This window comes from Camelus bactrianus, chromosome 9, assembly GCF_048773025.1.
Source record: "Camelus bactrianus isolate YW-2024 breed Bactrian camel chromosome 9, ASM4877302v1, whole genome shotgun sequence".
Classification (NCBI taxonomy): domain Eukaryota; kingdom Metazoa; phylum Chordata; class Mammalia; order Artiodactyla; family Camelidae; genus Camelus; species Camelus bactrianus.
In genome coordinates, this window is record NC_133547.1 from 57,018,275 (window position 1) to 57,439,744 (window position 421,470).

General features: G+C 46.2%; 12 protein-coding genes, 2 long non-coding RNA genes, 5 other non-coding genes and 1 pseudogene across 37 annotated transcripts; 11 read left to right on the forward strand and 9 right to left on the reverse strand.

The window, feature by feature from the left end:
* Positions 1–2,358: 2,358 nt before the first annotated feature.
* On the reverse strand, positions 2,359–3,706 carry EXOSC6 (exosome component 6). Its single transcript, XM_010961056.2, has one exon. It carries the CDS (start codon positions 3,654–3,656, stop codon positions 2,838–2,840), a length of 819 nt encoding a protein of 272 aa, XP_010959358.2. The 5' UTR covers positions 3,657–3,706; the 3' UTR covers positions 2,359–2,837.
* Positions 3,707–4,926: 1,220 nt separating this feature from the next.
* On the reverse strand, positions 4,927–24,905 carry AARS1 (alanyl-tRNA synthetase 1). Its single transcript, XM_010961043.3, has 21 exons — positions 24,802–24,905; positions 21,511–21,675; positions 19,131–19,319; positions 18,631–18,776; positions 16,911–17,102; positions 16,252–16,396; positions 15,767–15,912; positions 15,037–15,145; positions 14,732–14,882; positions 13,882–14,006; positions 13,310–13,454; positions 12,349–12,527; positions 11,499–11,612; positions 10,208–10,414; positions 9,529–9,713; positions 8,030–8,138; positions 7,262–7,375; positions 6,599–6,718; positions 6,383–6,469; positions 5,871–5,984; positions 4,927–5,472 (listed from the first exon to the last, which is right to left on the reverse strand). Exons 2-21 carry the CDS (start codon positions 21,652–21,654, stop codon positions 5,287–5,289), a joined length of 2,907 nt encoding a protein of 968 aa, XP_010959345.1. The 5' UTR covers positions 21,655–21,675; positions 24,802–24,905; the 3' UTR covers positions 4,927–5,286.
* A 4,407-nt stretch (positions 24,906–29,312) lies between these two features.
* DDX19B (DEAD-box helicase 19B) lies at positions 29,313–50,418 on the forward strand. Its single transcript, XM_010961024.3, has 12 exons — positions 29,313–29,514; positions 38,953–39,001; positions 39,888–39,941; positions 40,528–40,663; positions 40,946–41,038; positions 43,455–43,557; positions 44,121–44,235; positions 45,916–46,093; positions 46,425–46,662; positions 47,394–47,556; positions 48,025–48,216; positions 48,631–50,418. The coding sequence occupies exons 1-12, from the start codon at positions 29,458–29,460 to the stop codon at positions 48,690–48,692; spliced, it is 1,440 nt and encodes a 479-aa protein (XP_010959326.1). The 5' UTR covers positions 29,313–29,457; the 3' UTR covers positions 48,693–50,418.
* On the reverse strand, positions 48,940–55,331 carry LOC105073692 (uncharacterized). The gene is made up of 4 exons (XR_006727119.2): positions 55,162–55,331; positions 52,589–53,008; positions 51,254–51,369; positions 48,940–49,076 (listed from the first exon to the last, which is right to left on the reverse strand). It is a non-coding gene; the product is annotated as an uncharacterized LOC105073692 (long non-coding RNA).
* Positions 55,332–55,380: 49 nt separating this feature from the next.
* Positions 55,381–73,400, forward strand: LOC141578654 (ATP-dependent RNA helicase DDX19A). 2 transcript variants are annotated; one of them, XM_074370443.1, is made up of 12 exons: positions 55,381–55,548; positions 57,808–57,856; positions 60,560–60,610; positions 61,514–61,649; positions 64,152–64,244; positions 65,321–65,423; positions 65,820–65,934; positions 68,898–69,075; positions 69,407–69,644; positions 70,376–70,538; positions 71,007–71,198; positions 71,613–73,400. In XM_074370443.1, the coding sequence occupies exons 1-12, from the start codon at positions 55,492–55,494 to the stop codon at positions 71,672–71,674; spliced, it is 1,437 nt and encodes a 478-aa protein (XP_074226544.1). In that variant the 5' UTR covers positions 55,381–55,491; the 3' UTR covers positions 71,675–73,400. The 2 variants fall into 2 exon arrangements, with proteins under 2 accessions (XP_074226544.1, XP_074226545.1); XM_074370444.1 differs by lacking the exons at positions 55,381–55,548; positions 57,808–57,856; positions 60,560–60,610; positions 61,514–61,649 and adding an exon at positions 61,967–62,004.
* LOC141578655 (uncharacterized) lies at positions 55,574–78,316 on the reverse strand. The gene is made up of 5 exons (XR_012509245.1): positions 78,144–78,316; positions 75,571–75,990; positions 74,236–74,351; positions 71,903–72,058; positions 55,574–56,956 (listed from the first exon to the last, which is right to left on the reverse strand). It is a non-coding gene; the product is annotated as an uncharacterized LOC141578655 (long non-coding RNA).
* Positions 78,317–78,362: 46 nt separating this feature from the next.
* On the forward strand, positions 78,363–95,945 carry LOC105073671 (ATP-dependent RNA helicase DDX19A). The gene is made up of 12 exons (XM_074370442.1): positions 78,363–78,530; positions 80,790–80,838; positions 83,542–83,592; positions 84,496–84,631; positions 87,134–87,226; positions 88,303–88,405; positions 88,802–88,916; positions 91,880–92,057; positions 92,389–92,626; positions 93,358–93,520; positions 93,989–94,180; positions 94,596–95,945. The coding sequence occupies exons 1-12, from the start codon at positions 78,474–78,476 to the stop codon at positions 94,655–94,657; spliced, it is 1,437 nt and encodes a 478-aa protein (XP_074226543.1). The 5' UTR covers positions 78,363–78,473; the 3' UTR covers positions 94,658–95,945.
* An 8,923-nt stretch (positions 95,946–104,868) lies between these two features.
* On the reverse strand, positions 104,869–147,871 carry ST3GAL2 (ST3 beta-galactoside alpha-2,3-sialyltransferase 2). Of its 2 annotated transcripts, none has more exons than XM_074370445.1 (7): positions 147,641–147,871; positions 117,542–118,901; positions 114,918–115,111; positions 110,170–110,349; positions 108,511–108,556; positions 108,158–108,277; positions 104,869–107,317 (listed from the first exon to the last, which is right to left on the reverse strand). In XM_074370445.1, exons 2-7 carry the CDS (start codon positions 117,878–117,880, stop codon positions 107,144–107,146), a joined length of 1,053 nt encoding a protein of 350 aa, XP_074226546.1. In that variant the 5' UTR covers positions 117,881–118,901; positions 147,641–147,871; the 3' UTR covers positions 104,869–107,143. The 2 variants fall into 2 exon arrangements, with proteins under 2 accessions (XP_074226546.1, XP_010959296.1); XM_010960994.3 differs by lacking the exon at positions 147,641–147,871 and adding an exon at positions 125,618–131,494.
* A 10,852-nt stretch (positions 147,872–158,723) lies between these two features.
* Positions 158,724–176,669, forward strand: FCSK (fucose kinase). 5 transcript variants are annotated; one of them, XM_045521492.2, is made up of 24 exons: positions 158,724–158,927; positions 163,038–163,138; positions 163,496–163,647; positions 164,433–164,483; positions 165,480–165,605; positions 165,960–166,032; positions 166,421–166,518; positions 166,928–167,008; positions 167,573–167,692; positions 167,872–168,043; positions 168,413–168,525; positions 169,131–169,262; positions 169,354–169,524; positions 170,021–170,085; positions 170,422–170,792; positions 171,370–171,580; positions 171,751–171,917; positions 172,011–172,232; positions 172,585–172,728; positions 172,891–173,010; positions 174,593–174,780; positions 174,866–174,965; positions 175,487–175,710; positions 175,886–176,669. In XM_045521492.2, the coding sequence occupies exons 2-24, from the start codon at positions 163,057–163,059 to the stop codon at positions 175,970–175,972; spliced, it is 3,270 nt and encodes a 1,089-aa protein (XP_045377448.1). In that variant the 5' UTR covers positions 158,724–158,927; positions 163,038–163,056; the 3' UTR covers positions 175,973–176,669. The 5 variants fall into 5 exon arrangements, 3 of the variants coding, with proteins under 3 accessions (XP_045377448.1, XP_045377444.1, XP_010959273.1); XR_012509246.1 differs by lacking the exons at positions 158,724–158,927; positions 175,886–176,669 and adding exons at positions 158,934–159,162; positions 175,109–175,326 and having other exon boundaries at positions 175,487–175,625; XM_045521488.2 differs by lacking the exon at positions 158,724–158,927 and adding an exon at positions 158,934–159,162.
* On the reverse strand, positions 173,602–200,030 carry COG4 (component of oligomeric golgi complex 4). 4 transcript variants are annotated; one of them, XM_074370446.1, is made up of 20 exons: positions 199,851–200,030; positions 197,954–198,036; positions 197,147–197,261; positions 195,522–195,696; positions 194,459–194,652; positions 192,844–192,949; positions 192,170–192,327; positions 191,386–191,444; positions 189,290–189,423; positions 187,568–187,686; positions 186,846–187,012; positions 185,881–186,046; positions 181,195–181,257; positions 179,723–179,839; positions 179,064–179,156; positions 178,412–178,495; positions 178,113–178,214; positions 177,755–177,883; positions 177,396–177,538; positions 173,602–174,502 (listed from the first exon to the last, which is right to left on the reverse strand). In XM_074370446.1, the coding sequence occupies exons 1-19, from the start codon at positions 200,019–200,021 to the stop codon at positions 177,404–177,406; spliced, it is 2,370 nt and encodes a 789-aa protein (XP_074226547.1). In that variant the 5' UTR covers positions 200,022–200,030; the 3' UTR covers positions 173,602–174,502; positions 177,396–177,403. The 4 variants fall into 4 exon arrangements, with proteins under 4 accessions (XP_074226547.1, XP_074226548.1, XP_010959443.3 ...); XM_074370447.1 differs by having other exon boundaries at positions 173,602–174,527; XM_010961141.3 differs by lacking the exon at positions 173,602–174,502 and having other exon boundaries at positions 176,964–177,538.
* Positions 200,031–200,273: 243 nt separating this feature from the next.
* On the forward strand, positions 200,274–244,334 carry SF3B3 (splicing factor 3b subunit 3). 3 transcript variants are annotated; one of them, XM_010960958.3, is made up of 26 exons: positions 200,274–200,403; positions 201,177–201,314; positions 202,239–202,565; positions 203,257–203,429; positions 204,429–204,570; positions 207,016–207,128; positions 209,345–209,482; positions 210,357–210,460; positions 217,608–217,773; positions 220,188–220,283; positions 222,520–222,592; positions 228,918–229,069; positions 229,372–229,527; positions 230,279–230,434; positions 231,112–231,255; positions 233,887–234,009; positions 234,691–234,845; positions 237,991–238,165; positions 238,902–239,107; positions 239,206–239,362; positions 240,385–240,510; positions 240,935–241,147; positions 241,616–241,714; positions 242,450–242,593; positions 243,230–243,334; positions 243,734–244,334. In XM_010960958.3, the coding sequence occupies exons 2-26, from the start codon at positions 201,245–201,247 to the stop codon at positions 243,872–243,874; spliced, it is 3,654 nt and encodes a 1,217-aa protein (XP_010959260.1). In that variant the 5' UTR covers positions 200,274–200,403; positions 201,177–201,244; the 3' UTR covers positions 243,875–244,334. The 3 variants fall into 3 exon arrangements, with proteins under 3 accessions (XP_010959260.1, XP_045377428.1, XP_045377433.1); XM_045521472.2 differs by lacking the exon at positions 200,274–200,403 and adding an exon at positions 200,496–200,514; XM_045521477.2 differs by lacking the exons at positions 200,274–200,403; positions 201,177–201,314; positions 202,239–202,565; ... (3 more) ...; positions 209,345–209,482; positions 210,357–210,460 and adding an exon at positions 224,529–224,556 and having other exon boundaries at positions 217,721–217,773.
* LOC123618688 (small nucleolar RNA SNORD111) lies at positions 202,861–202,938 on the forward strand. Its single transcript, XR_006727144.1, has one exon. It is a non-coding gene; the product is annotated as a small nucleolar RNA SNORD111 (small nucleolar RNA).
* On the forward strand, positions 209,000–209,091 carry LOC123618687 (small nucleolar RNA SNORD111). The gene has a single exon (XR_006727143.1). It is a non-coding gene; the product is annotated as a small nucleolar RNA SNORD111 (small nucleolar RNA).
* An 8,469-nt stretch (positions 244,335–252,803) lies between the features above and the next one.
* IL34 (interleukin 34) lies at positions 252,804–298,155 on the forward strand. 4 transcript variants are annotated; one of them, XM_010960927.3, is made up of 8 exons: positions 252,806–252,981; positions 258,289–258,670; positions 289,041–289,447; positions 293,276–293,409; positions 294,449–294,526; positions 294,822–294,983; positions 297,129–297,261; positions 297,510–298,155. In XM_010960927.3, exons 3-8 carry the CDS (start codon positions 289,420–289,422, stop codon positions 297,680–297,682), a joined length of 708 nt encoding a protein of 235 aa, XP_010959229.1. In that variant the 5' UTR covers positions 252,806–252,981; positions 258,289–258,670; positions 289,041–289,419; the 3' UTR covers positions 297,683–298,155. The 4 variants fall into 4 exon arrangements, with proteins under 4 accessions (XP_074226555.1, XP_074226557.1, XP_074226558.1 ...); XM_074370454.1 differs by having other exon boundaries at positions 252,804–252,981; positions 297,129–297,648; XM_074370456.1 differs by lacking the exon at positions 294,449–294,526 and having other exon boundaries at positions 252,804–252,981; positions 297,129–297,648.
* Positions 259,644–282,977, forward strand: LOC141578656 (dnaJ homolog subfamily C member 7 pseudogene; annotated as a pseudogene).
* A 484-nt stretch (positions 298,156–298,639) lies between the features above and the next one.
* Positions 298,640–319,549, reverse strand: MTSS2 (MTSS I-BAR domain containing 2). Of its 4 annotated transcripts, none has more exons than XM_074370450.1 (14): positions 319,217–319,545; positions 314,382–314,443; positions 314,221–314,294; positions 313,291–313,375; positions 313,119–313,210; positions 312,959–313,033; positions 311,537–311,694; positions 311,201–311,308; positions 310,048–310,145; positions 308,272–308,494; positions 302,911–302,985; positions 302,388–302,564; positions 302,046–302,211; positions 298,640–301,965 (listed from the first exon to the last, which is right to left on the reverse strand). In XM_074370450.1, the coding sequence occupies exons 1-14, from the start codon at positions 319,283–319,285 to the stop codon at positions 301,193–301,195; spliced, it is 2,235 nt and encodes a 744-aa protein (XP_074226551.1). In that variant the 5' UTR covers positions 319,286–319,545; the 3' UTR covers positions 298,640–301,192. The 4 variants fall into 4 exon arrangements, with proteins under 4 accessions (XP_074226551.1, XP_074226553.1, XP_074226552.1 ...); XM_074370452.1 differs by having other exon boundaries at positions 308,272–308,398; positions 319,217–319,544; XM_074370451.1 differs by lacking the exon at positions 302,911–302,985 and having other exon boundaries at positions 319,217–319,549.
* A 1,411-nt stretch (positions 319,550–320,960) lies between these two features.
* VAC14 (VAC14 component of PIKFYVE complex) lies at positions 320,961–415,151 on the reverse strand. Of its 2 annotated transcripts, XM_074370449.1 has the most exons (19): positions 414,758–415,151; positions 402,445–402,595; positions 401,984–402,151; positions 400,894–400,956; positions 400,307–400,414; positions 399,699–399,808; positions 399,308–399,414; positions 398,175–398,309; positions 397,578–397,730; positions 391,503–391,566; positions 383,791–383,935; positions 383,469–383,534; positions 369,431–369,587; positions 358,343–358,475; positions 330,868–331,042; positions 329,692–329,810; positions 328,411–328,490; positions 326,239–326,389; positions 321,268–321,577 (listed from the first exon to the last, which is right to left on the reverse strand). In XM_074370449.1, exons 1-19 carry the CDS (start codon positions 414,859–414,861, stop codon positions 321,415–321,417), a joined length of 2,352 nt encoding a protein of 783 aa, XP_074226550.1. In that variant the 5' UTR covers positions 414,862–415,151; the 3' UTR covers positions 321,268–321,414. The 2 variants fall into 2 exon arrangements, with proteins under 2 accessions (XP_045377356.2, XP_074226550.1); XM_045521400.2 differs by lacking the exons at positions 328,411–328,490; positions 329,692–329,810; positions 330,868–331,042 and having other exon boundaries at positions 320,961–321,577.
* On the reverse strand, positions 396,490–396,559 carry TRNAG-GCC (transfer RNA glycine (anticodon GCC)). Its single transcript has one exon. It is a non-coding gene; the product is annotated as a tRNA-Gly (tRNA).
* Positions 404,720–404,790, forward strand: TRNAG-GCC (transfer RNA glycine (anticodon GCC)). The gene has a single exon. It is a non-coding gene; the product is annotated as a tRNA-Gly (tRNA).
* On the forward strand, positions 405,426–405,496 carry TRNAG-GCC (transfer RNA glycine (anticodon GCC)). The gene has a single exon. It is a non-coding gene; the product is annotated as a tRNA-Gly (tRNA).
* Positions 415,152–421,470: the final 6,319 nt, after the last annotated feature.

The following is a 421,470-nucleotide window of genomic DNA, read 5'->3' on the forward strand; positions in this document are numbered from 1 at the left end:
TCAGCAGGCTCCAGGTTTTCCCACTCCTGAAGGTACCAGGGACACCTGGGGTCCTGCCTCGGGCTTTCCCTGTCTGCAGGGCTCCTTCCCACCCCATTTCCCTCCCTCTGGCTGTTCTTGTGGGTTCTAAGTTGTACTACAACCCCTCACCCACTCAGCATCTGTCTGGAGTCAGACCAGTGTCCCAGCTTATCCCCTTCTTGCCCTCCCCGGCTCTAGACACCCTAGATCAGTGATAGGCATCAAGTGGCCTCCAAACCCAGCCACTGACCAGTGACTCTCCCGGTACAGGGACAGAGGGCTGTGAAGAGAACAGGGGCTCCGAGAGGGAGGGTTCCTCATTCAGAACCACTGAATCCCAGCAGAAGCCCAGGAGTCAGAAGGCCCATCCAGAGGCGGACAGCACTCAGTAGAACATGGACCCCAAGGATGTAGTGAGTGGTCTTGCACCTCCCCTTATCCTCATCCTCGTGTTTGGGTCCTTGAGGCCTCGCTATGAGCAAGGGAAGGACTTGGGTTTGTGCAGGAGCCCACCATAGTGGTTGTGGGGAGGCATATGACTTCCATCACAGGCAATGCCTGGAAGATGGGGCTCTGTCCTGTTTCTTTTATCCCCTCCCAACTCAGGCTTAGTCAGCTCAGCTGGGCCAGGAGCTAATGCTGGGAGTGGAGCCAGTTCTGGGCTGAAACACTATCTCCTCCTGGAATGTGGGTGGAGAGGGGGCTTTGAACACTATAGAGGGAATATCACAAGTGTTCCTCAGAGCCCCAGACCCCTTACTTGAGAACCACCTGGTAAGCCTGCCCCTGCCCCCACTTGCTACCCCAGGGGCTTTGGGCTGTCTTGCATTGTACTATGCTCCCCAGAGAAGCTGGAGCACACTGACCTTCCTGGATTAAGAATATCCAAAACTGAACCTGATGACAGCCCTTTGTGCAGCTTGAAAAGGCATGAGCATTCCCTGCCCTACCATATCCTCCTTCCCTATTGGTGATCCCTGAGGTGGGCTAAGCTCCGCTGTTGTTTGTGCCATCCTAGCAAGGCTGGGGCTGCTGGGGGTTGGCAGTGAGGAGTCTCCCTTCCTTCACCTGCCCAGCTCTGCTATTCCTTGGCCTACTGGGCTCCAAGATTGAGTCACATCCAGACTAGGCTAGATAGAGAAAGTGCCTTTTGTCTCGTGGTTCTGGGTTCCCAGGTGTCAGGAACAATCTAGAGTAGCACTGAGCTGCCAAAGTTGCCAAGAAAGGGAGGTGGGGGTGGGAGACTGGGAGATGTTAGCAGATGGCCCTCCCTTTCCTAGCCAGGCCATGCCTTTCAGCCCTCTGGGCTAGAGTCCTGCTTCTGCTTCTCCTACAGGTGAAGAATCATACATCAGATCAGGAAGGCTGCCAGTAGAAGGTTGGAAACACCCTCACACCACTCACCCCTGCCCTGCCCTGCCAGGCTCCTCAGCTCTAGGCACCTTCCTGAGGATTCATTTCTTGACTTGAGTGGTTTTTCAAAGGCCTCCCGGTGGCACCCATGCAATCCATTCTGGGGCAAGGGCAATGAAGTGGAGGCACAGCTCTGCCAGACCAGCCAGGAAGCCTCCCCCAAGTGCTGGCTTTAGTTTTGAAGGTCATTTCCAGATGACAGTCTGAGGACTGGCAGGGATGGGAGAGAGGAGGTCTGCAACTGCCTAGCACCAGCTCACTATCCTCATAAAGCTGAGGCTCACTCTTGCAAGAACAGCTGGACAGCCCCCACCCCCACCCCGCCCCAGAGCCCCAACAGCCCTCTGACTGCTGCTAGTGCTTCAGCTGCTCTTTTCCCCTCTCAAAGCCCCACCAGGGCTTTGACACCTGTCTGGGTGTCAATAGGGTATTATCATTTTTATGTCACTCCTATATTATTTCTTGCTGGTGAGGTATTATGTATTTCAGGTCTGCTTTAGAAATGTATTATGTCACTGAAAGAAAATAAAACTTGTATTTTTTTCCCCTGGTCAAGGGTTCTTGGTGTGGTCCTTCAGCTGCCCCAGGCCAGCCCTTGCCAGAGAAGCTGAGCAGGCCCCTGAGACACACAAGCTCAGAAGCTCATACCAAGCCAGGCCAGAGAGGGGACCAAGCTGCCCTTCCTTCCTCCATTCCAGACCTAAGCACAAACCCACAAGGAAGATTCCACCTTTGTGGTCAGACTAGCCAGTTCTGCCCTAAAGAATGGCCAGACTGCATCTAGTTTCCCAACATCCAGAAACTCTCACTCCTAGCAGTTCAAATGCCCTCTCCCAGGAGCCAAGACTGAACCAGGGACACCATGACACGTTTAAGACAATGCTGTCTCAAGCCCTTGACACCAAGAGTCCAAGAACACACTACCCAGCTTAGAAGAGCTTTTTAAATCCTGTACCAAGAACAACAGAAGACCTTTTCAGATGTAAGAAGGCACAGCCCCCTTGACCAACTATTCTCTCAAAAGCAGCCCAATTATATAGGAGGGAGTCACTGGCTGGCCTGTATAGGGCCCATCCTTTACAAGACATCAGCTCCAGGTTCCGCTTTCCAGGCAAGTCCAGATGAAGTCCTTTCCAACTTGGGAGTCAGGCTGCATTCGCAAGTTTCCTTCAACGGTCGTGGCTGGAAGCCAACTCAAGTACAAAAGTTTCTTTAACGTAACAGTTTGTAAAAAATCGTTCCAACAGAGGTGTCCAGGTGCATCAATTCCAAGCGCGCCTCCCCAGATTCTCTCCTGTGCTCCGAGTTCTCAGCTCCCTACAGTCTGCAAGTCGACAGCGCGGGTCCTTTCGGTGACAGTGGCAGCTTGGTCCTGGGCGTCCGTCGTGGCCCAGGCTTCCAGTTCAGGGCGGCGCGGCGGTGCCCCTTCGGCGGGCGGCCCGCACCAAGCACTGCTGCAGAACGGGGTAGAGGCGCTGGCAGCCCTCGAGACCCAGGCGCACGGCCTCCGCCCAGCTTTCGGTAGGGCCACCCTCCCCGCTGCCCAGCAGCCCGGCCACCTGGTTGAGGACGGGCATGAGCGCCACGGTGAGGCTGGCGGCGGCGCGTTCCTCCTCGAGGAGCGTGGGATCCAGTAGCCAGATAGGCGCAGGCCCCGGCGCGCGGCTTAGGCCGCAGCCCACTACCAGGTCGTACATCTCGATGCCCGCATCGGCCAGGGCGAGCGAGGCGGCAGTGAGCGCAGCAGCCAGCGCAGAGCCGCCATCTTCTAGCAGTAGTGCGGACACCTCGAGCTGTGCGCGCGGGTAGCGGCCCAGGCGCACCGCCGGCTCCAGTGCCTCTTGCAGCGCCAGTGCCAGCTCGCGCTCTTCGCCGCCGCCTGGGGGAGCCCGGCGCCGACGGCCCGAGAAGGGCGCACGGCGGAAGTCGCAAAGCAGCCGGCCGCGCAACGCGGCCGGAGCCTCACCGCCCGCTCCGGCCGGGCCGCTGCCGCGCTCGCCGCCCTCGACCTGGCGCGGGCCAGACACGGCGCACAGAACCTTGGTGCCTCCCGCCTCCAGGTAGGCGGAGCCCTTCGCCTGGCTCAGCAGCCCCGCGCGCGCGTACACGGGACGCAGCCGTGTCGAGTCGCGAGAGGCTGGCTCCTCGTCTTCGTCAGCCGCGTATAGCTGAGGCGGCTGCGACTCTTCAGGCCCGCGGATGCGGCGGTGGTCCCCAGGCATGACGACGCCTGGTGTGCTAGCCGCTTCCGCCCGCTTAAAGCTCCGCGCCCGCGCGAAGACTGTCGGGATAGCGGCGGGCGGCGCCGTACTGCCCCCTGCCGTCTCGGAGGGAGAACGGCGAGCGCTGCAGAACCCGGGGGCCGCAGCCAGGACGCCCAGTTCTGAGTGGATGGGTGCATAGATGGACCGGGTTGGCCTGCAGAAGTGGGACCTGGACCGGCCCAAATGACCTCTAGCCACAGGACCAGGTAAGTCCAGGGCTTACGTCTTCTTCCTTCACTTGTGAAGGTTGTAGTTATTTTAATTTTGCATTTATTTGTGACTATTTTATGTACCCCACTGCCTGGCCCAAGAGGGCAGTGACGTTTTTGTCTTAGTCATTCTGTACATCAGTGCCCTGGCTGGCATAAATGCTTGTCAAGTGAATGAACGTAAGTGTGTCTCTCCTGCATTGGATTGTGTAAGCTCTTTGTACCGCTAGCACTTGTTGCTGCCAGGGCCTCAGCACCCTCCGTCTGCTTCTCATCCTCCAAGTGAGGCCAGCCCCTCAACCCCAGGCCTGTGACAGCCAGCCTCTGCTTCTCCTCCCAGCATAGATCTGCTTTTCCTCCTCCCTCTGAGTTAGCAGGGCTGAGACTGACCCTGGGCCCCAGAGCCAGCCTGCTGTACCCAGGGGACAGAAATCAGCCATAGCGAGCACAATCCAGTACCATACGCCACTGCTTCCAAACCCAGCTATCTTCAGACTTGGGTGGACACAGAACCAGGTCAGATTCTCTATCCTCACTGTCCAACTTAGGCCCAGGAACCAACAATGATGTTTAAGCAGTTTAAGGAGTAGGGGGAAGCAACTGTATCCTAACACCTCCTATACCAAAGAACGCCTCTGACCTCACACCAACCTGCACATCAAGAAAGGAAGAGGGACATGGGCCTAAGAAATGGGAGAGGTTCTCCTATAAGAGGTTCCAAGAAAGGAGCCTCTCTCTGTTTCTAGTAACCCCGTGGATCATGTTTCATTGAATGATTAATGCCTCTTTCCAGCTCACCCTCCTATTCTGTGGGCCACCTCCACCAAAGTCTTTAGGCAATCCCAGGACCCATTATTTCCAAAGTCCTGGGGTCTGGGGCTGGACTCAATAAGGACTGCAACCAGAAGCCAGCTGGAGCCACAGCAGTTATTCTGCAGACACCCAGAGAACCTCGGGCTGTCACCCTGGGGATGCCTAAGGAGGGGAGGGAAGGTAAGAGATCACATAGCATTATCAAGTATTATTGCACATGGTCCTTTTTATTCTCTGCAGCAAAAATGATTTCTCCCTGCAGACCCAGAGCTTTAGGTCTACGGAGAACTCTTTCTATAGACATAAGCGTAACAACGATAAATAGAAAACCTGGGGTAGTGGTTCTAAATAGACAGTGCTGACGTGCTGAGGGCAGAAACGTAACATGGGCATTGAGTCAGGCTGGCTCCCGGGTTAAGTTCCAGTTACTGCTGGGTTAGGAGGACACATAGGGCTGTTTAACAGTCCCAAGATTAAAATGTCCTTGTGGTGGATGGAGAGCTCTTGGCTGGACGGATGCATCCGGATGAGGGGAGATGCCTCCTAGTGGAAGCCACTCTTGCCCCTCAGTTCTTCACATCTCCCAGGTGGAGCTGGGCAAAGGAAGTGGCCAGCTGCAGCGCCTCCTGCAGGCAGCCCACATTCTTGCCTGTGGCCTGAGCAGACACGTCTTTGCCACCACCTTTGCCGTCCATTAGGCCTGACACCTGCTGTACCCACTCGCTGGCTTTCAGGCCCCGGTTGGCTGCATTCTAGAAGACAGGAAAGAGAAGTGGAAGTCAGGACAGAGGATAGGATTGAGGGAGACAAGAGACCCAAGGGAAAGAAAAAGGATGGGGGAGCAGACCTGCCCTGAGTGACACTGCCCTGAGTGACATTGCCGGTGCTGAGACAGCCAGGGTGGGCATACTGAGTAACAAAGCCAGGGATCATCCAGCAGAGGCAAACATATCCACCAGGGAAGGGAGGGCTTGAGGGTAAGGGCTGTTGGGGAGGTGACAAACAGGTGGGCAAGAGAATAACCATTTCTAACAGAGAGTACACAAACACACATGGGTCTTGGCAAACAACTATAAGCACTTAGTTCCTTGAAAACATCACTTCCCACTGGCACAGAAGTGCTGTGAGCATTACTGCAGGGCATTCTGACCTGGGGGACTTGACACAAGCACGTGATCTTGCCAGCCTCATTATCCACTGTGAAGAGCATGGCAGACGTTTGAGGGGAATGTGTCTTGAAGAGCTTCAAGGCTTCGTTCAGGGCCTATGAGGAAAACCTGGCATCAGGCCATGGCCCTGGGAAAGGGGGCCATGCTCTCCACAAGTGCAGTGGGTTTGCAAAGCTCAGTTCACAGAGCCCCCCACCCCTTCTAAGAGCAGGTGCTGGTCCCAGGAGCCTGGATGAAGGACTCAAGCACAGTGCCTCACCCACCCTCTGGCTCTGAGGTTTGCCTTCCACCTCCAGGAGCCACAGCTTTCCAGGCACCAGACCTCTCCATGGCTCAGCCTAACCTCAGTCCCAGAGAGTGGGTCCTCAGGCAACTACTCTGCTCAGAGCCACAGAGCTCACACTTCAGCCACCAAAGGGCTGAGATCCCAAGAGAAGGAGACAAGCAGTGGAAAGGCACAGAGCAGCATGTGGAGCCCCAGCCCCTGGGTTACCTTGGCCGAGGCGCCGCTCTCCATCTCCAAGATGACAAGGGGCTGGTTGGGGTTGCTGTCAATGAGCTGCTTTGTCTTCTCCAACACCTGCAAGGAGGCAAGTCCAGAAGAGTAGCCTCAGGTCAAAGGCCCAGACGTTTACCCAGCAGTCTGCACAGCCTCGGCTAGGGAAATTGTCCTGGTTCCCTTCCAGCCACCAGCACTGCCAGGACTCACTCGCTTCTGGACATCAGCTTTGCTAGCCCGGTCTAGATCATCCATGATCTTCTTCAGGGACCTGAGGTTCTCCCGGAATTCATCCTTCTGCCACTGGGGGATGACTGCGGTAGCCAGGGCCTGGAACGAGAACAGAACACCACTGGGATCTCGACCATGAGGAGCTAGGATGTGAGCCCATCCCACCCTTCTGGCTTTGAACAGCAAAGTCCCCCAGTAGTGTCCAGAGGAGAGAGAACACAAAAACAAAAAGGTATCCACTGGGCCTGAGACCCACCCTTTTATGAACAACTGCATCAGTTGTAGCGAGTAGGGCTGGAGAGAAAGGAGCAGACTAGAGAGAGCTGGACCCTCTGTTAGACCTGGTCCCTACAAGGCAGTGAACAAAGCCTGTGAAGGGCTAATGGGAGGCCCCTGAAAACCAACAAACATGGGAGGCCTGGAGACAGTGGGCACTTGGCGCTCCCCCGACTCCCTCCACACCAGTGCCCACTGAGTTGGAATGGGCTCTTCTGCCATTGGCAATGGGGGCATCTGGCAGGCTCCAGGGGTCTGTAGACCAGGAGCCATGGAGTCCCCCTTACAAGAATGCCAGACAATAGAAGTCAGTCCAAAGGCCCTGTGCGCTAAGAACCAGGACCCGAGGAGGGAGGCTGTCCCTACCTCACCAAGGTCAGCAATCTCCCTCTGCACGTCCTTATTTGGCGCAGTCTGGGCCTTCACTTTGGCCTCCATGAGAGAGAGAGAGTTCTTCAAGCTTTCTGCTTTCCTGAGGGCCTGGGAGGACAGTCACAGCTGTAAACTCCAGGTCAGGTAACTTTCAGCTTCATGATTCTATCTATAAACAACTGTGGCAAACACTGACGGCAGGTCATGGAACAACACAACCCCAAGACGCCAGAACTTTCTCTTCCTTCAGGGACCAAGCGTTTGCAACCTCATGCCCCAGAAAGGAGCACTTTCCTCACACACCACGACAGCAGAACTCAAGTTCAGGGTCTGACAGAGAACTCACACATCCTGTCACACCCCACGAAATGATCACTCCCCAAGCTTCGGCACACATAGGGCACATCCCCATCCCCAGAGCAACTGTCCCCGTGGTCCATGCCTCTCAAACTAGGTACGTACTCCTAGGGAGACATAGCTAAGTGCTGGGGGCACAGAAACTATGGCTTACCCTCCTAAACACAGATGTGTTGTGGCACAGAATTTACATATATTTTAAAGATTGAACATAAGGTAGCTAGAAAGCCTTGTGTGGCAGTGGCTTTCTCCTGCCAGGCAGGGGTATCTGGAGGATATTTTGGAGGCAGCACTGCACCTCCAATTCTGACCGCAGCAGCCACAGGACCATGTGCACTGTGGATTCAGAGTCTAGACTTCTCTTGCCTTGTTCACATGAGCCACAAACCAGCCTGACCTGCTCACCTTCTGGGCTTCAGCACCTGTGACAGCAACAATCCTCCGGATGCCCTTGGCAATGGCTTCTTCACTCACAATCACAAAAGCTCCCGCATGACTCGAATTTTGCAGGTGACTGAATGGCAGAAAGCAAAGTCCATGGCGATGAGGAAGACCGGGCACCCCGGTCCTCGCCACACCCAGGGAGCCCTCGGCTTGGGGACATGAGCCCTATATGAGGTAGTTGTTCCCAGGGAAGCTCCGTCAAGGGGAAAGTGGGAAGAGGCCCTTCATGTGCATTTCAGAATACAGCTCTGGCTGGGAAGGGAAAGGCAGTCAGAGAAGGCCTGGCTGGGGCTGAGCATTGTTTTGTGACAATGAGCAAGACATAACCTTGCTGACCCTTAGTTTTCTTATGTATAGAATGGGGATAACACTCCCCAACAGAACTGTTGTGAAAATCAAATGAGATCAAATGAAAGTGCTTCGTAATTTCTAGTACGTAAGACATCACTGCTCGTGAGCTCTGCTTCTTCAGATTTTCCGTACTCTTTGGTGGAAAGTAAGCTACATTCTTCTATCCCTGCTCAATAGCTAGAAGTATCAGAGGGTCACCTTTAAAATCTTACCACAACCCCTTTAAACGCATAGGTTTTAGTCCCCGTTTGCTCAGAGAACCTCAAATGCTCATTAACTCTGTCATCCTGCGAGGATGATGTAAAGTCTCTGAAAGCTGTTTCCTGTGCTCTAGAGAGTGTCATATAAAGAGGTATTATGGCAGAAGTGGGACTCATTCAAGGTCCCAATTCAACTGCACAGAAGGAAGCCTGGAATGTGACCTCCCAGATCCCTGCCCCACCCTCCACACGTCCACCTGTCTCTGCCTCCCTGAGGCCCACAGGAGGCCATGGATGGGCTCTACTATGGCCTGAGAATGTTCTTTTCACCAAGATTCCTTGGGAAGCAGGAATTTCCCAGTCCAGCAGTCCATCACAGAAAGACCCCAAGGGCCAAGGAGGAGTCCAAGTTGGCAGAACAAGGGGCTCTCCCCATAGCCAAACTGAGCTGGTTCTACCACAGGGCCTGATTCAGGGGCTCTGAGACAATGAGATTAATTCCCTAGATGCTGCTCAAGCTGGCAAAGGGAACTAAGGGAGGCTCCAGGAAGGGAGAGGGGCTCAGACCAGGTCAGAAGCTCCATGTCCTTGCTGAATCCGAATTCACAGGCCTTCTTGTCAGCATCAGTTCAGAGACCAAGAGCAAGCAATTGTAAGGTAAGTGTTAAGATAACATTTTTCACCTTCCCCTTCTAGGAAGAACATTTAATCACAAACCCCGTAAATGTCAACGTCAGACTTCTGATGGAAGCCTGAGGACGCTGATTCTTGGGAACGCTGTTTGGCAACTGTATTTCTGAGGACTTTACTTCAACCTCAAATGATAGCTGGTCTAGCTACTACCTACATCCTCCAAGGGTAATGCAAATGAGTACGAGGCAGGTCCACCCACTGGTCCGAGGTACTCACGTTCCCCCACAGAACTCAACAGAAGTGAGTGAGCCAGCAGGACCAGAAGGGTCATCCAACAGCTCAGACACCGGGACCCCAATGGAGACGACTCGCACTGGGTCAGGATAAGTCTCATCAAACACAGCCCGCAGGCCCTGGATGGCTTTAGCTGCTGCCAGAGGACAATCCTGGGTGTAGACGGGCTGCCATGGATAGAAGACAGAGAAAAGGCTGGGAAAAGATCTTCTCTGGAGGTGGAAGCAGTAGAGATAGAAACAGGCAGGGCTCTGGATTTCTAATCCCAGTTCTGCATATAATGTGCCCTGAGCCTCTTGAAATAAGGCCCTACATATAAAGCCAAGGGGATCAAAATAGGAATTTCTAACTATTTTGTTAAGCCATGAACCAAATCATAAATGGATGTGCTATATGTAAAACAGACCTAACTAGAAAAGCTCTGATTGTTCTAAGGAGGGCATGAAACAAAGACCTCCCCTTAAGCCCCTCCACTGAACGCCGCCACTACCCACTACTCAGCAGAGTTGAGAATCACTGCTTTAAGCAAATCTGTGTGCAGGACAGAATATGGTTTGACAGAGTAAGAGCATTTGGGCTGCTGAGGCTCCATGGATAGAAAGCGATGGTGCAGGAAGGTGTGAAGTTCATGACCCAAGAACTCACATGTAATACAACCTACCTTGGCTGCCTCAATCATCTCATTAGCAATCTCCTCAGCCTTCTTGATCTGTTGAGTAGACATGGCTCCCTTGGCAGTGAAGTCAAACCGAAGGCGGTCAGGAGCAACCAGGGAGCCTCTCTGGTCAGCCTCCCCAAGCACCGAGCGCAGGGCGAAGTTCAGGATGTGGGTGGCTGTGTGGTTGCTCATGACAGGCCTCCGTCGGGGCTGTAAGGGGCAGAGCCAGCTGGTGGAAAGGTCTACAGTGGACTGCTGGTCAGCCCCCAGCACCTGCTGCCCACTTTTTCCCAAGTACTAGAGTTTTTAGTTGGACATAAGGCTACCCAGAATAAAAACTACATTTCCCAGGTTACCTTGCAGCTAACTGTGGCCATGTGACTAAATTCTGGTTAGTGGGCTATAAGCAGAAGTGAACACCCTCAAAGGGAAGGAACATGCCGCCCCACTCCTCTTTCTCACTGTCTAGAACAGGAGTTGGCAAATTATGGCCTGTGGGCCAAATCTGTCCTGCGGTCCATTTTTATAACTAGGTTTACTGGAACACAGCCACACGTGAGTGTTTACACATCACCCATGGTGCTTTTGCGCCACAACAGCAGAGTTGAGTAGTTGTGATGGGGACCATATGGTTCAGAAAGCCAAAAATATTTACTATCTGGAAATTTACAAAAAAGTTCACCAACCCCTGGCGTAGAAAACAGATCTGATAGCTGTCTTCTTGGACCATGAACTCAAGGACAGCACCCCAGGAAAGATGGTGGAACAAAAAGCAAGGAAGAGCTGGGCCCTATGACTTTGTGGAGCAAGACCTCTAGATCAGCTTACACCTTCAGGTGAGAAACACATTTCCGTCTTGTTTTAAGCTACCATTATTAGAGCTCTGTCACATGCAGCAGAACCCATTTCTTCATTAATACAAGATCCTTAGCTCCTGAAAAAGTATTTGAGGTTAAATTGGAGAAAGGCAATCCATGAAAATGAGTCTATAGGATCTCAACTGTAATCACTGTGGTCTGACTTGGGAACACACAGACTTAATTCTCAGTCACGTCCCTCACAAAACTCACTCCTGCACCTTACTTATAATAGCCTACTTACAATTTCACTTAGGAGGGGCAATAATGATGGACCAATCTGAAGCCAAGGGAGGGGTTGAATTCTTTTCATAACGTGTATCAGATCACCTTAGTGTACACCTTAAATATCTTATATGCCATTTAGGCCTCAATAAAGCTGAAATTTATTTTTTTAAAAAGGGGAGATGATTACTAACCAGCATCAAGCAACTCACCTCATCAATAAACAGCCGGACTTGATCCCCCACTTTCAGGCTGCCATAGACCGTCCCTATGTGTAGCACATACCCTCCTCGGACCTGAGCATTCTTCACTGTAAACTCGGTTTTCTAAGAGGAGTCAAAGAGGAGACCAATAAATAAATAAATCCAAATATATACATATGTGTACATATAAAAATATATATAAATGTATCATATGTAAATTCTCCCTTTATATATACAAATTAGACTCACACACACTAAGACTCTAAGACTCTAAGACTCTTCTTACTGGTGTGTGTGTGTAAATATATGTATATACCATTATTACCTAATATATAATTATTTATATACACATATGCACCACTATAAACCTACAGACCATTGTATACACACAGTACTTTCTACACGTACACACATGTATGTGTGTATATATACACAGGCACGGACACACACACACATATACTCCATTAAAGAGCATCTTACAGAATTAAAGCTACCATGAGGAGCCTCAAGCCCATAAAGTCAGAAGTGGCAGCATAAGAGGCCAAGTCTTCTACAAGGACATCTGCCCTCCAGAGAGCTGCCTCTCCTCATTTATGAGGAAAGCGTAGAGAACAGAGGATCAACCTAAGCAGCCAGGCTGCAAGGATCCTACTCCCAGGGGACCTAACAGTGATGAAGACAACACAGTACAAGAAGCAGCTCCCTCAGCTTCAGAAATACCATGAAACGCAACTCAAAGACAGGTAGTGTGTGCCCCTCAAGGCCGGGAGCACTAAGGAGCCAGAAAAGCTGCCTGGGTCCCAGCCCCGTCCTTTGTTGGACCCCCGCCCCTGCTAACAAGGAAGAACTGTTGGCTCACATCTTCGCTGCTGTCATCAACCTTCACCAGGTAGCCTTCATCGTAGATCTGCCCTCCTTGCTCGGCATAGAAACAGGTCTTGTCCAGCACCACTCCACACTCCTGGCCTGTGGACACTTCTTCCACAAACATCTTGTCTCTGCGCAGAGCCATCACTGTAGCCACTGCGCTCTCAAACGCTGCACAGAAGAGGAAAAACAGTGTCAATGACTTAATTCACATATTCTTATCTGGCTTTTGTTGGATTCTATTTCTCAAATTTTCTGTAGGCCCTAATTGTCTAATTTTATTTTGGAAGCAAGTTTCCACAAAAGGACTTAATATGCTGGTTTTCTACAGGAGAATACAACACTCAGTAGGGTGACCAACTGTTCTGGTTTGCTTGGGACCAAGGGGTTTCCCAGGATGTGACACTTTTTCAGTGTCAACACTGGGACAGTTCTGGGAAAATGGGACGGCTGGCCACCCTAACTCTGAGCTACTGAGCAGAAACCTGGTGAATTTGATTAGTAGGTATTTAATAGTAATAAATTCCCTGCTCCAAGGTCAATTCATAAAGAATGTATTCATTTTGTGGGCTTCTTTGGATAGATTTAGGTCTCTGCTGGAACAAAAAAAGCAAAAATGTGTACCGCCTGTATATTTCTTTAAGTCATCTTAACTTTGGGATGCTACTATCATAATGCAAAATTCAACAGCCACTGTGGACTGTATCCATGTTAACTTCCCTGTTTTCTGCAAGATGTTAGTAATTTCCTGGTAATGTCTTTTTTACAACTTCCTGTGAATCTATAATTATTCCAAAATAAAGAGTAAGAAAATCAATTGCCAAGGATCTCCGTGACTATAAAATCACTTATCTTGACTACACAGTACCACAGGAGTGGCTACCATGGATGTCTTGGGTTCCTAATCTACACGCTTCTCTTGAAAACCACTCCAGATGAGCACAGTAACATACCGTAGCTCCCACTGGAGTCTGAATGGTAATTATACTTCGGGGAATCATCTGTTGCCTCCAGACCCCTTTCCCGGAGCTCTTCAATAGCATATATGTCCAGCATAATGAGGTCTTCCCCACTGGCTCCCTTGCCTTGTGATTTCAGCTGCCAGTAAGAGAAATAAGCACAAGTTACCTTAATGTCAGAGAAAAAGAACTCTGAAGGGCCCCAAATTGCTAAACAATGCTCAATGTAAAGCTCTAAAACAGTTTTTCAATCTCAGCACTACTGACATTTGGGGCCAACTAATTCTTTGTTCTGGGGGGCCATTGACTGTAGGATGTTGAGCAGCATTCCCAGCCTCTACCCACTAGATGACTGAAGCATCTGCCACTAGCTGTGAAAACTAAAAAATGTCCTCACATGTTACTGCCAAACAGCTCCTGGAGGGCCAAACTGCCCCAACTTGAGATTCACTAGTCTTGGGAAAAACAGAATTTCTAAGACATGAATGGAAGGAAACTCTTGCTTTGTAGCAAAAGTGCCAGCTTGCTTGGTGCTGAGTTTCTTCCTCACTCCCCAGATGCTTTACCTGGGCCAGTTTCCTCTCCTCTTCAAAGCCATCCATATCTACCACCAGGCCCTTCTCCTCAGCAATCAGTCCGGTGAGATCCACTGGAAACCCATAGGTGTCATAGAGGAGCCAAGCAGTATCCCCTACACAGCACAAAGGAATCGTGTAAGAATGGCAGAGACGGCCCCCTTCTTTTCCAGCCCAAGCCCTTCCCAGGAGGACACTAGCAGTGACAGAAAGGATTATAAAGCAGGCAAGTTAGTATTGGTTCTGTGTATCTGTCAGAAAATCCATCAAATCTTTTGAAATTGACCTGGAAGAAGCACAAGAGGTCCCTGAAAAAGTTCTGTTTCTTAATCTGAACACAAGTATGTTCAGTTTGTGGAAATTCATCAGGCTTTCCCCTTGTACTTTATATTATACTTCAATAAAAATTATAATCTTTTGGAATTAATTTTCCTGTCTGGTAAAAAATAAAGCAACTTGCAGAAGTGTATACTATATGTTCCCATTTTTGCTTGTGTACACACATGTACACACACACATACACCCCTACATATACACATTTGTATACAACTAGAGAAAAGTCCTAAATAGTTATATACCAAATTCTTAAGAGTTGTTACCTCTTGAGAAGTGAGCTTGGGAAAGAGGATTTTCACTTTTTACTTCTACTGTTTGAATACTTTGCTACGATAACATATTACTTTTATAATCTTACTACAAACCCCATTTTACACAAAAAGCAGTTTAACCAAGTGATGCTGAGCCTTTGGAGACACAGGAGCCAATGTCAGTTTGTGAAAAATGGGCTTGTCCTTTCCAGAATGAATCAGGCTGATGAAGAAAGGAAAAGACTGGTCCTTACCGGGAATGGTTCTGTTGTCTCCTAGGCTCTGAATTTTCCGGTCCAGGATGCGACGCCCTCTACTGAGAGTCTTGAGAAATTGCACTTCTTCTTCATTAATGATGTCCTTCACCATATCTGGGTCCTTCTTTAGCTCAGGAAATGCATCTCCCTGGCAAATGGGAAACAGAGATGTGGGCCCAATAAAGCCAGGACCTATGCCATGACCCCTCTAAAAATTCTCATTAACACTATGCTATTCCCTACCCTACCCCTCTTAAGGTATGTGCTCTAGTACAGACGAGGTAAGCAGGAAATATACCTACCAGGGACTGGACGACAACATCTACTAATGTAGCAAAGAAACCCCTGCTGGCGTTGAGTTTTTCATGGGAGTATCGAACAGCCCGGCGGAGAATCCGTCTCAACACATACCTGTAAGAGGCAGAACCCAGTCCCCTGCTAGACAACACTCCCAACCAAGAGTTTTGCAGTGGGTCCTTTGGAGTTCCATCCAAAGCAATACGGCCAACTTTTTAGTCTTTCTCTTTCAGAGACTTCCTTTTTTCCTAAGCCTGCTGCTTTCTGCATTCCCCTAAGGCCATTAACATTAATTCCAGCATAAAACTCAGTAACATACCCACAAATACACATCAAGGATGAGCTGGGATAACTTTGGTTTATTTTCCAACCTTGTTCTGCAGAACCAGAGATGGAGGCAAGAAGTATAGACCAGATAGCTGACTTGATGCCCACAATCCCAGGTCCTGCCGGTCCGTAATGGGATTACTATCTACCCTGCCCCTGCCAATATCTTATCAGATAACCTTAAATACAATCCTTATCATCTTGTACTTAGCAGCAAAGATTTAATATAGTGATGACTCTTTGAAATGAGCTGAAACTCCTTTTATCTTTAAAAAAAATAAAGGGATCCCTCCAACTAACTAGAAGACAAAGGAAACAATGATGAAGTGTGACTTTAAGTTCCAGAGAGAGTCAAAAAACTCACAGCGTCAGTGTCAGTCCTAACCCTGTTCCACGTATAGCACTTACCCTCGCCCAGTGTTGTCAGGTCGGCCGCCATCGGCCAGAGCCACAGTGATGGTCCGAGCATGGTCAGCCAGCACCCGGTAGGCCATGTCGATTCCATCAGCATCATCAGCACCCACCTTCCCAGTGTATGGCCGGGCACCTGTGCCCTACAGATAAAAACCAGGAAGTAGCTCATCAGGAATCAGTCCTTCTGGCATTGTCTTACCCTGGGAGATTCTGAGAGGACTGTGGGGGCATTAGGAAAAAGAATGACCCTCTGCCAGATCCTATAACTCCAAGAAATGCAACAGCAGCAGGAGTGAAGAGCCTCCAGCCAGGCCCCTGCAGACACTAAATTACAGTGCCTTGGGCTGAGACCTTGTGTTAGGTTGGCAGATGGTCACAAGTACCCTCAGATGGCAAAGAATATGACTTTTATACTTGACAGTACTAATGAGAGAGTCCAGCCTAGAAACCTCCACAGAAGTTTGCAATAGGACCAGTACCTTCTGAATGGCTTCAAAGTATGGGACAAAAAGGTCAGTGTCATAGTTGGACATCTTATTCTGCAGCACAGACACGAGTCGCTCCAGGCCCATTCCTGTGTCAATGCTTTTCTTGGGAAGAGGTTTCAGAACGCCATCGTTTTCCCTGCAAGATCCAGAGAAAGAGGAAGATGAAACAAGGACACAGGCTGCCACCTCTCCCTGCCAGGTAAACTCACTTAGCATAGTTTGCAGGCTGTGACTATCTGCCATTTGCCTCTGCCCATTTTGGTGGGAGGAAGGGAATGGAGGGAAAAAGGGAAGAAATACTCTGGGGATCATTAAAGAGTGAGGCAAGTTTCAAGGAAATGGGCTTTAAAAGAGCAGTCGAAATTACAGCAAAAATGACATTACAGGAATATCACTTAAGCAGATATTATGGAGAATAAAACTAGTTAATAAAATAAGCCCAGCCTTGTCCCAGAGATCAGAGGAAAAATCTGAGAAATAAAATTTAAAGAATGTCCCCAAGATCCCATGATGCCTGCAGCGCCTGCTGTAGTACTGCTCCACTGTCCCCAAAGATGAGAATAAGGAGACAGCCATGTGTCTGAGTTCCTCTTTCTCTACTTGGTTTGAGGAAAGGTCCCATTCCTAGCTGTTCAGGACCCCACAGCCACCTGTTATATTGGATGAACACAAGGTTCCAGATCTCCAGCACATTGGGGTCATCCTGGTTGACGAGGTGTGCAGCATCCCGACCACCAATCCGGTCATAGTGGATCTCACTACAGGGACCACACGGGCCCGTGTCACCCATCTCCCAGAAGTTATCCTTCATGTTGCCAGGGAGGATTTTGGCGTCATCCAGCCTACATGTAGTAGGGAAGATAAGCCCAGTTACAGCCGCTGACAGGATTCCAGCCAGACGTGCAGCCACCACAAAAGGAGATCCTTATGCATTTCTAGAAAGAAGGCTCACTCTTTGGTGATTATTAATCCTGAGTCTGCATACAAATCCTGCTCAAGAAGCAGGACATGATTCTTCTCAAGAGAGACTACAATAAAATACAAAATATACATGTGCTATGGACATAACTAAATAAAAATATGCCAAGATATAGATAAAGCCTAGAAAGGAACACATAAAAATGAAAACTTTTATGCTGCATATGACAGAATTTAAACAAATCTCTTTCCACATTTCTTTGCAAATGTTCCTTCATTTTTATAAATGAAAACAATTATATTGTATGACAGTATAAGTGTTAAAAAGCTTTTGATTATTTAAAGTCACCTCACTATACCCCAATTTGTCATCTTTTTTATCTTAAAATGATACCCAGAAGAATTTAATAAGATTAAAACATTTCCAAAATATTTGATTCTGCTGAGAGTTGCTAGAAAACAGAGCACTCCAAAAAGATTATGCTTGCTTGAAAACAAAGTACAGATATACATAAACCAAGTAAAGTGGATTCAAAAAGTCAAGATCAGTATTTAAATTTCATATGCGTCACTACCCAAAACATCCAAGTACATTTAGACTATAGAGTCTAATCAAGTAGGGTTTCAGACGAAGTACAAGGGGAAGCTGGATTGGAATAATATACCTGGACTAAAAGTTAAAAAAAAAAAAACAAAAAACAGAAGCAACACTGCTTAAGCATACTAAAAGGCTATGCACTAAAGGAAAAGAGAGTTTAAGTAAAAAGAACAAAAAAATGAGACAAAGACATCATGGGAATCCCAGCTATCCACATGGGATCATCACCCCAGCTGCATTCCCCGAGGCAGCACTTCATAAATTCTCTTAGGTTCAAGACACAGAGCACACACTGCTCATCTATCATGTTAACTTTTATGCCACATTATTTTATTTTAGGATTATATTATGTTTAAAAAAAACCCCAAAACTTCCTTTGTCCTAGACATGTTTGATGCCATTACATTTCCATAAGAAATAAACTGTTTCACATGAAGAGTACACTCCATTGAAAAAGACACACATGTACATGCAGGGCTACAGAAACAGGGAAAAAAGCCTGGAAGACTGTATCTGGGGTATTAAACTATTAACACAGACTAATCATAGGGATCTTCCATTTCCTATTTTTTACATTTCCGTATAGTTTGATATTTCACAACATATGCACTATATGTACAATTTCTAACAAATATACAAAAAGGACAAAAATGAGAGATTCTTTATGTTGGCTTTCAACAACAGAATGATCAATTAAACCTACTAAGAAGCGATGGATGCATCGAAGGATAATTACTCCCAGTCACCTCCAACTCCACCTCAAACGTGCCCCAAGTTTGAAGACCTCACTCTGGTACTGAGTGTAGGAATCAATTTATTCTTCCATACTCTCAACATGTGAGCCGCATTCTTACCCCAAATTTTGCCAGATCTGTTTGCACTCCAGGTCTGGTTCTAAGCCTGCTGCTTCATCTCCACCAAAGTAAGTAACGTAGAGTCTTTCAATTGGAATGCCAAACTCTTGGGTGAGAAGTTCTAGAGCCATCTTACATGCCAATCCCTACCAAAAAAACAAACAAACAAACAAACAAAAAAGATGTGGAACATGGCCAAACCAAAATCTATTTAGTGTTGAGTATGAAAAGGCCAGTTCCTGGAAACACAGATATAAAAATACAGTATCTTCACCATAAACAGCCAAATTCAGGATCAATTTACACAAGAAATCCAAATGTAAACTGAAATCATCAAATTACAAGTACAGCTTCCAAGAATTCTTAGAATTAATGCCTTTCATTTCTGAATCTCCTACATGATATTCTGTATTTTGAAACAAGCAAAATTAGAACCCACTTCCCTCAGTAGAAATGAACATTTTGCTCAAAATCCAAACAGATCTCCTCTTTGAACTTACCTTGAAGTAATCTCCAAAAGACCACGAACCCAACATCTCAAAGAAGGTGTGATGATAGACATCCTTGCCCACGTCATCCAGGTCATTGTGTTTGCCCCCAGCCCGGATGCATTTCTGTGTATTGGCAGCTCTGCTCAGCTTTGCCATGGGGTGAGATGGGTCAATAGTATTCAGAAAGATGGGTTTGAACTAAAAAAGAAGGGAAACATTTCAACTCTTAAAGAGCTACAGATATATCAGATGGTCACATGCTGGCAGGAAGAGACCACACATAAACTGTTCAGTTCTGGATTTGATTAGCCTGCAATACAGAAACTTATCAGAGGCAGGTGGCCTGCTGGGGCTGCAAAAGAAGTAGCCTATCTTGGAGCAATTCCTCCTTGGTCCAAATTCTCTAATGATCCCACCACTGTCAGTAACACCACCTGCACAAAGGAAAGCCCTGGCAGAGCTGAGATAACAGCTAAAGTTGATGCAGTAAAACCTGTGCTTCCTCGCAAGGCTCTGACAGGGCTTATCCCATCTTTCTGGAAGAATTTATTCTAAAACTGATGTGCTGGCTTGGTAGTAAAGGTGCCAAGGAAAAAAAAATTTTTTTGAGACCTTTTAAAGGAGTAAAATCAGCACAGCTTGGTCACACTATGTCACACTAAGCTAGTGTGTGATTAGATATAGAATATTACCATCACCACAGAAAGTTCTATTGGACAGCCCTGTGCTAGACTGTAAACTCCTTAAAAGCAAAAACTCTCTTACTCAGCTCTGTATCTAGCACCTAGAATAGTACCTGAAAAAGAGCAGATGACCAATATATACTAACTCAAAAAAACAAACAAACAAACAAAACAAAACAAAAAAAAACAAAGAAGCAGAAAAGCAAAAAAAGTCAAGGTATTTCTTATTAAGAGGCAGTAGAGCACATAAGTTAAGCAGATGACCATCTGGCTTCAAATTCACGTGCCAGTTTCGTGAGCTTGGGCAGTTTACGAGTCTTCCATGTCTCAGTAGGATAGTACAGAGTGAAGATTAATGAGTTAATGTACGTAAGACACAGAAGAGCGCCTGGCTATAGCAAGTGCTCTATGCAGGCTACTAGTTACTGTTATTCAGAGACTGTTTATAAACACTGGACCCTGTGTGTGGTCTTTCCACCAAGTACAATAGCTCATATGGAGAAGACAAAGCCCATGCCTAGGTATATTTGAGTAGAACAGAATCGTTCTGATGTTCCAGAAAACCCACCATCTTGAAAGACTCCCCCTAAAATGAGTGTCCCCAATTCCAGGTGTATGCAGATGACTCATACATACAACTAAAAATATTTTTATAATTTCATAGTTAATGTTATACAAGGTGGAAAATGTTCCTGCTGTCTCTAATTTTCCATGCCATAGAAGAGACCTGAGAGAAAAGAAAATGTCAACTTATCTGAGAGTGAGACACATCCTAAATGCTGGTGGGTCCTCTGGGCTAAGCAGGAATCCCATACAACCTCCAAAGCAAAGTCCTGAGGGCACCATCTACCCTGAATCCACGTCCAGTCAACTAAATAGCTTTCAGTGCCATAGGCATATTGAAAAACTCCTTTTATTTTTTTTAATATATATTTTTATTGAAGTATAGTTAGTTTAGAACGTTATATCAATTTCTGGTGTACAGCATAATGTGAAAAACTTTTAAACGCCTTTATAAACTTGTGATGCTCCCATTATTTCAAGAGAAAATTCTTTTCTCCAACAACAAAACTTTCAAATATCTTTTATAATTCAGCTGCCCCAAACACAAATCCTACTAATAAAGTTTCTTCAGCAGGGGATCCAAATCGGCATTAGTGGCTGCAGCTTCCAGAAAGAAGTTAAAAAAAAAAAAATCAATAAAACTGTGCATGGCCTAGAATAGGAATGAAAGCAAAGCTTTAAAAGAATCCTGAAGAACTGACTTACTTAAAGAGAAAAAAAAAGGCAACAAAAAGATGAAGAACCACAACAGCTGAGATAACAAGTCTTTTCAGGGCTCAGCAAGATTAACCCAGCCTCTGATTCTAATAAATACAGCTTCTTCCTTAGGGAGAAGGCAAAACTTCACAGACTAGATACAGGCTCTGTTTTTCTTGACAGGCACACAAGTTTAATCCATGGGTATCAGAGTCTTTCATCATAATTATAATCATGTCTGAGTAGCTACTCAAACACTGTGCTAAACATTTTTAATGCTCACTGCAACCTAAAGGCAGGCAATATTATTATTCCCCATTTCCTGGGCAAAGAAACAGAGGTTCAATGACATAAACTCTGCAAGATCACACAGTAAGGGGCAGAACTGGGATTCTACTGTCTCCAGTGTGGACAAATAGCCAAAAAGGAAGGGAAAACACCCTTACCTGGTTCATGCCTGCATTGGCAAAGAGCAAAGTGGGATCATCCAATGGAATGGTGGCAGAAGAGTGAACATAGGTGTGTTCATTTCTCTTGAAGAAATCTATAAATCGCTGCCGGATCTCACTTGCTGTTAGGGTTGAGTCCATCTTGAAAATAACCCTACGGAACTAACCAAAGAAAAAATGAAGGAAAATTAGGGGAATTGAAACTGAGAGATAAGTAAGCATTACACAAGACTCTGAGCTCTCAAGCCAAGTCAAAGCAGGACCTGGGTAAGCTGGTTGATCCTAAAACCTCTATGCTATAATGTCCAAGGCTAGAATCATCATTGAAGCAAAACTTGCAGCACCAGCAGACAACAGCCCCATGTGCTATTCCTTCCCATGCCAACCTCAGTAGGTTCAATACACCAACACATCAACGGGAACAGGAGGTGGTTTCACGTATTCATTCACTGCAAGAAATGTACGGAGCATCCACTATGCCAGGCCCTCAGACAGGAATTAGGAAATAGGAATAAAAACCTCACGTTCATTGTAGGAGAGAAGCCCACTGGAGATGGGGGAGGCTAAGGAGACCTGGGTTCCAGTCCTAGCTTCAAGTCCTTAAGGGGATTACTTCACTTCACCACCAAAAGGAGGGGCCCATGCTGGATGAACTCTAAGAGCTCTTTCAGCTGTGTGTTAACCCACATGCCCAGAACCACACAAAGTTCCAATATCCCTAAAGGCAATGTCTCTAGGTTTGGGCTGACCATCTTGGGGAGGCTGTTGTCAGCAGCAGTGGACCTGGGGATGGGTCTATCTGTACAAGGGACTGCCCACCAGTAGCAGGAATGTATGTGCCAGCCTCCACTTAGCCTAAGCACCTCCAGAACTCAACTGGTAAACTGCTGCCTTCCCAGCTATTAGATTACTGGGGAGTGAGGATGCTGTAGCCACACTGAGGAGGTAGAACTCAGAGTGAGTGAAAGAGAAGGGGAATCAAAAGAGAGGGAGATTAGGAAATTAAACTTTATAATGTCAAAGCGCTTTCACGTATATTACACAATTTCTCTGAGGGGCAGTTCAGAGAGAGGTGACAGGCCTTGGTGGAGGGTACCAATCACTGGCATGGAGCTGTAGTGCTATGTAGCAATGGGCATCTAGAAAAATAGGAACCATCTCATTCACAACATGACCTAAAAGTCTCTAGAATTCTAGACCTAGCTCTAACTTTAAAAAAGTCACTTTGTTCTTGGTTTGTTTCCTTTTTTTGTAAAAACGTAGTATCTACTCTGCCTACTTCACTGTGGGTGTTGTGAGGCTCAAATGCCATCCTGTATTTGGAAGCAATTTGTAACCCGGAACAAATGGAATACTATTACTTTAAGTCACAGCTCAGTGTTTTCTTCCTTTTTAGGAGGAAGATAGAGATACACAGTGAACATGATGTGAAAAAAACGTACACTGTGAACATGAGACTGTGGCCCTCAGATTTATGTTTAACCACAATTTCAACTGATTTATCCACAACCCAATTAACTCATTATTCAAACAAAAGCCCTTTGGGCAAAAAGATGGTGGAACAATGGCTGAAAGAGTCAAAGAGCTGACTAAAACCCCCATAGCTGAGAACTTTTTGTCCCTGCGAAGGACTCAAGGCTAGGGTTTCCAGAAACATTGTCACATCACAGTCTTCCTTGTCCCTCCTCATCATGGCTCTCAATGAATCCTTTTTTTTTTTCCAATGAATCTTAATAATAGCAGCAAAAACAAATGCACAGTGCTAACTCTGGCTGAACAGCAACATCAGAACTGTTTCAGAATGTTCACTGCTCCTCCTCTAAATGTGCTACTGAGGTAAATAAGTTCCATTCCAAAAGATACATGAATTTTCCATTTTTGCTTATTCACTCATCATATGGAAATACATACAATACGCTGAGAACCAAGATGAATGAGCATCTATACCCTTAATGGGGAGATAGTCATATGCAGAAATAACTATAGTAAGGTGTAAAAGGATCCAATATGTTAACGTTAAGCCCTATGGAGGCTGGGACTATTAAAAGCCATGTTATGCGGTGGAGAGATAGCTTAAGCGGTAAAGCACATGCCTAGTATGCACAAGGTCCTGGGTTCTAATCCCCAGTATGTCCATTAAAATAAGTAAGTAAAACAAACAGACAAAAAAACGAATTACTTCTGCCTCAAAAAATAAAAATAAAGAAAATTAAGTTTAAAAAAGGAAAAAGCTGTATCACTATCACCACTCACTCATTTATTCAATATAAATATACTGGATGGCTGTAGGGGACACAGAGGTAGCACAAAGGAGAGATCTCTGAGTCCACTTCCCAGCAGAAGCTGTAAAGGTCTGAATATCTTATATCACGGTGGCCTTTACACAAAGGCTCCAGCCAGAGGAGCTTTCAACACACTTTTCATTTGCCAGGTCTGCTATCAACTCTACTCACACTCTTTCCCTTTTCCTAGTTAATTTCTCATCGTTGGTATCTCAATTCCAAAGAGCCTTATTTAAGGAAGTCTTCAGTTTCTTGATCAGATTCTCCCTAGTTTATTCTCATAGCCCCAGGGGTCTTCCTTTATAATTTCCACATGCATTTGAGGGCTTGTTTAACGTCCACCTTCCCATCAGGCCTCAAGTATCAGCCCAGTGGGAATCATGACTGGTTTTTGCTCACCAGTATGGGCATATCCTCAGCATCTAGTACAATGGTTGCCAAATAAGTATTATTACACGACTGGGTATAATAATCCTTTAATAGCAAACTATGAATGACCCTAAAGCACACTGGAAACGCAGGCTGTCTGAATAAGTAATAGCTGAACACGATGGAGCACGGAGAGCACCTCTAGACGGACCTGGACTAGTATCAGTTACTTAGCTAATTTTAATAATTGAGAATGGCTCACAGCCAGATTTCACCTGCCTGGACCGGCCGCCCCTAGGGAATTAAAACCACAGATTAAAACCTCAGCTTTGGGAGAGTAATCAGTAACAACGGTGATCCTCCCAAGATCTTGGTCTTCAGGAAGACCACCCAAAGCCACCCCACCCTCAGTGTTCCTGGGGTCTGACAAACGCCACTCTCCGGCTACGGTGTCGCCAAGCGACTGCCCCAGCCCCGGTTCCAGCCCAGGCCGCGGTTCCGTAGGCCTCACGGTGCCTGGCCGGGCTCCGCCGTTGTCGCAGCACCACAGAACTCTCTCAGAGGCCCGCCTGCTTCTCCCGAGGGTCGCAGTTCCTAACTCTTCCCTCAGAGCCCACCGCCGGGAGCCCATACTTACCTGTTCCCGCAGACACGCAGACGCACGGACCCCAGTCCACGACCCGCCGCAGCACGCACCGCCTCGTCCAATCAGAGCGCGCCGATGGAAAGTGATCCGCTGTACCTTACCTTCCCTAGATATTATTGGTCGATCAGCATGCCAATCACGCCGAGCACAAGTCAGTTTATTAGTTGGTTCCTGGGAAGGTGGCTCTAACTCGGCTGATGCAATGGCGGGTAAAGAGGGGACGGGGCATGTCACATGACAAGTTAGGCTGCAGACCTCCAGAGACCGACATGTTGGTATCCTTATGCAAAGTCCTAATTGTTGACATGGTTAATGAGGGGAAACGGTGACGTGTTTTGTAGAGGTCACAGCTCTTAGTAAATTGTCATGTTCGTTAAACAGTTGCAGAATAGCATGCAGACCTCAGAGATTCTGGATATGTTGTGTCCATCGATACACTTGTCCTTGTCAGATCTTTTCGGACATGATGTGGAAGAAATAACTTACTCATTGAGAGATCATTGAATTGGCATCTGGTTCTTGATTTGCCTTTGAAAAATACTATTTAATATTTATATGCAAGGCGTTATATTAAACATTTCATAGATCATTTAATTTTTAAACCGTATGAGGCAGGTCAACTGGCATCCCTTTTACAGATAAAGTAACTGCCTTGCCAAAGTTCACTCTGAAGAGTAAATTGAAGAGCCAAGATCCAAACTCTTGTCTAGACGTTTAACTCCGAAGCCCACGCTCTTAATCTCTCCACTATTATCTACACCATCTCATATATCTGAATAAAAGGGTATAAAATAGAGCTTCAGGTCGTAACTGAGTTAAAGATATTGCAGAAAAATCGTACTCTTTTTATGTAAAAGAGCATACTATACAAACAGAAGGTCAAGCTCAAAAGCTAGTAACAAATACTTAACTTCCCAGTTCACAGTGACTCATTAATAATAATCATCACACCTAACATTTCTTGAGCTCCCCATATGCAGCAGACACTGATCCTTAGAACAACTTTATAATGAATGACTATTAAAACCTGCTATTAACAGCTATGGAAACTTAGGCACTCAGAGGTTAAGACAGCTAAGGTCAAAACCTAGACAGACAACTGTTTATTCTGATCCAAACTGGCCCAAAATAGCATATTTAGTCTAAACAATGTAAGAAATGGTCAGACTTTCTTGCTACCATAATTAAAATGGAAAGCCAAAATCATACAAATTGTACTTTCAAAATAAAATAAAGTAATACTGGTTGTAGTCCCAATAACTTAACTACATTGCCAAAGTTGTTGCTGTTCGGATAGCACATTTGCTAACAAAACAATTGGAGATGGATTAAAAAAAATTTTTTTTATTCACCCAATGACTGGGTCAATACACATGAAGAGAAATTGTCATTGAAACCCAAAGGTCACATTCTTCTAAACATGAATTTTCTACATAAATTATTCAGATAATTTCCCAGTTCTCTATGATATTTTTCTCTTGTAGATAATGTCAACAATATAGTTAAAGGAAAGCTATCTTAATGCAACTTACAAATTATCTATTTTATGAAACTTCTAACTTATTCTAGACTAAGCAAATAAGTCTGTAGGTAAGACTGAATGCTGTGCACATGACTTGCTTTGCAGTGGAATATTGGTTGAACATCACCTGGGACATGAGGAAGATAACAGGGGCTCAAGATAGTACAACTAAAATACTTAGTTTTGGAAGGATGTGGTCTTAGATTCTAACTCTCCCATGGTACCTAAGCTACTTTTATGATATATAAAATGGACTTTGAATGTTCATTTACTTGCTGTAAGGTCAAATGGGTGTGACTGAATAGTTGTTTTCAGACCATAAAGTGCTGTAGGAATCACCTGGGCTCTTAAAATGCAGATCCTGAATTAATAAGTCTGGAGTGAAGCCTCAGATTCTGCATTTCCAATAGGCTCCTAGATGTTATCTATGCTGCTGCTGAGGGATCACACTTGGAGTAACAAGGGTCTAAACTGGAGAATGCGCTTCCTTACCTATTTGCTCAGAGGCAAAGATTAAACAGTTTGATCTGCAGGTGGGGTAGTCAGGGGTGCAGTCCTCATCTAGTTTTTCACAAAATGAGTGTCTATTATGCATTAAACCCTAGAGATCAACATTAAGGAGAGCAGGCACTGGCCTGTCCTGCCCTTATGGAGTTCCCAACCTGACGAGGGAGCCAGACATTCAGCAAAAAATGACTCAAATTAAAAAGCTCCAGGGGGAAAAAGAAAAGCTCACTACACAAAGGCGCCCCCTGCTGGAGCCTAGACCCGGCCTCTTGCCCGTAGGCTCCTGGGCTTGCCTGCCCGAGATTTGATGTCCCCTCTGCTGATTGGCTGGCAGGACCGGCATCCAAGCCTAAGACCATGAGGCTCAGGGTGTGAGCGGCCGTTGGCCGAGGTAACCGCCATGCTGAAGGGCGATGGCTGGGGCTGCTGGCTGCTTTCGAGGCCGCGCCCTAGGGCTCTTTCCGCTCGCCCTGCCTGTCGGCGACGTGAGTATCTCTGAGGCTAGAAACGAGACCCCTTTTTTCCATATTTAGGCGTCTTTCTCGCTCCGACCCTGGGGGAGGGGGCAGGATTAATAATAGCTTATATTTATCAAGCCTTCGCCATAGGCGAGGCACTGGGCCGGTAGTCTTAACTTTGTGATCTTGTTGAATCCTCGAACCTTGAGGTGGGAGACGGAGGCTGCCTAAGGTCACGTGGGAGTAAATGCAGAAAGCTGAATTCAAATATAGGTGCTCTTACTCTTCTAATTCTCTCCACGCCCCACTTGGGAAACCAGGTTCCTTCTTAGCAGGAGTCTCACATTGTGCAGGTGTGGGGGATGGACGTAGGAAAGTCTAGAATCCTGAGGCATTTTTTTAAAAGAAAAAGTTACATATGCTAAAAGCATTTATGGGAAAGATAAGCACTAAATTCAGGAGAGAGACTGCCTCTTGCATTGGCAATGCAGGGGCTTCATTTGAATCTCGTTTTATTAAGCCTCGAGGTCGGACTCAAGATGTCTGTTACAGTATTACCTTTCTTGTTTGCCTGAAATACAATTTTAAAAGGACAACACGCACATGAAAAAAAAAAATCTTCAGAGGCTAAATTGTACACAGTGAAAAGGAAGTCTCCCACCCTAGACTTCTAGAGCCCCTAACTAGAAGCAGCCACTGATAACCAGTTTTGTGTGTACCTTATACATTTTCTGTAGTATCTACAAGCATATATGTGAGTTTTGTTTGCTCAGGTGGATCCTCTTGTATACAGTCCTGCACCTTTGATGATTTCTTTTTTAACCTCATTAAACTTAAAAGCTCTTTAACCTCTTTTAGCCCTGTGATCAGTGTAATTTGGCAAAACATCCTCAGGGTTGCTTTTGACATTAGATGTAGGTCTTGGTTTGTCAGACTGCGTAATTGCCTTTTTCCTTTTGCATATCCCCACCTGTAGGGTCCAAAAAACTTCCTCAAATTAACCCTGTAAAGAGTGCAAGAGAAAAAGAATTGTGGCAAGAAGATTGCAGGAAATGCTTTACCCTTTCCCAAACATTTTTACTAGTGCTCTACAAGTAAAATTCCACATAGAGCCCACTATTACCTAAAATTAATTTGTTGTAGTGGAATATTGGCGAAGTGAGAGAAATGGGGATTCATTTCTCAGGTTGCAGGGAAATTCCCAGCTTCTTTCTAGTGAAGTAACAATGATAAGCTTGTTTGATCCCAGTTAAGGGAAAATGTCCTTATTTTACCTTTTCTAAAAGCCCATTTTCCCCCCTTTAAAAAATTTCTCCCAATCACAGAACATTACATGGGAGGGCTGGGATTTTAGCCCAGGCACAGCTAACTCCAAAAGTCACACCAGAGAGGGAGGAGTTCGTTGGAGTGAACTCATTTGCTCATTAAGCTGCTCTGCTCTGCCCTCTTCATGAACTTCCTACCAATTTCTTCCTCCCTGGTTGTTAATCATTCCAGAAACTGTTCAGTTCCACAAAACGATTTGCTCTTCGTCTCTGATCCTCTGCCTGGAATACATTTCCCTAGCACCCTCTTCGAGTATTTTTCGAGGTTAAATTCCTGTTAAATAGTGTCTGTGGGACAAATTTTTAACCAAACGGTGTTTGACAGGGCTGATTCCCAACACCCTGCGCAACACTTGGACATTTAAAATTACCAGCCTTAAAAGTGAAGGAAAAACCTGTTTCCAACTCATTTTGCCTATTAGCTGTAATTGTTTTGTGTACTGGTATATTAAATCTATGTGAGCATCTTCTATGCCGCTGTGCAGGGCGACAACGTGGTTTTGCTCTTTGGTTGGAAAGACGACTGACATGAACTTAGGCACTTTAAGATACTACCTCAGTCTGCGGTCCTGGACGTTGGATAAGAAAGAAAGAGCAATGTAGAGGTGAGGGTGGGGGTCTGAAGGCGACAAATTCGACAGTCCAAAGGGGGCGAGGGGCTGCCGGGCCGGCGCGGACTCCTACGTCACTGCGGCGCGCCGCTTCCGGTCCCCAGCGCCGGCGCGAATGACTTCCCCCTTGGTGGGGCCGGAGTTGCCCGGGATCGCGGATCGCTCATCGCGCCGCGCTAGCCGGCGAGTTCGCCAGCACCAGCGTCTCAGCTGCGCCCGGCACCATGGCCACTGACTCGTGGGCCCTGGCAGTGGACGAGCAGGAAGCGGCGGCCGAGTCGGTGAGTTGGCTTCAGCCGTAAAAGGGTCAGAGGGCCAGTTTTGGCTGGGGGTCAGATCCCTGGGAAAAAATCCCTAGCTTGGTCTGGGCCGGAATGGGGTGTCGGGGGGAAGGAGCCTGGCCCTTGGCTTCCTTTACCCACCTGCCTCCCGGTTATGTAAGCTCAGGTGAGCGCTCCCATCCGTAAAGAGACCAGCCATCCGTCTGTCTTCCTAGAGTCAGTATTGACTGCACTCACCACCCTGAATTGTAGTAATCGCCTTTGTAGCTGTCATTTTCCATATCCCGATTCTGAGCTGCTTGGGCTCAGGGACCATGGCTTATACATATTTGTGCGGTTCAGCTTGCTCAGTGATGATGAATGATAGACTGTAGCCAGACTGTAGGCCTGGCAGTCAGTAAATCCTCTCCTGATCCGCTTAACTTTGTGCTGGGCCTGACACACAGTAAGTAAGATGCGTGTTAAACGTTACAACGTGGGATTAATTTTTCCCTGCGAAACGCTCTTAAATTCTGATAGTGCATAGAACCCGCTTTGTTAATACTTGTTCCTATGAACTTCTCGAGAACAAGTTCTTAGTCTTATTTTTTACAAATGATTAAAAAATGTTTCATGTACACATAGTTCGAGTCAAATAGTTTTAAAAACTAGTTCCCTCCCATTTCTTTCCTTTCCAGAGAAAACTATTTCTTTTTTCTTTTTTAAAACTTTTTAAAACTTTTTAAAAAATTGAAGTATGGTTTACAATGTTTTGTCAATTTCTGGTGTACAGCATAATGTTTCAGTCATACATATATATACATACATTCCTTTTCATGTTCTTTTTCATTATAGATTACTACTATAAGATACTGAATATAGTTCCCTGTGCTCTATACGGTATACATTTGTATCTGCAACAAGTAGTAGTTAGTGTCAGCAAATCTCGAACTCCTAATATAACCATTTCTCTTGGAGTCGATTTACAATATTGACCCCCTTATTCCCTGGATAACATGCATGCTTTGCTACTTCTTGAATTTTCCGTTTTAGATGTTTATTGATTTTGACACTTTCCTCCATTCTCCTTTCCCCGCCACAAAAGCACACCTTCCCATTCCCCATTTCTTCATTTTATTGTCATCTTAATTAGACCAGTATTGTGTATTTATATGTCAATTTGTGAATTCTTTTATTTCCTGTACAACTTTTCCTTGGAATTTATCATTGCCTTGTGTTTTTGCTTTGTGCTCTTTGTGCTTATCACCAATTCAAACCCAAGCTCTTTGCTAATTGTCTAAGTTTATTGCAGGATGTTCAGACACATCAAGTATTCTATCAATTCCATTTCTGCCTGGTCTTTTAGCCTTTTTCAAGCTGTGCTAGTAGTCCCTATGTTTAGAGCACAGTTAATTTTGGGTACTGGAGGGGAATAGGGCTAATTTCTGCCCTCATTCTGGGCAGATCTCCTTCTCTTTTGTATTGGATCCCCTTCTTTCTGTATCCCCTCTCTTTGTCTTTATTGATTTGGTGGAGCCATTCATCAGCTTTCTGCATATGTATGGGAAGTAAGTTCCTTAAGATACATTGCCTTTCCAAAATTAGCTTCTTTTGCCCTATCTGAATAATAATATGGCTGGCAGCAGAATTGTAGGATAGAAATTATTTTTTTCTGCCAAATTTTAAAGGAATTGTTCTATTGCCTTCTGGATTTCTGAATTTGTTTTGAGATGTCTGAGACTGTTCAGATTCCTGATGTGACTTTTTTTTTTTTTTTTTTTTTACTTTTCTAAGCTTGAAGAATCTTCTGTGTGTCTTCAGTATTCAGAAAATTCATGATGATATGTCTTGGTATGGGTCTATTTTCATTCATTTTACTAGGCACTTGGTGGGAACTTCAATCTGGAATACTTTTGTCCTTGAATTATGGGAAATCTTGAAATTTTTCGTTTTTTATTTCTTCACCTTTTTTTATTCCATCTTTCCAGACTCTTATTAGTTGAATGTTGAATCTCTTAGACTGCCTTTTAATTTTTTAAAGTCAAGTTTATTGAGATACAGTTTATATAAAGTAAAATTCACCCTTGTTGGTACTACAGTTCTGTGAATTTTGACAGAGGCATACAATTGTATAGCTACCACCACAATCAAGATATAGAACATTTCCACCACTCCAAAAAGTTCCATCGAACGCTTTGCATTCAGTTCCTTCTCCCTGCCCTTCTTTAGCAACTGCTGATTTGTTTTCTGTCATTTAGTTTCCAAAATGTGGTATAAATCAAATGATATAATATGTAACCTTTTGAAAAATTTGGCTTTCACTTAGCATAATACATTTGGGATTCAACCACGTAGTTACATGAATCAATAGTTTGTCTTTTTAGTGTTCCATATATGGATGTACCATCTTCTGTTGATGAACATTCAGATATTTTCTAGTCTTTGACAATTATGAATAAAGCTATTATATATATTAGGATACAGATTTTTGTATGGACTTATGTTTACATTTCTCTTGGGTAAATACCTAAGAGGGTGATTTGCTGGGTTATACGTTAAGTGTATGTTTAACTTTATAAATTATATGCCAAACTGTTTTCAAAGTGGCTGTACCATTTTGTGTTCCCACCTGTGATGTCTGGGAGCTCTGGTTGCTACATATCCTCATCAGCACAGCATGGCAGTTCTTTTCGTCCATTCTAGTAGGTGTATAGCAGTGTCTCACTGAGGTTTTAATTTACATTTCCCTAATGAATAATGATATTGAGAATCTTTGCGTGTGCTTATTTGCCACCCATATAATTCCTTTGAAGTGGCTTTTCAAATCTTTTGTCCATTTGAAAATTCAGGTTGTTTTTTTGAGTTGGGAGAATTCTTTTTTTTTTTTTAACATTTTTTATTGATTTATAATCATTTTACAATGTTGTGTCAAATTCCAGTGTTCAGCACAATTTTTCAGTCATTCATGGACATATACACACTCATTGTCACATTTTTTCTCTGTGAGTTATCATAACATTTTGTGTATATTTCCCTGTGCTATACAGTGTAATCTTGTTTATCTATTCTACAATTTTGAAATCCCAGTCTATCCCTTCCCACCCTCCGCCCCCCTGGTAACCACAAGTCTGTATTCTCTGTCTGTGAGTCTATTTCTGTCCTATATTTACACTTTGTTTTTGTTTGTTTGTTTGTTTTTGTTTTTTAGATTCCACATATGAGTGATCTCATATGGTATTTTTCTTTCTCTTTCTGGCTTACTTCACTTAGAATGACATTCTCCAGGAGCATCCATGTTGCTGCAAATGGCATTATGTTGTCGGTTTTTATGGCTGAGTAGTATTCCATTGTATAAATATACCACATCTTCTTTATCCAGTCACCTGTTGATGGACATTGAGGCTGTTTCCATGTTTTGGCTATTGTAAATAGTGCTGCTATGAACATTGGGGTGCAGGTGTCATCCTGAAGTAGATTTCCTTCTGGATACAAGCCCAGGAGTGGGATTCCTGGGTCATATGGTAAGTCTATTCCTAGTCTTTTGAGGAATCTCCACACTGTTTTCCATAGTGGCTGCACCAAACTGCATTCCCACCAGCAGTGTAGGAGGGTTCCCCTTTCTCCACAGCCTCTCCAGCATTTGTCATTTGTGGATTTTTGAATGACGGCCATTCTGACTGGTGTGAGGTGATACCTCATTGTAGTTTTGATTTGCATTTCTCTGATAATTAGTGATATGGAGCATTTTTTCATGTGCTTTTTGATCATTTGTATGTCTTCCTTGGAGAATTGTTTGTTTAGGTCTTCTGCCCATTTTTGGATTGGGTTGTTTATTTTTTTCTTATTGAGTCATATGAGCTGCTTATATATTCTGGAGATCAAGCCTTTGTCGGTTTCACTTGCAAAAATTTTCTCCCATTCCGTAGGTTGTCTTCTTGTTTTACTTCTGGTTTCCTTTGCTGTGCAGAAGCTTGTAAGTTTCATTAGGTCCCATTTGTTTATTCTTGCTTTTATTTCTTCTAGGAGAAAATTTTTGAAATGTATGTCAGATAATGTTTTGCCTATGTTTTCCTCTAGGAGGTTTATTGTATCTTGTCTTATGTTTAAGTCTTTGATCCATTTTGAGTTGATTTTTGTATATGGTGTAAGGGAGTGTTCTAGCTTCATTGTTTTACATGCTGCTGTCCAGTTTTTCGAACACCATTTGCTAAAGAGACTGTCTTTATTCCATTGTATATTCTTGCCTCCTTTGTCGAAGATGAGTTAACCAAAAGTTTATGGGTTCATTTCTGGGCTCTCTATTCTGTTCCATTGGTCTATATGTCTGTTTTGGTACCAATACCATGCTGTCTTGATGACTGTAGCTCTATAGTATTGTCTGAAGTCTGGGAGAGTTATTCTTCCAGCCTCTTTCTTTCTCTTCAGTAATGCTTTGGCAATTCTAGGTCTTTGATGGTTCCATATGAATTTTATTATGATTTTTTCTAGTTCTGTGAAATATGTCCTGGGTAATTGGATAGGGATTGCATTAAATCTGTAGATTGCCTTGGGTAGTGTGACCATTTTAACAATACTGATTCTTCCAATCCAAGAGCATGGAATATCTTTCCATTTTTTAAAGTCTTCTTTAATTTCCTTCATCAATGGTTTATAGTTTTCTGTGTATAATTCTTTCACCTCCTTGGTTAGATTTATTCCCAGATATTTTATTACTTTGGGTGCTATTTTAAAGGGGATTGTTTCTTTACTTTCTTCTTCTGTTGATTTATCGTTAGTGTAAAGAAATGCAACTGATTTTTGAACGTTAATTTTGTAACCTGCTACCTTGCTGAATTCTTCAATCAGTTCTAGTAGCTTTTGTGTGGACCTTTTAGGGTTTTCTATATATAGTAACATGTCATCAGCATATAATGACACTTTTACCTCTTCTTTTCCAATTTGGATCCCTTTTATTTCTTTCTCTTGCCTGACTGCTGTGGCTAGGACTTCCAGGACTATGTTGAATAGGAGTGGTGATAGTGGGCATCCTTGTCTTGTCCCAGATTTTAGTGGGAAGCTTTTGAGTTTTTCACCGTTGAGTACTATGCTGGCTGTAGGTTTGTCATATATAGCTTTTATTATGTTGAGATATGTTCCCTCTATACCCACTTTGGCGAGAGTTTTTATCATAAATGGGTGTTGAATTTTGTCAAATGCTTTTTCTGCATCGATTGAGATGATCATGTGGTTTTTGTCCATTCTCTTGTTGATGTGATGTATTACACTGATTGATTTGCGTATGTTGAACCAGCCTTGTGTCCCTGGGATGAACCCCACTTGGTCATGATGTATAATCTTTTTTATGTGTTGTTGGATTCTATTTGCTAAAGGGAGAATTCTTTATATATTCTGGATACAAGTCTTTAATCAGACATGTCCTTTAAAAAATTTTTTTTTGGTGGTGGGTAATTAGGTTTATTTATGTATTGTTTTAATGAAGGTGCTGGGGATTGAACCCAGGACCTCGTGCATGCTGAGCACATACTTAACCACTGAGATATACCCTCTCCCCATCAGATATGCCCTTTGCATATATAGTCTCCCAGACTGAAACTTGCTTTTTTATTTCTTAACAGTACTTTTAGAAGAGCAGACATTTTCAATTTTGGCTAATTCTACTTGTCAGGTTTTTTTCATAATTAGTTCTTTTTGTGCTCTAAGAAATATACCGTACCCAAGGACAAAACTTTTCATCTGTATTTTCTTCTACAAGATTTACAGCTTTAAATGTCACATTTATGCCTATGATCCATTTTGAGTTTTTTTTTTATGTAGTAGGAAGATTGGATCAACATTGCCACAATCAATTTTATAACATTTTCATCACCCTGAAAAGAAACCTGAACCCATCAGCATTCACCCCTTTTTCTCTTCAACCTCCCACCCCAGCTCCTTGCAACCACTAATCTACTTTCTGTTGCTTTAGATTTGCCTACTCAGGAAAATTTCATATAAATTAGTCATATAATACATGATCTTTCGTAGCTTTCTTTCACTTAGCATAATATTTTCAAGGTTCGTCCATGTTGTGCAACTGATCAGTATTTTATTCATTTTTATTGCCAAATAATATTCCATTGTATAGATATACCATAATTTATCCATTCATCAATGTCCATTGATGGACATTTATAGTTTTCTACTTTTTAGGTATTATGAATAATGTTGCTATGATCATTCATATACAAGTTTTTGTATGGACATATATTTTCCATTCTCTTGGGTTTATATCTAAAAGTAGTATTGCTGGATTATATGGTAACTCTGTTTTTAACTTTTGAGGAATTGCCAGACTGTTTTCCAGAGTGACTGCATCATTGTATCATCTTTAAGTGTATTATTCTCTTTGAGATTAGTATCATCTATGAGAGGCACTGTTGTGTAGAAGTTAAGACCTAAAACTTTGTAGCCAGACAGACTTGGATTTGTATTCTGGGCCCATCACTGACTAGTTATATGATCTTGGGCAAGTTGCTTAACTTTCCTGTGCCTCAGTTTCCACATTTGTAAAATGGGGATAATCATAGTACATAACTCATTGAGTGATGGACATGCCTGAAATAAGTGCTATATAAGTGATAGTTATTATTATAGTTGTTGTTGTTGCTATTTATAATTCACAATTTGCTTACAGGAATCTATTAAATTACTTGTCCATATTGTACGGATTAGCTGAACTTCGTTAAGTTTTATGAATCTACTTAATCATGCACAGGTAAATTATAATAGATCATAGCATTCTAAAACTGAACAAATGAGCAGAGACAACTGTTCACCTCTGCTTGTGGAACTCCCACTGAGGATCCCCACAGGAATTGCGTGACACAGGTGACTGTGACATCTACAGTGCAAAGTTACTGTATTTTAATTTCTCATCAAGCTTCATTTCTTACTCATTTTAGATAAGACAGTATTAGACCCTATTTATATTTATTTTCTCATTCCCCTGTAGTTTTTCTTTGTCCTCTTGGTTCCTTGGGAAATTTCTTTTCGATTTAGAGGTGGGCAAAGGGAGTAGGAAATTCTGATGGGTAAGACTCTAAGTCTCCTACTTCACCATCATGTCTAAGGCAGTCTTTATTCAGTATAACCCCCCATCATTAAATCTTCCTCCTTATGTCTCGAGAATCCTTTCTCAGGTAGTTTTTGAATAAAATGCAGTGTGTAATGGTGTAGTTTTCAATTATTTTAACATATCTTAAAAACTAAAATATTAATTAAAAGCATTGAAAAATGTTGATATTATAAGATGGGTGGGTTTGCTTTTGTGCCTTTCAGTTAATTTTCTGGATTTCAAAATGGTTTCCAAAGAATTTGCAAGAGAAATCAGTTTCTCCATTTTGGTCTGAATAAACAGCAAAGGAAGGAATCTGAACTAACTGGACTTTTCAATGTATATTTCAGCATTTGGTTTACTGACACCACAGTAGGTGATACAAACTTCACTGTCCTGCTGCTTTTGCTGTATAGGCTTTGAGATACTGAAAGCCAAATGAGGGCTGAGTATGTTTTCAGAATCTGCTGTAACTTCTCCAGAATCTGATACATTGTAACCAAAATAATATCTATTGATTTCATTTACATTGTTGCTATCAACTTTTCCTACACATTGCATTTTAGTTATTTTAACTATTTATTTACTTTGTTAGCTTCAGTTTTAACACTGTATCAACAACAAAAAAGGTTGTCTTTTATCATTGAATATTAAAATGCTTTACAGTAAAGGATATTTCTAACTCATTTGTACCTCATTAACTCTTTTATATCTCAGCCATAACATTCATTTTAGGTAGCAGTTATCACCCTAGGAGTGAATACTATTAACCCTACTCTTGTAAATATTGCTGGTAAGTCAGTCTGTCTCTCTGATTTTAATATCACACTTAAACTAGGTTCAGTGGGAGGATGTGGAGGAGGAGTGCTGTAGTGAATGCTAGACTATATGGAACATCTATTATATATCTTATCTTATACTGGTTGCCTCATATTCATTATCTGTTTTTTGGAATTAATAAAGGGTTGTTACTGCTTTATAATGATTTTCTTTTTGGCCAGTTTCCTTTCTTGTCAATCTCTCCAGTGTATTTCTCCCTGGTTTCCCCTTCCTCCACCCCAACACCAAAGTAGCCAGAGACACCAGAAACTCCCTTTTCAGTTTCCACCAGTAGAAGTGAGATTCCTCCATCCCCAACTAACTACCCATTAAAACAGTTTTTACATTCTTCCCTCTACTTTCCTCTGTCTTAAACTTAGAGGAAAAACAGAAATAAACCCCAAAACATAAAAAACTTGTGTAGGTGGTGCTTTAAGAAATAGCCATTTGATTGTGGTGTTTTTCATTCTTCCCCCCTCACTATATGATGTTTTAAGCCCCACTTAATATTTTGTTATTAATCTGCTTTGTGCTAGATTCAAAGGTCAACTAAAAGTAAAAATATCCCGTCTTTAAGTTTTTCTTTTCCCCCCACTTTACTGAGGTATAATTGATAAATAAAAGGGTATATTCATTGTAATAGAGGAGGGATGTCCTGCCAGGAAATCCATAATTTACAGTGTTTGATCAAAATCCAAATAAATCTTTCTTCAAAATGTCTTTGCTCTGTCCCTTCGTTTCTATTCCCAATTCAGCCTGCTGGGTATTTTGATTATATAGTGTGCCATGATGCTCCAGGCTGTTCCCAGTTTAAAATATCACACATCCAGCACAAGGCAACCCAAATTTAAGGTTGCATGCATAGCAGTGTGCTGTAGCCTGTGGCTCAAACATAACCCACAGCATAGCTGATTCCCACCCACAGAAGGGGGAACCTGAGGTGGCAGGGCTCGAGGCCAGCTGGAGAAGGGGGAGGCCTTTTTTTTTTTTTTGGATAAATTATGAAATTTATTTATATTTCACCTTTTAAAAGCCAGAACATAACAAATGTCACTCTCTGGAAAGTCATCTTATTAGAAATTTAATACAAGGAAATCAGTTTCCCACCCACAGATGCTTTTCATTGTAGTCCTCCACCTCAGTGTTCTCTGAAGAATGACTGTATTTTCCAGTATCTCTTTAAATTTCTTCTTGTTTGGAAATTGAGAGTGACAACTCAAATGGTATTCTGTAGAGAGGTCTTTGTAATCAGGGCATTAAGCAAACTCATGAATTGTAATTGTCTCTAAGGATTGTAATTAGGTAGTATGGATTTTGAGCTGTTGTGTAACCAGTTTTTTTCTATTGCTGTACTTATGGGATATTTTGTTTATTCTCGCCCTAACACTTAGTAAACAAAAGGAGTCCAGCAGAACATCCTAATGAATATGTCCTAATAGGTTGTGAGAGTGGTTCACTTCCCCCCAGCTTCACTGGGGTGGGCTCTGTTGATACAAAGTCTTTTCAGTGATTTTCCTGACACTTTCCCCCCTGTATTCTCCATTTAGCTGAGCAACTTGAATCTTAAGGAAGAGAAAATCAAGCCAGATGCCAATGGTGAGTAACTAAAAGCTAGTTTGAAAACAAACATGATCTCCTATAGTATTTATGTTTTAGCATAATAACTGTTTGGGAAAAAATTATATATGTGCTAGAAAGGAGGCTGGCAGATACTAGAAGTCATTTAATTTGGGAATCAACAAACTGGATTGTTTTATACTGGGCTTAATATAAGCATGAGGATGGTTAATTGGTTTATAAATTACTGAATTTATTACTAATCATGAAAATACACTGCCAAAGATTGTTGTTTTTAAAAATATTCCTCAATTTGAGATGAGATGGACAAAGTATGAGCAACCTGAGAGTTAACCTATTGTAATTATTCTGAAATCATATCTACTAAAAATCTAAGATTTCCATTAAATTTTTGTTGATGTATTTAATATTATAGGGGAGAAACTGTAACATTTATCTCATTCTGAATTATCTTTCTCTGTATATTTTTACATAACTACGATGCTGAATATGTGTTTCTGTTAACAGCTTATATTCATAGTCTCTTAATGGTATTGTGTTCATATTTTGATGAAATATGATTTGCATAGATATTCCTCTGTTGAGCATCAGGGTGGTTTCTGATCATTGCTGTAATGATCTTTCTGTAACATTTGAGAAATGTTGATGCTGTGAAGGAAATTAATACTAGTTTTTGGGTATAGTGAGAGGACTTGGAACAGGAAAGAACTGAAATACAAGTAACAGTTTGCATACCTTTGTTTATATAGGAACAATAAAATGTTTTTATCTGTGGCTTGGTTTCCTCACTTATTTTTTTGCTCCCCAGGCCTTTACATTTCTAGTGTCTCATAGAATTTGAATTGTCTCAGCTGTTGGGTATGGGATGTGATTTTGAATGACGGCCACTTTGTGTCTGATAAAGGTGCTGTCGTCAAGACCAATGCTAATGCAGAGAAGACAGATGAAGAAGAGAAAGGTAACACAGCCTAGAGTCATATATACATGAAGTTCTACACACTAAGAGAATGAAATATTATAAGGTTTCATTTTTACACCCTACTTGGCTGGACTTTAATGGGAACCACAGTGCTAGCAAAAGTTTGACCCAGTCATTGGTAAAACAATTCTAATTGTTTACATTTTAGAGAAGTTTTACTTTGAACAACTGATAAAATTTCAGCAGCAGCAGGAAATATCCCTGAATGATTATCATGTACAGGTCTTTATAAAAGAAATTCTAAGATGCATTTCCACTTTCTAATAAAATTATATTTAATGATACTTTGACACACTTAACATGAATAAATAGATGCAAACAGCTTGTACGATGTCAAGATACAGACTTTAATTTATTTATATTTACAAATCAAAACTAAAATATACCTTGAATCAGAAGTCCCAGTACAAATAAATGTTATTACTTAAAATACCAAAGGCAATTGAATTCAGATGAGCTCACATTGGATTTCACAGACTTTTTTTTTCATTGAGTTATAGTCAGTTTACAATGTTGTGTGGATTTCACAGACTTTTAAAAATCTTCATGCTGTCTTTCCTGACAGAGGACAGAGCCGCCCAATCCTTACTCAACAAGCTGATCAGAAGCAACCTTGTTGATAACACCAACCAAGTGGAAGTCCTGCAGCGGGATCCAAACTCCCCTCTCTACTCAGTGAAGTCCTTCGAGGAGCTACGCCTGTGAGTACTTACTTTGACTTTCCCCTTTGTGTTTAGGTAGAACTCCTAGGCTTGTTAATATATTTTTTTTTTTATCACAGCAGAACATTTTGAGCTAACACACATTTAATGAAAGAGTTTAGCTGCTTTAGGCTAGTAAGTAAAATTTCCAGGTAATTTGTAAAAGCTTTAGCTGCACTCAACACATTGTGCTCAGTTTACAATTAACGTATTGTTAGCTAGATATCTGGCTTCTTTCTTCAGCCAAAAGACTGTGACTTTCATCTGTAACTGTTTTTCTAGGAAACCACAGCTTCTCCAGGGAGTCTATGCCATGGGCTTCAACCGTCCATCCAAGATACAAGAGAACGCATTGCCTTTGATGCTTGCTGAGCCGTATGTGTCCTGATGCAACTCTATCCCATATTCAATTTTCCATGTTTTTTTTAAACTTTTATTATTTTAAAAACTAAACTAGTAATTTGTGCTTATTTTAAAAAAGTTAGAAAACAATGAAAAGTAAGAAAAAAAACTTGTGATCTCCCCCCCCACACTCTTAATATTTGGAGTAGAGACTTCGAGATGTCTTTCTGTGTAAACTTACATATGTATATTTTCTTCTTAATGGAACCATATAGAATATTTAAATGCTCTTTAAAAACTTAATTATATGATAATCTATGTTGGTAAATATATATACATTTATGTCATTTATATACAACGTGATTTCAGTGTATGGATATGTAAAATTTATGTGTCAAATGTAGTAGGCAGAAACCAAACAGGGTTCTAGGACACCAGAATAGTACAGTTACTGAGGTGGTAATCTGGTGCAGTGCTTCTTGCACTTTCATAGGTATGTGAATCTCATAGGAATGAATTAAAATGCAGATTCTGATTTCAGTAGGTAGGAGGTGGGGACTGAGGTCCACCATTTCTAATAAGCTCTGGATGACTCTGATACTGCTAGTGTCAGGCCACTTTCTGAGTAACAAAGTTCCGGGGCATAGGAATATTTGATAGAAATTGATCCCTACATTATGTATGATTATATAAAATTGTACTGCATATAATCCTAAATCCTAAAACCCCTTTCCTTATTTGTCTGAAAATAGATATTTTAGGTCTTATTTTCTTCAAAGTTTTCTTTGTTCTGTGTCATAAAAGTGACATTTTTTTCAAGATGGGTAATTTCTTCTTTTTACTTGTCACTTTGAGCAAACTTAAAAGTGAATAAATGGAATGTTTAGTAGATTGTTTCACTTTAGTCATTTGTACTTAATGGATTTTGATGCTTTCATAGATGCTCATTGTTACATTATCAATGTTAGAAGAGACTTGAGAGAATTATCTAGTACTTTTTCTTCATTAACAAATATTTACTGAGGGCTTGGTTTGTAACAGATACTATCCTAGGCACTTGGATATGTTAATGAACAAAGCAGACCAAAACTCTTGCCCACAAGATGCTTATATTCTAGTTTGGAGTATAGTTGATTTATTTTTATTAAAAACAAATAAAATATGTGGTATGTTAAAAGGTGATAGATTATAATTAATGCCACTGAACTGTACACTTAAAAATGGCAAATTTTTATGTTATATATTTTACCATAATTTTAAAAAATAAAAAATGTAATATAGCATAAAGCCCTGACTTGTATACTTTAAAAGGGTGAATTGTATGATACATGAATTATTATCTCAATAAAGTTATTTTTTAAAAAGGTGACAAATGCTAAGGAGAACAATAAACAGAGCATGATAGGGGAGATTGGGAATACCAAGGACCTGATTGCGGTTTTACCCCCAACATTTTATTAAGCAGATTTGTTCAAACATAAAGTTGAAAGGATTTTATAGTGAACACCTATATACCCACCTCCTAGGTTCTTTTTTTTTTTTTAAGTTAATTTGGGGTGGGTAATTAGGTATTTTTTTAGATTTATTTTTAATGGACATACTGGGAATTGAACCTAGGACCTATGCATGCTAAGCATGCACTCTAGCACTGAGCTATGCCCCTCCCCCAGATTCTTTCACTAACATTTTATTATGCTTTATCATGTATGTATCCAATACATCTTGTTTTTTAAGGCATTTCAAAGTAGGTTTGTGGGGTGGGGGGTAAATTCGGTTTATTATGGAGATACTGGGGATTGAACCCAGGACCTTGTGCATGCTAAGCACACACTCTACCACTGAGCTATACCCTCCCCACTGCAATTTTAAATCAAATAGGGTAGAATCTCATCAAGAAGGTGATACCTGAGCAGAGACTTGAAGGAGAGGAGGGAGTTGACATGTTGTCATCTGGGAACAATTGTCCCAGGCAGAGAATACCCAGTGCCCAAGCCCTAAGACAAAAGTGTGGCTGGCATGTTTTCAGAGCAGCCGTTGTGGTGGAGTGGACTGAGTAAGGGAGAGGGTAGTGGTGAGAACAGAGAGAAAGCGTGGAGACCCAGAACAGGTAGGACCTGGGAGGGCATTATGAGAACTTCAGCTTTTACTCTGAATGAAATCTGGAGCAAATGGAAGGTTTTTGAGCAGAAACATGACATAAGCTGACATATTTTAAGAGAATCACTGACTGCTGTGTCAAGAATAGATAAAAGATAAGGACTGCTTCAAATCTCACCATAAAATCTTCTGTTTGTGAAGGTAGCATGTGTAACTCTGCTACAGAATCCAAGGCCTCCTTCTGTAAATTAAGTTTGAATACTCATTCTTTAATTAAGCTTTATTCTTTACTTTTATTCACGGGAAGAATACTTGCGATTTAAACTCCTAAACAGTTTGTTTTCTTGCGCAGCCCACAGAACTTAATTGCCCAGTCTCAGTCTGGTACTGGTAAAACAGCTGCCTTTGTGTTGGCCATGCTCAGCCAAGTAGAACCTGCAAACAGATACCCTCAGGTAAGGCCTTGGTGAATTTGGGTTTTCTAACCCGTAGCTAGAAGGGAAATGCCACTTGATGGATTAAAAGCCAAGCTATGAATTACTCTTCATATAAACTAGAACTCCTTAGGTTGAGCATAAACAACATGGTCAATCTCCCAGTAACAACAAAAATCCTCTTCCCCTTTTGATGATTTTCCAGCCCTGGGATACTGCTGATAGTTCTGACTCCTTTAGTTTCAGGAAAAACCTCCTTCATCTACAACTATCATCCATTAGAAAGTTCTGAGAACCTTCTGAGTAAGTAGAAAGGAAGCTAATCTCCAATGGGAATTTCAGATCCCTGCTTACTTGTAGGTTTTGGTACTCCAGTGACCAATAGCTGTTTTCAGTGTCTTTACCCAGCCAGAGTTCTGACCCCTAAAAATTCTAGCTTATGCAGCTTAAAGAATTGAATGGTGTGCACTTTATACATCCTGTCCTTCAGCCTCAGCTGGAGGAATAATTAAATCCTAATGATAATTCCCCATTGCAAAAGAGCTAGTGTCTTGAATTCTTACCCTGCACTCTTTCCCTGCCAGTGTCTGTGCCTCTCCCCAACATATGAGCTCGCTCTTCAAACTGGAAAAGTGATTGAGCAGATGGGCAAATTTTATCCTGAACTGAAGCTAGCATATGCTGTTCGTGGCAATAAATGTGAGTATGAATATGTGGTCCTAGTTAATTAAGCTAATAACTTTTCATTTTGAAAATTTTCAAAATGTACGCCGTAGTTGAAATAATACAATGAACATGTGCCTTCTGCCTAGATTCAAAAAGTTAACATTTTGCCATATTTGCTTTATCTGTATATGTATATGTGTATTTTTGGTGAACCATTTGGAAGTAGATTGTAGACAATGTGGCTCTTTATTCCTAAATACTTCAGTATGCATTTCATAATAACAGTCTTCAACAAACCCACAGTACCCTTATCACAACCAAGAAAATTAATAGATTCTCTAATAACTAACATCTAGTCCATTTCCATTTTACCCTAGTTGTTCCAGAAGTGTTTCTTTATGGCTTTTTTGTTTTTGAACCAAGATCGAGTAACGTATACGCATTGCATTTGGTTGTTGCATCTTGTTAAGTTTCAGTCTGGAATAGTCCCTCACACTTCCCCCCACCGTTGCATTTGACTTTTTCAACAGACCAAACAAGTTTCTTATAAAATCTTCCAAATTCTGGATTTGTTTAATAGCTTAATTTCTTTTTAATGTCATTAGAAGAACAAAAGTGTTCTAAAATGTTCATGGTGATTAACTTTGGGAGCTATTTATATTATTTTCTTTATCCATCCTTTCTATTTTTGCTTGTTTTACAACAAACTAACAATATTTAAGTATTTTAAAATTTGTGGGAATCTTGGTTGTCTTGTGGATCTTTAACACAAACCTGTGACTTTATGACTGTCAGAAATCTCCTAGAGTGTCCTAAAGCCAACTTAAGTCAGTTCTGAGGAGAAAAGTTAATAAAATAATAAAACTTGGTGGAAAATCATCATAAGACATTTAAAATATTGAAATTTGGATTTCAATCAGGATGGCAGAGGATTCTGAATATTTGTTTGTGGCGGGCAGTAATTGGTTTGTTAACTGGTGAGAGGCAGCATTTGTTAACATTGAATTGACTCAACATTGACATTTGGGCAAAACTTTGGCTGTGACTGGAGCCAGATATATGTATGTATTATATGTATCTGGTCAAGGCTGCACTGTAATTACAGGACTAAAAATTGAATCAGTAAGTACCATCTAACTCAAAATAAGCCAAATTCTCAAGGATGTGTCATGGTCTGCCAGGCCTAGAGGGAGGAAGCACTCTATCTAAGAGAGGCAGTTTGTTTCTTTGAGGAGACAACACCTTTTATAATGAGTCCTATTTACTGAGCTGGGCAAGGGGCATGTAAAGGCAACTGACTTATTCAATATAGATGCTGGGAGAGCCGAGGGGCAGAGTACAATTGGAGTAAGAAGAACTCTGAAAAAGTCTACCTGTGAGGAAATGCAAACCTAGGCTGGGGAGAAGGTTGGCGGAGAAGAAATAAAGATAACAGATCCTTGAAAGAGGATTGATGATTGTAGAGAATGTAAAGAATACCACTGAAGAGGTTTCCATCTCATTCTTTATACCCTTACTGTATCTTTTCAGCATTACTACCTGTTTTTTGTGTGTATGCCCATTAAATACTATAGTGCTATCCTAACCTTCCCTTAAAGTATTAATGCAAACATCAAAACAGTTGCATTAAAATACATCATAGCTTTAAAATGTCTCACAGAGGGGAGCTGGCTTTGCCAAGGAAATACCCACAGACACATCTTGTCTCCACAGTGGAAAGAGGTCAGAAGATCAGTGAGCACATTGTCATTGGCACTCCTGGGACCGTTCTGGACTGGTGCTCCAAGCTCAAGTTCATTGACCCCAAGAAGATTAAGGTGTTTGTTCTGGATGAGGCTGACGTGATGATAGCTACTCAGGGCCACCAAGATCAGAGCATCCGCATCCAGAGGTAGGGACACTTGAGGCAGGAGGAACTCTCCAGACTCCATTTTGCCCCTGCCAGGTTCTTTCCTCCACTGCCCCAGGAGCATTTGTCTGATGGGCCATTTCCGTGTCAGCATGGACCACACTCCCAGCTTGCGCTGAGGAAGGAGACTTAGGGAACTACTGGCACCCCGTCCCTGCCCTGTGTCTGCTCGCACCTCCTTCCTGCAGTGCTCGTCTCCTCTCTGCTGCCTTCCTGGGGGTGTAGGTCACCCTGGCCCGGGAGGCCGTGCTTCTGTACCTCCCAGTGAAACATTTGGGCGGGTCATGCCGAACACCTGGGCCTTCCCTTGCAGGATGCTGCCCAGGAACTGCCAGATGCTGCTTTTCTCTGCCACCTTTGAAGACTCTGTATGGAAATTTGCCCAGAAAGTGGTTCCAGACCCAAATATCATCAAACTGAAGCGCGAGGAGGAGACGTTGGACACCATCAAGCAGTATTACGTCCTGTGCAATAACAGAGACGAGAAGTTCCAGGCCCTGTGCAACCTGTATGGGGCCATCACCATCGCTCAAGCGATGATCTTCTGTCATGTGAGTAGCAGCAGCAGCAGGAGCAGGGGGAGGAGGAGGAGGAGGAGGAGGAGGAGGAGGAGGAGGAGGAGGCGGCGGCGGAGGCGGCCTGTGGGGGAGGAGCTCCCTGGAGGGTGTGGCCCCACCCCTCCCTCTCAGTCAGCTCCACCTTAGTGCTGGGGCCAGGTTCCCTCCACACAGCTGGAAAGGAAATGAATCCCCTACATCTGGCCCAGGACAGATTCTCTCAGATTGTAATGAGTTGTAAGATGAAGACTGAAGAGCTAAACCTTCTTTGATCCCACTTGTTAGAGATAACTTGGAAAAAACTCCAAGTAACATCTAAGGAAATAATTTTAAAGTATTAAGACTATAGGGCAGAAGGTATAGCTCAAGTGGTAGAGCGCATGCTTAGCATGCATTAGGTCCTGAGTTCAATCCCCAGTACCTCCTCCAAAAATAAATAAACCTAATTACCACCACCCCCCAAATTAAAGTATTAAGACTATAGAGTATTTAGGAAAGAAAACATTTGGCTCAAACCACAGTCTTCCTAGATGAACACTAAGATCATTGAGTTATTCATGCTAGAAAAATCGTGGCTAAAAAATAGAGAAAATTTAAGCCTGATCTCCTGACTGAACTCAGCTGAGCCTTTATGCATGTTAATGGCAATAAGCCACTTTTCTGCAGGGGTCTTCATTTTTTTTTTTTACAGGTATCTTCATTTAAAACAATTCTTTTCACTCCAGACCCGTAAAACAGCTAGCTGGCTGGCAGCAGAGCTCTCAAAAGAAGGCCACCAGGTGGCTCTGCTGAGCGGTGAGATGGTGGTGGAGCAGAGGGCTGCCGTGATTGAGCGCTTCCGAGAGGGCAAAGAGAAGGTTCTGGTCACCACCAATGTGTGTGCCCGCGGTGAGCACAGAACGTACCTCAGTATGCTAGGCTCAGGGGAGCAAGAGAAATCCTCATGTGGGGGACACTCTGGTGGTGTGGGGTAGAGCAGGTGCGCTTGGTGGCGACACTGTTTGCTAGGAGAGCCTGTTTAGATTCCCTCAGCAGATGAGAACTTTCACAGAAACCAGGAGTCTTGATTTGGTGGTTTAGAACGGTGCCTGCTCTTCTTGGGGTCCCCAGTGAGGCTTTAGCTGCTTCTCCACATACTTGTACCCAGCAGAGGCTTTGACTGATCTTGTAATTTGGCCAGCATCTGTGAAAGTTCTGTTTTTCCCGTCTGGGTTCTGCCACCTGCCCCTCTGTCCAAATCCCAGAGCTGGCCCGTCCCAGACTCTTCTTCCACCTGAGGTTGGTGTGTGCAGGCCCGAGTGTGGGTGACAGTGAGTTACGTCCCGCCTTACTCCTCTCCACCTCTCCTCCCTGCAGGCATCGACGTTGAACAGGTGTCTGTCGTCATCAACTTTGACCTCCCCGTGGACAAGGATGGGAACCCGGACAATGAGACCTACCTGCACCGGATCGGGCGCACCGGCCGCTTTGGCAAGAGGGGCCTGGCAGTGAACATGGTGGACAGCAAGCACAGCATGAACATCCTGAACAGAATCCAGGAGCACTTCAGTGAGTCCCCTGGAGGGTCCCTGCCCCGCCCTTGCCTTACAGGGGCGAGTCAGGGGGGAGGGGAGGTTTTCCTGTGTCCCTGAGAGAGGCCTTTGTTTCCGTCCCATTCTCCTCCTTCCCTACAACGCAGAAGTTCACAAAGAGCACACCTGGAGAGTTTGGGGCTCAGGGACTTGAATGACAGTCCCCCTTGGCCAGGCTGAGGGGCCCAGTGCTCTGACTGTTGTCAGTGTCCCTCGCTCAGTCACTGGAAGCCTCTGGGGTTCCGTGAAGGATCCCTGTGGCCAGAGGCACAGAAGTTCCTAGGGGGCGGAGACCTGAGTTTCCTCTCTCCCTGCTGTGTGGCCCCTTCCCTGGTGCTTGTCTCTGTGTAACCCCATGTTGATCTCTCTTTGAATTCCATTTCTCCCCCAGATAAGAAAATAGAAAGACTGGATACGGATGATTTGGACGAGATTGAGAAAATAGCCAATTGAGAAGCTGCAGTGGTGCCCGCCCTTGGCGCTCCCCCTGCGTGGACACTAGTGCTTTCACGGCCTAGCCCTCGACAGTCACCACAGAGATGAAGGCACGAGTAGAGAGAAACTACCTACCTCATTTTAAATTACGTTTGGACTTGACAAAAATTGTGCAAATGATGGGGAAAGGTAGAAAAAACTGTTTACACAACTTTGAAGATTAGGCGTGAATACACAGAAATTTACCTTTTGGAAATTCCGTCGTCTTTCTTGGCCAGCGTTTTCCCCATCATTACATCAGTCTTGATGTTGTGGCTAATCACTTGCTCAGGATCCTCTGAGGCAGCCCCTGCCTGGTTCTCTGCATGGGCATGTTCAGGCCAGCCTCTTGCCCTTGTGGAACTGACAGAATAGAGGTGAAGAGGGGACACAGGGAGAGATCCCAAGTAGGACAGGTGTGTAAGTCTGCCATCATGTTTGGAGGAGACCTGTGAGCTGCTGCTTTGAATTTGAGTTGGGACAGCTCCTCTGAGCGTTGTCAGCCCCCTCTGTCCTGAGGCCCACAGCAGGAAGGGATTTGCTAAGCATGGACCAAAATGCCAGCCTGGGATCTGTGGTGAATGCATGTCTGTGTTGCAGACCGTGACCTGTTCTTAGCAGATATGGTCTGTGTAGAGTGCACATCTGATTACTGGCGGGTCCCTTGCTTGTGCTTGAGCAAGTCCTGTGGAGAAGTCATGGTGGAGAATGAGTGGTGGTCCTAGCTTGCCACAAAACCTGGTTTTGTGGGCACTTGCAGCATTTTTTTTTACTTACCTAACATCACCTTGACCCTTTGGTAGCCCCAAGCATATAAAAGGTGATCTGAGGTTTGGATCCTCAGTGAAAATTGTGGTGTCAAGTTGCTAATGGCCAGTCTTAAGTCACCTCCAGAAGTCATCAGACATAGTCACAAATCCTTGCTTTGTCTCCAGATTCCAGAAGTCAAGTTTTTTGTCATAACTGAGGAATGATTTCAGAAATTTGGCATCTTGATTATAAAGGGAATCTGAACATCTGCGTTCACAGTGTTTGGAATACAAACAGGCACGACTAAGGGACAGGGTGGACTGCAGCCATTCATCTGTCCAAGGCAAGAGTAACTGCCAAGGCCTTTGCTCCATCTTTATTTGACATCCTTGTGCAGAATAGTCAGAGCAAATAGTAGTGGACACTTCCTGACACCTGGCCAAGGCTGTTGGTACCCACAGAGTGACAGAGCAAAGATGAGACAAAAACAGCTGCAAGAGCAGTATGAAACCCCAGCCAAAAGGAGTCCTCTTCAGCTCTGTGACTTTGACACAGCAAGGCCACTTTATCTAGGACCAGACCTGGAAGAGGGATTTTCTGTGATGAGAATGATTCCAATTCCAGACCTCCCTGTAGGCATTTTTGTATTTTAAGGCCAGATTTGTCTCCTGGGAAGGGAAGGGGCCAGGAGACAAATCTCTGTCAGCCTCCAGGTGGTGTCCTTCATCTCTGACATTACAGGTCCTACAGAGAACAACAGACTCCCAATCCTGCCACATTCCCTGTGGGCACTTGACTGTGTTGAATCTTGTTTGTACTTCTGGCCAGCTCTGATCTGCCTTGGGAGTCTTGTAAGAAAAGAAGAAATTTTATACCTCCCCCTCCCCCCAAATCCTGTGGACGAACCCTGAAATGACTTATAACAAAGGCAATAATTAAAACAATATAGACTCCTCTCGAGGCTGCCGGCTGAGTATATCCCCCCCTTCTCACAACATGAGTAACCTACCCACTAAGTAGCCCTGTAACCAAGCAGGAAAATGGGAAGGGATGTGCTTCAGACTCTTCAGCAGTGGGAGTAAATGGTATCTGGTAGAAATTTGGATCAGCAGTTCCTAATCTGGGTGCTTGGACCCCTAAGAATTCACTGGATGGGTTTCATGGAGTTTATGAAGTATATACAATATTTTGAGTTTAAATGCATTTTCCTGGGGAGAAACTCCCAAAGGAGTATATGCCTTTTAAACAGGTAAGACTCACTGTATGGATGGCTCTGGAATGTCACCCCAATGTCCCTGCAGTCTATATTCCTGCACAGTCCAACTTCATTCCTGCCAGTGCTTGGCTCCTAGGGTGCTCTGGTCCACAGCTTCCTCTGCAACCTTGTGCTGTATTGAGACATCAGTGATGTGACATGTACTGAGCCCTTGGAGAGCTTCAGTCCTCAGTTTCTTTTACTGTTTTCAGTAAGTTCCTCTGTATGGAACTGTCCATAGAACAGAGAAACTCACTTGAGAAAAGGAGATTTGGGTCCAATGGAAAATTCTGGATATGTTCATTATCCATAAACAATGGATTTCACTGGTTTTGTTGAATGTTCACTGACTATATGCATAAAAACTAATCAGTTAATGTATTCTTTATTGAGGTTAATGGAACTTAATTGTGATGTTCATGTTACTGAGACATTTATGAGTACAAGAAGAAAACAGCAGCATGTTTTTGGTTGCTAGTATTGGTGATCATACTTGAGAGAAGATTTACGTATTATTCCATAGACTAGTCATCACCTGATATTGCTGTTCCATTTCAGAGTTGACATTGCTCCAGCATAAACAGTTGGGATGTCTCCATAGGCCAAGGGCCCTACTCAGTTGCCAGAGGGCTCCTCATGTTCCTTTTTTCCCTGTTGGTAAACCAGAGGATGCTGGCTGACTAGTCAGAAAGAAGGTAGATGCCAGCAACACAGAGTTCTCACAACCTATTTTCTAGTCCTAGGAAATGAACAAAATAGAGCTTGGAAAGAGGTCTTCTCCCTTTGTTGTTCCCATTTCATTTATTATTTAACACGAAGGCTGTTTCATTCCAGATGTCTTTGGTATTCAGAAGGTAAGGATTTCTGAGGTTAGAGAAGACCTCATGAAGGAGTGGTATTTGCTTATGAGAGAATAGTGGGATTCCAAGTGATAAGAAGTGTGCCCTAGGCAGATGAGGCCCTATTAAGACCAAGGCACCTTCACCAGGATAAATGCAGTGTACTGGAAGGGCAGTGAGGGGAGCAGCATTGCCATGTGAGTAGAGGTCTTGTTAGGTAGAAAATGAAGATTTGATTATTTCAACAGTATTTGGATTCAGTAGTAAGTTGTCATAGATTCTTAAGTCATAGGAAGTGATGATGTAGTTTTGAGGGTGGGGGAATAGGTCTACCAGAGATACTCAGGATATATTGAAACTGGAAAAGGCTGGCATCTGAGAACACAGTTAGAAGATTATTACATCAATCCCATCACAGAGCAAGTGCCAGGACGTCATTGGTTGCATTGAGAGCACAGAAGTAGACCAGAGGGATATTACAGAAGAGGAATGGTAGGCTTTTATACCCACTTAATGCTGTTATTCCAAAAAGATTGTGTGGCTCTTAAAACTTAAACTATCTAAAAATAATTCTGGGGAGAAACCCAAAGGGAAGGTTTGGAAAGAACAAGTGACATCAGGGTTGAATCATGAGGGAATGACTCATGAAGTCAGGCCCATCCCCTTTGCAAGAAGAGACTAGCCTCTCTTCACCAACACCCCAAGCCCTTATAGATTTCAAGGGCCCTCTTCAGTTTTCTCTTGGTCTTGGACATAGATAACAGGTTCTTAGGAACTGCCTGCAGTTTTACCTGACTTTGCTTTTCTGGCTGAGAATTAATTTCCCTATTCTGTTGATTGACTCAGATTGCAGGACCTTCCAAAAATGACAGTAGAGGTGAGGGAACCTGAAGGGCTGATGCTAGGAGGCTCCAGTACCCTGCTCTCCAAATCCTGAATCTGGAACAGGGCTCTCCCAGAACAGCTTCAAACACCTAGTGGGAAGTTACAGGCAGATGGGAATCTGCTTGGAGGACGTTCGTCACTCTTACCTCATGCCCTCTCTTTCTCCAGCCCGTTGGATGCTTCTGCCTTGGCTTAGAAACAGTTCTGGCATTCGTATCAGCAGAGCAAGAGGTTTCTCCATAGTAATACTAATTGTAAAATGGGGAGTGGGGTAGGTGGAGGAAAATACTAGATGAAGCCTAAGAATGGTGGCTGTCTAAGATATCAGGTGCTCAGATGAGACACAGCCTCTGCTTTATCAGTATGTCATAGGCAGAGGTGCTTGGGTGGCAGATCTTTCTTTTATGCCATCCTACAGCCCAGGGCTACAGCCAGCTTCTCCCAGAGGAAGTGGGGTAGGGGAGGGGGCTGTTTAGATGGAACTCTTCTGGAAGTACTAGTACACATTTTGTGAGTCTTTATAGCTGTTACATCCTCATCCATATGCTTCCAGCATCCTCAGAATTCTGCAATTGGAGAAATGCCAAATAGTTTTAGGTTAGCTTATCCCTATGAGCAAACGTCCATACACTTAGACTTGAAAAGACCTGAGTTAGCCCCTGATCAGGTTGTATGGCCGAGTGTGTTAAGCGTATTGTTCTCTGGTCTTTGTTTCTCTCAAGTCACTAGCAGCTTCTAAATTTGCACAGAAATTGTCCTGAAAACCAATGCCATTTGAGTCCAGGTTTAATAACAAAACAGGTCCCAGTGTTTTGGCTTTGCTTTGTTAATTTCTAAAACAAGTAGAATTATGCTAGAGGGACAAATTAAATATTGTCCAATTCACCTGATTTCATATTTAACATCAGCAGAAGGAACAACTTCAGAAAAAGTTGCAGTGTCTCTAGCCTCATAGATTAGTCCTTTCTGGTTAATTACCCTACTCTGTCCAGTTACCATTTCAAGACTTTCACTCACCTCGAAAATCCAACCCCATCGTCCCCTCAACTGTCAACAAATAATCTCCCTATTCCCAGTAATGGCCAACAAAAAGAAACTCCCTCAACCTTCTGTCCCAGATCTTCCTCCAAGCACACTATCCTTCCTGCCCTCCTATTACAATGGGAGAGATATCCCTATTTTCTAAATTTCTCTACCAGTGCACCAAAGGCCCTCTGCTGCAGCTTTGTAAGGACTTGCTCCATTGATTCATTTTCAACCTCTCCCACCCTGACTACCCCATTAGCTGGTCCCCTGCTCCAGTCTTCTTGGGGTGGGCTGTTTGTTTTCTGTTTTCTTTTTTTGTGGCAGTATTATAGGGATTGAACCCAGGACTTCTTGCATGCTAAGCAGCTGCTCTACTATGGAGAGTTCCAGTAGCTCCTGACCAAGGTTCCTTGCTTAACCAGTTTAGTTTAGTCAGGCTCCTGAAACTTCTCCTTGGCCCATCTGTGCACTTTCCTGTAAAATCTAGTTTTAGTAAGAACTGGACCACCCTCCATATCAAGTTCTTCATCCTCTACCACCACCCAGGTGATGTCTGATCACCCTGGCCTGTCTTTAGCAATAATCCTGTTAAATTGGTTTAACCAAAACTCTCCTTGCCCCTGATATTTCCTCTTAAGTTTCCACCCACCTTTCTGCTCCTTGGCTATAAATTCCCACTTTCCCATGCTGTATTTGGAATTGAACCCAATATTTCTCCCCACTACAAAATCCCATTGCAGTGATCCCTGTAACTATGGTAATGGTCCTGAATGAAGTTTGCCTTATCATCTTTAACAAATGTCATTCAAGATTTTTTTCCTTAACATCCTTACCAACGCAGGTGGATCTTGCCAGGATGCAGTGATACCTCACTGTGACTTTGATTTGCATTTCCTTAATAACAAATAATTTTGAGTTCCTTTTCTTATGCTTACTGACCATTTATCCTTATAAAGTGTTCAGTTCATTCACACACTTTGACATAAATGTTGGAATGATTAGGAATGTGTCCTAGAGTAATACGTTTTGAACTAAAATCTATATTAGTCAATTCAGCCATACATTGAAAAGTATTTATTGAAAATCTACCATGTGCCACTCAATTTTCTAGGTTCATCAATCAGCTGTGACTAAGGTTAAGATCTTTGCTGTTGAAGAGTTAATATTTTAGTAGGGAGAGACACAAAGTAAACTAGAAACAAGTAAGATGATTTTTGATGGTATGGAGAGGCTTACTTAAGTCTCATCAATTATCCATAAAACACGGGAAACATCCTATATCCCTAAGATGGGGAGGAGGAAGGGTACTTAGGTGATTTATGTGATATGAGCTTGATGGACTATTATAAAGCCATTACATTGATAATTATGACATTAAAAAATACTTAGCCGTATAGGAAGTCAAATTTAAAATTGTATATGTACTTTGTTTAAGACTATGTAAAACACCTGTGCTACGACGCATACGGACAAAAATTGGAAGGACCCAGAAGAAAAAGAAAATGTTAGGGTTTTTTGTTTTGTTTTTCTGTTTGTCCCCCACCCCCGTCTTACACGTTATCTCGCTCGTAACAGTATAAACTGGTATTGTATAGTAACGCCCTGAGATTTTCCTTCCTGTAAAGCTTTACAGTTCACAGACTTACAGATTCATCATGAGACGTGGCCGACTTAAAAATAAAACTTAGATTACCTCAGTGTGACGTGAAACAAAGAAGTATGGGCTAGGAATTTCACTCAATAGAGCTTAGGAATTTTATGGCACAATGAGGCTCTTCCCCAGGAAGTCGGCGGAAAGGAGTGTTCGCGAAGGAGGAGCTGGGGCGAGGCTGGAGGACAGGCCCGTTGCGGCACGGCACGGAATAGTGACGTCTCATGGCGCGGGGCGGGAAATGACGTCATCTTTGTGCACCGTCGCTTCCGGTCTGCGTGAGTGTTGTTCTCGCGCCTGCGGCGGGCTCAGGGCCGCTGTTGCCGCGCCTGTGGTCCTTTTTTCGCGAGTCAGCCTCCTTTCCCCGGGACCATGGCCACTGACTCGTGGGCTCTGGCAGTGGACGAGCAGGAAGCGGCTGTTAAATCGGTTAGTTGCTTCAGTTCCATGCGGGGGAAACATACTAGGAGGGCCCAAGCGGACCCTGCTTGGAGTCCAGGGAACTGCCCGGGTTGGGAAAGCGGTGGCCCACACACCTTTAAGGTTTGCCGCGGGGAATCATTTAACCCTTATTTGTGCCTAAAGCTGAAGAAACCAATCTGGAGCCTTTTTCTCTTGTCTGGGCCATTTAAAGACTTTTATCCTATGGCAAATCCGTCCCCGCTATGTATTCTGTCTGTCTTGCCTTGCACCCCCGCTTCTCAGTGGCGATTGTAAGGAAAGACATATTCAAATGCTGATTCTCTCTTTCTGATTTCTCTGTTTTCTGGGTGAATCTGTGTTACTCTTAACATTTTTTTAGATGCATGCTTAACATGGTTGGCAGTTTGTAGCTCTTTGCAGAATAACAGATTAAGGTTTATTTTACATTTGTGCTGGATATCAGAGAATAGTCATTTAAGATAGAAATGAAGATTAATGGCATTTTAAAAGAACAGAATGCACCGAAGTGCTGGACTTGCCTAGAGAACAGGAATCAGAACTCATTTCTGCTGCAGCTTAAGATTATTGGGTTGTAGTAGAAGCAGTATAGAAAATATTGTAGGGAGTGTACTTTGGACTTAAGTACTTAAAGAGGAGAGGCCTTACTTGGTTGGTTTGGGGATTTTTAAGGATACTGACAAGATTAGATCTAGAGCTGGCAAGATTTATTGGACTGCAGAGAACAGAATATATTAGGAGTGATGTCTAAAGAAGAGGAGATGTGTGTGGAAGTTACTCTAATAGTCCAGAGGTAGAGGGCCTATGTTGAATGGTGAAAGTGGAGATGAGGGATTCAGGAGATAACTGTGGAGGTACAAAGATTTAGGAAAAAGAAGAGAAGGGAGATAAAGGCAAAGATTACTGCTTTCAGGCTGGATCTTACAAGGTGTTATTAATAAAAGTGCTAATAACAGGACTAAGGGAGTGGGAGGAAAGGCAGATTTGATATTTAGGATGAAGAGTTCAGGTTTGGCTGCTCCGAATTTGAGGAAAGGAGTACAGTTTGGTTAGCTATCTGTGTTGGGAGTCTTCAAGAAGTGTCCAGATTCGATGATCACTGATGAGGATTCACAGGACTCAGCATATAATTAATTGTATTCACAGCTATGATTTATTACAATGAAAAGCAAAATCATCAGAAGGAAAAGGCCCATGTTGCAAAGTCGAGAGGAAAGCAGGCACAAGCTTCCAAGAATCCTCTCCCAGTTTAATTCATGTTGAATTCATGTTTAATTCCTCTAGCCATGGATGAGGTGTTTTCAGGGGAGCTCGTTAGAGACTCGGTGCTTGGGGGTTCTGTTGGAGACCTAGCACATAGTCATCTCTGCCAAACAGGTACCAAAATTTCAGACTCCTAGAAGGAAAGTAGGTGTTAACATAAACCACAAGTTTTCATAAACATAATTAGTGAACCCCTCAGTAGTTCTGGGGATAGTGGGAACCCTCTCAAAATCCAGGTTCCCCAGATGCCAGCCAGGGGCTAGCTTTGCAAGCTGACTTGCCTAAGGATAGCAGTCAGACTTGCTATGTTAACTCCTTTCTGTACAGTACCCACTTGGAAATGTGGCACTGGAGTTCAGGAGGAATTAGGTCAGAGGTATAAAATTGTCAGTTATCCTCAAATCACAAAGTATTATAAAGGATATGGTTCTGTACTCTAGAGTTTAAATCTAGTATTTAGCATCAGATCTTCCCTGAGTGACAGTTACTGAGAATTGATTTCAAATCTTTTTAAACCTATGACCCTAGTCTAGATGTGATATGAATAGCACAAATACAGACCCAAACATACTTGGTATCTGATTTTAACCACTCTGCTTATTGGGTGGCTGGTATAAGTAAATGTGTTAAAACATTGCTTCCTAATAGTTGGGGAGGACTCTCTCCCCATTTTTTTTTAACCATATAGTCTTGTGTACATTAGCTTAATAAATACAGTTGACTCTTGAATAATATGGGGGTTATGAGCCCCTAATCCTTCCTGTAGTTGAAAAATCTCTGAATTTGTTGAAATTGCCCCTCCATATATGTGGTTCTGCATCATCAGATTCAACCAACCACGGGCTGTGTAGTACCGTACTGTTTATCCATGGATAAATGGACCCTTAAAAGTTCAAACTCTGGTTTTTAAGGGTCATTTGTAATTCGTGGTATTTGGTTATTACATAGCTCTGCTCTTAAGTGTTTCTTTTTATTCCCCTTCAGATGAGTAGTTTGCAGATCAAGGAAGAGAAAGTCAAACCAGATACCAATGGTAAGTCACTAGTAACTATAAGCTATGTGTGTGCTTCACTTTGCACTCATAGCTGCAATGTGGAAAGAAGCTTTCTTTAAGTTTTTTGGGGGTTTTTTTTTTGTTTGTTTTTTTAATGGAGGTCCTGGGGATTGAACCCAGGACCTCATGCATGCTAAGCATGCACTCTACCACTTGAGCTATATGTTCCCCGCCACCAGTTATCTTTTGATAGATACTTGGATTGGTTATATTCTATTTTTTTCTTTTTTTCCAGCCATATTCTTTTTCTCTTGTAAACACTGCTTCGTGGAATAACTATGAACTTAATTCTTTTTACATGTATGCAAATATGTTTATAGGATAAATTCTCCCAAAATGGATATTCCATGGTCAAAAGTATATGCATTTGCAATTTTTAGTAGTATTTTCAAAGTACCCTCCATAGTATTATATAATTTACATTTCTATCAATAAAGCATAAGAATGTCTGCTTCCCTATAGCCTCACCACAGAATTTTTAGTCAAAACCTTGAAGTTGATCTGATAGGTGGATCAGCATTTTCATTTGTATTTCATGAGTAAGGTTGAAAATTTTCATAAGTTTAAAAGAATTTGTATTTCCTTTTCTATTGAGCTTTTTCTCTTCTAATTATGAAGAACTTCATATTTTAACTGTGATAGAAGTTTTAATACTTTTGCCAGTTTTATTTGTCTTTAGACTTTGTTTCTTGTGTATTTTTGCTCTACAAACATTTTTATATAGTCAAATGTATCAGTGTTTTACATTATTGTTTCTGAAATTTGAGTCAGTTTTCATAGTTAGTCTTTGATCCTTTTGGAATTTTTCCTGGTGTGCTTTGTGAGATATGGATCTAAATTGTTTTCTCTAGTGTGTTTCACCTTTTAAATTTCAAGATGGCTACAGATTTGTTTCGATACCACTTTTGTATTAGTACATTTTTCCTCTCTAGTTTGAGATACACTTGTATAATATACTAAACTCAGCATTTTCTCATCTATCAAGTTTCTTTTGCATATTCATGTATCAGTATCATATTTCTCATTGCTGGAGCATTATGACATGCTTTAATATCTGTGAGTGCTGGTCTCCATTCATTGATCTTTTTTAGAGTTTTCTTGGCTGTTCTTGCTTATTTTCCATACATATCCTTTTAGAATGAACTTGACTAGTTCTAAGAAGAAAAAGAATCTTTTGGTATTTCTCCTGAGACATGATACATTTATAACTTAACATCTATATGCTGTTGAGTCTTTACAGAAACCAAATGTCTTTCCATTTTTTTCAAATCCCTTTTTGTGCCCTTTAGGAATATTTTAATGACTGTAGGATATATGATGTCCCCCACCTTTTTTTGTGTGTATATATATATTTTTTTTAAGTATAATCAATTTACAATTTTGTCAATTTCTGGTGCAGCATAATGCTTCAGTCATACATAATATACATTTTCATATTCTTTTTCACTGTAAGTTACTAAAGATGTTGAATACAGTTCCCTGTGCTATACAGTATGAACTTGTTGTTCTCTTTCCATTTCTAAAAGTGGAAATATGTGTTCTACTCTTTTTATTGAGGAGTCTGTCTAGAGGCTTATCAGTTTTTTTATCTTTTCAAAGAGCCAGCTTTTGACAATGTTAGTTTCCTTGAACATTTGTCTTTTATTTCATAGGTTTCTACTCTCTATTTTTTTCCTTTCTACTTACTTTGGGTTTACTTTACTCTTCTTTTCAGAGGTATTTTCTGTTGTTGTTTGTTTTTAATGGAGGTACTGGGAATTGAACCCAGGACCTTGTGCATACTAAGCAAGTGCTCTACCATGGAGCTGTATTGCCACCTGCTCTTGTAGACAGCTGACAGTTGAATCTTGCTTTTAAATCCATTCTAATAATTTCTACCTTTTAGTTAGAGTATTTTATCTATTTATATTTAATGTAATTATTGATGTGATTGGGTTTAGGTTAACAGTTTTACTATTTGCTGTTTACTATTTTACTGTTCTGTTTGTCCCTTCATATTTTATTTCTCTGCCTCTTTTCCTGCCTTTTCAGTTAATTGAATATCTTAGAATTCCATTTTAGTTTATGGACTTTTTAGCTTTATCTCTTTGCATTATTTTATGAATGTTTTAAAGGTTTTTTCATGTAAGTCTCATATTTTTTGTTAACTTTATTTCTGGGTGCAGTATTTTATATTTCTAGATGCTATTATAAGTAGAATCTTTTTAATTATATCTGTTTGTATCTATAAAAGCCATTGATTTCTTTTTATTTTGTACATAGCTCTTTTAATCTTTTGCTGAGATATCTTATTTTGTAGTCATTTTTAAGTTGATACTCGAAGTCCTGTAAGTTTACAATCATATATTCTACAAGTGGTCATTTTACTTTCTTTTAATTTTTAATACCTTTATTTTCTTTCTCATGTCTAATCATGTGTGCTAATACAATGCTATATTTTAAATTAGGATAAGTAAATCAGAGGTGACATATTCTGATCACTTTAAAGTCAGCCAGCATTTCTAGAAATTTGAAATTTTCTTATGCATTAAATTTCCTAGGAATAAAAATCCATTAAACATAAAGAAATGCCAACTATTTACATTTTGACCACTTAAATAAGGTTTGATATTTATATTGTCCCACCTTTTGAGTGGATTTAATATTTGCCTTTCTGATTATGACAACTGTTTTCTTGTGTAGGTGTTATCAAAGCCAATGCCACTCCAGAGAAAACAGATGAAGAAGAGAAAGGTAACTACTCTTTGAAACCCTGTAGCAAGAGATGTTATATCATCCAGGACATGCCTCTCTGGAGCCAGAGGTACTCTTAGTTATATGATCAAGGAGATGAGGGAGAATCAGCAAAGGAGATTGAGAACAGTCAGTCAGATAGAAGGAGAATCAAAAGAGAGTAGTATCCCAGAAACCAGAAGAAGGAAATGTTTCAAAAGTAGGGAATCATATATAGGTAGGTACTAGGTTGGTTAAGAACTGAAAATTGTTCTGTTCAGTTGATTTAGAGTGTAGAAGTCATTGGTGAACTTGACAAGGGCTGTTAAGGTCAAATGGGGAGGTTAAATTAAAAATCTATTCAGTGTACATTTCACAGGGAAGGGGAGAAGAGGAAGTGGAGCTATGAGTACAGACAACCTTGTCAGGGAGTGTTCCACAAAGGGAAGCAGAGAATCAGGGCAGTAACTGGATCGGGATGTGGGGTAAAGGAGGAAGCAGATTTACAGTGAGAGATGTTAAAACGTGTACATGTGCTGGTCGGAATGATCCATTGGAGGGGGAAACTGATAATGCGAGAGAGAAGGTCAGTGCTGGGAGAAATGCCCTTTCAGCAAGAAGGGATGGGGCCTGTTGTACAAGTCAGGGGTTAGCCTCCAGGCACAGATGTCCAAGTTACAGGGGTGAAGGTGGAGAACACGCGCACAAACGCAGGTGGGGGTGAGGAGTGGAGTATAGAAAGGCATCTCAGCCCACTGGAGTTTAGCAGTCAGGAGTTTAAAGTGAGACCTTTTGGTGTGATTGTGTCTTTCTTGCACCTTGCTGGCACCTCAGTGTGGGTACAGACGTGGAGAGAGAGGTTTCACGAGGGTGAGGTTTGCTTGATGAATATGAAGATCTACTGTTTTTTTTTTTTCCTGACAGAGGACAGAGCTGCCCAGTCCTTACTCAACAAGCTGATCAGAAGCAACCTTGTCGATAACACCAACCAGGTGGAAGTCCTGCAGCGGGATCCAAACTCCCCACTCTACTCAGTGAAGTCCTTTGAGGAGCTACGCCTGTGAGTATTCGTTCCTTGGAACAGTTGTTCTTTGCCAGTCCCTACTTTATAACACTTAGCATCTGAGATCTTGTGGAAATTTACTTTCCACTTTTATTTTTCAAAAATCTTAATGTATTTACTTCTTTGACTAACCATGATTCAAAAGTTAAAAAGTATGAAAAAGTTTACAGTGATGGTCTCCTTCCCACTCTTGTCTCTTGGCTATCTAGTTCTCTTCCTCTAGGTAGGGATTTTTAAATGCCACAGATTTATTCATCATAGCTGAAAGTCTTTTTTCTTTTATGCTCTTAGAACTTTCAATAAAATATTGGCTGACAGGTGATTTCTGGATGTCAGGAACATTTCTTATTAGGTAAGCCCTTTTGTTAGACTATAGGGTTTACAGTCTTAAGAACAGTTTATCTGCTTTTATAAAATCTGTCAAAAAGAAAAAAAAAAAAAAGCCTGTTCAGAATTCCCAATACCTACAGTGGAAAGCAGCCTTCAACGTTCCAGAATTTTTTAAAAAATTCAGAACCCTGGATTAAGCATTAAGGGTAGAAATTTATGGCATTGTGCTAAGAATGACTTCTACTGCATCCTTATTTTAAAGGCAGAGAATTATGAAATGTCATACCAAGTGTTTTGTTTCCTTCAGTAAGTTAGTAAAGGGGTGTTTAGGGGTCATTGGTTTAGGTACATGCCACTGTGCTGGGTGTTACGAGTAACATAAGACATAACTACCTCTTGCTGCCTGCCAGGACCAAAATCCCAGAGAGAAAATAGGTGGTAAATAAGAAAGTGGTGGAATAAATGGATTCTTTGTCTTTGTTCAGCAGAATCTATCATATGCCCACTGTGGGCAAGTAGAGGCCACATTCCTTCCAACTGTTGCCACCATTGTAGAGTAAGAGACATTTAAAAGAAGAGAGCTAACTAGAACCAAATCAAGTTGTTAATGAAGCAGTAGCTAAGAACAAGCTTTTTATTTTTGGGGGGGGTAATTAGGTTCTTTAATTTATTTATCTTTTTTAATAGAGGTACTGGGGATCGAACCTAGGACCTTGTGTATGCTAGGCAGGCGCTCTACCACTGAGCTACACCCTCCCGCTAAGAACAAGTTTTTTTAAATGTGGCCTTTTCAGTGTTTTCAGGAAGTTATACTTTCCTGTGTGTATTTCCTCTGTCAAGGGCTTTTTTCAGCAAACCTGTCATCTCTGCTTTTGTTCATAACTGTCAGGGCAGCTGGATGTGCTCTATTGTTTCTTGAACTGACAGTTTGCTTTTCCAAATATCAGTATTTTTTTTTTAAGTTCCTTTCATTGAAAGGACTGGAGCTCTCAGACCAACTATTGCTGAATTTTCCTCTTTGAAAAGTCAAGTTCTCTCTGATTTAGTTATTAGTAGCCAAAGGAAACAAAGAATAAAACCCAAGTCACCTAATATATTTGGTCTACCTTGTACTGAAAATATTTGGATCTGCAAAATAAAAGAGAAATAATGAGCCACTGATAGCTCCTAGATCACTTGAGTCCTTGTTCAGTAGTGACTCTGTTTCCTTGGCAACCAAGTCAGAATCTATTAAGCTTCATAGCCTTTTCTTCCAAATGGAAGTACGTTACTTTTCAAAGTTCTTTGATTCTGAACCAAAGAATCAGCATATACCAGAAGAACTGCCTTTTAGGGAGTCTCTTAAACTCTATGGAAGGCTTAGAGAACAGTCTTGACTTGGTTTAATTTTTCTTTAAAAATAATCTGGTGTGATTTTTGTTAAACACCTTGTCAATTTAGAGGTAGCAGAGAGCTTATTATAAATGCACTGTAAGAGCAACTTTAATTGATACTTGAGGTGTGGCTACTTAGATAAGAAGTTGTTGCTTTTCTAGTCTTGATTTTTAACCAGACATAGTGAGTAAATCTGAGCATATGTAAAGTTCAGTATAACTGAACTCCCCTTATCTGTTTACTAGAAACTGGCTGAATCAATTTTCTTACCTCTTGATTGTCTCGAGTTCTTGCGCAGCTGGCTTTGTAAGATCCATGAACACAAAATGAACTGTGGTTCAATGGAATATCTGCACTGAGAAATGTAAAGTGAAATCCCAGTCTCTAAAGGGACTTCTGTATCTTAGCAGTATAGTAAGCAGTGTTTATTTTTAGCTATGTCCTTTATAATTTATTTTATACTGTGAATTAATAAATAGCATTCTTGCAGTATCCAGGGAACATTTGTCATTCAAGGCCAACCAGATTTGTAGGTCTGCTGAAAGGATGAACTTCTCCAAGAAAGAAAAGAAGGAAACTAGCCTGAATTTTATAAATTGCATAATTGTTTCAGATTAAGATTTAGTATGGAAAGATGTCGGTTTTGTTTTAGATAGTATCTCTTAAGGCACAGGGAAATACGTCTGACAGATGGGAAGTACCATTCTTTGCTAGATGTATGGGAAAATAAAATTCTAGGCCTTTAAAACAATTTCAACAACTAGGAATCCATCCTATCTCTCCTTGGCCTCCTAGGAAACCACAGCTTCTCCAGGGAGTCTATGCCATGGGCTTCAATCGACCATCCAAGATACAAGAGAACGCGTTACCCATGATGCTTGCTGAGCCGTAAGTATCACAGACCCCAGTGCACCTCTTAAGAATTTGGTTTAACCTCTCCCGCCAAGAGCCATAGTGTTCCTGAGCACAAGATGGGCCATTGAGGACAGCATACTTCTTTCAGGGAAACAGCTTGGACAAGTGCAGAGAGACTCAGATGCAATTCAGTACAGTTTCTGCTTTTTCTACTTAATAAAAACTGATAGAGAAAATTGGTGCTGTTAATCTATGCAATTTTAAAAGCTGGGTTTTTAAGTTTTTGAAATTTTTGAGACCTACAAAAAGGTATCATGAGCAATAACCAGGAACATCTTTGCAACCCCATCCTGCCAAAAAGTGAAGTGTTATTAATCTAGTTGACAACTGAAGCCCCCATGTTCTCCTCTCTGTTCACAGCTCTGTCTTCCACCCAAGTGAACCTCATCCTGACGTGGGTCGTCATTCTCTAACTTCTTTATCCTTTTACCACGTATCTTTGTGTCCCTAAGAATCTAAAGAGGAGTTTGCATATTTTTAAACCTTAGATAAATGTTATCATACTTTTTGTAGCAACTTTTTTTTTATTCAACTCTATTATTATTTCTCTTTTTTTAATGATAAAAATGCCACCTATTTCCACAACAAACGTGAAGTGAAATGTGAAAGTTCCCTCTAAAGCATCTGACTTGGTATTTTAAATTTTCCATAAAGATGAGAAACAGGAGCACACAGAAGGAGCCAAGTCCTGGAGACACATATGGCTCAACAGAAAATGTCCCCGGGGACTTGTCTCAGCACAGATCTTACTCTGCAGTCTTAATTTCCATGGGCCCCTTGGGGTACAAAATGAGGGCACTCTAGCTGTGCTAGAGTCTAGAGTGAGGATTTCTTAGTGTGAGCCCATCTAAAAGAATCATTATTTCCCTTAATATTTAAGCAGTTTTTTAAACAACATATAAAGAAATTATCTTTGTGCTCAGTGCAGAAAACCTGGGTAATAGGAGCATGAAGGGGGAATATCCATATTCCTACCACCCAAAAAGAACATTTGGACACTTGATTGTTTTACCTAATATTATTTTCATCTCGGTTCTTCCTTAATCCAGTCCACAAAACCTGATTGCCCAGTCTCAGTCTGGTACTGGTAAAACAGCTGCCTTCGTCCTAGCCATGCTCAGCCGAGTGGAACCAGCAGAGAGATACCCCCAGGTGAGGGCTGGGGAATCCTGGGGGCTCTGGCTTGCTTGTCCTGGGAAGGGTGGCACCATCTGGTGGGAGATTAATGAGAGTGCTCCTGGTGGAGCCTGAATGTTTCTGATGCCTCAGATTGTGGCTCAGGCAAAGCTCCATAGCACACCAGGCCCTGACCTGGGTAGAGTTGAGTTGGAATCAGCAACCTGAAACAGTGGCTTCTGAAGGCATCCACCAAGCCAGGGCTCTCTACTGAAGGCTTCCATCTATAGCTGAGAGGTGGACCTGGTTGACAAGGATGTGGTTCCCTGTACTGTTCAAGTAGTAATGACAGCAGTGTACTTGCTGCTTTAGAGCCTGTTGTCTGTTACTGCAAGGCTCTCCTAAACTCATCCTCTATGATCTGCCTGTCAGTGTCTGTGCCTCTCCCCAACATATGAGCTGGCGCTCCAAACAGGAAAAGTGATTGAGCAGATGGGCAAATTTCATCCAGAACTAAAGCTTGCTTATGCTGTTCGAGGCAATAAATGTGAGTATGAAGGGACAAGACCTATGCCGTGAGTCGGGGTGGGTGGCTGGATGTTTGAATTTTGGAGATGTGATGACCATATTCAACTTTCTGATTCAGTCTGATCTTGGAGCCCAGATCCACTGCTTTTAGCAAATCTATTTAAATACTTGCTGACTTGTTATTAATCCTCTCCACTCTTAAAATAAGATTTTAAGTTTTTTTTTAAAATCACATGGAGTTCTTAAAGTGTGAACTTTTCCACTGAAGAGACAGGGTTTTGGATTTGGCATCCAGAGTTCTGGAAGCTGCTTACTAGGGAGGGCTTAGCACTGAGGATGGTAGGTTGGGTCAGATCTCTTTCTCTAAAAGTTAAGCACAGCATTAGTAAGAGTAATCTAAGAGCACAGACAGTTCACTTGGTCTTATCAAAATCAGAAATCCTTCCAACGAGTCTTTCTTCCTTGTCTGCAGTGTGTAGGGAGTGTGCGTTAGAGTAGGGGGAGGAGCAGGTAGATTAGGGGTGATAGGGAAGTTGTCAAAGTATATAAAACTGCAAATTAATAAGAAAAAAGTAAACATTTTCATAGGAAAATGGACAAAGAGTCCCAGATGAATAGATGCGTCACAAAAGAAGGAATTCAGATGGTCAGTAAATATGAAAAATTGATGAGCCTCACTAGTCATCAGGGAAGCATCAGTTGAAACCACTATATGCCTCTCAGCGGGTAGAAATGAGGGAGTCTGACACCACCAAGTGTTGCCAAGGATGTGGAAGAATTGGAACACTCATGTGCTCCAGTGGGGAGTATACACTGGCACGATCACTTCAGGAAGCAGTTGGCATTACCTAGAAGAAATAGAGACATCCCTTCCACCCAGCAGTTTATAATTCCAAAAGTTCTTAAACTTTGTGGTCTCTTACACTCCTTTAAACATTGTTTTGGACCCCCAAAACATTTTTGTTTCTGCAGGTTATCTCTTGATTTCTGCCCTATTGGAAGCTAAAATTGAGAAATTTTTTAAGTACTTTGGAAGAAGAGAAGAAAATCTGACCTTTCAGATAATTACAGATACTCTTTTTTTTGGATGCCACACCAAAACTTAACAAGGGGTAATTACTTAAAAGTTAGTTGCGATGTGGCATCTGAAATCATATTAATAAACTCTTGGTGCTTTTACATTAAAATTCCTTGGTCTCTCTCTTGCACTTTGAATGCATCTTTTCCCAAGAATGATTTTTTATACCATACCTTAGTCATTTGGAAAATCCTGTCTTACTGAGTTATGCTGATCTTCCAAATGCTGACATGTTTCATTATACAGAATTTTAAATAGCATTTAAAATGCACTAATAATCACCACCAAACTCCTCAGAGGGGTTTATACATGGAGAAATGCTCAGCCTTCTTATAACTGCACCTACAGGTTTTTTCAAAATTTGAATTCTAATTTTCTCTTAAGCTTAAATGTTACCATGACAGCAAATAACAGCTGATTGTTTTCATTGTAGAGACAGGCTCTCTTTGCTAATTTTCAAAAAAGTGTTTATCAGATTCCCCCCTTGATTTTCTATAGTTTGTCAGTCAACAAATGAAAATGACTAGTGCAGTTTACCACATGAATAATCACAAATGAGCTTTTCCTGGAGAAAATTGTCATATTTCAGCATGCAGCAAGAACACTTTAACTAATAGTTATTAAGTTGGATATTTTTGTATTAATGTCTCAAACTGATGGGTGCACACAAATGTAGTGTACCAGAATCTTGTGACAACATGTATCTTCTCTAGATTGTTTTATAATAAATAGCAGGGGACTTCACTGTGTATAAAGAATTAATATATTAACTAATGTATCATTTTTTAGAAGTTCAGTTTAGACTGATGGGCAATGGACAATGAGAACCACAGCGTATGTAAGACTTCATTTAAAACTTTTCCAATAGATAGTTGATGACTTCCAAACTCCCCTTCTCAAATCTTAAACTTTATTTTTAAAATAAAGATATTCACATTTCAAAATTGAAAGGATATATGGAAGAAACTTTTTTTTCTCCCATACCTTTCAACCACCTAGTTCTCTTTCCTAAAGGTACCTAGTACTAACTAATTCTTATGTGTCCTACAGAGATAGTCTGTGCGGCTACAGGCAAATAATCATGTGTGTGTAAATATATAACATGTACATTCACATACACGTACGTATATTATCTGTACTCTTTTTTGCCCTTTTTGGTATGCAAATTGCTCTGCAATTTTTTTTTCACATTTAATAATGTATTTTGGAGATTGCTCAATATCGGTTCCTAAACAGTTTTATACTTTTATTGGTATCTTATATTGGGTGTATCATTTTGCCTAATTAGCTATGTTTTGATACATGCATATCCTTGGATATGTTACTTCACACATATTCATATACGTATAGGATTGATTCCTAATAGTGGAAGTATTGGTCAAAGGCTACAGTGCATTAGTAATTTTATACTTGGCTGTATCCCTCTACTCCCACCAGGTATAATTTGAGAGTAATGTGTATTTTAAAGAGAATTTGTACTGAGGAAAATTATCTACACAATTAGAATATCTAACAAAGCAAGAAACCATGGGGCCAAGATCCTTGGAGTCTAAACTACCAATTCATGAGGAAATTAATGAACCATGAGTGAAGGATGGTATGAAAAGGATGAGTAATGCCAGAGAGAGAGTTCGATGATGGTGAATTATAGGAGAAAGTAGGAAAAGGGAAACTAATACTTATGGAGGGTTCAGTGTGGAGGATTTAATCCCAACAGTGCAGTGACACGAGTGTCAGGATGCCCATCTTGTAGTGGAAGAACCCAGGAATTTTGGATAATACTTCTGTATATTTTGAAATCTTGAGTTAACTTGTTCTACTAGATCTGGAAGGATGGGCAAGGCTTTCTTTTCTAAAGCTGGTTTAGCCATGAAAATACCCACAGACACATCTTGTCTCCACAGTGGAAAGAGGTCAGAAGATCAGTGAGCACATTGTCATTGGCACTCCTGGGACCGTTCTGGACTGGTGCTCCAAGCTCAAGTTCATTGACCCCAAGAAGATTAAGGTGTTTGTTCTGGATGAGGCTGACGTGATGATAGCTACTCAGGGCCACCAAGATCAGAGCATCCGCATCCAGAGGTAGGGACACTTGAGGCAGGAGGAACTCTCCAGACTCCATTTTGCCCCTGCCAGGTTCTTTCCTCCACTGCTCCAGGAGCATTTGTCTGATGGGCCATTTCCGTGTCAGCATGGACCACACTCCCAGCTTGCGCTGAGGAAGGAGACTTAGGGAACTACTGGCACCCCGTCCCTGCCCTGTGTCTGCTCGCACCTCCTTCCTGCAGTGCTCGTCTCCTCTCTGCTGCCTTCCTGGGGGTGTAGGTCACCCTGGCCCGGGAGGCCGTGCTTCTGTACCTCCCAGTGAAACATTTGGGCGGGTCATGCCGAACACCTGGGCCTTCCCTTGCAGGATGCTGCCCAGGAACTGCCAGATGCTGCTTTTCTCTGCCACCTTTGAAGACTCTGTATGGAAATTTGCCCAGAAAGTGGTTCCAGACCCAAATATCATCAAACTGAAGCGCGAGGAGGAGACGTTGGACACCATCAAGCAGTATTACGTCCTGTGCAATAACAGAGACGAGAAGTTCCAGGCCCTGTGCAACCTGTATGGGGCCATCACCATCGCTCAAGCGATGATCTTCTGTCATGTGAGTAGCAGCAGCAGCAGGAGCAGGGGGAGGAGGAGGAGGAGGAGGAGGAGGAGGAGGAGGAGGAGGAGGCGGCGGCGGAGGCGGCCTGTGGGGGAGGAGCTCCCTGGAGGGTGTGGCCCCACCCCTCCCTCTCAGTCAGCTCCACCTTAGTGCTGGGGCCAGGTTCCCTCCACACAGCTGGAAAGGAAATGAATCCCCTACATCTGGCCCAGGACAGATTCTCTCAGATTGTAATGAGTTGTAAGATGAAGACTGAAGAGCTAAACCTTCTTTGATCCCACTTGTTAGAGATAACTTGGAAAAAACTCCAAGTAACATCTAAGGAAATAATTTTAAAGTATTAAGACTATAGGGCAGAAGGTATAGCTCAAGTGGTAGAGCGCATGCTTAGCATGCATTAGGTCCTGAGTTCAATCCCCAGTACCTCCTCCAAAAATAAATAAACCTAATTACCACCACCCCCCAAATTAAAGTATTAAGACTATAGAGTATTTAGGAAAGAAAACATTTGGCTCAAACCACAGTCTTCCTAGATGAACACTAAGATCATTGAGTTATTCATGCTAGAAAAATCGTGGCTAAAAAATAGAGAAAATTTAAGCCTGATCTCCTGACTGAACTCAGCTGAGCCTTTATGCATGTTAATGGCAATAAGCCACTTTTCTGCAGGGGTCTTCATTTTTTTTTTTTACAGGTATCTTCATTTAAAACAATTCTTTTCACTCCAGACCCGTAAAACAGCTAGCTGGCTGGCAGCAGAGCTCTCAAAAGAAGGCCACCAGGTGGCTCTGCTGAGCGGTGAGATGGTGGTGGAGCAGAGGGCTGCCGTGATTGAGCGCTTCCGAGAGGGCAAAGAGAAGGTTCTGGTCACCACCAATGTGTGTGCCCGCGGTGAGCACAGAACGTACCTCAGTATGCTAGGCTCAGGGGAGCAAGAGAAATCCTCATGTGGGGGACACTCTGGTGGTGTGGGGTAGAGCAGGTGCGCTTGGTGGCGACACTGTTTGCTAGGAGAGCCTGTTTAGATTCCCTCAGCAGATGAGAACTTTCACAGAAACCAGGAGTCTTGATTTGGTGGTTTAGAACGGTGCCTGCTCTTCTTGGGGTCCCCAGTGAGGCTTTAGCTGCTTCTCCACATACTTGTACCCAGCAGAGGCTTTGACTGATCTTGTAATTTGGCCAGCATCTGTGAAAGTTCTGTTTTTCCCGTCTGGGTTCTGCCACCTGCCCCTCTGTCCAAATCCCAGAGCTGGCCCGTCCCAGACTCTTCTTCCACCTGAGGTTGGTGTGTGCAGGCCCGAGTGTGGGTGACAGTGAGTTACGTCCCGCCTTACTCCTCTCCACCTCTCCTCCCTGCAGGCATCGACGTTGAACAGGTGTCTGTCGTCATCAACTTTGACCTCCCCGTGGACAAGGATGGGAACCCGGACAATGAGACCTACCTGCACCGGATCGGGCGCACCGGCCGCTTTGGCAAGAGGGGCCTGGCAGTGAACATGGTGGACAGCAAGCACAGCATGAACATCCTGAACAGAATCCAGGAGCACTTCAGTGAGTCCCCTGGAGGGTCCCTGCCCCGCCCTTGCCTTACAGGGGCGAGTCAGGGGGGAGGGGAGGTTTTCCTGTGTCCCTGAGAGAGGCCTTTGTTTCCGTCCCATTCTCCTCCTTCCCTACAACGCAGAAGTTCACAAAGAGCACACCTGGAGAGTTTGGGGCTCAGGGACTTGAATGACAGTCCCCCTTGGCCAGGCTGAGGGGCCCAGTGCTCTGACTGTTGTCAGTGTCCCTCGCTCAGTCACTGGAAGCCTCTGGGGTTCCGTGAAGGATCCCTGTGGCCAGAGGCACAGAAGTTCCTAGGGGGCGGAGACCTGAGTTTCCTCTCTCCCTGCTGTGTGGCCCCTTCCCTGGTGCTTGTCTCTGTGTAACCCCATGTTGATCTCTCTTTGAATTCCATTTCTCCCCCAGATAAGAAAATAGAAAGACTGGATACGGATGATTTGGACGAGATTGAGAAAATAGCCAATTGAGAAGCTGCAGTGGTGCCCGCCCTTGGCGCTCCCCCTGCGTGGACACTAGTGCTTTCACGGCCTAGCCCTCGACAGTCACCACAGAGATGAAGGCACGAGTAGAGAGAAACTACCTACCTCATTTTAAATTACGTTTGGACTTGACAAAAATTGTGCAAATGATGGGGAAAGGTAGAAAAAACTGTTTACACAACTTTGAAGATTAGGCGTGAATACACAGAAATTTACCTTTTGGAAATTCCGTCGTCTTTCTTGGCCAGCGTTTTCCCCATCATTACATCAGTCTTGATGTTGTGGCTAATCACTTGCTCAGGATCCTCTGAGGCAGCCCCTGCCTGGTTCTCTGCATGGGCATGTTCAGGCCAGCCTCTTGCCCTTGTGGAACTGACAGAATAGAGGTGAAGAGGGGACACAGGGAGAGATCCCAAGTAGGACAGGTGTGTAAGTCTGCCATCATGTTTGGAGGAGACCTGTGAGCTGCTGCTTTGAATTTGAGTTGGGACAGCTCCTCTGAGCGTTGTCAGCCCCCTCTGTCCTGAGGCCCACAGCAGGAAGGGATTTGCTAAGCATGGACCAAAATGCCAGCCTGGGATCTGTGGTGAATGCATGTCTGTGTTGCAGACCGTGACCTGTTCTTAGCAGATATGGTCTGTGTAGAGTGCACATCTGATTACTGGCGGGTCCCTTGCTTGTGCTTGAGCAAGTCCTGTGGAGAAGTCATGGTGGAGAATGAGTGGTGGTCCTAGCTTGCCACAAAACCTGGTTTTGTGGGCACTTGCAGCATTTTTTTTTACTTACCTAACATCACCTTGACCCTTTGGTAGCCCCAAGCATATAAAAGGTGATCTGAGGTTTGGATCCTCAGTGAAAATTGTGGTGTCAAGTTGCTAATGGCCAGTCTTAAGTCACCTCCAGAAGTCATCAGACATAGTCACAAATCCTTGCTTTGTCTCCAGATTCCAGAAGTCAAGTTTTTTGTCATAACTGAGGAATGATTTCAGAAATTTGGCATCTTGATTATAAAGGGAATCTGAACATCTGCGTTCACAGTGTTTGGAATACAAACAGGCACGACTAAGGGACAGGGTGGACTGCAGCCATTCATCTGTCCAAGGCAAGAGTAACTGCCAAGGCCTTTGCTCCATCTTTATTTGACATCCTTGTGCAGAATAGTCAGAGCAAATAGTAGTGGACACTTCCTGACACCTGGCCAAGGCTGTTGGTACCCACAGAGTGACAGAGCAAAGATGAGACAAAAACAGCTGCAAGAGCAGTATGAAACCCCAGCCAAAAGGAGTCCTCTTCAGCTCTGTGACTTTGACACAGCAAGGCCACTTTATCTAGGACCAGACCTGGAAGAGGGATTTTCTGTGATGAGAATGATTCCAATTCCAGACCTCCCTGTAGGCATTTTTGTATTTTAAGGCCAGATTTGTCTCCTGGGAAGGGAAGGGGCCAGGAGACAAATCTCTGTCAGCCTCCAGGTGGTGTCCTTCATCTCTGACATTACAGGTCCTACAGAGAACAACAGACTCCCAATCCTGCCACATTCCCTGTGGGCACTTGACTGTGTTGAATCTTGTTTGTACTTCTGGCCAGCTCTGATCTGCCTTGGGAGTCTTGTAAGAAAAGAAGAAATTTTATACCTCCCCCTCCCCCCAAATCCTGTGGACGAACCCTGAAATGACTTATAACAAAGGCAATAATTAAAACAATATAGACTCCTCTCGAGGCTGCCGGCTGAGTATATCCCCCCCTTCTCACAACATGAGTAACCTACCCACTAAGTAGCCCTGTAACCAAGCAGGAAAATGGGAAGGGATGTGCTTCAGACTCTTCAGCAGTGGGAGTAAATGGTATCTGGTAGAAATTTGGATCAGCAGTTCCTAATCTGGGTGCTTGGACCCCTAAGAATTCACTGGATGGGTTTCATGGAGTTTATGAAGTATATACAATATTTTGAGTTTAAATGCATTTTCCTGGGGAGAAACTCCCAAAGGAGTATATGCCTTTTAAACAGGTAAGACTCACTGTATGGATGGCTCTGGAATGTCACCCCAATGTCCCTGCAGTCTATATTCCTGCACAGTCCAACTTCATTCCTGCCAGTGCTTGGCTCCTAGGGTGCTCTGGTCCACAGCTTCCTCTGCAACCTTGTGCTGTATTGAGACATCAGTGATGTGACATGTACTGAGCCCTTGGAGAGCTTCAGTCCTCAGTTTCTTTTACTGTTTTCAGTAAGTTCCTCTGTATGGAACTGTCCATAGAACAGAGAAACTCACTTGAGAAAAGGAGATTTGGGTCCAATGGAAAATTCTGGATATGTTCATTATCCATAAACAATGGATTTCACTGGTTTTGTTGAATGTTCACTGACTATATGCATAAAAACTAATCAGTTAATGTATTCTTTATTGAGGTTAATGGAACTTAATTGTGATGTTCATGTTACTGAGACATTTATGAGTACAAGAAGAAAACAGCAGCATGTTTTTGGTTGCTAGTATTGGTGATCATACTTGAGAGAAGATTTACGTATTATTCCATAGACTAGTCATCACCTGATATTGCTGTTCCATTTCAGAGTTGACATTGCTCCAGCATAAACAGTTGGGATGTCTCCATAGGCCAAGGGCCCTACTCAGTTGCCAGAGGGCTCCTCATGTTCCTTTTTTCCCTGTTGGTAAACCAGAGGATGCTGGCTGACTAGTCAGAAAGAAGGTAGATGCCAGCAACACAGAGTTCTCACAACCTATTTTCTAGTCCTAGGAAATGAACAAAATAGAGCTTGGAAAGAGGTCTTCTCCCTTTGTTGTTCCCATTTCATTTATTATTTAACACGAAGGCTGTTTCATTCCAGATGTCTTTGGTATTCAGAAGGTAAGGATTTCTGAGGTTAGAGAAGACCTCATGAAGGAGTGGTATTTGCTTATGAGAGAATAGTGGGATTCCAAGTGATAAGAAGTGTGCCCTAGGCAGATGAGGCCCTATTAAGACCAAGGCACCTTCACCAGGATAAATGCAGTGTACTGGAAGGGCAGTGAGGGGAGCAGCATTGCCATGTGAGTAGAGGTCTTGTTAGGTAGAAAATGAAGATTTGATTATTTCAACAGTATTTGGATTCAGTAGTAAGTTGTCATAGATTCTTAAGTCATAGGAAGTGATGATGTAGTTTTGAGGGTGGGGGAATAGGTCTACCAGAGATACTCAGGATATATTGAAACTGGAAAAGGCTGGCATCTGAGAACACAGTTAGAAGATTATTACATCAATCCCATCACAGAGCAAGTGCCAGGACGTCATTGGTTGCATTGAGAGCACAGAAGTAGACCAGAGGGATATTACAGAAGAGGAATGGTAGGCTTTTATACCCACTTAATGCTGTTATTCCAAAAAGATTGTGTGGCTCTTAAAACTTAAACTATCTAAAAATAATTCTGGGGAGAAACCCAAAGGGAAGGTTTGGAAAGAACAAGTGACATCAGGGTTGAATCATGAGGGAATGACTCATGAAGTCAGGCCCATCCCCTTTGCAAGAAGAGACTAGCCTCTCTTCACCAACACCCCAAGCCCTTATAGATTTCAAGGGCCCTCTTCAGTTTTCTCTTGGTCTTGGACATAGATAACAGGTTCTTAGGAACTGCCTGCAGTTTTACCTGACTTTGCTTTTCTGGCTGAGAATTAATTTCCCTATTCTGTTGATTGACTCAGATTGCAGGACCTTCCAAAAATGACAGTAGAGGTGAGGGAACCTGAAGGGCTGATGCTAGGAGGCTCCAGTACCCTGCTCTCCAAATCCTGAATCTGGAACAGGGCTCTCCCAGAACAGCTTCAAACACCTAGTGGGAAGTTACAGGCAGATGGGAATCTGCTTGGAGGACGTTCGTCACTCTTACCTCATGCCCTCTCTTTCTCCAGCCCGTTGGATGCTTCTGCCTTGGCTTAGAAACAGTTCTGGCATTCGTATCAGCAGAGCAAGAGGTTTCTCCATAGTAATACTAATTGTAAAATGGGGAGTGGGGTAGGTGGAGGAAAATACTAGATGAAGCCTAAGAATGGTGGCTGTCTAAGATATCAGGTGCTCAGATGAGACACAGCCTCTGCTTTATCAGTATGTCATAGGCAGAGGTGCTTGGGTGGCAGATCTTTCTTTTATGCCATCCTACAGCCCAGGGCTACAGCCAGCTTCTCCCAGAGGAAGTGGGGTAGGGGAGGGGGCTGTTTAGATGGAACTCTTCTGGAAGTACTAGTACACATTTTGTGAGTCTTTATAGCTGTTACATCCTCATCCATATGCTTCCAGCATCCTCAGAATTCTGCAATTGGAGAAATGCCAAATAGTTTTAGGTTAGCTTATCCCTATGAGCAAACGTCCATACACTTAGACTTGAAAAGACCTGAGTTAGCCCCTGATCAGGTTGTATGGCCGAGTGTGTTAAGCGTATTGTTCTCTGGTCTTTGTTTCTCTCAAGTCACTAGCAGCTTCTAAATTTGCACAGAAATTGTCCTGAAAACCAATGCCATTTGAGTCCAGGTTTAATAACAAAACAGGTCCCAGTGTTTTGGCTTTGCTTTGTTAATTTCTAAAACAAGTAGAATTATGCTAGAGGGACAAATTAAATATTGTCCAATTCACCTGATTTCATATTTAACATCAGCAGAAGGAACAACTTCAGAAAAAGTTGCAGTGTCTCTAGCCTCATAGATTAGTCCTTTCTGGTTAATTACCCTACTCTGTCCAGTTACCATTTCAAGACTTTCACTCACCTCGAAAATCCAACCCCATCGTCCCCTCAACTGTCAACAAATAATCTCCCTATTCCCAGTAATGGCCAACAAAAAGAAACTCCCTCAACCTTCTGTCCCAGATCTTCCTCCAAGCACACTATCCTTCCTGCCCTCCTATTACAATGGGAGAGATATCCCTATTTTCTAAATTTCTCTACCAGTGCACCAAAGGCCCTCTGCTGCAGCTTTGTAAGGACTTGCTCCATTGATTCATTTTCAACCTCTCCCACCCTGACTACCCCATTAGCTGGTCCCCTGCTCCAGTCTTCTTGGGGTGGGCTGTTTGTTTTCTGTTTTCTTTTTTTGTGGCAGTATTATAGGGATTGAACCCAGGACTTCTTGCATGCTAAGCAGCTGCTCTACTATGGAGAGTTCCAGTAGCTCCTGACCAAGGTTCCTTGCTTAACCAGTTTAGTTTAGTCAGGCTCCTGAAACTTCTCCTTGGCCCATCTGTGCACTTTCCTGTAAAATCTAGTTTTAGTAAGAACTGGACCACCCTCCATATCAAGTTCTTCATCCTCTACCACCACCCAGGTGATGTCTGATCACCCTGGCCTGTCTTTAGCAATAATCCTGTTAAATTGGTTTAACCAAAACTCTCCTTGCCCCTGATATTTCCTCTTAAGTTTCCACCCACCTTTCTGCTCCTTGGCTATAAATTCCCACTTTCCCATGCTGTATTTGGAATTGAACCCAATATTTCTCCCCACTACAAAATCCCATTGCAGTGATCCCTGTAACTATGGTAATGGTCCTGAATGAAGTTTGCCTTATCATCTTTAACAAATGTCATTCAAGATTTTTTTCCTTAACATCCTTACCAACGCAGGTGGATCTTGCCAGGATGCAGTGATACCTCACTGTGACTTTGATTTGCATTTCCTTAATAACAAATAATTTTGAGTTCCTTTTCTTATGCTTACTGACCATTTATCCTTATAAAGTGTTCAGTTCATTCACACACTTTGACATAAATGTTGGAATGATTAGGAATGTGTCCTAGAGTAATACGTTTTGAACTAAAATCTATATTAGTCAATTCAGCCATACATTGAAAAGTATTTATTGAAAATCTACCATGTGCCACTCAATTTTCTAGGTTCATCAATCAGCTGTGACTAAGGTTAAGATCTTTGCTGTTGAAGAGTTAATATTTTAGTAGGGAGAGACACAAAGTAAACTAGAAACAAGTAAGATGATTTTTGATGGTATGGAGAGGCTTACTTAAGTCTCATCAATTATCCATAAAACACGGGAAACATCCTATATCCCTAAGATGGGGAGGAGGAAGGGTACTTAGGTGATTTATGTGATATGAGCTTGATGGACTATTATAAAGCCATTACATTGATAATTATGACATTAAAAAATACTTAGCCGTATAGGAAGTCAAATTTAAAATTGTATATGTACTTTGTTTAAGACTATGTAAAACACCTGTGCTACGACGCATACGGACAAAAATTGGAAGGACCCAGAAGAAAAAGAAAATGTTAGGGTTTTTTGTTTTGTTTTTCTGTTTGTCCCCCACCCCCGTCTTACACGTTATCTCGCTCGTAACAGTATAAACTGGTATTGTATAGTAACGCCCTGAGATTTTCCTTCCTGTAAAGCTTTACAGTTCACAGACTTACAGATTCATCATGAGACGTGGCCGACTTAAAAATAAAACTTAGATTACCTCAGTGTGACGTGAAACAAAGAAGTATGGGCTAGGAATTTCACTCAATAGAGCTTAGGAATTTTATGGCACAATGAGGCTCTTCCCCAGGAAGTCGGCGGAAAGGAGTGTTCGCGAAGGAGGAGCTGGGGCGAGGCTGGAGGACAGGCCCGTTGCGGCACGGCACGGAATAGTGACGTCTCATGGCGCGGGGCGGGAAATGACGTCATCTTTGTGCACCGTCGCTTCCGGTCTGCGTGAGTGTTGTTCTCGCGCCTGCGGCGGGCTCAGGGCCGCTGTTGCCGCGCCTGTGGTCCTTTTTTCGCGAGTCAGCCTCCTTTCCCCGGGACCATGGCCACTGACTCGTGGGCTCTGGCAGTGGACGAGCAGGAAGCGGCTGTTAAATCGGTTAGTTGCTTCAGTTCCATGCGGGGGAAACATACTAGGAGGGCCCAAGCGGACCCTGCTTGGAGTCCAGGGAACTGCCCGGGTTGGGAAAGCGGTGGCCCACACACCTTTAAGGTTTGCCGCGGGGAATCATTTAACCCTTATTTGTGCCTAAAGCTGAAGAAACCAATCTGGAGCCTTTTTCTCTTGTCTGGGCCATTTAAAGACTTTTATCCTATGGCAAATCCGTCCCCGCTATGTATTCTGTCTGTCTTGCCTTGCACCCCCGCTTCTCAGTGGCGATTGTAAGGAAAGACATATTCAAATGCTGATTCTCTCTTTCTGATTTCTCTGTTTTCTGGGTGAATCTGTGTTACTCTTAACATTTTTTTAGATGCATGCTTAACATGGTTGGCAGTTTGTAGCTCTTTGCAGAATAACAGATTAAGGTTTATTTTACATTTGTGCTGGATATCAGAGAATAGTCATTTAAGATAGAAATGAAGATTAATGGCATTTTAAAAGAACAGAATGCACCGAAGTGCTGGACTTGCCTAGAGAACAGGAATCAGAACTCATTTCTGCTGCAGCTTAAGATTATTGGGTTGTAGTAGAAGCAGTATAGAAAATATTGTAGGGAGTGTACTTTGGACTTAAGTACTTAAAGAGGAGAGGCCTTACTTGGTTGGTTTGGGGATTTTTAAGGATACTGACAAGATTAGATCTAGAGCTGGCAAGATTTATTGGACTGCAGAGAACAGAATATATTAGGAGTGATGTCTAAAGAAGAGGAGATGTGTGTGGAAGTTACTCTAATAGTCCAGAGGTAGAGGGCCTATGTTGAATGGTGAAAGTGGAGATGAGGGATTCAGGAGATAACTGTGGAGGTACAAAGATTTAGGAAAAAGAAGAGAAGGGAGATAAAGGCAAAGATTACTGCTTTCAGGCTGGATCTTACAAGGTGTTATTAATAAAAGTGCTAATAACAGGACTAAGGGAGTGGGAGGAAAGGCAGATTTGATATTTAGGATGAAGAGTTCAGGTTTGGCTGCTCCGAATTTGAGGAAAGGAGTACAGTTTGGTTAGCTATCTGTGTTGGGAGTCTTCAAGAAGTGTCCAGATTCGATGATCACTGATGAGGATTCACAGGACTCAGCATATAATTAATTGTATTCACAGCTATGATTTATTACAATGAAAAGCAAAATCATCAGAAGGAAAAGGCCCATGTTGCAAAGTCGAGAGGAAAGCAGGCACAAGCTTCCAAGAATCCTCTCCCAGTTTAATTCATGTTGAATTCATGTTTAATTCCTCTAGCCATGGATGAGGTGTTTTCAGGGGAGCTCGTTAGAGACTCGGTGCTTGGGGGTTCTGTTGGAGACCTAGCACATAGTCATCTCTGCCAAACAGGTACCAAAATTTCAGACTCCTAGAAGGAAAGTAGGTGTTAACATAAACCACAAGTTTTCATAAACATAATTAGTGAACCCCTCAGTAGTTCTGGGGATAGTGGGAACCCTCTCAAAATCCAGGTTCCCCAGATGCCAGCCAGGGGCTAGCTTTGCAAGCTGACTTGCCTAAGGATAGCAGTCAGACTTGCTATGTTAACTCCTTTCTGTACAGTACCCACTTGGAAATGTGGCACTGGAGTTCAGGAGGAATTAGGTCAGAGGTATAAAATTGTCAGTTATCCTCAAATCACAAAGTATTATAAAGGATATGGTTCTGTACTCTAGAGTTTAAATCTAGTATTTAGCATCAGATCTTCCCTGAGTGACAGTTACTGAGAATTGATTTCAAATCTTTTTAAACCTATGACCCTAGTCTAGATGTGATATGAATAGCACAAATACAGACCCAAACATACTTGGTATCTGATTTTAACCACTCTGCTTATTGGGTGGCTGGTATAAGTAAATGTGTTAAAACATTGCTTCCTAATAGTTGGGGAGGACTCTCTCCCCATTTTTTTTTAACCATATAGTCTTGTGTACATTAGCTTAATAAATACAGTTGACTCTTGAATAATATGGGGGTTATGAGCCCCTAATCCTTCCTGTAGTTGAAAAATCTCTGAATTTGTTGAAATTGCCCCTCCATATATGTGGTTCTGCATCATCAGATTCAACCAACCACGGGCTGTGTAGTACCGTACTGTTTATCCATGGATAAATGGACCCTTAAAAGTTCAAACTCTGGTTTTTAAGGGTCATTTGTAATTCGTGGTATTTGGTTATTACATAGCTCTGCTCTTAAGTGTTTCTTTTTATTCCCCTTCAGATGAGTAGTTTGCAGATCAAGGAAGAGAAAGTCAAACCAGATACCAATGGTAAGTCACTAGTAACTATAAGCTATGTGTGTGCTTCACTTTGCACTCATAGCTGCAATGTGGAAAGAAGCTTTCTTTAAGTTTTTTGGGGGTTTTTTTTTTGTTTGTTTTTTTAATGGAGGTCCTGGGGATTGAACCCAGGACCTCATGCATGCTAAGCATGCACTCTACCACTTGAGCTATATGTTCCCCGCCACCAGTTATCTTTTGATAGATACTTGGATTGGTTATATTCTATTTTTTTCTTTTTTTCCAGCCATATTCTTTTTCTCTTGTAAACACTGCTTCGTGGAATAACTATGAACTTAATTCTTTTTACATGTATGCAAATATGTTTATAGGATAAATTCTCCCAAAATGGATATTCCATGGTCAAAAGTATATGCATTTGCAATTTTTAGTAGTATTTTCAAAGTACCCTCCATAGTATTATATAATTTACATTTCTATCAATAAAGCATAAGAATGTCTGCTTCCCTATAGCCTCACCACAGAATTTTTAGTCAAAACCTTGAAGTTGATCTGATAGGTGGATCAGCATTTTCATTTGTATTTCATGAGTAAGGTTGAAAATTTTCATAAGTTTAAAAGAATTTGTATTTCCTTTTCTATTGAGCTTTTTCTCTTCTAATTATGAAGAACTTCATATTTTAACTGTGATAGAAGTTTTAATACTTTTGCCAGTTTTATTTGTCTTTAGACTTTGTTTCTTGTGTATTTTTGCTCTACAAACATTTTTATATAGTCAAATGTATCAGTGTTTTACATTATTGTTTCTGAAATTTGAGTCAGTTTTCATAGTTAGTCTTTGATCCTTTTGGAATTTTTCCTGGTGTGCTTTGTGAGATATGGATCTAAATTGTTTTCTCTAGTGTGTTTCACCTTTTAAATTTCAAGATGGCTACAGATTTGTTTCGATACCACTTTTGTATTAGTACATTTTTCCTCTCTAGTTTGAGATACACTTGTATAATATACTAAACTCAGCATTTTCTCATCTATCAAGTTTCTTTTGCATATTCATGTATCAGTATCATATTTCTCATTGCTGGAGCATTATGACATGCTTTAATATCTGTGAGTGCTGGTCTCCATTCATTGATCTTTTTTAGAGTTTTCTTGGCTGTTCTTGCTTATTTTCCATACATATCCTTTTAGAATGAACTTGACTAGTTCTAAGAAGAAAAAGAATCTTTTGGTATTTCTCCTGAGACATGATACATTTATAACTTAACATCTATATGCTGTTGAGTCTTTACAGAAACCAAATGTCTTTCCATTTTTTTCAAATCCCTTTTTGTGCCCTTTAGGAATATTTTAATGACTGTAGGATATATGATGTCCCCCACCTTTTTTTGTGTGTATATATATATTTTTTTTAAGTATAATCAATTTACAATTTTGTCAATTTCTGGTGCAGCATAATGCTTCAGTCATACATAATATACATTTTCATATTCTTTTTCACTGTAAGTTACTAAAGATGTTGAATACAGTTCCCTGTGCTATACAGTATGAACTTGTTGTTCTCTTTCCATTTCTAAAAGTGGAAATATGTGTTCTACTCTTTTTATTGAGGAGTCTGTCTAGAGGCTTATCAGTTTTTTTATCTTTTCAAAGAGCCAGCTTTTGACAATGTTAGTTTCCTTGAACATTTGTCTTTTATTTCATAGGTTTCTACTCTCTATTTTTTTCCTTTCTACTTACTTTGGGTTTACTTTACTCTTCTTTTCAGAGGTATTTTCTGTTGTTGTTTGTTTTTAATGGAGGTACTGGGAATTGAACCCAGGACCTTGTGCATACTAAGCAAGTGCTCTACCATGGAGCTGTATTGCCACCTGCTCTTGTAGACAGCTGACAGTTGAATCTTGCTTTTAAATCCATTCTAATAATTTCTACCTTTTAGTTAGAGTATTTTATCTATTTATATTTAATGTAATTATTGATGTGATTGGGTTTAGGTTAACAGTTTTACTATTTGCTGTTTACTATTTTACTGTTCTGTTTGTCCCTTCATATTTTATTTCTCTGCCTCTTTTCCTGCCTTTTCAGTTAATTGAATATCTTAGAATTCCATTTTAGTTTATGGACTTTTTAGCTTTATCTCTTTGCATTATTTTATGAATGTTTTAAAGGTTTTTTCATGTAAGTCTCATATTTTTTGTTAACTTTATTTCTGGGTGCAGTATTTTATATTTCTAGATGCTATTATAAGTAGAATCTTTTTAATTATATCTGTTTGTATCTATAAAAGCCATTGATTTCTTTTTATTTTGTACATAGCTCTTTTAATCTTTTGCTGAGATATCTTATTTTGTAGTCATTTTTAAGTTGATACTCGAAGTCCTGTAAGTTTACAATCATATATTCTACAAGTGGTCATTTTACTTTCTTTTAATTTTTAATACCTTTATTTTCTTTCTCATGTCTAATCATGTGTGCTAATACAATGCTATATTTTAAATTAGGATAAGTAAATCAGAGGTGACATATTCTGATCACTTTAAAGTCAGCCAGCATTTCTAGAAATTTGAAATTTTCTTATGCATTAAATTTCCTAGGAATAAAAATCCATTAAACATAAAGAAATGCCAACTATTTACATTTTGACCACTTAAATAAGGTTTGATATTTATATTGTCCCACCTTTTGAGTGGATTTAATATTTGCCTTTCTGATTATGACAACTGTTTTCTTGTGTAGGTGTTATCAAAGCCAATGCCACTCCAGAGAAAACAGATGAAGAAGAGAAAGGTAACTACTCTTTGAAACCCTGTAGCAAGAGATGTTATATCATCCAGGACATGCCTCTCTGGAGCCAGAGGTACTCTTAGTTATATGATCAAGGAGATGAGGGAGAATCAGCAAAGGAGATTGAGAACAGTCAGTCAGATAGAAGGAGAATCAAAAGAGAGTAGTATCCCAGAAACCAGAAGAAGGAAATGTTTCAAAAGTAGGGAATCATATATAGGTAGGTACTAGGTTGGTTAAGAACTGAAAATTGTTCTGTTCAGTTGATTTAGAGTGTAGAAGTCATTGGTGAACTTGACAAGGGCTGTTAAGGTCAAATGGGGAGGTTAAATTAAAAATCTATTCAGTGTACATTTCACAGGGAAGGGGAGAAGAGGAAGTGGAGCTATGAGTACAGACAACCTTGTCAGGGAGTGTTCCACAAAGGGAAGCAGAGAATCAGGGCAGTAACTGGATCGGGATGTGGGGTAAAGGAGGAAGCAGATTTACAGTGAGAGATGTTAAAACGTGTACATGTGCTGGTCGGAATGATCCATTGGAGGGGGAAACTGATAATGCGAGAGAGAAGGTCAGTGCTGGGAGAAATGCCCTTTCAGCAAGAAGGGATGGGGCCTGTTGTACAAGTCAGGGGTTAGCCTCCAGGCACAGATGTCCAAGTTACAGGGGTGAAGGTGGAGAACACGCGCACAAACGCAGGTGGGGGTGAGGAGTGGAGTATAGAAAGGCATCTCAGCCCACTGGAGTTTAGCAGTCAGGAGTTTAAAGTGAGACCTTTTGGTGTGATTGTGTCTTTCTTGCACCTTGCTGGCACCTCAGTGTGGGTACAGACGTGGAGAGAGAGGTTTCACGAGGGTGAGGTTTGCTTGATGAATATGAAGATCTACTGTTTTTTTTTTTTCCTGACAGAGGACAGAGCTGCCCAGTCCTTACTCAACAAGCTGATCAGAAGCAACCTTGTCGATAACACCAACCAGGTGGAAGTCCTGCAGCGGGATCCAAACTCCCCACTCTACTCAGTGAAGTCCTTTGAGGAGCTACGCCTGTGAGTATTCGTTCCTTGGAACAGTTGTTCTTTGCCAGTCCCTACTTTATAACACTTAGCATCTGAGATCTTGTGGAAATTTACTTTCCACTTTTATTTTTCAAAAATCTTAATGTATTTACTTCTTTGACTAACCATGATTCAAAAGTTAAAAAGTATGAAAAAGTTTACAGTGATGGTCTCCTTCCCACTCTTGTCTCTTGGCTATCTAGTTCTCTTCCTCTAGGTAGGGATTTTTAAATGCCACAGATTTATTCATCATAGCTGAAAGTCTTTTTTCTTTTATGCTCTTAGAACTTTCAATAAAATATTGGCTGACAGGTGATTTCTGGATGTCAGGAACATTTCTTATTAGGTAAGCCCTTTTGTTAGACTATAGGGTTTACAGTCTTAAGAACAGTTTATCTGCTTTTATAAAATCTGTCAAAAAGAAAAAAAAAAAAAAGCCTGTTCAGAATTCCCAATACCTACAGTGGAAAGCAGCCTTCAACGTTCCAGAATTTTTTAAAAAATTCAGAACCCTGGATTAAGCATTAAGGGTAGAAATTTATGGCATTGTGCTAAGAATGACTTCTACTGCATCCTTATTTTAAAGGCAGAGAATTATGAAATGTCATACCAAGTGTTTTGTTTCCTTCAGTAAGTTAGTAAAGGGGTGTTTAGGGGTCATTGGTTTAGGTACATGCCACTGTGCTGGGTGTTACGAGTAACATAAGACATAACTACCTCTTGCTGCCTGCCAGGACCAAAATCCCAGAGAGAAAATAGGTGGTAAATAAGAAAGTGGTGGAATAAATGGATTCTTTGTCTTTGTTCAGCAGAATCTATCATATGCCCACTGTGGGCAAGTAGAGGCCACATTCCTTCCAACTGTTGCCACCATTGTAGAGTAAGAGACATTTAAAAGAAGAGAGCTAACTAGAACCAAATCAAGTTGTTAATGAAGCAGTAGCTAAGAACAAGCTTTTTATTTTTGGGGGGGGTAATTAGGTTCTTTAATTTATTTATCTTTTTTAATAGAGGTACTGGGGATCGAACCTAGGACCTTGTGTATGCTAGGCAGGCGCTCTACCACTGAGCTACACCCTCCCGCTAAGAACAAGTTTTTTTAAATGTGGCCTTTTCAGTGTTTTCAGGAAGTTATACTTTCCTGTGTGTATTTCCTCTGTCAAGGGCTTTTTTCAGCAAACCTGTCATCTCTGCTTTTGTTCATAACTGTCAGGGCAGCTGGATGTGCTCTATTGTTTCTTGAACTGACAGTTTGCTTTTCCAAATATCAGTATTTTTTTTTTAAGTTCCTTTCATTGAAAGGACTGGAGCTCTCAGACCAACTATTGCTGAATTTTCCTCTTTGAAAAGTCAAGTTCTCTCTGATTTAGTTATTAGTAGCCAAAGGAAACAAAGAATAAAACCCAAGTCACCTAATATATTTGGTCTACCTTGTACTGAAAATATTTGGATCTGCAAAATAAAAGAGAAATAATGAGCCACTGATAGCTCCTAGATCACTTGAGTCCTTGTTCAGTAGTGACTCTGTTTCCTTGGCAACCAAGTCAGAATCTATTAAGCTTCATAGCCTTTTCTTCCAAATGGAAGTACGTTACTTTTCAAAGTTCTTTGATTCTGAACCAAAGAATCAGCATATACCAGAAGAACTGCCTTTTAGGGAGTCTCTTAAACTCTATGGAAGGCTTAGAGAACAGTCTTGACTTGGTTTAATTTTTCTTTAAAAATAATCTGGTGTGATTTTTGTTAAACACCTTGTCAATTTAGAGGTAGCAGAGAGCTTATTATAAATGCACTGTAAGAGCAACTTTAATTGATACTTGAGGTGTGGCTACTTAGATAAGAAGTTGTTGCTTTTCTAGTCTTGATTTTTAACCAGACATAGTGAGTAAATCTGAGCATATGTAAAGTTCAGTATAACTGAACTCCCCTTATCTGTTTACTAGAAACTGGCTGAATCAATTTTCTTACCTCTTGATTGTCTCGAGTTCTTGCGCAGCTGGCTTTGTAAGATCCATGAACACAAAATGAACTGTGGTTCAATGGAATATCTGCACTGAGAAATGTAAAGTGAAATCCCAGTCTCTAAAGGGACTTCTGTATCTTAGCAGTATAGTAAGCAGTGTTTATTTTTAGCTATGTCCTTTATAATTTATTTTATACTGTGAATTAATAAATAGCATTCTTGCAGTATCCAGGGAACATTTGTCATTCAAGGCCAACCAGATTTGTAGGTCTGCTGAAAGGATGAACTTCTCCAAGAAAGAAAAGAAGGAAACTAGCCTGAATTTTATAAATTGCATAATTGTTTCAGATTAAGATTTAGTATGGAAAGATGTCGGTTTTGTTTTAGATAGTATCTCTTAAGGCACAGGGAAATACGTCTGACAGATGGGAAGTACCATTCTTTGCTAGATGTATGGGAAAATAAAATTCTAGGCCTTTAAAACAATTTCAACAACTAGGAATCCATCCTATCTCTCCTTGGCCTCCTAGGAAACCACAGCTTCTCCAGGGAGTCTATGCCATGGGCTTCAATCGACCATCCAAGATACAAGAGAACGCGTTACCCATGATGCTTGCTGAGCCGTAAGTATCACAGACCCCAGTGCACCTCTTAAGAATTTGGTTTAACCTCTCCCGCCAAGAGCCATAGTGTTCCTGAGCACAAGATGGGCCATTGAGGACAGCATACTTCTTTCAGGGAAACAGCTTGGACAAGTGCAGAGAGACTCAGATGCAATTCAGTACAGTTTCTGCTTTTTCTACTTAATAAAAACTGATAGAGAAAATTGGTGCTGTTAATCTATGCAATTTTAAAAGCTGGGTTTTTAAGTTTTTGAAATTTTTGAGACCTACAAAAAGGTATCATGAGCAATAACCAGGAACATCTTTGCAACCCCATCCTGCCAAAAAGTGAAGTGTTATTAATCTAGTTGACAACTGAAGCCCCCATGTTCTCCTCTCTGTTCACAGCTCTGTCTTCCACCCAAGTGAACCTCATCCTGACGTGGGTCGTCATTCTCTAACTTCTTTATCCTTTTACCACGTATCTTTGTGTCCCTAAGAATCTAAAGAGGAGTTTGCATATTTTTAAACCTTAGATAAATGTTATCATACTTTTTGTAGCAACTTTTTTTTTATTCAACTCTATTATTATTTCTCTTTTTTTAATGATAAAAATGCCACCTATTTCCACAACAAACGTGAAGTGAAATGTGAAAGTTCCCTCTAAAGCATCTGACTTGGTATTTTAAATTTTCCATAAAGATGAGAAACAGGAGCACACAGAAGGAGCCAAGTCCTGGAGACACATATGGCTCAACAGAAAATGTCCCCGGGGACTTGTCTCAGCACAGATCTTACTCTGCAGTCTTAATTTCCATGGGCCCCTTGGGGTACAAAATGAGGGCACTCTAGCTGTGCTAGAGTCTAGAGTGAGGATTTCTTAGTGTGAGCCCATCTAAAAGAATCATTATTTCCCTTAATATTTAAGCAGTTTTTTAAACAACATATAAAGAAATTATCTTTGTGCTCAGTGCAGAAAACCTGGGTAATAGGAGCATGAAGGGGGAATATCCATATTCCTACCACCCAAAAAGAACATTTGGACACTTGATTGTTTTACCTAATATTATTTTCATCTCGGTTCTTCCTTAATCCAGTCCACAAAACCTGATTGCCCAGTCTCAGTCTGGTACTGGTAAAACAGCTGCCTTCGTCCTAGCCATGCTCAGCCGAGTGGAACCAGCAGAGAGATACCCCCAGGTGAGGGCTGGGGAATCCTGGGGGCTCTGGCTTGCTTGTCCTGGGAAGGGTGGCACCATCTGGTGGGAGATTAATGAGAGTGCTCCTGGTGGAGCCTGAATGTTTCTGATGCCTCAGATTGTGGCTCAGGCAAAGCTCCATAGCACACCAGGCCCTGACCTGGGTAGAGTTGAGTTGGAATCAGCAACCTGAAACAGTGGCTTCTGAAGGCATCCACCAAGCCAGGGCTCTCTACTGAAGGCTTCCATCTATAGCTGAGAGGTGGACCTGGTTGACAAGGATGTGGTTCCCTGTACTGTTCAAGTAGTAATGACAGCAGTGTACTTGCTGCTTTAGAGCCTGTTGTCTGTTACTGCAAGGCTCTCCTAAACTCATCCTCTATGATCTGCCTGTCAGTGTCTGTGCCTCTCCCCAACATATGAGCTGGCGCTCCAAACAGGAAAAGTGATTGAGCAGATGGGCAAATTTCATCCAGAACTAAAGCTTGCTTATGCTGTTCGAGGCAATAAATGTGAGTATGAAGGGACAAGACCTATGCCGTGAGTCGGGGTGGGTGGCTGGATGTTTGAATTTTGGAGATGTGATGACCATATTCAACTTTCTGATTCAGTCTGATCTTGGAGCCCAGATCCACTGCTTTTAGCAAATCTATTTAAATACTTGCTGACTTGTTATTAATCCTCTCCACTCTTAAAATAAGATTTTAAGTTTTTTTTTAAAATCACATGGAGTTCTTAAAGTGTGAACTTTTCCACTGAAGAGACAGGGTTTTGGATTTGGCATCCAGAGTTCTGGAAGCTGCTTACTAGGGAGGGCTTAGCACTGAGGATGGTAGGTTGGGTCAGATCTCTTTCTCTAAAAGTTAAGCACAGCATTAGTAAGAGTAATCTAAGAGCACAGACAGTTCACTTGGTCTTATCAAAATCAGAAATCCTTCCAACGAGTCTTTCTTCCTTGTCTGCAGTGTGTAGGGAGTGTGCGTTAGAGTAGGGGGAGGAGCAGGTAGATTAGGGGTGATAGGGAAGTTGTCAAAGTATATAAAACTGCAAATTAATAAGAAAAAAGTAAACATTTTCATAGGAAAATGGACAAAGAGTCCCAGATGAATAGATGCGTCACAAAAGAAGGAATTCAGATGGTCAGTAAATATGAAAAATTGATGAGCCTCACTAGTCATCAGGGAAGCATCAGTTGAAACCACTATATGCCTCTCAGCGGGTAGAAATGAGGGAGTCTGACACCACCAAGTGTTGCCAAGGATGTGGAAGAATTGGAACACTCATGTGCTCCAGTGGGGAGTATACACTGGCACGATCACTTCAGGAAGCAGTTGGCATTACCTAGAAGAAATAGAGACATCCCTTCCACCCAGCAGTTTATAATTCCAAAAGTTCTTAAACTTTGTGGTCTCTTACACTCCTTTAAACATTGTTTTGGACCCCCAAAACATTTTTGTTTCTGCAGGTTATCTCTTGATTTCTGCCCTATTGGAAGCTAAAATTGAGAAATTTTTTAAGTACTTTGGAAGAAGAGAAGAAAATCTGACCTTTCAGATAATTACAGATACTCTTTTTTTTGGATGCCACACCAAAACTTAACAAGGGGTAATTACTTAAAAGTTAGTTGCGATGTGGCATCTGAAATCATATTAATAAACTCTTGGTGCTTTTACATTAAAATTCCTTGGTCTCTCTCTTGCACTTTGAATGCATCTTTTCCCAAGAATGATTTTTTATACCATACCTTAGTCATTTGGAAAATCCTGTCTTACTGAGTTATGCTGATCTTCCAAATGCTGACATGTTTCATTATACAGAATTTTAAATAGCATTTAAAATGCACTAATAATCACCACCAAACTCCTCAGAGGGGTTTATACATGGAGAAATGCTCAGCCTTCTTATAACTGCACCTACAGGTTTTTTCAAAATTTGAATTCTAATTTTCTCTTAAGCTTAAATGTTACCATGACAGCAAATAACAGCTGATTGTTTTCATTGTAGAGACAGGCTCTCTTTGCTAATTTTCAAAAAAGTGTTTATCAGATTCCCCCCTTGATTTTCTATAGTTTGTCAGTCAACAAATGAAAATGACTAGTGCAGTTTACCACATGAATAATCACAAATGAGCTTTTCCTGGAGAAAATTGTCATATTTCAGCATGCAGCAAGAACACTTTAACTAATAGTTATTAAGTTGGATATTTTTGTATTAATGTCTCAAACTGATGGGTGCACACAAATGTAGTGTACCAGAATCTTGTGACAACATGTATCTTCTCTAGATTGTTTTATAATAAATAGCAGGGGACTTCACTGTGTATAAAGAATTAATATATTAACTAATGTATCATTTTTTAGAAGTTCAGTTTAGACTGATGGGCAATGGACAATGAGAACCACAGCGTATGTAAGACTTCATTTAAAACTTTTCCAATAGATAGTTGATGACTTCCAAACTCCCCTTCTCAAATCTTAAACTTTATTTTTAAAATAAAGATATTCACATTTCAAAATTGAAAGGATATATGGAAGAAACTTTTTTTTCTCCCATACCTTTCAACCACCTAGTTCTCTTTCCTAAAGGTACCTAGTACTAACTAATTCTTATGTGTCCTACAGAGATAGTCTGTGCGGCTACAGGCAAATAATCATGTGTGTGTAAATATATAACATGTACATTCACATACACGTACGTATATTATCTGTACTCTTTTTTGCCCTTTTTGGTATGCAAATTGCTCTGCAATTTTTTTTTCACATTTAATAATGTATTTTGGAGATTGCTCAATATCGGTTCCTAAACAGTTTTATACTTTTATTGGTATCTTATATTGGGTGTATCATTTTGCCTAATTAGCTATGTTTTGATACATGCATATCCTTGGATATGTTACTTCACACATATTCATATACGTATAGGATTGATTCCTAATAGTGGAAGTATTGGTCAAAGGCTACAGTGCATTAGTAATTTTATACTTGGCTGTATCCCTCTACTCCCACCAGGTATAATTTGAGAGTAATGTGTATTTTAAAGAGAATTTGTACTGAGGAAAATTATCTACACAATTAGAATATCTAACAAAGCAAGAAACCATGGGGCCAAGATCCTTGGAGTCTAAACTACCAATTCATGAGGAAATTAATGAACCATGAGTGAAGGATGGTATGAAAAGGATGAGTAATGCCAGAGAGAGAGTTCGATGATGGTGAATTATAGGAGAAAGTAGGAAAAGGGAAACTAATACTTATGGAGGGTTCAGTGTGGAGGATTTAATCCCAACAGTGCAGTGACACGAGTGTCAGGATGCCCATCTTGTAGTGGAAGAACCCAGGAATTTTGGATAATACTTCTGTATATTTTGAAATCTTGAGTTAACTTGTTCTACTAGATCTGGAAGGATGGGCAAGGCTTTCTTTTCTAAAGCTGGTTTAGCCATGAAAATACCCACAGACACATCTTGTCTCCACAGTGGAAAGAGGTCAGAAGATCAGTGAGCACATTGTCATTGGCACTCCTGGGACCGTTCTGGACTGGTGCTCCAAGCTCAAGTTCATTGACCCCAAGAAGATTAAGGTGTTTGTTCTGGATGAGGCTGACGTGATGATAGCTACTCAGGGCCACCAAGATCAGAGCATCCGCATCCAGAGGTAGGGACACTTGAGGCAGGAGGAACTCTCCAGACTCCATTTTGCCCCTGCCAGGTTCTTTCCTCCACTGCTCCAGGAGCATTTGTCTGATGGGCCATTTCCGTGTCAGCATGGACCACACTCCCAGCTTGCGCTGAGGAAGGAGACTTAGGGAACTACTGGCACCCCGTCCCTGCCCTGTGTCTGCTCGCACCTCCTTCCTGCAGTGCTCGTCTCCTCTCTGCTGCCTTCCTGGGGGTGTAGGTCACCCTGGCCCGGGAGGCCGTGCTTCTGTACCTCCCAGTGAAACATTTGGGCGGGTCATGCCGAACACCTGGGCCTTCCCTTGCAGGATGCTGCCCAGGAACTGCCAGATGCTGCTTTTCTCTGCCACCTTTGAAGACTCTGTATGGAAATTTGCCCAGAAAGTGGTTCCAGACCCAAATATCATCAAACTGAAGCGCGAGGAGGAGACGTTGGACACCATCAAGCAGTATTACGTCCTGTGCAATAACAGAGACGAGAAGTTCCAGGCCCTGTGCAACCTGTATGGGGCCATCACCATCGCTCAAGCGATGATCTTCTGTCATGTGAGTAGCAGCAGCAGCAGGAGCAGGGGGAGGAGGAGGAGGAGGAGGAGGAGGAGGAGGAGGAGGAGGAGGCGGCGGCGGAGGCGGCCTGTGGGGGAGGAGCTCCCTGGAGGGTGTGGCCCCACCCCTCCCTCTCAGTCAGCTCCACCTTAGTGCTGGGGCCAGGTTCCCTCCACACAGCTGGAAAGGAAATGAATCCCCTACATCTGGCCCAGGACAGATTCTCTCAGATTGTAATGAGTTGTAAGATGAAGACTGAAGAGCTAAACCTTCTTTGATCCCACTTGTTAGAGATAACTTGGAAAAAACTCCAAGTAACATCTAAGGAAATAATTTTAAAGTATTAAGACTATAGGGCAGAAGGTATAGCTCAAGTGGTAGAGCGCATGCTTAGCATGCATTAGGTCCTGAGTTCAATCCCCAGTACCTCCTCCAAAAATAAATAAACCTAATTACCACCACCCCCCAAATTAAAGTATTAAGACTATAGAGTATTTAGGAAAGAAAACATTTGGCTCAAACCACAGTCTTCCTAGATGAACACTAAGATCATTGAGTTATTCATGCTAGAAAAATCGTGGCTAAAAAATAGAGAAAATTTAAGCCTGATCTCCTGACTGAACTCAGCTGAGCCTTTATGCATGTTAATGGCAATAAGCCACTTTTCTGCAGGGGTCTTCATTTTTTTTTTTTACAGGTATCTTCATTTAAAACAATTCTTTTCACTCCAGACCCGTAAAACAGCTAGCTGGCTGGCAGCAGAGCTCTCAAAAGAAGGCCACCAGGTGGCTCTGCTGAGCGGTGAGATGGTGGTGGAGCAGAGGGCTGCCGTGATTGAGCGCTTCCGAGAGGGCAAAGAGAAGGTTCTGGTCACCACCAATGTGTGTGCCCGCGGTGAGCACAGAACGTACCTCAGTATGCTAGGCTCAGGGGAGCAAGAGAAATCCTCATGTGGGGGACACTCTGGTGGTGTGGGGTAGAGCAGGTGCGCTTGGTGGCGACACTGTTTGCTAGGAGAGCCTGTTTAGATTCCCTCAGCAGATGAGAACTTTCACAGAAACCAGGAGTCTTGATTTGGTGGTTTAGAACGGTGCCTGCTCTTCTTGGGGTCCCCAGTGAGGCTTTAGCTGCTTCTCCACATACTTGTACCCAGCAGAGGCTTTGACTGATCTTGTAATTTGGCCAGCATCTGTGAAAGTTCTGTTTTTCCCGTCTGGGTTCTGCCACCTGCCCCTCTGTCCAAATCCCAGAGCTGGCCCGTCCCAGACTCTTCTTCCACCTGAGGTTGGTGTGTGCAGGCCCGAGTGTGGGTGACAGTGAGTTACGTCCCGCCTTACTCCTCTCCACCTCTCCTCCCTGCAGGCATCGACGTTGAACAGGTGTCTGTCGTCATCAACTTTGACCTCCCCGTGGACAAGGATGGGAACCCGGACAATGAGACCTACCTGCACCGGATCGGGCGCACCGGCCGCTTTGGCAAGAGGGGCCTGGCAGTGAACATGGTGGACAGCAAGCACAGCATGAACATCCTGAACAGAATCCAGGAGCACTTCAGTGAGTCCCCTGGAGGGTCCCTGCCCCGCCCTTGCCTTACAGGGGCGAGTCAGGGGGGAGGGGAGGTTTTCCTGTGTCCCTGAGAGAGGCCTTTGTTTCCGTCCCATTCTCCTCCTTCCCTACAACGCAGAAGTTCACAAAGAGCACACCTGGAGAGTTTGGGGCTCAGGGACTTGAATGACAGTCCCCCTTGGCCAGGCTGAGGGGCCCAGTGCTCTGACTGTTGTCAGTGTCCCTCGCTCAGTCACTGGAAGCCTCTGGGGTTCCGTGAAGGATCCCTGTGGCCAGAGGCACAGAAGTTCCTAGGGGGCGGAGACCTGAGTTTCCTCTCTCCCTGCTGTGTGGCCCCTTCCCTGGTGCTTGTCTCTGTGTAACCCCATGTTGATCTCTCTTTGAATTCCATTTCTCCCCCCAGATAAAAAAATAGAAAGACTGGATACGGATGATTTGGACGAGATTGAGAAAATAGCCAACTGAGAAGCTGCAGCAGTCAGTGGTGCCCGCCCTTGGCGCTCCCCCTGCGTGGACACTAGTGCTTTCACGGCCTAGCCCTCGACAGTCACCACAGAGATGAAGGCACGAGTAGAGAGAAACTACCTACCTCATTTTAAATTACGTTTGGACTTGACAAAAATTGTGCAAATGATGGGGGAAGGTAGGAAAAAAATGCATTTTGAAAAGTTTAGTCTTTCTTCCCTCTCCCTTTAAAAGGAGAGGGAAGAAAGACATAGTTTCCCCCAGCTTTATAATAATGTGGTCACTGGTGGTAATTGCTGGCCCTAGGATCTCCTGCCTGTTTTCTGGCCAGGGGTGTTGGGAACAGCTTCCAGCCCCTGAAGAATGAGAGTGGTGTGGGCAGAGGGCAGGAGTGGCCCGGGCAGCACAGCTGTATGAGCCCCATGCATGGATGGAGCATGGGGAGTGGCCCCCCTTCTCTGTCCTTTGTGACAAGAGACTTGACACAAATGTCTCTTGCCCCTGGTTACCTTCCTACTCAAATTCAGAGATGTTCCAGCCCATCCCTTTTACCTGTTTTCTATGCCAGAGGATATCCCTGTTTCTCCCTGTGTGAGCATCTTGGCTACTTGTGTGAACCTCAGATCTGGGGAGAAGCATGGAAGTCAGTGAATCTTCAGAGGGACTGGCCTGGCAAGGGAGATGATCCAGGCCTACCTTCACCACCTGCAGTTGCTCTGTCTGCTCAAGTACCTGTTGTCAGTCACAGCAGCCAGAGGACTTCAGGTGGTTTTCTGACACAACTGGCCCAGTGAGTTGATTCTCACCCATGGGTGTCACACTGCCTGGAGGTGAGCTGCAGAGTTTGGAAAGGAAGTTATGATCAAGTGAAAACTAATGCTGTTCATCCTTAATACCACTATTGGTTACTTTAATTCATACATTGTCTGTATGAATAAGGATGGATAAATTAGAGCTATACCCATATTCATTATGTTAAGAAATTTAAAAATAATTATGAAACGCTTTACTAATCATGATTTGTTTTTACTTGTATTTTTCTGCTTATTAGACTAATATATGCTCATTAAAAAAAGATGTGTGTGTGTGTATATATTAAAAAAACATACAAGTGCTCTATGTCCCTACCTCTCTGGGATCACCATTGCTGACAGTTTGGTGAACTGTTTGCCTTCTGTTTGCATATATCAACGTACTTTCCTTTTACAAAAATGTGAACATTTGTTGTTGTGCAGCCTGCCTTTTCACTTACCAGTGTATCTCTCAAATGCAATGTGGATGTACCTCACTCTCAACAATGGCATCATTCCAGCATGTAGCTGCCCCAGCATTTACTTCATGGCTCCTAGTGATAGGCATCTGGGGGCTTCCACTGTGCTGTGTTGCCCACGGTGAACACAGGATCCAGCTCCTCCCTGCCCCACTGATACTCACTCAGGATGTGTTCCGAGAAGTAGAGTTGTTGGGTCAAAGAGTGGAGACACTTAACATTTTAACACATTGCTGATGTAGCCTGCTGAAAAGTTTTTACCAACTTACGCTGTTGCAGTAATAACAAAAATACCTACTACGTACTTGCCAACTCCCTCTATTGCCAGTTTTTAAAACTGCCTGTTTAAGTAGCAAAAATAGATTATGTAACTGCTTTTTTATTTTTGATTTAGTGAGGTTTGGCAATTTTTCAATTTATTGGTATTATGTATTTTCTCTTTTAGGGGTGCTGCCCATTCTTGTCTCACCATTTTGCTATGGTGTGTAGGGAGGTAATTAGGTTTAACTTACTTATTTATTTTTTAGAGGAGGTGTTGGGAATTGAACCCAGGACCTTGTGGATGCTAAGCAAGCACTCTACCACTTGAGCTATACCCTCCCGTCAACACCATTTTGCTATTGAACTGCCAGTCCTCAACGATTTTTACCTACCTTTCTATTTTAGGGAAATTAGACTTTGTCTTGAGCGGTAGATGTTTTCCTAGTTTGTCTTTACAAAATCATTTTTTCTTAATACTGCACAAAAATTTAATTTTAATGCTGCTCAGATTTTATTTTTTAAGAAATCTAGATTTCATGTCATGGCAAAAAAAAAAGCTTTCCTCAGTGTTATAAATGATTTACTTGTGTTTCCTGAAGTGGCGATTCTTGGGCAGAAGGTTTTCTAAATTTTTGTAGGTCTTCACATATCCTTTTTTCCCAACTTATTTGCTGTGAGTGATTACAGGTACCTCAGGGTGAGTGGGGTAGGGTGCGGGCCAGAGTCCAGACTGAGCAACAGAGGGTCCAGATGGGATCAAGTATCAGAGAGTGAGACTGGGGTGAAGCAGGTACCCAAGTGACTGCAGGTGTGAGGGGTGCATGCAAGCCACAGTGTGGGGAGGGAGTTCTGAGAAAAAAAGGGAGTGAGAAGGGGAGCAAGGTTCCAGAAAGGCTGGGGATAAGGGGAAGTGGGGAGGTGGGGGAGCAGTGTGAGGTGTGCTCTGGCAAGGCCTGGGGAGGGGGGTGAAATGGGGGAGGGAGGCCTCGTGCAGTGCCAGCATTCCAGTTACGTGATACCCACTTTCACCCCAAAACACAACAGTGATACAGAAAAGATACAACTAGAAAACAGAAAACATAACGCCTGACCCAAAAATGAGGTGAATATTTCTGTGGGCGAGAAATGGCGCAAAAAGGCAAAGTGGTGAATAGGGCTGAAGCCAAAGCTTGCTGGGCTCCCTGAAGCTGAAGGCTGTGAGGTCCCAGGCACTGAGGGGCCTGGAAGGGCTGTACACAAGAACCAAAGGCAGGCTCGCAGCTTGGAGGGGCCGGCTGGGTGGGAGCTTCATGCGTGCTGGTTGGACAGGAGATTTTCATCAAGACACAGGCCCAGAAAGGCGGCGGGAGGACTTGGAGCAATCCCCACTCTCCCAACCTTGTTGACTGCCTGCCTGGTCTGTGATATCCCCTGATGGCTGAATCAGCACACCCGGTTCTAGAATAAGGCCCAAAGGGGTGGGGACCTGGATGGAGCCCATTGCTAAACCCAACTGTGGATTGTAGGGAGAGAAGAAATCAAATGCTAAGACTGCAGACAATAGAGGGAAGAGGGGAAGGGCAAGAGGGGTACACAATTAGGAGATACAAACTACTATATATAAAATAAACAAGAAACAAGGATATATTGTGCAGTACAGGGAAATACAGCCATTGTTTCCTAATAATGAAATGGAGTATCATCTATAAAAATATTGAATCACTGTGTTGTACAACTTTACTTCAAAAAATGATATAAAGAAAATTCACCCCAAATAAAATTAATTTTATAGAATGTCCTCATAAAAGACTTGAAGAATGTTTGGATATTCAAAGAGGAAGAGAACAGGGGGAAGGATATAGCTCAAGTGACAGAGTGCATGCTTAGCATGCATGAGGTTCTAGGGTCAATCCCCAATACCTGCTCTAAAAATAAATAAATCTAATTACCTTCCCCCACCAAAAAAATAATAATAAAAGAGAAAGAGAATAGAATACATTTCACTGAACAAGAACAAGGAATTATGAAGCAAATTTAGACAAGAGCAGTGGTGTACTGAAACTCACAAGAGCTGGTTGTTAAATCACTTTGTAGCTTGAAGTGCTAGGAGTACTTACACCACAGAAATCAGCAAACGCTACAAATCAGGCATTTCAGTTTGTTTTCAGAGAGACAGTTTACCAGCATCCTACTGGGTAGAAGTAACCAAGATCAGAAATTTTAGAAATGAGAAAGTTAGTTATTGAAATAAACTCAATAAATGAGAACACTAGATTATAAATCTTAATTAAACTCTCATTTTAAGGACAAGAATAAAGAGAAAAAAAAAAAAAAAAACCCCACAACCCAAATGTCAGTAAATTCACACAATAAAACTTTCTTGCTCTAAACCAATGGGTCCTGATTGGTTGGCTCTTCTGGACATTACCCTCCTCCCCTAACTCCTTCTGTTTAAAAAAGGTGGTTTGTTTTTTTTTTTAATAGACTTTATATTTTTGAACAGTTTTAAATTTATAGAAAGGCAGAATTATTTCATAGCAAAAGGAGGACTGAACTCTGATCCCTCTGAATGCAGATACCATATGTTCTTTCTCCTTCAAGCCTTCTCCCTAGAGAGAAGCCATGTTGCCAGAAAGAACCTGCATTATTCTCAGGAACAGAAACAGTTGTTAGAGGAAAGGTGTTGTTTCTATATTCTCAGAGGAAAAAGCTGATCCTGATACCCACAGTTCAGCAAGTTTTGGGGGAGGGGGCATCTTCTTGCATTTTTGTACCTTAGTTGTCACCCAGGCATAGACTGCAGAGGCTGTTACTCTTCTGGAACGGTAGTGAGAAGGAGCATTGACTCCTAAAGCACACTCAGAAAGGAGTAATTTGATTTTTTAAAATGTAGGTTTAGGATTTTACCCTTCCCCTCACCTAGCAAAGGATGATGTTTTCTTACCTTGCTAAATACATCACAGGAAGCATTTCCTTGCCTCCTGAATGGCAGCCCTCAGCTTTTCCTGTAATGGTAAAATACTTAATAGCATTCTGCTCTTCCCCTGGCATTCAGCCAGAGTGCCAGCCAAGTGAGTAGCCATCCACTCCTGGCCAGGCCATAAATTCCAGTGTTTCCTTCCAAAGAGCTCTCTGTGTTCAGACTGTATTACTGCTCATTTAAAGATGGTGCCTCTCCCAGAAGAATACAGATCCTTGCTAGACTGAGGCATGACCATGGGACTCCTTTGGCAACAAGGAAATGGGAACTTCTTGACAGAAGTTTTAAGAGCCAGCATGTGATTGACCAGATTCTCTTTTCCTGCCCCTGAAACCCAGATCCACCACAGATAATGCCACTGTCTGCCCAGGTCCCTGAGTGACTGTGACGTGCACAGCCCATGATGGAAATGTGGTTTGAGTGAGAAATAAACTTTGTTGTTTTAAGCCTCTGGGCGTTTGAAGGATGTCTGTTACTGTAACACAACCTAGCTTATCCTTACCACCATACCACTCCCCCCAACAACCCTACCCCCATCCCCACTTCACCCCCTCCTTTGGAATGGCTTTGGAAAACCTGTCCAGCCACCCTAGTGCCAACCCAGATAGTAGATGTATCCATCCAGGTACACAAAATTCCCAAGCAGTTTCTTGTTCCACTATTTCAGAAGAGAGAACAATCTCCAATTTCCAATTATTTAAAAAGCCTCCATTGTGACAGAGGTTAAATAAGCAACCACACAAAACCAACTCTGTGGAAACAGAGGAAAACCAAGGAAGAAGGTGTCTGCACAGTATGTGACTAAATATCACACTTACCTAGCTTTCCATGAGCTCAGTGAAGTCATAGGTAAGAAATGAAATTGACGTGGACAAATGTTAGGAACACACACACACACACACACACAAAATGAAAAAGCTCCCACCTATTCAACTATCGATGTGCACTTAAGATGCTTCCATATCTTGGCAATTATAAATAATGTTGCTGTTAATAGCAGGGTGTATGTATCTTTTTGAGTTAATTCTTATTTTGTGGTTGGCTTTATTCCTCTGATAACTATGTAAGTTTAAAAAGCTAAATCTCTAAACGTTCTTAGAAACAATGAACAGTACATATATGTAAATTAAAAAATATATGTGCAGTAAACAAAAAGATCTATCAAGCCATGAAAGACACAGAAGAAACTTAAAAAGACATATTACTAAATGAAAGAAACCAGTCTGAAAAGGCTACAAACTGTACGATTCCAACCAAATGACATTTTGGAAAAGGCACAGCTACAGAAACAATAAAAAGATCGTGGTTTCCAGGGGTTTGGGGAGATGGAGGGAGGAATGAATAGATGGAGCACAAGGGATTTTTAGGGCAATGAAATTATTCTGTGTGATACTATAGTGGTGGCTACATGTCATTATGCATTTGTCAAAACCCATAGAATGTACAACATCAAGAGTAAATCCTAATGTAAACTATGGACTTTGGTTGATAATAATGTGCCCAAGTTGATTCATCGATTGAATCAAATATGCCACACTGATAAGGGATGTTGAGGGTAAGGGAATATATATGTGTGGGTGGGGAGGGCTATGTGGGAACTCTGTTTTCTGCTCAATTCTGCTGTAAACCTGAAACTGTTCTAAAAAAAAAAAATAAAGTCTATCAAAGAAAGAAAGAGAGAGAGAGGGAGGGAGGGAGGGAGAAAGAGCTCCCATTTTTAGCAATACAGGGAACTATTCAGAGCACGAAAAAATGTCCCAATCCAAAAACCAGCTACAAAGCTATTTTATTTATTTTATTTTTTGTTTGTTTTTGTTTTACGGCGGGTGGGGGATTAGGTTTATTTATTTACTTACTTATTTTAGTGGAGGTACTGGGGATTGAACCCAGGACCCCTTGCATGCTAAGCATGTGCTCTGCCACTGAGCTATACTCTCCCCCCTACAAAGCTATTTTAATGTATAAAAAAATTACCACTTTTAGAGTTTTATTTTTTACACTTAGTTCTGATCTATTTGGCATTTTGGTGAATGATTTAAGGTATGGATTTAATTTTATCTTTCCCCAAATGGTTATTTAGTTATCCCAATAAATTTTATTTAAACATTGACATTTTCCTAAGTGATCTGAGAGACCATCTTTATTGTAAACAAAATTTCCCTATGGACTCCGGTCTAGGCAATCAGACTAATGAAAGAGAATAGAGTATCCAGAAACGCTCGAGTGAATATGGAATGTCAGTGTAGTGGCAGCCTTCAGGGGAAGGTAGGGGGTTGTGTTTGGCAAGGAAGATGGAGCAGGGAGGCCTCTGGGGAGCTTGCACAACCTGAGTGGTGGTTACATGAGTGTTCATCTTAAAATAATTCATAAAGGAAGCTCCATACTGTTCTCCATAGTAGCTGCACCAAGTTACACTCCAACCAATAGTGCACAAGTGTTCCTTTTTCTCCACATCCTCACCAGCACTGGTTATCTCTTGTCTTTTTGACAGTAGCCAGTCTAACGGGAGTGAGGTGTTATCTCATTGTGGTTTTGATTTGCATTTCTCTGATGATTAATGATGTTGCACATCTTATCACATACCTGTTGGCCGTCTGTGTGTCTTCTTTGGAAAAATGTCTATTTAGATCTGCTCATTTTTTTAACCAGACTGGTTTTTTTTTCTATTTGTTAGTCCTTTACATATTTTACTTTCAGGTCTTATATTTAAGTCTAATCCATTTGTAGTTAATTTTTGTGAGTGGTGTGAGATAGGTATCCAGTTTAATTCTTTTGCATGTGAATATAGAACTACCACATGATCCAACAATTCTATTTCTGGGTACAAATTCAAAGGAATGAAATCACCACCTGGAAGAGACATCTGCACCCCCCATGTTCACTGGAGCATTATTTACAATAGCCAAGACATGGAAACAAACTAAGTGTTCATCAACAAATGAATGGATGAAGTAAACATGGTATATATATACAGTGGAGTATTATTTGGCCATAAAAAGGAAGTAAATCCTGCCATTTGTTACATGGATGGACCTTGAGGGCATTATGCTAAGTGAAGTAAGTCAGACAGAGAAAGACAAATACTGTGTGATCTCACTTATATGTGGATCTAAAAAAATTAAACTCATAGAAACAGCAGATTGGTGGTTGCCAGGGAGTGGGGTATAGGAGTGGGTGAAGGTGGTCAAAGGTATAAACTTCCAGTTATAAGATAAATAAGCTCTGAGGATGTAATGAACAGCATGGTGGTTGTAGTTAATATTGTAATGTATGTTTGAAAGTTGCTAAGAAAGTAGATTTTGAAAGTTAACACACACACACAAAATTTAACTATATATGATGGATGTGTTAACTAACCTTATTGTGGTAATCATTTTGCAATGTATACAATCACTACATTCTACACCATATACACATATACAATATTCTATATCAATTATCTCTCAATAAAGCAGAAAAATAAATAAAATTCTAGCTTTTCAAACTGTTCTATATAACATGTTGAATCACCTCTTTTCTTCTTCAGTCCATTTTGGTATCCAAATAGCAGTGGAAATTGTTTTTCCTTTACCATAGAAATTATAATAAACAATCCTATCTATTTATAATCTATAATATATATTATATGACAATATTATCCTTTCTTTGCTTTATCAAATAAATTTCCATTATGGAGCTTTAAAAACCAGTAATAATTCATTGACTATATATTTTTGTACATTTATTTTTATATTCTTTTCTATATATGTATTTTATCCCACAACAAAAATGGTTTTAAAAAAAAACTAATTGCATTAGCAACTTGGGCACCATCTTTAAAGAACTCTGCGGTGGCTGTTATGTGTAGGTCAGAGAATTTGATCCAAGCCTGATAAAGACCAGAAAGCTAGCTCAGGTAGGGAGGCACATGTACAACAATCCAGTTTGGCCATTAGAGTTTTGACCTATAAGGATTTGGGACAATAGTTAATCGACTGTTAAGTTCCCCAGAAATGAAAGAGATCTTGGGCAACTTACTAAAATACTGCTTGATGGGTATAGGAGGGAAAATTCTAGGTGTGCTGAGAGGAAACCTGGGTCACAAAGTTGGAGATTTACAACCTCTCACCTAGTTCCCAGACCTAATCACGTCACATACCTGGAGCATTTTTCAAGGCGATCTCAGTGTCCTTTGAGGAGACATCCTATGACGTAGCAGGTATATAGTGTGACTCTTCTCCCAAGACTTTCCAGAGGAACCCATTTCCTGGAGTGACAGTGTACTGTGGAAAGGGAAGTACCTAGACCTTTGGGAGTTATCAGCCACTGGCTGAGACCCGAATGCCAATGCAGCTCACCAGTTAGTCAGAGCTTATTATGAGAGCTTATTATAAGCTCATCATCTTTTAGATGGAGCTCTGGTCTAAGTCCATTTAATGGTAGGTCCAGTGAGACCACAGACCCATTTTAAGGTTGTTTCCTCAGTTTCATAAGGAGAGATATTTACCACCTGGCAAAATCATCATATTGGCAACTGGACCCATGGAGGGATAATGGTTATGATGAGATGTGCCTAATAGAAGTCCCTGGAACTATCTCCAACATAGTAAGTCAAATGCAATACCACATCCCAGGAGGATGTGCAGACTGGTGCTGCCATCCAACCTAAGTTATGGAGGGGTACGTGATTTCTTCCTTATCCCATTTACTCACCATCTGAATCATGGAGAACAACAGTAGTTTACTGCAAATGTAAATAAGTAGTAATGCCAACCTGTGGTTCCATATGTGGCATCTTTGCTGGATCAAACCAACACAGTCCTTGTCCAACATTTGGGAAAAAAAAAAAAAAAAGACACATGATTTGGTGGGACTCTTGATTCTGGAGGCAACAGATAAAACATCTGGAGTGCTGCTCCAACCAAGTGTAGTGACTTATAACCCACAAGGCAGTGGCTTTGAGTGGCACCCAGACAAGAAATAGTTCTCAGCAGTGCAGGCTATGTGAACACCATGACCTGGGCCTTAGGACTCGGCCAACCAAATGCTCTTGGAGACTGTCTGTAGTGGAGAGAGATGTTTTATGGAGTCCTACGGTTTTAGAAAAAGATTAATGCCCTCCTCCACCAAAAAGTATTCTCCATTTGAAAAGCAACTCCGGACTTGCTCTTGAGCACTGGCAGAAACTGGGTTGTAAGACACCAAGTGACTACAGACCCTAAGAAGTCCATCGTGAGACCAATGTTATCTGATTCACCAAACTATAAAACTGTATGTTTTATGGCATTCCACTGCAGGCTTGAATGGCTCCAGGCAGCCCAAGGAAGAGGCACAGGCAGCTGCCCCAGAGGTCTGTGGCACCTGCTCCTATCATTTTGCCAATTCCCTGCCAACCCACACCGATGGCATCATGAAGTTCCACAGAACTTGGAAATGGAGGGGAAAAGCCCTATTCTGGTGTTTGCTGGATCTGCACACTGTGTTGGCCCTGACAGTGGACAGTCTCTGCCCTGCTGATACACTTGGGGCCCGTGAAGAACAGAGGTGAAGAACCACCCTCCTGGAGGGTATAGCTGGCAGCTGGGGGTTGGGAGGTCTCAGGTATAAAGGGAGGGTGTCTGGGAGTCATCCTCCCCCCTTTACATCCCCCCAACAGTCTTAGCCATTACTTGGTCACAGCTCCCCACTGACATATACACCTTTCCACAATAAAACATACTTCAGAATGGACGAATGACTACATAGTTTTTGTGTTCTTTTTAATTCAGAGAGAGAAAGGGAAGAAAATAAAAAAACAATTGTTTAAATAACTATTGCAGAAGAGATTTGGGCTGGATGCTGGGACCTACCTCTTCCAGAATGCGGATTTATTAATGTTTTAAACAAAACCAAACCAAAAAAAAAAAAAAAAGAAAGAAAGAAAGAAAGAAAAGAAAAGAAAAGAAAAAGAAAGAAAAGGAACAACAACAAAAAAAGAAATAAATTATTCTGCTCAATTCTGTTTGGCATAATTGCATTGTTTTTTTCATCTTCTAAACACTCAAAATAGCCTCTTCAGGAAGCACTGAGATGAGGCTGGTAAGAATGGCTGGGGCCTCGACTCTGAAATGGTGGGGGAGGCCCTGAGAGAGGCGTTCCATTAAAAGGCCCCCAAATCCACCCCCATTTTTAACCCTTCCTACTTTTGGAATTGGGAAGGAACAGCCTCATGCTAAGTCCTCAATATATTAATATTTAGGGGTGCCCACTGCCCCACCCTAACCTTCCAATATATTCCCCTGCAGGTTTTGGTTTCCCCAGCCAGCTGTAGGAATTACATCAATGTCCAGGAGGGTGCTGGGTAGTATCAACTAAGAAAAATGGTGGTTTTTGTGTTCATCACTGTTTGGAAGGGGGATCCTTTTTAGTGGTTTGGAAGCTTCACAGAAGCACTTTCCCACCTCATACACTTCCCCAAGCTTGAAAGGTGAGAATACCTTCAGCAGTTTCCTCTAGGGACTTAAGCTGGGTTCAGTCATGCAAATAGCTGCCAGCTGTAACCTCTGGTTGTTAGTTTCCCAGCCCTTCTAGAGCTGGAAATGGAAAGTGGGTTAGGGGGAAAAGGCAGGAGCTGAGCATGGAGGAGGGGATGTGTGGGCAGGGGAAGATGCATGCAGGGGGCAAGTCTACTCCTCCTTCGCTATTTGCATGGCAGCTCAGAATCTGAAAAGAATTTTTATTGGTCAACCACTCTTGGTAATTTCAGGTTAACTAAATTATGAGCCCAAAGCAAATTTCACTCCCAAGAGATTTCCTACTCCTCTTTAGGATAACGGGTGAAGGATTAAACAGCTGGGCTCCTCATCTCCAGCCTTCTTTCCCACGTGTTGCTCTCTCTCCTTAGAGCCAGCCAAGGACTGTGTGTGTGTGTGGAGGGTGTGTGTGTGTGTACGTACACTGGAAAGGTTGTGGGCGAAACAGTAAGGGCCAAAGGTGCACGTGAGTGAGAAGCACCTTACATTTTATGTGACAGGGCTTCCTCATCCCCTGCCCTGTTCCTTACACCTGCGTTCCGGAGTTAAGCCCTAGGCAAATTCCTCCCCCCCTGCCCCGCAAGAGGTGAACACAATTCTAGTTTTCTGGTGAGACGCTAAATGCCATGGTCAGAAAGGCCATTCCATAGGGTGGCCAAAGACGGGAGGGGAGGGAGAGGAGGTGGAGGAGAACTGGACCCACGCGCCCACTGGAGTCACCGCGTTTCTTTGGTGGGTTTACACTTACCCATCTGGGCCTGACCGAGAAAGGAAATGTGGGGTCTAGTTCTCTCGAAGGTCCGGGGCGGTTTGCGAGGGCTCTAGCTTTTCCCTTAGGGGAAAATGCGCTCCCTGGAAACCACCCGACCTCCCCTCGACCACCAGAAAGCCTCTGCAAACAAATCTCCGCCCGCCCCGAAGCCACGAGGCCCCCCCCCCCCCCGGGAAGGAGAGGCAGAGGCACCGCTGCCCCGCGCCTTCCCCAGCGTTTCCTTTACGGCGCCCCACGGGGGGCCAGGCTGGCAAGCGACTGAGACGCCTGCTGCCGAGTCTAAAGAAAGTATTTCTCGCGGCCACACCCAACTCCTACTCCTCAGAAAGCGTGAAATGAAACCCTACCCAAAAGCATAGTGTAATGGGGACTGAGCGGCCGCCGGCCCACTTCTAAAGGCCATTGATTGGAGGAGACGGAGCCCAGCGCCGGAAGTTCTCCTTGAGTCGCATAATTGGCTGAGGAAGAGGCTCCGCCCAACGGCAGCGCTGATTGGTGCTAGTGCCAGGCTGGCCCCCAGAGTCTTGTGATTGGCGAGGGACAGCCAGCGCTCGCTGGACTGCAGCTTGATTGGTCCAGACCGCGTCTGGCGTCGCTCCCGATTGCCTGCCAACGCCCAACGGGGCGCCACGCCTGCGCCGAGGCTGCAGCCCCCTGGGCTGGCCCTGAGTTCCCGCTGGGGCGCTCGCCGGCGCCTCGCAACGGGGCCTGAAGAGTCGCGGCAAGGCTGGGCTCAGTTGCCTCGGTAGACCTCGATCTTGCTGGCCTTGGCCAGCATGTCGATGATGTGGGCCTCGAAGTCGGCGTCGTGCACGCCAGTCTTCCGGAACTCGCCCGCGTACCGGTTATTCTCCCAGTAGTGGTGCCAGTTGCCCCGGCTGTCGGCCCCGAACCCGTACACGTTCACCTGCGGGGGAGGGCGGCGCAGGTCACCCCACGTAGTGGACCAGGAGCACAGGGCGCGGGAGAGACTTGGTCGTGGTTGGGGAGGAGAAAGGAGCCACAGCGACCCGACCACAGCCGAAAGCCTGGAGCTCATCAATGCCCAGGGCGGGACACCCAGCCCTGGCGCTAAGGATACTGACCTGGAGGGAGACTTCTCCCTTACGGTTCTCCTTCCACCCACCCGTCCGGTGACATCAAGAACGCCTCAGTTTGGGGCTAGTCTGACGGCTCTCGAACTCTTGCTAACTTTTTTTTTTCTTCCTTAATGGAGTACTTCTATTGAAAACTAGTCAAGTACCCAATACTGTACACTGAAGAGCACACTGGTAATAAAACTGAAACAGGGAAAAAAAAAGTGGGTGTGCTGGGCGTGAGCGCTGCCCTATTAAGACACAGGAGCCCTTCCTGATAAGAGATGCGGCTCCTTGAACGATTAACCTACATTTCTAACAGTAGATGTGGGACACACCAGCTGCTGAAGCTTAACTACATTGTTTCTATTCCGTTTATGTTAATAGTTATTCTTTTATGGCAAGTAATATCAATTATGGTAATAGTATTCGATTTCCTTTTTAAATAAATTTAACGTTTCAGTGAAGTAATTCCAGATTTGGTAAAATCATGAAAGTATTAAGTTTGGGTAATGCATATCTATACTTTGCAGCCTAGAAATGGGAATGAAAGTCACCTGGTTTCTGCCTACAAAAATATATTCCTCTTGAAGCACTGCTAAGCCTTGAGAAGGGCTGACTCCCACTGTTCCATTGGTCTCATTATTTTACCGCCAGACTGGGCTACCCACCTCATCACACACATGCAGGGCAAAGAAGAGTACCAGCATCCCAGTGGAAGGGTACCGCCCGTGATGCTCTGTCCACCTGTCGTGGATGTATTTGAAGAAGGCTGGGTTGTAGATCTGGACCTGAGAGGAGAAAAGGTAAGGAGGACATGAGGGCTTCTGGGACTTGGAGACTGAGCCAGGATTCCCTGGTTCCTGTGGCCTCTGTGGGAGTCAGGTATACCAGCAGATGGGGGCTCTGAAGTTTACAGAAGGGTATTGGGAGACACCTGAGCCACAGGACTAGGCACATCACAAGTCAAGCTTGCACTGTTTCCCTTGAGGTGGGAATGAAGGAGGAGGAGGAGGGAGCTTACCTTTTCTTTGTCCACTCGAAGGAAGGACTTCACTGGGGCATAAGTGCTGCAAGCAATAAGAAAAATAACATTGAGATGGCCCCATGGACTCAGGGATGCTCTTCTTTCCACCCAGGCCTGAGTGATGACAGCCTCATATCAGGCTCCCCTGCTTCCAGACTGCTCTCCCACAGCACATCACTGCAATACCTTGCTCAGAAACCTTCAATGGCTCCCCATGTCCTTCAGGATAAAATAAGGATGTTTTAGACAAGCACTGGGGTCTTCCATAACCCAATCCCAACTTTTCTTTCAACAGCTCTCTGCTGTGACCTCTCCACTTGAGTTAGCCAATCCTCTCACACCCACCATGTCTGTGCTCTAACCTCTGCTCACAATAACCCTCTCACTACTCTCCTCATATTTGGCATAAATCCCTCCTTCTGTTTTAGGCACCCATGGTGCCTATAACCTACATGCCCCTTTCTGAGTATTTATGGGACTTAAACTCTACAGCATTTATTTTAGCCCTTATGTCTCCCAAACATAAGATAAAGTCAGAAAACTGTAACTTACACTTCTGTGTTTAAAAAACACATGGTGACAACAAGCAAAAGGTGGAAACAATCCAATTGTCCATTGAAAGATGAATGGATAAACAAATATGGTATATCCACACAATGGAATACCATTCAGCCTTTAAAAGGAGTGAAATCCTGGCACATGCTACAACATGGATGAACCCTGAAAACATTATGCTTGTGAAATAAGCCAGATGCCAAAGGACAAACACTGTATGATTCTACTTATATGAAATACATAGAATAGTTGAATCATAGAGACAGAAAGAAGTGGTTATCGGGCTGGAAGGAGGGAAGAATGGTGAGTTATTTAGTGTTTAATAGGTACAGAGTTTCCATTTGAGATGATGGGAAAGTTCTAGAGTTGGACTGTGGTAAGGTTTGCACAGTAATATGAATGTACTTAATTTACTGAACTGTGTGGTTAAAATGGTATATTTTATGTTACACGTATACATTTTTTACACACACAGACAAACTGGTGCGACAGAGAGTGGATTAGTGGTTGCCTCGAGCTGGGGAGTAGAGGTGGAGGAAATGGGGGTGATGACTAAGGGTTACAGGGTTATCTTTAGATGAAAGATCTTCATCTTTAGAACATGAATGTGCTCTAAAATTAATTGTGGTAATGGTTACACAACTCTGTGAACATACTAAAGCTATTTATATGTACATTTTAAATGTGTGAATTTTATGGTATGTGAATTACATCTCAATAAAGCTGTTAGAAAAATACTTGGTGAACTGCATTTCCTGAGGTCCCTAGCTGTGACTGAGCAACTGCCTCCAAAGAAAGTTCTCAGCAGGCAGAGCTCCTACAGTCAGGAGCCACCTCCTGGGAAGACCAAAACCAGAATGGTCTTTCCCCACCTTGCTACACTAGTATGCTAGCTGCCACCATGCAGGAAGTGACCCAGAACAAGCTGTGGCCTCAGCTAACCCACCATTTTGGTCCCTCCCTACTGTTGCCTCTCTCCTCACCAGCCCCTCTTGGCCAAAATATTCAAATTAAAGGAATTCTAAGATCCTGTCCCTGGAAGACTCCTTCCAAGGTGGAACTGTCACCCATATTCCACTCCCAGCCAGCAGAGTGGCTCACAATCGGATCTGCCCTGTGGACAGGGCACTGGCGATCCACAGTAGGTCCAGGGCTTTGAAGGGCACCAGCACAAAGCTGACGTTGGCGGGCAGGTTCTTGGCACTCTCAGGGTACATGAAATGGTGGGTGGTTCGACTGCCGACATCCTGCTCAAAGCCCACAGTTGGTGCCTGATTCATCCTGCAGGAACAAGAGGGTAACGTGAGAAGACACCGCCATGGAAACTGGTAAAAGAGCTTTAGAGGACAGTCCGGTGCTGGGCATCAAACATGTAAATGGGCGTGCACTTAACCAGCAATTCCATTTCTAGAAATCTATCCTATAAAAATGGTTGCATGAGTGTGCAAAGATATGTGTGTAAGGACATTCATGGCAGCATTATTTACAACAGTGAAAAGGAGAATCAATCAAACAGTAAAGAACCGGTTAATACATTTTGGCACATTCATATAAGAGTAGCATGTAGCCATCAGAATGAATGAAGTAGAGTTACACGTGCTGGTAAGAAATAAGGCCAAGAGCTATTCAGTGAAAAAAACCAAGTGGTGTGAGAAATCTCACTTCTTTCCTTTTAACACCTATCTTTTGAATGCCTGTGCAGCAGGAGGGAATTGCAAAGCAGAAAAGCAAAACAGGAAATTAGATAGTGTGGTTCTATTTTTTTAAAAGAAGAAAAAAGGAAGGGTGGATGGAAGGAGAGAGAGTAAGAGAGAGAGGAAGGAAGAAGGAAAGAAAGAACCAACTTTTGTATGTGAATAGAAAAAATCTGGAAGAATAGTAAAATTGTTAACAATGGCTACTTTTGGGGAATGGGACTAGGGAGGGATAATTCACTTTTTAGTGCATACATCTTTTTTTTTTTCCCCAATAACAAGCGTATGTTACTTTTATGATTTTTTTTTTTTAAGAAAAAGTCTTTCACAGCTTAACTGGGCTGTTCTGTCCTCTTTCCTAGAAGACAAGATAAGAAGCAGGAAGTTGAAGCATTCACCCGGCCCCAGGGCAGATGGTTCTATTCCACCAGCTCCAGCCACCCTTTCTCAATATTTTAAGTTTCTGTCTCTTGTCTCTTGTCTTGTTTCCACTTCAAGGCCAAGAGGGATGCCCCGAGTTCTGACAATGCCCACCTGTGGCTGTCCTGGGCAGATGTGCAGTGCAGGGCTGTCTATCCTACACTGTCATGGAAGAACCCAGAACCCCAGTGCAGGCTCCCCATCCCCGGGTTGTGACAAGCCAAGAAGGCTTCTAGTTCCTTTCAGGTGATGCAAAACATAGGCTCAATAAAATCATCTTAAAACAGGTGATCTAGCTTTAAACACATACGTGTTGGCCTTTTCTTTTCTTTTTTTTTAAATTTTATTTTTTGGGGGGAAGTAATTAGGCTTACTTTACTTATTTTTAGAGGAAGTACTGGGGATTGAACCCAGGACCTTGTGTATGCTAAGCATATGCTCTACCACTTGAGCTATACCCTCCCCCACTTGTTGGCCTTTTCTGCTGTGACCGATTATGAGAACATTCCTGTCTTGTGTGGATCACACTGCAGAATCATACCACCCAGGTGGGTGACTGTAACCTGGGCATCTGCTGAGGACACAGGGATTTGGGAGAGAGGGAGCAAAGTCTCCACATGCTTTCCCAGTTTTTTATGCCTGTTCAAACATTCCCTGTCCTTTGAGTGGCCAGTGCCCCCTAGCTGGGCGTGCTGCTTTTCTCTTGCCCATCTCCTATTGATGGCCCAATGCAACAAGAGGGTGTGCAGAATGCCCCACCACCACTGGTCACACTGCCGTACTGCTTGTCTCTCTGTTTCCCTTCCCCTGAGGGACTGGAGGGTACTTTGGGCTGGGACCACATAAAGCCCAACAGTGGCCTGAATTAGAACTAGAGAGTGAGTCCGTGTTCTTTACCACTTCATTTCCAGTCTGGTTCAAGCAGATGCCTAGAATCTTTCCTGTAGGACCACCTGTGCTCTGGCCCCCATACAGGGGTCCAGATCCTGCCTCTCTCCCCTAAATGCAATTCTTTAGATTAACTTCCTCTTTGCCTGTATCTGGGGGTCCCTCTGATCTTTTGATCTTTAGGGTTCAGAGTTACTGCCTATGAGAAGAGCTGAGAAGTATTTTCTCATCTATTAATAACCGTTTGTTGCGGCTGCTACAGCTCCACACACAGCCTCAGTCCTACTGTCACTGCATCCACAGCCTGGATCTGCCTCTGCCATGTCAGCCCTGGGGTGTGTGAGGAACAGAGAAGGAACAGAGCAGCTGGAGAGGAAGCCTTAAGGGGGATGATGTTTATCAGCTGCCTGAGATACGGAAGTTGGTAGCAGGAGGTAGAAGACTGAGATTGGTGACACTCAAGTTGGCTGGGGCCGGGGCTGGGCAAGAACTGAGGTCAAGGTTCACTCTTATGAAGACCCAAGAAACAAACCTCATCTCATCCAAGATGGAGAAGTCAAGCTGGTCCTACAGATCTAAGGGCTGCAGCTGCCCCAGGCTGGCCTCTGAAGACACCCGCATATGCCTTTTCCACTGACTCAGGGGCCAGAGCTTTCATAAAGTCCCTTCTTAAACCTGTCACCCAGGATTACTGCTGCCCACCCTTCAGTCAGCCCTGCTGTAGAACCTCTATCCCTTGCCTCCAGCTGCCACCTGCTTGCTGGGCAGGCACCAGCTTTCAAAAGTCTGGGAATGAACAGAATAAGAGGTTCAAAAAGATGTTTCAGAGCCTCCAAGAAAAGGGAAGGAACATGGCATGCATGCTGCTTGAGACAGAATTGTGCTTTGAGGCTCTGATTCATTCTGGAGAATCCAAGCCCTGGAAAGGGACCAGAGCAGGATGGAGAGGATGAGCTAGAGCTCTGTGACTCAGGGGAAAAGCATTCTAGAATTCTGTCTGTCACTGGCTGCCTCCAGCTGCCAAAGAAGCACCTGAGGGCAGGGGCCCAAGCAGGATGGACGTACATTCATGCTTAGGGTTTGGTGTTTGGTCACCTAGTCAGTCCCTTTCATTCATTCCTGTATTTACGGTGAGCCTACAATCTGCTAGGCGCTGTCTAGGATCTATCTACTGGCCAGCGGAGGCAGGACCAGCTCAACTCCATTTGGAGTTGTCAGCAGGTCTTAGAAGACAGAGGGGAGGAGGCAGCTAGGGGAGAGCAGGTGAGTGGGGAGTGGGTAGGGCCATCATCTCACTGCAGCTCAGCTCAGCCCTGCTTCCAGGAAAGGAGACCTCACCTCCACTGGTTCGAAACCAAGACACACCTATAGGCAGTCACTTCCATGACCATCTGGCTGCTTCTACAGATCAGCAAAAAGCCAATTACCATCTGGGTCACTCCTTCCACAAAGCAATTTTAGGGTCCACTCTCAAACATGTCATCTCAAAACAAACAAGAAACACCCCATCTCCTAGCCTGGTCCCTGTGAGAGAACATCTGTGAATTCCTTTCTGCAGCCTAGCCTGACCAGATGTCAGAGCAGCCGAGCTTTTCTGTCTGCAGCGCTCCTCCCCTAGAGCTTCCCAGTCATCACTAAGGCACTTAGTGAAAGTTCTGCAGGTGGTGGGGCAAGGGAGGCAGTAGCTTAGGGTACTCGAAAGCACTTCCTGGGGCTTCCCAACTCCCCAAAGGCTACACTGACACAATGGCCACCTCATTCCCCAACCTCAGCCATTGTCTCTGGGGGAGAGAGGCCCCTTTCCAGCTCCCAGCTTACCTCCTTTGCATTCTGGGTGCCAGCAATGGGAAGCTGGGGGAGAACCTCAAGTGGCTCTGGGTGCCTGGATAGGGCCTAGCATCCCCCTCTCCCCCCACTCCCCACCATTCTCAACATAAGAAAGGTTTCACAAGGAATGTTGAAAGCCTCAGAGACATATAGCTGCCTTGGTGTTGCTATGGAGACAGCAACAGTTTCTAAGACAAAGCCCTGCCTTCTGCCTCCTGGGAAACCTGGTCTTTCTGCAATGCTCATCCTAAGAAATGCTTAGTGAAAACGGGGCATTTTCACTATCTTTATTCTTAGGGCTCTTCCTCCACCAAGGGGTAGGATGGAAGGATCCCCACTGTGGCATTTCCTGTCCCCAAGACTAGGGAGGGAGTCAGAAAACACAGGTTCAGGAGCAGAACCAGCAGCCCCGTGTCTTGGTCACAAGACTATGCTCTAGTCCCTGCTCTGTGCCTTTGTCTGGCATGCATGCCCTTCCAAACCTCTTTTCTTCAAGGCTGGGTACAGATGTCTGTGGAATAAATGAGCCCCCATATAATCTAAACTCTATGAGATAAAGCCCCCAGGGTAGGTACCAACAGCTCCTTTCTCTGCCCAGGACACCCGTCTTCTGTGAATTGGCCAGAAGGAATCAATTATCTGTGGCTATTAAGCAAGATGCTAGTCTGGGGCCTGCACTCCTGGTCCTACTGCTATGGGGACCAGGCAGGTGGAAGGGCTCCTGGTGGGAATTTTCACCAGACATCAGCCAGGAATCTAGTTTTAGCTCTTTTCAGAGGCATTCAGGGCTGGAAACTGAGTGTGGGCCTCAAGCGAAGTTTAGAATGGGAATTTTGCCTTCCCATCTACCCCAACAAAAAAGCCAAGAGACTTGAGCCTGTCATGGAAGGTTCTGGGTGTCAGAGCCCCACATCATCCCCAGCAGCTGGCAACTCCCATGCTGCCAGATAAGGCTAAGGAGGCCAGGGCCCCCTCCTGGAGGCTTGTCCTGGGCCCAGCCTTGAACTCACTGGGGCTCACCTCATGATGAAGTTGTGTCCATCTACATCTGGCCCATAGCCAGAGCCTCGCAGGTTGCCGGAGTTCCCCACCACGGCACAGCGCCGGCACTGGTGAGGGTCCCGGAAACGGTAGGGGTTCTCGCCTGGTACTATCTGGAATAGCTTCTCCAGCACCTCGTTGGTGTTGTGTGACTTGAACTGGGGCTGCAACATCTGTGGAGAGAAGGAGGAAAAAAGGAGGGGGGACAGAAGGGGAGGGGGTGTGAGCAGGGAGTAGCTCTGCTGCTTCCCCTCCAAGGTCTAAGCCGCATGGCCCCCTACTGGGCTCTGTCAGGGAGAGGGAATCCTCTCTGAGCAGGGAGGACCCTCCCCCTCAACAACAGTGTGGTCTCCCTTCCCCTGCCCTGCTAGCAGAGCCCCTCTGAGGCACTGCATGGGGCTTAGGGGTCAAGGCGCTATTCAACGCATTCTGCAGGTTCTGCAGGCCTGTGCTGTGAAGCAGAGGAACTTCCTGAGCTCGTCATGCATGAAGAGGCCTCTACTCTGCTGTCCTGTTGGAGCAGCTCTGATTCTCATGAAGAGTCATTTTGAGGTGCAGTTATGTGGAAAGTCCCACTGAGCTTCAAGGCCTCATTCCCAATCTACCTGCAGGGGGCTCCCCTGGGACTCAGCCCAAAGGCTCCAGGCAAGATCGGCGGGGTACCTGGAGCCCTGAGCCCTGGAGCTTTAAAAGGCAGAGAGGCACCCTTATTCTTTCAAAATCAGAATGGCTGACATGAAGCTAGTCCCCTGCACCTCCCACCACCAGTGTTGCAAAAGACCATGAAATGAGGCCAGGGCAGCACTAAATGCCTACAGTGCCCGGCAGGAAACACACAGAAGTGAAGATGCTGGTGGGGTCTACAGCAAAGGAGTCCCCATCAAAAAGGGGTGATTTCGGCCAATGGTTGCCTTGTGAGCCCAGAATGACCTGATTTTCTGGTTTTTCAATAGAAGCTGAAAATACGGATTTCATGAGAAATATCTTAATTCCTAAATGATGGTAACCAATGAAAATAGTTTAAAAACATTGAGTGTGCTGGGCTTGGCCCCCAGGCCACCAATCTGTAGGGTGGAAACTAGGGCTTTAAAATGCTCTGTGGTTCAAGCTATAACACCCTGGGTTTGCAGCTGAGCAGGAGCTGCTCAGGGAACAGAATACATGGAGAGGGTGGGTGGGCCTGCTTTTCTGCTTCTTCTCTGAGCACAGGAAGGGTCCCTGAGCACAAGAACATGAACTCAGTGTAGAGAGGAAGCTTAGCTGTGAGACAAAAATTTCTAAGTTCACAGCAAAAGGGGGTGACTGTGGGGAACAGCAGAGAAGTGGCTTCTGGTGCTTAAACATGCTAGTTTTTAAATAGTCCTGAGTTCCATCCCGGTGGGCAGGGGGCCCAGCTGGCCTCTGGGTCTATTCCTGCAAGAGGCCTGTTCTGGCCCTTGGTGGTCTATGACCTTGGGCAAGTAGTTAGCACTCTCTGAACCTTGATTTTTCCCATAAAATGAGGGCTGTGACTACAAGTAATGGGCAGGACCCTTCAAGGGCTCCAGGATGTCACAGGAGGGCCTATGGGGCTACTGGTGACCCCTGATCTATAGACTCTCCATTCTTAGGGACTCTGACAAGTCTGGGCCAGGAAGCAGAATCTGTGAATTGCTCTGATAAGCTGGATCGCACAAGTTCATCCTCACAGCTGCCCTGAATGTGAGAATAAAGGGGCATCATCATCCTCCCCATTGGCCAGCTGGGAAAACAAGAGACCATGAACTGCCTCCCAAGTCCCCCAGCAGGGAATGCAGGCAGGTTAAGTACTGACACTGCTCCACCTCTGACATGGGTGGCAACCGATGGCCTTGGCAGAGCCTAGGGAGTGATGGTCCAGAGATGACAGGGATGAGGTGAAGGGAGTTAGAGCAGCAGAAAGGTGACGGAATCCAGAAGAGCAGGGAGGCTTGGGCACACCTGTCCCTTCATCCCCTCTCCTTCACCTCCCTTACCCTCCAGAGGAGTTGACAATGCTTTCTTATCCCAACTCAGAAAGAAAGTCTTTTCCAGCAATTGTAAAGAACCGAGTGAGTGGTCCTCATGGTGTTTAAAAATTATTTTCACCCAACAAATAAGGATACTTTTTAAAAAAAATCAGGACTCCTGGGTTCCCTTAAAGGGTCAGAGGATCCAGCAGTGATGGGTTGCCTCCCTGCAAAGCAATAATCACTGGAGCTGAGTGATTTATGAAGGGCGGGCTTTCTTCCTGTTGTCATGGTCCTCACTTCCCGCCATCTTCTCCCTAGAGACCTGCTTTTCCTGTCTATTTTATCTTCCTGGCCCAGTAGGCATTTCTGGTCTATGTTTGGCCCCTGAAGACACTAGAAATTGTTAGTTCTCGCTTCTTCTAGGCCAAAACTCACTCTGCCCTTCAGAATCCGTGACCATAGTAGCTATCTCAGGTCCAATGGACCTCATACTCTTTCAAGGCTTTGGGGGCCAGAGGACAGACAGCCCAAATCCAAGAGGGGGGTGGTCTATGGGTGACACCTGAACAGGGGGGACAGAGTCCTGGAGAGGGGGCAGCAAAGGGGAGGCAGGTGGGGCCACAACTTTCTCACCATCCACCACCTCTGGACATCCGGGGGCAGATCCATGTTCTCTCGGGTCCAGACGGGGGAAATGTTGCTGTTGAAGTGGCTATCAAACCAGTCGGAGGCACCAGCATCGCCCATGCAGCGGGGGCAGGCACAGCTCTTGCCTGCAAGCCCCTCCTTGCTGAGGCGCTGCAGGCCGGCATAGCCAGGCACAAGCTTCACCCGGTGGGTCCCACCCAGGGCGCCCGAGTCCAGGTAGGGCAGGGTGGCCATGCTGTGGTGGGAGTAGGTGAAGAGCAGGGACATGATGAACACCAGCAGGAAGGCCACGGAGAGGAACCACACCCGCAGGGAGCACTTCATGGTTCGGCGCCCCGGGGAACTGGGCCCCCAGCCCAGCAGTCAGGCGGGTGTCACCGTGGCCAGTCCTTTCCCAGTCCGATGATGGGCCAGCCACAGTGTACCCTGCTTGTTCTGGAAACACATGCAAAGGGCATAAGGGCACGTGCCGAGGAGGGGACAGTGGCAAGGGTCCCAAGCCACGCCCTCTCCCAATGTCACAAGAAAGTGCCTGTCCCTAAGCCACCCAGGCCCTGCTTATAGCTTCATTGGGTCTCTCTGTCACTAGCTGGGCCACAGAGGCTCTGCTTCTCCTGGAGCCCTGGAGACGGGGAGGTCAGTCCATCCCAGCCCTCTAGTCCCTTGGGGTTGCTGGCTGCCAGCTCCAGGGGTCCCCCTCTTTGGCAGCTTGAAATGATCCAGTCTGGAGCATTCGGGGTCCTTGTGGTTCATGAGCAGATGCCGAGGCAGCCCCTCGTCCCCTGCAGCAGGGAAGCCCTTGAACCCCAATCACAGCAGAGAGCATGTGGGCTTCAAGCAGCCTGGAATTCATGCAAGAGTCGTCCCCACCTTGGTTGGCCCAACCCCTCTGCGAGGGAAGGGAACCAGGTCCCAATCCAGAGAGAAGAAACCCAGGAAGCTCCGGGGTTGTCTGAAAGCTCTGCAGAGACCAAGAACCTCCTTGTGTTAGGTTCTGCCTTTCTGCTTCCCATCCAACGCACAGGCCCCTTCTCTGAGTGTCACAGCCCCAACTGTAGGTGCGTAGGGGTGGCGGAGCTCCGGCTCCTGCTGTGAGGTCCTCTAAGGCCTGGGAACTGCCATTCCTCAGCAGGGTGCTGCCTTGAATGCTGTCTGGGTCAGCTGAGCAAGTGTGTGCAGAGCTCCCGGCCAAGGCCCAGGCCTTCTTCTTGGTGCTGCTGGTTTGGGCTCGGAGGCTGCTCTGCCCATCCCCGCTCCCGTGAGGCTGCTGTCCTGCCTCGAGCTAGCAATAATCCCCTGGCGGGTTCCCCTCACTAGTCAGGCGCCAGGCTGCTGCAGCATGACCCTGAAATTGCAGAGAGGAAAAATAATGTGCAGACAGATCACACGTGCACACAGGCTCTCCCCCAGCCCCTACCCCCAAGTCCCAGAGGGGTCAGATCTGGCAGGAGAGGAGATACCCAATTAACCAAAGGGTGGACAAAATAAAGGGCTCTTTCCTCTAACTACCCAGAGATAGTGATGCTCTGCTTTCAGGCCTCAGAGGACCAGATTAGCCCACTGTCCTTACTTATTAGCCAGAACATAAACAAGTGATTTCCCTAGAGTCATAGGGAGAGTCACTGGAAAAGCCAGGTTTAGGAAGTTCTGATTCCAGCTATGTGAGGTTAATTTTAGGTGAAACTTGAGAGAAAATGGCCCAGAGAAAAGATCGCAGGGGGCTGCAGCTATGACTCCCAGCCCAGGCACTCTCTACCCCCGATAAGAGGTAGAGAAGCCCCTCCAAGGGTGGAAGATGGAGTGGTTGGCCTGGGCCCTGGGATTTGCCCGCTTCTCTCTCTGGTGTGGGCTACAGATGAGGCATTCTTGGGTTAGCTGGGTGAACCATTAACAATCCTTCCAGCTCTAGGGTCAGGGAGAGAACCTGACTGTGTCAGGATGGAGGGGTGTTGGGCTCAGCAGCACCACCACTCAGCCCTCAGTGTAGCTGCTTTCATGTGCAAGTTACAAATCAATGCCAGGGTCCCTGGGGATATGACAGCCTGAGGCACTGTGCTACCCTGGACAAGAGGAAGGAGAAGATGTATCAGGGTGGTCTAGGGCTTGGCCCTAAGGAAAGGAGCCTGAATCCATGCCATGTACTAGGGAATCAGGGCAAAAGTCAGGGACAGGGCTAAGGGTGGAGCCCCCGAGCCCTGGCTCCACACCACAAGGAGCACTTAATCCTGACTGCTTGCCTGTCCCCACCATCTCTACTCCAAGCCCAGCCTGATCCGGTTCTGACCTGGCCCCTGGGCCTCACAACTCCTTGTTGAAAGCACCAGCTCCAGCCAGCCCTTCCAGGGACCTCTGGCTGCTGCCAGCAGCTGCAGAGGCCTCTTAGGCTCTATATTCAAGAACCTCCACCACCCTGCCCCCCTTCGTGGCAGATCAAATTTCTGGGGCCAAGCCAAACCACAAAGCCACCAGGGAACGGAACTAGCACGTTCCGACAAGGAGGACATTATTCTGAGTGGAGAAACAATGCTCACAGACATGAAGGAACTTGCCTAAGGTCATAACCTCCTGAGTGGGGGTGAGATTTGAGTCTGGGTCTATCAGGTTCCAAAGCCTGCAGCTGGCCAGGGTGTAGAAAGAAGCCCATGTGTTCCTTCAACTACCCAGGGGCTCACGAGTGAGAGACAAGGAGACACAAAAGCAGGCTTCCCAGGGTCGAGTGAAGCTTTGCCCACATGCCTCACCAGGGGCTCCCAGCTCTAACCCAGAGGCCTGGTGGCACCAGTCCAATAAGCTCCCTCCAATGTTCAACTGCGCCCTTGTCAGGTCGGACTCCAGACACAGCCTTCGGTGGAGTGGTCTGTAAATAGAAGCCAGGTCACTGTCTCCTCCAGCCCCTCTTTGCTCATATCCACCCCCGAACATAAGGAAAAGAACTTGGTTTTGCAGGGTCCTGCTCTCAGTGCCCTGTGACCTGAGGAGAGCCAGCAGGAGGCAAGGGGCCTAGGAGGTGGTGACTTTTCAGGCTGAGCAAGGGATGGGTGTGAGGGGCCTCGCTAGGGAAACATGGCTTCTTGTGGGCACCCTACTGTGTCCCCCCAAGGCAAGGTTGGCAGCAGCTGGCACAGGAGGCTCTGAAGGAAACATCTCCCCTGTGGGGAAGTCAGTAACTCCTTGGGGTCTAATGCAATGAAAGGGGCATCTGCGGTAACCGGCTGCCTGTCAGGGAGAGAAGTCCCAGTTCGTCACTGTGTTTGGGAAGAGCAGAGAAGTGAAGTCATGAGCAAAAGTCCTGGCTTTGGGATCCCAAGGCTGGGCCATTTCTGGGAGTGTGAGCTGCTCCACTTGTGCTGAGGGCACTGGAGCAAGAACCATCAGGGGCCCCAGACGTGCACCAAAAATCCCAGAAGTCACCTAGCTGAGCCCTTCCATGCACCTCATTTGCTTCTGGGAAATCCCTGTGCCCTATGGTTGCACAGCTCAGTTTGATCTCTCCCCTTCACAGCTGCTCTGATCATTCACATTAAGCCCATGCAAAGCATAATATAAGTCAGGAGGAGGGCCACACTTGGGCATCAGCCCCCGCCTCTGGTGCCTGCAGAGGGAAACAGGCCAGCCTTCTGGGATCACCTGGCTGGTGTGGGCTTGTGTATTTATTCGACAGATACTTAACGGGCCGGCGTGCGGCCAGGGGGCTGGTGGGGGACAGAACACAGACACCCTGTCCACATGGAGCTTCTGGTCCAGCAGCAAATACAAAGGCATGGGGATTACAAAGTGTCATGACAGGGAAATTTCAGGGCACTGTGAGAGGGAACAGAGTGTAGACGGCTTCAGGAGGAAACAGCCTGACCTGTCAAAAACATGGCAAGAAGGCCAGCGAAGCTGGGGAGGTGTTGGTGAGGAAGGTATAAGGAGCCCAGCCACAGAAGGCTTTGAAGGGGTTAGGATTTATGATGAATCTAATGGGAAGGTCTTGAGGAGGGATGTGTCATGATCTGATTTATACTTTAAAATGGACCCTTGGAGCAAAGTTTTAAAAACTAACAGTACCAAGGGTTTGGAGAGGATGAAGAGTATTAAGAACACTCACACTCACCACTGGTGGGAAAATAAATCAGTACAATGGTTAGGAGGTTAACTGGGCATTACTTAATAAACATGGACATCAGTATATACCAGTAGTATTTTTTTTAAAGAAAAATTTAAAAACATCTTTCTCACAGAAAATATGATGTGGGAACAGAATGAGAGATTAGAAAATTCCCCCATTTGTCCTAGGCTAATTTATTTTATGATGTCCCATGTGAGTAGACATTCTCAGAGATTGTAATCCTCCTCGGGTTTGGGTGGGAACAAATGGTTTCTCACCCAAAGGTTGACTAAGAACTGATGAAGTACAAGGCTGGTGAGTCAGCCTGCTTGTCCTATTAAGCAGATTTTAAGCTTAAGTTCAACCATTACAACTGGTTGAATAGACTGTTTCATTATCCCCCAAAATCTTGCCCCTACTTGCGACAATCTATTTTTCCCTTTGAGGTTTAATTCATGAATAAGTGGATGCAGAAGTCTTTTAACGTAAAGCTTAATGAATGTTTACCTGTATGTACAAGTGTGTAACCACCAAGTATAAAATACAGGGCACTTCTATCACCCCAGGAAGTTCCCTTGTGCTCTTTTCCAGTAATCATTCACTGCTCTACCACTTTACTGAGTCCTGTCACCATAGATTAGATTTATTTGCTCTTGAGCTTCATGTAAACACTCCTGCGTGTCTGGCTTCCTTTGCTCAGTGCAGTGTTTTGGAAATTCATCCATGTTGTGTATATCAGTAGATTGCTCGTTTCTATGTTTGGACATCTGAGTTGTTTCCAGTTTTTGGTTATTATGAGTAAAACTGCCTTGACCTTCCTGTACAAGTTGTTTTATGGACACATACTCTCACTTCTCTGGGGTAAATATCTGGGAGTGGAATTACAGGGTCATAGGGCCTGTGTGTGTTTAACTTTATGAGAAATTATAGTTTTCCAAAGTGGTTGTAGGATTTTACATTTCCACTAGTAACCTATGAGAGTTCCGTTTGTTCTATGTCCTGAATAGTTTCTACCTTTGTAATTTTAGGCACCTGGGTAGGTGTGCAGTAAATTCTAGTATTTCTACTACTAAGTACACCTGAACATGTGTACCGAGAGATGTACAAGAATGTTCGACAGCACTGTGTAATAGCTGAAAACAGCAAACAACCCAAATTTCCATCAGAAATGGATAAATTGTGATACATTCATGTCATATAATAAAAATTAATAAACTCCAGTTTCAGTATCAACAGGGATGAATATGACCAAAAAACTATTATGTTGAGTAAAAAGAATAAGTCAGGGATAAATGTCCATAGTATGAGTTCATAAAAGGTTCAAAAGTATGCAAAGTGAAGCAAGACATTGTTTAGGCCTCTATACATAGATGGTGAAAAAAAAAAAAAACAGATAGAATCTAGGAAACACTGTAAAATACAGGAAATTCTCCCAGAGGCGAGGAAGCTAGATAAGAATAAGGTCCTTTAGGGACTTCAGAAGTGCTGGGGGAAGCACTACTCCTTAATTCAAGTGGTAGGAACAGAGTATTTCAAATTTTTATTCTTTAAAGAATTTATATGATATATACTATTTTGAATATGTGATGTGATATTTTATAATAAAATCTAATCTTCTTTTTAGATTAAAACATTCTTTTACTCAAGGACCATTCTGGCTGCTATGTAAGATTAGCAAGGGACCAGAGAGGAGCTACTTCAATATCCCAGGCGGTAGAGGTTATGAGAAGTAGCTGGATGTATTCTGAAAGGTTTAACTGATGAGTTAGATGGAGGGTGGGGGGCGGGAGAAGAAGACCAAATCAGTGGCACAGGGGCTCATGGCCCAAGCAAACTGGTGGCGGAGGTGCCATTCATTTATACAGAAAAGTCAGGAAAGAGATAGTTTGGATGAGAAAAAACAAGATTTCTGTTTGTGACAGGTTAAATCTGAGATGCCCTTTAGACATCCATGCAAAAATGGCAACAAGCAGCTGGACACACACATCTGAAGTTCATGGATGAGGTCAGAGCTGGAGGAATGCCTCTGAGAGTCATGAGAGCACAGCTCATTTTTAAAACTACAGGAGCAGGAGAAGCTGTCAGCAGTGACCTTCATAAATGCTGGTTCAGAGGTATGGAGGGGGTGAAAATCTGAGTGGATGAGAAATGTCCAACAAGTAGATGAAAAGATGCCCGACATCATTAGCTATCAGGGAAATACAAATCAAAACCACAATCAGATACCACTTCCCACCCACTAGGATGGCTATAATCAAAAAGTCATATAATAACAACTGTTAGTGAGGATATGGAGAAATTGTAACCCTCATACATTGCTGGCGGGAAGGTGAAATGGTGTAGCTACCTTCAAAGACAGTCTGGCATTCAAAAGGTTAAATATAGAGTTACCATATGACTCATAAATTCTAATCCCAGGTATACTCCCAAGAGAAATGAAAATATATATCCACACAAAAACATAAACACACACAAAACATATATACAAATGATTAAGTGGACCCAAAGTTACATCAACTGATAAGTAAACAAAATGTCGTATATCTATACAATGGACTCTTATTCAGCCCTAAAGAGGAATGAAGCACTGATACATGCTACGTGGATGAACCTTGAAAACATGGTGCCTAGTGAAGAAAGCCTGACACAAAAGACTATGCCATATGATGTGACTCGTTTATATGAATTGTCCAGAATAGGCAAATCCATAAAGTAGATTAGTGGTTGCCTAGGGCTGGGGTTTGGAACAGATGGGGAGTGACTGCTAATGGGTATAGAGTTTCCTTTTGGGGTGATGAAATGTTCTAAAACTGTCTGTGATCTAAAATTGCATAACCATGGGAAATACACTAAAACCTACTGCCTTGCACGCTTGAAATGGGTGAGCTGTGCGGTATGTGAATAATATCTCAATAAAGGTGCTACCAAAAAAAAAAAAGAGAGAATAAGACAAAGCAGAATGGGAGATATTATAGAATGTTTGTATAACGGTGGGGATGGTTCAGTAGAGGGAGAAGTTAATGCTTCAGGAAAAAGAGAGGCTAACTAAGGAGCAAAGTCCCTGAGCAGCAAGAACAGGGTGGGAGGTGGGGGAAACCAGTGCCCACACGACTAGGGTCAACCTGTGCAGCAGGAGGCGAAGCAGAGCATGGGCATAGGCACAGGCAGGGATGCATCCGGGGGCAGGAAAATGAGGAGGGTCTCTCTACTGTTGGGGTTGGAGTTTTACAGAGATCAGATGTGAAACAGTCCTCTAAGAGAGAAGGGGAGTAACAAGGGAAATTTAACAGAAGGCAAGGCAATGCCAGGGACTTTCCAGAGGTCTGTGGTCACAAATTTAGCAAATTTGGTGAAACATTTAACGACAAAGATCTCCTGAGTGGCTAGTCGAGCTCAAGATGCTGAGGCTGAACAGAGGAATAGGAGACAAGAATCCAGAAGGTCAAGGGGCAGCCTTGAAGAATGTATGGTAATTTACCTCCAGTAGAGCCTTCTATCAATCAGAGGATGCATGCTTGATCAACTTCGCTGATACAAGGAATCAAGGGAAGCTAAAGGAGACCCTTGCTGGCTTGTAGGTGGAGGAGAGAAAAAGTAGGCATATGGGATTGAGCAGCAAATCTTGCCCCAAAGGAGGAGAGGAGGGGCTGGGTTTTGGAGGCTAGTGTGGTTTTAGAGCCAGTCTCCGGTCAATTCCCAGGAGACAAGCCATCAAATTAACCTAATGAAGCACAAGATAGCACAGCCTCAGACCAGCACAGCTGAACACAATCTTCTTGGCAGGCAGAGAAAAGAAATGTCAAAATAAGGCTCAGAGGATGGGGGAGGGAGATTGCTTGAATCTGCTAGGGGTGTGGAGAAAGAAAAAAATCCCAGCCCAAGACGCTGATAAAGCACCTTCTTTCCACCCACTGACACACAGCCTAAGGATGTGTCCCAGTAAAGGCATCAAACCACAGATTAGTACTCACATTGCATGATGCTTTATGAGCTTCTGAGCACTTGCAGGCATAGCCTCTCATTTGGTATGCAGAGAAGTCCCATGATGAGCTGAATGAGGTCAGCCAGGCGGTAAGTGACGGAGCTTTAATACTATTCCAGGTCTGATGGCTCCAAGGCCAGTGGTCCTTCCACAAGTGCTCACTGCCTTCCAGAGAGGCTTTTCTCACTAACTGGGGTTCCCTGTGTCCCAGAACCCTGCCAACGGAGCAACCCAGCAAACTCCCTGCTTTCTGAGTGCAGCAACAGCTGACCCTGGCAGAAGATGCCCTAGGTCGTCAGTCAATATCTGGAGGAAGAGACCTGACAGCCCCTCCCTCACATTCAGCTGAAGCCCAGAGAGGCACTCCATGATGTGTCTGAGAACTGGCTGCTTCACCTCTGCATGCCTGGCTAACTGAAGTCACTGCATTGCAACACGCTGGCCCAGCCTCTGGCACAGACCCCTCATAGCTATCCTAGTGACTAAGGCCTCCTCGCTTCCCAGTTACAACCCCTCTGGCAGCCTCTGCCTTGGGAGCTCCCGCTTTCCTGCAGGATACCTCACTTTGATTTACTGTCCAGCCTGAGATCTCAGCTCCGGTACTTCTGATGCTGCCCAGAGTGAGCAGCCAGGAAAGCAGAAAGCAAGAGCTAACAAATTTCTTCCAGCCTATGATCATCACTCTGGCTAACTTTCAATGAAATCTCAGAGAAATAAACCATCAGTCTTCATCGCAAGAGAATGGATGTTGAACTCTAATAGGTTCTAAGGGGAGGGATGTTGGGCTGTGAGGCACGGGGAGGGGATAGGACAGGGGGACAGCTGAGATGTGGGGTCCCTGCTGTACTCCACACCTGCCCCCTAAAGGAGCCCCAGTGTGGTTTTTTGGTGTCTTAAAGGGGGGAAAGCCCAGGAATTTGTTATACATATCTACAGTGGGCAGGAAGCAGTCTAGAAAAACAACACTATCTCAGTAGCAAGGCAGACAAAGCCAATCAGAAATAGTTGGGGATAGGGGAAAAGATAGGGCAAGGAATAAACAATTGTTTAAAGAACAGAACCATCCATGTGATGAAGGCCAGAGCTGTTCCTGTTAAGTTTCTGTGTCCCATTGACCAGAGTTAGCAGCCAGGAAAGCAGAAAGCAAGAGCTAACAAATTTCTTCCAGCCTATGATCATCACTCCAGGGATTTTATCCAGTCTGGTAGTTTTTTCTTTTCTTTCTTTTTTTTTTTTTAAGTTTGGATGGGGGTGATTAGTTTTATTCATTAATTCATTATTATTATTTTTAAAGGAGGCACTGGGGATTGAACCCAGGACCCTGTGCATGCTAGGCATGCACTCTATCACTGAACTACATCCTCCCCCAGGTAGTTTTTTCTATTTAACACATGAGTATAAACCTTTATGTATTTGGACTTACATTTATCTTTGTGTTTCCTCTTTACTAATTTTTCTTTAGTTCTTTTTCCTTTTCCTGACTTCTGTTGGATGGACACACTACCCTTACTCCCACCACTTGTTTTTCCTCCTGGCTTGGAAATTATATTCCTCTTCTTTCTTCGTTTAGTGGTTAACTTGTTAGCATATATATATTTTCCTAATGAAGTCTAGTTTTCAGCAGCGCTATTCTCTTTGACAAGGCAGAAACTTGGTGTGATTTAAACCATGAAATTCCCTTCTTTATTTTACCTTATTCTTCCTTGATAATGTGGTCAACAACTTTAGTTTTCCTTTTTTAAAAATTATAAGACAGACTAGCTACTGGATTTGTTTGTGTGTTTTGCCATCTGTGGCAGACACTGTTGGTTGCCTACCAGCAGCCACTCCCCCTTCTTTCCTGCCAACAGAATCCTGATTTTGTTCAGGTAGCAAAGGACTCAGTCCCAGAAGATGAGGCAAGTCTTATCAAAGCCAACCACATTAAACCTGTTTCCTTTTACCAGGAATTCGTGTAAGGATGAACCAGCTCAGGCCAAAGAGACATAAGATATCTACTGGGGACTTCTTGAAAAGATTCTCCTCACCAAAAAAGACGCACATTAGAAAGAACTTCCTTTCTCTTAGAATCTCCCTGCCTTCCTGCTTGGGATGCTATAGGACAATATGATACCTGGAGTGCAGCAGCCATCTCACAACCACGAGGAGAGCGATCTTATATCCTTAAGATAGCAGAGCAGAACAAAGGAATGACCCAGCGTCTTTCATGTCAATGCTGGACTGCCCTACCCTGAATTCCCTACCTCCACACTTCTCATTATAAGCTAATTAAATACTTTTCTAGAGTTTAAGTCAAGGTGCATGACTTAGGCATCCTGATATACTGTCTATAGTTTATTAAATTTACCAACGTGATGTGTCAATTTGTGTTCAGTGTTGGTGCTAGCAACCTGCTCCTCCCCCAGAGTCTACATTTCTTCCTACTAAAGTAATATACTTTCAGTAGTTCTTTTAGCAAGGATCTGTAGGTGATAAAATTGTCTTACCACATCCAGAAATATCTTTTTGTTGTTGTTGTTGTTGGGGGTAGAGGTAGTTAGGTTTACTCAATTATCTGTAGAGGAGGTACTGGGGATTGAACCCAGGACCTTGTGTGTGGTAAGCATGCGCTGTACCACTTGAGCTATACCCCCCTAGAAATATCTTTATTTCACCTCATTCTTGAATGATAGTTGGATATAGAATTCTGGCTTCCCTAAGCTATTCCTCTATCATCTCTGGCATCTAATGTTCATGAGATGTGGTCTGCCAGTCTGACTGTCATTTCCTCAAATTCTGTCTTTTTTTCCTCTGGTAGTTTTTAATATTTTCTCTTTATTCTTATCTGCAGTTTCACTATATTATGTCTAGATATTTATTCTATTTTGCATTCATGTTGTTTCTTCAATTCTGGAATTCTCAGCCATTATCTCATCAAAAAAAATTTTTTTTGCCATTTTCTTGATTCATATCTGGAATTCCTACTAGACACATGCGAAAGCCTGTCACTCTGTCCTCCACATCTGTGCCACATACTAGACGACTTCCTCAGCATTAGCTTCCAATTCATGACTTCCCTGTGTGCAGGCTACAGTTATCCATTGTTTAAAATTCTAATTACACTATTTCTCACTGCTAGAACTTTTAATTTAAAATTTTCATATTTATATATTCTTTTTTCTTTCATAACTTCCCTTCATTTTCTTTAATGAATTTCAAATTTCCCTATTTCTTCGAGGATCCTTAACCTACTTCTATCAAAGGTATTTTCTGATTACTCTGTTATTTTCATTTCTTCTGGGGTAAATTTCTTTGATTTTTGTTCTTTTTCTTGTATTAGTTTTCCTCACGTGTTTCTGAATGTCAGTGTATAAGCTCAGCCCTCCCTGATCTGGGGGGTTTTCACCTTTGCCTCCCCAGGTCCTCCTTTGGGTCTCTTGGTCTAGAATCAAATCTTGTAGCAGTAGCTTAGGTTAGTCCAGGCTGTGAGGTTCTGTCTTCTGGGTAAGCATATTCATAATAAGCCACAGCCCCAAAGAATGGGTGACAACAACTGTTTGCAGCCTACTTTCCCAGCCCCTGGTTTCCAGCAGTGTACTAGCTTTAATTCCATGCTTTGTGTCCAGCACATAGCTCTGTCACCCCAGATTTCTAGCTGCTTCTGCCTGCATCCAGACTCAGAGGCCAGCATCCCTGCAGCTTCTGCCCTGCTTTCCCCTGTGTGTTCCTGTTCCATTTCTCCTCACACGGATGTTTATCATTTTATGTGTGGGGAGGGATAGGGAGCATAGGGCTATTTTTTAGAATTTTGTCTTTTTATGTATTCCTGCTCTGTGTTTAGAGCATAAATTTACAGTGCCATCTTGACCGGATGAGTTGGATTAAACTATTTGTACCCAGGAACTGGGGATCCTTGCCAATATGAGTCTCCTGAGAAGGCCTATCAAATCATCTCTAACGAGATTCACAGAACTCCAGCCAGCACACAGAGGGAAGCCACTGAGACAGCCTGGGGTATGCTGATCAAAAGTCCCAATTAAAACGGCTCTCCCATCCCCACCCCAACTTCGTTCTAGTCCACAGTGGGGTGAGTAGGGGCAGGAGCAAGCAGACAGGCAAACAGGATCTGTCAGATGTGGTCTGGCCAGGCTTTCACTGAGGAAGTCCACCCCCGCCTTCAGCCCCTCTTCCACACCACTTGAGCATTTCCCAGTGTTTCACCTGGCCAGGGAAGCATGCATACTGGCCACACGGACACCTTTGATGAAAGGCCCACCTGACTCACTTCAAGTCCCCAGCCTCTCTTTACTTTCAGTTACATCAGAACAGCAGTGGATTCGGGAGCCAAATTCTAGTCCAGGCTGTCACTAGGCAGCTAGCCACTTCTTTCCCCCCAGGTCAAGGTTCTTGAATAATCAGAAGGCTAACCCACCCTGACTCTCTTCCTCTCAGCTTATTCTCCTGCTTCTTCCTCCTCACTAGCCTGTTGACTTCCAAGCCACCGCAATCTACTTTCTTGACTCGGATCCTTCCTTACTGGCTTCTTTCAGTGGCTAATAGATTCTGAAGGTTCTGCCCTCAGCCCTTTTTCTCCTTTGCCTCTCTGCTGTGCCTCATCCCCTTCCAAATCTAAGAGCCTGCCCTTTTACCTGGATTCTGGATGTACATTCTCATCTGCCTCTTTAGCCATGTAGCATTTCAGACTTAACAAATACATCATCTTCCTGAATTCAAAAGCATATTACACAGAGACGTGGCACTCTTATTCATGGGGCTGTGGCCAGGCTCTTTAACACAGCATCCAGAGATCCTAAAACCAGGACACCCTCCTAAGCCTCATCTCTCACTGTGCCCTATCCTCTAGGGATTATAAGCTAATTTGGACCACAGTCTAAATCTGGCCCGTATTTATTAAGATCCTACACGAAACCTAGAAAGACACAGACATTATCCCCTTCACTTAAAGTCTAAGTGTACAGAAACCATGTTATTTAATTTATTATCTAGCACTGGCCTACATATAGTAGGAATCAAAAAATAAATATTTGTCCAACTGAGTATCATCTCAATATATAACCCTAAGGTTATAAGAAACAGAAGAAATAATGGTAATGAAAAAATACTTTGAAACTATTTTTATAAATTATATAAGGATGGAGATAGAGGTGATAATTATATTAAATCCCCACTCTTCCAGCTCTGATATTCTAGAAGTGAAAGCTTTCTCTAACTTCTCTTGGATCACCAAGAAACACGAGGCCTCAGGTATAAACCAGACTTATCAAATTAGAGGCAATGAGAAAGGTGAATGTATAAAAACTAAAGAAGCTACCTGGACAGTGGGAACAATTCAAGTGCCTGCTCTTCAGTTTCGGTCAGCAAACACACACCAGGGCTGCTAGAATGGGACTCTCTCTGGTCACTTCCCTAGCACCACAGGCTGCTGGCTAAGTCCTCCCTAGCTTAGACTCCTCAGATCTCACCACTGTTCACCCCAACTCAAAGTCCCTTTCCAGTCAAGCCTCCCAAAATGAAGAAAGCACCTAGAAAAACTTGGCTTCATATTCTGGTTTTGCCACTTGTTGGCTATTAACCATTTAACTTCTCTGGTCTGTGGTCTTATCTGTAAAATGGGAGTATCACCCATCTTGGAAGGTTTCTGAAAGGATGAGAGCCAGAAAACTCCCAGCACAGTGCCTGTGCTGCTGGGTCGGGCAGGTTGAGGGTCATGGTTCTGTTAGCCCCAGATCCAGCTTGGCCAACTCTCTGGTCTGGAGTCCCATGATCCAGGATAGGCATCACACGTTCCTCAGCACCCCACTCCAAAACCCCCTCCTCAGCACCTCCAGGATCTTGCTCCAGAGTTTCCTTCTCTGCCTAACAACAGGCACTGCCCGCCCAACCCCACTGACCCCTCACAGTGGCAGCTTCCACAGGGCTGAAAGCCACAGACATTAATCGACATAGAAGACTGGGAAAAAATCTAAATTTCTTTGGAGACTTTTGAAGGAAGTGGGGAGTGAGATGAATAAATAAATGGTAGACTGGGGCAAGCCAGAGATGAGTCTGGAGAACTGAGGTCTAGACCTTATTGCTCAACTCTGCCTCCCAAGGGCAATTAAAGTTGACCGCACTGCCTTCCAGGGTCAGGGGACTAGGGTGCTTATAGTCTGCTCAGATTTCCTTTAGAGATAAGGTTCAAAGCACCAGGTGGCTTGGCTATTCATCACTATTTATGATTTGGATCTCAGGCATACCAGAGATGGATAATGAAGAGCTGCAGAGAAGCTGCTGGGCCCTCCTTTTCCTTCTGTACTTGTCTGGATGTCTGGGATGTTTTGAATCTCAAGAGGAAATCAGAGGATGCGTTCATTCAGCAGATATTCATTGCACCAGGGAACAGCAGACCACACGGGAAGAGCCCCCGTCCTCTCCCTCCTTGTATAACCGCATCACTGACCCCTTAGTGAAGCCCATCTTTCTCCAGCCTTGCAGCTCCTGCTCTGTCAAGGAGCAGAGCAATGGGGCTCCTCTGTTTTGAGGACTCCCCTCCAGCCTGCCTACCACCCAGGGCTCCTTAGTTTTGTCATCCAAGCTCTCCCTATGAGGGCTGCCCTTCCAGGGGCAGCTGATCCCAGAGACCAGTATCCCAGGTCCCAACTGTCAGCCTCTTCCTCTAAAGAGAGAGCTGGTAACATATTTCCATGGCATATCCCAGAGGCCCTAGGAGGGGTATAACTAGAGCAGTACTCACCAGCTAGAACATTGGCAGAGGGCAGAGTCGAGGGCTTCCGTAAGGAAGAGGTGAGTCAATCCTTAACTTACAGACCCCTTGGGGAAAAGGATCATGCTTTCCATCCAACTCACTCTTATCAAAGGGACCCCTCCTTGCTCATCTCAGAAACATGGGTTAATCCAATCCTCCCAAATACTGGCTCCCCCAAACACACACAAACATCCTCTACTCTGGTGTGGGAGGACTAGTGTGGGTTTAACAGAAGGTTCAGAAGAGAGTCTCACTGTATTCCACTGCCCTCGCCAGAACTGGGGTGAAATGCAAGAAGAGTAAATGGTTTCTCCAGGTAATCTTCAACGTCATCTTCCCCAATCCACACACCCACATGGCAGGGAACCAGCCAGTAAAAACTAGGCCATTACAACCAGAGAGCTTCCTGGAACACTCCTGGGCAAGGGCTGAGAAGGAAGCTTTAGGGACTGGGGGCAAAGGTTCTCCTAAAGGAGCTGTGATTCATACAAATGGCAAAAAGAGGCAGGGTGTTCCCTCCCTAACCCCCAACCAGCCCTCTCAGATAGCAACACCAGGAATTCCTGAATCTGATCACCCTTGCCTTCACCTCTGGGAAAGGAACAGGACTGCTGCTTCTGCTAAACACCACTGCCCTCGCTTGCCCCTTCCCAATCCTACACGGTGGCATGGGGCTCTGGACTGGGTTCTCCTCCTTCCACCGCAAGCACTGGAAGGTTGTCCACCCTGAAGAAAGCTGATGGAGAAGGGCTGAGCTAAGGTCTATACAAATCCTGCCAGTGCACACCTAGGGAAGGGAGAAGCTGTGCTTCTGGAAGCTTCCAGGCCAGTCTCTGCAGCTCAAAACTCTAGCCAGGCCATGGCCCAGGCCCCGAGTTGAAGGATTCAATTGAAAACTCAAGGAGCATGTATCCCTGTATCTTCTGTGGGATGGGGGCAATGGGAGAGAGAATGCCGAGGAAGAGGTCATAACCTAATCACCGGCACTGTGAACCTGCAGGAAAGGGGCCCAGGAAGCAGGGTAACTGATGCTTCGCTGGCAGGAATGCTGCAGGCCTGGAGTCTGTGCAGTCATTGCAAGCAAATGACCCAGCAGGATTCTGGGCCTTCAGCAACCAGAGGGCAGACACCAGCACTTCCTGGGTGGCACCCTGGGATGGACTTGGCCCAAAGCTCCAAAACACAGGACAAGCTCCAGCCCCTAGGTATGCTGACAGAGCTGATGGGATGAGAGGGCCCAGAAAAATCAATGCTCCCTGAAAGCACAGCAGCCCCAGTTCTGGGGTTCTCCCCTCTCCCAGCCTGAGGGGTAGTCAGGAACAGCACACTCACTCTGCAAGGGCCAGTGTCACACTTGGAGGTACAAATGAGAACAGGGCTCTCTGTCCTCAGCCTCAGGAATGTGCCAACCTCTCTCTCTGGCTGGTGTGACCTCTGGCTAGAACTTTTCAGTCCTCGTGGCCCAACCAAACAACCCAGGTGGAAAGTCTGCCAGAGCCTCTGGGACCGGGCAGTATCATGAAGGTGACAGCCCAGCTGCAGGCATGGGGGCCTACTTTGCATGGAGCAAATTTCTCTGAAGGGTTCCCACCCCACCAGAGAGGGGACAGCGGGCTGTAACTGACAGCAGACAACTTCCCTCTTCCTACCCACCCAGCCCCCACATTTCCTTATGAAGCGGCGGTTCTTTTGATTTCTTGTGGCTTCATCTGAGCTTTAGGTATGAAATGGGAGCACCATGTGTGCTGGCAGTTTAGAGTGTGGAGACCCACCTAGCTCCTGGGCTCCACTCACATGCCAGGCAGGAGGCAGAGGTGGTGCTGCAGGCTGGAAACTCCACTTTGCGGTCAGGCGCTTATCTTCTTCCTTCATTAAGACTGGATGACTTCAAAGTGTTCTTTTTGTTTTATTTTTAAACCAGAATAATCTTTCCCCCAACCCACATGAAAACTTCCATCAACCAGGCCAACTTGTCAGCTTCTATTCTTGTGGCCCATTGGGAAGTAGGAGCCAGGGGGTGAGACATGTACAACTCCTGCCAAGACTGGATGCTGGAGAACCACCAGCCCTTTATGGCTGCTTTTGGGCTAAGCTGGGGCCTGAGCACACGGCAAGAGATGGGTCCTATTACAAGGCTTACTTAGAATAAATGAGGTGGCACTCTTATAGGTACTGTCATGTAGGTGCCAAGCCCCTGTGGTCCTAGGGAGGGAGTCATTCCCTCAGAGCCAGTCAAGCCTGGGTAGAGAGGAAGATGGGACAGGCACTTGGCTAGTAGATGGCCCAGCTGCCCTGGAGAGGACTCACGGTGTTTTGAGTCCTAGGGGTCCTTAGATGATGAGATAGATCAGCGCTTGGAGACCAGAGACTCTGGCAGAAAGGCATGAAGAGGTGCGCTGGCCCTAGGAGTGGGTATCTCCAGTAGGGAGAGTGCCCCAAAAACCCTGGAAACAAACCAATAACCTGTACTTTGTGAGCCAGACTGTTTTCATTCTTCATACACCCTATATTTAGCTTTCTTTCGTTTTCCTCTTATATTGAGTAATGTCTTTTGAAAAGGTCAGCCTGTGGCAGCTATGCTAATGGAAACCCAAAGGAGGTGTCTGCATCCATGCCTGGACCAGGAGATTAAAGGGAGCAATGTCCCCTCTCTCCCCAAGGACTGGATGTAGAGAGTAGTCCAGAGCTGAGCCCCTTACTCAGCCACTGGAGTCAACATTCCAACAGGAACCTTGGAAGTTCCAGTTAGAGGCCCTGAGATCATGCCCAGTCTGGTGCCACAGGGTAACTTCCAGCACCAAGCCTGCAGGAAACACCCCTGCCCTATGCCCCTACTATTCCCTGTATCATGAACATTCAGCTCCAGGAGGCAGAGAGCAGATGGTTGGTAAACTGGAGAGCCTAGCACAGACCTGCTTTCATTCCTCCCTTGCTGTGGCTGAGCCATCTTCCTTTTCACTGAGGAGCTGATAATAAGCTGCAATGGACTCAGGCAGGACCCCTGGGAGGAAAGAACATCCCCAAGGTTGTTAGGTAGGTAATCTGCTTCACCATCCCAGGAAAGCGGCAATATCAGCTGCTAGGAGGAGGGCAAAGGTAGCCTTCTCCTTGCCCTGCCTCTGCCCCCCACCCCAGGTGAGAGGAGCCAGGGTGAGAGAGCAAGGGGCCCTCCCCAGTTCCATCCTCAAGGACCTAGCCTAAATTATACACTCCCTGCTAAGATGATATCTGTCATGACATGCATTACTATTGTCAACTTTGCAGGAATGTGGAGGGGAAGAATGTACAGACTGGGGTCCATGACAATGGTCCCCAAGGAGTGGTCTCTGTTGGCAGGCTTTATTACGTATCTTAGGGTTACAAGGGGATGGCCTACATGATGGTGCTTGTTTGGGGCTTGAGCTATGCAGGGGTGACCTGAGGGCCATGAAGATGTGGGGCCCAGGGGCCTCCTTTCAAGCCCCCTGCCTGTGAGACTGGGACATCCCAACCCTAACACGTGTCTATGAGTTAGCATTTTACAACGAACTCTGGACTAAACCCAGATGACCTCAATTCCAGGACTGGCTCTGCTATTCGGCTGTTGTGTCTTGGCAAATCGTACCTCTCTGGGCCCCACGTCCTCCATCTGTAAAGTGGGCATAATGATGCCTGCCCTGTTCATCTCAAGTCCCTGTCAAGATGAAGCAAGCGATGACCGTAAGCTGCAGAGCAGTATGTACCTGAGGTATCATTGAGTCTCAGCTTCACAGAGGGGAAGGAAGCAGGGACAAGAGCAGACACTGTGCCTAAGCCTGAGGGAACAGAAGGTCTGGCCCAGGCTGGTGCATCACTGAGAACACGGCCCCAGACAGAGACAGACAGACAGGGGAGCCTCTGGGAGCCAAGCATGCGGGGCAGACAGAGCACTCTTGTCAGTCTGGGTTGGCAGACAGTTGAGAAGAGAAGACTGGCTGTCAGCAAATATCTGAAGGGCAGGAGGAAAGATGTATGAGGAGATGGTCAGAATGAAAGAGGAATTCAGCCCCAAACTCAGAAGAGTCCTGCCTCACTCAATGAGCACCAAGGAGCTAGTGAGAAGCCCCCAAGCTCCCCGGACCTCAGCATCTTGTTAACATATAACTCACACTCACGGGGACAGCCTTCCTTTTCTGACCAGAGGCCCCGGGGGAGACCCACTCTAGGCAAGAACCCTGTTAGACTGAACTTGAGGTCTCCTCTTGCTAAGTTGGAGGCTTGAAGCCCAGAGCTCTTTCTATATAACACCCCATTCCTGGCTCTGCCAAGCTGGGTCAAATATCTATACCCTCACAAATTGGAGTTGACAGGAACTAAGGCCAAAATTGTGCTATCTGTCTATTTGTACCTGGAACTGGCCCCACTGTCCTGGGCATTCCCTTCCAAGGGAAAAGAAGGAGGGGTACCACCCTCCCAGCAGGAGATAACCCAATGTAATTCAGAAAGCACAGCAGCCCTAGAGGTAGGTCCTTATCCAGGCCCCAGCAGGAAACAATACGGAGGAGGGTGAGCATGCAGGAAGCCGAGGGGACAAGGGTGATAGAGAGGGGATGGAGGCAGCACCAGGGCAGAGGTTCACCAGAGCTGGGCCAGTGCCTCCTCTATTTACTGGGACCTAGTTGAACTCACACTGAGTGATGTCTCCCTCATCTCAGAAAGATGCCTGCTTAACACCATCCACCATGCAGATACCCCTGGCCACCAAGAGGAAGGGACCATTTGCCATAACCCACCTGTGTCAGCTCTTTGTCCTGTGGTCCAGGCATGAATCACTTTTGTGGATGGGCAGCTGGCCACCAGGGAGCTCCTCCCTAAAAGATGCCACTTCCTACTGGAAAGAGCCTCAGCCTGCAAGTCTGATGACCTGGGTTCTGGTCTTCATTCTTTTACACACTTATCTGAGAACATCAGGCAAATTTCTCAACCTCTACTTCCTGATCTGTAAAATGGAATGACTTGAAGACTCTAAGTCTCATTCTACACTCCAGCATTCAGTTTTGAACAAGGTAAATTAATAAATGACAATAAATCCCTATTAGTCTGTCAACAGCAGTGATTCTGACGTGCACACACAGCTCTGCCTATGGCCTCAACACATGATGTCTTTAGAAAGGACAAATGCCCCATTTTTCTTTGGGGAATCATCTCTCCCCAAATTCCCATCTCTGTGCCTGGCCAATCAGAACACCAAATGTACCCAACCACAGTACCTGGTCCAGGGTTGGGTAAGGGCCCCAATTCCAAGTGGCAGTCCTGGGATGGGATGCTGAGAAGACTGCAGGCAGGCACCTTCTACCATGTGGGAACTGAAAGTGGCATCACCATGAAGAAGGGCAGGGTGAGATGGAGTTGCTTGAGCCCCTCATCTTCCCTGCATGTGGCCAGCCATAGCCTCAGGTATGACTCAACAGATTCCCTTTCATCAAGGCACTCTGAGTTGGATTTTTGGCCATTGTAATTGAACAAGTCCAACTGATACAATCTTGCACACACGTACAACCATTTTTCATTTCATTTAAAAGAATTTTAAGAGCCACTACAGAATCGCTTGCTATCTGATGCAGAAGGGCTGCCTGAATCTGGTCCTAAAACCCCATTCTTAGTAGGTCAACCCAGCTCAGAGGCCCAGGGGCCCACAGGAACAGAAGTGGTTCTGGGATTCCCTGCAATGACTCAGTTCTGGCCAGGACCCAGGTCTTTTTCCAGCCAGGGACACAGCCCAGATGTGCAGATGGTGAGAGAGGCGCCGACGTGCGTAGCCTTCCTGGGTGCTCTGGGGTCAGCACTGTCTACCACCAGGGTCCCCCCAACACGGGGACAACTCAGCAGGGTGCTGCCCAGCCAGGAACTGAACTGGCTGAAGTAGTCAGAGAAAGAGAAGATGATCCTGGACATGGAATGCAAGGGGAAGTCAAGACCCTATTCCATTCCTTGTCTGGGAACAGATTTTGCAAACCTGTTTCTCAACCTGTTAAGAGTCATGTCTGGCTTCTTAAATGATGCCAGAGACTCCCCTGAACTCCAGACCTGTCTATCCCACTCATTTCTGGAAGCCTACTTTGATGACAAACTGTAGAAGTACACCAAAGTACCAAATTCACACATGTTCTAAGTGCTTCAAACATAGACTGACCTCCTTCTATATTCCCAGATGCTGGGAAAAGGACATTATCCATCCAACCTGAAACCTGGGAGTCATCTATGCCCCTTCCTTCCTTCAACATCCTTCAGCCAACCTATTACAAAGTCCACCTGCTTTTTACCAACTATATCTCTCATATTTCTACTTCCCTCCACATCTACCACCATCACTCAGTGCAAGAATATCATCTTCCACCTACAGTAACCCCTTAAGTGCTAAAGCCCCAGATCTACTCAAGAGAACCCTCCAATTCAATCTCTACAAGGAGACTGAAGTGATCTTCCCAAATGTAAATCCCATCAGATCTCCATCTCCATTCCTCCTAGCAAAACAGCCACACCTCCCAATGCTCTGGGGCAAAGGTGGGACTCCCCAGCACCCTTGGCCCCAGGTCTGGCTGGCTGAATGGCAGAGTAACCCTGAGACAAAGATGGACCAGGCAGGTCTGGGAGTAGCTGCTCAGCCCAGTGTCCTGGCTGTACCCTGGGGTGATTTCCCACTCCTAGGTCAGACTGAGAATTGGCTCAGTCTTGCTAGGACTGACCCTCCCCCAGTGCAGACTTCATCTGACCACAGACAGGAATGGGAGCTGGCGGCCAGGCAAAGGAAACCCAGCTGGGCTGAAGCCAGGGACTGTCTATGTTAGGAAGAAGAGATGGAGCAAGAGCAGGGCCACAATAGACTGTCAGTATCTGTGGGGCTGGCAGAGAGAAGGCAGCTGTCGGGAGGATAAAACTCAAGGAGTCTATCTCTTCTCTCTTATCAGACTGACCCATGGCAGCCTTGCAACCTGTGGAAAACAAACAGTCATTAACAACCCTTCCCACACTTCCTCCAAGCACCAGCCAGCCTGGGAAAGTCTGAGCCCTCCCGTCAACCAGGGTGGGTCTTGGGGCCCATCTCTCTGCCAGACTTCTCCATCCTGCCCCTCCTTCTTGGGCAATGATCCAAGAAACGTTATGCTCTGCCCAAACTGGTCTCCTCAGGGCCCCAGTTGTCCCTTGTCCCTTCAGCTCCAGCCTTTGCCTCAATGCCTTCCTTCTCTCCTCTACTAAGAAATCCTACCCCAGCCCTTCCAGGTATGTTCTCAACTCCCAGTGGACCCACCAGGTGCCTGTGCTGCTGACCTGGTGCTCCCATGATCAGCCTGTGATCCAACCTTCCATGCTGGCTTTGGGGAAAAAACCTTGCTAGGACAGAGCCCAGGGCATAAGAGGGTGAGGGGACTGGGAGCAGAAAAAAAATGAAAATCCTATAGTCACCCCAGGGCCTAACCAGTGGCCAGTGTAGGAAGGGAAGAACATGATGAGAGATCAGATGGATTTTTCTGCCTGAACCTAGGACAGATCCAGAGCAAGGGTTGGGAGGTGGTATGAGGCCAATGGGAGGCCTGGGGACAGCTCCCTTGGCTGCAGGAGCCCAAGTTCTCCAGAGTGCCAGAGAAGGCTGGCTGCTTTTCTATACATCCAAGCGTGTTAGGAGGGGAAAGGTCAAGTGAATTCGGCATGGTAACATCCAGAGCACCCAGTACTGTCTCCCTGCTCAGGATATAGTGTTCCTCTGTTGGGTCAACCAATGGTTTGAGAGAGAATCTCTGAGCAGGTCTTCAAATTCTTTACTCACAGATGAGAACTCTGAGGCCCAGAGAAGGGCAGAGACTTACCCTGAGTCACACGGCACCAAACCTCCTATGAGTAGGTAAGACAGTGAGAACCCTGTATGCACTCAACCAGATTAGGCCCTGGACTGTGAAAATCATCAAGAGGGCCCCCTGACCAAACAAGCTGCTTCCCCTTTGGAGAGCCAAACAGCCCTGCCCTGAGACTCTCATCCAGCCTAGGTCTCCACCTTGGTCTCACTGGCTGCCAACAGAGGGCCTGCTAGCTCTTCCTCCTGTTTTGCACAAGAAGAATGGCAGGGGATGGGCAGGAATTGCTGGGAAGGTGGGTGGGCAGCATGGGTGGAAGAAGACACCTTCTGAAATTCCTCACCCAGGTGTGATGAGGGGTGAGGTATCTTCTGTGTTAACCACAGAAAATGCCACTTGAGAGACTTAAACTCACATTCATCCTAGAAGTTTGTCCATTGCTGCTTTAGGGTCAAGTGTGAATTGCTTTTCAGGCACTGAGGAAATCCCTCCGCCTATCAGCTGCCACTGTGGCCTTGGGCTGGACCTCCTTCACACACACTGTTTACCAGGCTCCCTGTTTATCCTGCTCCCTTTTCACAGCATCTTCCTGTCTAAGGAAGTGCTGGTGTAGGCTCCCCTACACTGGAAGAGCCTGAATGGGGTCCCCATGCCTCTCCTAACCCACTTTGGGCTTTCCCATCTCCCTTTACGCATGGTACTTGGGGTCCCCTCCTGAGCTATGCCAGAGGCCCCAGGAACCAGCCGGAAGCTGAACAGGTGTGGTTCCTGGAAAATTGGACATCTGGGACAGGACAGAACAGAGAGAAGGCCAACCCCTGGAAACTCCCTTGCAGCCTGGCCACCCTAGACTGGTCCCTCGAAAACACAACAGAGGTAGGAACCGGGAGCTCAGGGGCTCTCTCCCATACCCTGCCTTCCCACACAGCCTCATTCCTTTTGGCTATACAGTCAGAGGACTCAGCACAGGCCCAAAGAGACTTTCGTTTCCTCCTGACTCTGGTTGCAGTTCACCATCAGTATCAAATGATTGGTATTTTAACTGAACTTGGGTGGGAATGAGGGTTGGGGGGAATTCCACTGACACGTCAGGGCAAACCCCAAGCAACCCCCACAAAGAAGGAAGGAGGTTGTAACTATGTATAGTGATAGATGTTAATTAACTCGTATACATTTTGCAGTGTATAAAAATACCAAATTATTATGTTGTACACTTGAAACTAATATAACATTATATGCCAATTACCTTTCAATAAAAAAAAAAGAAGGAAGGAGGGAGCAGGAGTGGAGAAGGATGGAGCTGTGGAGGTGACAAGGGCCAGGAAGGTGACTCCGCCCCCCCATTCCCTCACCTGTGCCTCTTTCTACAATCCACCTCTCACCTGCCCCTCTTCACTTCCCCACCCCAACCACTCCAAATTCTCTTCAGCCACACAAATAAATAACTTGTTGATTCTTCCTCACCAGAGCAGATCCCTCTAGACCAATTAGCTACTTGCATTTGTTGCCGATTTTCTTCCTCAGAAGGCTGCAAACCTGCTCAGGCTGGAAGGTTGTTGCCTGCCCACTGTGCTAGGACTTTACAGCTGAAGGATTCAGAGAGAAAAGGGTGAGGATTGCTCTCTGGGGTCCCTGGGTCATGCCCCAACACCTCGGCGTCTCCTGCCCTCTATTGAGCTCCCTTTCAGGAGCAGGACAGGCCTCATGCCCCAACTGCACAGAAGTAGGGCAGCTTTCTGTGTCCCTCTGGTATGTTTCCCACCCTGATCCTAGAGAGGAAGAGGAGAGAAAAGGGAAAAGACTGCTCATGGGCAAAGATTACAATCCAGGAAGAGACGAGAAACAGAGGACTACACACAGAGAATGATGCCCCTCCAGGCAGGAGATCTCTGTGCTGCTGGCTCCCCTCCCACCTCAGCAGCCAGGGGAGTGATGTCAGTCAACCTCCTTCTCTCTCTGGGCTTTCTCATTTGCAAGGTCACATCCCCCTGAAAGAAATGCTGTCTGAGGATATTTTTCAATATGTAATAACAGAATTGTTTGTTTGTTTTAACATTACTATTTCACAAATACAAATTTAGCACTGACATCAAAATTAAGAGAAATCACTTTTTTCTCTAGATTTCCCTTGTCCCTGGTTCACCTTATTGCATAAGGTAGTACACACTGCATTCATTGATGGCAAAACAACACATATATTTGAAAGCGAACAGCTGGAATTGAGGGGAACAGTACCCCAGGAAGGTATTCCTCTTCATTCTCTTCTCTCTGAGAATCTGTGGGGAAAAGTGGCGTTGCCCCTCCGCCCCAACCCAAAGAGGACCCTGCTCCCTCCCTCCCATTCTTATAGGAGGAAACTTCCCTAGTTCTCAAGTAGAAAGTTGGGGTGGCCCAAAGCCCAGCATATGCCCTGGAGCCTTAGGAGAAATGGACAATGGCAACACAAAAGTGTGACTGACAATATGTTGTAATTACAATAATGATTTATAAATAAGCACTCTAGAATGACTGGTTAGGGACACACAGAGGGTCTCTGGTGAGTACAGCATAACTGGAGGAAAAGCCTGTATCCCCAGATAGCAGGATAGCAGGCAAAGTTCAGACGCTCTCCTTGCAAACGGTCATCTGGAGATGTGTGCCCAAATAGTTAGCAAGGACTTGTTAACAACCACTCTGAGTAGAAAAGGAGGAAAACCTGAAAACCTAGGTCCAGAGAGCTGGGCCAGGCCCTTTAGTCAGTAAGGGCTCAAGTATGCGGAACATGCAGTGGGGGGAAGTTGGGGTGGGGGAAGTTGGCCCATGGGAACTAAGAGTAGGGGAGGGGAAGAGGGAGGAAACAGAAACCCACCCCAGGCTGAAGTGTGGAGACAGAAGAGACGCAGGAGTGCTGAGCCTGGATCTCAAAGCCCCAGCTGCTTTCAGGACACACTGGGTCCCTAGAGCTTTGTGGCCCCACCTCCTCAGGGCCAAGGCCCCAAACAACAGGGAGCATGGAGTCAGGAGTAATGAGCTTACCAGGGTTCCAGGTACCCTGTCAGCATTCCGCATGCAGCTTCTCCAAAGCAAGGACATCATCTCCTGCAAACGCTTCCTCCACCTGACCGCCCCATTTCAGCTAAAAGAACCAACCTCATTACCCAGACACTGAAGTGTCAAACCCCAGCCAATCAAGTGTCTGTTCCAGAAGATATCTACTTTCACAGTTTTCTAGAATCAGTCCCTTCTTTTCCATTTTTACTGCCAAGTTGCTGCCTTCATTACGTCTCACCTGGACCCTATCTAGTTTTCCATTTTCTCCCTCCCTTCTTTCTTTGTCCCCTTGTGACCCAGCCATACCTTGCTGCCAGTCCACCCTCTGCCTGCTCAGAAACTTGTCAGAACCAAGTCCTCCCCTTGCTGCCTGCCAATTCAAGTTCTCATCTAGCACCCTGCTGGACTGATCTTTTGCAGTGTCCATTTCCTCATCTTCCAGGGACATTAGCTTTCACATACAGTCTGGGGGGCTGCATACCATGCCACCAGCCCTTCCCTTCCACCAGCCAAGGGAGGAAGCATGTCCTGAGGCTGGACCAACTAGACATCTCCTCCTTAGGATGTGACTCCCAAGCTGTGGTGACAAAATTACAGAGCACAGCTGGAACAGATTTATCCTGGTGACAGTGGTACCCTGAAGAGGCTGGTCCTTGACTCCTGTTGTACCCACACCAAGACCCTGGAGGGGAGCTGGGTCCTGAGTTATCCCTCTGATTTTGGGAGTTTCCATAGCCCTCCAAGGAAGTCCTTTCCTGCCAAAGTCAGCCAAGTTGTTGCTTGTAACCAAGCTGGATCTTCTCATTATTTTTTGAAATACCTCTCCTATGCTTCAACTAAAAGGGAAAATTTCCCAAAGTGCCATGGTGGACTCTCTCTGCACCTGTTGGCCTGCACACCTATCGGCCTGCACACCTCTCCAGCCCACAGGCGCTGCTGGAACTCTGCCCCTTTAGGGCCCAACTCAAAGTCCTCTTTTGAACTCTGTACTTGGATGACTTCTACCTCCTTTAAACCTACAAGAACTGGCTGCCCCTTCTGCCTTCCACTGTAGACACTGGTGTCTTATCCTTCTCCCAGGGGACAACGACTTGGACATTGTCTCCTCCACAACACCCAGCATAGTTCCAGGCTCAGTAAAATTCACCAGGCTCTGGGGGCAGACAATCCAAAGGACAATTACAGGTTTGCTGAGCAAGACAGTGAGTGACAAAAAGCACAGCATGTGCTGTCAGAAAGACCTGAGTCTGACTTCCGGATCCTCCACTTACTTGCTGTTTTTGGGCAAGCCTCCTAAGTTCTGTAAACCTCAGTTCTCCAATGAAAGAATGACAGTATGCCGACCTTGAGCCATTGCTGTGAGGGTCTAACATGTGAGAATATCTAGCACGGGGTCGGGCTAGGAGTAAGCACTCAGGGGACAGCAGCTGTTATTCCAGCTATTCAGAGCTACTGCTTTAGCAGATACTCCATCGGAGGGTTGGAATCAGGAGTCCTTGGCCTCTGTGTGACCCACAGTGCACCTCTCTGTTCCTCAGTAACCCCACCTGGGTCTACATCTGCCTTATAAACATCCCAAAAACCACAGGTAGAAAATGCTTGGCAAGTAAAAACACAATGTAAGTGATTCCTTCTGTTTTTCTAAATTTCAGAGATTCTCAGGCATCTTGTCCAGTGTGCAGCCATGGCCAGCACCCCAACCTGCTTGGTCTGAGGGACAGGGATAAGGCAGATGAAGGCCTGGTTCGGCGTCTGCTTCCCCATGTCCACACAGCCACCCCTTTTCCAAGGTCTTGGTGCCAAAATGTCCTGCTTTTGTGGGGCCTTTCTTCAAATAACCGTGGGGCAGTTTCAGCTGTGTGGTTACAGAGGGACTGAGAGCTCAGGCACCATAAGTCATCCCTACCATTAACCTAGCTAGCACTAGGCAGCATGAGAACAGAAGAAAAGACCAATCCAGGGCAGGTGCCAGAACAAGCCCAGATGGGGAAGCAAGGTGGGAGGATTAATCTCCCAAGCAACTGTCATGGCCACAAACCAGTGGTTCTCAAGCGTTATCACCAAGGAGCTGGGTAGAAATCAAATTCTAGGCCTCACCCAGACTGCCTGAATCAGAAAACTCTGGGAGTGGAGCCCAGCAATCTGTGCCTTAAACAGCTCTCCAGGGGATTCTGATGTCTGGTCAAGTATGAGAAATCTGCCCTAAACATTTAACTGGCAAGACTCTCCAATTTAACTTAAATTTCTGAACATTTACCATGGGCCAGCTGGTGATATTTCGGAAATAAGGACACATCTGAAGAACTTCCACAGTCTAATGGGGACCAAAATCAAGTACATGAATACACAAGGCAAAGGAATCAGCTTTCCACCCTCTTACCAGACCCCACACCTCAGATCTTCTCTTGCCATGACTGGAGAAAAGGAAACCCCAGTTCTAGGAAACCTGCTCCACATGCTGCTATTTTGGATTTCTCATGGTTGCAGATAGTTTTCTCAAGAAGAGAGTAAGTCTCACCCTAAGGCATGTTTCATGTCCAGAGGTTTGGTTCATGGAGAAATGGTCCATGAGGCCACACCCAGTGGTTCTTAGCAGCTTGGAAAGTGGCACTATCTGGGGTTTGGGCTCAGAAAGTACCTAGAGGGCCGTGAACATGCCACAGCATCACAACACTGCATTCCCGGGCAGGGTCGCTTCCTCAGGTCCCTAGCAAGCTTGCATGTGAGCACACAGGCAGACATAAACATGCACACAGACAGTTGGCCCCCTAGCCTCCCTTCCTCCATTCTCAAGTTACAAGGTTAAAGGCTTCCTATTCACAGCCAAGGGGGAGGGATGAGAGAGCGGGTACTAAAGCAGGGAACCATCTGGTTCAGATCAAGATTGCTCATTCAGGACCCCGATGAACTCCTAGAGCCTTCCCGCCTGCCGAGCCTTCCTGATGGTTCAAAGAGTCCCCTCCCTCCCCCCACTTCCCACTGGGAAACTGAGGATTGGGCTGGGAAGCGATGATCCAAAGGCAAATCTGCCAAGGAAGATGAGGAAACAAAAAAGTGAATTATACAAGCAAGCCTCTGTGCTACCTCTCTGAGCCCTGGCTCCCTCTTCCCTTCAAATCATGAACACCACGACTAAACTTGAGATCACCACCTACAGACACACAGTCTTCCTCCACAAAGAGCTCAGGGCACCTGGCAGGCATCCTTCCCTGAACAGGCAACCCCCTCCAAAGTTAGCGGTAGAACAAGATGAGGCTTAGGGGTGTGGACTCCCAGACTCTTCTTATGCCTCCATTCTCCACCAAGGTAGGAGGTTCCCTCCATCTCAGGGACTTCAGAGTCCACCAGGCATAAGAGGAAGGGATGACAAACCAGTTTCCAGACAACTGTCCCAAAAACAAGATGGGAGTGTGCGTTACTGGCTAGGAATGACTTACCCAGGGATCCCAGAGTACCCTGAACTCCCATCTGCAGCTTTGGCTGAAATAGGCTGCTATTCCCTTTCCACCACCAGCACCTCTCTCTCCCCTTTCCCCCAACACCACCTTAGACTCTTTTTGACAGTGCTTTACAGAGCTATATAGCAAGAGGCAAGATGGATGTAGTTGGTAAGAAACAGAAATCGAAAGGCTAACTTGAGCAAACAAGCAATGGGTGGGTGACTCTACAGGTAGAAAAGGCCAGGAGTAGGATAAGGGAAGGAGGAGGGGGAAACAGAAGTAGGAGAAAGCTAAAGGGGAAACTAAGGCGGGCTCAGCCCAGAGCTGCATCAGGGGGCTAGGAAGTTCGGTCCAGTCACAGAGGAATGACTAGAGGGAAGAAATGACTTCCATGCCAAGGCAGAGGCTCAGGCGAGCCCTACAAGACTGGGGCCAAGTTCCTGGTTTGTGCCAAGCCTCAGTTTCTCCAAAGTGGGAAGGAGGTAAAGCTGTTAGGTTTCATCAGAGAGAACTGGGCCACTGTGGGTGGCAGTGCCAGGTAGGGAAAAAGGAAAGGTGCTGATGGTGCAAAGACAGCCTCCAGCCAAGAGGAGTGGGGCAGGGGTCTCCAGGTAGTGCAGAGGCCGGGAGCGCGCGCGGAGTTTGGGGGTGCGAACTAGGCAGTGGGCTGAAGTCAGAACTGGGGCAAGGAGCGCTTCCTAGGGTTGGGGCTGGGGGCTGGGGACTGCCACCAAGGAGTGGAGCAGTCGCGCCTGGAGGACTGGGAGCGGCTGGAGGTGCGGAAGCAAAAGGCGGGGATGAGGCTTGAGGCCAATGGAAGAGGATCCCCGCCCCTACGGGGGAGCCCAGGGCCCCGACCCCAGGGAAGTTGCCGGGGTGGACTGGGCGGGTCTGGGCCGCTGGCAGAGTCAGTTGCTCGCGCAGGGGTTCAAGGCAGCGAGGGGCCCGGGGTACCCCACATCCTGCCCGCCCTCATCCCGCCCGCGCACCTCAGTCAGCACTCGGCGCCGCGCGGGCCATGCTTGCCGCTCCTGTCGCCGCCTCCGCCCGTGCAGAGAAAGCCGCTGCCGCCGCCGCCGCCGCCGCCGGCGTCCAGACCCGTTAGCTCCGCGGCTCCCCTGCCCGCCCGCAGCGGGCTAGTCCCGCCCTTGCCGGCCCTGCCCTCCCAGAGAGCTGAGCCGCCGCCGCCGCCGCCGCCGCCGCCGCCGCCGCCGCCGCCGCCGCCGCCGCCGCCGCCGCCGCCGCCGCCGCCTCAGCCCAGCCCCTCCCCCCACCCTAGCCCAGCTGAAAGGGAAGGGTGGGGGCAAGGGGTTAGCTGCCCCCTCCCCATTCACATCCTTCTGGTCTGTCCCCTCCCACCGCCTCTTGCACGCGCGCGTGCATGCTGGGATATGGAGTCCAGCCCGCGCTGGGCTGCTGGGTGTGTCCCGCATCCAGGACTACTACTCCCAGAAGAAAGTGCGCGCGCCCTAAAGTCTGTGGGCTTTGTAGTTCGGCCCGGGCTCAGGGAGTCTACCGCGCAGGAAGGGAGAGGGAGATGAGAGAAGTCTATTCCCAGAAGGCCGGGCTCCCGGCGGTGGAAACAGAGGATGTGGAGTCTGCGGTGCCCCGGACCCGGGTTGAATACCTGGCTCTCAAGGGAGATGCAAAGTAGCCCAGGATGCCTCTCAGACATGGCTGTGGCCAGCGCCGGCCGAGCGAGACGGGAGGGGAAGCCTCTGGCCCGAGAACCGCGCCCCGGGTACAGTTCCCATTCGCGCTCGCAAAGAGCCATGACCTGAGGCTAGCTTGGGTTACTGACCCGGCTCCGCAAGCCCGAGCTGCGGTGGGGCGGCCGAGCCCAGGCTGGAGGAGACAGAGCACCACGAGCTGTGTGGGCGTGTGGTTTTCCCTACCTGGGAAAAGGGGGCCGAGTGTCTGGGTTTCCTAGAGCGCTCACCCCCTTAGGCACCTTCTTATTCCAGTCTGTCTTTCTAGCTGATGCCCTTAATTCCCAACTGTTTAAGGCAAAGGGCACACATTTTAAATATTTTTCCATGTCTTCTCTTAGCACATCCTTTCTCCAATTTCCAAACCTAGCTCAAATTCTTAAATGAAGCTTCTGGTCTACGGCAGTTTCGCCCTCTAAACTTCATCTCCTCTGGCAGAGGGGAGGCCTGTAGGTCAGTGGTTCTCAATCTGGCGTGTATCAGATTGTCCTGGAGAGTTTGTTCAGACACAGTTGACCCATACCCCAAATTGCTGTTTTTTCAACTCCATGGTGGACCTGAGAATTTGTGTTTCTAACAAATTTCCAGGTGCTACTGGTCTGGAAACCACTTTGAGAACCGCTGCTGTGGGCGTTTGTTGGCTAGACTTCTGGCATTGTCCTTCAAGGATGAGCCTGCTATGGAATAATATTAGCCTCTGAAGAGCCAGGCCATAGAAAGCTGGATCTCAGGGCTAGTTTAGTACAGAAATGCTTTTTTTTTAATATCAAAAAGACCATTCTTTTATTAGAGTATGTTTATGGTAACTGCATGGAGATATTAATTTCAGGAGACAGAAATGCTCTTTTTAATTGAAACAAATAAAATCAGTTCATGCACTAAAAAGAAAAGTGGGCCTAAAAGATGTTCCAGACCTTAGCCCTTGGCATTCTCTTCAAAGCTGGGAAGGTTTTCTGTTTCAAAGGAGGGCAGCTGAGGTACACCTGGTGCTACACACCCCCCGCTCCCAACCCAAGCTATGGATACAAGGCAGGAGTTGTGATCTCAAACCTCTAGGATAGGGTCAGCTCAGTAGAATCCACTGCTTCTGGGTGGGCTATGACCTAGAACAGGCTGGAGGAGTGAGAGGTGCGAGGTGGATTCCTGACTTGTCAGATACCTGAGAGTGACTCTACTACCTACCTAGGTAGACCTTGCTTACCATCTGCTGTCTTGATGTTCTGGGAACTACAAACCTCTGAAGGGGAAACTTGGTACCCATCATCCTCAGGCACGATCTCAGCTGTGAAAGAACAAAGATTCTCTGCTGGACCAAACTCTAGCCAGGCTTCTCTGGGCCCTCTTCTCCAAAAGGCCTCAGCCTTGGCCTATAAAAACTACACTCTCAACACAAATAATTTCATCCACCCTCCTCCCCCTACATTAAAAGACTTGGGCACAATAGCATAGTTTGTAACAGCTCAGAGCCACATCCCTAGGATGACCCTAGCCCCCTTTAACATGCCTGCTTGATAAAGCACAATGCTACTGAAAGAATTTACTGTTCTAGCCAACACCTGTTGTAAGGTTCCTGACCACCCCTTCTTAGAGCATTTGCTGAAAAGGGCTTACAATTATGACTTCTTCCTCTGTCCCTTTGAGGTGTATATAACATGTATATGTATTATGTGTCTTTCCCAAGGACCTGAAAGCCATTCCTTTGAAATGTAATCATCAGAAAGGATAGGGCCTCTGTCTCCCAGCCTCTGTGGGAGAGTACAATCCTAACTTCAAAAATTGCCAGCTGACAGATACAGCTGGCCTAATCAACATTTGCATGAACCAACCCTTTGTAATTTTTCACTTCCCTGACTCTACTGAGCCCCTGCTCACCTCGCTCCATACTCCCTCATTCTCCCTTGAAATTGCCAGTTCCCTCTGTGCAAATCAAAGTGGAGTTCAGTTCATGCTGGACCTTCTTCCCTATTGCAGTAGTATATTGGTTAAAATTTGTCCTTACCACTTTAACTAGTGTCCGGCATTGTTTATTTTTGACAAAGAGGTTAGCCCTCTATGAGTCCTGGGGGCTCAGGCTCTAGCTTTCCTCCCATCCACCTAGGGTCAGAAGGTGAGTTATCCTTAGGTCCTTGAGCAAGTAGCCAAGTGGCCACCAGAGGCATTGGGCCCTGACTAATGATGACCTTGGAATACTTTTCTAGTTTTTTTCAGATGTGTGTCTCTGTGACAGGCTGAGGGGGCTGAGTAATCCACATGCATCCCCGTGCTCTGCCCCTAAAACCAGCTGCCAGGCCCTTCCTGCAAGGTCTTTGCCTCTGCACCTGAGTCACATACAACGGCAACATTCCCTCACAGGCAGAAGGTAAATGAGCCTTTTTGAGTTTACATTCATCTCCCAAATCTCTGTTAGCAGATTATTCAGGGAGAATTAAGATGTCCTTTTATGGGCAGGACAGAGAGACCCTCTTGATTCCTCGACTCCAACAGGAACTCCCCTCCTCGCCCTAACTACCTCCCAATTAGATGTCAGATTGGTTCACCCATGTCCGCTTCTTGTTGTGCTTTTCTATCCTCTCCACCCATCCAAATTCTGCGCAACTGTCCAAAGTCTGCCTTGAGTTTTTCTTCTTGCACAAGGTTCTCCCCAACTGCCTCAGACACATAGCCACACATGAACATCTCCCCTTGTGTAGCACTTGAATTTGCCTCATTGACTTGAAAGCCTAACTCTGCTGGTGAGCATCCAGTTAAAGAAAAGCAGTGGTGCAGAGAGTCAATGCAGCTGATGAAAGCACAGGGTTTTGGAGGCAGACAGTTACTAAGTAGCAAGGTGCAAAGAGGAGCTGGCTCCCTTCTTCCCTGGGTTTCTGATCCATCTGGCAGCTCCCACACCTAATGGTTTGTGTGACCCAGAGCAAGTTATACAGTTCTGTGATCTGTAAGATGGCAATAATAATAATAGAGCCTGTCTTTTAGAGTTGTTTTAAAGAATAAATGCCAGCAATCCCACTCTTGGGCATATATCTGGAGGAATACTAATTCGAAAAGATACATGCACCCCAATGTTCACAGGAGCACTATTTACAGTAGCCAAGACATGGAAGCAACCTAAATGTCCATTGAAAGATGACTGGAAGCCATAAAAAAAGAATAAAATCATGCCATTTGCAGCAACATGGATGCACGTGGAGATCATCATACTAAGTGAAGTAAGCCAGAAAGAGAAAAAAAAAACACTGTTATGATATCACTTACATGTGGAATCTAAAAAAAAAAAAGACACAAATGAACTTCTTTATAAAACAGAAACAAACTCACAGAAAACAAACTTATGGTTACCAGGGGCAAAGGAATGAGAGGGATAAATTGGGAGTTTGGGATTTGCAGATACTAACTACTATATATAAAATAGATAGACAGCAGGGGTTTCTACTGTATAGCACAGGGAACCATATTCAGTATCTTGTAGTAAACTATAATGAAAAAGAATATGAAAAGGAATATATGTATGTATATGTATAACTGAAACACGTTGTTCATCAGAAAGTTAATCTATAAGTTTAATGTGACCACAGTTCAAATACCAGGAGGGTTTTTGTGGGCTATTTTTTGGAGGAGTAGATAAAATTTTGTGTGTATGTGTGTGTGTGGGGGGGGCGTAATGAGGTTTATTTATTTATTTATTTTTAATGGTGGTACAGGAGATTGAACCCAGTACCTCGTGCATGCTAACCATATGCTCTACCATTGAGCTATACCTTCCCCCAAAATTTATTTTAAAATTTCATTTGGAAAAATAATAAGCAACACTAGTGTCAATGAATATTGATCAATAGTTGAACTAAGAAAGAAATGGAAAATTCTATTAAAGCCAACTTGAGGACTCTTCTGCCTGTTAGAGGTCAAAGCACAGTTATTTAAGTTCTTGAGATAAGAGGTTAGACATCAGATGACATATTGGCAGTTTACAGAATCCAGATCTGCATGTACAAAGCAAGTAGTGTGTCATCATGATCACTCACAAGATTAAGAAGGAAGGTTATCTCCTAAGGAGATCTGGTTAATACAGATACACAGTACACTCTAAAGGGGAAGGAGAAAGCCCAAACAGGCAGAGAAAATTTTTATGTTTAAATTTTTCTTGTCTTGCCATAAAATATGAATTTCATTTCATCACTTGTTAGGAAATTTTTGAAAATCTAACACTAGTGAAGGGTGTTAGCCCTCTCAGATATTAAACATATTATAAACGTACAGTTAAAATAGTGTGATAGATCAATAACAGACCTGCAAGTCTAGGAATAAACTTAAATATTCATGGAAACTTGAATATGGTAAAGATACATTTCATGTAAGTAGGGGGAAGATGAATTATCCTATAGATGGTGCAGGGACAATAGAGGACCATCTGCTTAAAAAAATGTCAACTCTGGATCTAGGCAAAAATCACCACTGGCTACCAATATCACAAACAATGAACATAAACAGATAACTGACCCCTGATGGAAGTACAATATTCTGAAAGTAGTGGTGAAAAAAGAAATCACCTGAAATCTGACAATTACCAATGTACAGAAAATACAGGTATCAGAGGAACATGTTATTTGAAACCATGGGCATTCAATCTACAAAATTCAGTGAGAAACTGTATAGGACAAATGACCCAGCTTCTTCAATGAATACACTGAAAAAAATTTTTAAGGACAGAGGAGAATCTGTAAATTAAAAAAAAAAAGCTATATCAACCAATTGCAACGTACAGACTTTATTTGAAACCTAATCCCAACAAACTGAAAAAATGTATGAGAAGAGGGGAAATTTGACACTAACCATTGGATGTTAAATAATTATTAATTTTAAATGTGCTAATGGTGTTACGGTTAGTTGTGTGTGTGTGTGTGTGTGTGTGTGTGTGTGTTTAAGATACTTCATTTAGTGATGTATACTGAAAACATGAAAACATATTTATGGAATGACAAGATGTCCAGGGTTTGCTTCAAAATAATCCGTGATTGGGGTGGACGTATAGATACAAGGTTGGCTAAATTGGTAATTGTTGAATCTGGGAGATAATGGTCACTTGAGATTTATTATAACATTTTTTTTCGACTTTTGCATGTACTGTATTTGAAGTCTTACATAATAAAATTTTTTTTTAAAGTTCAGTCAGATTTCTACCTCATACCAAGCTAAAAACCAAAACAACAATAAAAACCAAATCAATAGAAAAATGTTATCCCAGGGTAAAAGGCTAATACAAAGTGCTCTGTAAATCAGGAAAAAGATGACCAAGAAACCAACAGGACATGTGAAAAGAGTATAAATAGACAATTTACAGAGAAGAAAACACAAATGGCTGTAACATGAAAAGATGCTTAGCTTCACTCTTTTTTTAAAAATTGTGGTAAAATATACAGAACATAAAATTTACCATCTTAACCATTTTTAAGTGTACAGTTCAGTGGCATTAAGTATGTCCATATGGTTGTGCTACCATAACCACCAGCCACTCACAGATTTCTTTTCATCTTGCAAAATTGAAATTCTGTACCCATGAAACAATAACTCCCCACATTCTCCTCTCCCCCTAGCCTTTGACAACCACCAGTCTACTTTCTGTCTCTGTGAATTCAACTATCAAGTCATGTAAATATGAAGACGATATTTGTCCTTTTGTGTCTGGCTTATTTCACTTAGCATAATGTCCTCAATGTTCATCCATGTTGCAACATGTGTAAGGATTTCCTTTTTCTTTTTAGGCTGAATAATATGCTATTGTATGTATATACCACATTTTATCCATTCATCCACTGATGGACACTTGGGTTGCTTCCATCTCTTGGCTATTATGAACAATGATGTTATGAACACAGATGTGCAAATATCTCTTTGAGTCCCTGCTTTCAATTCTTTTGGATATATACCCAGATGTGTAATTGCTGGATCATGTGACAGTTCTGTTTTTGATTTTTTGAGGAACCACCATAATGTTTTCCACAGTGACTACAATTTTCTATTCCTACCAACAGTATACAGGGTTCTGAATTTATCCACATCCTCACCAACACTTATTTTCTCAGAGCTTCACTCTTAATGAAAGAAATACGAATTAAAACCACACTGAGCTATCATTTTTCACATATCAGATTGGCAAAGATCAAAAAGCTTGACAGCTATCTTGGCAGAAGTGAGGGAACAAGGATTCTGGTACACTGCCGGTATGGCTGGAAATCCTTACAGCCTCTATGAAGAGCAATTTGGTAATATCTTCAGATTACGCATGCACACGCCATTTGACCTAGCAACTTGTAAAAAGATATCCTATCTGCACAACTATCTACTTAGTTACAAACAGAGAGAACTATTTGTGACAGCATTGTAAGAGCAAAGATTAAAAATGATCAAAATGTTGATGGTCTAGATTAAAGATTAAATGAATGGAACTGAAGAAGCTTCAGTTTACGGTGTCTTTTGTTATCATTACTTCACTAGAAAATACTGATTAGGTATTGATTAAATTAATTAAAGTATTTTGTAGCCCCTGGCAGAATAAATTGGCAGGCAGCTCAGGGAGGTAAAGTGGTTTGTACAAGGTCATCCATAGAAAGTGTCCTACCTGTTCCTCATATGCAAAGCATAGTGGCAGGCACTGTGAAAATAAATGAAATTGAAGAATTGGACCCTGTCTTCTAGAAGCTTGAGACTTAAAGCACTCTGACAGACACTAACAATACTAAACTTTTTTTAAGTGCCCTTTCTATTATATCAATGGAGACCATCAGTCTGGTGTATAAACTGAGGCCCAGATCACAGAAACGGTTTCTCAAAGGTCATACAAAAAGGCATAAGAAGAATGCTGAGTAAAACAGAAGTCATCCTTCCATTTGTGCCCCAACCTTAGTGTCCTAGGGGTCTCATTCCAAGGGACCCACTTTCCATTAATATTCTATGCACTGGGTCAGCCTTCAACATTATAGGTCCTGTGAGATGCTCCCCCAAAAAGGATTCCCTAACCTAACATGTTTGTGAAATGCTTTATATGTTAGCGTAAAGCTTCCCCATGCACACAGGTATTTTTTTTCCCCTAGCTTTATCCACTGAGAAAGCCTGGGAGCAGTGACACCCTATTAGTAACAACCACACTGAGCTTGTTATTTTATTAAATTGAGGTGAAATTCATATAACATAACATTCAATTAACCATTTTAAAGCATACAATTCAGTGTATTTATTAATATTCACAATGTTTTATAACCAATATCTTTATCTAGTTCCAAAACATTTTCATCACCCCAAGAGAAAACCCACTAAGCAATCATTCCCCATCCTCCCCACTCCCAGGGCCTGGCAACCATTCATCTGTTTCCTATCTCTATGGATTTAATTATTTTGGATATTTCATATACAAGAAATCATACACTATGTGGTCATTTGTGTCTGTCTTCTTTCACTTCGCATAATGTTTTCAAGATTCATCAATGTTGCAGTGTGTATTAGTATTTCGTTCTTTTTTATGGCTGAAAAATATTCCATTGTATGGATATATCACATTTTGTTTATCCAGAATATTGGATTTCTTTTCCATTTTTCTTTTCTTCCAGTATATTAGTTTTTTAAAGTTGTGAGAAGAAAATAAACCAGTCTACCTTTGTTTAATGGACCTGCACGCCCTCTGCTGCAACACTTGTTAATATCCTATAGAAGCACACTTTGGAAAATACTGCACAAGATACTTACCAAAGGCAGGTCAGGCTCTGAGGAAAAGGGGCTGTTTAATGATAAAGTACACCTAACAGCTCTCCAGAAAGAGTTTGCTGTTTGGTTATCCTATCAGGTCTGGGTTTTGATTATTTAAAACCATATCAGTAGCTTCAGTTTCTCCTTGGAAGACTCAGCAGGAGAATTTAATAGCCTCTCCCTACTTTCTTTAGCCAGCCTCCATCTCTTTGCCAGTCTCCCTGCAGTAAATACTCTTGGTTCTATCCCTTTACAGGGGTGGTGCACCCATTCTCCAGCTGTTGTGAGTGTTGGCTGCTAATGTCTCATATCTCTGCCCTTCTCTGGAGAATTGTTCTCAGTCCCCGTGTGTTGCTTTGCCCAGAGATGCCTGGGAAGTTATGTTCCTCCTTTCCCCACCTCCCCTAGGTCTGCAGTCCATGAATGACAGATGTGAGGTACAAAGCCCAGCTCCCTTGCTTCTAAGAGGGATAAACCTTGTGGTGCATTTTATGCTCCAGGGCTCCCCATAGGATCAGGCGAAGGCTAGACTTAGCTGAACCCACATCTTTGCTTGACTTCTTCCCCTGCCCTATCCTGCCTCCCTCACTGCCCTAATAAATCATTTGCACAAGAATCTCTTTCTCAAGCTCTGTATCTAGGGAACTCAACCTAAGATATCCTTGTGGGTAGTCCTGGCTCTCAGGGGGATTTCCTGCTACCAGCAGCAGCCACACATCTCATGCAGGATCCTGCAGAATGTACCTCCTCCTAGAAGCCTTCCAGAACTGCACCCTCACATTCTGACATCATGATAGTTTAACAAGGAAGTTAGACGCCTACTCTGTGCCAGGCACTGTGCCAAACCCTTCATATACATTAGCTCACTGAATCCTCCCAACAACCTGGTTAGGCAAATACTACTGTGTTCTTACAGGGGAATGAAACTGGTGCTCAAAGAGGTCGAGAGGTTTTCTCACTGTCAGAAAGTGATGGGAACTGGGGAGAATTTGTCTAATTCCAAACCCTGTATTTAACCACTAGAATTTGCCCTATATTATGGCATCAGAATGCTTTTTATGTCTCTATCTACCCCAGACAATGTGTCTACACACAGAGCAGAGAGCTACATGTTTTTGTGTCTGCTACTGACAGATTGCACTGAGGGCTTTATCCTGTTTAAACAAACAAACCTTCCATGAGTATCTTTGTTAGTGGCCTTGAAACCACTCCCCACCTGGCCAGCATGCTTGCCCTAGGAGGTGGCACGAAGCCCTTCGCCTCTGAGCATCTTGGAGCACACTGTTTTCCTTGAGCCTCCGCCAAAGCTGCAGATGCAGGCATCCCTGCCTTCCACTTTACTGCAGAGTGGGGATCTGCATTGCTGAGAACAACAGCAGTGGGAAACAGCTCATCACCTCCCTGGAGGCCTCCTGGGTTCACAGGAGAAAAGAGCAGGTGCTAAAGTGTGTGAGAAGGAGGATGAGACTTCGGCCAAGAGAAGAGGGGCCTGACTCTAGTGGGAGAAGACTGAGGGAAAGAGAGAGATATAGGGGAGGAGGCAGAGTAGTGAGAGCTGAGCAGGGGACTGTTCTGTATTCATTCAGTCAACATATTGTTTTAACCACCTACAATGTCCTAGGCAGATTCTAGTTAGAGGATACAATAGTGAGCAAATCTACTACTGTTTTAATGAGGCCTGTGGGAATAACAACAAACATAACCATAATAGTGGTTAATATTTTGGGAGCATTTACTATGGAGTCAAGCATTTATTTATCTTATCCTCATAAAAATCTCAGGCATTTGATACTAATACAGATGCATTTTACAGATGAAGACAAGGGAATACAGAGTAGCCAATGACTAGTCAAGGTTGCACAGTGTTAGAGCAAGGTCACCTATCTTCTTTGAGACTGACTACTGGACCTCTCAGGCTCCTTATTAATGACAGTAGATTTGGAAAGTATATTCTTGTAAGAAAAATTCAAAAAATACCAATTAAGCTCAAGTTCTCCCTGCCTATCCCTATGCCTGGTAGTCTCCACCTCACAGTGTGCTCCTTCCAGTCCCGTTCCTGTCCACATGTACTATATGTCCACATATATGACTTTTGACCTGGGTGGCTTCCCATAGATAATGTTCTTCAATAAATGTCTTGAATGTCTTTGCCTATTGTACATATAGATCTAGCTCATTACTTCTAACTGCTGCATAGTATTCCATCCCATGGATGTGTCTAGTTTAGTTTTCCAGTACTCTAGAGAGTTTCCAATTTTCCACTATTACAAACAACGCTGCCATTCATAACTTTCCAAAAAAGCTGCCGAGTTGGAAAGTTTCTACCAGAGGACTCACGTGATGAACCCTCGAAAGCATTGCCAATTGGCTGATCCTAGGGTAGTCGCTTATGCTGGGACGACATCACTGTCTCCCCCGGTCCCCTCGGTTTTTTTTTTTTTTTTTTTTTTTGATCTTCGGAGAAAAGCGGCGCCCCCAGGCCTGGCCAGGGGTTTAAGCAAACAAACAAACAAACCCCCAAACTGGAACCCCGAGTCCCAGAAAACAAGCTATGTCTTTAAGACCCACCGGTCCCTCTGGGAGTTGTAGTTTTACCGTCCAGCGAAGCCGCCGTCTCCCCTCACCTCCCTTCTCCATGTGAAGACTCACTGCCCTTGAGGAAAGCGCTGCCTTGACCATCTCCGCTAGCTCATGCGGTAGCTCGGAGCTGGTCTTTGGGGGAGGACAAGCCAGGGCGGGCAGAGGAGTGAAACTACATTTCCCAGGGTGCGCCGCTAAGGCACCCACAGCCCACGTTAAAGAGCCCGCTGCGCTGAACGCCTGGCCGAGGCAGGTACGTCGGTCCGCTTGGGTCCCGAAGCCGCATACCCCAGTCCCCGCGTCGTTTCCCCGACCACACTCTTGGACCACTAGGACTCAGCTAGGCCACTGGCTGCCCAGTTCCTACTAGGGAAGAGTCTCCGGGAACTCTGCCAGCGCTGTAAGGGCGTGTCCCTCTAGCAGATGGTCTGGGTCTTTCCACGGAAGCTCCGGGACCTGGGGACACCCGGGACAGGAAGGACAGGCAGGTGGGCCGCTGGATGTCGGCGCTGCTGATTTTGGTTTGAGGTCGCCTCTCCTGCCTCAGTTTACCCCATCGGGGCTCATGATTATCCGCAAATCTCAATTATATGCCGTTTGTGCAATTTGCAACTTGATTTTATTCCCAGTCACCTTTCTTCTGCTTTTTTCTTTTTTTTTTTTCCGAAGGCAAATCAGGCCCCTCTGTGAGCCTGTTTTTTTCTCTTTAAAGCTCTAAAATGCAAAATCCCTGCCCCATCTCTCTTTGAAAGCGTACATGAAGAGGCATTATTTTTTTCTGTCCCTGACTCCCGTTCCCTATCTCAGTTTTGGGCAGCGTGTGGCTGAGAATATTAAAAACGATTTCTACTTAGCCTCACTAGATGAAGTTCTATTGGAAGTGTGCAGAATGTTGGCACAGAGCCCTGAATTCTCTAAGATTTCTGTACAAATGTCAGGTATGACAAAGGGCAAAGACTCCAGGAGAGATGTTTTGTTTCTACAGGGTGGCTAAGAACATGAACCTTGGAGTTGGACATACCTGACCTGCCTATACTAGCTGTAAATGACCTTGGGCAGACTGTTTCATCTCTTTAAGCTACAGTTTCCTTACATATAACATGGATGTGGTAATAGTCAATTCATAGGGCTGTTGAGTGGGTCACATGAGCTGATATGTCAATGTCTTTGGTGTGGTGCCTGAAAAAAAACACTCCATAAGCTACTGGTAACATTCCTTTTGTGTTCTCAAAATACCTTTTAGGCTGATCTGGCTACATAGCCTTAGTGGATGTTCCCAGGCCTTCCCTGATTTTTTCTTCTTCAGGGACATTTTTTTTTTTTCTTTTTTGAGTTTTAGGGTGGAGGTAATTAGATTTATTTATTTATTTTTAATGGAGGTACTGGGGATTGAACCCAGGACCTCATGCATGCTAAGCAGGCACTCTACCACTGAGCTATATCCTCCCCTACTTCAGGGGCATTTTTGACCCAGAGAATATTTCAGAGCCTTCACTCCAACATGCTTCAGGGTCAATCAAGTTAAACTCTCCTGCTGCTATTCTCCATTGGAGAGAACTACCATTCTTTGAGCTCCTGCTGTGTGCCACATATTTTATGTTTTATTTAGTGCAACAGTCCTAGGAGGTTGGTGTCTTTGGCTCCAGTTTTCAGATTAGGAAATTGAGGCTTAGAGAGGTTAAGTAACCTGTTTAAGATCACACAGGAAGAGGCAGAGATGGGGGCAGGCTCTGGGGGTTGATTCCCAGACCAGGACTATTCCTCTGCCCCAGTCTCTAGTAAGGTACAGTCCAGATCATGCTGTCTTCCCTCCTCTGCCCATGACCTGTCACCTGCCCATGGCTCCTGGTCACTATGCTGAAACCAAGACTGGGCTCAGACCTTTGGACTCTCCTTGGGGCATTTCTTCCTTGCTTTTTTTCTGTGCCTTCACTTGGGATCATTGTCACCATTGTCACCATTACCTAAATAAGAATCATTGTCACCATTACCTAAATAAGAATCTGAGAGATCCAGGTCAGTCATGACTGCATTTGTAAAGTAGACAGAATACTTACCTGGCAGTGGTGTTGTGAGGATGAAAAATCATAGTGTCTTAACTATGGATCAGAGTGGGTGAGTGAGCTCACTCCTGGCGGCTGTTATCATTAATGTCATCATCCCCATTTCATTGTCACCTTGTATTGGGCACTTTACATACATTTAGTACTTTTGTTCTTTTCTCAATCCTGCAAAGTAGGTTTGATGTAGTGGTAAAGAGAATGGACTCTGGGAAAAAGGTGTCTGGGTTCAAATTTGGCTCTACCACTTGTTAGCTGTGTGACATTGGGTAATTTACTTAATTTCTCTGTACCTCGGTTTCTTCATCTTTAAGGATAAAGAAAGTACTTCCCAGACATTAAGTTAGAGGTTCTTACAGTAGTTTTACCTTTGAAGATGCCAAGAGAAGATGATACACTTCCTATGTTGGTTTAGATCCTTGGAGAAGCAGACAAGATGGGATTAGACTTGCAAGAGATTTATTGGGGGTGGGGGGAGCTGGACGAAGCAAGGAGAGCTGTCAGTTTGCATTCCATGTCTGCTTCCTGAGACAGAGCACCAGAAGGAAGAAAGGTATAGGTGGAAGGCTCTCAGATTGCAGTGCAGTTCTAAGACAATTTCTTTTGGGTTGGTGGGGAGTTCTGGAGCCAAGGTTACCTGTCAGAGGATCCCCATTTTGCAGGAATGGGTCTGTCTTCATGTCATTGGTTGGTGGGAAGCATGGCCTCCGTGTGAACAAGATGGGGCATCTGTCAGTTACACTTCCCACTACAGGAGGCCAGAGAGGGTTAGGGGTGCCAAAGATCACACAAGGAGTTTGTGGCCAGTCTGGAATCCCCGGCCACCCTCTTTTCTGGGAAGGCCAGATGGGCAACCTGGGGAATGACTTTGACCTCAGGTGCCTGGCCAAGATCTCTAGCTCTTATTTCCCCTCTGGGTTTCCCTCATGGGCTGAGCAGGGAACAGACCAGTTTCTGTTAGTTGTGGAGGCTTTCCCTGAAAGCTTGTGGGGGTGTGGGTGTTGCTAAGTGGCAGTGTCTGTCAGCCTTAACCATAGGTTTGGTGGCAGCAGCATCTGGCATAAGAAGAAACCGTTAACTGAGGTTCAAGTTTCCTGTTAGCTCTGGCTGGGGCATGGGCTGACTGCTGGACCTGTGTTCAGGGCACCTCTAGGATGGCATGAGCTCAGTCCATGTCCCTCCCCACACAGAGCTTCAAGGGCTGGGGGAAAGAGGTGGGGATGGGCTATTTAATGGGACAGCAGCTGGGACCCTGCCAGAGGTGGATGCCCATGCACTCCTAGGGACTCATCTACGTTGGTCCTGGGGAGGCCAGAGCTTTGGAGTCAGATTGGTTTCTTGTCTGGTAGGAGAGGAGTGTTGGGAGGAATGGGAGAGGGTGAAGCCACAGCTTTGGCCTCACCTTCCCCTCACTTGCTCATGGTGCCCTGGAGGAAGACGGCTGACAGGTGGGGTTACAGCCCCTTTCTGGCTTGGAGACTCTGAGAGGGGAGGTCCCTTCTGAGGTCCCTGTGGTGGTTGCTGTTGGCACACTGCCCAGATCCCCTTGAACAGGCTGGAACTCCCCTCCCACAGCTGCCCTCTTCTTCAGGAAATTGCCCTAGGCCTCAGAAACCTGGAAATTAGAACCACCCTCCCCCAGCTCACAGCTAATAATTGGACAATGAGAGGTCTGCGGTAAGAAACGGCAGCCCCTTGCCTTAAGGTGGGACCCACGGCCAACCCCACTCTGCTCCCCTTACTTCCTCTCCTGAGGAAATCACATGCACCCAGATTGATAAAATCAAAGATATCCTTATCATATGACCCAGTAATCCCACACCTAAGTATCTACCTGGAGAGAAGAAGTCTTATGTTCACACCAAACCTGCACATGAATGTTTATAACAGCTCTGTTCATGATTGCCAAAACCTGGAAGCAGCCCAGTGGGTGGGTGGAGAAACAGACTGTGGAATGTCCGTGTGATGGAATAGTGCTTGGCCAAAAAAGAGAAAGAACTATGGATATACACAGCCAACTTGGATGAATCTCAGAGGCATTATGTTGAGTGAAATAAGCCAATCTCGAAAGACTACATTCCAACTATAGCTTTGGAGAACAGATGGCTGGTTGTCAGGGGTGCAGGATGGAGGAGGGTGTGACTGCAAAGGGTTAGCTTGTGGGACTTTTTTTGGATGTAGAGGTCATGACCACAAGAATCTATACATATGTTAAAATTCATAAAACTATTTACAACCAAAAAAATCAATTTTAAGATATGATAATTAAAAAAAAATTCACATATACCCATATCTCTGCCCAGAAAGCCAACTTTGACAGAAATGGAGCAGCTGAAGGGGGTTGATTGGACGGTCATCATCCTGACATGCCAGTACAAGGACAGCGTTGAGGTCTTCCAGAAAGGTAGGGGACCCTCCCTCCCTGCTCTGATGTAGAACACCCTTTGCCTTCCTTGCCACATACCCCTACAGCCCCAGGAGCCAGGCAGACCTGGGTTCAAACTCAGATTCTGCTTCTTCCTAGTCATGTGACCTCTGGCACATATTACTTCACTAAGACTCAGTCTTCTCATCTGTGAAATGGGAGTAATTGTACTTACATCACAGAGTTGGGCAAAGATCTAGTGAGCTACTGCATGAAAAGCTACTAAGTCAAAGAAGATAAAATAGTGACTGTCAAGGTTTGCTTTAGGTGCTTGGGACCAGGGCGGGGAGACTTGGAGGGTGGGCAGGGCAGGTCCCAGCCATGTTCTGACCACAGAGCTGGAAATACGACAGAAGCGAGAGCAGATCCCTGCCAGGACGCTGCTGCTGGCTGTGGAGGACCCCGAGGTTCGTGTGGGCAGTGGAGGAGCCACCCTCAATGCCCTGCTGGTGGCTGCTGAGCACCTGAGTGCCCGTGCAGGCTTCACTGTGAGTGCTCCCAAAGTGGCTCCCTTGGCACAGCAGGGATGGGGGTTGCAGACAGAGTCTTTCCAAGGTCCCAGCTCTTCTGGCTCTGTTGCCCTGCCCATTTGGCATCAGTTTTTGCATCTGTAAATTGGGCAGACTCATCCAGGTCAGGGTAGAAGGCAGGGCTAGCCTTTGTAGTGGTTTTAGAAAGTTGGAGCCAGAATCTCAGAATTAGGCTTTCTGGCTTCTCTGGAAGAATCTCATCTTGCTACCCTAGGCTCTCTTTCTCACATAGCATGGCTTGCTTTAACTGAGATACGGTGGGCCTCATTTGCACAGGGGATGGGTGTCATCGTCCCCACTGGGCCCACATTCCACACACACCCAGCCACTTCACTTGGGCACCTTGCCTGCATGGCACCCTGGCATAGGGAGCAAAGGTGGTCACAGACATGGACACGCTCTGGTGATGGGGTTGGTAGGTACCTGCAGGGGAGGGGACCACTGTGTGGTTGCCATGGAGCTGACTTACTATGAGTCACCCCACCAGCTAGTCCCACATTCTTGCCTTCAGCCTTCCCAAAAAAGGGGACTGGGGACAGCCCAACTGGAGGGCCACTGTGCCCCCTTATCCAGGAGGGGCCAGGGCTGCCTCCTGCCTGTCTGTGACCATTAGTCTTGACCTTGCCTGTTGTTCCTTTGGTACTTGTGTGGATTTGTGTTGGAGTCTCTCCCTGGACAAGAGTGTGCCATCCTTGGTTGCCATCTGCAGACCTCTGGCAACAGGGCTCTTCCACGTTTGACAGGTGGTCACGTCAGATGTTCTGCACTCAGCCTGGATCCTCATCCTGCACATGGTTAGTAGAATATTGGGAAGGGGCCATGCTGAAGGCTAGAACCATTGTTCCTCCAGGTTGGATAGGTTTTGGGGCATCTTTTACCTTTGTGTGCAAGGTGTTCATCATGCAAATCCAGAAGAATCAGAATCAGAATTGATCCAAGTGTCCAAAATAGGGAACTTGTTAAATATAAACAGCATATCCTCTTGGCAGAATATTAGGCAATGATTAAAATATCCATTTAACTCTGTGTGTTGACCTGGAAAGAGACTTACCAGCTCTGGGACCTGGGGCAAGTCACTTGACCCTTTCTGGGCCTCAGTTTCTTCATCCATAAGAGGACGACAGGAGTTCATGCTTTGTGTTGATGTGCTGAGGTGACCCGTTAAATGCTTAAATTGGGGCCTGGCCTGGCTCTCCATGAGCATCAGTGAATATATTTTCATTGGTCAGTAAGAAAGTCCAGCCACACAAGTTTATGTAGAATGATCTCACTTTTTTTTTTTAATGATTTCAGCTTTTTTTTAACTGGAAATTTGATTGTGATCATTCTAGATCTAAGTGTAAGAAATAATCCAGAAAGAAGTCTTTGTAAACTTTGCCCAGATCCCCACAGTGGTCATATTTTCTAAAACTATAGTATAATTGCAGCCAAGATATTGACATTGAAATAGTTCCCAATCTTATTTCCCTACTTTGATTTGTACTAGTGTGTGTGTGTGCGAGAGAGAGAATTTTTGTCTCCACCTTTTTCATTTTTGTAAAAAAAAAATTGAAAAGGTATTCATATGAGGTATATGAAAGAGTGTACCTAAAAAGGAGCGCAGTGGTTATTATCCCTGAAGGATTGTTTTTCTGTTTGCATATCTGCATTTTCTAGTTTTTTTTTTTTTTACCATAATTATGTAATTAAAACAATCATAAGGTAGTCTTTGTAAAAGTCCTCTAGCTTGATGGCTTTCCACCCAGGCTCTCTGCCTCAAGCTATTCTGCCTGTCCCTGCTCCCACCCTAGGGCCGAGACTTCCCCTTCGATGACTGTGGCCGGGCCTTCACCTGCCTCCCTGTGGAGAACCGCCAGGCCCCTGTGGAGGCCGTAGTTTGCAACCTGGACTGCTTGCTGGACATCATGAGCCATCGGGTGAGGCAGGCTACTGCCATGGGGCCTTGTCCTCCTGCTTTCCCACTGCGCCACCAACTGTAGTCTGTGTTGGCTCAGATGGGGGACGCCAGGAACAATGGCTCTGGGTGCCTAGAGTTAGTTAGAGCTTCAGGAAGTTAGCATTGGCCACACTAGGAGGAGGTATGGCCCCAGGAAGTAAGCAGGAGGGCTTGCATTGTCACCACATATCTCGGGAGGTCCCTGTTACCTCAGCAGCCCAAGGTCCCCTGGACAAGACGGCTGCTGGAGCACGTGGAACAGGCTGAGACTGGCTGTTTGGGAGCAGAGGAAGGGCTGGACCCGGCCACCAGCTGCATTCTCTCTCCCCCACAGCTGGGCCCTGGCTCCCCACCAGGTGTGTGGGTCTGCAGTACTGACATGCTGCTGTCTGTTCCTACAAACCCAGGTGAGCCTGAGAAGGCTTGGGACCCCCTTCCCTAGCCGCAGCCAGTGTGGGCTCTGCCTTTCTTCACCCACCCCGTCTCTGGGCCTGGCCTGCTGCCCTATTTAGAGGGGGAAGCTATAAGATATGAAGGATGAAGCCTAAACTGGTAGCAGGGTTTCCCCCACTGGAGACACTCAGCCTTGCCCCTTTTGCCCCTAAGGCCTCTGTAAATGAACTTTAGGAGAGGAGGTGGTGGTGTTCTCCCAGAGGAATGTCATTTGGCTTTGGAAACCGTATTCCTGTAGAGGTGCCTGGATGTCCCTGCCCTGAGCTCTTGCCTCCTCTTGGCCAGGGCCCTCTGCCTTGGGTTGGGGGTCCCTGGAGAGCCTCCTGACTCCCCCACCTACAGGGATCAGCTGGGACGGCTTCCAGGGAGCCAGAGTGATCGCCCTTCCAGGGAGCATGACCTACGCCCAGAACCACGGTGTTTACCTCACTGACTCCCAGGTAGTGCCCCTGGGGTAGTGGCGTGGACAGCTGAGCCTTCTTCCTGGGATGGCTTCCTCATCCTGTGCTCTGGGAAGCCTCATCCTGGACTTTCTGGCCTGGTCTGGATTCAGGGGAGTTCCCCCCATGGCAGCAGCTCTTATGTTCACTTAGCCTTTTGCCAAACATGAATTACACACTGACCCTGTGCCAGGCCCTGTGCCTGGGCTTGGGGCTGTGGAGACATTCAAAATCTTCCCTCTGCCTCTAACAGCAGAAGGTGGGGGTCTCTGGTGCTTGTGTCCCTGGGAGTACTCTGGGACCTGTCAGACTTGTGTCCTAGATTTTCATCTGGAGAACACGCTTGCGAGCCCTCCTTCCTGATCCTCTCTTGCTCGCTTCCCTAACTCTGTTTTCTCCCTCCATGTAGGGCTTCGTTTTGGACATTTACTACCGGGGCACCGAGGCAGAGATCCAGCAATGTGCCAAGCCTGATGGTCGGGTACCACTGGTATGACTGCCAGGTCCAGGTTGGGGGCCTTTGGAAACTATGGGATGGGGGAGGGAGGGTTTGCTTTCCTGCCCAGGGCAGAGTGTCACTCCTAGATCTTGGGGCAGGCTAGAACCTGAATCTGAGGAAGATCTGGCACTGGCATTCAGGGGAGCAGGTGGGGCCAGAATCTGAAGAAGAGGTAGCCTTTGAATTCAGGTTCTTATCCCAAACCAGAAAGGCTAGAACCAGACTAGGGGGGTGGGTGTCCTCCTAGAATTAAGGACAAAAATACAAGTCGTGAGTAGGGGCTTGGGACTAGACCATAGGGAATATGGAGAACTGGGTTTGGGAGGAGACCTGAATATTGAGGAGGCCCCAGAAGGTGCCTGCTGAGGCACTCTTGGTGGGAGGTGCCCCCAGTAAGCCTGGAATCTGGATGCTGGAGTGGCCCAGAAGATGAAGGACCCTGTCCGATGTGGTAGCCAGACTTGCTTGGCCTATCTGCACCTACCCCCCTCCCTTACTCCGGGGCAAGCCTGGCCCCAGGGTCTCCCACCTGACCCTTGTGTGGGCCCTCTCCAGGTTTCTGGGATTGCCTTTTTCTCTGTGGAGACTGCTGAGCACCTCCTGGCCACCCATGTGAGCCCGCCTCTGGACGCCTGCACCTACATGGGCTTGGACTCTGGAGCCCGGCCTGTCCAGGTGACTGGGATTAGGGGCTGGGAGGTCATGGCCTGGGTGAGAGGCACTGACACTGACAGCATGGCTGTGTTACCTCAGGCCAGTCCTTTCTACTCTCTGTGTCAGTGTCTCTAAAGATGGAACTGCCCCAGCTCAACCTAGGAACTCACTAATAGCAGTGCTTCCTACCCTTGCCCCAGCTGTCTCTATTTTTTGACATCCTGCTCTGCATGGCCCGAAATGTGAGAAGGGAGGACTTCCTGGTGGGGCGGCCCCCGGAGATGGGGCAAGGTGATGTGGACGTCGCAGATTATCTGCATGGTGCCCGGGCTGAGCTGTGGAGGGAGCTTCGTGATCAGCCCCTCACATTGGGTGGGTACTGCCTCTTGGCTCTCCAGAGTGGGGAGGTCATGGGAGTGAGGGCCTCCAGAATGAGGCTCCAGTCCCACCTGCCTGGCCCCCGGGCTCCTGAACCAGGCAGGCCTAGTGAGTGCATGAACTGGACAATTACCCTAGAGTCTCCTGCTGAGGAAATTCTTCCCTTCTTCCTTTGTCTCATTCCTGGGCTCCAGTCCCGGTCTTTCTACTTTCTAGCTGCTTGACTTTGGGCAAGTTGCTGAGCCTCTCTGGATCTGTTTCCCCATCAGCAGAATGGGCTCATTTCCATACTGGTGGGAGGCCCAGTCTGATATCAGAGCTGCAGCAGGCAGGGGGTTGGGGTCAGTATTTGTATCTTTGCAGCATATGTCCCTGACGGTAGCTACAGCTACATGACCAACTCAGCCAGTGAGTTCCTGCACAGCCTCACATTCCCAGGAGCTCCTGGGGCCCAGATCGTGCACTCCCAAGTGGAGGTAAGGCCAGCAGAGCCTACTGGATGGGGGCTGCAGAGAGGGGAAGGAATAGCTCATGCTTGGGACAGATTACCTATGAGTGTAGGTGTTATCTCCATTTCTCGCATGAGGCACTGGAGGCTCAGAGAGGTTAAGTTACTTGCCTAAGGCCACAGAGCCAGTAAGTGGCCAAGTCAGGATTCTGCATCCAAGTCTGCCTTGAGAAGCTAGAGAAGACTGCCTCAACCCTTTCTAAGGGGTCTGCTTGGGGATTCAGGCACTTTTGTGGTGATGCGGGCAGGTAGAGTTCAGAGTGGCCCTCAGGGTGGCAGGGGTCGGGGTAGCTAGACAGGTGGGAGAGGTTTTTCTGGGGGAGCTGTCATCTAGTGGGACCTCCATTGCTGAGTTCAGATTTGCTCTGGAGGAGAAGGCCGGGAGAGTGTGCCCCTGGGGGACAAGGTGGGATGGGAGTCAGTCTGAGGTTGGGGCCAGGGAGGTACAGAGAGGGATCTGGCTGGTCGACAGGCATGGGGAGCATCAGGAATTCTGGCTGGGGCCTTGGCTGTGAAGGAGGACTAGGGCAGCCACTGCCCTCATGCTTCACAACTTTCTCCCTGGCTTCACAGGAGCGGCAGCTACTGGGGACTGGGAGTTCTGTGGTCAGCTGCCTGCTGGAGGGCCCTGTGCAACTGGGTCCGGGAAGTGTCCTGCAGCACTGCCACCTGCGGGTGAGGCCTGAGAATGCAGGCAGAGGGAAGGCAAGGCTATGGGGGCCAAGGTCCTATGTGTCTTGGGCTGGTGCTTGGGGCTGTGCTGCCCTAGTGGGATGCCTGTTCTCTCCCCTGTCAGGGCCCCATTCACATCGGCACTGGCTGCTTTGTGAGTGGCCTGGATGCAGCCCAGTCCAAGGCACTGCATGGCTTGGAGCTGCGTGACCTGATCCTGCAGGGACACCACATGCAGCTACATGGCTCCCCTGGCTGGGCCTTCACTCTCACTGGCCGACTGGACAGCTGGGAAGTAGGTGCTCACCTGCATGCTGTCGCTCCCATCTTTAGGCTTTGGGGAGCCCTGGGGTTCCCAGCCCAGCCCCAACTCCACTGCAGGACTCTCTGAGCGCTCACCTGAGAGATAGGCTGTGTGGAGGGTGTGGCCAGTATAGTCTGAGTAGGCCAGTATAGTCTGAGTACCTAACTCCTTGGCTCCTCTGAGGTGGGCTAGGTGGGGACTTTTATCCCCATTTTACAGGCCAGAGACTGAGGTTTAGAGAGGGAGGTGACCTCCTTGGGCTGCAGAGCCAGTTATGGTGGGTTTGGCCTAGAGTCAGGTTCTTCTCCAAGTTCCAGGCACTTGGGCAGGAGTGTTGAGGTCCAGGGCTTGATGCAGTGTTTCAGAATTGCCTGTGTGCCTCCATCTCTCTGTTCCTTCTTGAGCAGCTCCCGGTCCTCTGGCCTTATTGTCCATAACCCCTTCCTGTGGCCCCTGCAGCCCTAACTGCTTCCTTCTCTTCCCCCAGAGACAGGGGACAGGAACGTATCTCAACATGTCTTGGACTGAATTCTTCCAGAAGACAGGCATTCGGTAGGGTTGATGGCCCTATGGGCCTCTGTGGACCTCAGCAGCCAGGGTGAGGCAGGGAGTGGGAAAGGGGCTGCTCTGGGGCAGGAGCAGGGATTTGCCCTAGCATTTTCTCCCTGGGCAACTTCAAATTCCTGGCCGTGCTCAGGCTTTGGGGTTTGTTCAGTGGCCTGGGAAAGGAGGCAGGGCAGCTAGGCCTCCCTCCCTAAATTGCCCATTTGTGCCACCTCTGGAGGAGTTCATCCTTCCTATGAATGAGCTAACCCCCAGCTAACAGGTGGTCAGGGCTTGGTGACCAGGCAGGAGCCCTCCTACTAATGTGTCTTCTCCCCACATCAGAGACTGGGATCTGTGGGACCCAGACATGCCCCCCACTGAACGCTGCCTTCTCAGTGCCCGCCTCTTTCCCGTGCTCCACCCCTCGAGGGCCCTGGGGCCCCAGGATATGCTGTGGATGCTGGACCCCCAGGAGGATGGGGGCAAAGCTCTGCGGGCTTGGCGAACCTCCTGGCGTCTCTCCTGGGAGCAGCTGCAGCAGTGCCTGGACCGGGCTGCCACACTGGCTTCCCGCCGGGACCTGTTTTTCCGCCAGGCCCAGCATAAGGTGAGGCGTGTGCTGGAGGCTCGGCAGGATCTCAGCCTGCGCCCGCTGATCCGGGCTGCTGTCCACGAGGGCTGTCCTGGGCCCCTGATGGCCACATTGGACCAGGGTGAGTGTGCTGGGCATCTGCTGGGAAGCCAGACCCAGCATCACCTGCCCTATCTGCCCGCTAGGTCATCACCCTGAGGGTACTAGGGAGTCATGAGACTTTAAAGCAGGAGAAATGGAGTTAACGTTTAGGTTTCTGGGAAGCTCCATCCCTGTTAGTGGGGAGTTTGGTGAGAAGCAGAGGCTTAGGGCTGAGCCTCTGGGTCCTGTGAGCAGGAGTAAAGCCTGCATGTTCTGTGCTAGGGGCTGGATGTGGGTGAAGAGCTCCAGCAGAGCCCCAAGGGGATGGGGCCGGCCCTATGTAGGGGCCCAGGCACACTGGCTGGGGGCTCAACCTTAACCTCACAGGCAGCACTTCATTCTCCGCTTAAGTTATTCACTCACGCAGCTGGTGGTGGTTTGCTCCCTGAGCCTGAGCTCTTAATCATTACAGGCGTCTTGGGTAGGAGGTACAGAGGCATGTCTGGGCTGGGGCTGGCAGGATGAGAACTTTGCCAGGCAAGGATGCATCTTGGGCAAAAGTATGGGGCGATGGGGGTGGGCTCCCTCCCCAGCTACCCTAAATTCTGGTCCCTCAGTGGCAGCTGGTGCAGGAGACCCTGGTGTGGCAGCCCGGGCACTCGCCTGTGTGGCGGATGTACTGGGCTGCATGGCAGAGGGCCAAGGAGGCTTACGGAGTGGGCCAGCTGCCAACCCCGAGTGGGTGCAGCCCTTCTCGTATCTGGAGTGTGGAGACCTGGCAGGGGGCGTGGAGGCACTTGCTCAAGAGCGGGACAAGTGGCTGAGCAGGTGGGTGCTAATGATGTCAAAACCCTTGGAGAAGCCCCCTGCTGTCCTTGGAGGTGGAAACCCAGAGGTGCGGCATCCTCAGATCACCTAGGGCAGTAAGGTCCCCAAAGCCAGGCAGCCTGCCCTCAGTTTGGGGCTCCATCCTGCCATCTCTCTCTTCCCCCCGGCAGACCAGCCTTGCTAGTGCGAGCTGCCCGCCACTATGAGGGGGCTGGGCAGATCCTGATCCGCCAGGCTGTGATGTCAGCCCAACACTTTGTCTCCATGGAACCGGTGGAGCTGCCCATACCTGGGCAGTGGGTGGTGGCTGAGTGCCCGGCTCGAGTGGATTTCTCTGGTGAGCCCTTTGTGGGGAATGGGGATGACAGCAGCCAGCCCAAAGCTGAGCTAGCAGCCCTGTAACCAGCTTGGTCTTGTTCAACTGCCACAGGGGGCTGGAGTGACACACCGCCCCTTGCCTATGAGCTTGGTGGGGCAGTGCTGGGCCTGGCTGTGCGAGTGGATGGCCGCCGGCCCATTGGGGCCAGGGCACGCCGCATCCCAGAGCCTGAGCTGCGGCTGGCAGTGGGACCTCAGCAGGACAAAATGGCCATGAAGATAGTGTGCTGGAGCCTGGATGACTTGCAGGATTATTGCCAACCCCATGCCCCAGGTCAGGGCACCAATGACGTGTGCAGGTGGGGATGGCACACCCAGCCAGCTGGGGGATGGGGGCAGAACCCTAGAGACCCTGCAGACCACGGGGGGCCTGGCCTGAGAGTAAGGCAGTCTGGCGGATGAGCCCTGAGGTCACCCACCCAGGTGAGGGCAGGTGAAGGATGTAGAGCTGGCACATTTGCTGGTGATGGGGAGCTTAGAGGACCTTTTGTGGCTTGGGATGGGGTCTGCACTGCTGCTGGGCATTTATCTCCTAGATGAGTCCCAGGCCAGCCTAAGTGTGGGGTCGGGTGTCTATTTCTACCCTTGGACACCAAATTCCTTGCTGTGTGCTGCTCATTCTGTAGGTGCTCTGTTGAAGGCGGCCTTCATCTGCGCGGGAATCGTGAGCATCCACTCCAAGCTCCCGCTGAGTGAGCAGCTGCTGTGCACCTTCGGGGGTGGCTTTGAGCTACACACCTGGTCTGAGCTGCCCCATGGCTCTGGCCTCGGTGAGCAGGCTCTGTACCCCCGCTGCCCATCAACTCCATTCCCCACTTCAGCTTCACCTCTGATCTCCTCCCTGGCCTCTGCCTGGTGGAGAGGGAGTGGGCGGTGCAGGACTGGCTGGACAGACCTGCTTCATGCCTGGTACCCTCCTCTGAACCTCGCAGGCACTAGCAGTATCCTGGCAGGGGCTGCCCTGGCTGCCTTGCAGCGGGCTGCGGGCCGGGCGGTGGGGATGGAGGCCCTGATCCACGCAGTGCTACACCTGGAGCAGGTTCTCACCACAGGTATGGGCAGGAGGGAGGTCACAAGCACTTTTCAAGGGCCTCTGGGGGCTCTCCTGGACTTGCAGACAGCTAGAGAACTATGCTGCTCCTTAAAATGTTTAGAGCTTCCTTCTTATCACTCTGTCTCTCTCGCTCTGATTTTCAACATGAAATATTTCTGTCTCAAAGGACTTGATGTAGGAGCACCTACTAAGTGCCAGATTCTGTGCTGCACCTTTCACGTGTGCTAGGTACCTGTTAATACCACGTGCTGTTCTTCATGTCTCTGTTCCCATCCAGGGCTGTCCCTCAGGGTGGGGCTGGGTTAGGAATGAGGACCTTTTGACAATTTGCCCCTCCTATGGTTATTTGTGCCCCACTTCCCCCACCTTCTGTGGGAGGCACCCAGTGCATGGCTGTGATCATACAGAATATCATTAGCACCAGGCTTCTTCCTTCTCCTACTCACCACCGTGGCCCTTTAGAATCCACACACAATGGAGAGCAGTCAGAGGTTTGGCTTTAGAGTGCTCTGGTCACCTCAGGATGCCAGGCCTTATCTCCAGCATGACTCTGGGAAGGAAACTGCCACAAAGACATATAGATGCCTGATTATGGTATCTTCTCTGGCCACTTTGTAGCCTAGCTTCCTCTTTTTATTGTACTGTCACATCCGATAATAGGTAGTCATCAAAAGGGGCAGATGGGTAAGCCTTTTCAGTTTTCTTTTGAGGTATGCCATTCATATCCTTCATTTGGTCAAATGACAACTATCAAATATCTACTCTTTATTGGGCCCTGGGGATAAAATGAGCAAAAACAGGGTCCTTGCTATCAAAAGTCATATGGTCTATTGGAGACAAATATTAATCAATAACCACTCAAATGAATGTATAATTACAAGCTGTGCTAAGTGCTCTGAAGGAGTGGGGTGCAATTAGGGAGTTCTTGACAATCCAGGCCTGACACTACCTACCATATTTCGGTTGTAAGGTTCCAGATGCCTCCTGCCATTGCATTTTATACTTGAAATCCTTGTAGGCCCTTCCCAAAATATCAAGGGCCTATCCCAGAATTATCTCAAGTTTTGTCATTTTTATATAGCTGCAAGAAGAAAAGAGATCCATACCTTTCATTACTAAGGCAAAATGTGAACAAGCTATTTCAGTTTCAGTAACAGATGCTGAAAAGCTTATTTCTAAATCAACACCCTTTATCAGGAAAGACAGGGTGCAGGGACTGTTAGTCTGCAAGGGAAGTCCTATACCATACCTCCTCAGGAGGAAAGGTTAGTCTAAGGTTTTATCCTTTGATGTGCTTTACCCCAATTCCAATCACACGTTAGTTCTGCAACAAAACTTGGGCCTTGTGTATTCTAAGCTTGGCTCCAGAATGAAGCCCCTTTCCTTGGGTTCATCTTGATCCGAGGTCTGGGGCAGAAGCTGCACAGCTCACTGCAAAGCTGCACACTTCCCAGCTGAAGTTGTGGGACGCTGTCTTCCCATGCTGGTCCCTGCCAGAGAAGCAGAGCCAAGAGCCTAGAATGGGAGTGGGAAGTTGGGATAGAAGGGAAACAACAGTGATGGGGCCCGGGCTCTTGTAGGAGGTGGCTGGCAGGACCAAGTGGGTGGCCTTATGCCTGGTATCAAGGTGGGACGCTCCCAGGCTCAGCTGCCACTGAAGGTAGAGGTGGAAGAGATCACTGTGCCTGCGAGTTTTGTACAGAAGCTCAATGACCACCTGCTCCTGGTGTACACTGGCAAGACCCGCCTGGCCCGGAATCTGTTGCAGGTGAGCCCTGGCCCCAGAAAGAGGGAGGAAGGCAGACAGCTCAGCTGGGCTGAGACTCTCTGCATGCCTTCTGCCCCATCTGTAGGATGTACTGAGGAGCTGGTATGCCCGGCTGCCTGATGTCGTGCAGAATGCCCACAACCTGGTGCAGCACACTGAGGCCTGTGCTGAAGCCTTCCGCCAAGGTGAGGCACTTTTTCCTTGGACTCAGGCACCAGGGGTAAATGCCTGTTGCCTGTGGGTCTGAGGCTAGGGGCCTCTGCAGGCTTGGCACCAGCCCCAGGCATGAGGCCCCTGGGGACAGAAGCCTACTGTTTATCCTCTGCAGGGTCCCACACTCAGGTGGAAGTCTTATCTCAGGACAATACTTACATCTTGAGGAAGGCCTCCAGTCCCACATACCAGGAAGCAGATGGGAGAAGAGGCTTGGCTCCACAGCCAAGTTCCAGGAAGTCAGAATTGATTAGGGCTCCAAAGTTCACTGAATAGTATGCTGGGTACCATGCCAGCTGCTCTATGCTCATTAGTCCTCAAACAACCCTGTGGGTGGGTATTATCACTCCTGTTTCCAGCTAGTAACTGGGTCCAGGTTCTTAACCATGACACTGGTTAAGTAGTACTTCTTGGCACCCCATTCAGTTTACAAATAGGCATTGAGTGGTATCCTGGCTCAGGCACGCAACTTCCTTTTCTGTTCCCACCCCAGGGAGCCTGCCTCTGCTGGGCCAGTGCCTAACGTCATACTGGGAGCAAAAGAAGCTCATGGCTCCAGGTTGTGAACCACTGGCTGTGCGGCATATGATGGATGTCTTGGCCCCCCACGTGCATGGCCAGAGCCTGGCAGGGGCAGGTGGCGGGGGCTTTCTCTATCTATTGACCAAGGAGCCACGGCAAAAGGAGGCTTTGGAAGCTGTGCTGGCCAAGACTGAGGTATGGTATGGTCGGCATATGGTAACTGGTGGGGGACAGGAGCCCTCACTGTGGCACACTAGCCAACCAGGGGCTATAGCTGCAGGTCCCCCTGACCCTGCAGCCCCAGTCCAACCTGCTGATGATCTGAAATCTGCCCAGAGCCCTCTAATAACCTCCTTTTCTTTGCTCCTAGGGCCTTGGGAACTACAGTGTCCACCTGGTAGAAGTGGACACTCAGGGCCTGAGCCTGAAGCTACTGGGGACTGAGACCTCAACCTAATGCCCCTTCCCATAACGGCTTGTCCCTCTGCAAGAGGAGAAAGCCTGGAGCCATAGCAGCCCCTCTTCCTTCCCCCATGGGAGCACTCAGCTTTCTACTCTTCATCTACTTTTTTTGTGAATCTGCCCAAAGGAAGCTGACCCAAGTTCAGGCCCAGCCCTTTCTAAAACTTGGTGAAGCAGAGATGGTGCTTGGGAACAGGACTGTGACCTCCAGGTTGACAGTGGCTTAGACTTAGTCTCTGCTCCACATGGACATGGGAAGGTCCTAAGCTTAGCATCCCCTGTGGCCTCTACAAATCCGATGGGCCAGCCTGGGACTTGGCCTACTCACTCTCCACGAGGGCCTGGAAGGAGATGACAACCAGCCTTAGCAGATGGCTGGGGTCCCTTCATGAGGCTGACCCTGAAGAGGCATTTCCTGTGGCCTTCCTTAGAGGTCAGGCTTTATTTTTTTGCCTGAGTAGAGACTTCCTGTTCAACACTCACTCCCAGGCTGACTTGACAGGCGAGTGGGAACAGGGATGAGGGTCCATCCTCATGTTTGTGGCAGATAGCCAGTGTGGTCCTGCAGCAAGTCACTACTAATTGAGGCCTTAACCAGCAACAGTATGGACTATGCCACGTGACCCAGTGCCTGTGGGCCATGGGTTTTCAGGACTGCAGTATTCTTGGAATAAACTCACTCTGCCCTTTAAGGTTATCCTCATAGTTTTTCTATGTTCCTGCTGGGAACAATTCCCATTTACCCAGCACTGTGGGAAACTGCCCCTGCGATGATCCCAGCTTCTGGTGCTGAGGGCCCAAGAGGGGATGACGATCTGGGATTGGATAAGGCACTTGGTATTATTTGGGTCATGGTGGTAGCCATGTGCTACTCTGGGTATGGGAGGAGGTTGAGGATTTAGGCTTTTGCCTTCAAATTTCAGTGCATCTGGTGGACCTGTCTTGCCCTGGAGCATCCAGCCCTTCCTAGAAATAGCACACTGGCATATCTCCAAGGAGTGTCTTTATTCAGGGTGATCATAAACATCACAGCCTCTCCTTGGAGTAAACCTAATTCCTTAGGTCCCTAGATAAATCCGAGTCCTTTAGGACTGACAGAGAGGCAGCTCATTTGCGACAACATCCAAGGACGAAAGAATGACCACCCATGCAGAAGGCTGGCCTGCCTTGGCTTTCCCACCTAATTAGGAGCCAATGGGGACCTACCTCTCTTGGTGGGGAGAGACGGTCCCCAAAGCACCACCCAGACAGGTCTATTTACAGAGAGAGGCCTGAATCAAGGTCTTGTTTCCCTGCTGCCAGCAGTGGAATCGTCTGGGCTGTCAAGAATTCCCCCAAGCCAGATAGACTTGCTCAGCTTCTGGGCTGTGGCCACTTAGAGAATGGGCCCTGAAGTGTGATGGGCCAGTGGGGCTCACCCTGGCAGCTACAGGCGCAGCCTCTTGATGTCCTCACTGCGGAAGTCTATGCGCAGAGCTAGCACCTGGCGTACTTCAGCAGGAGTGAGGCGCCATGTCAGTGGTCCAGAGTTGGCGCCCCAGTAATCTAGGATCTCGGTCACCTGTGGGGAAGAACAGAGATGAGCAAGGAGGGGTTATCTTGAGATAAGGCCTTGGCTTCTACCAGAGGCAGAGCAGGGATGCCCAAGAAGAAGGTGGCCTGCAGGGCTGGGCTGCTGGTGGAGTTTGGTTTTGAGGGAGTGGCAGGGATCCAAATTTTGTCTCTGCCTCTCTTCCCAGTCACCTTTCCCTGTCGAGGCCAAGGGAGCCCCACATACCCGCTCCAGATTGAGGATTGTGGCCATCTGGGAGAGCCGAGCAAACTTGTCTCGGATGGTCCAGGTGGTCACCGTGGTAAGGTAGGCAATGAGTGACCTCAGCTCCTTGTCAAACTGCAGACCACCCAGCTGCAGGGGAACACGAACCCAGTTACTGTTCAAGGCCTGGCCTTCTGGCCAAGAAGAATGGGCCCCCAGTTTTGCTCAGTGCTAGGCTGCAAGGCCAGCTGGTGCCTCAGTTGGCTCCACTGCCTCAGGGTAGGACTAAGCCAAGATAGGGGTAGCAGACACAGGGGACAGACTTGTCTTTCTTAGAAGGGAAACAACAGAGCAGGGACCTGTGCTCCCTTGACGTTACCCGGTTGAAGGTGGACTTCAGCACAACTTTCTCCAACTCAACTGCAACAAGGCTGGTCATGAGGCTGGTCAGGCTGTCATAAATGACTGGGGACAGGCCGGCCTGCACACAGAGGTTAGACATCAGCAGGAGTCCCACCTCACCCCTCTGCCTCCACAGGAATCTGTGGGACTATTTCTACAGGCTGAGATTGGAAGGGTTTCCAGGGTTCCCAGTAGGAGTGTGATGAGAAGCCTCAGGCTGCTGGTTTGGGAAGAGGTGGGTAATTCTATAAGCCAGTCCCAAGATCCCCTGCTCACCTTGAACTCTGCCATTTGCTGCTCTAGATTAAGGATGAACTGTTGTACCCAAGGGTCATTGGCCTCATAGTCATTGAATTCTTCCTAATGTCAGAAAGCAAGGTAGGTTAGGTCACTGGGGGCTTCTCCAAGAAATACCATTCACCTCCACCCCACTCCCACCCCTCTAAGAAAACAGCTCCTGTAGCTTATGACTCTTCCAGCCTAAAACCAGCTTAAAACCAGGCTGGTAGAAACTGCTGCTGTTTCTGTATCACACTTCTGACCAGAAAATGGCACTGGACTGCAGCAGTGGCCCACACAATAGGGTAAAGCTCCTCGCAGTTTATTCTCTCTTGAATCTCATGTTCCACAGGAATGAAGTGATTAGGCTACAAAAAAAAGCTCCTAAGTCTATGAGAGGTGGGGCAAAAAGAGCCTCAATAAAAGAGAATGTGTCAGTTCAAGGCAAACTCCCTTCAGATGTCTTTTGGAGCCCTCTGACTGCAGGAACAACCTGTTTCTGGGAGGAACCTAGTCTTCGAAGGTGAGGGAAGTGGGCCTGAGAAATATGTAAGGTCTAGTCCATTCAGACTGCTCCACTGCCCTACAGCGAGGGGCTGGGAAATGAGAGGTAATCCTGGCCTTGATGGCTGCCCATGGTCAGTCTGACCTCCTCGATGTTGTGGGAGACAGACAGAAAGGTGTTGATCCAAGGCTGCACCTGTGGCTTGATGGCTGTGCTGTTTAGTTCTGTCAGCCCTTCCTGGAGGACAAGGCAGAGACACATCAGACACAGAAGGTGTATGCCCCCATCCCTTCCCTTCTCCTGCCCCATCCATCCTTTGACTGTCAGACATTCTTTCAGCTCTGAGGCTTTTCTGCAGCCCTGTCTGAAGTCTAATAGAGATAATGCCAATCAAAGAGGCTAGGAACAACCTCTTCCTTTCCAGATATGTGCCAATTCAGATCTAGGCCAGATACAAGGTGGTGTGGTTGGTCTGGTAAACTCTCAAAAGAGATTTCTGAGTGCCTGGCAGCACCTCTGGCTAAGGCCAAGCAGATCTGAGTAATCACGTGGTTGTTTCCTCCAAGCACCTTTCTGAGGGCTCTTGGCACTGTGGGGGCCAAGTGGAGATTCTAGAGGACCAGAATGCTGGCTTGACTGGTGCACTGCTGAAAAGCCTTTAGTCTTCAAGGGATTGGACAAGTTCAGTGGGTTGCACTCTACTCCCTCACACCTCCTTCCCCATTTCGTTATATGCACAGAGCCCCTAATAAGCCAGTAACAATATTCTCAGGATTCAATCGGCAGTTAAACCTGGGGCTTACCTGTAAGAGGTCTCGGAATTTGTTGGACACTGCAGCCAAGTCGGAAAGGCAGCTGTCAAACTTGGCCTGGGCCTGCTCCCCTCCAATGCCCTGGCTGAACAGCTTGGTGCAGTCACTCTAGGGGAGAACACCTAGCCATCAGGCTTCTGAGTATGCCTGGGTCACAGGAGTGTAGGGAGGGTGGAGAGGAGACCAACATGCAACCAGCCATTTTTCCTATTGCAGCCTTCCCTGGGAGGAGTTCTGGTTACTCTGAGGCAAGAATGCTGCTGGGTTTCAGGAAACCTGGATTTGATCCTGTGGCTAGCTACTTGGCTTCCACTTTCCCCTCTGTAATAAGAGGGTACTGGTGTCAGGGAGTGTGAATAAGAAACACAAATATCAGAAGTTTTTTTCATACCTTTAGAGTCAGACATTCCTGGCTTCAAATCCTGGGTTGCCATTAGTTGAACGTACTACTGTAAATTCCCACCTGACTGCTCTCTCTCAGCCTCTCTCAGGAATCCTGTCAGCTCCTAGGCCCTCTTCTCATGTGCTGGCTCCTGGCCTTCTCAGTCTGCTCAGCCTGAAAGCCGACACTTATCGCAGCCTGGGTGCTGAGCCCCATGCTTCTGTAGCAAAGCATCTTCCCTGTTATGAGTGCCCACTGGGGAGGCAGGACCCTGGCCTCCCTCCTCTCCAAGAGGCAGAGTTTGTGAGTAGGGAGAGTTGGGCTCTTTTCTAACACTTAACAAGGTGATTGCTCCACGCTGCTGTTTATAACTACGAATACAATCATTAACTACCACTACAGGTGCTTTATATTATCTCATTCAAGTCTCAAAACAAACCTGTGGGGCAGGGACCATTTTCCCTGTTTACAGATGAGGAAACTGAGGCTCAGGGAGATTAGAGAACTTGCCTCAGGCTGCACAACTGGTCAGTGGTCAAGCGGAGACCTGAACTCAGGAGTATATAACTTCCAAGCCTAAGCAACTTCCACTATATTATGTGGCCTTCCTTTAAAAAATGGTAACAGCAACAGGCTCTGTACAGGGTTAAGTGAACCCTATATCGTCTTAATCTCAAAATTTATAGAGGACTTTATCACTTTTATAAGGTGCTTTCAACCCTGTTTTCTTATTAGGCCACCCAACAAACCCAAAGCAGGGAAGGATGGAGATCTGTATCTCATTTCATAGGTGAGAGAACTGAGGCTCAGGGAGTAAGGACTTGTCCAAGGTACCATGTCCAGTATGTGCTTGAAGAGCTAATCTGAATTCTGATCTCCCAACTCATGGGTCAGCTCTTTCCACAGTTCAGAGATGCCTTTCTACCATGTCAGTCACTAATGAATCCCCTCAAGTGCTCTGAAGAACTGGCTTAATGCCAGGGAATGTCACAGTCCCCCAAAGAAAAAGTGCACAGGGCTCGTTCTCAAAGGAGGCCTGGGGAGGCTATAGCCACTGAAAGCTGAAAATTTTTTCCTGTACCTCCAGGGTCTTCTTCAAAGTGGATATGTTTTCACTGCAGACTTCCACGTTGTTCAGGGTCACCTGGGAGACAAGGATAGAGGAATGTGACATCCTGCTTACTGTTGTCTGTACCCATTCCAAGGCCAAACTGGCTGACAGTTGTACTCCTGAGGCTCAGGGAGGTTAAGGACCAACCATAGCACTGTCATCAGGTAAGGGGCTCAGGTGTCAGAGTGTGCAGAATGGTGAACTAGGATTGCCCTTTCTCCTGGGCCTGACAGCAAGGCAGCAAAGTCATCCAACCTCAGAGGCAGTGACCCAGTTTTAGGTCTTTTTGCTCCACGTTTAGGCATGCAGGTCTGGGAGAAGTTCTGGGGCTCCAAACCTCTAAGCCCAGACCAGTGACATAGAGGCTGACATTCATTAAAGAAATGCTTCCTGAGAGTCTGCCACCTATGAGGCATTTTCTCATTCATTAGTTTGCTGACTCTGATTAATACGTTCTGCAAAACAAGTATAGTTGACCCTTGAACAATGTGGGGGCTAGGGGAGCAATAAAATATCATTGTATAACTTGGAGTTGAATTTCCGTATCCACATCCACGGGTTCAACCAACTGTAGTAGTCACCCACTGAAAAAAATCCACTTGTAAGTGGACCCGTGCAGTTCAAACTCATGTTGTTCAAGGGTTAACTGTATTGTCAAGCCAGCTCACAGGTGGAAACGAGACTCCTAAGAGGGTAAAATGATTCACCTAGGTCAGTTAACTTTTGATTCAGCAAATATTTAAAGTGCCTACTATGTGCCAGGCACTGTTCTAGGTACCAAGAAGAAAGCAGTTAACAGACAAAATCCACTCCCTCACAGAATTTACATTCCAGAAGGGAAGTCAGATAATACAGTATCAGGTAGCGATAAAGGCCATGAAGAAAAATAAAGCAGGGTAGGGGGACAGAAATTCAGAGTGATAGGCCACAGTGCTAGTGCCAGAATTAGAATTTAGGTCTCCCCACTCTAGACCAAAGGCTCCTTCTTTCATAAATCAATTGCCTTAGGAGCTTCGTGCAGAAACACCGATCATAAAAAGCAGCATGTGAGCGAGGAGCCTCGGAGGTCACTGTGGGGAAGTGGGGCAGGGGCAGCATGGCAGCCTCCTCATGGCTCTATGGAGCCGCCACTGGCCTCCAGTACTGGAGCTGCCAGCTGGCAGTGGCCAACCTTGCAGCAATGTGTTCTGGGTCAATGGCTTCTAAGACTTCAACTGGATTCATTGGGGTAGGCAACATGGGGAATCCCATGGGAAAAAAAATCTTGTGAAACGTGGCTATCTGCTCATTATTTATGTGTTCCCTGACACATGCAAAGACTTTCTAGGTGCAGGTGAATAGGCCAACTCCTCGCTTCCCTCAAGGTACAAGAGGCCACCTGCAGTTCCAGGTGAAGAAGTGCTTTAGTATGTTACCACCCTGGAGGTTTTTCTTCAACCAAATAGTAATTAAAAACTGCTACATGGGTTATGAAGGAAATAAAAATTTTGATAAAATATTAAAAAGAGGAGCAGGTGACAAAAGTGATAATTAAGGAACAAACTGCTATGGCTATTTAGAGGAAAGAAAATATTTTGGTCTAGGGTATTCCAGGAAACCCCATGGTACAGTTGGTAAATAAGCAGAACTTAAAAGGCTAGAACACAATTCTGACAGGAGAGGAGGATGAGTACATTTCTCCACCCCCATCAGCCTCCCTCTAGCCTACTGTCCTGTTTGATATTTTCTTAATGAGTCTTAGGAGTATCTGATATTGTCTTGTCTGTTTCTTGTTTGCCTTTCCCACTAAAATGAGAGCTCAATGAAGGCAGGGACCTAGTCTGTATTCTTTACAGCCATATCTCTAGGATAGCACTCTCCAATACAACTTTCTAGATGAAGGGAATATTCTAAATCTGAACTGTCCAGTACAGTACTCCTAGTCATGTATGGCTATTGAGTACTTGAAATATGGCTTAGGAACTGGATTTTTAAAGTTTAATTTTTTTAGGGGGGGGGAGGTAATTAGGTTTATTTATTTATTTATTCTTGAACCCAGGACCTCATGCATGCTAAGCATGCGCCCTACCACTTGAGCTATACCCTCCCTCCTTAAAGTTAAATTTAAATAGCCACCTGTGGCCAATGGCTCTCATATTGGGCAGCACAGCTCCAGAACCTAGGACAGTGTTTGATATGTAGAAGTTTTTAAATTTATATATTGAATAAATGAGTGAATGTTTTCTGGAGAAGGGTTAACACAAGCAAATGCAGAGTAGCAGAAAATCCCCTAAAGTATTTGGGGATAAGCAGAATCAGTGCACAGACATGTGCAGGGAAACGATAAAAGGTGGAGCTACAGAGACAGAAGTCAGACTGGGATTTGGGTGCTATGCTGTCCTGTGGATAATGGGGTGGCACTGAGGATTATTTAAAGCAGGCAAATGCCACACGAGCACAGTTGTGGTTTGGGAATACTAATCTAGAGGCCATATGTGGGAGAAATTGGAGTTTGAGATCACACTGCTTCTGAACTGGTGTGCTGGTGGCATGACCAGCAAGGCAGGATGAGGTTGGGAGGAACTAAAATGTCAAGAGATGAGTCAGGAGCTTCAGGATTTCAGGGTGAGAGAAGAATCCCAGAAACCCAGGGATTGAGATTAGAATGTCCTTCTTGTCTTCCACAAGACTACTGGCCTTGTCAGTGTCCTGAAGCCAATATTGAATGATCATGCTGCTGACAGTGCTGCTAAGGCCACTTCTATGATGAATAAATGAGACTTAAGGCCTTTCATTATCATGCCACCAGGCTGCTAACTTCACAAGTTTCCAGAGAAATAACTGCACTGTCATGATAGCTCAAGGATGAAAGCTACAACCTAAATGTTTTGAAGGTGCTTTAGGGCATAAGAAAAACCTATCATGAGGGGAAAATGGATTTCGGTTCAAATGGTATTGATTTCTAAGTTTCCTTGTGCTGATAGTCCTTGTAAGCATGCATTCACTGGGCTTATCCCCAGCTCATGGTGAATGATGTATCAATACTATTGGGGAATTCATCCTGACAGCCAAATGAATCAAGGTGACATAAGAAATAGGCCCTGTGGTGGGAGTGATGACATTTTAAGTACTTGGCTTCAGGAAATGTAGGAACCTGTCACCAAGCATTTAGCATCACCTTTTCTTGTTGGGCCCCAAACAATGAAGCTGTCTGAATGGGAGCAGTGAATGTGTGAACACACAGCAGCCAGCCTAATGGGGACTTGTGGAGCTGAGGGTAGAAAATAGGACTAGAGTGATAGGATGGGTCAGATTCAGGAGGCCTTCAACAAAACACTAGGCAAAGGTTTCTGTCTAGTTTTGGTTTGGTAAGTAGCAAGAAGTTGTTTCTGAGCAGAGAAATCAAAGAATGAAAGTAAGTTCTGTAAAAACTTATGTAAAAAAGGAAATAGAATGCAAATAAAAAGAAAAATTCAAGTCAGTTCATGACCATAAGAAGCTGGTTGTCAGACATTATGGCAAAGTTCTCCAAAGGTACCGTATTTCAGAGGCAGTAATTTCTTAGAACTGGTCCTATTTTTTGGCAACAACCATGACATCCCAGATCAACTGAACCCATGCCCAGGGAAAATATTTCCAATGACAGGAAGAAAGTGGGGCTGCCTAAGTAGTCTTCATGTTGAAACTGTCTGAGGAGGAGTTACTATGGGTCCCTGGGCACAGGGATGGGGTAGATATTAGTGCATTTAGGGTTCTGTGTCTGAAAGCAACATCTCTCAATTCTTTCGGCGTCAAATACCCCTTTAAGAATGTGATGGAAGCTAAGGACCCTGCTTCCAGAAAAAAACATATATACATTTTTGCATCCAACCCCAGAGTGTTCGGAGATCCCATTTGTGGGCTGTTGACAAAGCTCTGCTATTGGATGTTTCCTTCAGGCTCTGAACCACAGAAGCTAAGAAGACTCAGAGTCTGGCCAATGTCAGGGTAGAGCAGAATGACTTCTCACAGCACTGTTCCCACACAAGCCAGGACAACATGTGCCAGACAGGCCTCATCACTGGCTTAGGACTCATCTGCATCCTTTTGGGCTCATCACAAATTGGTTGTTACCTTGTATAATTCCTTTCATCCTTCCACACTTCTACTTCCCTAACTGTCACACAACTAGTAAGATTCACTGCTTCATCACATCTGTCATGCTGGGTAGTAAGGGCTTTAAGGTCACCTTTCTGAGGAAGTTGAAGGCCTAAGAAGTTTGCTAGAAAAGCAGTCTGGGAGGCCTGAAGGATTGTCCCCCAACCCATGCTGTGGGACTGTTCTCAGAGAAGTGGTCTGGGGGTCTGGCACAGATGCAAGCCAAGCTTAATACTCAGTGGGGCCCCTGAACAGCTGGGTAGTGGTCTTGGGAATGAGCACTGGGGAGAGCTGAGGCACCCAGCCTTCCAGGCCAGGAACAGTGCATGTCCTGGCTCAGGCTGCTCTGAAATAGGTCCATGGGTAATAAGATATAGTTTCAGAACCTTCTTTCTAGGGAGAGCTTTCCTTAAAGGAGTTTTCCCTCTACACAGACACTGGAGGAAGTCTCCAGTTGAAGGCTGATTATACTGTGCTTAGAGGTCACAGTTTAACCTCTTGAGATAAACTGACCAGCTCCCGACCTGTGGGGTTACCTACCAGGAAGGACAGCTTGGCCTCGTCAGTGCTCTCGATGCCTTTAGTGTCGAATTTGCCCTGCTGGAGGCTGTTGTGCATGATGTTCACTGCACTTGTCACCCCACGCTGGATGTCCTGTAAGGTGGTCGCTGGGAAGCCCATCCGCAGCTTATTACACAGAACGTCCCTGGGGGCAGAACAACATATGGGAATCGACAGCGTTCAACCTGGCCTCTAGGACAGCAGCACCAGAGGGCTCACTACTCTGAGCCAGCAACATGAGTTGCTCTTTCAGGGAAATAACCGATCCCTGAGATCACTGTAGGAGACTTTGAGCAGCCAGGGTATGAGGCCAACACCCCCTCAAGGGCACTGATGTGACAAGAACACACAAAGGAGACTGGCTAACTCTCTACTCCTTATGAGGCTTTTATTTAATGCCAGTGAGCTCCAACAAACTCAAGAAGATGTAGTACAGCTTAATGAAATGCAGCACCATGTAAGTGTTGAGACTAGGTTTCAAAAGTCAGACTTTATTCCATATTCTACTATTTATGAGGTGTGAGATCTGCCTAAGCCCCAGTTTCCCCTTCTACAAGAGAGAGCTAATGGTTCCTGCCTCATAGGGTCACTATTAGGACTAAACAAGAGCAGGAAATGAGCACAGTGCCTGGTCTGTAGAAATGGTAACCATGATTAATGTTACAACCACTGCCTTCATCTGAGCCGCTTGTTCTCTTTCCCAGGTCTGAGGGCCAGTAACTCCTCCAGTCCGGCCCAGGAAACACAGATTTTGCATATAAGATATCTGGTTGCTGTACAACTGCCTGGCGTTAAGATGTCATGCTATGGATAGGAGCTTATATCCTGTGTAGAACTGAACTAAAATCATAAGGGAAAAAAGGAAGAAACAAAATGGGGCTCAGAAATCAATCACAACTAGAACCTTTTTGCTTCCTAGAAAGTAGAAAGGGCGTCAACTGTACCTGAAGTCAGACTCCAGCTCTGTGGTGGCGAGGTTGATCATGGCGCAGAGACAGTCAATGCTAGAGCTAGACAGAGCCCGGCCAATGCACTTCTTAACAATGTAGAAGACATCATCCACCATGCTGGATGTCAACTGGCCCTTCTCACAGGTGTCCAGAGCCACAGCCTACCCAAAAGGCAAAGCACCCAGTGAGGGCCCCAGTCTGCATGTTACTGTTCTAGATGGTTCTGGAACAGGCCCTGGCCCTGCTCCCTTTTTTGTACCTTGTCCACAGTTTTCCCAACACAGCTTATTCTGGTCATAGCTTGGTGTGGCTCCTCCTTGCCAAAATAGCTCACTTCCCTACTGAACACCATGTTAGGAAATTCAGTATGGAGGGCATTTGCCTTAGGAACATCCGTTACATGGGATGTAAGACATCAGGTGAGGTCCTTCTTCCCCAAGGCTCCTCACCCTCATGCCTTTAGGGAGGCAGGGAGCAGGTAGGCTCCCAGAGGAGCTGAGGTGTTCTTTTGTGATCCTTGGAAAGAAGTCCTAGCTGAGTCCATGAAGAGGATAACCACTCCCAAGATGCCCCCTAACCATTCAAAGCAGTACAGTCAGTCTATGCAGGGTACTCTCAAAGCAGGACCAAGAAATTTGACATACCTCAGTCACTGCTTTCAGCCTGGCTTCTTGGACAGGAAGCCCCATTTCCAAGGGACATGCCCTTTGTCCTACCTTGTTGACAGTCTCCCTCATGAAGTACTCCTCCATGGTAATATAGAGACCAATCAGCTCCTGCATGGTGCAGCTCAGGAGACAGTTATTGAGGAGTTTGTCCAGACACTTCTGGTGCTCTAGAGGACAGCCAAGAAAGGAATACTCACTCTTCTTCCCCAAGGGAAATAGATCAACTTTTCTCAGTTTTTCAGGTTCCTTTCTAGTCTCTGTTGCAAATCTATACATATTTTACATTATTATAACCACAGTACACATACATTTTTATATTTTGCTTAAAAAATTACATTATAAGTATTTCAGTGTTTCTACATAGCTTAGTTTTTCTTCTTTTTAGCTTATTCATTTTTAATGGCTGCATGGTATTTTATCAGGTAGATAGTTCATATTTTTTTAAACTACTCTATTTTTAGACACCTGGGTAATTTCCAAATGTTTTGCCATTATTAGAGATAATTGTAAATCACAGTAATTGGAGATTTTAGTTAACGTTTTTGTACAATAACTTTTTACTTCTTTTTCATTATTTCCTTAGAATTAATTAGTAAGACTCAAAAGATGTAAGTTTCTAGGCCAAAGACTGAAATATACTGGTATAAAACATTTCATTCTCTAACCAGAATTTTCTGTAATGATGGAAATGTTCTATATCTGTGGTGTTTAATATGGTAGCCACTATTAAGCACTTGAAATGTGCCTAATGTGATCGAGGAATTGAATTTTTAATTTCATTTAATTTCAATTAAATTTAAATAGTCACATATGAACATACACAGTCATTATTAGTAGCAATAAACTCCAAACTCTAAATGAGCATATATCCTCCTTTAAACACCAACTCAAGGCAGTACCACTAGGTTATATAAATAATTCCCTTGCCCTGTATTATTGGTATTAGCCATGCAGAATGCCACAGCTGCTGGGTCAGTTTCAGGTCTTCAGTTCAGGGAATTCTGCATATATTTAACTAGCAGAAATTAAATGTTCTTAAAAACCTGGAGAGTCAATGTGTCAATGAAATAGAACTGTGACACATCTTTTTATTCAACATATTTATCAATTCAAAAGTTGTGAGTGGGGGAACTGGGAGACCAAGGGGGAGGGTGAAAGGCTTTCCTTATACCATATACTCTTTTGTATACTCTTTATATTACATGCTCTTTTCTTGATACTATACCTCAATACTACACTGAGGTGTAATTTACACAACATAAAGTTCACCCATTGTATATGTACAAATCAATGATTTTTTAGTAACTTTATATAGAATATTGTAACAATAGCCACAACCCAGTTTTAGAATATCCCTATCATTCCCAAAAGTTCCCTCATGAAGTTATACATATCTTTTCTTCTATCCATCTAACTATCTATCATGTGTACATATCATCTACTTAAATTGAACACCAATCCCCAAATCTGAGCTGGTGAGGAAGCACAGTGTGGGGAAAAGAGCAGAGAAAAATCATTTAACCATTCTTACCATTAGCTTTTCTCATCTGTAAAATGATTAGAAAGCCTCAAAGATCTAGACCAATTCTAAAATTTGGAAAGTCTGGACTTGCTCCTGGGAGTCAATTTGTTCACAGACACCCTCCCACCTGCTGCCTGAGACTAACCAGCCCTGGGCTTATTAAAGGACCCATGGCTTAACAATTACAAAACAGTGCCAACTCTACCCCATCCCATCCCATCCCAAAGAACATGGGAAACACCTTTTACCTTGTTTTACTTCTTCTGAGGCCATGGAGTCCCCCACCTCAAAATCTGAGCTGATCCGTTTCCTGAGGAAGCGTAAGTACAGCTCACTGCGGGCATTCATCAGGGTGACCTCCGTCAGGATAGGATCCAGTTCCCTGAGGCACATGGAGCAGAAGGAATAAGCAGGACACTGGATTCCTTCAGACATAAGAGCTGTAGAGCAAACATAGTCCCAAACTCTCCTCCTCACTGCGCCCAGAAGGGTCAGCTCTGCCAGATGGTCATCCTAGCTCTGCTAGCCTGATTATAATCTCAAGACAGCTGTCAACCACGTATTTCATTTACATGTTTCTCCTGAATTATGCCCCCGCTAAAATCCTGCCAGGGCAAAATAAGAGATTGGGAGATGGATTTTTGTTAGTGGCTTGAGTAAAAATTATCCATGCTTCGTGTGAAAGAAATCACACTGCCCTATCCCCTTATGTAGCTGTGGTGGGAATTTTTAGGATACTCCATTCAACTGTGTCCCACTTCCATTCATTTACATATAAACAACCAAAACAATCTTGGGGAAAAAAAAAGTTGGAGGACTCACACTTTCTGATTTCAAAATTTACTACAAAGCTATAGCAATCAAGACAGGGTGGTTTTTACTGGCATTAAGGATAGGCATATAGATTAATTGAGAGTCCAGAAATCTTTACATTTATGGTCAACTGATTTCTGACAAGAATGCTAAGACAATTCTATAAGGAAAGAATAGTCTTCTCAACAAATTGTGCTAGGATAACCATACACACATCACAAAGAATGAAGCTGATCCCCTCCCTGACATTACATACAAAAATTAACTCATTTTCAACACTGAAGTCCAAGAGATCTTTTCAAAATGTAAATCTGGTCATATTGTAATCATGATTTCCATAGCTTTTAGGATACAAGACCCTGAATAGCCTGACCCCAACAGCCTCTCCACATTCACCTCATATCAGGCTCTCTCCAACTCTGGGCTTCATCTACACTTGCCTTTTTCAGTTTTTCAAATACACAGGGTCTTGGCACATGCTTTCCCAACTCCACCTGGAATACTTTTTGTCTCTTATTCCTATGTAATCTTAAAGTCTCACATCTAAGCTCACTGTCTCAGGATTCTTTCTTGAGCTTCAATGGCTTAGGTTACATCTATTTTTACATGCTTCCCTGTACTCTACACTGAATATACTATAATGGTGAATAGCACCAACTCTAGAGCCAGACTGGATGGATTTTATTCTTTGCTCTGCCACTTTCTAGCTGTATGATCCTAGGCAAGTCACTTAACCTCTCCAGGCTTCAGTTTCCTCAACTGTAAAAAATGTTTATGGATTAAAATCAGTGGTCTAAATTGGGGGTGACTTTACCTCCCAATGGACATTTGGCAGTGTTTGGTGACATCACGCTACCAGTATCTAGTGGGGAGAAGCCAGGGATGCTGCTAAACATCCTAAAATGTACAGGATCATCCTCCATAATGAAGAAATGACCCAGCTAAAATTCCAATAGTACAGAGGATGAGAAAACCTGGATTAAATTATTTAGTATTTGTTAAATGCTTAGAACAATGTCTGACATATAGTACACAGTATGTATGTGTTACTTATTATTATTTGTCTACTTTTTAGGTCATAGATGCCTCAAAGAAAGAATTATGTCTTGTTTACTTTGCTTGCTAACATATCCCCAGTACCAAGGACCAGTGCCTGGCACATAATATGTACTCAGTAAAAATTTGTTGATTGAGTCAATACATTTTTATGTTTGGATTCTCTTTAAATAAGCATATATTACTTTTATTAGAAAAAATTAAGTTTAAAATTTTAGAGTAATTGTTACCTTTGGGGGAGTGAGAAGAGGAGAGTCACTTTGGGGGCTTCGAAAATATTGGTAACGATCTATCATTCTTTACAAAATACAAATTCGCTGTTCACGTGCTTTTGTTTTTCAGCTTTATTACATTAAAATAAAAAAGGGTCATGGATAAAGTATTTTTAAAACATAAACCACACTGTAGGAGAGTAGTCTCTGATTCTTGATTACCAATTCAAACTTCTATGGGCTAAAGAAAAGAGGATTATTACCTTGGTTCTATTTTTTCTGACGTAGAATTTCTCATCAAGCTGTTCTGGACATGCCGGAACTGCAACATACCACAGAAATGAGAATGCTCTTCCCCTCCCTCCTTCTACTTGCCCCTTGCTGGTCACTCCAAACTTCTGGCATAAGAATGTTTCGGTTTAGTTTGCTTAACAGACAAGTCAAAAGTAGGTTCTCAAGATGAGGAGCCAAAGATTTACTTTTGATTTATATGCTAACATTAACCCCTATTATTGCACTTAAAAGTGATGCTAATGTTGTTCCAATGGACTACTGTCTACAGTCTCCTAGAGTTCTAGAAATAAAATTATATGGGGCTGCCTGTATTTCTAAGTGCTACTCTTGCTTTACCTGCTCAAAGGAATGGAGAAATAAAGTTCTGAAAAAGTAAATGTTATCTTTAGCACTTAAGGAACTAAGGAGAAATTTGAGACAAGTTACTTAATACTGAATAAGAAGACCTTAAGAAATAAAATCTCACTATATCACCAGAGGCACTGTTGCACACTCTGTGATAGAGAATTGGTCTAACGTTTCTGTTGTATTCCTTTTAGCTCTTTTTATTTCCTTTTCAAGTCTTGTACTGAGGTCATCATCACCCTGATAAAACTTCAAGTCCAAAGCAAGCTGCTGAGGGGCATGATGCAGGCTAGTCTGCATTTGGTATTTTTCTCCCAGCTGCACCTTTTTACTTCCCCCTCCAATTTATTCTATTTGGTGTTGCTGGCTAATGCTGTTTCCAAACCATCTATAAGCTTCCCTGCTTACCTGCTGGTGGTAATCCCTCTGCTTGATGAACTTGTCTACCACTTTCTCCACCTGCCTGTCACATTCCACCTGCAGATATTTTATCAGGGTATAAAGTCTCCCTGGCCCATAGTAGGTTTCCACTATTGGTTGGTGGGTCTCCACAATTCTGGCAATCCCTAGAAGGGAGAACATGAGAGGGTTGAATTCCAAATATTCTTCCCTGAAGACTAAACTCCTTTCTTCCATCCAGGACTGAACTGGGGTCTAACTCAACCCTTTTTGGTTATCTTACTTCTCAAAATGAATACAAATGGTTCTTGTCAGTGCCAGGAGCTAAGCAAATCTGTCTGTTAAATATGCAAAGTGTTGAGTATACCAGCAGGCATTTGATAAATTATACTGATAGTTTCTACAGGAGCATCTTTTGAAATAAGCATCACTCTCTTCCTAGTCATTGACTTTAGGGTTAAATTCACTCTTAGAGTTTGGGTCTCGAGGGCAAGGAGAATCACAACATCTAAGAACTCTAATCTCTACTAATCAGACACTGACTTGGGAAGTTAATTCTCCAATAAATCAATACATAGCAAAGTACAGGATTAAATTAAAGGCATCAGGCTAGTGAGAAGAAAAGCTAGGATGTAGGTGCTACAAGTGTTTCTAGTTTCCTGAGAGTGGAGAAAGTTGCCTGCCTTCAAACAGAAGAGTGAGTGTATCTGCAAAGATGACTGCAGCTCTTCGATCACTCATGTCCGTCCCTAGAACCAATAGTAGATTCTCCTCAGCTTTACTGGCCACCTGAAAAAAGTAGAAAATCCACATATATTTCTTAGACCAAAGGTTAGCCTCAGTTTTCCAAAAAAGACCTCCTATTGGCTTTCTTTTTCCCATGTTTCCCTTGAGGCTTGAACAGCACAGAGGAATGTCCCCTGGGGGCTCTGGGTTGTCTGGGCCTCAGGCAAGACAAAGGAATTAACACAGTGATAACTCTTCTTCCATTGAGAAGTATAAATAATGCTTTCCTTTTTTTTTTTTTTTTTTCAAAGTTTAACTCAAAGTTATTAACGGTGCTTCAGCTGCTGAGCAGGGCAAGGGATCTGGATACTGTGGAAGGGACTTTTAAGGGATTAAAAAGGAGAAGCCATTTCCAGGTTCCACATGGAAAAAAAGTACCAGAAAGCAGTTATATTTTATTTTTAGTTAATTAATTTTCAGAATGAGTAAAACACACTAAAACATTGAAAAGGAACAAAGAAGTGTTTGGTGAAAAGTAGTTCTTCCTCTCACCTATGTCTCTTGGTCTCCTAATTCCTCTCTTGAGAGGTAAGCACTATTAACCCTTTCAAAAATATCCTATTTATACAAGCATACATCTGCATTGCCACCTCCCTCATTTTAAACAGAAATGATAGCATACTGTTATTTGTTTAACTTAACAAACCACATATATTAGAGAGTGAAATATGTCAGCACATATGGAACCATCTCATTTTTCTTAATGGCCAAATAGTGTTCCATTATACAGAATTTGGGAAGGGGCAGGATGCACTCTGACACATGGTTAAAAAAACCAACACTCTTATGCACATGTGTCTGCTGATACTTGCTTCTCTCCATCTAAGGTTGGGGAGAAAGGAGGCTAAGACTTTAACTTCAGCCTGTTTGTTTTGTTTTAACTTTGAGTGACCTCACTTGTTTCATCTCAATTTTTAAGATTCACGCCTGGGTTTTCCACCCACCCTGCAAGTCTTTTTTTTTTTTTTTAATGCAATTCTTTTTTTTTTAAAAAATGATTTATTTATTTTTGGGGGGTAATTAAGTTTATTTATTTATTTAACGGAGGTACTGGGGATTGAACCCAGGACCTCATGCATGCTAGGTACGCACTCTATCACTGAGCTATACCCTGCCCCGTGCAAGTCTTATTTTGAGACTCAAGCCTTGTTATGTAGTCTTAAAATCACGAATCAACATCTCTGAATGCTCTTAAGAAGCCAGTTCCCGGCTGACAGCCTGGAAGGGGTGATTCAACTTGTCAGAGAGTTTGCATTTTAATTTTCCTATACCTTCTGTTCGTCTGCTGCAAATAAATGTACATCAGCAGATGTCGAGGCTATGCCTGGTACACAGCTGACTGGCAATGGATAAGTGTTGAATGAATGTATGCAGCCAGTCCTGCTAGGGTACAGCACAAAAGGGGAGTCAAATCCAGAGGTGAAAAAGTATCCACAGACACTGAATCTATCCAGTGCCCCAATCTGCAGGCAGGAACTGTACCATTATCTTGCCAAACAATCAGGGCCATACCTGCTTGCAAAGGTATTCTGAGAACTTGCTTAATCCCTCCTCATGCAAACCCAGCAGTGGGAAGATCTTGAAGAAGCGCTCCACCTGGGGCAGATCTCCTTCCTTAGTGGCAATAGCAAACTTCTCTGTGACAATGGCTTTGAGGCGCTGCTCAGCTTCCTGCAGCAATTTCAGGTTGGCATCAATCATACTGCCTACAAATGGGGAGAATATGAGAATTAATGTAAAGAATGGTACTACGTCAGGTATATGCCACTTAGTCTTCCAAAAATATGTATTAAGCTCTCCATGTGTGCAAGATACAGAACTAGCAATATGGATGATTAAGAGATGAATCAGCCATGATCCTATTGTCACAGAAGTTACAATCAAGTGAAAGAGATGATTTGTGCAAAATAACTATAATGTAATTCAGTGTATGATAAGTATCATAAGAAAGGTGCCCAAAAGTCATATTTCTGGTTGAAGTAATCAGAAGAGGCTTCCTAGAGATATCACATTTCTAAAAGATGAGCAGAATTTTGATACCTGAATAGGGGTAACATACATTCCAGGCAAGGGGAATGGAATGAGCAAAGGATTAGAAACAAAAAGATGAAGAGTATTTGCAGAGTACTGCAAGTAGTACATAGCCTGGCATATGGAGGAGCTCAATAAACATGAGCACAATGAATGGATGCAGGAGTGAATAGAATGAAATAAGGCTATAAAGATAGGGTGGGTCAAAACCATGGAAGGCCCAGAATACCAAGCTAAGAATTTAATTTTAATTTTATAAGTAGGTAATATGGTAAAGTGTAAGGAACCCACTGGCCAGAGGAACAGCAGATCTAGTTTCAGTTTCCTTTTCTATAACGTAGGAAGGACATCTGCTTTGAATGATCTAAGACCATATTGGGTCTGGTATCAGACAAGGAAATTTTCTAACAGATGCCCTTTTCCTGGCTGAGTTTGCTTAGTTCAGATTACAGATGCCTGTAACTAAACGAAACATTTCAGACGCATAAACTAAGATTACAGATGCCTATAACTAAACTACAAATCAACAGTTTGGGATGCCAACCTTCTTTGCCCTGTCGGCTGAGCTCAATGACTGACTTGTCCAGGCACAAGTAGCGATGAATGTGGGCTGCAGCCTGCTCATAGTCTTCGTTTCTCAGAGCAGTCTGAACTCCATCCATGCAGAACTTCAGGTCTAAGATGTCATCAGCTCTCTGAATGGCTTGATAGAGGCGATTCTGCAAAAATGCTTGGTGCTTAGAAACAATGTCCTATTCTTTAAAGAAAAAATCTCTCCAGAAGGTAGGGAGTTTCAGGGGCTGAATCTGGTTACCAGAGGTCCTTTTTAGCTTTCACTGGTAAACTAAAATCACACTTCCACTCACGAAACTTTTTGGCCATGGTCAGTACCACCAGAAGGTATCATACAACTTTATTTATGTGACCAGCATTTATTTTACTAGAGGCAGGAATGGGGATAATCCATATTTATGCTTGGCTTATATTGTTAAATTTATAACACACAGAATATATTTGATATTTTGGGAAGATGACACTGTAAACCAAGTAATGAAGTAAGCAAAATATGTGGAAAGTATTTTCTTTTAGAATAAGCAAGAGTGTTTCAAAAAAAACTTTAATATGTGAGTTGGTGGCTGTGTGATAAGTTATTTTGGCAGAATGTGAACAAATAGAGAAGAGTTATGCTATTTCACAGGTGCAAGCTGAGGCTGGGACTGACTTGTTCAAGAGCCCAGATCCTGTGCTATTCAATACAGCAGCCACTAACGACCTTTGGCTACTGAGTGCTTGAAACATGACTAGTCCAAATTAAGATGTATATGTGTAAAATACATACTGAATCTCAAAGGATTAGTACAAAAATAAATAAGGTAAAACATCTCATTAATACTATTTTATAGTAATAACATATTTAAATGGTATTTTGGATATGATAAGTTAAACAAATACGTTAAATTGTTAAAATTATTTTCATCTATTTCTGTTTCACTTTTTAAGAATAGTCACTGGAAAATTTTAAATTAAATATGTGGTTTGTATTAGATTTCTTCTTTTCCAATCTGCATGACTTCTATTTCATTTTCCTGCCTAACTGCCCTGGCTAGAACCTCCAATACAATGTTGAAGAGAAGCAGCAAAAGCTAACATCCTTATTTTATTCCTGATCTTGTGGGTGAAGTACTTAGTCTTTCACCAATAAGTATGATGTTAGCTGTGGGTTTTTCATAGATGCCCTTTCTCAGGCTGAGGAAGTTCCTTCTGACAAGTTTGTTGAATGTGTTTGTTGAAAGGAGTGTTGGATTTTGTCAAATGCTTTTATTGAGTCTATGAGATGATCATGTGCTTTTGTCCTTTATTCCATTGATATGGTTTTTTACATTAATTGATTTTTAGATGCTAAACCAACCTTGCATGCCTGGGATCAATCCCACTTGATCACAGTACAGTCTTTTTTATATGTTGCTATAATTTGGTTTGTTAGTGTTGTTGAGGATTTGTATGTCTATATTCATAACAGATATTGGTGTGGAGTTTTCTTGTGATATCTTTGTCTAGTTTTGGTACCTTCCATTAGGTTTCTATTGGATGGTGCAGCTTTAACTTTTAATGTGGTGGCTTCTCTAATGCCCTCTACTAACTCAAATATCAAGAGTTCAATAGGATTACCTTGGCCAGGTCAAGCTGACGGACTTTGCTAGACACATTCTCAGCTAGGTTGCAAGTAAAGGTGATCATTCCTGCCAGCTGCTTTGCATCTCCTTCAATCAACTGCAGGTTGGGACTGGAAACACACATTGTTAGCACACATAGTCACAGGGGTAGATGGTAGAAGAGGCGGAAAATTTTTTGTAGATGGAGACTATGTCTTCTACTACTTTTGTACCTCCCCAAGACTCTTAGCTCTGCTCACTCCATTGCTTTGTATGAGTGCTTACTGAAAACTCAGGCCTAACTTAATAAAAAATTCATTTCAGTAACTACTAAAGATACCTGTAAATAGGTACTGCCAAAGAAGTAGAGTACAGATTCTTCCAATTGCTAAGTGAACATAAAATGCACTAACCAACAATCTAAGAAGATGATGAAATCAACAATTTTTATGACGAACAAATATACAAAGCCTATAAAAACAGTGGTCCTCAAACTTGAGCCATACATCAGAATCACCTGGTATGCTTGTAAAGATAGAGATTCCATGGCCCCATTCCCAGAGTTTCTGCTATACTAGGTTTGGAGTGAGGCCCCAGAATTTGCATTTCTAACAAGTTTCCAAATGATGTTGATACTTGCTGGTCCAAGTACACTTTGAGAACAAATTAACTATGTCCTTAGGTATTCACTTTACCTGGAGGTAATGCTCCTGTACAATTCAAACTCAACTGACACTGTATAACAGAAATTTAGGAAAAATAATAACTTATCCAGTGGACCCTGATGGAATTTACAATAGCTCTTGCTGAGATGAAGACTCACCCCATCCGGTGGAGAGTGACCATTTTACTTTCAATGGTGTTTTGTTGTTCCAAAAGAGCATCTAGCTCTCTCTCTACCACTTTCTGAAACACAGAGAAACATCCTATCATCAGTGTGATCAGAAGGAACCTTAAGAGTTATCTACTCCAGCTACTTAGCTGAAGGGTAAATCCCATTTCAAATGTCTTTCCTTTCACCAAGTTCCCTTAGGACTTTAACAACACTTCATTTTTGCATTTATCATATTACATAATAATTGTTACCTTATGTGCATCTTACTCCATCTAGGAGGTGAACACCACAAAGGGAGGAAATAAACCTTAATCCAATTTCATTAGCATAGTGGCTAACACAGGAAGGAATTTAAAATATAAAGGCTAAAATAAAAAATGAGACATCTAAAGTGTCATTTGTAAAGTCTCTTCCAGTGTATAGTCAATACTCAGAAAGTATAAGAATAATTCTCTCTCAGTCAAGTCTTTTACTGCATTACCTTAACTAATGTAACCTTCTTATGCTTGAGTTTCCTCATCGGTAAAATGGGGATAGGAATGTATAACCCACAGGACTGCTGTGTGAGCCAAACAAGACAACATATACAAGGTGCTTAACATAGCATGTGGTATATGGCAATAATAGCCACTAGTATTAGCTATACAAGCACAGGGAATTATATTCAATATCTTTTAATAACCTATAACAGCAGACAATCTGAATAATATACATATATATACATACATACACATATATAACTGAATCGCTTTCCTGTACGCCTGAAACATTGTAAATCAACTATACTTCCATTAAAAAAAGCTATACATTTCTATTAAAATTAGTCCAGTAGGATCCAGAGGGAAACTTGCCCTCAACAGTCATCAAATAAAAAAACAAAACTAATATGTTGCCTCTAAAATTGACTTAATTTTCCCCCCAAAGTATTGATTGACTCAATAAATGCAAGTTCAGGAATGTTAAGTCAAGAGTATTGAGTTTTATAAAGCACATCTTGCTGAAAGATGTATCAGAAACTGCTGGAGTTGGTGGAAGTTAATATTTCCAAAAAAAAAACTCAATAGTATCAATGACTCCTCCACCCCCATGCTGAAACTGCCTTTTGTGCTCAACCTTAGTAAAAGTTTGGTTTAGGGAACAGCTAATAAACTTTCAGATCAGAGCTCAGACCTTTTTTGTTTTTTCTTCCGACTGGCCAAGGAACCTAACTGACATTCAAAAATGTATTGACAGCATTAAGTTGCACAGAAAAGTGAAGGCTGCAAGGAATCTTCAACAAAACATAGCCCATGCCCCTCATTTGACACTACGCAGAGGTACAAGAGATGAAGTGAGCTGTACAAGAAGAGATAGTTGTGCCTGAATCTTAAAATCTCAAGCTTCTACAAAGTCCTGCATTTAAGTGAAACGCTAAACTTACACCCCAAAATCATTCCCAAGAGGAAGTCTTAAAACGCTTCAAGTTTATTTGCTGTGATTTCTCGCTTAGATGAGATAATGGAGTGAAAGTGTTTCATGATTTTTTAAATTGCTAAGCCGTTGCAAAAGGGCCTTTATTCTTATTCTGAGAAGCAAGGGAGTCGGCGTATACTCTGAAGTCTAACTTTAGTGGAGAAATGTAGCGTTAAGATTAATCAAAGGGGCGCGGGGGTGGGGCAGATCACTCGGACAACAGGAAAACATGCTTGGAGGCATCAGACCGAGTGAACAGAGAGATGTCAGGTCCCCGCAACCACACTCAACTACATTCCTGCTTCTCGAGTAAGTGCTTTTCTGTTTCCTTGGCAAGAAGAGAACTTCCTACATTTCACATTTCCCAAGACTGAAGGCTCCTAGTCCCACTGCCCTTGCATTTTCCTGGAAAAAAGAGGCTCAGCTCCCCCACCTCCTCGCCGCAGAGCCGTTCGTACACAGCTTCCAGCTCGTGCAGCTCGGTCAGAGAGCAAATGAGCTCGGTGGAGATTTCCGAGCAGCGGTCTCCTCCCACCCCTTCAGGTGGCGAAGACACCCCTGATAGCTTCTGAGGAGAATCGACGTCCGCCATCTTGGTCCTCATTCTACGTTTCCGGCCCGACGAGGCCCCCTCCTCGTTGGCGCGCCACGTCTTTGGGGCTGCCCACGGAAGTGCCCAATGAGTTTATAATTTTTAAAAGTCTACTTAAAAGGGTCTATTCATTTTATATTCTCCTGGAAAAAGTGACGATCATAAAGTATGTTTGAGTAATTTTTAATGTGGCGTGGAAGCCAAATAGAAGCGTTAAAAAATTATATATACATTCTTCAGGCGCCGGTCGGGGACTTTTTCCGTCGCGCGCCAACCGGAAGGTTTCTGTCTTAGGACTTAATGGCGGACGCCGGCAGAGTGGCACTGGCGGTTGCCTAGGTCTTAAAGGAACTCAGAATCTGTAGGATATCTACTCCATCCTCCCGGCTGCAGGGTAAAGAAACAGCTTCCCTGCTTCCCTGAGTCCAGGGAGGCGGAAAGCGGCCATGTAGGAGGGTGCGCCGAGGCTTTGGTAGGGGTTTTTGAGGCAGCTTAGGCCCGAGAGGTACGGGCAAAGGACGAGGAGGTGGTGGAGGGGAATGTTTGGGGCGGCTTTAGGGAATCGTCTCCCGCTTCTGTTCACAGTGTGGGAACAAGGCCTAGCTCAAAATAAGCGTTCTAGAGACTGCATAGGTTTTAGACCCTGAGGGAGGTTTGAGAAGGGGCAGGAGAGACCCCCCTCCCCCGGAGAAAGTAAACGACACACTGACGGTAAGGTGGAAAGGTCGAGAGTGTTAAACGTGTAAACGAAAACAGCTTTTAGAACCACGGCCTTGTTTTGTATTTGTGTTTTGGTACTTGGGCAAGTTATTTCCTTCTCTGATCCTCAGTTTTATCATTTGCAGAGTGGGGACAATATCTGTCTTGAAGACTTTGCGGAGTTTAAATACGGTGGTGTTCTTTTGGCCCTTGGAGAAGGGGTGGAGGGCAATCACCGGCTCATCTATAAAACTAGTGTAATATTGAGTGCTTAATAGGTTTCTTGTGAGAAAAGCAGAGTAAATGGCATTAGTACCTGGCAAATAGAAGGCACTAATTATAAATATGTTGTTCCTCTTACTCTATTGATTCTACTGCCTTTATCCAGAAGTTCCCATACAAGAATAAAAATGTCTGTTAAAATAACATTTTCACAGCTGATGTTTTTCTGCTTTTATGTACTCTTAGATTGCTTTGACTTGATAGAACTAAGACCTGGATTGTGGAGTTGTGGGTGACTCAGTGTTAATGCGACCATGTTCCTGTACAATTTGACCTTGCAGCGAGCCACTGGCATCAGCTTTGCCATTCATGGCAACTTCTCTGGTAAGTCCTTCAGTTACTGAGTTTAATTTTTTTTTTAACATTTTTTAATATTACTAGGTTTATGCTTCAACTTGCTTTTCAAAATGTAAACTTTTATTTCTAAAACAAATTACAGGGAAGAAATTTTAATCATCAGACAGTGCAATGGATATAGATAGGATAAGAAGCCATTTAGGCATTAGTGAATACCTGTGCTAGGGCAGTGAGGATAGAAAGAAAGAAGAATATGAGTTTGCAGCCTGAGTGGCAGAGAAAATGACAGTAACATTTATAGCAGGTTACTTGAGACCAGAGAAGGTGTTTGGCAAAGGAGGAACTTAGTTATTTTAAATATTTAGTTTAAAGTTGATGACAGCTTACCCATGTGGAATTATATAGCAGGGAGAAATCTGGACAAGTTGGCTGTTACGTATTTGTAGGTGCTGACTGCAGTTATGAAAGCAAGTGAATTTTTTAGGAGTGAGTTTAGAAGTAAACATAATACATTATGAGATGGCAGTGTTAAAAATTCTGTGAGATCCAATATCAAAGTTCACAAAAAGTTAATACGATTTCTTAGAACAGTACCCTTAAAGGTGGGCTACACGGAGCATATGGAAATTTTAAATTTTATGAAGCTAAACAATCTGTGTTAACGTTTATAGGCAACTCCTAATTATGCAGATCGAGGACAAATCTTAGAAAAATAAAAAGGAAGTTAAATACCATATAGCTTGTGACCATTTTGGAAAGTTTTTCTTTGATACCACTGTTAGATGATTTAAATTCTAGGAAAATTACCTTTTAAAGTAGAATAAATTAACTTAAAATACTAAGCCCCCAACTCATTTAATTATATTTATCTTTAGTGTCATTTTGATCCATCCAGATTACTTTTTGGACTAGTTCTTACTGTTCATGATCTTTATTTTTTGTGTAATTTAGGAACCAAACAACAAGAAATTGTTGTTTCCCGGGGGAAGATCTTGGAGTTGCTTCGCCCTGACCCCAACACTGGCAAAGTACACACTCTACTAACTGTGGAAGTATTTGGTGTTATTCGTTCACTCATGGCTTTTAGGCTGACGGGTGGCACAAAAGACTACATTGTGGTTGGCAGTGACTCAGGTCGGATTGTTATCCTAGAATACCAGCCATCTAAGAACATGTTTGAAAAAATTCACCAAGAAACCTTTGGCAAGAGTGGATGCCGCCGCATTGTTCCTGGCCAGTTCTTAGCTGTGGATCCCAAAGGGCGAGCAGTTATGATTAGTGAGTGCCTTTTTCTGTTGACTCTTTGACTCTTATAGAAGCTCAGTTTAGAATAACAATGTTGTGTTCTTGTCACTGTGCCAAGAAATTACTCAACCGGGTGAAGTTTGGATTATTTTGGATTAACTCCTTAACTTAAAGCTGCTTTTCCTTTTAAAACAATGGGGAGAGTTACAGCACACTTTTTTTTTACTTATCTAGGTGGAAATAGATGTTTTTCCAATTCTTTCTCTGTAGCAAAAAGACTACACTGAAAGATTTTTTATTATTAGACAATGAATATGGTTGCTTTCATCAGCCTGAAGTGATGAGTCACATTCATGTCTCTTCTCTGATAAATCTCTTGAAGAAAATTGTGTATCTGATCAGGCTTCCAGAGGGCAACCCTCTCTGACCAGTCACAAAATCATTAGATCTAGTTCAGAGAATAAAACTGGCAATTTTATGAATTGTTTAGTTTGTCATAAAAAGTTTTGAAGAGTTAGGATATTAAGATCCCTATTAGGAAGAATAGGTAAAATTACGCTCTTGTCTACTTTAATGAGAGCAAAATCCTAAGTTAATACATTTGTAGAGTTAGTGCTGGGTATTAATGATTTTTCAGAAAATAATCGTGATGTGAATCTAGCTTTTCTGCAGCCCCTCTTTTCATTATCTGGAGTCTTTTTTTATGTTTTGTCACCAACAACAGGTGCTATTGAGAAACAGAAATTGGTGTATATCTTGAACAGAGATGCTGCAGCCCGGCTTACCATTTCTTCTCCCCTGGAGGCCCACAAAGCAAACACTTTAGTGTATCATGTTGTTGGAGTAGATGTGGGATTTGAAAATCCAATGTTTGCTTGTCTGGAAATGGATTATGAGGTAATGGAGGAGTATCCATCTCTCTTTGTTTTTCTCCTCTCCCCCTCTTTCCTCCTCTCCCCCTCTCTCCTTTGGGTTTCTTCCACTCACCTTGGTGCTTTCCTGAGATTTTCTTCATTGTACATGTCTTTTAGCTTACTTGCTCACAAGTTTTTTCTGTATTCAAATGCTCTACTGAAGTACTTTGGAATGTTTCAGGGTTTACCTGACTATATAATAGCACTTTGTTCTGATTTGAACAATCTCCCTTTGGAAATGGTATTTACTGGGGAAAGATGCCCAAAAAGAAGATGAAACTGTATTTGGGATATTTTGTCACTGGGAGGTAGTGAAGAGTGGGGCATACCATTTTTCCCCTTGAATGAAAGGCAGTATTCTCTAGTAGAGCTAACCTTGGTCCCAGAAATAGAAGATCTGGGGTTTTGCTCCCATCCTGCCATTACTCAGTAGTATGAACTTTGCAAACCATTTGTTATCTGTGGACCTCTCCTTCCTTATTTGTTAAGTAGAGGAATCCTGATGCCCTTTTCAGCCCTAAAAGTTTTTTATTAAAAAAAAATTTTTTTTTGAAGTACAGTTTACTGTGTCAATTTCTGGTGTTCATACATGTATTCTTTTTCATTATTTTTCATTATGGTTTAGTACAAGATAATGCATATAGTTTCCTGTGCTATACAGAAGAAACTTTTTGTTTATCTATTTTATATGTACTACTTAATATTTGCAAATCTCAAATTCCCAATTTATCCCTTCCCACCCTGTTTTTCTCTGATAACCATGAGATTGTTTACTACGTCTGTGAGTCTGTTTCTGTTTTGTAGATAAGTTCACTGGTGTCTTTCTTTTTTTAGATTCCACTATGAGTCATATATGGTATTTTTCTTTCTCCTTCTGGCTTAGAATGACAGCTTCCAGGTCCATCCATGTTGCTGCAAATGTCAATCCTAAAAGTTTGATTTTATGGTACTGATTAATCTTTATGCCACTGTTAATCTATAGGAAGCAGACAATGATCCAACTGGGGAAGCAGCAGCTAATACCCAGCAGACACTTACTTTCTATGAGTTAGACCTTGGTTTAAATCATGTGGTCCGAAAATACAGTGAACCTTTAGAAGAACATGGCAACTTCCTTATTACAGGTACTTTTCTCAGAATTGCTCTGTACCATATTGCTTGGTCCACTTTATGCCCAAACTTAGGAGGCTTTACTTAATAGGCTTTGAAAACTAATCCATTTGTAGTAAACCCGAGTGCCTTTTGGCTAGGTTAGACATTCATACAGTGGTTTAACTTTTATCTTCTAGTCGGGGCAGGGAAGAAAGAGCAGTCAGCTTGAAATATGGATTACTGTCGGTTGCTTTGGTGTCTTGACTGTAGTCAGTCTTTCATTCTAACTAAAATCAAAACCTGGTCTGTGAAAAGACCATTATGGACAAACCCAATAATATAAAACTGTTCATGAATTTGAAAACCTAGATGAAATAGAAAATTAAAAAATTTTTTTTTAATTTTTACTTATTTTTTTGGTGGGGGGAGGTAATCAGGTTTATTATATATTTAATGGAGGAACTGGGGACTGAACCCAGGACCTCGTGCATGCTAGGCATGCACCCTCCACTGAGCTATACCCTCCCCATGAAATAGAAGTAGTTTTGAAAACTGTTACCCAAATTGATCCAAGAAAAAATTGAGAACCTGAATAGACCATCATTTCTGAAAAAAATTGGATTAGTAGTAAAAAGTTTCTTTCCCTGGGGAGGGTATAGCTCAAATGGGAGAGCACATACTTAGTATGCAGGAGGTCCTGGGTTCAATTCCCTGTACCTCCTGTAAAAATAAATAAACCTAGTTACCTCCCCCGCAAAAATTAAAAAAAAAAAATTAAAAAAAAAAAGAAACTAGGAAAAAAAATGTTTCTTTCCCTTAGAAGATTTAAGGTCCAGAGTTTTCAGGGACCTTAAATTTCTCCAGAGATTAGAAAAAGAATAAAAGCTTTTGTACCACTTTAGGAGCGTAATGTAACTTTAGTACCAAAAGAGGAAGGATTGTAATGAGAAAAATTTGCGGGCTGCTTATACTTATGACCATAGGGAATGAAAATCTTAAGTTTTAGTAAATCGAATTCAGGAGTGTTTTATATGCATCATAACAAAGTAAGATTTTCGTAGGAGCTCAGAGATGTTCACCATTAACAATCAGTATCAGTTGAAAAGACTAAAGGAGAACAACTATATTTGTGGTTATCTAAATTTCATCAGGCTTGGGTAAGTGATTCAGTCCCTTTTGTTTCAAGTCATTTGTGTTGGGATTGATGTTTTAAATGAAATATGTGTGTTGTTGGTGGAGGATTTTGGAGAAGAATGATACAAGACAGCACTAGTCTTTAAGCATTAAACCTTAGGAAGAGACTGCATATTAAGCAGAAGAATTAAAAAAAACAGATTCTCGTTACTTGCTGTTACATATTACTTTGCTTTTCACTTATGAGAGTTTCATTCATTAAACAGATTTTTGCTGAGCCTCTACAGTCAATATGTGCAGAGTCAGTCTACTGGGCTTTGGGACTGCAGTGGTGAAAAAATATTTGTGGTGTCTCCCATGTAAGATTGAGTGTAGCAGTGAACACATACTAGTAATAAAAAAATTGCCAGAGTGTACCAAATGCCATGACAGTGTAAAGGAGGGGTCCCTAACCTAGGGAAAGGAAGAGAATGGGTTAGAGAAAGCTTTTCAAAGAAGTGCTCTCAGCTGAGACCTGAAAACTAGTTAGGAGTTAGCTAGGTGCAGTGGAGGTGGAAGAATTTCTGTTGTGGGCAAAGGGAACAGGATACACAAAGTCCCTAATGCAGGAAAAAACATGGTTCACTGAACTGAAAGCTCATTGTGATTGGATCATTAGAGCTAAAGGGCTTGGGTAGAGGTAGTGGTGGGGAGGGAGCTACTGAGGGATTTTAAGCAGGAGAATAACGACATGTTAAAGGTGAACATTTTAGAAAGATCACTTACATTTTGGTAACGGAATGGAGGAGATTAAGACTTAAGTCAGGAGACTGGTCAGAAGCTGTTTCACTAAACCAGGAGAGATTCACAGCATAAAGACTGCTAAGGAGTTAGAATCAATGGAATTCTATTCAATGTCAGAGGAGAGAGAATTGAAAGATGATAACCTGGATTCTGTTTTGGTCTGTTGGTCAATTGTAGTGTTCTTTAAGGTGGAGAACCCAGGAGATAGAGTAGGTTTGGGAAGGAACTTGGTGCTTGTTTATGAATACATTCGCTTTCAAGCTGCTATGGAATATCCATGTCAGTGTCCAGTAGGCAGCTGGATTATAGGTCTGAGAACTGAGTTCTGAGCTTGGAGCTAAACATTTAGATGCTTTATCAGTTACCAGGACAGGCTGAGATCACTACCAAACTGTGCTCCATTCTTCCCTAGCATAACTATCAGGGAAAAGAAACACCGTGTTCCTCACCGTCAGGCACACTGTACCTTTAAGTTGTGCTGAAGGAGAGAAGGGATGGAAAGCTAAATTGTAATTCGTGGTTATGTCAAATCATTGCTGAATTTCATTTTATCTTGACAGTTCCCGGAGGGTCAGATGGTCCAAGTGGAGTGCTGATCTGCTCTGAAAACTATATCACCTACAAGAACTTTGGTGACCAACCGGATATCCGCTGTCCAATTCCCAGGAGACGGGTAAGATCTTTGTTTGCCATAAGAGAAAATAAATTTTGTCTTTGTGAAGTGAACTTGATTTTGTAATTATAGTGTAGTTTCTTACATTATCTGTTTAAGAAGTTTTAGTTTCTTTGTAAATGTTTTTAATAAAGCCAGTAAAATACTTCAGTAAAAACAAAATAAAATCTTCGAGAAAGGAAGTTAAAAATCAACACAATTTTATGTTGTACACCTAAAACTGATGTTGTAAATCAGTTGTACTTCAGTTAAAAAAAAAACCAACACAATTTCCATTTTTGAAGATCCTGTGGACACTATCAGTTTGAAATTCTGAAAGTTTATAGTTTGAAGAAGCCAGGCATATTCGTTGGAGATAAGTTGTCTTTCATTTTGTTTGTCTTCCCCCTGCCCCCCACCCCCTGCTCCTTTGCCCTATTCCAACATACAGAAAAATTAAAAGAGAACAGTGGATTCTTGTATGCCTTTCACTTAGTTTCACCAATTAATATTGCTTTGGTTACATTTGTGTTTTCTTATATGCCTCTGTACTTTAGGCAAAACCATTTGAAAGTAAGTTGCAGGCATCATGACACGTCAAGATGTAGCATCTAAGAATGAGGAAATTTTCCTGCATATCCATACTATTAATATTGTGCCCATGAAATTTACTATTTTGAATAATATGATTTTCTTACATACAGTTCATATACCAGTTTCTCTCATCTCTCAAAGTTTTCTTATGTCTACCTTTTGTCTCCTTAAATTTAGAGTATTTTTTCTCACCTTTGTTTTTGGTCTTTTATGATATGGACATTTTTTAAGAGTCTGGGCTAATTTTTTTGTAATTTGTTCCATAATCTTTTTCTACTTGATTATATCCATGTTAATGTTTTCAATAGAATTACTACTCAGGTGATTATATGTATTTCTTACTACATCACATTAGGGGCATATAATGTTGGTTTGATTCATTATTGGTGATGCTGAATTGATCACTTTATTAAGATGGTGCCTGCCCACCTCCCTTCATTGTAAAGGTACCTTTTCCTTTTTGGGATTGGTATGGAAACTGGTGGTGAACTTTGAGGCTGTGTAAATATCTTTTTCCCCAAAATCTTTTCACACAGTGCTTATTCCCTCAGTCATTTACCACACTGTTGGTTGATGGTGGTGTTTATTGCTTTTAATTTTATGTTTACCCTGGAAATTATTAAGCATACAATTGGCCCTCTGTATCTGCAGTTAGCATCTGTGGATATGGAGGGCTGACTATTCCTTTTACCACCTCATTTTGTATAGCATCCATGGATTTTGGTATCATTGGGGGCTCCTTGAACCAGTCCCCTGCAGATACCGAGGGGTGATTGTATGTATAATGAACTTCTGTGGATCCATCTTCAGCAGTTATGAACAGCACATGGCTAATCCTGCTTGATCTCTGCTTCTTCAATCTCTCTTCTCACCCTGGATGATTTATCTTTTTAATATTAAGTTATAGGTCCTGGGGTTAAATGTTTTAGGACTTAGTTTGTCTACTACATGGCATCCGAGTAAGAGTCCATTAATTTTAGAAAATCTGATAAGATTAGCAAGTTAAATTCTTAGTAAGGGGTGGGAAGTAATTCAATTTAGTTTACTAGAAATTTATTGAGCACCTGACCCAAGTGCTGTACTTGGCTTTGGGTCTACAAAGGAGTACAAAACATGTTTTTCCCTCAAAGGGCTTACTCTGAGAGAAGTACAAAATGCTGGATACATTAAAAGAAAAAAAAAAATCTAGCCAAGGGGGATGCCTTTTAGGAATCAGGGAAGTTGATACAGAATAGGAAAAAAAAATTGAACTGATGATGGATGGTATTGTTGTGGACATGTTAAGAGTCTTTTATTCACAGCCTGAAATGATGGTTGTTTACATTTCATGTCTCTTCTCTTGACATTTTTCTTTGGAGATAGTTCTTACCTTATTGATCTGATCAGGCTGTAGAGTGAAGTTGTGGCTTTTTTTTTTTTTTTTTTTTAACCCAGGCTTATGTATCTATAGTAGACAAGGATTTTTGGTTATTGTGTTTTAGTCTTGTGATTGGTAGGCTGCTCTGGGTCAAAGCTTGTATGGAGAGGTTTCAGGTGCCTTTAGGCCCTGGGTGGCCTGTATGGTCCTTGTTGGTAAGATGCTGAATTCCAGAAATAAGAAATACTCATTTCTAAGATGTTGGTTGTGTATTTGACTTTGCTAGAATGACCTGGATGACCCTGAAAGAGGAATGATTTTTGTCTGCTCTGCCACCCATAAGACCAAATCGATGTTCTTCTTTTTGGCCCAAACAGAGCAGGGAGATATCTTTAAGATTACTTTGGAGACAGATGAAGATATGGTAAGTTGACCATAGCTGAAGGGGGAAAAAAATGAAAAAAGCCCATTTGTTATGGTTAGTTTAGTTTGATAACTTCCTACAATTTCATTCTAATTTTAATATAACATTTAAAAACTGGTAAGTACATTTAAGGTTTACAAAGTGGTTCTATAAACCGTTTGTTCATTGCATCTACTCATTGAGGTAGAAAGGACAGTTTATACTTTACACATTAAAAAAATTGAAACAGAATGCCTTAAAAAGTGGTTGTGTAAGGTGTTAAGGCTTTTAACATGTTGATTGCCACATCACCCAAATCTGGGTGACAGTTGTGTTTCCTCAGGGGTACCCAATCCACAGTGGGGAATCAACGTGTAAAGCTTGGAACTGGTATATGAATGTAGGTTTTCCCACTCTGGTTTAAGAGATTTCTGGTCTGATAGTCTCACATATAATATGAGACTGGATAATGCTACTTTTACTGAATAGCAAGAGAAAGCTCTCCATGTCTAATGAAAACTGGTAATACACATGGTCTTCTACTTCTTTCATTCCATGGAGGAACTCTGAATACAGGGCAATTTAATAGATACCTGTTTAGTTCAAGAGTTGGCAAGCTTTTTTTGTAAAGGCCAGGTAGTGAACATTATCAGCTTTTGTAGGCTGTGTGGTTGTCTCAGCTGCTCATCTCTGCTATTATGACACAAAAGCAGCGATAGGCAGTATGTAAACGAATGGGCATGCCAGGTCTGCAGGCTGTAGTTTGCTGACCTGTGGTATGGATATGAAGGACAGTACTTTATTTGCTGCTTTAAGCTATCATAATACTGGGCTACCTTCCGTGAGCTAGCTTCACTTGCCTACACACTAGAATCTTTTTCTCCTTTTATTCTAGGTTACTGAGATCCGGCTCAAGTATTTTGATACTGTGCCTGTTGCTGCTGCCATGTGTGTGCTTAAAACAGGCTTCCTTTTTGTAGCATCAGAATTTGGAAATCAGTAAGTAATACTTTTATTACCCTGTTTCACCCTGGTTACTATAAAAGTTGATGGGAGGGAGATGTAGCTCCCAGGCCACTGAGCTTTCCCCAGGAATGTTTTAGTTTCTTCAAAAAAAGTTTTGCCCTCTGTTCCCTTTTACATTTTTTCTCTTGATGTCTTCCTCTGCTTCAGTGGCTTCAATCAATACCTGTGGGTAGCTGCAAAAAATAGCCTTAGAAGTGATCTCTTGATTTTTGCTGAACATTTCATTAAATGTTTGTTGAACTGCTTAGTATCAAATAGATGTTACACAAACACTTCTCTTACATAAATCTGCAGTTGAAGCTCATTGGTACCCACAGCTTCCCAGCCACATCACCAACCCTCCCAACCTCACCGTTTCTGTTAATGTCTGATGGGCCAGTTCTAGCAACTTGAGTGTAAAAATCTCAGTTTTTGCTGTCCTCCACAACTTTCAGTTGAATGCTAAGTTCTGCTTTTACTTCTGTATACCTTTTTTGTGGTTCTAGTCTGAGTTAGTTCCCTAGTTTTTTTATTGCTATGTATTCTTTCCTATAAAACTCAACCTTTATAGAGTCATCTCATTAAGCAGATAAGACACAACTTTGCTGAAATAATTTCCACATCCCTGTTTTACAATCTCTGATGGCTTTTCATTGACAAATACATTACATCTGACCTCTAGCTAAAGTCTGTGTAAACCACTTGTCTAAAGCTATTTCTTCATAATGAAAATGAAGGTGTTGTCTAGGATTCTGGGATTGTATGCCATTTCTCCTTATCTTTAACATGCCTTTTGTTCATCCTCATTGATTTTATTCCAACTGTCCTGTTATTACTCCTTTTCCCAATTTATAGCTGTTTTGTTGCACTTTTCACATTAAGTCTGTTATGTCTGTTTTTAATCCATTTCTATTTTTTTAGTTTTTTTCTTAAGGAATTTTCATTGTCGAAAAGTCAGAACGTGTATGTAAGCAAAAATGTCACCTATAATCCTTCTACCCAAAGATATTTTTGTGTACCCTTCTGAAGTGTATATATATTTAAATGTTTTTACAGCAATACAACTATGCACTATATATTTTTTTGTAACTTGCTTTTAAAATATAGTAATAAATGATAAATATTTTTCTATACCAATAAACAGATCTTTAACATCATTTACTTTTTGGTAGCATCTTTTTGTCCTCCACTTTTTTGTGGTAAAATGTATATAACAAAATTTGCTATTTTAACCATTTTTAACTTTAATTTGGTAGCATTGATTACATTTACAGTGTTGTGTAGTCATCACTGCCATTTTCCCAAACTTTTTCATCACTTCAAACAGAAACTCTGTACTGATTAGGGAATGATTCCCCATTCCTGTTTCCTAGCTCCTAGTAACCTAAGTGGAATGGTACAACATTTGCTCTTTCCTGTCTGACTTATTTTTCTTAGCTTATATCATAATATTTTCAGGGTTCATGTGTAGCATTATCAGCACTTTATTTTTTATCTTTGAATAATAATCTACTGTATGTCTACCACATTTTGTTTATCTGTTAATGAACACTTGGATTCTTTCCACCTTTTGCCTATTGTGAAAATGCTGCATTGGACATTAGTCTGCAAATTTATCTGTTTGAGTCTTTTTTAAATTTGTTTGGCTATGTATCCAAGAGTGGAATTGCTGGGTCATATGTGGAACTGCTGAGCTTTTCTATAGCCACTGTGCCATTCTACATTTCTAGTATGTGAGGGTTCCAGTATCTCCATATCCTCAGCAACGATTGTTATTTTTTCACTTTTTTGGTTATAGGCAATAGATGTGAAGTGGTATTTCTTTGTGGTTTTGATTTGCGTTTCACCTGGGATTAGTGATGTTGAGTATCTTTTCATGTGCTAATTGGTCATTTGTTTACCTTTGGAGAAATGTTTAAGTTTTTTACTTGGGTGGTTTGTCTTTTTTTTTATTTGCAAGAGTTTTTTTTAATATTCTGAGTATTAATCTGTTATCAGATTCATGGTTTGCAAATATGTTTTCCTATTCTGTAGTTGTCTTCATTTTCTTGATAATGTTTTTTGATGCACTAAAGTTTTTAATTTGATGAAGTTCAGTTTATCCTTTTTTCCTTTGTTCCTTGTGCTTTTTGTATTCTAAGAATCCATTGCTAAATTCAAGGGTATGAAGATTTACCCCTGTTTTCTTCTCAGGGTTTTATGAATTTATTTTTTATGATTAGGTTGTTGATCCGCTTTTTAAAATTGAACTGTAGTTGATTTACAGTATTGTGTTTCACATTTTTTCATTTCAGATTTTTTTCCATTACAGATTATTATAAGATATTGAATATAATTCTCTGTGCTATACAGTAAATTCTTGTTCTTTATTTTATATATAGTACTATGTATGTATTAACTCCATACTGCTAATTTATTCTCTGCCCCTTTCCCTTTTGGTAAACTGTAAGTTTATTTTCTGTATCTGAGTCTGCTGCTGCTTTTTTCTTTTTTCTTTTTTTTTTTTGTTTGGTAGTATAGTCAGTTTACAATGTTGCATCAATTTCTGGTATATCATATAATGTTTCAGTCATGTATATTTGTTTTCATGTTTTTCATTTTAGGTTACTATTGTTCTTTTTAAAATAAGTTCATTTGTGCTTTTAGATTCCACATGTAAGTGATATCAGATAATATTTGTCTTTCTCTGTCTGGCTTCACTTAGTATGATAATCTCTAGGTCCATCCATGTTGCTGCAAATGGCAGTATTTCATTCTTTTTATGGCTGCGTTATATTTGTGTGTGTGTGTGTATGTGTGTGTGTGTGTGTATGTGTATGCATTTGCATGCGCATGCGCACATCCACACCACATCTTTATCCATTCAACTGTCAATGGACACTTAGGTTACTTTCATGTCTTAGCTATTGTAGATAGTGCTGCTATGAACATTGGTGTGCATGAGTTAAAATTTTTATAGGGTGCTAAGTAGCAGTTTAAGTTCATGTGGAAATCAGTTGTCCTAACATTATTTGTTGAATGTACATCATTTTTAATGCCTATACAATATTCCATTATGTGGGCATGAGTTAATTTACTTAAATAAGCTTTTATTTGTTGTTAAATAGACTTAAGGATATGGTTGCTAGATTGAAGAGTACACGTTTTCAAAGTTTTTGACACATTGCTTAATTACTAAAAGTTTTTGCTGATTTATGTTTTGCAGCAGGGTATGTTGTCTATTTTGCTTCATATTGTCGACACTAGGAATATATATATATATATTTCAAGCTTTGCTAATTTGGTAAAATTTTTGTTTAATAAAAAGATTGGACTTTTTTCATTTATTTGCCTAGCAGTATATCTTCTGTTAATTGCTTAATCCTATCTCTGTGTAATTTCCTATACTATCCTTTAGTCAGGGACATTTTGGGAGAGGCAGTATAGCCTACCGTAAACTCTGAAGTCACACTGCCTGGATTACAATCTTGGTTTTATGTTTTCTAGCAGTATGTCTCAATTTTCTCCTTTATCAAGTGGGGATAATAATAATGTATATCTTACTGGATTTCGTGGGTATTTAATACAAATGTCAGATACTAAAAAGTACTTTTATTGTGGGAGCATTCAGTAAATGTTGATTACTCCCGTTCTTGTTATTTTACTCTGGAATGTAGAAAGTTTTGGAGAGTGAATAAAGAGCAAATAAGTAATAAAAACTACTCATAATCCTAGGATTCCAGAATAGTCACTTTAACATTTTGTTGTTATCTACTTCCATTATCTTTACTTTCTAACATGTATATGTAGTTTTAGTTTAGAGAACTGAAACATTCTATAAAAAACTATTAGTTTACTTTTTCAAAAAAGCAGTACATCTTAAAAAAAACTTTCTGTATCAATGAGTCTTTATTTTTCACTTAAAATTTTTATTTTCTTTTTTCATTATGGAAATTTTCTAACAGGCACAAAGGAAGAGAGAATAGTATAATTAATGAATAACACTATTCAGTATAACTGCATGTGCCCATCACTCAGCTTCAACAAAGGCCAACCCATGACAAATCTTACTTTATTTACACCTCCCGAAAATAATAATAGTTTATTAATATAATCAAATGGCCAGTTAATATTCAGATTTCTCTATTGTCTCAATATTTCTCCAGTTGATCTGTTCAGATCAGAATATTAGCAAGACCCATACATTGCATTTGGTGTACAGTATACATTTTTACCAGCTACATAATATTTTATGGCTATATCCCCTATTGCTGGGTATTTAGGTGGTTTGTACTTCTGCTATTATAAACAGTGCTAAAATGGACTTTGTGGGTATATCTTGGCACATTAGCTGAATAAAGCCATAGTTAAAATTCCTGTATGTGGGGTGAGATTTTGATAGGAATGCCAAATTGTCTTTCAAAAGATGGTATCATTTTACATTCCCACCAACAGTGTGAGGAACCTTTTTTCTTTTCGGTACATGACAAAGGGAGAGTTAATAAGCTTTTGAAAATCATTGAATAAAAATGAGCAGTTCAGTCAATAGAAAAATGGTTACAGGATTTGAGCATGCTTTTCACAGTAAAAGACATACCAGTGGTCTATAGGTATAATATGTAAAAAGATTTTTAAGCTCATTCATAATTGAAGGAATGCCAATCAAAAGAGGGTACCATTTTTTTCATCTAGTAGATTGGCAGACATTAAAAACTTACATAATAACCTGTACTGATAAGGCTATAGCTGCAGACATAAGGTATTATCTTCTTGCCCATTACCTTGTGCAGATAGTGTGTTTGCTAGGATTTACACATCCCTATAGTCTATAAAGTCTTCTAAAAGTTTTTAATACAGACAGTGATTTCTTTTGTTCTGAAGAATAGTGGTGTACATTTGTTGAGTACTTGTCTGTATGTATCAGGCACTGTTCTGAATGCTTTTCTTATATTGTCTTATCTTGGGTTCTCCTGTAAGCAAAGCCTGAGAAAAGGACTAAGGTGCCAGGTAGATTACTGGGAGGTAATTGCAGGAAGCAAGAGTGAGAGATCAGTGGGGAGAGGTAGGGAAAGAAGACAAGCCAGTATTAAGGGTGTGTTGCCAAGGTTCCTGCTGTGGGCTATGGAAACTGGCTTCTGTCAAGACCTGCTGAGAAGCATGCAGAATGCCTCTGAAATTGGCCGCCTGGAGGTTAACACCAGCTCCTCTCCCTCCTGGGTTGAAAGTTACTCCTGGGGGCATGATCTCTCCTGCACCTTCTGTTGCTCAGGCATCCTCTCCTGGAATAGATGTTTTGGGGCAGAGGCCAGAAAGCTTACAATGCACAGATGGGATATTTATCAGAGTGAGATGGGTTTGAGCTTGTGAGAAATTAGCCATTACTGCTGCTGCTGAAATCTAGAAGACTTAAGAGTGGTGATTTGGGATATCAGAAACATGTACTATGGGTGTTAACTGATAAGGCAACCTGTTCATCAAACACTTAATTGACCGTTTACTATGTTCTAAGCACTTTACAAATATTAATGAGTAACATACTCTATAACAGTGTTGTTATCCCATTTATAGTTTAGGGAACTGGTGTCACAGAATTTAAGAAATTTGATCACACAACTAAATCTGACTAAAACCTAGACCACCTGGTTCCAAAGTTCCTGCTCTGAAGCATAGCACTATAGTCATGGAAACTGATTCAACCAGAGCAACCTTTCCTGTGATAGAGATAGTGAACCCAGCATCCTTTTGGTTATCTAGCAGTTACTAGACAGGGAAGGTATCTTTGACAGGTGATCTTTATCATCTGTATATAGACACCTTGCCTGAATAAGGAGTTTGTATTACTTAACTTTTTATATTCTGTCTTCTCGATGCATTTGTAAATCGTTCAAGGATAACAACTACTTGCTTTTCCATAATTTAGCATAGAATCTGATGGGTTTACCAAAGTTAAATGCTGATGTTTATTTGGCTTATTTGAGACCCTGATTTAATCATTTATCCTGCTCCTAAAAAGCTACATTCGGTTGTTCAAAGTGCTTTGTATTGAAAGTTTGCTATATTACTTAAAGAATAAACATGACCAGCAGCAGTGTAGTGTTTTATTTTAATTGAGCTGCTTCCCACAAGTAGGCTCATTGCATACTCAGTTTGTGATGGTATATTGTTACAGATTATCTACTCCTAAATTCCTTTCTCTCTCTCTTTCTCTCTCTCTTTTGTGTGTGTGTGTGTGTGTGTGTTTTGTGTTTGAATCAGTTTATAGAGCCAGAGGACAGACAGAAAAGCAAGATGATTTTGTTGCTTATTATTTCTGGATATGTTTATGTTTCGTTGTTAGGAATAATATTATCTGCATACTTTTACAAAGTCATCAGTGTTTTTTTTGTTAGATTTGGCCTGGTTAATGGTTAAAATGGGAAGTGGTTATAGATTTTCTTTGGATTTCCTTTATCCATATTTCATTTTATTTGACAAAAATTGTTCTTATTAGATGCGATGTAATGCTCTAAGTACTCATTGAATTCTATAGGGAAGTATTGTTCAATTTTGCAAACAAGGCAAATGAGGCACAGAGAGATAAAGTAATAACACAACTGAGGGGCAGAACTAGGATTCAAATCCAGGCACTCTAGTAGAGGCTCAGTGCTTTTTAACCACTGTATGCTGTAACTTCTTGTCACTGTACCAGTTTGAATTCAATAGTCTTACATTTTTTGCCCCTGCTCTTAAGTAGAAAAGCTCACTCAGATAAGCAGAGATTTCAAACTATAGATGCTGACTCAGCATAAAGTGATTTATGAGCATTATCTGGATGGCAAACATCTTCAGACAGAAAATTTTTTAAAAATGCTATTTGCTTTTTTTCTTCCAGTTGTGTTGAGATATAATTGACATACATGGGTGTAAGTTTAAGGTGTGCAACATAATGATTTGACTTACATACGTCATGAAATGATTACTGCAGTAGGTTTAGTGAACATCCATCATCTCATTTGGTATAACATTAAAGAAATAGAAAAAAAATTTTTTTCCCTTGCGTTGAGAACTCTTCGGATTTATTGTCTTTTGACAGCTTCCATATATAGCATATTAGTGTTAATTATACTTATCATGTTGTACATAAGACAAAGCATTTTAACTAAAGTCTTTTGCTTTTCCCCAGTTACTTATATCAAATTGCACATCTTGGAGATGATGATGAAGAACCTGAGTTTTCATCTGCCATGCCTCTGGAAGAAGGAGACACATTCTTCTTTCAGCCAAGACCACTCAAAAACCTTGTGCTGGTTGATGAGTTGGACAGCCTCTCTCCCATTTTGTTTTGCCAGGTGTGGGTCTTTTCAGTCACTATAATGAGCAGTGCCAGCCAGCTGTTTTTTAATCTGAATGAATTTAAAGTTTTAACTCCAATTAAATTAAGGTCTAGTTTAAGAGTTAGGTTTAGCAGCATGTCTGTGGAATTGCCAGTGTTAAGGGTGAAGCAGCTAAATGTATTTGGGTGATTAAAAACCATCACATAAATCCTAGGGCTTAATTTTTTTTTTATTATAAAAGTCTTGTTTTATAAAAATTCAGATTGTACAAAGCTAAAAAAAAAAAAAAAATCCTGGGCCATGGTGAAAGATTTGGATTCTTTTATTGGGAAGCCCAGCCCATCTCTGTTCTGCTTCCCTTTGAAGCTGTTCCCATTGGCCTTGTTGAATGGAATTTCACCTTTTTTAGAACTTTGACTGAGGTACACCTCTAGCAGTTGGCATATAAAGCCCTGAATTAGAGATTTTTTTCAAACATGTTTTATCTTTCGAAGAATATTAGGTCTTAAAAATCAGGAGTCATGAATTTTTGTATCCTCTAAAGACAGTGGCAAGCTGAGTTGAGTGCACAGTAAATATTTGTTGGCTCAATAACGCGGGCAGTAATTAAATATTCCTCACTCGTGATTAGAGTTTCATTCTGTGCTTTCTCCAGAGAAGTTCTAAACGCATGTTACTTGACACAAAAATGTTAACTGAGGCTCTCCTTGTTAAATTGACTTCTCAGTTAATGACCACGGACCAATAAATCTTTTGTTAGAGGGGGAAAAAAAAGAAAAGAAAAAATCCTACCCCCAGTCTTTTCAACCCTCCATTGCACCAATCCTTCACCATTAACAGCTTCCAGTGATTGTTTCCAGGCATTTTCTCTGCACCTATAAGTATGTGTGTTTTTCTTTTTAACGTAGTGCCCTCATCACGGGATTCTGAAATAGACCTTTTATCACTGAAGAGTCTATGAATTCCTATATTTATCTCATTTTAACACTCATTTCCTCCTTAAAATACTCCAGAGACACTAGGATCATTCAGTAACAGAACCTTTTTAGGAACCCAGGGTGGCCCAGGATGGGGATTTTTGTCTCCCACTGCTGGTGTTCAAGTGTAACAGGAATTTTATCAGGTCAGTGTATCCTGGATTCCTTGGGTTCCAGTGATCATTAGGTACCACCTGACCTTGTCTAGATGATTATACTTTCAGTAAGAGAGAGTTTTGCTAACTGTGTGCTGGGGACTGAGGTCGGCAATCAGTCACTCTTCCTGGCAAAATGAACAGTTCTGAAATTAACTGCTTTTCCTTCTTCCTGGGAAAGGGTTAGTTCTAAGGGCAGTAGAAAATAAGTATGAGTAATTCCTAATTGGGTTATTAGTAATTTTTTTTTTCTGTTTTCATTGGAATTTGAGGAAATAATTGTGTAAATAGTTTGTAGATCAAGAATAAAATGAACAGGAAGTTCAGGTATCTTTAGCAGTACTGTAAGCATTTTTTGCTACGTATCTCTACTAGCCTGATGAGTCATCTGGATCCCCTCTCTGAATAATATTTTTAAATGTATATAGTAATAAACCCGATTGTCAAGATAGCAAGTAATTTTTTAGGTTGTGAAAAATTAATATATGTGCTTCTGTAATGGGCTTTAAAATAACAAGATGCTTTTGAAATAGGTGAGTTAAGTTTTTTTTTTTTAAGAAATCAGTGTGAAGGCTGTATACGCTCACAAGCCGCTTGTTCATCCATGTTACAGTAGGCGGCACTGCCTTACAGGCAGTCAAAAATTTTCATTTGAGTTGTACAGCTTGACAAAATTACAAATACAAATAACTGACCTCTAATAGTACTGGAAAGCAGCTAGATGTCTGGGTTACTAGTACAAGAACACATGGCTTCCCCATTTGGTGGCAAACAACCAGGTGCAAAGTTACCCATTAGTTGATCAGACAAATCATAAGAACATCTGTAGATAGGGTAACTGTGATCATGTGCATTCTAAAATGCAGGTCTAAAAAATACAATTTTGAAGTAGTGATGAGAGAAGTGATAATTGGCGGTATCTGTAAACTTTAATGTTGGTGACAGAGTCACAGATAATGATCATATAGTTTATTATCTGTATTTTTAGTTGGAAGGAAACACCAAAGTTTTACTTTGTTATATAACAGCTTCACTTACTGTAAAAAAAAAATACTTCATTAACTCAAGAAGCAATATAAGCCTCTTTTTGTTGGTAAAACTTGCTTCAGACTGGCTTGCTTTTTGGAATGTTGGGTCTTTTTCATTTCATATCCCCAGAAACTGTAGCAATATTTACAGCCTAATATACTAAAAAGCCTACCTACTAAAAAGTGGTTTGTCTCCCTGAGAATAATCAGGTTTGGGTGCGGAGAATTATCACAAGCAGACATTTTCCCCCCTAACTTTCTCCTTGCAGATAGCTGATCTGGCCAATGAAGACACTCCACAGCTGTATGTGGCCTGTGGTAGGGGACCCCGGTCATCTCTGAGAGTCTTAAGGCATGGACTTGAGGTAAGATTGAAATTTCTAGATCATCTGCAGAGTTCGGAGGGAAGCATTGATAACGCAACCTTTGGCTTTATTCTGATGAGATTAAAAATGTATTTAATGTTTCTGTGAAACAATGTTTTCTTCCTCCCTTATTTCCATACAGTTTAGAGTGTACATTTCCTATTCTTATCATGTTGGCACAGTGGGCATATTTGAAAAATTCGGCAAATGGAGATAAAAGGGGAAAAACACCTTTATTAGTTCTAGGTTCATGGCAATTTCATTAGGAAATCTGCATGGCACGTTTTACTCTCTTTACTTTTAGGTCTTAATTCAAAGTTTTTAGATACTTATATTTTTAACTGTTAATACTGTGTATATATTTTTGTATCTTACTTAATTTATTCCTTATTACTGTGTACTCTAAAGTTATACTATTTTTAATGTTTTTGCAATAAACCTCCATAGTAGGTGGGTCGTAATTTATTTAATGAATCCTTTATTGTTGGACTTCCTGGGTGATATGAACACCTAAAAAATATGGACAAAATTATCTTCTCAGATCCCATAACCTCTTCTCATCATGGTTCTAGTGTTGATGCCTTTTAGCAAGTGCCCTGGACTTGATTTTGTTAGGAGTGAAATAAAGCTTCCTGTGACAGTTTGCTTTTAGAGCTTGGGGTCGGCAAATTCCAGGCTCTTAGAGGCCTACTGCCTATTTTTGTTAATTTTTATTGGAACACTGGCAAGATGACCTCAGTTTTGAATTCTGGCTCTACTACTACTAAATAGCTATCACTAAGCTTTTGTTTCCTCTTCTGTAAAATGGGCTTAATAACAGCACCTGCCTTAAAGGATTGTTGTGTGAATTAAATGAGAACGTATAGGAAGCAGTTACCAAGGTTTGGCATATGGTAACTGTTCAATATTCAATAAGTGTTAGCTATTGATATTGCTGTTCAAAAACATTTTAACTCTGCCAAAATGAATATTTTGGCATTCATCAGATCACCCAATTTTCAATGATTCGAATGCGGTTGAGACCAGTAGTTCTTGATTGGTTACTGCTCATTGGATCCTGTTGAGTAGCTGATGAATGAAAGCAAGTACTCAACACAAAAAATACATACATGCATTTACAGAAAATTTTGTGTACGGTATAAAAGATAAAGGATTCAATTAAGAATCATTGTTTTGGAGCCCCTGCCCCCTCTCACTTTTTCCTAATTCTATAAAAAAAAGTCTTTGTTATATATAAAAAATATTTTCAAATTCTTGAATATTGCTGTGTTCCTTTATGTCTGTTTGTTGAACCTTGTTGTCTAGCTAGATTATGGTCTCAGTTGAGCAGGGACACTGTCAGATACTACATTCAGTGTATAGACTGTAGTATACCTGACATTTACATTTTATTGATGATGAAGCTTTCTAGGGTTCTCCTGTACCATGATCAGGTACTCCTATTATTACATCAGTAAACCAGCGAAAGAGTAATACCTTTCACATATGTACTTGAGTTCTTCCTATAAAAGGTACAGTGTTTTAGGCTGCTTATTTTTTTTGTCTCTAGATCATTTAAGAAATATTCAATAAAATTTTTATTTTAGAATGGTTTTGGATTTACAGAAGAATTACAAGGACAGTATAGGACAGTTCATGTGTAACCCACACCCAGTTTTCCCCTCTAGATCATTTGAGTTCTTGTTTAAGAACCAGTAGGACATTCAGAGGATTCTTGACTCTGACCTTAAGGAGTGTAAAAATCTAGTAGGAAGGACAAAACAGTTCCTCAGATCACTTTTTATATAAGTATCCTAAGAGGTGGTGATTGTGATTTCTGTAAGAGCTTATAGAAGGAAGAGGAGATGACTGCCAGCCAAGAGGATAAGGGAAGATTTTTCCTAAAGGATGTAACATTTGAATTGTTCTGTGAAGAGAGTTGGAATTTGGCCTTATGGGAGTGAGAGAAAGAAATGGGATGCTAACTTAAAAGGCCTGTTTCATTCCCACATGCTCACTTTTTTGTGTGGGTTTGGATGCAACAACTATCCTATTGCTGCTTGTTGAAGTCTTACGGGGATTGCTAATACCTCTTGCATTTTGGTTCTTACGTACTTTCTGACTGGATGGTTCCATTCTTTTAATTTAGTATATACAGTGTGATTCCTGCCATATTGGAACTGTATTAGCTTGTGTAGTTGTGAGCAAGGAGCTGAGTTTCATACTCACTGGATATGTGGTTTGTCTCTTCTGTCAGGTATCAGAAATGGCTGTCTCAGAGCTACCTGGTAACCCCAATGCTGTCTGGACAGTGCGTCGGCACATTGAAGGTAAGCAGTCCTTTCCTAACAGTCGAAATGAGGGTCTGGGTGCCATTGACAATAGAAGGCTTAAGAAGCTGCATTCATAATACTTCTATATCACTTCATCTAGCACCATATACTAGAATCTGGCCCAATACCATGTTTTTGAGGCTCTTGCAGTCAGGATGCCTTCAGTAACTATTTGTACACATGGATAATGGGTGTGTAGGGTGGCTGTTAATATTCAGTACCTATATACTTTAGTATCATAGATAGAGCTATTTCTGCCATGTGTCATGTTCTTTGACTATATCATCTTTAAGATATTATTTCCATCTGTAAGAGGTATGGTATAGAGGTGAAGTTTTTGCTGCTTCATTTTTCTTCAACCATGTTTTCTCTTGTGCTGAAATCACAGTGAATTGAGGGTGTTACTCTATGTATTAAGAGATTTTGTAAAGCTTAGTCAGTCCTGCTCAGTGGATGAGTATGTGCTTAAGGAAAGCAGAGACTGATTGAATGGAATCAGAATTTTAGAGTGAGTGGAAAAGAAGGGATGGAGGAAAGAGGAAATCTGAGTTCCTGAATACAAATGGTCACCTCATCCTAAAAATTTGAAAGTTATGTGAAAATGAGTAGTAGTGCAACAACAGGAAAGTCTTGTGACAACTGAATATCAGTCCCTTAGAAATAAAATTCAATTCTCATTTTCTGTTTAATTCTTTGGGGTTGTAGGTCATTTCTACTCCTAGACTTTATTTTTCTCTTATTCCCTCAGGAATGTGGGACTGGCCAGTATACAAAGCTTTTTCAAGAAAGCAGCTGGAAATCTTTCTGATATTTAGATGTTTTGGTTGTATGGAACAAATTAAGGGAGTTAGGAAATGTGTAGGAGGGAAACCTATTAGTAGAATACACATTTTCATGGATTTTGTTTTCATGTAGGGATTGGAATCCAATCTGAGTTCAATAAAAAGAAAAAAGTGAATAGGAAATTAGTTTCGTTTAAGCTGAGAAGAAGATAATTATTAGATGCTTGGTTTTGAAAGATTTCCCCATTTTGCATAATGTCTTCATAAAGAAACTGGTCAGTGTTGATGTTCACGTTTGGCTTGGTGGCTGGTTGGTTGATAGTAAGGGTCTTGAAAACTTTGCTTAAACTGAAGTAGAAAGAACCTTTGAGATAAAACCTAATGTGTTCCTCTTTTTTGTTTGTTTTTAATTATTAAACTTTATTGTAAAATAGATTTGTATTTGAAGAAAAGTTACCCCTCATTTTTACGAAGAAGGCAGAAAATCACAGGGGTTGACTGTCCCAAGATAGCACACCTAGGTGATAGAGACTGAAAGCCCTGTCTCCTGAATCCCCATCCACTGCTCCTTTGACTAACCTTGCAATGGGAGTCTGGGTCCTGCTGGTGTTCTTGGATAAGTTTAGTATTCTTCAGCCTGCTGTCTTTCGAGTGTCTACCTTGTACTCAGAGTAATTAAGATAGGATCCCCACTGTTAAGAGTACTTGCCATCTAAAAAAGAAGACAAGTATACAAAACTTTTGTGTGTTCTGATGTGATGAGAGGCATGTTGCCAGGAAGGGTTAGAGAAGAGGGAACAGACGTGTTTAAGAATCAGGAAAGGGTTTTGGGATGATGTTTGATAAGTTAGTGATAAGCAGTATGTTGCATGATGGAATTTGTAGCTGAAAAGTTTTCTCCTCTAAATACCAAAATCTAGGGAATAATTACAACCTGATAAGTTTTACTCTTTAGAAACTATAATTTGGGCAGTCATCCACAAAACCAGGTCAGGTTCTTTCTCTTTATTCTCTTTTCAGATACCCTAAGTTACTGTTGAGTGAACATTCCACATGTCCACACATGCTGCAGTCTTCCAGGCAACTACTAACTTTGGCTGGTACTTGGTGATGCACACTACCAATACCAAGCCTTTTTTTCTCTTCCACAGGTGGCTGTGAAGGTGCTGATCACCACAGGTGTGTACCTATTGCCAGGGTCTACCATGGGGTCTTAGAGTTTACCCAGGGAGAGGGAACTGCACAAAATATTGAGGCTGCCCTGATAACATCTCTCAGAGGGTAACTTTGCAGTTGGCTGTCCATGTGCACTAGGTGCACACCCATCTTTGAGTAGTCTGAGGCAGGAATCAGCTTCTCTTACTTTCTCCCACAGGATGTGAAACATAATCAGTTTGTCTTTCATTACTTCGAAAGAGCTGTAGCTAGAAAACCTTAACTTTATACTCCCTTGGAGTTTCTGTATGTTCCAGGTGTAGTGACTGAAAGATTAGGCCCTGGAGAAAGTCCCCCTTTTTCTCTTTTTCTTTTGAGTATAATCAGGACTGTGCTGAGGCAAGACAAGGACTGAGTAGTCTGAATATAAAGTGAAAATGAGATATTGGAGGCCTAAATTATCTGGATGATCACTCCCTTTACCATTTGGAGTGGGCTGTTTGTTGAGTTTGAGATACTAAGGTAGTGGAAAGAGAATAAAGCATTCCCTCTTCTGTGGGCTGCTTACACATTGCTCAGACAGATGGAAGTCCTGTTTAACAGACAAAGATATATCCTCATACACTGATAGATTCTTCACTGAGGTATGAACTCATGTTCTTTTAGATGAAACTTGCAGCCTCTGGAAGAAGACAACATAGATACTCATAGTTCACAGTCCATCGAGCATCTTTATTTTTATGAGCAATTTGGGACCTTGGGTCAAAGAGAAGATAAGGAACTTAAGCAGCCCTTTTCCTCATTCCCCCCATTCTCTACATACAAGTTTAAAATGTATGATTTTGGTTTTTTTTTTTTTGTTTTTTTTTTTTTGTTTTTTTCCCTGGATGCCCTCCTTTCCTCTTAACTGCAAGAAGAGGCCAGAATCTTGGCCAGTTAGAGCCCTTTGTTGTTTGGCTTTAATTTGCTTTGGCAGAGCTTTTTAAGATACTAGGTTTCAGTGTTGAGAATGTGGGAAAGGACACAATATTCATATAACGTTAAAATTAAGCAATTCCTGTTGTTTTTACACACCAAAAATTTCCAGTTCAAAAACTTAGGGCTGGAGTAAAGCTTATAAGTTTGTTGTGTGAAGACTGATGTTGGGTTTTTGTTGTAAGTTATTAAGATACCATTTTGGGGATAACCATATCTGTACTCAATATTTTATGGTGGTGAACAGTGTGGTCTTAAAAAGCCATTTTATAAGGTGTCCCCAGGGTATGTGATACATGTTGACACTTATAACAAAATAATCTAAAATCAACTGTTTGTCTAGTGTTACTCCTTCTAATTTGGAAATTGAACCCTTACTCTGGATTCCTGGTGTAGCCATTAGATTACAACCATCGGGAAAGATCTTTGATCCTTAACTTTTTCAGCCACCCAGTTGATATACACAGATATTATTAACTGAAGCAAAAGTTTTGCAAAACAGTACTTACCTTTACTATGTGTGAAGCACTATCATAAATTACATTTATTTCTATATTTCTATTTTAAAATGCTGATTGAAATCCACCAAGTTGATTTTATGTCCTGCTAATTGGTCAGAATGCTAATATAGGTTATACCAGTATTAATACATTTTCATCTGGCCCTTTTTGCTGTGAAGAACACTGATTCTATTGAAAATGACAAGTAATCTTAGTTCAGTTGAACCACCTTTGGAGCAATCAAAATTCAAACTATGTCCTTGATGTGGGTGGGATGGATCAGACCTATGGCACTGAGCTCTGATAATAATCAAAACAGCATGGTATTGGCATAGAAACAGACATGAATCAACAGAATAGAATAGAGAGCCCAGAAATAAACCCACAGATTTATGGTCAATTAATCTTAGACAAAGAGGCAAGAATATACAATGGAGAAAAGATAGTCTCTTCGGCAAGTGGTGTTGGGAGAACTGGACAGCCACGTGTAAATTAGTGAAGTTAGAACACTCCCCTCACGTCATACACAAAAATAAACTCAGAATGGCTTCAGGACTTTGTTTAAGACAAGACACTATAAACCTCTTAGAAGGAAGACATAGGCAAAACATTTAATGACATAAATCTTAGCAGTGTTCTCCTAGGGTAGTCTACTCAAGCAATAGAAGTAAAAGCAAAAATAAACAAATAGGCCCTAATTAAACTTAAAAGCTTTTGCACAACAAAGGAAACCATAAGCAAAACAAAACAACAACCTGTGGAAAGGGAGAAAATATTTGCAAATGATGTAACTGACAAGGGCTTAATTTCCAGAATGTATAAACAGATCATACAACTTAATAACAAAAAAAACCAAACAACCCAATCCAAAAATGGGCAGAAGACTAAACAGATAATTCTCCAGTGAAGACATACAAATGGCCAGTATGCACATGAAAAAATACTCAATATTGCTGATGAACCATCAGGGGGATCCTCCACTGTTGGTGGGAATGTAGTCTGGTGCAGCCATTATGGCAAAAAGTATTGAAGATTTCTCAAAAAACTAAAAATAGACTTATCATATGATCCAGCAATCCCACTCGTGGGCATATATCTTGAGGGAACTCTAATTTGAAAAGATACATGTTCTCCAGTGTTTATAGCAGCACTGTATACAATAGCCAAGACGTGGAAACAACCTAAATGTCCATCGACATATAACTGGTTAAAGAAGCTGTTATGTTTATACAATGGAATACTACTCAGCCATTAAAAAAAATAACATGGATGGACCTGGAGATAATCATTCTAAGTGAAGTAAGCCAGAAAGTGCAAGAAAAATGCTATATGATATCACTTGTATGTGGAATTAAAAAAAAAAGACAAATGAGCTTATCTACAAAACAGAAACAGACTCACAGAGTAAACAAACTTATGGTTACCAGGGGGCAAGGGGGTGGGAAGGGATAAATTGGGAGTTCGAAATTTGCAGATACTAACTACTATATATAAAATAGATAGACAACAAGTTTTTTCTGTATAGCACAGGGAATTATATTCAATTTCATAGTAACTTATGGTGAAGAAGAATATGAAAACGAATATATATATGTATATGTATGACAAACATGCTATACACCAGAAATTGACACATTGTAAACTGACTATACTTCAGTTTAAAGAAAAGAAATCTTGTTCATCTGGCTGGCAAAACTTTGAAAATAAAGAATGGTCCAAGTATATCATTCTTAAGAAAAGTTTATCACTAGATATGGTACTAAAAAATAAAAATGCTCCAAAAAAAAATCCAAACTATGTCCTTGATGTGGGTAGGATGGATCAGACCTATGGCATTGAGCTCTAACAAGGGCTTAGGCTAGCAGGGTCTTTTAGCAACTTCTGCTAAGAGTGAGGTAGCCACTCCAATTTTAGTACCTTGTCTACTTGTCATTCTGTCCCATGTTTGCCTGATTTCTGTGTGAAGGGGACAGAAAGAGGGGAATTGATACAGAAAATTCAAATGTTAAGTAGGAAAATCTTAATTCTTTTTTAAAAAGCAAATATACCTTTATTTAGCATTTATCAAGCTTTATGCCAAACATCGTGCTGGATATGAGACACAGAAGCTGTTTTGTGCTGTAGGGTGGAATGTATGAGAAATAGATTAACTGGGATCTGCATGAGAAACTTTGGGGATTGCCTATATGACCTCCTTGAGAAACTCATTGGTGTTTGTTATCCAAATACATTTTATTAAATAAAAAGCAAATCCTCATGACCACTGAATAGTTACATTTTTAAATGTGAAAAACTAGAGAGGTCAAAGGGCTGACAATATCAACTACCTCATCCCTTTCATGGTTATACAATATTTATACATCACTCCTATTGGGACATCTTGGGAATCTCAGTTTCCAACCCTAGGAAGACTTAGTCTCATGGAAGCTTAATCTCTGTTTTGTTCGTTAGGTCTTGTGTTCCCCCATAAGCTTCTTTTGGAAGAAGATGGAGACCTTTCTTGGTAATAGGGAGTATCTTTCAAGAATGGATTGTGATTAGCATCTCGCATGAATAAACAGGCTCTAGCTTCAATATGTACAAATATTGTAGTATTCAAAATTTCCTCTTGCGTTGTCCTCTTGCATTTTTCTAGCAAATGTCTCAAGAAAATATTAGCTTGCAGAGGTATTAGATATGGGCATGTCTAATCTATACTGTTTAGCCATTTAAGGAAGTATGTCTGTAGGCTATTATGACCCTCAATTACCTTTTGGATCATCCTATGCTGTTTTCTACATGATTGTGTGTCTGATGACTACACATAGAAGAGCCTTCGAAGGTTTCTGAAGAGAAAACTTAGTGTGTCTCATTTGGCTTTGTAACTAATGAGTTCTTAGCTAACCAACTTCTTTCTTTTTCCTTTTTCAGATGAGTTTGATGCCTACATTATTGTGTCTTTCGTGAATGCCACACTGGTGTTGTCCATCGGAGAGACTGTGGAGGAAGTGACTGACTCTGGGTTTCTGGGCACTACCCCAACCTTGTCCTGCTCCTTGTTAGGAGATGATGCCTTGGTACAGGTGAGGATTCTCAGAGAGCTGCTTAACTGCTCACCTTTGTCCTTTTTTTGATCTCATTATGGTATAGGCTGTTGGGTTCACATAAAGCTGGATGCTACAAACTTCTTTGATGTGGATGTTGCAAAATATGAACTTTTCTGAAGTTAACTCTGACTGGGCCCTCTTAACTCTTTTTTTCATTGACCCAGCTGGTACGTCAAATGCAGTGCCTCTAGATCTGACAGGTCTGATAGGTGTCAGGGTCATGCTTGAGTGATAAGTCAAATTGCTAAAGTCAGGTTTCTTTCTGTTACTGCCTCTAGGTGTATCCTGATGGCATTCGGCACATACGAGCAGACAAGAGAGTCAATGAGTGGAAGACTCCTGGAAAGAAAACAATTGTGAAATGTGCAGTGAACCAGCGACAAGTGGTGATAGCCCTAACAGGAGGAGAGCTGGTCTATTTTGAGATGGATCCCGTATGTTATTTTACCCTTTACTGTGGGACTTACAGTAGGGTTCAGAGGTGAAGATAGGAGTTGCAATCCAGATACCTAGATTAAATATTCACAAGAAAGAGAATTGAGGAGGGAAAGAGTCCAAAAGCCCTTTTCATGGGGGTTGAAGGTGGATATGTTTTCATGTCTTTAATTCTAATTTGAGTTAGTAAATCCCATCTTAGCAATGAAACACTTTTTCTGCCCTTCACACTCGTACTTTCTACCAACTATTTGCCATACATTTAATCTACGATCTGAATCAATTTCGGAAATTTTATTTTACATTTATATATAGAAGGATGTTAGGTATACTTAATTATGGTCTCAGGATGTCTCTGGATATGGCCAACTGTATAGTCTAACTACGTATGATTGAGTTTTTTTTTTGTCCTTATTTGAATTCTCTTTCACCCAAAGTATTTTCATGAACAAATAAACAGTTTTATATATTTCCATTTCCTGAGAGCTAGATTGGCTTAGGAAATTTGTGGTGCATTATATTGCCAAAGGTCTCTTGATTCTCTTGTCAGTAATTTTGCTTGCTGTTTGCAAAATACTGTAGAGTTTAGTCTTGGAACCTCAAGTAGAGAAATTCTTAGTCATTGATTATAGTAAGAAGAGTGAGAGGAAGCCAAAAAGAACTTAACAAGCCCCCTTTTCTTCCCCAGGTTCAGGGCTTGGGGGTGAGTTGGAGTGGCTTGTGACCTTTTTTTCATCTCCATTCCTGTAGTCAGGACAGCTGAACGAGTACACAGAGCGGAAGGAAATGTCAGCAGATGTGGTGTGCATGAGTCTGGCCAATGTGCCCCCTGGAGAGCAGCGGTCTCGCTTCCTGGCTGTGGGGCTGGTGGACAACACTGTCAGAATCATCTCCCTGGATCCCTCGGTGAGTGTCACTCTTGACTTCAAGGATCTTCCAGTTATTGGAACCTGAGCACCTGGTCCTTTCCTGATGTTATTCTCTGAGATCAGCTGGACTGGACCCTGAAATCTATACCTTTTCCTTCTCCTGATTATTGTAGCAGCACACCCCAGAAGTCTTCTACAGTGCTTGAGAGATGCAGATCTAAGACTACTAAATTCGGAGGGAGGGAGTAGCTCAGTGGTAGAGTGCATGCTTAGCATGCACGAGGTCCTGGGCTCAATCTTCAGTACCTCCGTTAATTAGTAAACCAGTTACCACTCCTCTCCCTGCCCCCCAAAAAACACTTGATGAAATAAAACTATGAAATGCTTCTTCGACGTAAGTCTTGACTCCCTTTATTAGTTAAAAAAAAAAAAACCCAAGACTGTTTACAGAAGAGGATCTTAATATTTGAGGTGCCCTTTGCTTATTTACTTTTACCATTATCCACTTTTACAAAAAGAGGAAAGCGTGATCCTCTCTAGAGCTTGTTCTAAGGTTCAGTTTAACTAGTAGCCCACTACCTATTTATAATTCACTCCTCAGGTTTTCCCTGTCACAAGAAAGTTATTCTTCACTCCTAGAATTGGGTTTCTCTGGTTAGGTTTTTTCCCAAATGGTCACTTACCATGTTTTATTCTTGTCTCTTTCCCCTTTAGGACTGTTTGCAACCTCTAAGCATGCAGGCTCTTCCAGCCCAGCCTGAGTCCTTGTGTATTGTGGAAATGGGTGGGACTGAGAAGCAGGATGAGCTGGGTGAGAGGGGCTCTATTGGCTTCTTATACCTGAATATTGGGCTACAGGTAAGAGATCCAGAAGCTCACATTGTTGGTATCAGGACTTCTTTTATTTTCTTAATTCCTTTGTTCAGTACAGGCATTTTTGGTGCCCAAGGTTTCAGTTACCCACCTAATGAAAAGTGAATGGTGCTGCTCTCTGTTCCTCTTTTTTCAAGTCTAATTAGATGAAATCAGGGCTGGAAAAGAGTATTTTTATAAGCAGTCTTTGGTAAAATTACTTTGTGATCACTGTTCCGGGGCAAAAACTAGATGGGGTCCTTAAGAGTTGTCTATAGTTCTCAATATGCAGCTTTTGAAACTAATATAGTCTGTCTGTTTCCTTGAGGGATTGGTTCCAGGACCCCCCATGGATACCAAAATCCGAGGATGCTCAAGTCCATTATATACAATGGCATAGTATTTGCATTTTCTTCTGTACATTAACTCTTAAAAGTAATTGCTGTGCATGTGTGGCAAATCCAAGTTTTGCTTTTTGGAATTTTCTGGAGTTTTTTTTCCTCGAATATTTTTGATCCATGGTTGGTTAAATCCACAGATTCAGAACCCACAGATATAGAGGGCCTCACAGTTCATAATGGGCTCCGTTAGCAATAAAGGACCCATAGGTGTTCCCTGTTGTCAAAGCAGCTGAGCTCTTCATGTCATGAAAAGCAGGAACCTAAGGATCAGAGAGTGTCAGATTTTTGACCATATACTTTTCATTTTTCGTTATGGTTATTTACTCAGACATGTAAATAATCTAGCCCAGGTACTTTTTAATTTTACTTCTTAATTTAGAAATTCTCAAACATGCACAGGAGTTAGACTAATGTAATGAATCTCCATGTACCTGTCACCGGTTATCAGTGTTGCTATTTTCCTCCTCTTTTCTTTTTCCTAAAGTATTTTAAGGCAAATCTAATATGGTATATAATTTCATCTATAAATATTTAAGAATGTGACTCTAACAGATGTGTGTGTGTTTTTAAGGCCCTAATGTTATCATGCTTAACAAAATTTTAACAGTTGCTTAATATCATCTGATAGCTTCTGTGTTACAGTTTTCCTCCTTTTTTTCTTTTTCCAAAAATGTTTTTACTTTTGGCTCTACTCAGGATCTACATAAAGCTATCTCTAGTTTTTATCTGCTTGACTTATCTTTTTATGTTTCTTTTAATAACTGTCCCAACCTTTAAAAAAAAATTTTTTTTTTAAGGAAATCAGATCATTTTTCTTGTGGAATTTCCCATCTTCTGGATTTGGCAGTCATTCCTTGTGTGATTAATGTTCCTTTATTCTCTGTATTTCCTACAAACTAGTGGATAGACCTAAACCATGCTACCCATTAAAAATAGAATGCAAGCTGCATGTGTAATTTAAATTTTTCAATAGCCACAAAAAAGGAACAGATGAAGTTAATTTTAATGTTCTATTTAACCTAGTATATCTAAAATACCATTTCAGTTAGTAATCAGTATACAAATTAAGGTATTTTATGTTTTCTCCCTTTTTGTTTAAGTATGGGGAGAACTAAGTCTTTGAAATTTGGTATTTTGTACTTTGAACTTAACAGCACATTTCAATTCTGACTAGCCACGTGTGGCTTGATGGCTGTAGTATTGGATCGCACAGACCAAGACTTTGGTTAGATTCAGATTTAGATATTTTGGGGGGAGGAGGTGAGGGACAAGAATATTTTATATAGGTGCCATTTGCTTCCTATTACATCACATCAGGTGGCATATGAAGTCTGGTTGTCCTACTTTTAGTGATGTTTGAATGTATCTATTTTAAATGATCTCTTTTAAAGCTTCTTTTACTTAACAACAGCCATTGATACACATTGCCTAGATGCATTATGTCATTGGGGGATGGGAAATGATGATTTTCTAGTTCATTCTTCCTTTAATTAGCTGAAACTTTTCTCTAGAGACAAAATTTTCTTCATATCTTTGCTTACCCTGAAATACAGTTAATACAGGGAAAGGTAAATTTCTTTTTTTTTTCCCTTTGTTTACTTACTTTCCGAGTAAGGACTTGATGCCATAGCAGTCTTCAATGAGGACTGAGGAAGTGTTTTTTTTGGTTTGTTTGTTTGTTTTTTAACTAACATGAACTTGCAGATTTTTATATATTTGTGCTTCCAACTATTGCAGTCTTTGTTTTGGATGTTTAATTGCCACATTTTAGATGAGTGGGAGTTCCCCTTTGAAGTTGGCTCCTTTGTCCTTTTTAACATGATCCCACTATCTTTGGGGGCTTTGACACAACAAAATGGCCCACACATATCTGGAACATTATTACCCCAGACCTGAATTAGCTATTTCTCTTAGGATTCTTATTCTTTTTAAGGGAAATGGTATGTGGACACCACAGTGGGTATGGATATTTTAAACTGCATATGTCTTAAAACTTATAAACAAGAGTTTAACATACATGGTAAAAAAATTTTTTTAAGTATATACAGTGAAAAATAAGTGTACTTTTCATACAGTAAATGCTTAACAACTATTTGATTTAGTGAGAGAATGAATGAATTATTAGCATATTCTTTAAACCATCTGCTCATTTTTTTCCATCTGCTCTGAAATAAAGTAGCTAAAGGAGTTTCCATTATGTATATAGGCTTTACCCATTCCTCTCCTTTTTTATCAGAATGGTGTGCTGCTGAGAACTGTCCTGGACCCTGTCACTGGGGATCTATCTGACACCCGTACTAGGTATCTGGGATCCCGTCCTGTGAAACTCTTTCGTGTCCGGATGCAAGGCCAGGAGGCCGTAAGTAATGAAAGGGCTCAGGCATTATGTTTTGATGTTAGTGGCATCAGCTGAGAAAAGTCCCCTTGGTGTGAGATTTGCTCTGATTAATTCACCAGTATTATAGTTGGTCAGACATTAGCTCTATTTTGATTAGTTTCCCTCATGCGGGAAGTCTTTGGTTCCTTAATGCAGAGCTTAACTGGAGTTTCATGGCACTGTGCCATGATTTGGTAATGGGTGAATCAGAATATTGATGCCTTCTGTCCTCAGGCTGAGCAAATGGAATGGACTGAAAGCTGAAAACCTCCCATGTAGGATACCATTACCCATGAGCAACCTGGTGTCAATATCATGGCTTACTGTGTAATATGAAAGAGGCTGGGAAGTGTTGTGTCCTTTGTAACTAAGAATATTAGTGGTGGTGTGTGCTCTGCTGGCCTTATGATAGTATTCCCATTTTACACTTGTGGAAACTGAGGCTCAGATTGAGTAGATCACCTGGCTGGTAGCCAATAGCTTTTAGCAAATACTAAGCCATAGTGCCTCTTCTCCAGGCATCTTTTTCTTAAGGTTTTTTTTTTAGGTTTCTAAAATTCCTTGGGATATTGTACAGACTAAAATTTGGGGTTAGGGTAGTTTGGTTAGCATACTGTGTTTGAGCTTTTCCCAAGTTTATTGGAGATGCTTTTATTTCCTCAGGTGTTGGCCATGTCAAGCCGCTCGTGGTTGAGCTATTCTTACCAATCTCGTTTCCATCTCACCCCCTTGTCTTATGAGACCCTGGAATTTGCATCTGGCTTCGCCTCAGAACAGTGCCCTGAGGGCATTGTGGCCATCTCCACCAATACCCTGAGGTGAGAGAGTCCCAAAGTTGAAGCCCAAGGAGAGACTGGCAAAGAGCCAACTTTTCACTGTGTGGCTAGTGTGTTGCAATTGAAACCTTCATTTGGCTCAGGATATAAGTACCTGGTAGCCAAGTTTTGGTGTTCGGGAGTTTTAGCTTCTGTTTAGACTTTCAGGGCCAAGTTATAATACTCAGCAGAGTAGTTCAGTTTGTGAAATTTAAAATTCTTGTTTTCCAGATACATGCCATTGGGTTAGTTTTAGAGCAGGCATTGAATTGGTGTTTTGTGGGTTTGTTTTTTTTTTTGTTTGTTTTTTTGTTTTTTGGTTTTTTTTGTGGTAATGTCTCAGAACTTTTAATATGCTAGTGTCACTGTGAACCTCCAAGGTTTAGAATCTTCTGGGCAGGATTTTTCTTTTTTTTACTGAAGTATAGTTGATTTATAATGTTTCAGGTATACAGCAAAGTGATTCAGTTATACATACATACTCTTTCAGATTCTTTCCCATTATAGATTATTATAAGAAATTGAATATAGTTCCCTCTACTGGGTCCTTGTTGTTTATCTGTTTTATATGCAGTAGTGTGTATCTGTTAATCCAAGATTGATCCCTCTGCCCCCTCCCCCCGTCACTGGTAATCTTTTCTCACTCTGTCTTGTCATTTTCATTGTTAAATCTTAAATTTTAACCTCAGTATAATTATTTAGGCCTTTGCAGGTTGACAGATTATTTATAGTGATCATGATAGAGTGAGCACTATATATATTGCAAGATAGAAAATAACCTATTTAGTGTGACTTCTCAAGGTTTTTTTGCGGGGGTGGGTTTTAATGCCACTGGTGTCATTCATGTCCTAGTTATAACTTTTGACAGTTCCCAGTGGAACTCTTGCCTCTTGATACATGAATCACTATCACTTGTCAAGTCCCAGATTTGTCTGCAGCAGCTTTCAGGAACTCTTCAGTCATTGTTATCTCTCTTTCTAAGTTTCAGGCACCTTTGTATACCTTCTAGTCCAGCAGAATTGCTCTCCGCATGCCTTCATACATTCTTTCTTGGTTTTTTATCTATGCACCTGCCCCTGGAATGTTTCCCATACACATCTTTGTCTGCCAAGGTGTAGCCTCATCCATGGACCCTCTAATTGTTTTATCTACGCGTGCTCATCTCCTAGGTTCCTATAAATTTAAACAATTCCACAGACTTTCAAGCTTTTTTTAGCAGCAGCAGATTTTTCCCACAGAACAAAGTTGTGGAAGGCCTCTGTGTGAAACAAAAAAGCAGAGTTCTTGGAAGCATAGTTTAAACACTACTGTTTATAGTACTTACTGTCAGAACCAGTCAGTTCCACTTTTGACTATTATGAGTAATGTTGCTATGAACATTTATGTGCAAGTTTTTTTTTAAACACCTTTATTGTGGTATGATTCCTACAGAAAACTACATATTTCAGATGTACAATTTGATGAATTTTGATAGATGTATGTACAAGTTTTTATGTGGGTGTATATTTTCATTTTTCTTGGGCTTATTTCTGCAAGAGTGAAATTGCTGGTAACTGTTCAATTTTTTGAGGAACTGCTAGGCTGCTTTCCAAAGTGGCTGCACCATTTTACATTTTCACCAGTGCGGTATGGAGGTTCCAATTTCTGGACATCCTTACCAACACTTATTATTATATGACTTTTTGATTCTAGCCATCCATCCTAGAGAATGTGAAGTGATATCTTGTGGTTTTGATTTGCATGTCTTTGGTAGTCAGTGATATTGAACCATCTTCATGTGCTTACTGGCTATTAGTTCTTTGGAGTAATGTCCTTTTAGATCTTTGCCCATTTTTGTAATTTGGTTATTGTCTTTATATTATTGAATTGTCAGAGTTTTTTATATGTGCTAGATACAACTGTCTTGTCAGATAATATGATTTGCAGATATTTTCTCCTGTGGATTATCTTCACTTTCTTAGTAGTATCCTTTGACACACAAAAAGCTAATTATTTTTTAAATAATTATATTTTAAAAATTCCATCTGAGAACTGCCTGAAGTCAGCTTGGGTATCACCAGTGCTATATGCCCCACTTTGACAAACTCTGGCTAACCTCATATTTTCCAAGGAAGAATACAACATTGAAGCATCTGTGTCCCCTCCCATATTGTGTTTCTCACTGAAAGCAGGTCCTCCCTTTGTCTGGAATCTGCCTGTTGGCGTGGTACTGTTCCTTTATGAAAACAGGTAACTGTGTGGGTGGGACCAGAAGAATCAAAGCTATAGGATCTGTGGTCGTGGTTTTTGTTTATGCCATACTTACATTTTTCTTGCAGAATGACAATTTTTTAAAAACTTCTTTTTTCTTTCTTTCTTGTATGTGTGCGTGTGTGTGTGTAGGGGGAAGTGATTAGATTTATTTATTTTTTTGAGGAGGTACTGGGGATTGAACCCGGGACCCTGTGCATGCTGAGCATGCACTCTACCACTTGAACTAAATCCTCCCTGTAGAATGACAAGTTTTGATGTTTAAATGGTTGATTTCTTTACTCTCACATGCGTTAAGTACTATATTTTTAAGAGCATCTGAATTCTGCTCATTTTGTACATAATTTGGCTTAGGCACATCTCTGTCCTTTTTGACAAGGTTGTACGTTTCATACTTGCTGCCTCTTTCTACACTGTTGCGGATTTCCTAAAGCTTAGGTAATTTTCGTTCAGAATGGCATCCACTGTATTATGGAACACTGTCACACAAATACTGTATGTCGGTAATTGCAGTGCTTCACAACAAATTTGAAATTGGTATTCTTTATATCACAGTTTGCCAGTAATAATCAGGAGGAAATTTTAACTTCCACTATCATATTATCATTGGAGGGATTCAAAAAAATTCCTTTGGGGATTCTAATGTAGATTTCACTGGTGAAAACTGGAATCACCATGAACCAGTGGTGGCCTGTTGTGAAGTAAAGGGCCTTTCCCAGATCTCTATGTCTCTTGCGCAGAATCTTTTAGATTAGAAGGCTAATGTTTCATGTTACCTAATTCTACCATTAGAGCTTTAGGGGTTGATGTGTTTTCTGTGATAGCTTATTGACCATTTCAACACCAGTTTCTTGGTCCTGAGTGAGTGACCTATTAACTGCATTGACTTTTGCCGTAGGATTTTGGCGTTGGAGAAGCTCGGTGCTGTCTTCAATCAAGTAGCCTTTCCACTGCAGTACACACCCAGGAAATTTGTCATACACCCTGAAAGTAACAACCTTATCATCATTGAGACTGACCACAATGCCTACACTGAGGCCACAAAAGCGCAGAGGAAGCAGCAGATGGCAGAGGTAATGCAGCTGAGCTTCAGGGTTCAATAACAAGGCATTTGTGTGAAATTCTATTGAAAAGTTTAAACTGCTATGTAATTGTTGGTTATTGTCTTTGTGATATTTAAGATCCAGATCCTTCAAGTGGAGCCCTCTGCCATGGTCATTGGTATTAGAGACTTAATGGCTCAGGACTAAAGCACTGACCTGGGTTTATTCAGTATTCAGCTCCCTCTCTGGACTCCCTTCAGTCCTTGAACTTCTAAAACATTCTGTGTTATATGTTCCTTGGATTCGGGCCCAAGAGAGCTTTCGTATTCCCCGCAACACCAGCTTCTTCCAGAAATCATTTCCCTGCAAAAAGCAAACAGTCCCAACCATGTAAAACTATCTGGCCTAAAAGAGAAAGGAAAAGTAGTCTTAGCAAGGGAAATCAGATGATTAGGTAGAAAAATGGTGTTTTCATCTTCATGTTTCTCAGACCTCTAGTCAAGTATTCACCACAGCCGATGTCAGTTCTTTTTGGCATTGATATTTAAAAATAAGTACCTAGTTTCTCTTTCAGTGATCTTTCCCCTTCCCCTTGTCTGTACACCTCTTTCGTTAATCTTCATTTTGGGAAATCCTGATTTTGGTGACAGATTTTGCTACTTTGTATATTATGAGAACCCCCTGGAGGTGTTTTTGCCGCTTGTCCACTTCTCACCCGGTACCCACCTCTGAACACACCAATTCCTCCTTGGTTCTTCGGATTTAGGAAATGGTGGAAGCAGCAGGGGAGGATGAACGGGAGTTAGCTGCGGAGATGGCAGCAGCGTTCCTCAATGAAAACCTCCCTGAGTCCATTTTTGGAGCTCCTAAGGCTGGCAATGGGCAGTGGGCCTCTGTGATCCGAGTGATGAATCCTATTCAGGGGAACACACTGGACCTTGTCCAGCTGGAACAGAATGAAGCTGCTTTTAGGTAAGGAGCCCAGGGCATCAGGGTTTTTGGAGACTGGAATGGGAATTATCTAGGCTATGACTAATGCCTGACTCCTGATTCTTTCTCTGTAAATGCAGTGTGGCTGTGTGCAGATTCTCCAACACTGGTGATGATTGGTATGTGCTGGTGGGTGTGGCCAAAGACCTGATACTGAACCCCCGATCTGTAGCAGGAGGCTTTGTCTATACCTACAAGCTTGTGAACAATGGGGAAAAACTGGAGTTTTTGCATAAGGTAGGAACTAACCAGTGGTTTCCCTGAATCATGGGTCTTACTAGACTTTTCCACTTTTGCGTGAGTTGTGGGTCGGATATTTTGGTGACCATTTAGAGAGCCAGCTCATTGGTTTCTGATCCATCTCTTGATGGCACAAGAGAAATATTAGGGCTTGCATGCTCCAGTGAAGCTCTGCTGCCTACTGGTGCCACAAGAAACGTGTGTGCTAACCACCCTCCATGGGGAGATACATCACACACTGAATAAGCCCCTTGTTTTCTGGTCTTACTAAGTAGGCAGCAATTTGTGACCAAAATCCAGCAGTTCTAAAGAATTAATATTCTCAGGGTGGAGGTAATGGGGGTGGATTACTGTTTATTTGGTTACATAGTTCCCTTTTGGAAAGGTCATAAAGTTCTGAAGGTGAATGGTGGTGATAGTTGCACAACATTATAAGTATGCTTAATGTTACTGAATTGTATACTTGAAAATGGTTTGAATAGTAAGTTTTATGTTATGCATATTTTACCATAATTTTTAAAATGAAAAAATTCCTGTACACTGATAGCACATGAATATGGTTTCTCTAGGCCTCCCACAAAGGGAGTGTTCTCTAGGAAATAATTGCTTCACAACCTTTTTTGTGCTAAACTCATTGTGTCTCCCTTAGAACTCAGCCATCACTTATCAGTAGGACTCCTTTCCCCTCCCCAGTATACCACCGTCACTTCTGATATTGAGACTTCACGATTAGTTAATGGCACCATGTGAATTTGCATGGGCTCTCAGGCAGTGTTCATCAGGCACCAATCCACTTTTCACTTGTGGCATCAGTCCACTTGCTGAAATGCAGTGTTTGGGACCTGTTTACCCAAATACTCTGTTTCATAGAGACTGTTGTTTGTGTAGTGTATTTTCTCTGATGAGCAACAGATGATCGCTCACTGTTTTCCTGATGGATGCCTGTAGAAGGCATTTTGGGTTAAAGGGGTATGGCTGTATGTTTTAATAGCCATATGACCTGCTTTTTTTCCTCACAGACTCCAGTGGAAGAGGTCCCTGCTGCCATTGCCCCATTCCAGGGGAGGGTGTTGATTGGTGTGGGGAAGCTTCTGAGAGTCTATGACCTGGGAAAGAAGAAGTTACTCCGAAAGTGTGAGAATAAGGTAAATTTGCTGGTAGAGGGCCCAGATCTAGTTAGTGAGGAAGGAGGAGACCCTGGCAGGGTGGTGGACAGGAACTGTTAGAATCATGTGCCTTTATCAGTACCTTGTTCTCCAATTCCAGACTATGAATTAAGCCCTTGAGACTTGAGAAGGGCAGGAGTAGGTGGGTTTCTTGACTTCCTCACACTAAGAGCCAGATTTCTGTCCTGTTTGCTTCTGTAAGGAATTTATCTGGGACAATTAGTCATATATTTCCACTGTGTTAAAACCATCTAGCTCTTTTTTTTTACCTTCTGGGAATTTATTGCTGACTGCTGTTCTTTGGTGTGTGCCATTCTTGAGACATATGTTCCAGTCAGGGTAAGCTGATCTTTGTTGATTCTGTGTCCCAAGGTTACGCCCATTGCTGTCCTTGTTTTCTCAGCATATCGCCAATTACATCTCTGGGATTCAGACTATTGGACATAGGGTAATTGTATCTGACGTCCAAGAAAGTTTCATCTGGGTTCGCTACAAGCGTAACGAAAACCAGCTCATCATCTTTGCTGATGACACCTACCCTCGATGGGTCACAACAGCTAGCCTCCTCGACTATGATACTGTGGCTGGGGCAGACAAGTTTGGCAACATTTGTGTGGTAAGTTGATACTTATTGGGTTACAGTGATGGGTAGGAAAGCTGACTCAATTCAATTTGTTTGTGGTAAAGCCAAGGACCCAGGACTATGAATATGGGAAGTAAAAATGGATATAAAATCCTTTTCAATCCCCTAACCCTTTTCACCTTCCTCCTCCCCGTGCAACATGATTTAATAATGATAAATTTGGTTTGAGCTAACGACTAATACTTTCAGTTTTTGCCAGAATTTTGGTTTATCTTTTAAAGCCCAGTCTGGCTTCTCTTGTTTATGTTCTGTGGTCTTCATTTTTCCTCTTGCTGTGTTAGACCCTTGCTCACTGGAGTTTTTTGCTCCTCAGACACCAGAACAGGTGCAGGAGACTTGGGCTCAGGCCTCTGTCAAAGGACCTGGGGCAAACATGTTGCTTGGTGACAAGGGTGAGTAGGTGCAGGACCCAGCCATGTGATTTGTGTCACTTCATTGTAGGTTAGGCTCCCACCTAATACCAATGACGAAGTGGATGAGGATCCCACCGGAAACAAAGCCCTGTGGGACCGGGGCTTGCTCAATGGGGCCTCTCAGAAGGTAAGATTGCAGGAGAAGGACCAGTCTACGTAGTACATTCTTCACGACCCTCACCAAGGGAACTTTTTTTTTTTTTTTTAAGTAAATTATCCACAGTGCACATGACTGCTGAGTGCTCTCCCATGCATGGAAATCTCTAAGGTTGACAGTATATAGCCTGTAATGGATGGACACTGGGTTTGATACACAGTGACCAAGTTACTATTCCATTTTTTTAACAGTAAAATAGAAATTTTTCTGAGACACTTTAGCAGTGTTAATCTCTTTGGAGCTTAGTGGGTTCCTTGGGAAAGATGGTTGCACAGGTTTATTCCCAGTACTAACCAGCTTCTCTCTGAGGTGTGTCCTGGTCTTTACTCTTTTCCTGTGGGAATATACTATTGTAGTAGAGCATCTCTGGACCTTTAAAAACAGATCCATTTTAGGGGACAAGCCTAGTGATTGCTGGTTTTTTTTTTTTATGATTTTTTGTGGTTTCATTTTTGTAAACTTGATAATTTAACAAAAAGATTTTTCAAATATAAATAAAAAATGATGTAACTTCAGCATGTTTGTGAGGACATTAAGCTCTAAGTAAATGCTAGGAACATTTCAAAGTATTTTTAAATTTTAGTATTTCATGAATTTTAAAAGATAGTAAAATCTGCCATTTGGAGGCGCCACTTGCATTTGGGAATCTAGAACAGGCTCCTGAGGGCACATATAGTTAGTTACCAGTCTGGTTTTGATTTTCAGGCAGAAGTGATCATGAACTATCATGTGGGCGAGACAGTACTTTCATTACAGAAGACCACGCTGATCCCTGGAGGCTCAGAATCGCTTGTCTACACCACCTTGTCAGGAGGAATTGGCATCCTTGTCCCATTCACATCTCATGAGGTGATATCTTCCACATGACTAGCTTTTGCCTTCCCAGTGTTATTTCTTGGTGCTAAATCTGCCTGAGAAAGCAATCCATTTTGTCCCCATCTGCAACTCAGAGTGTTCTGGGAATTTTACAAGGTGATTGGAGTGCCTGGGGAGATAGGAATCTTGATTTCCCGCCCCCGCCCCCACCACTTCCCAGGGAAAGCCATTTGCTTTTATACTGTACCAGGGTTTGGTTCAGTTCTGATGTAGGTATAGGGTTATTTAAAGGCCAAAGCCCCAGAACCAAACCCCACAGAACAGAAATAATGGTATGGTGTGGACTGGGCATTTACTGCCTCATAGAGTCAACTCTAGGATTGGCTAAATTTGGTTTATGTAATTGCAGCCAGGGAAGCTGGGATTAGGAATCTGACTTCACAACTACTCTTTACATATGATGTTTTCTCTCATGTTCTACAGATACAAAGGGGTTTTCTTTCAGGTTTAAGCTATCTTGTAGCAGGAAAATCTGTGATCACCAGTAACAATTAGATATTTGTGGTAAAAATTAGTAGCTTGTCTGTTCATTGTGCTTCTGGAAACCATACACTAGTAGTTGAAATCACTTTTTTTTTTTAGTGACAGATTCTTTGTTTCTTCTGCCAGGACCATGACTTCTTCCAGCATGTGGAAATGCACCTACGATCTGAACATCCCCCTCTCTGTGGGCGAGACCACCTCAGTTTTCGTTCCTATTACTTCCCTGTTAAGGTAGGTCTTTCTTAGAAACTTGGGCTGAAGAGGGGGATCCTTAGCCCATTATAACCAGTCTTTTCTCTGGGCATCCCTTCATTAAAAATTAGAATAGTCCTGAATGAAGTAGCATCGAGAGAGTGGATTGATGGAGACAGTAATGGGGAAGAGGAATAGTGATATTCAGAGACCTCTTCCCTGAGGACAGTCCATAGCCAGAGAAAAGGTTTCACCCAGTTCTGCTAATCTGAACTCTGTTTACCAAGGATCAACTTTGAATATTGTTCCTGGCCTGTAAATGGAATTCAGGTGTCTGAGGGAGAATAAAAAGTTTTCCTTGCAGTTGCTGCTTTAGCATGTGCCGTTTTCTTTGAGCATCTAACCTTTTTCTTCCTCTCTCATTTTTCTACATCTTAGAATGTGATTGATGGAGACCTGTGTGAGCAGTTCAACTCCATGGAGCCCAACAAACAAAAGAATGTCTCTGAAGAACTGGACCGAACCCCACCTGAGGTGTCCAAGAAACTTGAGGACATCCGGACTCGCTATGCCTTTTGAGCCCTTCCTTCCTTTTCCCATGGGGCTTGTCAGAGACTGTATTATTTTCCTCACCACATGGCTGTGAATCCATATGGCAGAAGAAGGATGGCTGGATAATTAAGATTTTGTAGTATTAAAGCTAATAGCTCTTCCCCTGGAGTGACTGGTTTCCCCTAATTGGCACTAAGATTTGCCATACTTTTTCTGGCCTAGTACATAATACATTGCCCCGAGGATCCAGTGTGGAATACAGTGCCTCTTTTCCCAGATCTTTCTTGCATTGGTATTTCTGGCTATGTTGTCTACTTTTGTATACACCCTTAATTTTTAACTGGTTTACCTGTAAATATCGTTTTGTATGATGTTACCTTTGAGGGAGGGAGGGAAGCAAAGGTAGGGACCAGGTTGGATATAGTGTAATTCTGGAGTTCTGCCACTCTGGAACCTAACCAGAAATACAAACTTAGTTTTTAAGGTGGCTGGCGTCCATGCGTCTTTTCTGGGGATGAGAATTTAGGTGGGAGATCTGAGCCTGAGTTGGAGCAGGAAGAACTGAATATCCTCCTTCCAGCTACCTGCTTGGACTAATGGCTTGTATTGTCCTCATGCTCCCAGCTCTGAGATGGTGTGTTCGCTTTCTGTTGTCTTTTCTACAATGTAGATAAAACTTGGGCTCAATAATAACCATGTGGTCCTCCATGCCTCTTGAGTAGTGAGGAAGGGTGGCTGATTTCTTCTTCCCTGTTTAAGCTCCCTTCTACTTTGATGTCTAACAGTGAAGGATTTGGCATGAATTCCAGCTGGCTAGTCTCTTAATAGATGCTCCTTTTACTTCCACAGCTCCTGAAATGATCATTTGCCATCTGTCTACTAGGAAGGATCAGTAAGTACAGAAGAACTTGCCCTTGGGAATCAAGTCAGTACCTGTGGTTCCTATTTAAAGGCATGTGGGTAACCTGGGGTGGGAGGTGTCTGTCTGCCACAAACATCTTAGGTGGGCTTTGAAGGGCCTTTCGAGTATTAGGAGACAGCAGCTAGAGGTGACCCAGTCTTAGAAATGTTTCAGCTCACACACTAGAATTCAGCCTTTCGCTGTCAAGCTGTGTGGGAAGCCTTAATGTTTCAGGCGGTTGTGCAGCTTTATTAAACATAGTGAGGCCTGAGTCACTTCTGGGTAAGACTTGACAGAGTAAAACACCTTTTCATGTGCGTGTGTGCTTCAGATTCTCTGGCAGGCACTGGGTTAGAATCAGGAATGGAAGTGGTTAGATACAGTCTTCAACCGCAGATAACCCACAGTCTAGTGCAGAGAGGGTTCCTGGTGCTATCCCCTGGAAATGAGTATCTCTATAATCATGTCTTGGTTTTACATTAGTCAATAGAGAGACCCAAGTTTTGCTAGGAATTGAATCCCCAAATGACACTTTACTTTCTCACTTAGCTCATGGGTATATATAGTAGACAGTACTTTTGAATTACATTATTACATTTGCATAGCCTAATTCCAGGGCTCATTTTTCCTGCAGCCTCCACTTGTTCTATTTAGCCTTTCAGATTCTGTGATGTTGACATGCAGAAGTATGAGAAACTCGGCATTGATATTTGAGCAGCAGCAATTTGTTCCTAGCCTCTCCTGAAATATTTCTTCCTACAGTAGTAGGAAGTATTAGGAGGAATATGTAAGAAAGGAAACCTTGATCTCTGTGTATAGTCAGGAATTGCCACTTTTTTTTTTTTTTTTTTTTGGTTATCATGTAGACAGCAGTTTATTGGTCACATCAGAGCCCATGGGAGGAGAATACTGCATGTCACTCAGTGAGGGACACTGCATGCCATGCACTACCACATGGGGGTTGCACTTAGGAACCCAGTAAACAACTGGGGGCTTGGGGAGACAAGCTTTATATTATCAGGAGGGTAGAACGCTTCCTGGTTCCTGTGAGAAGTTGTGATTGGCTTGTTTGAATAAACCCATGTACTGGCAGGGAGCTGAAACCTGCTGCTCAGAGATGGGCAGAAACTGTGCCTGGTCCTTTGATACAGAGGGTTGTTTAGCTACAGAAGGAACCTCATTCACAAGAGCAGAATGGGGAGGGAAACCCGTGTGTAGGCCATTTGGAACCCTTCTGATTTTACAGCATGTAATACTGAATCTTAATTTTAGATCTTATACCACAACTGGGAATGTGTGGTCATCCGATTATTGCCCCACAGGAGAGCTACAGGTAGGCCAGACAAGGGTGGATTTCTCGTTGGATCATCTTGTGCTTCTAGTTATTACAAGAATAATACAAGTGTATTACTCTTTTCCATCCCCAGGTAAAATGATACAAACTCTGGGATTGTCAGAGGAATATGGGTGTGTTTTGGAAAAGGTTGTCAGATAGATGACAGCAAATCATGAGCTAATATTCCAAGCATTGTGCTAAGCATAGTGAGAAATTCTCAAGGCCTGCTCAGCTGAACTTGACATTCCACTAGGGGAGAGGAAGCTTATACAGATGAAATAATCAGCCAAATGTATTTATAATAGAAAGAGAACTAGAATCAGGCAAAATGTCAAATAACAGCTGAGTAAATTTGGGCAAGCCATTTAAAACTTCTGAGCCCGGGCTCCCAATCTGTAGAAAGTGAAAGGAGAGGGGTAATATATGCTGCACAGAAGTCCCTAAGTATGTGGCCCAGCCCACTTGGAACAGCATCTTATTAGTTCCTTAGAATCCCAACATTTATCAGCAAGTCAAAGTGATCATGTATCTCTTGTGAATACAAATTTTCATTTGTATGTTTGTTTTATTTTTCCTGAATTTTCCTAATCATGAAAATTATCCCTTAGGCCACTTAATAAAAACATTGATTCCTCAGAGCCTCCCCCTTAAATCTGGAATGGGAACTTGTAAATAAGACTAGGCATGCACTCACAAGGCCTGAGTTCAATCCGGTCTCTGCCTCTGATTAGATCCATGATTTTTGGTCAAGTTGGTTGACTTCTCATCCACAACATGGAGATAAACAGGATTGATCTCAAAATAAAATGAGATCATATACCTCAAGTACGCAATAGCCAGCCTAGCACATTGTAGGTTATTACTGATCCAAACCTGAGCTCTTAATGTGTGGGGCTTGGGTCAGCACAGTGAAGTCTTCCATTTTCCTTTAGGAGTCACCATGGTTGCCAATCTCCTTCCCTCCCCACCCCACACATAAAGATGATACTCTCTTTTATTCTCTTTTCCCCTTATGCTGCTTTTTCAGTGTGTCTGTTGACATTATCACATTCTCTGATGTGGCCAAATGGGTGCCGGATGAGGTAGAGTTTCAAGAGATATGCAGATAATGTTTTAGCTCCATAACTAAGGGGCCTTCTCTGGATTTGATTTCTCTACGAATTCTCACAGCTGGGAAGATTTTCTTTTCTACGTGTTTTTTTTGGTGGGAGGAATATAATTAGCATACATCACTGTATATTTTGATTTAAATATATTGTCAAATAATTTATCATCTCATAGATACAACAAAAAAGGCAAAAAAAAATTTTTCTTACGATAAGAACTCTTGGAACTTACTCTTAACAACTTTCACATGTATCACACAACAATCTTAACTAGTCATTATGTTGTGCATTACATTACTTGTGCTTATGTATCTTATAACCTCTCTTTGGCTTATTTCACTTAGCATAATGCCTTCTAGATTCATCTAGTCCTGCAAATGACAAGATTTCCTTCTTTATGGCAGGATAATTTTTTAATTGTGTGTATGTGTGTGTGTATATCTATCTCACATATTATTTATCCATTTATCTGTTAATAGACACTTGGTTTGTTTCTGTGTCTTAGCTATTGTAAGTAAGGCTGCTGTGAACATGGGGGTGCAGACATTTCTTTGAGTTAGTATTTTCATTTCCTTTGGATACTTTCCCAGAAGTGGAGTTGTTCTATCAATAAGGGACTTCTATTTTTAATTTTTTGAGGGCACTCCATATTGTTTTCTATAGTGGCTGTACCAGTTTATAATCCCACCAACAGTGTGCAAGTGTATCTTTCTCCCCACGTCCTCAGTAGCATTTATTACCTGTTGTCTTCTCGATAATGGCCATTCGAAAAGGTGTGAGGTGATAGTTCATCATGTTTCTTTTGATTTGCATTTCCCCAGTGTTTAGTTTTGTTGAATATCTTTTCATGTACCTGTTGGCCATTCATGTATCTTTGGGAAAATGTCTATTCTGGTCCTTTGCCTATTTTTTAATTGGATTACTTGTGTTTTTGCTGTTGAGTTGTGTGAGTACATATTTTGGATGTTTACCCTTTATCACATTGTGGTTTGCAAACAATTTTTCCCATTCCACAGGTTGTCTTTTTTACTTTGTTGGTTGTTTCTTTTGCTGTGCAGACAGTTTAGTTTGTAGTCCCATTTTGTTTACTTTTTAATTTTGTTACTTGTGTTTTAGGTGTCCTATCCAGGAATTGTCACCATTGAGCTTCTGCATATTCATGAATTTGCTGGCCCTCTGTACGAGGGCTCTCAAAAGTGGAATTTTAGGAGCGTAGGCACAACAAATTAGGCATGAATATGTTAAGAGCAGTTTTGTCCAGTTCGTAGTTGTTGCTATAGGATCTACAAAAAATGTTTAATAAAATTTAGTGATTGGATGAGTCTAAATTACAAATCTCGTCCGTGTGTTTAGGGGACCTAATCAACTCCTTTGGTTTAGTTTTGCAACCAGGTAAAGGGAGAACTCTGTCCTGTCTTGCAAAACACAGTAGAGGCTGCCATGAAACTGAGAAGGAATGTCAATCCACCAAGGCATTTGCCCTTGGTTATCAGAATTGCTCCCATTCTGCTGCTGGTAAGTCTCTGCAGCTTGGGTCAAAAAAAGGACTGAAAAGTTTTTAGTTGCCTCAGCCTTTCCCTGGCATCATGAGTGGAGGTTCCACAGATGTTTCATTTTGAAGATCTTTTGCCAGGAACAGCATTCCTTGGGAGGAGGTTCAAGTTGGACTGCAAATGTAGTGTTTTTGTTTGTTTGTTTGTTTGTTTAATGTATTATTAGCAAGACAGCTGCTGGGGCTGGAAAAGGCCCTTGGGGTTCACTCATCTCATGGGAACAGCTCTGGTCTCCAGAATCTGTGTTGCTCTCACGACTGCAAGCCTCTCTTGAACTTCTCATTAGTGGGAAGCCAGAAATGTTGGGAGCATTCTTCACATGGATTAACTGGCTTTCTTTTCTTTTCTTTTCTTTTTTTTTTTTTTTTTTCAGTTCCTAGATTCTGTTTCTCTCTCTCTTTTTTCTAAATTGAAGTATAGTTGATTTACAATGTTGTGTTAGTTTCTGGTATACAGCAAAATGATTCAGTTGTACATATATAGTTCTTTTTCATTATGGCTTTTTATAAGATATTGAATATAGTTCCCTGTGCTACACAGAAGGACATTGTTATTTATATATAGTAGTTTGTATCTGCTAATCCCAAACTCCTAATTTACCCCTCTCCCCACCTTTCCCTTTGGTAACCATAAGTTTGTTTTCTATGTTTGTGAATCTGTTTCTGTTTTGTAAATAAGTTTATTTGTATCATATTTTAGATTCCACATATAAATGATATATTTGTCTTTCTCTGACTTCATTTAGTATGATAATCTCTGGGTTCATCTGTGTTGCTGCAGGTGGCATTATTTCATTCTTTTTATGGCTGAATAGTATTCCCCTATTCTATTGTGAATAGTATACACCGCCCCCCCATCTTTGTATCTATTCATCTGTTGATGGACGGTTAGGTTGCTTCCATGTCTTGGCTATTGTAAATAAGGCTGCTGTGAACATTGAGGTGCATGTATCTTTTTGAGTTAAGAGTTTTCTCCAGATATATTCTGTTCATTCAAAATAGAAATGACATGTGTTTGGGTGAATCATTAACTTGCTCATTTGTGTATGGAATATTATATGTGAGTTTTGTAAGTTTATTGCATGCGTATGATATATTCAAGGGCTGTATCCAGAACTCAGAAGAAGCATCTTTGGTGCTGAAGTCAGATCTTATCCAAAAAAATAACAATGTTGGGGGAAAGATGCTTGGAGTACATGGGTAACAATATCTGGGATACATGGGTAGCGACTTGGTGAACACCTCTGTGGTTGGTGGCTGATTTATAGTTGGTCCCTGTGCGGGCCATGTATGAAGTTTAAGTGAACTAAAATCAGTAGATACTGACTACAGAGCAGTCAGAAGAATCCCCTTCACTGGTCTACATCAGTGTAACCAAGAGCTATTTTTATAGAAGTTTTGAAAGCAAACATCAGGAGACATGCCTAACTCACCAGAAGATGGTGCTACATAGACCAGTTTTTACTGAGCACCTACTGTGTGCCACCTCCTCACAGATCTGCTCTACACCCAGGAGTTTTTTATAACCTAGCAGTTCCTATTTGAGGCTGCTGGTGAGGTGAGTCTGCCAGAGAGCCTGGCAACAAGTTTCAGAAGAGCCTAAGGCCCTTAATCTGGTTTTCTCAGATAAAACAGGCACAATTTTGGACTTCTCAGGAAAATCAGAAGTTCCTAAGTCTGAAAAGGAAGTGGAGGGTGGGCAGCCAAAGGTTCTTGTCAGAAAACTAGGAAACCTGTTGGCAGTGGCTTTTAACCCCAGCTGGACATTAGGATTGTTTGAGTTTGTCAGAATAGTTGCCTGGGTTCTGCCCTAGATCTCTTCTGGGAATGTCTGGGCACCTGTATATTTCACAGCTGGAAATTACTAGGTATGACGGAGAATGAGGGATCATTGATTCTTGTTCAAACAAAGGGAAAAAAAATCAAAGCACCAAGTTTGCAAATTCCAGTTTGGGGACAAAAGGCTGGGAGACTCAACTGGAAGTAGCTAAAAACCTCTGTCAACACCACCCTCTCCCTTACCCCCTCAATTCCAGCAGCTTTGTCAGTACCCAGTCAGGTGTGGTTGTAATCCCAGAGGCAAACCCACCTCAGTTCCCCACCTCTGTCTTTTAGAGTCAGTCTTCAAATTTTCAATCCACAGGCTCACCCAGCAGAATTCACTCTCTTTTCTAACTGAAAACAAAATCTTGGGATGAGGTTGCTTTTGATTAGATTATTTGGGGAGAGTTATTACAAGTTAATAAATTCCAGTCATAAATGTGTATAAGCTAGTGACATGGTAGTCAAGAGAAATACTAGCATTTACAGTAGGTCAGTAGGGCTTAATGCTGTAAACAGGGCACACTGGATAATCTCTTGCCTTTAAGGAGCTGATGCTGCAACTGGAGAAAGGCACCTTCACATAAAGCAATCAGAAACAAGATCTCATCTGCCAGGTGCCAAGTAGGCTTGAAGCCCAAAGAAAGCACTGGACACAAAGTCAGATGACCAGGGTTCACCAGTCTCTAATCGTGGTTTTGGTTTCCTGTCTGTAAAATGGGAGAGTAAGACCAACCTCTAGGGGTCTTCATAACAGAGAAGTGCTTTCCCCTGAGCTTTCAGTGGGTCTGAGGCGTTGTGGCCGCTGAACTTGGGTCTGGAAGCCTTGGGAGACCTGGAACCACCTCCATCTTGAACTGCTGTCCTATATGTGATACTTTGAAAGAAGGTATTCTAAGCCACAGGGTCCCGCACAGGGCACGATAAAGTTTGTTTAGGCTTCTGTGAGGCCGCAGTGAGATCCTGTGGCTGTGCCCCCATCACTTCTACCTGACCTTTCCCTCCCATGGGCTGACTACTGTGAATCAGCTTGGCAGAGCTCTACAGCAAGGTCTTGTAGAGGGTGTGGCCAGCGTAGCCTTTGCCTTGGTGGGGGTGGGGAATTATTTAGCCCAAGTGCATTCCATTGTAGGTGTTATTGTCCACAACAATGGAAGTTCAGGGCCAAACCAGGGATCCAGTTTTGTCAATCCAATTGAGAAACCTTTTCTTGAGAAACTTTTCTTGAATAACTGCCGTGCCAGGCATTGGCATTCAGAATAAGACATGCCAACGTCTTCTAGGCCATTGTTTCCTAAACTAGGTAGTGTGGAGTCCTAGATGCTAATAAAAAGCCCCTTTGTGCTCTACACTGGAAATTGATACAACATTGTAAACTGACTATAACTCAATAAAAAAATTTAAAAAAAAAAAGCCCCTTTGTAAAGGATTCTGTGCTCACATTCAGGGAAACATGCAAACTATCTTCTTGGATAGTTTGATACTTTGAACACAGGCCTTCCCCTGTCCCTTGTTCCCCACTTGTAATGTCTGCTGGTGTTGGAGCTAAAGGACCCCTTGGGATTGGCCCACCCTTGAAGACTCCAAATAACAATAAATCTGGGAGCTTGCTCTGAAAGCTAGGGTAGAGATAGAGCTGCCCCTCTGGTGCCCACAGAACTCTGCTGGCAGAGCCATTCTCAGCACTCACTCTGACCCAGGCAAAGTCAAAGTCCTTGGAGATGGGTTTAAGTGCCTCTCTTGTGTCATCAGGAACTCCCACAAGTGCTGTGCCAGACCATATGTTATACCAGGACAAGCCCTGAGTTTTGGGGAAGTGAGCCCTCTGGCTGTGTGATCTTGGGTTAAATACTTCATCTCTCTAGGCTCACTTATCCATCTGTACACTGAGTGAGTGGTCCTCAACACTGATATTTATCAAAGGCCTTTTTAGTAATGTTTTTTCCCCTACGTAGATATGCCCTCTAGTCACTATCAAATCACCCAGATTTACTCAGTTTTGTAGAATAGTTTTTGTCAGAGTAAATGTGTTCTGGAGAGGAGCTGGGATAGTCCCTTAAAATGGCCCAAACTGCCTGGGAGCCAGGACTTGGTTTGGGGGGCTGCCACCATTAACGTTAAAGGGCGTCCTCATAATGGTTCCCGACTGATCCTCCGGGTTTGTGGCCCCCTCCTACTCCACAGTCCAAGGCAGACAGGCCACGTGGCCCTGCCCCGCCCTTGCTGGCTCCAGTTTCTGAATTGCAGTGGCCTGCTTTCCCCGCCCTTCCCACCAGTCGGGAAGCCTGGATTGTGGACTAGGGGAAGCCACAGCCTCTCCCACCTGGCACCCACTGCCCCCAGCGCCTAGGCACCTGCTCCGAGCCCCTTAAAGCTGCCAGCAGAGCCCTAGAAGACTGCAGCCTGGTAGGTTGACAGGTAAGAAAGCGGTCAGTTTTCTCTCTCATGGTTTTCTTTGCCTGACTTGTCCACCCCAATTTAGCTTCCTTCACAGATTACAGCAAGAGGGATTTGAGCTAGACTTGAAAAAGACAGTCCCAGCAGGAAGCTCTGAACTACATCTCAGAGAAATGGTGTGAATTCTCTGTTCTGTTTCTTTTTTAAACCTTTGCTTTCATCAGCCTTGCAGGAAAACAGCAGATCCAAATAACCATAAAGCAAGTTACTTCTCTCTGTGTTCCCTTCTGAGTTTTGTAAATCAGCAAACCCACATTCTTAAATGGTTGTCATGGGTTACTGGAGGCTGCTCCGCTGGATATTGCTTTAGATCTTTAGTCTTTAATGTACCATGTACTGAACTATGTACATGAATTACCTTATCAAAAATTGATTTAAAATTCTTTAAAGGAAAGCATAAAGATAAAATGGCATAAGTGAACCTTCCTTATTCAGATGGTATTCTGAAATTAAAATGAAATGTTCTCCTTTTACACTTTGCCTTTATTCTAAATGCATGTAAACCAACTGATTTTTAAAGTCCATGTGTATCCGCCACGTTAACAAGCCCATCCCAGGATACGCAGCCTTTGTCCATCATTTGTGAAGTTAGATTGCTTCCAGGTGTTTTGGAATTAACAATTGAACTTTTATGGACAACTCTGTGGATATAACTTTTTTCGTCTTTCAGATTTAAAAAAAAATATCTCCTTGGATTTTATTCTCCATCCAGAATAAATACCTGGGGCAAAGGGCAAGAACATTTTTGTAACTCAGCTCATGTTACATAAGGGGTCAGCTTCCTCATGAGAATTTTCAAGACTGATGGCATGAAAGAGTGGGTGGGGAACTTGTTTTCTCTGAATTTTTCAGGAAGGGGGATGGAGGCAGTCTAGTACAGTGGTTAAGCTTTGTCCTTTGAAGGCAGGAGAGCTTGGTTTGTATGCATAACTGCCTAACCTTCAACTCTCACTTAATAACTTCAAATACTTTACATGTGAAATACAGATTAGAAATCTCCTTAGGGTACAGGAAAGGCAGAGATAGTATTTGTAAAACAACATTGGGTTCTTAATAAGTACTCCTCGAAGGATCTTTCAAACCTGGGGCTTTCTCTGGGTCATTTTACAAGCTGCGCAGAATTGAGACAGTCATCTCAAGAGCATCTTTTTGACCCCTTCCCCTCTTCTGATTCAGCTATCTGTTAGAGGTGGTTTTTGTTTTATTTTGTTTTGCTTTGGAAGTTAGGCTTCTATCTATGCATCAGGGAACAGCAGTTCAGGTCAGTCTCTTTCTGAAGGTCCCCCAGACTGTGGGCCTTCTGCCATCAGACCTGGATGCCACCCGTCCCATCTTTTAGCCACCTTCCTTGAAGGGCAGGTTTAAGGGATCCCTGGGCAGAGTGGAGAATTCCTCAGAAGTCTGCAGGCACACCTTTTGTTCCCCACTCTGGTAGGATACTGAGAGACCACACTGAGGCACAGTGGAATGTGCACAGACCAGGTGGGGCCCTAATCCTGGCTGTACCAAATCCCAGCAGTGCACAGTCAGTGGACCCCTCTGAGTGTCAGTTTCCTCATCTATAAAATGGAAATGTTAATACCTGTGCCATAGAATTACATGAGGTAACATAGGTAAAACAGCCAGCACTTAGGGGCCCATTACTGTGAAAGGTCAAGGCCATGTTCCAGAGCCTTTGGGAAAGTACCAGAATTATCAATAAAAGACTGGCAGAAAACTCATGTTCATGGTCAACAAATATTTATCAGGCTGGCTGATCATGGTGCTGGAAGCTAGAGAGAGAGAGATTATGCAGGCTCCCTGCTCTTGGTACAGGCATACAGTCCATCCTGAGGGACAGAGGAGACTGACTACAGCTGCCTGGGCACTCGGGGACAGCTCCCTGCTTAAGAAGGAAGAACAGTCTGTTAGGCAGAAAATGGGGAGGAAGCAGGAGTAGCAAGTGCTAAAAAACAAGTGGTTTGGGAAGGGGTGGGAAGTTCAGGAGGGCTGCAGAATTGGGTGAAGGGAAATGAGAGGAAGTGGTGGAGACCAAATCTGAAGAACCTTAAAGGTTAAGTAGAATATGGGCTTCATCTCAAGGATGGGGGGATTCAAGTGGATTTTGGAATGCCCCTTATGGCAGCTTTGGGTGGGTAGAAGATGATATTAGAGGCCTGGAATGCCCCAGCCTTCCACTCTATCTTAGGGGCATTGATGATACCTAAGATAAATCATTGCAGACAATGGGATTCTCAGGATAGGCTTGGTGATGGGAAGCCTGGCCTGGGAGTTGGGGCCCTGGGTTCTGGAGTTCTGGTCCCATTTCTTCCACCACCAGAGTAGGTGCATCTCCTCTCCTGCCTCAGGTGAGAGATCAGGGCATTCAGGTTTCTTACAGCTCTTTCTGTGTGTCTGCAAAATGTCTCTGGAGCCCACATTCCCCTCTTCTCTCCCCGCCCCTGCAACACTGTCCATGGTAGCTGTCCATGACCCACCCTTGTCCTTGGGAGGAAGAGGCATCTTGTCTGAGGTGGAGAGTCTGGCCCTTTGGCCTTGAGAAAATCCATGGAGGTCTGAGAACTGTGGCCTCTAGGCCTGTGACAATCCCAGGGGAAGTTGTGGGCTCCGACAGTTCTGCACATTTGTGCCTGAGGGCCATGTCCCACAATTGGATGGTGGTGCCCCTGGGAGCAGAGCTGTAGTCAGCCTGGGAATCTACCTCCCAAGCTTCCCAGGGACTGCTAGAGGAGTGCTGTATGTGCATCTCAGCCAGGAAGGGCTTGATTGCCATGCCTAGAGAACCCGCCGGGACTTCCCCCTTGGGGCCATCTCAGGTGATGAAGAGGTAGATGAGAAGGAATGTAGTACAGTTAGCAAAGTTGAGATCAAAGTGATGAGTTTGAAAGGCCAAAGAGATGTGAACTTGCCTGGCAGCTGTTCAGAAAGGTCAGGCCCTGCTCTAAGGCTTTCTGGGTGCGTGTTGTCTGTCATAGCATGAGAATATCCACATTCTGGTCCAGGACTCTCTCACCACATCCAAGCCCCCTCTTCTGGCTTTATCACCTGCAGATCTCAATCTTCCTCTCCCTGTAGCCACACCTGCCCTTCCCTCTTTTCCAAGAGCCAGAACTTTCCTGCTTCTTTGTCTTCCTACTTTCTCAGATCATAAAAATCTCTTCATAAGCATTTATAACCATCTTAATCATTTTTAAGTGTATAGTTCAAAAATATTAAAGCATATTTACATGGTTATGAAACCAATCTCCAGAACTTTTTCATCTTGCAAAACTGAAATTCAGTAACCGTTAAACAATAATTTCCCCTTTCTCCCTCCAGCCAGTCCCTGGCAATCACCATTCTACTTTCTGTTTCTGTGAATTTGTCTATTAGTTACCTCATATAAGTGGAATCATACCATATTTGTCTTTCTGTACCTGGCTTATTTCACTTAGCATAACGTCCTTAAGGTTCATCTGTGTTGTAACTTACATCAGAATTTCCTTCCTTTTTAGAGTAGTATTCCATTGTATATATGTATATATACCACATTTTGTTCATCCATTTTTTTGTCAATGGATGCCTATGTTGTTCCATGTTTTAGCTATTGTGAATAGTGCAGCAATGAACATGGGTATACCAATATCTCTTCAAGACCATGCTTTCAGTTCTTTAGGGTATATACCTGGAAATGGAATTGCTGGATCATATGTTAATTCTGTTTTTAATTTTTTTGAGGAAACTCCATATTGTTTTTTATAGTAGTTGCAGCATTTTACAGTCTTACCAGCAGTACACAATTGTTCAAATTCTTTCACATCATCACCAACACTTGTTATTTTCTGGGTTTTTGATAGTGGTCTTCTTAATGGGTGTGAGGTGATATTTCACTGTGGTTTTGATTTGTATTTTTCTGATGATTACTGACATTGAGCATCTTTTGTTATACCTGTTGGCCATTTGTACGCCTTCTTTGAAGAAATGTCTGTTCAAGTCTTTTGCCTTTTTTTTTTTTTTAACGGCGCTACTGGGGATAGAACCCAGGACCTCATGCATGCTAAGCACTCACTCTACCACTGAGCTATCACTCTCCCCTACTCCTTTGCCATTGTTCAGTCAGGTTATTTGATTTTTTTGTTATTGAGTTGTAGAAGTTCTTTATATATTCTGGACTTTAACTCTACATCGTATTTGCAAATACCTTCTTCCATTCCAAGGTTGCCTTTTCACTGTGGTGATGTGTCCTTTGATGCACAGAAGTTTTCAATTCTGATGCAATTCCGTTTGTCTATTTTTGCTTTTTGTTGCCTGTGCTTTTGGTGTCATATCTAAGAAATCATTGCCAAGTCCAATGTCACAAAGCTTTTTGCTCTTCTTCTAGAAGTTTTATAGTTTTCAATCTTAAGCCTTTGCAAGCATTTTAATAAGCCTTATTATTTTTATGACTTGCCTATTATTTTAAAATGCCAACAGTTCAGAAAAGCACAAGAAGAAAAGAAAATCTCAATCCCATTCCCAGAGGAAACCACCCCCTAATAATATTTTACTGAGCAATTCTCCAGACAATGCCTTACTTCATCTCTTCTCAAACTGTAACCTGCACTTGAATCACGGAATTTTGTTAAGTTCTGGTTACAAAGGCCCAGGATGAGCCCAAGAATCTATATTTTTAACAGGCTCATAAGTGATGCTACTGTTATTGATCAGGAAACTGTACTTGGAGCGTCAATGGTCTCTATGTATATACACACACAACTTTGTCCTGTGGGATCATCTATACTTGATTTTCTCTTATAACCTCCCCACCCCCACTCAGATGTATGTTATGGAAATGATAAGAAATATAGGTCTTCATCATTCTTTACAGTGGCCACCTACTAACGATCCCATTGCATGGTAGAATGGTAATCCAGCTAGTCCCTACAGAGGAAATTCAGGTGCTACCAAGTTATCACTGTTATAAAGAATACAGTGGCAAACATCGTTGTGACCATGTTTTTGTTTACCTGAAGGAATTACTGGTATGGTGTTTTTTTCGTAAGAATCAGTCCAGAACTAATACATTCAATGTGTTACTCCTCAGATTCACCTCGGGGGCTGGATATTTAATCTCAAGGCTCTGCCTGCCCTCTAATGGTGAGAGGCAGAGAAATGTGGGATAGGTGAGGGAGGAGGCAGTGGTGGCCAGTGCTGTTGGTGCCCGCTATTCAGCCAGGCACCGTGTGTCTGGTGCTCATTTAATGCCAACAGCTCCCTACAAGGTTTGACTTAGTCTCCCTCATTTTACAGATGAAGAAACTGAGGTGCAGGGAAGACTCCTTGCTTCCCACAGTCACACAGGTGGGATGAAGCAGCGCAGAGGATCCACCCGACCCTGCGTCAGCTGCTAGTTGCTTGGATCACCTTGTGTGCCTGGCCTCACCTTTCACGTGACCCCACCCCATGCTCCAGCTGCACTAGGCCTCGGCTCCACCAGATTTGAGAGTCTGCAGGCCGCCCTGCATTGCCTAGGTTGGCTCCTTGCTCTTGCCCTATGCCACCCCTGCTCTCACTCAAGATAATTCAAGACACCACCAGCCTCATCAGCCTCATCAGGACCCTGGGCTGGCCCCCCACTCCAGCTCACCGTGAAAGGGAGGCCCAGCCAGAAGACGCCTCCAAGCTGTGCATGGTAAGGCCTTTGCTGAAACACTAATTGCAGGGTCACCTGGCACTGGGGTTAGTCTTGCACTCTGGGGCAGTGGGGAGTTTCTTTTTCAAGGTCACTGCCTCCTCCCTGGCCAGGCCTCTTTGGACGGACCTCAGAGGATGTTGGGGGGGCCCAGGGTGGTCACTGACCAGTTGGACATCAGGGATTTGTTGGAATGGGGGCTGTTGAGAGCACTGGACAGCCGCAAACAGCTTGAGCTTAAATCCTAGCTCTGCTGTGTGCTGCCAATGGGACCTTGGGCAAGTCAGGGCTGCTCTCCTGTTTCGCTTTCCTCAGCTATAAAGTATGGTAAACATAGGCTCTCCCCATACCCTCTCACACCCATTAGCATGGTTACTGTGCAGAAACAAAACAAAATAACATGGGTTGGCCAGGATGTGGAGAAATTGGAAACCTGTGCACTTTTGGTAGGATTGTAAAACGGTACAGACGCTATGGAAAACAGTTTGTCAATTCCTCAAAAAATTAAAAATAGGACTACTATATGATCCAGCAGTCTCAATTCTGATTTGGGTATATACCCAAAAGAATCGAAAGCGAGGTCTCAGAGAGATTAGTGCACCCATGTTCATAGCAGCTTTATTTACAATAGACAAAAAGATAGAAGCAAGTAGAGTGTCCAGTGACAGATGAATGGATAAACAAAACATGTATATATACACACACACATACATATGTATACACAATGGAATATTATTCAGTCTTAAAAAGTAAGGAAATTCTGATGCACACTACAACACGGTGAACCTTGAGGACATTACGCTAAGTGAAATAAGCCAGACGCAGAAAGACAAATGCTGTGTGATTCCACTTATATGAGGTACCTAAGAGTAGTCAGATTTATAGAAACAGAAAGTAGAACGGTGGTTGCCAAGAGCTGGGGGAGGGAGGCATGGGGGAGTTATTGTTTCATAGGTTTAGAGTTTCAGTTTTGCAAGATGAAAATATTCTGGAGATCGATGGTGGTAATGGTTGTATAACAGTGTAAATGTACTTTATACCACTGAAATGTACACTTAGAAATTGTTAAGATTCTATGTTATGTGTGTTTCACCACAATTTTAAAGTAGAATATGCCTCACAGGGGTTTTGTGAAGATTGGGTAAGGCAAGTGAATGTGAACTATTATTAATGTCAGGTCTGGGGACGTCCAAGACTCTGCCTCATGGACCCAGGCATTGGAGGGGATTTCTGTGTCCCTGTGGGGAGCAGTTATGCCATTCTACATAAGATGCTCAGGATGGGGTTCAAGGGAGGCTTCCTGGGGGAATGACTGAGGCCCTGCTCAGAGGGTTCCTAGCATTTGAGGGATAGGTGGATTCCAGACATTGGAAAGTCTCTGGCGGAAAGATCACTTCTACTAAGGGGCAGTTTGCAGGGAGATTTTGGCTCCACCTAGTGAGTGATCAGTGTCTGAATGTAAAGCAAGCTGCCTTATGAGTGGTGAGTTCTCCGTTAGTGAAAGCGTGTAAGGAGAGGCGGGCAAGCTGCAGAGGAGACTCCTGCATGAGGTGGGAGTAGAGCCAGAGGGTCTCTTAGGCTCTGTGCCTCTCTGATGTGATCCAGTCCAGACAAAATTATAAGTAACAGCCCTATGTAAACGTGGACCCAAGTCAGAGTGAGAGGCCAGATAGGTGGGAAGCCTTGCTACCAGCCCTCTTGTAAAAATCAGTAATAATAGCTGCTGCCATTTACTGTGGGTACACACTGTGTTAAGTGCTGAATGGGCTTGATCTCAAATACTCACCACAACCCTGTATGGTGGATACTACTGTCACCCCCATTTTACAGCTGGGAACTGAGGCCCAGGGGTTAAGTCTCCTGTGCAAGGTCAGCCAATAGATGGTGGAGCTGGCATTTGAACCCAGGCAGTCTGGCTCCCACCCACTCTGCTAGGTGGAAATCTCCAAAATCTGCCTCTGCAAACTGGCTACTCCCTGCCACCTTGCTCCTGGCTGACAGTCCAGGGTCGTGACACTCTCACAGGTAGGGATTAGCAGCTCTGGCCCCTCCCTCTGGCTGGCTTCTCTGCATAGCCAGGCCCCACCTGCTTAGGTCTCCAGGGTTCAAGGATAACGTTGTGCAAACAACACTGGCCTTGATTAGGAGCAAGGCTCCCTGTCACTCACTTCTCCTTCAGTTAATGGGACCTTCCTTGACAACTCTCTTCAGGGCTCCAAGTCTTTCCTATATCTGTTGAGTTCATTCTGCCTTTTTTGCAGCCGTGTTTTTTCCAGCCCACCTCTCTGATTGCCAAGACCTTGTCCGCATGATTCAGTTTGTCCAAGTTCCCAGGCTAGCACCTGCAAGTCAGTAAGTGCTGTCCTTAATGGTGGCAGTGAGTAGCATCCTCTGTCCTCAGGATTACAGAGGAAGCCCTGACAGGGACAGTGATTTATCCAGAATGATCCAGTTAGCAGGGGAGGGCATTCACCTTATGAAGGCACAAGGAGCTATCATTTAAGGACAGCTCCATGCCAGGTGGGGTGCTAAGCCCTGTTTAGGCACCGTCTCAAGGAATTCATAGTCTGAGAGGTGAAGACCTATTATTTTCCCATATTTCAGATGAGGAGACTGAGGCTCGGAGAGGTTAAGTCACGTGTTCAGAAGCTCAGATCTTTCTCTCTCTCCACTGCTGCCATGGTGGCTCTGTGTCAGTTGTTGGTCTGATAACAGTAATATTAGTGCCACTTGCTGCTTGGGGGAGTAGTGTACATTTAAGATTCCTCTCCCACTACCTCCTGGTCCCTCACTGTCACCCTGGGAGTGGGCCTGGGTAGTGCTATTTTATTGATGAAGAAGGTGATTAGGGGCTCCCCAGGGTCCTAAGGGATACACTAGGTTAGGGCAGTGGTCTTTCTGGACCCCTCACTCTGCAGGCCTCTTCCCACCTCTACATCCTGGGTCTCAGGCTCCATAGACCTCCCACTTGAGGGGCTGTCCGAGGCCCCAGTGAAGTGGCTCTGCATAGAGGCCAGCAGACCAGCTGGCCCAGCAGAGGCTGGCTGGGGCCAGGTGCTTTCCAGTGTCTTCCCGCAGCTGGGAAACGTTCCTTGGATGACACTGAGAAAGATAAGAAAAAAAGTCAGTTAAACTATGATTTGCCACTGATTCTGATTTCAAAGAGGTTAAAATCTGGAGAGAGGGGGGAAAGGTATGCTTTAGAATCAGTGGAATATGGTAACACTAAGAGCCCTATTGTGCATTCAGTGTGCAGTGTCTCACTATCAATGGCTAGTAAGCAGGCACTATATGCCCAGAACCATCCTAGACTCTAGGGGATTTAGTTCTCCGCCCTTATGGAAATCACAGGCTAGTTGGTGATCTCGGAAGGAGGTCCAGAGAACATATGCAGAATAGCTCAAGGCTAGTCTCTATGGTGTGGATGATAAATGCATTAAGTGTTTGCAGAAGGGATATATCAAAGTTGGCCAAAAGTGGTTAAAGTAGGCTTCATGGCAGGAAGAAGGGGTAGAGACTTAAGCTAGAGGATGAAGGGTGGAAAATGTGGACAAGAGAAGACAGAGGAGGGAGAGGTGGGGATAAAGTGAACAAGGCATGGAGGTGAGGCCCACATGGCAGATGCTCATGACAGCAAAGAGGTCATTGGTATGGAGCCAAGAAACTGGGTGTCACAGGAGTCAATTTTGGACAGGCAGGACAGTACCAAACTATAGCAGGCTTTGAGATCACACATATTTAGACTTAATACTTGTCCCATTTGCTAGCTATGTGATTTGGGGCAAGTTGTTTAACTTCCTCTGCTTTGGTTTTCTTGTCTTTAAAGTGAGGGGAAGAGTCCGTAACTCTGGTACTGATGTGTGTGTGTTGGGGAGGTGTGGATTAAATGATATAAGGTGATTAATATTAGCTGTTATGATGATCATCATCATCAGTGTCCTTTTAGTCCTTTTATTCAAGCCGAGGTAGCTCCAACTTCTTCCTGTGGACACTGCCTACATTATTAACCCAGATTTTATGGGCCCCAAACATCCCTGAAGCAGAGGGAGCTCCATCTCTGTGGCCATCCCCAGCCTTGACTGGGAGCTCTGGCTGTTTTTCCCTCATTCTTCTAGTTTCCACTGAGCATCTCCTCTGTGTTCACTGGAGGCTTTACCTGGTGAACACCAGAGCTCTAGTTTCATTGGAGAAATAAGGCAAAAACCCATGTAAAGTTATAGTTAAAAACCAATACAAGGAAAAAGAAATGTAAGTGAGGCTTCTTTTCAGCAGGATGGATGATTTGATGGTTTTGTGGGAAAACACTACAGAAACATCCAGAAACTTAGGATACAGAACAACCAGCACATTTCTTATGCATAGTTAGCTGCATGGAAATAATGGGAGAGTCTTGTAAAGGAATTTGGGAGAGAGAGAGGCTGCTTTGCCTTCCCTGAGGGCCCTTCGCTGGTCTGGATAATCCAGGGACTAGGGTCAAAGTTTTGAGCCTACATGAATCAGGGAGACCCCCACAGGCAGCCGGGACCTTTGAAGGTTTAAGCCTCCAGTGAAAGTTAGGTCAGAAAAAATTCACCCACTGGCAGAGGCAGAGAAGGAATCTTTTCTAATCTGAACTGGGTCTGGTTGGAGAAGGGGAAGGCTTCCTCTGAGACATGTATAACCACACATCTGCCCTCTTTTGGATTTGGGATCAAATTTACACTACTCATGTGATCCTAGAGACTCCAGGCCAGGAAATGAACATAAAAGCTATTCCTGGCTGGAAAATTCATAGAGAAAAAAAGTAGAATGGTGATTGCCAAGGAGTGAAGGGAGGGGGAAATGGGGAGTTGTTTAATGGGTAGAGTTAATGTTTTGCAACATGAAGAGTCCTGGAGATTAATTGCACAACAACATGCCTTGCCTCTTCCTGGGTTTTGGCCTGTGTTTGGGTTTGAGGCCACTGTGGGAAAGACTGGGAGGCAGGTAGAACCCAAGGTTGCCCACCATTGTGTTCCCTGTTGAGGAGAGTTGGGCCTGGGTGTCAGTCTGTAGGCCTCTATCTGTGGTAAAAAATATTTCTGGAATTCTAGAAGACCCCTCCTTGCCCAGACTGGGTCCCCTTGTGAGACCCATCTGTTAGAGGGGTGGTGAAGCCCACCCCTTCCCAGCCCCCTGTCCTCTCTGTGCTCCCTCCCCCACCTGCTCTGTGACCAGGCCTCCCCACCAGTGTCAGCTTCTCCAGGCTGGGTTCCCAGCTTTCATCTTTGTGTTCCAGCCCTGAACACACAGGAGAGGCATGGGTCACAAATGCACATAGAACAGAATTTAAGTCTGATGCAGAGACTTCATGACCCATTTAACAAGTTTTCTGTTCTCATATAGGTGGCAGGGGCAGGCGTGGGGGTTGTGGTGGAACCATGGTAGGTCCTGGTCAGACTGGTATATGTGAGGAGGGGGAGGGGATGCAGCTGGCCTTACAAGGAGGCTGGCTACTCCCCCGTGGTCTGAGACCTTCCCTTTCCAAGTGGCTCAGGCACAGGCGGCTGCGTCTGATTCCCCTTTGGCTGCTATAGTGATGCATGTTAGAAAATACAGCCCAGACCTCCACCGCAGAGCTTCCTGCCTTACTTAGTTAACAGAGAGATTGAATTCTCTTCATGATAGGCATGGAGCTAGGAATTCAGTGGGGCTTATGCTCCAGCAGCGGGGAGAGATGTGAAACTACTAGTGCATGATTGTTTAATTATAGTTGCAATAGCTGTTATGAAACATAGGCCCCTTGCTCTTGGAAGGTGTAACAGAGCAAGTCTGATGATGAGCCAGAACAGAGCCTGTACACCAGGGCCTGCATCCCTGCCAGCAGCTTCAGAAGAGCAGGGCTTGAACCCAAACTCAACAAATATGAGGCCAAACCTTTATAGGGAAACAGGCCTCATGCGACCAGGACACTCCCAATGGTAGGGACCTCTGCACACATCCTTACTTCCCCTCTACCACTTCTGCCTCTGCATCCAGCTTGAAGAAAAGCTTCTCAACTCCACTTTTCAGATGGGTAAAGTGAGGCCTAGAGTAAGGAACCGATCTGCTCTCCAGGTCCAAAGCCAGGCTTCCTGGCACTCTGTGCAGCCTGCTCAAGTCCCCACAATCTGTCCTCTGTGAACCAAAAAATGAGAAACAAAGCTGCTCTGTTCACCGAGAATTCTATTTTCCCATTGTTCTCCACTGAGGACATTCCTGAATTGGTAAAGAAGGGAATGACTCAGCCCAAGTCCTGGCAGTGATCGGCTGTGCCTAAACCAGAATCAGTCAGGAGACAGAGGGTGTTAGAAGCCTGAGATTTGAAAGATCTCCCAGCTGGAGGTGAGACAGGGAATAGATGCTCAGGACAGTGTGATCAGGTCAAAAGGACTGAGGGTGGAGGGGGCATAGAGAGACAGCTCCCTCCTCTTTCCCCTCAAATGCAAATGTCCACTTATATGCAATATTTTTCAGTTATTTTTACTTTTTTATTGTGGTAAAATATGCATAACTTAAAAATTACCATTTAAAACATTTTTTAGTGTATAATTCAGTGACATTAAGCACATTCACAATGTTGTGTAACCATTATCACTATTTCCACAACTTTTTCAGTATCTCAAACAGAAACTCTGTACTCATTAAACCACTCCCTCATTCCCCCTCCCTCCAGCCCCTGACAAACAGACTTTCTGTCTCTAGATTTTGCCTATTCTAGGTTCCGCAATATGTATGCAATTTTTGAAGAATGGCTTATTGAGTTAAAATTGACATGCAATAAACTGCACAAAAGTGCATAATTTGCCATTTGATTATGCATCCAGATACTGACTATATCAATCACTGCAAAAAATTTCCTTGTACCCTTTGAAATTCTACTTTTTGTCCCTATAGATTAGTTTGGATTTTCTGGAGTTTCAAATACATGGAATTACAGTTTGTACTCTTTCTTTTGGGTTGTCTGGTTTCTTTCAGCATAATTATTTTGAGCTTCATTGATGCTTTTGGGTGCATCAGTAGTTCATTCTTCCCATCACTGAGTAGCATTCTGTTGTATGATCTACTGTAATTTTTTTATCCATTCGTCTGCTGTTGGACAATGCGGCTGTCTCCAGCTTTTGGTGTTTGTAAATAGAAATTCAGTGGATTTTTGTACCTTGATCTTGTGTCCTGCAAGCTTAGATGAACTCGTTTATTAGCTCATTTTATTCCTGATTTTAGGGGAAAAGCATTCAGTTGTTCTCCATGTGGCTGTCAGTTTCTCATAGATGCCCTTTTCCATGTGAGGAAACCCCCTTCTATTCATAATTTGCTGAGAGTTTCCATCAGGAGTCAAAAGGACAAAATCTATTGCATCTGCTGAGGTGACCATAGGTTTTCCTTTTTTTAGTTTGCTAACATGGGGAATTTACAATGCTTGATTTTCAAATGTGAAACAAATCTTTCATTCTTGGTACTACATGTGATTAGAATAGAACTCAGGGACCCAGGTACTGGGGTCCAGGGGCTTGTCCCCTAGTGAGAGCAGGCTTTGCTCCAGCCATCCCGGGAGAGGGAGGAAGAGGGAAAAGGGCAAGGGTGGGGAGAGCGCCGACTGCCAGACATAGCAGCCCTAGGTGAGCTGCCCCAGGTGAACCAGGGGCCAACCTGGGGCGTAGCAGCTGCTCCCCGCAGTGTGTATGCGGGGTGAGGCAGACCCTGTTCTCATGTGGTCTTGCCTGAGGAATCTCTAGGCCTCGCCCTGAGACCAGTGCACAGCCCTTGCATCACCTGGAGCTTCTATCTCCACATCTGTGAGACGGAGCTGTGGTGGCCAGGCCGCCAGAACACTTGGACTGTGAGGAGGCCGTGAGCCGCGGCCAATTGGCTCGCCCCACAAGGGGTTCCCGAGTGCAGCGACTGCCCACCGGGCCAGGTCCTCACCAGCGTTTCCCTTCTCTCTGAAATGAAGGTAATGATCCTTCCTCCCAGGGCTGCTCTTTTCAATGACCTGTCCCCCATGGTGACAAACCACTTAAATAAATCAGGTGAAAGTGTCCAACAGACAATGTGATGTTGGACTCCAGGCCCTCACTCACTAGCCGTGTGTCCTTCCGCCAGTGGCTGAATCTCTCAGCTTTCCTCTCCTCACTCATTAAATGGAGATAATGACACCATGAGATAGGGATACGGTTGATAATTCGATGTCATTGGGCAGATGAGCGAACGCCTGGCACGTGGGAAGTGCTGGGTAATGTCTTGGGCGGTTCAGGTACCCAGAGCCAGTAAGGCTCTGGGGTTGGAGACTGTTCTGGAGCTGGAGAAGCCACAGAGGCAACTGCAGCACCAGTGTACCCTGCACTGGTTTAAGTGTGCAGTGGTGTGCATTTGAGCAGCCTTCTGCCACAGCCAGTGCTCTCAGCAACCCTGCCAGTCTGGCATGATCCTTGGGCCCCACCCAGATACTATCGGGATGGGTGGGGGTGAGAGGGATGCTCAGAGTTAGAGCTAGAGTTGGAATCCAGATGCCCCTAGTTATTATGAAAAGTTTGCATCCTCCAAAAAGGTGAAGGATCTCCCCAGGGCTGCTAACTCTGGTCCCACGTTGAAGGGTAGGAATTGAGAGATCTGGGAGAGGAGAAAGGAATCAAGTAGCCAAGGAAGTTCTTGGTGGAATCTCTCCTTCCCCACCTGGCCTTGGGACTGGTTTTCCCTGTAGCTTCTTGGGCTGTGGAGTGTTTACTGACCTAGTTCTCCTTCTCTGTTGGCATTTCAGCATCTGGCCCAAATGTCCTAGTCATTCACTTAGGTATTTTTCATCACAGGTTATCCTCCTCCTGTGTGCATAGGCTTTGGGGACGTAAGTGAGGAGTTCAGAACAAGGCTCTATCCCCAGAGGCCATTCTAATAACACATAACACACAAGTGAACACAGTCAAAACAATGTCAGAGTGGCCAGTGCCATGCATAAGTGCCACAGAGGGTGTGACAGGGAATGACCAGAGAAAGGCTCTCTATGCAGGCAATGTTTGAGTTGACAACAAGGAGCTAGCTGGGCAAAAATCTGGGTGGAACATTATAGGCAGAGGGAACAAAGTCCTTAAGGAGCAGTCAGTCTGCTGTGTGACTGACGGTCAGTGCATGGACATTGGGTGTAGCTGGGGGAGGGTTCACCTTGCAGTTTGCCAGGATGACAGGGGAGCACTTAGGATTTATTCTAAGTGCAGATTCCAAGATTCTTCTGGAAATGAAAGTGCTTGTATTCTTTCCTCACCTTCTGTCTTTTTTGCTGTTGGGGGCATCTTGTTTGGAAACACATTGGAAAGGCTCTCAGAACTGGAAGGAAGTGTTGGCGCCCACCAGATCCCCTTTAGCCACTGTTGTACCTACTTCCTGGTTGCTGCAGCGTGGGAGGAGCTGCCGTGAACATCAGATCCCATGTCATTCTCTAAGCCACCTTGCCAGAGATACTTGGGGGGTCACATCCCCTATAAGGACCACTGACTAGTCAGGGATATGAAAGCCCAGCCTCCTTACCTCAGGGTGGGAGGACTCTGGTGTTATTTAAAAATGCTTCAGACCCTCTGAGATCTACCCTTCCCTACTGTCTCCCCTCATTACTTCACCTGAAAGGTTTTTCTGGAGAGCACGCCCTCAATAACTTATGTGAAACCAAACTCCTGTCTCAGGCTCTGCTTCTGGGAAAGTCAAGCTTAGACAGGCTTAGGGACCATGGGTTTTTTGGGTTAGAAATTGGAGTTCTGGGATTAGAACCTTTCAGCTCTGAAAGTCCCTAAAACTGTGTGATTTATTCCATCACACAAGTTAGTGGCAGAACCAGGCCCACGAACCACTCAACAGCCTGAAGGCATCGGGGGGGGGGGTGCTGCTGGTGAATGTGGTGCAGAACCAGGGTCGCATCTGTGGTTTGCAAGCAGTTATGTTCCTGGATCAAGCTTCATCTCAGGTAAGTCCCCCTGCCTTAATTACTCCAGAGAACTTGTGTCCAGGATTCCACCCACTTTCCCCATATGAAAATAATTCACAATAAAAGGTGAAAGATTGGTATCTCAGAGGCAATGCATCTTGAAAAGATGCTTGTTAACTTACATAAATCTGTAATTTGATGGGCTTTTTGTCAAGGTGGTAAAGTGAGTTGGGAACAATGCATACAGAGCAAGTCTATCAGGTTTTGAGGTCATAAGGAAGCCATATATCAGGAAATTCCTCAGCTTTCCCAAGGATTAGCTTCCCCACCCCCATTTATGCTTCTCATCACCCTCATTTCCTCACAATCAGACCAAAGTTAAAAAGTGAATCAGACTGTTGAAAAATACTTGGTGGCTTCCTCAGGTTTCCACAGCAGGGTCTGTCAAAGGTGTGAGTCACTGGAGGGGGAGGTGACTCAGCTAAAGAAATGATTTGGCCAAAAGTGCATTTTTAAAAAGAACAGACTTGTGATTTGAGCTAAGCTCCGTGGAAAGTGGCTGATTTCTCAGAAGCACAGAGGACTGTGTATGATTTAGCAAATTTCCATGCCATTTTCTAAAGGGTTGGCATCACTTACTGACTTAAGCAGGTTTGTGGTATAAGTCTGGGGACAGTAGGGGAGGCTCTGCTGAGGAATAGTGGCCATCCTGGATGGGTTTCACCTGATCTCTGCCCTTACCATCCAAGTGGCCTTGGACAAGTCATTTATTTTTTCCCAGGCACAGTTTCCTCATCTAAACAAATGGAGCTGGATATTCCAGAACCTTGGTATTCAAAGTGTGATCTGCAGACCAGGAGCATCTACAACACTTGGGAGCTTGTTAGAAATGCATAGTCCCAGGTCCCACCCCAGAGCTTGTGAATCAGAATCTGCATTTTAGGAGTCTCAGGCCATTTGAACACACATCACAGTTTGAAGAGCCCTGCTCTGGACAAGAACTACTCAAATGTGGTCCTTAAACCTGCTGTATTAGCATCACCCAGGAGAAGAAGCTTGTTAGAAACGAGAGTTCATGGGCCCCAGACCTACTGAATTATGTCTCTGAGGGTTAGGCCTAGAAGTCTGTGTTTTAACAGCCTCTCCAGGTGATCCTTAAGCACACTGACCTTTGAAAAGCACCAACACTCAGGTCTAACATTGATTTCAACACAGCCTTGGCTGTAGAGCAGCTAGTGTGTACAGAACCTGTTCAGTGCTGCTTTGCGGCTTCTGAAAATGCTCACACCAGCACTTAACAGTAATTTGGTGATGTTCTTTTGCCTTTTTCTTTGCTCTACCAAAGAGAAAACTGAAGTTTAAGGGAGGTTAAACTAGTTGTCCCAGATCTTTCTGACTCACAGGGTCTTGCATAGCAATATTAACATAAGATGTTTCTGGCAAAGTCAGCTATTACAGGGTAATAAAACTCCTCCTAAATATTTGTTACCTGTTGGTAAGTGAATGACAAAGGCTCTCGGAACATGAGCAGGAATAGATTTTTGTGAGTCTTGATCAAGGCTTAGGAGCTTGGGAACTGCAGCTCTTCTTTTACTGTTTACTGTTTTGATTAGATAATACATTCATAAGGTTTAAACATCATGTAATAAAGGACTATAGTCAAAGTTTTTCTCTTACTGTTGTTCCTTAGCCACCCAGTACCCTCCTCCCCCAGGTAACTGTTTTTAGTTTATTGGATTTAGTCTAATTAAAGCTGATTCTTGGCAAAGCTGTGAAATCTCCTAATATATGGCTACCTTCATGACCCCCAAAATATCTGGTCTTGCTCTATCTGCATTTTTCCAGTTCACTTTATCATCCTGACAAAAACCCCACCAAATTACAGACTTGTTGGGGTTAACAAGCATCTTCTAAGGATGCACCATCTCTGGGAGGTTCTGAGCTGGCAGTCTTTCACACTTTAGTGTGAATTATTCTAATAGAGGGTCTCTTTATGCAAATACAAGCATCTACCAACATGTATATATTTGTTATATAAAGTATGTATTAGCAATACAATATAATAACATATATTATATATATAATGCTTTGTCACCTCTGTTGTCAGTTTACAAAATAGAACACATGCTGTTCTGTGCCTTGCTTGTTTCACTGAATATAGCATGCCATTCTATTGTGTGGTAGCCGTTGTTTCTATTCTACAGTCACAGACACTTCTTGTATATGTGGCATTTGGCTGGTGCTTATTATATATGCAGGATAAACTCCCAGAAATGAGATTTTTAGATACCTGTGTTTGTAATTTTAAGAGATATTGCCAAGTTGCTCTCCATAAGTTAATAACAATTTGCGCCTCCACCAGCTTTGAGTGAGAGGTTACTGTTTTCTCTATCTTCACCAACTCATCAAATTGTCACATCACTGGATTTTTACCAGTCTGATAGGTGAAAAACAGCGACTCAACTGAGTCTTAATTTAAATTTGTAATGAAAAGTTTTAAACTTAGACTATGTTTCAGGGTCATTTCTATTTCTTTTTCTACAACTAACTTACTAGTAGTACTCTCTGCTTATTCTAAAATTGGATTGTTGCCTTTTTCTTTATTGATATGAACTGAGTATCTATTAGGGAAGATCAGACTTTTACCTATGATAAAAATTGTGTCCAGTTTTGTATTTCTTTTTTATTTTGTTGATGGTTTGTTGGTTTTGTTTGCATGCATTTATATTTTTTGCAGTCACATTTGTCAGTTATTTCTTTTATGATTTCTGAATGTTGAATCATAGATACAAAGGTCTTCCCCACTTCAGGATACCAGAACATGTCCTTTATTTTCTCCTATTACTTGCATTCAAGCTTTTTTATAATAAATTTATTTTTTGTTTTTTTAATCAATTTTTTTAGGGGGAAGATAATTAGATTTATTTACTTATTTATTTATTTTTAATGGCGGTAACGAGGATTGAACCCAAAACCTCCTGCATGCTAAGCATACACTCTACCATTGAGCTATGCCCACCTCCTTTTTTGCATTCAAGTTTCGATCCATTTGGAATTTATCCTGATGTAAGCTGTGAGGTATAGAGTCAGTCTTTTTTTTTTTTTTTTCCAGATGGCTATCTTTTCTCTGCTGAATTGAGAAGCTACTTTATTGTAAGCTGCTTATCATAAGTTTTTTTCTCATACACATGTGGATCTCTTTCAGAACTTGCTACTGTTTTCCATTGGTTTCTCTACTCATGTTCATACTGTTTTGCTTGCTATGGTTTATAATATTTAAAAATATCTTTTAATATATGGAAGGACTGCTTCCCTTACCCTTAGACCTCTTTTAGGCTATTCTTGCTTATTTGTTTTGCTATTTGAACTTTAAAATCTATTATATAATTACACACATGTTGGTTTTTTAATTGGAATTGCTTTAATAATTGAAGTGAAACATACATACAGAAAAGGGAATAAGTTTTAAGTATACAGCTTGATGAATTATCACATAGTAAAGTGAACTGTTACCTAGATCTGGAACTAGAGTGATACTAGCATGCAGAAACACTGCTCCAGCCTCAAAGCAGTTACTACCCTACCCTCTTCTGAAAGGTAATCATCATCATTTCTTATGTTATGCATTGGTTTTGCTTTTTTTTTTTTAACTTTATATAAATGGATTCTTTTGTATCTGGCTTGTTTTGCTTGACATTATATTTGTGAGATTTTTTTAATCTGTTCTGCTAATGGGCGTTAACATTTTGGTGCCCATATATGCGCATTTCTGTTGGGTATTTACTTATGAGAGGATTTATGCATGGGATATGCATATGTTCAGTCTCAGAAAATACTGCCAAACTGTTTTCAAAATAGATATGTAACAGTTTACCCTCCTTCCAATAGTATCTGAGAATTTTAGTTATTCCATGTTCCTGCAACACTTGGTTTTGTTGGTCTTGAATTTTATTTGTTCTGGCGTTTGTGGTGGTAATTAATTGTGGTTTTAATTTTCACTCCTGTAATGGCTAGTAAGGTTAAGCACTTTAAATATATGTATTTTTTGGCAATTTAAATATTCTCTTGTGAGATGTATTTGGATTGCTCTAAATTTATACATTAATTTCAGAGAATGGCCATATTGATGATATTGAATCTTCCTATCCAAGAACATGGTATGTCTTTCTATTTGTTTAAATCATCTGTGTCCTTTAGTATTGTTTGCAGTTTTTTAGTATATATCTTGCACATTTTTTGATAGGTTTATTCCTGGTTATTTTATCTTTTTATGGAGTCTTTTCTAACTGGCCATTGTTTGTAGTACTTTCATAGTTGATTCTTTTAGATATTCTAGGCTTATAACCATTTCATTTATAAATAGAAATAGTTTTACTTCCTCTTATCCAGTTCTTTCTTTTTTATTTTCTTATTGAGATATAATTGACATGTAACATTGTATTAGTTTTAGGTGTTAACACATAGTGATTTAATATATGTATATTTGTGAAATGATTGCCACAATAAGTTTAGTTGACATTCATCACATTTCTTATAATGAGAACTTTTAAGATTTACTCTCTTAACAATTCTCAAATATACAGTACAATATTGTTAATTATAGTCACCATGCTGTGCATTATATCCCCCCATCTAGTTCTTAAATCTGCAATTTCTTTAGCTTATCTAATTGCACTGGCTAGTACCTCCTGTACAATGATAGTGGGCACGTATGTGTTGTTTCTGACTTTAGTGGGAATGCTTCTGGTGTCTTAAGCAAAATGCTGGCTTTTATCTGACTGAGATTTATGTATTTTATCATGTTAAAGAATTATCCATTGATTCCTACTTTAATGAGGATTTTTATCAGGAAAGTATATTTTTTGTCAAATTTGTCAGAGGCTTATTCAACTTTTATGGATTTCCTGGGATTTATCATTATGGTATACTGTTTTAAGAAATTTCCTAATATTGAACCATCCCTATACTGCTGGAATAAATTCCCTTTGGTCTTTTAATGTGTTGTGCCAACTTACTGTTGACTGAGCCAACAGCTACTATGGATTCCTCTGAAGTGTCCTTTCCTGAAGTAAGATTGGTTTGATTCTCTTCCAGGAAACCCAGCTCCAAATTTATCCTTGGTGAAACGGGCAATAGAAACAGATTTTCCCATCAAGTTGGGAAAAAAATGCATGATTCTGATCTCAGCCTTTTTCAGTTTAGCTCTGTTATTTGGTTAACTTTCATCTCAAAACAAAACAAAACATACCAAAACCCAAAAAACAAAACTGAACAATCTTAATCCCGTTACACTCAATTTTTGTTTATGTAGTGCTTTGGAGGATGTCCCAATAGACTTTTAGAGTCTCTGGACTATTATAAAACTAAATTTGGGACTCGTGGTTCTCAAGAAGGGAAAAATATGTTGAAAGAGTCTTGATCTGTAACAAAGGGAAACCTTTGGGTTCTTGGTCACTAGGGAACGCAGTGCCTGATCCAAAGAAGAGACATCCACTTGGCAGCACAGTCCAGCGAATAAGACTTTCAGGCCTCTATGGGCTCAAATCCCTCTTTTGTGGTTTACTACTGTGCCACCGCAGACAAGTAACTTCACACCTCTGGTCCTCGGTAGTTTCCTCATCAAAAAGTGAAGATAATAATGGTCTTATCTCTAGCCTTGTTGTGAGGATTCAGTGAGTTTATGCACAACAAGTTCCTTAGCCATAAATGTCAGGGAGCAGGATGGAGATTAGAGCATCCAGTTGGGACTGGGCCAGGTGGTCTCTGTATTCAGTGACCTTCCTGACCTTCACTGACCCTAATGCTCATGCAGATATCTGCAGGTGTGCTTAGACAAGTGACTGGCAAGTTCTCATGATCAGGGGCTTCTAAGATGAAGCAAAATAATGAATAAAAATTCTCCTTTTGTAAGTTTCTGGGCTATGGAAAGCAATGGAATGGAAAATTCCTTAAGGTTGATATTTCAGATAATAAATTTGTGAGTGAACAAAGAGTTGGATTAAGGTTCTTGGCCCCTAACCAGGCTTTCCTGCAGTCTTTAATTGTGAGGCTTAGAGCTCCTTCAGAAGTGGGCTGGTTCACTTTTGAACGGGGCATGTGCAAGGTGGTGTAGTGCTGCCCTCGGTCCCCATGTTATTTGTGTTTGAGAAGGTGAACGAGACATTTTTGCTGTGGGCAGAAGGGACAGCTTTGTGTGGCGGATGAGCATGAAGGGAGAGCCACTGGGAAGGAGGGGTCCTGCTGAGCAGTGCCTGGGTTCTCCCACTGCATGTGGATTCTGAACAGCATTGGCTGGCTCTCCTTTATGTGTTCTATCTAATTTGGTGTAGCATAAGCCAGGTTGGAGACCTCATCACCAGCTTGTTGTTTCCAATGAGCTGTTTTCAGTTTTTAAAATTGGAGTGTATTTATTTAAAATAAAAAGCACAGACATTAAACATTTGGTTTGATGGTATATTAGTTTCCTAGGGCTGCCATAATGAAGTACCACAAACTTGGTGGCTTAAAAGAACAGAAATGTATTCTGTCACAGATATGGAGCCTAGAAATCCAAGATCAATGTATTAACAGGGCCATGATCCCTTTGACCTTTCATTGCCTCTTCCTGACTTCTGGTGGTTGTACAACATTCCTTGGCTTGTGGAGGGGAGGGTGTAGCTCAGTGGTACAGCACATGCTTAGTGGGCAAGAGATCCTGAGTTCAATCCCCAGTGCCTCCTCTATAAACAAACAAACAAACAAACCTAATTACCTCCCCCCACTTCAAAAAATTTATAAAAATAAAATAAAATTTCTTGGCTTATGGACATAAATTCTGACCTCTGTCGTCACGTTGTATTTTCCTTGTGTGTCTCTATTTTCTCTTATAAGGACACCAGTCATTGGATTAGCCTTCACTAATCTGGTATGACCTTTTTCTAATTTAACTAATTACATATGCAAAGACCCTGTTTCCTAATAAGTTCATATTCTAAGATTCTAGTGGACATGAATTTTGGGGAGACACTATTCATCCCAGTACAGATGGTTTTTGACAATGGTATATACCCATGTGACTGCCACCCCATCAAGAGCCAGGATATTTCCATCACAAGCCCCTTTTTAGTCAGTTCCTACCACCACCGCTCAACCCAGACAACCGCTGTTCTGATTTCTATAACCATAGATTAGTTTTTTGCCTATTCTTACATTCAAATATATGGAATTATATAGCGTGTGTTCTTTGGTGTCTGGCCTTTTGTGCTCATAATGATGTTTTTGAGATTCACCCATGTTGCATGGATCAGTAGTTTGTTCTTTTTTCTTGCTGAGTAGTTTTCTATTGTGTGATTATACCACAGCTTGTATATCCATTCTTCTATTGACATTTGGATTGTTTTCAGTTTTTTGAACTGCATATTATTCATAATATGAATAGAGTAGCAATGCACATTCTTGTTTGTTCTTTTTGTGGACATAGATCTTGATTTTTCTAGGTTAAATACTAGGAGTAGAATTGCTCTATCAGAGGGCAGGTGTGTATGTAACTTTATTAGAATTGACACACAGTCTTCCAAAATGGTTGTATGCTCCCAAGGACGATGTGTGAGAGTTCCAGTTGTTCCACATCTTTGGAACTTGATTACTTTCTTGGCAATAGTTATTTTCTGTAATGCTTTGAGAAGATAATCCTCTGCAGAGGTTTTTGTTTACAGAGCTGTCAGGCTAAAGGCTTTCTAGCTACTGACTTCTACTTCATCCCTTTTTGTTTTGTTTTGTTTTGTTTTTTATTGTGTTTCTCCAAGGACACTTTTGGGCACAAAGTTCTGCTGGAGTCCCTTTGTTCACTTGCCCCTCTTTTCTGAGAATAGCACGTGTATGGACCTGCCACACTCTGTTCTTCCACTCTTGAATCTCCTTGCTTGTTGGAGGGCAGAGATTGAAGGTCAGTGGTTGGAGTCCTTCAGGAGGACATCAGCAGCTTTCTTGAAGCAGGAGCTCTTCAGAGTGTTCAGGGGTCCCGTGTGACTAGTTCCACACTGGGCTTCTTTCTTTCTTTCACAATCACGTAAGTCTTTTCCTCACAGAACTCTATTGACGGTGCAAAAGCAACAGCAATAAAGGAAGTCATTCAAAAATAAAAGAGAAAGCATAAGTTTTTTAAAGCCCATCTTTACTGCTATTTATAATAGTGAATAATAATAATAGTAAATACTGAGCTACTGCATACCATCCCATGTTCTATGTTTTCTATATATAGAAACTTGGTAAATACTCTCATAACCCTTTGAGGTCAGAATTTTATATCAGGCTCATTTTATAAATGAGGAGCCTGAGGTAGGAAGAGAAATGTGGGTTGTGTGCCACTGGTTAATATTGGATGGTGTAACATGGTACTTGGATCCTGCATTAAATAATATTGAATCCTAGAGTGAGGAAATTACTTTTAAGTTCTTTTTCAACCCTTCTACCTCTCTAGGAAACAGGGTTTCTCAGCCTTAGCACTATTGACATTTAGGGGGCCGAAAAATTCATTATTGTCGGGGGGCTGCCCTGTGCATTGTAGAATGTTTACAGCATCCCTGGCCTCCACCCACTAGATATCAGTAGGACCCCCATCTCTAGTTGTGACAATTAAAAGTCTCTCTAGACATTGCCAGATGTCACCCTGGGGACAAAATTCACCTCCCAGTTGAGAAATACTGCTCTAGGAGAAAGACTCAGTCTAGTGCTAATATATTTCAAACACCTCTCTAACCCTTGCTTATCTTCCTTTTCCAAAAAGAGAAAGCAGAACCCTAGCTCAGAGCCTTCCGCAGGCAATGCTTTCTCATTCGAATTTAATTACGTTATTTATTTTCCTAGATGTTACCTTTCCATTTTGGCAAATGAGAACTATTTTTCTCTCAATGTTAGTTTTATAAAGTTTTCTTTACAAATAAATTTAAGTAAAACGGTGAGTGAATACAGAGAAATAAATCTCGATAAATGTAGATGTGGTCCAAATAGTGCTGTGCTAGACCCCTGGTTCTAAGGAAATGCTGAGTAATGCATTTTCCTGTTTCAGTGCTTCCATCATCTGTAGCACTGGGCCGGTTTTCATGTTTTGCTTCACCTAAGACAATACTCTAGCTTGGGACATGCCCTAAGGATCTGGTGTAGGTGCCAATCCTCTCAGATGTGCTGACACTGATCACATACATGCAGTGCCTGTCAGAAGTGAAATGTCTGCTGCAAGCATTTGGTCTGTGGACCCAGGAGTGAGTCTTAGTTGACAGATAAGATAGCTTTGGATTACAAGGGTAAAGGCAGTGCATGTCTGGGTGCTAGCCAATCTCTTTCTGAGAAGCAGGCATTTGAAAACAAATCACACAGGCCTGTTGCCTTTCTGATTTCACAGAGAGGGCAGGTGTGGGAGGAAAGCACAATATGTCATTCATATCAGACATCTTGGCAAAGCTGCTGTTCTGCTACTGACTCTGCTTGCCTCATGGGAAAAGGCTTGATCAGATAGCAGTGTGAGTGAGAATATCACACTTAGCAACCCTTGGTTAATTAATAGGTCTAGGCATTAAGCATCATTAGCTGCCAACATCAGAAAAGAGTGAAAGCCAGGCATTACTTGTCTCCTGTTGGGAGAAACCAGCACCACCTGTAGTTGTGACAAAGGATTTGAACTTGAGTCTGATCCAACCACCAAAGTGAAAAGCAGAGGATAGATGAAAGTGCTGAATTGCAACATGAGTGTGCAATAAGCAAAGCCTAGACTGGGGATACTCTATGGGACACGTATTCTGGGTTCTTTAACAGATGAATTGTCAGGGAAAGAATGGGATGGAGGAGAAATCCTGTAGATTAAAAGAGGCTTAAAAGATAGATGAAAAATTTTAAATACACAAAGCTAAAAACTGTAGTGTCTAGGAATATACACTTGGTTGATAAAACCAGAAAGAAACCTAACAAAGTGATTGCTGTAATGGTTGAGATGGTGGTTACTTTTCTGGAGAGATGTGAAAAGTTTGACTGTCTTATAATAATTCATTAAGCTATACATTTGTTTTCTGTTATATGTATCCATGTTTTATTTTTAAATAAAAAGCTTTTTACATGTATAACTGAAAAATTGTGCTCTACACTGGAATTTGACACGACATTGTAAAATGACTATAACTCAATAAAAAAATGTTAAAAAAAATAAAAATCATTTGAAACATCGGGGGAAAAAAAGCTTTTTAAAAAAGTAAGCAAAAGATTTGAATAGATGTTTCTCCAAAGAAAATATACGAATGGCCTATAAGCACATGAAAAGTTGCTCGGCATCATTAGTCATCAGGAAAATGCAAACCAAAACCACAGAGATACCACTTCATACCCATTTGGATGATTATAATGAAAAAGACAGATAATAGCAAGTGTTGGTGAGGGTATAGAGAAATCAGAACCCTCATACATTGCTGATGGAAATGTAAAATGATGTAGCTGAACTGGAAAATCAACTGGCTATTCCTCAAAAAGTTAAACATAGAGTAGCCATATGACCCAGTAACCACATTCCTAGGAACACACCCAAAAGAACTGAAAACATACATCAATACAAAAACTTGTACATGAATATTCATAACAGTATTACCCACCATAGCCAAAAAATGAAAACAATTCAAATGTCCATCAACTGATGAATGGATAAAGAAAATGTGGTATGTCCATACAGTAGAAGATTATTTGATAATAAAAAGGAATGAGTGCTGGGCACAGCGGTGAGATGGCAATTGACACAGTGTGATGTGGTAATGGCAGCAACTGAGCCAGAGCTGCTCAACCACAAAGAAGCAAAAAGGGAAGCAGAATCTTTCAAGGAAAGTAAAAGGAAATGCATACCATGTCAAGGAAGATTAAAATGACTCTTTTAACAATTATACATAGATAAGTGTCCTAACAATGCCAGCTGTTATGGAAGCTGGACAGTCATCTTAATGGTGCTCAGAGGGTTCTGGGAAGCTCTTGGAGATGCACAGCAGTGAGCAGGGTTGGATGACAGTTTCATCCAGGGACACCTATGAGAGGGAAAAAGGCATCTATCTCTAGGGAATGCCATGGTGGCATGTTGCAGTTTCCAGAGAGCCCTAGAACTGGATCACAAAATTGCCCTGGCACAACAGAAGTTCAGGAGTGCTAATGCAGTCACAGAATATGAGAAAATAGCCAAAATGAATTTTGAGAAGCAGAATTTTTGGAAGCCTATTTCCTATATGGACTATGCTTTAGAATTTGCCCCTGCCTGCTATTGCTTCAAAATCCTCCAAACAGACTATTCAGCAATGCTGGATTATTACTCAGAAGCACAGTCTGTGGCCAGTGACATTTTATGAATGGATTATACCAATGTGGATTCTCTGTATGTATGAGGTCTTTGCCTTTATTATGAAGATTGTACTGAGAAAGCAGTTCAGCTTTTTGTACAACCTCTAAGGATGATTCCTGAGCATGAGGAGACCTGCATTACTTGCAGAAATACCAAAGCACTTAAAGACAGAAGATAGGAATAAAGCATTTAAAGAAAGAAATTATAAGCTCACATATGAACTCTACACAGAAGCCCTGGAGATAGACCCCAGATTATTTTTTAAAATGCTAAACTCTTGGGTAATCGGGGTTAATTTCAAGTGTAGAAGATGGCACAAATGCAGTAAGGCTAGGTGACACACAGAAGCTACTTGAGAAGAGCTCAGTGCTACATGGACACAGAACAGTATGAAGAAGCAGTGCAAGACTATGAAAAAGTGCACCAGGTGGAGAAAAGAGAACACAAACAGCTCCTAGAAAATGCACAGCTGGTACCGAAGAAGAGTGAGAGGAAAGATTACTGCAAGATTCTGGGAGCGGGCATGAATGCCTCTGAGGATGAGATCAAGAAAGCTTATCGGAAATAGGCCTTGATGTGCCATCCAGATCGGCCCAGTGGAGTCAGTGCTGAAGTTGAGGAGAAGGAAAAAAGTTCAAGGAAGTCGGAGAAGCTTTTACCATCCTCTCTGATCCCAAGAAAAAGACTCGCTATGATACTGGACAGGACCTGGATGAGGAGGGCATAGATACGGGTGATTTTGATGCAAGTAATATCGTCAAGGCATTCTTTAGCTGTCCTGGGGATTTCAGCTTTGAAGTATCTGGTCCAGGGAATTTCTTTTTTTCAGTTTGACTAATGGAGGGAAAACATCCAGAACCTGGAAAATGCAGACTTGCTTGGTTAAACCTTGAATGTGGGTGCAGTTTACCTCCTCCCTTTATCTTGTCTCCAGATACTTAGAGCAGTTTTGTTTTCTCAGTTTGATACCCTGTAACTGTGTGAATGGAGTGAAGAAAAGGGAGCCAGACTGAAGACTGTGGGTAGGGGAGGGAGACAAAGCATGAACAGGGAGGCAGCTTGTGAATTTTTGTTTTACTGTTTAAATTTATTAAAAAGGAAAAAAATTAAGAGGATAACATGTTTCACCTTTATTTTTTTTAAACAAAGGAGGGAAGTACTGATAGATGCTATGTCTTAGTCAGCTCAGGCTGCCGTAACAAAATACCATAGATTGTGTAGTTTAAACAACAGAAATTTATTTTCTCACAGTTCTGGAGGCTGAAGTCTCAGATTAGAATACCAGTGTGGTTAGTTTCCGGTGAGGACTCTCCTGTTGGTTTGCAGATGGCCACCTTCTGGCTCTGTGCTCACACGGCCTCCTCTTAATGGGATCCTGGAGAGAGAGAGAGCAAGCTCTCTGGTGTTTCTTCTTGTAAGGGCACTAATCCTATCATGAGGGCTCCACCTTCATGACCTCATCTAACTCTGGTTACCCCTCAAAGGTCCCATTTCTGAATACAATTATCACATTGGGAGTTGGAGCTTAAACATAGGAATTTGGGGGTGGGGGACACAAACACTCAGTTTATAACACGCTACAAGATGAATGAACTCTGAAAACATTATGCTAAGTGAAAGAAGCCAGTCATAAAGGACCACATATTGTAAGACTCCATTTATATGAAATGTCCAGAATAGGCAAATCTATAGAGATAGAAAGCAGATTAGTGGTTGCCAGGGGTGGGGAGAAGAGGAAATAAACATTGACTGCTGACGAATACAGAGTTTATTTTTAGGGTGATGAGACTTCTGGAATTAGATTATGGTAATTGTTGCACAATTTTGTGAACATACTAAAATTTCACACTGAATTGTACACTTTAAAATGGCTGATTTCATGGCATGTGAATTATATATTAATTGTTTTTTTAAAAGGAAAAAAGATGTAGCAACACATCAGTCAATGAACCACCTTATTGTGCTCTTGATTCAAAGAAAGCAACTGAAAAATACATTTAAAAATGCTGGAGAGGGTGTGGAGAAAAGGGAACCCTCCTACATTGTTGGTGGGAATGTAGTTTGGTGCAGCTATTATGGAAAACAGTATGGAGAGTCCTCAAAAAACTAAAAACAGAGTCGCCATTTGATCCAGCAATCCCACTCCTGGGCATATATCCAGAGAAAACTCTAATTTGAAAAGATACATGCACCCTAATGTTCATAGCATCACTATTTATAGTAGCGAAGACATGAAGCAACCTGTATGTCCATCAACAGATGAGTGGATAAAGAAGTTGTGGTGTGTACACACACACACACACACACACACACACACACACACACACACACACACACTGGAATACTACTCGGCCATAAAAAAGAATGTAATAATGCCATTTATAGCAACATGGTTGGATCCAGAGATGATCATACTAAGTGAAGTAAGTCAGACAGACAAAGAGAAATATCATGTGATATCACTTATATGTGGAATCTAAAAAATGATACAAAGGAATTTATTTACAAAACAGAAACAGACTTACAGATAGAAAATAAACTTAAGGTTACCACAGGGGAAGCGGGGAGGGAAGGGATAAGTTAGGAGCTTGAAATTAGCAGATACAAACTGCTATATATAAAATAGATAAACAAAAATGTCCTACTGGGAACCATACTCTATATTCAATATCTTGTAGTAACCTATAATGAAAAAGAATATGAAAAAATATATATAAAATAACTGAATCACTATACTGTAACCAGAAACTAACACAACATTGTAAATCAGCTATACTTCAATTAAAAAAAAGATATTTAGAAAATAACCAGGGAAAATTGAATATGGCTTATTTAATTTAATTTTTTGCTGCAGTAACATTGGTGTATAATATTGTATGTTTCATTGGTACAATGGTATATTTCTACTTATGTATGCACTACAGTGTGCTCACCACCAAAAATTTAGTTTACATCCATCTACCATACAGTTACACCCTATGTTGCTCTGTATCTAAATGTTTGTTTTTGTTTCATTTGGTTTGTTCTTTTTTTTTTGTTGTTTTTTATATTCCACATGAGTGAGATCATATGATATTTGTAATTCTCTGTCTGAATTATTTCACTTAGCATGGTACCCTCAAAGGTGCATTCATGTTGCAAATGGCAAGATTTCATCTTTTTATGGCTGAATAGTATTCCTGTGTGTGTGTGTGTGTGTGTGTGTGTGTGTGTGTGTGTGTGTCTGTGTGTGTGTGTGTGTATCTTGGCTATTTTAAATAATACTGTGAGGAACATAGGGTTGTATATATCTTTTCAAATTAGTATTTCATATTCTTTGGATAAATACCTAGAAGTATAGCTAGATCATATGGTAGGTCTATTCTTAATTTTTTGAGGAACTTCCATACTGTTTGTTATAGTGGCTGTATCAGTTTACAATCCCATTAACAGTGTATGAAGTTTCCCTTTTCTCCACATCCTCACCAACGTTTGTGATTTCTCGCCTCTTTGTTAATAGTCATTCCAACAGCTGTGAGATATCTCATTGTGGTTTTGATTTGCATTTCTCTGATAACTAGTGATATTTAGCAGCTTTTCATGTGTCTGTTGGCCATCTATGTATCTTCTCTGGAAAAATATTTACTGAGCTCCTCTGCCCATTTTTTAATTAAGCTTTTTTCTTGTTGAGTTGTGTGAGTTCTCTATGTATCAGAGAAGATATATGCTTTGCAAATGTCTTCTCCCATTTAGTAGGTTGTCTTTTTGTTAAGCTGCTGATTTCGTTTGCTGTGTGGAAGTTTTTTAATTTGATAGGTCCATTTGTTTATTTTTGCTTTTGTTTCCCTTGCCTGAGGAGACATATCTAGAAAGATATTGCTAGGACTGATGTCAAAGAGTGTACTGCCTGTATTTTCTTCTAGGAGTTTCATGGTTTCAGGTCTTACATTTGAGTCTTTAATCCATTTTGAGTTGATTTCCGTGTATGGTGTGAGATTGTGGTGTAGTTTCATTTTTCTGCATGTAGCTGTCCAGTTTTCCCAACATCATTTATTGAAGAGACTATCCTTTCTCCATTGTATGTGCTTTGCTGCTTTGTAGGAAATTAATTGGCCATATATGTGTGGGTTTATTTGAACATGTCTTTTTTTTTATTAAATGATATAAGGAATTATTGATGTGGGAATGTGCAATAATAGTAATGCGATTGCATTTTAAAATGATTACATACTGGTAAAAATGGCATACTTGATATTTGCTTTAAAATACTCTAAGGGAAAAAGTTGAGGGATAGGTGAGAGAGGAATGACAGGTTGCTGATAATTTTTGAAGCTGAGTAATGGCTGTATGGGGGTCTATTGTATTATTCTGCCTTGTTTGGGTTTAACAAAGCTATAATAAAAACATTAAAAAAAATAAATCAAATATGGCAGAGGGGAAAAAAAGTCTTGATTAGTATTGAATTTCAGAAAGTTCCTCTTTCAACAGAAGGTTCTGAGCCAGGCCCTAGGGCAGTGAAAGCATATCTTTGCCTCTAAGGGCCTGAACTTTATTCAGAGGAGAGAAGCCAGCAGAACCACTCCCAGAATATGCTTTGGGTTAGAATTGATCAGGCTTTTTACAGAGCATTTGCAGAGATGGTATACTTCCAGGCTGTATCAATTAGCTTATGTTGTGTAACAAATTACTCTCAAGCTTAGTGGTTTAAAATAAACAAACATTGATTATTTCTCACGATTCTGTGGGATTCTGGGCTGACTTGACTGGGGCCAGATGGTCTGGTCTAGGATGGCCTAAATGAAGTGTCTGGGGCCTCAACAGTGCCTCCTGTAGGAAGCTAGTCCAGAATTGTTCACATGATAGGAAGCCCTCCCAGCAGCAAGAGAGGACAAGCCCAAAGAACAGGAACATCTCTTTGGTCAGAAAAAGTCACATGGCCAAGCCCAGATTCAAGAAGGTAGAAATAGACTCCTTTGCAGATTGGATTGTACTCAATGGGAGCTGAGGGAGCCAGTCAGAGTGTGACTCAGTCTACTTCTCTGGGTGAGACTGACTTCTCAGATGTGGCCAAGAGTGGGTCCTACATTACCATGTACCCCAGGTCTAGAATCCTCTTTCCCCTGGTAGAACAGAGGTTGGGTGAAATGTTGCTTAGAAGTATAGATCCTGGGCTACTGGAGTTAACTAGAATAAATCGTTCCTATTTCTGCTGTTGTTTGTCTTTCTTTTTCTGTGGCCTGAACTCAGTCCTGTTTTTCTTCCACCTCCTCCTTGAATTGAACATCTGTGACTCACTCCTCATGGCTGTTTGCTAGAATGTCCCTTCCCACATTCTCAAAGGGCTGAGTGACTTGATTCACAGGAGGAGGATGGGGTTGGGCATGAGGCCATGGGACAGCTCCCTCCCCCAGCCCTGTTTTCTCATGTCTAGATACAGCAGTTTGCATGGAATGCCTCTAAGGCCCTTGTGGCCCGGCCCTGCTTATAGGAAAGTGGTCAGGCTGGAGTAGGTAGTCCAGTGCTCTGTCCACTGGGCCACTTTGGGGAGAAGATTGCTCTGTGTAGATATCATAGATTAGTTGCAGAAGTAGCCCCATTTCTTCACACACACCCCTATCCATGCCCTTTGCAATGATATTTTGCAACTCCCTCCACCAAGGAGTGGGGTCTGTTTCTTGCCCACCCACTCCCCAATCTGCTTTGGCTGATAGAATGTGGTAGAAGTGGTGTGATTGTTCTGTGCCTTGGCCTTAAGGAACATGGCCTTATTTGCTCCTTTTCTTAGAACAAACCTAGGCTAGCCGGCTGAAGGATGAGTCATCCCAGCTGAGGCCAAGCTAGACCAGCCAGCACCCTGCCGACCTATCAGCAGGACTCGATCAGCCAAGTTCCAGCCAATCCATAGATTCGTGAAAAGTAATAACTTACTGTTGTTTTTAGCCACTATATGTTGGGATGGCTTGTCATACGGCTGATAGCATGGACACTTAGTCTGTGTGTGTCCTAACATAAAACTGCGTCTCCTCTTCAGGCTGGGCACAGGCTCTAGAGTTTAACTGCTGGGCTCCAATTCAGGTTCCATGCCTCCCTCCCTGGGGAGCTGGAGTTGTCTTCGTTCTCAGGCAGAGGAGGGAGGAGCCAGAGCAGGCAGGTGAGGGTCCTGGGGGAGCAGGTCCTTGCTGCCTGACCTGGATGGACGCAGCAACACAATTCCAGCACTGAAATGCATTTTAAAATGTGAAGTTTCTCTTTTTCTACTCAAAGTTACATCTGCTCCTGAATTGAAGAATCAAATCGTACAACATGACTCTGTTATGAGCAACAGCAGACACCTGTCTTTCCAGACACACAACTTTCAACATTTTTAAAAGCAATATATATGTTTTTATCCTTCTAAATAGCATGCTCTTATTGCTACTTCTCCATTTGAGGTACTATCTGTTGCCCTCCCACCAGGGAACATTTAGCTCCTTGTCACCGCTTTCCTTTCCACACACGTTCACCCTCCCCAGGCCCTTGTCCTACCAGAATCCTTAAGTCATGATTCCATTAAATTAACATTCACTTTTTACTTGCTGTGACTTTGAAAATGCTATTTATAATTAAACTATGCAGAATAATACTCCAACTTTTACTTTCTTACACAACTTTTCTCTGTTTGAGCTTCCGGAGGACTGTTCCAAGCCCTGGGGTAGAGTTAGGGTGGGACAGGAGAGGCTATTCTCAAACTCCTCCCCCTCTCTCTTCCCCACCAGGGAGAGACAGAGGGAGAGGTGCCCTGGGCTCTCCCAGGATTCGGTAATGCCACTCTTTTAGGTGATTTCCTCCATGTCCCTCCACGCCTAGAGAAGGCTCTGGCTTCTGTGTCATCAGGTAACTCCCACTTTGTGCCTTTCTTGATCTTCACACATCTCCCCCATTTCAGTGGAAGGGTGGGCCCTGCAGAATTAGGGGTCTGTGGTGTTGCACGAAGGTGACCATGACCCCATTCTTCATTTTCTCAGCTTCTCTATCCCAGGCTGGTGGTCTAGGGCTCATGGTGGGGTCCTTTCTGGGAGATCTCTGAATGAGAAGGTGGCCAGGAGAGTTTTATGGGGTGTGGATGGGGTGGCAAGCCTGATTCTGGTGTGTGCATCTGTGCGGGGAGGTCTGGGCTGAGGGACGCCCCAGCAGTGGGAGCAGGATACCACTGTCCAGGCCCCAGTGCACACTGTGCAGAGCTGAGATGTGCTGAAGGGCTCTTGAGCCTCCAGGTTAACAGAGAGGCCCAGGAGAAATGGAAATTACATCCACACCAGTGAAGGCCTGTAATGGCTCTATTCACAATCATCAAAAAGATGGAAACAATCCAGATGCCTTTCAGCTGGTGGATGGACAGACAATGCTCTGTCCACACAATGGAATACTACTCAGCAAGAGAAAAAGACCAACCAACCAACACAGGCAGTGTCCTGGATGAATCCCAAATGCATTCTGCTAAGGGAAAGGGGCCCAACACAAAAGACCATGCACTGTGACTGCATTTATAAGGCATCCTGGAAACACAGACTGCTGGATGGACAGGCATGGGTTGTTGCTTGGGGTTGGGGTGGGAGGAGGGATTGACTGCAGAGTGGCAGGAGGGAATTTTCTGGGTGGATAGAAATGTTTTATATCTTGATTATTATAGTGGTTACATAGCACTGTGAAATTTGTCAGAACCCATGGAATTGTATGCTGAAAAAGGTATTGCTGTAGGTAAATTATACCTCTATAAACCTGAAAAAAACGAGCAACGATAACAAAAAGTTTCCATTAGGTCAGTGTTTGTAGTGATGCTGTAATAGCAGAGAAATTGCCAGGGTAGGTTAGAGAAGGAGCTGAAATTCAGGGGTGATCTCATACAAGCCTGTGTTCTCTGGGTGAGGCTCTACCTGTCTCGGGGAACCTCCATGGGTGAGAGCCAGCACTTCCAATACATTCTGTGGGGACACCACAGATGCCACAATGGAGAAGACCCCCAAATCATACCTACTTTCCTCTCATGCCACCAACCTGTGGCCATTTCCCTTGACCAAAGGGGAAATAGGGGGAAGGCAAGAGAATGGAACACTACTGTATCAGAGGCTGAACTTCAGAGCCAGCTCTGTCTCTGGCCAACTCAGCCTCTCAGAGCCTCAGTTTCCTTACCTGCAAAATGGGGACAACAGCCCATTTCTCGGACAGCCTGGTGAGGGATAAATGAGATGACTGTGAGCCCTGAGCCCACTGTGCCCAGCTGGCAACTTACATGTAGGTTGAACTCCTGTTGCAGTTCTTACTAGCAGCTTTGTGACCTTGGACAAGTATCTTAACCTTTCTGGGCTTCAGTTTCCTCGTAGATAAAAATGAGTCTTCATGACTCCATAAGATTGTTGTGAGGATTCAATGAATGTAAACCTTAGCTCTGGGCGTAGTACATCATGAGCACTCAGGAAGAGTTACTGAATTGTTATCATAGGGTTGCCAATTTAGCAAATAAAGATACAAGACTCCCAGTTAATTAGGAATTGCAGATAAGCAATGAATATTTTTGTAGTATAAGTGTGTCCTATGCAATATTTGGGATATGTTTATACTAAAAAAGTACTCATGACATAATTATACTAAAAAAAACCTTACCTGAAATTCAAATTCAGCTGGGAACAGGTGTTTCACCTGGCAACCCCATTAAGAGGGGAAGCAGATTTGGAGTAATGAGGATGGGACTAAGCCTGAAAGTGAGTAGAGGGGTGAATGGTTTGCTTTTTTTAACCTCCCTGCCACCCAAGTTATTCATGTACTTTTAACATATGGTCTTATTACCGCATTCAGGAAATTCCATTTATTTAACCGATACAGTCCATTCATTCCTTGGTCCTGCTTTTGTTCTGACCCCAGGCTGTCTAGTCAGTGTCACTGGAACTCACTCCGGGGCCAGGGATGCCCTTTGGATTTTCTGAAGTCATTTCTGTGCCCCTGAGTAGCCAGCTACCAGGCAGGGCTGTGCGCCTCTGGCCTTCCCAGGTGGTCCCAGCCAGGCAGTGGGTGCAGCCTGCACAGTAGGCTCTGCGCGCCTGTGGCTGATGGCTGAGTGGCAGCACCACTCTTACATAATCGGTTTCTCTCCTCCTTTCTCTTTCCAGAGCCAGATTTCACACTGAGCAGCTGCAGACAGAGAAATCAGAGAAAGCACAACCCAGCCTCAGATTCCGAGGGGCCTGCTGGGGACTCTTTCCTGCTCAGAAGGAAGACCCTGAGGCAGCTGTCTCAGGCCAGGTCCTGGCTGCAATGGAACTTACAACCACTGCCCCCCAGCTGCCCTCTGCACTGCCAGGCAGATAAGGATAAGCCCTGCCCAGGACTACCTGCTACCTGCTGCTGGGCTGCTCCTCTGTGACCAGCCCTTCCTCGACTTTGGCCACCTTTGCTGACCTGAGGCCATGTAGGCCCCACTTGGGCCTCTGTGAATAGAACACTACTGGGGAAGCCACCTCTGCTCTCTGGGGGACCCAGTGCACCACCATGCCCCGGGAACTCGTCTGGCTGCGCTGTGAGTACTGGGGTGGGGGTTCGTGGGGACTGCCTGGGGAGGCCTTGGCCTAGAGCCGGCTCTGCAGTAACCATGGCAACTAGGGCATTCTTGCTGGTGAGAAGTTGAGATGCTTCCCAGCTTAGTGGCAGGTGCCCTTGGGGACTCCCACGCTGCCATCTGCCCTGTCTCCAGCTGACTGCAGCTCAGACGGACATGGTGGGTGTGAGTCTTAGGCTGGGTGGGCACAGTCAGTGGGTCACAGGGACAGAGCAGTCACTGGGGGTAGGAGGCAGCATCTCACCTGCTCAGACTCATTGGTGCTGGGGAGTCTGGTGGGGGTGGAGGTGGCAGAGAGAGGATTTCTGGCCTCCCTGGGGGTGGCCAGCCAGAGTGGGGGCTTGTAAAATTGTAGAGAGAAGGGCAGCCTGTTCCCTCTGCCTCTTCCTTCATAAAGAGCAAAATCAAAAAGAGCAGAAAGAGAACAGTGTTGTTGGGAAAAAGAAAAACAGTTGAAATGAGGACAGAAAAGAAAAAGAATCTAGAAGCCTCTAAAGCCTACTTGTGGGAGGCCAGACCAAGCTCCCTTCAGACTCCAAGATGCAATTTAATTGACTCAAATTCAACATATTTTTCTGGTGCCACCCACATGCCCACTGGAGAGGCACTGCCATAGCGACAAGGACCTGGGGTATCTTGTGCATCCCTCTCTAACACCTGGCATGGAATTAAGCTCTAGGAACTGTGTGCCGAGTGAATGAGGTTTGGAGTCTGATCCTGCAAGGGATTCACAGAGAAGCTGTGTCCACCCTGGCCCTGTGGAGTGTACTGCAAAGGGTCAGGATATTCAGAACAGGTGGAAAGGCCCAGACCTGGTGTTCTGGAAGCTTCCAAGTCATGAGCAGGGGAAGCAGGAGAAATATCAGGTTGGGGTGCCACTTGAAGTGATGTAAGGGGTGATGGAGTTCACACTTGCAGACATGGCAAGGTGAGGACACTGTTCCAGGAAGAGGGAACAGCCTGAGCAAAGGCTGAGCAGTGGGACCATGAGAGGCCAGACTGGAAAGCTGGTTTGGACACAGGCAGCTGAGGCCTTGAAAGCCAGGGTGATGAGTCACTAATTCATGAGATAACAGGGAGCCCGGGAAGGTTTGTGATCTGGGGGTGGAGGCTATGATGGGGAGTTACTCTGCTTTCAGAAGATCAACCTGGCTGTGCTTTCAGGAGTCTCTGTTGTGATCTTCTGGGCAAGAGGTAATGAGGGTCCCTTCTGGAGTTGGAAGTGAAAATGAAGAGGCCTGGCAGAGGGGAAAATCTGGTGAAGGCAGATTGCAAGATTGACAAGGACTGGCTGTGGGGTGAGGGGAAGCGAGGGATTCAGATCAGGGGCTCAGAGAGGGGCTGGAGAGCTGGAGTGCTGGAGAAGGTGTGGCTGCCATAACAAATTACCACAAACTTGGCTTAAAACAGCACAAATGTATTCTGTCACAGCTCTGGAGGCCCAAAGTCTGAAATCAAGTTGTCAGGGCTATACTCCCTCTGAAGGCACTAGGGGAAGATCTTTCCAGTCTCTTCCAGCTTCTGCTGGCTCCTGGCGTTCCTTGGCTTTTGGCGGCAGCACTCCAATCTGCCTTCATCTGTAAAGGCCATGTGAATGGTCTCTCCTGATATATCCCTCTATGTCCTTCCCTCTTCTTGTAAGGACACCAGTAATTGGATTTAGGGCCCACCTTAAGTCCAAGATGACTTCATTTGGAGATCCTTAACTTAGTAACACTTGCAAAGACCCTATTTCCAAATAAGGTTGCTTCTGAGGTTCGGGGTGAATGTGAATTTGGGGGGATGCTATTCACCCCCTACACAGGCTCAGATTTGGGGATGGTAGGTAAGCCCCATGTGTCACTGTACAAAGGTCGTACTCTTTCTGCAGCCTCCCCTTCTATCTTGCAGGCCTCTTACCTCTGGAGGGAGGGGGCAAGGTGGGTTCCTTTGTCCAAATACTGGGATGAGAACATCAGGAGAGAGAGAAAGGAAGTACAAGATGGATTGCAGATTTGCAGCTTTGCAAAAAATATTGTCAGACTTTTGCAAGGAGAAGGGCTGGTGGTCTGCAGCCCATAAGGGGCCCGGGCTTGAGTAGACCTGAGGGGCTCCTGGCCCAGCAGGAGCACAGGCCTGGCAGCAGGACTGAGGAGGAAGCAGGGAAGTGGTGGTGAGCAAGCCCAGGCCGGTGAGGGTTTAAGAACAAAAGTCTTCCAAAGTGCCAGGAAGGTGAGTGGGTAAAGTCCAGTCAGTAATTCCTACTCACAATCAGGGGTGGATCAAAGAGATGACTCAGCCTGCCTGGCTATTTTTGGAAAAAAAAAAAAGAAAAGAAAAGGAGAGAAAAAGACTGCTTTTGACTATAACAATAATAGATACTACTTGTAGAATATGAAATATATCCTATGAAATATAAAGTAGAGTATAAAAATCTCCCCAAAAGACTTGGTACATATTTTTCTCTACATTTTCTATGCACACACATATATATTAACAAAATTCAAGTCATGCTTTTATACCCAGATACAGAGTGTTGAGTCAATCTTTTTAAAACTTCACTAAGCATATCAAAAGTATTTTTCTTATCACATAAACATATTGTTAGCATTCTTTGAGATCTTTATTGGCTACATTCACTGTTTTTGAATATCCAGGCCATTTGCAGATGTTCACTATTATAAAATAATACTGCAGTGGATGTCCACAAATCCCTTTCTTTTTCTTTTTTCTTTTTCTTTACATTTATTCCTAGAAATGAGTTTAAATAGTCAAAAGATGTGGACATTTTTGAAGCTTAGGGGGTCAAAGTGTTTTGACATTATTAAGTTCATTAATATTAAAAATTACCAAATTGCTTTCCAGGATGAGAGTGTCTGCCTCACTACTTTGCTAACACCAAGTGTTATTAAAATAAAATAAAACAACAATAACAAAAACCCCACTTTCCACTGAAACAGGTGAAACATGACAGGTGAAACATGGATCTGATTGTTTTAATGTGAATTTATTAGTAAGGTTGATTTTCAGGTATGTCTCTTGCTCATCTGTATTTTGTTCTTTGTGCCCTGATCTACTTAACCCTTGTTCATATTTGTTGCAAATTCTCGTATTTTTTGTAAGTCTGTTCAGTTAGACAGAAACCATACTGTTTTTGAAGTCACAGTGACCCCCAGTGGTGAAAGGCTGGTAATGTTTGGAAGGTGGCAGCTTGTTTGTTAGCAGGGAAGAGACAAACAGCCTGAGTGAGATTCCCTCAGCATCCTGCAGAGACCAAACTGGAAAGGCTGCTGCAAGCTTGCTGGTACCTCTAACTGAGAGGCATGCCACGGTCAGATAGAGCAAGGAAGAAAATGGCTTGGGTCACCCAAACGTCATTTGGAGAGTTGGAACTAGAATCCACATCTCCAGAATCTCTAGATGGAAAATGAAGTGAAAGGTTTTGAAAACTCTAGTGAGGAACAGAGGTTGCCCTGGAAGGGAGTTTTTGCCTCCCTCATGGGGTGGAAGTGGGGAGGAGACTGGAAACCAACCCTAGCACATAGCTCCTGAGGAGGCTCTGCAGGCCCTGGTCGGGGTAGACAGGCTGGACAGCTCATGCTTGTCCGGCCTTGCTGTCCTGGAGCCTGGACCCCAGGGAATGCATTCCTGGTGCTGGGAAGGCCTCCTTGGGGCTCTGTGCCCCATCCCTGACCCTCCCACGAGGACTTGTGACCAGGAGAAGGGAGGACAGTGTGCACAGCTCTGCACCCAAGGACATGTGGAAGCAGTTCAGGTGGCTCATGTGTTCTTGTTGGGTGTGACCCACAGATCTCGGGATCCTCCTTGGCATGGCCTTGGGGAACGAGGGATTGGAGTTGTGGCCCTTGACTCAGAGTGAGGAGTGCGCCATCACTGGCTTTCTGCGGGACAAGCTGCAATACAGGAACCGCCTTCAATATACGGTAATGTAACCACAGGGGCACCTGCTACATCCCTTTACCCACACCCCTTGGCTCATGGGATATAAGGAGCTGGACATTCAGTCTCCTGGGGCCTGTGTCAGCCCTGAGCCTACCATGCCTCCTTTCTCTGTCTTATACACATGTGCCTGGTTTGCACTTCCTGTCGCCTCTCCTGCCATCCATCCCCCGGGCCTCTATCTCTCCTCCTTGATCTGATCTTTGATCCCCCCTCCACGTGGCACTCACCCAGTGACTCAGGGATGGATTCCAGGAAACCTTGGGGGGAACCCTAAACATATTATTATCAGAGGAGATAAGGACCTAGAAATTGGAATGTTTGATTCTTTTTATAAGGTGGACCACGTGGCATGTAGCTCTATAGGTCTTTTTTGTCCAACAGCTTTATTGAGATGTAATTCACATACCACACAATTCACCCATTTAAGTGTACAATTCAATGGCTTTTAGTATATTTGCAGTTATGCAGCCATAACCATAATAAGTTTTAGAACAAACTTCTTTTAAAATATATATATATTTAAATTTATTTTGGGGGGAGGTAATTAGGTTTGTTTGTTTGTCTGTTTATTTATTTAATGGAGGTACTGGGGATTGAACCCAGGAACTTGTGCATGCTAGGCGCATGCTCTACCAACTGAGCTATACCCTCCCCACTAAAATATATATTTTTTGAAGTATTGTCAGTTTACAACTGGAACACTCTTTTAAAGTCATCTTCCTCACCCCCAAAGGATATGGTTCTCTTGGGGTAGTAAGTCTCTCATTCTACATCTTGGCCTGAGACTTCTGCCTTAACAGGAACTACGTGTTTTATTTCACCTTCCCTGTGTCTCAGACAAAAGAGCTGTCTTTATCACAGTTGGGAGCCAAGTATATATTCCCTGTAGAGGACCCACACTGTCATCAAGGGCTGGTCCTGGTTCCTTTCCTCCTGCATCAGATTCTTCTGGGAGGTTGGGGGAGTCTGTCTGAGATGTTTCTGACTCTGACTTCATGCTTTGTTCTTGTATCTCCCCAGAAACACTACTTCCCCATCAATTACAGGGTCAGTGTGCCTTATGAGGGGGTGCTTCGAATAGCCAACATCACCAGGCTGGTGAGAATCTCCCCCAACCCTGGAATGGGGAAGGCCCCTGACTCCAGGGACATCCCTTGGGCCCTGCCTGAGAGGCACATTGGTCTGGGCAGGTACTGTTGCCAGAGGTCATTCCTGGCTCCTAAAGCAAGCCCATCCTTGGTTCAGGCCCCAGGTTGCCCCCTGTTCACAGTAGACACCCATGGTCTGCTCCCTCTGCAGGGCAAATCTGGGGAGTGGGGTGCGATCTGAGCTGTGAGGGGCAGGGCCCAGAGGCCCATGTCTGGGGTTTCAATAATTTCTCCTGTCCTTGCAGCAGAGGGCCCGGGTGAGCCAGCAGGAGCTGCGGTATCTGTGGGTCTTGGTGAGTCTTAGTGCTACCGAGTCAATGCAGGAGGTTCTGCTCGAGGGCCATCCATCCTGGAAGTACCTGGAGGAGGTACAAAGGCTGCTGCTGGATGTCCAGCAAGGCCTCACGGTGAGTAGTGTGGAGATGCAGGCAGGCAGGGCAGGTGTGTGTGTGTGTGTGTGTGTGTGTGTGTGTGGGGCCAAAGGCTATTGAGGGAGGATGTAAATGCATGGAAAGTTCTGGCATGTCCTGGAAGATGTGGGGGACATGGGGGAGCAGGGTGGGCTTGTGGAGGCAAGAGATGAGCCTGAGACCCTGTTCTTAGACTCTGCAGCCCTGGGCAAGTCATTGATTCCTCTTGCTTTGTTTCTGCAGCTAAGAAACGATGTTCCTTTGTAGGGGAGGGAGGAGGGATGAACAGGTGGAGCACAGGCGATTTTAGGGCAATGAAACTCTTCTGTATGATAAATTGACTTGAATTAATAATAATAATAATAACAATAATAATAGACAATAATAATAACAATAATAGAGTTTCCTGATCACTGCCTGTTCAGCAGTATTGATCTGAGTCCTGAGGGATATGTCTTCCAAAAATTCTAAAGAGTAAGGTGATGGGACCCGTGTGTGTACGTGTTGGCTGTGTGTGTGCCAAGGGACCCCCTCCCCACACTCCCACTTTGCTCTACTCCCCATCCTAGCCCTCCCTGGGACCCTGGTACATACCTGCCCTGAGGCCCCCACCTACTTCCCAGTGAGAACAGCCAACAGCAACTGTGAGCTACTGATGACACCAGGGCTTAGGGGCCAGCAATTGATTTTGCAGCTACCTAGAACTTTGGGGAGGGGCACTCAATTCTGGTATAGGCCCGGAGACCAAGCCATTTCCTTGGTGGCTTTGTTGTGCCTGTGGGGAGAGTAGGTTGGAGCTGACCTGAAGAACGGACCATGTTCCCTCCTCAGTTTTGCTCAGGAGAGCTCTGGGGGGCTGGTTTGGGGGCTGGGAGGGAGACTGTGGGTAGGCTGAGACCCTGCCCACCTAAGCTGTTTAGACTGAACCAGCTTTCAGCCTCTTCTTTCTCCCAATGTTAGTGGTGTACGGCCTACTCCAGTTAGAACCAGCATCTATGGGGCAGTGGGTCCTCCCTTGCTAGGGAGTTGGCCTTGGGTATGGGTCCCTTTTCCTTTCCTCTCGCCATCTTCACTTCTCTCTCTAAGTCTTTCTGTATTAGTTTTTTTTAGGGCGGCCATCACAAATGACTAACAGCTGGTGGCTTAAAACAACAAAATTGTTCTATCACAGTTTTGGAGACCAGAAGTCCGAAATCAAAGTGTCAGCATGGCTATGCTCCCTCTGAAGGCTCCAGGGGAGGATCCTTCCCACCTCTTCTGGCTTCTGGTGGCTGCTGGTGTTCTTGGCTTGTGTCAGCATCACTGCCATCTCTGCCTCTGTCTCCCATGGCCTTTCCCTCTGTCCCGTGTCCTTTCTCTTATAGTAACACCAGTCATTGGATTTAGGGCCAACCCTAAATCCAGAATGATCTCATCTGGAGTCCCTAACTATAATTACATCTGCAAAGACCCTACTTCCAAATAGAGTCATATTCACAGGTAGCAGGGGTTAGAACTTGGTTAGCTTTTAGGGGGATGTGGGGCAGGGGGACACGCAATTCAACCCAGCACCCTTTACTTTTAGGAAGGTCCTTCCCCAGCTCAGGCCCCAGGATTCCTCCTGCTCAGTCCCTCCCACAGCTCCTGGAGCTCCCCACACCATGTTCCTTTTGTTGTGTTGTGGAGAGAAGCCCCTGAGCTTGGAGCTGGAGACTCTACCCTTCAGTGTGCTTTGTGCCTCAGTGTCCTCAGGATACAACTGACATCATTAGGGCCCTGCCTCTTCTTCCCTGGAGTCAATGAAGGCCTTTGCATCCTGAAGGACAGTGTCCCTGGGCCAGGGACTCCTCACATGGTGGTGGCTGGGCCTGGGTTGAAACAGCAAGAATGCCCCAACCTCTTTGCCATCTGGCCTGCCTCCAGGACGGAAAAGAGAGAAGCCTCTGTGTGTTGTGCTTGGGTGAAGGGTGTCAAGGGGCCCCTTCCAGGAAACATGGCACCTGCAGGAAGAAAAAGCAGAGAAATTGCTCCTAGGCATCCTGGTCACAGGAAGTCCTGTCCTCCTTCCGGGCAGGACAGCCCCCACAGCTCTCCTGGGATGTAGCCCGCCTCTTCACAGTCTGGAGGTGGTATCTGTGGTTTTAAATGTTTCCTCGTTTCCAGGGTGTGGAGGTCAGCCCCCAGGTGGAAGCGGTGTTGTCCCTCCTGAGTGCCCCAGGAAGCCTGAAGCTGGTGCGGCCCAAAGCCCTTTTGGACAACTGCTTCCGGGTCATGGAGCTGCTGTACTGCTCTTGCTGTAAGGAACTGTGGCTGGGGCTGAGGGTGGGAGGCTGGGTATCCGTGCCTAGGTCATTGAGCAGAGCCAGGACCCTCCTCAGCATGGCCTCTACTCCCCAGGGCTACAGGCCATTTTTGGAAGCTGATATCGACCCTGGATATGGGGATGAAAACAGTGTGTCTTGGTCTGGGGACGAGGCAGGGTATTGATCACTCCTGCAGTCTTTTGTGTGTGTGTGTGTGTGTGTGTGTGTGTGTCCCCTACAGGTAAACAAAGCTCCGTCCTAAATTGGCAGGACTGTGAGGTGCCAAGCCCTCAGCCTCACAGCCCAGAGCCCTTGTCACATTGTGTGGCTGCCCTGCTGTACCCTCCACCCCAGCAGTCCCTCACCTCCCTGCCCGGCTCCTCGGGATCCATGGCCAGACTGCCGGCTCAGTGAAGCTGCTGAGGGTAAAGGCCTCCTGCCCTGAGTTGTCTGAATGGTGACCTGGGTAAGGCAGCTGAAGGAGTTCCTGCAAGAGATGGACTGGGCCTAAGACTTCACTGGGTGGTGGTGGGGAGAACTTCTTGGGAGAGGAGGCCCAGGGACAGGGGCTTCCTCTGAGGGGATTCTGTGCCTGAGAAGGCTCCACTTCCCACCTTCTGTACCTCACATGGTCTCACCTGGAGTGGTGAGGGCTGGGGACACCTGAAGGTGGACAAAGACAGAGCCTGTGGCCCCTCCTGGCTCTGCGCAGTTCCTCTTCCCTGAAGGCAGTGCTGATTGTTTCCTGAGCCCAAAAAGGCAAGAGCTGTTCCAGGTGGGCATGGTGGGGACATGACTCAGCAGGGCCAGGAGAGGGCAAAAAGCCTGGGGAGAGGGCAGAGCCACATCTTTTATTTTTTTCTATTAAACACCCACTTTGTTTTGGTTTGGTTTGGTTTTCATCTTTGAGGGTGAACTCTGAGGCCATTTCCCCCTCCCCTCTAGTTGGCCAAGTGCAGGAGGCAGGAAGAGCAGGATGGTCTGGTCTGGTCTGGGTCTGAAGATTCAGATTTGGAATGGTTGTGGCGCCTTAACCAGGGCTCTGGAATGGTGGGAATTTGAGGGATTGTTTCTTCCAGTCCTGCCCCGGCCCGTGAAGCCTCAAGAAGCCTGATGTGTCAGTGCCTCCTGGCTACCCGCCCACCCTCTCTCCCTCCATCTGGCAGTCCCAAGCCTGCCCCAAGCAGGGTCAGAGCTGAGGCAAAAGCATGGGTCCGGGCACAAGATATGGCCACTCCTGCCCACCTCCAAACACAGAGCCCTGCAGAGAACCCCCCACCCCTGGCCGGGAACTGGGAAGGGCAAATGCTGGCAGAGGCTGCTGGGGGCGGCAGGTAAGCGGCATTGGAGTAAGCCAGGCAGAGGCAGGGGTGTTACAGTACAACTTTATTAATACTGGAATCTTCACAGTGCATTTGTTACTTGTAGCAGTGACTATTTAAATCAAGGGGAGGATGGGTTGCGGGAGGCAGGGGGGAGGAAAAGATAATTTATCCATAAACAGACAAAAAGAAAAGAAACAAAATGGTTCAGATGGGATGGGGGTGGGGTGGTGGAAGGAAAAAAAAGTGAGTAGGAACCAGGAGGGGAGGCCTAGGGTGGGGAAATAAATTAAAAAAAAAGGAACAAGTTAACAACAGCACCAGAAAAGTTACTTCAGTCAAAAGACGCTTTTGAAAAGAATATTTCTCTGTACAAAAAGAAAAATGAAACAAACATAAAGAAGTCCCCCAAAACAAACTTTGTGATGTGGGATGGTTGGCTGGGATCCCAAAGGGGTGGGCCTATGAGGTGGTTACTAAATGGACGAGAGTTGGTCAAGGGGATGGAGGAATTATGTACAGCCCTGGGGTGGCTTAGAGGGGAAGGCAGACGTGGGAGCATGGGGTTGGGGGGTGGCTGTGCCACACCCATCCCCTCCCTGGCTCTCTGAAGCCCCCTCCCCTCCCCTGGGGGCAAGCTCTTCCTCATGGGGACTCAGCTATACCCCCACCCCACTGCCCCTTACCCTGCTAACATCACATGACCTGCATCTTACCTCAGCCCACCTGGGCAAACCTGGGGTAGGGGGGCAGTGTAAACCCCCCCCCCCCAAGGGTTTCACAAATAGGCCACTTGCTCTCTGGGGCCTTTCAGGCCTTCCCTTCTCGGGCCCTTCTCCAGGTGCGCTCAGCAAGGCTCCTTTCTCAGACCTAGCGACTTACAGGTACCGTTCTCTACCCGCTTTCGGGGAGCCCATGGGGCTCCATTCACTCAGGGCTACACTTGGTTCCCCAGCCCTGACTGGCCCGCCCTGCCTCGCCCCCATTTCCCAGCACAACAACTACCAGAAGCTCCAGCCTGGTGCTGGGAGACTCGCCCCAGCCCCATCCCATCCAGACCAGGAAAAGCCAGCTCTCCTGACCCTGGGAGGTCCCTGCCCTGTGGCCCTGCTGCCCTGCCGCACTTGGCTGGCCTGCAGGGCCACAGGAAGCCCTCCGCTTGCCCTTGGCACACGTGCTTTTTACCTGCTTAGAGTTGGCGTGACAACTGGTGTGGGGTGGGAGGAGGGGAGGTGGTGGTGAGGAAGGGTGTACTCCCCTCCCTGCCCCCACCACCAGCACAAGACCAGGATGCGGGGACCATCCTGGAATGGCATCTCCTCTGACAACAGAGAGTCAAAGCCAATCTCCCCTACTCCCTGACTCCCACTCCGTCTGCTGCAGACCAGCAGGAGGTCCCGCCCCCAGCCCTCTCCAGCCTCATTTTGGCTTTGCTCAAGCCGCTGGAGAGAATAGCTGCCCCCTGGCTTTTGGGGGGGGGGCTTTTTGGCTCTCCTCCTCCTGCCATGGGACCACCAAGCCACTGTTGGGCCCCCTGACCCTCAGGCACTCTTGGACACACCCTGTACCGTCTACCCTGTCCCCACACGCAGTCCTTGTCCAGTCAGCTCCATTTTATTATATATTCATAAAAGAACCTTCCCTGTCCCAGCTCCAAACCCTGCCCCCAAAGGTGGCCAAAACCATGATCAAAGTGCCACCAGAGTTAAATTGTCTCCATGTGACCAGGTGAGGCTGGAATATGAAAGTAGCTCCTGGGGGACTGGCTAGATGACCCTCTGAACTTCCCTGCTGCCCAGCCCTACCCTGCCCCCTAACCCCAGCCACACCTTGGGGGAAGGGATGCTTCCTCAGGATCCTCCCATCCTCCAAGCAGGTCCCCTGCATTTACCCCCAAGAGACTTGACTTGGGCCCTTCCCCTATAGGCAGGCTGGCTCCTAACTTCAGCTGGCTCCCTAAATTGCCAGCCACTTTGTGGAGTTTTCCAGTCAGATCAGATACCTTAGTGCACTGGGCTCCTGGTCCCTCCACAGCCACTCTGCCTCCCAGATGGAGAGGAGCCTGGGAGAGGCAGAGAGAAGGGGGAGGGAAGAAGAGGGAGCCCAGTCAGGGAGGAGGGACCAGCATCCCGGAAAAGCCGGAGGCTGCCAACTTGGGAGATGGGGAGAAGCCAGGCCAGCTAAGCTGTGGCACTGAGGGCACAGCTAGGCAGGTAGGGTGGCGGGAGGTGGGCCCAGCCTCTGTTGTGGGAAGGGAGCACGATTCTGGTGCTCACGCAACGTGGAAAAGTCAGGCCCTAAAAGGAGGAAGAGGAGGGACAGAGTAGGCAAGAAAAATATGAAACAGGCTCCAAATCCAGTTCAAGGCCCGCAGGCTCCATCCTGGTGAGGTTTGGTAAAGAAGTCACTTCCTGTTTAAACGCTGAAATCTAAGCTGAATGTCTCTTTCCATAAAGTGGCTTTGCCTTGTGTGACTTTTGAAAAAAAAAACTTGCCTGGCTCTGTTCTCTCCTGACTGTGCCTTTGCTCTGAGTGGCTGTTGCCCCCACTGGCCAGGCCACCTGCCTCGCCTGGGCCCTCTGAGGGTGGGAGGGTGGTGCCATCACAAGATTCGGGGTGCCGACCTGTCATTGGTGACCGTCCTGCGGAGCCGCACCCCGCGCCGGATGGCCACCAGCATGTCTTCGGCTGGGGGATCGCTGGTGGCAGCTGGGGGTGGGGTGGGTGTCTCCTCCGCAGGGGTAGCTGACAGGGCAGTGGGGAAGGGGAACTGGCCCTCGCCCAGGGCATGGGCGCCGGCCACCAGCTCCCCAAGCTTCTCCACCAGGCTGTGACGGTTGGCGGCCAGCTGCTGCTCCTCGTCCTCGGCCACCAGCCCGGCCCCCGGCCCAGGGTAGCTGGCTGCCTCGGGGGATGGGCTGCCCCAGGCTGTGTTGGGCAGGCTGAGCCTCTTTGGGGAGGCCTTGGCCAGGTCTGGCGCCAGGGGTGAGGCAGCCTCATCAGTGTAGAAGACGCACTCCTCACTGCCCACCCGCGTGGGCCCCACGTAGCCAGGGGAGTCGGGCACTGTGGGTGTCTTTACAGGGACGATGGGCGGCCGGATGGGGATGGGACCGGCACTGGAGAGGGCACGGCGCACGGTAGGCTTGGTGGAGGGTGTGCGGCGGATGGTAGCCACGCCAGGCGGTGCACCTGAGGCAGTGGGCAGCCCAGCAGTGGGCAGCCCCGCAGTGGAGGCTGGGCGCTTGGTCTGGATCAGGCGGCGATAGTTCTGGGCAATGTTGCTGTTGCGAGGGATGGTGGATGACTTGTCAAATTCGGGTGGGCCCTCGCCGTCTGCGTCCCCATTCACTGAGTAGCAGTCATAGTCAGAGCCTAGGGGACATGGACACGATGGGACTCGGGCCTCGGGACTGTGAAGGCCCAGCTGCCCACCCCCAGCCCCCGGGGCCTACCTTGGGAAGGGATGGTATCCTCGGAGCATGAGGGCGTGGTAGTCTGCGTGCTGTAGCCGCTGGAGTACTGCAGCGAGTCCCGGCTGCTCTTCTGGTGCTCCAGGCTCAGGCCACGGGTCAGCACCATGGCCAGGTCACTGGCCGCAGGGGACACCTCCTCACCATGCTGGGGGTAGCAAGACTGTAGGCTGAATTTTCGCTCCTTGCTTCCCCCCTCAGCCTGGACTGCAGGCAGCTCCAAACAGACAGAACTGGCCCTGTGACCACTTACCAGGCCTCCCAGCACTGATGTGAGAGTGAAGGTGGGGCCCTGGCTGGGCTGCTTGGGGAGCTGCTGCTTACCTTGGCTGCAATGGTGGCAGGTGACATTCGGGGTCGCGGGGCCTCCTCTCCACTGGGTCCCAGGGGTCCCCCGCTGGCTGGGCCTGGCTCTGTGTCTCGTAGGAGTTCCACTCGGTCCTTCCTCCGCTGCAGGGTGGTGCCCGAGGGCTGCTCGTGGGGCCCAGCCTTGGACCAGTCCTGCAGGGTATGGCAGGTAGGTCAGGACCCTTGGCCCTACTGCCCATGGCCAAGGGGGCCCTCACTGGAGTTGAGGATCACGGTTTCCAGGCCCATATGGAGCCTCAGGCTCACAATCATGGCCGAGGGAAGAGAATGGAGGGTGCCGTGACCCACCTCCCACCCCAAGTCCCGCCAGGCCCAGGAGCAGGAAAAGGAGCCCCAAGAGGGAAAGATGTGAGTGTATGGGGAGTGGCTGCAGGTGGTGCCCAGTAGCCTTGTCTTGTAGGGAGAAGGTGCTGTTTGCACACCCTTCTGGTTGGACCTGGTCCTTTCCTGAGTACCCCTGCGGGTGGGGAGCACTGACCGATGTGGGGGAGCTGCACTCGCTAACAGACTGGCAGGTTTCCGAGGCCTCAGAGGACGCAGAGCTGGAGGACTTCTGCCATGCAGAGGTGAGCAGGCAGGCGGATGGGGCAGGAAGGCAGAAGGAGAGGAGAGAACAGATCTGGTCAAGGGCCGGCATGCAGCGGGGCCTTCTGACTCAGCATCCCATCACATGCCCCACAGGGCCACGTCTGTGAGCGTCTGCAGCAGAATGCAGCACCCAGAGCACACACCCCACAGGTACTGACCTACCCCTGGGCCCAGGTCAAGAACCACATGTTTTTAGGATTAACAACAGGACTGGTTGCTGATGGCCTGGATGTGGTGGGCGGGGAAAGAGATACTAAGGATGGATATGGGGTGCTGGCTTGAACCTCCAGGTTGTTGGTGTCACTGTTTTCTCAGAAGGGCAGGCCTGGAGGAGGTATGGAGTCTAGAGTTCCATTCTGCACGTGTTAAGCTGAACTGCCTGTTAGGTATCTATGCACAGATGCAATGCAGGCAACTGTATTTACAAGTCTGTAGTTTAGGGAAAAGTCAGGGTTGGAGCCACAAGTCCACTAGCCATGGAATGGAATAAGGTCATCCAGGTAGTCAGGATGAGGGTAGTTAGAGAAAAGGTTCAAGAACATCAGGCCGACATTCAGTGCTTGGGAAGAAGAGGAAGGTCCAGCGAATGAGAGTGACAGGAGCTGCTGGTGATGTTGGAGGAAGACCACGAGCAGGCGACATCATAGAAATCAGAGAACCTGGTGTGTGAAGAAGGGAAGGTCATTGGTACTGAGGCTGCTTGGGGCCCATCAGATGAGGCAGAGAGATGTCCATGGAGACCTCCAGAAGTGCTTCACAGCATGGTGGGGGTGGAAGCCCATGGAAGACGGGACTGAGGGTGCCCAGGAAGCTCCTGCCTGGACACTGGCAGGAACAAGGTGCTCTGAGAAACCTCCCCCCCAACTCAAAACAACAAAAAATGAAGAAAAAAGAAGAAAGGGCAGAGGCTGGCTTTAGCACTGTGGTTGAGAGACTGGACAAATGGCAAGGTGGGGAGGTCATCCTATGATGACCCAAATTAAACCTGGAAGGGCAGTGATCAGTAGTGCCTCTTCAGATCCTGTACCAAATCAAATTCTCTAAATCATCCTGATTTAGACTCCCTGATGTTTACAGTTTATGATGAACCAAAATGACCAAAATAAAAGGAAACAAAACTCTATAGATGAGGATTCAGAGGAAATAATAAACACATTTAGAATTTCAACCAGTATAACTGTTACAACACTTAGACTAGGACTAGAAAGGAACTTCTTTAACCTGACAAAGAGAATCTACAACAATATCAATACTTTTATTTCTGAGGTTGGAAAAAGATAAGGATGCCCACTACCACCATTTTTATTTAGCACTGGTAGTCCTAGCAGTGCAAAAAGGCAAGAAAAAGTAAAAAACGAAGACTGGAAAAGAAGAAAATGGTTATTTGTAAGAGATATGATTGTTGTATGTAAAACATGCAAAAGAATCTATAGTTATCAGAAACTAATACGTTTTTTAAACAAGGTTATTGGATATAAGATCAACATGTTAAAAAAAATCAAATTTCTAAAAAAAAAAAAACCAAATTTCTAAATAGCAGCTAACTCATAGAAGAATCCAAAAAAGTCAAAATAGCTTAAAATAGCATCAATAAACATCAAATACCCAGGCCAAAAAAACAAAAACCCTAGTGACAGATGTGCAAGATCTTTGTATGAAAACTACAAAATATTACTGAGAGAAAGAAAAGCCATAATAAATGGAGGCTACGTAATCCCAATCAAAATCCCAGGTTTTGTTTTTTTTTTAGTGGAAGCTGACAATCTGATATTAAAATTTAGAACAACATGCAAAGGTTTAAAAATAGACAAGGTAATACTGAAGAATAACAAACTTGGAGGACTTTAATTACCAGACATCAAGATTTTTTGTAAAGTTACAATAATTAAGACGGTGTGGTATTGGTACAAGAACAGACAAATCAACCAGTGGAACAGAAAACAAACTCAAGAAACAGCTACACATACACATACACAGACACCTGTTTTATGACAAAGGAAACAATGCAGTGCAGTGGAGAAAAAAGATGATCTTTTCAATAAATTGCCAATTAGATACTCATATGGAAAAAAAGAACCCTACCTCATAACTCATACATACAGACAAAGTCAATTCTAGATGAGCTATAGATTAAAAAAAAAAAAAAAAGGTTAAAAAAAAGGCTTTTAGAGGAAAACATCTCTGTGACCTTGGAGTACACACAAAAATCTCAAACAGGACAGGAAAAGCAATAATAATGGGAAAAAATGGGAAAATGACATATATTAAAATTAAGAACTTTAGATCATCAAAAGACCCCACTGAGGGAGTAAAACAGCAATCCACAGAATCAGAGAAGATACCAGATGAAGGGCTTATATCCATGATATGTAAGAAATTCTTCAAATCAACAAGAAAAAGACCCTATAGTGGAAAAACAGGCTAAAGATCTGAACAGGTCCTTCACAAAAGGGGATATCCAAATGGATTTAAAAGTATAAAAAAAGTGTTCAATGTCATTAGTCATCAGGGAAATGAAAATTAAATGCGTGAGGCAGTATCACTATTAACACATACCAGAATGGCTAAAATGAAAAGGATGTAAGATACCAAGGGCTGGTGAGGACGTGGAATAGCAGTAAATCATTGCTGTGCTCTTCTTGCCAAAAATCTATGGCCACCATCTAATTATGAGAAGACATCAGACACACCCAAACTGAGGGATATTCTACCAAATACATGCCCAGTATTCTTTAAAAGTCATGAAACAAGAAGAGGAACCGAGGAGACATTACAGACTGCAGAAGCCCTAATAATAAAATGCATTGTAGGATCCTGGACTCTTGGACCAGGAAAAGAGTATTAGTGAGAAAGTTGGCAAAATGTGAAAAAAGTCTGTAGATGAGTTAATAGTACTATGTGTGTATTAATTTCCTGGTTTTGAAATTTGTTTGGTAGTTACATGAGATGATGACCTCAGGGAGACTATAGGGAGGGTAGGTGGGAACTCTATACTCTTTTTACAAATTTTCTGTAAGACTAAAATTATTTCAAAATTAAAAAAACAAACCTCAATGGATAGGTTAAATAGCTATAAAATAGAGAAAAAATACATTGGAAGATAGACCTGAAGAAATTATCCAGAGAAACAAGGAGATGGGAAATGCAAGAGTAAAGAGACACAGACACACAAAGACAGAACGAGAAGGTCTGACATACATTTCACTGGAAACCCAGAAAGAGAGAATAGAAAGAATGAAAGTAAGAATAAAGAAGTAGTGGCTGAAAATTCCTAGAACAAGTGAAAAACATGAATACAAAGAAAGAGGAACATAAGCATATCAAGTGAGGTTAAATAAAAACAAATCTACAACTAGATACATTGTAGCAAAACTTAAGCGGCCAGAGAAAGAAGTCAGATCACTCCCAAAGGAGGAACAATGTGACAGACCTCTCAATCAGTCACAGGAGGCAGAACACGGGGAAAACAGCTTCAAAATGAGGGGACACAATAACTGTCACCCCAGAACTGGTCCCTGGCAAAACTAACCTTCAAGAGAGAGGAAAAAAATAAAGCATGTTTATAGACAAATAAGTGAGACTTTACTACTATAGACCCATCCTAAGAAAACTTCTAAAGGATGTATCTTACTTCAGAAAGAAGGAAAGTGACCTTAGAAAGAAGATGGGATACAAGGAAAATATGAAGCAAAGAAGTGTAAACACATATGGGTAAATCTAAATAGATACTCTGCGTGTAAAACAGTGATGAAATTAAGAAGAAAAATGTCAATTGTAGGGATAATAAAAAAGGAGAGAATAATGTATAATAGCTTATAAGTTGGAGGGAGCGGGTGACTGAAAGTTAAAATATACATTAAGGTCCTTGAGTTACTTAGGAGGTGGGGTTGTGATTTTCTAAGGATGCATGGTAAAGTTTCAAGGTAACCTGTAAATGAAATGGAATAAGAAAATCCAGTAGAAGGGAAATAATGGGGAACGGAAAAACAAAAAGCAAGCGAAGAGACAAAAAGAAGCATAGAAAAAGCAGAATAAATAGAAAGAAAAAAGTCAGACATTAATTCAAATATGCCAGTAATCATAATAAATATAAATGAGCTAAAAAGGTCAATTAAGAGATAGAGATTCTCAGATTGGATAGGAAAAGAAAATCTAGGCATATGCTGTTTACAAGAGACTCACTGAAAACATAAGGACACAGTGAGTTTAAAAGCAAAGAAATGGAAAATGATAATGTAAATATTGAACAGTGTAAAGCTGAAGTAGCTGTAGTAATGTCAAACAAAATAAACTAAGCTGGAAAACATACAAGGAATAGAGGATCAACTACATCATGTTAGGAGATTCAGTTCACTATGAAGAGTTAACATTTTCAACTTGCATGTACCTAATAAAATAGTCTCAAAATATAAAGCAAACATGTATAGAACTATATGGGAGAAATTAACAATCTTGGTTTTTCAATTACTGATAGGTGAACCAGAATTACCTGAATGGGAAATAAGGTAGAGATAGATGGCCAGTGTAGACAAATCTTTTGAGAAGTTTTGCTGTGAGGAAGAGACTAGGTGGCTAGAGGAGTACATGGAGGAAGGGAGGGCTTTTCAGATGGATGATACTGGAGTACATGTTTGTGTACTGATAGGAAGGAGTCAGCAGAGGATGAAGACTGGGAATGCAGTGGGGACATCCTTGGACATGAGAGCAGGAAAACAGAATGTTGAGCTTAAATGGGGGCACAAGCCATGATGGGGGACAGCAGAGTGGATACGAATGCAAGTACGGTCACTCCTGCTACCCTGAGAATAGAGCCTTGGGCATGTGGCCTGACCTCCCTTTGTCTTCTGCTGTAGTCCCTCTGTTTGCATCTCGCTGAGGCTGCAGGATCTGAGATTCTTGGGCCAGTGTATGCATTCAGAGTAAGTTGGCCAAAGTGTAGAGAAGGGGAAGGATGTCTGCAGATCCTTGGGCCCCTGGGGATGCCTCCTAGGGCCAGCCACTCCATCACAGTCAGCCTGTCCTGAGGGAGGGTCACAAGGGCCAGAGCTGGCAAGCTGATGCTACCTTCTTCAAGACCTTCCCCACCTCTCCTGAGCCATGAGGCAGTGAGTTTAGGTTGGTCCCCAATGATGTAGCCCCAGGAACCTCCAGGCTAGTGTCAACAGCTGTACGTGGACCCCCATGTGGATAGCCCAAGGCAGCATGAAGCAGCTGTACCCCACCCTGAGTGGTTCTGCAGACACCCCCTCACCTGGCTGGTGATGTCTGAAGGCATGGGTGAGGGGGGCTTGGAGTAGGTGGCATCCTGGGAGACGAAGCCAGAGTCGTGGGAGGAGACGCTGGAGAGGCGGGCAGTGGCGGTGGCTGGCTGTGCCAGGCTGCGGTAGCGACAGGTGGAACCGGGTGAGTATGTTTGGGCACCCCCAGGCCACGGGGCTCCGCCACCCTTGGCACTGCTACCGCTGCTGGGGGCACTGGGGAAGTGAAAGGGGAGGCACAGCAGCCAGACAGGGAGACACAGGGGTGTGTGTGGAGGGGAAGGGTGACAGACGAGGATAGGGGAGAGAGGTGAGGGGCAAGGAAGGAAAAGACAATGTCAGACTACAAGGTCCTGAGACCCAAATGCCACAGAGGAGCTGAGTTCTGGGAATGCGGGATAGGTTGGGGCCTGGGCAGGGGACCATAATGAAGAGCTGGCCCAGCAATTGCTCCTGGAGTGCCCCGGATCTCCAGGAGCTGCTGTCAGGGCACGCCCAGGACAAGGCGTGCTAGGTCTCTGCACCTCCTACTCTGCCACTGAGAACAGCAGATCTTAGGTTACCAATGGGGAAAGTAAGCTACTGTCAAAGAGATTCCCAGTTAGGCTAGAACCAGATACAAGTCCAATCATCTCTAGACTGTCTTCTCAAAGTCTGATATTTGCCATCAAATCCTAATTGGACATCCAGTGTGTGGTGATGGTCTTTGTGGGTCTTGGACTCACCATCACCCTCATCTCCACTCTCTAAGGGGTGTCTGGCCCTCTGTAACTCACATCCTCTAGGCAGCCATTTCACCACTGGGCAATGTTCCCAACAATGAAGGCTGCCTGCCTCCTGAGCATGACCCAGAAGGTCCCACCCCTGGTCATGGGTATCCCCTGCAATCAACCCTCCTATGCCAGTCACCCTCTTGGGGTCTAAAGAACCTCCAGCTGACTTGTACCCTCCTCTTTCTGCTGTGCCTGGCTTACCACCCACTCCCTCGGTGCCCAGCCAAGGTGGTTCTGGGGAAAGGGTGTGCCTAGGACAGAGGAGCCTCTCCACTAGTAACTCACTCTGTGCTCACTGCCCTTCCGCTGAGGAGCCTTAAATCTTAATCATTTCCTCAAATCCTGCCCAGGAAGCACCTCGATCCTGAGCCTGCCTAGTGATTGAGGAAGACCCTTGGCCTCTTCCTGGCTCTGCAAGATGTTGGGGGTCAGCCTGGGCTGAGGTTTGGGCCTGTGGCAGCTGCCTAGGCACCAGCTCTCAGGAACCAGCCCGGCTGAAGTGTCCATAAGGTAAGCTTGTGGCCTCAGTACATGTTCCCTGAAGCCTCCATGGCACCCCCATTCATCTTAGATTCTTACTATTGCCCCAGACTGTGCAGGGCATGGCAGAGCCTAATGGCTAAATGCTGGGATTCTGTGCTTCAGTTTCCCCTTCTGTGAAATGGAGACAATACCATACCTGATATGGTGATGTTAAGATTCACTGAAGAAAATGCATAAGGCATTTAGCAAAGCACCTGGCGCATACTTGTTGCTTCATAAGTGAAGCTGCTGCTGCCCTGTCATCACCTCCCCCCAACAATCACAACACACGCCTGCACCAGCAGCAGTCTTGCAATGGGAATGTATTTTCCCCTACTCTGGCAGATTCCTCAAGGACACAGAAGTGTAAAATTTGGGGCCGTGAAGCAATTCTTGATGCAGTTTTGGTGGGAGCTCTCCCATTCCCTGCTTCAGTACCCTTGTCCCTCCCTGCCCCTTTTAATTCCCCCTGACCTGCACATGCTGGACTTCCGGGAGCTGGAGCTGCTGGGTGATGAGGGTGGAGTCTGGTAGGACCAGCTGTAGTCTGAGCCCTTCAGGTCTTTGATCACCTGGATGGGAACATGGATGGGGTCACTGGAGGCAGCCTTGTCCTGCAGAAAGCTGTATCATTTTCCTGGCCACCTACCCCTAGAGGGATGGTAAGCTACAGTCCTCCCACTGTTTTCCCAATTGGGAACTAGGCCCTAGAGGAGATTCCCCAGGAGTCTGAAGCCCCTCTCCCCCTACCTTTTCCTAATGCAAGCTCCTTAATCCAGGGTAGGAAGCAGAGCTGCCAGGGGTTGGGGGAGATGCCTGGGGAGATTCTGCCTTCTCTGATTCTCAGAGACATTGCCCCCGCGTGGGGCCAGGCCTTCTCAGCTCCCACACAGTGGATTCTGAGCCCAGCCTGGGCCAGGCCGGGACTTGGGAGAACCTGGTGCTCCTGAGGACTCACTGATGCTGGAAGAGGAGCTAGGCCACAGTGACCATGAAGGGCACTATGGGATTCAAATCCTGGCTCTGCTGTGTCCTTGGGCAAGTTTCTGGGTCTCTCTGAGCCTGTTTTTTCCTGTGAAATGCAGCCAATCATTCCTATCTTACTGGGCCTCTGGCGTGACTGAACAAGATGACCCTTGAGAAGTGCTCAGTGCAGGGCTAGGCACACAGTAAACATCCAGTGAGAGAAACGCCACGGCGCTGTCAGGCAGAACTGACTCTAGTGCAGGGGGAGTCTGGTGGTGGGGTGAAGTGAGCAGGGCGGCACATAGCGGGCAGTGTGCCTGGGCTAGGAGAGCTAACAGGTGTGGGCATGGACAGCAGGCACGCAACACACCAGGTCTGGCTTGCACAAGTGAAGCCTGAGGACGGATGCCAAACCCAGCCCTGAGGACCTGGGACTTCTGCCCATCTGCTTTCAGGCTGAGGCCCCCATTGGGCCCTGGGCATAACACCCCTCGCTTGGACAGGTTCTCCTGGATCCCCACAGAGGGTGGTCCTCTTGGACAGACATGGTCCTCTGTATCCAGCTGCTTCCCCCAAATGCTGTTCCCTTTTCTCCTTTATTGCCCTCAACCAAGGGCAAGCCATCCCCTCCCCTGTCTCCTGGCCCCAGAGTTGGCCGCACCTGCTCACTGGCGGGGGGCAGCTTGTGGGGCTCCGCGGTCAGCACCACCAGGTCGTCGATGATGCCCTGCAGGTGGGTGATCTCTCCCAGCATGGTCAGCTCGCCGTTCTGCCAGAGCAGTGAATCAGCCTCTCCAGCCCCACCCCTGCCATGTATCCTGGAGGAACAGGCCACACTGGGCCTCTCCTCCCTCCCCCTTTCCCACCAACCAAGGCTGCTTGAACTGATGGAGGCTCCCAAATCCTGGTTCTTGGGATTTTTTGGGATTCATGGGGACCCCTCAACTAGCCCAACCCTGGGGATGCTCAGAATGCTTCTGTGTCCCTGAAAACCCACCACCACAGGCTGCAGGAAGGTGATAAAGGTGCAGAAGCGGCCGCGTTCCTCGATCAAGGCCCGGCGCACCGCCTGCTTCTCTGTCTCCTCCAGCAACAAGTACATGTCATTGACGTCCTGAAGGGCACTGTCCAGCTGGGGCTGCAGATCTCCTTTCCCTGGATGGGTTGGGAGGAGAGGCCGCGCTGGGGATGCTGGCCCAGCCCACTGCATCCAGAGCTTAGGCCCATTGGTGATGTGCCTGGCTGGAAGCTGGGCACTGCCATGGGTCGGGGAGGGGACTAAGGAGGGCAGCTGGGATGCTGGGGCTTGTGAAGGGGCTGGTACCCAGGGCAGGCAGAGACGACAGACAGACAAGCACACAGGAAAGACACCAAAGCTGCGAAGCCACCCAGGTCCTGGGGTGGGCAGAACCCTTGGAGCAGCTGTGCTCAGGAGAGACTAGTGGAGGCCTCCACAAGAGCTGGGACTCCCACCCCCCAGGATACCTTCATTGCCCAGGGGAAGGGGGCCCCTCGCTTCTCAGGGCACAGGGAGGAGGGCTGGAAGTAGGACAAAGTAGAGCGTGGGGGCTCAGTTGCAGGCTAGGCCACTGAAGGGTGTGGGGACCAGGAGAGCGAGGGACTGGGCCCAGTGGCAGGGAAGGGAGTGTCTCAGTGTGGGCCCCCACTCAGCTCAGGGAGTGACACACAAGGACAGCAACAGCAACACAAAGAATCAGCGAGAGAGAGAGAGAGAGGCAAGATGATGTAAGGGAGATGGCGACACAGGAAGTGGGAAGGCAACAGGTACAGACTCTGGGCGGGCCTGGTCGGGGTGGGACAGCCAGGGCCTGTGCCCCCCACCCTGTCCAGTCCAACTCCTCTTGGCCTGGCAGACTGACCCAGCAGTGGTCCCAGACTCATCCCTGGCCAGCGGCCCCGGGGGCCCCAAGGGGACTGTGCCCAAAGCCCCTCCCTTGCTGGACAGACCGCCTTCCTCGCTCCTCCTTGGCCTGGAGAGTCTCCTTCCAATGGCCCTGAGCTGGGGGAGACAGACAAATGCAACAAGGACGGGAGGAGCAGCTGGAGGAACGGACATCTGACTTACCAAGTAGCTCTACAGGAAGGATTGGGAGGAGGAGAAGAGAGACAGAGAAAGAAAGAATGTGTGAAAGACAGCCGGATGGACAGAGCCACTCCTGGGGGCAGTGGGGGGTGCCCAGGACTGTTGGGCCTCCTGCTGCCTCCCTGAGAAGGGAGGTCTTGGGCCAGGTCTGGGGTGCTGGGCACTCCCTCTGTCCCACCCAACAGGTTGGAGGGTCTTATGTCCAAGATAGGGCCCCTTGGGCCAGGATGATGCCCTGGGATGCCTCATAGGGTAGTGGGGGATGGGAGTGGGGCCCCGTGGGGCTGTGCCTCCATGGGCCACTCTGGGCTCTACCTTTGCGCGCTTTCTTTTGCAGTTTCAGCGTGTCTGAAGACTTCTTCTTGATCTCATGCCGGGCTCGTTTGTACTCTATGCGGGGGGTGAGAGAGGAACACTATGATAGAGTCTCTCAGGAGTAGGGGGCAGGAAGGCCCAGCCCAAGCCTGAGTCCCACCTTTCGCGTGGTCCTTGTCCAGTTGGTTGGCTGACTTCTTCCAGTCCTCAATGCGCTCCTGCAGTGGGTTAATGAGGCTCTCCAGCAGTGCACTGTGGGCAGGGGCGAGAGGGTCATGGCCACCATGGAGATCTCCCTGCGACACCCCCGCCCAGCCGCAGCGCCCACTCACTTGGTGAACTGCCGCAGCTTGGTCTCGATGCTGCGGTGGCGCATGCACATGCGCGTGAGCGCCGAGCCGATGTCCCGTGTGGCCCCTGGCGAGGCAAGCGCGCGGCATTGGAAGGGGCCCGTCTGGCCTTCTGCAGTCCCGGCCTCGGGCCACGAGGGGGCGCACCAGCCCGCGAAGGCCGCACCCCTCGCCGGCGCCCCGCCCCCAGCATTCCGCAATCCTGCCAGCCCCGGCAGGGGATTTGATCTTTCCTCACTATTTACCAAGCCCCTCCGCTGTGCGAGACCAACGTCCCGCCCATCTCGGCCATGCCCGTCTCCTGCAGCTGTGGGTGCTCTGACGGTCAGGCTAGGGGCTGCCCTTCACTCAATCTAGGAGATGCTAGCGCTAAAGGCTGTCCAAAGAGCCAGCCAAAATTCCCTCCTGCTCTACAGGGAACCCCCTTCAGATGTGCCTAGATGCAGGTGTGAGAGTGTCAGCACGCGCCCATTGCCTGGATTTTCATCGGCCAAAGGAGCAGGGGCCCCAAGTCCCTGCTACTTGGACCAGAAGGCAGAGGAGACACCACGGCCAATAGAGAATGTTCACTTGTACTGCGGGCTCTCAGAAGGGCAGGTGGGGGTGGGAGAGAAGCCATAATCAGACTCACTGTACGGCAGGGTGAACAACTGTAGCTGAGGGGTCAAGCCAGCTGCCCATAAGTGAGAAGGAAACCCCTATGAAACATCCCTGTCACCTTTCACCCACTCCTGCTTGTATGACTCAAGTGATTAGAGGCTCGCTCTCTGCACAAAAAGCCCATTCCATTAGGGAGCAGAACTCAAGGACTCTGGGCCTGGTGTCCTCTCCCTGGCTCACATTCCACTCAGCCTTTCCAGCTTCTGAGCCCAACATGGAGCATCCTCATCCTCCAGCCACGCCCCTCCCCACCTCGGGTGTTGGTGGCCATGTCAGCCACTTTCTGGAAGGCATCCAAGAAGGCCACAGCAGCCAGCACAGTGGTCCTGGGGAGATACAGTGGGATGTTTGTGTGTGAGGTGGCCTCTTCTCTACCCATCCCCTTCCTAGTGGGGCCCCCTCCGCAGCCTCACCTCAGCTGGGAATGCAGCTTTGTGGCCTTGGAGTTGAAGTCCTCCCAGATGGGGTAGGAGCTCTGTTGAAGAGACAGGAGAGGAAGTGAGACTCCCTGGGGGCAGCAGGGCTCTACCTGGGCTGGGCTCCCCACACGCCTGGGTCCAGACTCTGGGCAGTTTCTGAGAAAGCAGCCCTGCTCTTGGGCCCTTTAGGCAGACAGAGGACCAAGGACAGAGCCATGGGGCATGAGGAAAGCCTGGCCCTGGGAACAGGCACCTTTGTCCATCCCTCCCTTCCTGACAGTCAGGAACTCTGGCCTACTGTCTGCAGTGGTGACCATTTTGGCCTATGTCCTCCCTCAGGGGAGATGGAAACAGTGAATGGCAGGTCCTGTCTCCTCGGGGATCTGAGGGTTTTGGCAGGGAATTGAGCCTCACGAGGGGTGCTATGTCCCCCGGACACAGCCTAGGACGGTCCATATGACACGGGGGCAGAAGCACAGTGCACAGTGGCAGAGCTCAATGCATGCCAGGTCTAAACTGGGGCCTCTGGTGGCCCCCACCCTGTGCCCCGGAAGCTGCTGCTGGCCTGGCCACCCATCCCAGGCCAGCAGCGTGGCTCCAAGGCCCAAAGAGGCTGTGGCTGCTGCAGGACATGGCCAGCCTACCCAGGACAGTCAGGCCCCAGGCTGAATGGGGCCTTGTGCAGCCAACAGAGCCACCTTTCTCCACCCCCTGCTCCCCTCCCCTCCAGGGGACACAGTGTGGCCTTTATCCCAGCCTGGCCCAAAGCTCTGAATTGGGAGGGGGTTTCTCAGTAGGGGGGCGACCGAGTCGTCCAGAGTGATCAAGGGGCTTTTCTGGCTAAGATGCCCTCTCATGGCTGCTGGGTCTTGGCTCAAGGGCCCTATAGAGACCTTGCTCCTTGAAGGGGAGCCCCGGCACCAACCCCAAGGGGCTTCTGACCCTCTCTTCCTTGTGGGATGGGGTTCTGGGGACTGGGCTTTTTCAGAGGAAAGGGGGAAGGCAGAGACCCCAGACCCCAAGGCCTCAGAGAGAGGCTCTGTTGGGCTGGAATCCCAGGGGCAGGGCAGCTTCTGGGAGCCTCAGAAACTCCCTCCCCTCCCAGCCCAGCCCAACCGGTGCCCAGGGAAAGCAAATATTTGAGAAGTTCACACAGGCTGGGGCAGGAAGGGGGAAGCTGCGGGTGGGCTGTCTCTGTGCGGCAGGGTTCAAGATAAAAGGGACTGGGAGGTCATCCCTGGCAGTCCTGAGGACCTGGCACCCCCAGGGTACTTCTGAAAGGTGGCACCCTCCCCCTACCTCAACACATTCAGTCCTAAGCCTTGCTAAGACTTCCAGGATAGAGAGATGATGCTGTGGGTGTAGGGGTCCAGAGGTAGCTCCCCTGACCCCCAGGGAACCTCAGCCCCCTTGGACTATCTCAGGGAGCAAGGGACTGGGAGAAGCTGGGGAGAGACAGATCCCTATCCCATTAAAGTCCCTGGGCTGGGGCCCACCCCTACAGCTTCTGCCTGGCCAGCCTCACTCCATCCCAGACCCTCACAGCCTCAGCTCTCCCAGTGGAGAGGGGAAAGGATAGGGCATGGAGGAGGCCGGACTGACAGGAGCACCTTGGTCTCAGAGGACCTGGGACTCTATCCCCTACTGGTATTTCATTAGGACCTCAGAGAGGGCTGAGGGGGTGGAGCAGCCAGTGCCCCAGGGGAGTGTCCTCAGTCTTCACCTGGGTCAGTGACCTTACCCAGGCCGCACCCTGACCCTCAGGGTCTAAGACTCTGGGTTATTATCACTAGTGACAGTGATGCTACCCTTGATCAAGTGCTTATGGTGGCCTAGTCACTGGGCTAAGCTCTTTCACTGTGTGATGGCATCGAATCCTTACTACAGCCCTGTGAAATGAATACTGTTATCACCCACTTTCTACAGATGAGGAAACTGAGGCTCAGACAGATTAACTGCCTTGCCCACCAAGTGACAGGGTCAGGATCTGATCCTATGTCTGACTAGTTGCTACATGTCAGAGTAGAGGGACCTGCTACTTCCAGAATGCAGGGAGAAGAGTTTCTGGGCATCAAAGGTAGGGAGGAGGCAGGGGCTGACTGCAGGGATGAGAGAGATGCCCAGCTCTGCCCTCAGAGCGGTGGGCTGCTCTGGAGGGGAGAGGTTACATGCTTGTCACTAGAGGAGCCCAAGGGGATGGGATAAGATCAGTGTGGAGGCTGCCTGGCCCCTGGCTCCTGGATAGTCTGTCTGTAACTGGGCACAGGTGAGTGACCAGGCTGCGATCTCGGAGAGGGGCTTTCTGGGTGGCCTTGGGCCAGGGCCTCCTTACCTGTAAGGTCAGAATGGGACGTGCACTTACATCATTGGGTCAATGTGGAGACTCTGCGTGGAAAGCACTAGCACAGTGCCCAGCACACAGTAAGTACCCAGTTAATGCAGGCGGACAGAGTGGACAGGTGATCCCTGCCTCTCTGCCAGAAGCCTCTCCCACCTGGCCAGGGCCTAGGTGTCTGGATGACACTCTCCACTCTTGAGAGAGAAGGCAAAGATTATGACCCCATTTTCTGGATGGGCCAGTGCTGGCGGAGGCCCCATCCACTCTGCTGAAGGTGCAGCCTGGGGCTAAAGTAAAGCCCCAAGTGCTGCACCCAGTCCTTTCATCTCAGGCAAGTCCCTGCCCCTCTCTGGGCTTCAGTGGGCAGCCTGGCACCCAGTGGGCATCTGAGCTGAGTTAAATTGAGACATGGCAGGCAGGCAAAGCTCCTGAGGGCCCCCTCCCCGTCCCTGAGCTAGTGCCCTACTCCAGGCCCTCCAGGCTCCGGGTGCAGCCCACCCTCCCCTTACTCTGCCACCCCTACACCAGGTCTGACCTCTAGGAGGGCCAGGCAGGCTGTTGTGGGGCCGGTGGATGAGCTGTGGAGAGGCCTCATGGGTAAGCTGAGTCTCCTCAACCTGGCAACCTTCCTCTATGGAAACCCTGCTGCTTCTGTGACTCGGGCCATGGAGGGAAACAGCCAGAAGCTGCCCCCAAATCCAGATGATTGGCCTCCAGGTGGCCCGGACCCCTGCTCTTTCTCTGGCCCAAACACATGCATGTGTCATAGGTAGGGAAATATCAGGACTTGGCATCACCCCAGGAGAAACCTCTCCCAGTTTGTTTCCACATGTCAGAAAATCCTGTCTGCTTGCTACAATCTGGGCCCATTTCCTTCTGTCTCATCCCAAAGTTCCTTGCAAATTGCCTGGAGAGGGAGGGAGACAGTCCTGCCCCTCTTCACTGAGCAAAAGCTGCTGGTCTCTGCAGTGTTTGTGGAGAGGATGCCAGCAGTGGGAGGGTGTGGGAAGGCCCCTCTCCGCCAGCCCTGGGAATGGCTGGGGGAGGGCAGTCTGGGTTGTCTGGTCCCAGGAAGGAAACCCAATGCTAGGGCTGTGATATCTACAGGGCAGGAGGGGCTGCTGGGGGCAGAGAGAGGCCAGGACTTCTAGGGGCCAGCAGAAGGGGCTTGGAGCTAAGTTGCAAGGGATGGAAGTCTCAGGAGAACAGCCTGGGTTGGGGGCTGTGGGGGGCATCTAGACATGCTGCTGACACTGTAGTCCCAGGAGAGGATGGCTCATCTGGCAGCTGCCTTGGGGCTGTTCCCCTGGAAGCACCAGGAGCCCCCTGAAGGGCCTGTTCAGACACTGGTGTGTCTTCCTGGAGCCTGCAATGTCACTGTAGGGTTCTGTGTGTACTTGGGAATGTAAGGGACTATTAGGATTGAGGCTCTCAGGAATTCCTATGGGAAGCCCAGTTTGCTCCCTTGCTCTTACCCTGCCCCACAATCCTGCCCCAGAGAAGAAGGGTAGAAATGCTGCTTCCTGGCCCCCATCCTGTCATTGGAGCTGGCCCTCCTCTCTGCCTAGTCAGCTTGGGTCAGCCCTGCCAAACCCTGGCCTCTTTGGGGGTGAGGATCTCCCTCGCTCCCTGGATCAACAGTGAGGGGTGAGGTCAGGGACAGTGTCCAACAGACTACTTAATGACCTTGAGCCATCCCCAGGCCTCAGCATCCCCACCTGCTAAGCCAGTGGCAGGCCAGAAATTGGTGGCCCGCTCCATCCTGACCTTGGGCAATCATGGGGAGGAGGTTGGCGCTGAGAGCCTGGAGTAGTAGTAGGCCCTCCCTTGGGGTTGCTCCATCAACCCAACCTTCTTATGTCTTCCAAGGTGAGGACACAGGCCTTGGGATGCAGGGACACTCATCGAGGAGACCTTGGAGTCCTGGAGCTTCCTGGGGCTTGTTTTGGGGGACCAGGGCAGGGGTGGTCGCAGAGGCCGAGGCCGGCAGGGAAAGAGTTAACGGTTCTGTGCTTTATTATTTTCCCCTGCTTTGGCAGTGACAGCATTGTCTGGGCTCCGGGGCGATCGGGGGCGGGGGAAGGCGGAGATGGTGGTGGTAAGGGGCAGAGGCCGGAGAGATCCTGGACCCATTAAAGGGCCATGGAGTCGCCCCCACAGGCAAACCCCATTCATGGTTTGGGAGTCTAGGGAGCGGGGGAGCCCGCGTGTGCGCAGGCTCGGGTCGAGACCCCAAGAGGGGCGCGGCGACCCGGGGCATGGACCCCTGGCACCGCACGGACACCCCGACACATTAGCACCCACATCCCCGCAGTCGGGCACTCACAGACCTGGGAGAATGGCAGACGCAGGCCTGATACGCTCAGACAAGGACACACAGACAGGGCGGCGCACGGACACAGCGGGGCACCGCTACCCGCCGCCACGCGTCCCCAGAGGGGACACGCACTCGCGCGCCAGCCGGGCGCCCGGCCCCGCCGCGCCCCTTTACCTTCATGTCGTTGACGATGGCCTGGAAGAGCCCTCCCAGGGCGCCACACTCCTTCTCCGCCGTCTCCATGCTCGGGCCGGGCGGCGGCGGCGGCGGCGGCGGCGGCGGCGGCGGCGGCGGCGGCGGAGGGGCGCAGGCAGGGCGCGGGGACCCGGGCCGCGGTGGCGCTCGCTCCGAGGCCAGGCCGGGCTTGCCGCCTCTGGGCCACGCTCAGCGGCCGGCTGCGCCGCGCTTGGGGGTTGCGGGCCGCCGCAGAGCGGCGCGGGCCATGTCGCGGCGGGGCTGGCGGGCGGCGCGGGGGGCGCGGCGCGGGCAGCTGGCGGCGAAGCCTCGGCGCGGAGAGTGGAGCGGCGGCCGTAATCCGAGCCGCCGAGGCTCGGGAGTCACGTGGGCGCGCGGAGGGAGGACCGCGGGGAGGGGCAGGGCCGCGGTGGGAGGGGGCTGTGGGAAAGGCCAGGCGAACGCCGGCCCATTCACCGCCAGGAGCCCGGGCTTTGAAATCCGAGCCCGGGCGCGGCCAGACTGGTTAAGCGAGCGGGCCCGCCGAGCGCAGGCGCCACCGCGGTTCGGGGGCGGTGCTGGGGCGGGGTCTGCCTGGCTTCCCCGTGGGAGTGGGACGTGTGGTTGGATACCTGACCCGGGGAGGGGCTCAACACCTCCCTCCAGTCTTTGGTCTCTGGCCGGGTTAGAGGGGTTCCCGCGCTTTCAGAAGAGGGCAGCAGGCTGGGCTCCTCGGGGTGCATCCTGCGGGACGGATACACCACACTCAGCAGAGGCGCATGTTGTCATGGGGGCTGCCCGCCCTGGGAAGTTTCATCCCAGGCACAGAAGAGTTTGAGCCCTCCTCCAGCTTCTTTTCCAAGCAGTGCGGTGCTCATGCCACCTGGATGGGGTGCCCTAGGCGGGGACTTTGGAGGTGGGAGTGGGAGGGTGGTATCCTGGTCCTCAGGCCACCTTCTTCTTCGGAGGTGGGGGCCGTGTGGGACCCACAGAACAGAGGTGGGCCACTCTCCCCAGTCCCTGATGCCTGGGTACATATGTGTGGGGACAACACGGTGAGTTCATCCTGTAGTTCTGTCCTGGAGACTTCAGGCAGGGAAACCCTCTGTCTGGTGGCTATGCTGGGGCTCTGGGGAAAAGCCCACACAAGCTCCTTCTCTCCCATTCCAAGGGCCCACAAGAGCCACTTGGGAGCTCATTAGGCCAATCCAGGGCTTCCCAAAGTCAGGCGGACTCTGGCCGATAGGTTTGGTGAGCTAAAGCTCATTTAGCCAAATCAAGGGGTAGGCTCAATGCCCACCATACCCCCAACTCCCTGTACTGATCTGGGCCTTTCCTTCCATCCCCACTGATCTGGAATGTTCTGCAGTGTGCAAGGCCCATTCATTCAGAAACTCTAGAGGTGCACTGAGTTCATCTGTCCAGTGGGTACGTCTCATCCCCTCAGGGGAGTCAGGATGTAAAAGTCAGATTAGGTGCTCGGGAAGGCAGGAGTCAGGGGGCCAAGCCAGTGCTTGGCACTCTCCAGGAAGAAGAGGTGGGTCTTAGGGATGAGAGCTGGGCCCCAGGCCCACACCTCTGTCTGGTGAATGAATGCAGTGAGTGACCAGCCTCTCCTGGCACAGCCAGTACTCCTGGGGCCACCATGAGAACAAGTCTCTGGGGGCAGGTGGCAAGGTCCTGGGACAGCTGCAGTGCTAGGCAAGAGATGGATACTGGTGGGAAGGAGCAGGCCAGGCATGGGTTGAGGGTTTTCTGTCCTTTCTTTATTGGGGCAGGGGGTGCATCATTCATACGGACTTCTGTGCTGGTCCCTATGTGCACACAGGTGTGTATACACATATGTACACACACGAATGCATGAGGCCAGAGCTCTAGTGGGCTCGGGAGGTCAAGCTCTTTTACAAGAGAGCATTAGAAAGAACGTGATTCCAGAAGATGGGAGCTTCTGCAGCTGCAGTCCCACACTGGTGAGAAGCCAGCTCTATGAATGCCAGAGTGCAGGCGACTATCTGGGGGCCTGGGGCCTGTGAGAGGAGTGTGGGTGGACAGAGCCTCTGCCCCTCTACCCTGCCCTGGGCTGGTGGCCTGGCCCAGCCCTGCCCCTGAGGCAGGTCTCCGGGCTCTGTGGGGAGGGGTCCAGAAGACCCTAAGTGCTCCATGGGACCCTCCATGGGCCCTTCTCCATGGCAGTCCTGTCAGAGGACAACCCTCCGGTCCAGGTGATCCCCACGCCCACTCCGCTGATGCCTCACTTCCAGGTGCTTCTTCTGGACCCTCTCGAAGTGCTGCAGCAGCTCTGCGTAGTCGATGCTTGGGGAGTCTGCTTTCTGCAACTTGGGGGCTGCCTTCAGACCGTCTCTGGGGAAAGGGAGCAGAGGGGCTCAGTGTCAGTGTCTCAGCACAGGGGGATGCTGGGGGGCAGGCAGCACCAGCCACAGGAGGGCAGTGGGGTCAGGGCAGGTCCACTGGCTGATGGAGCCCAACCTCCATCTCAGGTCAGGCAACCCTTCCCCAACAGTCAGCCCCAAAGAGTGGGGAGCCCTTTGAGCACCCTGTCCCCCACAGTTGGTGGGACTAGTCAACACTGCTGCTTGGATATGCCCTCAGCTTGTGGGTTGCCGATGGCGCTCAGAGCAGGCATCACATCAGGAAGCATTTCCTGTTTATGAGTGGCTCCCTTTGGGGTGAATGCCAGGGCTAGCAGCCAGCCAGGAAGCCAGCTGGGGCCTGGAACAGGGTCCAGAGAGAAGAGGGAGGAGGCAGCCTGGCTTCTTCTCTGGGGTAGGGCTAGGGCCAGGGACCACAGGGATGGCTGAAGAGTTTCTACTGGGACCTCAACTTCGCAGAACGTCTGTTTTTGAGTGTTGGGGCCCAGAGGCCTGCAGTTACTCTCTGTCCCTGGGGAAGGAGAGCTGGTCTTACCACTGTGCAGCTGATGGGTCCCAGAACTCCTCTTGTTACCACCCTCCCCAGCTGCTCCATATAGCAGCACAGGTTGTGCACTGCACCACTACAATGTGCCCGATGCTCCCTATAGTTGGGCAACACAGTAGCCCTGCTGTCCCCTTCAAGCCCAGTGTTTAGCTTGTACCCGGGGACTAGATCCCCTTGGGCCCCTGTCTCATTCCTAATCATCACCCCTGCATAGACTCTCATGAAAGACTCTTCTCCACCCTCATTTTGGCCTCACTGGTTTGGGGAAGCACATCTATGTGGGCTGGGAGAGATCTGCTTCCAGCCTCCAAGGCCTGGTGGCCCTGATAAGGCTGTGGGGCTGTTTAGCTAAGCAGAGAATCTTTGGGCCCTTTGAGTTCATAAGGAGATTCCAGTAGGGTGAGGGGCCAGGCAGCAGCTGAGCACAGGAGCTTGATAGACCTGGGTCCGACTGCAACACGACCACTTCCTAGCCACTAGACCTTGGGCGTGTAACTCCGTATCCTCATCTTTAGGGGATGCTGCCACAGAAGTCACCCCATAGAGTGGTTGAGGATTCCTCCAGACTTGACATGTAACAACTTAGCCTGATGCCCAGCCCCAGCCTAGGTACACAGTGGGTGGCCACTGTGGCTACAAATACGTCCTCTGAGGTGAGACCAGCCGGGGCCCAGCAGCTCAGTCCATTTAAGGGAATCGTGATGGTGCTTCCCCCAAATGGGACCCTCACCAATGAGCCCAGCTCCTGGGACGGCACAGCCAACCACTGGTCAAATCTTAAAAGGCATCTCTGACAGGCCACCAGGCTGCTGGGGCAGGACCAGGGGCAGTGGGAACTCTTCTCACAGTTGGGAGCCCAGAGGTGCGCCCTACTCAGCCTGTTCCCTTCCTGTTGAGATGCATCACCTGTTCCCTTCCTGTTGAAGATGCACCACCTGAAAACACCTCGGATGGGGGCTGTGGCTGCTTCCTTCCTGGGCCTCAGGCCCTGCCTCCGGAGGTGAGATTCAAGTAACGTTAGTTCCACGAAGATCAAAAGCAGCTGGGTGGGGCCTGCTCTAGGGGGCCAGACTGCGGGCAGCACTCTGGGGTCTGGCTGCTGCTTTCAACTCCCCTGGGAATGGGGGAGACACCTCCTTGTCACAGCAACCCTGTGGCCCAGGTGCCACTGCCCCAAGAGAGCAACCTGGGCTTCTGAGGAGGCTGAGGGGCACCCTGGACCTTGGAGCCCTAACTCCAGGGGGTGGCCTGATGCCACCCCAACCCACGTAGGCCAGGACGGGGGAGAGATGTGTAGGCCAGAGATGACACTAATGCTGGGCCCCATGGGTCTGTATGCTTCTCCCCCCGGCTCCCAGCATTAGATCTAGAGGAACTGAGATTAAGGGTTTCTGGGGAGATGCCAGCAATGGATGGCAAATGTGGGGTGACGTGCACAGACACGGCCAGAGGAAGGTGGTGGTGGGGAGGACTGGGCCGCATTTTGCTTTCTGGGCCCTCATGGAGGCAAGAAGTCCTGTCCCCAAGGACTCAGCCTCCCTGTGGGCAGACCCTTCCCAGCCTGAGGTCTTGGGCACAGAGAAGGGTGTGTCCATGGGGTGTGGGGACTCCTCTGAGCATGAAGGCTGGGGCTGTCTCCCTGCCAGTCATGTGGACACGGCTGCTGCTCAGGCCTTCATTTTCTCTGTATGTTTACAACAACCCTCAGGCAGTGAGTGACTGGGGGACACTCAGCCAGCAGCACAGAGTTGGGATTCCAGAACTCAAAGCCAGCTTTCTCTCCTGCCACTCCACCCACACACCTGTCACCAGGCTAATGCTGGTGAGTGTCACCAGCTTCTCCTTCAGGGGCTCCCTCCTGCCTCACTGAGAAGATGGTCCCTGGGGAGTGGCCTGGAAGCCTGAGTGCACAGGAGGGATGGACAATGGCAGATTCCTCCAGCTGTTCCTGGCATGCAGGCCTGTTGGGCAACCCGACGCTGTCTTCCAGCTGCCTGCCCCTCCCTGGGCTGAGACTGTCCTCAGCCCCCTCTCCAGGGTGGGAGCTGTCCCTCTGCACCCAACCCTGCAATCTGACCCTGCCCCCAGCTGTTCCTGAGGCCCCCTCCTCATCCACCACTCCCTGCCTTTTTCTATGACAGCTCTTCATAGGCCTTTGCAAAGGAAGGCTGGGAACCCAAGTCTTGAAGTCTGGGTAGAACCTCAAGGATCCATTTAGTCCAAATGTTCACTTACTGATGAAGAAACCAAGAGACCAGAGAGGGCAGGGGGCTTGTCTGAGGTCACACAGTAAATCCTCAGTAGAACCTGGACCAGATCCTAGTCCAGGCCTGTGAACCATACAGTGTCCCACAGACTCCTCTACCCAGCGGCCTCAGCTCTTTGGCCCAAGACTTCCTAACTCTGACCAGGGGAGAGTCGGAGGAATGATTCGTTTTCTCCAGCTTCCCTCTGCAGACTTGCTCTACCCTGGCTTGGGGTGCACATGGAGAGGGATCCGACTACTCTGAGCCTTCCTGCCTTTTCCAAGGGATGCTCCCTAGAGGAGGAGATGCAGCAGGCAGAGGTCTGAGAAGGGACTGGCCCTCAGCAGTATAGGGTCTGTGGCCTGGCCCAGAGGTCACGGGGAAGCAGCCCTTCCTGCCTCCTTCTCCCCTTGAATCGCACTTTCCCTCCTAAGTGGCTGCCAGGGTGACCCTAACACCCCTTGGGCACTGGAAAGGCGGGGAGAGGCCAGGCCAGTGAAGCACGGTGTGGTGGCAGGGCCTCTCTGAGAATGAGGAGCCAGAGGGGCTCTGGCCAAGGAAATCCAAATGCAAACTGAACTCCATGCTTCTCCCTGCTCCCCTAGGACACTCTGCACTGAATACCATATTCTAAGGATGACGTGGTGGCACCACGAGCAGCTATCCCTGCCACCTCAGCACTGTTGTCTGGGGAAAGGGGGAGGAGGGCAGGAGCCACACCTGCAAGGGGCTCCAGCCACTCCAGCAGCCTGGGGCAGACAACCCATCTGGTACCCCACACCCAGTCCTTGGAGAGGCCAGGTCAGGGAGTGGTGGTGGTGGCCGAGGCCCTGTGGGATGGAGCTGCACAGGGGCTTGGGTCAGTGGCCCTGAGTGCTGGGCAGGCCCATCTCAAGGCTGCCTGCATCCATCCCAAGGGCAAAGGCCTGAGACTTTTCGTGGGAGCGAGGCTCCAGGCCTGCCAAGCGGCTCTAACAGCCTGGGAGGGAATTCTAGACACACAGGGCATCTGATGCAAGCTGGGTGCGCTCCATTCAGTGTAAATCTTCTCAGTGGCTCTGCTTGTTTCCATGGTGACCTGACAAGTGAAATTTTCCATCTCAGATGCCAAATGCCTGTGGATGAGGCAAAGCCTCTAAGGGTTACCAAATATAGACATGACCCAACAGGCTGTGGGGGCTGGGCCAGCAATGGGTTCAGGGTGGGAGCCTGGACACCCCCGAGGGGCTGCAGCCCTCCTGCCCAGTGTCTGCCATGCTGGGCCTCTCCATGTAGAGTGCCTGGGACCTGTGCTTCCCACAGGCAGGGCCCGAGCAGGGGAGCCACGGGTGCACCCCTGCCTCCCACCTGACTCAGAACAGGGTTGGGAAGGTCCCAGCAGTGCCGGGGTGGCTCAGTGGCTTGAGGTGAGCCTCCACTACAAGATAGAGGAGGGCTGTCTGGGGCCTGGGAGCTCTCTGGCCCATCTGTCACCTGGGACGCAGTCTCTGAGCTGGGGAATGAACTGCATTCCCTGGACTTTCTAGGGGCCTCTGTTTGGGTGACTCCAGCACACCCTTGATTTTTAGGATTAACTTAACCCTGATTGCTTGGAGAAGGTATTGCCACTACCTACCTCCTCGTAAACACTCCCAGAATCCCCCAGCCTGGTGCTCTGATGTGGAAACGAGAGGCCCAAGGGCAAGTGGCTGTGGGGCTGACAATGTCTGCAGTGACAGGAAGTGTGATGCTGAGGCGGGGGAGACCCTAGGCAGCCCCTTCAACACTCTGCACTCACCAGGCACTGCTGACCCTGACCTTGCTCAGTGGCAAAGCCCTGCCCCCCAGCCGGGCACTCACTCTGTCTGCAGCAGCTCGGGGTTGGGCACGCACTGGAGCCGGTGAGAGAGCAGCTGGAAGGCGCTGCTCTGGGGCAGCAGCATGAGCAGGCCGTACAAGGCCTTGATCAGGTACGGGTTGTTCTTCACGTCCAGCAGCTGCAGGCGCAGATCTGTGGGAGGGCAGAGGGCAGGGGTCAGAGGGCAGAGGCCTGGCACTCCTCTGGACTGTCCCTCAGCCTGGCCAGGAGATGGCCCGCCAGGTGGCCAGGCCTTAGAGCGAGGCGGGGCTCCTCACAGCCAGACATGCCTGCCCCTCCTCCAGTGGCATCTTACCCGATGATCGCATCATCCTTTCTTCCTCCCTGCCCACCTGCCTTCTGTCTGATCATCCTAACAGTCGCCTCAGCCCGGTGACCCTAAAACTGCTGCCAGGCCTGGCCCCTCCACCACTGCCTCTCTGGTAATGAGGGGGCTGGGGGCCTGTGCATAACAGATTCCCCAGTCTGCTCCGCACGTGCCAGCACAAGAGAGCTATAAATAGGGTGAGCTGGAGAGAAAGACTGGATTAGGACAGCTTTAAGGGAGGGCAGGATGGAAAAACGCTTTCGTGTGTGATTAAACACACACCAGGCCCAGGAGTGTCTGGTAGATGCTTTTGGAAATCCACCTCAGATACCAGCCCTACCCCCACCACGCCAGCCAAGAGGAGATGCACCCAGGGCCTGCCCAGCACCCATCCCAACCAGACAGGCCCAGCTGTCTCTCCTCTGATCCCTTCCAGGAGAACCACTGGCTTCTACCTTTAAGGCAAGTCTGGGGCATCCTTGGTGGAAGATGAGCCGCAAACTTCTGGAGAGCCCACATCACCCCAGCAGCTGGGCAGGGCCCTTGGGGCCAGGGTTAGCCAGGAAGCAGGGGCCTCCCACAGCAGGCCCTCCCCTTCCCCCGGTGGCACTCATCTCCAGGCCCAGTGACTCCAGCAGAAGCGGGGCCCTGTTTTGAATCCAGGCCCCACTCTGGGCCCTAGGAAACTGGGCTTTGAGGCCAAGCCAGCCACCAGTGGGGTCTCGGCAATCTATGGTTGGAATGGGTGCTGGGAAGGACCAGGGTATGACTGCTGTGGTCACCTCAACAAAGTCCTGGAGGGAAGGTATTCATGGCTTCTCTAGGGTTGGGCCGGACTTGATCTCAGGTGAGAGCGTGCCGGGCTGCCACAGGAGGCCCTTGGGGAAGTGAAATGTTAGGCCGTAGGACCATTTGGGACAGGCTTTGATACACTCTGCTGGGAAAAGTGTCTCCCCTCCTGCTTGTGTCTCCCAGGCATCCGTCACTGTGGTGGCTGGCTGTTTGGAGAAGCTGTCTTCTGTTTGGATGGGAAGGGGGCCCTGACTCCTGGGAGGGCAGGATGGAAAAATGCTTTTGCCTTTGGGCTCTAGGGTGGAGGCTTATGGGCTCGCCTTGGGCAGGTCAGGGGCGCTGCCGTAGAGCAGCAGGCCTGGGCAACCAGCCTGGCAGGAAGGTGGCCGTGGGCAGGGCTGCCTCCTGGCTTCTCTGTCACACAGTAAGCACATGAGCTTCATTCAGAAAGTTCCCTGCTTTGGGGAGCAAGCATTGTATGTGTTGAGGCGCCAAGAGCTGCGCTCGGCCCAGCCAGCTGCCACTTTTGCACATTCAGCCTGGGTGTTACAATCAGGCAGCTCCTGCTTATCAGCTCCCAGCAAATGCCAACTCTACTTTGCAGAGACATGAGGGTGTGGCTCCTAGGCACAATGGAGCACGTGCAGGTGGGCCCAGGGTACTCCCAACTTCCAAGATCTAGGGCAGAGGGCAGCATACTTGGAGGGGTGGCTGGGGACAGCTCTGGGATGGCTGCCCCACTGGCCCTCTGACAGCATCGCTCCAGTTCTCCTTGGCGGGGTTGACAGTAATCTTCAGGTGATTTTTGCCGTCAGTGGGTCGATACCCACCTTGAGGCATGCAGGCAGGACCCGTGTTCTGATGCCACATGTCCCAGCCCTGTTCTAGCTGATCTCCTCAGCCCTGTCATCCCCATCCTTACACTCCTGACATTCCAGAAGCATCCCTGGGGTGACTGCCCTCCCTCCCCAGCAGCAGCCAAGAGCTGCTCTCTGAGCTTCGCTGCACCCAGCCTCCCTCCAGGCTGGCCAAAGGCCAGAGGCAGGACTCTCACATGTGAAGATAGGGCACTCGATCAGCTGCACCAGCTTGTCCACCTCTGTGAGGAAATCCACAGTGACCTCCAGGTCCCCGCTGAGTGGGCAGTCAAGGGAAGTCTGACCACTGACCAGGGCAGCTGGTCTCAACTGGGGGTAGGGGCAACCTGGGCTCGACCCAGTGGCACCGAGCACTCCTCCCACCGGGACCTGGCTTCCAGGCACTAAACGTGGTTCTGCCTAAGTGGGATTCAGCAAAGGACAGCAGCCTATTCTCCTCTGCCTTTCTGTCCCTCTAAACGAAGAGCAGCACAGCTGTCCCCCAGCACGGCACTCCGGTTCTGCTCCAGCAGCTCTCTCCTCTGTGCCCTCCAGTCTCTGAAAGGCTCTTATCACAGCCCTGCAGCCCAAAGGGGAGGGCTGGGCAGGAAAGGCCCTCATTCCTTCCTGAGTGCATACCTGTCAGCAGGGCCAAGGATAGGCACAAGCATGTGGCCTACAGTCCTTAGGTGATACCAGGGGCTGAGAGGAGCAAATCTAGGTTTGAAGGCGAGCAGGCACCTGGAGGGAGCCAGGCCAGGCTGCAGCTGACCCTCAGTGAAGGCACCTCAGGGCCCCTCTTTCCTTACCCCCAACTCCTGGCCCATGAGGGAGGAGACTAATTTTGTGCCCTAAGTAGCTCTCCAATCCAGGGTCACAAGCCAGGTGTTCACAGAAGCTGGTTTGCTTCACAATGTTTCAAACAAAATCTGACCATGGATGCCTTGCTCTGAGGCAGGCCCTGAAGTGTGCTCTCCCTCTCCCGGAGGCCACAACCCATCCAGCCTGCTTCTCCCTGTTGTGTCACCTGATGAGCCTGCTGGGCTCTGGCTCTGTGGCCCCTGAAGGTGTGTGAACGCCTCACCCGCCACCTGCTGCAGCCCAACAGCCCCCTGCTCCCAGGCTTTCTCTCTCTGCTGTCCCCCAGCACTAGGCAGAGGGCACCCTGCCTCTTTCCCGGGGTTCCCTTACTTAGGTGGCCTGGTAAGCACCTGTCTCTGATCCCCATTCACAAGGCTTCTTCCAGGGCCAGCTCCCCTCTGGGGGGGCCCCAGACATCCCTGTTTATTGCCAACAGCACTCTCTCAAATACATCCCTCACTGCGCTCTCATGGTCCTGATGTTGCCAGGCCGGGAGGCAGAGCCTAGGGTCGGGACAGGAGGATGGCAGTCCGGTCTCTCACGTGGGTGGGAAGGGGGCACCTGGCCCTGACCTGTCCCTCAGTGGCTGGGCGGGAAGAACAGTGAGTGAAGGATACAACTTCTGGATGAGGTCGTAGGCATGCCGGTAGTTCTGGGTGAGGAAGCAGAGGGACACCGTGGTGACTGGGTTGTGGCACCAGGAGCGGTACAGGCAGCAGAAGAGGTTCTGACTCTCCTGAGGGGGAAGAGGTGTGAGCAGTTAATAGAGCCCCTGCTCCATCCCCTCGGGGGTCCACAGCCTAAGATTCGGGGATGCCGGGGAGCCAGCTCAGCACCCGGGCTGTGTTTGGCAGCCCAGCTGGGAACGAGCTGTCACAAAGGAAACGCTGACAGCTCCTCCTCAGACCCTGTCATTACTCCTGGTCCCGCAGAACCACGTGGTGGTGGCTGTAAGGGCCTGGTCAGGAGTGAGTCTGTCCTTTGTGCTGGCATTTCTGCCCTCGGCAAATAACAGTAATTGTCCTCTCCAGAACTCTGTGGTCCTGGAGCCTGTGGGGCCAGGACAGGGTGTGACAGGATGGCGCTGGGGGGTGGATGGGGAGGAGGCTCCCTCAGGGCCCTGGCTCTCCCTGGCAGCATCCTCCCGTCTTCCTCCAATGCCATTGCTTCCCTCCTTTGCAGCCCACCATGCACTCGGGAACCAGCCTAGGAGCTGGGCCCAACTCGGGAGAGCCCCTGCCCTGAGGAACATTCTTCAGGCCTCCACGAATGTCTGGAAGGAACCACAGGAAGGAGGCAGAGGTGTGGCCTGGATCACTCCCAGGGGCTTGGCCCTGGATGCCCTCAGGCACGGGTTTGGATGTCCTGGAGCCTCCCTAAGAGGGGCCCAAGCAGGTCTGAGGACAGTACCCCCATCTCCAGCAGGGTTATCATCCTGAGGATGGCACACACAGTAGGCATAACCACGCCAGGTCCTTCAAGGTGGGCTCAGAACCCAGCCTATTCTATGTGTGAGGGGGCACTGCCGAGTAGGGGAGGGTATCAGGGAGGGCGTGTGGATCTTGGAATGGGGTCTGGAGTCTCCTGTGGGCAGAGACTTCCATAGGGTGGCTCCAAGGAAACTGGCTGTGACTCACTCCCATGGCTGGTGCTTACATGCAGCCAACCCAGAGGACCCATATTTGACACTGGACCAGGGAGACCTCAGGTTTTATCCCTGTCTCCTCCCTGCCAAATTCCTGGGGCCGAGGGGTGGGCTGGCACAGCTGTGCGCCTGTGTGCATGCGGAGTACCGGGGTCTTCAGGTCCTTGAGCTGGTTTCGCAGCTGGAATAGCTCAGTGGATGTAAGCAGGATGGTGTTGAGAGTGTGGACCATGGTCGAGGCGAACTTGAGGTCCTCTTCCCGGAGCAGGATGTCTGCCATCGAGTGGAAGATGTTCTCCGCATTCAGCAGGAGGCAGAGCTGCCTGAAAAATGCGCCGAGTGGAGGTTCTGGAAACCTCTGGGCCTCAGCCTCAGAACCCTCTCCCTGGTCTTATAGCTCCTAAGGAAACTTACTCTTCCCTGGTCTGGTGTGGGGCCCCAGCTCCGGGGCCTGGGGGAGGGCCACTGGGGCTGCTCACGGGTGCTCAGTGGACCTGGCTCCACTCCTCTCAGCAACTCCAGAGCCCCACGATCTGTATTTATCCCGCCACCCAGCCCCAAGCCAGAAAATGTTTCCTGAGACCAGCAGCTGGGCCTCTGGCTACCAGTGTGGTCAGAGGAGCTGAGTTACCTTTCTGATCTTGGCAACACCCCTCCAGTGCCCCTTCCTGGTTTTATTTTTCTGGATTGAGATTATCCTCATGTAAAAATAACACACATACTGGTCACCCATGTACTGTCCCTTTGCCCTCCCCCTGAGAGAGTCCTGGGGTCAAGAGCTGTTTGTGCTGTTCACAGCGGCTCCCCTGCCTGGAGCGGTGCCTGCAGGTAGAGGGGCGCGGTAGGTGCCTGTGGGATGAACAAACCCTAAGACAACCCTGAATTTTGCCTTCGCTGCTCTGATAATAAAACTCTACCGGTGGGGTAGCCAAGTGACTTGGCCAAGGTCTCCGGATTACTTAGGGTCAATTCTTCCTACCATCTCTCCCCTAGGTCTCTGCCCACAGAGGCCTGGCTTTGAGGGGATGAGCAAGTCTTCCTGTCAGGACTCCAGGGATCTTAAGGCTCTGGATCGCAGACAAGCAAACTTGGTGAGGAGGGTGGGGTGTGGCCCCGAGCCTTCCCTGCCTCCTGTCCAGGGTTGATGTCTCTTTGCCTGACTCCTAGTCTCTGCTCTAGGGAAGCACCCACAGCCTGGGCCTTAGGCTTGTGGGGTCTGAGGGGTCTGAGGCCCCAAGGCCTTGGGTGCTGAATGACTGAGCACTCTTTGAAGCCAATGTGCCTGATACCATCCATCCCAGTCACTGAACTCACACTAGACTCAGCATTATCAGGGTCCGGCTTCTTGTTTCCCTCCAAATACCAGCCATGCCTTGGGGCCAGACTGGAGAAGATTCTTCCCCAGCCCCGGCTCCAGAAAAATCCCAGAGCATTTGGTAACAGAGAGGCCAAACCACGAAGCGCAAACAGCAGGCAGGCCGTCTCCAGCCTAGGCCCAGCCGGAACCAGCAGACTTGGGCAAGAAACCACCAGAGAAATGGAAACAAGGTTGTTGGGGGAATGAGGCTTGAGGGTGGTGTGGGGAGGGCTCTGCTCCCCCCCGGGGTGGGTGTGTGTGTGTGTCCCCTGCTCACATGGTGTGGGTGTGGGATGGGCCACAGCCCCAGAGCCTGGTGCTCCCGACCAGCTGTGCCACCCAGTGTGTCCGTGTGACAATTTCTTCTCCTCCGACTTGGGGGTGACTTCTATCTGCACCATGAGGGCTACTCAGAGGACAGCTCCTAGACTAGTGACAACTTGGGTGGGGTGCACAGTATGTGGCAAATGGGATCCCTGGTTGGGTACCCCATTAGTACCATGGGTGGGGACGACAGCCAGCTCCCAGGTGGAAGCTTGGCCCTTCAGCAGAGGGCAGGTAGCACTTCCTGTTCCCCCCTCCCCCTGCTCCATTCTCCCACCGAGATGGGCCCCATCTCCAGGGCTGAGGGACAGAAATGTGTCAAGAGGGCAGGCTGGGGAGGAAGGGTAGCATTCTGACAAATGGTCACAAATGCCCGTCGCCTGCAGCTGCTGCCGTCTCCATGACAGAGGCCGACAGCTGAGGCTGCTGCCAGGCAGCACTCTCCAGGGACCACAGGCCTGAGGGACCTGAGGCAGCTGGGGAGGCGGGGGTGGTGCGCTCATGTGAGGGCCACTGGGGAGGGTGTGAAGGGGCAAACGATGGGATGGCGGCGGGGAGAGGTGGGTACCAAAGGCCTCCTGGTGTCCCCAAGAACCTGGGAACACTGACAGAACTACAGAAGGTCAGAGTTTTCTGGAAACACTCTGCTCTTGCCACCATTACACTCACCTCCGCTAGTGTTTCAGTAGCCCTCTGCTCCCTCTCTGGTTTGCACCTGTTGGTGGTCATGTCTGGTCCCATGGATATCTTCAAAGTCACCTCTAGATCAGTGGCTCCTACATGCGCCTCTCGAGCCCCTACTGAACTCTGGATGGGACAGCCACCTGCCCAGTGGATGCTCTGCCTGGCTGCCCGACGGGCATTTCAGGCTTGGCAGCGCCTTAGCACACCTCTTGGTTTCCCTCAGACTCTGGTCCCCCAACCTTCAGGGGGGGCGTCACCGCCCACCAGCCTCAGAAAGTGGCATCACTGGCCAACCAGCTGCTCCAGCCCAGATCGAGGAGTCCCCCTTGATCCCCGGGCCCCTCTGTCCTGTGCACCAGCCACCTGGGGACTCTGCCTGCAGGGCACACGTGCCTCCTCCTGGCCCGTCTCAGCTGTTCTTGGCAGGAGTGTCTTAAAAAGTCTCATCAGAGCATGGCATTCACCAGTGGCTTCCTGCTGGATCTAAATAAACCCAGCTCCTCACGTTGGCCTCCAGAACCTCATATTGGCCGCCAGAACCTCATGCCTTCTGGTCAGTTCCTCTCTAACCTCAGCTCTTACAAGTCCTCCTTTACTCACGACATGCAGCCTTCTAGAGCATTTCTTCTGTCCCTGACACCTGCCCTGGCCAGCTCTGCCCAAGGACCCACATGTGGCTGGCTCCTTCCGGCCTCCAGGTCTCAGCTCCAACACTAGCCCCGGTGAAGCCTCTGTCCCCTGCACCCACTCCCACCAGCCCTTTCTAAGGAAAGTCGTTTCTTTCCAAGCATTTCTTACTACTTGACTCATCTGGTTGATGGACTCATTTACTGGGTCCCTGGTGGTTTCTCCTACCAGAGCATGAGCTGAAAAGGGCAGGGCCTTGCCTGTGACTCTTGTGTCCCTCATACCAAGAATCACTTTTGATCATTACTGCATGGAGGAGCTCGCTGATCTCCGTCCAAGATTTTATGGACAGGCCTGAGACGTTCCTCTCCTCACTCCAGTGCATCCCTTAGCTCCTCCAACATGGGCCCCGGCCTGCTGTGCCAGCCTGTCTGCAGAGAGCAGCTGCCCTGATGGTGCACTTCTACCCTCTCACCCAGGGCCTGGCTGCCTGGCCCAGGGAGACCCCAGGAGATGACTGAGCACACGTGGCCTGAAGGACTGGCAACACAGCCCACCACAGGGTCTCCCCTGAACACTGCTGATTAAGCCAGCACAGGGGAGGGGTGATGGAGGAGCGGCAGCAGGGCACATGCAGCCGGTAGTCTTCAAGTCCCACCCATGGTGCTCTGGGTGTCTGCAGCTACCCTGGCTTCAGTGGGGTTTCTCTCCTGGCCCAGGAAGCCATTGGGCAGAGCCTGGAGGGCCTGAGGCAGCAGCTCGGGGCGGGGCGGCGGGGGGTGGGGTGGGCTCCAGCCCTGCAGATGGGCAGGGGCAGGGGGCAAGAGCAACACTGGGGGTTGTACCTCACCTCATCCGGCCTTTGCTGCCTCATCCCAAGGTCAATTGAGTTTGGGGAGAAGGAAGACAGCTCTCAGACCGCTCCAGGAAGCAGGAATGATAAAGTATTTGCTGGCTCCTGGGGAGACCTAACCACATGCCGAGTACTGTGCTGAGAGTGTTACACCTGTCCACTTGGGACGGGCCGGGGGTGACAGGAAAGGACATGTTCATGTCTCTAAGTGCTCACGCGGTTCAGGGCACTCTCTAGGCATTTCAGAGGAAGGCAAGTTTGGGTGGGTGGATAGGGCTGTACCTTGGAGAGCTCTGCACACCTGTATCAGGGAGGTGGGGGAGGGAGGAGGGGGTCCACTCTTCACCCAATCCTGAGTCCCCACAAGCCCAGCCTTAGGTTCCTCCTGTGGCATTTGCTGAGTTCTCACACAAGCCTGGACCCCCATGCAGAGAAGCCCTGCGCCGCAGGTCACGTAGCTGCCCAGGGGAGGAAGGAGGGTGGGTCTAGATCCAGAAACCTAGTTCCTTTCCGCACTCTGCCTCCTCTGTGCCTGTCATGAGCGGGCACTGGGGGCCGTCCCCACCCGGCGGGGCCTGGCAGATGGCTGCCTCACAGGGCTGCTGCGTCATCACTTCTCTGCTGAGCCCCCGCCTGGCTTGAGCTGACTGCCGGGCTCTCAAGCAGAGCATCAATAATGGAACACAGCTTGCAAGCATTAAAATTTGCCTATATTTTTTAATACCCATATTAAAATGCTATTCATCACGAGACAATGGCTTGGAAAATACTTGGGGACAAGGCAGAAAGGTGGGGCAGAAGGGAACCTGGATGGGGTCTGGGAGGTCACAACCTGGAGGCCCACCTTGGGGCCAGAGGAGGACAGGGGTCCACACATGTGTGCCCTGAGGTGGCCTCTAGTGTGTAGCCAGGGGCCCATGGAGGAGGCTCTGTGTCCCTCTCCTCCAGACGCCCTGCTGCTGCCTGGACAGCTGTTCCCCCACTTCCAGGTCCGGCTTCATGCTTGGGAGGGAACAGCTCTTTTATGTCTCCCTGTCATATACAGGAACTTGAGGGGAGCAACCTGCCTCCGGTTGTTTCTGAGGCCCCTGGGACCCAAGAGGGGGACCACCACTTTCCCTAACAGACTGAGACAGCACAGAGAGGCCCACACAGGGGCTTCAAAAGAACAAGACCTACACTGGGGCCAGAGGAAGGCCACACCATACCTGTCTGGTTGGTGTGAGCCTCGTGTTACTGTTGCTCCAACTACAAATACTGGCTAAGCATCCACATGCACCAGACTCTGGCCCTGAACGTGCACTGGCCTCAGCGGAGGCCCTCGCTGGGAGGTGCTCTCCAGATGCCCAGCCTGGCACCCACCTACTGCTCCTGCTTCAGGTAACAGGTGGGCCAGAGGGAGTGGGAGGAGGAAGGCATTAACTGGCCTTGCAGGTGGGTCAAGATGGGCCGATCATGCTGTGAGGCCACGTGGCCTGGGCTGGGCAGGAGAAGACCTGCCTCCTGGGGGAAAGGCATGGGCAGAGCCAGCCCCCTGGGCCAACAGGGAGCCTGGTGCTGTCCTTTGTTCTGTCCTGGGTGTGGGAAAGGGGCTACATGCTGCTGCTTTTCTAGGGACCTGGCCAAGGTGAAGCCTCGGTTTGGAGGACAAGACCTGCCCAGTAGCTCTGAGCCCTGCTCATCCCCCATGGAGGGGATGCCTGGGGTGGGCGTTCAGCCTGAAGGGTCCAAGAGTGCCCCTTATCCTGGCTGACAGAGCTGGCTTTGGGGTGGGCTGGTGGGTACAACCTACTCCATTGGCAAGTCAGCCCAAGGCTACTGGATGGGGACCAGGTAGATTCAAGAGATGCTTAAGGTGACATGGAGGCTGGAAGGACCACTTCCCCACAGGCCTTTCCCATTCTTGACTATCCCAAGCAATAAGCTGACCACATAGATGGGATGGCCACCAGCACAGGGCACAGAACAGCCGATCTGACAGGGAGAGACCCTGGATCTACCCTACCTAAGTGGAAAGAGATATTGATGTTGAGAGATGGGCATAAAAGCTGGGGGCGCCTCCTGCCTCTCGATGCCCCCCAGTTACTACTAACACAGTTCATTCCCTCTTCAACCCTTGCTCGCCTCCCTGCTAACTGCCCCATGGAAACAGAGAATTCAAAATCAGCCTCGGCTGCCAAGTTCCAGACTGCGAGGTGCACCCAGCTCTTTAACGCCGCCATCTGCTGTGTGGTCAAGGGGACGAGTCCTTCTTGGGCCTGTCCAGACCCTGAGGAATCAGGCCGTGTTAGTGCCACACCAGGGGCAGGCGATGGGAGTGATTTCATTTGGCACCTCCTGTTAGGTTGGGCCCAACAAATGGCTTCCCCGACACAGGAAGGTCTGTCTGCCATCACCTCAACTGCCCTAAATGCTCACAGAAGCATCCCCATCCCTTCCACCAACACTGCCCCTCTGAGGCCTTCCTGCCTCCACTTCTGCCCTGGGGCATGAGGACCACCTGGTGCCCTGTCTTGGCCTTCAGGCTGGAAGCTGATGGGTGGTGTGGACGCTGGAGGGCAGGTGAGGTAGGCCACCAGCTCTGAGCTCAGAGGGGTGGCTGGGTAGGCAGTCCCTCTGAGAGGGTTCGCACTCCCTCTCAGAGGCTGGAACTGAACACTGCCTTCGAGGAGAGCTCAGGGTGGGATGGACTCTGAGGCCCTCTGCAAGCCGGCCTCAGAGCTGGGCCAACTGGCTGGAGGGCAATACGCTCCAGGCACCTCCTGTCCAGGCATCCTTGCAGTGGGGCCGAATCCCTTCTGCTCAGAGTCTCTCCTTCTCCCTTGAGCCTGGGCCTCCTTCCTTCACCTCCATCCCCAGCTGTGTGCGTCCTGAAGAGGCTAACATCACAAGTGAAGGGATAGGACCTCAACAACTCTCCACTTTGGCCGCTAGCCGGTGTTCATGTCCCCTCAGTGTCCAAGGCCAACGGGACATGGGCTTTCCCGGGAGACGCCTGGAGCCTCGCAGCCAAAACTCTGAAGTGCAGCCTAATGTCAAGTACAGAAAACACAGGGACCCAGAGCCATTCCCACCGGAAAGGCCTTCCCGCCTGTCTCTGCCCAACAGCTGGGATCCTTTAGGAATTTAAAGAGAAAGCAGCTTTCAGGTCAGTGTAACATTAGAGTGGGGGAGGAGGGAGTGGCCTCCCTTCTGAAGTTCAGAAAGGTCCAGAGTTTCACTGCATCCGCCCCCCACTTTCCCCTCACTCCTCGTCCCTTCCAGCCCTCTGCTTCCCAAGTATGAAAACTGTAAACCTGTTTTATTTATTTCAATCAGTCCTCGGCAATGTGTGCCCCTCAGGGCAGAGGCAGCCATGGTAACCCTGCCAACTCATGCCTTAAAAACTCATCATGTTTAATGCAGTCGATGTGTCTGATACACTTTAAAGTTTCTTGGTGGGGTGTGGGGTGACAGGGGTAGGAAGAGTAGGCAAAAGGACTTGTTTTTCTGGGTCTTGCTGGGAACTGGTGGAAAGGGGATGGAGGGAGGGCTACGGCACGCTGAGGGAGAGGCGGAAGAAAGGGGTCTTTTGTCCACTTAGCTGTCAGTCTGTCTCTGTTTAAGAGCAGCACGTCCAGACTCTGGGGGGCCACAGACACCTGGGCTCCTCTGGGAAGATACCGTCAAGAAAACCAAATGGTCTCAGGCCTCAGCCCCTCTGTGCCGAGCCAGCCTCTCTCCAGGTTTGGAGTTTGCTCTAGGGACCAAGGTGAATGTAGAACAGAGTCAGGAGAGGTGACTTCCACTTCCTCCACTGCCCAGGGTGGTCTGTGGCGCTTCCTGCCACGTGAGGGGCTCTGGCCATTCCCCAGGACAGAAGACATGTGCACATGGCCCGCCAACCTGCTGGGCCTCGTTTCCCATGTGCTGTTAGCAACCTGGCCAAGTCTGTCTCCACTGTCAACTCCCAGGCACCTTTCCAGCCCCTTCTGGGCCTTTGCTCAAGCTGTCCCTGACCCCAGGGAGGGCCTTTTGCTCCGCTCCTGCCTCCCTCTTGCTAGTTCCCCAACATCTGCCTCCACTCCCCTGAGATCTGTCCCCTGACACTTGTGGTGTCTCCTTCCTTGACCTCAGCTTCCCAAGGCAGAAACCCCACCGGCCGGGCTCCTGTGGGCAACAGGAAGATGGATACTTGTGGAACAGGAAATCAATTGCCAGGAGGCGCCGGGTGGCCCAGGTCACTTCAGTGTGGAATCCAGCTTGCATGCGGAAGTGCAGGTGCGGGGGCCCAGGGAGCCAGGTGGGTTTTGAACCAGACATCGGGGTTTTGTGAAGCATCTGGTTCTGGCTGAAGCACTTTCATAATTTGAAAGGCAGGGACAATGTCCAGGAAAAGAAGCTGCACCTTCTGTCCCCCAGGGAGCTTGCCCCAAATAGGGCTGGAGGCAGGTCAGATGGTAGGGGTACGACCACCTGCTGGAGGCTCCAGGGACACCATGAGATAGGGTGGAAAGACCCTGGGGACGGAGGAGGTGTGCTGGGCACTGTGAGGAAAAGGCAGTGCTGGGAGGACCAGGCTGGGGTGAGGGGACAGCGGGAGAGGCTGCGAGAACATCGTGCTGGGGGCCATCTCTCCAGGCTTCAGTGAGTAGTGAAGGAAGCCCTTGGCTTCAGTGTTTCATCTTTTGAGCCCCCAGGGCAAATGAAAACAAAGGAATGGGCCACTAAAGGAAATCCTGTTGTCTCCACAGTGATCAACTCCACCAAGCCCTGAGAGATGGGGTTCCTGCCTCTCCTCTCACAGGGATTCCCTTCAGGTTGAATCACCATCTCCTTCCTGGCCACAGCCACACGTAACCCACATCTGTGAGTGCTTTCTTGACATTAGGCATGTCATGGACCTTAAGTCCTTTTAACACAGGACTGGTATTATTTTAGCCATCCTCTTCTACAGAGAATGAAGGTGAAGCACAGAGCAGAGCCTCGCCAAGGTCCTCATGTGGTCAGCCCACACTGGCACCCAAGCTCTCAGCTGCCATCTCCCTGTACACCCAGCTTGTAGGTTCCAGGGCCCAGCTGGCACAGGGGCTCAGACGTGCTTTTTCTGGAAGATGGATGGTTTTCTGGGAGGGAAGTGGGGGCACCTACAGATATCACCAGGCCTTCTGATGGACCAGAGCCCGATTTGCTCCAGAAACTTCCTGTGGTTCTGGGGCAGTTTCTATGCAAACCAGCTTCTTCTACCCGACCCTCACCCTGGGGCTACATCTGGCCAAGACAGTGCTGACCTGTGCCCACACTTAATTCTGCCCTGCTTGGGTGATGGCCTATCTCCAAGGAGTGAGGCAGAGTCTGGGAGGCAGGACCCAAACTCAGACCTGGATCGGGATGGGGGCAGGATCTATGGGGGTGACTCTATCAGCAGGTTCCCACGCCAGTGGCTGCCTGAGGTCCAACAGGGAATGGAGATTTCAGTACACTGACTCCTGGTGCTCCTAATCCAGGCTGAGACTGCCAGGAAAACAGCGACCCTGAGCCTTGCATGCCTGGGGGTCCCCTGGGTTGGCCGTTAGAGAACCAGATGGAACCTTTCCCCCCTTGAAGCCCTCTGAGCTCCGGCCCTTCCAGAAGGATTTCCTCCCCAGGATGCACTTAGTATCCCCACTGAGGTGAGCCCTGCCTGGAAAGAGGCTGCACGCTGCCTCAGTGCCAACTCTCAACCAGCTCAGCAAACTGTTTCCTGGCCCCAGACTGACTGTCATCCATGCCTCTGCCAGCTTCCAGCCAGGCTCAGAGAGGCCCTCGGAGATCAAGTGCTCATGGGACAAAAAAGAAACTGAAGCCAAGGGTCCATAGTGGTCCAAGCCACACAGCCAAGGCCATAGTGGAGTCGAGTCCCTGACCCAGAAAGTTTCATTCTTCCAGACAGTCCAGTGCTGTGTGTCACCTACACCAAGACACACCTCTCCTCCCTGGCCCAGCCCCCTTTCTACCTGATGGCTCCAGTTCCCTGTGACTGGACTGCCCAGGGCATAGACACCCTTCAGTCTATGATATGTGACCTTAATCAGGTCCTTGGAGGTAGAGTCTGTCCTAGGACAGGGAAGCGAAAGGTAACCCTGCATCTCTGCCATTTCCCCCTTCAAACTTTGGGGGTGACCTTCTGAGAAATGAGGCAGGCAAGTAACAAGTTTTGGGAGCCAGGGGAGGCTGGCTGAGGCTGCTCCACTGTTCCTGGGAATGGCTTAGGGACACCCCATGCCCCAGTAGTCTTCTTGTTACCAAGCTGCTCTGTTCATGCTTTCCTTTACTTCATCCCACTATTTCCAAACTAGTCCTTTGTTTCAGGCCAAGGGATCACTTCCTGCTACTGTTTATATGACCACAAACACTTACAGATGGCGAGCACCTCTCTCTCACCTCTGTCACTGTGGAGTTCAGAAACTGAGGCCTTGAGATCCCAGGACTCTGCTCCTCTAACCTTAAAGCCACGTACCCGACTTGGGTCCAGTGTTCCCATGGTCACTGCAAGGAGGCCAGAATGTCCCCCATCTCAAACTCTTCACCAAATGGGCTGTCCTTGCAGGGGTTGGTCCAGAGTGATCATAGAGATTCACTTCTATCTTACTTCCTGAGCTAACTTTCCTCATAAGGATTAATGTGCTCTGAAGTGTTCCCATCAGGGGGGCTGTCATTTTGCTTTCCTGCCCTTGGGCGCCACACACACCTCTCAGCAGGGAACCACCACGCCTTGTCCCATCAGTGTCCTTACCAACCCAGATGGTCACACAATTACCCTCCAGAAAAAAGAGTGCCCTCCAAGCCAGGAATAGCCCCTTACTGAGAGACCCCTGACTCTGGTTGTACACTGAAGTCATGTGAAGACCATCTGGGACACCAAGACCACGCTCAGGCCCACTCCGGGATGTCGGCAATCTGTATTCCTAACAGGCTTACAGTCAGGACTGAGAACCACTGCTCCCAGCTTCCACGGCTACCAGCCTGGCGATGCCACTCTCCGAGTGGAAATGGGGAGATTCCACCAGCAGCCCCAAAGAGCGCACAGCTGCAGAGTCTGGGCTTAGTTTTGGGTGAAGACCCTCACGACCTCCTCATGACCACACCCCCACCTCCCCAGATCCTGGGTCCTAGTTTTCCCTAAGTTTCTGCCTCATCTCCACCTTAGAGCCCTAAGTCCTTGGTACGCAGCCACGATTTGCTCAGTTCAGATGGGAAGAACAGGAGATGAACTCTCAGGCCAGACCTCTGCTTGCCCAGGACTGTCCTGCCACCCTCTCCTAAGGTGGCGTCACCTCTCCCAGCCTGAGATGCGGATGTGCTGGGGGAGGAAGCTCAGCTCCAGCCTGCCTCTGGCATGTGCCTCTCCCACTTTTCTGGCTACATTTGGCTTTCACAGGAGATAACAGTCTTCTATCAGGGAACTAGAATGATTAGTGTCTTTCTGGCCTTCAGATCTTTAGTATGGGAGTTTTATGGAATTTTATGAACTGAGATTGTTTTCTGTAGCTCTTCACAAGTGCCCACTTAAAGGGCACTGAGATAAATGGCAGAAAACAGAATGAGAAGTGAAACACCAAAGCCCACTGCTGGTAACAAAGAGCAAATATCAGAGTAGCCTCACTGCGGAGTCTCTTGGACAATTGTGAAGAGATTGAAGTGAAAGGGCTGGGAGGATGGAAGGGTCACAGAAGAAAGGAGGGGACAGAGAGAGCGTGGAGGGGACTCCTTCAGTCCTTTGTGGCCACATGGAAGGGGGAGGTTTCTCTTATTTGTACCCTCATCCACCCCAACATGAGGCTGAAAAAATTCCTTTTATGATCAGTCATTTTTAGGGAAATTTAAGATGCATGAAATAGGCTTTTCATCTGAATGTTCTTTTCCAGCCCAGGAAATCTTTATCGGATTAAATGCATGAGAATGAGAAGGGGCCCCATATGTGAGGCATCTGTTAAGTTCCTCTGGTGACAGTGTCCTGCAGGTGCCTGAGGAGTTCCAGGTCTTAGCTACCAATGAGGCCCCTACACCCCAGGAGAGGTGCCAGGCCAGGAGCCTGCTGGGGAGCCACCCGCCACCCCATCATCACACCACTGCCCATTGAGCAGAGAGACTGGGCCACTGCACGTAGAGAAACGGGCGATGGCATTTTAACACCGATGTGGCAGACTTGATAAGGGAGAGTGACCCTAAGCCAGTCTGCTTTGACCAAGAGATTAGAAGGCAGTGTCCTAGTGAGCTCGGGATCCTGAGGGAGCTACGCCTGCTGAACGCCAGGTGATGTGAGTGAGTGAAAACAGGGCAACTGTGAGTCTGAATCCTCTGCTAGAAAACCAGGACCACAACCACAACCAAACAGAATCAAGTATTTATAAATGCAAAGGCAAAGTTTTGGAAGGACATACATGAAACTGAAAGCAGAGGCTACTTCTGGGGGAGGAAGTGGTGGTGCGGGTCTTACATTTTATACTATATTCTTCGGCATTATTTCAAATTTTATCATACATGGATTAAGATTTTTTTTAAACAACAAATAAAATATTTAGAGTCCTACACATTTGGGGATCATCTTGGACTCCCTGGTGGAGATCTCAGAGGCAGAGCAGGGGAGATTTAACAATGGAAACAAGCATTTTACAAATGAGAGGATCAACAGCCGGGAAATGATATTTTTAGCTACTGTGGCTCTTTGCTTCAAAGGCGTAGGTTTCATCTAAAACCAGGCAAACCTCCTACAAAGTCTGCCTGTTTGCAAGGAGTGATTAGCATAATACTCCTTGCAGGAGAAAAGGCCTGGCTCCACTCTGAGGCAGGAGTGCCTACTACAGGGGAGGCTTCTCCTGAAATAGAATCCAAGCAGAACAGCAAATGTTATCAATGGAGATGAAGCCCCCGCCTTCACTTAGAGCTGGAAAGCTCCCTCACACCGAGAGCCCAGGGATTACGGGTGCCACGCAGCCTGGCAGGGTGAGATCTGAGAGTCCACATCCGAACATAGCTGTGCAGGGGAAGCCTACGCTTCTGAGGTGCTATTTAAATCACTTTTGCCTCATGCAACCACCGTCTCCCAATTTTAAGAACACAGAGTCTGGGGAGCCTTTCTAGATGCCCCTTCTGAGGGGAGGGACAGAGCTAAGTCAGGCTGAGAAAGAGGGATGGACTTGGGAGACGGCAGCAGGGACAATGGCAGCAGGACTCAGATGATGAAATCTCAGGGAGGTGCCCTCCTCTGGGGCTGCGCTGGACCCGTGAGAGGCGGCACAGCTGTGGGAGAGACGGTGCTGCGGCTTGGTGCCACCCTCTGCCCTCCCCAGCCCCTCGGGCGCTCACGCCTGTCCAGGTCTATCCGTCCTGCCTTCCTTTCTGGCCTCTCCTCTCCAAGCCGGGGCCCCTCACTCCCCTCCGCCATTATGCTTGGCCTGTGGCATATCTTTGATGGCTGTCTTTTCTCTCCTAGAAACTCCCTAGTTGGCTCAGGAAGACTAAGCATGTAAAGAGAGGTTTGAACTTTTCTGCAAACACCACAAGAATGAAATAAAAGCTGTGACCTTCCAAGAGCTGTAATTACAGATAATCATCTTGGGAGCTGAGCTGGGACAGATATCACTGGGCAGCTGCTCCATCACACCAGGCCCAGCACCCCATCCTGGGGGGAGTTGACCTTGGGCTGTACCGTGGGGCTGGGGGCAGAAAGTGGCAGTGCGGTTGCCATTCAGGCATCACTGGCAGGAGCGGGGCAGAGGGACTGGTTGGGAGAGGCAGAGAAATGGAGGAGCAGTCCTTTCTCCAGGGACCCCTCCCTGCAGGGTCTCCACAGCAGTAAGATCACAGGTCTTCCTGTGGAGGGTCAGGGGACCAGGAAATACTCACAGACGGAGTGCACAGTTGAAGATCTGAGAAACCAATTACCACGCTACTAGGGGGCTGCAGAAGCAGAAGGAGTTGGACTGGGGCGGCTGCTCAGGCTTCAAGGGCAGGAAGGAAGTGAGCTAACTCCAGGAGCCTGCCAACTGTTGGGGCCAGGGGCTACCGGCAGAGGTGGGCGGGGGTCCCCATCAGGAGAGGGGCTCAAAAGAGGCAAGCCTCATCTGCTCAGCTCATGTGGGAGGAAGGAAAAAGCTGACTCTTCTCTGGAAACAGATGAGGCAAGTTGGCTGAATTTACAGGTACCTGGAATTAACTGGCTGAAGGCAATGTTCCCTGAAGAGCCAAACGTGTCGGGGCAGGGATGTCTGGGGTGTCGAGAAGGTTTTAAACTTAGTCCAGATTATCTGCTCAAACTGCTGGTCCCAGCAGCACTAAACCTCCTAGAACGATGCAGCAGCCAGATCCCTTGTCTGGCCAGCTTCCTGAGCTTGCTGAGCTCCTTGAGCACCCTTTGGTGTTTTAGGCAGCTAATGGCACAGCGGTAGGCAGTGAGTAAGTGTCCCCACCATCATGAGCCCTGGGCCCACTTCCCTGCCATCACTGGAGCTCAGGGCAGGGGGCTCTGGGACCACCACCTCAGGTGTGTCCTCATGCAGCCCCGCAGGCCTCCTGGCTCTGTGCCAATCTGAAGACTGCAGGGTGGCCACACGTCAGGGATGTCTCTCAGGATTTGTGCACACACACAGCAGGTGGACAGTTTTCTGAACCTGCCTGAGCCCTGCAGTGGGACCCTCACTGGGTCCCTTGGGGCTGCTTGCAAGGCAGCTGGAGGCCCGGTCCCAGCCATATTCCCAGCTCCCGGGGTGCTCGGGCACTGGCCTCTGGGCTTCTGAGCAGACTCTTCCTACAACGAAAGCATCTTCTACTCCCACCCCTACCCACAGCGAGTTTATCATTCATGGCTCAGGTAGACAGTATCTCTTTCTAGAAGCTTTTCCGACAACTCCACTGGGCCTGGACACTCCCCCCACCTCTCTGCTCCCACAGAGCATCATCGCTACCTGCATTTATGACCACCCCTGGTTGGGGGCAGGGACTAGCTCTGCTCACTGCCGTGCCCCCATCAGTGGGCACTGGGATAGGCCTGCTCAATGACAGCTGGCATTTCCTAGCCCTCTCTAGGCCAGTACAGCAGCGGCCCCTTCTGGGGGAGGGGGAGCTGGGAGAGACTTATCTATCCTCACAGGGGAGGGGCCGAGCGCTGGCTCTCGGCAGTTCCATTCAGAGACGAGGACTCTTGCCTGGCCTGACAGCTGTGGCCTAATTTCCAGGGCTATACCCAGGATCCTTAATTTTACCCACTTGGTTTTTTTTTCATTCCCAAAGCAAGGGGAAGGAGAGGGATTGTGGGTGGGGGAGGTGTGGACAAATGGAAGGGACGAGTGCCGTGGGGCTGCAGGATTCAGGCAAGCTGGTAGGGACTGTGCAGAGAGGGGAAGGGATGGGGGTGAGGAGGGCCAAACTGATTTTTAAAAACAATTTTTGATAAGGAAAAAAAAAATTCTCAAATCCTACCCCCCTAATTTTCCTCGGTAAACATTTTCAACAAGGTCACAAATGCACTGGCTCTATAGATTTTTGGCTTCAAACCACATTTCAGGCAGCCTTTAAAAGCCGATTCTTGGTGAAGCTTCAGCTGAGCCCGAGGAGAGGGAAAACTAGGGCACTTCAAAGCTCTGAGAAAACATCCAATCCAGGTCACAGCTTCTTGGCTCTGCAGAAGCTGTGGGGCACCCCCTTCCCACAGGCCTGAAACTGTGGACACCCCCGTTCCCGCCATTTCTTCCATCATCCACAAATCACAACTCTGGGCCACACGTTTCTTAGTCACTTGTCGCCTGTCTGCCGATGTCACTAGACTGAAACCTTAGTGAAGGCAGGAACTGGCTCTTGGTTCCATGTGTGTACCAGGCTGGCGCAGGGACTGGCATGCTGCAGGCACCCCAGGAAGAGCCAAAGAACAGACCATGGGGAGTGAACCTTTGACCTCTGCCCCCTGACTAGGGTAGCCAGAGCTCTCCCTGCCCTCCACGACGCTCCTGCTACACCTGAGTGTCCTGTCTGCAGACTGTGGTGACCAGGCCTGCGTTGGCCCAGTCCAGCTGTGGCACAAGGGCAGCATGGGGGGAATATTACTGGAAAAATCGGAGCCTCAGTTTCCTCCTGTGTGAAAGCCTTTGGCTGACCCTTAAGGTCCCTGCTGGCCCCTCTGAACTAAGCCTAAAATCTAGATGGAGATTCTCCCAGTCTCTGTTCAATCACCATTCTGGGAGCATACTGTGGGGAAAGGGTACAAGCAGCCTTGCTGGGAGGGGCTGGGCCTGAGTCTGACTCCCCAGCCCCACAGGCAATGAGGAGGGATCAGCTGGAGACCTGGTTTGTCAGATGCAGCTGTACTCCCCACCTGCCCCCACAGTGGTCTCTGGGAAGGTCACTGGTCACACACACAGCTCCACCCTCTCCCTGCCCTCCTTCCTGGGGGACAATCCAGCTATTGGGAGGGGAGGTTTCAGGGGGAGGTCCCTCCCCCTCTGCAATCATGGTGAGGCTGGGCCCTCAGGGAGGCCTGCTTCCCACCCCTTTTCAGCTAGCATGTGAACCTACACTATGGAGTGGCACTGGTTGGATCTGCTTCCCAGTGTCCACAGCTTAGGATTCTGGTTCCAGAATCAATTTTCCACAAACAATGGCTCCTCCTTCTGCCTTTGAGGGTGGGTGCACGATCCCGTCCTGAACAACCAGGGCACAGGGACAGGTCCGGTGAGACTCAAGTCCAGAACTGCTGCTGAAGGCTGGTGCTAAGGGACAGGAGTGAGCTGAGAGCCGCTGGTGGCTGTCTTGCCGCAGGACAGCCAGTCTGCCAAGGAATTGCTGACAGAGGAGAAAGAGCCAGCTCAGCAGTGAAGGGGTAAGTAAGAGCGAAACCGGAGTACACGAGGAGGATTCTAGTCGTGGACCTGCCGATCCTTGTCCCTGACTACATACTACCTTTATTTCGTTCAACATAAGGGTGAGAACTGGTTCTCTTCACGAGCAATCAACAGTCCAGACTGGGTAGCTCTGAACAGGGTGGGGTCTATCTAGGTGGGGGCTGAGGAAGGAGGAAGGGAGGACACCTGGGGGCAAGTCTTAGTTTGTTCAATGGCTTTTTTTTCTTCCTTTTTCCCTAGAAAACAACAGAAAGTGACAGTCAACTCCAGAACTCCTGCTTTCCAGGAGCTGAGCCTGAGGGAGGGGCTGTCTGCCATATCAGAGGGAGCAAGGGGCCGGGAAGGTGGTGACGGGAACCAGGCCAGCGCTGGGACCACCGATGCCTCCACCTCCCGGGCTTCCTATCTCTGACACGTGCAGACAGGGGGTGGATGATATCGCTCATCACAATTACCGTCACCATCGCTACCGGTACCTACTGCACAGTCACTGGGTGCAAGACACTCTTCTAAACACTTTTTGTTACATCATTTAATCCATCATTAGTTACTAGGAGATCATGACGGTCACCATCTCCATTTTTCACATAAGAAAACTGCTCAGGAAAGCAGCCATGTGGGGCACCCCTGAGGTGTCCAGTCCTGGGAAGAACAGCCCTTTTCTTCTGGAGAGCTGTTGCTCCCCACTCCACTTGGGGTTCTGTCAGGGCTCCCCAGGGAAGCCAACCAGAGCTCCTCCCAAGCATAACCAGCAGGGGTGTGATGGCCACGTGATGTGGTGGTCACCACTGGAAGAGACCAAAACAATGAAGTTGACCTCAAACAAAGGCCGAGAAAAGATGCCGAATTCTTGGACCTCACAGCCCTCTGCCGGGGTCTGGCTATACAAGCCAGTCAAGCTCCCCTGATTATTTTGGTGCCTTTGATCTGTGTTCCTGCCTCCTGCCACCCAAAGACTGCTGACCACCATAGTTAGATTAGCGGTTCCCAACTCCAGGTCACAGACCTCCACTGGCCTAGCTGCACCAGAAGCTCCTGGGGTTCAGTCGGGGTGGGGGCTGGAGGGGGAGTGGGAATCTTAGTTTTTACAAAGTGCAAGCAGGCTGGACTAGGTGACCTCCAAGACCCTTTCCAGAGCTAAGAAATAATACTTCTGGGCTTTAGGTGGATTGTATTCGGTGTCCAGGTCACTGGGAATACTTAACAAACATCAATCAGAAACAGGCAGCTTTATGGTTAGTTCTCATGAACTCCTAATCCCCTGAAAAAGCACCACAAACCATAAAAAAATTCTAACTGAGAAGAAAAATTGGTTACCTGGGCTGCATTAAAAATAAAGAACTTCTGTTCATCAAATACTGTTAAGTGGGCAATAAGGCATACCACAGAGTAGAAGATAATTACAGTACAGACATCTGAGAAAGACTCAAATCCAGAATATATAAAGAACTTCCACAAATCAATAAGAAAAGCACTGAAAACCCGATTGGAAAATGACTTGAACAGGCTCATTGCAAAAGAGGATAACCCAAAGGCAAAAAGTGATCAGAAGTTCATTAGTCTTCACGGAAATGCAAATCAAAACCACAAGGTAATATCACCACATACCTACCGGAACGGCTAAAAGCAAGGACTGAACAGTGCCAAGTGTTGGTGAGTAAGTGAGCAATGGGAACTCTCACACAGTGTGCATGGAGTTGAAATTGGTGCAGCCACTTTGGACAGTATCTACCAAAGATACTGTATGGTCCCCGATCCAGCAATTTCTAGGTATTGTCTAAGTGAAATGTACACATACATTCAATGGAAGACACTTGAAGGGATGTTCACAGCAGCATTATTCACAATAGTGCAAAACTGAAAATAACCCAAATGCCCATCAATGACAGAATGGGTACATGAACCGTGGCATCCTCACAGAGTGGGGTGCTCTACAGAAATGTGAACTACTGCTGTACTGAACACAGGTGAATCTCCAAAACACGAAGTGGATCAAAAGAAAGTTTACAGTTTATAAAAGTGCACAGACTGTATGATTTCATTTATATAAAGTTCAAAAAGCCAGGTGAATGAAGGGATGGTGTTAGAAGTCAGGCCAGTGGCTACTTTGGGGAGGGGAGTAGGGGTAGTAACTGAGAGAAGACGCAAAAGGGATCTCTGGGTGCTGACAATGCTCTACTTCTTGATCTGAGTGCTCGTTACATGGGTGTAGACAATTAACAAAAACTGAGCTGTGATACACTTATGATTTGTGCACTTTTATACAATGTGTTGCTCTTTAATGAAAAATTTACATTAACAAAAGTCATCATGGGCATCGTAGCATGGAGGGAGGAAAGGATGTGATGTTGCCCTGATTAGGAAAAGGAAAAGACGCTTCTGGGGCACTGAAGCAAAAAGTGTCAAACTTACGTGGTTAAGAAAGAGAGAGGGCTTTGCCAAAAAGATGGCAAAATTGAGCAAAAAGCAAGTTAGAACTTCTGGGGACGCAGCAGACCAAGAGTTAATGACAAGGCTCGAGGGTGAGGTGGAGACACGAGCGCCATTATCAGGCTAAAGCAGAGGTTCTCTGGGGGAGCAAAACAAGGAGGCTCAGATGGCCCCACGTTTGGGAAACTGGTCACGAGTGAGAGCTGGAGCTGGAGCTGGGGCGCGTGACTGCAGTCCAGGCCCGGAGTGCAGCCGGTGGGAATGGATAAAGGGATGTAGAACTTCACAGTTAGGAAAGCAGCTTCTGAAAGGAAAGAGTGAGAGGCAAGGCTCAAAACAGACAGCACAGGATGCTCGACAGAGGACTTAGAGAAAAATGAGAGGTGACTCAGGCGTGCACTTGAAATCTGTCTCAGCTCAGCTTCAAAGAGGGAGAGAGGCCAGTGTGGATGATGTGAGCAACTGCGATAAACCACAAGGAAAAACAAATAATCTGGGAGGCAGGAGGGGGTGAGACATGTTCTCTTGAGCAAGAGTCAAAACGGAGATTTAGACCAAGAAAGACATTCACTGTCCAAGTGCCAGGCAGTTCCAATGAGATTATGTCATCTAAATATAGACCGGAAATAGGCCAGGATAATGGATGGGCAGGAGTCTGGAGGGCCTGGGGCCCAGAAGGAAGACAGGGAAGGACACACAGATCTCAGTGTTTCACTTCTGTCTGAAGGGTGGCAGCCAGCAGGATGAGAGCCCTGGTAGAGGATGACGAAGAGGAGGGCACATCAGGACGGGTCTTGGTGGGGATTTTCTGTGGGTTAATGACTCTGGGTGAAGGGGGACATCACGAGAGAGCACAGCTTCTTTCCAATGAGGTGGAGGAAAAGCAAGTCCAGGCTGGAAATTGGGCAGTTTTCCCAAATGGCCCCGAGTCTGGAAGACAATCAAGAACCTCAGCTCTGGGATCCCTGGATGGTACACAGCAACCCCAAGAAAATGTCGTAAGACGGAGTGAGGGAGCTGGGGGCAAAGGCTCTGATGCTAACAGGGGTATTAAAAGATACAGGACAACAGCAACAGACCCAAAACCCATACTCTCCTGGGAGTGGAAGCTGCAAACTGTTAAAGAAAGTCCCCATGATCCACTTCAGATCCCAAAAGCTTCTCTGGTGGGTCCTGGAAGCCTGGGTTACAAAGCACCCTTCCCAGTGGACTGAATGCTGCTTCACATGGGCTTGTGCTCGTTGTCTGAACTGACTTCAGACCCAAGGTTCTTACAGGCCAGGGCCCCTCCAAGGTGCAACCGTCATGTGCTCTGAGACAGGAACTCTCCTTCTACATGGAAGGGGTGGCTGGTCAGATGGCCCTTAACAAACTGCACATGATGGAAACTCTTCTGTGTATTTTTCTTAAGACAGGGGCAGGTGCATGTGTGTGTGCATGTCTGTGACCTTTGTGGTGACCCACTAAAACAATCCACTTGTGGGGAGAGACAGGAGGACCACACATGGGCCTCTCAGGGCTGCCTGAGGAAACCCAAGGTGAAAAGGCTGGGTTAAAGGGATACAAGAAAGAGATTCCTGAGAACTGTGTTCTCCAATGGACGAGCAAGACACACTCTGCAACGGCTATTCTAGGAGTTTAAAAGCACTTTTAAACTAAGGATACCATTTGTCTGTCCAGGTTCCGATGCAGCCCTACTCCAAGGCGGTAGGAGAATGGAAGTGACCATTAGGGGCCAATTCCAAACCTGCTGCTGTTTTGTTAAGTTGCTAGGTTATGATACCCATCAGCTACTTGCTAATTAACCAAGCTGTCTGGACTTACCAAGGTCAAAACTTTGCTAGTTTCCTGGCATCCTAGGGTAAAGTATAAACAGATCCAGAGACTACTGCAGATTCCACCTCTCAAGCTTCAGAAAGAAATTCATTATCAAGTTCTCAGCCCCTGGCAACAGTTCCTGACAACCACCCCGAGCCCTGCCAGCTGTCTGAGCCATGGGCTGGGGTGTAGACTACAAAGAAAGCACTTTTTAATCGGAGGCTGGAAAGGGCCCAGCAGGTGCCAGCACCCATGAGTCTTTAGATGACTTTTAAGGCATCTCTTGTGGTGAGTGCGGGACAGTTCCTGAATCCTCAGCCCCACAACAGGGGTTCCCAGATGTGTGGCGCAGGTGAATGGCTGGTTCTGTGGGTCACATGGCCTCCCGCTGTCAAGTTCACCTGTGACCTCTAACCTCCCACAAGTCCTGCTCACAGAGAGTGGATCCCTGGCCTCCTTCTAGCCTCTGCTCTATCAGCACCCCCTACCACAAGGGCTGAGGAGGGCCCTTGAAACATGGGGACACTTTTCTCTAAAGCTCCCCAGACTTCCAGAGTACACTGCATAAGGCTCCCTCTGGCCAGCACTTCCTCACCTCCCCCTACACCCATGGTGGCACCTAATTAATCCCAGCCTGGCCTTGCAAGGCCCATCACATGTGGTTTCCATATTCCAGAAGAAAATATACCACTTCTTGCCAGGAGCACTGTGTATAGGCCAGTGGGCTCTACAGGGACAGCATGTGGACTGCTTGGGGGAGGCAGAGCAAAGCCACTGGCCTGCCCCCAGCCCTCCCTGCCACCACTGGGTCACAGATGGTTCTGTGAGGTGCTGGGATGTTGGCACTTTGCCACAGATGAGGGGACAAGGGAAATGGATTAGGCTGGGCTCTCTGGGCTGTCTGAACTTTGCCCCTCCCAAGGACATCTTTTTACCTTGGAGGGCAGGGCTTTCTCACAGGCAACCTTCTCTGGCATCTAAGATCATGCCTCTCTGCCATTTCTGAGTTAGGAGAGCAGAGCCAAGAGCTGGTTGTGCAAAGCGGCTTCTGCCATGCACTCCCTTTGCTGTCCTGCATCTCAACGGAAGCACCCTGGCCCTGGCCCACAGAAGATTCACACAAGGAGCTGGGCAGACTGACCCAAAGCCAACAGAAGAGAAGCTTCCTCTGAGAGGGATGTAAGAAATTCCTTGAAGAGATCCTCTAGCCCTGTTCAATGTCTTGTCTCCTTCCCTTCAGCTGAGGACCCAATCAACATGGCTACAACTAATAAAAGATCCAAATCCATCTGCATTCTGGGGAGATGGATCAGGGTCTCTTTTAGCAGAAAGACTTAGGTTGGTGTGTGTTTGTCACAGCAATTTGGTTTTATTCTGAGCAAACGAACACAATCCATTAAAGGGGCAAGAGGAAGAGAGACAAGTGGGGCCTCTCAGACGCTCTCTCCTGCAGGCTGGGGGCCAGAGGCAAAGCTGCTTTTCTAAAATGCCATGTGAATGGGGAATCTGGGTCTTGCCACTTTACAGATTCATTTTTCATTAGCATCAGCACAATGGGCTTTTAGGGGCCGGGTCAATGCCCCTGGCAGGTAAGGAGGAACATAGGAAGATACAGGGAAAAGGGGGTGCACCTGGCACCAAATGAACTGCAGAGACCAGAGGATACAGAGATAGAGGAGGGGAGCTGGGGTTGGGAGGGATCCACAGTGTGGGCTGCCCCAGCCACCATGGCCGGAGGAACATATAAGGACAGCAAAGTGGAATTTCCCAATTACGGCATGAAAGAGAGCTTCTTCTCTTGAGCCATCAATGCCCTGCCCCTCCCGCTCAGCAATTAAAAACAAGTCCAGTTTCCAGTGGCTTCCTAGGCCTGGGCTCCCCTGCCCCACCACCCACCTCAGGGGCCAAACAATTCCCCACTCCACTTGCCCTCCAACACAGGGCTCTGATGCAAACCCGGGGCACTGGGAAGGGGCGGGCAAGATTAGCAGGGGTGCATCTTAGGGACTCTGAGCCTTAGCTGAACTGGAGAGGCTGCCAGGCTGGTCTGTGTCAGAGGCGAGAGGAGGACCAGAGTAAACTAGAAGCCTTATCATGGGGCCTCTTGGGATCAGGGGTCTCATGAAAAAAGCCTCATGATGGCTCCCCCCTCTTCCACTTGGCGCCCTTCCATCTTAGGGGCTCCCTTTCTCTGGGGAGGGTGCTCGGGACACCAGCCACGAAGGACTGCACTGGTTGGGGCTGGAGCCCTCGAGTTCACAGCACAGTCACTCGTTGAAAAGAAAGCATTCTCTGGCAAGTCCTCTTTGCAAGGCAGCAGGGAAGAAGGGGAGGGGAAAGGCTCAGTTGATTAAGCCAAAGGATGGCTGGCCAGAGGGCCGTGTTGGCCGGCAGAACGAGCATCCTCAGCTTCGCTCCCTTCCCAGCACAGAAGCAGGCCTTGTAAAGATCACAGCTGTTGGACTACGCTGGAGTTCATATCACAGTTTATCAAAGAGGCTGCGTTTTCTCCCTCCTCTCCTTTTCTCCTGAGTACAGTGGAACGGTTCGTGGGAAAACAAGCCCTGTGCTTGTTCTGCCTGCACTGCCGGGGAGGGTGGGAAGAGGCCGGAGGAGGGAAGTGTATACGAACACCCACTTGGGGCAGAGTTGTTTTAATGGGCTGGGGCTGGGCGGCTGGTGGGTGCTCTGGGTGCTGGGGCAGCAGGCCTGGAGCACCAAAGCCAGCTCTCTGCACAGAAGGTTCAATTATTTCACCCTGTCCCAGGTCTGGTTTCCCCTCCCCACAGACCACTGTGGGAGGCTGGGGCCACACTGTGAGGTCTACCAAGCTGTGCTGAGAGCTGTACCATGCACAGGCTTACATAACTCTCCCTGCAAAATGACAAGGAAGGCACGATTATCTTCGTCTCACAGTCAAAGTAAAACAGGCTTAAAACCAGGTCACACCATGAAAAACCAGAGGAACTGGGGTTCAAACCCAAGGCTGTTTGGCTGGAGAAGCTCCCCTATCAATTTGGCTCACCAGTGCCTGTGGCACCACAACCCCTCCTGTGGAGCCCTGGGGAGAGGCGTGGGTGTGGGCAGGGCTGGGGTGCCCCGTCCCAGCCCACACTCAGCACTCCCACCCCATGTTCCCATTTTCCCTCTGTATGTGGGCCTGGCCTCAGTCCCTGCAGCCTGGAGAAGGGCCGGGTCCTGGAGTGTGTCACAGTCTGACTCATTGGCATCTCCAAACTCAACATGCCTCTGAACTGTTAAGTCCACAAGATAACAAGGCCATTTGGACACAGAGAGGATGGCTAATACTGCTGGAGTTTGGGGCTCCACTCCCAATCCCCATGGAGGTGCAGCCCGGAAAAGCTGAGTCGGAGAGAGGAAATGCTCTGAGGCCTGAGGAAAGTCATGCATTTTCCTCAAGGTCAAGACCCCCCACCAGATGTCTGTCCTCAAGAACTCCGGATGGCTTTGTCCTTCTATAGACAGGAGCTGATCCTGGACTCTGAGCTAAGCACTGCAGAAATAACGGCTTTTCACCTGTTTGCTGGAAGAATCTCTTTCTTTTTCTTTTCTCAATGCCCAATCTTAAGGGTTGAGAGGAACAACTTATAGTTGGCTTAACTGAAGGCGGGGGTTAAGAATCATTTACTGTGTTTCTTATCAGGCCTGTGGCTGCATCTCAGCAGCCTGCAAGCACCATTATCACGATCCTCTTTAAAGCTATCAGCAGAAAATAAAGAAATGAAATGAGAGGCAGGCAGGCAGGCTGACACTCCGAGTGCTGGGCCCCAGTGAACCTCTGCTAAAGGGCCTTGGCCCCTGTCTGACCACGGGAAGGAGGAAGGCACAAGTCTTCAAGGCCTCCTCCACATCTGATTCTGTGCTGTGTACACCCTGAGAACCCAGATTGGGTGGCCGGTACGCTGGCTTAGCAGGCAGCAGGCCCACAGGAAGCTGTAGAACAAAATGACAGGTGCTGGTGCTGGTGCTGCTTCAGGGGGGACAGTGGGCTGGACAAATGCAATGAAGGACCAGGAGGAACAACATATGTGAGGGGCCCATCCACAAGGCTCCTGGGTTCTCTGTGCCCAGGCCTAGGAGATCTCTGTGGCTGTGCGGGCTGGGAGTGAGGTACGTCCTGGAGGACAGGAGTGATGCCCTCTGAGGCCCCAGTGTGGTCCATGAGGGGTGTGAGCCCTGAACAGTGAGTGGTGCCATGCTGGATGTACTGAGCCCCAGGAGGATGAGGAGGGAGAAGCTAGGGCCCAAGTGGTCCTGGCTCACCGGCTGTGCAGAGCCCCTCAAGGCCTCTGGCCTGGCACTCTCACAGAAGGGACAGAGTGGCGGCTGCAGAATGAGCAGAATGCCGGGTCTGCAGCCGAGATCCAACCAAGCCAGGCAGGCATGTGGCTTCCTCTCATTTCCCTCCTGCAAAATTAGGATTCCATCAGCCCAGGATGCCTGGAGACACAGCAAAGTAAGCAAAGCCTCACTCACTGTCTTGGAGGCTGTAAATGGGAACGTGGCAGTGACAAGGTCACTAGCCTCTCAGAGCCTCGGCGCTAGCGGGTTGGGAGAGTACCCATGCGCGCACGCCCACGCTGTCTGCACTTCTACTAGCTGCTGTCTGGGGATGCTGCTGACTCCCTGAGCTCCTGCTCTCCAAGCCCCTGGGGGGCATGCGAGGCTGACAAAGGATGGAAAAAACCCATTACAGCCCAGTTCTCCAGAGAGGAAACTAGATACAAGTCTCTTTTTCAAAGTCCTCTCTCTCCACTGCTTCTCTGAAAAGTCTTCCAGGCAAGGAAGACTCATCAAAAGAGCTGACACCTCTGCAGTTTGGAAAACCACACAAAGCTAACTGTCACTTGTTTGGGAAGAGACCATCATTTTCCTGATCCAAGGGGAGTCTCTTGCACCACATCTAAGCTCTACCTCAATCCCCGAGTGTCCAATTTGATGTGGAGAAAAACCGTGGAAATCTTCCTCTTCTGGCCAGGGAGGATATGACTCCATTCTTGTCCCTCTGTAACTGTGGTTGTCACCCAGGACAACTGCGCTCCCCAGGGCACCTCTGGCATTGTCTGGAGACATTTTTGTTTGTCCCAACTGGGTGGGTGGGGTGCTACTGGCATCTAGCGGGTTGAGGCCAAGGATACTACTCAACATCCTATAGCTCACAGGACACTCCCTGCCGCAAAGTATCCAGCCCCAAATGCTAACCATGCTGGGGCTGAGAAACCCTGCTTTCTCAGAGCTCAGAAAAGCAGAGGGGCAGTGACACCCTTCTACCACCCCAAGACACCTTTTGGTGGTCTAGACCATCAGAAGTCCCTTCCTCCCAATGGGCAGGGACTTCGTGGTCTTGCTAATTGCCTTTCTGGCCAGGCAGGCCTGTCCGCTCTGGAGACTCAATCTTTTGGCCCGATCCCTGGGGCGGCCTCAATGCCACCTTCCACCTGGAGCTAGGGCCCAGTGACTCCCCCTCCTTCACCTCCCCACTGCTGCTGACACCGGAGTCCTGGCTGTCACTCCCAACCCCCTCTCCCCGCACTCCCTCAGGCCATCAATCACTAATCCACCACACTTCTTACTAATTCCTGAATCCCGCTGCTTCTTCCCATCCCCCTACCAAGCTGCCACCTTGGACAACAGACTCCCAGCTGGTCTCCCACACATCCACCCATTCTCTCCCAGCAGCATAGTCATCTTTAAATAAAAACAGGTATCTGGTCACGCCACTCCCCGCTCATGGCTTTCAGTGATCTCTGGGTAAGGGCCCCAATCCTTAGTATGGTCCACAAGGCTGACCCCTCTCCCTGTTGCCTTCTGGTTTACCGCAAAGTGAACCATCCAAGCTCCTTCCTGCCTTGAAGCCCTGTGAAGGCTGGACCCTCTACCGGAATCCTTCTTCAACTCCCCGATCCCCAGATGGCCTCAGGAGCCCTGATCTTACTGGTCAAGGGGGGTGCCTAGCCATCATCTTTTTTCAGGCCTCCTTGGTGACCCACCACACAGCCAGGGCCAAGAACCACTGCTGTAGAGTATCTAGGGCCACTCAGATGATTCTGGGAAACTCCTCTTCCCCGCTTTTTTGGGAAGCCTGGAGAAATATGTGCCCCATCTAGATTCCGATGGCCTGAAGGTCACTCTTCTGGGGACTCTGCTCCTTGGAGCCAAGCAAGAGGCAACGGGACAGACCTGGCCATGCTGCTGGGGGTGACAGTTCTGGAGGCCTCCAGCAACTAGGGCTGGTGCCCTGGGACTGTCCAGGGCTGGGCTCACACAGCATAAGAACCTGGTTCCACCAGAGCCACTGCGGCCACCAGCCGTGGTCAAACCCAGCACAGCCCCGTTTACACTCTATCTGGCTCACCTCCTTTCCTCCCTGAAGGTACCCTCAGGGATGTTTAATAAAAGCATATTTAACCTCAAGGAAAACTGTCTCAACAAGTGAAAAACTAATTCATTTGTTTGAAAAATGGTGACATTGACTTGCCCCATGTCACTGGCACCAGCAACCCAGTGTGAAGGGGGAAACTCCTTCATTTAAGGCTCAAAGGTCAGGAAAAGGAGGCAAGAGGAGCAGAAGAGAAAATGGTTGCTTCAACATCTTGTGTGGTGTGAGAATGAAAAGCTGAGGCTATGGGAGAAGAGAGGGCAGGCGGAGGCTCACCTGATGATGAAGGCGCCTCTGACCTCCAGGAGCTTCCGTTCACTGCTGAACCTCTTGAGAAGGTTGATCATGAACTTATAAAAGTAGGAGTTCATGGTGGGAGTGGAAGGAGAACATTCCAAACCTTTGGTACCTGACAAGAAAGGGACAGGGCAGGAGTTTATGCTATGTATTCACAGGATATAAATAACTGTCAATGCCAGAAACTAGGGGAGGGTCTATGTGGAACATGATGAGGGAACATTCTCAATCAAGGGCCACACTGATGGCAAAAAACCCAGGATTAAACAAGTTTGCACAAGCCAACACAACCCCGCTTACTGCAACAGCACCATTTCCCTGTCCACCCCTCCAGCTGACCCCCCATCACTTAGCGGACACCTCCTGTGTGTGAGGCCTGCTGCTCGGTGCTATAAAGTTTTGAAAAAAACCAAACTTTTACTCATTATCCAAATAAGTAAAATACATTTGGGCTTTGTTTTGGCTGGTTAAGAACAAATGGCGAGTCAAAGAGAAAAAAGAGGTAAGGCAGGCACACATCCTCAACGGTCAATAAAGCCGACAGACCCTGGGAGGCAAAAGCCACACTCCTTTCCCACTGCTGCTTAAGAAAAAGCCAATTATGCACTCAGCCACCAGGTTAAAGACGGCACACGCTGACAAATGTTACCAGGTGTTTTATCTTCACCCAATGTTTGGAAATCAGACATTCTTCCTCATTTTCAGGCAAAGACTCTCGTTTAGGGTAGTGCTCTGAAGACTTTCAAAGTCCCGAGCTGGCTTTACAACCAGAAGCACATTTGAGGTCTCCTGATATGTGTCCCAGCTGAAGACACACTGAAAGCCAGATATAGCCCCCTGTCCCAGCCCGAGCCTCGCCCATGCTGCCCTCTGAAGGCTCCCAGCCCAGAGGAGACGAGGGCAGGGCTGATGGAATGCTTAGATGATCCTGGTGTAGTATGAGCATACGCCCCGTGGGGACCCTCCCCTTCCCCTTCCCAACACACGCTGACCTCAACAGCACTGCTGGGAAAAACTGTTAGTGATGGTAGCAATCTTCACTCCATCTGCCTGAGGCATTAAGAGGGCATCTGATTTTTTTTAAAAAAATAACAGCTTAATAGAGATGTAATTTGTATACCATAAAGTTCACCCTTTTAAAGTATACAATTCAGTGGTTGTCAGTATATTCACAAAGTGGTGCATCAGTCACCACTCTTTCTAGAACATTTTCATCACCCCAGAAAGAAACTCGGTGCCCATTAGCTGTCATTCCCCACTTTCACCAGCCTCCGGCAACCATTCGTCTGCTGTCTCTACAGATCTGCTTATTCTGGACATTTCATACAAATGGAATCATGCACTATGTTCCTTCTTTCACTTAGCATATTTTCAAGGTTCATCCATGTTGCAGTATGTATCAGTCCTGTATTCATTTTTATGGTGAATAATATTCCATTGTATGGATATACCGTATTTTATCATCACTTGGTGGATATTTGGTTGTTTCCACTTTTTGGCTACTAACAATAATGCTGCGATGAACATTTATACATATGTTTTTGTGAGAACATGTTTTCATTCTCTGGGTTATATACCCAGGAGCAGAATTGCTGGATTATATGATAACTATTTTTAACATCTGAGGAACTGCCAGACTGTGTTCCACGGTGGTTGTACCATTTTACATTCTTACCAGTCATGTATGAGGGTTCCAATTATCTCTGCATACTGATCAACACTTGCTATTATCTATCTTTTTGATTATAGCCTTCTTGGGGGATGGGAAGTAGTATCTCATTGAGGGTTTGATTTGCATTTCTCTAATGATTAGTGATGCTAAAAATCTTGTCATGTGCTTATTGGCTATTTGTATATCTTCTTGGCAGAAACGTCTATTCAAATTCTTCGCCCATTTTTAAACTGGGTTATTTGTCTTTGTATTGTTGAGTTGTAACAGCGCTCTATATACTGAATGTGAGCCTCTTATTGATATATGATTTCCAAATATTTTCCCCTGTTTTGTGGGTTGTCTTTTCATTTTTTTGATGGTATCCTTTGAAGCCCCAAATTTTTAATTTTGACAAAGTCCAATTTTCCTATTTTTTTCTTTAGTTGCTTGTGCTTTTTGTGTGATATCTAAGAAATTATTATTTAATCCAAGGTCATACAGATTTACTGATTTGTTTTCTTCCAAGAAATTTTTTTCCCCAGCTCTTACATTTAGGTCTCTGATCCATTTTAATTTTTGTATATTGAGGAAAGAGTTCAAATTCTTTTGCATGTGAAAGAATAGCCAGTTGTCCCAGTAAAACATATCTTTTTTTCACTTTATAGATACTTCATTTTTCATATTTTTTCCAGCTTATTTGATATAATTGATGCATAACAATTTGTAAGTTTAAGGTGTGCAACATGTAGATTTGAAATGCATATACTGCAAAATGATCATAACCATAATGTTAGTTAACATCTCCATCAACTCATATAATTACCATTTATTTGTGGTGAGAACATTTAAGATCTACTCTCTTACCAACTTTCAAGTAAATAAATAGTATCATTAACTGTAATCATCGAGCCGTACATTACAGCCCCAAAACTGTTTCATCTTCTACCTGAAAGTTCGTACCTTTGGACCAACGTCTCCCCAATGTGGTATCTTAACAGCCAACAGATAGCTACCACTTACTAAGGACTTACTATGTGCTATGCATGTCTAAACCCTTCAACACAGTATCTAATTTAATCTTCAGAACAATCCTTGAAAATATGCTATTACTATTTTCAATATATACATAGAGAAGCTGTGAATTAGCCTGATGGTTATCCAGAGTCACAGAGCTGGTGAGTGGTAGAGCCTCCGACTCAGGCATCTGGTCTTCAGAGGCCACATTCTCAGCAGCTCCACCATGCTCATGCCCATCCCTGGGGCACTGGTGTTAGGGTGGGCTTGGGGTTTGCAGGTTAGGAGGTGGTACCTTTCTAGGCAGGAGGGCAGAAGATGGCATAAAGACGAAAGCCAAGGTCCTGCCAAGACTGAGGAGACAGAGACCATGATACTGTCAAGAGCTGAAGAGAAAGCACCTTCTCTGGGAATGCAGGGAAGATACTGGGGGAAGCAGAATGGCCGGCAGAGGCCTCTGGGGCCATCACTTTCTGGGCTGACCCCTCTCTGGCCCAGGAGCCCTGTGGGAGTCATGATTTCCTCCCCAGACCAGGGAGAGGATGGCATGAAACAGGCAGGGTGTGGGTTCCCTGGGAATCAAGCTTGGCTGTATGAGGGGATATCAGCTCCCAGAAGCAGCAGCCCAAAGCACAAAACAGGAACGTGTGGAACCATCCAGAGTTCTACAAGTGAGCCGTACAGAGGAGCCCCTACAGGCTGACTTCATTAGTTGTCAGTGGCCAGGAAACAGTAGTAAACTTTTTCCCAGCAGTTCTGTCATTTTGCTGAAATCAGACTTCCTATGTTCTCGTGTGGTCCTTACGGGGAAGTGGCTGGGAATGTAAAATGTATTTTCTGTTTTCTTTTTCCCAGCTGTGAATTACTCTATAAGGATTTCTTACCAGGAGCCATACCTTCAAATCATGGTCCTCTCTCCTAAGCCTCCTTGACAGTTCCTGTGAACTGTGCATGGGCGAGCCGTGGGTGAGATGCCTGGTTCAAGGGCAGGCCTCACTGAGCTTCTTGTTGTTTGCAGTGTGTTGTTCTGGGTTCCCATCCGGAAAAGCCTGGCCCAGGAGGTCCTGAGTGACTGTGGAATGGCAAACAGTCTCTGCTCCCTGGCCCAGAGGGGCTGTTTGCAGAATCAAGTATCACATTCTTACGGATCAAGTTACCCCAGGCCCAGCTGGGGCTGATCTCTGCAGGGGTGGCTGCAGATACAGCTGTGGAGGCAGCCCCTCCTCTCTGTCCCCACACTTGAGAATATGATTTCTGCTGTCCCCATGGTGGCCTGGCTGGAGGGCAGAGGCTGCAATCCCCTACACTGGAGGTGTGTGTGGATTGGAGTCCAGCTCCCTGCACCTTCTCCTGGGTGCTTGTTCATGATGGCTCCTTATGTCCCTGACCCCCTCTTGTTTCTGTATGTGCACCCCTATCCCATCTCATTTCCAGGCTTAGGATCTAAAGTATTCCAAAGGACAAAGGGACCAAAACAGGGACTGACCATAAAGAAATCCTCCCCATCTGGGGCCACGGTCCCCATTCCTCAGGGGCTGGGTGTCTTGGGTAGGCACTGGGGAGAGGTGCCGGGTGGTTTTGTCCTTACAGAGGCAGTGGGAAGCATCAAATACAGTGTTTTCGAGCTTGGCTGGGAAGTCCACCACATCTGGGTTTAGAGCAGATCTCCACTCAACCACTTACTAGCTGTGCAACTTTGGACAAGTTATTGAGAAAGCTGCCACAGCTCAGTTTAAAGACTACAAAGAGCAGGAGGCCAGATGCAACCTGAGAGGGGGCTGGCTGTCCTCTTGAGGCTGACTCAGCTGATGGGAGCTGCCCGCGGCCTTTGGCCCTTTAGGCACCCACTGGCCGGAATGGACCCTAGTCAGTGCTGTTGCCCCTGAGGAGGAGCCTCTACAAGACAAGATGAGGGGCCTTGGGAAGCTCGCTGAGGTCCCAGCCCCACAGCATGGAGAAGAAAGGTCTGGGCAGGGCCGTCCTCTCATGGTGGGGTTAGGGGTGGCAACACTGGCTGGGTGGGCTGGGCAAGTATGGGGTGAAACACAGTGCTCACTGTGGACAGGATGAGGGCCGACTCCGTCCCTCCCAGCCTCAGTTTCCCACTGGCCTCACCAGGCACAGTTTTGCCTAACCAGCCCTTCAGGCCCAGCTGGCTTGAGGGAGAACCTGTGAGATGTTCTCAGGCAGGGCTGTAGGCGCTGGAGGAGGGAAGGGGAAAGAGAACAAACTCACCCCAGGAGTGTTACTACAGGGAATGACAGGCCTCTCTCAGCTGAACTAATTTCTGCCCAACCGCAGCCTGCTCCTCCCCGTGGGAAGCTCACAGCACCTCTGCTGGCCACCTCTGCCTCCTGCTCATCTGCACATTTGACAAGCTTGGCTGGGAATTGGCCCCCTTTCTCAGTAGCTCTGATAAAAGCCAACTCTGCTGAGCTCTCTCGCCAGGTGGGCCCCCCGCGCTAGGTGCTGCCCGTCCATTGTTAGGGGGCAGAGCCAGATAGAAGCCCACCCTCCAACATGTGCTATGAGGATCTGCTGGGATGACAGGGCTGAGAGGCTTTTATTCAGGTGGCATTATTGACAGCACAGTCTTCCAGGCCCATCAAAGATGGTGGGCGAGCCGTTCTGGCTGGGCGACCAGGAGGTGGGGAGGAGAGGAGAGGGCTGGGATCAACCTGGCCATGGGTCTCAGGAGGGAGGGGCTCTTTGAGGGGCTGAGGAGAGCGGGATTTCCACTCCCCAATCTTGCTGAGATGCCACTCGCCTCGCATTTCTGGTTTAGAGAAGCGGGTTCTGGCAGGAAGTTCACGTGACCGCCGGCTGGCCGAGGGGCAGACAGATGCTGTCGGGAGCACCCAGTACACAAAGCCAGGCTGGTGGGGTAGGCGGCTGGGGAGCCAGCCCTGCAGATGTTACTAAGTGAAACCTGATGTGGCGACATGAGAATCTGCAGAACGTCTCACAAACAACCTTCCTGGGGATGTTTTGGATTGAGTTTTGTGGCTATGACGTGAAGGAGCCTCACATGTCAGGATAAAAATAGCCCTGGCCTCAATACACAACGCGAGTTACAGTTCAACAAAACCAGATGCAAAAACATTAGCAGCCCAGCCCAGGCCCAGCAGGATCCCTGCTCCACTCCCAGCCCTCCCATCTATCTCCCTGCATGGGTTGGGGCTTGTGAGCCTGCCTGACCAGCCTCTCAAGGGGGCATCTGGATCTGCTGCCCTAAGGAGGTGGGGGAAGGGCCAGAGGACCCAGATCTACCCTGACTGGCAGGGCAGTCTTGAGGAAGAGACACCTTCTCTGGGCCAGTTCCTGTCTGTGAACCTCTGGGGGATAAGGAGCATAACGCAGTGCCTGGCACAGGAAGTGCTCTGAGGAGGGGGCTGCATGACTGGGAGGCTCGTATGGAACCAATAAGGATGGGGAGTTGGGGGGAAGGGGCACCTTCTGCACAAAATCAAGGTGCTGGGAGAAAGGACGGCCTTGGCCTCTTGTGAAGCAAGGTCTCAGGGGGTGTGGAGTCTGCTGAATCAGAGGGCCCAAACCTCACCGCTGTGTGGAAAAAAGGTGGTTAAGATGTTGCAACAATGGTACCCTTGGGACCTGATCCAAAAGGCAGTCACTTTCTTTTCTGTGGCAAAGCTGGGGAGCCCTTTGCCCCGGGCAGTCACCCAAATCCAGGAGGCTTTCCAGCTGCCTGGTTCAGAGCAAGAGATAAACTTATAGGCCACAGCAGGGTCTGGGAGGAACTGCCAACTACAGGGCAGTGGAGAGGGGCTGCACAACAGCACTCCTGCTCCTGCAGGAGCTGGGTCTGGGGCCGAGGGCAGTCTTAGAGAGAGCAGGGTGGGGCCTTGGGCTGATCAAGGGAAATGGGCCTAGGTAGGAGGGGGCCAGGCTCTCTATCTGGTGATAGGGCCTCCTCAGACCCGGCGTTGGGGACTGGTGACAGGGTCTGACCCTTACTGGGCACTTGATGCTGGGGATTCAGAGATGAGTACAACAGGCCCCTGTTATTGAGATGGTGCTTCTGAAACTGTGAGGAGCATACAAGTTACCTGGCGATTCCGATAAAATTGACTCTGAGTCTGGGCTAGGCCTGAGCACCCACATTTCTGATGAGCTCCAGGTGACAACGAGGCTGCCACAGTCTGCACTTTGAGTAGCATGGGTCTAAGAGGTCATGGCCAGGAAGGAAATGTGTGAACTCCACCACCCATGCCATGTGGTGGGCAGAAGGAATGGAGGCAGGAGAGAGGAGTCTGGCCTGGGATATCGCAGAGAGCCACACAGGGGAGGGGCCATCTGAGCTGGCCCAGAGCACATGTGACTTGTCCTTATTAGGACAAAGGCAAAGGCAGCACTTCACATGTATGGGGCATTTATCTGAACCCCTTCCATGTAAGAGCTCACAGTGTCCCCAAAGGACCCATCACCCAATTTACAGGGGAAGAAGACATGGCACTGAGGCAGGACACTTGCCCAAGGACACTTGCCCAAGGTTGGGTACAGCTGGGCTGTGAACCTAGATCCTTCTAGGACCCCAGTGCCCACGCGCTTTTACGCTGCCTGTAAAGGGTATGTGGGAAGAAGGACCTTGAAGGCTCAAAGGGCAGCAGGCAAGGCTTTCTAGGGGTGGGAAATGGTCTGGTGTGGCTGGAGGAAGAGGTGGGCAGGTCAGGGAGGGAGGAAGCAGAAGGGCAATAGGTGAGATGCTGAGGTGGCCTAAGGCTGGAATGCAGTCCCTGAAGTCACTGTGAAGAGGTGGGACACCCCCAAAACTGCCAGGCTAGGGCCACGGCCCAGCACCCAGAGAAGGAGGCTGGACCACCAGCCCTGTCATAACTGGTGGACAAGGGTGGGGTTCACATGTGTTCCCATCCTCTGAGTGTGAAGGTGGAGAAAGCAGGTTCTCAGGCCAGGCTCCTGGGCCAGCACCACCGTCTGTCATGATCCCTCAGCCCAGGTGGGAATGACAGCAGTGCTCTCCTTGGAGATGAGGTCGTGAGGGTCAAGGGGCTGATTCACGGTGAGGTTTAGTGTAGCCAACACGTGGGATGTGCTTAGAACACGTGTCCAGTCCTACACAAGAGCTGAATGTACGAGAGGTACTGTTATTATAGGGAAAATTGCTCAGGGATGGGTTTCTGGATTTCTTCTAGAACTTGTTTCTGCATTTGGCTACACCAGGCTGAGCTATAAAGAACAAAACCAAATCAGAACATTCATTTTTGCCCATGTGTTTACAGCTGGGGGTCAAATTTCACCTTGAACCAGTGTCCTGCAGGGCACACTCACACAAGCTGTTTTAGCCCAAGAAGGGGCCCTGTGGCCGGGAGAGAAGGTCAGGAAGACTGAGTTTTGGGGGCAAACATCAGTCCTCGGGTGATCTCTGGTCCCAGATCAGAGGCCCAGGCTCCTCCCTCTCCTGCAGCAGGATGTCCAGGCGCATCTCCAATGACGGACCCATCCCAGAGCCCAGAGCCTGCTTCTGTCGAGCATTCCACTCAGCTCAGGGCAGGCCCCGCAGGCCTGTTCTCAGCACCTCACCATTCCCTCTTCTCATGTCCTCCTGTGTGGAGGCAGGCAGAGAGGCACAGTAGTTGCAAAGTCACAGGGGACCCAACCAGCTGTTTTCACATCATTTCACCAAAACACAAGACAGGGAAAGGTGGTGTCCCTCTATTGGCAGAGACCACTGTCCGCCCAGGCAGCTCCCCTCCTGACTGCCTCAGAGGCGGCCCTCTCCCCAGCCTGGGGCTCTGTCAAGGTCAGGAATGAAGGGAGGTGGGTGGGAGAAACAAGACCATCACCTCTGCCTGTGCTGCTGTATGCTGGAGGGAGAGATGTTCATGCTAGGCCAGGCAAGAGAGAGCGAAGTCCCCTGTGGGCAACTCAGCCTGTGGCCCCGGAGACCACCGCTGTGGTGCATTTAGGCCAACACAGCAGCTGCCCAGGTGTGTGATCGGCCGGCTTCTCTACTGCTGCATTCAACCTGCACCATCTTGAGTTTACAGACCCGACACACAAGTGGGGCCATTTGGCTTCCTACAATTGCTACAGTTCCTACTGGTTTCATCTTTGCTAGACTCTCTGCCTCCTCGGCTTTCCAGAAAAGTCCCTTTATGGGGGCAGAGAGATCTATCATAAAGGGACACAGCACTACAGTCTGCAAGGTCTCAGAGCTGTGCCCTGGTCAACCAGAGGAAAGCAGAATCCAAACAGGAAGAGGGTCTGGCCTCGCAGCCTCTGCTCATGGGCACAGCTGGATGGAAACACACAGAATGAATCCCTCACATGCCTGAGAAGCAATGGGAGAAAGAGCAGCCAGAAAGGAATGAGTGTGCCCTTACTACATGCTTTTTTTTTTTTTTTTAACCTACATGCTTTCTGACCCACACAGCCACTCCTACCATCCTTGGTGCCTGGTGCAGGCCCTCCCTAAGGCAGCTGAGGCGGGAGAGGGGACATGGCATAGCTCTGGCTTCCCGTGCTCTCTTATTACTGCTTTGAGCTTGACTTTGACCTTATAAAACCACATCTGAAAGATCTGGTGCCAGCTGTGGACAGTATGCACGTGTGGTTCCCACACTCCTTGCAGGGCACACGTGGGTCTCCGGCTAAGAGCATAGGGCCCATAGCTCTGTTTATCCTCGAAGAAGAAAGCATTACTGGCTGCAGGCATTTCCTTGGTGCTCTTTCCAGGATGGAATTTCTTCCCATCTGACACACTTGGCTGTTTTTTATGAATTCAGGGTGAGTCCCTAGCTGATGTGAGCCAGTCTGACAGCTTTGTGAGCTGGGGCAAGTCTTCATGACTTCAGTTTCCTTAGTGGCCCACCTGTCTTGGCAGGGCCAGGAGCTGGGGTTCAGAGCTCTTTGCCATCCAAGTCCCCCTCAGCCCTTGCTTCCAAACAGTGGAAGGTGTGCTTCCGGAATGCCTCGGGCCAGGCCCTGTAGCAGACCTGGGTTGCTCACAGCTGTTTTTCTGGCCCCACCCCTCGGCTAGCCAGGAAGGTATTTCACCATTACTGACTTCTCTGTGCCCGGGAGGAAGAGAAAAGACACTTACAGATCACAGAGAGTCCTGGGAGAGCAAGGTGTCCCCTACCTGAGGCTGCACTGCCTCAGCATCTCCCCTTCTGAGGAGGAGAAAAGATGCCTGACAGCTGCTTCCTGGGAAGGGAGATCTGAGAGCTGCCCTCTGTTGGCAGGAAGCCTTCTATCAGTTGCGGCTCCTGTACCCTCTCATGGAGGCCCCCACCCCTTCCTCAGGCCTGGCCCCATACTCAACCTGGGCATTCCTAGAGCCCCCTGCCCCTTCCTTGCTTCAGCCAGAAACAGCTGGAAACTTGGGACCAGCTGCAAGCAGAGCATGCACAGTGGCGGTGGCCTGAGCCTGGGGTCCTACGTGACACCCCACTGTGGAGCTTGACTTCAAGTATCACCAGAAGACGTCTTCAATGCATGGCTCTCTGTGACTGACCTGGCAGCCCTGGAGTCACCTCCACCTCTGCTGAGCAGGTGTCCTCAGGGCTGGGTACCAGTACTCTGTGGGACCAGCAAGGTGGGGCTGCAGGAGGGAAGCTGCCACTGAAAGGCCCCAAATCTTCTTGGCCCTTGGCTTCTGCATCTTAGGAGGAGCTGTCTAGGACCTTGTATCTGGATGTCAAGAGCTGCTCAGGGGACAAAGAGACACCCCAGGCAAACGCCCAAGATTCGCTGGGTACTTTCCTTCCAACTTATGTTCCTGGGCATTTTCCAGTATTGTGTTGTTGGAGCAAAGTGGCATCTGCCTGGGAGGCAGGACCTGGGAGTCGCATTGCCCCAGGGAGAAAAGCCACCTGTTACCTGGAAGGATCCTGAGGGGTAAGCACCAGGAGTGCCATGGCTACCTTCACATCCAAGGACTGCCCGGAAACATCTTGTTTGAATTATCCCCTCTCCTTCCTGGGCTGCCTGCCACTTTGTTTGCTATTTTCAGCTTCTCAGTGAGGAAGGAAATGGCTGCTTAGTCTTCCACCTGCGAGACTCAAGACTCCGAAGCCCCTTGATTCCTGACCAGGGAGATGCCACCCCAGGAAAAGATAATCAGCTGACTCAGATGGTTTTATATTTAGCCAGTGGCTCAAAAGTGTGAAAGGTGCAGGGAGACGAAGGGAAAAGGATGTGAGGGTCTCTTACAGGGGTGGAGGGCTGCTGCAGTGACAGCCAGGAGGCAGCAGGAGGCCACGCTCTGTCTGTCTGCCTCCCAGAGCGTGGCAGATCACTGGCCCGCACACCCTGGCAGAGCTCCAGGGAGGGACAGCCCAAAGGCTGGTCCAGTCCAGGACGAGACTGAGCACTGCAATTCCCAGGGTCCCTGAAGCTGCAACCATTGGAGGAAGACTCACCGGGAGTGTTCAGCAGGCCAGCTCTGCTGGAGGGTGGCACCTGGAGCTCTGAGTGGTTGACTCGGAGGTCAGGGCCATCAAGGGGACCTGGGTCATCTGTCTGGCCTGCGGGGGAGGAAGCAATTTCTGCCAACACCTCCAGATCCTTCAGGATAACCTGGGGGAGAAAAGCAAGAGGATGAGGGACAAGGACCTGCACACTGAGCTGTGGCCAGAGACAGACAGCTGCCTCCAGGGGATGGGGAGGGGTTGGCAGAGAGCGACAGGCTGGTGAGAGCTGCCAAAACTCTGGCTCTAGCAGTGCTCAGAGAGTTCTACAAAGGATATGGACTGAGGAGAATATAGACAGGCAATAGACAGGGGCAACTGGAAGAAGCAAGCTAGAGTCTAAAGACTGGGAGTCAGCTCTCCCATGACCACTCCTCTCTGGGCCCCAGAAGATGAGGGACTCAGGCATCAGCGCGCAGTCTGTGTGGTGTGTGCTTCAGGGCACCTCGACTGGCCATGTCCCATGGCAACCTGGGTGAGTGCCCAACAGTGCCATCCAGGCCACACTGCTGGGTGCGCTGGTCACAGTCCAGCCCACCATCAGACCACAGGACAGATTCTTCGGTAGTGGTGAACCCAGGCCATCCTCCACATTCAGGGTGTAACCCTGGGTTCTAGGATAGAGCGATTCCCAACTTCCAGACATGCTGTTCAGTTCTCAGCTGTCTCTGTGACATGAATACACAGGTGTGAGAGGCCCCCAGGGCTGCCCCTACAATCGGGACCTTTATAAGTTGTCTTCCCCTGCATAGCACCCATCGCCTCCTGCTCCTCACCTGGCATCAACAGGGAGCAGGGTGGTGTCCCACGGGGGCTGGGGGTGTGGGGGGAGCAGCACACTGTGGGCGTTCATCTGTATGTGAGAGACTTAGTAACTAGCCTGTCCCAGCTCCTCCAGCAGGCCCTTCACCACACTACAGGCAGGGCTGCCCACCCTGTTCTGCTCCCCACTCATCTTTGTGTTCAGAAGAGGGGCTGTGCCTGTCCCAGCACAAGCAGATGTACCCTAGCACCCAGTGGACATCCAGTAGGCATCAGATGAATGGATGGATGACTGTGCGTGAACCCAGGCCAAGAATAACCATGGCAACCAAGGGCTTCAGCCCCAGACCATGGAAGTAATGCAGCCATAGTGCAGCGCTGCATGACCAAGCAGCCCCTCCATCTGGTACATCTACCTAGTGAGCAGCAAGCCAGCTGTGCCTCAACAGTTAAACAGAGTTACAGGATTCTAGTGTTTGACCCAAGGGGCCCGAAGATACATCCCACAAAAACTTACATAGAAATGCTCACACCATCGCTGTTCATCACAGCTAGAAAGTAGAAACAACTCCAAGAGTCCAATATCAATTCTGATGTGTATCTTTTTCCCACACCACCAAGCAATTTTCTGACACAAGTCAGGTGTCCCACAATTCAACTCAATTCTGACACTGTCTACCTGGACAGAGTGTCAGATCCCACAGGCTGAGGGCTCAATCGTAAGACTGCCCCAAGAAGGCTCTCTTCAGATGCCAATAGCAAGTCCAGGTTGTCAACTGCATCTGACCGACTGGTTATAGATCAGAGGTTCCCAGGACTCCCTCCTTGGGTATAATTTGCTGGAGCCGCTCAGAACTCAGGAAACATTTTACTTAACTGGATTACAAGTTCATCATGAAAGGATGTAACTCAGCAATGGCCAAATGCAAGAGAAGCACAGGGTGGGGAAATGGGCACGGAGCCGCTATGCTCTCTGGGTGCACCACTCTCTCCGAGCCTCCACGTGTTTGACAACTGGGAAGCCCTCCACACCCTATCCTTTTGAGTTTTTATGGAGGCTTCGTTACATAGACACGATTGATCAAATTACTGGACTTTGGTGACTGATTCAGCCTCTAGTCTAGAGGTCAGAGGTGGGGTTTCAAGTTCCAACCTTCTAATCATATGTTTGATTCTAATAGCAATCACCCTCCATCCTTAGGCGAGATCCAAAGTCACCTTAGTAATCTAGCAAAAGACACGTTTATCACTCTTATCACTTAGGAAATTCCAAGAGTTTTAGGACCTTTGTGCCAAAAACAGGGAAGGAAGACCAAATATATATTTCTTATTACATATCATAATATCACAAGCCCAAATGTACATCAACTGATCAATGCATAAACAGAACATGGCCTATCCATGCCATGGACTATTATCTGGCAATAAAAAGGAACAAGGTTCTGATACCTTCTACAACATGGATGAACCCTGAAAACATTTGCTAAGTGAAAGAAACCAGGTGCTCAAGGCCACATACACTTATGTGAAATGTTCGGAATAGGCAAATCCATAGAGACAGAAAGTAGGTTGTGGTTGCCAGGGGTTAAGGGGAGTGAGACACAGGGGGGGAGTGAGACACAGGGAGTGACTGCTAATGGGCACAGAGGTTTCTTCTTGGGGGTTTCTACTTTAAAAGGATGAATTTTATGGGATATGAATTGCATCTTAAAAAAAAAGAATCATGTCAAAACCCGATCCTGATTCCCTATCTAGGGGCACTCGTAGACTGGTTTGCTCTTGCTCTTCCCATGGCTGAGGAAGTAGGGCCTCACCAACTTCCTGCGATCTCACATCTGGCTGGGACTCACAGGGGAGCTGATTGGGGCTGGGGGCGGGGCAACCTGTGTCTCTTTACATCTTGTGGCATGTGCCGGCCCCACTGCATCCCTCATGCTGACTGCGCCTCTAAGCCTCAGGCTACTCCTCTCAGGTCTGACTGCACATGTAGGCAGCAAATTCTGATGGTCAAATGCTGCCAGTGAGAAGACGAGGCAGCTGGGGCCAGGACAGCACTTGGCCAGATGCTGACCCAACAAGGGCCACAACAACCCACAATGACCCATACCAGGTTTCCAGTGGTGCTTGCTTCTCTGTCAGGAAAGATGCTTGGGAACAATCACCACACCTGAGAGGCCTTGCCCGTGAGATGTCCCCACCCTCTGAGTAGCCCCAGGACCAGGCTATAATATAAGGGAAAGGGAGGCCAGAGGAGGCAGCTGTCCTTGCACCCAGCCAGAACTAATGACCTCACTGGTCTGTGGTCTCACACACAATCACCTGTTCAAGGTGACAGGGGCTTTATGGTCAGACAGTCCTGACTTCTAATCCTGACCCTGCCATTCAGCCACCTGACCCTGGACCAGTTACCTTCACCATCCAATCCCCTCCCTGCAGCATCTACTGAGCGCCCACTGTGGGCCGGGCCTATGCAGGTTGGAGGAGATGCAAGGCTGAACCGGACAGGTCCTGCCCTTCAGGGGACAGGTGGTTCACAAGCACTGATAAGGCAGCGTGTGTGCAGCTGGAGCGGGGCTGGAAGACTTTAGAAGTATCTGAGCCCCAGTTTGCTAGGGAACTGTTGGGGGTAGGGTGTAGAGGAAGGCATGTAATGCACTTTCTTAACTAGCATGAGCTTTTCATGGACATAGGGCCAGACCACGTGGCACATCCAGGAACCTAAGCTTTGGCCTACCTCCAGAATAAGGCATGGGGCTGGTGCGGGGGCACGGCCAAAGATCAGATGGAAACCATATGCATGGGCAGGTCATCAAAAACGGTGACCCAGACAAAGAGATAGCTCTGTACTTGATTTTGCAGGTGACAAGGAGCCTCAGTTTCCTCCTATGTGCCAATGGAGATTTGCCCTTGCAAGGTTGTTGTGAAGATTATAGGAGATACCTACGTACCACTTCTGAGATTTTTGGAACCACAGCCAAGCTTAGTCAGTGGATTAGGGACTGGGCAGGGACAGTGGAACACACACAGATGGCTTCAGATTTCATTTTTCTACCAAAGAGAATCTGCATCACCCATCTCTGAACCTCCTACTGCCCCACTGGGGAGCATAGGCAGCAAAGCTGCATATTTTACATTTTGAATTCTCTTATTTTAGAAAGTTTAACACCAAATGGCAAATGAACGCAAATTATACTTCAGTTGCACAATTAAAGCCGGAAATGTTGTCTACCGGTTCCTTCAATAATCCTAGCCTCTCCTCTGGTGCTTACTTATCAGATTTGTCTCTGGTCCCTGGGGGCTAAAGCTAACAGGCAGCAGTGCGTGTAAGCACTTGTACACATACACACACTTCCCGCCCCATAAAGTGGGAGGGAGTCCCCTTTAAGTGGGAGGTGGAGAATAGCACCTTCTTGTTCAGCCTCTAGCGGCAAGAAGCTTGAAGGGGCTGCCAAAATGCAGGCCAAGGAACATCTTGAAGAGGGGAGTGGGGAGTTGAGGGGGAGCCACTCCGAGGCTCTGAGGCTCCCGTGCCCATCAAGTCTGGCCGCTGGCTCTCTCCCAAATGACCAGCAAACCCCAGTCATTCCAGGTGCTGGACATGAGAATATGGAACCACAGTCCTGACCCAGGCCTAGGCCAGGACTCTGCTTGGGGGGGTGAGGAGACGCCCTAGGGGTGGGGGGCAATGTCAACAGGGGCCTGGGACAGAGCAACAGAAATCACAAAGGGGTTGCCCTCCAGCTGGACCTGGCTGTGAGTCTCTGTGCTAGGCTGGGGTTTTGGTGCTTCACTCCCCTGGAGACCCCTGGCCTGTGGGCAGGAAGCTCTGGGATGAGGACATGGTGATCTCAGAAGCCTTGCTTATGCTCATGGCCTGGACAAAGGCCACAAGCTATAGATGCACCGCTTAGCCTCCAGAAACACAGAGCTCGTCCCCCTTCCAGGGAGCAGGCTGGCTGGGCCCATGACTGCACTGGCCTGTAGTGCTGGCTTTGAGGACAGGGAAGGCTCAAAGAAAGCAGGAGGAAGCCACACCAATTAGTATGCACTACACAGCTTTTCGCAGAATGAATATAAAACACTTGTGCTTTCTTTTTGTGTGAGAGAAAGAAGGGAGAAAGAGAGGGAGGGAAGAAGGTTACAAGAGAGCAATATTCTGCAGGAGCAGGAGTGCCTGCTGTTACCATGGCAATGGGCTGGGGGCAGGGAAGGCACATCAGCTGGGCCTTGGTCCTAGAGTGAGCTGGCCATCGATAGAGTGAAAGGATTGGTGGCAACTGGGTGAGGAAAACATCTGACAAAGCAACTCTGAGGGGAAGGCTGCAGGGATGAGGGGGAAGGGGCATCAAACCCTACACAGTTTGGGGAGCAAAGTGAGGAAGCCAGAGGACTCCTGAGAAGTGTGGGAGGAGAGTCATCGTTTGGATGGGCCATAGCAGGCTGTCTCCCCCTGCATTCCAGTAGGCAAGGACAGTCTCCCAGATGGCAGCTGTCTCCCTCCTTCCCTTCATTGGTCCATCCAGACACTCCCTGTCCCAACATCTTGTCCACAGACTAGCCCTGGAAAACCCCTCATGGTGGGAGGCGCCCTCCTCTCTCTCCAGGGTGTTCCTGCTTGCTCTTTCACCACCTTGGAAATGGCTGGAAACCCAGCGCTTTGCAAGACCAAGTCCCTAGGCTGGGAGGCCTGTTCTCTCCTGAACATGAAGTCCCAAGGTGAGGGACTCAGCAGATGTTGAATAAATACTTGCTGACCTGCAGGGCCAGGCAGGAAATGGAAGATGGATAGTTCTCGATAGCTTTTGCCAAGGGGCTGGATAGAGAGGCCTCCTGTTTCTCTACCCACATATCTCTAAGAAACTTTGTCAAAAGTTTGGCTAGGCCACCAGTCAGCTGATTAGGCCCCAGATGTCAACTGGCTCGGCCTTCCAATCCCATGGGGAGGGAAGTAAATCCCCAAGATGGGCCCTCTCCAGTCCCCGTGAGGAGGAAGCCACAAGAATGTTTCCAAGGAACACACTAAGGCAGGCAGAAGAGGTGAATTCAGGCCGAAGGCCCTGGAGGCTGAGGTCTGTGGGCCACTACCAAGAGCTATCTGATGCCTCTGCCCAGAACAGTGGGGTCATAGGGCTGTGCCTGAGATCCGGGTCAGGTTGGGCTACTCCTTATTCTTAGGAAGTGGAGCTGAGAGTAACTGAAAAGACACCGAGGCTGGGCATCCACAGGAAGCCTTGCATACAGAAGCCTGTCCCGCTCCTTTACAGGGGACATAGTGCAGCAGGTCAGGCCTGTTGAATCCCTGACACCGAAAGGATGGCTCCTGCAGCTGGTGGACCCTAGGAAGCCAGGCTGCCATCCCCAGGAAGGCATGCCCTAAACCTGAGCCGCAGAAGGCAGCAACCAGGCCCCAGGCTAGTGCAGCCTGGCAAGAAGTGATTTTCCTAGAAAAGCCTTCAGCTACAACGGGGTCAGAACAGGCCATGCCCAGCAACTCCTGCGGGACGGGCCCCACAACCCTGCCACCCCACCACCTGCAACAAGCAGAGAAAGCATTGGCAAAAAGAACACTTAGATTTGGGGGTGGAGGAGAAGAACTGCTTAGGCTTAGGCCTATTTTACCACTGAGAAAACCACCCTGATTAAAACCTTGCATGTCTTACTAAAGCAAAAAGAACCTTAAAAAAAAAGGAGGGGGGATTATAACTTGGTTTGTTGCCTTACTTTGAACACAGGCCCTTAAGAATTAGGACTGCTTTCTTTTCTTTCTTTCTTCTTCTCTTTTACTTTTAGGACTTTTTTGAAGTCCTTCCCTAAGTGTCCAGTTCTGTGCCATACTTGCCAAAGGCCAGCACCTAATACTTATTAAACTTCACTAACAGTGACAGCACAGTGTGGGTTCTGGCAGCTTAAAACCTTCCAGCTGCCATCCCTTTGAGGTTAGAGGAGGGAAAGGCTAGCCTGGGGTGAGACAACTGAAGACCAGTTCCCTGGCCCCTAGACCCTTTTCTCTCCATCCCCTCAAGGCTTCCTGCCGAAGATAGCCATCACCCACTTGCATCACAGAGGCCCCTGACCAGCAGGGGTGATAAATTCTCCCCATGAGCTAGGCAGGGAACAGGGGCAGCTCGGGAGCAGTGTGCACACCGTTATAGCTCGGTTACCAGGCGATGAGCCGAGGGGCCATCTCTGGGGTACAGGTCCATGGCAACCAGGAGAGCAGTGCAGGGCTTCCTGGTCTCCTGCCCACCTCCAGGTCTCTGCTTAATCCCAGCCTACGTGGAAGCCATACTCAGCTCCAGCCTGAGGAGCCAGGGCCAGGCCCCAGCAAAGGAGGCAGGAGGGCAGGGCAGGTCGCAGGGGGGTCAGCTCACCATCTGCCTCACCTCCTATTTGTTCACTTGCTCATGTAATGTTTCTGAGCACCTACTATGTGCTGGGCATGGCCTCTGTCCTTACAGAGTGTGGCAAGGGCACAGGATGCTGTAATGATACAGACGGGGACCTGGCTGGCCTTGATGGGCAGGAGGAGTGGGTGGTGTACATGGTAAATAAGGCTTCATAGATTTATGGACCATCAAGCTGAGATCTTGACCAAGTTACTTCACTTCTCCGAGTCTATTTCTGCTTTAGTGAAATGGGGACACAGCAGAATGTACCCTTCAACGGCTTTTGTGGAGATGAACTAAGACCAGGCACATATGATGATCCTAGCACAGTTCTGGTGTGGGGTGAGCGTTAGGTGGGCTTCCTGCCTTCAGCATCTCTAGCCAACAGAAATCCCCGCCCCATCAGTGGGCCTTGCAAACTGAAGGTGTCACGGAAATTCAGCTGATCCAGCTTTGGCTATCTCCGGAGGAAGAAAAATGAACAGACATCTTGGGAAAATTTTTGACTTCTGAAGATGCCATGAATGGGGTGGGGGGTGAAAACAGAGGGCCCTGGCCTTGCCACCACCTTGAGGAGAGAGGGCATCAGGACTGAGAGCTAGGGGCATGGCCCATAGTCTCCCAATAGGATCTTAGGCTGGTCCACACCTGAAGTTCTCAACCGGAGATGTGCATCAGAATTACTGGAGGGCTTGTGCAGAACACTGGCGCTCAGGCCATGCAGCCCCACCTGAGGAAACAATTTAGGAGGTCTAGGGTGAAGCCCAAGCAGCCAGATTTTTTAAAGTTCCAGAGGATTCTGACAGTGGCCCTGGTGTGAGTGGCTTCCTTATAGGGCTTCTGTTGGGTTGCTGGACTTAGGCCTTTCTAGGTGCGATGATTGATCGCTTCCTGAGTTCAAGAAGAGATGGACTGGGGCAGGTGTGTGCTCAGCTCTACAGGCCACTCGGCCTATCACTTGGCTCTGCAAGAGCTGCCAGCCCTGTACAGGGGAAGGTGGTTCCCAGCTGGCTCCCCTTCGTGGACTCCTTCCTGTGCCACCAGGCCTTATGGGAAAGCCAGCCTCCCCTGTGTCTGCCAACCTCTGCCCATCTCAGGAGACCGGGGGTGCCAGGCCACAGCCCCTGCCCAATCAAAATTCTAGTTATGGTGTGGCTTTCAGTCCTCACTGGCTCATCAGTGGAGGGAATACTGAAAGATTCAGACTGAAGCCCCTCTCGGCACACAAACCTGCCTTCTCACAGCAGATGACTGCGGGCATTGTGGGTCCCCCTTTGCCTGTGGGAGGCTGATGTGGGGCACTGAAAGTGCGCAGTGTAGAGAAGTGGAAGAATGAGAGCAGCAGGCCTCCCCTTGAGCGCAATTCTGGGCCTGTGACCATGACCCCCCCCCCCCCCCCCGCCCCTGCCCCACGGCAACAGTTTGCTGCCAAGGGCTCGCAGAAAAAGGCCTCCAGGACCCCTAGCGGTGACTGCCAGAGCCTCTGCTGGGTCAGGGGGACCTGGGGCTGGTGGTCCCTGGGGCTTGTGACTGGAGGCCTATGTCCGCCTGGCTGGCCACGGCTTTTCTCCCTGCTCATTCCTCCTCCTCTTCCCCCAAAAGGAAGCCCCAGGGAGAGCTGAGGGGACCAGTGTCTCGTATCCTTGGCAATGCCCCTCCCTGGAGGGCTGCAGCAGGAAACGGTCCACACCTTTCCTGTTCGGGCTGCTTGTGCTGGGATCCAGCTCATCTCCACATGTTGGTAGGGCCTCGGCAAGAGGAACCAAGTTCACAGACCCCTGACATCTTACCCGTTGGTTCTCCAGCCTGTGATCTGACTGTCAAGAAATCTTCGGAATTGAAGTGGGGGGGGGGGGGAAGTATTTTTGTTTGTTTTGGAGAGTGGATGGAATGAAAATTGGAGTGAAATAAAAACTGAGGCAAGGATATGAGAGGGAAAAACAAGCCCCATTCTTACAGAAGACTGTCCACTTTTGAGCAGGCCTCATTAGTATTCCAGGCAATGGAGTCAGGACCACACAAAGTCAGAGCTGGAAGGGACTAACAAGATCCAGTCCAACTGCATTTTAGGGAAGAAAACTGAGGTGAGCGATGCTGTGGACTTGCCCGGTCGCAAGGAGAGGGAGGCAGTGTGGAGCAGGCGCCTGTCCTCCTGTTCCTCACCTTGGCTGCTTTTCAAACCACTCCGAGGCCATCCTAGCCACTGGTCACACTCATTCTAGGTGAGCATCCCAGGGGCAGTCCAAGAGGGCAGGTCAAAGTCAAATGCTCAGAGAGGTGCATCTAGACTGGAGAGGGCTGTCTTGGATAAGGCAGCACCCCATCCCGGCTTCCATGGCAGACTTTCAGCACCTTTGTTAGATGCCCCTGATCACTTCTTAGACTCACTATCCCCCTTGTACGCAGAAAGGATGTGGGACAAACACAGAGCCCATATTCCTGATTTCAGTGTGTGTCTCTACAATTTTACAGAAATCACAACCAGCATCAGAGGAGCTAATGTTTACCGTATGTTTAGTTGTGCTGCGTCCTATGCTGAGCACTTGATACTCATGGTCTCATTTAATCCACACAACAAACCTGGGAGCTGGGATTCCACTATTATTTTTGGTTTTCAGATATGGAAACTGGGTCTTAGAGAAGCTAGGTCATTTGCTCAAGGTCAACCAATTACTAAGTGGCAGAGCCAGGACTGGACTCCTAGAAGTTCCGCCACAAGACCACACTGTCACTCCAGGAGAAAACCTTACTGGAAAGGGATGCCACTCAAAGTCACAACAAAATATTAAATACCAAAAGCAAACTTCATAATAATAAGACCTACAAAGAAAGACCCCGAAGTGTTACAAGATGACTTAAACGGGGGTGAGGCCTGCTCCTAGGCGGGAGAACTCAACCCGGCAAAATGCCAATTTCCCCCTAAAGATCTTGGGACGACAGACAGGTTGTTACTATGGGCCAGGATCAGGTTGGGAGCTTTACAAAGCCCCTTTACATAGCAGTCTCTGAGGCACGTGCAGGCATCACTCATCCTTCGCATAGGTCAGAGAGGTTAGGCTCCTGCCCGGGGTCCTTGGTAAGGATGGGTCAGAGCTCCTGGAGATTCACGCTCAGGTCTGGTGACCTGATGTCTGGGATGCTATGTTCCCTTGGAGCAGGCACCAGACATCCTTCCGGGTCTCTCTTCTGAGACTGAGACTTTCAAAAACTTCTACATATTTTTTTATTTTGTTTAAAATAGATCTTATTTTTTAAAGAGGTTTTAGGTGATGGCAATGTTGCACAGAAGGTACAGAGATTTCCCACGTGTCTCCTGCCCCGCACATGCACAGCCTCCCCCTTATCAGCCTCCCTTTCACTACGGAGGTGCATTTGTTATAATCAGTGCACCTACACTGACACAACACTATCCCCTAAAGTCTACAGTAGACATGGGGCTCACTCCTGGTGTCGTACATTCTGTGGGTTTAGACATACGTATAATGACACATATCCATTGCTATCCGCTGAGGATTTTAAATGCAGATTAAAAGGCAGTTGTGCTTGGGAGTGGGGTTGGGGGTAACTGAGGCCCCTCCCAGGCAGGCCACTCCATTAAGAGCATGGAAAGGACTTGTCCTCCGGGGGCTCATGGGCAGAGCCCGCCCAGGCAGCTGCAGGCTCCGGAGGCAGGCGACAACTGGCATCTTCCGGGCAGGGGAAGAAGCAGTCCCACCTCCCACCAGCGTCCAGCAGGAAGCTCTGAGCATGTGCCCTGCATTCCACGCTGTTGAATCAGGGTCACATTTTCACTTAAAAACAAGTAATTGGCGCTCTAGTTAATGGGAGGATTTCTACTCTGGTGCCAAGAATATTAATTTGACACCTGCAAATTCTTTCTGACAAAAGGGATTTTCAGATAAAGTCTGCAAGGAGCAGGCAGTACTGAGGAAACAGCCACTTATCCTGAATAATGGAAAAGCAGAGACAACTGAGGATGCCAGAAGGGTGTGGACTACCAAGCTGTCACTGGGAGGAAACCCAGAAACAATGACAGATGAGACAACCCAGTGAGGCCACATGCCAATGGGACTGCAGAACATGGGGTGGGAGCAGTGCTAGGTTTCTGAGGCTCTGCCCCTCCCTGTGCCCAGTGCTTGCATCATTAACACCTGGGCACACTATGTCCCCTGAGGCCAGCGGCTCTTGCCAAGGGTGATGAGCATGTGGGTTTATCACACTCATACTGGGAGAGAAAAACACTCGCAACACAGATGATACATGGAATGTCTCTGATCAATAAATCAGTAAGAAAAGGGAACAAAAGGTCAAGGTGCTGAGGGAGAGCTTTTCCAGAATACACACGCCCCTCTCCACACTAGACTGAGAACTCTTCTCAAAATCTTGTGGAACAAGGGAAAAAGGGCAGAAATGAGCACAACTAAACACAAGCTCGGGTTCTCATGTGGGTGGCTGAGGCAACATGTGGTGAAACACAGGCATGGTGGCTAAGAGATTAGGAAGAAGGGCTTTGTCGTCAAAGAGATCTGGTTTTGAGTTTGGCCCCATCACTCCCTAGCTGTGTGCAAGTTACTTCACCTTCCTCGGTCTTGGTTTCTCAACTGCAAAATGAAGTAATAACAGTACTTGGCTCAGACTTATTGAGGATTCTGTAGATACCACAGGGGGTCTTGAGCACGGTTCCTGGCACTGTAATGACTTCACATGAGTCAGCTGTTATTAAGGGGATACCTGTGCATCAAAGGGCCCCAGGCGGGATGGAAGGCCCTGCACGGGGGGCCATGGTTACATTCCAGAAGTGAAGGGGCCTCTTCCCACCAGTCTGGCTGTAGTCTGATTTGACTGAATGGTCTTTCAGGGTCTTGAACTCCAGGGATATCCAATCTGAGATCAGGGCAGGGTATGGAAATACTGGGAAAATCTAACAGAGAGCACGATCTATATATCCTATATGCTTGCTGCAGGAGAAGAGGGACTTTGTCTTGTTTGTGGCTGTATTTCCATTGCCAAGTAAGCCTTCAAGGTCACCAGATAGGGCGGGGGCCACTTAGGAATGTAATTCTGATGAAGAACCAGGATGTGGCAGAATCATGACTCCCCACTGATACCGAGGTCCCCAAATCCCTCCCCTGGAGAGATGGGAAAGCAGGGACTCTTCCCTCCTATTACAGCAGTGCTCCCCCCACCCTTGGTAACTGTTGCCAAGAGCAGTTCCTACCCTCTCCCCATTGGAGGCCCATGAGATGTGCCCCCAAAGACTGACAACATTTGGCACTTCAGCAAATCAAGTTTCCACAGCCACAACCTGAACAGAGCTGTTTAATGGACTGCATCTCCTCCAGCTCCCTTGAAATGCACATGCACACAAAAACCAATTGCGAGCAGAGAAGGCTGGATGGGATTAAACAACTCAATTTAAAGGACTGAAAACTCAGCTGCTTTCACTGAAGTCCTAGGGAAGGAGCCAATCAGTAAAGCTCTTCTCTTCCTTTTTGTATTGAAATGAGGGCCATGACTGTGCAGTGAGTCACTACAAATTCAGGCAGAACTGGGCCATGTCCACCTGGACCTCGTGCTGCGTTGGCGGTGGGGGAAATAGAGAGGGGGTGGTGGTGTGTGTGTGTGCACGCATGTGCGTGGTGAGCAGGCAGGAGGGGACACGGGCAGATTCCCAGACTATCTGCTTTGGGTTTTTCTGGAAGTGCAGAGTGCCTCAGAGGACCTAGAGGTGGACACCTGCCTGTCTGCATCTCTCTTCAGCTCAGGTTCAGGGAAGCCTCACAGAAGCCTGGTAGCAGCCCAGGAAAGACCAAGGTGGCTCCTGCTACAGGAGTTGTAAGCCATGTCCCTCTCCGTTTTACCCCAGTCCTTGTCCACTCCTGTGTTCCCACTAGGCAGCTGGGAGGTCTGCAGATGTCTGTGCCTGCTGCCTCATGGACCCCACAGCTGCCTGGAGCCCAGAGGAGGGAAAGAGGGGCAAGCCACAGCATGGGCTGCCAGCATCTGATACGCAGCCTGGAGCTGGTACAGAGGGAAGAGACGCTACCCTGGCAAATGGCAATGCCCAGATACAAATCCTGCCCCCTGGCTGGGAGGCAGGAGAGTCTTAAAAAAGAAGTCCACAGAACAGAATGCTCCCGTGCTGAGAGTTGTGCAGCTGGAGGAGCCCCTCCCCCAGATGGCAGGCTGCAGGGCCTGCTCTGTCTCCCTCCCACTCTCTGGGTTTTCCACCTGGGGCTCCTCCTGCCTGGGATGGGGCCATCCTCTCCCTTTAGCTCTTGGCAATCCCACCAGAAACAAAGCTTCAGGGTCCAATTTCAAATTAGAGGTCCAAATGGAGTCTGGCTGATGCTCCCTGCGTGCTTATCACGTGCCGGGACAGCACTTGGCATTTTCCGTGGGTCATTTCATTCTCACAACCTCATGTACTATTACTACCCCACTGGATGGAGAAGGAAACTGAGGTGAGAAGTCAGGAAGTGACGTGCCCAAGTATGGGCAGCTGAGCAGGCTGGACCCTGCCACTGGGCACCCCACTACCTCTCTACGGCCTTCCAGGGACAAGGCTCCCTGCTGGACTGGTTTCCTTGTACATGCCCGGACCCAGAGTGCTCTTCGGACGGGCTCATTAAGGAAGAGTCCTTATTCCCAGAGCTGAGGGCAATAAACACAGCTTTTCCTCTAATGGATGCACCTCACCAGGTATGAGGAAATAGGGTGATTTGGGGGTGTTGGTTTAAGAGAACAACAGCAATAACAAAATAAGCACTTCTTAGCTACACGATCCTGTCAGTCACTCAGGAGGGGAGGCTGGCAGCTAGGAAAGGGTGCTGGTGACTTACCTCATCAGATTCATCCGATAATGTCTGGAGCAGGATGGGGAAGAGGCTGTCCGTGTGCCGGAACATCTGGAGAGCAGAGAAGCGGGGGCACCAGTGAGCTCTCCCTTGCTCCAGGACGGGGTTCCTGCAGACAGGGTTCCACTGCAGGGACCAACCCCTCAACCCAACACCAAGGGATCTTCAGGGATCTGCCACTCCTCTGCTTGTTAGAGTTTCTCCAGAACTGCAATGACCAAAACCCTACTAAGCACAGGCAGGCCCTCAAAAAACACCTGGAAGAAGCTCCCTGGCTTACAGGGGCCTACTGGGCCTGGAAGCTCACCTTCCGGGGAGTCTTGATGTAGAGATGGTAGAGCCACTTGAGGACGGCGATCCTGGTCATCATCCCGATGGCCATGTCACTGAGGTGGCAGTTCAGCACCTGCACAATCCCATCGAGGTGGAGGGTGACCGGAGCCCTTTCAGCACTATGAGCAAGACCAGGAAGGAGCCGGGTTGAACCCCCTGGGGCCTCTGGCCCTCAAGCCACAGCAACACCCCAGCCCTGCACACTCAGAAGTGCATGCTCTGCCTGCTGTCCAGGAACAGTGGAGAGGGTATACACCTCGTGTGGCGCTCAGAGGGCTCCTCTCCCTGTCTCCCTCCTCCTTCTCCAAGGTTGGAGCCATGACAACCATGTTCGGGGAGGAGGGCTAATCTGCTGGGCACCCCCTCCCCACTTCCCCTTTCGCCTTCTAACACTAGCTTGGCTGATACAGGAGAAAATCTGTTGTCATTGAGCTGGGCCCCAGGAGACCTCACAGCTGAAAGCCTGTTTAACGCCCTCAGGGCATCACATCCAGACTCTTTGCTGATAAAACTAAACCACTATATCCAGACAGTCTGGGGAGGGCCTGGTAACACCCTATACATCCAATAGGTTCTTCACCATGCACCCAAAGGACATTTCTCCAGTGAGGACAGGGACCATGGCTTTTTTTTTTTTCCAGTGAGGACAGGACCATTCAGCACAGTGTTTGGCCTGGTTAAGAAGCCTTGAGAGTCGCCCCTGAAGCTGTAACATTCTCATTTGAGTTGAGGAAGAGGCAACACAGCTCTGCCTACAGTAAATAGGCTTGTTCAGAATGCCTTTGCTCCAGTGGGGCACAGGCTCTCTGGCTTCCCTGGCCTGAAGTCCTGCTGGTCATCATGCAGAGAAAAGTCCCACTAAGCAGCCCCAAGAGAGCTAGGTGCTGAGAGGACACTGAAGCTTCCCTCTCTTCCCAAAGCATGGTGCCCAGGCAGAGGCTAGAGCTGTCAGGGGTGGGGACGCAAGGACAGAGAGCCTTAGGATGGCAGGGAGGGGCTCCCCTCCCCCCCAACACAGTACAGTCTTGTGCAAAACAGTCTTTCGTGGTATTTCCAGGCTGCTCAATTATTCATTTGCATCAGGAACTCGATGCCTGTGCTTTCCTAATTCGCCTGCAGCCTCTCTGAAGCTCATTTGATGTGAATTCCTAAAGGGCACGATTCCAAGCTCTGTTAAGTGCTAAATGGAACTCCTATTTAATATGGTTTGATGATTTCCCATGGTGCTCGTTTCAGGGGTGCAAGTGGACACTTCTATCCTCTGGTGGCCAGAGGGGATGGGCATGTGAGTGACGTGGCCCAGGAGCCCTGAACCTCTGGGTGGTGCCGGCACTAAGATTTCCCAAAGAGCCATATGGCTGGAAGTTCTGGGGTCTTCCAAGGAAATCCAAGCATGTGGGTTCTTTGGTAGTCTAAGACAGATGGGGAAACTCAGGAAGATAGACAAGTCCAGAGTGGCAAATGTGGGCTCCCAGACAATCTCTTAATTTCTCTCTCTCACATTCACTGTCCAACAGAAATATACTACGAGCTACATAGGGAATTTTATCCTTTCCGGTTTTTTATTAAAATGCAGAAAGAAAACAGGTGAAATTAATTTTAATGATATATTTTAATTAACCCAACATACCCAATTTATCATTTCACATATAATCTATATAAAAATCAATATACAGATCAGTAATAAGATATATTATATTCTTTTTGTGTCCTAAGTCTTTGAAACCCAGCACGTCTTTCACGCCTATAACACACCTCGGTGCAGACTGGCCATAATACCCACGCTTAGCAGCAACATGTAGTAGTGGCTCCCACCATGGACAGCACAGCTCTCCGGTGCAGGCTGACAGTCCATTCTAGGGCTTCCTAAGCATTTTCTTTTTCTCTCTGACAATTTCCTAGATATTCCCTCTTCCTCCTCCGATGGCCAGGGTTTCATGCCAAATCCCCAAGTCCTTCCTTCCCCCAGCCTGCTGGCCTCCTACCGAGCTCCTTCTGCTGTGCTCTGTAAGTGCTTCTCCCAGGGAGGGCAGGATCCCATGGCTGCAGATGCTCCAGTCGCCTACCCGCAAGGACTTAACAAAGCGAGTTGGGAAAGCAGTGGGGAGTGAACAGGAGCCTCCTTCCCTGCCTGTTCTTTCCTAACCCCACAAGCCCAAGATCCACAGTGAGTCTCTTTCCCCAGCAGGAGATACCACGTGGAGCCCAGGGTGCCCCGAGTGCCCCACATGTGGTGGCAGGTCACTGCCACATTCTTAGCAGAAACAGTCCCCAGGAGGGAGGTCTAGTTTTTACTCACCTGGGGATCTCAGGGCTGCAAGACTAGCATGGCTGTGTCCTGAGCTGCTGGTGGGAAGGCAGTGCCAAGCTCAGCTCCCCCATCCACCCCGCAGTTCAGGCCCAGCGGGGTGTACAAACTTTGGGGTAGGGGGAGATGTGACAACACACGGCTGATAACAATGACAACAATGATGGTACTAAAAATGATGATAATTCACGTGTTTTGGACAAATTCTCTGTGCCAGGCATCTTGCTGAGCTCTGCACCCGCACAGCCTCATTTACTTTCCTCAAGGGCCCTATGCCGGCAGCAATGTTATCCTCACTCTGGAGACGAGGGAATCAGAGCACAGCAACGTTAAGTAATCTCTCCATGTTATACAGCCGGGAAGCGGTGGAGCCAGCAGTTTGAATGCGAGCAGTCTGAGTCCAGAGTGGCCTCATCCACCACAAGGCATAGCCTCCTAATAGGTCATGCTCAGGAGAGGCCACAGTGGCATCATTTCCAACTGTCTCCTGGCAGGAGCAGCAGGAGCAGCAGGAGCAGCAGGACGCCAGCCCCTGTGTGACCTGGCCAGGTCACACCGGGCAGCCCCGTGAGCTGGAGGAATAAAGAGGTTGTATTTTCTTGTCAGAAAGGCAAAGTCTCCATGGAGGGCAAGAGAGGACACCGGGCAAGCTCAGTGCTCATCTTTGTGGGGAGTACTCCAAGTCCAAACGGCCCAAAGAAGAACCCAAGATGCCAGGCCAGACAGTCCTTCGGCCAGCGGGGCTCCTTAACTCACAGTTTCAACCAACCGGAACTTCATGGCTGAAAGGGTCCCCACAGTTCTAGCAACCCTGTCCTTCAATGCACATATCTGTCCAAGGCCACGAGGCATGGAGAACTCCCTCCCTCAGCTGGAGGTGCGCTCTCTGGCTCTCACTTCCCTTGGCTGGCTGGAAGTGAAGGCCATGGGGAGCAGGCACACCCCAGGGCACTAGGGAGATTGACCTCAGTGCCTGGGAAAGGGAGGATCCACAATCCTGCCTACCTCTGAGGGGGCAGTTCTCAGCTGTCCCACTGGGTGGGGCCAGCTGCTGTATGCTGGGCTCCGTGCACACTCTGTGGGCAGCGGGACTCTGGGACCCAGCCCTTCCGAGAGCAGGCATGCAGCACTGTATGCTCAGCTCAGGAGCCTGAGGCGGCGTACCCTCCGCCCTGGCTCACCTTACCCAGAGAACAGAATGGAGCTCACTCATGGTTTAAAACACATTTCTGCACTGGTTCCAAAAAGTCTAGACTAGTCACTCTTTGGGGCTTCTGAGTTATTTCAAGATGTCAGCAAAACCCCATTTCCACCAAGCATTTTCTCAAAAAGCATCTCATAATGCAGGTCTTACACGTATATGTACTACAATTTCCAAATGCATGGCGCTACTGCAGCTATTAAAACATTGATTTACTGAATAGTGCTCTGATACTACTACACCACGATAAACCCCAACGGTTCTCTGGAAGGCAGCACTTTATTTCTGTAACATCTTACTCCTTACGGCACTTGTATATTACAGCTCTAATCTGATTGGAACAAAGGTAAATACTGAAAAAGGAATTGTTACTGAATTCAAAGTTGCTTTTTAGAAAAGATCTTTACAACCTTTTTTCAATTAGCAGATGCTAAAAGTTGGGAAGCACTGATTTCTAGATCTTTCTAGATCTTATGTAGCCAGCTGTGCCAACAGACCAGTACAGAATGTCCCTCATGACATTGGTCTTCAGCAAAGCCCAGGGCATCAGAGTAGAAGCCTGTGCACATGGCAACACCTGTCCAGGGCTCCTGTGTCAGGTCACAGGCCAACTCAAAAAGCTTCTGCAACTCCCCAACTGTGCTTAACAAAGCCCAAATCTGTGGGCCTGGGAGTCAGATAGACTTAGCCTGAATTCTAAGTTGGTCATTAGTTAGCTGAATGACTTTGGGCAAGATGTTAACCTCTCTGGCCCATATCCTTATTTGTAAATGGGGATAATGACAAGGTTCTTGTAATAATAACTGTTAACTGAAATGTGTAAAGTGCTTTCCGTGGGCCAGGCACCGTTCTGTGCTTTTTCACACTTATTTAAGTTCCAAATCCCTATAGGGTGGGTATAATCATTATGCCCAGTTTACAGATGAGAAAACTGAGGCAGAGAGAGGTTAAGCTGCTTGCCCAGGGTCACTCAGCCAGGAGCAGTGAAGTCAGGATGTGCGCCCAGGCAGTGGGATGACATGATTCAGAGGATTCACAGTGATGATGAACATACAAGCAGCACTAGACAGACAGACAGAGAAAGACTGACAGAGCCAGGGACAGAGAAGGGAGGGGACAGAGAGAGAAAGAGGTGGAGGCTATTCTTCCTTAACACTTTCCTCAGCTGCAAGCATGCCTCCTCCATCCCTTTCCCCACCCCTTCCTGGGGAGTCTGGTTTCCAATTCTGTGTGCATTTCTCGTGTTCCTGGAGGGTGGAGGAAGCCAGGCTCCGTTAACTGGAGCCCCTCCTCACTACAGTGACCTCGCCACTTCTGCTCATTCAGGTGGTTCTCCCCTGTGGCTACTGTCCACCTGGGGCCACATGTGGCTCTCCCAGCATCCTGGGACAGAGGGGAGATGAGGGAGGGAGAAGAGGCTGACACTCTTGGGTTTAGTCAGTTAGTCTTCATGTGTTTAGGCTCAGGTGAGGATTTAACGATTAAAAAAATATCTGGGGTGCAAGGATTGGCTTTGAGGAGATCCCTGAACTCCTGAAAGTATATTCCAAGTTTTGTGTGTAAAGAGGGCCCAGAGCTTTCATCAGATTCTCAAGGGGTCAGTGACCACTAAGAGGCTCAGGAGTGTCACCTCACTGGCTGTGTTCTGCCAGGCAGGGATGCTTCTCTACCATGGGAGGGGTCCCCAGTCTGGCTGCTGCCCTTGGCTGGTCTGAATTGAGTGAAATTGGCACCTGTAAACAGTGCCCTGGGCAAGCAGCATACATGGAAAGTCTCAGGGTGGGTTTTGTTTCTTGGTGACCCAGAAAGATGCCATCTTGCCCAAGCTCCGTCCCCCTCTGGCAGAAGTACCCCACCCTACTGTCTTAGCTGCCTTCTCCCATGGATAGGGGGGTGGGGTCAAGGGCCTCAGCTTTGGGTTTACAACTCTGAAGGCCACCCTCCTTTCCAGCATAGCTAGTGACTCAAACTGGCAGCTACCACGAAGAAACGTCTGTCTGAGGGAAACAGAAAGCACTGGATAATTTGTTTTCGATAGTTTTTTTTTAATTTCAAAGGGTAGGATCCACCTTTGCTTCTGAATGACAGGTAGATACCAACACACTGGTTCCAGCCAGGTGGTTCCTGGCCATAGCACAAGAACCAAGGCAATCTTTAAACCAGTCCCAGCGAATCTGGGATCGCCGTCTTCCAAGAGAGGCAGCGGAGTCATGCCCACCTCCCAGGTGGTCAGTTATGTCCAATCTCTGTTCCTCCCAGACCTCCCCCACCCCACCACTGCCACCCCCAGAGAGCACGATGATCCCCTGCAGCCTGGATTAGTGACAAGTCTGCAACAGGCCTTTCTGCTGACAGTTTTGTCCCCCTCCCTCATCTACCTTTCCCAGCACTGCCAGAGTGCCTTCTAAATCTCAGGTCTGCTCCCCTCAACTCCCAGGGCTTTCAGAACAAAAGCAGATTCCTCTGCAGGACAAGCCAATCTCCCTGCATCTCCATCCAGACCTCCCCACCGAGTTCCGGAATCCAATATTCTTAATCGCTCCTGGGGGTGCCTCCGAGTCACCTCAAACAGCTCTGGATGGACCCACTCACACACCTGTTCCTCCTTCTGCTCCAGACTGTGACATACCAGGGTATCCTGATTGGCTCAAGCCTCAAACTCAGAAATTCTTTCCCTCATTTCCTTCCTCATTCCATCCCCTCCATCGGGAATTCTACCTTCAAAATATCTCAAATCTATCAGCTTCCTCCATTCTGCCACCTCTTCAGATTGAACCTGCATCCCTTCTGACTGGGATGGCAGAGGTGGCCCCCTAACTAATCTGCATCCACCCGAGTCCTAAATCCATTCTCTACACAGCAGCCCTGGCCTCCTGTCCCTCCTCAGCCCTACAGTGGACATAATACTACTACTGACCCCACGGGATTAAACATCAGCAAAACCTAATGGTGTGACACAAAACATTGAGTACAGCCGGGCCTAGGAAGCACTCTCCCAGTGTTCCTCATTGTCAGCCACTGTTCCCTCGAGCCTCAGCTGGGGCACCATCTGCCCCCAATATCCTCTAAGCACCACAGCACAACAATCACTACCCTTTCCGGTCACTTCATGCCTACTTCTCTGCCTCCCCGATAGAGAAATAACCCCAAGGTCAGGGACCATATTCAGGGGCTGTATCTTTATCTTGGAACCTGTAGGGCTGAACATAGGCAGGTGCTCTGGACATGTGTGACAATTAACTAAAAATGAACAAATGAATAATGTTTACTGGCTTGCTGAAACAATTTGGGAGAGGTCTTAGGAACAGTCCATATTTATAATCAGTACTTGAATACTTTGAAAACACCCATGGGTCCTTAGAGATAAAACTAAATTTAAAAAAAAAGATATAAAAGGAGAAAAGATTCTAAGGGTCTGGGGAGAACAGAGCCTGCTGGAGTTGAATGTATATCCTCTCTTCATGAGTGACCAGTTCCCCCAGTGCCCAGGTTTAATGTTGACTTCAGAGTCAAGAAAAATCCTATAGGAGAACCTCCACTTATTCCAGCCCCATGGCCAATTCCAGCCAAGGAAAAAGTGACATGGGGCAAGTCCAGGGGACTCATACAGGGACAAAATGCTGATAATTCCTTCCCTAGGGGAATGCCATCATTCTGCAGGGTACGGAAGGGATTATCTTGCCACTGAGACTGCACTGCCCCCACGTGGAAGGCTGCGCTGTTACAGCCGACCTGGACGCCCAGGAGAAGGACAGTTCCTGCAGCCCAGTATATGCACTCTCAGATTCAACTAATTACTGCCTGTGCTCTGGACGGTCCTCAAACAGCCCTTCATGGTCAGTCTCATCAGTCCCATGTTATTCTGGATGAGCAAAAAGGGGTGGCGAAAAGCAATCTGCAAGTATCTTCCTGTAATCACCATGCATTACATTCTTACAACTTGTATTTACTGACCTCCAACAGCTTCTAATCCTTCCTAAGAGACTACCTGCCCATCAGAACCGGGTGGGTTGGGCTTGCTTAATATCTTTCAAACTCCCTCACTAGGTACCTTCTGTGTCCTATAAGTAGTGGCCCCAAGACTCTGCCACAAAGCTTCACTGCAGTCTTCTACACCCAGCAAAGCTCTAGGCTGCTCACTTCCCACAAAAACCTCTGGCTAGAACAAAGCACTTACCTGGCTGGAGTGAAGACACTGATGCCGCTACTGAAGCTGGAGTCACACGAACCATCGGGCCCTCCTAGGGAGAGTAAGAGGAATAAGGCCTCATGAATAAGGCTCTTGGGGTCTTTTGAATGAACAAGATTCCTGTCACAAGAGACCTGCTAGTCCCCAAAACCCTGATTCTATCTCTTGGAAAGGGACATGGCTCTGGAGCCCTGAGGATCCAATGCCTACTCACTCCCCAAAGCTTTTGGATGGTACCCATGCTTGTAAGTTTTTAGGCACAGTGACCTCATAAGGAGGGAGTCACCAGTGCTGAACACATCTGGGAAATCAGAGAAGGGACTGTTGGCTCAAGGGCAAAGGATGTTAAAAATGACTTCTAGAACACTCAACATCATTAACCATCAGGGGAATGTAAATCAAAACTGGAACAAGATACCACTTCACACCCACTAGGTGGCTAAAATAAAAAACACAGATATTAGTAACAAACGATGGTGAGGATGTGGAGAAACTGAACCCTCATACATTGCTGGTGGGAATGTGAAATGGAGCAACTGCTTTGGAAAACAGCCTGGAAGTTCCTCAAAAGGCTTAACACTATTAGTTACCATATGACCCATAGTCCACCATGAGGTATAAACTAAAGACAAATGAAAACTAATGTCCACCCCAAAACTTGCACAACAGGTTTGTAGTAGCATTATTCACAACAACTAAAAGTGGAAACAATCCAAATGTCTATCAACTGATAATTAATAATAGATAAACAAAATGTGTTATAGCCATGCAATGGACTATTATTTGGCAACAAAAAGGGCTGAAGTACTGATCACACTACAACATGGATGAACCTTGAAAACATGCAAAATGAAAGAAACCAGTCACAAAGGATCACATATTTTATCCCATTTATATGAAATGTCTAGAATAGGCAGATCTATAGAGGCAAAAAGTAGATCAGAGGTTGCTGAGGGCTACAGGAAATAGGGTGTAATTGCTATTTTCTTAAATTAAAAAAATACAACAAACTTACAGCCAGCATAATACTCAACACTGAAAAGTTGAAAGACTTCTTGCTGAAATCTGGAACAAGACAACGATGCCCACTCTCACCACTTCTATTCAATATAGTATTGGAAGTCCTAGCCATAGCAATTAGACAAAAAAAGAAATAAAAGGGATTCAAATTGGAAAAGAAGAGGTAAAATTGTTATTATATATGGATGACATGATACTATATATAGAAAACCTTAAAGGCTCCACACAAAAATTACTAGAGCTGATAAAAGAATTTGGCAAGGTAGCAGGATAGAAGACACAGACATTCAGAAATCATTGCATTTCTTTGCATTAATAATGAAATAGCAGAAAAGGAAAATAAAGAAACAATACCCTTTAAAATAGTACCCAAAGTAATAAAATACCTAAGAATGAATCTAATTAAGGAAGTGAAAGACTTATATAAGGAGAATACAAAACATTGACTAAGGAAATTAAAGATGACTTAAAGAAATGGAAAGATATCCCATGGCTTGGATTGGAAGAATTAATATTGTTAAAATGGCCATACTACCCAAAGCAATCTACAGATTTAATGCCATTCCTATTAAATTACCCAGGACTTTTTTCACAGAACTAGAACAAATAATCCTACAATTCATATGGAATCACAAAAGAACCAGAATTGCCAAAGCAATACTGAAGAAAAAGAATGAAGCTGGAGGAATAACCCTTACAGACTTCAGATAATACTACAGAGCTACAGTAATCAAAACAGCATGGTATTGGTACAAAAACAGACATATGGCTCAATGGAACAGAATAGGAGACCCCAGGAATAAAACCCACAAACTTTTGGTCAATTAATCTTTGACAAAGGAGGCAAGAACATATACTGGAGGAAAGACAATCTCTTCAGCAAATGGTGTTGGGATAACTGGACAGCTGCATGTAAATCAATGAATTTACAACACTCCCTCACACTATACACAAAAATAAACTCAAAATGGCTTAAAGATTTAACCATAAGACAAGACACTATAAACCTCTTAAAAGAAAACATAGGCAAAACATTATCTGAAATAAATCTTAGCAATGTTCTCCTAGGGCAGTCTACCCAGGCAATAGAAATAAAAGCAGAAATAAACAAATGGGACCTAATTAAACTTATAAGCTTTGGCACAGCACAGGAAACCACAAGCAAAACAAAAAGACAACCTATAGAATGGGAGAAAATATGGAAAGACTGAGGAACTATCACAGATTGGAAGGGACTAAGGAGATGGGACAACTAAATGCAACTGAGGGGTCCCAGATTCAACAAAGGATAGAGTGGAAAAACTGGCAAAATTTGTATTCGGTCCGTAGTTTGTTTTGTAAACATAAACATAAATAGGATCAGAGTATATCTTCTGCAACTTGCTTTTTTTACTTCCTACTGTGCTTCAAGCAGTGCTATTTCAAGTGTGGACCATGGATGTTCCCTCAGTCCCCCAGTAAAGAGGGCCTGGAGTTTCATGTTGAACAGAAAAGCTCTTAGCTGTCACCTGTTCTCTCTAGTCCCAGAGGCCCTCTTGGGGACAAGGCACAGCTCGGAGGGACCAGGGGAAGCTGTGGGCACCAGCTGGTCCTCCTGAGCAGCCCAGTGTCCACTGCAACAGGCCTGGGGAAAGGTGAGGAGGGCAGGTGGGGAAGCCTGGGTGGGCCACCCGGGAACTGCAGCTGGGGCTCCGTGCAGCTGATGGCCTCTCTCCCTCTTGTCTAGAAACACATTCATTTATAGATGAAACGATATGATGTTAGAAACTGGCTTCAAATTAATTTTGATTGTTTCCTAATTTTCACTCTTTTATCTCTCCCATGCTTCCTTACACACCAGAGCAGGCCCTTCTCCAGGATCCCAAGTACAGTGGGAGTGGGAGGGTCAGACAATTGCTACTTTAACAGATACTGCCAAGCTGCCCTTTAGGAAGGTCAACCAGTACATATGCACTTCAAAAATATACATACACTTCAGGAACAAGGAGTAGTCATTCCCCTAAAGCCTCACATGGGAGATATTAGTAATATTTTAAGTAAAATGAGTAAAAATGACACATTGTTTTACTTTGCAATTCTGGGATTCCCAGTCAAGCCAAGCTTCTTTGGTTGTCATTTTGTATCAATTTCCAGATTTGGGAGCCCCTGGGCCTGACTCCCCTAATTACTTGCTGTGTGACCTTGAATAGGTCACTTGCCTTGGCCTCCATCTCCTCACCTTTATAATGGGCTAAGACCAGTGCCTGCATCAGAGGCTTGTTATGACAATAAATGAGCTAACATTTGCTAGGGGTTTAAGATGAATAACCTGACCCACATCTATATTTATTTCCTAGGAATAAATTCTTAAATGTTTAAGGTTTTTGATACACGCAGCCAAATGTATTTGCCAGATAATATATTTAACTTGTTTACTCTCTGCCTTCTCTCAGTAGGAATGTCTCCATTTTCCCCTAAATCTCTCCAGAGAATGTGTATTTCCTTTATAACCAGAGTGAAAAGTTGGGGTGGGCTTAGGGAGAGCGGAAGTGAAGGAGAAAGAAAAGATCCAGGTCAGATAACTTTCACTAAGCCCAGCCTGGTGCCCCCAGTGCTCTGTGACCATGCCTGATATCACATGATCACTCATCTGCAGATCTGTCCCCGAGCTCCTTGCAGGCAGCATCTGGGTCTGATTCACTTGCATCTGCAGTATCCAGAGAGGGTGCTGATATGTGCAGTCCCGTCAAAAGCTCTGCAAATGGGTGGATTCCATTACATGCTCACCAAAGGTGGTCACTAGCCCTCCACCAGAAACCATATTTATAGCTCTGGTCCTCACTCAACACATGAACTTCCATCCCTGACCCTCTACGATCCCTCATTTAGGACCCACAGGGGATCCATAACTACCTGGGCAATGCTGATGCTAAAAGCCGAGAGCGAAAGCCCTGCCCCTGACAACCTTGCTAAGTAGTGGGTCTCATTATAAACATGAATTAAAACAGCTGACGCTGAAACACCTGTTCTTTAGAGTGTTTGACCTGTGCTATGTGTTAAGAGCTTCACATGCAAAAATCTTCAGAATTCACAACCACACTACAGGTCCGGTATTATCATTGTTTCCTTATTTAACAAGTAAGGAACCCGAGGCTTAGAAAGGCCAAGTGGCTTGTCTAAGGGCCACAGAGAGGAAGTCAGCAGGGCCAGGACTCACAGGCAGAGTTCTGAGTGCAGAATCTAGGCTGTGACACCTGAGACAATCAGGGACGGGGAGGATGCATCGAACGCCCAGTAACTAAGAGTCACAGAAAGGACTTGTGGACCCCTCAAGGGGGCAGGGCAGAGGGGGAGCCAGAGCAAGTGAAGGGGGCTGGGAGCAGCGTGGTACAAACGAGGGCCTGGCTCAACTGGAGCCCTGTGGTGAGAGGTGAGGGTGGGGCACATGCATGTGCAGGCGTATGAGTGTGTGCTCAGAGGGCCTGGCTAACAGGCCTCACTGTGGGGCTTGCCTGGTGGTGTGCAGTAGACAATGCGGTGTGCTGTGGGATGCACAACGCTGGCTGCATCGAGGAGAGGGGCTGTAGTTCAGCGAGACCAGGCAGGTGGTTCCTGCCTTTGCCAGGTTGGAAGAGAGGAGCAGAGTAAGAGTAAGCAGGAGGCTGGATGAACCTGTGGACTGAATAGCTAAATCCTGACTCTCTTGGCTTGCTGGCACCTTCTCCTGGCACCTTGGTAAAATGCTGGTTAATTACAAGCTGAGCGAGTCTGGAGTGGATGTGGAGCCCCAAAACCAGCTGCTGCCATCTCTGGGAACTACTATAAAGTGAGCTTTGCATCTGCTGAAGTGCTGTTTATGAGGCAGTAAAATCTGGAGCCAAGCTGCCTGAATGTATCCTGATTTAGGATAAGACTCTCCTGAGCTGGGAGCTGTTTCAAGAATGCTTAGGAAGATTGTCTAAAAGGTTGACAGAGCTGCATTGGCCGGGAATCGAACCTGGGCCTCCCGCGTGGCAGGCGAGAATTCTACCCTGAACCACCAATGCTCCAGCTGAGAGGGATTCTGCCCCCAGCTGTTTTGCAGCTTCAGCTCACAGTGGCATTAGCACCGCTGTAACCTGACACCTGAGATGGTCCTGTATGGAATGCTGCTTATTCTACAGACCAAATCCATGGGAGGAGGCCCACAGGGCACATGTGCCTGACATTCCGCTCAGATATTCAAAAGAAGCCTGAGAAACGCCAGGGGAGAAAATGCTTTAGAAATTCTTTTGGCTTCTGGGGGCCAGACCTCAGTCTGTTGGCCTTAAAGATTTCACTAGCATCTGCGTCAATTGACTCTTCGGCTGATTCTGCAAAGAAGAACGTCACCCTAGAGCTGATCAGTGACCTCTCAGTGAAGATAGAGGACCACGAGATTAAAAAAGTCAGAGTTCTAGGTAACATTTAGAGAGTCAAACTCCAGGCTCCAATCAATAATAAAAATGGTTTATTCACGTTACAGATAAACAAGACATTAATTATAAAGGAGTTTGAAAGGAGAGCAATGGAATTCCCAAGAACCAAATAAACCAGAATTAACCCCCTCACCCTGAGAATGACTGGCACAGCAAAGGCAGCCAGCTTGTGAATCACTGGATGTCAAGTGAACCCTGCAGCCAAGACTCAAGTGAATCCTGCAGCCTGTACTCCTGCCATGCTCCAAACCCTTCTATGTTGACTGTAGCTAGACCCAGAAAAACATTAAGAAAAGCATTAATGGTGTTTGAGGCAGTAAGGGTTAAGAGCTATGGGTTCTGAGGCAGACGGCCATGGTTCAAATCCCGACTCTGCCACTTAGTAGCTGCCAGATTGTCAGATTCTGCTGGTGTTACTTACCTTCCCTGAGCTGATTACAGAATGAAGATAGCAGTTCCTCCTTCACTGGGCTGTTACCAGAACTAGGAGTTAAGACATGGAAAGCAGCCTTGGCTGGTTAAGTAAGGCCGCAAGTTAAGATCTACAACCTCTGGTTCCCAGTGGCCCTCTCTGGAAGGTGAGGGGCGGGAGGCAGAGCCCACTTACCACTGGCTGTCCCCTCTTGCTTTGCCAAGGAGTCGTCGGGGTTGGGCTCTGCCTGCTTCTGCACCACTGGCTTTGGCTCGTCGGGTTCGTCATCCTCAGGGGTGACCAGCTTCATTAGGCTCTGGTTGCACACATTGGCCACCTCCTTGATGCCTGAGTCCACTGATGTAAGGAACAGCCTGACCCAGGGGTATGTTAGTGGGCAGACAGGCAGGCTGAACTGAGTTCCCATTCTCCTTGCCACACTGGTGTCCCCACAAAATATCTCCTCATAAGGCCCCTTCCTGATGGACCTCCCAACAACAGGATGTCCCCCACCCAGGTGAGGCAGTGAGAGCTCAGAGAGTTGGAATCTTGGGACCTGGGAGCTGCTCCAGAACTGTAAATAATCAAGTGAGGTCTGGGAAAGGCAGCATCCCTGGAGCTGCCCTGGCTCTCCCTGTCCATGTTCAGCTCCATTTCTTGCTGCCTTGATGCCAGGGGCTATCTGGAGGTGTGATAAATCCTAAGGGAGCCCTCACCCTCACTCCAAGGTCTTGCAACTTCATGGCCCCATTTGGGGCTGCTCTTGTTTCCTTTCTCCAGAGTGAAGGATACTTTTCTTGCGATCATCGTAGGCCAGGCAGGGCAGGACGGCGGTCAGGATCCCAGAAGAGTAGGGCAGCATCACCCGGCCGGCCAGCTGGATGAACTCCCGCATCCAGCACATAGCTGTCAGCTGGATCAGGTCGTCTGGAAGAGGAATTGGCTGGTTCCAGAAGGATCAGCACAGGCAGCTGGAGTGCTCCCTCCCTCTGACCATGCCCACAGATGGGACTGGAGAACTAGAGAGAACCTGAGGCCATGCAGGGCTTCGACCCTCACCTATGCTCTCTCACCCTTGCTTCTTCCTTCCAAAGGTACATACAAGTATCAGGTTGACATGGAACTGAAATCTTCCGGCAGACTGTAAAAGCAGCCACAACTCTCTACTCACCCCTGGGTCCATGCCCCCACAATGGGGCTCTGCAGCTCTTCTCATCAAGAGGTGGAGTTTATTTCCCCACTCCTGCTGTCTGGGTTGGTTTTACTACTTTGGCCAAGATAAGTTAGTAACAATGGTGGTGTGCCTGGTTCAGCCTAGGCTTTAAGAGGCCTTGCTCAAGTCTACCATGCCTTTTGGAATCCGCTGATGCTACATGAATGCATCTGGCTGGCCCACTGGATGAGACACTTGGAACGACCATTCCTATTGCCCCAGGTGATAGCTGGCCAATTGCCAGACATGAGTGACACCATCATGGACAACCCAGCCCAGCCTCAGCTGACCCTCCAATTGACTGTAGGCACATGGTCTGGCCCAGCCCAGCCTGGCCCTGGTGAGTAGGGCCACCCAGATGATCTGCAGACCCAGGACAATGACAAGTGACTGCTGTGTGAAGCAGTTATATTTTGTGGTGGTTTGATACTCAACAGAAGCAAACAGATACATGACCCCAACCTCCAAGCATTTCAGTTCACAGTGCTAATGCCAAGCTTGACAGCAAGAAGGCCTCCAGATCTCACTCTAAGGTCATACCAAGTGAAAGGGCCTCCATGTTGGCAGAGAACCGGAATCTCTTCCACAAGGACCCACCGTTCTAGGATCCACTGTCACATTGATTCACATTCCCACAAAGACTCTCTCTGAGATGGTGAGAGAGAAGGTGCTTCTAAGGAGGGTGGTGGCCTTGGAGCCTTGACACACTCACCTGTGGTCTGGCAGTGGATCACCAGGATGTTAGCCATCTCAGCAAACTTAACACTGGAGGGGTTCTTCTTAATTTCTTTCAAGAATTCTCCAAGGACCACCTCACACCTACCAATGAGCAGAGGAGAAGGGAAATAGCACACGCCAGCCAGGGCTGGAGGAGCCTCCACCAGTGCCATTTCTGCTCTGGGTCACCCACCCAGAGGGGGGATCACATTTTATGAGATACAGAAGCCGGGGATGGATGAGCTCTCAGCTCCTCAAAGTGGGAAGCACACCAATCAGGAGGAAGAGAGTGAGTTTTGTGTCCTCCCGCTGCTGCCTGTCTGTTGGATATGGGGTATATATATGCACTGAGGGCTTTGGCAACCTGCCCCTCCCTGCTCACTCACATTTTCCGAATCTCTTTGCCATTGTCGCCCAGGATTTGGAAGAGTCCATCCAGGATCTCCGGCAAATAATCCAGCAGGTTAATGTCTGGCACAGACTCCAGAACCAGGATCTGACCCGGGGAAGAAACCAGCAGGGAAAGTCACCAGCCCAAGAACCTGCATCTCCTCACCCATCCTCTGGGACTGGCCGGTGAGGAGGGGCGCTGCTGAGACAGCTTTTCAGGGAATTGAGGGGACCCACGGGGGAGAGGGTGCAAGCAGCTGTTCTTTCTGTTCAATGTGCAGGGCCCCAAGGCAGTTCAGATGCCCAGGCGAGGAGGGAACGCATGGGAAAGGCAGGCAAGATTAGAAGAGGTGTGACAGCTGGAAGGAGTACTGTTGGCTTCAAGGAGGAATCTGGGTGATTTTGAGGACAAGGAAAGAACTATATGCTTTCAAAAATGATGGGCTTTGGGGGCAGAGCTGAATAAGTGTCACTGATTCCTAGCTGGATAACAATGAGGCATCTCTGCAGCCACAGGAAACGCCCAGGGATGACAGAAAGCTGACTTTACTCAAATAGAGGCTCGTTACGTCTGAAGAAAGACTGTCAAGGGGTCAGATCTTACCCAGGAGATGATGAACTGCCGGGCGTACTGGTTGTTAGAGTAAATCCTCTCTCGCAGTAAAGGGATGAAGCCCACCAGGTCGAACTTGTTGCTCTCCGTCACAATGTCCTGTGGGTCAAAGGCATGTGAGCTGCTGGGGGCAGGGGTCGCCTGAACCAATCCCTGGCCAGGGCTGGAGCCAGGGGTCAGGCGGCCACGGAAGATGGCAGACCCTGAGCCAGGCAGGAGAGGCCCCCAGAGCATCCATCATACAGTCTGAAGGCAAAACCCTACCTACATCTCTGTGGTCTGGATTGAACGCTCTGGTGAGCTTGGCATGAATGGCCCATTTCATTCCCCCTGCTGACTGCAGGGTGGGGCTAGCACGAGGGGACTTTAGGGGTGATAGAACAGTCCTGCATTTTGATCCTTCTGGTGACATAACTCTATACACTTGGCACAGAACTGTACACTGTTTCATTTACTGTATGTAAATGAAAAACATTTTTTAAATTAGGCAGAGTGTGCCAGTGATAGAATTTATAAGCTGTACAGACAGATGAAGGAAAGAGATTCTAAAAATAAAAGCGGAGACCAAGTACAAATACCTTTAAGAGGCGGTCCAGGAGTTCAGATCCGCTTTTCACATTGGGGTCTGGGTCAGCAGCCAACTACGAGAGGCACAGAGGTGGAGAGAGGGTCACAGTCAGTATGTAAGACAAGGAATCCACTGAAATCCCACCGCCAAGGCCTTGGTGTGGCTGGAACGTTGCAGGGCACCTCTTTCGGTGCACTGGGAAGAAAGTATGGGAGGCGGGGAGGCAAAACGGAACCTGGTAAAGGCGCCAAGATGCAGTGGACCCCTGACCTGGTCAGGTACTTCTGGACGGGACCCACTGCCACCGGTCAGGTGGTTGCTTCCCGGTGGGCTCCCTCAAGGGTTTTCAACTTAACAATGCTGGGTCTCCTCTCCACTCCCGGAGAGGATGGAGCAGCTGTGAGGTGGATCCTCTAGAAACAACTGGGGCGTCAGCAGGGCAGTAGAGCTTCAGGGAGGGAACCCCAAGAAGCTGAGGGTGAAGCTGAGGCTATTAGGGACCCCGAAGCCTTTCTAATAGAGCTTTTCCTAGAGCCTGTGCTCTCCTCACAGGGGAAATGCAGTCTGCACTATGCATTCACCATCTTCACCTTCGATAAGGGAAGTTAGTGCTTTTGTCTTCTTTCTTCCTTTCTTTTTCGTTTTTGTGGGGGGAGGTAATTAGCTTTATTCATTTATAATGGCGGTACTGGGGATTGAACCCAGAACCTAATGCATGCTAAGCACCCACTCTACCACTGAGCTGTACCCTCCCCCAATAGCGCTTTTCTTTTCCTTAAAAAAAATTTTTTTTTTTACTTAAAGTATAGTCAGTTACAATGTTTCAGTTTCTGGTGTGCAGCATCCACAGTGCTTTTCAAATGATTGGTTTCTGACTCTCATGGTGGACTGATGCTTTCATAAAATGAAATGCAATAAAAAATAAGCTAACACAGATATGGGGGGAAAAACAAACATAAATACAAGCCCATTTAAAACATGTATCATTAGATTCAACAGACAACAAGCCTCCCCGGCAGCAGGTGCTGATCTGCTCCGCTTGCCTCTGGGAGAAAGGTGGGTGGGACGAACTCAGCCCAGCTAGAGGGAGGAGCGGTCACCTTGCTCAGCCCATCAAAGAGCACGTTGAAGTGGGGCAGCACGGCGCCACGGGCCACCTTGACGATGTTGTAGAGGGCCTCGCAGGCGTAGTAGCGCAGCCTGCTGTCAGCGTCATTGAAGCAGGTCAGCACCGGCTCGATCAGCTCCTTCAGGTAGAGCCCCGAGTCCTGCAATGGAACAGGAGGAGAAGCAGCTCAGACTGGATCAGGCCCCAGGCCCCAGCCCCCAGCTCCCACGGAGATGCTCAGGCCTCTGTGTGAGGGCAGGGCTAAAAGACCCTCCGCAAGTCAGCCTCCCGGCATAGGGGCCGTGCCCGAGAACCAGGCGGCAAGGCCAGAGAGCCAGCCTTGCTGGCCTAAGGTGTGGAGAGGATGGCGAAAAATGACAGGTCTGTAAAACCCTGCTGGGTCAGAGTCAAGGCCATGGCTGGTGTGTCTGTTCCTCCAGGAGAAAGGCCCACCTTGCCCAGTGCGATGGAGCAGGCGGCCAGGCCGATGAGGCCCCCTTTCCTGCTGTGGGGGTGCTGAGACAGGGCAAACTCCTGAGACAGGGTCTGGATCACATGTTTGATTTGCACGGTGTTGTTCTGGGCCACGAACTCCCGGACCAGCCTAGAGAGAGAGAAGAGAGGGGCTGCAGGACCAGTAGGATCAGGCTGCCCTGGCTGCTGATGACTCTGGGACCTGGGGCAGGGATGAGGGAGGGGGATGACCTGTTTAGAAAGAGGAATCTGGGGTCAGGCATCTCAGGGCAGGCCTTACCCAGTTCTGCCGCTGACTGGGAGGTACTGTTGTTTCCCTATTCTGGGTCTCTGTTTCGCTTGTCTACAATGAGACCAGAAACAGTGGAGCAATCTCACTTCATGGAATCTGAGAGAACACAAGTAAACGTCATGCTGGGGGCCAAAACCTGCAGTGCTCCACCATTTTCATTCAACACTTGCTCAGCCCTCCATTCATGCACCAAAGAGGTTCTCTGTGTCTGTCATTATTTCCAGGAATGGCACTGAACTAGGCCCAGGTCCAACAGGCAAGATCTACACTCAAACAAGTACATGTAGCAATATAGACCAAGCCACACCACAGAAGCAAGAATGCCATGGGCAAGTGTCTCTGGGCTGAGTGGGAGGTGCCATATGAGTCAGATTTCAGAATCATTAACAAGCATTCTCCTGGTAAAAAAGGAAGGCAGGGGAGCTCAGGCACAGGGAAGAGCCTGGTTAAAGGCAGGGGTCTCTGAAAGGCATAGTGTATTTAGGGGAGGGTGGAGTTTAGCGTGTAGAAGGAATGGCTGGAGACAGTTAAAGGAAAAGATGAGCTGGTGAAGGTTTCCAGTAGCGGGAATGACACTCTCAGGTCTGTGCTTTGATGTGGTACCCCTGGTGGCATCCTGGAGAGGCTGCGCTGGGGGAGGTGGGCTGGTTTGACAGGAGACTGAAATATCCACACAGGAGAACACCACAGCTACAGGGTCAGGAAAGGGGCCCAAAATATGACTGAGGCAGTAGGAAGGAGCACCGAGGGACTCTTTAAAATTAAACAGAAAAACATCAGGAGCCCATGTAATATGGGAGAGGACAGGAAGGGGAAAGACACCTGCAAGGTATCTACCTGGGGAGTGATGCTAACAGGGAGAAGTGGGGCTCTCTGAGGGAGGCAAGGCCTGTGGTCACTCTGGGAGTGGATGCTCCCAAGGCAGGCCCTGGCCAAGTAGAGGCAAGCAGAGGGAGGCCCAGCTCCAACAGGGACCAGAGTCTCTTTCCAGAGCCCAGTGGACACGAAGACAGACACACTGCCCTTCGGAAGCTCATGGTGTCTCTGTGGTAAGAAGCCTCATGTGGGCAAATAGTGGCACGAGGGGCCTAGATAAGTGATGGAGAGCTGTGGCTAGGGTGTCAGAGACGCATTCCCAGAGTAGGAGTTGAGCTGGGCTTGGATGAGGCGGGGAGAGAAGGAAGCAGAGGTGTTCCAGGAAGGAGAAAACGGTGTGAGGAACTGGGACCAGTCTAGCAGCTGAAGGTATGATGAGGGTGGTCCAGAGATTTCGGACTTTTTGAAATAGCTGCTGGGTCTCACTGTCAAATCTCTCTGTGTCCTTTATGGCAGGCATACTAACTTGCCTATGGCATAAACGGGGAAGTTGGCTCGAGGAATTTTAAGGACAGTCTAGTGCAAAAGGTTTCAGTTTGTGTGCTTCCAGCTCAGTGTTAAGAACCTGTCAGTAATTAGAGCTGTTTAAAAGAAATGTGTTGTCCTGTGAGGCAGTGACCACTCCTGTAAAAAGGTTGTTCAATGGGGGGTTTCAGGACTTGATAAGACTCAAGCCTGTAAGTTGTAAGGGGCACCTATACTGTGAGCACTGGTGAACCAAAGAAGCCTGGCTCCTGAGCTGGTGGATGTGGGAGCAGGGATGGGGATTCCAGGAAGGTGCGGCACAAATGGCCTCTGAGGGGCCTCTTGCTTTGATCTTTATAGGGTGTGACTTCACCAAGGCCACTCCAGGGGGCCGAGGGCTATGTTTGAACCAAGGGCCTCAAGTGGAAGCCAGTTCCCCAGGCCCCCACTCTTAAAGCAGGGTAATAAGGCCCAGCAAGGATGGTTCTAAAAAAACCTGCTGGATTCCCAAACTGGACAAACAGACTGGATGAGGCCCAGAGATGGATCATAGCTCCTCTGTAAGCATGGACAGACAGCCCCTTGAGAAAAGCTCTGCAGATGTGTCAAGGAACAGCTAAGGCATTGGTGGTTCAGTGGTAGAATTCTCGCCTGCCACGCGGGAGGCCCGGGTTCGATTCCCGGCCAATGCAATGCTGTTTTTTTTTTTTTTTTTTTTTTTTGGCCTTTCCTAGCAAGCTCTCTCAGAGAGATCCTGCTGGAGGAGCCAGCTCCTCAACCACACCCTGCCTGCAGCAGCCAAGGGTGCTGTGAATCTCTAAGCACACTTCCCTGCTTTGTGAGCAAGAACAGCAGCTGGGTTCTCCAGAGGCACTACTGGCTGTGGGGTCAAGGCCTTCAAGTCCTTCACCACTAAGGGGACTCCTGCTGCACCCCATCAGCCCTGGTGAGTCTCTAGCAGGAAGCTGTGGTGAAGCCTGAGAACCATAAAAAAGCTCAACACACGATGTGAACGTGGAATGGGAGGGCCCACACATCAGAAGGAAGGAAGTCACCATTTAAGTCTCAGTGTGTTTTTTGCTACTGAGAAGCACTTGAGCTCTAGTTTCTGTCCTGGGGTCTGATGGCAAAGTAACTTCACACGCACACCCCACCTCCACCCTCACATACCTGCCTTCTCTTGCCTGCTCTGGAGCCTAAGCTGTTCTGGCAGCTGTGCTGATGTGGCAGCATCAGAGCATGGTCTTATATTCTGTGAATCAGCAGAGACAAGGAGACTCAGGGCAGGGGTTAAAGGGAGGTGCTCACACAGCTGCTGACAACTGGAGCATTGGTGGTTCAGTGGTAGAATTCTCGCCTGCCACGCGGGAGGCCCGGGTTCGATTCCCGGCCAATGCATCAGCCAACTTTTTCATAATCTTAAAAGACTGGATTTGAGATTTCACCCTGCCCAAAGCATTTGTGAATACACTCTGAGAACTGAGAATTACTTGTCCCTAACTTGTTTTATATACCTGTTTCCTAAATTCCATAAAGATGTAGAACTTGTGTCCCCTTGCTCTTAAGGGGGGTCACCAAAGCCACTGAAAGCAGGGTGCCTCCCACTCCTGCCCAGACAGCCTGTTCAGGGACTCTGGGGAAGCCAGGCCATGTTTCTGCTCAGTACAATTTAGAGCAGCCCTGGGAATAGGAGAAACAACACCCATGAGGCTTTGGCAGGGGAGCCAAAGAAGCTCTATCCCTGCCAGCAGCACAGACCATCTTGGAACCACCAGCTCGCTCGTCTCCTTGTTTCAGGTCACAAGTGGTCCCTGAGCAACTGGAAAGGGTCCTCCTCTCCATTTGAGAGCCAGCATAGGGACGCATTCCCTGCCCCCTTGAGGGGGTCTCTGCCAGGATGAGGCAGAGGGAAAACAAGAGAGACCTCAAGAACTTTTTTGCGAAACAGAGGAAAAAAAAAAAAAAAAAACCCAACCTGGTGAGAAGGGGGCAGAAGAGAGAGCAGGGCAAGCATCTTTGGTGCAGAGGGAATGAGGTGTGGCTTCATGAGGGCCAGCTTTTGATAGGGGTTCTGAAGGATGAGTAGTGTTTGTTCTGTAGCTGTTCAGGACCAGGTAGCCCAGACAGAAGGAACAACATGAACAAAGGCTCAGATGAGGGAGGGAGGCACTTGGTTTGGCAAAGCAAAGGACACAGGTAGGGGAGAGGTGGGTGACAGGGCTGGAGAGGTAGCTCCCAGTCACATGCTCAGCAAAGGAGCTGGAGTTTGCTTCTAGTGGCAGTGAGCAGCCATGGAAGGTAGGAGTGACCTGCAGTGGTGGGTGGTATGGACTTGAACAGCGTTTAGGGAAGTTTGAGGACTACAAAGGCTAACAGACATTGAACAGTGAGAAGGAATGAGGAATAGGGCACTAATGTCAGGTGACAGCTGGCAACTGTTAACAGGGTCTCCTGATGCAGGGAGGAGATGGACAAAGGGAATGTCTGTGTTCAGCACTCTCCGCCTTTCCTGTTCCCTCTACACCAGCTGGAAGGCTTCCTCCACCTCAAATTCTACCAGGGCACAACTCAGGGAACCCCAGGCCACTACAAACACAATGGCCCTTTCAAGTCCCAGGCCCCCCTTGGAATCCCAAGTCTCTGCCATCTGCACTCTTGCACTTGAGGGAAGAACAATGTCCATGGCCAGGAAAAATGACAAACAATGGTTGTCTCTGAAGGGGAAACCCTGAGGATGTGTTTTCATCAACATTATCAGCCATGAGAACACTGTGGGTCACCCCCAGGGCCACAGCACGAAGAGCTATCCCACAAATCAAACCCACACTCTCTACGTGACACTCAGGGCAATCTAGACTGGGCCAGCAATCTCTCCAGTCTTACTGCCCGGCTTCCCAGCACAACCTTCTGCTCCAGCCAGATCAACCTCCTTGCTTGGGCCCTGCTAGTCTATTCCTTCGACACCTCCTGTCCGCTCCACTCTCGGGGAAAGCTCCCACTCATTTCCACATCCTCCCCAGCCTTCGAAGTCCAGCTTAAATCCAACCCCCGCTTTTCCTGACCAATCCAGGAAGGATCACAACTTTGAAAGCTGAAGGACTCAGTGACCCCGAATTCCATACCCAGCAATGTAGCATCGAATGTCATGGATTCCTTCTCATGTGTTTCATGTTTCCAGCTCCACGTCCTTGGTAAAGTCCTTGAGGACAGACTAATGCCATGATTCTCTGCCTGTCTAGTGCCAGCCCTCTCCCCACTTCTACATCTCTGCACACGCTAAGTCGGGTATCAGTAAGCATCTGCCTAGGGACTGATCTATGCAGGCTGGTGGGGCTAAAGGACCAGTTGTAGAGATACAGGCAGGTTCCCTGCACTGCTGGGACGATAATGTGGAGGGTGGACTGCTGATCTACATCTAACTTGTTGCATAAATTAGAATTGTATTTGGACAGGTCTAACCCCTAGTTCATAATTCAAGTTAGTGGGGACAAAGGGCACCACTACTGGGATCTCAAAACCCAAACTGAAGAGGACCAGGTTCCCAGAGCTGTGGCTGGGGACAGATGAAGATGCCAGGATGTGACCTGACATGGGTCTGCCAAGGGGTGATGGATGCTCCAACCCTCGGAGTGCCTCAAACAGATGCCATCAGCAGAACATGGCCTCTCTACTTCACAGGGAATGTGCAGAGAGAAAAAGCTACTACAAAGCGAAGCAGAGGGAATTAAGTTTGAAATACGGGTGCCCCCAGGTCCAGGACTAGTCTCTCTTCAAAAGAACAACCCGTCTTTCATCTATTAGTTGTGAGCCACAGGTTGGGGATCTGAAGCTGAACTAGTTTTAAGTTAATATTTGACCCAGAAATTTACAATCACAAATCTCTGGGATCTTCATTGACTTACTGATCAATGTATCAGAGAAGAGATCTGCTTCTCTAAAAACCCTGGCTGAAAAAGGGTCCTCTAGAGATTGCTCAGACCCTCCATCCTCAACCCGTCAGAGGGGTCCCATGATGGCAGAAACACCCATTCCCCAAGAGGCACAATCCCCAAAGGGGCCAACTCCAAGCTCTTGGCCCTCCTCTCAGCTTCACAAAGTGCCACATCCCACTACTTTGCCCCTGATTGGAGAAGGAGCCACAGACAGGCCAGAATCATCTTCTACACAAGGAGAATATGGCCCCACATGGGACCCTAGGCCTCTGTAATGCAGCCTTGGGACAACCACAGTCCACATGAGGACTGAGGAGCTGAACCCTTCCTAAACACATACTTTAAATTTAATTTCAGGGGTCCGTTACTCCTCAGAACAACTTTCTTCTTTGGTTGTTATTAGCTAATCTTCCAGATCTGAAACACAGCCACAGGGGAACCCAGTGCCTTTCTCAAGGCTAGAGCAGCTGAAACTTGACACCTGCAAAGCCCATCCTCTCAGCTGTATACCAGTTCCTCCTCCCATCTTTTTACACCGAGTCAGCTGCAAAGGGCACACACCCAATCACAGAGGGTACTTCCCTTCTGCAGAACTCAGGCCCCAAAGAGAATGCAGCTTTCTCCACTCACTGTCCCCACTGTCCAGTGTTCACACATCTCTGAAGCGTTCTTCCCCGACACATGGGGTGTACAGATGAGGGGTGTCGTTGAGATGTTGCAGTGAAGGTCTAGGGCTGGTCTTCTAATGCAAAGGCAGGAAATGAGTAACCATTTACTGAGCACTTAGGACACACCATGTAGGGTGCTGGGTGCTGTACACGTGTTATCTCATTTCAACTTGAAAATGGGCCACGGAACTAGGTTCTACAATACCCATTTTACAAATGAGGAGAACTGAGGCTCAAAGATGTTAAGAAACATGCACAAGGTCACATGACTTACAGATGGTAGGTGCAGAAATCAAACCTAGGTTTTCCTGACACTGGGTCTGATAGCCACCATGTTGTCCTGTCCTCCGCTGCAAACACCATAGCTCCTGTCTGTGGGTGCCTCCTGGGTGCCAGGCACTTCACATGCATGATGTCATTTATCCCAACCCCATTTCATTTGAGGGATGTCCAGTGGTCCGGCCAGCATGTGGCAGAGGTTGCAAGCACTGCACACACATTCCTAGGTCTTCAGAGGGGTGAGCTTCCCTTAGAAGGTGGGACTAGTCATTTCGGTGGCTTTGCATTGTTTTTAGAGAATTAAATAATAAGAGAACACATGTAATGTGTTTTGCCCTGCCTGTGCTCGTGAAACAGAACAAAATCAGAAACAGAGACACAGACTGATCTCATACACACTATACGAGATCATGTCTGTTCACTGTTGACTGAGAACCTGCTTTGCTCCTGGCTCAAGAAGGACAGAAAGACAAACCCAGAGTTGCGTTTATTCCTGTGCTGGAAAACTCTGAGCCTGGACGTTAGGCTGCCTTTTCCTTCCTGGTGAGTCCAATGGTCCATCCCAGTTTTCTAGGTAACGTGCTGTATTCAGGAGACACATCCGGGCAGTGACTTCCCAAAGAGAATCTGGGTGAACGTCTCCTCCATCTACTTTGCTGAGTATTTAAGTAATTTGGTTTCCACCTGCTCACTAGTCTCCAATACCTGAACAGGAAAAGCAGAACATCTGACTCTGAGGAACGGCTTCTGAGGAGGCCTAAGACTTGGTTAAGTAACAAAGTATACTGAGCACCTGCTGGACATAATCAGTGGAAAAACTGTAAAGGAGAAAGGAGTCAGAGACAGCAGGAGACATGTTTGGATCTCAGGTGACAATCACTGGGACCACTTAATGAGTGCTTCCCTCACACTGCCACCAAACCTACAGGTGCTCTTAGTTTTTAAAAATTGAGATATAATTCACATGCCATAAATTCACTCTTTAAATGTGTACAATTCGTGTGTTCACAAAGCTGTGTAACTGTCACCACAATCAATTTCAGGACTTTTTATCACCCCCAGAAGAAACCCTGTGCCCATCTGCAGTCACCCCCCATGTCCCCTCACCCCCAGGCAAGCACTGATCTACTATCTGTCTCCAAGGATCTGTGTAGCCTAGGTATTTCACTTGAATGAAATCATACACTTCATGGCCTTTTGTGACTGGCTTCTTTCACTTAGCATACTATTTTCAAGGCACATTTTTTTCTTTTCCTTTTAAGATGAGATACCTGAGGCACACAGAGGTTAAGCTCCAGGTCACAAACTCAAACGCTTACAGGGGCCAGGCAGGCGACACAAGTGAGAACAAGGGAGGTAAGAGGGGTTGTGGCGAACCTGCCAACACAGGAGGCAAACTGGGGAGCCATGTGCTGGTCAGGGGAGGAGGGTGGACCCCCAGGTCCCCTGATGTGCTGTGTGGGAATGTTGGCCCCACAGAGACACATCTTTCTATTCCTTAAGAGGAGCCAGAAACCCAAACTTCACTGTGAAATTTCTCAATATACCCTAAGATCTGGGCCAAACTAGACAGGTCTACTGGCAGGACACAGCCCCTGGCTGCCGGTCTGTGACCTCCGATGAAGCAACTTGCTGAGGTCCCACTGCTAATAGAGTAGTGCTGGGTGGAATTCTGACCCACACTCCAAAAGCTGTCTTAAACCACTTGGTAATAAAGAGTGTTTCCTTACAGAAGTGGTAGGCTCCAAAGAGGTAGGTCAAACTCAGCAGTTCAACCATGATCCGATCACAGAGCCCTAGGGAACCCTCCCCACCCATCTTCCTGGCAGGCAGGGATGGGTCATTCAGGAGCCCTAATCCAGAGTTCCCCTTTGGGCTTTGGGTTTCTTAGGGCGTGTGGCCTGGGCACCTACATTTGCTGGCTTTGGGAACTCAAAGATCAGGAAAACCAGAGCTTGGTTGTGAGCCCATCTTTGGTTAATGTGAGGGGAATTGGCTCTCCCAGCCTGCAGTGAGGGGCCCTGCCACCACAAGGTAGGGCACGGTCCACATTTATGAGAGTGCCTACTGGCATTTCTCCCCCTCACTGGACTCTTTTGGAGAGCTGAGCCTTGGGTCTTAACCAACCTTGTCATCAGGACTGATCAGTGACTATATCTCCTGAAACCAAGGGCCCGCCAAACCTGAAACAGTCATTCTACAATTTTAGCCAAAGTATCTTATCCCTGAGAAAGCTGTGTGGGCATGTTGGAGCAAGGCTGTCAGGTAAAGCTATCCAGGACTGTGCCAACAGGCCCACACATTTAGCCATCAGATCCTGGTCACTTAACACAGCATGCTTGTGAGATTCCGGGGGTCTTTCAGTTGAGCTAAGCACCCATCTCTGCGTTTTTAGTGTCTGAGAGTCTCGTCAACAAGATTAAACATCCTCGTCTTATTAGGAATTTTAATTCCTCACTTGAACACTGTATGCAGTACTGGCTCTGTTACCTGAACAGATAGATGGGTTCCAGAAAACTGGAAATGGTGGTGAAAACTTCCATGGGGATATTCAAGTAGGAAATTTCTTTTATTAAGTATATGTCCTCTTTCTGGCAGGGAAAATCATTCATTGTAGAGGGGAAGCATTTTTAGACCGATGAACCTGGATTTTTTTTTACCTGGTTCTAGCTGTGAAACCTTGCAAAGATTATTTAACCTCCAAAAGCCTCTATCTCCTCATCTGTGAAATGGGGTAACACTACCCAGCTTGTAGGGGAGCTGTACAAAATAAATGAGATGAGGGTGTACAATGGCCAAATCCTCCTCCTCCAAACAGGCATACGGTGCTTTACATGTAATCAGTTTTTAAAATGGTCAATGTTATGGACTGAATTGTCCACCTCCCTCCCCCAATTCATACAGCCTGGTTCAGTATTCTGACGTAGGGCCCAGAGGTAAGAAATTAAGCTTAAATAGGTCATAAGTATATTCCAATCTTAAATCATAAATAGGATCCAATCTACTTATAAAGATCATTGTCCTTATAAGCAGAGATGGCAGAAAGCTCTCTGGGGAAGCACAAATAAGGACCTGTCCGTCCCTGAACAATTTGTGAAACATATACTCTGAGGAACATATCAAATAGGACACTACTCATTCCAAACATGGCTGAGGAAGGCCAGAAACTGAATGTAGAGTCTTCTAGGCCAGTGCTTCTCCAACTCTCAAGTGTACACAAAGCATCAAGGGTCCTGTGAAAACGCAGATTCTGATCCATAGGTTTGGGGTGAGGTTGGAGAATCTAACAAGTTCCCAGGTGACCCTGATACTGCTTGCAGGTCTGCCGGCTACAGTTTGAGTAGCAAAGTCCTTACATTGCAATGTTACTTCCCCACTGAAAACCTATGGTCATTTATTCATTCATTATTTATCCATAAATGCCAATTGTCACATACTGCCAGGCACTGTGCTAGTTGCTGAGGATAAATAAAACAGGGTCTCTGCTCTTAAATAGTTCCTATGAACCAGTTAAGGCCTGAAGGAATTTTTCTGACTTCCACAAACCAAGGACTAGGACAAGTACAAAATGAACCCCATTAAAGACAAAACCCTTTCAGAACAGCCTGTGGAGTGAGAGCATTTACAGAGGTTGTGCTGGAGGCAACAATAATGCTGAGATGAACACCTCCATTCAAGGACTCAACCGATGACTCAAGCCCTGTTCCTCAGAACCAGAACAGGTGATGGACTAAACAGGGTGTCACCGTAGCTTCAGCCAATAAAACCACGGACTTGAAGACCTGTCTATACATCAGCTCTAGGTCTCCTCCTCAGTGCAGCAATACTCATCATTACATTTTGCTGGCACTGATGAGAACCAGCAGTGAGAAAAGAGAGCACTCACGAGAGCACTGATTGATGAGTGAAGCAGCTAGGTGGTTCTGGACATACTGAAAGTTGGAGCTGATGGGAGGGTCCTCTTAGCAAAATCCAAACCCTGAATTGAGGAGGAAACTGAAACCCAAAGCAGTTAAGGCAGTGCTCTCAATCGGGGGCAATTCTGTGCCCCCAGGGACATTCGGCAATGTCTGGAGACATTTTTGGTTGTACAACTGATGGAGTACTCCTGGTATCTAGTGGGTAGAGACCAGGGATGCTGCTAAAAATCCTGTAATGTGTGAGGCAGCCCATCACAACCAAGAATTATCTGTCCCAAAATGTCAGTAGTGCTGAGGTTAAGAAACCCTGAGTCCAGGATTTTGCCGGAGGTCAAAGAACGGGTGACATCGCACAGACTAGATTAGAGCACTCTGCAGTGATGGAAATGTTCTAAAATGTGCACTGTCCATTATGGTAGCCAACAGTCAAATGTGGCTACTGAACATATGGGTGGTACAGCTCAGGAAATGGATTTAAAATTTTTATTTCTCTTTCATAATTTAAATGTAAATAGCCACGTGTGGTCAGTGGCTACCCTACTGGACAGGGCAGAACTACAATCCATATTTCCTCATCCCCAGACTGGCATTCTATCAGTTTCACTGCCTGCTTCTTTCTACTTTTCTGAAATCACCCACCCACGTGACTTTATCACAAAGATACGACCGGAAAAAAATGCAAATGTAAAATAACAGCAAAAAATCTTAGTAAAATGTTCCCAGTGAAACACCATGTTTTGTACATTGGGAAATAAAGCAAAATGTCAGCTCATGGTTACACATACAATAGTCCCCCATTCTCTGCAGTTTCAGTTACCAGTGATCCACTGTCGGTCTGAAAATATTAAATGGAAAATTCTAGAAATAAACAATTTGTAAGTTTAAACTATGTGCCATTTGAGCGGTGAGATGAAATCTCATGCTGTCCCACCGGGACGCAAATCATCCCTTCCTCCAGCATATCCATGCTGTATATGCTACTGCCCCACTTAGTAGCTGTCTGGGTTATCAGATCGGCTGTCCGGTATCCCAGGGCTTGTGCTCAAGTAATCCTTGTTTTACTTAATAACCACCCTGAAGTGCAAGAGTAGTGATGCTGGCCATTCAGTTATTCTCTTACTGTGCCTAATTTATAAATTCATCACAGGTATGTAGGTATAGGAAAAAACCTAGTATATATAAAGTTGGGTACTATCCAAGGTTTCTGGCACTCCCTGGGTGTCTTGGAGTATCCCCCACAGATAACCAGGTACTACTGTACATGTAATAAGACTGCAGAAACAGGTCAAATTCCTTCCACTTCCACCTGCAGAGAAGGGTGATATGACAGAGAAAACAAACAGCCCGGGTCCCAGCTTTGAGATCTTGAGGTTCTGAACCTGGTTTCTCCATTTGGTCAACTAACTGTCCCTTTCCCTTCTTAGAAGCTGGGTAAGAAATGAGGCAGGTCGACATCACTACCAAAGTCTCATGCTTCCCACCTCCCTCCCGTTACAGAGGCTACACCATGGACGCACCATGTGCCAGTCCCTGTGCTAAACACCACACATACATTATGTCGCTTCATTCTCAGGGCAGCCCTAAGCAGCACACAAACATCAGGTTACTTAATTCTCAGGGCAGCACTTTGGGACACTAGGAAGTTAAAAAACTTGGCCTAAGTCATACAGTCAATCAGAAGCGAAGCTGGGACTCCCAATCTCCTGCTCTGAAGCACTGCGCTAATGACCTGGAACTTGGAGTGGCGACAATGGTTGCAAAGGCATGGGGATCTGCCCTAGGGAACCAGACCCTTGCATAGCCAGTGCTGGGTACTGGCTCCGCTACTCACGCCCCATCCTGGGTGCCGAAGGCTCTTACTTCTCGATCTCCAGCGCTGCCACCTTCCGCTTTTCGTACAGCTTGTCATTGAGGGCCCGAACGATGTTGGGCGTGAGCGGCGCGAAGTCCTTCTCCGGGTTCATGGTGGCAGCTCGGGCGCTCCCCGGAGCCACGGGATTCCTCAGCCGGTGGCTGCCGGGGCCGCGCCGGGGCTAAAGGAGTCTGTGGCTCCGCGCTGCCTCCGGCGTCGGCTCATGGACCACGCCGCCTCAGGCCGGCATGTTTCGCTCCCGCACCGCGCCCCGCCTCGCAACTAGGGTCTGCACTCCGTTCCTGCACACCTGCTCCCAGCCACCCACCTGCTCACGAGATCAGCTCCCACCCGGCACCTGCGGATCTCAAGGGGCAGCGGCCATGTTACTCGTATCACGTGACTCGCAACAGCTTCCGCCTTCCGCCTGGAAGACCCGCCCCTGGCCAACCACGCCCCCGCATGGTAGCTGCAGGTGGGTTGGCCAAGCCCCAATTGCTCACATGCCCCTTTTTAGACCCCTGCAGTATGAGTCTTGTTTTAGTAGCGCTTGTTGGGACCTATGTCTCATGCACTCAACTGCTGGCGCACGTGGGGTCTGTAGACTTTCATAATGAAGGGGCTCTTGGAACCTGACTTGCTTAGCATAATTTATTTCATATTTACTGAAATCGACTGTTCATGCAAAACTTAGTCATCAATTTCCCATATGCCAATGTTTCGCAAATTGGAGTAACACCATCTTGATTTTCACCATATTCTAGCCACTTGTACTATTATTTTAAAAATATAATTTATAAAAATATTAAATTCCTGATTTAGTCTTGCTATGCCTCAAAATCATGGGTTTGAATAGTGATATATTTTTCTAAAACACATAAATAAATTGCAGTTAAAATGGAACTATCTGCCTAACACCTAAAATCTCAGGTACCAACAGTGGCTGTCACCCCATCATTTGGGACTTGGGGTGTGTTTACCATGCTGATACCTCGGAGGGCTGGGTTACAGACAGCATAAACCCCAATTGTACTAAGTGCAGGTCTCCAGTTGGACCCACTATAAAGCAGCCCTTCCACGTGCTTTGAAATGTCACACTAAACGGTGGAACAGAAATTGATCTATGTGATAAAAACTTTAAAAAGCATTTTATGGATGTAGAGTGGATAAAAGTGCAGTACCAGGGAGATATAGCAGATTTCCTTACCGTAAACTTCTGCATTGGACAGGTGTTAACTGAACCAAACTTTGGTCTGTTTGCCCACTTCCAATAAAGCCAATTCTACTGACACCTGGTTGTGGTGAAGAAAATCCAGCGTTTACCACAGGGTATCAAATAAGGAGTCCAGATAGCTAGTGCTCAAAAGTCCCAAATTCCCTATAATAATTTCAGGGAGAGGTTTTTAAAGACAGTTGAGGGAGTAGAGTTGAGGGGTGTGTGATCAGCTTGTGGACTTTCTTCTGATTGGTTGGTGGTGAGGTACTAGAGAGTCAACATCATCAACCTTCTGATTCCAACTTGTCTCTGGTTTATGTGCTAGTGGGCAGCATACAGTTAACTTCTTCCACCTGGAGGGGGTTTCAGTATCTACAAAACAGCTCAAACAATATGGCTCAGAATATCATCTATAGCACTTGAGGAGGAACTAAAGGTCCTTGATTTTGTTTAATGGCTAAGATATTATTATTTTGTCCCGCTGGACTGTTTTCCTTTCTTTCTGCATTTTCTCTTTTCTCTGATTAAATTTATTCTTTGGAACTCAGGGAATGCCTAGTCTGATCTTTGTAATGATTTGGGCTCAAAGCACCTGCCCATCTTACTATCAGAATTATGGGAGATTAAGAACTCAAGTTAGAGGTTTCAGACTGTTACAGAAAATTTAAAAATTCAGGTCTTTGTTCATATACCTGGTTCAGGTGGAATTTGGAGGTCACAAAGATCCAGAATTTTAAACGTAGTGGTAACTCAAACTGCACCCAGTATTTACAGACTACACAATGCAGTAGAACACTCACACAGTAGGAAATCACTTTATGTTTAAAGATTCAACTTTACATCTTTTTCTTTTTGTAGTGCTCTCTCCTTTTGACAAAGTGGACTCAGAATTTCCATTACCCATTATATAACGAGGGGGTGATGTTACCACATTCTTGCCTTGGGGCAACTAACACTTTATAACTGGACAGGAAAATCGTTTGCTGAGAGAGAAGGCTAAAGGAAACGGAGGCCGCTGGAGTGACCATAGCACACATCCGCAGTTACTGTCCAGGAGAAGGCCACAGCCTCAACGTGGTCCACCTAACTGGAGCGCTTTTTCAGCGGAGTCTCGCCTTCCGGCTGTAAGTCACCACAGCTCGCCCACCCAGAAGCTGTCGTCTTGGCAACGCCCTTTGGTCCCACCCCATCCATTTGTCCCGCCCACCGCCCTGTACGTCTGTGGCCAGCGAGGCTTCGATTGGCCCTTCTGTCCTTCATTCTGGGAGACGTTGGGGGCCGTATTTGAGTTTTGGCGCGGAGAGCTTGTAAGGTGCCAAATGGAGCTGGGCGTCTTGCTGGAGCCAGCAAACTACGTGGTGAGCGACCCTGAGGGAGAATGACGAAAAGGGCGGCGCGGCCCGAGGTTCAGGGGCGTTGAGTCAAACAGGCTGCCTCCAGATGGGAGACTACAGCTGGCTGCGACACTCCCTGAGGCAGGCCCCTCTGTTCGCCTCCTCCCAGTCTCTAGGTTCTTTCCTCGCATCTGAGAGACCGCGCGCCCGCCCGTCTTCTGTCGGCCCTGTGGGAAGGCTCCTCTTGACGCTCCCTTCGCTCTTCTTTGAGGAGCAGTGTCTCAGCTTCCTTCCCTCCCCAGTAGAAACCCTCCGACTCTTGACGTGCTTACACCTCCCCCGAGCACACTTTACCCCTCCCCCCTCTCCTTCCAACGCTGACAGAAACTTTCTACCAGCCTTTGACAGTGTGGAAAAATGTCTCTTGAGCAACCTGGGGAGCATCCCACACCTCACAGACTGAGTCCAGAACGTTCCTTATCTAGAAAGAGGGTGCTGCTGTCCTCTTCTTCCCATGTGGGACTAGTGAAGTTCCGGTGGAAATCGACAGGTGCAAGCGCTGGATAAAGCGCTATAGAAATGTCAGTTCTGGTCTCACTCAGTTGCTGACTCAGAATGATGATGCATTCCTGTCAAAAACAGGATTATTTTATTCTCGGTCGGACCCTCTTCACACATACATTTACTATTGGCGTTATGAATACTGTCCAGGCCTTAGAACAAAGCCAGTAGGTCTGCTGGAGTACAAACTGACGCTTGATCTGAATCTTCTAAAAATGGCTGTCATTTAATTTCAGTTATTTTAAGACTCGAAAGTTAGAAGGAAGTGGGGATTGAGAAGGCTGAAGCAGTTGTATTAGCATTATGAAACTAACCTTGAGCCTGATCAGCTGCGCATAGTAAGGCCAATCTACTGACACCCAGGTGTGGTGAAGGAAAGTGCAGCATTTATTGCAGGCACCAGAGTCCAGGCAGCTAGTGCTCAAAAGGCCCGAACCCGCTGATGGCTTTCAGGGAAAGTTTTTTAAAGACTGGGTATTGGAGAGGGTGGCTGGGCATATGATTAACTCATGGACATTATTCTGATTGGTTGGTAGTGAGGTAATCAGGAGTCACCACCATCAGTAATCTGTTTTAACCAGTCTGGGGTCTTCGTGCTTGTGGTCAGCGTGCAGTTCACTTCTTCCAACTGGTGGGGGTTTCAGTCACTGCAAAACAGCTCAAAGGATATGGCTCAGAATATCATCTGTAGCCCTTGAGGAGGAGCTAAAGGTCCTTGACTTTATTTAATGGCTAGGCTATTATTATTTTGTCCTGCTTGACTGTTTTCCTTTCTTTCTGCATTTTCCTCTCTTCTCTGATTAAATTTATTCTTTGGAACTCAGGTAAGGCCTAGGAGGCTAAAGGTTTTTGTTTGTTTTGTTTTTTACAGACCAGAGGCAGGAGAAGGACATAGTGTGTGTGTGTGTCAGGGCGGGGGGGGGGGGGGGCTCTATCCTGGGAAGGCCGCATAGGGTCCTGCTCAGTTACATTTGTAGCACAATTTTCAAATGAGCACTGAGTTAAGAATTTTAGAGAAGTCACTGAAATGCTTTCTAAAGTTATAGGAAGGTCTTTTACAGATTAGAGTATGAGCACACAGACATATAAGAAATAAATTAATAAGATTTTATATCCTGTCTTTTTGAATTACAGTAACAAGTAGTAAAATCCTTGATTAACATTAAATGTTAAAATGATTTGTTGCCTTAATTTTTTTGGATGTTTTATATTAAAATAATTTTTATTGTGAAATTCCACTAGCATGTCCTGAATATAATTTATATTGTCAAGCATTAATTTTTTCATATTAGAAATTTAGTTCACCTGAAACTTAGTTTTATGTATGATGTGAGAAATGACTTTAACTAATTTTTTTGTCATTGTTCTATTGCTATTTGGAAAACCATGGCCCATGGGCCAAATCTGGCCTACCACGTTTTTGTAAACAAAATTCTGTTGGAACACTGGCACATCCATTTGTTTACTTGTTGCCTGGCTCCTTTTGTACTACAGGATCAGAGTTGAGTAGTTGTGACAGACTACATGTGCTTCAAAGCTTAATATAATTACCATCTGGCCCTTAATGTAAAAAGTTTGCCAACCCCCAAAATAGGACATCCTTTCCTCACTGAATGGATAATATGTTCCTATACAGTTTCTACATATATGTTTGCCTTTGTTTTTGAGCTTCTCTAGTCTGTTTCATTTAATTTCTCTGTTTGAGAATTGTGTCCCCTGTCAAAACATATGTTCAAGTCCTAACCCTTGGTATTTGTGAATGTTATCTTATTTGGAAATAAGGTTTTTGCAGTTTTTATCCAAGTTAAGGTAATGTCATAGTAGATTAGGGTGGGTCCTAATCCAGTGCCTAGTGTCTTTATAAGAGAAAGAAGAAAGGAGATTTAGATACAGAAACACAGAGAGCAGATACATACCCAGGGAAGATTCTGGCCATGTGATGGCGGAAGCAAACATTGGAATTATTCAGCTGCAAACCAAAGAACACAAATGATTGCTGGCAACCACTAGAAACTAAAAAGAGGGAAAGAGGGATCCTTCTTTAGACTTCAGAGGGAACATGACCCTGCTGCTACCTTGATTTCAGACTTCTGGTCTCCAGAATTGTGAGAGAATAAATTTCTGTTGCCTTAAACCTCCCAGTTTGTATGCTAATTTGTCACTGCTGTCCTAATACATTCTACATCTTCATTACTTTTGCTAGGCACTACTTAGTTCCCTACAGCAATTAGTAATAAAATACTTAAAATGAAAATGACTGCTAGGCCTGCTGGTGGGACATAAATTAAAAGAGAAACCAAAACACTGTAGGTAAGATTACTTGTTCCTGCATAACGGAGGAAAAGTTAACCTAAAATGCTCTCTGTTACAAACATACATATATATCTTATAAAAAGAAGTCCTCAAGGTCCAGAAACAATTAAGGTGCTAGGAAAAAAAGCAATAAACCTGTAGGCTCATCAAACTGCTACTGAGAGTAAGAAGGTCTCAGTAATCTAGGGGCTTGAGTTTTAGAGGCATACAGCTTCAAGAGATGAGGTCTTAGAGTCCTTAAGAGCCTAGTGGTTAGAAATTAGACCCCTGCAGTTGGCCTGGCTTTGTTTAATATATCAATACATTAGCAATTAAAAATAAATTATCTTGATACTTACCATCTTACTATTTGTCTCATCACTTTTTCCCCTTTCTTGTCTTCTGTTGGATTGATTTTTAAAAAAATTAATTTCATTTCCCCCTCTGTTCTATAATCTTTTTTTTCTTTTTCAGTTTTATTAGGTAGAATTGTTACAATTTGACTGCACAAATACAATATATTGCATGTAAATACATATATACAATATACTGCACATATGTTTTTTAGTTTACATACTGATCATTGTTTTTAAGAACAGTTTAGAGCTTTAGCTTTTTAAACTTACATATGTATCAAAGGAATAAAGCCAACTACAAAATAAGAATCAACAGAATGCAGTACTGCAATCATAAAGGACAGTCAAATGTGCTTACACATATTCAAGAAATCAGTCATCTAAGTTATAAGTAGTTCATTTCTTTTTTTTTTTTAAGATTCCACATATAAGTGGTATCACATGGCATTTTTCTTTCTTTTTCCTGCCCACTTCACTTGGAATGACGATATCCAAATACATCCCTGTTGCTGCAAATGGCATTTTATTATTTTTTTATGGCTGAGTAGTATTCCATTACACACACACACACACACACACACCCCACATCTTTATCCAGTCATCTGTTGATGGACATTTGGGTTGTTTCCATATCTTGGCTATTGTAAATAGTGCTGCTATGAACATTGGGGTGCATGTGTCTTTTTAAATTATATTTTTCTCTGTGTATATGCCCAGGAGTGGTACTGCTGGATCACACAGTAAGTCTATTTTTAGTTTTTTAAGCTACCTCCATACTGTCCTCCATAGTGGCTGCACCAATCTACACTCCCACCAACAGTGTAGGAGGGTTCCTTTTTCTCCACAGCCTTTCCAGCATTGTTTGTACACTTTTTAATGATGGCCATTCTGGCTGGTGTGAGGTGATATCTCATTGTAGTTTTGATCTGCATTTTTCTGACAATTAGTGATGCTGAGCATTG

Coding starts and splice junctions, on each gene's coding strand:
- EXOSC6 (XM_010961056.2), bottom strand. CDS start 3,656: ATGCCTGGGGACCACCGCCGCATCCGCGGGCCTGAAGAGTCGCAGCCG.
- AARS1 (XM_010961043.3), bottom strand. CDS start 21,654: ATGGACTCAACCCTAACAGCAAGTGAGATCCGGCAGCGATTTATAGAT. Junction 16,397..16,910: donor GTGTTCATCCAATATAACAG/GTGGCTGTGGGG, acceptor TGGATCTTGCAG/GGAAAACGATGGCGTTCTGA. Junction 6,719..7,261: donor AGATTGCTGACCTTGGTGAG/GTAGGGACAGCC, acceptor TTCTCGTTCCAG/GCCCTGGCTACCGCAGTCAT.
- DDX19B (XM_010961024.3), top strand. CDS start 29,458: ATGGCCACTGACTCGTGGGCCCTGGCAGTGGACGAGCAGGAAGCGGCG. Junction 40,664..40,945: donor TCCTTCGAGGAGCTACGCCT/GTGAGTACTTAC, acceptor CTGTTTTTCTAG/GAAACCACAGCTTCTCCAGG. Junction 48,217..48,630: donor CAGAATCCAGGAGCACTTCA/GTGAGTCCCCTG, acceptor TTTCTCCCCCAG/ATAAGAAAATAGAAAGACTG.
- LOC141578654 (XM_074370443.1), top strand. CDS start 55,492: ATGGCCACTGACTCGTGGGCTCTGGCAGTGGACGAGCAGGAAGCGGCT. Junction 55,549..57,807: donor AGGAAGCGGCTGTTAAATCG/GTTAGTTGCTTC, acceptor ATTCCCCTTCAG/ATGAGTAGTTTGCAGATCAA. Junction 61,650..64,151: donor TCCTTTGAGGAGCTACGCCT/GTGAGTATTCGT, acceptor TTGGCCTCCTAG/GAAACCACAGCTTCTCCAGG.
- LOC105073671 (XM_074370442.1), top strand. CDS start 78,474: ATGGCCACTGACTCGTGGGCTCTGGCAGTGGACGAGCAGGAAGCGGCT. Junction 83,593..84,495: donor AACAGATGAAGAAGAGAAAG/GTAACTACTCTT, acceptor TTTTCCTGACAG/AGGACAGAGCTGCCCAGTCC. Junction 93,521..93,988: donor CACCAATGTGTGTGCCCGCG/GTGAGCACAGAA, acceptor TCCTCCCTGCAG/GCATCGACGTTGAACAGGTG.
- ST3GAL2 (XM_074370445.1), bottom strand. CDS start 117,880: ATGAAGTGCTCCCTGCGGGTGTGGTTCCTCTCCGTGGCCTTCCTGCTG. Junction 115,112..117,541: donor ATGTCCAGAGGTGGTGGATG/GTGAGAAAGTTG, acceptor TTCTCTCCACAG/ATGTTGCAGCCCCAGTTCAA. Junction 108,557..110,169: donor TCCACAGGGCAGATCCGATT/GTGAGCCACTCT, acceptor TATTGCTTGCAG/CACTTATGCCCCAGTGAAGT.
- FCSK (XM_045521488.2), top strand. CDS start 159,098: ATGGTCTGGGTCTTTCCACGGAAGCTCCGGGACCTGGGGACACCCGGG. Junction 164,484..165,479: donor GGATCCTCATCCTGCACATG/GTTAGTAGAATA, acceptor CTCCCACCCTAG/GGCCGAGACTTCCCCTTCGA. Junction 172,729..172,890: donor GCCCCATGGCTCTGGCCTCG/GTGAGCAGGCTC, acceptor TGAACCTCGCAG/GCACTAGCAGTATCCTGGCA.
- COG4 (XM_074370446.1), bottom strand. CDS start 200,021: ATGAGGACCAAGATGGCGGACGTCGATTCTCCTCAGAAGCTATCAGGG. Junction 192,950..194,458: donor CAGAATACCTTTGCAAGCAG/GTATGGCCCTGA, acceptor TACTTTTTTCAG/GTGGCCAGTAAAGCTGAGGA. Junction 191,445..192,169: donor AGAGGGATTACCACCAGCAG/GTAAGCAGGGAA, acceptor GGTATGTTGCAG/TTCCGGCATGTCCAGAACAG.
- SF3B3 (XM_010960958.3), top strand. CDS start 201,245: ATGTTCCTGTACAATTTGACCTTGCAGCGAGCCACTGGCATCAGCTTT. Junction 209,483..210,356: donor TGGAGACAGATGAAGATATG/GTAAGTTGACCA, acceptor CTTTTATTCTAG/GTTACTGAGATCCGGCTCAA. Junction 217,774..220,187: donor CTCCCATTTTGTTTTGCCAG/GTGTGGGTCTTT, acceptor TTCTCCTTGCAG/ATAGCTGATCTGGCCAATGA.
- IL34 (XM_074370454.1), top strand. CDS start 289,420: ATGCCCCGGGAACTCGTCTGGCTGCGCT. Junction 289,448..293,275: donor GGAACTCGTCTGGCTGCGCT/GTGAGTACTGGG, acceptor TGTGACCCACAG/ATCTCGGGATCCTCCTTGGC. Junction 293,410..294,448: donor GGAACCGCCTTCAATATACG/GTAATGTAACCA, acceptor GTATCTCCCCAG/AAACACTACTTCCCCATCAA.
- MTSS2 (XM_074370450.1), bottom strand. CDS start 319,285: ATGGAGACGGCGGAGAAGGAGTGTGGCGCCCTGGGAGGGCTCTTCCAG. Junction 314,295..314,381: donor AAGCTGCATTCCCAGCTGAG/GTGAGGCTGCGG, acceptor GTATCTCCCCAG/GACCACTGTGCTGGCTGCTG. Junction 302,565..302,910: donor AGTGCAGCTCCCCCACATCG/GTCAGTGCTCCC, acceptor CATACCCTGCAG/GACTGGTCCAAGGCTGGGCC.
- VAC14 (XM_074370449.1), bottom strand. CDS start 414,861: ATGAACCCGGAGAAGGACTTCGCGCCGCTCACGCCCAACATCGTTCGG. Junction 383,936..391,502: donor AGTGTCTTCACTCCAGCCAG/GTAAGTGCTTTG, acceptor TCTTGCTCATAG/TGCTGAAAGGGCTCCGGTCA. Junction 369,588..383,468: donor TATCGGATGAATCTGATGAG/GTAAGTCACCAG, acceptor TTTCTCCCCCAG/GTTATCCTGAAGGATCTGGA.